The 576,716-nt window shown below is 42.8% G+C and overlaps 25 protein-coding genes across 35 annotated transcripts; 10 read left to right on the top strand and 15 right to left on the bottom strand.

The window, feature by feature from the left end:
- Positions 1–4,935: 4,935 nt before the first annotated feature.
- Positions 4,936–20,226, top strand: LOC115392435 (uncharacterized; the record flags this gene model as incomplete). Its single annotated transcript, XM_030097040.1, has 3 exons — positions 4,936–6,604; positions 11,669–12,607; positions 19,831–20,226. Coding segments are annotated over 3 exons (2,841 nt in total), but the record flags the coding sequence as incomplete, so codon positions are not given.
- Positions 20,227–47,395: 27,169 nt separating this feature from the next.
- Positions 47,396–63,843, bottom strand: tshz3a (teashirt zinc finger homeobox 3a). Its single transcript, XM_030096158.1, has 2 exons — positions 63,483–63,843; positions 47,396–51,378 (listed from the first exon to the last, which is right to left on the bottom strand). Exons 1-2 carry the CDS (start codon positions 63,520–63,522, stop codon positions 48,068–48,070), a joined length of 3,351 nt encoding a protein of 1,116 aa, XP_029952018.1. The 5' UTR covers positions 63,523–63,843; the 3' UTR covers positions 47,396–48,067.
- A 37,983-nt stretch (positions 63,844–101,826) lies between these two features.
- Positions 101,827–203,951, bottom strand: LOC115391391 (neural-cadherin-like). Its single transcript, XM_030095630.1, has 33 exons — positions 202,769–203,951; positions 175,698–175,895; positions 170,252–170,477; positions 167,273–167,477; positions 166,033–166,144; positions 163,644–163,893; positions 160,219–160,361; positions 158,482–158,654; positions 155,272–155,440; positions 154,468–154,638; positions 151,926–152,098; positions 148,867–149,034; positions 145,715–145,964; positions 145,124–145,251; positions 144,525–144,711; positions 142,469–142,612; positions 140,799–141,082; positions 137,726–139,334; positions 136,909–137,002; positions 135,371–135,555; positions 134,162–134,391; positions 133,385–133,662; positions 131,102–131,316; positions 129,483–129,610; positions 129,194–129,321; positions 125,316–125,439; positions 123,762–123,945; positions 123,188–123,354; positions 115,369–115,633; positions 112,579–112,762; positions 110,441–110,691; positions 103,479–103,633; positions 101,827–102,438 (listed from the first exon to the last, which is right to left on the bottom strand). Exons 1-33 carry the CDS (start codon positions 203,760–203,762, stop codon positions 101,872–101,874), a joined length of 8,739 nt encoding a protein of 2,912 aa, XP_029951490.1. The 5' UTR covers positions 203,763–203,951; the 3' UTR covers positions 101,827–101,871.
- A 6,090-nt stretch (positions 203,952–210,041) lies between these two features.
- mtss1la (MTSS I-BAR domain containing 2a) lies at positions 210,042–236,850 on the bottom strand. 4 transcript variants are annotated; one of them, XM_030095489.1, is made up of 16 exons: positions 236,284–236,850; positions 233,435–233,496; positions 233,276–233,349; positions 219,951–220,035; positions 219,644–219,735; positions 219,473–219,547; positions 218,779–218,787; positions 217,014–217,171; positions 216,693–216,800; positions 216,266–216,363; positions 213,748–213,880; positions 213,023–213,097; positions 212,620–212,775; positions 212,083–212,259; positions 211,746–211,911; positions 210,042–211,483 (listed from the first exon to the last, which is right to left on the bottom strand). In XM_030095489.1, the coding sequence occupies exons 1-16, from the start codon at positions 236,350–236,352 to the stop codon at positions 210,687–210,689; spliced, it is 2,334 nt and encodes a 777-aa protein (XP_029951349.1). In that variant the 5' UTR covers positions 236,353–236,850; the 3' UTR covers positions 210,042–210,686. The 4 variants fall into 4 exon arrangements, with proteins under 4 accessions (XP_029951349.1, XP_029951351.1, XP_029951350.1 ...); XM_030095491.1 differs by lacking the exon at positions 212,620–212,775 and having other exon boundaries at positions 210,687–211,483; XM_030095490.1 differs by lacking the exon at positions 218,779–218,787 and having other exon boundaries at positions 210,687–211,483.
- A 9,652-nt stretch (positions 236,851–246,502) lies between these two features.
- On the bottom strand, positions 246,503–252,645 carry mapk12a (mitogen-activated protein kinase 12a). The gene is made up of 13 exons (XM_030095493.1): positions 252,443–252,645; positions 252,209–252,334; positions 251,123–251,252; positions 250,902–250,960; positions 250,701–250,812; positions 250,571–250,600; positions 250,388–250,435; positions 250,060–250,174; positions 249,304–249,375; positions 249,097–249,176; positions 248,914–248,992; positions 248,654–248,827; positions 246,503–248,498 (listed from the first exon to the last, which is right to left on the bottom strand). Exons 2-13 carry the CDS (start codon positions 252,325–252,327, stop codon positions 248,431–248,433), a joined length of 1,086 nt encoding a protein of 361 aa, XP_029951353.1. The 5' UTR covers positions 252,328–252,334; positions 252,443–252,645; the 3' UTR covers positions 246,503–248,430.
- A 1,000-nt stretch (positions 252,646–253,645) lies between these two features.
- selenoo1 (selenoprotein O1) lies at positions 253,646–260,387 on the bottom strand. 2 transcript variants are annotated; one of them, XM_030095978.1, is made up of 9 exons: positions 259,749–260,387; positions 259,002–259,205; positions 258,738–258,915; positions 258,259–258,389; positions 257,897–258,174; positions 257,654–257,822; positions 255,154–255,339; positions 254,794–254,950; positions 253,646–254,428 (listed from the first exon to the last, which is right to left on the bottom strand). In XM_030095978.1, the coding sequence occupies exons 1-9, from the start codon at positions 260,360–260,362 to the stop codon at positions 254,216–254,218; spliced, it is 2,130 nt and encodes a 709-aa protein (XP_029951838.1). In that variant the 5' UTR covers positions 260,363–260,387; the 3' UTR covers positions 253,646–254,215. The 2 variants fall into 2 exon arrangements, with proteins under 2 accessions (XP_029951838.1, XP_029951840.1); XM_030095980.1 differs by having other exon boundaries at positions 254,225–254,428.
- A 2,860-nt stretch (positions 260,388–263,247) lies between these two features.
- On the bottom strand, positions 263,248–270,251 carry trabd (TraB domain containing). Of its 2 annotated transcripts, none has more exons than XM_030095981.1 (10): positions 270,200–270,251; positions 269,408–269,448; positions 269,116–269,170; positions 267,725–267,891; positions 267,318–267,458; positions 266,694–266,804; positions 265,986–266,125; positions 264,504–264,676; positions 263,608–263,704; positions 263,248–263,497 (listed from the first exon to the last, which is right to left on the bottom strand). In XM_030095981.1, exons 2-10 carry the CDS (start codon positions 269,429–269,431, stop codon positions 263,299–263,301), a joined length of 1,107 nt encoding a protein of 368 aa, XP_029951841.1. In that variant the 5' UTR covers positions 269,432–269,448; positions 270,200–270,251; the 3' UTR covers positions 263,248–263,298. The 2 variants fall into 2 exon arrangements, with proteins under 2 accessions (XP_029951841.1, XP_029951842.1); XM_030095982.1 differs by having other exon boundaries at positions 269,408–269,441; positions 270,200–270,235.
- A 2,134-nt stretch (positions 270,252–272,385) lies between these two features.
- Positions 272,386–277,056, bottom strand: panx2 (pannexin 2). The gene is made up of 5 exons (XM_030096000.1): positions 276,690–277,056; positions 274,199–275,313; positions 273,780–273,918; positions 273,227–273,412; positions 272,386–272,894 (listed from the first exon to the last, which is right to left on the bottom strand). The coding sequence occupies exons 1-5, from the start codon at positions 276,916–276,918 to the stop codon at positions 272,575–272,577; spliced, it is 1,989 nt and encodes a 662-aa protein (XP_029951860.1). The 5' UTR covers positions 276,919–277,056; the 3' UTR covers positions 272,386–272,574.
- A 5,722-nt stretch (positions 277,057–282,778) lies between these two features.
- Positions 282,779–286,531, bottom strand: mlc1 (modulator of VRAC current 1). 2 transcript variants are annotated; one of them, XM_030095542.1, is made up of 11 exons: positions 286,266–286,531; positions 285,225–285,314; positions 284,974–285,027; positions 284,756–284,857; positions 284,526–284,627; positions 284,315–284,380; positions 284,112–284,228; positions 283,957–284,013; positions 283,544–283,666; positions 283,209–283,370; positions 282,779–282,894 (listed from the first exon to the last, which is right to left on the bottom strand). In XM_030095542.1, exons 1-11 carry the CDS (start codon positions 286,512–286,514, stop codon positions 282,814–282,816), a joined length of 1,203 nt encoding a protein of 400 aa, XP_029951402.1. In that variant the 5' UTR covers positions 286,515–286,531; the 3' UTR covers positions 282,779–282,813. The 2 variants fall into 2 exon arrangements, with proteins under 2 accessions (XP_029951402.1, XP_029951403.1); XM_030095543.1 differs by having other exon boundaries at positions 282,779–282,891.
- A 3,327-nt stretch (positions 286,532–289,858) lies between these two features.
- On the bottom strand, positions 289,859–368,224 carry btbd11b (BTB (POZ) domain containing 11b). The gene is made up of 17 exons (XM_030095541.1): positions 367,084–368,224; positions 314,632–314,805; positions 305,789–305,993; positions 301,584–301,736; positions 301,137–301,302; positions 299,635–299,724; positions 297,492–297,593; positions 295,868–295,961; positions 295,447–295,582; positions 294,349–294,569; positions 294,043–294,221; positions 292,519–292,624; positions 292,135–292,237; positions 291,587–291,668; positions 291,415–291,483; positions 291,170–291,283; positions 289,859–291,063 (listed from the first exon to the last, which is right to left on the bottom strand). The coding sequence occupies exons 1-17, from the start codon at positions 367,934–367,936 to the stop codon at positions 290,854–290,856; spliced, it is 3,057 nt and encodes a 1,018-aa protein (XP_029951401.1). The 5' UTR covers positions 367,937–368,224; the 3' UTR covers positions 289,859–290,853.
- A 7,827-nt stretch (positions 368,225–376,051) lies between these two features.
- Positions 376,052–386,278, top strand: cry1b (cryptochrome circadian regulator 1b). Its single transcript, XM_030096373.1, has 11 exons — positions 376,052–376,793; positions 380,254–380,362; positions 380,511–380,653; positions 381,045–381,229; positions 381,365–381,453; positions 381,886–382,026; positions 382,121–382,432; positions 382,585–382,736; positions 383,038–383,240; positions 384,262–384,399; positions 384,719–386,278. Exons 1-11 carry the CDS (start codon positions 376,636–376,638, stop codon positions 384,799–384,801), a joined length of 1,713 nt encoding a protein of 570 aa, XP_029952233.1. The 5' UTR covers positions 376,052–376,635; the 3' UTR covers positions 384,802–386,278.
- Positions 386,279–387,356: 1,078 nt separating this feature from the next.
- On the top strand, positions 387,357–390,827 carry LOC115391947 (dihydrofolate reductase). The gene is made up of 6 exons (XM_030096386.1): positions 387,357–387,585; positions 388,895–388,944; positions 389,030–389,135; positions 389,214–389,340; positions 390,130–390,245; positions 390,691–390,827. Exons 1-6 carry the CDS (start codon positions 387,488–387,490, stop codon positions 390,779–390,781), a joined length of 588 nt encoding a protein of 195 aa, XP_029952246.1. The 5' UTR covers positions 387,357–387,487; the 3' UTR covers positions 390,782–390,827.
- Positions 390,828–398,165: 7,338 nt separating this feature from the next.
- On the bottom strand, positions 398,166–401,914 carry mterf2 (mitochondrial transcription termination factor 2). Its single transcript, XM_030096067.1, has 2 exons — positions 401,900–401,914; positions 398,166–400,284 (listed from the first exon to the last, which is right to left on the bottom strand). Exon 2 carries the CDS (start codon positions 400,256–400,258, stop codon positions 399,131–399,133), a length of 1,128 nt encoding a protein of 375 aa, XP_029951927.1. The 5' UTR covers positions 400,259–400,284; positions 401,900–401,914; the 3' UTR covers positions 398,166–399,130.
- Positions 401,915–423,985: 22,071 nt separating this feature from the next.
- LOC115391731 (carbohydrate sulfotransferase 1) lies at positions 423,986–429,435 on the top strand. Of its 2 annotated transcripts, XM_030096065.1 has the most exons (4): positions 423,992–424,068; positions 425,862–426,013; positions 427,368–427,539; positions 428,225–429,435. In XM_030096065.1, exons 2-4 carry the CDS (start codon positions 425,969–425,971, stop codon positions 429,349–429,351), a joined length of 1,344 nt encoding a protein of 447 aa, XP_029951925.1. In that variant the 5' UTR covers positions 423,992–424,068; positions 425,862–425,968; the 3' UTR covers positions 429,352–429,435. The 2 variants fall into 2 exon arrangements, with proteins under 2 accessions (XP_029951926.1, XP_029951925.1); XM_030096066.1 differs by lacking the exon at positions 425,862–426,013 and having other exon boundaries at positions 423,986–424,068.
- A 47,127-nt stretch (positions 429,436–476,562) lies between these two features.
- Positions 476,563–479,403, top strand: etfbkmt (electron transfer flavoprotein subunit beta lysine methyltransferase). Its single transcript, XM_030096360.1, has 3 exons — positions 476,563–477,251; positions 477,317–477,447; positions 478,306–479,403. Exons 1-3 carry the CDS (start codon positions 476,959–476,961, stop codon positions 478,653–478,655), a joined length of 774 nt encoding a protein of 257 aa, XP_029952220.1. The 5' UTR covers positions 476,563–476,958; the 3' UTR covers positions 478,656–479,403.
- A 13,121-nt stretch (positions 479,404–492,524) lies between these two features.
- Positions 492,525–508,187, bottom strand: amn1 (antagonist of mitotic exit network 1 homolog (S. cerevisiae)). Of its 2 annotated transcripts, XR_003931863.1 has the most exons (5): positions 508,058–508,187; positions 495,540–498,748; positions 494,747–494,804; positions 493,190–493,273; positions 493,037–493,087 (listed from the first exon to the last, which is right to left on the bottom strand). XR_003931863.1 is itself a non-coding variant. In XM_030097288.1 (4 exons), the coding sequence occupies exons 2-4, from the start codon at positions 498,700–498,702 to the stop codon at positions 492,948–492,950; spliced, it is 3,387 nt and encodes a 1,128-aa protein (XP_029953148.1). In that variant the 5' UTR covers positions 498,703–498,748; positions 508,058–508,187; the 3' UTR covers positions 492,525–492,947. The 2 variants fall into 2 exon arrangements, 1 of the variants encoding a protein (XP_029953148.1); XM_030097288.1 differs by lacking the exon at positions 494,747–494,804 and having other exon boundaries at positions 492,525–493,087.
- A 2,845-nt stretch (positions 508,188–511,032) lies between these two features.
- Positions 511,033–525,728, bottom strand: slc41a2a (solute carrier family 41 member 2a). Its single transcript, XM_030097276.1, has 10 exons — positions 525,344–525,728; positions 525,051–525,158; positions 523,677–523,748; positions 523,436–523,580; positions 522,724–522,870; positions 522,369–522,516; positions 521,917–521,996; positions 514,897–515,028; positions 511,295–511,443; positions 511,033–511,209 (listed from the first exon to the last, which is right to left on the bottom strand). Exons 1-10 carry the CDS (start codon positions 525,695–525,697, stop codon positions 511,033–511,035), a joined length of 1,512 nt encoding a protein of 503 aa, XP_029953136.1. The 5' UTR covers positions 525,698–525,728.
- Positions 525,729–530,132: 4,404 nt separating this feature from the next.
- washc4 (WASH complex subunit 4) lies at positions 530,133–540,739 on the top strand. Its single transcript, XM_030097271.1, has 33 exons — positions 530,133–530,265; positions 531,853–531,992; positions 532,075–532,128; positions 532,213–532,278; positions 532,470–532,515; positions 532,627–532,694; positions 532,783–532,865; positions 533,451–533,493; positions 533,597–533,700; positions 533,961–534,081; positions 534,200–534,323; positions 534,402–534,529; positions 534,639–534,799; positions 534,882–535,008; positions 535,203–535,328; positions 535,417–535,524; positions 535,628–535,774; positions 535,865–535,944; positions 536,047–536,152; positions 536,252–536,368; positions 536,455–536,623; positions 536,820–536,974; positions 537,065–537,139; positions 537,213–537,317; positions 537,415–537,549; positions 537,698–537,806; positions 537,886–537,952; positions 538,052–538,138; positions 538,395–538,542; positions 538,637–538,733; positions 539,004–539,200; positions 539,686–539,782; positions 539,908–540,739. Exons 1-33 carry the CDS (start codon positions 530,205–530,207, stop codon positions 539,970–539,972), a joined length of 3,516 nt encoding a protein of 1,171 aa, XP_029953131.1. The 5' UTR covers positions 530,133–530,204; the 3' UTR covers positions 539,973–540,739.
- A 271-nt stretch (positions 540,740–541,010) lies between these two features.
- Positions 541,011–548,003, bottom strand: cnot2 (CCR4-NOT transcription complex, subunit 2). Of its 3 annotated transcripts, none has more exons than XM_030097273.1 (15): positions 547,921–548,003; positions 546,647–546,775; positions 546,457–546,550; positions 546,159–546,306; positions 545,882–546,064; positions 545,682–545,761; positions 545,204–545,329; positions 544,850–544,974; positions 544,648–544,765; positions 544,168–544,324; positions 543,951–544,012; positions 543,708–543,757; positions 543,517–543,617; positions 542,477–542,621; positions 541,011–542,380 (listed from the first exon to the last, which is right to left on the bottom strand). In XM_030097273.1, exons 2-15 carry the CDS (start codon positions 546,761–546,763, stop codon positions 542,294–542,296), a joined length of 1,593 nt encoding a protein of 530 aa, XP_029953133.1. In that variant the 5' UTR covers positions 546,764–546,775; positions 547,921–548,003; the 3' UTR covers positions 541,011–542,293. The 3 variants fall into 3 exon arrangements, with proteins under 3 accessions (XP_029953133.1, XP_029953135.1, XP_029953134.1); XM_030097275.1 differs by having other exon boundaries at positions 545,204–545,293; XM_030097274.1 differs by having other exon boundaries at positions 546,457–546,529.
- Positions 548,004–550,062: 2,059 nt separating this feature from the next.
- Positions 550,063–551,426, top strand: lrrc10 (leucine rich repeat containing 10). The gene is made up of 2 exons (XM_030097278.1): positions 550,063–550,156; positions 550,287–551,426. The coding sequence occupies exon 2, from the start codon at positions 550,428–550,430 to the stop codon at positions 551,250–551,252; it is 825 nt and encodes a 274-aa protein (XP_029953138.1). The 5' UTR covers positions 550,063–550,156; positions 550,287–550,427; the 3' UTR covers positions 551,253–551,426.
- Positions 551,427–552,948: 1,522 nt separating this feature from the next.
- Positions 552,949–555,822, bottom strand: bscl2 (BSCL2 lipid droplet biogenesis associated, seipin). Its single transcript, XM_030097277.1, has one exon. It carries the CDS (start codon positions 555,478–555,480, stop codon positions 554,194–554,196), a length of 1,287 nt encoding a protein of 428 aa, XP_029953137.1. The 5' UTR covers positions 555,481–555,822; the 3' UTR covers positions 552,949–554,193.
- A 7-nt stretch (positions 555,823–555,829) lies between these two features.
- On the top strand, positions 555,830–563,234 carry fnbp4 (formin binding protein 4). The gene is made up of 17 exons (XM_030097272.1): positions 555,830–556,056; positions 556,509–556,580; positions 556,666–556,787; positions 557,380–557,554; positions 557,804–557,951; positions 558,091–558,193; positions 558,264–558,608; positions 558,751–558,943; positions 559,047–559,183; positions 559,264–559,368; positions 559,657–559,790; positions 560,750–560,895; positions 561,556–561,854; positions 561,940–562,057; positions 562,143–562,354; positions 562,462–562,619; positions 562,713–563,234. The coding sequence occupies exons 1-17, from the start codon at positions 555,939–555,941 to the stop codon at positions 562,801–562,803; spliced, it is 2,676 nt and encodes an 891-aa protein (XP_029953132.1). The 5' UTR covers positions 555,830–555,938; the 3' UTR covers positions 562,804–563,234.
- A 1,018-nt stretch (positions 563,235–564,252) lies between these two features.
- Positions 564,253–570,843, top strand: agbl2 (AGBL carboxypeptidase 2). The gene is made up of 21 exons (XM_030096939.1): positions 564,253–564,289; positions 564,640–564,756; positions 565,101–565,274; positions 565,785–565,892; positions 566,165–566,312; positions 566,423–566,678; positions 566,770–567,171; positions 567,317–567,459; positions 567,633–567,792; positions 567,974–568,100; positions 568,182–568,282; positions 568,418–568,530; positions 568,632–568,710; positions 568,839–568,961; positions 569,044–569,124; positions 569,226–569,324; positions 569,600–569,819; positions 569,903–569,933; positions 570,064–570,284; positions 570,375–570,444; positions 570,687–570,843. The coding sequence occupies exons 1-21, from the start codon at positions 564,253–564,255 to the stop codon at positions 570,841–570,843; spliced, it is 2,967 nt and encodes a 988-aa protein (XP_029952799.1).
- Positions 570,844–571,133: 290 nt separating this feature from the next.
- Positions 571,134–572,900, bottom strand: tmem17 (transmembrane protein 17). The gene is made up of 5 exons (XM_030096668.1): positions 572,717–572,900; positions 572,453–572,556; positions 571,716–571,829; positions 571,489–571,632; positions 571,134–571,343 (listed from the first exon to the last, which is right to left on the bottom strand). The coding sequence occupies exons 1-5, from the start codon at positions 572,829–572,831 to the stop codon at positions 571,269–571,271; spliced, it is 552 nt and encodes a 183-aa protein (XP_029952528.1). The 5' UTR covers positions 572,832–572,900; the 3' UTR covers positions 571,134–571,268.
- Positions 572,901–573,694: 794 nt separating this feature from the next.
- Positions 573,695–575,926, top strand: LOC115392344 (tripartite motif-containing protein 16-like). The gene is made up of 6 exons (XM_030096938.1): positions 573,695–574,051; positions 574,128–574,223; positions 574,695–574,940; positions 575,019–575,169; positions 575,252–575,314; positions 575,403–575,926. Exons 1-6 carry the CDS (start codon positions 573,695–573,697, stop codon positions 575,924–575,926), a joined length of 1,437 nt encoding a protein of 478 aa, XP_029952798.1.
- Positions 575,927–576,716: the final 790 nt, after the last annotated feature.

Here is a 576,716-nt window from a genome sequence, read left to right as displayed (position 1 = left end):
AAAGACGAATGTGACGTCAAAACAAAGGCACCCGTTCACAGGCGGGAGCGCCGGCAACTCAAGCGACAGGAGTAAATCCTGCGTTTCGTTCACCGGCGGAAGTTGAGCACTTATCAAGAGAGTGTGTCGCAGAGCGAGGAAGCTCATTTCTTTGAGATCCATGTGAGTTATGTTGGAGCTGGCCGCCGTCACGCAGGGCCCAACCATCTGATGCAGCCTACACCATGTGGATAGGCTTCTCTTGTGCAAGGCATCCCCTACGCACCCCACACTGTTAACACACCCCGTCGTACGCCAAAGCTTTGTTCGTGTCCAGAAAGAACAGGTGGTCTGTGCAAACAAGAGCAACTGTTTACACATTAGTGATTTAAAATACATTCTATATGCACGTGCCTGTGTTTGTCTGTGTGCTCGTGCGTGTGTGTGTGTGTGTGTGTCTGTGTGTGAGAGGGAGGCAGACAGCATGTGAGAGTGGGTGTCTCTGCATGCGCATGAGGAGAAAGAGTTAAGTTTCCTAATAAGTGTGTGAGAGTGCCCGAGAACGGCAGCGAGACCCCGTGAAGGCAGGGTTTATATTTACCCACACACACTTGCAACACGGTCGTGTCGCTTTATGTTTTCCCATCATACGTGAAGCCAGTTTCACACGTCTGGCGGGGGACGTGAACTCTTCAGATTTAGCTGCGTCGATGTGTAATAGTGAAAATTTCCACCAACTGACACAGGTACAAACCCAGCTGGTGGCTGCTGAGCAGACCCGCGCCTCTCAGTATGACTTGCAGTTGCCGTACGTCACGGCTTTTTAAATATGTTGCTGTCTGAAGTTTTTATTCCTCTGCCTCGCGTCCAATTCCGCTAATCTGCATTAAGACAAAACGAAATTAATCGAAAGCCTCCGTCCAGCCGAACGCGGCGAAAGAGCTGACTCTCAAATAACCGCACATCACGCTGCGTCACATGCACGCCAGATTTATTCTCACAGGGCACAAGCCAGATTTTTGATAGTTGGTAAAGAAGGAGTGGCATAGATTTACTGCGCCCACAACAAATGTGTATGTATTCCTTTATGAGTTCTTTAGCTATTACTCACAAGGAGCTAGTTTGTCAGTGCTGTGTGTGCTCTTTCTGTGCTCTGTACTCCCGCAGTAATGAATGGTGCTGGTTAGACTATTCTGTCTCCGTCAGGCTTTTGGGGGGCCTACGGAGGAGCTCCTATAGGGTTTCATTAATCTGACTGTCAGAAAGTATATGGGTGCTATCTTTTGTCCAGGTCAGGGTGGGCAGCCGTGTTACCGCTGCCCTCTTCCCGGCTTCTCGCTCTTCATCCGGGGACCGGCCGGTCCTCAGGAGGCTCGGCGAGCCGAGCCGGTGGGTGGGCCCGTGGGCGAAGTGAGATACAGGGGGCATAAAACATGGCACGGGGTGTTTACTGTCCACACATAAGCCGGGCTCTGTGATAATGAATAAAACAGTTGTCTTTTCCGCAGCCTGGGAAGTCAGGGCATCTCAGGAATTCTGAAAGTCATCATTTGCTGCATAATTTTTTTTTAAGTAGGCGAAACCACATCGAAAGGAATCTGGATTATCAACACATATGTTCGACATCAGACTCTACTGCAGAGCTTTGTGACGAAAATAACTGTTAACTGGAAGCTCAGATAAATCTGGCAGTAATTTTTGTCTGTGAAATGTTTTTAAATGCTTCAGAAAGTTTTCTTCTCACTAATACATAAACCGCTCCCCCAAAAAAATGTTACAAAGCAAATGATCAATCAAAACCTAAAGTGAGTATTGTTGATTATATTTTTTCTCAATAAACTATTTAATACGTTAATGCTTGCTTCTCTTTTCTGTATCAAACTGCAGTGAATCACACAATGGCATTTTCACAGATCTGACTGCACCAATGACAAATCTATATGAAAACAAATCATTGAAGTTTCTTCTTATGTAGCCCACACACACACACACACACACACACACACACAAACACACACACACACACTCAGCTCCTCTGCACCACAAATTCATAAACAAATCCAGGATATTGGGTTCAGACATCCGAATAGTACGAAAGGATAGAAACAAAGAAATTGCAATCAATGACAATGTATTTGTTATTCAGGATTTTTGATGAAGTTAAATAGTCAGACATTATTTTTCCTCATCATCTGAGTGTTTTCACACATTACCATTGTATTCTTACTCTGCATAATACAAAAGAGAATCACTGTTATCAGTCATCTCGATCAACAGATGATCAACTTTCAGGCTTCCTTTTGCATTTTTTCATTTACGCGTGCTTATAGATAATCTTTATTTCAGATTGCATTAGAGAGTTCTGTGTTGCTGTTGGTTGAAGGCTGATGCAGCTATTTGCGGTGCATTCATTGCAGTTTTTAGATGAACAATCCACATAAATTATTAATGATTTTTTAACTGCTGTTAAAAAGAAAAATGAAATATGCACTTCTGATCTATAAAATTCATTATGTGTTTCATTCCATGGCCACCTCTCCATGCATTTACAATACTGTACATCCATCCTGGCTGCCAATATACAATGAAGTAAAAAAGATTAAATCCACAGTCTCGCAGGTTAGCTCCTTTACCTGACAGCGCTGAAAACAAATGTGACAGTGTTTGATATTTCCGATCGAAAACCATCCCGAATGCGAGACTGCGGCGCCGGGTTTAATGTGTATGTTCACGTCACGTTTTTGTTTCTCTTTTATTGCCTGTGCAAAATCACACCTGCTCCTTTTTTGTCTATGTGCGGCCACACCTAAGAGGCGCCACTGTGACACGATGCTTCATAACAATCAAGCACTCTCTCAATCTGCACCAAAAGAGTCTAATCTACTCCGACGGTGAAAACACCTGATGGCCTCCGCTTCCATCTCCTAAAAAAAAAAAAAAATGAAAAGAAAGAAAAAAAAAAGAAAAAAATGCACACATACACACAAGTGATGAAGGTTTTATGCCTCCTTGCTATGCTTAGTTAATCAGAGGAATACCACTTTAGCAAATATGAAGTGGATCTAGTGTATGCTAATATCATTCGCTCACTTTCTCCCTGTCAGATATGATTAGCTCGGGCCCGTATTCTTACATTGATCTCAGTTCCAAGCAGACACACTGCTCTCAACAGTCATGACTGCAGGCTGATATTTTCCATCTGCAGGATTTTGTGTGCGGAATGCAACACGACTGAGTTTACATAGTTTTCATTGTACTCTCTGGTTCAGGTGAGCCAGACTGATTACCGGACTCCGTAGCATTTTGTTGAAATAAATCTGCGGTCTACTTCGAACGTGTGTGTGCTTTGTTTGTTTGTCCTCATTACGTCTTTGGCAGGCCTGATTTTGAACAATTCTGGGCTGAGCCTGGGACACTTATCACTGGTGTCAGTTGGTTTGATGTGACAGTTAGATAAGGAAACAGTGCATTGCTTCAAGAAAAGAGATATAAAGCCTTGCTGCGGATGCAAAGTCATTTGAAGATGAGTTTGATCCTTCATTATTGACTTGGTGCGGGCTGCTGGTTTTATTCACTGTTTCAGTATCGCACATTCAAGGTTACAGCGCAGTAATGGCACGAACAGAGGCAAACGCAGCAATGGCTCAGTGCAAATTCTAATTCTTGAAAGTGTGTGGGAAGTTGCTGAAACATCCCCTCCCTAGTGTGGCCTTACTGTAATGACATACAAACAAGGTAAAGAAGCACAAAGTTGATATATTATATTGTAATATAATGGATTGATTTTTCTTCCTGTCGGATATGATTAGGTCAGAACCATATGAGTACATTGATTTCTGATCTACAGCCCGGCGTGGACGTGCTGCTCACACGAACCATTGCTCCCAGCTTTGCCAGCTCTTTATCTGTGTGGTTTTGTGTACATCATTTTCGTGACTGACTGAGGTTGCAGTCCAGGATGATGTAAGCCTGTGTTAATTCAGCGTGGACAGTGCCGGCTTTGTTCTGTGCCCTTTGGTGCAGCACTAGAGCTGCGCAGGGCTCGCCTATGTGACCTCTACCATTGTAGCGCGATGTGAATTTGAAGCTTTGTTTTCCTGCTACACTTGAATAAAAAAAGGGAGCTGGGGAAGGGGGGCTTGCTTTCCATTTGGATATTCTTTTTCTAACTTTCGTTAGAATTTTTTTGCATCCATCATTAAGTTGTTTATTTTTCCTGAGCACTCCTGTGACATAATTATCCCGGTAAAGGTTTTTATTCAAATGGGCAGTAGACCTGCTGAAAAAGCTTAACTATTTACTTTAATCTTTTCTTTAAAGCCTTTCAAAGATTCGTGAAATGCAAAGGAAGGGCAAGCAGAAGCAGGTCCTCTTTGATGTTTCTTTTTGCTTCCTTTGTATTGTGTGTCACTGCAAAACAAGATCTAGACAAACATTTTCCTTTTACCCTTTAGTAAAGATGAGATATTTGTTGAGGAAGCCTTTGTGGTTTGTCATAATCAGCATTTTCACGGTCTCCAACAATAATGTAAAACCACAGGTATACTTAACACAGGATGACGAGAGTCAGAACCTGCGTTGCTCTATTTCCTGACCTATTTGTGGTGTATCTCTGGCATTATACAGCAGTTGCAACAGTACAAATTTACAAAACTAATTGACAGCACATAGCCATACTATTTACTCCCCTGCGCTCTTCTTTTATTACTTGTCATCATTACTTATAATGAATGTGTTTTGTGTGAGTAATATATTCACTGAATCACTTAAAGGCTCCTTTCGTTTTCTTTTTTAGGTCTGAGCAACAACAAGCAGACTTTTCACGCGGAGAGCATGAATCCACATCCTGTTTCAGTTGAATAAGAGCAAACACGCAGACTTCATTTCACCCCTAACCTTTGGACTGTCCCACATAGACACCCCTGACCACCATACTGTAACACTCCCGGTCCCTGAAAGGACAGCTTCATTACCCCGTCCACCCACCCAATTAGGAGCCAGATGGCGCTTCTGGCCAATCAAATCATGGATGCAAGGATTCTTAGCAGCATGAACGGGAGAGTGGAGCTCTCCCAGTTCCTGAGAGTCACCAATCAAAGCCTTGTCACCCAGGTGAATTCTGCCCAAGACGACAATCGCAAGAACAGAAAGTATCCCTGCCCGCTGTGTGGAAAGCGTTTCCGCTTCAATAGTATTCTTTCCCTTCACATGCGCACCCACACCGGCGAGAAGCCTTTCAAGTGCCCGTACTGTGACCACCGGGCTGCGCAGAAGGGCAACCTGAAGATACACCTCCGCACACACAAGCAAGGCATTCTGGGCAAAGGCCGTGGGAGGATCCGGGAGGAGAACAGGCTGCTCCATGAGCTGGAGGAGAGGGCGATACTGAGGGACAGGCAGATGCGAGCTGGTCACGTTAGCCAACAGCAACCGCAGACGTCCAATGTGAGCCAGCTCCCCAAGTCCCAGCCTCAGACGCAGGTCCTACCGCAGCCCCAGTTCTTAAGCACCTCCGGGTCGGCCGACAGCCTCCCGAAAGCGTCTGCCTCTCCGAAAGTGACCACCGTCCACGATGAGCCCATCCAGCCCCAGACCAATGGCTTCCGCTGCTCGTTCTGCAAGGGGAAGTTCAGGAAGCAGCAGGAGCTGGAGCGCCACATCAGGATCCTGCACAAACCCTACAAATGCACGCTGTGCGAATTTGCTGCTGCGCACGAGGAGGAGCTCATCGGCCATGTCGAAATGACGCATATCACCGCCGATTCGGGCGCGGGACAGAAGCCTGCGGCCGGGTCCAGCGAGAAGGGGAAGCCCGTCGGCGAGTTCCCCTGTGAGGTGTGCGGCCAGACCTTCAGCCAGGCCTGGTTCCTGAAGGGCCACATGAGGAAGCACAAGGACTCCTTTGAGCACTGCTGTCAGATCTGCGGCCGCCGTTTCAAAGAGCCCTGGTTCCTCAAGAACCACATGAAGGTCCACCTCAACAAGCTGGCCGCTAAGAGTAACCTCCCCGCCGAGCGCGACTCGTCCGTCGACATGAGCAACCTCGCACCCGACCATCAGAGCAGCCTGTACTCCCAGTACATCTCCCACATTCACAACAGGTTCCTGATGGCCGACAGAGCCGAGCAGCCAGATTACACCCAGATGATGGCCTCGACAGGCGCCGACATGAAGGTCAGGGACATGCTAGGGAGGATGATTTCCTCAGGTCCAGATGCTGAGACTTCTTCTTTGTTGGGCTTAAATCATCTCCATCATCCACTGAGCTCCACTAGTATGGAATATCTGCAGAAAATCATCTCGGCCAGAGACGCGCTGAACAGCAGCGGCAGCTACCCGGGCTGGCAGATCATGACGCCGGGGCTGCCTCTGGAGCAGCAAATGTTCAGTCATAAAGACCAGCAGCAGCAGCAGCAGCAGTGTCCCTCCTACCTGTCTGAGAGATGTCTGCCTGCAGATGATGGGAAACTGGGTCTCGGTGACCCAGACACCGAGGCCACCAGCAGGCCGGGGAGCCCAGGCGGCGTGAGTCATCATGGGCCAACAGACATGATCACCGAGACCGGGAGCTCCCACTCCGGCACTGCTCTGGACCATCGACCACAATCTTCTTCTCCAGCTACAGGTAATTCACTGAAGAAAAGATTAATTTTTAAGATGTTAAAATCTTCTTAGAGGACAAAGAGCCTCTTTAAGAAATGTTTTTGCAGCTCGAGAGGAAAGTCTTCGGCTGCATAACTCTGTAAAGTCTCAATTATGTCGGCATCAGATTTATTTTTTCACTTGAGGAACAAAAAGTCGAATTTCTTTATTTTTATATATACATATTTTCTTTTTTTTTCAGAAATTATAACATGTAAGTGACAGCTGTGTCATTATCTTTCTTCCCACTTAGAGTAGGTGGACATGAAGTGCAGGGTCAGCAACGCCACCACTGATATTATCATCCACAAGGACTTTGTCTTCCTTTTAAAGATAATGGCATCATGTTGAATTGTAGGGATAATTAGTACCCTCTATTTTATATCCGTCACATCCCCACCCCTTGCCTACGGGGGCACAAGATGTTAATGCATGCCATCTGGTGTTTTTAATGATTTGATATATACCACCCAGTGATTTTTATGATTTGATCTACCACCTGGTATTTTTATTGATAGTCTTCTGTTCCACCTGGTGATTTGGATGATTCGGCTCTCTGGGTAAATGCCTTTCTTGTCATGGCATCCTGCTAACATGTTATCATGTGCCTAAATTACTGCTGTAACAGTGTTGTTAAGAGAAGAGAAGAGGAGATAAATCTCAACTTTGTTCTGTTTCTCCCGTAGCTTTTAACTGGAGGATTGTTTCGTTTCCAGTGCTGAAGTACTGCTGTTATGAACATCTGAGTCTGATGCGCTCTTTTGGGATTCGATCCAGTATCCTCTTAAATGATGTCCGTATAGCAGAGATAAATGGATCAGGTCTAATCTCATTAGATGTTTTGTTTGCACATTGTACACACATACTGGTATCTGCATATTTACATGTAAATGCTCACAGTTTATGGCCAAATCCCTCTCTGGTTGCTCTTTAAAAAAACATTTTCAAGCTCTGTTGTTTTTACTTTCCCTTTTCTCGCCCTATCTCCACCACCATACGGTGTCACTTCCAGAAACATTTATGATAGTTGGCTAGCCGAGGATTTGAGTGTGCACAGTTCTGGGATGGCACATTCAGTATCAGACTCTAATTTCAGTCAATATTAAGCATGGAAACTAATTCATTGTAAAGGTCAGGCGTCATTGCTTTAGTCAATGATGGATCCGGCAGGCTCTCTCTCCCCCTCTCCTCCTCTCCTCTCTGTTCTTAGCCCTGTGTAATGGTAGACTCACTCTGGGGGCTTAGCACCGCATTGTTTAGCTCTGACAATATATCCCAGAGACCTCTGCAGCTGCTCCCTGCGCTCACAATGACAGATTAATTAACACAATCACACGCTGCTGGCCCTGGCTCAACGCACAGGTCTGCTGCGGGACAGATAGGTAAATCCTACACATATGGAGAACACGCACCACTTGATGAGGGTTTAATAACAGGGATAAGTTTTTTCGGAGGTGGGGGGGGGGGGTTTGTAACTGATCAAGTCTGTCTGTCTGGATGGTTGGACTTGGAGGGAGCCGGAGTGAGGGAGAGAGTGAGTGTTTTCTAATTCAGGAGAGCGGAGATGCTGAGGAAGAATTACCACTGCCAGATGTTCAGCTTGAGGAACATTGATTAGTCCAGAATTACTGGCTGCATTATTCATAGTCAGCCTATGGTGGTCATGAAGTTATTGATGTTCTCAATATGGATAGCAAATATAGTACAGTCATGGCTGTCAGGGTGAGAGACGGCTTCTTTGCTTGCTACATCCAGACACATCACTAGATTTAGATTTTTAACTGCAAATACCCGGCATCTTAATTTAGAAGCACCACTTTGATATCAATAGGAGGCATGTTACACATTACTCACTTCAATATCTAATCAGGACAGATTTGGAAATGCTCTTTGACTTTAATTATAATTTGAGATTAAGGATAACGCCTCCTCTTAAAATGATAAACTCATAAAGAATACATGCGGCAGGCCTCTGACCTACATTGGACCAGCGAGATCCCAGATCTGAATTTTTTTAAAAACATGCCTAACAAACATAAAATGCTCTGACAGTTATTAATTAGTTCCATTCAATACTCTTAACCTCAAGGTCAATGAGCAGACACCATGTAATGATGCTGTCCCCACATGTGTTTTTGTCCCTCATTTCCTGCTTTTATGCCACTTTTACTGTAAGCGTTTCGGCCGAGGGAGCCTGAAGTGATAAGCGTCTGTAAAACTGTGAATGGTAATCTGAGCAGCGGTTTGCCCAGAAACACCGATAAAGCCGGGTGCTGCACCGAATATCACTTTTCATTCGGCTGTTCCAGTTACATCCCTCTATTCTTTGTGATTGCTAACAGTCGAAGCATCTTTTAACTAAATAGGTCCTTATCTTACCTGGTACCGGCTTAACAAATTCATCTCTTATTCAGAGATCAGAGTCAGTCTGACTGGTTTGTCTAAACTGATTACCTGTTGGCTTTTCTGTCTCCCTCTCACTTCTGTCTTTTAATCCTCTTTTTAATTATTATTGCAGATATGAGGCTCAAATTAAGCTCAAAATGCTTGTTTTCCTAGCATGCAGATAAAAAGATTTACCCAGGGAGTTCTGAACACCTGCCTTGAAATATTGTTCCACCGTCTCCTGAATGCCATTTGGCTTAATTGACTTGGAAACGTCCCAAATGCGTCATTGACTATGTGGTCTAATTAATATTAATAATATATGCTATTATAAACATCAAAGAACATCTGGTGCCCCTGTTTTTCTCACCAGTCTTGTGTGTGACTCTCGCTCTCACTCTCTGTTTCATCTTAAACCAAACCAGCCACTATGTATCTCTGTTTTGCATTTCAGGTGCTTGATTACACACACAGAAAGAGCCAAAGCCTGGCTGGATATAGAGTTTGATATGTACAATATAACTGCCAAATGCCTGTGTAAGCATATAGTATGTGAGTTGGTGATTGCATTGACGGTGATATATGGTTGTAAATCTTAAAGCCTATTTCCATATGAAATGAATCACTTGTCCAAGCCCAGCTGCATGTTATTTTTTTTTTTCTCCTGTAACCACGGCTCACTTGAGGCATTTATTTATTTATTTACCTTTTTTCTCCGCCTTGCACATCCAGTAAGGGCGGATAACTCATACGCATCACTTCATTAGATGCTCTGTGTTAGGTGAGAGAGGCTGGGGTTTGTAATGATGCAGTAATTGGAGTTTTGGTTGATAAATCTAAGCTCTAAAATTACTCCCCTCACATAATGTGAGCCTCGGCACTGTAAGTAAATCTTAAACTGATTAAGTTAGCATGAACCAGGCAATCACAAAGATGGCACCCATCCAAAGGAAGAGAAAAAAGGCAGAGTCTTCAGTCTTTGTGTTGTTTTCTTGCCGCTCTCACGCAGGCTGGCAAATGGGTTTAGGAAGGTCCACGCTGAAAGATGAGGTCAGATCTATGTGTTTTCTGCATCGGGAGCTGGCCGGTAATGTCATCATAATTTAAGCCACAGAATAATTGAGATGTATAGCGTGTCTGAAAGACTTCCATTAAGCCGTTTGGATTTTTTTGTCTGTTACTGGAGACAAGGGTGTGGCACCGTTGAAGTCTCCTTCCCGCTCTTGCACCCTCACGCACGTCGCCACGCACGTGTAAAGTAGGCACGCATTAAATCATGCATACTGTACGCGCACACGTCGGCACGCATGCAAACGCATTTTCGGGTGCAAAGAACTGGGACCGACTTTAGTTCAAGGACATGAATTTCCCATTTCAGCTGTGACTTTTCAATCTCATTAGGTGGAGCTCTATTTAATTAATGTGTGGGTGTTATTTTACGGTTTTGTAAATTGTAATGGTAAAAAACAGCCCTCCTTTTACTGCCATGCAGCTCACAATGGTGGTTTTTCTATTAAAGTTGGAAAGAAAGTAAAGTAACTACTACAGATCATTAGATTTAGATTTACCTCAGAGAATTACCTCAGGGTCAGATCTTGAGGTGTATGAAATTGATATTTCTCTGGCGGGGATGAATCACTGTTGTAACTCAGATATTAGTCCATTAAAGAAGAACAATAAGGCATCAATATGCATAGAATTAAATTAATGGTGGTGGGTTTATCTCCCTATCCCAGACGCATCCCTAAAAGACACAGTATAATGTATGACCTGACCTTCAAATGCCAGGAGAGTGTTGGGCAATAAACTGCCAATATTTGTGGCTTAATGGCGTCGGATGACTTTTACTGTAATTGGAATGGCAGCGAAACAGCTGGGCTGTTTAAAGACAGTGCAAGGCTGAGGTCTCAGACAATCACTAACTCAAAATGGTCACAGGGAGTGTGTTTAACCCTGAAGGGTGTTTCTGTGATAGCAATAAGGATTAAACTGTAAGTAAACAGAGGGAAGAAGACATTTAAATTACCTTTAATTAAAAGTTATGGCGTGCAGGATCAAGTCCTGTATCCAGACGAATGTTATTCACCGGATAAAAGGAGGAGAAAAAAAAGTGCCCTTTGTCATTCTCCACAATAATACACTTTGTACTTTTTGAATTATGTGCCCGGCAAACCATTTTTCAAGCATGAAGCAAAAATAAACTCAGCTGTAGTGCATGGTGTGGTTAATCAGAACTGCTCACATGTTGGACTTTGTTAGTTTTGACTGGAAAACCCACTTACTGGTTTTGATGGAATGAGGTTCTTGTCTGCAACATCTGCCTTGTTCTAGCTGCTTTACAATTTCACTGTTTATTATTTCTGGAAGAATCTTGTTTGGTGTTAACATCTTTGGGTGTATTTATTGCACATGGTGGTGGCGTCCATACTGTAAAATGATGGATCACTGGAGCTGAAAGCTGATTACAAGCTTGATTTACTGCAGGGCAGCACTTAAATCATTCAACTCAGCCTGGTGTGGGATTGCAACATTTTTCATGTTTAGACAACTGTTGTTGGTACATACTTTCCTCAGAACAAAATGCTCAGTGTGCCTCATATACGCATAGTTTCCTAATTGGATTTGAATTGTATTATGTCTTTGCTGTTATTGTCTGTGTTAGGTGAGAAAGTCTACAGGTGTCCACTCTCCAGTGACTACACCGGCGTGCAGACAGCCTCCCTTGGCTTCCATCTGGATCGCTACCACTTCCCCCACTGGCAGAACAACAGGGACCTCTCGTCTCCGCTGCAGCTGAGCAGCAGCAGCAGCAGCAGCCCCAACCCCGGCAAGCTCAGACCCAGATCCAGGGAGGACTGGAGCCCAGCTGCAAGTCAGTACCTCGGCCTGGAGAGCCACGGTGAAAATGCCCTGCTCATCAACAAGCAGCCTGACCTTGCAGACAAAGACGCGTGTGCAGACGCCTCTTCATCTGCTCAAACCAGGAAGTCCCAGTATGAGCCTTTGGATTTGTCGGTCAGGCCGGAGTCCGTCCCGGCTCATGCAGCCGCGTCTCCTGCTGTATTGGTGCAGATGTCTGGCGTTTTTAGTAATGGACTCTCGTCCTCCGTTACCCGCCGGCTACAAAGTTACTCGAATGCCACGGCCGAACTCAGTGTGAAACCTGCATATCAGAGTGACCTTTTGGTGCAGGCAACAAAAGAAGAGATGAACGCACAGAATGCAGGCTCTACAGGTCACGACGGTGAAGGTGATTTTGAGAAAGCCGAGCAAGAGAGGGAGGAAAAAATCGACAACGCTGCCAAGTGGAAGATGGCAAAAAATAATGTCCTTGAGTCACAGGAGCCGGGACAGGCCGGCGATGATTTTGAGAGTCCTGCAGAGAGGAAGCAAGACAAGCTGGGGCAGTGGAGCAGAGGTGTGGCCGAATCCCCCATCGCCTCTCTGGAGAGCTTGACTCCGGGACAGGCCGATCCAGTCCAGCAACAGGGTGGTCTGCTCTCCTTCCTGAGATCCCAGGGGAGCCTGAGCAGCACGCCCGCCAGCGCACACAAAGCCAGCCTGAACGGAGGGGCGAGCATGGACAAAGATGTTGCATCAGGTGAGCATGAGCTTATATATCATATACACTGGCTGCAGCTGTCACTGTCATCCAGATGAACCGCTGCCTCCGGATTTGAAGGTATGCATTGCCACCTAGTGGACAAATAGGGGCCAAACCACTTCTTGTCTACTTGCATCCTTTGTATTGCACAATATAAATTAAAGAACCTACAAAACAACATTATTTTATTCTTTAATCATTTCAGTGCCTCACGAATGTGCAAACTTCATGTACTCTGCTAACTCTTGACATTGTCACACACCAGGATTTTACCATAGAAATACAAAAAAAAAAGTTTTCTTTTGCAGCATCTCAGTCCTTATCACCTGACAGCGGAAGTGTGAAGAGTGAGTGTGAGTGTGTGACTGAATCACGCCAATTATGAACTACACACTTCCCTTATACTTATAGCACTTCAGCTTTTTTTCCTTGCCAGATCTTATCTCTGATCTCAAATAAGGGCTAAAGAAGACACAGGTGTGTGGCACTGATTACCCCTACACTTTAAAGGATGATATAATCTCCTTGTCTGATAGGTTACAAATCGCCAAGCCAATGGAGCCCACTGATGGAGAGGCTTAAGCTCTTGTGCTGGTGTGATATGCTTGCTGAGTGCAGATTTAATAATGCTGTCTCTCAGGAGAGGGAATCCAACAGCTGGGGTCTTTGATATGCATGTATTATGAGTGCAACATGATACACCTTCCCTCTGATCCCCCTCTTATTCAGAAACTCAATATGTTCATGTGAAAGACAGGAAAGTGCCTGTCAACTCCATTAGGGATTAACATCTGTTCCCTTTCTTTATGATTCTAACAGCAAGATGTAGTTTTCTATTTGATTGTACAGATGGTTATTATAATATGCCGAGAAGCCCCCCTCCTTCACCTCCTGTCACAGCCATCAAACTGTTCATGTTCCTTTCTTGCTTTTATTGTGTATAATGACATGTGAATTGAAAAATTAGATGGGATTCCGTCAAGCTGGCAAAATTTTTCGTTGTCATTTAGACATCGCCGTGCTTTAGACTAACCGTGCACACAACCCGGCATGCACACAGCATACTGTAGCTGACTCTTTTTGGGTCAGTGCAAGAAGTTATTTCGAGCGCACCTTGCCGCACATCGATCCTCCACATTTGCGCCCTTCCCCGAGGAAGCAGATGTCAAAGACACAATAAACACCTGTCAGTCAAGCTGGACACTGAGATGGGTAGCTGACATTGAGAGTCCATGGAGTGTCCTCTAAAGCCGAAGCAAGCAGGTGGCCCAGCAGTCTGTCCTGTCTGCAGCGCTGACCAGGTGGCTTTGTCATGGGGCTGTCTCCTGTTGCCCCCATCCTCTCCATACTGTATGGCACGTCGAGTGGCATGGTGACATATTGCCGGGCAGTTTGGACATGGAGTGATGTGTTTGTGATGACAGTTCAGGTCGGCTCCAATGTGCCAGCAGTGGTAATTGGCCAGATGGTGACCTCTGGTTGAACCTGTCTGCATGCTCATTAGTCTCACTGAGCCCTCCCTTGTGTTTTCAAGACTCCCTCAGTCCTGTGCTGCTCAGACTCCGCCACTAGATGGCGACATTCACCACTCTAAGATATGAAATGCAGCAAAGTGTCAAGATCTTTCCATCCCCAGGCATTCATGTTCCACGGGCACAATTGGGACAACTATTTTTAAGAAGGCAGCTACTTCTACTTCTCACAGAAGGTGTCTTGAGGTTTGTACTCTGATCCAACGTTTAAGGAGTTAACCAGTTAACCAAATTCATCCGCCTCCTCAGTGGCATAAGATCAGGCCTCTCAGATGCATGAGAACAAGTGAATATGAGAAGATCGATAAAGAAAGGATTAAGAATGAAAGAACATGGAGGACACCGAGAAAGAAAAGGCCCTGATTTGAAAGGTTGAAAGGGGTGAGTCATTATCTCATTGTCTGACCTCTGTATACCCTCCGCGGAGAGGGTGACAGAGAGTGAGAGAAAAGGAGAGAGAAAAGGAGCGAGAAAGATCACCATAGATGGAGATAGATGGAGCGACAGCGAGGTGAAAGAGGAGCGGTAGTTCGGCTGTCTCCATGAGCAGATGTCGTTTGAGGGCAGCGAGAGGGCAGCGCGGCCTGCCTTTGTGCCGCGCTTCTCCCCATAGAGATAATGAAGGGTGGAGCACTGGGAAGGATGTGCAGTCATCACTCACTGTCTGTGCGCCATCAGAGCTCAGGCCTGTGTCATCCGTCACCATTCAGCTCCTCTGGCCCCCGTCGGCCCCGCCACTGTCATCATGGTCATTATCTCAGACTGTGACACACAACACACTCTCACCGCACACACACACGCACATGCGCACACACACACACACACTGAGGTGCAAACATACACATGTGTACTGTCTCACACAGGGCTCCATGCAGGCAGGATGCCAGTCTCAAACAGAACTGAAGCTTTCTTTTACCAGAACAGATGAAATTATCATATTAAAATTGCTTTTTGAAGCCTGCATTGAACACGAGAAACTTTTAGCCTTACATAGCATTAAAAAAAATATATTTTTAATTTAGAATTTTCAGTATACCGTGCAATATATACAGAAACAAACCCACCTCTGCAAAATCTGAAGCTATTCACTGCAAATTGTGTTGCTACCAAAAAAGAACTCCAACGTCAAACTCGTGCCTGAATTAACAGTAATTAAAAATTTCGAGAAGCACAACCTTTTCAATTTTTAAAAATTGTGAGCATATTATTAATAACATCTCTGATTCTGTTCTTCTAAAGGTTAACTCACCAGCTGGTATCTCAACACAGTGACTGGAAATGGCGTGCTGGGTGGCTGTGGAATTAAAAAAATCTGTTCTCCTGCACTTCCAGAGTCCAGTGCAATTATTTACATATATTGATTAATAAATATACATTTGTTTTTTAAAGTAAGTGTGAAGAAGTCAAGCAAACAAATTTGCTACATTCTCTTTGTGAGTTTTTCTGTTTTTCTAAATATTAAATTCAGATATAGGCCAGGGGTTGATCCCATCTGACCGTGGATGAAGGTGGAACACACCCAGCTTTCTCTACACCATTTTTATGTGCAGTAATTGAAGGGAAAATTTGACAAAAGTGTTAGTTTGTTTGCAATGTGCTGATGCTCTGGCTGATCCTGAGTGAATATGGTGATGTTGCCAAGTTTCCAGAACTCAACAAACTGCTTCGATAAACAGAATAATGTCATTAGTGAGGAGAATTATTGCCAAATCTAAAATTTCAAGTTGCAATAAATGGGAATTACCCTTTTATCCACATTTCAACAAGTCACCATCACTCATCCTGTTATCTTTTTTCCACTCTACATTCTGTCTCTCACGATCTCGCCTCGTCATTTCCTGTTCCTTTTCAGAATCTTTGTATTCGAGTACGTGCACATGTATTGGAGGTGTGTGCACGTATGTGTGTGTACTGGTGTCTGGAGCTATGGCCTGAGCGGCCCGTGAATGGAGGATCATGTGGCGAATAGATGGATGGCTCCGAGCCCACTGCTGTCTCCTCTAATTGTAAAATATTAGTTACATTAGACTCTGGCCTGTGATTAATGGAACTTATTTGGAGGTTGCCCTCTCTTGGACCTCCCCTCTCCTCTGGTGGGAGGAAAGTAAGAACAGCAGACTCAGGAAGACAAGGAGGGAGAGAAAGGAAGGCAACAGAGGCAAAGAGGGGGGACAAGCAGGGCAACAAGCGACTAATGTAGACGTGAGACCTTTTGGCTTGTTATTAACTGACTCTATGAAAGTAATCGGCTGTGGAATTGTTCACATCGTCAAAGTACATTTACAAGAATTTGGCAAGACAGGAAAAAAAAAAAAAAAAAAAAACGTTAAACTTTTTAGAATTCCCCACTGATGTGTGAAATCCGGAGTTTGAAGTAACATAAAGGGAATAGCAAGGAGTGAGTTTAAGAAATGCACAGAATCAGCAGTGTTTATTTGCTGGTATCCACCCCGTTTCCTGTTTTTCTGCCTGCACTGATTGAGGCTCATTGAGGGGAAGTTGACGTGAGACAGGTGGAGTTTAAACCTCTCTCTACCTGGGTTTCCACAAAGCTTTTCTTTTACGATTGTTCCTTCCAGACAGCTCCCACTCCCTCCCTCCGCACGCACACACACACACGCACACACACACACATTATTTTCGACAGAACGACTCCAAATTAAACTTACAGAACACTGACCCTCACCTGAATATTTGTTTTATGATTTATTTTCCAAAAAACTGAAATGCTGAAAAAAATATTGGAAATGTCCACTGTTGCTTGCATGCTCACACACATACACACATGCACGTCGTTTTCATGCCTTTTAGGGACATTGCATTGATTTCCTGCAGACTGAGTCTGAGCTTAGTCGTAAACATCACCAAACCTCGACCATAAACAAACTCCAACTTTCCCTCACTCATAAAATGTTTCTTTTTATTTCCTGACATGTGAACGATTTCCGTCACCCAGACATGTTTTTGTCCCCACAAGGATGATGAATTGACAGCGAGTGAGTGTGTGAGCAGATGGCGGTTACTACAACAGTAATAAATACTGTACATGTCCACGTGCACGCAGTGACTTACAATGGTTTCCTGCAGAATTGGTTTAAACTCAGCTGTAAGTAGCAGATGCCCAACTCCAACCATAACCATAACCTAACCCCACTTTAATCATAGAATATGTCTTTAAAAAAAATGGAGGAAAAAGAATGGTAAGCCGCCATAATGTGAGTGTGTATACAGTTTGAGATCCCTCCAACAGTAATAAATGTGTCCACACACACACACACACATACATGTGCTTTGTGCCAGCTTGATGATATTCCGATGTGTCAGGCCTCATCCTCTCTCTGACTGCTGTGTGTGTGTGTGTGTGTGTGTGTGTGTGTGTGTGTGTGTGTGTGTGTGTGTGTGTGTGTGTGTGTGTGTCCTTTACGGCCATCAGGTTATTATACACCAACAGATGGAGCATTACCTTTTATTGCTCGCACCTTCTGTGAGTTTTCCCACTTTTCCCCCCCAAAAACACCTTTTTTATGTAGATGTGAAAGCGAGTGTTCAGCGGCGTACAGCTGTCTCGGCCCTGATGAGGAGCATGATCGAGAGGAAGAGGAGAGGGTGGGGTGAAAAGGCTGAGACAGCCCTCAGTTTTTGGGAAGTGATGTCAAATGACATCAGCACATAATGGTTTACTGTAACCATGAATCACACAAAAACACATTGAAGTGTTCGACAGAGGGGAAAAGAGAAAGTCATTATATGAGGTAACATCTCAAAAATAGCGCAGCGGCGAACAAGGACACATGGCTGTCTAGGTAGAAAGGTAAATGAGTCATCCCACATAGTTTTTGTTTTGATCTGAGCAGCAGCTTCAGGCTTTTGTGTCATGGTGTGTTTTATTGAGGTCAGATAAACTTCTGGAAGCTATTAACGCTATGCTTTGTTGTTTATATCTGAAGGGGAGCAGCGTGTACCGTGTCGTGGAGGTTTGCATTATTTCCAGTGAAACTATGTAGCGGGCACTAAAGAGGTGGACAGACAGGAAGTTTTGGCATGCCTTGCCTCCCAGCTGCAGACGTCTGTCATTCCTCAACTCAACACTTGCGCATGTATGCGTGTGTTTATTTATCTGTGTGTGTGTGTGGGACTGTGTGTCGCTGCGTCGTGCAGGAAGTGTGTTTATGAGTAAGAACATGTTGGCCTTTTCACATGAACCTGTTGGCCCACGAAGCATCATGGTGCGCTGGTTGTGTGTTGAAATGCAAACGATTATTGAGATTACCAAATAATCTACTTCACTTTAACCAGAAGCCTGGTTTGAATCACCTGGGAACTGGTAGACTGGAAATGTGTGGGCGTGATTTCCTCCTGATATTTCAACAGCTTATCATCAAAATGTAGCGTCCCACTTTACAACATGTGGTCCAGAACAGCGAGGAATTGTACTGTCAAGACTTTCTAAGATTCTAAGTTACTATACTTTATCCAATTATATTAGTTTATTAAATTCTTTTGTACAGTTGCAACTCTTCAGTAAATGAAAGCCAACAATTAACTACAAAAAAACACTAACAGAACGTTAGTGGCAGGCAGCTATTTGTCTTGAGTTTTAACCATTTCAGGACGTCATTATCAGTCATTTATTTGTGTAAAAAAATGCCATTACGTATAGAACTGATCAAATTACATAGATAATTTCCAGCTTAAGAAATTGTATACTTGGAAACAAATGGATTGAAAGACGATAACATACAATTATACCAGAATGTGATATGTTATTTGCCAGAAAGTATTCTTATTTGATGCATCTGACATATATTGTAATCGTGTTTTTACATTTTAAAAATCTGATATGAACAGAACCTTGTAATTGTACAAATGAAGAATTAATACAAAAGCAAGACCAATCAGGGCGTTTCATTCATGTGTTTTATAAATCATCAATTTAAAATTGAGCGTTTTGTGGGAATAATACAAGCTGTTCCCTTCCCAAATGAAGGGTTAAAGGATATTGTGAAGAAGCAGAATACAGTCAACAATAAAGAGCAGAACCACAGATCATGAACTTGGATCCTGCAGGAAGGTACAGAGAGAGAGAGAGAGAGAAAGGGAGGGAGGGAGGGAGGGGGGAGCACAGGACAACAGAGAGGAGGAGAAACACAAAGTTAATGACATGCATTTGTGCCACATAAATACCCAAAGAAGGGGGGAAAAAAAGGAGAAAATATGGCTGACGATCAGCGCATTCTGGAGGGTCGACACCTTTAATGGCACAACTAAAGGACGGTTCAGGGCCCGCTGAACCAGACGCCTTTATCAAAAACGACGGTTTGAAGCTCGCACTTGAAAGAGGGAGGAAGTCTGTCCCCTAAACTGGAACTGGGAGCTGCTTTGACAAGAGAGGAGCCCGGTGTGCTTTTACTCCGAGCCATCGCTACTGGATGACACACATGTCATGATCTGAAAAAAAAAAAAAAAAATCTGACTGATTTGCTTTTAAAAGACACATTCACCAGGTGGCAAAGAGATGAGAGTGCATTCTCCAGTGGTGTGCAACAATCCCGCGTGTTTTAGGTGTGTCCCCGATCCACAGCAACTCGAGCTGTCGAATGCAGGACTACATCTACGGCGTAAAAGACGCAGGGGCACCGTTCAGTTTGACTGATCACGTCTGTTTTTTTCCCCCTTTGTGTCTTGCAGCTCGCAAGCCGTTCCAGTGCAGGTACTGCCCCTACAGCGCCTCCCAGAAGGGCAACCTGAAGACCCACGTCCTCTGCGTCCACCGCAAGCCCTTCGACAACAGCCTCTACCCGGACCGCCGCCTGCGGCGCTCGCACACGCCCCAAATTCCCTCCAGATTGCCACTGAGTATCACGGGAGACAACGCGCCGGGGAGGGACCAGATCGGCATGACATCGCTCTGTGGGACTTGATGTTGTCATAGCAACAGCACATACAGACAGTTACGGTTATTGTTTTAGCTTCACCTCCAAGGGGTTAGGATGATTGAGATGGTTAAAAAAATGTTAACAGCCAACCTTGATGTACATTCCAGTGTTTACTTGAAGAGCCACAGTACGTATTTATCTGTAGCAAAAAAGAAGCTGCCTATAATGATAATAATGATAATAATAATAATAAAGTCCGTTGTGATGTGAAAGTGTAGCAAAGGTACTTAGTGCCGTTCATTTCGTCAAAAGTGTCCAAACAATTTCCTTGTGTTTACATGCATCTATCAGTCTAACGCTCGTCTGATAGGGAGAATGTACCGTGCCTGCCCAAAGCACTTGTTCTTTCATCCAGTAAATACCCTGTGTTACATTTTTGTAAATATCGCTCGATTTCCCTTCCAGTCCAGAAGTCTTGTCTATCTGTCAGGATATGGTGCCAGATGTTCGGGCTTTAATCGCGGCAGATGTAATGAAGTAGAATGTTGCACATCGGAGCTTCCATTTGTTCTGGATTCCACTCCAGGGAGAAAGCCTCTCTCACATATAATTATTGCCCATTAACTCCTATGCTTCATGCCCTCGTGCTGGAACAATGCTCAATTAAGGGGAACCAAGGAAATGGAAAAACTGCAGAGATTCATTGATAGTACATTCAAATGATTTTTTTGTACCCTTTTATTTTTTTCTTTTAAATTGAGTGAAACCGCCCGTGTGTGTGTGTGTGTGTGTGTGCATGTGTGTGTGTGTGTGTATATACCAAATGTGCCCACTAGTGGAACACAGGCTCAATCAACACGGCTATTGTATGCTGCTGCTGCCATGTACGGTAATTTTAGTGTGATCTGAGCTGCCTCAGCCTCCCGTGCCAGTAGTCTGCGTGCATACCCAGAGATCACCTTGGGCAGCTGTGTGCCTGTTCAGCCGGGGCCTTGTAGCCACAGCGATGTGACTTTGACTGACAGCCGGCCTGACAACTCCATTCATGCGCCACCTGCTAGCTGTCAATCAGGGCGGCCATCCTGGGGCTATTGACGGAGCTGTCAGCCCGCGTGAGATGTGTCTGTCAAAGCCCACCCACTCTGCCACTCCGTCTCCCGGCCCGGGCAGTCTGACATTCGTTTACTGTCCTCCTTCCACCCTCCTTTGCCTTTCGTCTCCGTCTCTTTCTTCCCCTCTCTGTCTGTCTGTCTCCTGCCTGTTTCCCATCAGAGACACGGCAGCCCCTTAATCCCCGATCCAATCACACATTCTTTGGGTATACATTTGTCATCCTCAGACCCTCTGGTTTTTGTAATGGAGTGCTTCACAAACACTTCTGCAGGTGATTCCGGCCCGATGTACATGTGGTTTTTATAGATGTCTCCTGTATTTGTGAGCTCCGAGAGCCACCGCTACAGATTCTCCCTCTCCCCCCCGTTTCCCCTTAAGTTTCTTTCCCTGCCATCTTCTTCTTCCTCCTCCTCTGCTCATTCAGCCTTCATCTCTCTACCTGACAGGTGACAAGGTCTGGGCCTCCAGCTGACTGGCTAATCGGAGACCTGTCATACCTGTCAATACTTTTTCAGGGCAAGCCAGATCAGGCCAGACCACACCATCTTCTGCGCTGACCAAGGGCACTGAGTTTTGAGCTGCGAGGAGGAAAAAAAAAAAAAACTCAGTTTTTTTTTGTAGGGATTGTAAAAACATGTAGCCCTCCAACAGCCCTGTGGATATGGATCATCCCCAAAGCCTCGTCCTGTCAAACCTCCTAATTAAGCACGTTTTCCCTTAAAGCAACAGCCTTTAATTAATGCCGTGGAAGTTTGTTAATTACTCTTAATGGTGATGAATGTTTTAGTTAACGTCTCACTGCCGAGTCAGTGTCACACTTAAGCTTTCGGTGCTTTGGGTATCGTTCCCAAGCACAACACTGTGTCTTCTGACAGTCGCACGTTGCCGTTTCATTTGGACTCCGGCGCAGTTGGTGCCGTCGACTCATGGAAGGAGGCAGTTTGCAGGATGGTGAGCTGTGTCACGCCTTGACAGACAAGTGAAATACAGACATGCCAAACTCTTGCATTTTATCCAACTAAGCCCCGGCTCACCTTGACCTTTAGCGGAGATTGACATCCTGTTTACCTGCAGTAAATCAATCCTCATTCTCTGACACCTATAAATAACCCTCCTCTGGAGAGAAAGCACACTTGCCGTGTCACAGACAGTCCAGGTGGGGTTTGTCCATCGGCCTGAGATCAGAATACTCTCATTAATAATTGTCATGTGAAAATCATCTTGTGAGAAATGAAAAACTTTTTTTTTTTTCCAGTTGTCTCCAAAATCTTGTTTTCATACCCCCCACCCCTCGCTTGAATTTCTCTCTCATCTGCTCATTATTTTCTCTCCCATCACCACTAGTCTTCAGTTGTGCTTATCTGCGGATCATGTTTGAGGTCTCTTTCACAGCCTCATTGAGAGAGGCAGGCCATGTACAGCTAATCAGCTTGAATAAGTAAAGGAAACAGTTTGACAGGCCAGGTAATGAGAAGTAATGAATCACTAATCACAGTCTCTTACAACCCTTGGAGCACAGATGAAAAATTAAAGGTAATTAGCTTGCACAGTTGTGAAAACAATATTTAAGACTGTTGGCATCACATGGCACAGACTTAACAGATTTTCTCCGCCGATAACATACATCAACACCACGCTGAAGTCCTAATATCAAGCTGTTATTGGAAAAGCTTTCGAGATGTAATTTTAGTGACAAATCTAAACGGTCTGTACAAGTTGCGCTTTCTCTCTCTCTCTCTCTCTCTCTCTCGCTCAAGCAATCTTGCCAAAATGTAAGGATGAAAAATGTTTCACTCAGTTTTTCCCTTAAGACTTTTTCTACTGAGGGGGAAAAGGGAACATGCCAGTAACATGCTTCTGAGGTTTAGTTTTGGTGAAAGTAACACTGGGGAACAGCGAAGTGTGAGATAATATTCAATCTCACTGCGCGCGCACACACACACATAGAGAGTGTAAGATAATTCAGAGACATGTGGTCAGAGCTGCGAACCCGCTGCAGCTCTCCATGGTTCTTGTGCTTGACAGCAGAGTGAGGGATGCTTTGACAGAGCCCGTGTTTGACAAGTCTGTGTGAGACTCAAAGTACAGGATCCAGACATGGGCTGTCAGTCAAAGCCGGCACATCTCCCAGCTGAGACGTGCCAGTTTAGTCACAGTTACAAAGGAACTAATAAGCGTTAAGTGGAGCAAGGCACACATATGGGCCTGGTAGGGCCCGTGTCCCGAGGCTGGGATTGAATGGATGCCAAAGAACATAAGCCCAAGATATAAAAAGAATTACAAGGGGACAAATAAAACATGGGGATTATGTCAGTGTGAGAAATGGAGGCGTTGTAATTCTGCATGTGTGCCTCTCCTGTTTCAGCATCCAGGGCCTGTGGGCTGTAGCCCCGCAGCCCTGCACCTGTGCTCCGAGGTTCCGGGAGCTTCAGAGGCAGAACGGAGAGGAGGCTGCCGTACTGTACAGGGAGGGCGGGAGGCCACGCCGGGAAGGGAGGGGAAATGGAAGGATGGAGATTCGGAGGAGAAAAGTGGGGCGGGACAGGCTGAATGGGGTGTTGGAGACAGCAGTCAGGCCCGAGAATGCTCCGTCCAGACCGGGGGGGTCTGCAACCTTCTGGATCCAAAGGGCCGTTTTTGTCACTTTCCACCACATAAAAACACGTTTAATCATAAAAGGTTTATTCTGCTACACATACATTCATGTCGTTTCACGACAATTCAGAATTCATTTTGCTCTTTTAGCTTTAGTAGCCAGTTTTAACCTTTTCACTCTACTTTCTCTGATTCAGCTGGTTTGGTTGTTGCAGCCATTTTGACTTCGGACCATGTTTTTCTAATCACTTTAGCCGTTTCAACCATTTGACCTGTATTTGCTTCAGTTGCAAATGTTTTTGCTGCATCTGATTTTGGCCAATCCTCGTTCTAACACTTCTTTTCAGATTATCATCATTTTTTGCAGATTTAGCCTTTTTTAACCTTTTTAGCCTGGACAGTAGTCTTGCGAATAAACCGGGTATGCAAGTAAAATTATTTAAAAGAGGACGGTAACAGGATGAAAATTGCTCTGGATGTAATTTTCAGAAGGCTTCAGGGAGCCGATACAGAGGGAGCAAAGAGCCACATGTGGCTCTAGAGTCGCAGATTGCAGAGCCCTGCACTTCCAGACACTCATATTGTACAACCGTTAAATACAACTGAGGAGAAGTGACTACATTCAAAGCCCATAGCGACTTCGCTGCTCAGCTGTTGGTGTCATGTTGTCTGCAAAAAGTTCATTTGAGTTTCGAGCCTCCTCTCTGTCCTTACTCCTTCACTTTCCTCGCCTGCGTTTCCAGCCGAAGAGACCTGTCTCGCATAACAAACAATTGCAGCAAACTCCATTAAAATCACTTCATGGGGATGTGATACTGCCTCAAGTTAAAGGCTGTAATTGAAACGCATTTGACAAACCACGCACCGCAAAGCGACAATAGACAAGCTGTGATTCTCACTTGAGTTATTCAGTGGAAATGATTATCATCATTTCATTCGGTGCCCTACACAACTTGCTTGAATAGCGCGTCTCCAAAACAGTGATTCTCTGATTTGTTCATGCTAAAGATCTTCAGATGGATAGATGGCTGGATAATGATTTTCCATTTCACTACATGAGTCGGTATATAACGGCCACCGCAAGCTATGCAGAGATTCCTGATGAAATAAAAAAAAAAATAAAATGAGCTTTTTTCTCTCCCTTTTTGATGACACCTGAGCAGAGCTGCCCGAATGCCACTTTGACAACTTACTGTTCTCCAGCCTGCACTGAAGCGCAGAGTGGCCACTCAAATCCTAAGAAGTGGAAAGTCTCCCTGGGAAGATGCTCCCGTCCATTGATTTGAAGTGACAGCCACATCCTTGACAAACACACCTGTCATTGTTCAAGTCACATCACATTTTCAGTTTCCAAGATGGAAGACAGTGGAGGTGTGCAGGTGTGTGTGTGTGTGTGTGTGTGTGTGCTCGTGTGGATCAGTGTGTTTATGCACATGTGAGCATGAGCACCCATAAGAAAGTTTCTCTCTCTCTCTCGCTCGCTCTCTCTGTTTTTTTTTTTTTTCTTTTTTTTTGATGAATAAATACGTCCACTCGGCTCCAGCTGTTGTACAGGAACACGGCCAGATTCTTTCATTGGCTTCTTCAGCCGATGTTTATGAAACAAGACATCTGGGATATTTATTTTCAAACACGCGTCAGAAATGGATTTAATGTGCCAGAACCTGCTGACCATCACTCTGTGTATATAGTCTTATCTCGGCGTGTCTCTGCAGTGGCATGGTAAGTTTTGGAAGGGGGAGGGGGTGGCGGAGGGAGGGGGTGGGGGGGGGCTGGTTATGGGGACTGAGGGAGGGGGAGGGTGATGAGCTGCTGCAATAATAAGCAGATTTTAATGATTTACTATAAATCAGCAGCCGAGGCCTCTGCTTGGGGAGACTGAGGGGGATGACAGCTCCTGACTCACACACCTCGCAAATGCCTTGCTGATGATGTGTGTGTGCTTCAGATCATCAATCACTGAGCATAGTCACACACACGCACACACACACACACACACACACCCACACCAGGCCCACGCTTTTACAAAAAAACATGCTTTCAACACACGTACACAGGTGCGCGGTCACACACACATGTGCGGTCACACACATGTTTCTTGTCTCTGATGTCTCCTCTGCTGTGGCAGGGGACAAATCAATCACGGGTACAGAAGTTCAAGGGGGTAAGAGATTGTCTGGTCCGTTTTTCCCTATGCTATTGATCCCATTTTACTGGCATCATCGCCAAGCTGTCTCACAAACCCCGGGACGGCGATGGATTGAAAGTGGATGATTGAGAGAGGAGGTAGGGTGACATTCACTGTAATCTCAGCCCCCACCCACACCCCCGCCCCAACCCCGCCCTTCTCCTAACACAACAGACAAATCCAATGACATTGAAAGTTAGTTGTATTGTATCCAGACTTAGTTTTTTTTTTTTTGTTTTGTTTTTTTTTTGGAGCAGATAGAATCAAGCACATCAGCCGAAATCTGCGTTATCTCTCAGAGAAGAAACACACACTTGGTCGAGAATTTTTGTTGTTTTCTTTTTGGTTTTGTTTTCCCGTCTCCTTGCATTCCTTCGCCAGGCATCACACTCTGAGTCTGACTGTCTGAAGGTGTTCTGCTGTCTCCTCTTCCCTGAAATTGATGAAACAGAGACCGGAGAGGGAACACCTCCAGACAGCACACCCCAAAGTGTGTGGGAGACGCAGGAAGAGTGACACAGAACATTTCTCTGAAAATTCAAAATGAGGCTCATGTGGAAAATATTGATGCATGCTCAATTTCCTCATAAGTACAGGCGGTGCTCCCTTATCTTCTCAGTACAAACAAATGAGGGGGAATTTTTTGCAGCAAATGACGGAGAGCCGTCTGGTCTGCGAGCAGAGAAAGGAAAACTGTTGAAGGAAGGATCAAGATAAACATATTGCAAACAGATTTTCCTACAGACACTGTTCTGCCAAAATCCCGGGAATGTTTTATAACACTGTCTTCCACTGAAGTCCCGATTTGCACATGTCAGATGATAAAAGAAGATCATTATCTGCATTTACTAAATTAAAATGGTAAACTGGCACTAGCGCACCTCCAAAAAAACATCACATGCATTCCAGGATATAACCGTCTCTCCTACTAGTATGGGCTTCCACAGACAGCTTAATTTATAATATTAATTAAAATCTTTCATTTCATATCACCTAAGTGAAGATATACAGGAGTTCATATCAGTCTGCACCAGGTTTTACATTGTAAACCCATAATGGCCATATAGCTCAAATCATTTACCTTCAGCATTACAATGCAAACTTCAAGCAGTGATGGAGTTCAAATCATTCACCACACTATTAGTATCAGTATATCACTGCCGGGCTGTTTATCACATTACATCTACATTATGATGATGCACAAGTTTAATTACAGATAGATGGATGCGTCATCCATCTTTCCTGTTGCTGACATCTTGATTAAAAATGTTTAAAGGATTATCTATGGGGCTCCTATTTGTGTCCTTGTGTTTGTCTTTTCAACTTTCATCCACTCGTCTGATTTATTCTGCCTGTCTATAAATAAGTTGACAGTGTCCATGTGATGGATTGGTCTGTTGACATTGTACCAACTGCAGGTAAACAATTACTATTCATGCTTCATCGTCGCAGAATCTATACCAGGATACCGCCACTTAGTAAGGGACAAAAGGTTAGGCTGCGAGCTATTGTTCTGCATTCGGTCAAATGTCATTCATTTCACAGCAATAACAGAAAATGTGAAGTTTCATTTCAGTGGGTGTAAAGGCCCGAACAGCGACTGTCAAGAACTGAACGCCCTTCATGTGAACAATTGTCTTGTAATCTACAGCAGGCCTGCATTTTTTTTTTTTTTTTTTTTTTTTTACATTAGAAGAGTCTGGTCAGCGTCTGCGGATTATGACTGTTCTTTTATGTTGTGAAATACACGCTCATTTGTGACCACATGCAACCTCGCTCTAATACGTCACTCATTGTTTATTCCGAATCCAGAGCTGCTCCGGCGCTCGGAGCCTGTGGGCTGGATCAGTCTGCGGTCGTTATGCTGATACGAGCAGTGAGTCACTGCGAAAAGAAACCAGTGGGTTAAATCTCTGCGCGCGTGCATGTGTGGCCCACGTGCACTACCGCCACTGTGGGGACCTAAATCTGCTCACACACTTACTTTATGCAGACGCGAAAAACAAATCCTCACGATGTAAATCATTACATTTGAAGGTGAAGACACATTTCATGGTTAGGGGAACGGTAACGGGTAAGCAAGTCATAGTTCGGGTTAACGTTCCAGCGGTAAGTCAGCGTCCCGTAAAGTCACACAGACGCCACTGTGTGTCTCTCTGTGTGCGCCTACATCTGTCAGAGTGTGATTACTGCGTTACGAGTTTATGAAACAGCCTCTGTATCAACATTATTCATGTCCCTTAGGCCACAGAGTGAAAGGCCTTTTTCAGAGTCGACTGTGGAAAAGAGGATTAGGCAGAATACTATGAGATATATGACAGAGGGGAAACATGCTGTACAATACCAGCATTCAAACGCGTTTCACTCAAACTAATCATCTGTCCTCTGAAAGATGATTTGTCTGCTTCAATCGCATTCAACTGTTGTTTTCTTTTGTTGTAACTGCAGAAATCAAAGGGACACGCTGTTGTTTATTGTTAAGCGAAAGCGAATCAAAGTGTCAGAGATCGTCATAACTCAGTGATTATTAGCGATATACAGTCGAACTCCAACACTTTTTATTGTGGGCGTTTGAGAGGAAAAACAAACACAATAAACGTAGCAGCATTTGGACTCTGCAATAATTGCCAAGACATTTGAGTATGCCAATAGCTCGGCTGTGAAGTTATGGAGCCAGCAATGTAGCAGTCAGACAATCCAACAGTTTGAGATATATTGTAATATGCAATATATCACAGGGTTTTTTTTTTTTTAATGAATATTTGCTTTAAACCATTTAATCAGTGTAAATTACGTTTTACCGTTCCACCCTGATGGTGTGATTGCGGGCGACAGGTTCAAATTCCAGTTGAAAGGGCGTCTGGCGTAAAAACAATCCAAGCTCATTGATCAAATTGCAGAAGTGAGACATTTTACTGAAAGTTCAAGAATCTATACGTTTCTTCAAAAGCTGCTCTATTAAAATGAAATCATTTTAACACTATTAGTCAGAGGCGTCAAATAAGATATGAGGCCCTTACATTTCAGAGACAATTTCAAAGAAAACAGTGATTTAAAGAAAAACACACACACACACACACACACACAAGGAGTAGACAACACAACAGTGAGACTCGAAGTGAAATGTCTGTGATGCTGCCACACTGTGTCTGTAATGTGTGGTAAAGAAACACAGAAGCCGCAGCACATGAGGACAGACACACACACACACACTAAAGCTTTAACACAGACCGACATGCATGAAACACAGATGTACAGAAAACCAGAGCAGCCAAAAAAAAAGCCCATTATAAACCCAGAGCACCAGGTGACGACAATCACACACTCAGGCACAGGTGAGAGACATCAGCAACCAAACATGAGGGGAAACCAAGGAGCCTGAAACGAGGGACGGAGTTAGAATACAACATAAAACACGCGAGACAAAACATAAACCCCGACGCCGCACACAACTAAGAAAAACGTTCAAGTTTAAACTCAAAGGTTATTGTTGTACTATTTTACTGGTCTGCCTCATCCAAGGTGAAATTAGGCTTTATGTGTCCCTTGAACTAAAGAGTGTTTGAACCTGCCTAAGATGGACAGAGTAGCTGCTACAAACACACACACACACACACACACAGAAAAAATACCCCCAACAAACCAAGGTATTAGCAGACTGGATTAACTGCCATAAACAAATATCTCTTCACTTCTCTCCTTGTCGTTTGGTGGATTTTTCCAGCCATGTCTCTGTGGTCGAGGGGAACACAGCAGCCGGCTCTGCACACATGTTAATTCAACTTCAATTAAATTCTTCTGAATGTCAAGTGAGCTAATGAAGACTAGACAAAGTGACTGTGCCACACTATTTGTGCCAAATCAAACCTGTTTATTTCTCTTAGATGTGTCTGCAAATCCTGAAAAAGGAATTCTAATACGGTGAAAATGTAAACTGACGTAACACCACTACATGCATTAGTCACAATATCTATGGCCCAAACTACAAAGATTAGGTTAAAATTATTTATATTATATCCAAATGATCCTTTAACTAGACGATTTATATCAATACACTGAGAAAATGTTGAGTTTTGCCAAAGATGATTTGTCAGCTCGAAAATTAGACCCCAAACACTGTCAGCTGGTCTCATTAACGCTGACCAGAGCACGTCCAAAACGGGAACCCAAAGCGAGCAGAAACAGAGTGATAATGATAACAGGTCACATGAAAGTGAAGCACTGATGCGATTAAGGCAAGTGTTTATGTGGAGACGCATTAACAGTGACAGCGGCAGGCTGCTGTTTGGACTCAGCTGTGATGGAGGGACAAAGCTGTGGTCCGTGGATCACCGGCTGAGACGCTACGGCACTGGGTGTCAGCTGACACGGAATGTTAAATAATGGGGTTAACTGCATGTATCGGGAAGTTCGATGCCTGCGTGACGATCAGGTCTGGACACGGCGGCAGCTGAAACAACAATGAGGATGGTGTCAATTTACATGTTGGCAACGGAAATGCTGTAGAAAGAGAGACTGGCCAATCAGGAATCAGAGGCAGCATGAGAAAAAACAAGGATTTATTTGAACTGAGAATCATGAAAGGCTGTTGAGAATGAACGGAAAAGGTACTGACTGAATAGAGAATATCATTTTTGTGAGTGATTACAATGAAATATCTTGATCATAAACGAATGAGGGTAATAATTCGCGAATGATAATCTGCATCTGAGTCACATCTGCATTAAAAAGCAACTCTTTAATTCATAAGGATGTATGACTGAATAACTGAAACCACATTTAAATTTATACACTAATTGAACAATAAATGCTGTTTTTTGAAGGTTATTTTGATAAATTAACCTCCGTGGCAATAAATTCAAATTGTGAAGATGCTGTATACTTGCTGTTGATTCTGCAATACATGTAAAACTGAGAATTAGGCCGAATGCTGGCTCCAAATCTGCAAGTTATGGGAGAAAAAAATCCAATCATACATTTAATTGCATCCTGCTTTAATATCCATTAGTGTGGACTGTATGTTTCGGGTCTCTAGATAATGTCTGCTTCATCTTCTTGCTTTGTTTCTTCAAAAGTCTTTTTTTCTTGCATGAAGTTGAGACTTCTCATATTAAAAAATAAACAGCAGCACCCACTAGTGGCCCAACATGAAAACTACAATGTTGTTAGCAATAAGGGATCTCGCTAAATGTACTCACCAAGTGGAAAATGCAGCATCAGTTCGAAGGACTCGCTTCTTTCCTCCAGGTGGTTTTTTTGTTGTTGTTGTTTTTTAGGTGGTTTATTATTCTTTTCCTCTCCAAAGCTACATCACGATTAGAGCAGTGGCTTCAGAAACAACTAGCACTTGTTGTTTCAGTGCTATTTGCAATCCATAACATTCCGTTCTAAATTTGTGAAGAGTCCTCTGGAGAATTACAACAGAGATCAACACTGAAGTCACCTGCAGTAAGGATGTCACCTGTTCAAACCATCCTTAGAAGAATAAAGTCAGATGGCTCCAATTAACATTTCTCTTGATATTAGAGCACCATCTCCTCTTCAGTCAGTCAGTGTCTGTGTACATGTGACAAGAATGTTCAAAAAAAAAAACAAGATTGATGTTGACAGAAAGCGTGGGACTGTGTTCCTGAAATACATGTTTGATTGTTGGTTCACTATTCAGAACTGCTGCGTGACGGGGAATCATTTGCCACAAAGATTCCTCCTTCATTTCAATGAATTAGAAAAAGTTTAGGATTGCTACCATTTTCCAAAGAGCGACAATCCATGAAAAAATACAGCCAACGTCCCCACCCAGAATGCCAGAGTTCCTATTTTAACTGTCACAATTGCACTGACAAGTTCACTTATAAAAACTGTGTTTTTAATGGATTCAGTCACAGTGGCAACCTCCAGTCACTTCTTTTTGTTGCAATTTCTTCTTAAAAAGTAAAAAAAATAAAAAAATAATAATAATAATGATAAAAACCTCTTGCTGGGAAAAGGCATTTCCCTCATTCCCTTATTTCTCCCATGGTGCATCACAGGAGGGGCCCGCCCCACACTTTGAGAACCGCCGACATAAATCCGCACACAGGCCTCATCACATCTCACTGCAGTCACTGTTTGTTCACTTCTGGCCAGCCTGGACCGTCGGCATGAAGACCTGACCACAATACACGTCAGATCAAATCAACACGTGATCCGCCCCCCCCCCCCCCATCCCCCCAACCCTCCGCAGGTCTTTCCTGTTCCCCTCCGCACAGCTGGAGAAACACACCAAGCTGCAATTTGTCGGGAACTTCTTTATTACAGACGATAGAGTCTAAAGTTAGATGCCTGCTACATGACGTCAGGAGCAACGTGGACATTTCGGCTCTCGCGCTCCCTCCACATTGTATCCAGTGACGTTTAACAGTATTCAGAGTGTTTCCAGTCACGTGACGACGGACTGTTTGGAAGCAGGGGGTTTTTGTGTGAATGTATGTGTTTGTGCACGTGTGGTATCTGAGTTGTGGGCCACAGTCAGAGTGGCTGGCGATCAGCAGGTGGGGAATCAGACAACAGGAAGCCACAAATTGTTTCATTGTGTGTCCGCTCTTGTCAGTGTCTGTTTGTGTTAATTGTTTGATATTTATCAGTTCTTTCTTATTAAACGTGTCGAGTACCCCTGGATTTTGAGTGTGTGTGTGTGTTTTTTAAATATAAATGAAATGTTGTTGAGCATATAAAAGGCAGACTTTGTTGGTTAGTTTTCACACCACTGCTCATTGGAAAATAATTCCTTGAGCAGATTTCTGGTTTTTCAATCACTGCTGCACATTTTCATTGGCTCAAAAATCTCACCGCAAGTTTTTTGGACACATGAAACAAGTCAGCCATATACTGTCGAAAAGCTCTTTGCTCCTCATCGCACAGCAGGTGAACAACTTGTTTGCTTGTACTCGGACAGTCAGAGTAACATTAAAGGTCAGAAACAGGATTTGGAAGACAGCTGCTCATGTAGTAAATATTGATTGAACTATAGTGGACTGCAGGGGGAATATGTGAATTGTTAAAGCGAGCTGTAAACCCCTTTAAGTGCTGTGTTTGCTTTAAACATTAACCTGTAATTGCCTGCAGCATGCACGGAGTTTGGTGCTTCCAGGTATTGTACATCTGTTTCCTTTCTTCATGAAAGATGAATTACAAGATTTACAGTGTATCTATTGTTAAATTTTATGAGCATATGAATTCTCTGCATGTTTTTGTATCCATAGTGCAGTATGACCTCTCTGTGTGAGTGTGTGTGTGAGTGTGTGTGTGTTTGGACATGTGTCTATAAACACAATACATTGTCCAGTGAGTCTCAGGAGGGATCTGTTTCATGTCCCCTCCTCTTCCTCCTCCTTCAACCCTCAGGAATGGAAGACATTTCTTGTGAGAACAAACCTTTAATTGTCTACCCTGTCGACGTGTAAGGGAAGCGATGCGTTATATTATATCATCACTCTCCCTGACGTCCCCCGAGTGACCCCAGAAACAACGATTCAGCTAAATAGACCTATTGTTGCTCACATTTTAATCTTAACCTTTCAGTCATCTGATGAAATACGTGGATGACTTTAAACCAAAACAAAAAAAAAAAAGTTCAAATTGCTTCCTGCGTCTATTTAACTACCATCACAGATATCAGAGCGGGATTGACAGTCGTCCCAGAGGCAGCTCAGTCCTTCGGGCCGTGGTCGATGGAGAACATTCACCATCCTGGTCGAGCCTTAAACTGTTACTACTCCTTCTCTTTTGTTCTTCCCTCTTTGCGGCGGCACCGGAGGGCGAAGCCGAAGAGGGACTGCCGCTGAGTGACAACGCTGACTGAATTACCCTTCACCCCGTGAGGGTGCAAGTTTGGGTCAGTTACTATTGACAAGCGTCTGCCGAGCCCCGGAGGGAGGGAGCCGAGTATTGTTGTCTTTTTCTGTGTCGCTGTTACTGCTGTAAATGTTACTGCAGTTCGACACAAAAACACAAAACTTCAAGAGAAAGAAAGTAAAGTGCCCAAACATATTTCCACAAACCCGTTGTCTGCATTAGTCCATTCTCTAAAGGCGGCGATTCACACATCCAGTGACTGACAACTAAATCAGCTGTGGAATTACAATGCTATTTCTCCCTTTGTACATGTTGCTTTACACAAGCCGGGCTGGTATTGGATAACTAATTAGGCAAAGAAAGTAAAGTGCGAAATTCTGTATCGTTGAAAGGTTTGAGAAGGGAAAAACGGCAATGCATTCTCAGACAAGCGACTGTTTGGTGGACCTTATTGATTCGGAGGCAGAGGCAGAGATCAATGAAAAGAAACAGACTGAGACAAAGAGTGGCATTTAAGGGTGGAAAAAGCTGACATTTTCTCCATCACTGTCACTGCGGCAGCCATAAAGCAGCAGCAAATATTAAAACATTTCTCATCTGCGCGGGAGTATTGGCAGCAGAAATTGTTTTCTCCGCGGTGTGATACTCAGGCTGAACTCCCAGTAGAATCCCTGGGGACTGCAGATTGGTGCCTGTGACATATCGGCACCAGCATTTACACACACCTGCCACTCATTCCCAAACAGCCCAGGAGCAGGGCTGTAGAGGGCAGATAGCAGCTGAGGAGGCTGTCGCTTGGACTGTTGTCAAGGTGGGTAGGTGTGGTGGAATTCATCACTGATAACGCGCTTATGTTCGCGGGCCGCATAGAGTGCTTCTATTAGTCAGCAATGCCCTCGACGCCGTGTGCTGGTTATGCATATGTAATGAGCGTGTGTGTGTACGTATGAATGATGTTTCTTATCCGTGTCCGTGTGCGCTTGTGTTTATTCAGCACCATTAGTGCAGAGCCGGGGCATGTGCGTGAAGTATAATGTATGTTTATGCGTGCGCGTTAACCAGATTGTGTGTAATTATGAGTGTGTGTCCTGTCCTTCGAGTGCACTCCCAGAGTCTTGAACTCTGAGTGACACGGGTACCGCAGGGTCATACGTCTATTTGTGGGATAAATGATATTATGCTACACTAAGAGAATTACACAGAGGATGTCCCTTGGAGTCACCAGGCTGAACAATCAGTCATAGTTACTTTGTGCGTCTCTTAAAACCCCTCTATCTGTACTCATCCGCTGGTCTGGAACGAGTGTTAAATGGATCCTCGACCACATCCCATCATTACGAGCTTATGATTTGAGCCTTATGACTAAGAAAGAGGGAGAGGGAGAACGACGCAGAGGGGAATTAGAGGAAAGACATGATTGGAAGAGCGCAGTGCATTCATTTCTGCACGGTTCATTCTGTTCCATCTTTCTGAGCCTCCTCTTTATGCAAAAATCATACACAACTCTCTCATCCCAGCTGATGATTTCTTCATCTCATCTGCTTGTTTTCGCCTCTCCTTCATCCATCCCTTCCCATTACGTCCCCTCTCCTGCTCTCTCTTCGTGAAGCCCGCACTCCCCTCCTTTCTTTCCGAGTCTTCCTTCACCTCCCTCCCCGCCGCCCGACGCCTTCCCTCGCTCCTTCGTTCTCCCTCGGTGGTATTTGATAGCAGTAAAGCAGGAAGCAGGAGAGCAAACAGCAGGTGAACCCACTCAAATACTCAGCTGTGCCATCTGCTGCGGTCACATGACTGAGCTGCAAAACCCGCTCTAACACCATGATGCCCCATCATACCTGACACACCAATCAATCATGACCAAGGAGCAACAGAGAGAGAGAGAGAGAGAGAGAGAGAGAGAGAGAGAGGGAAGACAGAGACAGTGAGAGCGAGAGGGGGGAAGGATAAAAAGAAATCAAGGAAACAGCACACACAATGAATCCCTGCTAATTGCAGCTAAATATATTACCTTGTTTTGACTTGTAATTTTGGCATCTCCTCTGGGCTATTTGGCATAATTAAAACTGGTTGTAGCTGCAGCAATGAATTGCATAATTCTGTCAAATCGCATCAAGATCCAATATGTTGGATGTGAAAAAAAAAAAAAAAACAAAATATGGAGAATTAGAGTATTAATTTTTCATCTTTTAATATGTGGTGTACTTTCTTCCTCGCCAACCAAATGCTCAGCAACATATGACAACTGAAGTGGGATCGCTGTCTGTTGGTGCGCAGCGATTATATAAACAATCAGCGCAGTGACAAAAACAACACTGCGAGGACTTTGATTTCACTGAGCAACAAAAAAAATTAACTAATTAAAAGAAAACTAACAAAGCTCTTCTGCTTCAATCCAAAGGTCTTGATCGGGTGTGAAGAACACATTCAATTACAGCAACAGTGGCCACAGGAAATGATTTCAGTCAAAGCTGTCTCAACCACAATTAAACTGTGTTAATTATGTATTTCATTAAGTAAGTGGATTAGAAGCAGTGCTGATGAAATCATACGAGGGTTCGCTGGAGGCCAGGCTGCAGAGAACAGACAGGAAGCGACTGATATCGTTCTTTCTTTCTTACACTTCTCTGTTATACCCTGAAATAACCCTATAAATACTTAACACGTTTAGCAGCCTATCTGGGTTGTCTGCGTTCAGGCGCAGTCACCTGTCCTCTGTATCTGCATACCTTCTCCGGTGTGGAATCATATAATGTAATTGTGCCATAGATATTGTTGACATTCACATGCTGTTTGCGAGTCCTCCGGATTGGAAAAAGTCCCTCAGTTTCCATCGAAGCCAGTTCATTACCATTCAGGTGCAAAAAGGAGATAAAGCGAAATGCAGATCACTCTTTTTGTCTCCCCCCTGTTTCACACCCATACTCTCTCACTCACTCACATGCACTCTTTCATTCTATCTCTCTCTCATTCTCTGTGTTCTCTGATGTTTTATTTGATATCCCACAATAAAGCCTCTCTTTGAACTGCCATCAATTGTGTATGGATTTTTCCTCTGAGGAGAAACAGAGAGCTGTCTGAAAGGGCTCCAGTCCCGCAGGCTGCCTTCATATTGATGCAGAGGAGTATTGCCATCCTCATTGCTGGATCAATCACTCACGTCACTGTTGTTTTATGGCTGGGGCCACTTCACAGAAAGAAGCCTGACAACATCACCGCAGAGGTTTGCAAAACGATACAGCTCTGATAGTTGAGGAGGGTGGAAGGGGCGGTGGAGAGATGCAGGAGGCTTTTGGAGGCAATAGGGGATGAATTTAGATTCTGTAACTGTCACACACACGCATTTGCACATCTCTCTCTTCTCTCCAGCTGCGAGAGCCTCTGGTTTATTGCACGGCGTGGTTAAGGCAAAGAGGAGACCATGGGCAGCTTGCAGCGCTCGATGCGGGTCAGTTTGAGGAGGCAAACGTCTGTGCCGTGGCGTTACGCTCACCTCTTCTTCGAGCGTTTGTAGGTTTTGGTTGATGCCGAGCTTCCAGCTTCAGACAACTGCAATCAAGTTTTCTAACTCAAATCCAGTATTTTACCTTAATTTATTATATGGAGTATTTCACATGAAAAGAAGAAAGATCCAACGTTAATGAAACATAGTGCTACAGATGTTGAAACTGGACAAACCTGCAACCATCAGGTACTGTTTACTGTACATCTTGTAAATATAACTTTAATAATAACCTTCATTATCAACATATTAGAAAGTTAAATAACGTTGCACAACAATTTGTATTGTTCAGCTTTTTTCTTAACGCGTTACAAGGTTGTTCAGACATCGTCAACAGGAAGCAGGTTCGATTTGAGGGACAGGCCTTTCTTCGTAACCTGGCAAAAGTCATATTGACATGTGCAGCAACGAATTGCTTCACACGTCAATCTGGGATTTCACTCGGCAAATCCGTTCGGGGAAGGAGAGACTTGCTGTAGAACTCTTTGCGTTCATTGGACAGAAGGACACAGTGCACCCGCCTAACCATGTTTGGTTTCAGCCAATCACTGCAAAGAAAAAGCCTCTTGCTGATCGTTTTTCAACGACGCAATAGAGGATTCATCCAAAACAGATTTAATCGCTGTCGGGACATCCATTGTTTTCGCTAGCCATGCTAATATTATTAGCAGTCCGTTGTCATTGGTCCGGCCGAAAAAAGTCTGATCCCGAGCACATAGGCTCGAGCGGAACAAGATGGATTCTCGTGGTGTGTGAGAACAAATACAGCGAGAATTCAGCTTGCCGGCGAGGTTACTTTCTTTGTCGATCTCATGTTTTCTCAGTATCTGCATGGAACAGGTTGTGTTTGTGTGTTTGTGCGTCTCTCATTTTTGGAAGCTATTTGTCTGTGTGTGTTATCTCTTTGTGGCTGGTGATCGGATAGACCATCAATCATATTCAAAGACAAAGGTGTTATTGAAGATAGATGAATTAAAAATATACAGTTCTGAAACACTTTTTACAAAAGAACTGATAAACATACAGTAACGGTTTCATAGTCGGATGATTGCAACAAGAAAAGTGCCTTAAGACATATCGGAGGTCTCCACTTCCCAGCAGTAGAACCAGTGCTATCTTTCAAGAGATTACTTTAATATGTCTCAGATTTCACAACCAGTTAGCCAGGTATTTGTTCAATTTCATATCACATGGTATTATCAAAAGAGTCACTATTGTCGCTTTTACTCTGATTTTTTTTCCTTGTGTGACTCGCACTCCAACACATGATCATGTAATAAGCACGTAGATGACCTATTAGGTTTTCTATTACTGGTGATATATTCTGTTTGTATTGTCACTTCAATAAACTGGTCGATTTTGGCTGTTCAGTTCAGCAGAACAGTGTACAGATTTCAAATACACTATTTTCTCTTTACTTTGAACCATATAGAAGGGGAAAAAAAATCACCTGTTGAACTGAATACTGAACCTCAGGAAAATAGACTATCAGAATATATTTTTCCTAAATAAAAAGAGTTCAATGTTGTGGATGAAAATATCTGCATTAAAAAAGATAAACTTTTATGTTTAAAGCATTGCAATGATTATATAGTAATGCCAATATAATATATGTCACACTGTAGAACCTGCAGGAGCTCAACCTGGGCCTCAAACTGACAGGAATATTGATGGTTAGCATATAAAGAAAGCTTCTCAGGTTGATGTCTCAGCAGAGAAAGAACAGACTTTCCATGAGATGTTGATCCACTTAATGGCAGGCTCAATGCACTGTGACTTAAGTTCTGCCCTGGATGTCCTTGGTGGGATCCCAGCTCGACCCGGCCTGCTCACAGCCACTGAAGCCCGGTCTTGGAGGTGCGGGAGCGGACACCCACGTCCCTCTACAGCCATCAGTCAGCGCTCTGGCTCTGAACTCTCGGTGACCTTCCCCTCTACTCTGGAAGACCGGCTGGCTGCGTGGATTCTGGCATCTCCATATTCACCTTAAAGAGACAGGAACCTGCTTTTGTCCAACGCTGCCTTAATGGTGGGGGTTGCCATCTCAGCAACTCGTAGGTATCCGAATTGGGCTAAAAGGAGTTAGAGCAGGGTAAGAGGGGAGTTGGAGCCCGGATGAAAAGGAGTGGAAGTCTTCATGTCGGCTGAATGGCCCTTTAATTCCCTCTCCTGACAGAAGGCAATGGCAGCCTGGAGGAGGGTCAGGACACCAGTTGGCATGAATAGACACATTTTTGTCTCGTCTCCAACTTTCTCTGCTCTGTGCCTCCACTGACTGTAACATCTCATTTTTTCCCCCAAGCTGGAAGTCTCAACAGCCATTCTCTTGTCATTGGAAGGCGGGCAGGCAGCTCTCTGTCTCTTCACTCACAGATGAATAGAAAACATTGTGCCAAAAGCCTCAAAATCACCAAGCTGTTTTCGATTGCATATAAAACACAGAATTTGAGAACATGTTTGAAAATGACAGGCTGATTGGCTGTGGTCATTTCAGGCTGTGTGGGCCTCATTTTTTCCTGTGTTTCATCAGTGGGTGCATTCATCCATTCAGGATAGATTGAAGCAGTAGCCTTTAATAAAGTCACTAGGCTTGAAAATATATGAATAAAATGACATCCACTGCCTTGGATGGATCAAATTGACTTATCCTGGTAATAGCCCAAGGATAATGTGTGTGTGTATGAGCGAGAGAGAGTGTGTCTACGCCCGTGTCTGTGCAGAGAGAGAAAGGAAAAAGAGAAAGGAACAGAAACAGAGATGGATATAGTGGTGATACAAAGGCAGCAAAGAATATCACAGAAATAAAACAAACTTGACCTAAGGGGACAGAATTCAATGAAAACCTGCAGCCGGACACATGACTTTGAATCTTATTTGTATTGGTGAAAGTGACCCATCTCAGGCACAAGCATTATTAGGGATGCTGGGAAAGAGAAAAACAAAGCCATTAAAGGAGAGAGCAGACGAGGAAGAGTGACAAACTTGATTCTAACAAAGTTAAAGGGTTATTCAACACAAAACATCAAAATTATGAGTCCAATTTCTCCAATTGTACAGCAATTTGATCGTGCTGAGACACTGAGGACTCCCAAATTCAATGATACAGCAGAGGAGGCGTAAAGACTTGAACAAAGGGAACAATGATGACAAAGAAAGTTTCATATTTCAGTCAGTTACGAGAGGACACACACACGCACGCACACACACACACACACACACACACACACACACACACACACACACACACACACCATAGAGCTTTCCCACCATTCCCCCTGTTTTTTGTCCTTGTTTGGTAGATGGGTGTCAGACTGTGGTTTTGACGGAGTGCTCATGAACCACAATAATGACAGTCAGAGGCGATGCCTGTACAAGGAGACACATGTCTGTTCTCTGCTCTTCAAACGTCCAGCTTAAACTCCTGCTATGTGTGAATAAAGAGGACAGGAAGTGGCAGTTTGGCAGCTCTAACCAGGAGTGTCACTCTCAATTGCGTCCCCTGCCAGCTCCAGACACATCGCACGGCCAAAGAGGTCATGGGTTTGACTCCTCTTTCTCGCTCTTCCTCTATTTCCCTCTTTTTTCCTTTTCACCCCTCTTTCACGTGTTTTACAGGGCACTCCGTTTCAGCGCCACCTACGCAAAGCGTAACAGTCAAGGAGAAGACAGAATGATGTACGGAAGACACGAGCCAGAGCGACGGCGCCACAGTTTTTGAACGCGCTGATAAAACATGAGGCTTGTCTTGTCAGATTACTCTGACACCCTGTGTCAAAATTTCTGCCATGTCTCCGTGAAGCAGAGAAGCAGATGTCCTGAGTTTGCCTTCCTCCTCTGGACGGAGCTGTCAAGATTTGCCTGTGAAGGACACCGAAGACGGCACAGATGGAAGGAATGAGTTGTCTGAGGTTTAGCTTTTCGACTGTTGGGAATGACTTTTATGATGAGACACGGTGAACTCTTGTGTTAGGATTTCTGTTACTGTATTCACGCGACTTAGAGGAAAACAGTTGAATGTGTCAACCGAGACTTAAAATATCCCTGCTGAAACACTGCGCTAACTTGAGAGAACCTGTTTATTGAACGTGGTTAGCTCTCCAGAAATAATGCGAAATTGCAGCTATGAGTTGGAAAGCGCTGATGCCACTTCGTTAGAGTACAAATACGAGAACTAACCTTTATCTACCTCATGAGGGCTGCAGACTGTAGATCGAGGGACGGAGCTCGCCGTGAGTCGTTACACATTAATGCCGCCCGCTGTTAATGAGAGCAGCAGTCATACTTTAATCATGTTTAGCATGTGGCATTGATGCTGTGTGAGCGATGAAACGCTTTAGCATGTAGCATGTAGCATGTAGCATGTAGCGCGGCTAGAGGTAGCAGTTACACTAATGAGTGACGTCCGGCTAACTCTGCTGGTCCAAAAGTCTGTGGTGATTAAACTGTTGGTGTTGTATGAACAATCTTTTGTTTCTTATTGGTATTTAGACAGAATAATTTATCATCTGCGTTACTTTTGTAATTTTCAATAACATTTATTGTATCAGGGAGTATGAGTACTACCCCGAGGACACGATATTCGGTACTGGCATTGGTGCATTACTTAGTTACATAGTTAAGTTACTTTACAAGTTATTTGTATTAAAAATTGTTACATGGGACTTAACTATTACTTGTGTCTCACATTTAGATTCATCATGTAAACTGAAAGCAACCAAAAATAAAACTATTTAAATTTTCCCTCCCCCATCCTGAAAATTCCATCGTAAATGTAACTTTCAAGGAGCTTTCCTGAGAGCAGTCGGTCTTAACAGTGTGCACTGTATTGCAGTGACACATTAGCCGAGCAGTCAGTGCCGTGTGGGTCAGTCTAACCACTGATTCACTCACTGAAGTTACATCAGGTAGTCCAAAGTCAGATGTTGGTGCACACTCATTATGTTCTGTTCCAGTTAATCAGTCACATTTAAAGTGTGATATTTTCAACTGCAGGTGCCTGTTCAAGGGGAATACTCGTTTCACTTGGCGTAACACCTGTTCAGGAAGTAATGAACCAGTGACAAGGAAAGGAAGCAAGAACCAACCAGCTGAGATCAAACACCAAAATACCTGAAGTTAACAGCCACCTCGGAGGGATGTGGGGCAGAAAGAGTCAGCTCCCCAGCTGTTTCCATCTACAACAAAATTAACAAGTAGCAAGCTTACGGCAACTTCGGTAACTGTAACCACTTATTAATTGGAAATAGTAATCAGTTCGCAGTGGGGGTCTGTCGAACTGTGGTGTTATAATGAGTTATTGTCAACACTGCAGCAAATAAATGTGGAGTATGATTCAAAATGTTGAAATTGTTCTTCAAATGGCAATTTTACACCTGAAATCATGACACCTAACATCAGTGTCAAATGGATCATAACTAAATATTAAATGAGATCTATTTCAAATGTTGAATACTTAAACTAGTATTTGAATCTTTCCAAATTTCGCACTTTCTATTGTTGCACAAAATGTCAAGGCTTCATCAGTCAACACTCGACATGCTGTACTAATTCTACGAAAAGCTCCAGATATCCGCCCAACATGTCACCTGCGTTAAGACGCACTCAGAACTGTAATTTGTAGCTGATAAGAAGTTGTTCACAACGATAACATGCCTTTGACAAACAGAAGGGAAGTCGAAAGGATTTTGATTCCACTCCAAATCATTCAGTAGCTTCCCGCTAATGTAACGTGATCAGAGCACACTCAAACTGGAGCTCTGTGAAATGACAGTTGAGATTAATTTTGTCAGCCTTGTAATCGCGCCTTATTGATGTGTTTCCTGTGAAATGGCACATTGGAAAGAGCAGCTTCAGCCACAGGGCAACTGTGTTTCATATAGTAGCCACGGATGGACATTTGATGCTGACCTCTTGATCGCACACCTTCATATTATCAAGCAGGCACGCACGCACACTCGCAGGTAATGCTCTATTATGCTGATTTATTGAAGGTTAATTTAATCACTCTTGTAGTACCTGACCAGAGGGTGTTCTTACCCGTGAAAAGCCCAAGTAGCAGGAAAAAAAGGAGAAAAACATGACAACAAATCAAAAAGTGATTTCATGAAGGTGGCACCACAGACAGGCCAATCCATCAGGAGGGTGGCAGAGTGTGGACGTGTCGCCACGCGTGGTGCCAGGCGAGGTGCCAGGCGGTCCAAGGCACATCCTCCATGCCAGAGCCCCGAGGCTGTGTGTCCTCGTCACAAGGACGGAGAGGTCGTTAGGACCAACGGCACTAAATCACACACCTCCTCCCACCCACCGTCGTGGCCAACAAAGCAGGTTGATGCAGAAATACTGGGAGAGGCAGAGCAGCTACTGGTGGAATTCACTGGTTTGCTGCAGCTAATGCACATCATATCCTCTTATTCCAATTGATACAGTGATCTATGATATTGTTATGACACTTTGCCTGCTTTTGAGAGCACCCCAATGTCAACAAGGCTTTACACAGAGTGAATGATTCCCCCTAAATGCATTTTAGAGTTTTGCACAAATACATTTTCAGAGCTAAGTAAACAATGCAGGCCATTATCTAGATGTATTGTTTATGCATTTTGTGCTTCGTGGCTTGGGTGAGCAACTGAGGGAGAGAGCAGCAAAACGAGAGAGAGAAAGAGAGAGAGAGAGAGAGAGACGGTGAGACAAAAAAGCAGAGGGAGAGAAAGAGAGAGAGAAAGGCTCCTTCTCCAAAAGACATCAGTTCTGTGAACAGCACTGGCAGATTTTCCATTCCGTCAGCATTTTTCTTTACGTGCCGAACAGATAGCTAAAGGTACCACTTAATGTGATGGGAGACAGGATCTAATGGATTGATACACAGGTTTTGACATGCTATTTGAGCATGGAGCTCGCTATAATTGGTCATGTCATTGTGCATTAAACTAACGATATATAGAGAACTGCCCTGAGACGAGTGTCTTTAGCAAATCTGTCAGATATCACACCAAAATGCCTCTGACAGCTATCTCAGGCAGCGGCAGAGCTCTGCAACGCAGCAGCACGAAAACCTGCACCCACTAGAGGAGGCACATTCGGAAATCAAATCACCTTAAACTCACCTCTTTGTGTGTGTGTATCTCAGTTGTCTCTGTTTACCACATATCTTTACCGAAATTCACAGGTAACTTAAGTCTACACAAGTTATTATATGCAGGCGTTTTCTTTAAAGGAAATAATTGCTTTTTCACATGGACGCTGATGGACCAGTGACCTTTGTGGTGGTTGTCAGATCCATGTGACGGCAGAAACCGGGGTCAGAGGTCCAAGTTGAAGCTCTCTTAGCTCCATGACTCCTGCACCGCTGTCAGAAGACATCATATCACTGTCGGCGCGGTGGCTACCTGAATGAGCAACACTTCCTCCATCTTGGCATGCGGGGGCTTTTAGAGACGTAAAAATTAATTCCAACAACACGACTGTTTATCAAATGTGATGTCAGAACAGAACAGAGGTGCCCAGGGGAACGCTTGATTTGCTGTTCCTGTCTAATAACAGTTAACTCATTTTATCCTCATAACCTGTTGATATTTAAAGTCTTTCTTTGATTAACAATCGCCGTGCAAAGACTAGAGAACCAGCTTCTATAAATCTCACTGAGATCAGAATTTATGAATATCCAGAAACGTGCACTGTACTTCTGTGGCCTGTATCAGTTTACGCAACTGTACAAGCACGCCGAGACAGGAGTGATATATATCATTGTCCTCTGAAGACGTCTGCCAGTATTTTGGCAGCCATTTTGTTTTTTCTAAATACATAGTCTCTCCTCCTCAGCTGTCTATCTGTTGGCGCTGTCAGCCACTCTTGTGTGATTGGTCTGATGGGCTTGATGCTCATCACTCTGTCAGGCTGGGCTCGCCTTTCATTAGTCTGGGCCCCTCCATCCGCCACACTCACACAAATCACATTGACATCCAAACTCCTCAGATCCAGAGAGCAATTTAACTGATATTCATTAGAGGGATGACAAGAGCTGATGGGAGATCTGTGGAGTGGAGGAGTGGGGGGACTCATTGTCCTCCTATCCTATCCCTGTCCTGTCCGCCTCTTTTCTTCCCCCTTCACTGCTGACTTTGTTTTAGGAGCATTGAGGCGCATCGGCGTCTATAACTACCCAACCCTCAAGGATAGTCAAGACAAAAGAACAATGGATAACACATCTAATCTCCTCTTTATTATCACAGAAAAATACAATTGAGAGGAGGTTTGTGGTTTTTTTATGCTAAATAATTGGCTACAGCGGATCTGCAGCTCCAACACATTGCTCTCCAGCAGCCACTATAAAGCTCATTCAAGCAGAAGTCCAATCATTTAGCCCTCTCCCTCCAGCCTCTCATTAACCCCCAAAGTGTCAACTATCTCATTAACGCCCCCAACCATCCTCACCCAAAGTCCATCACTAAGCCTAAAGCATTATCAACACATACAGTGTTGGAAAAAAAAAAAAAGAAAGAAAGAAAAAAAGATCACGTTGGAGCGATAATTTTATTTCTGCAAGCACTCGGTAAGCTCTGGAAACTCACAAGATATTCAATAAGGCCGCTCAGCCTTTTTCATTTGCATTATCAATGGCTACCGGCTGGAATCCCATCTTTCAATTATCATCCTTTGTTAAGGGCTTTATTCTGCTTGTCAGATGTGAGTCATCACTGGGTTCTCCCACAACGTTTCACAAATGTATCCTAAACGTCGGAGGGCCGGGAGCAAGTCTGAGGCGGTAATGAGTTTGTGTGAGAAGACGGGGTCAGGACACAGTGTGTGTGTGTTAATTAATCTGTTCCCGGGTGGGAGGAACTGAAGCGAGATGATGAGATTTAAGAGAGTAAATGGGTGTGCTGCACTCGAGCTGTCCTCTGTTGAGTGAGCGAGCAGGGTTAGAGGCTGGGCAAATGGCCGTCACCATAGTAACCAGATAACTTCCCCGGCCCCAAGTCACTCAGTCAGTCAGTCATGACAAGCAAAGCCTGGGAACATCAAACAGAAGGAACATGGTGTCCCTGAGCGTCTTCAAATAAGACTAAGGTGGATGGTTGGAAAATTTAAGGAGTTTATGCGAGTGTGTGTGTGTGTGTGTGTGTGTGCCTTTGCCACACATAGTGAAACACATTTAAAAAATAAATAAATAAATAAAACTTTCTCATTACATGGCACTGAGCCTGAATTGTGACTACTCTGATAGCATCAACACCTGCCAGTAATATTGTTAGATCCAAAAGCCTGCTTTGAGGGAATAGCACCTGTCTGTGCATTCTGCACCACTGTCAGCTTGTCTCAGCGCGCGTATATAGGATCCGCTTTATTTTTTCCAAGGGACAGTCTTGGAGTCCAGGTGTGTGCCAGATCTGCTGTCTGTGCCCAGGGCTCCTGATGGCATCCAAGCCCCCGTGGTAATCAGCCCACTCTGCCTGCTGTTGTAGCCCGCCTGCCTCCTCCTCCTCCAGTGGCTCGTTTCAGAAACATCTGGTGGTTTACATGCAGCACACACCACCTGCCAGACGCCTTGCAGGCAGTGGCACCACTCACACCCCACAACAACGCAACGACACAGAAATCACCAAGAATACTTGACAAACTGCAGTTGCGAAGACAACTGCACGGCTAAAGGTTTTTAAGTTCTATTCGGCGGATATGCGGCTGTACCCTCGCGAGTAATCCGTCAGCTGATCCGTGCATGCTTAGTCATGTAAATGTGGACAATATTTTGGAGGAGTGAGGCTTTTTATCTTTGCAGCTTGAAGCAAATTACATTTTGAAGAGAAAACCATAATACGGCTGTTATCTCTCTTCATTATTAAAGCACTTTTAAAATATTGTTTCCCCCTAAAATGCAAAACGATCATCAAATCTCAGTTTGAAAAATATTAAAGAGAACAACAGTTTTATGCGGCAGTTAATTAAATTTAATCATAGAAGCACAAAGCATTAACATATTTGTCTTTTTTTTTTATCAAATAACATTTATAAAACTATTGTGCAAAACAGTGTCCTTTTAATCTTCTTCAAAGGCTCTGCACCAGTGGATAGTCATAGTCCTCTTAAATTAGGAAATATAACAAGTATGCATAATTTAAACAGCAAATTGTAAGCTTACACACTTTATGTACATTTTTTACACAGACCTGGATTCTGAGTGCCCCTTACTCAATGATAAAGAACAAGGCAGCTTTTACAATCAGCAAGAAAATCAATAGGCTGTACACAGAAAACTATAAAAACAAGCAATGAACTTCTGCAGTTTGGCAGATTCTTTTAAGGAGCTTTCTCAGGCATTTGGCCTTTTTAGGTGTTGAAAAAAAAAAAGAGAGACCAGTTTAAAATGCTTTTTAAAATCTGGACAGGACAGGACTGTACAAACGTAACAGTAAAACATGCAGTCTACCAGCAAATCAAAGCCAAAGACACAAAAATACAAAATAAATACAATAAAGTTATTACATTTCAAGTTAATAGCTGACCTTATCGTCAAAAGATTCACTGTGATCATGAAATAATCTGTCCACTATGGTGTCACATTACCAGAGGCGAATGCAGACTGAAGTAGTTGAATTTTTTTTTTTTTTTTTTCATATTTTATCGTGAAATTAATGACCTTTGAAATCCAGGGAAATCAGAAATGCTTATAGGCCAAACCGATGTAAACACCTTGTGCTGACATTTTTAACAGTAGTTCATGGCATCTTTGTGCATTACCACATGTTTCCAATATTCAGTTTATTCTTTTTGCTATCAACAGTCATTCTACATATGTTTTCCAGTATGTCTACTGCTAAAAGTACTTTAATGTTTCTCTAGTTCACACACATATAGCAGATGGTCCTCTGGAGACTTCCCATGGCTCTTGCTGAGGTGAAGCTTGATGGCGTGCTTAGTGGCAAACTTGCGGACACAGAGCTGGCAGCGATACACAGCTCCATTACTGCTGCAGTCATCTTGTGATTGTGGAGAAAGGAAGGACTCCAGGGGCACGAGTTTCTCAGTGACAGTGTGAGAGTCTCTTACAGTCTGCTTGGGGGACAGCTTGGCCAGGTCCTTGATTCTGAACCCCAGGTGGGCTTCCAGGTGGCATACATACGCTGCTGGGGTTCGGATTTGTGAGGCACAGTCGCTACAGAAAAAAATCGGCTGACCGGAGTCCAGGTTCTTAAGGAACTTGGTTCTGCCTGTTCTCCTTAGCTGATACTTGACATTAGCCAGCCAGTGGCTGATCGTGGTCATGGAGAGACCGGTGAAACGAGATATGTGCATCCTTTCCTGTGGGCTGAGATCATTGATGATGTACTTTCCCTCTGACGTCTGCCTCAGACTTGAGGCAAACTGGGCCTGCAGCAGGAGGAGGTGCTGTGGATTCCAGTTGGAGTGACGGCCCTTTCGTTTGTGGCCGTGCAGGGAGGCCTCGTCTTCCTCTTGGGTAGAGCCCACCACTTCTGTTTTCTCTGTGACCCTGGACCGTGAGGGAGGTTTTGTGGCGTGATGAGACTGTGTCAAGTTTCTCAGCATGTCCGAGATATCCGACAAAGCATTTTCATGTAGAGGACTGCTGGATGTGTAGGGTGAAACGACTGTTAGCTTTGCAGGAGTGACAAGAGAAATGGGGGAGATAGAGGAGGCTGTGGATGAAGGTGTTAGGGGGGCTGAGCCCACTGAGCCTCCTCTATCACTCTTCCCTTTTGTCAGGTCCATTGGTTGGTCATCACTGGGCTGGCTAAAACTATTATCAACTACACACTCTTGCTTTTTGGTCTGTGACGGAGGAGCAGCGACAGCGGCCTTCTCAGCCATGCTCTGGCTAAGCCTAGACAGCAGGCTCAGGGGATCTTGGTTTGGCAAAGAGGGCTTGGCTGCTTTCCCCAAATGAATGTTCATTACTGACTGAAGAGCACTTAGAGGGTTGACAAAGGGCTGCTCAGGAGGAGTATGACCAGTGATAATGGCGGTGCTGCATCTCAGTGTTGAGGCAAGTGGGGATTTGACTGCTGTTTCTCTCTTGGGCTCTGTTGCTGGGGATGCTCGGTCACTATGGCTTCCCCTGTCGCTATTGGCTGGGGTGACTTCCCTCCACTCCCGAGGTGAATCAGCCTCTCCTCCCTTGTGTGATTCTCCAGCCTCGCTGCTACACGGCGAGAGCTGATGCTCCCTCTTCGGGGACAACTGCTTAACCCTCTGCTCCACTTTTGCCACTTTCTCTGTCACCTTTTTCACCAACTCCTCCATTGCCTGAAAGTTGTTGCTGGGAAAAGGCGAGGACTGACTGAGTGGTGGGGAAATGAGAGGCTGGTTCTTGACGAGGGAGGAGAGTGCTCCATCCCCTCCGTTAAACAGGAACTTCATCTGTGAATTCTTTTCCACGCCACCTTGTTGGAGTTTGAGTGAACTGGGAAACTGGTAGGCTGCATGGATGCTCGGGTAGCCGCCCCAGCTGGGATTCCCACTCTGTGCCTTATTGATAGCTGACGTGACAGTGTTTTCCAATGATTTAAGAATATCGAACCCCCCCTTCGGGGTCTCCTTCAGGTCCTCTTCAGTCAAATAGTTGTACTTTGAAATGTCATATTTTTCCTCTTTCTCGCTGTCCTCCTCTTTACCAGCCATTACGGCAACTTGCTTTTCATTACGAACAGTCTCTTCTTTAGTGCATTCCTCCTCAACCTCCTCCTTCTTGATCTCTTTGAGAGGAGGGGAAATGGCAGGGGGAGTGGTGGTGGTTTGGAGTGGTGGAGGGGAGAAGGTGGAGGGTGCAAGTGGTACAGACTGGACCCTCTGTTCAGTAGGTGTGGTAACCCTCACGGGGTTGGGGGAGGTCGCCTCAGGAAGTGTTTTGATTCTTTTCCCCACAGAGCTGGTCACCCTAATGAAGTGTCCTGTCACCATCATGTGGGTCCGCAGCTCTTGAAGTGTATTATGGGAGCTCCCACACTCCATACACTTAAGGATCTGATATTTATTAGATTCAAACTGCCAAGCATAGCTACCACCATTCTGATGGCCATAGCGGTTGTTAGGGGTGGAGTAGGGGCTTGAGGAAGGCTTCTGTGCAGGTTCGCTCAGCTCTGCATGTTTAGCTTTGGGGGTTCCTTCTCTGGAGCGTGGTGTGGAAGTAAGGTCCAATCCCACAAATCCCCTTTTCTTAGAAGACATGATTTTGGCTGCCACAGGGGCCATCGGCTCCTTCAGAGGCACTTTCTGGTAGTGTTTGGTCTTGATCATGTGGACACTGAGGTCCTGGAGAGATTCAAAGGAATGGCCACAATACATGCACTTCAAAACTTTCTGGGCATCCTCTTTCCCCTCCATCTCCAGCAGAGATCGCTTGCGTGGCTTCGACCAGCGCTTTGCTCCACTGCCAGCCTTGTCTTGGTTGTCATCCCGATAGTGACCTGTATCATTCATGTGAACTGTGAGCTCCACCAGAGTGTCATAAGCAGCACTACATCCCTTGCAACGAAATTTACTAGCTCCAGTGAAGATGGAGCCAAACAGCTTTGGGTTTTGCCTGTGAAGCTGGACTGTGCTAAAGAGGCTGGGCTCAGAGTGAGCAGGGTTTCGGCTCTGAGGAGGAAGCTGCTGTAATGTTTTTGCCACTGCAGTTTGGTGCCAGTCGTAGCTACCACTGCTGCAGCTGCTACTGCTACTAGTGCTGTTACTCCGAGCTGGCTTTTCTGTGGAAGCCAAAGACTGTGTCTGTAGTGGAGTGGAATTAAAGTTCAGCGGTGACCACAAGGGACTGGTCAAAAAGCTGGAGTAGATTGCCTTCATTTGTTCTAAGGTGTCCATGCCAATGGGTGGAGTCTTAGCATCTGCATTCAGAGATGCTGCACTCGAGCTGCCCTCGACCTTTCTGGATGGGCTCTCAAAGTCTGACAGGCGGTCACTGGTCTCACTCACATGTGACTCACTGTCCATTTCTTGTCCTGAGAACTCTGTGGCCTCAGCTGATTCCTGGTCACATGGCTGCTCCTTAGAAGTCCCATCATTTTGCTCCACAAACCCATCTTTCATGGGAGGATCGTCCTGAGGGGCTGAGGGCAGGTCGTCAGCTTCTGCTCCCTCATCCTCCACACCGGGCTCGGTCAACTCCTCGGGAGAATAGGCTGCGAGGAGAGACAAAGGGAGAGGGAAAGAGATGAGTTAAATTGCAGGGAGTGAACACGCTATGTTAGAATAACTGGAGAAAAAGTTTCCCTGCTATGTGTGCCCGAGGACTCCCAGGGATAAATGAGCCATCTGTGTGGGAGCCTTTAAAGCTGAGCTGAGAAATTACAGTCATCCCATTTCACCTCATCAACCGTTGAGGTGTTATTTTCCTCTAGGCGAGCCTGTATTTATATACTACCCCAGCCACACGGAACTTATGCCTCCCCTCTTTTCACTCCTTCTATTGGATGAAAACAAAAAAGAAATATCTTGGCAAAAACATAATGCACCATTTTATTTATCTCAGGGCGCAACAGCTTGAAATGAAAACTAAATCTGAAATTAATGAAGCCCAATCTCACTGTGGCATTCTCCTCTGGGGTAATAAATGAGTTGGATCAACCTCCATCTGTCAGTTAATATGTCTGACGCCTCTTCATCTGCCTCTTCTCTGATTACACACACATACATACTGACACACACGCACACACAGGCAATGAGCATATCTTGAAGGATTTCAAGAAAGGGATGTCAAATGTTGATCAAATTTTGATGCGCTGAATAGACATCCCACATTGTCATCTGGACTGAAGTGAGTTCATTACTTTCTCGATACGGAGGAGGTAGTCAGTGTCAAACTATATTCTTAAAAGCTGACAGCGGTCTAAACAGGTGTTAAATGACTGGCATGATACAGTCCCAAAAAAAAAGAGAGGCCAGAGAAACAAACAATAACAAGGAGTGGGATGGCATCATGGAAAGAGAGATATAGAGGATTAAAATATTAGCAATTCATAAGCGACATACAGTATGTCTTTGCATGTCAGTGTCGACAGCTCACATGAACAATGACGGTAAGTGTGGGAGTGAGCGAGCACACTGGGATCCACACATATTCTACACAAACTGCTGTGGCAGTGAGTCTGGCCACCTAATGCCAACTCACCCACCACTCACCCCTTTCTCCCGCTGTGTCACCAGAGGCCCCCACTCCCTCACTTCCTGACCACCTCACTCACAAAACCCGTCAACTTAAGGAAAAACAAATAATATCTGAAAATAGTGGATGGCCTGTGGACAGGTCTGAGGCCATTTGGACAATATTGTAAAATAAGACGGATGCCAAAAGAAAGAACCTGTAGGTAAAAGCTTTAATGGTTGAAGCACTCGCACAGTCGAGCTTGTGCATTGTGGACACAAACAGGAACACACACACGCACTGTGACTAAATCCTTCACCCCCCCCACCACTGCCCCACGCACACACATCCAGTCTAAACAAAAATGTCATAGCTGAAATAACTCTCATTTCCAGTGCTAACAGCCAATCTCTAGGCAGCCATGCGGCTGGCGCTGGTCTGATTTGGGCCCTGGGGGCACAGTCAGCAGGCAGCCCCACTGAGAGGCTAGCCTAATGGAGACCTGGCAGGTGCGGCCCACTCTCCGTCCTCCCGGAGATTTGGTTTGTCACTGGGTATCCATTACCTGCCATTCTCCGCTGATAGACCCCGACAGCCCTGATCAAAAGATGTCGTCGGGCCCCAGTCCGCTTGGCAGTCAGTGGCATGTCGTTTGTAAAAAGGGCCAAGCAGGGTGTAAATAAAATGACATGATCACTTCCCCGGCCCCTCATGTTCTGGACACAATTATGATAATGTGGATGTGGAGGCAAGGGAGGGGCCTGGGAGAAGCGAGAAGGAGGCGAGGAGGTAAATCGCTCACGCATGGGCAAACGTACGAGCGAGCCTTTGCTGCACCGTCTTTTCCCCTCTTCTGGAAGGTATTTGTGTCAGATTCTGATTTTAAACAGGAAACCCAACCAGAATGAGGCACTTAATGTGTTTGTGTGCTGACTAGCTGGTCACAGATGTCAGCTTGCATCAGGCAGGCCCGACTCATTGCTTGACCAAGTTGTCAGGCCACTTTTTTCTTTTTCAACAAGGAAATATTCCACATATTTCTCCACAGTGTCTCGCCATTTCATCAAACTCCTGCTATATCCCATTTCACGTCACGCTATAACATTTATAAGCCTTCCCCAGCCCTTCTATGTGCTTTAAGCTGGTTGTAAACGTTTTACATTTCATACTAATAGAGCTCCAGCCCTATGGGTTATTGTTGGTTTGTCATTAAGACCAGATAGCATGTAGTGAGAGAAGTCCAAACGGACCAGCTATAAAAACCTATACAGTCAAACCGTGCTCCCAGGCAATTTAAAATGCAAAACAAAAACCATTATGTCTGAGCACTATCTGTTAATTTAATCCCCAATGACTGATAATCCATCACACAGGGCGACAACCACATCCAATTATTCTCCCTGCCTTGACTGACAACAGAGGTGATTTATCAAGCTAATAAAAGGTGATGGGAGTATAGAGGCTCCCTTAGAATAAATTATGAATATTATGAATACAACAATAGTCTTGGATGCAGTCTTAACTAATATCTAAACATATGGTGTAAGGCCAATGTATGAATTTTCCCAGTGTGTGTGTGGGTGTGAGAAAGAGAAAAATAAAGTGTGAGCGTGTGCGAGTGTGTGTGTTCCCATAATGATAGACTGAGCCGATGCCATGTGGAGGGAAGACAAGAATCATTAGGTTCCATGAATGATTCCTTTGGGTGGGGGGGGTAAGAAGGGTAGGAGGTACAGTTTCACACAATCAACATCTCAGTCACAGCTCACACGGAAATAGCGATAACAAATTCACACAAACACGCAAGCTGCAGAAAATGGAAGTCTCTTATGCGAAAACACACATTTCACTTGAACATACACAACCTCAAATACACCCCCACGTAATTATAAATAAAACTAGTCAGGCAATTTTGACACCCCTCCTCTCCCCCACCAGCGCGCACATACACACACACACACACACACACACGCACACACACAAACACACGCACTCATACGTGCACGTAGATGCGAGCGATGAGGAAAGACAGTGACATCTTGGCATGCAGGAGGCATTCCTGTGGAGTATCATTTTCATAAACATAAGGGCCGCAGACGAGGAGGGAGAGATCATCTGATAGAAATACTGCAGTGCTGCTCTGACGATCAGGAACAACAGAGAGGGCAGGGACAGGGGGTGATTAAGCAGGAAGGTGCTGTGGCTGCCTCTGAAGCCGAGGCGTTCGGTGTCTCTACCTCACTGTCTCCTTTCCTCTGTCCTGTGGGTTATTTCTTCTCTGAAAGCTTTGCTTGTTTTTTTTTTTATGCTGTGTGTTAAAACGAGCTCTGCATGCAAAAAGGAAATCTACCATGTGTTTTCTCAAAGAAGAAGAAAAAATATATTTGCACTTCTACAGTATGCTTTTATAATTATCAGTATTAAAAAAAAAATAGAAAAGAAAGCGACCTCAAGCTGATTTGCATATGATTTTTTTTTTTGTCAGTGAATGTAAATTTCAGAGAACACCACTCGATATCTCTCCGTCGTGCTGATACACACATAAGTCCCATTTCTTAAATCATCCCCCCTGATGACCGCAGGGAATATTCTTGATTTGGCCTCCGCAGCTGAGGAAACAGTCTGGGAGTCAGATCACACCCAACACGAGCAGGGTAAACAGGATGTGTCATTAAAAGCTCTACCTGTGTCTGACCAAATGACTGCTTAGTCAAAAACACAACCTCGCCAGAGGCAACGCGATTAAAAAAAGAAAAAGAGCTTTGTATGAGCACAATATTTCATCTGTGTTTTTCTCTCTCTATATTTACACAACTTACACACTAAAAGGGTGGGTGCACGGATGACAGATGCTTGTTTATTGAAAGAATAAAAAGGTGCCTTATTTCGGTTTTGTTTCTGAAATGATATTTTACATTTAAGATAGTGGAAGAAAATAATCTCTTAAAAGAACAATGTACACTCACTGCATATGTAATATCGGATTAGGTGAATGGAGAAGAGTCACAATGTTTCATTATGGAAAAGAAGAAAGGAAAATAAAAGAAATTAATGTTGTGAGGATTTAAACCTCTATAATCTATTTATAACAGCGCTTCATACAAAGACACAACAGGGATCGAGGGAGGGAGAGGATGTCGTCTGCATGGGTGGTCTCTTATAGGTCACTGTAAAGGAAAAGTTTCACAGCGCTGTCCAAAGAAAACAACTAAATCAAACAGGAAAAAAGAAAGCACATATCGTACAACCGCTGTACTTTTTCACCCCACATCATATTATCATAATTATTACTGAATCAAATTAAGAAAGCAAAAGGTTGCATGTAGGTTGAGACATTTGATTATGCTCTCGTTCAGAAAACTACAAATCGGTGCTGTCTGTGAGAGGAGAGAGTTAAACTGGATCCCAACATGTGTGGATCTTGACATGTGTACAGTATTTTAACTGGACCTTGACGCCCTTAAACCAACACGGCCCCTCAGCGGGGGGCTCTTACTGACAGGAAACAGCTCCATAACACGACAGGATAGGAAGTCACCTCATTTTCAATCAAAAAGGAGGAAAAAAAAAAAAAAGCACAAGGGGAAAAACATAAACCACTGCCTGTTCACTCGCTCTCAAGTTTCCCAGCAGTATAAGACTCCTCAAATAGATGAGAATAATTTAGTCCAAAACAGCCCCATTCTGTCAAAATAGCAGCAGATCAGTAACATACCTAAAATGCCTTTCTCTTGTACACATTTGTCAAAGTAACACACTCAATCAAACTCAGGTCTCTCCCTCTTTTCCCTTTGATCCTTACAAGCTGGCTGAAAGTCCCACGAGAAAAAAATGTAACAGGTGATCTGTGGCCATTTTAAAAATTAACAAGTCCTGACATAAGAAGCTTTTTTTTTTTTTCCAGATACGACCAGTGAAGGGTATCTTGTGCTGCTGTTCACTTTCTAGGATTTTAATGCATAACCGTGCCGTTGCATTGTGCCTGTCCAGGCTATCGTGTTACAGGCAATCATGGATATCTTTGTCAGTCTTTATTTGTGTGTGTTCTCTACCCCCTGATGGCATTGTGAATACATTGTGTCCGCCGATTGTAGTGCAGGATGTGTGATATGGGAGATGGGAAAAACAGAGAGATCATTCTGGCCCCAGGCGAAGCTTAGGGCTGAACCTTGTCAATGCGCATAGTAAGAGAGAAGCAAGAAAGAAAGAAAGAGAGAGAGAAAGTGAATAGATTCAGCCCTCAGCTGGTTGCTGTGTTATGACTGGACCTCGAAGCTGCCAGCTGCATATACAGACCTTCAAGTCCTGAAAAATCATCTAGTTTACCTGACGTGAGATGAGCCACAAACACCAAAAAGGCCTCCTGTTACTCACTTCAACACCAAATGAGAAAGTGGCCACCAAATGCACCAAGTCGCAGCTTGAAGTAGCCACAATAACAAGATAAACAAAATGGAAACAAACAACAGAAAGATTGGTGTAAACTACTTCCACAGGTGCAGGACCAAGGGCAGTGAGTGACGAGGACCGAGACGCGCCACAGGAAAGTGACGTTCCGGTTCAAAATGCACATCGGGCCTGTCTCTTATGGCGATACGTCGTCTGTCAAGCCTCCTTCGAAAGGCGAACGCCCTCCTTTTCGTCCCCCTCTACTTGATCAACACTCAGGCAGAAGTCCATGTAGCACAACGGCTGCATTTCTCCTGATCCCTCAACTGTTTAGGCCACACCTAACAATGTTATTAAAAGGTCACTGGGTTGTGTGAACAGGGCAAAACAGTAAGACAGAGGGCTGAGAGAGGAGCCAGAAATATGCATCGGATATTATCGGTCTGACTTGATGACATTTTAAATCCTTATTTACTGTTGGAGGTAAATTCCAACCTCTAACATTATTCTGGCCAACATTTTTAGTTGAGGCGGCGCAGATTTATAGCCGAACCTGAAGCCCGAAACATAGAGCATTAACAACATGTCAATTTAGACCCAATTAACCACATTCAAGTATCTGGAGATGCAGATCAGTGTACCTGAGCCGCCTGTTGTACTTGTCAATATATTGAAGGACCGAATGAAATGAAACTCTGAGTATGGCAGATCAAAGTCACGCCAATTTGCAAAAGGCATACTTCTGTTGTTAATGAATCCTGTGTTCATGTTTCCGGAGGCCTCCTGGTCGAGCGTTTTGAAAGCTGAGCTGAACCGGACCGGTTTAAATCCTGTCTGCGCTGCCCTTGTTTTCCGAGCCACATGGAAAAGGCTGTAAAACAGTCTAAGTGATATCATGGGGGTGTCACTGCGGGGCATAGACCTATCTAATTTTTTTGTTGTTGTGTCCTTGTTTGACTCCAAACAAGCTGTGAAAAATATGAATATCTTTGACAAATAAGGCAAAAGTAGCAAGCTCCAAGTTTTTTTTTTTTCCTCCCTTTTAAAAGTTTAGCATTAAAAACAGTAATGAGTTTTAAATTCGGGCAAGTGGACGCTTTAGTGGTCAGATTTTTTTTTTTTTAGTTTGAACTAAAACTCAGGATTAAGCTTGAATTTATTCACCTTTCTTGGTTTACTTCTCCCGGTTAATCACCCTGGATTTCCTTCCAGCCTAAATGTACAATACAACTGAAGCTGCTTTGCACCCAAAGTTGAAGTTTAGGGTTCGGGTGCAGGGTAAAGTGTAAGGGGGGGGGGGGGAAATCAGCACTGCAGAGTGGGACAAGCAAACCGCTCACACAACACACAGCTGCTGCCATGATCGCCTAGCAACGAGGAGGTGATGGACGCAGCCCGAAGATGGATGGCCACCATAAATCACAGTAGTGTGTAGGAGGAGGAGGAGGAGGTCGGAGACGGAGAAGAGACCGAAAGAAGGACAAAAAACAAAACAACTGTTTTTTTTCCCCCCCTCCACAGTCCTGAGAGGCAGCAGGGCTGGCCTTGCCTTGACCTCTCACTGTACTTTTATTCATGATTGTTGGGGGACGCCGTACGTCTGTGGACTCATCTGGGCAAAACTGAATGGAAATTTTTAGGTTGTCCTGACAGTTATAATGAATCCAATGGATCCTTTTATGGCGTATAATTGCAATAAATGCAGCACACATGCCTTCACTGTCAAGTTCTTTTTTCCATGATCCAACTAACTTTCTAAAGATGACAATATTGACTGACTATACCTTTCATAAAGCAACCCTCCAGGCAAAGCAATCTGGGTAGTGTAGTTGTGGGATAAACATCCCTGGGCTATCTGATTATGGCTTACTGCTGCGGCACTGGTATCTAGTAACACTCAGAGAGAGCGCTCAGCCATCCATCACACAGTGAGTGTCTGTCTAAGGCTTTCCACCCTGCTTCTTCTCGTCCTGGCTCTCCAGTTACAGCCATACACGGCCGGCCTAAATAATATTCTTCATGATAAATGGCACTATAAGCCTGGTATCCATCATTAATCTGATTTTTAAAGAAGCATCCATCTTGGAGAGAGCCTGTTAGGGCCACGGGAGAGCAGAGCAGCTCGGGTTCATTTAAAGGCCAGGCTGCTGCATGAGTGATACCTGTCAGCGTTGTTCATCAGGGAGCTGTGTGCGCACACACACACACACACTCATGGAGCATTAAACATTGACGCCATATGGCCACGTGTGCACGCAGATACACACACACACCTCGACAGTGCCTCTCTGTGCGCTCGTTGCGCATATATTATGAGTAAACAACACTAACACACTTGTCGGACTTGTATACTCACAAAGCATATTTCTTCCCTTCATTCAGACATCTAGAGACGTGTCATGGAAGAACATTCTGTCACTCATCAAAACAAAACTCCGTGTAACTCAATCCTCCCTGTCATCTAGAAAAAAAATCTCCTCTCCTCTTCGCTTCTCCTAAAGGATTTCAGGAAAACTCGCTCTTCCCTGGAAAAAAAACTCTTTGGTTTGTGTGTCTCTCTTTGCAGACTCTGCACCTCATTCTCCTTCTTTTGGTTTCTCTCGGTCCACTCTGTGTCTTGTTTTTCCCTCTTTCACTCTCTCTTTCTCTTCCTCTCTGCCCCCTATCCACCTCCCTTCTCTGTGAGTCTGGTAAAGCCTGTTTGATAAATGACACACGTCACTGTGTCAGAAGCGAAGGGTGGGTCAGTGATAAATGACTCTGTTGAAAAGGAAATCGGCTCTCTGGCATGGCCCGGCTATTCTCCTCCTGGATTGGGTTTCAGGACCCCTGAAGACCGGAGCAGCTCAGTTTCCCCGAAAAGAGCACACATCCCACCAGGCTCTAACGCTCCCCACCTCTGGGAGGGGTGGGTGGGACGTGGGGTTGGAGGGATCCAGCCTGTCCCAATTGTCGCCACAGTGCAGCTGCATCTATCACAACAGCGGTGGGACTATTTTTACAAAGCCTGCGACTCAGTGCCCAGACAGCAGTCTCGGCTGAAAACCTCGGCTGAAAGCACACTGAAAGCTGAAAGGGAAGAGTGGATGGCTAACGGTTTTCTATTTGTGACACTACTACAGCACTTACACTCCTCTTTTTCTCCTACAGCCCAGCCCTATGGCTTGACATCTGCCAAGTGTGTGTTAAAAAGGAGAGAGGACCCATTTCGACGCCCCCGCTCTTCTGCTCCTCATCTTCCCCACCACCAGAGCCCCCTCCTCTGCCTCCCCCTCTGCCCTTTTTCTCTCTTCCCATACACTGTCTCTTTTAGTCACTTGCTGGCAGGGTGGCACTGTTATCATTACACAGGCAGGATTTATGGAGTCAAGGCCTATGGCAAAAACAAAAAGGCGTCTGTCAATACCTGTGGGAAACACTCCGTCAGCCTTCCTCCGCCTCCTACCACCGGTCCTCGCAGCCTCATTAGGTATGCACTTATCAGACACATAGATCACAGACGTGACTCAACCCCGCCGGAATCCAGCCACAGGACTTTCATTAGCAGCGAGGCCTGCAAGGCCAAAACATTTGCTTCACTCACACCTGCAGACAACACCAAGCAGCGGCGTATTGTTGGTAAAGCTCGCCATCGCTGTCAACGTATGTGTCGCTGGAACAATTAGGTCCCAACCTGCAATCCCCTGCTGCTTCTCTGAGGCCCTGCTTTGCCCACGTCAACAGGAAAGCTGACGGATACTAAAAGGAGCATAATTTGGCTATGTCTTTGGTATCTATCGTGAGCTGAAGTTCTGTGAAAACAAAGTCAACAATGAAACTTTAGACTGAAAAAGCTTGGAAGAATCGCAGCCCAACCCCAACAGGTAGTCTGCAGTCACTACTGAATTCATTGATATCACAACCACAACCACAGGCTCACATTCAAACCTGACAGATTACAGAGTACAGGCCCACTGATTTGACTGCACACACACACAAACACACACACACTCAGACATGAATGATGGCTGCCAGTCTGGCAGCTGTAATCCTGACCAGGCAGAAAGAGGAAACTGTTGCTGTGGAGTCCTATCCAAATCAGACCGACCCCCGCCCCCCCCCCCCCCCCCACTCTTCTTTTTCCATAAGAGTCTCTCTCTTACAACACTCACACAAGTGACCGTAGTACATGTTTTTGACAGTGGAAAGAGAGAGTGGATTTCTCTGCAGTGACCTGACAGTGCGGTGACACATGCAACACCCTGAAAACTGGAAATACAGTGCATCTACTCCTAAGACGCGCCGGACAGTGACGGCGCTCCAGCGAAAATAGCCCCGTCTTTGCTAATATGTCGTACAGACCGTCTTGACTTCCTGTTAATTTCAACTTTTCTGAAGACGTTTCAACTGCGTCTGTGGCACAGCTAATCACTGAGCACCGAGGAAAAGGGATCTCTGTTTCCACCGTTGGGAAAATCTCCGTGTCTCATGTTTGCCTGGCTGTTTACGTGGCCAACTGCCCTTGGTTGTTAAGAGCACTCAGACCTGACCCAGGTACGCAGGCCCATTTGTCACCTGCAGCAGAAAATTGAGTTACAGCACAACCAAAGGCGAGCGGCTCTGTGTAATATCAAGTTGATTACATCAAAGTGGTGGCAAACCTCATTGGGCTGGGCACCCCGAGCTTGTCATCTCCAATCACAGTGCCTGTCAGGACTCCATCAGCCTCACGGCTAATTGGACCAACGCTAATGAAGCAGGCAAAACAAGTTTTCTACTGTGGAGAGAGAAGCCCTCTCAGACAGGAAAGAGAGAGAGAGAGAGAGAGGAGCTGAGAGTGTGTGTGTTGGAGAGACAATGAGAGAGCAAAGCAGATAGGGTGTGTGTGAATGTGTGTGTGTCGGGGTGGGGGGGTGGGGGGGGGAGGTAGATTTTTCATGCAAGTCTCAAGGTTGCAGTGGGCTGACTCTCCCCCTAAGTCCCTAATCAAGGCCCATCATCTGTCATCCTTTTCTTTGCTCTCTCTATCACCATGCTCTGTGCTGCAATCAATTCATCATCACCCTTTGTGTGCCACTGAACAGTTGACAACTTTATAACTTGCAGCTGCACGGGCTGACTGACAGGGGTGGAAGGGGAGCATGAAAAAATGAAGAAATGAATAGATGAATGAATGAACAAAGAAGCGTGGTTTCAGGGAGAAAAAGTTGTTTTCTAAAAACACAAAACGATCTACATTACAGCCTTTTATTCCCTTTCGTCAACAGAGAAACAGCAGTGTAGCAGGGAGGAGAGAGCACACAGTAGAGGGAAGAGGAGGAGATGAAAAAAAACATCCTTCTCACTGATCTGAAATCAGAAAGCTTTCAGTCATTCTTTATGTGCTCCCCGCGGCCACTCTGAGCCAGTGAGCATGTACATTAGGCTGGGGCATTTTGATGAAATAAAAGCCCAGGCCAGCTTATGGCTAAACAGAATGGGAGCACTCACTCAGCCTGTCTCTGATTGACCATTAAAGCCATTGATGAATGGGCCTGTCAGGGGAGAGACAATTAAATCAAACATGAAACAAAGCCGTTGTGACGGCCCGGTCTGACAGAGCAAACCCATTCCTCCCCTCCATTACATAGCACACGGCTCCTTTTACAACCCCTAACCCACTCCTCCCGCCTCCTCTACCCACTGTATGTGTGTGACTTTGTGTGAGTGAGTGTGTGTGTGTGTGTGTGTGTGTGTGTTCAAAGTGAACAAGTGAGCATGTGCACATGGGAGTGTGATGTTCTCTGCTGGAAGTGTGTGTCTGTTTCTGTGTGTGATGTCTCACTGTGAAACCACTTTGTCCCCCCTCCTCCTCCTCCTCCTCCCCCCCACCCTTCCCTCCCTGCTTCTTTCACTTTTTCGTGAGTCACTTGACCATCGGAGTGATACAAAGTGTGTGTGTGTGAGTGTGTGTGTGAGAGAGAGAGAGGGAGTGAGTGAAAGAAAAGAGAGAGAGAGTAAAAAGTACACAAGGCCTTTCAAAGTGGTTTAAACGTGACGTCAGGGGCCTGCAGCACATGGTGGGAAGTGATTTTCTGATGCAAATCGGGAAGGATCAGATCAAAGCCGCATGACAGCCAATCAATCAACCGTCAAATCAGACATGGCAACTGTCGATTATGGCTCCTTCCAGCCCACGAAACCCCATTGTCTGCTTTCAAATTGTTTATCTTATTCTAAGAAAAGAAAATCCTCAGAGGTAGAGTTTTTTCTTTCTTTCTTTTCTTTTTTTTCCCCCCCAGAAGTTATGCGCTCGGATCAAATGCGCACAAAGCCCTTCTGCTTCCCTTATGGCACGCCTCAGGGACACACCATCAAGAGAACTGAAACACAGAGGCTTTGTTTTTTTTTTTATTTTTATTTTTTTTTTAACTCTTACAGATCAAAGTCGGGATCGGTAAAGTATCCGGGATTTAAGTTTGCAACAATAGGAAGTTTACAAGCGGATCCGATTTGCGGGGGCTGCCGTAAACCGCACGAGCGTGGAGAGCGAAAACGCAGCGCCGCTCGACACTGTATACAAACTGTACATCCGCTCGGAGAAAGGGAATACTTTCTATCAGGTCGCACAAGAGTGGCCAAGAGTGACAAAGCGCGTCGTCAGACCGACCACGAAGTGGAAACGGAAATGCAGTGACCGTAAAGTGAGCTTTACTAAACAAAAAACAACCCCGCGCGGCTCTGACACGGTAAACCTTCGCTTTTTTTTTTTTTTACGCAGTTGTGTTCACGTACCTGCCGCGCGCTTCGGCGCTTCTTGTTTCCTCCGTGGCATTTCTTTTTCTTTTTTTTTTAATCGGCAGAGATTTCCGTGAAAAGTCTTTTTCTTCTTTTATTATTATTTCATACAGCTTGCCCCCTTTCGCCGTATCCGGGAAGATCCACCTCTACTCACAAAAAAAAAAAAAAAAAAGATTCACGCCTTCGTGTAGTAGACGGCGCAACATCGGGGAGTCCGATGGAAGGAAAAGCTGGAAATCATGGTCAGGGAATAAAGCGAGCCCGCGGGGGAGATGAGAGGCATGAGGCGAGGGAGCCGTCAGTGTTTTGGTGGGAGTATCGGCGGCGATAGCCAGCGTCCACCTCGGCTGCCTGGTCTGGCAACAGGCAAAGTTGAGGGATAAGAGAGATGATCGCGTCACTCACAGCGGGAGAATGGGCAAACCCACCGCTCCGTTAACTCTTTACTTCTCAGAGAGGGGCGGACACCACACACACACTCACTCACACACACACTAAACACTAGGCAGTGTCCTCCTACCTCTGATTTTCATATGAATCACGGTTGCAAAGAGCCATTACTTGATTATAAGACGCGGGAGGCTGATTATTACATGCCACAACAGCTACAAATGTCTGAATAATATTAGCAAAAAAAAAAAAAAAAAGTCATTTGAACTCATTAGCACACATTTTTAACCTTTTAACACAGTTTCTTACTAATTTAGTCCACTATTGTGAGATTTCCATGGGAATTTTGAATAACTTGTGCTGTACTAATAAGATTTTAATAGTTCTGGTTACATGTATGTGTAAAAACTATCCACATATACATTCACATAATTCGATTTTTTTTTATACATGCACATTAAATCCCTCTAAATCACAACTGAGCATATTATTTAAAATATTTTGCCTTTATTTTACCAGGTGGGTCAAGTAAGATCCAGTTTTCATTTACAAGGATGACCCAGCCAAGAGGCAGCAATAAGGCACAAAGAAAAACAGAGAAACAAATACAATAATACACACAATATAAGAAACAATCACTGATCTCTTCCTTGGACTAAATCATAATATTATACACAAAAGCAATTTTTATTGTACAAAAAACAGCAAACCAATTTAAATGCGCTGTCACATCTGCAATATGGCAAATATAACAAACAGTACATACGATCGTGTTTATTTATTATGTGCAGTGTGTAGGTGAAATTCAAGAAAGAAAAAAAAACAGCTCGAGTGGCCTCAAGTCATTTTTGTAGTACACTCACATCATTAAGCTCTTTATTGGTGCAAACATTTGAAAAGCAGTGTCCCTCCACACCGCCTGAAAACGCAAACATGTTCGATGCCTCTTCCCCGCTAATTTAATGTGAGCAGTTAAATGTTAGCTTTCATCGCTGTAAAAGCATCAGTTCTCCCATATATCCACATTAGGTAGAGATCAAAGCCAGTTCAAGGAAGGAGCATTAAGTCTCAGTGCCAAGGTAATGAGGCTTTTTTCACCGCTTGTCTCTCTTTTTTCTCGAGCCAGCAGCATCTCTGCAGAGTGAGATGGTCCCGGGTCTCCTCCTGTGCTTCTGATGTGTGCTGACCCCTGCCAGCGGAAAAAAAGGGAAAAAAAGAAAAAAAAAGAAGACGCATACAAATACCAAAACACGCTGCGTAGGGCTGCTCAGTGCCACACACATATTTTGCAGATGGAGAAATGCAGGAAAACCCAGGGATGTGCTTTCACACGCACACATTCGATGACATACAGGCGTCGTGTTTTTCCCTTCATTTCCCCGTTTCTCACACACACACACACACACGTACTTGTGCACACACAAGCGAGAATTAAAGGCCTCTGTGATCAGGACTCGGCACTGCCTCCCCTCCTCTCTGAGAGCACAGAGGCTGGGTCCCTGTCACTTTAACAACATGAAATTACAACCCAAATGGGATGTCAGGGGTTAGCGGTGTCTCTAAGAGAACTATGTGAATATATTTCCTCCTATGGACTTGCCCCCATCATGACCTCCCCCAGGAACAAGAAGTAACCCGGTGATTGGCGTTTTTACAGCCAAATTAAACCGTCTTGCAGCCTGCTGAAGGCAGGAGGAGAAAGCAGCCCTTCCAAAATTAGTGAGCCATCATCATGACAGAAAGTAGTGGGGACATGGTGTCATCCAGCTACTGTATCGATTAACCCATAAATAGTATATGGCCTCTACACTGTGGCTCTCCCTGGCTTACACTGTAAATGGAAGTTATCTCGGCTGTACATCTGTCTTGCTTTGCAGTTTGTGTTAAAACACATATATCCATAGAGCGGATGGCTGTTTAGCACACTGCCAAACAGAGGACAAGATGCTTTTAATGTAAATATGACCCTAAACCTCAACCCTAACCCTCATAAATGCTTTGAGGTTCATAATAAAAATGAAACTGCAATTATTCGATGTCAGATTACTCATGTTGTTTCAGAAATCTAAATTTTATACAGGAACTTTGCATATTAAGAAAAAAAAGAAACTCTGACTTTTTAAACAACTATGTATCACTCTCGCCTTTGTCAGGTAGGCCTGCTGCATTATTCCTCTGCTCCCGCTTTTGAAACCAGAATTATCATAAAAGAAGAACGTCTGTCAGGCTCGCATTGATTTGCACACAAGTTCGCCCAATCAATCTCAAAGTTGCGATTAAAAAGCATGAGCTACTTCTATTTTTCTACTGGAATCTTTTAGCAAAAAGAGAGAGGCCTTTCAATTTCATTGCCTCCAGAACACTCAAGTATTCATTGCGCTCTACTTTTTGCTTTCAACCTCTCTGCGGGAGGCAGGACTCATGACATCTATGTATGCTGTGCCTATTCACGATGCTATTCAGCCTTCTGATGTGTGCTGCGAGTGATCCCTCAATACCATCGGATCGCTGTGGCTGGCCCACACCCAGTTATGAGTCTGTCCAGAGAAGCACCACAGAGCAGAGGCCTGGCAAACTGGGAGTCCCGCTCAGAAACTTGGTCCGAACTGAGGACCAATATTCTTTAATTTGGGAAAAGTTGTAAATAAACGCTTCCTTCAAAATGCAGTGAAACGAAGCCAAAGAGAGGTTCCATTTATTTCCTGCTCAGAGATAGTGGTGTTTGTTTGTGTGCATGCATTGTTGGCTTATCTGTGTATTCATGTGGCAATGTTCACATTGGAGTGAGGGTGCATAATGCATGGCCCTGTTGGGAAGAGTGATTGCTTTATTCCTGCCTTGTAGGTGCAATGGGGGCCAGGGCTGTGTCTTTGGGCAGCTGTATGGATGGCTTGAGGAGGTCTCCATCATTCATAAAGCACACTCCTACATGTAGAATTGATCTTGCAAAGAAACAGGGTGGCAATAGCAGTTCATCAGTCTTCCCCGACCACAAATCACTCTGAGGTGTCCCCCCGGGGGAGAGGTGACACCATTGTCAGTGCAGCGCTCCCCTCGGACAACAGAAGGGGCAGGGCAGGAACCCTCGCTTATGTGGTGGCCCCGGAGTGTCCGGAGAAATGTGAAGAGAGCTTCAGCCACTCACAGGAAACACTCTACATGAAACTTGCAGAAATTCCTTGACCGCAAATCAGCCAAACTGTTGGTATCACATCACAGCCACGAGCAGCTGAAGAACTCTTCAACACACAGTCCTTTTCTTCTCTTTTCAAAAGTGTGCGTCCAATAGCGGGTTTACACACGAGAAGTAAATGATGATTTAAAAGTAGAAGAGGGGCATGATTGCTATATTACTTCTTTTTTTTTTTTTCAAACATCTGATTAATTTTCAAAATGCACCATCGCAGCAGGTGCTGAAGTCAAACAGGTTTTATAAAGGATGCATAATTAAAGCTACCTTTACTCATAGTGTTTAATATATGCACTTCTGCCTATTAATAACCCAGGTCATTAATTTGTATAAATCAGCACCAAGTAATTTCCAGTCCTGTGAAGAGAATTGGTGAGATGAAGCTCTTTGCCTTTGGCCCCGGGTTGCGCATTACACTCATCTTACATTAGGGCACATGCTTTTCCTGTTCCTCCTCCTTCTCCTCCTGCTGCTCCTCCTCCTCATACTGCTTGGACTTTGTCATTGATCTTCATTCTAAAATAATCTCTTATCATTTCTCATTGTGAGCCTGCAGAAAAACCTTTTCCAGATCCCAATTCATTAGCTTCACACTGAAAATAGAAAAGCTCAGGGAAAGGTGGACATGTGATGAGGGCTCAGAGTAAGCACCTTTCTAATATGTCCACCGAGCCACCTTTAAACGCTCATGATCTTTCTTTACTCTTTTTGACACGCTACAAATTTTTCTTTTGGGCGATCGCTGCCCCACAGCACGGAGCGCTCAGCTCCAATGTCGTCATCCCTCTCTCCTCCGTTATTAAGCCGTGTAGATCAGTTTTCAGTCCGTGTCTTCATTAAAAAGCATTAAGATTCACAAACTGAGTGGGTCAGGCACTGAAAAGGTCTCTTTAACATTTCTTTGTGCTTCTTCCCTGACAGCCAACAAGCAACTCTTTCTCAATCATTGTCCGGACAGAAAAGGGGAGGCGCGTGTGAGATGAAAGTGGATTTTATCACTTTGTAGGACATCATAAGGAAAACCTGCTAATTTGATACAGCTCATCCTTAGGGTGCTAGATGACTCTTCACCATTTCAATTAGTGCACTTCTGATTGTAGAGGCAGAACTCAGGCGATTGATCAAGTCTTTCTCTTTTTCTTCTTTTTTCACTGCCTCATTGCCCAAAAGACCCTTTTAAAATATTCAGGTAGATTATGAATGGTTACACCCCTATCTATTTATATCTCCTTTATTGACAGTATTACATTTATATGAAGTCAAGGTGAGGGATTTAATTTAAGACTCTTGCAGAACTGCTCAGAATATTCAGAAAAAGACTGATTAGGGAACGATGATGTATATGATTAACACCTTTTGGAGAGAAAGTTTAACACGGGGCCGGATGTAACTCTGATGTGGAATTGCTGGGCTTAAAGCGCGGTTATGGACGCATTTTGGGAAATTGCAATAAGTTTTGGGAGCTATGGTCTCACTGAGTGACTAATAATTGTGGTGTTACCTTGTTATGGAAATTCAAAGCTGCGTCTGGCACATCGCTCCTCTGATGTCACGTCAGTCTGCTTAGTGCTGTCAGCTCGTGTTTGAGAGAGGGCTGATTTCTCTCTTTCCTTCCCCTTCTCGGGCGGGGAACATAAAAGGGAGGATGTTTATGATGGACGGGCAGCTTTTTAAAGAGAAGCATCACAGGGTGTTGGATGGGAGGGATCCGAATCAGGACGTCTGTGATGTGAAGAGACAGACAGGAACATCCTTCTTCTCGTGTCGAGATGTCAAGCAGGGGGAGTCTTAGCAGAGTCGACAGTATCATCACTCTCCAGAGAGAGGCAAGAATTCGCCAGAGAGGAGAGAAGTGGAGGGACAGTGGTGCAGAGCACCTCAGCCACCTTGGCCTGACTTCTGAGTCAGGCTAGGATTTTTACTTATTTTCCGTTCCCTGTTCATTTCTAATCCTTCAACCAGGACAGCGTTTGTCATGGAAGGCACTATGTGTACAACAAAAGAAGAGAATTACACCTATTTGTGTGTCTGAACTACTTTTAGTAACTGTTAAGCCTTTTTGGAAACAGATTCAATCACTGCATTCAAAATTAAATGAGAAAATGTCAAAAAAAAAAAAATATGAAGGCTCTGCCAGGAGATGTCTTATAAAATCTGAAAATATCACACAGAGCGGTTCAAAGACAACTAAATCTGTTTAGCAGAGTCCTCAAAAGCTGACTAATTAACACATTTCTTTCTTGTAGACCTTTGGTCAATGTTCAACACAGAAACTGAAATGTAAAAACAACTCCTGGGTGTATTGGTGAGAGTACATTAAGACTATTACGCCCAGTGTAGTCCGACATTCAGCTAAAAAAATAGCTCAGCATGTAACCCATTTACCCATTTCTGTCTTTTATACTTCAATTACATGCACGCCAGAGCGGTACAAGACTGAATTAGCATATTTTCCAAATATCAGTTATACCCCTAAAATGATAAGTAATGTTATTAATACCGGGGGAGGTTTGAGGACGGAGTAACACCTCTCCTGTTCATCCTGGTTTTATTCATCCTTTAGATGAGATCAATCTAATCTAAGCACCCAAACAGATATGCTGTTTAACTTTGCTCAGTCTCGCTCCTGAATGCATATTGTCAGGAGCTTCTTTCACCAGAATTACATCTGAAAGACATTCCACTTTTAGAAATAATCTGCATAAATTTGCACCTTTTAAAAAATATGAAGGTTCTGTCTTTCTCCTCCTCTGCCTCTTATCCAGTTTGGTAATTAGCCTTTGACCCCCCTGGGCTCACGCAGGCGTGAAGATTGAAGGACAGAGATAGTTTAAGCGATGGATTTGTCATAGAAATTTCTCATCAGTCTGAAATCTTGAGGGCAGAGCTCCCAATTTATTACATTATAGAGCACATCTTGTAGCACTATCACTTAGGAAGGAAGTGTCAAGCAGAATCTGGCTTTGACTGTCGTGCCAACTCCATTTGCCTGGGTTTTACAGCGTGCCCCTTGACTTTGCCATGTGTGGAGAATCACGAGATGCTGGTGATGGGCAGTAATTCCCTTGCCTATATGAGTGAGTGATCAGAATTCATATTAGCATCTTTACACGCTGATGGCAGCCTGTCACTCCAGGTGCCAAGTGGTCTCCTTGGACTGCAGTCAGTCACTCGCAGGGAGGAGGCTGCTTCCCATTTTTATCTTGCAGGAGGGCGAAGAAAAAAAAAAATCACGTTTGGCGCCATTAGGTTCATTTCATAGACAGAAAGAAAGATAATGAGCTCAGCATCTTTTCAAAAACTGCTTTTGCACAGTGTGTGAGAACATCCCTGTATTTGTGAATATTTGCAGGATTGCTATGCACCAAAAGGCAGGCGTGTCTTTGCACGTTTTCCGTTTTGCAGCCTTTGATTCTGTTGTATTGGTTTCTCTGTCTGTAATTTCATGAGATTAATGACACTGTCACACACTTGTGAAGCGTCCTTAACTAAGATTCAGCGGCATAATGTCCACTCCATCTTTGTTTCATTTTTCCCATTCAAAAGGCATTCCAATCAGCTTTAGGCCATCTTGAATCCCTCCTCGTTCTGGCTACTGCGCACCGATGGTGCCAGTGTTGGAGGGAGAGTGTTTTTGCCAAACAGATGGAAAAGCATCACTGTGTTGCTCTCTCTCTCTCTCTCTCTCTCTCTCTCTGACACACACACACACACACACACACACACTTACTCACACATGCATACTTCTCTCTTGGTGATTTCATGGCCTGCATTGACATTCAGTCATTCATTACAAAGTGAATTAATGTGCCAGAGTTGCAGTTTTCCCTTAAAAACAGATGTCGCCGGAACATCTAATTAAGCAGCACACCAAATCACTGCCGTGCCGCTCGGTCATCTCCAGCCTTTCTGCTTCTGCCTAAGACAGTCTGTCTCAGACGTGCTGAAGTGCAGCTGTGTCTCATCCGGATCAGGCTTGGTCGGTGTTGTGGTTTTGACCTTAGTGCCCAATAACCTAAATCACTATTTAAATTATTCACACAATAACGACAGCAGAGCACTCCATTATGAACATTATTGCTGAGAAATGGGCTGGGCTGAGGTGAAGGATGAGTCTTATCTTTCGCTGTCAGTCGAGACATTAGTCATGGTAACGGGTCTCTCAGACCTGTGTTCAGGGTTTTCATTGAGCTTTACATAGCAGATTTATCACAGATCACTGTCTGATGTCAGCGTCCTAACAATGAGATGAGATGACCGTCTAAATCTGTTTGGCTCCTGCAGTGTAATTTAAGGTCTGGCTGGTGCGGTATGTGGTTATAGGCATGTAATTGTCAGTTTAATGTGATGCATATGGAGTAAAGATGGTGGCAAGAACCGGGTTTAAACGGGAAACCGAATTCAACGTCGCACTGCGCTGACACTAACATCTACATTTTCTGCGGTTCGGGGAGTAAACGGAACTTCAGAGCGAGAAAAACTTTCCATTTGAACCAAACAAGACAGAAGAACGGAAAGTGTTTTCTCTGTCATTGCTCTTTTTCCCTGTCAAGAAGCCAAACTCAATTTATGTCAAACAAGGTTTAAAGGACCTTGGGATTAAAGCCATAAACTGGCTGCTGTCAGACCTGAAGCCCTGCTAACAATTTAGTGCCAAACCGGCGTTGTTCAATATCATTTCATATTATATCATGTCACGACACAGTGACAGCTACACATCAGCCCAGTCACAGCTGGTTTGCCCTGAAGAACTCCTTCCATGTCGGCTCCAATCGAAGCTGACTCCACTTTGCTCTGTTCTAAAATGGGAAATCTATCTGAAGTACTCTGCAGGGAGCGGCTACAGCTTTTGGTAACGAATGCTAACAGGTCGATCAGGTAATGAGAAGAGATATTTGGGGGATGGCATGATGTTGGGGGGGTGGGGTGGGGGGGTCGCTGTAATGGGCCTGCCAAAAGCCTTCACCGGCTCCATTATAACAGCTAGAGACAGTGCTAATGGAGTACTCACCTATAAACAGATACAAAACAGCTGCAGTGATATCTGCAACGTAAAAGTGGAATGATTCTCTTTTTTGGTCCGCGAGTGTGTTGCGTCCGACCCGTTTAGCGCCGTCCTGTTTATTGGCATCAGAGAGTACGTAAACACTCATCCAGGTGCATTTCAGATGTGGTGAAATTCTCAGTTCACAATTGCATTTTTGAATTGTTTGGCTAGAGCTTCGTCACTCTTATTAAAACGCCAACAAGTCAAACACATATTCAAATTTCTCGGTTTGAACACGCGGACCACTGGAACCAAGCGCTTGAGGCAATTTCAGCCAAATGGCTTTCTACCTTTTGTGTTGTGTGACAAGCAGCGAGGAAGCAAACAAGACTGTGAACAACAGATGACTGTGAAATACCTGGAATTACACACCAACCTGACTTAAGCACTGTGACAACAACCTGTTTGTTCGCATCAACAAAACAATGAACAGGTGAACAGAAGTTTTCAAATTAAGAAAATACGATTTGAAGGACCAAATGGTAAATTTTGTCCAGGACACTTCTATTTATCTATTTATGCACTTAAAGTCTCAACATAATCACATACTGTTGGTCTGTTATTTTTCTGATCATCCCCAAGTTTTTCATATCTGGCCAATGATCATACATGCCGTTATGTATTTAAATAAAACATGATTTTTCTGGAACGCTGCTCTCGTGCACTACGGCTGTAGTAAATAGTTCTCCTGCACATGCACGAGTTGATGGACTTTAACAACTATGGCGGCCTCCAGAGGCTCATGACTCACAGGAAACATTCTCCAGAGATTTGGTAGTTTAATAGATGAGTCACCCGTAGTAGGAATGCAAGTCCGCTGAATGTCTGTGTGCTCGCCATAGTTAATGTAAATACCATATTGTTCCCTGAGGTTGTGTGTGTGTGTGTGTGTGTGTGTGTGTGTGTGTGTGTGTGTGTGTGTGTGTGTGTGTGTGTGTGTGTGTGTGCCCAACATGGAAACTACATCGGTTTTAGTGTTGCTGCCATTTCTGCGTAAATAGACAATGTTTTAAAAATGTTTCCCTGTAAACATGGAACTTTTCTGAAATAAAAATGCAAAAATAGTTTTCTCAGCCCTGACTGAGCCAGCCTTCTTAACAATTCTGTTGCATATAATTAAAATTTAAACAAGTGTTGCCTTACAGATTCTAAAGTCAGCCATGAGCTGGACTGTTGCTGTGCTGAATTTGCATGTTCTCTCTCTGTCTGCATGAGTTGTCTTCCGGTACTCCATTTTCCTCCGTAAACATGTTTCACATCGTATTTGTTAGTAACATTGCTTATGGCTATTTCCTGTGTATGCCAACAAACATCTTATCATGAGGACTCAGTGATTACTGCACATAGCAAAAAACACTTTCTCCCTAAACGTTTACCGTATATTGACATACTGGATCAGTACTGAAGCGCTCCTGTTCCTCATCTCTTCTATATATCAGTCACTTTTCATCCTGACTTGAATATTGCGAATGCAGGTTATTATCAGCTATTGCAGCCCATCTCAAAATCCCTTTGAATTTCATATCCACAAGCTGCTTTTCTTTTTTTTTTCTTTACAGGCCCCTCAGTGCAAGTATTCTATTTGTACATTTGTCAATACAAATACAGTGCAGATGCACGTCAGTGTTTCTGTGTTTACGCCGCTCTCTGTGAGCCCCCTTTAAGTGGAACCTCTTGAGCAGACGACTACAGAAGCGATATGAGGCTGCAGGAGCAGAAGGACGACGGGACAATTTGTACAATCGCAGGAGGGAGCGGAGAAGGAGAGTGACAGAGAGAGGGCGAAACCTCCACGTGTTTGATCGCGATTGGAGACATCACTTACACAAACAATGAGGCGGAGGATGACAACATCTTCTGCATGACGAGTGTGTTTGTGAAGGCTGTCCTCACGCAACGAAATGGCACTTTGAATCATCCTCGCGCCCCAGACGTGAACGCATGATGACACGCACAAACACATCTAAACACACAAAGAGATTTCGCTTCACATTTTCCAGCCTGATGTCTTATCAAGTATATAACTGCGGGAGGTGGGAGGCCGAGAGACACACACACACACACACCACACACTGGGTCACTTTGTTAGAGGAAGGGATATGTCTTGTTTGCCAGTCAATATGCAGGCACTTAAAGGTGAGAAATAAATGCAGGTATTGGACACACCGCCACATCTGTAACTCACAATTTCTAGATTGTCGGAGAAGAACTTTACTTCCTCTCCTCTCCCCTCGTTCGCTCGCCCTTTCTGTCTCACCCCCTGCGAATGTAAATGGCTTTGACAACTCACTGGTCTATGGCCATTCCCCAGCACCATCCTTTCATCCGCCTTCCCCTTTAGGGTAATGTGATTTTATGCAGAGGAAGTGGAGGCTCTCTCACATCCAGGACCTGCAGATCAGTGAACTGAGCAGACAGGCCAACGTGCTCCACAAGTGGCTCGCCGTCTCCGGAGCCACCTTATTTGTGGCTCGCGCTTTGACTAGGCTGAAAGAGATGAATCAAAAAAAGGCCCGTGCCTCGTTTTGAAGACATTAAGAAATGCAATTAAAATGAGCTTTTCCTTGAAATGCTTAAAACATTTCTCACGCCTCACAGATGAGAACTATGACGAGGCCAGAAGTTAATTAAAAGCAATCTGAGCAAGCACAATAAATGGCATTAATGCAGTCATGCCGCAAGTCTGCGTGTGCCGGCTCACATTCATTTTACTCTATGTGTCGTTATGCTTTAAGTTTTCATACAGCGTTCTGATTAACAGCCCTATAGGGAAGAGTTGGTGTGAAATTAAAAAATGTTTCTATGTGGAAGTGAATGTTTCCCAACAAATAAGCAACCAGAAAATGTAATATTGTGAGAAAACATCTTCACATTGAGTTTGATTATGAGTGTGGGGCGCATTAAACAAGCAAAGACATCTGACATAAACACACAAGCTAACATGGTTTTCCTAACTAGCAATAACCAGGCTCTCAGTAATTGTATCAGAAGATGATTTAGATTTCAGGCTTTCAATCTTTGTATGCCATTTCAATCTAATAAACCCTGTTGGAAAATGTTAAAGTGATCCCACAATATTTCATCTTTCACAGCTTGAAAAATGCCTCCATATGGAGTCAATTTCTCAACTTTCTGTTGGCGGTTCTTCAATCATTTACGCCACTGAGTGCTGCTGTTCGGAGCTCCAGTCAGGTGCACGGACAAGACGGCTGAAGGGGAAGTTTAGCAAAAAGCTAAACCAAAGTTAAAAGGGATAAAATTCAATGTTGTTGTTTTGGAAGCGACAGGAAGTCATGCGGAAGTTACAAAATGTGGTGACAAATGGTTAAAAACAGTATCTGGTTGGTAGCATGAAGAATAATTGACAAAAAAATCTGTCATTTCTCACAATATAAATATTTGCATGTAGTATATATGCTATGAAAAAACTAATCAGGTAACTTTTTCAAAACATGTTTTTTTCTGAAATATTCTGAACTGATTCAACAATAGAATTTACTCAGATTTCAAGTTCACATCACTTGCAAAGCATTTATTTCTCCAGGTTCTTGCTAATTGTCAATACAAGTCAAGTAAATACACATTCACTTTTGTATTTTGTGTCTTTGCTTTAAAGTTGATGAATTTCCTGACCTTTACCTTTTTTGACTTAAACTTCGACTGATTTCTTTTTTTTACTTTGAAAGTGATGTGACCTCTGGGGAAAACAGCCTGCTCTTTTATTTGTCTGCGTCCTTTATGCCATGAGGTCAAAGTGCAACACACACACACACACACACACACACACACACACACACACACACACACACACACACAGGAGGTGATCATCTATCATTGCTCAGCGGAGCAGATGATGCAAACATGGGTCTTGAACACAGTCCTTGAAGTGGGACTACAGCTCATTGCGATGCCTGGATTACACTGCGGATGATTTTGTTCCTCTAAACAAATGTCATGCGATGCAGCCTCTGCAGCGCGGCTCACACTTTTACTCATTAGTCCAATGCCACCAGGCGCGCTGTCCTCGATATAACACATCTCCTCCTCAGGTGCAGTCCTCCCAGTTACAGACCATCAGCTGTGCAATCCACCATATTCTACTGCCAGGCTAATAAATGGCTTGTGTCAGAGGCAGTGTCAGTCTATTGGTTGCTCATTTTGAGTTTGTCTAGAGGTTGGAGAGGAGCTTTGCATTCTCCGCCGCTCTGCTCAGTGACTGGCAAAGTCCTGACTTTATTGATTTCTTTCTTCACTGCTCTTTGTCAAAATATCTAACTGCAGACCTTAAAGACCTCCGCCATTGCGAGACATCTGCAGCCACACACAGCTTCTCTTATAATCGTCAACTTCGGCACTTTGTTTTTGTGTGTGTGTGTGTGTGTGTGTGGGGCGGAGGAACGGATGATAGGCTGTGTGAGCGCAAGATGATTGGAGAACACAATCTAAAGCCTCTGGAGCTCTCCCCCTCTCCCTCAGTTTTTCTCCGTATCCCTCGCTTTCTCTCTCTCTATCTTTCCCAGTCTGACACAGAAAAAATATTGTACACTGACTGGCTCCCATTGAATCCACGTTGTGATTCATCGCCCAATTTCAAACTGCCAAGCAGCTAAATTGCACCAGGTCTGCCAAAATTCATCCCAGGAACACGCAGGAGATGTGAAAAATTAAATGTCATCGTGGCACAGTGGAAAACTTTCACCTCTCATCGAGCAGAATATGCTCGCTTCATTCTGTACTGATGGATGATGGCCCGGGGCTATACTTAACCTACTTAGTAATGTCATGTACCGCAGAATGTGTTTACTTTTGAAAAATAGTGAGAAAACATAAACTCTATCAGAGCTCGACATCGGCGCATTCTTCCTCTAAATAAAGTGGCTTTTTATGTTGATGCAGGAATGAATTTTCCCCTTCATCAGACTTGTTTGCTGTATATCATGCACTAACGCCGGATGTGTAAAATAATGTAGGCCAGCGGAAGAGACAGACACCGTTGCTAAATATTAAAGGATGTCTGTTAGGCTCCGCTGCTTACTGTTAGATTGTAATTTTTTCCCCCCCCTCGCACGGCTACACCTGAGGTGCCAATTGAAGGGTTTATCAAGGAAAGTTCAGACAGTCCAGGCATTTTGAAGAGATAAAGGTACATTATTGAGCGTGAATGAGAGAGAGGGCGAGAGACAATGGGCTCAAAAGCAGAGAAAGGATAAGGTTGGGAGGCAGGGAGAGGGTAGGAGGGCTGAGCGATGACTGGCTACTTTAGCAATTAAAATGTGGGGCAAAGACACAGAGGCTTGGTTTGACCGAGAGACTGCACCATTCATCATCCCAGCTGCCATAAAGCAGCAGTAGATGGAATCTTTGATTTGAGCTTCACAGGAACATAAATCAAAATCCAAACCATGGCCTGTCAGGGCCATCGCCAGAATAACCCATTTGAGAGAGGGAGAAAGAGGAAGCGAGGGGAGGTAAGGTTGGAGAGAGTAAAGGTAGTTACTTTTCTGGCTTTGCACTTCATCCCACATGCACACACACACACACACACACACACACACACACGCAGTTCACAGACACACACCTCCGCGGTGTGCAGATGCAGCCGCCTCACACCCCGCCACAATATCGAAATCAGGGATCATTGATCAAGTGGCTGGGTCCTGTCAGTGGCCAGTGGCGTGCCTGACCCGCCCCGCCCTGCCAACATCTCGCCGTCCACCCCCTCCTCTCTTCATACCCTCGAATACAAGGCAGAGAACAAGGAAGTGAGGTCATGCCGCGTGTACATCCATCCATCTAAATAGCGTGACAACGACAGCTAATAAATCATTCATTCATTGTTTAATCTATTGTCTGCCCGGGCAAAAGTCATGCGGTTGATATGAAGACAGATTTACCCCATGCAGGTGGGGCCCATCCGAGAGGGATTTGTTCTGTTACTGGTTTCCTTATCAATTAGTAATGTGTTCATTATACCTTGGAGCAATTAAAACCTCTAATGATTGAAATAACACGGAGGGTCTTTTATCAAGTCAGTGCCAAAGTAATTTAAGCCAATTTAGTCATACATTTTATTTTCGCTGGAGGCTTTTTTGGGTTTCAAACGCGGTGATTTACTTACTTTGCTGACTGAAAGATAAATGATTGCTCATCTGCGAGTTATTTCAACATTACACTCACCTGCACATATGCCAGAGTGACTCTAATAATATATTCATTTGCCAAGGTTGGGGGATGTGGATGAGGCTCTTGACTCACTAGCAAGGTCAGCGGAGGTTCACTTTAAATGCAACGCGCAATCCCACAAGGATGAATATTTAGGTTCATCCTCTCCACTGTGAGCCATGTTTAATTTATTATAATTACAGAAAGTCGGAGTGAAAGCGGCGTGTTATGAGCAGAGGTAACAACCCTAACATAACCCTATTATTGGAGGGGTTATGTTCCCCCAGTGTAGAATCAATGTAAAACATGTGACCTGAAACAGCTCAGGACAGGTTAATGAGGCTACATTTGGGATCTGCATCTCATTAGCGCAGCCAGGGGGAAGGTCACTAAACACCACTGTTTACCTTAGCTTGACCGCTTAAACACAATAATCCTTGAAAAGTAGGTGAATTGCGGCAACACGCGAGCACATCGTCGCAGTGAGATGAGTCAGACACTAAAACGCACCAAAACTCACATTCCACTCGGGAAAGGTCACGGGTGTCTGTCCCACAGCAAACGCAGCCGCCATGTTTGACCTGTTGTTAAAGTGGTGATAGCAATTGTTTTACGGCAGATGAGCCTCTGATACACAATATGATTTAGAAGCCATAAAGGGCGATGAGGTAGTGTTGATCCCTCAGACGGCTCTCTCCTCTGATGAATGATTGAGCTCGGAGCCGACGACGGGAGGCCGCGGCGAGGCGTTGCGTTCATTTCTGCGGCGACGCACGGCAGCCAAAAAAGCGGTGTGTGGCACTGCTGTCTGTGCCCGCATGCGGAGCGTGGCATTAGTCAGAGTGTGTAAAGCCCTACCAGTCAGACGGGAGATGGGTTGAGGGAGATGAATGGGAGGCAGGTTCACTTTATTACTGTCACTCTGCTCTCTCCCAGTCTGCCTCAACCTCCCCACTACCACCCATCCATTAATCACATGTTACTGCCTCCTCCCTCCCTCTTTCACTGTCTATTTCTCCTCCCTCCACCTTTCTACTCCTCCTCCATCTATCCCTCTGTCGTTCACAACTGCATCACTATTTCCAAACTCCCACTCACTTTCTAGTCCTCACGTTCCCTTTTCTGTCATCCTATCAAAGCCTGTCCTACTTTGCCACCTCTTCCCTGATCTTTAGCCCCTCGTGGACTTTGTGTTGGCGTCATTATGCGAGAAATATTAAACCAAAATATGTCATAAATCAGCAGAAGCAAGACGTGTGAAAAGAGATCTGCAGCAGAAGAGATGTAGAAGTTTGATTCAAGCCCCATGATTTGATATTATAATGACACTAAAGTCATGGTAGACATTTATCAGTGAGACGAGCACGATGGTAATGCACAAAACTCAGACATAGATCTCCTCTGATAAAATATTAGGCATGCCCCCTTTTCCAAAAGGCAAAAAGCAATGATTGTAAATATGTAACATAAATATGACATGCCCGTGACAAATGCTTTATGATGTCAAATAAATGGACGTCCTGTATTCCTGAAACAATGCTATTCAAAAGGTTGCAAAATGCACAAGTACTTCACATCATCCAGCTTCAACAGTCCTACATAGCGAGCTATAGAGCCAATTAGCTACCATTTATTATAAATAATGACATCCTTCCATCTTTTCTGTCCTGCTCATTCCAGCCGACAGCAGGAGAAAGACAGAGGCAGATCATTAAAAAGCAAACATAGGCAGAAACTCACACGAGCATATTCATGCCCCTGTATTTAAAGTTACTATTACATTAATTAATTAAACGAACAAAGGTGGAGGAAGCCAGTGTACCCAGAAATAAAAAGGAGAAAACAAACACCAAGAAGAACGAGGAACATGGAAACTTCCCTCACAAAAAGGCTTTGTTCGTCAGCAGGTCTGATAAAATGTTGCTTTGGAGCATTTCATCCTATCAGCAGCATCAGGCGTCTGTCTGAGGGTGACCACAGAGGGACTTCCAAAGAAAGAAAAAGAAAAAGTCTCAACATTTATACTGTGCTCTTTTATATTTTCTACTTCTTAGAGATCTATATCGAAGCACTTTTAACAACTTACAATTTCATTGTTTTTAACAATGTCAATAAAGTCTTTTCTGTTTCTGATACTGACAAAATACTCCCAAGTTTACTCAGAGATGCCAGACAATTTGAAAATATTGAAAGGACAAATTTTTTCAAATCACAAAATAATATCTCTCTGACACCAAATTCAGGTGTGCTTTTCACAAGTTTCATCAAGCCTAAAATCTCTTTATCAAGCAGTGCAATCAAAATCTTGGGATAAACTGCTGATGGATATCCTGTATGAAAAATGACAGCCAACAATAAAAAAATAAAAATAAAAAAATGAATCAGACACATTTTTTCCAGATCTCAATGAAAAAATATGAAATAATCTTCTGTTGCAGCTGTATCAAAATGCTGCTTCTGGTTTGTATTTTTTTTAAACAAACTACTGTCAAAAATAAAGCTCCAGCCTCACAAAGATAATAGTTAAAGAAATGATAAAATCTATACTTCATTCTTTATTTTGGTGGTTTTGTGTGTCAGTCTGAGCTCTGAGCTCTTTGAGACATTTATCAGACTCTGATGTTTATTTCTGATAGTCCGCACTCCATCTCCTGTTGGTCCTCAATTGATTAAGATTTCGTTGTTTCTTATTCTTTTGTCTCTGTGTTGGAGTAGAGTAGGGGTGTCAAACACATTTTAGTTAATTGGTGGAGGATGTACTGGTCTTGAAGTTTAAGAATATCCTTCAACAACACTTTAGGGTTAAAACATTCAATTTACATCTCTTTTATAGTGAGTGCTCACTAAACAGTTTGAAGTTAACCACATTTCTAGGTTGAATCGTCCTATTTATTACTTACATAAAACTGCCAAAATTAAAGTGTCTGAAATTCAGGAACTTCAGGACATTAAGTTTTAATTACGTAATTCACATTTAATGAGCTTAAACAGCTTATATATATGAAGGAGCTACTTTTACAGGAGCTGATTGGTAGGTATGCATATCCAAATACACAAAACCTTTTAAACATTGAAGTTTGTCTTTGTTGCAGTGCAGAGTATACATGATGGTAATGTCTATATTCTCACAAAAGCAAGCAATTTCTAATGAAACGTTTTCCCATCTCATCATAAAGCAAATGCCAAATACAGCTCCATTACTTACCTTTTCAACTATTACTCCAATATCTCAAAGTTGTTAGGTCAAATTGTTACTTAAGTTGAAGTCCTGGAGTACCTTAGAAAACACTTAAGTACAGCACTCAAGTAAATCTACTTCGTTACTGTCCAACCCTGAACCGAACAATGATCCATGTCTGTCTTGTGTGTTGGAACTATGCAAAACCTGGCCTTTCAAATGAGCAGGTGCAGCTGACGCTCGGCCCGTAAACACGTGCGCTATAAAAGTTGAGCGCTAACAGATGAGTGTGTAGCAGCGGCATTACCCAGCCCCTGCAGTGATGCCACCAGCTCTCCCTCTGTCCCAGCAGCTATCAGCCTCTCTGCAGCTCCCATGGGCCGCGTGTCAGACAGTAGTGCTGTGTTGATGCTTTTGCTACATACTGTATATATATATAGCCAGCTAGCTGTGCCTCTCAGGGGTACCTGGACGAGCTGTGTGCTACGTGGATACCAGGGCTGAGGGGGAGGAGAAAGAGAGGCAGGAGAGGCCCCCATAGGCCGGCCTCGCCGCCGCTCCCCCGGATCCTATCGGCTAATGGGTCGGCAGGGATTTGGGGTGGGGGGTGGAGGTGGACAGAGACGGATGGCTCCTGACAAACTCACACTGACAGCCAGTGAATACAGGGCAGCCTAGCAGAAAGGTCAGAGCAGGGATGGATAAAGGACCGCTTGACTTTCAAAGTTTCACCCTGCTTGGTGCCACTGCACAGTCAGAGTGGGGAGAAAAGTGTTTACGGCTCATAAGTTGAGATTTTCTGTCAAATCCGCCATGCATCTTTGCTAACTGCCTCTGAAATATATTTACATCTTTTGCAATTGTGGAGTTGTGCAAAGAGGCAGGAAACGGCAACGATTTCCAAAATGACTGTGCCTTTAAAATGTCCATTTTCAACCGCAGCACACATATGCAAGAACAGTGACATTCTCATTAAGTGTTTTGCAGGCTGGGTACCTTCAAGGAGAGAGAATCAAGCCCTCTCTAAATGAACTAATCTTGTGTTTGCCCCAGAGGCTCAGTTACTGCGTGTGTATGTGTTTGTGCGTAGGTGATGTGTTTATTGACTCCAGTAGGGGAGTGGATAAGAGGGAGAGTCTCTGACTGAAGAACACTGATCCAGTCAGATGTCACAGGCCCTCAGAACTGCCTCTAATGGGACCCCAGGGACTTTCTATCTCTCTTTCACCCTCTTCCTCCTTCTCTCCCTGCCTCACTAGCTCTCTAAAGCTGGTCTCTGTATTTCTCTGCCCCTGGCAATCTCCTCCTATAACACTCTGCAAAGCTGGTGTTACATGAGTAAATTACAGAAGTGCTCTGCAATGGAAAGTCCGTCATCTAACAGGCCACCAACAAAGAGATGATTTTGTTTTATCAACATCTGCTTTTAACTACGCACTTCTGTGCATCACTCATGTGTTGCTCTGCTCGGCTGAGGCTAACTGATAAGACAGTCTCAGAACAGGACCTTTTAATGGGGAACAATTGATACCAGCCTCCATGCCAGATGATTCAGAAGAGTGGTCTGACGGATCGGACTGCACAAAAAAGTGTGTATCCAGCACATTTTCTCCTTTCCTTGACTGGGCCAGAAAAAAAGACAGAAGATAAAAGAAAAGAAGTTAAAATAAAAATGTTGTGTAGCATTGTCTCTTTTCAGTAATTAACCGTTGTAGGCGGTGGAAGATGTTGGCACTATAATTTATATATTTATTTTCATATCTGCGCATGAAAACAAAATAATCAGTTCAGTTACTGAAGTAAAGAGTTCAGGCTTTATTATAAACTCATTATTGGACATTAAAAGGTAATTTTTCACTGACTACATCTCTGCTTGCAGGTCATTTTCTTATGTTTATTAGTCTGTTATCTAATATATTCATCTCTTCAAAGAGAAATATGAAGTAGAATATTTTCTTGCTTTGGTTTGTGGCTTGTCATCAAAAGGATGTGAAAATGGGTCCCAAAGCATGGCCAGTTAAGATTAAATTGATGAAATGATAAAAACATTGGACAAAAACACAGTATACACTTCTCTTATACTGTTTTGAATTAGTTTACCAGAAGAAAACAGATTCAGCTCATCTAAACAGGAATTTTGCAAATATTAGGGCATATTAGTGTATATCTTAATGGTTTGTGTGATTATTATCACCTTAACATTGAGCTTGTCATGCAGTCACCCCAGATGACACTTTTTATAGAACACTTTTTACCTAATATACAATTGTGAAGTTTTTACAACTTCACAGCTTTAAAATTGCTGCTAAACAGATTTCACAATTCTTCAACACACCATAGATTAATATTTTCCTTTGCCATCCATTTCATCTATTGCAGTTAGACTTGGAAAGTAAGATTGTAAATCTCCCTGCAAATGTTGGTCCTCCGTTTAATCCACTGTCTATTCCTTTATGTAACACATTAAGACCTCAGGCAACATTTGTGTGCATCTCTTTATGATTCCAACACTTGGACGCTTCTCCTTTTAGAGCTGAATGCAATGTGATCCCATCTACTCCCACAAGCATTTCTGTAGATCACAATGCATTGCCACGGACACATTATCCAAATTGTCTTCAACTCGCATTTGGCTCAAGTGCAAAAGTTGCTCCCGTCATTCCAGGTCCTTAATGGTTAACTGACAATTTAAAAACTCCAAAAACCATCTCAATCATGATGACCTGCCGGCCAAGTGCTGAGAGTCATAAAACGCTCCGAGCAGCTGAGTCCCTGGTTTAACTCCTTCCTGGCTGGACTTTTTCTCTGTTTGTTTTCTGTCTGTGTCTGTTGGCTTGTATGAATGAAGGCAAAAAATGCCAAACGAAGAGCTAAATCTCATCACCACACTGCAGAAATGCCACATGTCAGTGGAATTAGCTGCTACTGTGACTCGTACATCTCACATACACCTCGCATGATTTTAGTTTCAGTGGACATGTCCTCTAAAACCGAAGGGAAAGCCCATGCTGCTCTGATTACACATGAAAACGTCCACACTTAACCGCATTTGATTTGCTTGCTTAGTGTGAGCCTCATCATGTGAAATCAGTGCGGACGCCGCTCGTCAGCAAACCAGAGGAACCGGAAGGGACAGTACCCGGCAGGACGTCCACTCCTCCCACCGCTCCCAGAAGGCCATGCTTCAGCCATGTGTCCATCATCACTGTCGGGAGGCGTCCATTTTTGAGTCCTTGCCTTCCCCATTTGAGGCACCCCTTGTCTCTTTGACGAGCCGTGTGACCTTTTCCCCACGTCAGGTGTCGCGCTCGGTTACGTCAGGGCGGCGGCCGGGTGTCAAAATGTGGTCCTGTTTGTGTCCGTTGACTCTGTTAATGGTTTTACCCAAAGAGCATCGCTTTGGAGTGAAACAGGATGTAATGCGAGATGACAGGGGTGGCGCAGACGGCGCCCGGCGTGGCCGTGTCGGACGAGGTGGCCGCCGCGCAGATAAGCATCCTATTAAGAAAGAGCACACTGTTCATTATCAGCCAGGTGAAGAGCATGTTCCAGGAAACGTGTCAAAGATAGGGTGTATCTGTGGAGCATGCACATGTTTCTGACGGCTCAAGCCAAGATGGGGTCTCAGGAATTAGTAGACACATCAAATGTATTTCACAAAAACGACCTTGAAGGATTATCACGTTGCATTTTCCCCTGTTTACACGACAACGGGGTCCGAGCGTCGTCAAAAAATTCCACTTTCAACATTGTAATGTAAACAGGCACCCAAAACACAACTAAGATTTTGTTTTTTCATTCAAAAGGTTCCTGTAAACGGGGCCTAAGAGCAGCAGGCTGACCTGAAAGCAGCCACGTCTCACACTAGACATGCAGTCCACGTCCCTTCAGATGGTCACAAGCCCTTTTCTTCTCCCTCATTACATTTCTTCAGGAGGATAAAGCATGTTGTGCTCACAGACCATTGCCTGATCATGTTAGAGCTGACTTGAACACCAGACTTAGCGTCCGCTGGCCTCCCCCGAGGCCGATCCCCCCCCCCCCCCCCCCCCCCCCCCCCCCCCCCCTCCCCGGTGCTGGACAGTAACTGGAACAAGGGTCAGCCAAAGAGGAAAACTTTGATTTGGTCAATTGCTCCACATGTTCTTGCAAATTAGCAACACACTGTCGCATTCAGGGCCAAACACTTGTGCTTTAAGTGCTTTGCGTCATTACCAGCATGTTATGACTTTCTGAAGAGCTCATTGAGAAGGATTTTTAATAAAACACCATTTGTGTGATTACATGCGCACTTCGCTGTATAGTTCAGAGATGTATTTACTAATGTGAAACGTCTCTTTAATGATGGTTTTGTTCCAGCCTTTTAGCCTATTTGAAAGACCTGTTTGAAAGCTCGAGCATTTGCTGTTAATAGGGCAGAACGGCGGGGTGTATTTGATAACCACAGCAGCTACAGTATGACATCCACAGCCAAACGATGGCTACCAGCTCTGCAAACAACCACCACACCCTCGATCCATTTTTATTGTATTTGAGCAGCAGTGTTATATTTCCTGGCCTCCCCTTAGCACCACACACACAGGGCACTCCAAACAAAAAATCCATACTATCGACCCGCCAATGTCACCACAATTACTCTTCCCAAACAGCCATTGAGGACAAATTACATCTGCACTGCCTTTTCACCCGGTCACTATGGCTGAACAGTGCTCCCCTCACACCACCTCTTCCTCCTCCTCCTCCTCCTCTCAGGCTCTTGTCTCCATCCCTCCGTTTGCCCCCTAACCGAGGTATGGAGGGAGATATGGGGAGAGACGGTTCACAACGGGGGACGGGACGGCAAAAGAGCAAGAGAGTCGGCATCCTTTGACTACCACAACAGGGACACTTCATGAAATACAGCTCCAGCTTATCACCGATCACACAATTTCAAGCCCTCTAGGCAGCTGCCACTAAATGTGCAACAGTTATTCTGCCTGAACACTCACTCATCAAAGCAGAGATTTCTCCCTACATTGACATGTAGCGTGGGCAACCAGAAAAAAAAAAAAATTGCCTGATATTTGCATACGGCATATTAGAATGGGTGATGTTCAAATATCATCTTCCTGCCAGTGGCAGACTCAAGCGGAGAGCTGCGTCTTCCTCTGCACCCGGGCAGGCCTCCAGTGGTGAGAGGTAATCTCGCTCTGAGGTGTGAAGAAAACCACTTCCCATGTTTACATGAATACAGAAGCCTAACGCCACAGAAAACCCTCTGGTATTGATTTTCCTGTCTGTACACACTGCCAAAATCATTTATTCACTATTGGCAGCAGTACTAGCAACAACCAGCATTTAATGCTCTTAGCTATTAAGTTTCTTTGCAAGTAATCTCAGGGAACGTTGTCCCCCCTCCAACGGCAGACAGGGTGATTGAATTTTCCCGATGTTACGATGGCCCAGGAGGACATTCAAATGACTTCTGGTGCAGGTGGTGTATACCTGGGTGTTGGAGTTTGATTCTGTTTCAGAGGCTGTGTAGGTCCCCATTCTGAATCAGGATCATCAGTCACCGCCCACACACACACACACACACAAACACACACACACACAAACACACGCTTTACCTTCATTTTAAACAATAAAAAGGTCCGCGCTCCTTTAACTGTAATAGCTCCAATGCCATTTACTTAGTATTTCTCCTCATAGGAGCAGTCGTGCAGAACGGCTTCTCTCTCCGAGGCACATCAGTGATTTCAGCGATATTTTCTACAATTGTTTAAAGGCTGGAATCAGAGCAGGTTTTTCTTAATGCTCTTGCATCTGGAACAACACACAGATACAGCAAACATGGCTGTTTCTATCTAAAACTATTGACACATGAATTACATACAGTAGCTGTTAATTCTTGTTGAGAAATATATATATATGTATATAATATATAGAAGGTATTTAGTAATTCCTGAGAGGCTGTCGTGTCTGAATATGACATTCTGACAACAATAAGCTCACCCCAAAGTGAGAAAGGATAAAACTGTGTTTGCACAGGTACTTCTCGTCTGTGGGTTTAAGATGATCAGAGCAATGCAGACATTTTGAATTCTGTCTTTAAAAAAACAGCAACAACGATATATAAAAATAAATCACAGCAACTCCAATTCACATGACAACCTATTAAGCTTTCTCTCTAGATCCCACATTAATGCACAAATCTGCATTAAAACAGTAAAGCTCCACCTATCAAGTGCGCGCGTGTGTGCGTGTGTGTGTGTGTGTGTGTGTGTGAATCATTCATGCATCTGTAAGTGTGTATCTGTATGATATATGGTGATCAGTCACAGGAGGGGTTTTTACTGCGTGATTATTTCTGCTGTGACACTAACGAGCTTCGGCTGCAGATCCACTGCAGACCAATTACACTGGAGAAGAGGCTGCTTGCTTATTACACTCAGATAATCAGCGGGTTTTACCCTCCATGTTACAGCTCCTGCTACGCACGTGAACGTTTGATTTTTGCAGACACGCATGACTGAGTGCTGCGTATATATTTTTATATATACGCGCCCGCTTGTCCGCCCATCTGTTTGTCTGTCTGTCGGTGTGTGTATTACAGCCCTGCTGCTCGGACGGACAGCGGGCTATTGTCTGTGATGCTGCGCTGTCTATATTGGGCAGCTCCAGCTTGTTGATTTATCACTCCTGCATTGTGTTGGCAGAGCTCTCCACTCGATTGTATCTTTGGTGCACCAATATGCCACCTCTGCATGTGTCACATTGCGACCGGGTTTGGTATGAGGGATTTGTGACTGGAGGGGGGAACCTCGCAAAAACAGGAGACCTGCGAGGACGGAGAAGATGAAGGGAGAAAGCGGGATCAAAATCTCTCCGTATTCAGTGATTGGGTTATTCTAGACAGCACTGTCAGCACTTTCCACAAAGAGTTGCTGAAAACCTGAGAGGATGGTGGGGGAGATCTTTTGATGTATACTGTAACCGGTGCCTGTGTGTGTGTGTATATTCTTGTGTGTGTGTGAGTATGTGTGTGTCCATGTGACACACTCTAATCACCTTAATTATTTCCTCTAATTACCTGCAAACAGCTAATGAATTCCTCAGGAATCCTATCATGTTGTGTATGTGCTCACATCATCATCCGTTTTGCACGGCTGCCATTAATTTGCTCATAAACAAATACAATTAGCATAAAATGTTTCATTACAGGCTCATATATCTGGTTTAGTTTCTAGTAAGGATATGAAACAGCTGAACGGCACACACAAAAAGGCAGGATTTTGCAGCACTTCCCCTTTTCCCGCTTTGTAAACGGCGTGATGAAACGAGCGTGGTTTTGCAAAAATATTTCACGGTGTGTATATTTGCTGTCCTTGGGGACGCTGGTGTGTGCTCTGGTATGCATGTTTGCGCGTGTCTGTGTTTGTATGTCTGTGTGTGTGTTTGTTATTTTTTTCGCTTTATAAATTTTCCACCCAAGGTCGTCTGGAGAAGAGGGACAATGGACTCGGTCCTGGGTGGACTGATGATGAATGTGTACATTTCATGACAACAAAAGCATAATGACCTTATTCTATAATGAATGGATTCATCATTAAAAATCTCTGGCCTGCGGCAAAGTCTTTTTTGCATATTCTGATGTCACCTCCTCTCTGAACATCACATGCGTTTGTAGTCTGGGCCTCTGGTGTGCCGTGCAGTGTGAATCTGTGTGCACGTCCCAGAATGTTTGCATTTTGTTGATTTTTATTTATTTATTTTTTTTTGTGTATCCTCTGCACCTCTGTGGTGCACCGGTCCAGACGCAGCGAACTGAGGCCGTACCCGTTACCAGGATCACACGCGTTTTATGAAATGGAGCAGTGCTCAGCCACTCGTGTCACAGACATGTTTACAGACAAACCCATGTTTATAGAAGTAATGCCTTCATGATTGTAGAGTGTATCTTTAGGAAGATATGTGAGCAAAACCATTCAAATGAGGCTCTGTGCCACACAAATGTCACACAATGAAAAACAGTGTTTGTTAAATTACAATAAGAACTGATTGATTGTGACTGAATCTTCAAAACTGCAGATGTTTCATTGCCAGTGATGGAAGTAATCAAGTACCTTCTTTACCTCCATTTTATTATATTTTCACCATTTTTAGCCCTTTTTATTATTATTCAAATAAAACATTGATTTATCCTGGAATATTTTTGTGTGGTTTTTTTCCCCCCTAAGTTTTTAATCAGGAATTACGGGAGATGAAGACAATAAAGCTTTTTATAACCTCCTCAAAATGAGTTATGCAATCATTTGCAAGAAAACATCTGTCAATATTTCAGTTGTCTTTCTCAGTTTTATTTAATTAGCCCCAAAACTCAGACTCGGCTTTATTTAATTACCGCCAAAACTCCCTCCTTATCGGGGTTCTCAATCCAAACTGGCACAGACCCTCCACATCACTCTCGATTTACAAAAATTCCTTCAGTCATTTTACACCGTCAGCAAAAGACGGAAAACATTTTACTGTTATTGAAACAATGACAAGAACTTGTAAACTGTTGTAATCTATTCTGTTCTGTTCAGACATGTTTAAATATGACAACATCGCTTCAGTGACTGATAGTTATTTTTTTCAAAGTTAGAATAGAGTTTGAATTGAATTACTATAAAACAAAGAAATGCAACTTGTGATCTTCTCTTAAATGGGAAGATACATCTCAAAGGCACATTGTGTGCGTGATTAAAGTATTTCTCCACAATGAAATGTACTGTGACTCTCATCAGTGTATTAATCTGTTTGATCTAGAAACATTGAGAGAACTTTTCTTCACGGACAGAACTGTAAAATACTAATCTTTGATAAAGCTGCATTTATGGAAATATGTGAAATATGAGGCCTGTGGGCCAAAACTGGCCCGCAAGAGGCTCCAATGTGGTCAAACCAACAAGCAAATTGTGAAAAAATTCAAAGGAAAAATTGATTTTTAAAAAAAGTGTTCAGAGTAATGGACTTCACACAACACTAAGACCTGAGCTGAGATATCAGTGACGCTGCCATGAAAGCTCGCTCCGATATTACTATCAAACTAGCCTCACAGCCATGCTGTCAGAGTGAGTTTTCAAAAAAAAAAAAAAACAAAAAAAAACATAAGCGTTTGGCCTATAGATGACTCAAATCAGTGAATGCAGATATCTGAACATAAATGATCGCAAGCAACACAGACTGACAAACAGAGCGCCTGCAGAACGCAGCCAGTTTATGCCAGAGCCACCAGGTGAAGACCGTCACACACTCACACACAGGTGAAACACATCAGAGCAGCAATCAGACACAGCGAGGCTGAAACCGGAGTCAGAGCACAAGAGACAAAACCTGAACCATCTGATCTGCTTAGTAAGCACTGAGTAAAAGAGGAATGTAAATTCAATGTTTTAACATAAAGGATATTTTTAAACTTCTAACCTTTAAAGTCAGTATGAAGACACACCAGTACATACCCATCATGCTCTGAAATTCCTTTCACAGTGGCATAAATCTGACAAATTCACATATATTTCATCATATCTTGTTGACTTTAATCTCCCTTAAAGATCAATGACTTGAAGCACTAATGTTCTATCATGAGTTATTTACAAGAAAAAGTAGCATTTATATGACTCCCTGAGAATTAGACTCCGGCTCTACTGTTCAGGCACATTTTTTCATTTTTTCCTAAATAAATGCCTCATGCAGGTGCACGAACTGAAAATGGGAGATGCTCTCTTCTAAAAGGCCAAACAGTATTTCATCTTTTAATACAAAAATAACACCAATGTCAGTTGTTACAGCTACAGCTTGTTTAAAAAGTATGCTTTCGGTATTTTTTTTTACATTTACTAGGAAGAAAACTTAAAGAGACGCACAAGTATCTAAATATGGTTCAAGACTTTAGCCACCACATTTCAAATAAATAAATGAATTTGATCCAACTATACAGATCAATAAAATAAACAGCAAATATATACCACGCAGGAAACATTTTAACATGAAATACTTTTCCCCACGGTGGCCCTCTCAGTTGTCATAGAATATTTTATAAAGCAGTCTAGCTTCTTGTGCATCACAAAGGTCTATTTTCAGTCTGCTCCCTGTCCGTCCTCTTTCCAGACTCCGCTGACTGATTGACAGTGGTCAATTATCAGTTCCTCTCTGCGCAGTATCGATCCCCGGGCAAGATTAGTATCTTTTCTCCGGCTCTCTGTCCTGCAGGTCACGGAACACGCTTTGACCCTGCCATGGATACAAATGGCATATATATCCACCGAACCGCTCCAAATGTCACCTGTCAGGCGGACGCACTGAGAATGGCGAGCGGAGAGTGGTTTGGAGTAAACACACACTCTGAAGCATACACTCCCATCAGGAGAAAGGATCACAAGCTGCAGAGATGTCTTTTGTTATAAAACGGCAATTATGTCATCCGACATAGTAAACAAGTCCTGCGGTAGGACTCGCCTGCTCCACGCTGCGTGCTCTGCAGGTATGCATTTTCAAGAGGTGAAGCAGTAAAGGCACTCCAACCGAATCATCCTTTTAGCAAACACTCTATTCGAATACCTAATGCCGAGTGATGCCATTACCGAGTCGTCCGGCGCGCCGGTGCATTGGCCAGATAAAGAAATCTGAATTCAGAAGCCCACAATGGATGTACTGTAAGGCAGCGGGGAGGAAGCGGAGGCGCCCATGTGCCAAGTTGAGAATTCAGAGCCTCCCTTCTGTCGGTAGTCAGGTGGGATGACAGGGGGCGAGTGCTGGTTGGTGGCTCTCGGCGGCTCTGACAGCCTGTCACTGGGAGATCACTGCCACATGCCTGTCTGTCCACAACGCTGACGGCTGACCCGTCCAACACGGCCCGGCCCGCTGGTCATGCCATCCCTGTCTGCTGTCGGACGTCTCTGACAGCTGACAAGACACCTGGGACACGGCCGGCAGGGGCCAGAGCGCTGCTACCTGTATAGACATCAGGATTTACTGCTGCCAAGGAGAGGAGTGCGGAGGAGGAGGAGGAGGAGGAAGAGAAGCATACACAAATTCTCTTTTTTTAAGAAAAGGATCACATAGTGTAGTCGCTCAGATCAGTTCTTAAACAATGGGGATTTGTCTCCAATTAGCAGGTCTTTGTTATCGCTCCTTGTCCAAACAACGGCACGGCTGATACGGCGAGTCTTGGCTCCAGACGAAAAACGCGCGCGCATCTAAGTTTCTTTGTTTGCGCTTCTATGCGCATTACATTTTTCAAAGCATAACTCCCTTTAGATGTGCAGACAAAGGAGGCTGATGGCTTGAGTCTGGGCTGCTGAAACATATGGGCCATGTCATTTATCACGTCTGCTGGTGAAGGAATGAGAGCCCATCAGTGGCCTGGCATTGATCCCTGCATGGGCCAGCCATTGTTTCCAGCAGCACCTGGTGGAGTTCTGTCTGCAGTAATGGGGAGGAGGAGACACGGGGAGGGGGAGAGGATTAGTTCAGTGTGTGTGTGTGTGTGTGTGTGTGTGTGTGTGTGTGTGTGTGTGTGTGGAGGGGAGTATTAACATTTTCTGCTCAGTGTAAGCAGAAAAAACAGCTAGAACAAAAATACTGGAAGATTTTTGTTACTGTAAGACTGATTTGGACATGCTACTGGTTTGTGTGGATAAATGTCCTTTAATACGAAAACTCCCGAAATTCAGAAGGTTGGAAAGTCCTGACAACAAGCTGTCCGTCTTCTATCCCGGATTATTCAAATTAAAGCGTGCCGGGGCCGATCAGAGCCAGCTGTGGGAGAAGGAGGGTAAACCTCACCTTTCCAACACACACACACACACACACACACACACACACACACACACACACACTCAAAGTAAAGCATGGTTTTGGGCTGTGGAGGAAACCGAAGCATCCAGAGACAATTTCCACAGGGAGAACATGCTGTTCTCACACAGAAAGGCCTAGAAGCCAACCACAACACCACACACACACACACACACACACACCCATCTGACTGAACACTGCAACAACCGATTATACCCAGATGAGACAAATGAGTAAATAATACCAAGTTATACAGAAATATTATTAAAACACACAATTAAAAGGTTTGTTGCTCCAAAATGTCTGCATTTTAATTTTCATTAATTAAACAATAAGAATGAAATCAAACACATTCTTATTCTAAACATTAATCTCTATTTTTATGTGTATATAATTTAGTGCTGTCAATTTTAATCGCGATTAAACCATTGAGGTCTGCCAATTGGGTCAAAGAAAAGAACTAGAGGATAATAGTGTTTTTTCCTGACATTGGGACTGATTTATGAGGATTAGATTCTTCATTTCAATTAATATCAACTTTAAAAAAGTTAATTGTTGACAGTTCTCCATGAATTAATCACGATTAATTGCGATCAATGCGATTAAATTGCGATCAATGCGATTAAAACTGACAGCACTAATATAATCATATACTCAGAATTGCACTTGAAATACATTTTACATTGTGTCTTTATATGCTTGTGTAGCAAAAATAAATATCAAGATATACCATGAAGAGTGCAAATGATACAAATAAGGAATGATAAATATAAAATTCTAAAAGCACAGAAGCACACTCAGTGGAATATCCTTTTCATCCTCGAGGTACATATGTACGGCTTGTAAATCGTTGCTCGAAAGCTCTGAAAAGAAGCTCCAATATTTTCACCTGGCTTTGGTAAAAACGCGTTTGCTTATTCAGCATTGTTTGTCTGCAGTAATTCATCACGCGGGCTTTGAGGTATTGATGGAGCCAGCATCCGTTAGCAGGCCCCTGTCAATGATTCACTCACTAAGCCCATCTGTCAGGCGCCCTCTGTTTCTCCCCCTCTTCCTCTCCGCCGCTGCGTTTCAGCCCTGCCCTCCTCTTCCTCAGTGATGGATGGACAAACTCCCTGACAGCCACAAACGGCCACGTTCAACCCAAGAACACCTCCAAGAATCCGTTATGTAATTCCGCCACCGATATTCGGTCAATTCTCAGAGCCACCTGTGGCGCGCGCCAGAAGTCATTAATAATCCCCCAGAATAAAGTTTGTGAGGGAAGATGATTTCTGGATGTGATTGGTCACTATTTGAGTATTCGCAGCTTAGCCCAGGACAAGCGATCGATAACTCAACCGGTCCCAGAATCCATCACAATTGTGCCATTAAAAGGCTCCTAATACAGTCAATGATAAACTGGGCAGCGGGTTTGTGGGGGGTTGTGGTGGATCCCTGCAGAGCGCGGTGCCGGGGAACCGGACCTCTCAGTCCGGGTCTGAGGAGAAACCTGAGGATGGTGGAGCGAGCACTGATCAGTGGCTGAGTCACAGCTCAGGTGTGGCCAAGAGTGCCATCTGTGGGTAAACCATGAAAACTGCATGATGGGAAGGTGGAAGACATGAAAGACAGCTGAAACTCAAGAGCATGCATCTCACATCTTGAAGGTGGAGGCCGAAAATCTCAGGAATTCATATACATTCTGTAAGAAAAATGTTTTATCCTGATCAGATGGGCAAATTTCACTCAGTCAAATCTTTTTGTGTTGCATGTTTCCCTGCACGATAGAAGGTCCGGGTTCAAATTCCAGCTAGATTAGTTTGCATGTTCTCCCTGTGTGTGCCTGGGTATGTCCTGTTCTCACCCTCTAGCTAGTTTCCTCCAGCTTTCTCCCACATGTTCGCCCTGTGGCGGTCTGTTGACTAGTCCAGCTTACAGTCAGCCAGGATTGGCTCTCGCCCCCCTTTACAGGACCTGTAATTGGATAAATAGTGCCAACATTTTTTTTTTTTTCAGCTTATTTGAAGCAAAATGCTCCTCTCATTAATAACACTGTTTGGACCTCAGAACAAGCTGCAGCAGCTTGGCTTCTAAATCCAAAAATGTGTAACACTGAATTACTGCAGCTTGTTTACTGATGCAAAGCATTAAAAAAAAGAGCAGAAAGAATTTCTCAGAGCCGTATTTGCTGTATATTTACTTCATGATTAGTTGAACAAATTGGTGATCTTAGGTTGTAATGTCATAAGAACTTTACTTACTTTTGAAATAATAACAGCTATGGTTGGAAAAAAGTGAAAGCAGAAAAACATAAATGTCTAACTTCTGAGGAGGTTGGAGGAAAAGGAAATCCTTTTTCATGTTCAGTTCATAAATCGGTGCATCCTAAAAATCTAATGACTTTTGTTCATGTGCACAGTGGTAAGTAGTCCAGATTTCTGTCTGGAGTTTGCATGTTCTCCCTGTGCACTCCCTGCATGTGTGGATTTTCTCCTAAATCTCTCCCAAGATGTTTCTCGGCTCCCTGCAGCTCTAAGATGGACGAAACTGGAAAGACGTTTTCCTTCACTCCTTTAACAAGAATCTGTGAATAACACAGAAAAAATATTCTTCACACACCCTCACTCCTCAAAAAGTCACATAAAAATCATCCTATTCACTCTCTAATTTGTGGACAGATTTAAATTTTTTTAAAATGTTGTTTTCCGAAGTGATTTTAATATCATGAATACCTTTTTATGTGTGAGTTAAAGGGAAGTCTATCCAGAATTAATGGCTCCACAAACTCTTCTGCCGTCTGTTGCAAAGACAATGCGGTAATTGACTTTTCATTGATCGGCCGTATGTCATCTGAGTCTGCGACAGTTTGAATTCCCATCACATATATGAGCGGAGGCCCCCCCCCCCCCCCCGGTTCCTGATCGGTGTAATTCGTGTACTGGAAAGTGGCGCCATATTAAGACGGGCGCAGACTGTCAATCTTCCCACTGAGTGACTTTTTTTTTTTTCTTTAACAGCAATGTCACCGAGTGCGGCGATGATTTATTTGATGTTAACAAGGTACACACAGCACATTTAAGAACTACCTCAGCACTTCTCTGACAGAAACAGGTTTCCTTTGCATCCACTTCAAAACAAAAGGCCTGTAACGTGAGGTGTAGCATAGTTGCCGCGTCTCCAGCTGTGCAAAGATCACCGCGGCTTTCACTCACCCTCCGAGAGCCCGGGCCCTCGGCAGTGACCCCCTCACATCAAACTTGACTGCTCGTGTCCTGTCTGCGCGCCGAGTTGTCGTGTAGGCTGTGTCGCTCTGTCACAAGACATGTCCCACATTTGCAGCCGCCGTCGTTGGCCAGCAGGATGAGAGCGTCTGTCAGGAGAGCTGACACGCATGCCACTTTACTGGGCGACTGACAGAGGGCCACGCCACGCTGTCACTTCTCCCAGATCCATTGCCTGAGGATAAACACGGAGGCGCGCGCACACACGCACACGCACACACACGTTAATAACACAAGAGTAAACAGAGTTGGGATCTCGGAGAGTGACTGACTGACAGGCTGACTGGGTGACCGACGCAGGGTGGAGGAAGCTGCAGCTCTGTGTCACCCCTCATTCTTACAATCTCCAGCTGTCACATCAAACACTCCGCTCCCGTGTTGCTCCTCCTCCAGACTCGGCCCCGCCGCCTCCCCTCTCCCACCTCCCCGCCATTCTGCACAGCCTGGTCAGAAACGCAGGAGGACGCCGGCTCGCTGGATCAGCGGTATCACCGGCCACAAGCTAAAAGTGTCAGTCTCATTCATTTGGAGGATTTTGTGGCGTTTGAAAGACTTTATTGATGAACAGATCCTGTTCAGGTTTGAAGGCGCTTTACTTAAACCTCCAGGAAACCCGTCTATATGACGAGGAAAGGCAAAATAAAATGTATTCATATGGCAGCAATCCACCCAGTGATTCACAAAGGCATGAAGGGAATAAAGGCAATAAAGAAAATTAATCTACAGCAATTAAGATTAAGAAATGCATTCAACAAAAAAGCGAATACGAGAATAAAAATGAGAATAAATGAAGTATAAACTTTATTAACATAATAAAATCAGTAAACTATATTGTTTAATGTAATAGTAGTGTTTTAGGTCCTGATTTAAACAAAGCCTGAGTGTCAGCAGGAAGTTAGTTCCTCAGGTGAGGAGCGGAGGAACTAAAAGCTGCTTCAACTTGTTTCTTCCGACTCAGTAAACCTCTTTCTGAGGACGGTTCCAATTCAACCAGCAAATCTGAAATGTATTTCAGGCTGCGTCCATTCAAAGCCCTGTCGAGCAGAAGTCAGGTTTTGAAGTGGATCCTTTGACACACAGCAGCCAGAGCAGAGACTGAAGCTCAGGTGTGATGTGTTTCACCCTCTTTGTGTTGGTGACGACTCTGGATGAGCTGCAGCTCGCTCTCTGACACTGTTTATCTACTGCTACAATAATCCAGACTACTGAAAATAAACACATGAATAAGATAAAGATGTGATTTTAAAAAAAAAAAAATTGGCAAAAATCTCTTCAACTCTTGAAAAAGTAGTTGAAAGGCATGAACATGACTTTTCCTCCTTGAGTTTTGAGAGAGATTTCAGGTAACTAGTAAATTTCACAACAGAGATTTGGAAATTCCATTAAAAAAAAAAAGTACTTTCGTGCTTCACAAAAAACACTTTTGCCATCAATATAAAAATTCATCCTGAACCCTGAACCCTTTGGGGATTTTCTTTCTTTACACTTGACTCATCCTACTTATGGTTAACCTTAACTAGTCATACTGGGAGCAGAGGGTTACTGCAGCGCAGCTCAAAAGGATGACTCAAAGCCAAACATGGCGGTGATGAGGGTGGAAAAAATGTGTTTTATTTACTCTCCCTCCTAAATTTCTTTCTGCTCCAGGAAGCCTGGAGAAAGACATTTGCTTCTTGAAACCACTTTGTTACCAGTTGAGGTACATCCAGTGAAATTCCAATCGGGACGGGGAACTTTTCTGCTCCGGTGTTGTGTGAGGATTTTATCTGAGGTGGTGAATGAAGTGCGAAGTGATTTCACTGGGTAATGTTTGTGGTGCTGCTGAACTGAATGTCTTTCTGTTTTTAGTTTCATTTCCTTAATTCTGTGATTTGAGTTCAACCAACTATTACCTTGATTTCTGATGAGAATCGGTTTGCTTTCTTTCTCGTTTTCTCTGTCCTGTTCATTTCCCTCTTTCTGATCCTGGTTCTGCAGGTTCCTGCCAGTTAAAAGTGAGTTTTTCCATTTGATCTTAACCTGTGCTGTGCTGTTCTCAATAAAAGTACCTTTGGATGATCTTGCTGTTATTGGTGTCTAGATAAATAAAACTAAAAAGGAATCAATGAGTCAACATCACAATGTAAAGTAAGAGCAACACAAATTTAAAGTTAAAATATAACCACACAGTTCATCTTTAAACAAAACCTCTAAGAAGTTACAGTTTTGCCACAATAAATTTCGAATGTTGATAGTAAATGGGCCACTCAGGGTAACCGATAAGCTCACGTTAAACTAGTGTTTTTTAATTTGATTTGTGACTTTTATTAAAGATACATACAAACCTGGGAGCATCACATATTAAATTTACTGTTTGAGGTTTGTAAACATGTTCAATACACTCCATACTTTCTTCAAATGATAAACATGGATAAATGTGTGACTAAAAAGTAAGACAACCAACAAATTTGTATTCTCATGTGAGATTAAAAATAAAGAAGAAGCATTATTCAGCACTGCAATAACAATCTGCAGTTTAATGATGTATTCGAGTAACAGATCAAAATAATGAAAAGAATTGGGGTATTGGAAAGAAGGTTTTCTTTCTAAAAATATTGACAATAATAGGAGTACTGTGCTCATCCAAAAACAGGCATGCAGATGCTGCAGTGGATATCAATCTGCACACCACTTACCCCAAGTTCTAGAGGAAAAAATTGAGTTTTGAGGTCCAGAATCAAGTCATGAGTGCTTTATAGTTCAACCTTGCAAATTGAAATTCTTCTTCTTGGAGATACAACTCTGGCGTCCACAAGTTTGACAAAACACACACTCCCTCAATCACACTCAATGAAATGTGTATGATAAACAGGAAGTGGTTGCGCACGGTGGAGCAGTGTTTAGCTCTCTCGCCTCTCAGTGAGAATCAAATCCCATAAAACACCAGCCAGGGCCTTTCTGTGTGGCGTTTACATGTTCTCCCTGTGTATGCCTTAGCTTCCTCCCAGTGCAAAAATATGAGCGTGAGGTGACCCTAAGGAAAGGGGTATAAGTGACCCCTTGGTGTGCGTGTGAGCGTGCGGGGTCAGTCTTTTGGACTGCTCACCTGTCCAGGGTGCCTCCTGCTGGGACTGGCTCCTACAGCCCTGCTCTGGGAAAAGCAGTGCAGAAGATGGAAGGATGAATAAACATGCACGCATTCTCTCTCTGCACGGCAACACCAGTACAGTCATTTAGCAGCAAACGGACGAAGCAACACATTTTAACAACCGCGTTTTAAAAGAACTCTCATATCGCTGAGAGAGATCCTGATTCCTCACCTTCTGTGGAAGATTCAGAGCCTGCAGTAGGTGTTCAGCTGAGACTGAAAGCTGTGTGGAGGATTCTAAACCCTGCAGTGACTTGTCTTCTACTCACACTGCTGTTTCCAGTGGCCTCAGAGTGACCCCTGCTGGCCGAAAGGTGAACTGCACCCTGCGAAATAATGGACGGCCAGTTGTTCCTCGTGCGGTGCTTTATTTACTGGGGGGAGTTTTGCTGTGAGCTTTTTTTTTTTCGGAACATCCTGCACCCTCCCACCTGCAAACCTTGCAGGAATACACCGCATATTGACCAACAGTCTGCAAGACCAGGTGAGCGGGGATTCGGGGTCTTTTAAAAATCTGGAATTTCACGGCTGCTTGTGAAAACACAATCATTTCATGACATTCAGAAAGTTGAAAACCTGCAAACAGGCCATAAGATGTGTTACGTTTATTTCTATTTTTAATTGAGTGTTATATAAATGCTTTGACTGCGTAAGCTGAAAAGAAACTACAGAAAAAAAGGAATTTGCATTTCAAATTCACACTTATCACGCACACAATCCTTGAACTACTTTTGATAAACGTAAAATTATTAGAGCTAAATTGCAGTTCCTGATGCTGAAGATAACCATGAACTTGTTCAAGGATCCTCAGATCCCGCTGTGGGTAATCCCATCAGGGTGTTCTGTGGAGATTATCTCTGAAATTGGAGTAATGAGCTGCTGTTCCTTTCAAAAGTGGTGCCAGTATTTTACCAATAGGTGGCAGTGTGCATTCATGCAACTCCATTTCAGTCTGAAGACGTGAGTGAAGAGAGCAGATGAGGTGCAATTTAGCAATTATATGAACAACCAGCACATGCAGAAGCACATGTACTCTATCCTGATAGTCTTTGAGTTTCCCCAGACAGATCTGGCATTTCATATGAACACCACTCATGAATACAGAATGTGAAGATACCTTAAGGATCAGCTGGGATTAGAAGCATCCTCTCATCCCCTGATATAAATTGGAACATGAATTATGTTTTTTCGGCGTGTAGACAAACCAGAAACAGACATCAAGACCATCATTCTGCGTGCAGCGGCTCGTGTGCCTCCCAAGCGACTCGCTCCAGTGTCACAGTTGTTTAACTCCAGTAATGCCGACCAATTAAGTGTGATGTAGGGCGGCCTGCTGGGACGCCTTCGCTCCGGGTTCAGACCGGAGACTCCCACAAGCTCAGGTCAGGAGGCTACAGGCTCTGGACATGAATGATTAATCCCAAAACTGGCTTTCTTCTTCCCATCAGAGACCCCTGCTGCTGGCAGGAGCGAGTTCAACGGGACAGGAACAGCTGTTCCAGTTTGTCATCCCAATAACGCCAGTCGTAAGTGAAAGGCAAATAAAAAGAAGCCGTTTTTCATACGTTGGTTAATAGAAAATCTTACATACATCTCACTTCACTGACGAGCTTTTGATGAAGAAAGATGGCTTGATCTTCAAAGAGGAAACATCTGTGATTCACTTACACGAATTTGTGTTTGAACAAGATGAGGTTTGAAATATTATGAAAGATATTAATTTATTTCAAAGAAATAGATAATACAAATGAAACAAAATCATTTTTGCCACATAAATGATTTCATGAGTCATTAACAGCAAGAAAGAATCGAGTTATCGCACAGGAAACTCATTTGCCGTCTTACTTGCAGACATTACTCTTATGAGCTTTATGACATGAGCAGTTTTGACACAGGGCGCTTCCAAAAAGTGCTTTCTGTGGAGTAAATACTGTACAGTGCAATGCCAAGTAAACAATACATTACATCTGATCATTCATTGGTAAACATCTTTTATATCAAAGAACATAAATGTTCAAAGTTTCATCAATACAGTACATTAATAGCAGACTTCACATGGACCCTGGGCAACCTCCCAGTCTCAAAGTATTTCACATTTAATTATCTCCCTTTGGATTTCCACCATCGACTTCTGACGAGTGTTGGTTTTTTTTTCCCTTCTCCTTCTTTCTTTTTTGCAACCTTCAGTTCTGTTCCTCGGAGTTGAGCCTCAGCCGCTCTTCTCACAGTTCAGCTGGCCTCTGCTCTCCTTCAGTTTGTCTCTCTGCCCCTCCGGACTCTTGGAGTCTCCTCTTAAATCGCTAACCACGGCTCGGAGGGTTTTGAACCTATCGAGCCGGGTGCCCTGGGCCGCCTGGAGCCTCGCTTCTGAACCCTGAGATGCGGTGAGCGAGCTGAGCGAGCGCACCGCCGCCAGGCCGCGCTCCTTCCGGGAGGGGCGGCGCGGCGTGGTCATGGTGCCGAGCTCCTCCGGGTGCTCCATGTCCCTGATGACCTCGCACAGGTAGCGGGCCAAGTCCTGGCTGGAGAAGGAGAGGGCTTTCTGGGAGCGGCGGAAGGTCAGAGGGGACGGCAGGGTCTCCGTCTCCGAGGGGGGGATGGCCAGGCGCAGGGCGATGGCCGCGTTGCCGTTCCCGTTGCACGTCCCTTTCTTGCTGCCGTCCTGGGGAAGCTTGGTCTGCGGGTAGGAGATGATGCTCTGAGGGTAGCTGTAGCGCAGCGACTGAGCGGGGCTGGGCTGGAGGGAGCGCTGCAGCTCCACCATGTTGAAGGCGTTCTGAGGGGAAGACAACAGAGACAAGAGCAGGAGAAGAAAGAGGGTCAGAAGATAAGAGGAGGCACAGAGCCCAGCTCTTTTTTTTTTTTTTTTTTCTAGCAAAATTTCAAAGATGCTATTAAACAACTTTGCCACATGACGCCAATTAGAAGACTGTGGCTCAGTGAACGGCTGCGTTAGCAAACGTACCGGTTCTTCAAAGTAAGAGTTGGATCCACTGTGTAGGAAGAGATGTTGGCAACAACAGCACCATTGATCAGCCAAGTAATTAATTATCTGATTGCAGTGGGGAGAAAACTGCTATTACCAGCACTATTAAAACAGAGGCATTAACAGCTATTGGTGTCGACTTTCCCTAATTTCAGCTAATTGACTCACAATCCCAATTCTCCCGGGAACTGATATCTAGTTTTCATTTCCAGAGACCAACAGACACTCTTTTCTGTCAGCTGCCTGCTGGAAAACTTTCAGTGCCATTGTTTTCTCCACTGCCGTCCCGCTGGGGCTCCTCGGCTCAGGCATATGAGGAGAATCGGCCACCTGAAGGTTCAGGCTTTTGCACACATTTCTACACAAGGCGAATCTCGCACCACTGCTTTTCTGCTTTTCTGACCTGATTGCAAAGAGATGCGCTGCTTTTTATTCTCTTGACTATTTCTTGCTTTTTCTTCCACACGTCCGCAGTGACTTGGGTAAAAGGTTTTTTCTTTTCTTTTTTTGCTTACTGTGCACCTTTTGCAAGGGTGTGTTGCAAAATGACTGGAGACTTGCAGAGCTAATCTAACTGAGGGATTCGAAATCGAAAAACAGAGAGCACTTTTATTTCAAGAAAATGTACCTTTTGTTTTTTGCTTATTTTTATTCTGAGTTTTTTCTTTTTTTTTCGTAGCTGCTGTTGCATATCCTGGCCTTTCCTGGTGTAAACAAATTTATGCCATTTCATCACGAAAACATGAAGAAGAGAAGTTAAAGAGGTGCACCGCCTACATTTGTTTTTTTATTTACGCCGCCTGTCTAAATGTCAGCGTGTGCATGTTTACCTGGTCCTGCTCCCCTCCGCCCTCCTCGTCGTAGTTGAGCACGTTCTCTCGGATGTCCTCCCACTCGCCGTGGTGCGCAGACACATGGTACACTCCTTCCTTCAGGCCTTTGTGCCTCCTCCAGCAGGAGTAGAGGAACAGGCCCAGCATCAACACTGAGGGGTGCCAGAGAGCAGGTTAATGGAGCAGGGAGGACGCTCACGTAATTAGAATAAGACTGAAAAACACACTGGAGCATGTAAACGAAACAGACAACAGTGTGGAAAGTTATGGCGCGAGCAGTCAGTGCCGATATACACTGCTATGACTGTTGGAACGGAATAAATGGAATTGTCATGAAATGTAAAATCACAAAAAGTAGGTGATGCAAACTGGTGATCTGTGACGGGGAACAGGTATTCCTTCACACTGACTCGTCCTGTAAGGCCGATTATCTTCCCTGCCCGTACAGTTAAGACACACTAATGGAACACACATGCAAAAGGAGGCACTGCCTTTCCACCTATTCCCTTTGATGTCTCCTCACTGTTTCCTGTCTTATCAAAGACCGCAGTTCCTCGGAAACCTATTAACTGAATTTGTACTCCTCCCAGCTTAAACTCAAAGCCTCGGTGGCTCGGCGGAACGCGGAGAGGAATGCTGCGGGAGCCGGGTAGGAAAAGGTCCTAAAGCACACACATCAATCACCGCTATTGTGTGCTGAATTATACAACATGCTGGACTGACCTTTAAAGTCCATTAATCTCAACCAATATTTTTCTCCCATCTGCCATCCTCCTTTCTCTCTTTTCCTTCTTCACTATCTGTTTTTACTAGTTCACACTTTGACTCTCGTTTTTGTCTCACAATTTTTTTTTTTCCCTCCACCACTCTGAAGCTTCCCCTCTGTCGTTCCTCTCTTCTTCCTCACTCATTAAGTCCTTTCACTGTTCCTGTTTTTCAGTCCCTTTTCTGGCCCATGTACGGCCTTGGCTTTTATCTCTCTTGCTGGATGGGATCCATTTCAACCAGAATAGTTTACTTGGTGCGGGCTAAGTATCAGTTTAATTGGAAATCTTCAGAGAAATGCGGGGTAATCACATTAGTCTGGATTTTTAAAGTAATTGCTTCGAAAGAGAATAACGTTCCAACGACTCTTTGGGGGTCACACTAACAGGTAGGTACTCATAAACAAAGACAGAAAAACAACTCCCAGAGAGCTATTCTTCACCAAACCAAAAGTGTATCTCAATTAAGAATCATTGCTCTTTATTCACTGGTTAGAGCATCTGCAGCTCCTCCGTCGCTTCACCTTTTCCATTGCTATGCAGCTCAGATAGAAAAAGAGAGATTGTAAGTATTCTGCGTCAATCCTCTGCTGACCGTGCGCAGTATGAGGTGGAGAGCAGTATTGATCAGCTGACCTGGCTCCTTCGCTGCTCACGCAGCCAGATGCCGGGCCTCCTCCTCCTCCTCCTCCTCCTCCTCCTCCTCCTCCTCCTCCTCTTCTTCCTCACCTCCAGAATTACCAGCTGCCTGCAGGCCCAAGCTCACCTCAACCATCAAACACCACCCTGAGCTGATATTAAACACATCTCTATAGGGTCGGGGTTCGATGCACGGCGCAGTGGAGCGAAGGCGCAACCGCACCGCTGCACAAACACGCACAATTAAACGTAGGTAAGCACGCACTAACCAGTGGCCTTGAACACTAACTACGGCCACAGCCGCCTGGAAGCGCATTGTGTGTGTGTGTGCGTGTGTGTGTGTGTGTGTGTGTGTGTGTGTGTGTGCATGTGCACGTTCAAAGGGAGTCCAGTGAGATCAATCTCACTCAGGGTGCAGAGCACACATTGCAGTCATTCATCAATCCATAACACCGCTGCCTCTTTGCCCTCTAACCGTTACTATGAAGAGGGCATTACGGCGTTAGCCTGCATTGTGAATGAAGTGTGGAGTAAACTCCGGCGCGGCTTGATGAAGACACTTAACCCTTTCACCACAGCTCCAATCCGGAGGTTAATCATGAAAAAAATGAGCGGCGGCGAGGCAGATGAGACGTGACTGGAAGACAGGAGAGGAACGAGAGCGGAAGGAAATGACACAGGTGAAAGATGAAGTTGGAAAAATATTTTATTTAAAAATCTCTCGGCGAATGAAAGGAGCAGGCACTTTACATGATCGTATGGCATTCAGAGCCCATATGGGTGGCTAATTTCCCACCTATTCATCAAAAGCAGCAGAAAGTCCGATTTGATGCAGGACAGATGAAGACGGCTCATCTGGCTCTGTCAACAGAACGCTCTGAACTCGCTCTCCGCCCGGCCGGCGATGGCTTATGTAAAACTTAATAATGGATGATCATTTTAACTTTTAATGCACATGGAGGCAGGATAGGAGTCCCCCTTTAATTTAGCACCCAGCCAGCAGTCCCACTTAGTGCTGCGAGTGTGCTGCATGCCAGTATTTATGGCGGTGCTTCCTGCGGAGCACGGGGGTCATCATTAAACAAAAATACAAACTGTATTATCAGCGTCTCACAGAACGTGCTGGATTCATTTCTATTTCTTCCTTCAGCCAAGAGGACTTCTGATCACAAAGTTTGAGAGAAAGAAGTATTATTACTGTCAATGCATCAACCAGTGTGAGCTTTTCATAATCTGACTTTCTGTGAAAGGAAAGTTGGAGTGTTGAATATGAATGCTCCGTCTGCCGCGGCGGACGGCCTACATGAAATGAGCTGCGCCTTCTTTTAGTTAGCATGCAAGCAGCACATGAATTTTCATGAATGATGCCGCGGCCGCACTTCATCATCTTTGAATTCATTATCAAATATTGAAGGCTGCTTTATGTGTTTCACTCTCAGGTGTCAAAATAACTGATGTCCCAATACTAGCCACGCGCCCTGGAGGGGATGTGGAGTCAGTTATGGAAGCCGGGACAGTGTATTGAATTGCCCAAGCGTTTTATAAGCCCGTCTGTGACAGAAAGACTCATAAACAGCCATGCGGCCCTATAGAGGGATGCGAGCGCCGCCAACACGCGAGCTGCTCGTGCACACGCGTCTCTTCTCCCATCCCTGCGAGAACCAGGAAATAAATAAATAAAACGGCTCCTCCGCCTCAAAATTTTTAAAAAAAAAGTACACAGAATGTAAAAGTGCACACATGCCTTCCCTCAACCTGAGCAGTGAATCAGAGGCCTCGTCCATCTTTTTTTTGACACAATAGTAGAGATATCGATGCATACACATTTAAAACGCCCCCGCTGGCGGCAGATGTGGGCAGATATTGAATCTTGATCCTATTAGAACTTAACACTGCTTATGAGACCATCAACTATGCAGTTATATTCCACTGTTTATACCAGCGGCACAGAATCATCAGTCGTAAACTAGTTCCAGTTCAGAGCTGAATAATAAATTCCGTGATGAGTTTTGATGGCTGATTTAACATTTATGCTATTTTTTTCCTGCTTCGTTTGGGCCTCATTTCATCCTTTGTGGTAACTCTGTAGGTTTGGTTATCAGTTTAAATGTCACCACAAACTGTACAATAGTTAATGGGATTTTTTTTTTCTCCCAGTTATTTGACATTTTGCTGAATCTGAATAATTTATTCTTCATTAACTAAAAAATTAAAGAGAGGAAAAAAAAAACATCTGAGCAGAAAAAAAAAAAACTTGCAGGCTCATTCATGTCTCATATTTTAAAACGTTTTTCAAAAAGGGAATTCAGTGAAAAGCTTTTTTAACCTCGTAGCTTTATTCATTACATTCCTCAAGGTTCACATTAAGGCTCCGCTTTTTTTTTCTTTTTTTTTTTTTTCAGATTTTCCTCTATATGCTGAGCAGTGATCATATAATGTCACGGCCGACCTCGGCGCTTTGGACCTCTGCCTTTTTGACTTTTACATTCAATACTGACTATCATTAAAACTTTCTTCGACTTAACAAGCGTCTATTCCACATTTCAGACTCTTGGGTTGGCCGAAAACAGGTTATAATATTGGACAAAGTTGTCCGTGTGGGTATTTATATTTTTTAATCTCAATAACAGCGTGCACTCAGGTATCACTCATACAAATCAAAAAACACCGAGAACAGAATTCAGCAGCTCAGTGTTGGAGAGGCACAACACTCTGCGTCGTCCTTATCTCATATTCATTGATTTTACAATTTTTCTCCCCGATAAAGCAGTCAATGGCTGAACTCCGGTGTACATTTCTGAACTTATGACCTCTTATTTGTCAGAATCCTTCACTCGCTCTCTCCGAAAAAATAATTTCAATCATACGTTTGTTTTGATCATCTTTTCTGCCTTCTCATAATTCTAAGACTTGAACCTATTGACGCCCTAATCCAGGGATCTAATGTCATCTCATTTATCAGGGTTTGAATAGTTTATGAGGGCTTTCGTTTATTCATTGTGCTGACTCGGTGCTGTGAGACTGTGGTTTGCGTTCCTTTCCCTCAGATGTTGCATGAATTAAATATTTTGAATGGGGTTGCACCGATACTGATACCAGTCTGATACTGACAGCAGATTTGTACTGAAAAAAAAAACTCTTTGATACCGTTACACCCAACAGCTGAAGCCTGACATCAACCGACTCTTCAATGGAGGAGCGAATCAAAACGGCCTCCCTAAGCACAAGCAGCGTCTGCTACTCCTTCACATTTTTCATGATAAGAAACAGCTACAAGTGCAGAGTGGGCTGTAAACTACGCACGATGCCAGCGGTGTCAAGCTCCGTTCACTTCAGGGGCCACAAGCAGCGCAATCTGATCTCAAGTGGTCCGGCCGGGAAATAACAGTATTATGATCTATAAATAACTACAAACCCAAAACCTTGTTTTTGTCTTAGTATTATTATATGAAGAAGTTTACATTAAATAAACTATTCCATTACAACATGACAAACATGAAAACTGAATAAAAAAACCCTTCAGTTTCAAAAATATCCTGCCCCAGTTCACAATGTGCTTTACACCCTTATATCGTGTTATTTTCATCCTCAAAGGTATAAAACATTTGGCCACAAACAGCTGGAACTCAGTATACAGTAGGCCAGTTCATATTATCATCATCACAACTTGTCAAAATCTAGAAATGATTTTTCATGTCAACACATTTCTACACCTGTGCAGCACTACTGATCAACGCGATGGTGACCCAGGGGTGACCCCAGGTCGGTTCCGGCCACCAAGCAAATTCTATAAAATTTTAAAGAAAGCACTGACTTGAAGAAAAAAAAAGAAATCTTGAGAATAGAGGATGTTCAATGCTATACTGAGACCCGAGCTGAGAGCTCCATCATAGCTCAAAGCCATGCTGTCAGGATGAGTTTATAAAAACATGCATAATGCTACAGCTATAGGAGAAGTTTTTTTTTTAGACATTTCCCAGTATTTGGCAGCAGAAGGTTTCATAAAAAATGGCTTTATGTTGAGATTGTAGAAATCTGCCGTATGAACGGTTTGGTTTTTGTGAAAATATAGACCTTTTAATCACTGCACCACAACAGAGAATTTCCACTCAAGATGAAATTGGAGCCCCTGAAATAAAATGCGTTTGAAATCGCTGCACTGGGATAAAAGGGCGAAACGCCTTCACAAGACATGCGACCACGTCCAGCTGACCTGATCTGACGCTCACGTCTCTACCACACGCCGCACGGGGCAACGCCGTGGAAACAGCACAGCAGGCCTGCTGCTGAACTGTCCATATGCAAGACATTGTAAATCTAGTAGATGTCAAAAAAATTAAATGTCGTATTGAATCATATTTCACTCCGTCTGTCAAACATTACGTCATGTCTGCAGGAAAAAGTCCATGATTCAGAGGCACAAGCAAATACTGTTGTACTGCAGCAAAGTGTGGGGAAACAATAAGACACAACATGAGATGACTAACAACAATCTCACTAATAAAACTGATGATTTCAAAGTAATTGTAAGAACTGAAATTGCATTATCAAGAACAGAAAATGTACTGAAATGTAAATACTTGTAGCCAGCCTGGCGATGGGGTGCATCTCTAATTCTGAGGATTGAGACCAACCGATTCATTTAACCTGCGATCCTGTGACTGTAAACCGACTTTAAACCTTAATACCATAAGAGAGATTGTGCGAAATAAACTTTATGACAAACGTTAACCTAAATTTAACCCTTAGCCTGGAGTCAACCCGCAGGGAATAGCGAGCAATAAACTTGTCCTCACTTTATGGGTTGTGCCTGTTGTGTGCGAATCGTAATTGTAGCTCCATATGCTGTACATAACGCCCAAGTGCACAATGTGGACACATTTAAGTTGGCTTGGGAAAAAATGAAATGTACACAGGAATGTGGAAAGAAAGGTAAAAGAAAGACAGAGGGGGGAGCACAATGAGTGGATGGTGGGATATAAAATAAGTTGGACAGATAAAAAGTAAGGCTGAGAGTGAAATTGACTTCTGAAGTCGGAGCATAACATTGGAAGAGACAGGGGACGCAGAAATGATGGAAAAAAAAGGGAAAAACATAACATATTTCCCCGGTTCTCCAGGGACTTTAGCAGCATCCCCATGAATCACAGATTATGACATACAATGCCTTTGCGCCCGCTTCTCCCCATGTGTAGGTATTTGTTTCATGATTTCGCCGACCCCCCATGGAGAAATCGCATCCTGGCGCAACTCCAAAGATCAATACAGCTGCGAGTCACGTGCGCGGACAGATTCCACAGAGCAAAACAGGGGGTGGAAAACAAACACAAATGTGGATGTTACAGATAAAGCCGTGACATAAAACAATAATTACACCATGACAATGACAGAGAGCATGGAAAAACACATGAAAAAACAAAACAAACCAACAAAAAACACTCAAAAACATGTTTTCCAGATACAAAAAAAAAAATAAAAACAGATGAAAACACTGAGAGGAGATGACGGCGACTCTGTGTTACCACAGATAGAACATAACGTAGTCAACATAGCTACCCAGGAAGGCCATGACACAGATGCTGATGGCGAACATGGAGCTGAGGCTGAGGCTGTTGCCGTCCTTGTTGTGGAACATGGCGAGCGTCACCTCGCAGTGCCGCCCCCGGTAGCCCTCGCTGCAGTGGCACGAGTAGCGGGACGGCGAGTGAGCCACGCAGGTGCCGTGGCGGCAGGGCCGGCTGGCGCACAGCGTGTACACGCACACCTTGCCCTGGGAGCTCTCCTTGGTCATGTGGCCCGGAGGGCACCTGTGCAGAGAGGACACGGCGGCGTGAAGTGGAGGGACTCAGGGGAGGATGTCAGATAAGAGGAACGCAGACTCCCGACTACGACGCCTAAGCTGACAGTATCAAAAAAATAATTCCCTCCGGAGGTGCACTCCTCGTATCTGATTCAAAGATATGTTCTCTTAAGGTTACAAAGTGACTGCAAATAAAAAAAAAAAAAATAGAGAGAGAAAAGAATGAAAACAGATAGAAGGACTGAAATGTTATGATTGGCTGTGCAGTAGTAGTCCTCTCAGTACATTTGTACCAAATATCCCCTGAATATCATTCAGCGCTGCCCCCTGCTTCGCTCTGTGCTTTGTGTCCCGAGGCTGTGCGGCAATCGCGGAATATGGATGTCAAAGTCCCCACTGGTTCAGAGTCTTGAAATCACAGCCAGGAAACCCAGTGGTCCTGCAGAGTTTAAAGGGGCAGCCAAAACTCTGACAGCCGCCGCTGCGATGCGCGACTCTCTCACGCTGACACGCCGTTAGACCCACAGTGCAACGGGAGCGCCGTCGGCCCAGCCGCCACCTGGCGGACACTCTGACCTCAGGAGTCCCGCAGACAGCTGATGCTCAACCTGCGTTACGTGTGTCACTGACCACCGCTGCTCTGCTTTAGGGCACTTTTTCTTTTTCCACAGAAGACATTCTGCTCTAAACATTAGACGCACGAATGTATTCTCATTTGCGATGTTGTCTTCAGGGACCTTTAATGGTACAGAGCCATCAGTAAAGCACTTTCCATCCGAATGAAAATATTATTGGTGAATAAATTATTTACTAATGCTTTACTGTTCCCTATTTTGTCATTTATCATTAGCCATTGATAAATAGCCATGGGATTTTTTTAATACATCATGTAGGTATATATTAGAAAGAGGCAATAAAATTTTAATGTCTGTTTGAAAGTCAGCCAAAAGGAGTTTTCACAAGACGTCAAAACTTGGTCTCAAACTTAAAAGCAACAAGCGGGAGGGAGAATAATGCATTAATATTAGCATTCAGGGTTCAACCTTTAATTGCCATACATCAAGCTGAAGGCAGGTGGAGTCCCTGGATAGCTCACTAATCCGTCACTGGACAGACATGGACAGAGACACACAGCCACACACACATTCATATAGTCCAACCTACAGGCAGTTTGGCGTTGGCATCAACCTTCTAGTTAATGCATGGTGACAGATTGTGGGAGGAGAGCTGAGGGAGAACATGCAAACTCCACCCCATCCCATACAATTTCTGTAAAAATGCCATTGATTTTGTTCACTAATGAACTACACACATCCAAAAGACTGCTCTTTTTTCTTTACTTGGCAGGTCCTGCTTCCTTGAAGTATCCCTCCAGCTGTATTTTTAAGTAACACAGGCGCTTGGCTACCTGACACTGGAATATGCAGCATATATCGTTTTGCATTTCCACGCTGTCCCTTTCGGGATTCTATTTTCAGATGAAAGTGTCTTCAACCTAGTCACAGATGATTTATCTCCTTAAATGTCTTCATTTCATCTCCTGTTGCTGTGAAACCTCAATAACTCCGTTGATTGCCAGACCTTGTTTGTAGCTGCCACATGATGATAAATAGCTCTCTATAGACTGTGACCCGCATAAGTTTCCACATTGTGAGAAAGTCACTTTAAATCTGAAGCACCTGCTGTCATGAATGTACACAGTGGGTCCCGACATTGTTTGTTTTAGCAATCTGTGCATTGGGCACTGGCATTACTAATTTTCTTATGAGCAACACTGAGCTCTGCATTACTTATTTCTAGATGCATGCATACGGGTAAATATATACAGAACGTGCCAGCGCGCTGTGTGGCCTCATTAAAATGCCGGGCTATTTATCCTGTGTGTTTAGTGCACCTGCACTCGTGGTGTCTCCAGAGGTCCACGCACACCAGAGGAGGGGAGCAGTGGTGCTTCCTGCAGGCATCCGACGAGCAGCCGACAGAAACACCCTGCGAGGTGACCACTTGAAGGCCCTCCGAAGCCTGCTCCCAGTCAAGAGGAATCGAGCGGCCGTTGAATCTCAGATCTCGTAAGCAGCCTGGTGGGAAAAGGAAAAAATATATATATATATAAATAAGAGGCAGAAAAAAGGATTCTATAATGCCAAAAGACACACCAAGACTCCGGTCCTCAGGCAAAATCCTTTACAGACACACATTTCCACAATGGTCGGGGTGTAAACTCAAATAGGCAGATACACATGCATTGGCACGCGCATAAACAGACTTACAGACAAGCCTGCGGACCAGTGCGCTCATGTGCGTACATGCAGGTAAACACACAAACAGCCCCGGGCTAAGCTGTCAGAATGGACTCTTTTCTGGATATTTTCCCTGTTGGTGAGTTTCGCTCGCTCTGTGGGAAACACCAGGTCGAACACATCATTTAAATACACATCAGTGCCTCTGACACACTCTCATCTGTTTGAAACTAAAGCATCAACAAAGGTTGTGAGATGTGAAAGCAGCGGCGAGCGGTAAAAACAAGCGTCAAATTATCTTTATGTCCAACTGTGAAGCTCGCTCCAGTTCAATGCGGACTTGCCGTCAAACCTCTCTCACCAAAAAGTCTGTCATTCAACCAATTATCACTTTGTTTTTCCCCTCCTGTAATGATTGATTTATCCTGGTATGTGTTACTCTGTAGTAGAATTGCTATCACCCCAGAATTAATTTACAAAATTAACACAAATTCAAACTTGAGAAAGTTCAAAACGTCAAACCATGTTTGATTTTGTGTTAATTGGTAACCGAAGCCACTGAACCATCAGGCTCAACTGGCTGAACTCACGAAGTGAAGCTGTTCACACAGAAATCAGAACGCTAAAACGGGAACGAGGACGAGGCAGAGACGGATGAGGAAGAAGAAACGACGTGAGCGGGAATAAAGGCAGCGCGGATAGAAGACGGAGAAGGAGAAGAGGTGAAGAGAGGACAAACTCAGAGAACACCAGACATTGCGACAGAGAAGATTTCACTCAATCATGACATGGATTGACTCTTCACAGGGTCGATCAAAGGCCAGAGTCACAAACACAGCAGCATGTATCATCAGAGCACTTAAAGTACAATTTCATTGTCGGAGCTTTTCATGGGGCCGTCTATTCATCTGACATAAAGCTTTATTTAATTCAGAGTTTCCACACAGAAAGGCCTGATCTGGCCTTGAACCCACGAGCTGTGATACAAGCCAGTGTCACGCTGTATCACCCCTGAAACACGATTATCCTCATTTCATTTTTAGTTTGTCTTCTTCTTTGATTTTCTTTGATCTTTGATCATCTTCTGTGTGATGTGCTCTCCTTCCTCCCTTCATGCATGATGCTCGTCGCTGGTCCTCCTCTTGACATCTAGTTTCATTATTAGCATCCTTTTCCTGACGTAGCGATCGCCTCTCTTATACATACATGACCAACCCACCCAGCCCCGTCGCTCTCGCTTTTCCCACCAAACTGTGCAACATGATCTCTCCCTCTGAAAGAAATTACTTTTTTTTTTCCACAGTATGTCACAAAGACACACAATGATAGAGTTTGTAGGCACAACAAGATTTGTTTTTCCACTACTGCTCCTCCAAATTATGCACGAAAAGCAAAAATATAAACCTTGTTCTATGTTTGCAAATTCACGCCATTGTTTAAAAAACTGAAAAAAATTCATTCCGTTTCTAAAAAATGCAAAGTCTAAAAAAAAAACCATAATTACTGTCGCTCTTCAATTTGCAACATCCTGTAAACAAGAACACATATTCTAAAAAGTCTAAAACTGAATATCCTATTTTTTTAAGGTTACATAAACATCGTTCAAGACCTTCCTGAGAAACAGAGAAGTCTGATAAAAAAAAGAGAGGTTTTCTAATCTCTCTTCATTCTGAAATGCTTAAGTGACATCTGCTGCAGTGAAACAGCTCAAATGAGGCCGGACCCCCGGAGCCGCCCCCCCAGAGGGTCGACCCCCGGCTGATCCTCTGAAGTATCCCTCATCTCATCTCCTTCTTCACTTTCTCCCTCTCTCCCTTCTCGCTCCTCTCCTCTTCCTTCATGCTTCCTCATCATCCTCCTACTCAAAAACCTCCATTCTCTCCGAAATCTTCCTCCATTGTTTTGCACACCAAAGCAGCAACCCGGCTCTGTTTCTGGATTCCAGGCTCTGATTTTTCTGTGATCTGATTTGTCACATCCATCCTTTTGAGTGTGTGTGTGTGCGCGTGCAAGTGTGTCCTTGACGGTGTTTACTGATACACACACACACACATACAGAGAATTGGATGATGAGTGTAATACAAAACATCCAACATGCCCGTGTTATAGTTCTGCCGGTTGTGTAAGGCTTTAAACGTTAAGTAAACGTAAAGTTTGCTTTAAACGATTTGTAGCAAACTTGAAAAGCAGACAAAATTTTGAGTTACCAAGATTTATGCATGCAAAAAAAGTGTGCATGTTTTTTTTATTTATTTTTTTTTCCCCCAATATGGTGCTTGCTTTTGAAAGAGATGCAAATGTTTTGTATTTCATGAGCATATTTTGGGTTTTGGCGTGTGAAGCTTTGTCAAATGAGTGCCGAGTTTTGGAAAATGTGGCTCCACAACAGTGAAAAGCCGCATTTCATTTTCATTCTTTTTCAAACACAAAAGGCAGCCACCTACCGAGGAAGCTCCTGTTGTGTCCCGACGGAAAAGAGTTTCCGAACATCACCGCCGAGGGGTCGATAATGATTTCCTGACTTTGACCGGGCGAGGCTGTGACCTCGCGCCGCCCTCCGCCTCCGTCCAGTCGCAGGGTGAACTCTCTGCCGTAGCGATCCAGCTCCACTTCGTGCCATTCTCCGTCATCCAGGCGCTGGTAGGGCAGTGTCACGTTATAGTCTCCATCTCCGAGGTTGTAGAGAACGGCGAGCAGACCCTGAAACATCTGAAACACACAGCTTTCTCAGTTTTGTCTCGAGATCACTCGGTCATATACACACGTTTAACTACACATCGACACAAAAAGCCACTCAGCCAATCACGTGGAGACGACTCCGTGCAATGAGCCGCTGAGGGTCAAACCGGACATGAAAATAAAGAAGAAGAGAGAAAATATCCAGACATCAGCAGCTCTCTGGGCCAAATAGCTTGTTGATGCCAGAGGTCAGGGGAGAGCGGTCAGAAAAGCAACACTAACTCATGTCGGTATGGATGTAAATCTCCGAGGAATGTTTCCCGCATGTTGTTGAAACGACTGTTGGCCGCGGATAATCAAGGTAGTTCTGAAGGCAACAGATTACAGACGGGGGGCGAGGGGGGCAGACACGTCCTCCAGTCTAGCTTGTCCCCCTTGTGCTTAATTATTGTCGCCTCTGATGGGGGGAGTGAAATTTATCTACCCTGCATTGGGGATACAACGAGTTCACCAGCAGAACGGATGAAAAAATGTTTATTAAATGTCATGGAAATAGAAATAGAAGAGAGTTAATATAATATAATATAATATAATATAATATAATATAATATAATATAATATAATATAATGTAAAAAATCTATAAATAGAGCGAGGTACAGATCATGTGTAGTTTATTCTCCATATTCTACAGTAATATATACAAACAGCATGGAGTGTTTATGTTGATTTGGGAGCATGATGTATGTATGAAGATAGAACGACGACTCCTGGGACGGTAAGCACTTTAGGAAGAGTCTCTCAGCAACTGATGCTCCTTATTATAATCCTGAAAAAGATTAGATGTCGGTTGGTGCCGTGGAGAACGTCCACGGAGACGAAGCCTCATTCTTCCAATTCATTGCTATCAGTCTTTTAGCTGTCAGCATTTGGTTTCTATAATATGCTCTTTTGTGGGATTCAAAAGGCGCATAGCTAGATTACAGTGGACAGCAATTCCAGTGATCTTTCCCTGGAATTGTGTTTTATTTTCTCCAGGGTTTAAACTTTTTAGAGCACATACAGATTAATTTGTTGTTTTCACACTGCCAAAGAGGTTTGCCGTTGTTGATACACTCGGCGATTCTGCAAATGTGAAATTGTGACTGATCATTTTAGTCCTCAGCGACAGTTTGTGAAGCATTTTCCATACACAATCCCATTGTGAATTTACTAAAGCATATACTATTGTCTCTTTTCCTGGTTTCTTTTGACTCATTGAATCTATTTCGGAGATATTTTTGTGCCGCTTCATTGGAATCGTCTATTCTTTGATTGAAACCTCAACCTTCCATCTGAATACAACTTAATAACAAATGTTCAAATTGAAGTGCGATGTGAGAAAGCCTTGTCTTTAATCACCACTTAGAGATCTTTTTTCTGAGGAGTGAGATAGGTCGAAATATATGAATTATAAAAGGAGAAGGTTTTTCCAGGTTAGTCTCTTTTGGCTTCACTGAAACATATTTGTTGTGTGAAATCCTGATGATGGGTGCTTTTATTTAGTTTTTTTTTTTTAGAGCTCTGACTATATCTTTAAGGGATTAAAAGGCCATATATATTTCACAGAGAAGAATATTTCTGTTTTATCAGGATATGGTTTAACCTGACTAGAATACAATGGCTTTATCATTCTCTTTGAATCTTTTATTGATGTCTTGAGGGAAATTCTGCGTTTTACTCCTCTCCATCTTAACTGCAGGAATAGGACACAAAGTCCTTATCTTTTGAAGCCTATGGACTGCCAACCTTTACTATTTGTACCAAAGGAAAAAAGAACAGTACAGTCGGTTCAGTGTGATAAATGAATCGGTAAAAAAGCACAATGCGATGGGGCAGAGTTTACCATGAATCACGTAATGAATTACAGAGCTCCAAATGTTTGAAAAAGCTTCTTGGGTTTCACAAAAACGCACAATAACTTCTCAGTGAGAGATGAGGGGGAGTTTATCAAAATATAGAGCTTGTAGCCACTTAGGAAAAACATTAGTTAATTAAACATTTTTGCATGAATTGTTAAGAGCATCAGAGGAAGTTTGATCTGACTGAAGGGACTGATTGCTCCTGTTGCGTTTGAACCACCTGACAACGCTTCAGTTTATCAGATTATTCTGATGCAACCATAACAAAACCATTAAAAAACAAACAAACATGGGTTTCTTATTTGAAACACAACAACTTTACAACAAACGCGGGCTGCTGAGGGGATCCTGAGGAATCCACTGCCCGCTCTGCAGAGCATAATCCACCGCAGGGTCCACAGGAGCGCCCACCCTCCCACCCCCAGCATGGGCTGTTCACACTTCTGCTGTAGGTACAGAAGGGCGCCGTGTTTAACGTGTTTCGGATGATCAGATGTAGATAAGTGGTTTGTGTGTTTTTAAAAATTCTGAAATGAACAAAAAAAAAGAAGTTCAGATTGGATTGCTCCCTCTGCGTCACCTCTGCTAAAAGGTCAACGTTATTATGTTAGTCTGTCCCCAGACGAAGGCCAGGACGGTAACCTCTGCCCAGGCTGCGGAAGGCGCCGTGTCTCCGGAGACCCTCAGGCACGGACGTCAATATTCTTTTTCCAGGGTTTCTTTGGAAAGACGGAAATTTGGAAAACCTGAAACTCGGACCGACGCTTTATCTCACATGAAAACGCTGCAGGTCGGTGACAATTAGACCAGCAGATTTCGCTCAGTGTCGCTCATTAGTTTAAAAGAGGACGGAGCGACATGCTACGAGACGTTCAGGGCTCGCACACCAGGGATGCTACACGCTGCACACGAGTAAAGTATGACTGATACACTCATTAACAGCGAGCCGGAGTGTGTGGCGGCGCAAGCTGAGCTCGGTCCCTCGGTCTACTGTACACATAGGTGTGTGGTGTGTAAACAGTGTGCAGCAGTGTGTAAATAGACAGGACTCACTGCTCTGTGTGGACTGCAGTCGTATGTTTGAGCTTTCAGGGCTGCTGGAGGTGTGTGTAGCATCAACGCCGAGGTGCTCTGTGGCAACACATAGCCTTTGTTTGGTTATTGACGTTTAAGAACTACGCAAGTAGCTCAAGGTTAGTGTTTGTACTCGTACTCGTACTCGTCCTGGTCTTGCTACTCCTACTACAAATAACAGTAAACTGCAAACCTGAACTCGAAACTTAGGATTTTCAAAACCGTCCACCGTGTTTCAGAGTCAAGAAAACACAATTAAAAACCAAGTGTATCTTCCGGTGTTGCAGCATCACGGTTACCTTACTTTTGTTCTGCAGTCTGACATTTCATGAGCAAACTTCAGATTGAGGAAGAGTTAAAATGTTGTTTGAACCAGTCGACCAGGGGGCTACTGAATAATTTTAAATCTGACAGTCTGTTTTGCTATTTTAAAGGAATATAATAATTTAAGTGTGCTGCACAAAGTGTTGCAACCCTAAAGTCATGTTTGAAACACCTCAACTGACAATTATGTGTTGCACATCACAGAAGCAAGCAGACTTTGCATAACAGATCAACAGATGTAAAAAACAAGAACAGAATGAACATCATAAAAGCTAAATTACAAAAAGAAAACAAAAACTCAGTACCGGTCTATCAATTCCACTGTATAAACAAATCAATGTAGCTCTGAGTATATTTGAAAAAGTACAATGCAATAAATTAAACCCCATGATTGACTAGTCAAACATAAAGCTGAAATATTGCTTGTCATTGGTCTTTGAAATGAAAAGAGTTATTATAATTACATTTCATATCATTTGTTCATGATACCTTGGTAATAAGGTGAGAAAATAATCAGAAAACGAAGACAGCTTTAAGAAAGTCCTATAGGGCGCATGGCATTGCTTCAGAAGTTGGAAGTTATTTAGAAATGTAAACTGGCTGGACCTCAGCAGAGCAATGAGTCATCTAAATGCAAATGTCCATTGATGAGCGAGCAAGTTACTCTATTAGCCATCCTGACTTCCTCTAAGAGTTTTTATGACAAAAAAAAACAAGTTAAAGGCTATCTGATGTTTCCAATGAGGAGCAACGATCATTTTGAGCTACAGGCATTTCCATCACCGGACAGGGTTTGTCCACTGACTCCATGCAGAAGCAGATGGACAGCGTCGCATGTCAGAGCTCATCTGGGACTTTGGTCGGTGTGCGATGCCTTCTTTAGGGCAGGCTGGGAAAAAAATAAATAAAGTAATGCCAACTGTGTGTGTCTGTGTCATATGGATGGCAGCAATGACGCCTCTTTGGAGGCTTCTCGATATCTGATCCAATCTTCTCTCCCCCTGCACAGAAAACATTCGAACACGGTTTGTTGTGCATAGTCGGGAGATTTATTTGTTACATTTGAAACTCTGTGGCAGCGTGTGATGTGATTTGTCAGGGACCCCAGAGCCTTCTGGCTTGCTGACATAGGGGACCGTAGATCTTCCATGTTAATTATAAGCCTGGATAGCTCTGGGTCAGTGTGTGTATTTGTTCTTTTGCCTGTTGCACAACAAACTCCAGCATAGGGATCCTTTGCTGTGTCTAAAAATGGCAAAAAAATAGAAGTATTCGCAGCCATCTTCAAAAGTCCTCAAAGTTCATGGAGGGAGTCAGCTTGAATTTTTGTCACCCCATTTTTCAATTTTACTCTCAAGCATTGGAATCTATCCTGACACAAATCATGTGTCAGTGCTGGAGCGGCTTAGAAAAACCGAATGCTGCTGCTGAGGGGATCTTCCTGTAGGAGAGCGTATCCTCAACTGAATCAGCTCAATTACAAAGATGTTCAAAGGTCTGAAATAAACACCTAGGACAGGTCTCACTCTGCCAGTGGTTCTGACATTCCCACTGACTTACAAAGAAAGGAGAGCATGAAAATCACAGGTATTCAATCTCTCGGAGCCGCACCGCACAGCGGTGTCAAAAAGACTTTTACAACACAATGAAACAAGCAAGTCCGTTTTCCCATCAGCTGCTCTAACGTGATTTGTGTTAGTATAGATTCCAATGCTTGTGAATAAAATTGCAAAACGGGATGACATTAATTCTAACTGACTGACAGTCTGACAGAGCTGGACTCCAGCCATATTGCGCTGCGCTGATGGGTAAAAACAGATCTTGAACAAAACAGCATTACGAGAAGTAGGCCAGCTCCCCTGGTAAAGAAACGGCAGGCAAAGGTTGGGGCAGGAAAGTATTGTGAAATCTAACTTCCCAGACAAGGCGGTGGTTGAACGCGCCAGAGAAATGGCATGAAAATTTTAGTGGCGAAAATTAATTCAGCAATATTACAGCCATGACGCTTTTCAGAGCCGCCGTACACACCGCTGCGTGGCACAGCCCAGGACCATCCCACAGGGAAGGTATACAAGAAACAACAATTATCTTCAGCAGTTAAGGATGAGTGAACACAATGGACTCAGCCAATGAGAGCCTCCCATAACTGCGGCTTGTACATGTCCAGGGCTTAATTGGAAACAGTGGGGCAAGATAATTCACATTCAGCCCAGCTTGCATTAACTATTGCTCCCTCAGCATGGGCATCTCAAATGTGCTTTCTCTCCAGGACACACACGTGTGTACCGCGCACGCTGACACACACACATACACACACACACACACGCAATATGTGTGAAATGTTGTCCTGCATTTTGGTCTCCACAATTTAGGTAGGTAAGTGTAGAGGATGCTCAGGTTCTGGACCTGACAAGTGAATAAAACAAGGAGACACGAGCACACACACACACACAAACACATGCACACAAGCACACATGCACGCACGCACTCAAAAAGCGCCAAAGCTGACTGCGCTCTCCCCATTGCCTCACACTGCCCTCAAGTCCACAGCAAAAATGAGCAAAGGACTCAATCAATATTTTGGAAGAAATCTGATTATATAAAGTTTCTGCAGCGCCCCCAGAGATCTATGCAATCACAGTGACGCACGAAATGTTCAGGCAAATGTAAAAAGTCTGAGGATGGTGGACACTGCAAAAGAGCAGTCGGCACTGAAACACAAGGTTTTCAAGAAGGAGCACCGCCGGTGTTCTCTGTGTTTTCCGCCACTTCTGTGTAAACGGACATCGTTGTCAAAACATTCCCGCTTAAACGAGAAACTTCAGTGAAACAGAAATGCAAAAATGATGCGTTTTCATAACGAGGCCTGAAAATTGTGAAATGATGAGCGAATATCACAACTTAACAAAACTGTGTCAACATCTGCCTCAATTTTTGTCTCGCTCTCACACACACCCACACACACACACACACAGAAACCTACATACAAGGTTTTTTTTTTTCTTTTTCTTTTTTGTTTTTACACAGAGACACCGCATTCCTTGGAGAGCTCCATTCTGCTTATACCCAGCTAGCCTCCGGTAACCTCTGTGTGAAAGTGTGGTTATTTATTCAGGGTGCACTCTATCCCATATCTGCCCTTAAGAACAAAAAAAAAAAAAGGGAGGTGGGGCAAAAAGGCAGCCCTTTAAATTAGAGCTTGTTGTTGGGAAACAGCGGGCTTGTGCTCAAGTGTTTATAAGAGCTTTGAGACAACTGGGCTGAAAATGCTTCAGTGTGCTGCAGCAGACAGACATCAGATGTTTTATACAGCTCACCAATTCCGCTCCGGAGAGGGTTTCACAGAGAGGCTTCACAGCCCGCATACAGTAAAGGCTACAGCCTTTTCCTCTCCCTGTCACCGCGGGGACCGCAACAAGGGAAGAGGACAACATTGTTTTTCCTCTTGTAGTGCAAAGATCCAGCGAAGAACAAGAGATGACGCTTTAAACAATGCTGTCTGACAAATAACAAGCACAAGCACAAAGACCAGATGTTTTCAAAGACAGACCGGTGGTGTGGAATACGCCCAGACCGTGGCGGGCTTCGCTGCCAACAGGTGACCTGTGAGCCAGCCAGAAGTGACAGCCCGAACAGAGTCGTTTACTTCCAGATGCTATTCACACTTCTGCTGTCAGTCAATGAGACGAAAGGCTTTGACAAGGAGCACGGGCTTCATATCCACTCAGGAGTGTGCCAGGCAGGGGAGGCATGCTATTACCGAGGTTTGCCAGAGTGAAGACGACTTGACTCCGTGTGAACACCCTTCCACCTCAATTGTGAGCCAGCGAGCGAGCAGCATGTATGCAGACGTGAGCTTGAGCTCAACACTTAAGACAAGCTGTGTGAAAACCCCAAAGAGCCGGGCAGGGATTCTGACCTTCGTTTATCGCGCGGCACATTGTTGCTCTCTTGCCATACCAAACCGGCGTCGAAACATTAACAACAGACAGAAATAACCTTGAATACGGGATGCCTCTTTTCTTTTCTTCTGTTTTTTTAAAATCTTCTCCTCTCTATAGCAACAGGCTGCACACTTTGTGAAAGACCTTGTTGAGAACATACATATGTCAGTCAGCGGCCCCCTCAGTATCCACCCATGTGTCTCCAACCCTGATATTACTCACTCTCAGCCTGACAAGCATTCGCGGCAATCATTGTCTGTGCCTAATCATCACATCATTTAAGGCTCACAAACAAGACAATCACAGCTGTCAAGACGGAGAAGGGTTACCAGCCATGACTCACCTCCAAGCGCAGGTATTCATTCTGCTCCTGGGAGAGCAGGCTGAGGATGACACCGGCGGCGGCGCGGGTCCGAACTCCAACCTGGACGTTAGTCCGTCGAGCGGGCAGGGACCACAGGAGCTGGAACTGAACGTGGCTCCGGCCGTCGAAGGAGAACTCGGGAGCCACTTGTCAATCAAAAAGCACAGAGGGCTTGTTCAATTAGCTTGACTGTCATGCGGGAAATGCGAGGTTATCACAACGACGGCCCGCTACTCAGAAACACTTCATGTGAGGTGGAATTAACTTCCCACAGACTCAGGTACTTCATTTCCTTTGTGCACTAGAAGTGTAAAATCAAAATTCAGGATGTAATGGCAATTATTCAATGTCCCAGTGTCGAGTTATTGCTTTACTGCACAGATGGAGTAGAAGTGAACCGACACAGAACCAAAAAACGCAATTTCCAGTCAAGTCTAGCTGTAGTTTATTTGATGGTTTATTTGTCTAAAAGCAAATGATGAAAACAGCGTGAGTTCTAGTGAGAACTGTGTGCCTTCCTCACACGGCTGCAATGCCGGACATAAGTGCTTACCTTGGGAACACTGTGGCCCCGTGAAGCCCTTTTCACACAGGCAGCTGAGTAAGCCTCGCTCCCCGTGACAGCGCCCCCTCTTGCCACACGAGGGAAGGTGCTCCATGTTGGTGCAGCGGTCATCGACGAGAGTGCAGCCTGGCAAAGTGCTGGATGATTTAGCAGGGGAGCCAAGGTCGTATAGCTAAACGGAAAAACAAGAAAAGCAGAAAAAACATCGAGAGGAAATGAAAAACTTAGAAAAGAGGAAAATCAAGTGGTTCGAAGCTTCTAGCGTTACCTGTAAATAAGTGCTGAGAAATGTGACTGAAAAACACTGCATGCAAGATATATGCAGCATATTTCTGATTGTTTAAATATTCCTAATGTCTTGGGAAATAGGTGCTTTTTATAATGTAATGCCATGCGGGGACGTGGAAGTGTTTCTTGAACAAACAGAGATAAAAAGAAAGGACTTATCATGCATACAGTTTGTGAATCTGTGCACTTTATCATCCTATAGAGTTGGCTTTAGCAGCGCTTAGCCAACCAGCTCCATCTTTTTTGTATTTCATTTCTGCAGTGTACAGGATTTCTTTTTATGTAATTTAAGCAGCTCTGCGGTGGTCGAATGAATTCATACCGGCGTGATGTGTGTGAACAGTCTGCTGTTCCTAACTCGCAGCTCTTAGCCCCATGCTAACTTGAAAGGGTTGATAAAGTAATTCAATCCGTTGGCTCTTCTGAGCGTCCCATGTTATTGAGCGAATTGAATGAATCAATTTTTCATGTGAAAAGACTTATTGTGTGGAGCTTGTGATGCCCAGAACAATTTATCCACCGTTTTACAGCCTCGGTAGCCGTGGCTTACACCAGGGCCGAGCCTACCGTTTAGCCCACAGCCATCTTATAATTACTCGTACTCCCTGAAAAGGACACAGAAGTCTAATATTTACCCTATACAGTTAGAACAGTCAAAACTGCACAGCGATGTGCACTTGACACCTGGAATTGGCTGGTCAGTGAGATCTCTTATTTCTGCTTACATTGATGCTGGCGGCGTGCAAATGGAGTTGCTGCACCGTCAGCAGCAAAACAAAAGGGTGTGAACTTCAAAGGTCGCAGTGCAGAAGGTTTCAGATACAGATAAGAAAATGTTATTGACCTATTGCAGCAGCGCTAGATGTCTGCACAGATTTGTATGTATCGCAATTAATTAAATTTTCAAGGTCTTTTACACACACAGTCCAGTTTGACAGTCGATAAAATGCAAGGATGTAGCTATACCATTTATAATTACACTTTTGCTTTATTTAAATCATTGAACACCGAGGTCAATGACAGCTGATTTCAGAGAAAGACACGCTTATAGACACTGCCACATTGAAACTGACCAAACAAAAAGTCATGAGCGAGCAATCCAAACATTCGGTAGGTTTTCCAATGCAGCCGCAAATTCACATTTGCAATCTAATTGAAGCCGATTCCTGCTTCTCCCATGTGGTCCTTCATTCAAACAGGTAAACGCAATGAAAGTGTCAAGTACAGCCTCGTGGCAATACGTCTGTACTCTACCTTGCTGTCCACGAGCAGATTCCTGATACATCCTGTGTAGTGTTTGTGCTGCAGCTGCGGGTATTCGTAAGAAATGTTCTCATTGACCCCACCAAGCTGCAGTATTAGACTTCCATTCAGATACCTGAGAAGAAAGAAAAGCAAACAACTTAGGAATGGAGGAGGCAGACAGGACGGCACAATATATACGAGCACAAGGCTACAGTTTCAAACACAATCCAGAGAAACACACATGTACGCCGTCGAAGCCATCAAGGTTAAAATTCATAGGTTGTCGCCGAGGCTGTTACCATATTTACTGCTTTCTGACAACAAATGTGACATGCTATTTCTTGTCTTTTTTCTGCTTTTGATTAAAACGTTGCTCGGTAGGTGAATTGGGTTTGTCTGGGGCAATCAAAACAAACTGATCTGCTCTGTCAACTCAAGACTGTGTACACACAGCGATAGATTCAGCTTGTTAACAGCTCTATTTACTGCTTTATGGCACTTCTGTTTGTTCCTCCTCGTTTCAAACTGGACAGCCTATAAGGGGCATTGTAAAATTAATTATGATACAAATTGTACAACGAAATAATGAGCACAACAGCAGGGTGAAAGACAAACGCGACAGTGACCAAGCAAAAGTGGCAATGAACAAAAACAGAGTCAACGATTAGGTGGCATTTTAGGGATCATATCAGAAAATTTCATCAACAGTTTTTTTTTTTTTCCTCCCTCCAGAGACAACAGCCTGGTACACTCAGAAATTGCACACTGTGAGCCTCAAACAGCCCGAGTCGCTTTGTGATAATGTTTTGATAAATAATGCAGCTTCTACATAAAAACCTTTTAAAGATGCTATTAAGTGGAAATGTAAAGCAACAAAATTCCTTTTTATAGACGCTATAACATGAAAAAGCCTAAACAGAATGAGAAATATCACTGTGTGGCAGAACAGGAAGTGTTTTTAGTTGGTGGAACGTGAATATAAAGCTATCTGGATGTTTTGAAAATTGTTAGATTTTATGTTGAGCCAACCCATTTAATTACGATCAAAAGAAAATGAATCTGCTGCAAATTATTATTTATTCAATGACATTAATTATTTATGAAGCAAAACCAACAAGCTTTTTTCGAGTGTAGTTGGTAGTCCGAGCCACTCATCTGTGAGAATCCGGTTTGGCCTCTGTTGTATATTTCATTGCATTTCAAATCCTTTACTTTCAAATTTCCACAATCAAGAACGCTGTCAAAAGACAGCACCGCGTTCAATTGAAAAACCCATTTGTATTTGTTGATTAACTGCATTTTATGAACTAAACTAGGAATCAGTTACTTCATCAACAGACCAAACTCTAGAAGACATCATTAGAAGCTGCAGCCTTGACTAACTTTTAAAAGGTCTGCATTTCAATATTACAGGCTCTTCTCAAGTGTTTTTCTTCTAATCTTTCAGGACATGGTCTCAAATAAAAAATGCCAAACGCTGACTATGTGGTTGATGTTATGTAAATTTTGTGTCAAACACCAGCGTTCCAAATGTCAGGAAGTAGGTTCTGCCTGCCACTACGTAATAAAACACAATTAAGCATCCATTATTAAACCGCTACAGACCACCAGGGAGCAGAAAACATATATTTTACATGAGACAAGCGTTTGGTAAATCCCTAGGAGGGCTGACAAACCGCATACGAGGGAAGATCCTGTATGTATATTTAGTAGCGCATATCTGGCTGCTGTGTGGTTCGGTGGTTAGTAAGATATACACACACTGTACACGTCTGATTAAGAGCCAATGGACTTCTGCTCGGCTGGTTCGTATGTTTGGAGTTTCTGTGTTTTCACTGTGCATGAGCGGGTTTTCTTCGGGAGGTGCGGTGGGCAGTATTGTGCACATCACCAAGAGTTGTGAACATATTGCATTAGTTACTCGGAGGGCTGCAGCGGTTCGCAATCTGCCCTCGCAGCCAGAATATCCTTGAGTCCAGGCTTGGGGGACTTTCTGCATGTTCTCTTTAAAGTGTGTTCTGGCTCGCAGCAAGATCATGCAGTTCAAGTCCGCGCTTGGACCCGAACTCGGGTTTACTTGGAGGTCATGACTCCAGATCGTTGGTATGCATGAATGTGTGTTTAACTGTCTGAATCACGGGAGAATGTCACCTCGCAATCCTTCCATAGTTCAATGATGCAGTACAGAAAGATCGATTGATAGCCTCTTAGGAAAGTAACTTACATTGCTTTTAATTCTGTCTGTTAAGCATCGTGGTCTTGATATAATGAACATAGGATGAAATCACTCATTAAAATCAGCTGAAGGTAGAGGAAAATGGCCAATATTTTTAGATGCTAAGTCTTGAGGGTTTATGGTTCAGGTATTAAGGTAAGATAAGGTTTATGAAGGTGCAACTCCTCTGTAAAGTTTAGAGAAATTGTAAATGAGCTTCATTAGCTTCAGATTATATTCAAGGCATCATTTACACAACATTTTACATGAAAATGGTAAATGAAACTTGCTGAAAATACTCTGACTCCGTCTCCCTGTAAATGGGGGGAAAACACAAAATTCTGAAAAAGCTTCGGCTGTGCCTCCTGCTGCTGCACATGACAGCACCACGGCCATGGTAAATAGTTCTTCTGCATATGTAGATGAACAATAACAAGAATCACAGCCTCCACACTGCCATGACTCCCAGGCTGTATTCTCTGAGATTTGAGAGTAGACGGTTACCTGCAATATCAATCAAACTTCATGGTTTGTCCATATAAAAGTCAGTGTACTTTCAATTAATGCTAATAGCACAGTGTCCATGAGTGACCGAACATGAAAACTGCATGGTGTTCAGCGTTTGTGCTGCTGTTGTTTTCAAGATGTTGCCGTGTAAACACTGAACCTTTTTGAAATGAAAACTCAAAAATGACGGGTTTTTACTTGGAAGCGTTGTCATGCCGACGGGGTCTGAAGCTCACAGTCCACTTGGTGAACTTGAGAGAACATTTTCACACACAACTGTTAATGAATAGCAAGCAGTCTGGAAATACAATATGTAGAACTTGATTAACGGTCTAATTAATGTTAGTCATTAGCCACAAACTGGAGAAGTGCTGTTTTCATTGATGTGTTACAATGAATTAAATAAATACAATGAATTCACCGCACTGCTGCTAATTGGTCACTCTAAATTGACTGTAGGTGTTTGTTTGTGTGTGTGTGTGTGTGTGTTTCGGCTCTGACTGACAGCGGCTCCAGGCTGTCCCTGCCTTTCACGTGAAGTCAGGGATCGACTGCAGTTTAACGTAGTCCAAGTCTGCGCTCGGTGAAGTGATCACAGGAGGAGGCTGAACAATTACGTCTGGTTACGTTGCTTTTGTAATCCAGTTTTACAGTTTTATTAGTGTTCATTATTTTTTCACATTATCTGGTGCTCCTCATGCTGTGACTGCTTATGCCCTGCTCCTAAGGGCTGTTTGGCTCTGTGGGAGAACAGAGGGGGATATTTAGAAACTGTCCCGGAGGGCCATGAATCCTTTCAGGTTTATAAACAGAACAGAACAAAACCTCAGTAGATTAGTATTGTGCAACCAAACACACATACACACACGCACACACACAAAAAAATACAAAACCCTAGAAGGCTCTCTGGAGAAATCCCTAAACCCTAATTGTTAATTACTTACTTCAAAACAAATGTGACCATGTTTATTCATGTGTCTACTTATATTCCCATTTACTTATTATACTGTAATATACAATAACACTAATACAATTTATAATTGATATTGCGATTTGGTCTCATGAGTGTATAACTATTGGCTGCCCACAAAATTCAGAAAAAAGCAGTTGTTTAATATATGGTGCAGAGTTGGTTGAAGTTATTTAATGTGATCATTGATTTTACTTCTCTCGGTTGGGTGTGACCCCTCGAATTTCACAGGATGAGCGGTCCTCTGTCATCGCCCATGAGTCCACGCCTTCCGTCTCCATGACGATCGCAGTGGCACATCGATCCAGCGTGAAGCGCACCTCCTTTAAATTGGAGAACAGAGAGAAGAGAAGTTGTGACTGCTGCGAGGGGATATGAGACTGTACCACTGCTGGGCACCGGCAAAAAAAAAAAAAAATCGCAGTATATATTCTAAACTGATGTCTTCGCTGTTCACAGGGACGACGTGAAGTACTTCTCTTACTTTACTGTTGCTCCGCACATCAAGGCGATGCCAGCGTCTGTCCGCCACCCCGACGTTATTTGTTAGCTGAAGAACGAGGGTCCCGGAACCGTGGTTGATTTTCAGGCTCGGCGTCCCGCCAATGAGCTCTGAGGAGGACAATCATCGGCATCAATACTCACTCAAGCACTCATAAAAGCCCACTGAAGTCAGAAGGAGTCCAATGCGTCAACACGTTTAACATTAAGAAGGGGGGGTCAACAAAAACACTGAAATCGGATGAAATTCAAACAGAAAACGAAAAGGAAAAGGCAAAACAACGAGAGGAAAAAAAGGCAAGATGCAAATAACCAGTTTGTGTCGGCACAGGAAGGAACCCAGGGGACCTATGAAAGAGTCTCACCTCAAAACAAACACACTATCAACAGGAGGAGAGGGTGACAAAATAACGCAACGCAGCCAGAGCATGGCAAAGAATCCGAATGGCAGCAGAAACAAGGTTACAGGAAATAGGTGCAGCTGCTGATCTAATAGGAGATGAAAACCAATTGAAGGGCCGCTTCACTCAAACTGCGGCTCATGCGGCGCGTTGTGGATTATCCACTAATGACAGCACTGTTTCTGGAATGAGGCGTTGATTTTTTTTTTTTTTTTTCTTTTTTAATCTCATTTTTAAATGGTATGAGCCCAACAAATGAAATTAAAGTCACCTTGAACGTAACAGGGTGGAGGCATAAATCTGAGAGACAGATATTACCGAGCTTTAACGAAAAAACAGATGTCAATTAGAAAGTGTGTTTTAACTGAAATGAGCTAAACACACGAGTAAGGAGGTTGAAAATTATGTGTCTGTGTTTTTTATTTCCATCCCTGACAGCCACACAGTGCCACTGAAGCAATCACATTTTATGATATTTACATAAAGGAAAACCCACTACTTTACGTTTCCATCATCATTATCATAAGTCTCTGTTCTTGTAACAGATAAAAGTAGGGTCGTACAAAAAGACATCACTACCTACTGTCTGCCGAGTGACATGAGTCATTGTATTAATGAGCCTCCTTTCAGGTTTTCCCAGTTCGGATCGTGCAGCACTTTAATATCATTCGAAAATAAAGCCATTGTCATTACTTGTAAGTGTATTGTAAATATGAGGGTTTTATACGCAGCCCTCAACATACTCGATCACCCATTCGGTTTGATAAAATATTTAGCAGCGTCCTTCACCTGGACGACTGAGGTGTGAGCCTTTGTGTCAGCGAGAATAAACCCTGCTGATGTGTCCTTGAAAGAGACACTGAATGTCTACCGGCTTCAAAAATCTATTTGAAAAGCCGAACTGGGAAGAGGAATTCCTTATGGCGCATGATAAAATATTACTTACACGTTGGATGATTGAAGCTACTTTGCCCGCGCTGCACTACATCAGGTGCTTACTGTATTACTTAGCCGAGCGAGCGTTGGGATCCCTCAGCAGAACACTAACCAACAAAATTTGCCTCATATATCTGATTAGCTACCACCCAGTAATTAAACACACAAAATTAAGCTCCAAGTTTTAGTGCAATAATAATGGCTCAGAGGCCTCTGGGACACACATCTAATTATCTAGACACTTTTTTTTTTTTTTTTTGTGTACCTATGGCCATGTAGTCCTCGCTGTCCCCAGGCAGGAGAGTGGCCAGTGGGCCGGCATACAGTAGCAGGCCGTCGTCTTCGTCCGTCATAAACTCCAGTGAAAGATGGCTATCAAAGCATGGCCTTATGGGGGGAAACCAGGCATAGCCGTTGCCAAGGAAACTGAGGCTCGTCTGCTGACAGTCTGGCCCCTCGAGCTGCGGGGGGCAGTGGCACCTGTAGCACCGAGGAGGAAAAACACAAGTGAGGAAATCAAGGCAAAAACAAAAGGGGGAGAAACAATCAGTGTCATTCAGGGCTGAGCTGGGAGAAATCTTCCCACTGTCCAATCTCAGGAGACGTGCGCGGCGACTTGTCCCCGGCGTACGTGAGAGCCGTGTTGATTCACACGGGCGGCGGTCTGACTTGGCTCCTGCGAGCTGGCAGTAATCGGGAGTGCTACGAGAGTGCTTTTATCAATCGCTTGCATTAGCCACGAAGCCCTGAATATTCAGTTCTACATTAAATCAATTAACACAGCATTACTCCGGCCTATTTTTTATCTGTCGCTGCTGTCTGCGCTCAGCTCTCCGGAGACTGTTCCTACTCTGCACATCATGCTTCTTTTGTTCAGAGATAATTAATTCTATTTTTCTCACTTTTCTGTGTGTCATGCCACCACAGATGTCCTGGACTTTTTTTTTTTTTTCAGCACACTGCTCTTTCCTATCTTAAATGTGTTACACACTGGCTGATATCTGTGCAGCTGCCTCTTCCTGTATTTCCGATTGTAGCCTGAGTGTTAGGGATCACTGCTCTTGAATGAACTGGGAAATTAATTTCTCACCGTGACTTTCTTGAATGTGTTTGCGTGCGGGATTGTCACCCTACATACTGATGACGGCCGGAGAAACGCCGTGAAGAGGACGACGCATTTAGCAATGAAAAACAGCACATTCAATCACTGTGATGGTGAAGATTGAGGAGACTGGTAGATCTCATCCTGTCCTCTCCACTGCAGGCATGTGAGACAAGCTGGTTTTCCTGATAATGTCAAAGCCATCTATTTTCATGCAGTGTCTGAGGAGGGCTGTGTGTACTGAGGCTGTTAGGGGCTGTTTCTCCCATCGCTGTTTATTCTGCAGAGGGGCAACACATGTCAGGAATACTGATCTATACACAGCAAAAGGGACGGGTTAGGGTGAGCGTAGCCTTGCGCATACATATGCACACGCCAAGCACCTCACTCCCTCACTGCTCTTTCATGTGGCTCGTGAGAGCAATGCCAGTCCCAATCAGGAAGTGCATGGTATGTTTTTTTTTTTTTCCCACTTCTGACTGACAATATCTGATCAGCTGCTGTCTGAGGCTTCTTGTTAAGCTCCCCCGACAGAGGATCGCACCAGAAATTGGATTCTTTATGGCTGTACTGCATTCACATGAGAGCATATATAGCACATACGGCATGATATTCTTTTTACAGAACAAAGGCTTTTCTCAGCAGCGTGCAGATCAAATGCAGCAGAGACAATTTGAGAGATAAAGGGGGAAAGTGGGTTCTGTACATGCTGTTTCTTAAGACTTTGCCTGTGACAAACTTGCATGTTCATGTAAATGGAATTAAATGAGATTTTGAGAAGTTGTGAACATGAGGAGGTGGGGGGGAAGAGTCACACTAATCCCCTTGCCCTATATTTATATAATCTGCGCATTAGTGTGTGCATGAAATGAAATGAACAGTTTCTACTGCTGCAGATCCGCACAGAAGAAATGTACACAGGGAGGTGAGGGTCTTGATCCTGGATTCACACGTTTATCAATATTTAGAGTTCGTATTCAAACCACAGGCATATGTCCTTGATTAAAAGGGCCCTGCGTTTTCTTTTTTTTTTTTTTTTTTTAGCCATATTTAAAGGTCTGATGTTCAGGGTTTTAAAATTCATGATGTGCTGACAGATGCAGCGTTCAGTTGTTTGGAGCAACTTGCACATTCACGTATATTGCCACCATCGGAAATGGATTCACGACTTTTAAAAAAATGATGCCACTTTATATTTAGCTGACTGCACAGAAGAGGAGCTTGAAACTGTTAGGTCAAGTTGCAGGGTGAAGGAGATTTTTTTTTTTTATCTCACATGGGGCACTGCTTGTAATTCCGGACTCATTCTCTAAGGTGTCACTCTGAAAGTGAGTCTAGCAGGAAAAACTGCGGCACATCACAAAAACTCTTTTTCCTGTTTCCCCATCCCTTAAAGCCTTTTCCATCTAAAGCCTTTCGAAAAACAACTGCCGGCATCCGTCTCACCTGTAGCCGTTCTGGGTGTCGACGCAGGTCCCCCCATTAAGGCAGGGGTTAGTGGGGTAGGAGGAGCAGGGCTGACGGGTCATTTCTCTGGCAGCGCAGCCACACACGGCCAGGGACGTCACCTTCACTGAGACCAGGGATAAAGCACCTGAGTCTATCACAGTGGGCCAGTCGCTGACGCTTAACTGCGTGGAGCAGCCGCCGGATGTCTTGCAGTCCGTGCGCACACACTCATCTACCTGCACCTGCTTCACATTCGCACGCAGGAGTGACTGCAGCTGCCGAGAGAAAAGAAATAAGGGAGCAGATGAGGGAGAATAAGATGAAAATTACAGTAATTGTGACAGTAGATAAGAGGGAATTGTGTCTGCGGTACTGGTGGAGCGGGGGGACTCGGCAAAATGTGTTTGGAGGAACAAAACAGCTTCTCAAGCAATGCAAAAAAGGAAGCTTCCAACATAAATGTTTTATTAGTCCATAACCGGTTGTTGTTAGAGCCGCAAGATTTAGAGTTGGCGGTGTCAGAGAAATCACAACAATGCACAATGAAAACATGGGGAAAAGAAAGCATGTAACAGAAAACAGGAAGACATGAACAACAAATGAACGCGAGAGACAAAGAGAAATGACAGAGGCAGGCAGTAAACAGAGAGAAAGTTGGTGGGAAAATAAAAGGGCAGATAAAAAGCCCTGTTATCGTTTCCCCTCAAGCTCCCGAGTGTATCACTTGATATATGAGCACTGATCTCTATCTGTCCGACATGATGGTATATGTACCTTCTTTTTATGTGTGGCGAGGATAGCGTGCAGTTTCTCCGGGCGCAGGTAGCCGCTATCAGTCCGCACGTAGAAATGGATGTCCACCGTTTTCTCCTCTTTGTCTGCGATGCTGAAAATGTTGATGCTGGCCGGTCTGACGGACAGGGCATCAGACAGGAAGTCCCAGAACGCCTCCAGCCGACTCTTCCCCTCGACACGAGAGTCGATAAAATCTCTCGCCGTAATGCCTTGAAGAGACAAATAAAATGGCGGTTCGTGAAATAAGAGCTACTGACTCGTCGCTGACAACCACAGTGTTGATCAAAGTCTGAAAAGTTCTTGATTCCATTAGCACAAGAGGCACCCGAACATCTCGCTCTATTGATCTTTTTCTCCACCGAGTTCTTCCTACGGTAGATTAGTCGTCGTGCAGTCAAGTAAAGATCATTTATTTCTTCACTCCAATAAAGTCAGAGTCTTGACAAACGGCCTTGTACAAAATATTTTAATGACCATAAAATCAGTAACATTTGCGGTGGCGCCTCAGAGTAATGTCTGGAGAATGTGAGCAGTCATCTTTAATCTCCCAAAAATGATAACGACTTGGAGTCAGAGGCATCCATAATCGCCTTTGACTCTGTTCACCGAATGGCTTTTTAAATGTCAAGGACTTTACCTGACACTTTCAAATTGACCTTTCTAACTCAGATTTGCTCTGAGAGACTGTCAGAAAAATGAACACTCCAACATAAACTTCAGAGTGTTTGAGAAGAAAGAATCTATTTTCAACAAGTACCATGAATGGTTACTTTACAAAGCTTGGAAATGTTAAATAATGAAAGTATGAAAAAAAAAATTCTTGTGACAGCCTATTATTTCAGCGTTAACTGGATTGACAACCTGATAATCATTCAATGAAAAGTACCAATTTATGCATGCCTGTGGCAGATGCTGTCTCTTTTGCACATCAGCTTCAAACAAGAGTTTATCAGCTGCAACAAAAGAGCATGCTGTCTTTTTTTTTTTTTTGTGGAGGATGACTGAGACTGGGAATCCTTTCATGTTAAATAATTTCTTTATTTATTTTTTTCATCCGTTTTTCTTTTAGGGTCATGCGATAAAACCATTTGCGCGGCTTCCTACCTGCTAAGCGGTAGGCGCCCGCGGATTCCAGACTAACAGGCTTCATGCCAGCAGGTGAGTGAGTGTGCTTCATGTGAGCATTACCGGTCAGACGCAGTGAGGCGGCGGACAGGATGGCCTTTTCCTCCAGCTCTCTGACATGAACTCGAACCCCCGAGAACACGTCGGGCCACACCCCGTCAGACACTCCGACCCTCAGCCAGTAGCTGCCCGCCGGCGCGTTCTGCCGAACGCTGAGGACTCCCGAGCTCTGGTTCAGGCTGAAGTATCTGAGAAAAGCAGAGGAGCCATTAAGTAGGAGGAGACCGCCGCTGTGAGAGACGAGCGAAAAACAAAAGGGGAAAGAAGACAAGTGACTTCTCTTGTTTTGAGCTTTTGTTCTGAGGAAAAAAAAACACCTGACAGGTGGCAGGGAGACAAACACAGAATTGGTCAGTGGTGCCTGAGCTTAGGGCAGGAAGTGGAGGCGAATTAATTAAAAATAATACCAAGAAACAGAAAAACAACAACAATAAAAAAAAAAAAAAAAAAAAAAAAACAAGAAGAAAAGAAGACGGGAAAAAAAATGTCTTGCCTCCACAAGATTTTTAAAGGGCTTGATAGTTGTCATAGTAACTGTCAGAATTTGTTATATGAATAAAACAAATATGCAATTGGTATTTCTAATCTGATCTTGACAGTGTGAATACTGAATAGCTGCACAAGGTCCCCGCTGAAGCAAGACGGCACTTGTGTGTTCTGTTTCATCTCTGGAACATTGCATAGGTGGACCAAGATTACCAAGTTTGTATGAATTAGACTATAATTTTCAGGATGACTGCAATGATTAAAGTCTAACTGGAGAGTCTGTGTAATATAAGAGGGGGAGCACTCAACACAAGATCAGAAGAAGTGGAGGACGTATCCGTGGTGCAACTCCCGTTTACACGACATTTTCAAGTGAAAACACAAAACTTCTGCTGCGTTTTGGGTGTCCGTTTACACTGTACTTCTACCACTGAAAACTCAACTTTTTAAAAAAACCACAGTCGTAGTAAACAACAATAGCGGCTCCAAGCGTGTCACGTCTCCCAGTCCATATTCTCCCGGGATTCGGTAGTTTTAGAGTTGAGAGTCACCCAGAATAGCAAACCATCTTTGGGGCCTTTCTGTGTGGAATTTAGATGTTCACACTGTGCCGTGCGGGTTTTCTCTGACTTCTCTTTTTTTCTTCCACAGTCCAAAAGCTGATCTGTGATCCTTCATACACCGTCTGTGTAAATGTGAATGTCTGTCTGTCTCTCTGAATTTTTCCTGTGATGGACTGGCGAACTGTTCAGGGAATGCCCTGCCTTTGCTCGTAGTCTGGGATCGGCTCGAGAACCCTGAGATGTATCGAAGATGAGCGGAGAGACAGACTAGGAGAAATACTGCTGAGGTTCTTTTCAAGCTGTGAGCAATATCACTGAAAGAAGCCTTGCTAAGAAAATACCGACTCATCGCTGGGCACACATCCTCTTTATTTGTCATATTTACCACTCTTGGCAGCCGTTCTTGTACTGTATTGCTTTAGCATTTGTACCTCTGAAGATCAGCATGTTTTCCGGAAAAAAAAATTAATTCGTTTAACAGCGAGCTCTTACTTGGCTGCGCTCGTCTCCAGAGTGTATGTCTTGTTGTCCCAGTCATCTGGATCTGGGGCATACACCTTCCCCAGTGCTGCGTTTGCCATCCTTCCTGTTCAAGGTAAACACACGCACACACATTGATTCAGTCTGGACAGAATCTGCTGATGCCAACACTTATCTTTTCGTCCCTCTCTTCTCCTTATCTTGCATTCTTGTGTTCTGTTCTACTTATTATGCTCATAACTGTGGAGTCCCACTGCTGGAATGAATAGGCTCTCAGTGCTCCACTTCAGAGAGCGTGGAGCTTAAGGAAGCGAGGCTATCTCAGTATGGATTATGTTATTATCGACCTGCAGTGCCAGAGTACTGCAGCTGGGTAAACAATGGCAGCCTGGATGAGTCATGGCGCTCCTGCTTTCCACAATTACCAAAACTGCCATGTAGCTGAGTGTGCAATCAAAACACTAACAAGCCAATGAACCCAACCAACTTACCTGGAGGGGACAAGCACAACAAAAGAGCGGAATCATGATCTCTGTCATAATGTGATGTTCAGATGAGCTTTAGGCACAGGGGTTGGCAACAAAAAAATGTGCCGAGGGCCCCAGAAAGGGTTTAACAACGGTATTACCATAACAAAACGGTGTTGGAATGTAAAAGAAGCAGAACAATTATGAATTCCAGACAACACTAGGAAGGTATGGAAGTGAAAACTTTTTTTCCCCTCAACTGAAGCCTCAGTTTCCCTCTCCTCACTCAAGACCTGCCAGCAAATCCTTGTAGCACAAACAACGGGAAAAGAGAATAAAATGAGCAGAAGTGAGCGACTCACCCTTGCGGCTGTGCACATAGACGTCTTTCTCTCCTGCCTGATGGGCATTATCGTTCTGGTCGCCTATTGTGATGGTGAGCGTGTTTGTGGCTGTCATTGGGGGAACGCCGCTGTCAGTCATGATCAGAGGCAAAAGGTACTCTTTCTGCCTCTCCCTGTCGAACTGCCGCAAGGCGGTGAGTGTGGCCGAGCTGTTCCCATGGTCCTGTAAGTGGAAGTCGACAGCGTACGCGGGCGGCAGGGAGAGAAAGAAGGGCGCCGCGTGCTCTGCTGTATCCCGGTCCATAATGTGAAGCAGAGTGGAAGTCCTGTTGAGCCAGACCACTTGGGGTGCTGGACTGTTCTCCCACAGCACAGGAGAGTAGTCTGCCTCCAACTCTGGCCCGTTGTCGTTCACGTCGAGCAGCGGCAACTGGACCGTGACGCTGCCAGTCAGCGCCGGGGCGCCGCGGTCCGTCGCCAGTACGACCAGCTCGTAACCGGCCACCGTCTCCCGATCCAGCGGCCGCAGGACTGTGACGACGCCAGCACGGCTGACTGAGAACTGTTCATAAGGGTCCGACTGTGGGAGGATGTGGTAGAAAACGTCCCCGTTCTGTCCCGAGTCAGAGTCTGTGGCCACGACCTGAATGACGCTGGTCCCCACACTCGCGTCCTCGGGCAGAGGTGGCAGCAGGTGAGAGCTCGGGGTGAACACAGGGGCATTGTCATTCTCGTCCTCCACCACAATCACGCAGTGGATGAGACTCGAAAAGTCCGAATCCTCCACCTTGACCGTCAGGTTAAATCGCTGCTCTCCAGGCTGTTCAAAGTCCAGCTTTTTCTTCAGTTTCAGAACGCCCGTCTGCTCCAGCCGGTGACTGACCGTGTAGAATCGCTGCTCTGTGTCTCCTGCCACCACACTGAAAGCCAGATGTCCATATCTGCCAGCGTCAGGGTCCAAAGCACTCAGCTCCAGAATAGAAGCATCTTCATTTGTGCTCTCAGGTACGTGAGCGCCGCACCAGTCCTCTTTAAACTTTGGCACATGGTCATTGATGTCCGTTACGAGCACGGTGACGGTCGCTGTGCCTGTCATCCCCCCGCCGTCCCTGGCCTCCACCAGCAGTCGGTGGCTGTCAGCTCGCTCTCGGTCCAGACCCTCGGCTGCCACAGATATGGTGCCAGTGCTGGAATCAATAGCGAAAAGGTCCTCGCTGTTTGTGTTTTGTGCATTCTCAGTGATCCGGTAGGTGAGGATTGCATTTTGGCCCACGGCTGCGTCGTCAAGGTCCACTGCCGTCATTTCCACAACAAACGTTCCGGGAGGGGAGTTCTCTGCTACGCTGCTGTGGCAATTATCAGGTGCGCAGGAGAAGGTGGGGGCATTGTCATTTATGTCCCACACATTGATGATAACATCCGTAAAGCCAGTGAGTCCCTCGCCCTCCTCGTCCGTCGCCATGACAACAAAGCGCCAGACAGCGCGATCTTCTCGGTCCATGGTGCGCTGGGCATACATCTCCCCCGTGATGTCGTTGATCATAAAATGCGACTCTGCCCCTTGACCATGGATGGAATACCGTATGGCGCCCTGGTCTGCATCTTTGTCTGGGTCAGTCGCCGTCACCTGGAAAGATAAAGACAACTCTATGAGAAAATGGATATCCATTCATCCAGTCAGACCCAAATTACGGTTTCCTCTTATCTCTTTTCAACCGTCATCCAAGTCTTCTTTGCTTTTGGATTTCTCAGACAGCCTATTTAAGTGTTTGCACTTACTGAGTTTCCTTTCAGACCAGCGAAATTAAAGCAATGAGCCCTGATCAGACAGGTTTCTTGCGTCAGGCCACACAGCGGCTCTGACAGCCTTACAGCACAATTTCCCCACTGAAAATCGCATGTGTCGCTGTAACTGAGTGAAATTCAATTTCTGTCATGTTTAAGGTTTCTCGAGCTGAAACGGTAGCTGTAGATAAACAGACGTAACAGTCACATTACATCAGAAACATTTTAAAACAGAAAATAAATCTATGAACTTAAAAAAAAGAAGCACTATCAGGATAATTACGGAACATAAGTCTCAGCTATAACCAGGGCGTGATTTGCTAGAGGTGGTTTATGTGCTCCTCATTTTGGTGGATTATCATTATTTTTCACCACAGATGGGTAATATTTATCCCTTCTTCATAGATTAAACTTACATTAAATAAATACATTTTAATACTTATCAAAGCAGGGCTGCCAGCTCTCACCCATCAGGAGTGAAAGTCACCCTAATAACTCTGAAATCACATATATTGTCTGTGGTTAAGCAGTTATATTTGGCTACATGCTGGACTTCCTAATGCATTTCCCATTAAAATGTACTCCACAGTGAGTAAGAAGTATTTAAGTGGATGTGGTAGTTATAGGCTGTTATTGACTGCCTGGAAAACCTGAATATAGAGCTCTGAAACAATTGTTAAGCACCGTAATATGCTTCACATTTCTTTATATTTCTTCTTACTTAATGCAATTTAAAAGTAGAATTTCCTAGGATTATTAAATTATTTCCATTCCACTCCCTTTGATTCCAGTATGAAGAACAGTGGAGTAGTGGCTAGCACTGTAACATCCAGCATCAAAAGAAGCATAGTTCGAGTCCCGACTGGAATGAGTGTTTTGTGTTTAACGTATGGAAGTTTTCCCTCAGTTCTCCCCTTTTTCCTCCCACATTCAAAAAACACACATTTGATGCCAGTAGTTGATTCAAGACTGTTCCTTTCCTGTGATAGACTAACCCAAGCCTCTTGCAGGCCAGCTTTGGCCCACAAGCCATATATTTGACACCCCTGGGCTAACCTTTCCCGGATGTATGAAGACCCTGCCTCAGCCCGTAGTTAGCTGGGTTTGGTCTCAGTGTTGTGCGACCCTGACTAGGATGAAGTGGCAGAGATGAATAATCCAAATTCCACTTCATCATTTTTATCATGTCAAATTTGCAGGAAATGTACAACGCATTCGACCATCATTCATCAAAAAGCATCCCCGCCTCTGGTTTTCCTAACAAATCACACTCTCTCTATATCTGTTAATAAACTTAATTTCTTACTTGTAGCACAAACACGGGTGATCCATCAAGCTCCTCTGTGACGGATCCATAGTACTCGTTCATGGAAAACACGGGCGCCTCGTCGTTCTTATTAACCACTGTCACCACCACCGCGGCATAGTCTTCCCACTTGCCGTCCGAGGCGAGGACCAGGAGTTTGTATCTCTTCTGCTGCTCGTAGTCCAGCGGCTGTGCAATGAAAATCGTCCCCACTTCTGGCTCGATGTCAAAAACACCACCTTTGTTGCCAGATGTTATCTGGTAGCGCAGCTTGGCGTTGGCCCCTGCAGCAGGGATAACAAAAGGCATGACTGGGGGTCTTTGAATAAAACAGTTGCTGAAATCTTTATTTCTTGAGTCTCTCTGTGCTGACTACTTATGTTGTCCCGTTTCCCATCCACTCGTTGGTTGACGCACGCCTGCGACAACTGCAGGGTGTAACCATGAGAGAAGCTACACCTCATTTCCTCTAAGACCGAGGCATTAGTAGATTTTCATGTATCCCTTTCTTGTTTTGATTACTTAATTAAATGAAAACTTTGTACCTCGTCTCCCTGGCTTTAATCAGGAACTAATTAAAAAAAAAGAGTGGCGAAAAAAGTAAAGGGAAGCGTGAGAGCGAAAAGCAGCAAAATGCACTTTGATAGAGCCCTCAAGGGAATGATATTGAGGCATCTTGTGAGAGGTTAGGGGATGTAGTTTAGCAAAAACAAAGTCAATATCTGAATTTATCTAGTGCATCTCCGCGGAGACCGTCCAATCTCGTGGTTTAACACTGGAATAGATAAGATAATCTCCCGGAATGTACAGCCTTTGCTTTCAATCATTTTGTTGGGTTAAAGTAGCTACAATCCCATGTAAATACTCTAATCTGTACTATTAACACAGCCCTAACTGACTAAGTGCTCTCTGTCTCCCACTGGGCTCCGGCAGGCTTACAGCAGTCAAACCCAGGGTGGAGTTTTTAAACAAGACAGATTGAGCATAGCCTCTTAGGCGAAAGTACAGCAGTATTGTAACTTTAATGTTGGGGGGGGGGCTGGTGCTAGACCGCAGCTATTCGTCATTAGTGGAGCAGCCCGGCCTAAGCTGCACCCCCCCATTCTCCATAAATACTTGATTAACGGACCTAAACACGCCTGATAAAGGGATCTTAGGCGGCTGCTGTGTGGAGGATGAGCAACTGCTTTATTGCTTAAATCCCGCCCACCTACTGTGTGGGAGCGTGTCACTCTTTTTGGAACATATGTGCTACAGTGCATTACCGAGCACTCGAATGACGAGTAAATCCAGCACGCTGCCTCATTTCAGCAGCATAATTTCTGTGAAGCTGCAGCCAGATTGGAAAAGACTGCCCAGAGGGTCACTTCATGCATACTGCTACAAATAAGGGCCATGTTGAAAAAAGGTGCCTACTTGGCACACAACTCACTGAAAAGCTGACTGCTGCGCTGCCAAAATACTTTTATACTCCTGCAATAAGAGTCTGGTGAAGGCTGAAGAAATTGTAATTTGGAAAGTTTCCATGAGTCTCAAAAAAAAAAAAAAAAAAAAAAAAAAACCGTTTGTATTGCTTCCGGTTGGCTAACTTCTTTAACCTCTATTTCTAGAAAGCGGCATCAGTGAAATCTGTCTGGGACCTCTAGAGACTGCTGCTTCATCATCCGTACCTTCATCCTCATCATTAGCGCTAACGGTGACAATGGCGAGGCCCACATCTGCATTCTCATCAACGCCGACTTCATACAGCCGCTGAGCAAAGAGCGGCTTGTTGTCGTTGACGTCGCTGATGAAAACCCTCACATACGCTGTGTCTGCAAGAATGACAGAACGGCAGAAGATTAAACGCCGCGGCGCGCGCACGTGCGCGCGCGCGGCCGCACACACAGGATCCGGGGCGACACTCCATGAGCGTTACTGTCGATCCATCTGTTTATTGATTCTGCAATTCATCGTCACTGTTTAGTGGAGAAGAGGCACTTAACCCGACGCAGCGCGCCTCACTGACATGGAAATTAGACAAAACATTATTCACAGAGATCTGCTGTAAATTACATAAATAATTCATTTTGTCAAGAGTTTATTGTTTTAACAGAGGTAACAGTATTCAACAGAAAGAATAGCAGTAATGGGGCTAAAACCATTCAATGAGTTAATTTTGTAGATAAAGAACCTCTCTACTGGGAAGGTTAAATATTTATAAGATGACAACTGTTTGCGTCTTATCTATGCCTTCCTCATTACGCTGTTTATTTCTTTAGTTGGAAAGAGTAAATTATCAGCTCACAGAGCACATGGCTGACATGTTAATTTGAAGCCGTGGCAATAGAAAATGATGATGGCGGAATGTGGCGCGATTTTCCTCGCTTGTTTTTACATTTCACTCCTCCTCTTGGTATACCCCAGGGGTGACAGAGAGACAGGTAGTGTTTGCGGTGGAGATGAGCCCTTCTGGAAGTGGAAGATACGTAGACACAGCTCAGGCTCATTGCGAATGCTAAGCAGCCCTGGCAGCCCTGGAGAGGCGGTTTCTGCTGCTCCAAAGCATTACCCTGTACCCCTAATACCTCTTTCACAGCGGAGAAATACCGACGAACTCTGAATACAAAAGTCACATTACGTCACTCCGCATCCGAGCAGGGATTTCACGTCTGCCCAAATGTCACAAGGGCAACACGGCGAACAAATGCGCAAAGTAAACCGGGTAAACACCGAGAATCAAAAATGAAAAGCAGAGGGAAAAGTTTGCTCCGAAGAAAACGTTAAAAAAATAGAAAATGGAGCGCGAAGTAATCTTTGAGCTGTTTTCACATGGAGGAGTGTGAGACTGTCTGGTCATGGCAGCGGAATAAATGACATTAAGATTCACTTTTCAAAGTCAATCCCAAGGTGTAAATGAAGGCAAAGCCAGCGCGGTGTGTTTAGAACACAGGGCACAGAGGAGGCTCTCCTCATGGTTTACTGTTTCAGCACTGCCCTGCAGGCTACAAAGAGGGGAAAAAATTAAATGTTCGTGTATATATTAAAAAAAAAAACACACACATTATAGCAAGGCTGAGGTCACCTCGAAGTTAAGACGTTAACCTCATGAAGTGTATTAGGCGGTGACAACAGTCACGGTGTGACTAAAGGATACGCCACACACAAAATATCAAGTAATTCTCAATTATTTTTTGCAACATTATAGCAGAATAGTAATTAGAGAACGGACTTAGAAATGTCCTTCAGGAATGGTTTGACATTTTGACATAAGCAGTAATGTGGTCTCTTGATGAGAGTCAGATGAGAAGACTGAAACAACAATTCCGTGACAAGCAACAACTAACAATCTGTAAAAGCGTGGAATGTTCTGGCAGAAGCAGGAACTAAAGAAACAGCTGGTGGGCTCTGTTATAAAAATAACTACAGATTCCACTTAAAAGCATTTTGAAATCTTCATATTTTTCTTCTATATCATTTTAAAAAAATACATTTTGAACATGCATACTAACACAGACTGCAGAGCCCCAATGCAATTTAGTCTGGATAAAATTTACTGATTCATCGGGAACTGAAATACTTGAATTCTGGGTGGCAACTGATGATTTTAAGTAAACTTTAATAAGATGATAGTCAGATTGTGTTGAACCTCAAAGTTTAGGATTAATACCAGTAAGTGGAAAAATGTTAACAAATGTTTCCTTCCACCCATTAATTCATGTTTCATGCATCCACACTGTTTCTGACCTGTGTTGGGCTGTTTATTCTTGCCGGGTCGTGCTGACTCCTGTCCGTCTTCTGACTGAACCTCCAGCAAGTAGGAGCTCCGGGCCTCCCGGTCGAACACCGCTTCTGTGTAAATGATCCCAAACTCGGGGTCAATACGGAAGAGGTGGTGGTCGCCACTGCTGTCACTCAGCAGAGTGTAAGTGATCTGTGGAGCGAGACGTTCATGTTAATTAAAATAAAGCATACATTCAACTAATAACCTGCTGAAATGGTGAAGAATACAGGCTCTGTTGTTGAAAATGCCAATACCCAAGCCTCTATCACATTCCCACTCTGCCTTCTCATTACAGTCTAAACCCAGTCGATACACTCAGTCCCACCACGACTGTCACAATCACTCAGACAGCTGATGGCACAGCTCCAAACACCACCTTGACAGCGCTCTGACAACTCCAGAACAAAAGCTTCCCCGCTGGTGGGATTGTGGTGTGATGTTACATAATGGTCCTTGCAGTGCGGCATGCGTGGTTTGTCTGCGATTCCTCCCAAATCTCTCTTTTTCTCAAGTGTGTACCCCCCTCCCAACATGAACATGAGCGCTGTGAGTCGACACACACCTCTCCGTTAAGACCCAGGTCTTTGTCGTGAGCAGACACTTGGAGAACCGAGGTCCCTTTCTGGGCTCCTTCTGTTACCGACGCCTCGTAGATGGAAGATGTGAAAAACGGCACGTTGTCGTTCACGTCTTGGGAGCAAACAGAGAATTAGTGGGAGAATAATAATGTGTTGATTTCTACATGGTAATTCAAGAGATAATTTTCAAGTATCAGAAGCCTTAGCCTTTGTGTGTGCACACCTTTGCGATTCAGGGTCTTTTTTTTCTTTTTTTTTTAAAAAAAAAAGGCATGAAAGCAGCTTTGTTTATTGTCGCTGCTGGCTTCTCCACCTCACAATGAACTCACCTTTCAGAGTTTCATACCAACACATATATATGGATCTAGAAATAGACGGTTACATATGCATTTGCTTTCAGCAAACGTATTGAGATATGCATTTCATTTCAATTTCCATTCATCAACACCGCTCCAGGAGAACTAAACACAATAATGTGACACTGACGCTGTATTTGATCATATAGCTGGAAAATGTAAGGACACAGCGTTACCGGACCAATAAAGTGAAAATGAAATAGTTGGGACAAATTCTACCTGTAACATTGACGTAAACGGTGGTGAACGCCGCGAGCGGCACCGCAGCCACATTCTGCGCTCGGACACGGAGGGAGAAGAACGGCGTGGTCTCGTAGTCCAGCGGCTCGGACACCAGGATGGAAGCAGAGCCGTCCTCGCGGTTGGGGGAGAGGTAGAAACGAACCGGCATGTTGGTTTCGGGGACCATCCCGTCCTCCAGGTTGTACGTCACCCTGGGGTCACCCAGCTGAGAAGTGGCTTTGATCGTCTGAATGGAGGAAGAAATTGGATCATGACTCTTCCTGGCGTGAAGCCTGAGACTCGGTTTGTCTTAAAATCAGAGCAGGCTGATGCATGAAGGAGAAAACAACTCTGGCAGGAACAAATAAGACAGAAATCTGTTGGTTTTCCTTGTGTTTTCATGCTAAGACCATAAGATTAACTGGGCGTTGGCTGTATTTTGAACAGATGCCGATAATTCTCCAGCTTACCTTTCATGGTTTTGTGCAACAATTTTGGTAAAAATAAAGAGAACACCTTAAACATCTTCATGGGTGGGTTGAACGAAACTAGTCAAGAAGACAATAGGAGACTGATTTACTAAGATCTGAAATTAAAGGGGCTGAATTGTGCGTGCACACAAACAGATTGCATTTTTATTTTTTATGTTTTGCAGGCGATCAATTATGAATAATAGACTGACAACATGTGCAAACGGGAGTGTTTAATTTGGCATGTGCTACTGCTGCTTATGTCCACTAAGAGTGCAGCTAAAGAAATCTACTCACAGCAGACATCGCTGTAAATTCATGAGTGCATATGCACCTTCCTTCTAAAAATACAGGCCGTAAACAATGCAAGTACATTTAGACTCTAGATGTTTTAAATTAATCCATCCATCCTCCTCCCAATAGCACGTTTAGGCCAGTGCTCTTGACATTGCATATTCATTAAGGTAAGCATGCTAAATAGATGGTGCATATGACTTTGTGAACTTGTCGGATGTAATCCTGCTGGCAGATCAAACCTTCAAAAGGTTATCAGGCTGAGTGAAAATGACAACAAAACCCAGAAGTTTCCGGATGGAAAATATAAACATTTCTTAGCAGTCTTCATGCAGTTTGCGTGCTCAAAATCCTTTCAAATTTGGGCTAAAAGATCTGAAATAACAGTTACTTTGAATCTCTCGCTCTTTTTACCTTCCTGTCACCTCTATTCTGTATAGAAGTGAAAAAAAAAGCTCTATTACAACCTTTGAAAAAGGAAACAATGCTCAATCAAAGTGTCAAGTTCAGTGTGTCCTCTGCCTCACTTCGGCACCGGGCACAGGCCCATGCAAATCTGAGAAAAGGATCAAACATTGTCAGTCATGCTTCACGATGTTTCTGAACCATGTCCGCGCTTTGAGAAACGGAGACCGGATCAGATAAACTTCAAAGATTTGACAGGATAAACTTCAAAGAAAATGTTTCATTAGTGTCTGGGAGACACTTGTACGCCGTCCGTTATGTTTGCTGTTGTCTGTCACTTCCCTATAGCGAACATATACCGGCTGGTGTAGAGCGCAGTTCTGTGTTGCCTCGCGCCTCTCTGGGTGCAGTTTGACGTTTTGAAAAATGTGCTGTCTTGCTGGGAAAATTGATGCCGCTCTTATGTCCATTAAACTTCCCACTGAGTGGCTGGCAATTTAACAGTTGTAACAAGACTCCGTGAGGTCAGCGAGTCCCGCCAAGAAATAATTAAAGCATTTAACTTTGAATAAAATCAAAGCTCTCAGAAAAAAAATAAAAACTTCCTCGGCAGATCAAAGTAGCAAATTTGATCATGCAGATTTGTGTGCTTTGGAGGTGATGGAAGGGATTTCTATTTGAAAGTGTTGGACAGGGCGAAACTGGCTGTTCTGTTCTCTGTGCTTTCGGCCTTTGGCTCCAAGGAATTCTTCATTTAAAGTATCGACCGGATCCAGCCCAGTTTCATCCTGAGTGGGCCGGACCGGTGAAGTAGAGCCACGATAACATAAGATTTCCTTTGTCGCGGCACAGAGTATATAAGAAAGAAATGTTAATATTTTCACAAAACCAAACAAATCCGAGTGAAAATGACTAGAATTTCAATTACAATTTGCTTGGCAGTTTGTTTGGGCCAGATTGAAGCATTTTGCAGGCCTTTTTTTGGCCCACCGGCCTTATGTTTGACACCTGTTATTTAAAAGATGATGTGTTGGTGAATACACTGGTGCACTTTCTTTATCAGAATTATGTGCTATTTTCGCCCTTAAACTTTATCAAGGAAATTTTCTACGCGAAGCATTAAGGTTGTTAATAGAGGAAAGAATTAGTCTGTCAAAACAAATGAGGTACAGTTTGTTAATTAGCTGACTTTAAGACCGCTTGTAGGCACTTTTGTTTGGACGGAGCCGGGTTAGTCGGGAGTTTTCTGTCTTTTTGCTGAGCTAAGCTGACAGGCTGCAGGCTATAGCTATATAATTAATGGCAGACAGAAGAGTGGTATCAGCCTCATGGCGCAAGTCAAGACAATGACTACACACTCCCAAAAAACGCCAAATTATTCCATTCAGGCAACACTTATGCTACACAAGAAATAGGTCAGGCTGAATCGGAAGTATGCAGCTTAACAAGGTCCAGGTTTTGTCAAGTTTTGAATACGTTGACTTTAAAGTATCGATTAACTGAGTTAGAAATATGGAAGGATGAAAGAGAAAGCTATCTGAGCCCTGAGATAACCTCTTATCTCGAAGTGAATCCCTTTGTGAAGACCTTGGAAAAAAAAAGGGATTTTTGTGCTCTCCAGATTGACAGCTATATATTTTTCAGATCAAAGGAGACATTTTCAATGGGTTTAATTAGCCTGCAGCCATGAAACTTGCTTAGCCCATGCAACTCAATGTCAGCTTTCTCCTACAGCATCAAACTGAAACACGTTTACAGATTTTTTTTTCAAAACACTGACAAACTTTCAGAAGTGTGTACGGGCACTAAGAGAACTAACCCCTGCTCAAGAATGTGCACTAATCAAGGGGAGGAAGTTAATGAACAACTGACTGATGTAATTACAGCATTTGAGAACGGCAAGTTACACAATCCAGCTGCACAATATGAGCCGCAAGTTCAAACAGAGTGCAAAGCAAACACCGCTCAGAGCGCACGTACCGCGATGGGCGTGTCTCTGGCCGTGTTTTCAGCGATGACGACGCTGTAGCTGTCCTGCTCCCACTGCGGAGGCTGGTTCTTCACGTTGGTGATGGTGACGGCCAGCTCCACCGACGTGTTTCGGTTCCCCCCGTCGGCCGCTATGATGTCCCGCGTGATGTAGGTCCTCTGTGATCAGCGGGAACAGTTGGGAGTTAGTGAAGCCCTCACAGCTTCGCAGGCTGAAATCATTTTCCTTTGTCGAGCACAAGAAGAGTGAATGTCAACTGTGGTGGTAATTTATTCTGCGAGCAAAGATGCCAAAACAAATGATGATTCCTGGGTGTCAAAGGCGAGCAGCTACAATATGCGACACCTCAGTCAATTATGGAAATGATAATGGAATCATAGTAGGCATAAAGATTTTACTGTCAATAAAAACACACCGGTTTTTATTTCTTCAGCAGTAGACATGTACTACAAAAGCTTAACTTTGACTCTCAGAGTTAATGATCGTAATGTTTAGCAACCTGAATTTCAGCAAATATGTTAAAATAGTTTTGATTCTCTCCAGAAATGTTTCCAAAATTCACTCAGATATAGAAATACAACTTGATTTAAACACACAGTGTAGTGAAATCTGTAAAAAGCAGAACCGTATTAGCTCATGAATGCTCCTGATATATTTTAATCTGAGCAACATTTGGACCTCTTGAGCTGGCATTGCCGCCACAGTTTGGGGAAAACTGCCCAGTGAAAGCAAATAGTGGCGATAAAGACTAAATGACTAAAGCTGGCTGATTAAATAAAACCTCTTTGTTGTGTGAAGAGCTTTGTGGCAGACACAAACAGGGATCGGCTCATGATGAGCCGATCGTTGGACCAGAATTTGTTGTATGATCCTCAATGAGCAAGTCGTTTAATTAGGCGATAAACAATTAGACAATGGGCGATAAAAAAGAGAGGAGTATGAGACATACCGAAATTTATTACACTATAATACAAAATGCAGGAAAGCCTCTCCTCTTGTGGGTGTGTTGAAAAAAAAACAAAAAAAAAAACTGCAATTTTCTGGAAGAGGTTATTACAGTTTGAGAGTTTGTTTACCTAAATTACAATCTTCAACATTGCGCTCACTGCATTGAAAGAAAAATGACATTTAAAAGAAATCCAGATCGTATCGGTCCTTTAAGTCTATTAAGTTGTGGTTATAATATCTGGTTAATGAAAAAATTGCCCAGATATGAATTATGCTGCTACATTGTAAAATTGCGGCTGTATTATTCTATCAATGACAATCACGGCCCAACAGCTCTATTACTGCCGCGGCAGTCGTCAGATAAAAAGGAGTTTCACTTAGCTTGAAAATTACATTATCTGTTCCCCGGACAATCCAATTAGTATTTGTGGACAAGTGCAGTTCTTCTGTTCGGCTTGAAATCAGAGAACAAAGATTTGAATCTGTAGAGTCCAACATGGAGCCAGCAGCTGCTGCTGCTGCAGTGAATCAGTGTCTGAGTGACTTTGTGCTAATATTCAAAGGTTGAAAATTAAATTTCCCGTAATAGTGACAGGCCTCAGCTCGAACGTATCCTAAAACTAATGCGGTTCCGGTCACAGCAACCTTCTCCATCCCCTCTGGTGAGCGCAGCGCCGTGCAGTAAAGCTGACACCGTATGAGGCCGACTCCGGCGGAGCTGTCACAGGCCATGAGAGTATCCGCCGCCGTCCGCTGCCTTATGTCCCCCACGTTCCACTGGAATACCCCGAGTCTGCTGGGAACTGCGCTGCACACTCCACTGTGAAGCGCGGTGTGAAAATCTGGCCCTAAAACAGTCTGGCTGTAATCGGAAACTGTGATGAGGAAAATCTAAATAAAACAATGTCTCAGTCCAGCTGAGACATTTAACATTTAATGAGGTGCTTTTATAATCGTAGTCGCAGCACAAAGATGGAGGGATGATTCAAATAGCTTCTGAAACCACTTTAAAATATGCAACAGCTTTGTTCGGCAAAGTTTTGGGCTTAACACTTTGAATTATGCATAAAGGAAGCAGCTAAATTACCAGAGACTTCCAACACCAGTGTGCTAAAAAGTATCCTAAATAATAAACAACCATAAAGTGCTATAGCAACTTTCTAACCAAAGGACAATTCCCTTCAGAATAAATAAACGTGAATATCAGGGAGAAAAGCACTGATAGTTGAGAGAACACTAACAGCATCCCCATGAAAAATAGGCACTTCGACATAATAAATCGCTGACAGGACATTGGTTAGTTGACGAAAATCAGAAGAAATGGCAGCACTCTAATCTCTATAGCCGGTTTTTATATTGAACATAATCATTTACATGACGAAAATAATTCACGCTTTGAAAAGGACCACTTCATTTATCCCGAGGGGAACGATCCTAGCAATTTTCCCACAAAAAAATGCCATCCTCCCTTCTACAAAGTGGCTCTGTTAATAGCCTCAAAATACACGAGCCGTCTCCACTTGCTGCACGCTGCCAGGCGCCTTATCGCAGTCCCAGATAATAAACAAGCATTTAAAAAAAAAAAGAGAGAGAGAAAAAAAATCCAATTAATCAAAGCTGGAGTATTTACAATGAACAAAGAGTTTTTGTGTGTGATAATTAGCTTCTAAAAAGCGCGTGCCACTCATTAAAGCAGCCTTTTTCATGAACGTCTACAGGTCAGAGGATTTCTATCTTTGATTTACATGGCATTTCCTCTGTAAATGAGTAGTATGGAGACTGATAGTTAGCAGATGCAACCGCAGGAGTCCTAAGCTGTTAAAACGTGTTTGAAATAATTTGTTTACCCTTTGCTTGTCTCCTTCTATGATCTTTCCCTTTGTTATTTCCACATGCTGCACCTCTGGGAGTAGACATACCCTAGATTGGTGGTTGCAGACAGAGGCACTTGGAGGTGGCACATTCATTAACTTTGTTGACACAGACCCACAGGCCACCATGTGACTCAGCCTCGTGTCTGTGTGTGTCTGTGTGTGTATGTGTGTGTGCAAATATGTGAACGTCAGTGTGCGAGCAGACAGAGATTCGGCGCCCGGCTAACCTGTGATATGGGCTGGTTAACGTACACCCAGCCGGTGACGGGGTTGACCTGCAGGTACTCGGGCTGCTCCAGGGACATGGAGTAAGTGATCGCCGCATTAGTGCCGAAGTCGTCGTCGTGAGCCGCCACCCGGAGGAAGCTGGTCCCGACCAAAGTGTCTTCTCTCAGGAAATCTACAGAGGATAGAAATAATGCATGAACCCTCCGCTCGCTCGTCGATGAGCAGAGCCGTATGAGCTCAGAGCGAAAAGGCTGATAAAGGTCAAACACAAATGACACTGCGAACGCCGTTAAATATTCAAAACTAATCTGATGATCCTTTTTATATACATGTTATTCTAATAAATTAAGCAAACCAGGGCTGTCAATGTTCTTAAATCGAAACCCTCTTGATACATTTTTAAACATGTGCACTCTCAACCCTTCAGAAGGCACTTAATGTAATACTAGGAAACGAAACTTTTCCACCCAAGGGTGATGCCGAATCAATTTTAAAGTCAGCAGGAATAAATATGGTGACATGTCATTAATATATCATAAAATCCATTGGTAAACTGAATAAATGTCACACAGATTTGACATTTTATTTAGAAGGGAAATTTTTTTAACATTTTGATTCATGTCAGCGTCATCATGTCACATCGTGGACACTGTTGAGTAGCTTTCTACAAAAGTCACTTGCACTATTTTATGTATAGTAAACATAATGTACAAATATATTTTGGAAAATAAAAACCTTCACTTTTGACTGAGAGCCAGAAGGTGGTTCAACTTCAGGTTGTGAAAACTTTACATGTTCTCCCTGAGTCAGGAATTTTTTATTTATTTATTTATTTTGGTGGGTTGGTGTGTGTGTGTGTGTGGGGGGGTTATCTTGTGTTTGACTCTAAATTCCCCATAAATGTGAAAGTGAGTGTGTGATTGTTGTGTCTCTCACTGCCCACTGTGTTGTAATGGAGGTGTAAACCTCCTCCTTCTGTTGATCGGAAGTTTTTTTTTATCCACTTGAACAGAGATTGCTTCCGTTGCCCCTCGATGAGGTGCAAATCGAAAGCTGAGTCAGAACCGGAGGAGTTCGCCCTTCTGCTTCGGGCCACACATTTGTTCAGGTCTCGTTTAGTTCCCCCAATAAACGGGTTATTGCAGTGTTGACTGCAGCATATGGCGGACACCACATTGATTTTCCACTAATAGTGGGTTTATAATCATCTCTGTGTTGCCAGGTTCTGATAAAACACAGGTCGTGACCCGATGGGTGGTGAGAGGTGAAGAGTGGGGTTGGTTCATGTGTTCATCTGTCTTTACCAAGACGTCACTGTCAAAGAAAGACAGGTGATTGTTGGAGACATTGTTCCTCATGAATTTGATGTAATTGTCCACGTACTTGAGAGGTTCAGTAAAAGCTTCGAGTTTTGATTTTGGACCGAGTGTCATCCTCATACCTGAGGAGATGAATTGAAGCTGTGCTTCTGGAGGCACTTAAATCCGGGCTGTCGAACGCATTTTGGCACAGGAGCCACCAACAGCCCAATTTCATCTTGAGTGGGCCAGACCGGTAAAATGGTGCCATAACATGCTTCAAATTACAAGTTTGAGGTTTTTTTTTCTTTTTCTTTTTTTAGTTGTGGAGAATATAGATGAAGAAACATCTATATTTTTGCATAACTGAAAACTTCTGCAATCACAACATGTTTCAAAGAAACATTCTGGTGCAAAATACAGAGAAATGTTGGGAAAAAAAAAAGATCAGTGTTTTCTTTGAAATTTCTACCATTTGCTTGTCGGTTTGGTGGAGCAGCTTGGAGCTTCTTATGGGCCCGTTTTGGCTTACGGACCATATGTTTGACACCCCTGATTTAGAGCCTTGCACTCCACTGCCTGCATGTGTCAGTGGCTCCAGTGCGGGACGGCAGTGAGACAGACGCCGGTGGCATTTAGAGCAGCTGTGGGTCAAACATCGTCTTTCACATGCAAGGTTTAAGGTTTGATCCCTCATCTTCCCATGCCTGTATCTCAGAGTGTCCTCGAGCAAGACGCTAAACCTGAAACTGCTAAAAATGGAAGGATTCATGCACGTTATACTGCAGCCATCACCATTTATAAGTGAGCATTATTAACAATGCAAAAGCACTTTGGGGACTGCTTCAAGCACAATATACATGATATATACGCATATATAAACTACAGCTACAGTGATCCTCTACGACAAGCCCAGTTGACCTGAAACAACTCCTCTGATATTTTCTCAGTGATTAGTATTTCAACTATTTGGTCATGCATTTCATGATTGTCATTAGTTTACAACTGTTAGCTTGATGGGAATCAAAGGGAATGGGAAAGATACCAAACACAGTCACTCAATGACTGATTAAACACAGGCTCATTTCAATCAAACCACCGCGTAGAGGAACGCACGGAGCATACCAAACCTCAGCTCAGACATACTTCTCTATTTTTAAGTGTCCGGCTTGTGCTCCTACTTCAGTCACTGAGTTAATATTTCATCTGGATACCAGCATGCATAATATTCATCCCAACTTACACTCGTAGCGTAAATTCTCAAACTTGGGGCTGTTATCATTCTGGTCCAGTATCTGGATGGTGAGCTGACAGATGCCGATGAGTGGCTCCTCGGCCCAATCAGTAGCTGTTACGGTAATTGAATACTCTCTCTGCCGCTCCCTGTCGAAGCGTCTGGATGTCACGATCACTCCTGAAAATGCAGAACAATAATCAGCCCCGTTCACCGACCCCCGACAAACACACACACACACACACACACACAGCTATGTATGTATCCATCCATCCATTCAGCAGTTCTCTAATTCTCTCATCCACCCTTCAGTTCAGGAATCAGGAAAACAAGTCAACAATTATAAATTCATTCTGAGTAAGTCGAGCATTGCTTTCAAGTGCAGTGACTTTGTTATTAAATCTGGAGATGAAGACGATAGAACACGAGTCTGAAAGAAAATGAGCGACAAAATAACACGCTGACTTCACGTGTTGCGACTTCACAGCAGTGTTTCTACTGACTTCTCCCTTCATTATGTACAATCATACTCTGTATACGGATGCTTCACGCTGCGCTTGTCAAGAATCAGTGGAATGTTCAATATACAGGTGGTGACATTTGACTTATTTACTTGAGAAAAACACTTTAATAACATGAGATTTTCCACCTCGGGGGTGTATGCATCCTTTCCTCTCAGATCACACTTCAGCTCAAACGATCATTAGAAATGTCAATAACCATTAAAATGCAAAACTGTTGATGTGCATGATACTGTGCGCTCCATGTCTAATTGAAACCTATTTCACCCCAGACAATCCGCGACTACTCTACCTGTGTCTGGATGGATTCTGAATGCGGGCATGGCGCTGTCTCTGTGCATTAAGCCATATTTGACTTTTCCATTTGCCCCCTCATCTGCATCCACAGCATGCACTTGCAACACAAAAGTCCCCGTCGGCTGGTTCTCCAGTACTGAAGCCTGCTCGCGATATTGCTGGCACTGAGATAGAACGAGGGAGGAGAGACAAAGGAGGAAAACAAATACAAGAAAGGCTGTTTATATATAGGGATTTATTATATGCTACATTAATGAGAATGCAGGGATCAAAGAAAATAAACTCATTAAGTAGAAGGTCACTACACACATTACAGAGGAAGCGTCTGTACATAAAACACAAAACAGCAGTTACAGAAACGGAAGCCCACATCTTTTGGAATGGAAACACTTGAACGGATTTCTTTTGAAGAGCCAGCAGCGAACAGCTTTGTCTTAACAAAGAATTCGATCCATTCCCCCTAATGAACATATGTCCTCGATAAAGAGCAGCTCCATGGAGTCTGTTTGTTTTTGTAATCAGATATAGATGCCTGCTCCTCTTCCAGAATGACCATGGAAGACAAAGGGAAACAATAAGCGAGAAAGAAACAGAAGGAAGGAGATGCATCGAAGGATGCGAGGAGAATAATGCAGGAGTTCATGGGATGTGATGGGACGCGCCGAATGGCCTGTAGGTAGCTGTTCATAAAAATCAAATAATATAAAACATAAGGTCATGCTAGCCCAGGTGGCTCTGAGGCATAACTTGATATTTAAACATATCCAGTTGCCGAGAGTTCCCAGTACGGCTGAAAGACCCCGGGAGCTCCGGCTCCGCATGAGCGTCTTCTGCCTAAGTTCAAGTATTTCCTAATTAAGAAGGAAGTTAATTAAACAGGTATACTATATTGTGATGATATTGCACTTTTTTTTTTCATAAATTAATTGAAATCCCAACGGAGTGCCTAAAGATAGAGAGGGAGTGCAGGCTAATCGGAACTCCTGGGAAAACAGAGCGGAGAGAGACGGAGGCCAGGGGAATGAGAGCGCAGGAGAGGAGCGCCGGAGACTCGGACGAGGAGACGGAGGAAGGAGCGACGGAAAGAGGGACAGCTGAAGTGCTGCGAGAGGATGAGAGAAGGAAATACAACTCTTCTGAGCAGATTCTGTGATTTGTGGCAGAATGACATGAGTGACAGCTGGAAGGAGAGGCTCAGGTTGACAGCAACAACAACAACTAAAGACAGAATGCTTGAAAGGAACAGTCTGACATCTTAGAAAATACACTTTATATGACTGCTGGTTGGAAAAACACACCTGAGACATATATGTTATGCCTCTAAGGTAAACATGAAGATTAAAACATTACAAGACAAATTCTCCCCGTCTTTTCCATTCATTGAGTATTAACTTATTAATGCTGTTTTCCAGTTGACTCCGACGCTCAGAATGCTTAAGCTCACCACGCATCCGAGAAAAAAATGGGATGTGGCGTTTAACCAATCACAGCAGTGCGAGTCAGAGAGCTGCACGGTCGCATTCAGGAAAGCTGGTCTCCTGCTGCGGGCCACGCTGTAGCAGCGTATGTACGTGGAGCTGACAACACTTCAGCATTGCAAATCTCATATTAGCTCCTCAAGACCGAAAACATCTAGAATTTCTGACTATTAAGCGAGAACTTCCTGCTTCACATTAAAATATTAGGGCTGTCAAAAACAACGCGTTAACGGCGTTAATTAATTTATGTAATCAATCTCATTAAAATTTTTAACGCATGCGCATCATGACAAGTGCGCGGCGTGCAGCGTGCGGAGCGGTGCGGTGACGCGCGGAGCACGTACAAATACACTACACACACAGACATCATGTTTTAGTTTTTTGAATATTATTTCAGTTGGAGCCTTAAATAAAAAACACATCACGTGTTGAATATATATATAATCATGTCCTGTCATTTTTTTGTTAATGCCATACAGGAAAAAAAGGGCATATTTCAGACATAGGTGGAAATTGTGCTTATTTGTGATTAATCACGATTAATTAATTTGTAAGCTGTGATTAATCTGATTAAAAATTTTAATCATTTGACAGCCCTATAAAATATATATTAAAGTATATTGTTTGGACAACTTTTAGTATGCTGAGGCGAAGGCAATAACTCACCATGCTCATATCTAACGTTCTTCCTTCTGAAGGTGGTGGCCAGTAGCTATTTATTGCAACTAAATGACTAAATGCTTTATTTATGACAGTCTGATTCATGGACTTGTCTAAAGCTTTTGATTTAAAACCGTCCTTGCAACGTTTGTTTTGTTGCTTTTACTTCAATGATTTAGTTCACAAACGGTAAGTTTAAATAAAAAACTATTAGTTCTACCACTTATTGATCGTTTACTACTGTAGTGCCGGCTGTTGGGATGCCGGTGGCAGGAGGGATAGAGCAAAGAGTTATGGTCTGATGCTTCCCAGCACTTTTCCTCTGAGATAATTGTGATAATAAATGTGTTTTTTTGTGTTAGTGTTATTATTTGGACACCCTGCTATGTGTTATTACCCTGGTCAGGGTAGATTCGGTTATAATCGTTGAGGAGGGTGTGGCAGCCGATCACACCCCTCTGTGTTATATAAAGTTTAAGTTCAGGCTTTTAACAGAAATCTCTGACATCCATTTATTGCAAGCCTTGTTGGCACTAAGTTTTCTTTACATGGAGGAAGACTGGCAAACGCTCAACTTCTTCTCCAATAATTCTTTAATTACAACCCTACTTGAGGGGAGTTGTAAATGCATCCTAAATCAATGATTGCTCATCACACATGTGCCGCACACACAAAAGCCTCACCCCAGGTTAAGAAAAAAAGTTGGCAGGCCTCCTGCGTGAGTTACTGAGATGGTGGAAAACGTATTTGGGCAGTAAAAACAATATTAAAACACGGTTTATGCTGACATATCTCACTGAGCGAGCCATCCTGAAAAAACAACCGGCTGGGTCCTCGAAGCTTCCCTGAATTTATCCTCAGGATACAGACCTGAGGGGGGCAGAGCTTATATTACTTCTGCTCTGCAGTACAGAAAACACCTACGGTTTCCAAGACCCAGGGCAACTGGAAAGCAGCATTAGACAGAATCAAAACTCCTTTTATAAAATGCTTTTTCTTCCCTCATTTATTCAGGAAATGGAAAAAACTGATAACTAATAACGATTACACAAAAAAAACATACTCACCTCCTCAAATACAGGTTTATTGTTGTTAACGTCATCGACCCCGACTATGACTTTTGCGGAGGAGGAGAGAGGGTGGAGCCCACCTGATGCATTGTCGTCTGTGGCCGTCACATTCAGGACATACTCCAAGCCTTGAAGCTTTGGCAGGGGGGTGGAGCGGAGACGGATCAGCCCTGCAAAGAATGCAGACCCGCAATACTACACTTTATAAAATATGGTCCACCCGAACAGTGCACGTAGAAGCGCTCCATTAGTCATTAAGCGAGATGTTATTGCCGCTGTGGCCTCGCGTCGTGAGGATGCGCTATCAATACCAAAGGAAAAAAAAAAAAAAAAAAAAAAATGAAGAAAATGCACACTACATGCTGTTGTTCTAGATATCAGGAGTGGGATGGCAAGTGGTAAAAATTCACCTCTGTAGTCCACAGAAAGGTAAAAATCTGATATGCAGACTAAATCCAAAAAGCAATTTCACAGTGGTGACTTTGTCGTATTTCTAATCTAATAATTGCACGCTGTCCTCTATAGATGCCTGTCCAGTCGGAGCACTTGAGAGAAAAAACATGAAGTAGTGAGGAGACTCTGGTTAGAAGTTAACCATGCTCAGCAGATGCCTATTAGCTGTTCCTTTCGCCCCCCCACTCCCCTTTGTCTGCTTTCATGTACGAGTCAAGATAAAAGGTGGGATAAAAGGATGGAGCATCTGAGTCAACATCTTTCTCGTCAACAGAAATACAAAAACATCAGAGGTTGCAGGACGTGCGAGCAGCCTGTGATGTGGGGGAAACCCATTGAAGTGAGAGCACGGGGAGGTTTTTTATTCTCCTGTTGTGTCTCTATTCATCTCTTCCAATGCTCTTGATTAAAGACAACACAGCGCGCTGATATACACAGATGCGTGTGCCTGACTTTCCTCTGCCTCGTATTACTTGCCATTCCGGCTGCCCACCGAGCAGACGGAGATCCGAGCGCCTAATGACGGCGCGTGACTTTGACATCACCGCACCAGTACATTAAAATAAGTGAACTGTGGGATGTACGCAGTGAATCTCTGGGCTTAAATGTCAGCCTTGTTTACAAATGCGACACCAACACTGGCAGCTTTTCAATGAGCCAGCGCGCTCCGCGTATACAGTAAGTGGGAAGCCATATAGTAATTTCCCTGTGCCCAAAGAATATCAGCCTTTGCATTTTCTTGCTCTGGGGATACACAGAAAGGGTGGAAAGGAATATAAAAAGATGACACAAAAGAAAGAGGAGCTGGCGGAGCGCAGCCTCTAGATTGTGAGCTACGATAGAGCAGTTGTTGTGAAATTGAATTGAAAGGGTTGGGTGACAAATGTCACAGCGATTGCCACTGGTTTCGGATCAAAGGGTAAATAAAAAAGATAAACTGTGCAGTCACTAATGCTAGAAAGCTAAGAAACACATGGAAAATTCCGCTTTGCACCTACCTGCAAACGGAAAACATAAGAGTGGAAATTTTCCCAAATAATGTTACGGATGATATTTATGACGCCAATAATACAAAGAACAGTTCTCATATAGAAATTACAGTTTTTAATATCAACTTTCAATATCTCTCCACAGTGACTTTGAAAATAGAGGGCGTTCAATGTGCACCGCGCTCGCAGGAATGTATTAGAGAAAATTGAATGTGTGATTTGACGAAAGGCCTGTCAATTAGACTGAGAGCTGCAAATACGACGCCCGGCTTGGAAAATTAAGAAATATCACCTTTCTGGCTGTCAATGACGAAGTTTCCTTCCTCATTGCCTGCTGTTATGGAGTAGATTATACCGTCACCATCTGGGTCTTTGGCGAGGACGGTCGCCACGAGGGTGTTGGGGCCTGCATCCTCAGAAACAAATGTTCGATATCTGCAAAGAGGAACTGTAGTTTAACAAGTGCGGGCGAGTGAGAACACACACACACACACACACACACACGCATAGAACAGATAGAAACACACACACACACACACACACGGACAGGAGATATGAATCAGTTACACAGTCCAAAGCATCAGCAAGCTGATTAGACTTATGGTTGTGGCTTTTACTTGTCACTATGATTTAACCTGTCCTCTTAGCCGGCCAGACCAGAGACAAATGATAATGTCTACTGGGATGTTGAAGTCATTGAACAAATGGTGCTTCCACATACCCAACCCTCTGTGGGCTATTTGATCCAGTGCCTTTTAAAATGTCAACAGTGATTTGCTTGCTCGGTGGTGCTGGGCAGCAAGATGCCCGGTCAGACACGGGAGACTGATATACCGCTGAGGTACAAAGCACAACGGGGAGGAGATAAACCCCGAGACTGGGAGGACACCGAGATGAAGAGGAATGGAAGGGAGGTGAGACACGAGCGGGCGACAGAAAAGAAGGCTGCCACAGAAATGACAGGTGAAGTGATATGTGCGAGCGAGGCTGACAGAGATCAGTCAGACACAAGAGGAGGCGGAGTTCTCCACTCTAAAAATCTGAGCTGATTCGTCAGCAGATCTCACGGCCCTGCGAGATTTGGCGTCGTATCCTCTCCTAATGTGCGTGTGTGTGTAAGTATGCCGGCCCGCGGGGCGGGGCGTCGCTCGTTGTCTGCGGTGAGAAGTCAGGGGTGATTGATGGTTTACAGAAGACTGCTGATGGGTGATTCATCTCCGCCAGCTACGGCAATCTCCGTGGCAACGTGAGTGACCTGTAATCTGTCACCCGGCTCAGAGGCCACCTCTCCGCGGCTCTGTGGGATGAGACACATACACTCCCCCTGCCTTTCTTCCTCAGGCATCTCCCTACATCTCACTGGGCTGTGAAGTTGAGCTCAGAGAGCGCACGTCGGCGTGTCTGTCTGCCTGCCGGTCGGCCGGCCGGCCGGCCGCCTGTCTGGCCTGCGTGTCTGGCCATTTGCATTTCCACCGGCTCTCTGCGTGCCCGTCCCTCACTTCAATCACTTTTAGCCTCCCCGTGACTCATTCAGATGCGAGCTGAGAGGACATGCCAAGAGACATTAGGCCGTCCGCTTACATGTCCAAGTATCTCAATTAGCCTGGATTAAGGAATCATTTCATGAACGTAACACCACAGTATCCATCACTCTTACCTCTCCTCGTCTCTTTGTGCTGATATTGGACACGAAGTCCTCTTCTCCCCTCACAGTAATTATGCTCATCTCAGTAAGCCACACTATGACAAAGCACCCAACACACCCCGTCTGGCACAAAGCCTGCATTTCTAACTATCTGTCTGCGGGTCTGGCAACAAAATTTGTCTGACTGCCGACAGCTTTTTTCGGTTTATCTGCATATCTGACTGCCTGTCTCCCGTCTCGCTGCTGCGTATGTTTTGGTATCCTCTACTCACTTGCCCTGCAACTATGTTTCCTTATGTTTTTTTGTTTTTTTTTCCGCCTCAGCTTTATGTTTGTCTGCCTACATCTCAACCTCTCCACCCGCCCGTTTGCTTGGCTCTGCGTCCAGCCACCCACCGAGACTGACACCTGACAATGCAGCGAGCAAACGGGAAACAGAGGTCTGCAACGGCATTTTCTGAAGGTCACTGAAACATGACTGACAGGACAAGCGGCTCACTAGTTTTGGGGAATAAATGCAGTGCCGCCGCAGTGACAGTTTCTGCACACCCACTCATGCAGCTTCGCCAAAAAAAGGCAGTTGGGGACACTCTGGATCGCGTCCATATGTCAGTTTACTGCGTACCTTTGGAGAAATCCAAAAATAAAAACCCAGAGATTGCAGCGGGAATGCTTGAATTCACATCAAGATTGAAAAAGGAACATTTTAAATAACCTTCCGGAAGACGGCATGAAAATAACGTCAATATCTGAGATTCATGTGTTCAAGGTGAGTAACTGGTGGCTTTGAAGCCAAATGGATGTGATTGAATAAAGCAAACAAAGCGCAGGAAATTTATCGTACCGGTAGTGATTTTACTACAACAACTTTGGCCAATATTCACCACAGATATCTCAGCATCAGATATTACTGCGATGAATAGCCTGAAGGAAGGCGAGTCTGTGATGTGTGATGTAACGACTCATATGTCTGTGATGCAACTACCTTGTCTGTTCAGAGAGCAGCGCTTTGATCTAATGAAATGTGATCAGCTGGTGGATCAGAGATAAAGCAGCAGAATCAAACGGAACTTTATTTAAACATGTCATTTTTGGTGACTGGCGTCGACTCATGCAACCGACCCCTAACTGCGAATAAATCTCCATTTAAAGCAACATTCTTCCACATCAACTCAATACTGGTTGAGAACCCCCGGGTGACCTGATCAATCTCTTGGCCTTAAGGTACAAATTTGAAACATCTATGACGACGACACATCAGTGTGGAATAGTGGTGAAGTGGCTTTCTGTGAGAAATTTGCAGGTTCTCCCTGAGTTTAGATAATACAATCCCAAAAATGTGTGTTTAAAGTTCATTTGTAGCTCTGAGGCACCGTTTATACGACAAAGTTTTCGAGCAAAAATGCAGAACTGTTGCTGCGTTTTGGTGGTCTGTTTACACTACATGACACATCTGGAGCAGCTTTTTAAAAACGGCTTCCAAGATGGAACTTTTAGAAAATGCTCGGGCTTCATGTTGGTGGAAAAGGGGGAAAGAGCAACTCCTGCTGCATATCTGAACCGCGGCCGTAGAGAGTCATTTTCAAAATGCTGCTGCATAAACGTGAAACTTTTCTGAAACAAAAATGCAAAAATGGCGCCTTTTCACTTGAAGCGTTGTCATGTAAACAGAATAGAATTCAAGTTAAACACAGAGGAAAACTCTTGTCGCACAGCGCCGCACAAAAAAGAACACAGAATAAATAACTTTGAAGCAAAAACATGAATAAAACAGAACAAAGTTAGATAAGTAATAAACTGAGTTAAACAGTGACTGGTGGAAGAATGAAATTAACAGAAAAACACAACAAACACGGAGGAGCTGTGGAGTCTTATTGCCACAGGAATGAAGGATCTCCCATGGTGCTGTGCTGCACTGTGGTGGTATTAGTCTGTTGCTGGGGCCTAAATTGCCTCTAGGTGTGAATGTGAGTGTGTGACTTTCTGTCTCTGTGTCGAGCGACCTCAATAAGTTCGGCGTGAGGAAAGCAAACAGAAATGGTTTGAACGGAGGCAGACATCAGGCTACTCACACGGGCTGGGAGAACTCGGGGGCCTCGTCGTTGACGTTGGCCATCCTCACGCGGACCGTGGCCGTGCCGGAGTGAGGCGTGTCCCCGCTGTCCACCGCCATCACCACGAACTCATACAGATGGTTCGGACGCTCGTAGTCCAGCCGGCTCGCGGGGAAGACGGTCCCGTGTGGTGAGATGCTGAAGTCTGGGCTCAGGGTGTAATAGGTGAGCTCTGCGTTTAACCCCGAGTCGCAGTCCGTGGCTAACACTGGCGACAGTTAGGGAAGACATCACACAAGGACCATCAATTAGCGGCTAATCGAAAAGAGCTGATGAGATGGCTTTAGCTGATGAATATGTTGACATCTGTGTAGATCATTATCTCTTTATGGCCTTGCTAAACATGTAATAAATCATAGTCTGCGACAACCACAATTATGAAAACACAAACTGTGCCTTTCCAGAATGATTACCGTCATTTGCGAAAATGAGCTTAAACACGGCGAAAGAAAAAAAGGAAAGCCCAGCAAGCATGTGTGTGCACATGCCTAAAAGCAATTTTTCCCTCACCGTAATTACAAACATAAAAAAAAAAAACCTCCCAAAACTATAGATTTGTTATTAATGTGTGATGAGATTTTCTCTAAAACTGCACTGAGTGAATGCCGCTAAAGTCACTGCTTCACGCACTTCCCCTGGAGCTCATAACACTTGCATACTGCATATTCTTTTGATGTGTTTATTTCCTGTGTGTCAAGCATCAGCAGCAGCAGCAGCAGCAGCAGCCTGTGCATGTCAATGCTTCATTCTCAATTCTATCTCAGCGTCTTGTTATACAGTTGAGGACTGATGATTTACTATGCACTCTTTATCTTTAGCTTGTATAATGTGACTGACTCATTAAATGTTAAAGGAATTGGAACAGTAAATTTCATTTAAGCCTTGCTGTCTCTGGTTCTCCACTGCATTTTTTTTAATCTTCTTTATTGCCAAACCTCACTGGGTAAAGTTGAAGTGATAGCCTTATTGTGAGGTATTCATCTGTGTCTTTTCACGCTGCAGACATACTGATGTTGTAATGTTCATTTCACTCCGCCGGTCCCTCAAAACTCTTGACATTCCATTAGTTAGCTGAGCGGTCCCCCTAGATTAACAAATGAACTCCATTTCTTCGTCTTTGCCCCACAATTTTGTCCCTTCAATCCAAAGTGGGGACGTTTCATTGAACCACAAAATCATATATTTCACTGTTGAACCAACTGCCGACCATCAGTTGCATACATATCCAACTATAGACTCTTCAGCCTCTCTGAATATTCCTGTCCCCGCCTCTCTGTGTCTTTCATTTCTTCACGGCTGGGTTTTTTTTTTTTTTTTTTTTTCCCACCGTACTGGTTGTTTTATTTTTCTTGATGTATTGGATCATGTTGGTTGCCATTTTCTTCCTACTGCCGGCTCCGCAGTGCCAACAATTTCTGCCGCTCCAGGCTGTGTATTCATATGTTTTCAGATTAAATTTGTTCCATTTTTCTCAGTCAGAATCACTAAAAACAATTGCCCAGCCAGGGATTTGCGCACATCACCTATTGTGGCCCACGGGGTAAAGAAGTCCCGACACCACAAAAACTCAACAGTGAACGAAAAACAGCAACATGTTAAAAAAAGAAACTGCAACCGTGCTGGAGTATTTACTTGGATTTGATGTGCTTTTTTTCCGACCTGTTCAGGGTAATTTTGCCCGGAACGTCAGTAAATTTGCAAGGGGAGAAAAATCAGAGAGTGTGGAAAATTTCAAAATCTTGTTCAGGTAGTTCTCAATTTGAGACTGTGGCTGAACGGCGCAGGGTCATCTGCAAAGAGCAGCATCTTTAAACACTTAATTCTCCTAAGTGCAGTTAGGCGTATCCTTCTTTCTTGGATTGAACTGAAAGCAGCAAATTTAATTTTAGTAATATAGTTTGACTTGCCATGAAAGAAATCAGTATATTCCATTAAAAAAAGAGAGATGATTACTTTTTTTTCCATGACTTGCAATGTACGCTCTGTTGATTTTCACAAATTCAACACTTTCACAGCAGAAAAAAAAAAAAAAAAAAAACCCTTCAGGTTCAAAACTATACGGCAGTCTCATGCAGCAATCAATAAACTGGCGTGTGACGTATCGAAGAGGTTAAACTGAAAACAAATGTATGTTGCTGATACTTTTTGGGAAAGAGACTTGTATTGTGGCGCTCAAAATGGACTTCCAAGATGAAACGAAGCAATTTGAGGACAAAGGTGAAAGTCAGGTTATCTTCCAAGAAACATCTGCTGTTTTTCATATGAAAGATTACTTTTTGTGTAATTTTTGCCAGAGTGCTGAAAAGGAAACAGATGGATGTGAAATGCGGGGTCAAGGGAGTCTCACCCTGCAGCAGGGATGTTGCGGTGGTTACAGTCTCAGGGACTCCATCCACACTGTAGATGGACTGGAGGAACTCAGGGACACAATCATTCTCATCCGTTATCAACACCTGAACCTGATTAGTGCCGGCGTGATGGCGGCAGAGGAGAGGAGAGGAGAGGAGAGGAGAAGAGAGGAAGGCAGAGGAGACAAAATCAGAGTTGGAGAATACAAATTAACCTCTCAAATTCACAACGCCGCCACGTAAAATCCGCTGTGCCGAAAGCTGACCTCAAAACTTAAATTAAATTGTATTTTATAGTTCCTCGACTTGCCACTTCAACACATCCTTTATCTTCCACTTCATGATTTTCCTGAGTCAAAAATAGAAATGTTCTGAGCATGTGTGTGCCTCGATGTGTGTGTTTTCAGCATAGGCCCTTAGCCGCCCTCCACCCTACAAGCTCCCTGTCACCACTATGTGTAAAGTGTGAAGTGACAGCTGAGTAATAGTCCTGAAATAGCTGGGCTAGGTTTTCCCAGTCTCCATCTCCTACTGCACAACACGCAGCTGAGCAGAAGGAGATTTTCACAGCTAAATCTGTGGTGCGGAGTGAGCGCCTGACATGATAATTGGGTAACAAAATCTTTGAATCAATAATTTAAGCAGAACTGGATTCATGAATAGTTCATCTAGAAATATTCATTTGTGAATGAACTTTGCAGATTTTGAGCTCTTCCAACTCCGAGCCTGCTCTATTTTTTACACAGTTCATCTCCAGATCGCACTCTGGACAAAAAGCACTTACTGAGGCTCAGCGGCAAAGCAGAGAAACAAACCGCAAAAAGAAAAGAAAAATCACTTGAGCCGCCGGTTCACTTGTTAACATTTCAAAACCATTCAGCCGTGTCTTTTCTGAAGACGGCCTGAAACTCCGCTGCCTCTCATTCGTGGTTATCGCCGAGTGGCGTGATGTCAATAGGTCGGCGCTGAGTTCAGATCATTACCGTTGATGCAGCTGATACAAGCCGCAAAACACTGCACAGATGAAAAACATGCCTGGACCTCTGGGGGAAGTCCGGCGCTGCGCCACAATCCAGCAACCAGCCGGGGTTTTCTTTGTTTCGCTTGAACTCACCGCAGCGATGCCGGATGCCATTAAACCGTCACAATGGACTTCAGCTCTGGGCTTAAACGTCTGGAGTTCATGAACTCTCCTCTGACTCACGTTCGCCGCGTGCATCGCTCCCTGATTAAACTAACCTCGGTGGCCGTGCTGAGGCTGCCGGGCTCCTCGCTGGCCCGCACCATCAGCAGGTAGCGGCGCTGGTCGCTCTCGTAATCCAGCGTCCTCGTCAGGCTGATCTCCCCGGTCTCCTGCCGGATGCTGAAAAGGCTGCTGGGATTGATCAGCAGACTGTAACTGATTTGCTGCTTCTGGAAGGAAATGGCAAACACCACCAGGAAGCTGCCGAACAAAGAGAGAGTGATTAAAGAAATAGAATAACAGTCTCTACGATTTGATTTTAGCCGCACTCATGGTGAATTAGAATCGAATCCTCTTTTCCTACATCAGCAGTGTGCTGTAATGAAATCAATTACTGTACGGCCCATTGGCTGCCTGCTATAAACACAGTCAATCTGTACTTGTCGGTTCTGTATTATAATGTTATACTATTATGCAGATACCACTGTTTGTTTTCACGGTGAAGAGAGTCTGCATCCTCCAGCAGTGTGCGATGATGATATGTCAGTTTATGCTCGAGTGCGCCGGTGTGACCAAATGAATATTTATGAACACACGTTTGAGATTCGACACCCAGTGCGTGAGTTTTTATGCGTGCGGGCAATCGGTATTGTGGGATTTGGGTTTGACACCATATGCGAGTTCGAATTTCATGAAAAGTTATCAGACAAAGCTGTGTGTCCATGTGAGACTGTGAGTCAGGATCACTTCACGTCTGCGTTCGTCTCATGGATTCCAAAAAAATGATGTATACCGACAATCCGGCTGCAGCATTTTTCCATCTCAGTGTTGTACTTCATTAAAGTGTATTCTCCAGCGTTGAGCAATTATATTTATTGAGGCAACAATAAAAAAACAGTCAGACGAAAAAGTCCTTGGTGATAGCCACTTGGGGGGACAAAAGACTGCATCTGAATAAAACCCTCGCCATAATTGTTTGACTATAAGGAAAGACTTCAGAAATATAACACAATACTGCAATTTCTCATAAAAAGACCAAATAGCATCAGACAATGGTGATAACCCCGGAGGAAAAATGGTTTCCTTTTTAATTTTTGCTGCTGTTATCTGGCAAGTGACTGTATTTGTTAAGTTTTCTTTCAAACAGACGGTAGTCACAGAATACGTGATGAGGCTGTCGTTCCAACACTGGGTGTTACTTGAGTGGGATTTTTGTTATTCAGAAATTTATGACATTGTTTAAGGCTTTTTGCTTTTCAGTCATGAGATATAGGATTAAAAACATTCTCTCACGGCTTCATCAAATATGCATTTATGTGTATTTGCTTATCCAGTAACTAAGTCATGTAATTATGACTTTATTCAACTGTATATCATGGGTGTCAAACATAAGGCCAGTGTGTCTGCCTTATTATATAAATTAAAAAAAACATTTTTTCATTTTCAGTTTATTATGGTATGATATATTCAATTTTTGGTCACTTTCACAGTCCCCGGCACATTTCCATCCATGCCCTGTGCTGCTCTATCCAACTTGGAGAGGACCTGGAGCCGATCCCATCACAGGACAAACACACACAGACAGACAGTCAAACACACTCACATTCACACCTTTGGGCAATTTAGAGTCACCAATTAGCCTCAACCTCATTTCTTTGGGCTGCGAATGGAAACCAGGAAAAATAACCCTACACACTGGGGAGAGGAGAAAACGAAATGCAAACTACAAATAGAAAAGAGAAACACTCAGATTCGAACTGGAGATATTTTCTAGACTACAGACTATGACGCAGGAGTGCTACCCATTATTCCACTGTGCAGTCCACAGCAGATATCAGGATTTGTAAATTAGTTGTGGAACTCGCTTTGTAATTAGTTAATCTAAATTTATTTTGTTTCATTTGCATATGAATATCCTTTTTTTCTTGGATGTCAAGAATCGTGTGTGGTGTTTAATTATAACACTAGGAACAACCAAACCAAAGAACATGCAAATTGTTTTTGCACATTTTGCCGTGTTCCAGGTCGAAAAAAAAAACACTTTTACACATTGCCCCATTAGGATGATACTGTTTTTAGAAATTTTCCACACAAGAATATGTTCTACGATGCACCTGCTGCAACAGTAACATCTGCATGGTGGGAGTGGAAAGGAAGTGCTGGTATGTAAAAATTAAGATTCATTAAACTGGCTCAGAATTTGAAAGTTACAGTTTAAAAGAGGTGAATACTGACTGGGAGTCATGACACCTCGGAGCTCGCCATTGTTGTTATTGTCTAATTACTACAGCCATGGTCTGCATGCACGGTGGCAGAGTTTCCACTGTCTACAAGCAGCTGGAGCTGGAGCATTTCAGAAACTAGTGTTTCCGTCAGTCTACATGAAAATAACAGAGCCGAAGCATTTCTAAAAGTACTTTCAGCGGCTCCGAATACCACTGTGGTGCAAACAAACATCATGAATGAAGTCAAAGTTTAGTGTTTCCATTTGGAGGCGTTGTGGAGTGAAGGAGGCCTTGGACAAAACTCTAAGGCAGGGATAGGAAACCCTTTTTGGCAAGATTTTGTTTATATATTGGCAAATAGCAGAGGGCTGCAAATACAGTTTGAACGTTAGGAAAAAGAGACGACATCGTCTTTTCATATATTTTAATTTGGAAAATTAATCATCTTTGAAAAATATGAAATGCATAAAATTTGTTCCATTTTTTGTATTTATTTGTTTATTGTAGTTAACCTAAATACAAATTTAATATTCATTAAGAGAATTTTCTTCATTCAGAATTTAACTATGGACCAGATCAACTTCTCAATATTTGCTGCTGAAGCTGCAGTGGCTGTAAAGTGCAGCAAGAGTTCAGTTTAATCAGGTGCAGTCAAGTGGCCTGCAGTGTGTACACCCATCATAGCAAACTTAAAATTCATGACTTAAAAAAAGTACTTGTAGTTTTGAAGCAAACAACTTTCAACAGGTTGAAAGTTGTTAAGCATAAAACATGGAGACAGATGTGTGTGCAGACAGACGCGGGACTCACGGCTGTCCTTCGGGTGTGTTCTCAGGGATGGAGATGGCGTAGCTGGCGTTGGTGAACTGCGGCGCTCTGGCTCCCGCCACCACGGAGAGCATGGCGGGAGCGCTGCGGCTCCCCATGCCGTCCAGGGCCACCACACTTAACAAGTACTCCCTCTCCCTCTGGAGCACCAGCCCCGTGGTCACCACCTGGCCCGTCTTCTTGTCTACAGCGAAGCAGCCGTCACCGCCTGCAGGGAGATGCAATGACATTATTTTCTGTGTCTGGATCTCGTCCACAGCTGCCGGCGAGAACAGCGACTCAAAAATGTTACCCAAATAGCACCGTGACACTCTGTCTTCCTGCTTTTGCAAAAAAATAAAAAATAAAATACAGCATGATTCAGAGATTTCAAGAGATTCCTTTATGTTGCGATTATAAATGTTCTGTTTTTGAGGCTGAGTTACATCACAAAACATTTAAATAGTGTGGGTAGATGAACTTAATAATACAGTACTGGCAAAGCACTCAAACTTTTTTGTGTTGTTGCTGTTATTAAAACCCGTGGATAGCTTAATCACTGCTCACCTTGCTCTCATTCAACCAAGGTGACATAACACCAAATGCGTTGGGATATTTAAAGCCGTCTTTAAAAGGAAATATTTCTCAAAAAATTGCTTTTTAATTGCCCTTTTCATTTCAGGCACCGTATCAGATCCTCAGCAGTGACTCTGAGCTGAATTTGCTTTTACTGGTCTTCATTTGTCAGACACTTCAGCTCCAAAGCATTGGACTCATGCCTGGAACCAGTTGTTCTTCATTTACAGATTTTTGGAGTTTAATTAGCAATCAGAAGTTAATATCCACACCGAGTGAGACGCAGAGGTGAATTGGGGGTGAAACATTTAGGTCATGAGTATTTTAACCTTTTAATAGTGCTCCATTTGAGCAGACAGGCTTCTATCCTCCCAGTCTGTATTAATTTAAACTCACTGCTACATGAGATACACTTTTTGGGATTAATTAAAGGTCTGTTTGTGTTGGTTGATTTCTGTTTTTACCATCTCCATCATCTCAGGTGGTCATTTTTTTTTTGTCTCCCCTCTGTGTTTATTGCATATTCAGACTTGCTAATCCCCCTTCCTTTGTTCTTTCTTGCATGGAACACATGTAATGTCTCTTGTCTATTTGAGTTCATCTTGTGCTTTTAGCCCTACGGCTGAGCTGGATTTCTGTAAATATTCCCCTTTTTAAAAATTCATATTTTTTCATTCACCACCTCAACTTTGCGCCTTTGGCACTTCTTTTTCCTGGTAAGGTGTGTTTTTTTAAATTCTCTCTTTTCAACTGATAACACCGAACTTGCATTGCATTTTGGGTGTCCGTTTCTATGACAACGGTGCTCGGAGCCACTGAAAACGCAACTTTTTAAGAATGGCTCCCAGGGTAAACATTTTCTAAAATGCTCAAAAATCCGCTGTCGTGTAGAGTGATGGAAAAAGCCGCTTTCTGAAAAAACTCAAACTCCGCCTCCGTGTTGACGGCTGAAACGCTGCTACATACGCACATACGCATCACGGCCGTAGAGAAAAGCTTTTCTGCTCAAGCAGACAGACATTATTAACAATGGCGGCCTCCAGAGCATCATGATGCTCAGTTCACATTCTCCTTGGATTTATAACAAGCACAACCAACATCACCCTCTAGTGGTCCAAAATGAAAACTACATCATTTTCAGTGTTTCTGTTGTCGCCGTGTAAACAGACTTTGTTTGCAGAACGTTGCTTTTTCACTTGAAAACGTGTGTAAAAGGAGCCTGAAGCTTTTCTAACTTCCCTTACCTTAGCCCTTCTTGGGAGTTGTCTCAATTTTATGTAAAAAATAATCTAATTTTGAATATCTCAATTCAAAAGGTTACATTGATCATTTCTTGGTATTCGTCAGGCTTTAGTCAGAACACTGTTTGTAATGTTTCCAGATTGTTTGAAAGACGACAATCATGAGCACCAGTTATAAACGGTAAAGAAAATACCATGCAAGGTGACAAATCTCCGAATTTGCAGTTCAGTGTCTCACCCAATGACACCTGCCAATTGCGCGATTGAACCATCAACCTTATGATTGGAAAATGAAGCACTCTGCCCACTGAGCCACAGTTGCTTGACATCCCACAACACGTCGCTGAGAAAAAAAAAAATGAACACAAAGAAGACAGCAGACGTCACTGGATGCAACATTCAATGAAAGTGATTCCTTGGATACAGAAGAAAGCAGAGAGCTCTCACTGCTATTTTCAGTCAATCGCAAGAATAAAAATGAATAGAAAGTACAACAATATGCTTAATATATAATACATACTACACTCATTTCTTATTAATGTGCATATATAAAGACCCGCTATAAGAACAAAGTCAGAGAAGGCTTCAATCAGGCAGAGATATTGCATGTTGACAAAGAGATCAGGACCAAGCTCTGTTCCTGATGACACCTCGGTTAGAAATATATAAAGCTTTGACTTCATTTCACCAGAGAAAACTTTGAAGAAGCACCGTGTGCAGTGTTAGAACGGCAGTGCACTCGAGGTGACTGGTTTCACAGGATGATCGAGAATCTTTGGACGTTCACCAAGAAGCACAATGGCCTAAGCGGGCAGCTCACGATGATATCACAAACAGCAGCGCAGTTTCAATGGGAATTACAGCTTTTATCCTCAGTACTTTGCTTGTTCCAAAGGTAAACACCCGAGGCAAACTTCGAAAATCCACCCACGGGAATTCAAACAATCAATTTCAGTGAAGAACCTTTTTCTCAACCAGCCTGGATTTCTTCTATAGAAAAATAAAGCAACGCTGAGTCGCCCGGCGATTAATCTTCGTGGTCTTATCTCTGTGATCTATAAAACATTTTCATCTTGCATGCAAAGCATGTAGAGCTTATATGTTCTCTGAGATTATACGAGAATGATTATGCATCAAATTATTGAAGTGCATCCTCTACACAGCATAATATGCAGCACAACCATCTTTGGTTTAACTCTGTACATTGCCTCTATTATACACTGTTAAACATCTGTGAATGCACAGAATATGTGCATTATTCTTGAGACAAAAGCTGTTAGACACTGCATTGCAGCTGCCACACATGTAATCATAGATGATCTATTCAGGCAGCTTTCATTATGTAAAGTGTACGTGACACACTGCTGAAAAGACGTCAGAGCTAGTTACTGTCTCAGGCTGAACATACTGCATGTTTGCCTATTTTTTGCAGCTGAAAACTAGACTTATCAGCCAAAAGATTATGATCTCTGAGGGATGCAGCGAACACAAATGTGAAAATTATTCAAAACTGCAGCGCATAGCCTTCGTTTAGCGTATGGAGTATGAATTCGGCTTGTAAATAAGTACTCATATTGGTACTCGGTATCTGCAAGCGGCTAAAGGTTAGTGCTTGTAGCGATCGGTGCATCCCTCGTCAGTGGCCACCGCTGGTGAGACACCGGTGGTTCGAACAGGAGGAGACTGACCGCTGTGGGACGGCGACTCTGATCGCCTCGTTCCCTGGTTGCTCCCCGTACTCGCAAGGACAGTGTGCCTCATGAATAAAAAAAAGCATCCTGAGTTCAAGGTAAGGAGAGGTAATATTCAAGATGATTCATGTTGTCAGCAAATCTCACAAAAAAACTCTGAACACTGTGTGTTTTTCACTGCAGTGATTTCCCTGCCCTCTCTGAGGTATTTAAACTCCCCGAAACCATCTGTTATTACTGGACAATGATCCCAAAACTGGCTCACAACCCAGGCTTTAAAAACACATAAAATAGGCATAAAAACACACGGTGATGTTAAAGCAGCTGGGAACTTCTGTGATTTGAATGCGTTAGGAGAACAGGAGAGAACAGTGCTTTTGTTGGGAGTTATTTTCCGACACACATTTGGTTGGAACACAGCTGCAAAACAACATATATGGAGACAACTAAGGAAGAGCAACAACGCCAATGTTTACAGTAATTGAAAAAAGGTGACCCATTCTAATACGCAGAATAAGCTGTTCCACTGGGTCCCAGATATATTGCTTGTAAATTACCATAATTATTCTCTATATACGCGGTTCCTCTTTTGTCTTGGACACTGGTGTTGCTTTATTCTACAGTCCCTGTGATAAATAATAGACTACACAGTGAATGTATTATCATTCACTTCTAGTTTGGGGTTTGTTTTCATGCTTTTGTTTTTCCACCTTTCTTGAAGGTGATGCAAAAATGTCCATGATCATTAGTAACACTGTGGGCAAATGTTTTAATTAGCAGACCCCTGGTCTCCAAGCTTTATTCTGTCACGCTGATAGTATCTACTGGCGAGCAAAGAGCAAAGATAGTTATAAACAATGTATGATTTTAAATATTTCAAAATAAAAGACTCTCAAATGCTCTATGTGGAAAGAAATGCATCCGGCACGTTTGTTAGACACATCTTTGGTTTGTTTACAAGAAAACTCCATGGGACACCTTTAAATAAATGAAAGGTTTTTTTTATTCAGCTAGCAGTAAAATACTAAAAAAAGAACGAGAAAAAAAAAAAAAAAAAAGGCCAGACAGGCTGACCTTGATCATCAGACGGGAAGCAACTCTCATCTGATTTTAAGGGTCTTCAAAGTTAAGCACAGGATAAGAGGGTTAAATAAATACATGTGAAATCTTGACAGCGGGCCGGGATTACTTTGTGGGGAAACTACTTAGCATGCAAAAAAATTATAGGTGATAAACCTCACAGCTTACAAGAGTTCTTATCATTGTCATATGGACAATGGGCTCCCTGTGGTAATTGCGGTTTAAGTCAAATCTGGAAGATGTGCGCAGCGCTAATGCGAGTAAGAGGGGAAGTCGGTAGTGTTTTGTAAAGCCCCAGTGGCGAGATTAGCACATCCCCCAATCTCTGACATGCCAGCAAACCTCTATCCCCTCAACCACCAGGGGGGCTACTACTCTGGCAGACTTCCAACAGCCCAGTGTGTGTGTTTGCGTACGTGAGTGTGCGCTTGCACGACGCTCTGTGCGTATGAAACAGAGAGGAGCAGACAGATAGACGAGAGTGCATGATAAGTGCATAAACAAATGTGTGAAGGCCTCTGGCTGTGTGTATGTGTGTGAGTGTGTGTGTGCGTATGTGCAGAAACAAAGAAGAGCCAAAGATACAGAGGCAGCGAGAAGCAGTGAGAGACACACTGACAGGAAGATAGAGAAACTAATGGACACCTAAAGAGGCTATGAATGCATGAATGAATGTGTGACTGCCGGTGGCTGTCTGTCTGAGTGGCTTCGCTGGTGTCCGACTTGGATTGTTTTTTTTTTTTCTCCCAGTAGTTTTTGGCCTGTCAACTTATTTTATCAACAACACAACCTATTTCAATATAATCTTCTACCCATACATCACGTGTTCAAACGTACGCCTGTCAATGGCAGAACACTTACCATCCGACAGAAAGTATTCCACGTCTCCACTTTTGCCCTCATCCCCATCATGAGCCTGCAGCTGGTAGACAAACGTTCCTGCGGGGGCCTCGGGGGACACCACTGCCAGGTAAGGGTACGGCTTCATATTCCACTCAGGGACGTTGTCATTGACATCAGTGATCTTCAGCTTCACCTTGTTCAGGTACCAGTCTGGGCCTGGGGGAGGGTGCAGAGATAGTGACAGAGCTTTGGTTACCAAAAGTGACAGCTGTCATGTAACAGTGAGTGTGGAGGGGAGACAAGCAGCCAGGGGAATCTCAAGCACCAACAAGCAGCGAGTCAACTGAGGGTACAGGTATGGGAGACGTGAATCCTGCCCGGGAAATGGCAAAGCAGAGTGTTGAAAGATTAGAGTAAATGTCAGTGTTTCTTGTGCCTGTAATGAGGAACTGATACCAGTACAGTCTCATTTCGGCTCAGAGGCCTGGCCAAAGTCAATTACAGCACTATCTTTACTGTTGCGATTTATCTGCTATCTTTCCACTTCCCCTTTGCTTTGCCATAGCTGCCAGGCTTTGGAGATTGTTGTAAGTGGATGTCACGAAGTGTGTTTGGGCCCGTGGAATAGCGGTTGGTGGATGTGACATCAGCCATCCATTCTTCATCGGGGTCACCATCCAGGCATCGAGACGTCCAGGTTCCCACGAGAGAGAGCTTCAACCAGAGTCTCATCTACCAAGTCTGGGTAAAGCTACCTTGATCTTCCCACAGGGGCGCAGGGATGATGCCTCGAGGCTGCAGGCACTTTGTCGCCTGCACATTGCCTCAGTGAAGTGAATAAGAAGATTCCAGGAATCCAATTACCAAGTCGCTCACCCTAAGCCAGGGCAGACTGAAAGAGAGCGCAGCAGCACCCAAGGAGAAGCGGTGTACAACCGCGTCTCTGTGACAGAAGCATAGCATGACATTTGGTGGAACTGATACTACAGGATCATTATCCACATTAAACACGACACAATGTGGAAACAAAATTCACGAAAAAAAAAAAAAAAAACCTCCTGACGGTGTCACAAGGCCCAATGTAGGGCACTTTTTAGTGTAGAATCTATTCCTGCAAAGTGGAGCAAGTCACCGAATTGTAAGCTAAGACACTATTTGGGCAAATATTGACTGTGATCTTGTGTCAACGTGGCATGAAGGAATGTCAGAAGAGCTGCCAACCAGTTCAGACTGCAATCCACAGAGGCCATCTGCCTCACCCCAGAGAAGGAGAGCCCCCTGCCAGGACAAACACACAAACACATGCGCACACAGATAGGAGAACTTGCCTGCATGTCAAATCTGTGCGCTCGTATTCCTGTCACACTAAGACGCTCCTGACACGTCAGGCATTAGCATGGGCCTGTCTGTCTTCCACTGCTCCCGCAAACACACACCGCGGCACGCTAAGACACAGAGGTAAGTTACCTCAGGGCTAAAAGTAACTATGGATTCCAAATCCCATTATGTAAAAGGTTTCCTGCTTGTGACCACAGGCTATATGTGTACTTTTTTTAATCCAAGACAAAAACAGCAGGGGTTCGCGTGCATCCTTTTACAACCTGAGGGCTGACTCGACAGATGTGCCGTCTTCGTATGAGCAGTTGTACTTAGTTTCTTTAATATTCTATAACATAATGTCTCTCCAAAGGCGATTACAGTTGATAATATACAACTATGCACCTGTAATGAGCGGCGCATGCATAAACCAAATAGTATAAAGTCCTCAAACGCCATGAATTGCTACAACAAATCTTTTACAGCACCTTGTGTTCGCTCCACTGAGTTAGAGAGCAGCAGGCAGATGCTGAGATCACAATTCCTATTTCTTTTTTTAACTGGCTTACAGTTAAGATGCATTTTGATGGAAAATACAATGTGTTGCACTCCACACTAGCTCTGAGTGTTCACAACTGAAACACAATAGCTATAAAGTGTGTGACAGCTCCTAAAAGGATTGTTAGAGGGATAATAACGGAGCGAGGAAGAAGCGAGAGCAGAGAATTAATCTAGCTTTCTGCTCAGGCTTTAAAGTTATTCTGCGGAGAGAAAAGTTCTGACTCGGATCTGACGATAGTTCGTTTTGGATAAATAGCCACTGTATCGTGGGGGCAGAGAAACTAATCAATGTTCTGATGCTATCTCCTAAAATGTTGACAGCGGCAATTTATGCACTTTAAGCCAGATCATTCCGCCCTGTGAGATGGAACAATCCTTTTTTTTTTGTGATGAAGAACGAGAAAGGATAAAGATTATATTGCAACGTAAGACTTTAACTGGTACTTAATCAGAAAGAAATCAGAGCTGGAGCACTTAACATTTAGTTGACTATCAAATCTTCGAGGGGAGCAGAGCAAGACACATTCCTTGCCTTTTGCTTGTTGGTGCCTTTCCCAACCATGTCTCTGTGGTAATGGTGGTGATGATTTTACAAGGCTCCATCTAATTAGCTTGTTACAGAGAGACTAATCAGAGCCAAGGCAGATAATTAGAGCCTATCAGCTCTGGAATGATAATGAAGAATGTAGTAGGGTGTGTGTGTGTGTGTGTGTGTGTGTGTGTGTGTGTGTGGGGTGAGGGATCATGTGTGCAAATAGGCGAGCATGTGTGCACAATGCATTTTCTGAGGCAGCGAGTGTGTGTGATTCCTTTCTGATCCGGTGCGTTACGTACGGAGCACCTGTGAGGGATGCCCCACGAGAACCGAGCCAACACAAGCTGACTCAAATGACCGAAACAATAGGCGCGATCAAATAGCGAGCGCCGGCTCCTGTGGATTTTTCAAAGTCAAATATGCTTTTGTGTGCTCCGTGTGATGAAAAGGTGGTCTGCGCGGCGCGGCGCAGTCCCACAGGGGTATGACGGTCTGCAGGACGACTAACATAATAATGTGACATAAAAAGTTGGATGATGGGTGGGAATGTGGGGCTGGCCAATGCTCAGTCAGTACAATGAATATGGAGCGTTTGCATGTGTGTGTGTGTGTGTGTGTGTGTTCGGTATCACAGCGAGCCATTCTGTTGATGTTTCCTGCTGTTAATCCTCTCCTTGGGTACTTGCTATATAAAGCTGCTAAGTGGCTTGCCAGTATGGGAAAAAAAAAAAAGTTGTCTCAAGTGCTTCTGTGCACATATACACTGCCCACAGTACAAGGACACTGAGTGTGTGTGGGAAGGGGATGAGAGGAAACAGAGTAAAGGAGAGAGGCACAGATACAGAAACACAAATATCTACTGAGGGAGAAAGAGAGAGAGAGTGAGCGACCGAGGGAGAAGAGGCAGGCAGCGTGGTGGAAGGAGTACTGTGTGTGATGCTTACCAGAGAATGTAAAATAACACTGCAAAGACAAGAGCACAAGGGAAACACAACAAACAGCGAAGCAGCGCACATAGCAGGAGAGCCCGTGTTTGGACAGGAAACACACAGCATCAGACCGCGAGAGGAGAAGATTAAGATAGAGCACACAGTATAATTAATAACACAGGGTTTTTCTAATGCATCCCCTGTTCCTTGTACTTCCGCTGAGACAGGAAATTAAGATACAAATATTTCTGTGTGGAGTTAAACTAATTGCATCTGCAAGCATAAATATCAATGGCCCGTACGAGACATGGAATTTCAGGGGTGTTTTTTAGCAGCAAGTGAATGGAAAGTGAAAATCAGCTCAAAGGGGGAGTAATGAGGTACATTAACCAAATGTTGGCGATGTTAAGGAGGCTCTATTCTAAGCCTCCAGCCCCCCTCCCAGCCGCGCCACATCTCTGTGCTTAAAGCAGAGTGTGAAGCCGTCAGCAGGGGATCAACACGCTAAAAGCACTGGGGACAGAAATCTATTAACTCAGGGATCCTGGCGCCACACACCCTGGACTCTGCAGCAGCTCAGAATGGCTGACACACTAACCGCGTAAACAAAAATGCAAGCGCTTTCATCCCAGAACAATTACAAGTGGTAGACGCCTTCGACTTGTAATAATTCTCCCACTTGAATTCTACTTCTCAGCAAAAGTAAGAGAAAAAAAAATACTGTTGTTGTTCAATCGAGAGGCTTGTATGTGTGATTCCAAGTGCTCCTGATAATATCACATATGACTCATTATCAGTGATATCGACATCTATTTCCTATGAGAACATTTACTGACTTATCTCAACAGGCCTCCAAAGCACATTTGTCTGACAGCTTTTAAATCTTTGAAACACTTTTTTTTGTCAGTATCACAATACATATTTGAAAAGCTGAAATGGTATCAGCAGAAGAAAAATGACAGAGTTCATGTTTTGTGAAAAAAAACCCTCTCTTTTCACACAATAAAATGACGGCTAATGTATGTAAATTTCTCTTTCAGCTGTCCTTGTGATTAAGCGATTAAGACTGCTGGAGTTCTATTATGTGCCATGCCTCTACGAGCAGTGATCCCTAATGTTTTTTTCCCAGAGGTCCTCCCCCGATTTACCTCCAATTTAGGGTCACCGGGGCAGGAGCTGATCCCAGCAGATTACAGCCCGGGCAGAACTACAGTCCATCACAGGGCAAACACAAGCACACACACGGAAAGTCCACACACAGAGCCCCCCTAACCAGACTGAGCCGTGTCCACTGTGCAGAATTCAATGACGTTCTGCAGGGATCCTTTTAAAAAGCAGCAGAATCCACACTTGAAAGTCATCAGATTTCTATGGAAATAAGGGCCTTCTTTTTTTTTTTTTTTTTTTTTTTGCTAAGATCAATTCAGACTCTGTATTTATATGAAGCTGTGAGCCCTGGAATGTTGGCCCCATCACTCTGCATTGGGACTGAGTGAAGTCACATAAAATCAGTATTAATTAAATTTCAATTAAATCCCAGTCATCTCCCCTGTCCTCTGTTGTCCCCCAGGGCTCTGCCTCAGGCCCCACCTTCTTCATGATCTATCTCCTTCCCCTTGGCCATTTTTTTCATAGATATAATATGAATATAATATGCATATCTGTTATGCAGATGACGCCCAGCTCTACCTTAAATCATCTTGAAACCTTTTTTTTTTTGAAACAAGTAATTTTATTTTAAACGATGTTAGTCTGCTGCAAATACCTAAATATTTTTATTGCTAGCATTGCTTTTTTAACTGTATTTTAACATGCATGTTGTGTACAGCCTCCTGAAAATGGCTGATAATTTATTGCTATTATTAAAGTGAACTGTGACCTGCACATTAAAAATCCATAAGGTGTCATGAACGCTGGAATTGTTACATTTGTGGATATTTCTGATAAAGAGCCTCATGGGAGGAAACAGGGCCTGCAGACTCAGTAGAGCTGGGCTTACAAAGAGCAGCCTTTGTGGTATGGCCGCTCTGAAGATACTGAAGGAAACCGGTTGCTTTCCCTCTTAGCGCAGCTCCATTTTTTTCCTGCAGCATTTGCATACAGTACATGTCTGTTCTGTGTCACATTTCTTGAAGCCAAAGGGTCGCCACACAAAACTGGCTGGGCTTTGTTTTTTTTTTTTGTTTTTTTTAATTCGACCAGCCTTCTCTCTCCACCTCTCCATAAATAAACAGAGCGCGAGCTGACTGCAATAAAAAAAAAGAAGTAAGAACCGTCTACTAAATATTTAAAAAGGGACATTTGTGCTACACACTTGTTGCCACAGAGACTTGTGAAGTTAATGAAGTTGACCAGCACACTGTGTCGCTGGAAAAGGCCTTGAAACATGTTTTGTTTGTTGTTGTTGTTGTTTTTCATGTAACTGTGTTCCACTGATTGCTGTCCTTGTTATCTCTCACAGCTGAGCTTTATTGGTACTGACGGCTGGATGCTGAATCCAATCCCAGCTGCATGAGCTTGTCTGTGTTTGTCTGAGTCTGTGAGATTGGAAAAGAAAAAAGAACTGATCAGAAGCTAACTATGAATGACAGTGATCGGTTGTTAATAGGAAAAATGTGATATGTCGTGTAAGATATGAGGAAAATAAGGAAGTTCCACAGATTTAAGGGGCGAAATTTACACGTGGAAGGACAATTTCAGCAAACATATCTGTTGGATCCAATATTGAGATGGATGGATGGATGGATGGATGGATGGATGGATGGATGGCGCTCACACAAACAGGCCCATGAAGGCTACATTTTCTTTTCCGGTGGGCTCATTTTGTATTTCAGCCAAGAGAATTACAAAACTTATTCAATTCCTTTTGTTTTATTGCTTTGAGCTGAGAAAAATGCCCCCATTCACTTCTATTCACTCGCATGAAAGAGGATTTGGAAAGGAGCAAGTGTTGAATGGAGATATACCGGTAGCATGTAGCCTTCAGGGAAAGGGAATGTGTAATTAAGCTGAAATATTTAAAATTTCCTTTCAAACAACTGCAACCTATGATGATGTGTTGAGATTCACATAATAAAATAACTTTAAAATATCTATTGGGTTGAAATGAGCAAACTGTTTTTTTCTAGAATTACCTTTATTTCCAATCTGCAAGATACTGTATAGTTATTTCCACATGGTAATAAACATCACATATTTGATATCCTGACTTGTAGCGTGGTGAATTTTCAGACCTAACACCTGTCAATAAATTAGTAGAAGTAGCCAGTTGCACCAATTATTCAGTGACGGACACTGATTCCCATTCCTCTTGCATGCTGCGGGAGTTGTTTTTGACCAGGGGAAAAAGATATAGTGTCTCATTACTCGACCAGCCTCCACCCACATTTCCTTGGAGATGCTTGTTGTGCTGTGTGCTGCTGCTCCCCAGAGCCTCAGACGAGGCCAGACAAGTAGCTGCACTGAATTCGCATGATGAGGCATACACGCGTCAAGCTCTTCTATCTGTGGGATACTCCGTAATTCTGTCGTTTTGGGCTTATGCCCCACTAAGACCTTACGGTGCAAAAACTGCCCACACACACACACTCTGAGCCAAAGGCAGCCCGTGTTAAGAAGCATGCATATGGTGTGCAGCCTCTGCTTCACCAATGCAGCAAACAGTCCTGACATTTCCTCTCCCGTCCCCAGGCCCAAGCGTCAACGACTGACTGAGTCCAAAAAGCCCAGCGAGTGTTTTCAGTCTACAACTTAATGGTTTGAAAGCAGACATGGCTACTTTTGATGACTAAAGGAGCCTAAAAAAATTCCATACTCGCTACCAGAAGGCTAAATTTGTTACTGATCTCCTGAATTACAAGGATATACTGAACAGGAGTAATTCAGTATTTCACAATGTCTGGCCCGACTGTTTGTAGACCTCAAAAGTCACTGAAAGCATTTGTCATTAAGCTGCAGTCAGCGCTCGCTGGTGATTTGTCCGTGGAATAACCAGATGACTGTTATGTAAATGTTGAGACATGCAGCATATGCTTAAGAGAACATGATGCATAGGTTTACACCAGCTCCACCCGGTCACTGTTCCTTGTAATTGTTCCCATGGGATTAAGCCCACGCTCCGTGAACCACGGTGGCCCAGCTGTTTCTACATATATTAATTGTTCACATCAGATGCTTGCAGTACCAACGAGGATGTGCGAGGGAAATAAATAAATAAATAAAAAACCATGTGTGAGAGAGGTCAGAAGAGCAGCAAGTGTGTGTCAATCCTGGACATCAGACAGATATGGGACATCTGGTAAGTGGGATATTCTGGGATGGCAGCTTTTTATGAGAATCTTTAGTAACTTTTCACAACTGAGGCCGTTGTGTTTTGGAGGTTCGTATTCAAGACAGCAGCACTCAAAGCCAGTGAAAATGCACCTTTTTGAAAATGCTCCAATTCTGTTACTTTGTGAAACGCTGGTGCTCCATCTCCTTGGAGACAACAGGAAAGCTGCCACTGCACATGCGCACCACGGCCGTAGCAAATAGGTCTTCTGCTCATGCACGAGTAGATGGATAATAACAGCCGAGTGTCTTGACTCCCAGTCCATATTCTCCTAGGAGCTGGTAGAGTCACGCCTAACAGCGGCCCAGCTTGGGCGTCTTTCCATACGAACGTCTGTGATCTCGCCATTGTTCATGTTCATAGGACACTGTTGTCTGCATACAAATGTGTGTGCATGTGTGTGTGGCTTCATTACAAAAACAACTACACCTAGTGGCCTGGTTTTCTAACCACTTACTGCATTTATGCCATTTCCGTGGAAATGGACATTGTTTTAAAAATCTTGCCGTGTACATGTGAAACTGTTCTGACAGGAAACCGTGAATCATTTGTCATCTAAATGGGGCCTAAGAGTGTGAGCTCTCAGCAGATCACCAATCAGCAAAAAGAAAAAAACAATGGAATAGATGTACATGTTGATATGTTCCACTGTTTGAGGTTTTGTGTGCATTATGAGGATGTGTTTAACCCCAGGTCCTTCTTTTTTTTTCCACTTTCTGTTGTGTTTTTCCTCCAAGATTTATTTATAGAACAACTTTCAACTCAGCTGTTTTTTAATGTGCTTATGGGGGCAGAGCAGTACGTTACTTGCATGGATGGTGAGGTGTACTACGGATGAAACAAAGTCATTATTCATGTATTTTAGTATTTCAGTGTGTGTTTACTAATGGAATCATTGTGGGGAAAAAAAATTGTTGGTGGTATTCGTGTTCCTTCGTGTCACACACTAAAAATACCCGGAATTCATTTACCTGAATGAAATAAAGCGAATATAATTTGATCACATTTGAATAAGCCTTTTCCTGTTTTGACAAGTCTTAGCGCCTGCTGTAAAAACAGTCTGGTGAGCTTGAAGTGCGAATCTTAACCGTAGAGACACTGAATACATAAATTATGCAGCATTTCCATTTAACCCAATATTGTTCATATGAGTAAAAATGCTGCTTTATTTGCTTCCAGTGTTGACAGTGTGCCATGTGGTCTGAGTACGTTGTGACAAAGCTCGCCAGATATAGTTTGAACATGAACCGACAGAAGGGTTGAAAAGCAAAACATAATAAAAATACCTCTATGATGGCCACATTCGTCACATCCAAAATGACACATCAAATCCCTGCGAGCCATGAAGTTGAGGATAAAACTGAGGGAATCCAAAGAAAAAACCTCAACTCTCCCTTATCTGTTGTTTGAAAACTTTCCATTCAAACATATATTATGTTGAAAGACGGTTTTGTAGATCCAAAAATTGGTTGATGCTGGAGGTTTGTAAGAACACTGTGAGGAGCTGGCATTTGTTGATTTCTTGCAGTGGCTACAAATAAGGCCATTTTGTAATAATCAATGTGTACAGTTTATTCTAACCTATATGATGAGAAACAACTTGTCAGTGATGTATGTTTTCTATTGATTTTTTTAGGATGGTTGAAGTTTTGTTGTTTGTTTTGTTTTTTCACATGAAGTCCACAAAAAGTCAAGAATCTTTGGCATCATTTACACCAGAACTCAAGCGAAAATGAGTCATTTTTTGTGTTTTATTTCAGAAAAGTTTTATGTTTCGAAAACAATACTCGTATAAGGCAGAAACATTAAAAAAGGATGTCGTTTTTTCTAATGCTCCAAATGTGCAGAACAGCTTTTTACGACAGCCGCTGCGTTTTCAGTGACTCCACCCAACGTTGTCGTGACTCCCATAATGCAACAAAAAGTTTGTGTTTTCACTTGAAAATGTTGACATGAAAACCAGGCAGGTTCACTGTAGTGTTTTTTTTCCCCTCTTGTTTTGTATTACATACAGGTGAGTTGCCCTACTGGAAGAATTTGACTTGTAGCAACTCTTCGTCCTGAACTCTGCTGTTTCTGTCACTACTGCTTGACTGAATCTTCCTTCATGAGTTATATCAGCCTTATGTATTATGCATCGGCACAGATTCCCACACTCACCTCAAAAATGCTAAAAATAGAAAGGTTGAGACCCACAATGCAAAGTTGAAGTTCCACATGAGCGAGTATGGAGACTGGAGATTAAAAAAAAAACTTCCTGCAATGTGCAAAAGAGTAGGAAATGGCTCTCTGACTTTCTGATCATTTTTTTTTTTTTTTTTTTAGGGTATAACATCCAAAACACGCCCATGAATTATTGAGAGAATGACTATCGCCCCTTTGAACTGTGCGCTGGACTTCGCTGCAGACGATGTGCCATTAAAATTGCAAACCTGTACTTGGATACGTACAGATTGCACAACTGCCTTGAACTTTACACAGTCCACTTCAGACTGCAAGAAAAAAAAAAATCTGAAAAAGTTCAATTCAAGCCCACTATGACCAAAAAAAAATCAACAAATGAGATGTGACTACTAAAGCGATTTAGAATTCTACTTCTGCTGCGCTATTTTTTTAATTCATACTGAGAGGAAAATTAGGCTTGAAAATTAAAAACACATTTCCACTGTTTAATTTTGTGTCTACAGGCTAATTGTTCAATTATCTCTTGATCCTCAAAGAAATAATAGGAAACCGCCACATTTTTTTTCCCTTTTTTTTTTTTTGGTCCTTAAAAAAATCAGCGTCAAATGTCAAATGACTCACCCTCACCCTCCGCTAGAATGCATTTACTAAATCTGTACCCAATAGAAATTCTAATGCCGGGCTTCCTTTGCATCAGCAGCGGCACGGACTCTGGATACCGGCCCGAACGTGTGAAGGGTGTAACATACATTCAACCGGACTTATGCAAATCCACCAAAATGGAACACAAGGTCAACCAAGATTCATATGGTAAATGGGTTTCACTTAATTCACTTTTTTTTTTTTTTTCTGTTTCAGCAGTCCCAAAACGCTTTGCATTGTTTGTCCCGTTCACACACAAATAGTGACATGCCATGTGATGCACTAAACTATCAACTGAACATTTTGAGTTTGGGGCCTCAGTGACCGCTGGAGCCAGAGAGGTCAAAGGTTAGAAGCCTGATGACGCACTATCCACTGGCCCTCTGTGTAAAATATACCTGTCACGCAAACGACAAGAGAAGAAATCAACACTCGCGAATGCGGCGGGCTTCTTTGCTGTCTGACAGCGTTCAGTGGCATGGCTGACTGTGACTGCCTTGCTAAAAGGAACATCTACGTATGAGCAGGGAGAGATGGAGAATCGAACCTGAAACATTGCAGCTGAAAGACGATCCGCTCCACCAATGTGAGCCACAGCCACTCCGAATTTATCAAACAAAATCACATATCATCAAAACATTATGGGAAGGCAGTGCAATCTAACATAATGCAAGTATTAGATATTCTGTTTAATTGTTTTGGCTGTACAGACACACACATTCTGTTTGTGTGCTAAATATTTCATGCATCTTCTATATTGTTCTCGGAAACAAACAGGGAATAACTTGTTGGAATATTTTTCCCCACATTGCATAGCATGCTAAATAATGTATGAAACACAGTTCATGTGCGTGTCAGTCTAGCAGAGTCCTCCTTTATCCGGAATAATGGAGCCCTGTGGAACGCCCGATCAATTGGTAAACAGTGATGTTGCCGAACGGAGGCCCGGAAGAAAGGTCTGACAGCCAAACATTTCAAGTTTGGCCTGAATCATGGAGATTGATCGGAAACTCCTTTAACCTCCTTCAGGTTGTTGAAGGGTATTCAATTCCTCCCATTCAAGAGAAATCTTCTGCACCCTGGAGATAAAAAATTCATGCCACTTCCTTCAAATCTGTTTAATCATTCTGATATACAAACTCCACATAGTTTATGCAAATGTGGGTTAAACAGAAATGTTCTGCTTAGCACCTGTCAATAGAGCCGGTTTCAATATCCATCCAACCAAAACATTTGGCGTGCTCTCAGACGGAGCGTGAGTCATGCACTTTTAGTCATGCTGTTATATTTGTCACTCAGCAAAGTCCGACACATAAAGACCTCTGCGCCAGAGTAACATCCGCTCACACCAGCCAAATAGGGCCTCAAATGTCACTTCATGTCAAAATGTTTGAAAATATTGCCCAGAGATTTACAGTGAGTTGTTTCACGGCTTCACCTGGGTAAACACGCTGCAGAAAATCCAAGTTTAGGACCCTTCTTTTTCATTTCTTTCAGTTGAAAAAAAAAACTGATTACCACCTTATTATTAATCCCTGACTTTGACTCTAAATCATAACAAGATAGGAAAAAAAAAAGGTCTGATTGTTTCTGAATGCCCAATCATTCCAGGAGTGTATAGCAGCTTCACTGGTCGGAAACACTTGAAAACCTCCCCATTAGTTCCCAAACAAAGGTCTGTGAATGCAACCCGCAGTGAGAGCACTCTACGCTTTCACACAGGTGATCGCAAGTCAACGAGACACCCGGACGTCAAGGTCAAAACACGAAGCTCCATTTGTGTTTAGTCACCTAACTCTCTCGACAGTTGCCTTTTATTTGGTGGTCACTTTACCGCTCCTCATTTCCCTCTCACCTCGGCCTCACCGTGTCCCAATAAAGAGAAACGATCGCTGACACTTCCACGCCGCCGGCTCTGAACCCTCAGCTGTACTTATGGGCGAAGTGAATACATGAGCAGAAATAGTATCAGAGTGAGTATGTTTTCAACGCTCCTTGAAATTTCTCACTAGAATAAACTCACTAAATCTGCTTTCGCTGTTTGACCTCTCAGTCATGGCACCCCGCATTGATTAAACAAGTATTTACTCTTTCAGTGTTTATAACGTGTAGATTAATAGAGATGGAAAAGCAGTTATGTTGCGGCGGCAAGTCAGGGAGATGAGAAATATAAATATTTCATATGTGTTTGGGAATGAAAATATCAATAATAATAAAAAAGTTTATTTATATAACACTTTTGAAAACATAATTACAAAGAGCCTCGCTGCAAAGTATGGGGAGAAATCAATAAAAACAATAAAGAGGTAGCATATAGTATGTGTCGAAAACAATGACGCTGTGCTAAAGGTGGGTTTTTATGGGACGTCTGGAAGAGGATGACGCCCGTCTGACATTTCCAGAAAGACGCATGTAGGAAAAAAGAACGACACTGTATAAATGAATAATAGATGCACTTGTGTTATTTCCTGCTTTCGCCAAAACTTCAGTGACTCTGGCAAAAAAAAGGAAAGAAAAAAAAACTTCTGTATTTTGCATATTATATTAAAAAACAAAAATATCAGGAACAATTAGAGCTGATTATAGTTGAAGATCTCAAATAATAGACGTTTGAAACGAAGAAGGCAGTTCAAAATAATAAAGTAATAGATAATGTCAACCAGAGACACCAGTATCTGCTGTCAGGTCTGATACCTGTACTCATGAAAGATCCCCGATACAACCCAGCGAGTGCAGCTGAAAGTCATGCAAGTCAAGCTCAAAATAGCTGAGGAGTCGAACTATCTATAATTCATACATAAAATTTCTGATTTTAGCACTTTTTGCAAGAAAACTTCAGCAATATTTTTCACGTGTCATTTATACATCCACATCAGATGTGTCCTAAAACAAACGCCCGTAAAAAAAAAAAAAAAAAAAACCTTTAAAAGTCCTCCCAACACTGCGGCACATGCTGAAGACGCCATCAAAGCCAACGGGAACCCGCGCTCCCAGGAAATCAATACCCGTCCCACAGCATAATGAGGGCTGTTACAGGTTGACTGTTAAGACGAGATAAATAGGTTCGCAGTCGTCTCTTCAAAGAATATACAGTATTGCTGTTTGCATTTCTCCAGGCAAATAGCTTCAAAGCTCAGAGGCCCCGACTGAAAATGCCTTTTGTCTCTTATCTAAACTCCGAAACAGACTAAACAAAACAGCTTCATCTGTGGGCTCTCTGTAAGATTACTGACAATTGGAAGGTAAAAGCACACTAACAGAGACGGCAGACAGGCCTTTCATTGTGCAAGAACAAAACTCCAATGTTTCAAACTTGATTGGGAGGCAGAATAATGAGCGAGAGCAACGCAGTAGGCACCTGTCTCCCTCCTTCCAAACTTTTGATGTGCAAGTGAAGATAAATAAATTGGATTTGCGGTTGGAGATTTTAACATAACATTCCAAGTGTAGATCTATTATGTGGGATTTCTTTCTTGTCTCAAGTTGAAATTGGGGAGAAATAACTGTACACACAGGTATTAGGGTACATTTGCATAAGCACTACATTAGTAGTCAAGCATTGTATCTTCACCATGATCAGCGATATCATATATAATTAGAGCAAGCTGTGAAGTGCGCTTTCTATTCGCAGGTCTGTGCGAGAGTAATGTTGCTGCAATCCAAACGGACACTTATGCAGGTATAACAGACACTCACACATGTACAGTAGAGTCTACAGTCTACAGTGTCCTCACACACCTCACCACCGAAATGAAATAACTGCTCACACGGACGCGCCGTCACGTGGCTTCTGGAAAAGGTGGGATGCGGGATTAATCTCAAGGACTCGCCCAGATGGGATATTCCAGTGCTGTCACTCAGATCTGAGGGTCCCACCTTGCTTCAGGGTTTGTAATTGCTGGTCAGAAGCATTGAATATGTGGTGTGTATGTGTGTTTTTTCAACTTGTATCGTGTGTGTGTGCGCTTCTGACCTGTTTGAGTATGTCAGGGTATTGATGTTTTATTGAATTGTGGCTTGTTTGTGCATCCATGTGTATTTGAGGGCTTTCATGTGTGCGTCTGATTGTATGAGGGGATCGTATGGATGTTGCATAACTTCAAGTGTTGTGTGTTGTTTGCCTGCTGGTGTGTAGCAGCAATTAGTGTGCAGTCCGTAGGTGTGTGTCTACGCTTGTGTGAGTGTGTACGTTCAATGGAAAGCCGACGAGTGACGCGCTCCAATGTGCACCCGTCAGCGTCGACTGGCCTGGAGGTAAAGTGGAAAATCTAAGCTATAAGAAACCCAACGGAAAGAAAACAGAAGAGGAAAAAAGCAGTTGATGCCATGTTGGGCTCTTCTGTTCCAGTCCAGGCAGAGAGGTGCACTGTTCATAGCCCAGGCTTTCATTCGGTCATTAGTCTCTATCAGCACCCGTCTGTTAGTGTTAGTGTGTGTCAGCGAGCTATCTTTCTCCCCCTCCACGGTTTGATGATGGAGAGGTAATTTCAGCTTTATGGCGGTGTGACTCTAATGATGAGGAAGGGACAGCTGAGAGCATGCAGGGCCGCTGAAATATGCGCTCGTGTGTTCCCGCCCGCGCGCACGCGTACATACAAAAACGCACATCTGTGCTTTCTTTTATCTCTGCGTGTACGTAAGCACGCATGTGTTGGACACGTCGGGACGGGCTCCAAGTCCTACCGCCGTCCCCATCACTGAATAGGCCGTTAATGGAGAGTAATGAGGGAGCACTTTCATGGCAGATGTGCCCTCTCTGCAACTCTGTTTTACCACGAGACTGTAAAACTGACCCAAGTGAGACATCAGCAGGCAAGTAGCCTCTCTCCTTGTTCTGATTAAACTTTGTATGTGTTGCACGAATTTCAGTGGTTTGTTCACCAAGTTCGCCTCATGCCGCCGTAGCCTACGAAGTAAGAGTAAGTATCATTTCGACATAGCACCTAGAGTCACATTAAATGACAAAAGCCCTGGCGGTGTCAGCCAGGCCCAAAATCTGTTAGAGGGCCATCTTCTTCACTGGAGTGTGAAATTATTTTAGCTCTCTCCTCATTATAGGATTTTAAAATGCATTATAGTTAGGGCTTTTATGGTGTGCTGCAGCATTAATTCAATTTGCCCCATTCACGCTTTCTTATTATCATGCTCAGTTCAAGCTACAGGGAGAAGAAGCTGCTGAGCGGTGCTCCCCGGCCTTATCTCTAAAGGATATAAACTACACTACCCAGCTCAATCAGAGCCAGCCTGTACTTCTCCATCCATTCATCCACTTTTCCTTCTGTCTCCTCCTCTGCTTTCCTCAGGATGCCGCTTCCTGTGGCGACCTCCATCTCTCTTTCCATCTTCCATCCCACTCTACATTTCCCTCCGAGCTCGGTGATTGATGGGGATGGTCCACGGCGTGCCTTCGATATCTTTCCATAGAAACACGTGTATAGGCAAACAAACACGCGCGGCCCACGCACGAGTGGGGACGCCAACACACACTAACGAGAAAGTGAGACCAGGGCCAGGCAGAAGTAACAGAAGCAACCGCACAGGTTTAATGGGAAAACAAGCCACAGTGTATGGGTGAGACAGCATTAATCTATCACTGCAACCAGACCTGGGCCTGGGTTTGTTTAGTGCACCACAGAGAGCGAGGTATTCTGGGAAACACCCTATTGCTGTCTTTTTTGGTGAAAAAGAAAAAAAAAAAAAGAAAGAAACTAGAATAATGTCTTGAACACTGTCAATGTATTCCCGTGGAAATGCAGCAGATTAGTGAGGAGCAGCCGTGTGAGGCCGGACTGGAGCTCTGACATTGTCCTTCCAATTTGAATGCTGCACACTTGCTTGAATGCACACTGACAACACACTCCCGACAACACACACACGCGCGCGCGCGTGTGTTTTGTCCATCATCCGCATTGCTACACTGGTCACATGCATTAAACTGTAACTCTGCGTGTGAGTGCGTCGTGGCTTATTTCTAATGGGGAAAGAGGAAGAGAGGATGAGGATAAAGTCCTCATTTAGATATCTAATCCAGTGAGCAGTCTGTCCTGTGTGAACCATCATCTCCCATCATTAGCAGCAGGCCAGCAAGATTAAACAAGATCAATGTTTATCACCCACTGTGTTCGAGAGAAACCAAGTGTTAAACTCCCCCACCTCATCACAGTTTATCACAATATCTGCCATCGCAGCAACATTAATGACGGAAATCTATGATTATTGCAAACATATGTGATAAAGAGAAACATTAATCAACTTTAATGCCCCAAATCTGAGATAATGTTCACATGTTCATGCTGGATAAACATGATCTCATATTAATATCATTAAAAAAAAAAAAAAGTTGATGTTCCATTAGGAGGATTTGCGTCAATATGTGGTTTTCTCATTTTAAATCCAAATATCAAGACGAGCAGAGTGACTCGTTTGTAATTCTGAGTGCACAATTATTCACAAGGCTAACTGAACATTTAGGGACAGATCCTCAATTTAATGTTTGACAGACACAGCCATTTCTCAGTCGGAGATATCCATCGAAACCGACTTGCCGCACATTCACACAATTAATTATTGAAATTACTAAAATAAACAGCAGCTGCGATGTCAGGGCAGAAAGGGCAGAAGTAATTATGAGTCGATAAGTTGTGAAAAATGACTTGACAGAGTCTAAACAAAAGATATGCACTCTTTGTTGCGTAAGAAGCTCGAAGATAATTGTGAAATTATCACTGTTCATTCAGCTTCTTCCCACCATTTCATTTTGAGCAGAAATAAAAAAAAAAAGTCATGAAACGTCTGCAGCAAATTCAGTTTCAGGTCCCGATCCTGAATGCATGGCAGCGGTGCATGTCTGTGATTCCACAGCGAGGCTGGCACTACTAATGACACTGCAACCTCGCGATCCCATCCTTTCTCAGCACATCATAAGACTGTAGAGACCATATGGTCTGATTACTCCACAGAATTAAGCCCTACAGTGTCGAGGCAGAGAGAAGGATAGAAAAACAAAGCCACCCTCGTTCTCTCATTCTGCCCAAAACAGACACAAATTGGAAGCTGGAAAGCAGTTAGACAGAGAGAGAGAGAGAGAGAGAGAGAGAAAAAACATGCAGCTCAAGCACACGCGAGCCAAGTTTGAAACAGGCCCAACAAAAACATTCAACTACATATGGATAAAGTATTGCAAAAGTTACAACTCTGTGTCCAAGTTAGATCACAAAGAACTGGGAGAAAAAGAGACGTTTCATGTCCTACTTTGTGATCTTTACACCATTTGGTTGAAGAGTGTTCCATATAACTTCAGCTCATGTAAACACTTGTCATTTTAAAACCTACAGGAGCCCACGCAGCCCACATAAACACTCAGCACTACTTTTTCTCTGCATCAAAAACACCTGCTACTGTAACCAGACGTCCTCTGGCCGTGATGGAGTTGGAAGCAATCTTTTTGTTTCCAGGAAATGATTGAATAACCGAACCATGAGATGGGCCTCGTCTTCAAACAGATTTTCTCGTCTAAGCCTCGACTCTCTCGCCGTCTCCAGTCTTTTTAAACGTCTGTCAGACTCAATCTTTGCAAGTCTTCTTCTTCATTCCACCATTTGCATGCCATGCATGGCAGTCATTTTCATCTTCCCAACAAAAGACACTCTGTGTAAATTGGTGTCCCACAATTACTGCAATTTGTGCAATTTGTGCTCTTTACTCTAAAGCAAAGTTCGCGGCATGTCAAAACATCTTACGAGGCGACTTGGCCAACCATGTGATCTCCTTTTTTCCTCACTGCATTAGAAATCTCCTTGCACGCCGTTCACCCTGAAAAGCTTTCAAAGTTGTCTGTACCCTGTGTGTTTATCAGTGCCTCCTTTGGCCACCGAGAACAGGGCTGCAACCATTGTTATGCTCAGCTAATTGGACCTTTGGGTACAAAAGGTTGAGAAATTCAACAACAAATAGATAAATAAGCACGGGCACTGAATTCCCACGGCATATCCCAGCCCCAGCTCCGATGTTCCCTTGGTTATTCTGGCCTATAGACAAGGCTGTCTGAGAGGCTGATTCATTAGAGAACTTCAGGACAGTTCTTCCAGCCCTGCGGCTCAATCACACACCTACCTCTCTGCAAGTTTGTAAACTATCAGCAGCAGTCTGTCACAACCTATTCTGCGACATATAAATTGTTGCTTAAAGTGATGTTTTGTGACTGGGAGCAAAACTGCTCCTAGTTAATCAATACCACAAAATCAATTCAGCTCTCTGGGGAAATGCCACAGAGAGACTACCCAGCATGCAAAGGTGGAGTCAAAAACAAAAGTTTTGGATGGACGGAGGGGAACGGCAGGTCTGCAGGGGACGAGGCAGTCCAACAGGGAGCTAAAATATTACTTTGTTCATCACAAGTCTTTTCACATTTCGGCAACAGCAGCAAATACAATACAGATGATTAAATTATGTCAACAAAACCCACAAACTCAAAGCTTAAGTCTCCCACAAAGCTGGTGTCAGCGCATCGCAGATTAGATTTAATATTTAAGAAAAAGAAAAACTTCAATGCCGGTGATGAGGTCTCCGAACAGTGTGTGAGCAGTGCTCATTTATCACACAGGTAGACGTCAAGTAGCACAGGGGCATTCTGGGAATCGGTGCTATTGGAGGTCCGAGAGACATTTACCTGACAGCGCCTGCCTCTGCTGCAGCGTCTGGAGGTGACAATGTCTGTGGTAATGGGCATCAATAATGCAGACCCTTGGCCAAATAAAAACTCCTCGTCGCCACGACTGTCCTCGCTGCACTGTGCCACACGCAGGACTCGCTTCTTCTGCACCACCACACACAACAAAACTTGTATATAATACATGTGGGTTGAATGCTAAAGTTTCTGGCGTCGTGAGAGATATTCGCTGCTGCTGCAGACAGAGGCAGTTCACATTCACTCAGCCTCTGTCTTCGGCTCCAATTACATTTTTTTGGACACTTAAGTGAACCCTGACATCAGCAGACAAACAACAAAATACCCTCTCTTCCTCGCCTCTGCTTGTTGTTATGGCAGCAGGCTTTCACCAAGCTGATCTCTTATCAGGGTCAATAATGACCTTATTAGGACGATCAGGTATCGGTCAGACATGAGTGCTTCACATTAGATCCAGTTAGCACCGACGCTATTATAATGTCATGGAAAAATGTGGCATTTCTTCTCTCACTTATATTCATTAAGCCCCTCAGGAAGCAAACACAGCTCCGAATGAAGCATGCCTGGAGATTCACCAGCTGTGACAGGCAGCAACAGCCAGCTTCAAATGTACCGGACCACAACACACTGACAATATCTAACTGCTCATTCAATTGAGTATCATGCAGAAAATACATAGAAATACAAGAGTTTTTTGATAGTAACAGTAGTGCAATAACCATGTATACACATTTAACTGACTAAACAAATCAATCATGTTTCATTAATCTCCCTGGGGTAATTCCTTTTTCCTACTTCTAGGACGCACTGGGACGCCACATTATGGGGCTCCGGGGAGCTGATGGGGGTCAAAGGTCTTGCTCAGGGAGCCACAGCGGCGACGCGTCAGCTGTGGGATTCAAGCCTGTGAGCTCCCGATCCCACGTCCGCTTCTCTCGCCTGGAGACCGCCGCTGACCCTGAACCCACAGATGCGATAGAAAACGAGACGCCCCATCCAGTGGGAGCAGAGTGTGGTTCAGTGTCTTGCTCAAGGACACTTCAACATGCAGATGATGTGAGGTGGGGAATCGAACAGGCAAGTTTCTGACTGGGACACGATCACTCTACCAAATGAGTCACAGGCACACTAAAAAATGCACTTCTGGTCATAATAACAGAGCAAACTGCACTAAAAACTGCAGTCTGGATACGTGTATGCTCTGGTGTTACTGTATTGGAAAGTTACTGAAAACACAAATATCTCACAAGCCTCATGTTTTAAGTGAAGTTTAGCGAAGTAGCTACTTGTTGGGGATCCACTGTGATTATTCACCCTTGATAAATGTCCTCTGGATGATGCTTTATTCAGTTAAAACGGCTTTTAAATCAAACGCAGACAGCTTGTACATCATCTTCAGTCTGCTACAGCAACAGCGACTCAACCTCAACTTGGGATAGGAGGACAAAAATATCAGAACAGTGTAACTGAAGAGTGGGAGAGACCGTGTCTATCGCTGCAACTACACAACTGATAGCAGGAGAGATAGACATCGCTTTTGTTGAGAAGAAAAGGCGGATGTGGAACTTTGAAGACAACACTTTTCTATTTGGTTCTCTTAAAACGGGCTTTTACCAGTTTGTGGAATCAAGCTTCTTTATCAAAGAAATTAAAGAAAGATTCTCTGTATGAGTAGATTATGCTGAAATATCGACAGTGACAAATGCAACTTAATTACTTTTTAGCAGGATCTCAATAACTTTTCGAAAGCTTTGTCCAACAGGACAAATTTAATTTGTCTTGCATGGAACTTGACATTGAAACCGAGTGAAATTGGACAAAAATAATGAAATCATAGTGAGGGGACACCCCTCTGTGCGCATAAATTCATCCGCTACACCTGAATTATCCAACTTAAAGTCGCAGGGAGCCGAAGCCTCCACCAGCTGAGTGAAGGACAGTGTAGACCAGGGGTGACAAACATAAGGCTCGTGGGGCCAAAACTGACCCACAAGACTCTCCAATCCAGCCCACCAAATCACCAAGCAAATTGTAAAAAAAATTATAAAGTAAACATTCTTTTTTTTTTTTTTTTAATTTCTTAGTAGACATAAGCAGACATAAGAACGCTGAGACCCAAGCTGAGGTATCTGTAATGCTGCCATGACAGAAAGCTACACTACCGCTACCGTTTGCTTCAAAGACACACTGTCAGGATGAGCTGTAAAAAAAAACATGCGTGCAAAAAGCCGGATTACCAGAAGAAAACACAGGAAGAATATGCAAACTAAAGAAATAATGCTCCTATCACAGGTGCCAAGATTTTTTTCCTTATTTTTAGACATGTGAGCTGCCCACTCAAACCAAAACAAATATCCACAAATCACCAGTCAATGGAAATTACTTGACTTATAAAGCTGATGCTCCTATAAAACAGGCCGACTTCAGTAAAACCCTACATGTAGTTACAATAAACAGTGAAAGTATTAGTAAAGCTCAATCCATTGTTTTGCCACAGCTTGGCTTTGCATTATGGATGAAACCGGTTGGATGTTATCGGCAGACGCACCGGCTAAAGTTATTGGAGTTGCTATTGAGAGAGAAAAAGTCAAACAGAGCGTCTCTCTCTCTAATAGATAAAACAATCTTTTTTTCACTCTATCGCTCTATTTTGCTTTCTGTCTTCGCGGCATTCCAAAGGGCAGGTCATACTTTTCTTTTCATCTTCCCTCCATTTCCCCTGCAAACAATCTTCAGACAAATATGAGCACACATTGCCCTTTTCGCTACTGTATGCTACAACACCCCCCCGCCCTCCCTCCAGTGCCCCGTAGCCATCCACTCTGCACTACAGGGTAGAGTACATGCACACCTCATTCCCCTTCTGCCACCCGAACTGTTTCTCACTCCTGCCCTCTAACCATCTGACAATTATTTTTCAGCAAGCTGACCTCTCATCAGCAGTATACAGCTCTCTGTCTCTCATCTGGCTGCCCTTTACTTATTTTCGGTGAAGCCCACAGCGGCGCGGGGGGAAAAAAACAATCTCACATATTGGCATGCATTTACACACTCCTTCCGTCTTTTTTCTGCCTCCGCGCGTCTCTGTCTTTTCTCATTCCTCCTCAGGTTCCTCACCTTCACCTCACTTAACTTTCCTGATCTTCGGAGCAACCTCTGTGACCGCGCCCTCGGCTTTGCAGTTTGTCTTGGCCCTTTTGGGCCCCCAGCAGTAATGTCCTGTATCCGATTTAAATATCTCTTCTATAGGTGCAGGAGAGCTTCTGTCCTTTCTCTTGTTCCTCCAGTCTAATCCCATCTATTGAAAAAAAAAAAAAGAAGAAGAAGAAGAAGAAAAAGTGGCGCGCACACCCTCACCCCTCCTACATGGCTTCGGATACATGCGAGGACTGTAGAGAAGAGAGGGCTGCAGGGATGTTGCTGAGACACATCCATTTGATATCTGAGACACCACAGAGCAGAAATCTAACGCTGCAGGCATGTTACAGCTCCAAAACATTACGTCAGGAGAAGCAAATCGGGGAATCTCTGCTGCAGGGAATCTGAGCGCTGAAAGACTAATCACAACACTTAATAAGAAGCAACAAATGTACACAATTATATATGTAGATGGAAAAAAAAAGTAATCCTCATGTATATGCACATGCAGACATGCTCGCAAGTGCATTAAAAATAAAGCGTAATAACCACAGGCGTGATTTTTTTTTTTTTTGGGGGGGGCGTTTATTTTTCTTAAAGTAAATGTAATAGATGCAGACAGCTTTTTGTGAAATTGTTTTCTATTTAAACAAACAGCCCCTCAGTCACAAATTACCAGCAAAAATGAGATCAGGTCTCTTCTCAATTCATTTCACATCACAAGGGGAATATGCAAATATACTTCGGGGTGAGGTGGGGTGGGGTGGGGGGGGTAGGAGAGGGGAAATTGGATTAAAGACAGCATGAGGCTAGATGTTGACTAGGAGACAGGAAGCCGGGAAGAGAGATGAGGGCGGAGGAAAGCGAGAGTGCAGACGAAGGCTTCCTGACAAAACATTCTGAGGAGAGGCGATTACCACAAACTGAATGCCACCATGCCCGCAGACACCTAAAGGAGCGGGAGAAACCACTCCAATATCCCCCACTTCAACTCACACAGGGCTGCGCAAACGCGTTCAATACTCCTTCTGACCCGTCAAATATCATTAGCAGATTTTCACTCAGGTGCAAAGAAAGGGGATTCTTTGGGTGGGACAACCAAAAGCAGAAAAAAAAAAAATCCCCACCATAAATCTAAACTGACGTCCTCTGTGGGACAGCGAAAATCCTTTACAGGAAGAGCTGTAGAGGTCCCTCACTCCCTCTTCACAAAACAACACCACATAACCAGTTTCTGTGAGTCATGAGTCATGGCCTACTTCCATTGCTTTTACTTTTTTTTTCCCTCTTACTGTTGGTTTGATACACAGAGGCTATGTCAGGAAAATATCATTGTTTTCTCAAGGGATTTCGGGTGTACTGAATATAGTTTAGAAGGTAAATATTCCTCCAGCATCACCAGGGGATCTAGTCAAGGAGAAAAGAAGGATACTTTCATTGGGCCCTGAGAAAAAAAGAAAAGAACTACCTCCTTAAGCAAATAAGTTGAATCTACAGTATGTTAAATCTGATGCGTCAGTGAGAGGAGCAGCGTCAGCGCTCATCCTAAAATCCACTTTATCCTGTCCTGCAGCAAAGTCCTAATTAAATCCTCTCAAATGTATCTTTATGACCTTTGCTTACATAGATGTATAAAATCCACACATCCTGGTGCACACTCTGGAGATGAGCTACAAAACATAGTTTTCTCATTCAGTTAAGGAAAAGTTTGGAGTCAAGTATAATTAAAAGAAAAGAAATTAAGCAAAACAGTTTGTTTTGTTTCATAAAAGCAAAAGTAATTTCTAACTTTGTGGGAGTAATTAAAAAGTAAGTGGAGTAATGAATCACAGCACTCTGATGGTAATATGTAATATGAGGATATTACTTCTGAAACAAGCGTGAGGAATAAACTGGCCCGCTCTGGTTAAAGAATGGAGGCAGTCAAATGTGACAATATGTTGCGTGATTACATTAACTGATCAATTACTGCAGAAAATACCAATCAAAACTGTGACTAATTATTTAAGATCTGGGAGGGCGAAGCAGATATCGGAGTTATGGTAAATTACTGCCATCGCGCACAAACGGGAATCAACATTTGGTATGTGTGGGCTGTTTGGATGACAAACACAGGCCAGGCACTCTATCCTGAAATTTTTAATGCAATACAAGACTCTTCACTTTTGCTAACAACACTCGTTCAGTGGAAACTTTTTCTCCGTCGTGTTTAATGCAAAAGGCTACAAAGAAGGCTCAGTGTTCAGACGCGTCTCAGACCCAGCGGTGGAGCTGCAGATGAGCTTTCACAGGTAGCCGTGTCGCTGTGGATCGGCCCCACACTGACTAATCCAGACCCGCTGTTCCACCTCGTTTTCATCCGCACTGTGCCAGAGTAATCCATCTGAGATATCAAGCGTTATTCTCCGTTTGAACAGCACTAATAACAGTTCTTCTGATGACGCCAATCATAACGGCATTCCCACAGAAAACTTATTACCATATGAAAGCCGAGCACTACTGTGATTAGCGATTTGTGCCCACATTAACCAAATAATGAACACATTCACTATACATTTAGGAAATCTGCATTCACCAGTTAATAAACATATGTACACACCCACACTCTCTCTCTCTCTCTCTCTCTCTCTCTCTCTCTCTCTCTCTCTCTCTCTCACACACACACACTAAGATGTTTATTCTTGGACTTATCCGGGGAAGCAAACATCAAACTCTAACACCTGAAAACAGAAAACTAATCCCAAATACGCACATTCCCGAGTCTGCCAAAGATAGATTATGACATTAGAATATATGAGAGGAAGGGTAGCTGCAGTATTAATGTCGAAGATGAAGATCAAAGGCTAGACTTTTTCATCAGTATTGGTAGATCTATATTAAAGTAAAATTTGAATTCCCAAATTGAGGCCCAAATTAATAACAAAAAGATATAGCTTTGTTGCGCTGAATGCACAGAAGGAGCTCCACCTTTATGACAGTGCTCCCAGCTCTCACACTGGTGTCTGAGGCTGTTATGTAGAGGAGGTTTCTATTCCAGTGTACTGCTTTCCACGCCACGTTGGTGACGTATAGAAGTCTGTATGTTTGAGGTTAGCGATGAATATTGCTGACTGTGTCGTGTTTGAAGTCTTCATAGACGGCTGTCAGAAGGTGTTCCTGTTTGACATTCAGCAGGTGACTGTCAGCACCACGGACAGCTCTGTGCCACGGAGAGTTCACGGCGGTAAAGCATGTCGAGGTGATGCAACACACAGGGCCTCATTAAAATTGTTGTTATTGTATCTGAGGTCAATATTCATACGACCACACTGTCTCACTCTTGCATGCAAACAAGCATCTACAAAGACAGACGCACAAATAGAAAACACCTTACCCTGTCTGTCCTTCTTTCTCTCTAATGTGGCCATGAGCTGGCTGCTTTATCTCAGAGACTGAGCTGTGCACTGCAACACCCAAGCAAGCCCGCATGCAAAATCACATGGGAGATTAGGTTAAACCTCTAAAAAAAAAAATAAAAATAAAATCACACATTGCTGAAATGAACTCATTCTATCAGGAAGACATGTATGCATGGATTGGGAGTGAGACGAGCAGAAGAAAGGCCTGTCCTCCCAGACTCCCATCAGGATTCTGTCTGGAAAGCTGTAGTCACAGGATAAAGGACATGCCATGTCTTTGATCAGCAGAGGAGAGTTTCGCAGGTGAGAGAGGTAAAATGGAGGAATGTATCTAAATATCTGTCAAACTAGAGCGGCTGAAGTCTGTTAGGCATCTGTAAGGAGGGGAAAGAAAAAAAAAACCCAACAACTCAGCATTCCGACTATTTTTTGCTCTCTTTGAAAAACCTCCAGTTACCCCTTTGCAAGAATGTGCCCCAATCAGCCATGCAATTACAATCTAGAACAAGCTGTGCAATGCAGCAGCAGCAGCATGCAATTCAAATGAAAATAGTGCACAATGTTTCCGGCACACTGTGTGGCTCAATTACAAAGCAAATATTTTTTTTGTTTTTTGGTGTATGTGGATTTTTTCCCCTCTCTCTCTCTCTCTCTCTCTCTCTCTCTCATTTTAATTGATTTTTGATAAGAAGCCACAGGCTTGAAGGAGCTGCACAAAACTGGAATATCTGATATGCGCAAGTTTCACCTTTCCTCCAAATGTCTGAGAGGTTTCCTGACTGTAGCAGTGCTACTTCAAATCCCTGGGACTAGAGGGTGAATGAGAGAAGGATTAGAGGGGTAATGCCAGCAGATGAGAGAGAGGGGGTCGCAGTGGTTTGCCACTCTGCAAGGATTAGCTCTGAAAGCAACTTCACAGTCTCAAACGATGTCAATCAAGGACAGAATACAACCAGTCTAAAAAAATATCATTATGCATGGACTGAAAAACTTATCTGCTTTGCTTGGTTGAGCTACTTACCTGCATAATGATTACAATATTTGTGCATTTTTAATTAATGTGAAAAATATGGGATTTTTTTTTTCCCAAGAAGCTACCCATATGGAGTGAATGGTGAGACACACCTGTGGAATAAGTGCTGCTGCACAACATCTTTCCTATATGCATAAGATCAGAATGTCAGGTCTGCTGTAAGGGGCTCCGCTGATGAAGTGTGAGGTGTCCAGATGGCGGCACAGTTTTACCAGGCGCATGTAAAGAGCAGCATTTCATTAAAATAGGGCATCATCGCCACAATGCAAGAGGGAGGAGGGGCGGGGGTGCACGGCCTCACTTAAGTGCAGATTAAGGGAGGAATATTCAACACACCTCGTTTATCCTGAATCTTAACGGTGAGCTCCAGGAAAGGCTCCGTCTCCCTGTCCAGCCTCCTGGTTATGGTCACATCTCCGCTGTCTCGGCCCACGGAGACCGGGGAGCTCTCTGGCTCGGGGTAAATCAACTCGTAGCTGGATGACTGAAACCTGGTGGGACTCAGGCTCATTATGAGCGAGCCGATGTTGGCGTCTTCGGAGACGTTGAGGGAGAGCAGGGCGCCGGGGTCAAGCAAAGCCCGGGGCGCGCGCCCTGCCCGCACTGACCGCGCAGCGGGGCGCGTCGACCACCGCTGTGGAGCGATGATCACCAGCACGGGTCTGCTGGTCAGAGGGGGCCATCCGTGGTCTCTGGCATACACATAGAATCTGACCTCAGAGGGGAGCCCCAGGATAGAATCGACCAGCAAAACTTCACCTGTTTTCGGGACAACATAGAAACTGCCATTTTTGGGGACGGAGATGTAGGTTAACTCTGCGTTTTTCCCACTGTCCAAATCGAAAGCCTCCAGCCTGTAAACTACGCTGCGGAGAGCCGTGGTGTCGTCTAAACTTATGTGAACAGAGTCTGCAGTGCGAAAAGTGGGCTCGTGATCGTTGGTATCCAAAACGTCCACTTTTACCGACGCAACCTGGAAAACGACCGCCTCTGACGCACAGGTCTGGCAGCACAGACCGATGCCCAGCAGGTATTCTGAGCGAGTCTCTCTGTCTAAAACCCTGGAAGTTTTCAGCAATATATTTCCCCGGTTGTGGTGGGCGAAAGCGCGGAAATCTTCACTCCCGTTCCCGTACAGTTTGAAGTGCATCCCGGAGAACGGGCACCATTTTTGCGCGTTGATGCGCCTCACCGGAATGCTAAGTCCGTTTACTTTAGAAGCCACTGGCGAGTTTTCAAAAACATGCCCGTGAAAGAAAGGCAGCCGCTCCGGCGATTGGTATCCAGCGGCCGGTGTCAGAAGGCAGCATAACAAAACACCCCAGATCATGTTGGTGGCAAGTTCTGTACCTCCAAGTGGTTGGCGGCAAAATCATTCAGAAAACAAAGGAGAAACAGTTGAGAAACATTTCCGCCATGGTCCTTCTCGGCGCGATCCTTCCTGGAGAGCCCTGCGAACTTTAAGCTTTTTCATCCTGGGAGATCCGTCTCCTGGCTCCATGCAGCACGGCTGCGCTGCAGGCAGCGTTCAGCACCGCGGCTCAGGACAGCGCCGGGCGCGGGGGCGTGGCGGCGGCGCACGGGGACGCGGCTCCTCGGTGTGATGAACCCCACCCTGCGTGCTGGTCAGGATCAGGAGGGTCTCTGCCTCCTCCAGCCTCCTCACGGCGGCTGAGCATGTGCGACACATAATCCGCTCCTGAAGGGGGGGGGGGGGGGGGGGGGGGGGGGGGAAATCACTCAAGCCTCCCGTTCAGAGAAAGTCACAAATGCGCCTCTTTTTTCTTTCTTTTTTTTTTTCTGTCCTCCGCGACGCGCTTTCCTCCAGTATCCAAACACAGTTCGAGGCGCTTCGCTCAGGAAAACTACCATTAGTTGATGAAGAAGGAATTATTCATGCGCTGCACTCTTCTCATCCCGGAGGAACTGAACTCATGGCCCCGTGTTCACAAGTCATATCTGAACTTCAGGTTGCTGTTTCCCCACTGCACTCCATTTGCGAGATCACACGCTCACATAACCATACGTTTCATTTGTGGCTTAAAGAAACTGCAGAACTTGTAAATGCACCAATATATATGCAAATACCAGGATGTGAGCTGTTAAAGTGTGTAAATATGATGATTTAAAGCGGCCTACACCGAGAGGCTCCATATGTCTTTGCAGCCTGTGTTTTCGCGCACAGGGGGTGTTGGAATTAACATTGTCACCCTGATTGCTCTTCCCTTTCACTTCCCACTCAACTGGTAAGCAAACCGTCCAGGACCCTCTCCAGCTAATCTGTAGGTGGCTATTGCTAATTCAGACCACACTCTTTTCATTCCAGTCACCTCTCTGTACGTGACAAGTCAGAAGACTAAATATTACATTCAGGGAAGAGCTCTGAATTGTCAAAAGGATGAGAAAATAATGGGCCAAGGAGCAGGCTTTATTGAGTTTGTCTTGCATGTCATGTCAACGTTTCTTCCTTAAGATGTGCGATGGATCGATGCTCGTGTGCCTCGGATGGGGCGTGATGTTATGCTGGAGATGTAATTCAATCCCATGCATTGTTCATACTGCAGACAACATCTGTATTCAGTCTAAAAATTCATCAAAGCTGACACTGAAAGATCTTATCAATGCGAAGCCACAATCCATCAAAGCAATTTTAGCCAAATCCACTCTGTGCAGTAAACGCTTCTTTTCAGGCAATAATTCTGGTAACTGGCAGCAAGCCTCCAGACAATTCTGAATCACAGCCTGCAGCTGGAGCACAAGACTCATACTGGCTGATGGTTGTACTCCTTCATGCGGCTGCAGCTTCAGGCTGTGTCACCGGGACACATGAGCCGTCCCCTCCGTACTGCTGTTTTTACAATCTTTGACCCGAGAAAGGGAAAGGCATTTCAAAACATGTCCAGTGAAATCACCTCAAACTAAAATATGACAGGGAGCTTTTTGATGGCCAACGACCTTGTGTGGCGCTCGCTGGTATTTACAATTACGGAGGAAAATCTGTGATATCTGAAATAGACACCGTCAGCTGGGCCGATGTGTGTGCTTCATTTTGGTCTGTAACTTTTCTTTGAACTTCCAAAGTGCTTCATGAATGCAAATCAAATCCTGTCTTTTATCATGCAGTCTCACATGGTGAAATTCGCCATGACTGCCAGCATGAGCGATAACTGGAGCAAAAGGCTAATTCAATCAGGACAGAGAGTGAGGGATAGTTTACTTGAGGGTTGCAGCAGTTATCTGCTAAGATGAAACGTTAACATAAACCCCACCAAAACAACAAAGCTGTAATGAATGAAAAAAGAAAAAAAATTATGAAAAAAGGCCTCATCACCCCTCTTCTTTAACAGATAACTGACAGCTGCAGGGCATCAAAAGAAGAAGGGGGGTGAGGGTGGGGGGGATCACACTGGAGAAAGCAGCCAGAGAACATTAGAAAGCTTCATGCTTACTTAATGAATAATTGACCAAATCCATTCCCTTCACTCAAATAGAAGCAGGCGGTAGTTTGAGACGGCAAAGGTTGCAGCCTTGTAGCTTTTGAAACATCCTACCTTTGCCTCTGTGCTCCTCTGAGACCAAACATGATGGGACTGGAGGAAATGAGATCCCATAATGCAACTTGTATGTCTTGCGAGTCGTCTTATTCTTCTTCCTGGAAAAAGTTGTCAGAAAAAAAAGGGTGGGGGGGGGATGAGAAAATGATGGAAGGTAATGTTAAGAGGACTTGGCACCAACATCAGTTAATGGACAGTTTGTGCCACAAAGTAATTAAAGTGTTAAAATATCCTTTAAAAAAAAATGGACCATTCAGCAAAAGTCAATGAAATAATTGTCTGAAACAGACAGGGGTATTAGAGAATGACAAGAATAATTAAAAAGGATGAGTAAGCATGGGTGGTCTGGGTTCATTTCCAGTGAACCTTTGGTGGAAACCCTGTTCCTCGTGTTTTCCTGGAAGCGCAGCACAGAGCGTTTCCTGAAACACCATGACACAAAAGGAGCAGCAGCTCAGTAGCACTGCTCATTGAAGTGTTCCTGCTTTTATGGGACCCTCAGGACATTTTCCCATCTTGCAACCTGAAGGCAAAAAGCAGTTAAAGGAGCTGGATAAATATAAAGACATTCCCCTCATGGATTAGGTACGGCTAATTAGATTTGATCTGTGATCCCCTTAAGGCTCCCACCTCCTACTGTAGTGTTTAAGCTGTACTGTAGAAACCATAACTGTTTATTAAAAGAGATATTAATTATGGGACAGTGTGTGAGGCCACGTTGAGGATTCACCTTGTCAGGTTTTTAAAATGTCAAAACAGAAACAGAACGAAAGCAAAAGCATCTCATCACTGAGCACCCGCTGAACCGCTCTGCTTTGAATGCTATACCTCATAAAAGCTGACGTTTGTTCATTTTAAGACTCAATAAGTCTAATAAAGAAAATAAAACCCCAGCAGCCACTCTGAAGGAAAATAAGCCCAAAAATACTTTCCATGATTGATGCATCGCCTGATGTTTTGCTGGGAAACAAAACAAGGAACTTCAGGGCCGCATCCAGTCTCAGGAGTGCTTTTATTATCTGCGTTCTGATTATTGCAGCCTGGGGTTGCCTCAATCATTAGCACACCGAGAAATGATCATTGATTTGAACAGTATCTTCTCTTTGCCTCAAACAAACACAGATTTTTATTATCACATTAAAAGATTTCTCACATCATCAAAAGGCACTGGAGATACTCGCTGCAAATAAGACTCAATTGTCTCAACTTAAGGGTGAAAGAGGCAGCAGTTTAGACACCGAGGACATTATTCCAGATGCACAATAAAACTCCTCTTCAATTCTATCACTGCGTTAATTATCGCAGCAGGCCCCAGCCATTAGGTAGGTTTGCATTACTGGACCAGTTCATGGCAATGAACCAGTGGAGTAAATTCAATAACGTGTTTTCAGTGGACGGAGGGAGAACAGGAGGAACGGCAAAGGTCCTCTTGAGCACAGCAGACTGATAATTTCCTCAGAACTGGTGATCATGTAGCATCTTCTTTGAGATGCAGAACCAAAGGCCCTCCCACTACTCATTGCCTTTTGTTAAAGCTCTGAATTCCACTGGCTGATCTTTAATCTCTGCTGCTGTTCAGACCAACATTGATCTTTGCAACTCAGTGAGAATAGTCAGTAATGGCTCAGATTAAAATGGGTCTGTTATATCCCTCTCTGTCTCGATAACATACTCAGCCCAGTCTCATGTTCCCACTCCTCCAAATCCTCTGATCTACACTATTCTTTTTTTCCTTTTGTTGATGTTGTTCAAGGGTACAACTGTTAAGTGGCCTCTTAATAAGAGGATCTCTAGACGGACTTCACACTCATACATCATAACGCCGGTCTGCTCTGCAGGCAGAGGGCCCTGCGGTTCATCATCACTGCTGTCCAGGGGGAAATAACTTTATACAGTCACTTTAGGAGTGCTTTTCCTGCAGGACCGATCATTTAATAAATAATGAGGGGGACTTGCAGCAGCTGTCGAGAACATAAATTTCACATACTCCACGGTTTGTTTTGCAATATGTAGTCTAAGAGACACTGGCTGGAGAGCATTTGTGCAGTCATACTGAGTATTCCCTGGCTGATGTCTCAAATTCAGCACAGAGGAGATTAAAAGAGGGGCTGTAAACTATCTGCGTGCCACCATACCTCTGCTGCGCTCACCCTTTTTCTTCTTGGTTGAGCATGAATGCTGTTGAATGGATCTTGTTAAAACCTCCACTTTTTCTTCCTCTTGATCCCACTCACCATCCATCTACTCCAGCCCTGCCAAATATCCTCAGCTAAGCAGTAACGTCAACAGATATCCTCCATTACTGCTCATTTTGAGGCCACAGTCACAGGAAGCTCAGTCACAGTGGAGAAACTCTGGCGCCCCCATCTGTCTTTGCGAAGTAATCAATGCTGGTAACTCAATAAGACAAGAGGCAAGCTAATGAGAAACAAGCAGGGGGAGACAGGGACAGTGGAAACACTTCACATTAATACAAGGCTCAACTTACCTGACCCATTCTCAGCATCCTGACACAGAAACAGTCTGAGGAGAAACACCTCAGTGTTTCATCTGATTTCACCTGGAATCTTATGGCATTGCACACGATGTGGTGACATTTCCCAAACTTTAATCACGTGTTTTTGGTGTGTCTCTTGCAATATTTTCACTATAAGTTGGAAAGTGAGTGTTGTTCCAGACCACACAGTTTTGGGTGAGTCAGACCAAAAAGAGTCTGCGTAGGAGCCTGAACGGTCACATTCATACATTCTTCCACCCTTCTGTTGGATTATCCTTGATCTATCATGTTGTCTAGCTTGACTACACAGTCACACATTTGGGCAGCTGTTGCTCATTTGGTAGAGTGATCATCTCTCCATCAGGAGGTTGTAGGTTAGATTTCGTTGCAAAAGGATCTGAACCCTAAATTTCTCCCAGTGGATGGGTTGAACACCATGCATGGCAGTCGCCTCCGTGTGTGTGTGTGTGTGTGTGTGTGTGTGTGTGTGTGAATGGGTGAATGCAATTAATGCAAACGTTTTGGGGACTTCTCCAGCAGTGGAAAAGTGCTATATGAGTGAAATTCCCCACATCCACCAATTTTCCTCAAATTAGCATTTCTGGACTGCGGGAGGAATCCAGAGCAGCCTGAAAAATCCGATGCTAAGGGAATACATGCAAACTCCACACAGGCTAATTTCCAGCCCAACCCAGATTTGAACTGGGGACTTTAGAAGGTAAACACTATAACGATGCTGCATACACGTGTCTTCTGTTGATTAACTGGGTGATACAAACAAGTAGCTTACTCACACTTTATTTAATTCACTCACTTTAACATACACACCCAATGGTAAAGGGCAAGAGCTAATGGTCACAGATGACCCCTGTCTTGCAGGTTTTAGGCTATCTCAGGGGCTCGGTGATGACATTAATATTAAATTCAGGCATGCAGGGAGACATCTAAAACCTCAATGTCTTATTTTGTTTTAACTCTCAACTGAAAATGTTAAATGGGAATAATACTATTCACATCTAACAGTAGAGTGTTAGAAAACTGCTTGTGTTTGACACTAAAGCATGGATTCTCTGTGCGGGTGTCAACGGTAACGGCTCAGTATTTAATAGTAGACACATGTGACAAGCTTGTATCACATTTTGAAGGCATAAAGTCTGAGATATTGACAGAAAAGTAAAAAAAAAAAAATGTTACAACTGTCCCCGCTCTCCCCTGCAGAATGATCAGAAACACAGCATCAGACTGCTAAAAGTTTAAAATTGGATTCTGGGATAAAATTACATTGCACAGCTAGAAAGTTATTATTGCTGTCCTTGACAAATCATATAATACCGAGTATGAAAATAACTAGAAAATGGTCCCGAGGAGATAAAATTCTAATAAAATTTCAAAAGCGTACGAAGAGTAAAGCTTAATTTTTGTTGTTCCATAACGTATTAACCATTGCTCTACACGTCAGCAATCTAATACAATTACTGGATTATTTAAAGCCTTCAACATATTGATGCAAAATTCAACATTTTGAAAGTTATATTTTCTGACTCAAGCAGTCCAGTCAACAGTAAAAAGCCTGTTTAATTGCAGAATATAGTGACAGTACAGTATAGCAATAAAAACGCTGCCATATTGCTTTTATTTTTACATGACTTACACAGCTGCTGTTCAGCTTATGAAACAAAACAGTAATACGGTACTTGTACAGTAACAGTGAGAAACACAACACACAGACAGGCTCACAGAGCGCTGCGTCCTTCACTTTCCACTGACGGGTGGCTGTGTTAAGTTAAAAAAAAAATGCACAGTATAATTGTAATCATAAGAGCAAAAAAAAAAAAAAATAGAGGATCCCCACTGATGTGTAAGTCGATGCGTCTAAAGGGACAAACTGGGCTGAAACAAGTGGTCACACAGGGAGAAGAGGATCACAGCCACCGAGAACAACAAAACAACAAGAACAAAACAAAAAGAAAGAAGGGTTACTTCGCACGTACGCAATACATACATGACATGAAATGACTCAACATAGTCCATGGTCACTCATTACTCGACTGGCCTTCATTCACCACGTTTCATCACCTCTCTCACTTGTGCCTCGGTTAATGTATTACATGAGTGCTGTTGTGTTTCACTACAAAGCTTCAGTTTGTAAATAAGGGCACGGCAGCTGCTCCTCTGCAGCTTCTTCCCCCCGCCCCCCCGTCGACTACCGAAGGATCCGGGGAGCCGATCTGTCATCAGTTACTGTCTTCCTGAGCTTCACCCCCCGGCGTATAGACACCAGCATGTCCCTGTCCTCCTGCGTCTCGGAGGAGGGCTCCTGCTGAGCCGGATCCCCCGGCAGCGAGCTGGGGAAGGGGAACTGACCCTCGCCGAGGGCGCGGGCGCTGGCTGCCAGCTCTCCTATCTTCTCCACCAGGCTGTGGCGGTTGGCAGCCAGCAGAGGGTCCTCCTCAGAGCCGAGGGTGCCCATGCCAGGGGCCTGCTGGGCATTAAGAGTCCGATCCATGCCGGCCCCCCCGCAGCCCCAAGCCGTGTCGGGGAGGCTCATCCGCTTCGGAGAGGCCCTCATGTAGTCACTCGCCGACAGGTCGTCACCGTACAGGAACTCCTCGCTGCCCACGCGGTACTGGGACGGGCTGGCGTACCCGGGGGAGTCTGGCACTGTTGGGGTCTTTACCGGGACGATGGGGGGCCGGATAGGGATGGGCCCCGACGTGGATGGCGTACGTCTCACCCCAGTCTTAGAGGATGGCGTCCGTCGGATGGTGGCTGTCCCTGAGGCGATGGGTCCGGAGCTGTTTGCCACAGAGCCGTTGGCGGTTCCCTGCAGGCTCTTCCCTGCAGGCAGGCCTGCCGTGCTGGCCGGCCTCTTGGTTTGGATCATGCGGCGGTAGCTCTGAGCGATGTTACTGTGACGTGGGATGGTGGAGGACTTGTCAAAGTCCGCCTGCCCTTCGCTGTCGGCGTCCCCATTGAGGGAGTAGCACTCATAATCAGAACCTGAAGGTGAGAGAAGGGACTCGTGAGAATCTACTCTCCACTGAATGAGGAGAATATCTACAACAATGGTTATTTAAAGGAGTTAATTTGCAGCTACAATATTGCATAAGAACTTGTAGCAACTTATTGCAGAAGCAATAAAAACAATTAGCGCAGCACTTCTTAAATCGCTCAAAGATTCTCTCTCACATTTAACAGAAAAGCAGTTTGGAAGCTTGGAAGACGGTGGAGGTATCTTGCCTCCACTCAGGCTCACTGTTACCTTGAGAGGGGATGGTGTCCTCCGAGCAGGACGGGGTGTTGGTCTGTGTGCTGTAGCCACTGGAGTACTGCAGGGAGTCTCTGCTGCTCTTCTGCTGCTCCATGCTCAAGCCTCGGGTCAGAACCATCGCCAGAGTACTGGCTGCTGGAGAGAGGGGCTCGCCATGCTGACACACACACACACACACACACACACACACACACACACACACACACACACACACACACGAAATACAGATTAGCACAAATTTACATATGCAGTTCACCACATTACAATTTCTAAGCCACACAAATTTATACTCTGACATTTACATTTTCATTCCCTGGAGACTTCTTACCTTGGCTGTAATGGATCCGGGGCCACTCCTCGCTCTGTGGAGATCATCTGGTTGCATCCCAGAATACCCCTGTGGACTGGGTGGAGCGTCCAGCTCTCTCATCCTATCCATAGACTCCCTCCTACGCTGCAGAGTGCTGGCCAGCGACGGCTCACAGGAACTCGATTTGGCCCAGTCCTGCAGCCGCAGCAGACAGAATAATGAGACTGTCTTCACACTGAGCATCACCAGCGTTTGCCATCTGACAGTCGCACAGCCAGTTAAATATAGAAGCTGCTGATTTGGCTCATGAACTTGTTAGATGCGCGGTAGTTGTGGAGCAGACTGCAATAAGCAATGTCAATGTTAAATGCCACAGCCATCTTAGATTCGCACACATTCGTGAGGAAAGGCCAAAAAAAAAAAAAAACCGAGCATGACGGACAGGTAAGGTCAAACTACATCTCGTAATGGCAGCGGAAAAACAAAACAAAGCAGATTAGCAACAAAGTTTTAAAAAGGAAAAACCCAAAACTCAAATTGCAAATGAAAACAAACCTTCCAGCTAGGAACCTTTGATGTGGGTGAGGGGGTGTTGGATCCAGGGGAGTGGTTAAATGTGGGGGACGCAGGAAGTATGACAGAGAGAGGCCTGATGGTGCCAGTGTGAGAGAAAGCAGGGCGGAAGGTACCAAAGGATGAGCATGAGCCAAACTGCGAAATGGATAGACAAGTGTGAGTCAGAGCGCTCAACATCGATGAGACGTCCAGGTTGCGCCGCACTGCAGCTCTCATGTGGAGCCCACGGGCCTCTTTCAGCTATAGATAACAATGCAATGCAAATCAGTGTATGGGTGTGTGCATGTGCGTGCGATGTTTGCATCCGTGTGTGTGTGTGTGTGTCTGTGTGCGTGTCCAGCAAAGCAAGTGGATACTGTTGAGAGATGCATGCAGTACTAACCGCTGTAGGAGAGTTGCACTCGCTGACAGACTGGCAGGTTTCTGAAGCCTCAGAGGAGGCTGAGCTTGTTGATTTCTGGGAAAGGGGAGATGAAGTACAGAAGAGTGGAGTTGTAGAGGAAATGAGGAGAAAGATGCAGGTGTGAGAAATGTATAGGTATAGGGTGAGAGTTGGAGAAGAGTGTTGATGAGCTTTAGAAAGAGGGAATTTTTTCTTTCCCTCTCTGAGGGGATCTATATACTACAGCCCAGATCGAAAATAAAGCAGCCTGTAAGATCATTTATTCAGAAGAACATTGCATCAGTTGGTGTGCTGGTGTGCTGCTGAGTGTGTTCTGTGTATTGCAATGTGTTCAGACCGTGAGAGCCTGAATAACTTTATCATTCCAATGGGATAAAAATTCAACATTTGCAACTGATAAAGCTCTATTGCAGCAAAAAAATGAAACGCTCAATGCTCGACTATCGAGAGCAAGAGTACAGACTCGAGCTCAAAATGCAAATGTGAAAAAAAAAGTAAATTGAAAACACCAGATGGAAAAGCCTTGTTAAAACGAGTGAATTATAGTATTTAGACGGCAGCTATGGCTTCCTGCCCTGAAGTCATGCCGTCGAAGAAAACTTTGAGATAACAAAACGACTTTGTTCCTGCTTTTTGCCGCAATAGAAAACAGTTTTCCTGCTGATAAAAAACAGAAACTTTCGTATCATGGCTGGGGCTGTTACCTGGCTGGTGATATCAGAGGGCATAGGCGACGGAGGCTTCGAATGGGTGTTGGCATCTTGGGAAATAAAGCCTGAGTCGTGGGAGGAGACGCTGCTGAGCCGATGGGCTCCCGCAGAGGGCATCTGGAGGAGGCTGCAGGAAAGGTAGCACATCAGTATAAACACAACTAGCATGCATGTTAAACAGTTGCTCTTTTTTGTTTGTTTTTTTTGTGCAGTTTATTTTTGGGAGGATTTATGTGTAACTTTTTCGAAAAACAGAAAAGGTTAAATAAAAAATTGATCACAAAAGCAGTGAACATGAAGGCAGCACTTCTAAATGATGCCATTCTCCTAATTTCGGTGCATCAAAGAGCATTAAAAAGTTTTCTCTTCTTTGATTTATCTTTCTCTCTGAACATTAACAGCTGTCTTTGGGCTTTTTTTTCCCCCCATGCTCTGTCATTCTCACTCAGCGTTTCTTTCTCTTTGTCACCCACGCATTTCTTGAAAGTTGCAACGTGCGGTTCTCACCTTCTCTCTGTGCTTTTCTCCCTTCCCTCCCTCTGGAATATTTCTGAAGTTATCATTCCTCATTAATCTTTGCTCTCAAGGATGAAGCTTAGGGAGGAATTCCAAGATAAATGAGGCAAACTAAATAACCATAAAACTAAAGAGTATCCTTAGATCTCCTTTTCTGTTTCTTAGCGTCTTGATATAAAAAAGCATGTTTTCTCATATCCTACCATCAAAAACCTTCTTCTTCTTTTGCCTTTTTACTGGTAAAATCCCCAAACTCACAGAATAAGTGTTAATTTACTTTAAAAACATTGCCTTCAGTGGGATTTCAAAGTGAAGCCTGTTACTCTGTCACACATACAGAAAACTGCTCCCAGAATTCAGCCTTAATTGGTGCGACTGGCTCATGTTTGCACTCACAACACAAAAACCAAGGTGACGACTTGTTGTGACCAAGTTTGTTCAAAGCTTCTGCTCCCCACTGTTGGGATTATTAAATTTGTAAAGAAAGATGTGGAATCACACTCTTCTAAAGAAATTGATGCGGCATTTCCATCGGTCATGTTGAGCACCTGGATTTTGGCTCTTATCGAGGCTCACTGTTTCCAGACTGTGACATTTGAAAGCTTTGGACATAATCTGGCTGTGAGGAGCTTGAGAATTACAAATCTGCCAGGTGGAAGAGCCGAGGAGCTGGCAAGCCATCCCTGCACGCCGACTGTCGCCGTCACCGTCACCGGCATCCGGCTGTGCGGAGCTGAAGGCGCATATGTCACCGGGACATTGGAGGCATTTGAAAGCATCCTTAAATCTAAATTTAAAATGTCTTCTCAGATTTAGTCTGCTATTACTGAGTGGGTAATCATTTCGGAGAGTCATAAAAATCCTCTCCAGTTTGTTTTGGAGTCGGTGTTATGTCAGGTGGAAGCTTGACCTTCACACTGCAGACTGATGCATATGCGACATATGCATATGAGTTTGACATTAGAGGGCAGTTTTCAGATTCCTCTGCTGAAAGGGTAATGCTTTTTTCTCTGAGCTCATATAAAAACTAATGTGGTATTTTTTAAAAAGAAGAATTATAAATGTTCAAGACAAAATATGTTCAGCACTTGACATTCCTGTTGGCTACACAATAGTGGAAAGATGAGTGGTCTCGCCTCATGGAGAGAACTTCCCTGGTTTGAGTCTGGGTTTGGTCGGCTTTCTCTGCAGAATTTGTAGATTTGTAGATTTGTACATGATGTGTTTTTTTGAGCTTTTGCCCTGGTTTAATCCCATAGTTCAAAAATATTCATTTCAGCCAAATTTCTATGGAAGTGGTGAGGAGTAAAAAGTGCTTTTTATAGTAACTCTGTCATCATCTGTTCTGTTTGTTGCTTTTTGCTTGTGTCACCCCCGACCTAAAGCAAGCTTTGTGTCCCTCCACAACAATGCGTAACCGACTTTGTTCTCACGGTCTGTCTGCTGCTTGTTGCTCTCTGTCTCTGTCCTATCATTATCTCTATTTCTATCCCCTAACCCCAACCAGAACGGCAGAAAGCCTCCTCGTCTGAGCCTGCCTCTGCAGGTTTCTCCCTGTTAAAAGGGAGTTTTTCCTTTCCACCGCCTCGTCTGCTTGCTCATGTGGAATTGTGTTTTTTTTTTTTTTTCTGTAAAAGTGCTTTGAAATGACTGTGCTGTAATTGGTGCTGTGTAAATTGAACTGAATTATTACAATCCCTTTCGCTGCAGTCTTTCGTGGTAGCAGTTAGTAGAGTGGTCATCTCTCAATCGGAAGGTTGCAGGTTGGATTCCTCATCTCCCCCTATCTACATGTGGAAGTGTCCTTGAGTAACATACTGAAAGTGAAACTGCTCTCATTGGATGAACAAAGACCCGTTTTTTTAGGTCAATTGCTGATTCTAAATTTCCTGTATGTATAAATGTAAGTATGTGTGATAAACTGTGTGTGTCCGTGGCTGTCCTGCGGACACACCGACTCGTCTCGTCCATTACTGCGTGTGTTAGCACAACATACCTGCACATGCTGCTCTTCCTGGAGCCGGTGCTGCTCGGAGAGGAAGGAGGGGTCTGGTAGGACCAGCTGAAGTCAGAGCCCTTCAGGTCCCGGATCACCTTCAATAACACACACCAGTAACAGCAGGAAACTCAGCTTACACATTCATGAAACTCGGTTGAAACCTTAGTCTGTAACAAAGTTATTCTAATGAATACAAACAGTAGCAGTGCAGAAAACAAAAGCTTTGGAAGAATACCGGCTGTTAATCACTCAGGGATAAATTATTTTTGGCTTTGAAAAAAAGGTTTTAGTTGTTTTGCTGACAAAAAAGAAAGTAATTGGAAATATGCAGATTTACTACTGGCACAATTACTCAGAGCAAATTTGATTGAATGACAAAATAACTGGAAGATCTCCGTTGGAATTAGCACTACAGCAGTGTTACCTGCTCACTGGCTGGCGGCAGCTTGTGCGGGTCTTCAGTCAACACAGTAAGGTCGTCAACGATGGGCTGGAGATGAGTTATTTCCCCCAGCATGGCGATTTCTACATTCTGGAACGAAACAGAGCAAAAGCTAAACAAACCAAGAAGAGCCAAACATATAGTCCGTGCACTGAAGCTCTGCAGGTCAACATATTCAGCCAATCAGAAGGAGTCCTACTGCCCTAAATGACCACCAACATTTACACACATCTTCTACCCCGTCTTGGGAATCTGTCATTAGCATGTCCTGCCACTGAGCCTTTTCTCCCGGGGGTGTCTCACCACAACAGGCTGCAGCAAGTTGATGAATGTACAGTAGCGTCCTCTCTCCTCCAGCAGGGCTCGGCGCACCGCCTGCTTCTCCGTCTCCTCCATCAGCAGATACAAGTCGCTGACGTCCTGCATGGCACTGTCCAGCTGGGGGCGCAGATTTCCCCGGCCTGCTCGGGGCAACAGGGCAAGGGCGCCACGGATACACAAGAGGAGGGAGGGAGGGAGGGAGGGAGGGAGCGGCGAGGGAGGACACCAGTGAAGGGAGTCGAGTAAACAGAGGGAGAGAGAGGAGGAATGAAAACAGTTTGAAAATTTGAAGGGGAGGGTGATAATTATAGAAGTGAAATGAGGCGTCCGCAGGGAAGGGAGGAGAGAAAGAGTCAAGATGATTACAACAAATAATGACAACGTGCTGTGTGCTACAGGTCAACACAATGACAAACGTACGTGGCAATGAGAGGAAGCATGTCTTCGGTTAATGCAACTTGTTTGAAATGGATGTGATTAGAAAAACTAGTGTCGTTCAAGACCACAGCGGAACTCGATGAGAGAGAGAGGAAGAGCGATGAGAGGGGGATGAAATGAAGATGATCAGCCAGTCATTTCTGAACACCCTGCAGTTACTGTGTTAGTAGTTTTTGTCTCGAGTAAACAAAACACTTTCAGAGGTGTCGTTCAAACTCGGGTACATACATCTGTCATGCTTGCATGACCAGAGCCGCTCGCTCTCTGTCAAGACGCTCCCGGCAAATTTGTTGTGCAGCTGTTCGTACGTTTTAACACCTATCGGAATAGTTAATCGAATCTTTTCACCTGCATTTAATAAAGAACTCATTAACTGCAGAGCTCCATGAGAATGTGACAGCTTGCCAGCTTCTAGGTTCATAAATTTGCTTCATAATATAAAACTTGCTATTATTCAAATGGATGAATTGCTGTCCTACAGGTGCTAAAACTGAGTCTCTCACTTTATTAAAACACTGAAATTGGTGCGGCTGCATTTAACAACCTGTCCTTGATGCAAACACCTTCCTCATGTCACATTTTCTGGCAAGCCGACACTTTGCAAAATACCATCCTATTATGAACATTCTTTTATCCTGTTAGTAAAATAACATGAAGAGCGTGCCTTAGGTCTTTTTATTTAGCCTTCTCAAGAATTTTGAAATATCAAATGGCATTGATGTATTTGGTTCTCGTTTTAAGAGCTTTACTTTGGTGAAAATATATTCTATTTTCCAAATGGCTCTACTTCCCTGAGTTATTTTCTGCATGTCATATTAGAATTTGTACCGATAAATAACAATTAGTAATGTCTGCGTTTTTCATTCAGCTGCTGAAAGTCAAAATGAGCTGACAAATCCCAGCTTTTCTGGCTTTAAAAAGTCTAAAAACACATGTAAACAAACCCTACACTGTGTTTTTGAAAGCATTACAGAAAACATTGAGAGTTAATGTGCTCTGAAGGCACCAGCTGATGGATTCTCAAACTGCTTATTGTTCCCTATGTTTTCGGTGTTTGTGCGAAGCTCAGCTAAATGGCTGCCGGCAGGCCACTTTACGCCACGACAGAGGCGTGCCAATCTTCCCCGAAGAGAGAATGAGAATGAGAATGAGCACAGCCGACTCAAAAATGTCGACATATTTCACTCTCGGACCAAAAAAATGCAAGATTGCATGGTGTTTGTCTTTGACTGGCAGGTTGCTCTGGAGATGGTTTTGATGCTGAACACAAGAAGCTCTCATTTGGGGGGGAAAAGTACAGCTCACGTACCTAGAAGCTCTACAGCCAGTGTAAACAGCCGGAAAGAAATAGAGGAGGGTTGCAGTATCGGGCAGGGGGAGGAGGAGAGACAGGAGAACAGGCAGCGTTTGTGTTTGGATTTATTCAGCGCACAAAGCATGTTTATGTCTATCACGTACTGCTGGGATATGAAAGTACTGTTTGAAAATATGAGTTTAATTACAGGCAGCAGTGGGGGCTAATGCAAGCACAGCTGGGTAAGAAGTTAATTCCTTAGATTTATAAGGTGCATCATCCAAAGCTGGAGAGGAGCCTCCGAAAGTGTGCCAGGCATTTTGATTTGAGCGAGTAACCGTTTCTCATTCTCCACCCTAGATGGCGCTAGTCCACTATTAGACATTAGCACAGCATGGAGGCCGCTGCTCAGCAGGCTCCATCAGTATATCAGCCCCAAAAGCTCCACGCATCAATCTTTCACGGCGCGTTATCAGAGTCAGAAGCACAGCTCATTATGGACAAAGGCAGGGGAAAGGGCACACACAAAGAGATAAACAACCACACACACACACACACACACACACACACACATTCACACGCATTGGTAAATCTGAGATATCACAGTTTTTGGGGCTGTGTGAGAAAACCCATGGCCGCCACACAGAAAGGCCCCAAATCCCATCCTCTTGCTAAACAATACAGTGCTGCTCATGAAAGTTTTCCTCACCTTTTCTTGCCTTCTTTTGGAGTTTTATTGTATCCAGCGACTTTCTCTTGATTTCCTGACGAGATCTTTTGTATTCTGCAGAGAGAAGGTCAAAACAAAAAGTTATGAATACTGTCTTCAAAACACACTGTAGGAAAAACATTTTCTGTTTTTTGTTTTTTTTTTGTTCACCTTTGGCATGATCTTTGTCCAGCTGATTAGCTGTCTTCTTCCATTCTTCTATCCTGTCCTGGAGCGGTGTAACCAGGCCCTCCATAAGAGCGCTGGAGACAACATAACAAGATCCAGTCAGACAATGAAAGCTGTAACAAATAGCCTTATTTCCACAGCCCAAAAACTCTCAGCGAAGAGCATCCGAACGAGAGGAAGGTCAAGAGAAATGTGATTGGACCTGGGAACACAATGATTCCCTCGGGGGCAAAAAGGGGATAGAAAATTGCAGTGGAGGGGTAAAAACAAAAACACAAGTGACACTTACTTGGTGAAGTGGCGCAATTTTGCCTCTATGCTGCGGTGTCGCATACACATCCTTGTCAGGGCTGAGCCAATATCTCTGGTGGCACCTTAGAGAGACGACACGAGGAGCAAATAGTCACTTTGTGTGTAAGAGCTTGGTACTACACATCATAGATATGCCTCTTGGCCTCCAAAAACATGATTTTTTCCCCTTGAAGATATAACACAGCAGGAGAGCTTTTTGACAGGTCTAATTCTCTCCTGTCAAATGGAATTATTTCATTCTTTTCCTCAGTTTGAGAGACATTTCTATCTGCTGCCACTAGGTGGACACGTGCTGACCGGAAGAGCAGGGCACACAGAGTAAATGTCACTTTTGTTTGGGGGAAAGCAAATGCCTGAAAGCCTCGCACGCTCTCCATCCCTCATTCCTTCATTTTTCCCTTTTGGCACTTCAAGACTGCATGCCTGCCACTCATCACGGTTTAATCAACAGCTTGTGTGAATTGTTTACTGTACTTTTCCTCTCAGCTGAAGTGTAATTAAATGGGGTCTTAAGCCCCTAAAGCCCAGCCTGTCCCACTGTCTCACTGATGGTTCACAGGCCAGTGTAATATGCGGCAGCACTGATCCTGTTGTAATCTGGCCCACATAGGGCTAATCTGAACGTCTCTTGCCACATACTGAGACACACACAGAAAAGAGAGAGGCCAACGCTCGGCGGCAGACAAACTCAGACCATTCATCATTTTATTCATCAGTGACGTTTTAATTGCGTGTGTCCGTAGGTGTGTTTGTGGACAGGTGGTGTGATTTACCAACCCCCCCCCCCCCCCCCCACCCTTTCCGAAGTTCTCACCCCGTTTATCCTGGAGGAAAAAGGAGGGAACCCTGTAAGGGGATATCCCTCTATTCTTCCCTGCCTGCTCTGCCTTTCCTGTTCTCTCTGTTTCCTAAACACTATTCATACAGGGGACAGAGAGAGAGAGAGAGAGAGAGAGAGAGAGAGAGAGAGAGAGAGAGAGAGAAAGCAGCCCGAACCTTCGCCACAAAAACACGCAGAGAGAAAGAGTAAGAATGAAAGAAACGTAAGGTTAATACAACCAACATGAAACGCGAGGAATGCACCAGATTGTTGTCTGGTGAGATCTGTTCTCTTTTCCCTAGAAACTGGGTTACGCTACGCTGAGATCAGTTTGTTCAAGCAGTTGGCCGACTGACAGATCTTCATGCTATTTCACAGAGACATTATCCAAGGACAGATGTGGAGGGACTTGGATGTGATTGCATTTCAGACAGAGGAAGGGAGAGTCGTGGCATGGCCGCTTTGCTTCTTTTTTTTTTTCCTTTTTCAGATGACTGAATGTGGTGAGAGGTGAAAGGTCATCCAGCTGTAACACGTGCCGACATTAAACACCAGCAGGAAGTGATTGAAGGAGCGTATTGAAACTGACACCTTGAGCTCTTGCTATAAATAGCAAAAAGATGCATCCATCTTTAAAGGACAGCACTGCTGTAACATAAGAACTTCTATTTGCACCGATTCACGAGGTCAAGTGTGAAAACTTGATGAGAAATCCAGACGGGCAAGTGAAGCCACGTGCGCGAGCGCAGGTCATGCATTTCCTTCCTTGAAGACGCAACAGCTGTGAATTAGCTCTCGGAGGGTGCAGACTTGAAAAGAGGGACAGAGAGAGAGAGTAACGTCAGCCCCTGCATCTCGATGACAGACCTTTTCAATGTCGCCGTCAGCTGGAGACAGTCTCGCTGTCCTGTCCCGTCCACACCTGCCAAGTTCCCTCCCCGCCGTTTCCCTCCCGTCTCCTCTTCTCTGTCTTCCCTTCCCAAAAGCGGGAATCAGCTGACAGCTACATCCTGGGGTGGTTCAGAGACTTCCTGACCATGTCCAACAGCCCGGCTGGCCTCTGGCCTCGACCGGACGGACGGAGACAGTGATTCACCCCAACGGCGAGCTGCACATCCACGCTGCGATGCCGACGACCCATCCCACGAAATTCAGATATCTGGCCAAATTTACAAAACCTCTTGCAACAGCTGAAGGACGTTTCCTCCTTTGAAGGCAGTTATCACTCTGTGATCTGTCTTTTTCAGTTCCTCGTTCATCCTGTGATTTTGGCTTTCCCGGATAAATGCTGCTAAACCGTTCCACCGTCTATATGTCAATATTTGAGTTTGTAGCAGAAAGACGCTGGCTTAAAGTGCCTAAGAACTGGAAAAGTGATTATTTTTGCATACCAAGACCACAAGGGACTTTGAGGGCAGGGAGGTTAGCCCGACCTCAGAGCAGACACCCACACGTGCAGGAATAAAGCAAAACACAGACCAGGATGGAAGAGAGCTATTATGAAACCCAAGCCATATATCTTAGAACTGAGAACAACCCAACAGGGAAGCAATGTGCGGTTCGCTGCAGGACCGTCGCCATGCATGCATTTCAAACTGATGGCGCCTTTCTAAATATGCCTGCCGAACAGAAAGATAAACTACCAAAACGTATTTACATGTTGAAAAGTACGTGTGAGTGTTGATACAAAGGTCAAGCCTCTAATAAAGAGGTCTGGTGGGAAACTTAAGCTTCAGTCACCAACACCAGTACAGTGTGGCCGACGCGTTTACTGAGCGGTTGTATCCAGATATCTGGTTCTGATTAAGTCCTTTGACTCCTTGGGGAAGGAGGAGAGTTTTAATAGGCCTGCTTTATAGGGGGGTTCTCCTGCCAGCAGCCGGGAGCCGGGGGCTAAACTGCCACAGGCTGCACTCTCTGATGTCTTCAACATGGGAAACGTGGCTTCACTTTCTGATTCAGCATCGAAACCCTGCTGATGAGCTCAGGTTTCATTAGTGCTCAAGCTACCGAGTTGGAGAGATCTTCTGCTGGTTAGACCCGTGTCCCGACATGAGTCCTCAAGCTGAAGTCAGCTCTGGCTGATCCTCCTCACTCCCACCCCTCTCTCTGCTTCCTGTGTCAATAAAGCATGTTTATGTTCACTGCACAAAGCAAAGGTACAGAACATCCTTACTGTGAGACTTCAAGGTACATGAAATCTCTCGCTCTCTCTCTATTTTTTTTTTTTTTTTTTTTCCATGAGACTCACACGTAGCCGCCGCTAAGCTTTGGAAATTCCATCATCCGTGGGACAACAGTGATTCCTGACGTTGGCACCTCGGCCACGGAGCCGACTGCGGCTGGCACAGACAGTTAAGCCTCCCGCCTTTACCCTCCCTCAACCTTTTCAAGTCAGACAGAATGTGAACTGGCAGGGACACAGTGAAGGCCACAGACGGATGAAAGGGGCCGTGGGATAAGACGGGAGGAGAGGGGCGGATGAAAGAGGTCACACACCACCGAAGCGCCGGGTGGGTCCGGCCAGTCAGAGGGCAGCGGAAGTGTTGGTTGGCTGTGGCAGGTGCAACAAGCACTGCCAGGACAACATCTCCCATATTAAACCCGTTAAATATCATTTTAATGACCGAGGAAAAGAGATAAACTTACCAGAAACATTGTTCTTTAGTGAAGAAACAAAAAAAAACTGCACTTTCTGATGATGCTATTTTGTCGACCACGACAGTCTTGTTTAGTTACTAGTCAAGCAAACACTGAGTCGAGATGTCTGGATTCAAAACCTGACGAAACATCATAGGTTCACAACATCAGGCGTTTACTTCAAAGCACAGCAGGAGACCTGGTGGAGGAGCACACTGGGAGCAGTCGGCATCATAAATAAAGCAGCATCCATCCCTTCTATCTGCCGGTTAGGGAGCAATAGCTTCTGATGAAGGGAAGAGCAGAGGATAAAACAGCCGCATGTGGACATGGATTGAGGAACAAGAGATCTGTGCCGTATGCCGGCAGCAAAGGAGTTGCAGATATAATTCAAGCTGCATAAATTGTGGTTGACAGGCACAGACAGCAGACGTCTTTTGAGAAACTCTCCCGAAACTCTGATTTCAAATGTGCTTCATGTTGCGAGCCCCACTTGAAAGTGAAATAATTCTCTTTTCATACTATGTTTTTATGATTATAACACAAACTAAGTCTGTTTGACTACGTTCACTAGAACTTGGAGAATTGTGAATAAAGCACACATATTCCTTTCACTTACAACTGCTGGAGAGGTTTACTTTCATCTTTTTCTGTTGGATTGGCTACCTTGTTGTTGATGCAAATTAAAAATAATACCTTAAAAAAATTCCAGCCTCCCTGAAAATCAATGAACTGATTGAAAAATCAAATCCGTTGAAACAATGAAACTGAGTTGTATCTCTCTGAAGAAGTTTTCTGAGAAAGTTGAGACCCTTTAAAACTTTTGTCCATCAACACTGTAAGAGCGCAACAATTATTTCAGTTCAGCAAATCTTATTTTTCAACAAATAAATACTCAGTTTTAGTTCAAATCCAAACTCTCCCTTTTCCAAAAGTTGCAACGCCGCCACTGCGCATGCACACCACTGCTGTAGTAAACGGTTATTCTGCACATGCAGGAGGACAATAACAATGTTTGCCTCAGTCGCTGTTCTCCTGGGACTCGGCGGTTTTTTAGTGGAGAGTCAGCTGGAAGAGTAATTTAAGCTCCGTCATCTGTCCATACAAATGTCTGTGTACTCGCCATTGTTAATGTTTATAGTGTAATGTTCTCTGCCGTCGTGTGTGTTTCCATTACAAAAACAAAGAACAGCACCCACTAAACACCCAACTTGAAAACATCATTGTTTTCAGCATTTCTTCCATTGCCTTGTGAATTCAAAACTTTTATGAAACGAAAACACAAATTCAAAGCATTTTTACTTGAAATATTGTGTAAATGGCAGTGCAGATTTTATAGATTAAAAAATGTACTCTGACAATGTGCATGCATTACTATGTAAAAAAAAGGAAAACATTTTAGAGTTAACTCTCGCAGTGAAGCAGCCAAGAAGCCGAACAGCACCCTAAACTACATAAATGTGAGTTTGCTCAGGAGTGGACATGTGTGCCGTGTTTACTGTAGAAACCAAAACCCAAATCCAAGCCTTTGTGTTACTCCCTTAAAAGTGGAATTCCTCTTTTTACCAGAAAACAATGTGGAGTGGAAGGCAGAGGAAATGACCTACAGATCAATTGTTTCAGTCTCACACAAACACACACTCATCCCATTGTTGCCTGGCCAGACAGTGCGCACAGAAAGTTTCACCTCTGCAGCACAAAACACCCCCAGACAGACCCCAGTGTCTCCTAACGTGGTATAAACATGTTCTGGAGTGCATTAGGAGCAGACTGGAGGAGGAGGAGAAGGAGGAGGAAGTGATAGCTCACCGCTGGAGGAGCTTCCTGTTCACAAACATAAATGTTGCTAAAAATAATCACCACCTCTTGTCCACATGTGCTTTTCATTAGAGATGAAAAAAGGTTACAGAGAGGGAAAAACAACAAAATGTGCAGTAAAGGAAGACAGTCTTCAGAGACCGTCAGCCGAAGGACCTGGTGAGCCTCTCAGAAAGCCGAAGTCCAGACCTGAACGTGTGAGGAGAGACACCAGCCTGGAGTTAGGTCAGTCGGTCGGTTCAGGTTTCCCTGCTTTACACGCTGTGCAGTTGTCTCTGTCTCAGTTGACAATGACTGCGCCAGCTCGTTTGCTCGGCTTGAGTAAATGCTGTTATGCTCATTTGAAAACAATGCTGACACGACTGCTGCTGCTGCTGCTGTTCCTCAAGCAGCGTTCCATAAGCGCCACCGCCGTCTGAAGGCTGAGTTTAAGGTTACGCTCAGCGGAGTTTACAGTCACCCTTCCTCAGTTTCCTCTGGACTGATGGCTCTGTATACTCAAGGTCAGAACTTCAAGTGTATGATTCTGAACAGGCTTCATGCTCTCTAAATAAAACACGTCACTGTCTAAATGTGACTTTGTTGAAAAAACCGTAAGGTGCTCACTAAATTTAGGCGCTGATCTTTTACTGTCAGTTAATTGATCTTTATTTATATTGCACTTTTTAGACATTAAACCAAATAAATGATTAAAAAAACATCAAAATTAAACATGTCAAGCATGCAAAACAAACACATATCTGTGCAAATATCAACTAATTGGAGATGAATAATTGACTAAAACTTTAAAAAGAAATTTCTAGTCTGCACTAACAAATCTGAAAAGAAAAACTTGAGTGTTTTGATCATAATTCATGCTCACCAAACTTGTATGATGTCCAAGGTCATATTTTATATGACTTACACCAAAATAAAGTTAAATTAATCAATAAATGTTCAGGGATGTTTTTTTTTTTGTTTTTTTTTTTTGGATTTTGCACATTTCAGCTTTTTAACTGCTATTTTAAAAAGCTTTTGCATTCTTTTACCTGCTAATCTTCTCTATTCTCTTATTTTTATTCTGTTTTAATTGATATATTTTGTCTACATTCTCTCTTTTTACTTCGGGTAAAATACAATGAAGCTCACTTTGGCTTGACTAAAACTATGGTTTTATTTTGTATTGTGTTGCATGCGTCTAAATTGTGCAATGTGTTGACCAATTACAGCGCTTGTTGTCTGCCTCACATTGAAATCCATGTTAAATCAAATAATTGATGGCTGGAGAAGTTATCATCAGATTTTTAAGGGGAAATTTTTTTATCGTTTGGAACCGTTGGCCCTCGCAGACTCTCACTCGATCACTGGAAGAACTTTGAACACCCATCAATCTGTCTTCGACAAACAGCAGCTTCAGCTGAAAGAAGCTGCGCATGTATTCCTTCAAATTCATCCTCTGATGTCCTCCCTCACACTCCCTCGCTGGACTCTCTGGTGTGTTTTCCCTCCCCTCTCAGCCTCGCTCCGCGCCGGGTTCATGTGCAGGATACGGCTGAACACAGTGTTCCCCTCCATTCCCGTGTTTGTCTTCTTAGCTTAGTATTCGGCCCCAGAATGAAAGGTATGCTCAACCAAAAAAATGTGTTTTCTCTCCAATTATTATTTCCCCTTTTCATCTGTTCCTCACATCACTGTTGCCCTCCACTTTTTGCATACAGTCATCAGAATCGCTGGAAAACATTCCCTTACAGGCAGACCACATTCAGCCTTTGAGCGAGACATGGAAGATTTTTTTTTTTTTTTTTTCACAAACAGTTTAGCTCTGACTTGACAGACAAAGTGGACAGCTGTAGTAAAAAATAAGAGGCCCTTCTCCACATCTAATGGACGTCATCATGGCATACCCGAAGAGCCGAGCATGCAATCACCACAATGTCAGAGCACAACGTAATGTGTCAGTGTCTTTGCGACTGAATGACCATGTACAGCACGTCCAAGCTCATTTTATGAATTCAGAAAACACACAGGTTCCCATCAGGGTTGTACATAAAATGCCAAGCTTGATGGATGTCAGTTGTGGTCACATGGCTACTCTCATTATTTGACATGTCCGTAAAAATAGCTGCGCTGCCGGGATAGCACGGAAGACAGTAATCCCCTGATCTCGCTCAGCGCTAGGCCACAGCCGCATCTCGTCCATGCCAGGCTGTCCAGATGGCGGGTAGGGATATCCGTCCCATCTGCCAACCCCAAGAAGTACAGCGGCCAAGCAGATTACTGCTTCGCTGACACACTGATCTACTAGCATACCTCAACTGAGTGCAGACGGGACAAGTAGGAGGGAAAAGACAAGAGAGTCAGACAGAGAAGGCTCCCAGCGACCCGCAGGAACATTACGCTGAAATGTGTGTACTCTACTGGCTCTGAGGCACAGATGTAAAGAAAGGTTTCACCAGTGTCAAGCACAAATTTGCGGTGCATGGCAGTCTGACCGGTGATCCCGGAGTGTGAATTTTTAAAGCTGGGGGTGGCTGATCAGGAAGGGAAGGGAAGGCAGTCTGTGTCTGTGTGTTACAGAGTGGGGCTAAGAGGATTAGCAGAACGCCTCTGCCTAGCCTGGATACCCAGGGCTGTGGAAATCCCACTGCCACCACACAACCCCCACCCCGGTCAGCGCAAACCCCCATGAGACTCACCTCACTCTCCAAAAAAAATATGGAGCACGCATGTTACCCCCCGACGGACCATTAGACATGGATAACCAGCTCTTTGACATCCAACCGGTTCAAGCATGTCCAAAAATGGGAAGGAAAGAGCCTGCAAACCGTCATTACAACACACGGCTTCGAGCCTGACAGCACAAGATACCAGACGTAGTCCACCACTTAACAGATAGGCTCACTCTTTCATCTTTGCATAATGATTTAATAAAACAAAAGCAATGCTCTAGACAACACACCCAAATCCATTAGGCTTGACCAGTCCGACAATAAAACGGCCCGAAAACAGAGGGACCTCGAGCTAAGTGACAGCAACAATGTCTGCCGAAATATGAAACATACATTTACAAGCCGAAAGTTCTCCGAATGCATCCGTCTAATATAGTCTTCGCGGCTTGCAGACCTTTATTGAACCCAGATGCACGCCGCGAGTGTGCAGAGTCCGACGCGCCTTCAGACACCGATCCATCAGCGCGGCTTAGAGAAACAGCGCCGTCGGACGCCGTGCCAGAACGGCTGGCAGCCGACTGCTCCAGCTGCTTCATAAAACACAGACGCTGACGCCACGGCCATGACCGTAAACTCTAAAAACAGACAACACGGGCAGGAGGAAGTCAGAACATGAACACGAGCCGGAGGAGTCTGACACACCAAGCCACAGGGAGGAGGTTGAATGAGGTGAGGAAAGCGGGGATCGTCTCACGGCGGAGAGACGTCTTCATGTATCGATGGGAAAGCAACACTCTCATTAAAAGGCAACACAAACGTTTGTGTGGGAGATCATAAAATCCGCTTTTTAATAGCCATCCGCTCCCCCCGGGTCGATCAATAAGCTCTGAATGAGGGGAAATGTTGCTTTGCTTGGCAGGAACGCGCACGGTTTTATGGAGCATGTGTGAGAGTGAGAGGTGACAGGGCGAGCGCGTCGTCGGTAGATTAAAGGAGGCAGAAGACGAACACGACGAAACCTCCAGCTGTGCCGGCAGCTGCAGCACGCCCCCGAGCACGAGAGGGTATTGGGGTGACGGCGGTGATGGCCGCCAGTTCACGGCCCCGGGGCCGGCCCCCCCCCCCACCGTGCCGTCAGCCCCACATGGCCGTGCAGACGCTGGGCCAAACGCGAGGAACACAGAAAGAAAGTGAAGAGAAACAGCTAGAGCGCGTAATCACTGAACTCTGTCTTCCATTTCCTGAAGAGTCTCGACTTAGCAAGGCGACATGGAACATCTGGATGCTGGTATAAATTTAAGAAAATGGGAGCAGAGCGCCGCAGCTGCTGGAAACTAGGCGAAGCTGACTGCATCTCCAGGCGAGTTTAAAGGTTACCCCCGATCAGCACGGGCCAGCACAAATAAATATTGACATTTGCGCTCACAAAATTAATTGCCTGGATTCCGAAGCACACAGAGACTAACACAGCTCCCATGGATGGAATTAAAAAGGCACGCATGGTTAAGGGCAAATCAGGGCAGAGCAGGAGCCCGTCTGGTCTAAAAGAGACTAAATCCAGTTGGTGAATCGCAAAATACTTTGTGACAGATCAACAACGAAACACAGCTGCCACCAATAATACAGAGAAATAATAACAAGAAATCATAGTAATTGTTTTGGTATACAGTTAATGGTTAACATCCTTGTTCATACTGATAAGTGACTCTAATCACAAAAGACAGCTGGTGGGAGGAAGCTTTGAAATGTAACAATGGAATACATTAACACATCACAGTGAAACACACAAGGTCAAAGCAGGGTTTTTTTAAGTGAAGAGAAGGCAAATGTAATATAAGAGGGGTTATTTAAACTATGTTCATTTTCAGGAAAGCTGTAAAATACAGTACAGTTAAGAGCTACAGTTCAGACTGATGAGACGAAAGTAATATGATCAATGTGACTGTTTTTTCATTCTTTAGTTCAGCAAACCGCAATTTCATCTGGAGTTGGTCGGATCGGTGGAATAATGCCATACTACCTTTTAAACGATTTTCTATGTTGTAGCACAGAATTCATGTGATGAAAACATCTATATTTTCACAAAAAACAATTTCAACAAACAAAACAAAAACAAAAACAATAATTTCTACCGTAAATGACCACTAATTCAACATAAAGCCAATGTGGGTTTTTTTTTTTCAAGGTTGGAGGCCAGATTGGCGCATCTTGCTGATCGGTTTTTAGACCACATGCCTTATATTTGGCAACAATTTATATAGCAGGCCTGAATAAGCTTCTTGTTTGTTTTTTTTGTAATTCATAGTGAACAATATTTTGGTGTGTTTAATGTAAGGCATTAACAGAAACGTCGACAAGTCGCAGGTTATTCTCTCTCACCCGACAGCGCGCAGCCTTCATCCAGCATGTGGATGAAAACATGGAGCAGCCCAAGACTGTGAGGGAAGATGATCCAGAGTAGGATTACTAATATTACAGCAATAAGGATTATTTTTTACCCTTTATCTTTAGAGGCTGGTGAGTTCTATTTTCTTGAATTTTATTGCACGCCGAAGTTAGTTTCTCATTGATACCTTGCGGTTCTGAAGTTTTTAATTTCCATTTATTTCACGTTGAAAACTGTTTTCTAAGTAATGTTCTGTGAACCATGCAAGCAAGACCAGTATTGAGATATAATCCCGACAGACATTGGGTTTTTATTATTTTGTTATTTATTTAATTGAGAGTTGCTAGCTGAAGTTAGTTTCTGATTGGTGCATATTTGCGGTTCTGAAGTATAATTTCCATTTATTTCACGTTAAAACTGTTGTCTAACCAATGTTCTGTGAACCATGCAAGCAAGACCAGTATTGAATTATATTTTTTGCAGCCATTGGGTTTTGATTATTTTGGTATTTATTTCATTAAGACAACGCACTTTTTTTTTTTTTCAAAACATGATGCAGACAAGCACGGTGCGTCTTGGCTGAAGCTGCTTTAAATGCAAAAGAAAACTCACGGTGTTACCCTTTGTTTTGTTAGGGTTAAAATGAACATGGCTACGTTGCAGTGAACTTTATTACAAGTTGCTCTTTGCTGGACAGCTGTGTGTCCGTGTTGTCCCCTCTGTCAGTGTGATGACGTCATCACGACGTGTCGACTCGACCTCGACTTTATTGACGGATAAGTCGACTTGAAAAAAGCTGAAGTCGTTAATGCCCTAGTTTCATGTTTAGAGCTATGATGAAAAATAAACCACTCAGAATGTAAATGTAATGGCGGATTCACTGAAGATGAAAGGGTTGGCTCTTCCACATTTATAACAAATGTCAAGTTAAGTTATCTAACGCCAACTTTGAACTAATGTGGCAACAACAGAGCCATCCACTGAATTATGATGAACTGATAGAGGCTAAAATACTGTTTTTCATTTGACAAAACTGAGTTCATGTAATGTTTTTAAGCTGTCAAACAGCTGTTTTAAATTATGACGCTTGTTTCTACTCTCAGTGTATAAAATCAAAACTGAAGGTACTAATTTACCAGTCATGTTTTTGTGTTGATGTCTGTTGTTTTGCTTGCGATTCAAACCACTGAACTTCTGAAATTTTGAATATTTTTAAAAAACACCTCTTGACTTGATTGCAAAGACCGATGTGCACAAATAATGGTTTTAAACAAAGCTTTCACAAACTTATTGAAATTATGTCTTTACTGCATCATAACAGTGCAACGAAAAGGAATAATCAATTGAATTAATCACAGTTGCTTTTAAAATATTATCTAAATCCATGTAATGTGACATATTTTGTTTTGGCAAGAATAGCATTTGATCATCTCCAAGAACAACACACACTACTAAACGTTTTTTCTAAAAGTGTGGCAGAAGCACAAAGACGAGACCGCTTCATTTTCTGTCCATCAAAGACCCAGCTCCAGTCTGAACCATGTTTCATTAGTTCCTCTTTAATTGCAGAACTCTCTCATCACTCATCTGTGGCCTGAAACGGATGACATTAATCCTAAAGTTAATGTCCCTGGCAGAGGAGCAGGAGAGTGAGTGTGTGAGTGACACACTTACAGGGATTTTACGTGCCTATAGTTGCAAAACTCAATTCACCCTTCTCTCTCTCATCTCCCTCTCATCTCTGCTCGGTCTATCCATCATTGTGCTCATTCCCCCCTCTTTTACTGTGCTCCTGCTTTGAAGTCGTGCTCTGCCATGGTCCATACCCCTCTTTTTATTGGAGCAGGCTGCCAACTGTTCGCAGCCGGCAGGTTGACCCTATTCTACCTCCTGCCTCACTTGCAGAGCCCGTGCGCGCCCACATCAGGAATCGTTTATTGAAGCTTGATGTGTCACCATGGTTATAAACTCGTCTGGAAAGTCTGTGGAAGTTAAACCGGTGACAATCTGTGAACACCGCTAAAGAAAATGCCTCTTTATTTTCTTCAGCAGTAAGTGGTCAGTGCTAGTACGAACTGCTTAAAAGCATGCTGGTATGTGACCTGCGGGGTCAGGTGGCCGGCTACCAGCTGTCACTCTTTGAATATTAGCGTGTGTGTGTGTGTGTGTGTGTGTGTGTGTGTGTGTGGCTGTGCTGTGCGTGCACATGCACGCTTCTCCATTTGTGCGTGTGTCAGAAGCGCCTGCACGGCCGTCCTGGGTTTGCAGGATTTTTTTGACCTACATACTGCTCTCGACGATCGGCTCCAAAGAAATCTGTGTTAATCAGCCGCCTCCGTGGCCGGCCGGGCGGCCGGCCTGTCTACTGCCGGGTGACAAAGCAGATCAGCAGACCTCATTAGGGCCAAAGAAACAATAAGCTTGGATTTTCATTTCTTTGTGCTCACCCCGCCTTCCCCTCTCACTCCCCGAACACCACCCCCACTTTCTTCATGGGGCAGAATTATGTCATGAGAGGCAGCAGAGAGTCTTGCACCCATCGTTCACAGCAAACTTTCTGAAATGCCAGTGATTCCCGACCAGGGTGGGCCAAACTGCATTTCTAATATAGTGTGTTATGAGGATCCTTCAACTTTTTTTTTTTTTATAAATATACAGGCTGTGGTGGAGAGCTGCCTGAGCTTAGAATGGTGAAAATTTATTGGGACTGACTGTATCAGATACACACCTATTATATTTGTCTTGTGAAAGAGGACAGTCACATGTCAAAAGAACTGGTTGATTTCTGGAGACTCACTAAGACTGCAAGTGCAAAAATAATTGTTAACGTGCACAGCACTTCCTCACGGCGGCATAGAGTTAAGTTAAAAAAAAAAAAAAGAAGTCCAGTGTGCCATAGCAGTCAAAGAAAACCCCCTCAAAAGGTGTTGAATCTCATTGTTGTTGCTTTTACAGTAAGTGAGTTGATTGAAAAAACGTGTTTTCCTTACCTCTGGAGTTGGTGGCCATGTCTGCCACCTTCTGAAAGGCATCTAAAAAGGCCACGGCCGCCAGCATCGTGGTCCTGTAAACACAACGTTCATTTTGTCAACACTGCACGGGAACTTCCACCGGGAGCGTTGCACCGCTCGCAGGCCGTTGCTCGTCACCTGAGTTGAGAGTGCAGCTTGGTGGCCTTGGCACTGAAGTCTTCCCACACAGGGTACGAGCTCTGATAAGAAAAAGAAAAACAATTAAGTCAGAGAAAATACCTCACCAAGGACCCTTTTCTGTTCACATGCCTGCTCTATCAGATACTCAAAAACACAAAGCATGTTCTCATTATTTCATGAGAATAAGAGAGTAAATTCACATAGAAGAAAAGGTTCACTCAGTAGTTTCACCCTTGGGTTATCCACATGCTGGTGGAGGAGCTCTTCGCTTTGACTTGTCTTTTAAAAGGTCAATATATTTCCATAGCACTCACTTAAGTTATATTGTCATCAATCAGCCTAAGTGCATGTGCCCGTTCCCGTGTTGGTAAGTCTCATGCACACGCATGAACTGCATAAGCTCTCATATCATGACTGTTTATGTGAGGGGGGCAGGTAGTCGGGGCTTGTCTTTGAAAAATCTGGATTAGATTTGCCCTGGATCATCATACGGTGCCTTGAGCTACGAGCTCAGAAGCCAAACATAACGCACATTCAAGGCAAGATCCCATTAGAGCGAAAGCTTGAGCCCGGGAGTAAGGAGAGGAAGGGCATAACCTTCATGTGCCCCTTTGATGGAGAGGAGCCAAAAGGGGTTACACGTCCTGACTATATATAGTAAGCGAGCAATCTGGAAAGAGTCTTGTTCTTCATCACTTCTGGTTTAACCTCCATTCTGGCATTGACAGAGTTCAACTCCCAGCTTCTCCCAGATAACTCCTCCGCCTCACAGAGTGATTCAGGAGCCCTCATCTCCGAAAAGGAAAATGTTTTCCGTGAACCTCCCAGCCTCGCTCTTCGCACTTGTCTTCAACAGGTGTCTAATTAGCTTGTGTGACCAGTGACTCCCAGGGGCAGGGGAGATGCTCTGCCAAGCCAGCTGAGGGAGGAGGGGGGCGAAGCAGGCAAAGAGGGACACATGCAAAGCACCATGGGGAGTGAGGGACGGAGGGGTGGTGTACATTTATATTTTCATCCACACCCAGCAGCGAGCGGGGAGGCGATGGGATGAAAAGACGGAAGTTAGGAGAGAGAGAGGCCTTTCCCTTCCGTCCACAGTTCAGGAGCATTTTGCTTGGAGCCAGTAGACAGTCTTCAAGGAAGTTTTCAAAGGTGGCTGCTTTCCCACACATGCGGGCTTGAAATGACATCCCCGCATCTCTGTGGCATGAGGGTCTCATCTGACTGATGGTCTGACTCTCGCCTCCTGATGTAATCCAGCTGAATCACTTCTATTTCTCACCACCTCCCCACTGTTCTGCCGCCTCCTACTCCTTCATGTCTTTTCCTCCATCAGACAGTTATATAACCAACAGGTACAGCCTGTAGCCGCGGATTCTGTCTCCACAGAATTCAAATCAAAGGGAGGACCGCATTACTTATTTAAATGTGCTTTATGTGCACGATTCCGGAAAGTGTGCACTGTGCTCCAATATTGTTCACAATCAGCGCCATCAGCACAGGAAAGCCATGTCGCTGTCGGTGGGGGTTGTAAAGCGAGTTGGGCCCAGCCAGGCGGCAGAAATGAGGTCAGATGTCTGTCTCAGACAGTGGACATTGATACTGTGCTGAGTAAGGGCTTCAGCTTCATTCATCTGCACTGCTTATCAATACACAGGCCGCCTCTTTCCACCAGCCCATGTCTCTCGCCAGTCCTGGAATGAGCGCAGCACAAAAGGCAAATATATGAAATGAAAACCAGCGCTGCCAAGAGCCGAGAGCCGATTTCACTGGAGCCTGACGAGCGAGGGGCCCATAAATAGTCCGTCCAGCAGCAACGCGGTCCTGAGAGCCAGTGATCAATAAGAAATCTGTTGGGCTGGAGGCGGCAGCTGATGCTCGACTTGCTCTCTGTCATTAACACTTTGGAAGCATCACGAGTGTTCCGGACAATGAGAATAAAGTGCAGGCCGGATGAATACATTCACACTTTCCATCTGTTGTCATGAACAACAACAGACCACCCGGTTCAACTTCCTTGACTCAACCCCTCCCCCAACACAGACGAACACACACACACACACACACACACACTGGCATCAAAGCAAAAGATGATATTAGAATATTAGACATGTAATTCCTGCAGAAGACGTTAGAAGACACGATCTTTAAATTCAGAAATGTTGTCTTTTCTTATAAACTTGCAAGCTGAGTCAGTGTGTTTGTCAGAGTGAGAGTTAAATGTGAGATGACAGCTTTCTGCAAACGTGGTAATCTCCTGCAACAAGGCCAAACATCAGGAATACAAATCAATAACTTTCCACATCTATTTCTGTGATGGAGCTTTTTATTTCTTTGGGAGCATCTTTGTGTTGCTGACACCTCATGGAGGCTGGGCCAGTGAGGAAGCAGTTGTTTGGGGTCAAATGGTACCCATCATTTTGTTCAAAGATCACAACACACCCTCACACACTTTTGATCCTTCCTCTGTTCCTGCACTTTAGCTTTTTGAAAAGCACCGACTCTATAAACATTCTTTTTCTATTATTGATCACGATTTCTGGACTGAACAAAGCCACAAACTCAGTGGTTTTGAGATTAATTCACATCAGATCCGTGCAGTAACTGAAGGGCCAGATTGACACAAGTGTTGAATATAACCACTGTCTGATATACATGCTGCACATTATGCAAATAACACAAAGGGAAACATGTTTCAGACCCCAATTTGTCCTGCAGCCCCGTTTAAAGTGGGGGAGGACCCGGTGAAAGAGACAAAGGCAGTATAAATACGCGTCAGAACAGCAACTGTGTAACCACAAAGGTCCGATAAAACCCATGTCTACTTCAAATTACAAGTGTGTTACCTTCATGTCGTTCACGATGGCCTGGAATAATCCACCCAGCGCTCCACACTCCTTCTCCACCGACTCCATGGCGCAGAAAACAATCAAAAAAAGCGCACAAAAGACCAAAAATAAAATCAAACCAAAGATCCCCCGGATGAGGCGTTTTCAAACATCAGACATGAAGATATTTGCTTTGGCCATCCGCCCTTCGTTCGCCTCTCCTCTAACTGAAACGCAGCCGGCAGCAGGAGAGGATGCGAAGCCTGCACAGCCCACAGCCAGCAGCCTGCCGAGCGCACAGACAAAAAGAAATGTGCTGCTCGATGGCACCGCGCCGGGAGAGCCGCCGCGCCGCGCCGTGGCACCGGAGGGATGGAGCAGGGGCGGCGGGGGGAACCGCGGCCCGAGAAAACCTGGAGGTCACCTGCAGGGTGGCTCCTCCTGAGCGCAAATAACGGAGAGAGGGAGCAGGAGCAGGAGGAGGGGGCGCGACGGGACACGGGATCGGCCGCAGGAGACGCGGGGACGCGCTCCGTTGTTAGAATCGGAGCAGATGTCTCCGGGCTGGAGTCTCCCGTAATACGATCCATGGGAAAGGGGGCTGGTCAAGGAGGAGGGGACAAGGAGGAGGACCCCCCTCTCCTTTCAATCTCCTCCTCCTTCTCCTCCTCCTCCTCCTCCTCCCACCACCAGGCAAACAAAAGTGAAGTCCTGGATGTCCAAGTTAACAATTGACTCACATGCAAAGCAGGATTTCCTGAGTTTTATGCCCTTTTACGCTTTACTGAGATTAAAAAAGAAAGAAAGAGAAATCATGTTTAAAAAAAGACATTTCCTCTTAACAGTTCAATAACTGAAAGGTTTATCTTGTTGGATTTTTTTTTCCAGGAAAGAAAGAAAGAAAGAAAGAAAGAAAGAAAGAAAGAAAGAAAGAAAGAAAGAAAGAAAGAAAGAGACAGTTTCACGTGTCAGATATTGTAACACATATTAATAATAACAATAATAATAATAATAATAATAATAATAATAATAATAATAATTAGGCACATGTATGTCTTGGTAGATGTGTGTATGCTTAGAGTGAATTCGTAATAAATAAAAACAATAAATGGTTTCCTTTCAGGCAGCTTTGCATTGTTTCATCTCTTAATGTGCTGTAAGTAATCACACTTTATGGACTTGTACTGCGGTGTGTGGTATGCAAAGCTATGTATTTCTTTTACATTTCGACTTGTACAACAGAGAAAAATGCCATACTGCTAATCTCTTTTCAGAATAAAAGCTTTGGGTTTTCTCATGAAATGCAAACGAAACAAAAGTTTGTAACTGAGAAAGTGGCTCAACAGTTTCCACACCAAAACGATTAAAGCTTGGAAGGGATAAACTGGTTGTTTTCCTATCCTAAAAAAAGATAATAGTTCAAATGTGATTTCATTTTTGTTGTTCACAATAATTGATCTGAATTTTTACATTATGAGCTGCACTCATGAAAGCTTAGAGTCAGCTGATTGTAATCACAGTAAAATGAATTAAGATCATTCTGCTGTAAAATTATTACATTACTCATAACAATCCATATCAGAGCAGCAGATTTATCCAGGACTGGTCTGATCATGAGTTTTACAAGCTGCCATAACCCACCACAAGCAGGCAGGAAGAGCCTGAGACCACCAGACTGTATTTTAGCCACATTATCACCGGCGTGTTATGAAATGGCTCTGGGGGACCGGGGTCACCCCACAGCATTCCTGATAAACATCCTGTCAATCTATAACTCTGCACATCTGCCACACACCCTCTCTCATCTGTCACTCTGTTCTTTTCTTTTTTTTTTCTCTGCAGGGCAGAACATCCAGTCCACTCGGGAGACCTCACCATGAAACATGGCTCATTCTCGCCCATAACTGCAGCCCACGTCAGCAGACAGCAGACAGGCCGTGCAGAGGAAAGATTTACCCTTCCCATAATTCATAGACATTATGTTTATCATCCGGGCCTCTCTGCCACACACACCACCCTCTCTGCTGTCACTCCCTTTAGGTCACTGAAGTTTGTTTGCAAAGCAATTGCACAATCACTGTTGTGCTGCGTAATAATATCCTTTCTACTTATTATACAGTAACAACATGACTTCAGCTCTGGATATTTATAGAGAAACCAGACGCTCTGCATCCTGTCGTAAGAGCAGAACTCATAAACAAGAGCAGAGTCGCAAACACAACTGCGGCAGGAACGAAAAGGAACACAATCACACGCCGCTTTATTGAATTTGCGGTGACCACGTTTAGAAACTATGTCTGGTTTGGTATCTTCTGCACGTGGACAGACATGAGAGACGGCCCGGTTCCTGTGCTCTCGCCACACTCACGGGCATCTCTGAGAAAACGGCTATTAAACAGAAAGTATCTCCAGCACAGATGCTGACATTCCTCACCAATGCCATCAGCCCCCCTCGGAAAAAAGCAAAAAAAACAAAAAAGAGAGAGAAATCTGTTCTGTTTTCTGCCACCTAACAGATGCATGTGCGTCTGCAAGAGTTTCCCGAATTCAGCAAGGATGGCTTTTTAGTGAGGGAAAAAATGTGAAGGTTTCAGTTTCGCCTTTCTCTCCCAGAAAGGCCGTACAATTGAAAGCAATCGTCAGCGCTAAACACATCAAGCTGGGCAGACTCAGAAGATTTCACAGGCTTACATAACCGTCTTTAAGGGCTTTGACTTCTGGGTACGTTTTATTCACCATCGCCCGATAATGTCTGTTTATTTTCCAGCCTTCGCTGAGGGCTGTGTGTTTCACCTCGTATTCACCAAAGACTGGAGGAAGCATATTTCATCGTTCTATTAGCAGGGGAAAACTTGGTAAAAGAGATCTGGAATGTACTTAGCTGGTAGATAAGTAAATCGACTCTGGGTAACATTCAAATTATGACATCGTGTTATATAAGCTCAAGGGGGGGAAGCTTTAAAGCGAAGAACTGCTTGTTTTTCTCACAGTGCCTTCATCTCTGTCTTTGTTTGCTCGCTGCTCCTTTTGGTCAGCATTTCCGGTTCACGTCTGACCTCGACCCAGCCGCAGAAGCTCGCTCACCTTCGTTCACAGGCCATGTGATATACTGTGACCTCTGACATCTGAGCGGCGTCCTCCCCGTGACTCGTCCTTGTCTTTCATGGTTTATCGTCTGCGCTGAAGGATAACGTTAGGGAGGCTGTGACCCCCATGAAAGTCACTTCTGAGGTCATTACTGAGGCCTCATGACCACTTGACCAGGAGATTTATCAGGATTTATCATCTTAGCCTCGTTTTGTGGGATTGTCATGGAAAATACCTTTTGTAATTCTTACGTTTTACTTTGGGGCAGCATGGTTTAGTAATTAGAGCTCTCAGGTGTGTGTTCTGTTGAAATAACCAGTCATGTACTGCAGACAAATAATGCAATTTAAATGTAATAAAGCCACAAATGTAATAGGATATTTGAGCTCTCTTAAAGATAAATAACCCTTGACAGCGCAGACTGGACAGTGGAGCCATGAGGACATACATGAAAATGAAGGGAATTAAAGAGTAAACAGCAACACTGACATACCATGCATGAACATCAGCTTCTGGTTTCCGTTCAGATAAGACGAACTGTCTTGATAACACTGCAGATCACTCACAGCACACTGATGGACAAAAGAGAATTGATTTATAAAGCATATTTGAAAAATTCCTGTGGGTTTCTTGGTACTTGTTTTCCGACCAGAAAGCTTGTCACCGTAGGAATCCATTATGAACGAATGGATTCAAGCTGGTGTTTTCTGCTCGCAAGGAACAAACCTTTAACAGCCGCCTTTCAAGCCTGCAGGGGGCAAGAATTTGTTCCTCAAACGACAGGCAGTAGATAGAAAACTGCCTGAAGAGCAAACTCAGTATTGTGCATTGTATTCTATTGCATATTCATATTGAGTTGTTTTTTTTTTCTGTCACTTTTTTCTTAACACTGAGTAATAGACTACATGTGGTGTGGTCTGGACATTGTGTTTGCACAAGGTCTTGATCGTCCTGTGCATTTAATCAAATGCAATTTGTACTTTTTGAAATTCATTTTACAGCTTTTAAATAGATCAAAGCATTAAACCTTTGATTAATCTCCATTTTCAGGTTAACTGTTATCAGTTTGAAGTACTCTGCTTCATTTCTTTGCTAAAATCTCTGAACTGTGTCCTCAGGGGAAGTGATTAAAACATTATGTTCACCTGATTTACCCTCAGTCACTATCATAGGCTCAAAGTAATAACCTTAATGAGCAGCGCTGAGTGGAGTCGTATAAGCTCTTGCTGCTCAGGGTTTTGTCTTTCAGGCCTCTTATTGGCTTTCCAGTCTCATTTTTGAAGGTTTGGGAGAACATTAAAGACAGTCTGCTGGCAAGGGTTACAGAATATACTGCAGAAATCAGACATATTTTGGTGTATTTTACAGGTTATTAACCAATAAAATTCCAGTTACATTGTCACTGAAAGATTTTGTTTTTTAAATATTGGTGTCTCAGAACATGTAAACTAAAGACCCAAAGCCTGGACTTGAATCCAGGATTTTCTCGATGTGAGATGTGAGTATCCCACTTCCCCACACAGAGTTATCCACATTACTACTCAACATATTCAGAGCACTAGATTTCTGTCAACAATCTTCTTTCAGAATTGTTGATATCATTGTTATCTTGCAGAGTTGTTAATAATATTTCTGTTCTGTTTATTGAAAATCTGCTCAGCAGTCGAGGTGGGGGTGCTCATAAGGAAGTAGAAGCCTGTAGGTAAACAATCAAATCCAGAGGAGCAATTATTTTCCTAATGAATCTTCCCAGCAGGACCTGAAGGCAGCAGCAAAGAAAACATTTGGCTTTTTACCATCACTTCAAGGAGAGAACAGCTGATGAAAAGATCAAAAAGACTGACATTCTTATAATATTCTTATTGCACTCATAAGATCGCCGTATTTGACACTTCTAGTCTGAGTTCAGCAGCTGGCGGTCATCAGTCCTGTGGGCCAGAGAGCTCTTAACCAGTGACCCTCTCTAAATGAGACTTTTACGTCAACACATCACAGATGGATAGAAAGTTGTCCTCGGAGAAGGGCTGCGATCTGTGGTACGTGCTCTTTTCACCACACCGGTCTTCAAACAAGCGGCGGATGGCTAATGGATGAGCTAATGTAAACCGAAGCGCTCCCAGATAGCGTGTCCCTGGAGCTCTGCCTGTCTCGCCTCATCTCAGCTTCTGTTTTCTGGCCCGTCCCGGTGTTCTAATCTCACGTCTCAACACTCTTCCTTTTGTTCCTGTTCTGTCGTCGTCATCGGTCTGTAAAACCTTGCTTCACTTTCCTACTTATTCCACCCACCCACGCGGTGCCCCCCTGTCAGTTTAGTGTCCCCTTGGGCATAAACCATGGGTTACAGCTCCATGTGAGTCTGTGGAATTTCCTCTGTGCTTTGCCCGGCAGGTCCCGCTGTCCCTCCTGAAGGACCCCACAGACACGTGTTCATCTGTATACATCTTCCAAAGATCAGGGCGGTGATGGTACAGAGGCGCCGACACGTGTGGAGACAGGAGGAGGCTTGAGGGGAGGTGTCGTTTTTACTGTATTTCTGAGGCACAGTAACTTCTGTAAACACAAGCTGGGAAGCTGGAAAACCATATTTGTAAAAGTATTTGGCAAAGCAAACAACTAGAAAGCACGCCGAATGATTGAGGATCGCGTCTTTCAGAGCGGGAGCTGTTTTCGTCTCCTCTAAATCCACACATGGCCGCGTCTTTTCTTGCTTTAGCTGCCAAGACTCGGGCTAAAAATATTCCCGCTGTCACTCAGAATATCTGACTTTTAACAACGGCCCAGACACATGTATGAGGAAATGCAGGCCTCTTGAAATTCACCGCAGAGCAGCAGCACATCTGAACTGACATGTGGAACCGAGCAAACCGTCGCACAGTGCACATCATGTACACAAATATCCAAACGTCTGGGACTTGAAACGTGTGCAGACGCAGGCCGTTCCACTTACTGGCAGATTTTCACCTCACCCTGTGGTCGAACCCCCAATCAATTTATCTCCGCTGAGCCCTTGAGCGTGTTTAATTTTATCTTCGACAAGGACATGCCAGTAAAGCAGGCGAATAAACACGGACACAGCTGATAGTCTGGCGTCGCGCGTCATTTTCTGTGAAACCTGATGATTTTGAGTTGATTTCACTCAGACAGAGACAGATTTGGCTTTTATCTACAACACTTTTTAGCTGTCACAGTTCCTGCAGTGAGATAAATGGCAAGAAGTGAAAAGTTTCCAAGCTCATCAGTTAAAAAAAAAATAATAATAATAATCAAAAAATGATAACAAATTCAGTTTTTTCAGGCTCAAGAAACACAGTGATCTGTGAAGATGCATGCAGAGTGAAGAATCTGTGCAAAGACAGTGTTGATCCTCTCACCATGGTGAGACTCACAGTGATGCGCCTCCCCCAGACACATAAAATAAACACAGTTATAACTGACATTCCACTTTAAGAAAGGAGAGTGACCCCGGTCAGATGAGCGCTCCAGCATTGCTGCCATTCCAGCCGCACTCCCCCTTGCCTCGGTGTCAGTCTGAGCCGTGTGGATGTGTGTGTTGTGTGTATCCAAGTGAGCGTGCCAGGTGTTTCTGTTTGTATGTGCGCGCCATGTGAGCTCTGTGCTTGTGTGTGTGTGTGTGTGTGTGTGTGTGTTCGGAGAATTGCTGCTCAAATCCAGAACGCTCTGAAAATAAACCAGGGGGTCAACAAACAAGAGAGGTAGCCCGACCATGTGCTGCCGTGTCGGAGATGAAAGGGGAGGGGGGTTGTGGGGTAAAAAAAATGTACTTTCCCCTCTGTTTTCCTGTCTGCTTCAGGAACAGAACTCTCTGACTTCTCTGTGAACTATGCAGCAGCACCCCGAGCCTGTGTTTGTAGTGTGTGTGTGTGTGTGTGTGATCAAGGCTCTACTAACATTATGAGGACCTAAATATTCCTCAAAGGTCACTTTACGAAGATACCAGGCTTTCTTTCTAACTGTCCTCCTCCTGTGAAAATGCTAAACTCACATTCAGCTGTTTATTTAAGCTATAAGTCCACCACTAAAGTACAAATACCCTTAAAATCACAAGCCTGCATGGAAACGGACACTGAAGTTTGCTCGTTATTAGACGCTTCCAGCTTTTCCACCTCTCACCGCTTATTACACATAATTTGATATATCGGTTATTTAAACTATGCGCAAAAATAAATAAACTCTAATTAATAAATCTCCAGGAAATGAGTGTACGTGACTGAGACGTCCCCTAAAGTGTTTGTTTGTGCGGACACATCAGCCAGAGTTCAGCGCGGAGGGCCTCGGGATGGGGACGGGGAGATAGCCGCTCCTCCGGGGAGTCGGCCTCCGGAGTCAAGGACCGGGAGGTCACTCAAGACAAGCTTGTTAAATTCTACACCCACCGGTGGAGGCTTATGTGGAGGAATGGAGAGAATTTAAACGCAAACAAGAATGTTCAAACGTTTGTTTCTTGGAGTCGTCACTCATATCTAACACAAAAATAAGGTCATCGGTGTTAACTGGAGGATAATTAATCACCTGATAAGCGGCCATGTCAGCTCTGACAGCTTTAATCACTCAGAGGAGAGTTCTGAGACTGGAAGCTGATTGCTAGGATCAGTATTTTAACATGCTGATGTGTCGCGGATGCTGTTCCTTCACTGCTAATAAAGAGTAATTAGGTGCTTGAATGGGATCCAGTTTAATCATCGTGGTGACACTTCAGCCGAGCTGACAGGATGCGATGTCTCCTGGAAAGAATGAGAATAATACAATCAATCAATAACCGCACAAGTATGTACATATGAGCTGATGCAATGCTAATTCAAAGGCTAATAAATTTATCTTCAATCATGTGGACTGTTTTATTTCAGTATGATGAGGTAAACTGATCCTCCAGTAAACAGGAGTTCAGTGAAATAGTAATCACTTGCTAGTGCCTCAGTGTCAATAGTAGTTAAGTTATAACATTTACCAACATTGACTGATGTGATCCTCACCAAGGTGTCATCTTTGGATGTCTGGTTGTGTAAACCAGGAGAAGCACCAGGATGTCATTATTCAGAAAATTGTGATGGAAACGTTCACTGAATGCAGAAATTCTCAGAAGTCACTCTGGGTTATGTTCAGGAGACATTTGGCAGGGGTGGCAAATTTGTGTGAAACATAAGGCCTGTGGGGCCAAAACCGGTCCATTTAAGGCTCAAATCCAATCCTCTGAACCAGCATGAAAATCGTAAACATTATAAAGAAAACACTGTTTTTTTAAACGAATTTCTTCACAGTAGCAGAAAGCACAGCACTGACGCCAGAACTAATGGTGATGCCGCCGTGAAAGATATACCTCAATGCAAAAATATAAACGAGCATTAGCCCCACGCTGTCAGGGTGAGAAAAAAAAACCCTAATGTAACAGCTGTAAGCGCTGTGGCTCAGCAGATGACCCAATTCATTGAACACAGAAAACCACAGTGGAATTAAACAGACAAACACAGACTGACAACCAGAGAGGACGGTCAGTTTATACCACAGCCACCAGGTGTAGGCAGTCACACACTCCGACACAGGTGAAACACATCAGAGCAGCAATCAGACACAAGGAGGGGAAGTCAAGGAGCCCGAAACCAGAGTCAGAATACAAGAAACAAAACCTGAACCGTGACAACAGAAGAAGATTTTTGGGGACATTTCATTGTGTTTTGCACCAGAATGCATAGTTAAAATTTACTTAATATTCAGATTAGAGTCATTGTTGCTCGTGCTCTTTTTTTGACAACTTTTGCATCACCTTGATCTCGATGGCACAACAAAGAGACATTTTCAAGTTGAAATTTAAAGCTTATTATTACATTATTGTACCTGTCCAGCCCACTCAAGTTAGATTTTCTTTTGGTGGAGTACATGTATGACACACTCACACACACTACTGCTATCTGCATCACCGACATCTCAATGTTTGAAGAAGTTTATCAAGATGAAACCTTTCTACAAAAATATTGAGGAAGTAAGATAAATGGAAGACGAGTGTGAGATTGTCTTTAAGAAGAGGTAAACATTTCCTAGCATGCTTTCGTCAAGGTGCTATCATGGTAAATATGCTTTGAGAGTGTAGGATGAAACAAAAAATTATTTAGAAAATAAAACACTTTAGAACCAATGTTAAAGCAAATTGAATCAAGTCAACTGGATGTGGTCATAGTTTGGAAAAGTGACCTCAACAGATCAAAGCACTGGGATAAGGAGCGAGACGTCGTCCAAGACACCTCGACCATGTTCAGTTAACTCGATTTGCTTTGAGATGCCTCCTTCCTGCTTCCAGAAATACATCTTTAAAAGTAGCATAGCAAATGCAGCAATAACATGTGAAAGTAGAACCATTATCAATGACTAATGACTGTTAATTTCAGATGAATCGCTCCCAAAGTAGCATTTTTTTGCTGTTAAATTCAAATGACCATCTGTTCTTGTGTTCAGCGTTGATCTGAAACTTGCATTTGCGTGCATGTGTGTGAGCTTCATGCAGAATTAATGCTGCTTATTTTTATTTTGTATCACTGTCAACTTTTTTCTTCACTAATGAGTTTGTTAATCTGCTGTTTTAACTCTTGAGAGCTGGCAAATATAACCGGGTCATGTTTACATGCTGCCACCTAGTGTTGATGTACAAGAGAAACAGACGTTTAAATGGCCTCTCGTGCTTTGAAGATCAGATGGTTAATTTCAGGTTGATGTAAAACATAAAATAGATTTAAAATGTTCTCCTTTCCTGCCTCCTCTTGTTCATTTGGAAGGAAAAAACTGAGTTATTCACAATGACTTACATTTATTGATTGATCAACTCTCATCATCAACCTGACAAATTCGTCATTTTTTTCCCCTGAATATGTTCTTTCACCTGTTTGCTTTTCAGTATGCTCCACTTGAAGACACTCATACAAGTCTTTCCTTCATGAATTAGTGTTGGAAACTTTGACAATGGAGCATCACAACTTTCACTAACTGTCACAGTTTGAATGCATAACTGGTTTGTTTTGGAGAAAACACGCATAAAGAAAGTTTTCTGCAACATCTGTGTTATGTTCAAAAGAGAATCTTGGTCATTAAAAATGCACGAGTGCTGTTAGAAGCTGTCGAAATTCACAATTCACAGTAGAAAATGTGCCTTTTGCAACTTTTTTATTTCACAAAACACAGCATAAATCAAACGTGAATGTTTGTGCATCGCCAGCCGAGGGATTTCAAACCATCCGCAGCTCGGTGCTGGCTTTTTCTGTTTGGTCATTATTGCTTTTTCTCACAGTGGTCACTGGGGAGGAAAAGCAAGGTCAGCGCTCGCATATAGACTAAACACACGCTCTCTCTCTCTCTCTCTCTCTCTCTCACACACACACACACTTGGATGACAGGACAAAATAACAATATTATCCATTAGAACTGCAGTTCCATCAATTACTTTGTTATTTCAGTTGTTTTTGCAGCCTGATGCCTTTAACCTGCTCCTTTAAATTAGTCCCACAACAAATATGGTTGTTACTGTACTTTTATAGCTTAGAGAATTCGTATGAGATGTCTTGATTTGTACCTCAGATTACCCATAATCACACTGAAAAAGATTCATGCCCAAATCACACTGACAGAGAAAGTAACGCTACTTACGTGAGGAATATCAAACTAACTCAACATAACAACTCGACTGAACACATATTAAACTGTTTTGACACCTGCCATGTGTATACTATCCACATTTTAAATATTTTGACTATGGTTGCACAGATTGCAATCCAGAATACATTTATGAAATCTAACATTGAGATGTCAAGAGACGAGATTTTTGAACGTGACTCTTCAGATGTTCTCCTTTTAAAAGTACAAACCACAAAAATTCAATGAACACGACACTGAGGTGCTTTTTTACACTTAGTTCAGTGGTAAATTATCTCACAAATGGGCTTTGCAAAGCCATCCATCAGCGTGAGCAGGACAGAGACGCCAGATCATTTCAGCGATATTTCAAATTCAGTTTACCTGCTAGTCAAACTCAACCAGAGTCATTCCCTGAAACCTCTCAGCAGAGCAGCACAGATGAAGGCATTTCTATTGTGAAAATTATGTCGTTCTCCAGATTGGGATGTATTTCAGCTGCATCTGACAATCAGAAGAAGTTTTAAGTGCAGTGTAGCGTTAATGTTTTTTTTTTTTTGGTAAATCCAATTGTGTTGGCACAGACTGTTTTAGGCAATACGGCATATGTAAGGACAAATTAAAAACTATAAAATCAGCATGAAGCAAAACTAAGTTTGACAGCTTGGGAGAATTGTAGCCAGTAAATGCTGAATTAAGACATTTTCAGGAAAACAGCTCTCATCTGTGTGTTGTGAGTCAAGTTCAAGTCAAGTCATATAATCTTATTCTAATGAGAGCTTGCAGTTAAGGTCAAGTATGAGTCTTATGCTCACCGTGTGAGAGTTGACGGGCCTGCTTTCAGTTATTGTAGCAAATTTCACAGAATTCCATCCATTATTTATTAACCTAACAGCTAGACATAAGGAATATACTAGCTATAAAGTATGATACTCAATTAGAAAGCCATTTAGATTGTGATTTCAGTTCGTCATTCACATGATCTGGACTCAATTCAGTTGCATTTTACAAGCTGATGATCAGACTATAAATAGTAAAATAAACCATTTTTACAAGTCGGTGAAATCTACTGAAATTCTGACAAACGTCAAGTATTAACATGTATCTGTGTGTCTACTTTTGAAGCACTAAAACTCGACTCTATAAGGCAAATTCAACACAGTTCAGTTCTGAAATGACGGCTCAGGCTTAAAGCTTATAATCCACAGCGTTAGAGGAAGATCGCAGCTCCTCAGTGCTGCGTTATCTGTGAACTGGAGAAGAGCCAAACCAAACCAAATTATGTGGAAACGACCATCTGAATTTAATGACAACAGAGAAATCCACGGCCGCTCGCAGTTAGAAGGGTCAGTGGACGTTCATTCAGCCTTTTGGGTGAAGACTTTTCCCAGTGCAGCTCAACATAATGACCCAGTTTGTTCTGGCTGCAGGCCACTCTTGTGCGTCTTACAGTGAGGTTTCCTTGGAGTCCACCAAAACCGGCCTGAAGGTCAGGATCTCTGTGAAGGTGTGACCTAAAGACAGGCGCACGACAAGGTATCAATCAATGAAACAGCATCTGCTATTGTCTACTTCCTTGAACCTCTTTCTGAAATTACATCTCCAATACCGATCCTTCCCGCTTCCTCCCATATATTGATCTCTCTCTCTCTCTAAGCTATATTCTTACGTTTCCACTGGTCCAGGGTCAGCTCTGTGTTGTCTAACGAGTGGTCGTACGGCTGGGCCTCCGTCTCCTCCTCCGGTTCTCTGAACTCGGAGAAGTACGGCAGCGCCAGCGCCTCGGCAGCCGTTACCCGCTTCTCTGGATCCAGCAACAACATGCGCTCCAGCACAGATACGGCTGGGAGCAGGGAAAACAGGGGAGCGTGTTTCAGATTCACTGAAGAAAACAAAACATAAAACACTGAGGGGCTGAGCGTTTCACACCTTGAGGATTAGACGTGGCAAACACCTTATGAAGGTCTTTCTTCTCCACTTTCGGGAGACTTTTGATGTAGCTTCTGGCCTGCGGGACGATGGAGATGATGAAGTGATGAGTACATGTTTCAATACAACAGATTGGACTCAGTCATGGGGGGGAATCTTCTGATCTCTATTTCCTCAACTCACATCTTCAGAATCTAGTTGTGAAACAAATTCCTGAGTCGGCGTTCCTGTGAGCTTCATGATCTCAGTCAGCTGGTCTAAGTCTGAGCGCCGGAGGTCAAGGTTGAAAGAAACAACATGTATCTGTGTGGAAATCTTGGTTAAAAAAAAAAAAGAAGTAATCCTTCCTGATGTTGCAATATTGACTGGGTCAAAGTGGTGAAAGGATACGGTCGCAGCCTTTAAAGAGAGGCTTTCCTTGCAGCATCTCCGCCATGATGCAGCCCACTGACCAGATGTCCACTGAAACGGAGACAAAACATCGTTCGTAACCATCACATATCGCAAGACAGGAAGTCAGGAGTCACCATCAGCAATGACATGAAAGCTAAATACTAAAGTTTGATGCTAACAGAGCACCATCTAGTGGATCATACCACTGACAGCGTGTTCAACATTATTCCCCACCACCATCTCAGAAAAAAAGAAGAAAAAAAAAAACTTCTTCATGTTGTAATCCTCAAACTTTTCGTGTTTTCGTTTGGAGAACATCTATTTAAGGTGCAGCGTTGTTTAAATACCACACTAATATCTCCACTGACAAACAGTGTACTGCACCTGCAAGATATAACATTTTACAGAAAAGGTTAATTAAAGGTTCAGCTGGACAAACTAATTTCTTGGCAGGCACTTCTTACAGCTGCAGTTCTCCAGATACAAGCGCCGGGAACTGTTGAATGCAGCGTGTTCTGTCTTGTTCTCAGACAAGCGGACTGTAAAGGTCATTCCAGGAAATGGAACAAATCACTAGCTGAAGCAAAAGCTTCTGAGTTAAGGGCAAGTGAGTACACTAAAACATCTAATTCGCGCCACATCATAAACCAGCAGCCGGCCCCGGCGTCGATACGGACGGCTGGCGGTGAACACGGCGCGGCGGTGAGAGATGACAGCAGCAGAGTGTTTTTCCTTTAATTAGCGCTCCATTACCGGTCTGAGTGTAGCGCATCCAGCTCAGGATGACCTCCGGGGCTCTGTACCAGCGAGTCACCACATACCCCGTCATCTCGCTGTCTGCCTGACGAGCTAAGCCGAAGTCCAAGATCTGACAGAACATGACACCAAACACAGCCGAGTTACACACAGCAGCTTCTACACGGAGGTCCCCGGGGTTTAACAAGGCTGGGAGCAAGGCTTTGGGGAATTCGCCGAACATATATGGAAGGAGTGAGCTGTGTGTGTCGTCACGGAGCCCTCCGTAGGCGGTAAACATTTCTAATTAAAGTGTGTTGGAGTGACTGTCGTGGTGCGAATGTACCTTGAGCTCACAGTCTTGGTTGATGGCAAGATTTCCTGGTTTGAGGTCCTGCGAATAGTGAAAGATTAACTGTGACTGTGAGATTAATCTGCAGCAAACAATGCAACAATACAGCCGGAGGAATGAGGAAAAACTAGAGAAGTGTTTATACGTTGAAGAATGCACATTGACGATTCATCTTACCCTGTGAATTATACCTGCAGAATGAATATACTGCCAGAAAAGAAAGTAGAAAGCATTTAGTTCACTATTAAAAAACAAACAAACAAAAAAACACTAAATACTTTCATGTGTGTCAGATCAAATGATCAACCTTAAGGCCTTTGAGCATCTGGTAAACCAAATACTGGATTTTTTCTTCTGACAGCCTCTGCACCTTCATCAGCTTCCCAAGATCCGTACCCATGAATGGCATCACCAGATAGCTGGAAAAGAAAGAAATCAACATGAGTCTATCTTTATTCAGCCAAACTACATGAACAGATGATTCAGAGAAGCAGAAAAAGGCACTTACAAATCATGGAATCTGTCCAGTGAGAGATCGGCTGTAAACACGTCTAACAGGCCGATCACCTGCAAAGGAAGAACTTTCTCATCACATAATCATCTCGCATAAGGCGTTTTCACATCATTAATCTGATTATATCAGCAATAAACAAAAGATAAATCTAAACATGTAACCGATACTAACCACTGCAGGGCTCTAAGAGCTGCAGAGGTCAGGCTGTGCCTCACATTTTCGTGTTTCATGTGTTTGAGGAGCCTCAGCTCTCTGTAGGCGCGCTTTGCAAAGATGTCAGACTGGAAAGGTCTGTAGAGCTTTTTGATGGCCACCTTCGTTCCAGTCCGGGAGTCCACTGCTGAGCTGAAGGGAAAGAAGCATCAAGAGAGGCCGTGAAACAACATCTAAAAACACGATCAAATGTGAAATATCTGCAAGGCTTCTGGGGATTTACATAATTCACAGTGCCTGACATTTGAGTTACAAAGTGATCAGAAGACAGAACGGTGGGGACAAAGGAAACAGTATGTACAAGGCACTAAAAGAATGTTAAAGCGTGATGAATTGGATCAGTAAGAGGAAATAAAAACAGGTAAGAACTTCCCTGTGATCGCTGGAGAAAAAAAAACAAACACCCTCGCTTCTTTTTCAGGTTATCATTAAAGAGTATTTTCTGAATTTAAATATTCATTTTTAGGCTAAATCTATCTGCGTTTGGAGGCTCGTGCACCTTCAAACTCCATGATCTGCCACAGAGCAGCGGTGATTTCTGCCAGGCGCCTCAACCTGCAACGTGTGTTCGACCACATTTTTTCAGAGTTGCTCATGTGTTATTAAGTTGTATTCAGTCAGCACAGTTTAGTACCCGCCTGCTGAGTTAATCATTGATAACAAAGAGGCCGCATGCTGGGCATGAACCTCGCAAGGTGCTTGAAAAGCAGCTTTTCATTGTTGCGTTTCAGCGAAACTTGGCAGAGCGCAGCCATTTCACCCACCAGTGCGCTCTTTATTATTTAGCTGATCGTGTTGGAAACGACTGGAGTTGTCAGGATGGTTGTGGAGAGCGCACAGAGCTGGGGTAAAGTGTCTCCATCATGAGGAAGTGAAGCAGTTGTTCAGCAGAGCGCACATACTTTCTTTTTTTTTTTTTTTTTTTTGTTACTGTTTCTTTTGTTTGGCTGTGGCACACTGCGCCTGGCTGTATGGCACCATCTGTCCATTCTCTTTGTTACAGCCATCCACATCCACCAACACAACAGAGCATTCGGTGTTAGTGTCCCCCCCCCACCCCCACCGCCACTTTCTCAGATTTCACTCACCAAACCGTCCCGTAGGCTCCGGTCCCCACCTGCCTCAGGTCCCGGTACCGCTCCGGTACTTCCCAGGAGGTTTTGTTGACATCTTGGCGGTAGTACCCGGGTCTGACTCGCGCCGTCATCTTATATCTTGATTGAAAAAAACCAAAACAGCGTTCAGGGAGATGTTCCTCCTTATTTCTTTTGTCTCTTCCGGCGCAACACACCCATTGTCCCAGATCCCACCTATGCGCTCACCCTCGATCGTTGCGCAGCTCAGGGCGCAGCTCAGGGCGCACCCTGAGGTCGCCAAAAGCCACTCCCGGGTTCTCGATGGAGGCCGGCAGTTAAAGGTACACCAGAATGAGCTGAGACGCGACGCCTGGTGCAAATACGACACCCTAAAACCTGGTGAATGAAAGTTACAGGTTGGCCCTGGGTGCTGAACAGCTGTGCAGAGAACAAATATTTGAGACTTGCTGGGGCATGAAGCTTTACGCAATGGTTTTAGAAATACCAGGAAACACGAAGGCAACTTAAGAATCTCACACAAAGTGAAGACAGCACTCCCTCTCGTCTGTGTGACATTTAAATACAGAGAAGACTAAGCAGTGATCCATTTCTCCAGGGATCAACCTACACAATTATTAAGAATAATGTAAAAGATGTGGGAGTAAAGCTCTGCAAATGCGCATTTTATTGTAATTAAGTGATACTTTTAATCTTTTTTTTATAATTCTGAAATACAGTTTACAACAGTGGCTTCAAACATGTAGCCTGGCTTACCCTTTTCACTCCTATATCACCATGCAGCCTGGTTCTGCAGAAAGTCTCAACAGCATAATTTAATACAATTTTAACACAATTATTCAATTGTTCTTCCGCCTCTGGGTATTAAGACACAAGAAGGACACGCTGTATATTCGCTGCTCAGTTTATTGAGATCGGTAAGGCTACAATTGAAGAGGAGTTCAACAACCATTATAGATATTAGATATATCTCTGTACATATGAAATCAGCAGAAAACCCATTCTTGAGTGTTGCATCTAAAAACAGGGCAGATTATTTATCAAAGTGACGAACTGATGCTGGATTCAATAAGTGCACAATTTAGTCAAGACTGGAAAAGACAGCTCCATTCATTAAAACAAAAGTTGCAAGTGTTTTCTTCCCTATACAGAAATTATGGGATATCTTGAATAAGCTTTCTCTTTTTGCACAGTCACAACCCGAAAATGTTGAAACATCAGTTCTCACTTTATCTTCCCTCTACTTGTGTTACATATCAGACAACAAAAAAGAAAGTTATGGCTCTGGCTTTACGCCTATAAAGTGTTGCTATGACAAAAAGTAATGTTTTCTATCATAGGAAAATATATTGTGCGTGTTTATCTACAGCAGCTTTTAAACCACGTGAGATCAATCTCTTTCAAGCATAGAAATAAAATTCATACTCTCACACACTTGCATCTTATTTGGTATATGTTGAGGTGACGCCTCTGTTTGTCAGAATCAGACAGGTCGCAGTCGGACTTGTTGCCTGACTCGTCATTAAGAGCCAACTGAACACAGACAGAGAGAAAAGCTGAGTGGAGTTTGTACAAGGCAGGAAATCCAATAAAACTGATTGAATAGTACTGATTGAATAGTACAGCATTTCATGATAATGCAAAAAATCAACTTGAATTTTGTGTTTTTCGTGACCATCGTCTAACAACTTAAAGCCAACAGAAACATACAGTTTTCCAAAAACACTCTGAGTAGCACACAAAACCCATCACCTGTAGCAACAGGTTATTTTTCAAATTCATGCGAGTGTAGAACCAAATTCCACCAACATCCTGTCTGTTCTGTGTCCAGCCGGCCGGCGAGGAGTCGTTCCCAGAGATAACTTCCCTGACGCAGCCTGCCCAGAGAGCCGAGAGCTTGGTGGGACAGAAAAAGGGTTTAAAAAAACACAACCCTTTCACTAAACTTTATCAAACTCTCTGATCATTTTTAGGCAGGAAATCTGACAGTCAAGGAAGTTTTTACGAAGATCATGTGACGCAGATTTCAGTGGCCCAGGTCGGAGGCTTGCTGTCGTAGGGGACGGGGTTTCTGGACGTGGACGTGGAGGCCTCTTCCTCTCCTTCGTCCCGCTCTCCCCGTGCGGCCGCCCCGCCCCCGCCCACCCAGGCAGGAAGCTCCAGGCCCGGCTGCGAGGAGAAAGGCTTCTCCAGGACTCGGAGGACACGCTGGACCTGCAGGCAGCGAGGACAGGAAGTGAGACTGAAAGAGAAACGCTGAAGCCAAAGTCAGTCAAGGAACAGTTGAAACAAAACGGAATATCTTCTGCAAATTCTGACAGTCAAACGGCAAAAACTTGAGCCACCAACATACAATACGTGGACTGAGAAAGTCTGGGAAGTCTTCCTCCAACATCACTGACACCCAGACCCTCCTATCTTCATACTTTTTTTGTTTGCTTCTGACTTAGCACTGTACCTGTGTGATATCATCTGAATAAATGCAGCTGGACAGATGATACTGTAACTGTGCAGTGTGTGAATGAATGTCTATGTTGTTCAAATGAAAAGGTTTTGGGGAGCAGCAGGAGCCTCCTGACCTCAGCGAAGTCTCCGTTCTCGGCGGCTTCGATGGCGTTCTGGGCGATGTAGTTCCTGAGCACGACACGAGGGTTGCTGCTGTTCATCACGCGCACTCGCTCCTCCTCAACCGCCAGCACATCACTCTGGCCTTCCAGCTCGCGGCCCAGACGTTTCCTGCGGTGGTGATAATACGCACACACACACTCACAGAGTTACAGTAATGGAACAGCATCCGCCTCGACACACCATTTCCTCCCCTTTCGGTCTGAGCGCCCCTTCTATCAGTCACACTCTCAACCAGAACTCAGCTGTCCGCCGTTTCACACACCGACTGCGCGTCAGCCTGGTTTTCAACATGTCTTCCCTTCAGAACTCACCGATAACGTGTGATCCAGGCGGTCCAGTCCTCTGCCTGTTTGGCTTTCAGCTCCTCCTGGCTGGTCTCCATTAGATCTTTAAGTCGGCTGAGTTTGTCCAACTGCCTCGCGATCGTCGCCCGGTCTGAGATCATCTGGAAAAGCGAGGGGTTGCTCTGAGCCAGGGAGAGCAGCATCGCCAGCTCGCTAGTGACACAGGACATAAACAGGAGTAATCCTGATTAACAAGCCGGAGAAATCGCACAGTGAAAACGCCTGCCAGTGCAGGAGATCCGAGAGTTGTTCCGGACTTCGCAGGGAAAATGAGGGAACAAGATAGAAACAACAATGCATGGTAATCTGCACGGATCCACACAGACAAATGAGATTAGGCTGAGCAGGAATTCCTATTGCAGCAAGATAAATTGTGAAGGTAACTGCAGGGTGGGGTGGGGGTGGGGGTGGGGGTGGGGGTGGGGTGGCTCTCTCTTGTCACCGCTAGAAGGTCTCGGTTTCATTTCAACGACTTTCTACATGTTCTTCCTGTGCATGTGTGGCTTTCCTCCGCACAGATCTCACTTCCTCCCACAGTCCAGAGACGTCTCGTCTCTTTAAATTAACCAATAGATGTGACTCTGGGGGGGGGGGTGTAGAAGCTGGGTGAATATCAAGTGCGGCTTTATCATCTGCATTGTTTCTGAATGAAGAACTAGCTGAGGCCAAGAACATGTACGAGACTTTCAAAACACACCGCCCACGCCACTCCAGCCGCATTACGCCGCCCCCTCACTCATTAACGTTTTGTCTCACGGCAAGTAGTTCTTAATGGCTGACTGCTTGATTTCTTAATCTTTTTGACATTATAAGACATAACGGTTAACAGATGTTGAGTAATGAGAACGTGTGGTTTAATAAAATCAGAAACTCCTCACCTGTCTCCTTCACACACACTCTCAAATCCCAACAGGAGAACTCTATGATGGGAAAAGGCCCCCTGACCCCCAGACTTTATCTACATCTGGAGACCCTCGAGAGAAGCCCACCTCACACCCCAGACCCGCCGACTCAGTCCCCGTTCACACGGCATCGATGCAATAAACAGTTACACTTTCAATGTTTTACAATTTACTTGCTGATTTGGCGGACCAGACTGGAGCCTCCTGAGGGCTGGGTTTGGCCCACGGGCTTTATGTTAGACACCTCTGCTTTAAGTCATTTCAAAAATGAAAGTGAAAAAAAAAAAAAAAAAAAACTGACCACGAAGCAGAGCGAGTCAACGCCACCGCCGAGTACAGTTTTTGCGTTAACATCAGTGCCAGACGTGAGAATTCATTTCTGAAAACATGCACCTGCTAAATAAAACATCAGCTTTACGGGGGGGGGGGGGGGGGGGGGGGGGGGGGGGGAGAGAGAAGGTGTGCGAGGTGTGAGGACGTGGGTTTCCAACCACATGCCGAGCATCACACTCAACACGTGATGACTCATAACCGGGATACAACCCAGCACCTTTTTTAGCTTTACTGCTCACAAGATTCTTTGAAAAAAAGATATTAGGACAATGTGACAGATTTTAAAGTATAAACATAAAAAGTTCCTCCAGATTTGAATTCTAAAAACCATGACTGTAATTCTGTAATTATAAAATTTAAATTTGGGGACACATCACAAAAGTTTCCTAAAACCAATTCTGAACCTAGTTTGTGACGAGCAGCAATATCTCTTTCACTGTGTTTTTAGAATCAAACAAGAAAACCATAAAAACCTCTAAAATACTTGAAAAACAAAAAAACAACTATCACACTTCATTTATTCAGAATGAGGATGTATGTATATGTGCATGTGCTTTCTGATGCAAAAATTATGTTCATTTATATTTTACTTTCATTCTTAACAGAAAAAAAAAAACTTAAAAATAATGGATAACGCTGCATTGAGGTTTTCAGTATTTAGTTAGATATTATAGTGTCATTCGTTTTAATCCTAATGTCAGTGCCACGATCAAAATTCAAGTTTGATGCAGCTTCAGGACATTTCACACTGATGCAGTGAAAAATCTTATTCTCACTACAGGAACTGTAAACAACTAGCAGCGCCTAGTGGTGCCATCAGGTATTGCAGCAAACAAAATGAAAGGTTGTGGGATTCGTCTCTTTTTCCCCATAAGAGGGACAATAAGTCATACCTTTGTCTGCAGTGTGGTACTAAAGCACAAGCTAAATGGCACAGCACAGTAATATGACAGTCTATTTGGGGTTTTTAGTTCATTTTGACAGCAAAACTTGTGATATAATTCAACATGTACAGATTTTTCGCTGAAAAATTACTGTTTTCTAAATAAATGACACAAACAGCTACTGATCAATTTAAAAAAAAAATAAAATTTAGTATCCAAAGTGAAAACTAAGTATTCCATATACAGATGCAAATTCAAGTATTTCTCCAGCTCCATATACTTAAATACACTAGGTCTTCTACAATGGATGTGTGTAATGCTGTTGAAACGCTGCTCTCTTCGACTCACCGCGGATCCATTGTGGGTTTGTTAGCAGCTTTGAGCTCCTCTATGGAGGCGCACTGCTCCAGCAGAAGGTCTGTGGCTTTCTTCACAGCATCTCCTTCTCCATCGCTTTGCCCCTCCGTGGGGCAGGAGATCTGACTCAAACTACGAAAGGTGTTTGTGAAGTCGGCGCCTGCATGAGGAGCAAAGAGACGTTACTATTGTACTACTATGTTGCAATCTACAGAACGATGCTCTCACGCTCACCCGTGTTGTGCATCGTCCTCAGCAGCTCAGTGATCAGGATCTCATCCTCGGGTTCCTCTTTGATCAATAAGCCCAGCTTCTTCCTCATGTTGTCCACATAAAATCGGTTAAAAAGATCCAGGTACTCGTCCATGACGGCCTCCGCCCGGTCTGGAGGCAGCTCTGGAGCCAGAGCCTCGGCCAGCTTCACCAGGTTCCACCTGCAGATGGCCGGCTGGGCCTGGTAGGAGTACCGGCCCGAGTTGTCAGAGGCATTGCAGATGAAATCGGGATCAAACCTGAGAGTGAGAGTGACAGTTCATGAGAAAACGTGCAATGTGAACATATCAACTTGTGTTTGGAGAAACAGTGGAGACTCTGACCGGTCCATGAAGCCATAGGGGCCGTAGTCCAGCGTGAGTCCGAGGATGCTCATGTTGTCTGTGTTCAGGACTCCGTGACAGAAACCCACACACTGCCACTGAGCCACCAGGCGAGCCGTGCGAAGCATCACCTACAGGGATAGAGAGGAGACATTATTCCTCTGATGCAGATGAATGGTTTCACATCGTCGAGCATATTTAAAACTGAAGGTCCCCTGGGAAGTGCTGATGATACGATTACTCTCTAATTAGAGGAGGAAAATGTCAGAAGCCCAAATCCTTTATAATATTCATAATCTCATGCGCAGCGAAGAGTGACTCAGCACAGGCAGGCGCTGAACCGTCTACGGCTGCTTAACAGGATAAGAGGATCCAAATGTTTCTGGCTCCGGCCGTGTGTCTGCAGATTCAAGTAAATCCCCCGGAGCCTTTCAGTCACTGCCATCGATTCACAGACAGTGTCACTCATGCGCTCTGACCTCTCTGAAGAAAGCCACATTCCTCTCCACCCGCTCTGGATAATTCTGTTGGATCTCAGGGTAAAACATCTCGATGACATAATCCATCATCTGGCCTCGGATCTCGTCGCGGCCGTAGCTGGGTCCCTGGCGGCCGGTGAGCTCGTCGGCCTGCTTGAAGATCTCAAAGGATCCGAACCTGCGCACAAGTTTAAACTGAGCCGCGTGTGGCCTCTGGATTCAAATGAGCTTTAAGCCTCTGAGCACAGGAATCTTGGCAATCACCTGAGGAAGGTGGGAGCAATGCGGAGAACTACGGAGCACCTCTCGTGGCGAGGGTGCCCGCTGTAGTACACGTCCCGTATGACCCTGCTGTCAGAGGTCACCACGGAGCCAGCTCTGGTGGTGGGGATGCCCAGGAAGAACATGGCCTCGCTGCACAGGAACTCTCTGATGCTGGAGCGCAGCACCTTCCGGCCGTCGGCTTGTCTGTGGAGCAGCAGGTGGAAATAGGCAGACAAGCTTATATTTTCTGTTACTTATTTCAGACTCATCTTTCTCTGTATGTTTCTCCTGTGATGGACTGGAGACCTGTCAATAGTCCATCCTTCCCTCACCCATAGTTATCTGGAATTGGCTCCAGACTCCAGCATCCCAAAATCTGGAACAGGATTAAGGTGTAGAAGACTGATGGATGGATTTAGGTCATGATAGTTTCTTTTAATATCAATGCTGCATCTTTTTTTTTTAAACAAAAAAAAAAAATCACTGTGCAAGGTCAACAGATTACACCAGTCACAGCCAGTTTAATCGTGTATGTTCATATTTGATATTACTTAATGAATTGTCCTGTCTTTTTGATATTTTAACTTCTATTGTACAAAGAATTTCTCCCTGTGATCATTAGACTATTTTGCATTTGATCAACTGAGTGGAAACACTTTTTTTCTCCAGAACCAGTCAGCATGTGGATGCTGCACACTGTTGCTGACAGTGAATAATCAGAATTCAGCATAATCTTGTGACCTGTACCTGGAATAAGGAGTCAGTCCAGCTCCTTTCACCTGGATCTCCCAGCGGCCGCTCGGGTTTTCCCGGAGCAGCTCGGGATCCTGGCCGGGGGGAACCTTCACCTCTCCCAGGTAGCACGCCGCTCCGTCGCCCAGTTGCCCCGCGAACTGCCCGAACTGGTGTCCGCAGTAGCAGTGCGCGGCGGGCTCGGACCCGGGCATCACCCTGGAGCCGCTCAGGTACTCCGGCCCCAGCTCGTCGCCCAGCACCTCCTCCCCGGAGAGTCCCAGCAGCGCCAGGGCTTCGTGCGACACCGCCACGAACCGGGGCTTGGTGAGCGGCTGCGGCTTCACCCGGGAGAAGCACGCCCCTTTCACCTGCCGCACGCCGGGCTCCTCCGACCCTTCCAGGGGAAGCTTCCTCAGGGCGACGTTGTCAAAATCCAGTCGCTCCAGAGGGGACCGACTCACGGCCAGACCCATTCCGTCCATCCCGACCGAGCCGAGGCGTCTGAAGGCGGACACACCGGGGAGGACGAAGCGCGACGGGGCGAACCGAGGTCCTAGATACGCCATCCAAACCGGGCCATCCGCCCGAAGTGTCGCCCGGAAGCAGTTCGGGAAAGCCAAACTCATAATCCAAAATACGTAATCCTGCAGGCGGATGTTTGTGAAACTCAGTGTCACATCGATATCTGTCCGACTGGAAACAGCAAAATATTGGATAGCAGAAAATGTTGTCCTTTTTATTCATTCATGATTTGGCGATTACAACAATTTTAATTACTGGAACATTATATACTCAAAAAATAGATCGCGAAAAACACAATCAAATTTTCACGCTTTCCATAAGAAACGTTGTCACTTTCATTTATTTTTCCATTCCAGTTTTTTCCTTTTCTATCAGTTATTCTATGTATACTATGTTGTCTAATGTTTCTTTTTGTGTAAGGTTGGTTTATTTCCTAGGTGAAAATGTGGAAGTGATACTGTGCCACATGGATTTCAGAATTTTACGTTTTATGTGTGTGCAAATATATTTACAAAGCAATATTCAGGTTTGTGTGTTAATCAAAAAAATATGGGGGTATTTTCACTTTGTCTTCTAATTGAGTTCGTCTGCACTCTATTGCTTTTGTTATAACTAAGCTTCATTGACCATGGAACAGAACTAATTACTTCATTAAGTATTATAATTAGAGAAAAGAAAGTGTAATGTTTATTTATGGCTGTTGTTGAATATATTCAACAATGTGTTTCCATGTCCATTGTCTACATTTCTGAATTAGATATTTTTTTCCATTTCTGCCTATTCACATTTGATATGTTGCTTGACTATACGTTCTTGCTCAAACACTAATGTAACTTTCCTTTTAATATTACTTGCCCAGTTCATTGTCAATGTTTACACATTAAAATCCTTTATGCTCCGTCCATTTACTCCTTTGTTTTGTATGTTGCTCTTATGACCCATTTCTTGTTGTAATCTGTATATTCAGGATCAATGATGAAAATAAAGCAGAATTTTGAGGCAAATATATTTTCTTTACTTAAAACTCCATTACTAAATAAAGACTCAATATTTGGTATAATGACAAGAAAAGACCGGGGAAAGGGGAAGCAAATCATAAGGAACACTGGCATTCATACAGTTTTCTTGGCAGCTCTCAAATGTACAGTAGATTTCTTAGACTGAACATTGAGAAATGAAATCAGAGTGACACACACAGCTATTTCAACTGCACAGGAACTAAAAGGCTGAACTCCATCCGACCTCCGCATTTCCAAATTTCATATCTCCTTTTTCTCAGGCAAGAGATCGCACTCTACAGTTGGAAGACTGATTATCTAAGATAGCTTAAAGAGTGAATAACTGGAATTAGATTCAACTGCTGAATCAGAATGGAGCAAAATTCATGTTGGGATATTTCACAATTTAGATAGAAAATTAAATCCTTTTGTATATCCCATGGAAACATCTTCAGTGGATAATGCAGGCACCACACAGAAAATCAATTTAAAAAAAGAACAATACATCTTGAAATTTGATGTTGGTACACTTTTCTCAAATGTCCTATAAGGACGTCACATTTTCAATGTTCGAAGTCAATTTGTACAATTGCAGTAAGAAGCCGTGTACTTTGGATGCAGGTCAATGTTTCTCTTAATCCTCATTAAGGAGGCGATCTCAGGACAAGGCAGCTGTGACACCAGCGTAAGGCTTTATCTCCCGACTCCCAGCAACCTCAACTCTGTTTCCATGAATGCAGGCAAAACCAGTCCACAAACAAACCATAGATGTGAAGTTCAAATCAGTTTCGGATGGGGGGTTAATTTTTATGATCTGAGTCACAGATTCCCATTTCACCATGAGAATGGGAAACAATAATGCATATTTTCTATAAAAGTACAAACAGCTGGTGTGCTGAATGTCAGACGTTCTAAAAGGAGGGTTCTCAGAAATGGATGAAGCATACTGATGTCAAGTAAGAATCTTCACACAGAGATGAAGCCGAATTGAGTGTACATATGAGAGTGCCTCATATTGGAGGTGCGATCACATGACTTGGCTCTTCTTGAGGCATCTCACTGCAGTTCCTGCAGTCACGTCTTTCACACGTATCAAAATTTCAACTGACAGCAACAGAACAAAAACAAGAATTAGCAACAGTAGTTATAAAACAGGCTTACTGTGAGATCATAACAGGATATAATCATAGAAACTTGCATTGACCATCTCGTACGTCTAAAATGCATATAAATGAAATTGTTACGGTTCCATTTCGTACACCAGTAGCCCTTTAAGCTGCAATATGAGGCACTTGTCTGTTGATGTTGGCAGGACTGTGCACATGGGAAATCAATTGAGTGTATTTAGTGCTCATCCAGTGTGTGAATTTTGAGGGCTAGGTGTAATGAAATGCAGAAATTAGAACAATGATGATTACCTTTTTTCTATTACATTTTATACATGCGCCTGACAGGATGTGCATCACTTTATGCACCACCTAGATAAAAATTGTATTTCACAGAACACATTGCTAACATTTTTTGAACTATGACTAAATATTATTTTTCCCTTCCATAAAGGTACAACCATAAGAATCTACTATATTTTAATAAAGTGCTGGACTTGAAAGGGGAATATTTAACAACAATACCAGCTGTCATCAAGGAGGAGAAGCGCAGAAGTGAAGGAGCTCTCAAAGAAAAGGGCTCCATCAAATCAGGGCAGGCAATTGAAGATGAATCCGATGCTGAATAAAAACTCTATATTTAAGCAATTTTAAGGAATGGCTTTAAAAAAATACCCAAACAAAATATTGCCGTTTGTAAATCTAAAGGAAATGCATGATTTGCACAAAGACATGTAAGAGGGTACTGTAATGGTTTCTTTGGCAGTACAGCCCTGCTGCACCTACAGGGACGTGACTGGAAGCGGAGGGGCTCTGAACCCTCGGAGGTCCTTGGGAGTCCAGTGTGGGCCGGCGAACCCTTTCTTCCAGCCTCAGCTCCATGTTTAAGGCCATTGGTGGTAGATGCATTGTTTCAACGAGTGCCGTTTGTGTCACTCATAGCTCGGAGGAGAGCGGCGGGGGTCCGGCGGGGGTCGGCCGCAGCGTCTCCAGTAGTGATTGGACTGCGTGCAAAGACTGCAGGGCTCTGCCGAGACTCCCTCCAACGCGGTAGCAGGCGTATCCCAGCATGCCCACCATGACGCCCTTTATTAAAATTCGCAACACCCAGCCGAAACGTGAGGGGGGCGCAACACTGTGGACAATCAAGACAAACAGGAGGGGTGACGACACAAAGTCAAAAAACTACTGATTATCGATAATTAAGAGTATACGGGGAATAAAATCAGAAAAAGAAAAGCATACCTCATGATTTCATTAATATTGAGCTGCTTTTCCCAGTTTCTTTCAATGCCGGGGACGTGACCCATCCCCACGACTCCCACCACCACAGCAGGCACTTCTGCAAACAATTTCTTATCATATAAGCACTTCTACAGCTTCAAATGCTTCATGATGACAAGGTGTATCATCTCACTGGTTCTCTGATGTAGGACTGAACAAATTCCCATTTTAAAAACATGCATGATTGGAGCTTTCTGCAGGGCAGTTTTGGCCCACGGGTGTTATACCACACTGATAGATTTCTTATAGTCTTTCGAGTTTAACTTTATAGAAATTATACGAACTTTCAAGAACACATTCAAAACTGAGAAACTCTCCTACTATCCCATAAAGAGGAAGTATTGTAGGCTCACAGTAAAATTAATCTAGTCGAGTAATTTTTCTTTGAGAACATGACTAAACGTTCCCTCTTTGTATAAGACAAAGCAGAAATGTTGGATTAAAAATGACTCAGCGATTCGTCTGATATCACAGTGTCACTCTGACCACAGTGTCACGACTGGTGAAGCATTAACGCAACAATTGGGCAACACACTGGATGACTGTGAGAGAGATAGCTACACTGCACATTACCACTACATTACACGTGTCTTTTCAGGAAGTACAACTTGTCAAGCTATGGTATGAAACTGTTAAAGTGTAATCATTCAGTATTACAGTGAATTTTAAAAGGTAATGAGAAAATACATTAGGAGTAAGAACCTCTGGTTTTTATTATTGACTCAATTTTTTTTTTAGTTTCTTTTTCAAGGTGAACTGACTCTGCCTTTCTTTTCCTCTCCACTGTAAATACCCTCCTGTGGAAATTATTGATGGTTTTCCATATCTAAGATGACTGAGCAGTCACAAAAACTCACTCTGGGCATTAGAGGGAGCCTCCACACAGCGTGTAGCCTGGCGGAGTGTGTGTGTGAGGTAGATGTCTCTTTCAGCCACTATGGTTTGGTGAAGAGCTGGAAACTCGCCGATCATCTCAGACATGGTCTGCTCCAGGAGGTCCTTCTGTTTGCACTTCTCCACGTCTTCCTTACTGAAAGACAAACGCACTGAGCTGGATGTCTCAGAAAAAATATCAAAAGTAAATTTCTATTCTCAGACTGCAATTTATTGAAAAGAATGAGAAACCATGACGTATAAAACCCAGTAAAATCACTCAGAGTCTGTCCTCATTGTAGAAATCAAATGGAAGATGATAAGCCCACATGGGCTTCTGTCCTGCAGTTTACTGCATCGGAATGATCTGAAAAATTATCTTTTAAAGCACCTTTGCAAACATTTTTTTTTTTTTGGATGCTGTAGCTGCTGCAGGCAATGCGGTTTTGAGCATCAATAGTAAATTCGATTCTCGTCCTCAGAGATGCTGAAAGATAAACGCTATCACCTCATGCAGAAAACTTCAAATCTGATAAAAGACAGTTAAAAAAAAATGTGTCAGGGGCCATTGCCTGGTTCTCAACAGCACACACAAAATGACATGAAGTGAACACATGCAGTGTAGTTTCAGGTGTCCACAAGCAAAGCACAGCAGACCTTTTCGGTGTGTTTGCTTTAGCTATTATTTACACAGAGAAAAATGTGATATCAAACACTTCAATATGTTCTGAAAACTTTGCTTGAACCAAATAATTGGAACCATTTCAGTTTGAAAACACACAGAGATACAATTTACATTTAATACGAGACAAACAGACTTGAGCAACACTGAGTGGCTCAAAGTTGGTGTTCATGTTGTTTTACAGTACGTTCAAAGACTCAAGAGCAAATTAAACAGTTTTTTTTCTTTTATGTAAGGTCCTGTATACACAGCCTTTCAAGTGAGAACAAATTGTTCCTGCATTTTCATCTCAGCAAAGTTTCACTTGAACATTGCGACCTTTTGAAAATTAGGCCAGTTTCAATAGAAATGGCAGATATGCTGAAAACAATGTAGTACTCATGTTCAGCCACTGGTAGGTGCTCTTGTTTGTCTTTGTAATGAAGCCACAGCACATGTGCATGGAGACAAATAAGCTATAAATACAATGGAGAGGATGTATGCAGACATTTGTATGGACACAAGACAAAGTTGCATTGCTCTTATGGTAACTGTCAACTCTAAAACTACTAAGTCCAGGAGAATATGGACTGACTGGGAGTCATGGGAGGCCACCATATCAGTTACTGTCCATCTCACACATGCACTGAAGAACTATTCAGTACAGCCTTGGTGGCTGCGCTTTCACAACACTGGAGTTGGAGAGTTTTTTTCTTAAAAAGTGTCACGTAAATGGGGCCCTAAGTGACAGAACACTGACACCCAAGTCCCAGCAAGACAGAAACACATTGAGATCAAAAATTACCTGATTGGGTCAGACAGAAAGCAAAGGCCCCAAGCAAGGCGGGCCTTCTGCCACAGACTGAGAGCTGCAATGGCTCTCTTGAACGTCACTGGGATTGGCCTGTCCCCGAGGTGAAATTTACAAAACGGTACCCGCCCAGCCTGTGGAGTGAGGAATAATAAGAATGACATAAAATAATTGTAGCAAAAACAACTTTGAAGATAGGTTGGATGTGTTCCAGCAGCATGTAGTAATTGATTAATGCTACAAATTAGGCTGTTTTTTGTTACTATTTCCTCAAATAATCAGTTGTAATAGCAAACACTGGGTAATTGTGCGACGTCTTTTGTAATTATTCGTTGATAATACCATCTGGTGCAATGTGAGGTTGTTCCAAGCAATGACTCATGCACATATTTCTTCCCATCACAATTTAGTGCGGAAATTTCCTAAAACATTTCTAAAAAATACAACCATGGGAACATGTGTTGGAGCATTGTTATTAAAATTTTAGTGTATTTTGTGTTAGGAAGAGCCACATGTTTAAAGACAGAACCCTAAAACTGATAAACACTGAATTAACTAATAACTCTTGGGAAATGAACGAAAAGCTGCCATCATCCAGACCAGCAGCTCAAACTGATTTAAATGACTAAAGCAGGCAGAAGTAAAATGCAGGATTTTAAATGCTACTGTAAACACCAGGAACATGTGTTGTGGCTGGGCTACCTCTTTGAACGCCTCCCTAAACTCTCCTCCGGGTGCCATGCCCAGTTGCTCTGTGATGTGAGCAGACACTTTGAGCAGGAGAATCTGCATGAGGCCCGACATCAGCCCGTTCTGTCAAGAAGAGAGAATACATTAGCATGCACGAAAAAGACCAAGGAAAACTTCTGAGGTCATTATTTAAATCGCACTATTTCATATTCTGACAAGTTCTTTATGTCTGAAGATTTTCCGTCACTGAGGTCACAGTTAACGAACGACAGTTGAATCAAGGACGGCTGTCATCCGCGAAGCCTCCGACTTCAGAACCGAAGAGGGCTTTGCTCGGAACAAGAACACAATGTCTGAAACCATTCATTGCCATGCTCGGCCGCCCTCGATTGAACCCATCTTGAGTTTTATGAATTAACCGACTCTCGTTTATGAAACCAAACAGTCAAAACACACAATGAAGAATAGACTAAAAGCTCTTTGTTTGCTTTTGCAACATAGATCAGTGGCATTTATTTCTGGATTGCCAGTGATTGCATGTTGCAATTCTTCACTGTGTTTAAAGCTCAAGAAAGAATTACTCTTTCAATCTCTTTCCATATTTATCTACACCATTCATCATTGGAAAAGCCTGACCTGCTTGATAGCATGCTGAACCTTTTCCAGGTTGATGTCTTTGGCTTCCTTCAGCAGAGTGCTCTCGTCCATCTTTAACATTGACACCCTGTACTGGCAGAGCTCCACCACGACCACGTCTGGCTGTACAGCTCGGATCGTCTACATGAGGGAGACAAAATGCAGCAAGCGGTGTATGATAAGCGACAGCAACAGGTGATGAGAGCAGTTAGAGGGAAATCAATGTGAAGCAACAAAAAAAAAACAAAAAAACCCAAAGGATTATTCCTGACAAACTAAAAGCACCAACCCACTTACAGCAGCTCATCATTGCTTGTGAGATGATAAAGCATTTCTCCTCATGTTACTGCTACATTCACACCATAAAGCAACTCCAAAGCCTTTCCGCGGAAACTGTGTCTGCTCACCGTGGCCACATCCTTTTTGCTGCTGTCACTGAAGTGAGCGGTGCCCACCAGGTACAGGAGGCTGCCGTCAGGGGCAGTGAGACAGGTTACCGTCTCTGGGAGATCGGGGGATGACTGGCGGCGCTGGGCGCGCAGCTGCCAGAGCAGCTCCAACGTTTCACCATCGGCTACAAAAGCAGCAGCAGAGGCAGCTTGTAAACAGACAAAAAAACAACGAAAGACCTAATTCTCAACACCTAAAAATAACACACTAAAGGACAAACACGTTTCAACTGTGTTTGAGACTGAAGGACTTTATAAACGGTATTGTGAAGAAAATGGCAACAAAACTACCAGCAAGTGCACCGACATCAAGAAAGACAGCATTCGTAGGGTCTGACATGCCTGAAGACAATAAAATACTGCTTCGGACAGTAGGACTACATGGTAGTAAAAGGTGAAAGTCTTGTTAATAGAATTGGCGAACCCTTTCATGCTGTATGGACCTATAATACAGATCATGGCAGGCATTAAGATTCATAATTGAACAAAAGTAATGCACTGGTTATCAGAGTGGAGAATGGAAAAACAGGTGGAAAAACTACTGAAGGAACACAAAAGTAGCAGTACAAGAACTGTCACTTTGATATTAAGTGTACAGTGTTGTAACATGCAGAATTACTTTACTGACAACGACAAGGGAATGCTTAAAGTCCCACTGATCATCTGCATCTGATGCACATTTCATATCCAGTTACGGTTTATTATGAGGCTACACTGTACTGGATATTACGCACTTCAGTTTTACACACTTCAGTTATTTTTTTCATTTAGTTTCAAAATCTTGTTGCACTGTTTTTCTTGCCTATGCTCTCTACCACATAGGCAGAATCAATGTGTTTGCCCCATCTTTTCCTCTATTTCTATCCCCTCACCTCAAATGGAATAGCAGAAATCCACCACCTCTGAACTTCTGAACCTGGTTCTGCAAGTTTCTTCCTTTTAAAAAGAGAGTTTTATCTTTCTGCAATCACTTATGCTTGCTCATGCGGAACTGTTGTGTTTTTCTCTGTAAAAGTAACTAGGAATGACTACTGTGCCTCACACGAGATAAAGAAAGATGAACTGAATTGGATATGTTATTATTCAATTTTTGGTGACATTTGGTTTACATTCTTTTATTTTATTTTGGGTGATACATATCTACACCGCAGAAGGGCAAATGAGACAAAGTTTGATTCCACCGAGTGTCTTGTATGTACAACAGAATTCACAGAAGCTCTGACTTTGAATGACAGGAATAAATTACACAGGAAGTGACCACTTTAAAACAAAATCAATTATTGCACCATCTTAAAATGCACCGCTCAACTTGTTCGGAAGGAAACAAACTTAGAAAAACAGCAGCTTACAGATCCCTGGAGGTATACAAGGCAGTTCATCTTCTGATGGACCGACTGACTCATCCTGAGAAAACATCAAAACAGCAAGTATTACACACTGGAGGCTTTGCTAACGCCATCATAAGATTATGTGATTGCTATTGTTCAACTTCAATTTATGTAAGACTGAGTCTCTCAGTGGTGATTGTGAAACAACTTAAGCAGGTTAGCAAAAAATAAAACAAAAAGGAAGAAGCACTGCATCACCCAAAAAAACACAAAGACATAAGTCAAAACTCAAACACGTTTGTTGTCAACCAACCTCTGAAGTGTTGTCCTGCTCCATGCTTGAGGCTCTAAACGCTGAGAGAGAGAGAGAGAGAGAGGGAGGGAGAGAGAGAGAGAGAGAGAGACAGAGCGGCGGTGTGAAAACAGTCACTGGTTCACAGCTGACGAGGCTTTACGGAAAACAGCTGCTGATCCAAGAGCACTAAACACTTCAATATGATTCAAGTGGTAAACAGTAAGAGAAATAAAGGACGCAACGCCAAGTCGCATCACATAAGAAGGAAGATAGTCACAGGAATAAGTTCACTGTTTAAGAAGTGACAGTGGGAGGTTTATAAAGGTCTGAGAAAGCTAAATACTGACATACCGATAGCGTAAACGTCCCTGCTAGCTACCAGTGTTTCAAATGAACTGGTTTCTTTGTCAACTGGTGACCTAGCTCTTTTAGAGTTCGCTGTTGCTAACCGGAAAGAGCATGTGTTGAAACCCCGAACAGAAATCCGCAGCTGTCCTGGTGAACGCCGATTTACCGCATTTAGGAATGAAGTCTAAATTACCGTACCTTCAAGAGTCTTACTTTAGCATCAGCTAATAACGGCAGCAATGACGGACGTAGGTCACCGGTTAACACGGAAACCAGTTAATACACAGCACCGGGTGGTTCAGCTAATTCAAGCTAATGTAGGCTAGTAACTCCCATACGACTTTAATCAAATTGCACACAATGGTACAAAATTGTTTGATAATCAAATGCTGACTCTTTCAAATAGGAACGACACGGTGGTATAAACGGCAGCTGTCCCCAAACAACGTATGTTTTACTCACTAGGAAAGCCAGCCCGTCCACACAGACAGCGTCTTCGTCAGTGCGGCAGCAGTTGATACTGACAGCCGCGGTGCATTGTGGGTCAGGTAATCATTGAGCCACTGGAAGCGCACATGTGTTTCCACGTTTCTTATTTTTTTAATAAGGAAAACTCTTCATTGTGATGACATTTTACACGTGACAATCAAAGCCTGGTCTTCTCCAAATATTTTCTATGTATTATTATTTTTTAAAAATCTCTGCAACAGCCCTGATGTGAAATGAGACAGAAAATCAGTTATAAGCAGAGTTGTGGCACAGCTCTCACACTCACTAGTGCTACTTGTCTTAAAGTGCTTTCGGATGCATTTAGTGTGCTTGAGTAGTCTCACAAGGGGATTTTGAGCCATAGCTGGAGTATCACCAAAATGTGAATTGAGAATTCTCCAGTCACATGATTCTGAATGTGTGCTTATTATTATTATTATTTTATTATTTTATTTTATTTTTTATTTTTTGCCCGAACTGACAAAATGAGCAAGATATGCATAGGTTTACCTATACTGTATGTAGGCTCCTGGCAGCAGGGCTGATGTTCTACAGTTGATGATGTGTCTTTATTTAAGTTCCAGTGATCATGTATGAAAACTAAGAATATGCTGATATGGAGTTTGTGGTTTTCACTCATCCCCTTGTCTACATACTCATTCCCTGTACAAAAGGGATAACATACTATATATGCTTGATTTTACTAGAAGTATCATACCAACTATTCTAACTACTTGTTCTGTTCATGTTTTTTTTTTCTTTCTTCTTTTCACTAGTACAATCGATCTGTTCAAGAAGTGAGACAGGGCAGATTTACACAACAAAATGTAAATTTTGTCAGACCAGCACATCATTGAAGTCATCTTATAGTAAACCTGCTCACTGAGGACCAACTCAATATCTACTCGTTAATTTACTTCACATTACAGCTCTTCACCAAGAAGCCAAAGAAACATAAAAGTCATATTCTCAGCCAATAAATCCAGCCTCTTTTTCCAGAAAGGAGCTGCTATTAAAGCTTTTAAAGTGTACACATCCATAGTTATTGTATCCACTAGAGCAGGGTTTTTCAAAGTTCGGGAGGATGAGCCCCCTCACAGAGCTTGAATTACACCAGTATTCATCATATATTTCATGCCAAGCAGACATTTCTGCTTGAATGCCAGATTTCCTAATCCTTTTTCACAAGGTAATATTGTTAATGGCTGTTGGAATCCCCAGGCATTGAAATTACATATTCTTTTCATGCTTAGTGCTTGGATATGGTCGGACTATTGCACCTGTTACACATGTATTTTCTCATTTTTAATTTGTCTCCGTTATAGTCTTACCAACCACTTCTACTAAGAAGTAGTGTTGTCCAGTTTTCCACCCATCACCTTACCCCCCTTTAAGCTTTGTGGTATCTCCATGCGGAGCCCTGCCCCTCACATTGAAAACAACGGAACAAGATGGTCTTTCTGAGCAGTATTGAAACGCCACTTCCTCTTAATCAATCACATTTTCATTAGAAAGCCTGCTGTCCCTTTTCAAAGATGCCAATTCACCTCTTATTATCTAACGTGCAAATATAGTCAAAATGCCAAACGTGTCTTTAAGCAACAGTGAAATGGCAATGCTAAGCCATAAAATGTGTTTTATATCTTAGACACCCCACAAACACTGAGTCATATACACAGTGTCTATACACGTATAGCAATTTGTGAGTTATGATGCCATAAGCGCATTCATTATTGCCACAAATATATTGTGATCATTTGCATATTAATTGTGCAGATCTTAACAGGTGTATTGCATAAGCTACGTTTCTACTTGGCTATTGGGATAAAGGGACTAAGCATTATCATGTGTATATAAACTACATAGTTTGAAGCCATAATGCGGTCCTCTTTGCAGACATGCATTATTAAGGTGTCTGCCCTTTTTTTCTTTTTAATCAGAAATCTCACTTCTCTTTCACTGCCCTTACATTATTAATATACTGCTTGACCCTGCACTGTAGCACCCTGTTGAATTATATCACTGCTGGTTTCATTTGTGGGTGATTCACTTTACACAGTCATCCTGAGACATGAACGTGACATCATTTCCCACAGTAGTACATTGGTTAACACTGGTAGGTATCAGATCATCTTTTTTTTTTTAAGACCATAACGGTTTCCCATTTCGTCTGCTTGTCGTACTATCTCTACTTGACAACCCAGACCACCCATCACGTTGGTGTGTGAGTTAATCTAAATAGAAAAGGTGGCTGTTGATATTGGAGGTGACTGACATTGCTGTCATGTGAGTAGAGTGCAGTGTCAAGGAAAGAAATCTGTCGGTGATTCTCCTCGTTGTCTCTGTCTTCAACACTCTCCAGCTGCAATGAGCTCCCCAGGTCTCTCTGCCAGCCTGGTCCTTCTGTTTTCTTCATCCTCCTCTTCCTCGAAGAGAGTATGATGTATACTCAGCAGCTGGTGTGTGGGGGCTCTGGTCAGGGGTGGCGGCTGAGACTCGGGGTTTTCTGTCTGGACGAGTGGCTCCGTCTGAGGAGGGGAGGACTTGGGACTCAGGGCGTCCTCGCTGGAGGGAGGGTTGGGGCTTACTCCATTCACATAAGTGGTGGTGGGCAGCGTCACAGTAGAAAAGGCAGTGTTGGTTGATTCTGGAGAGCACACCTTGGTCTCTAAAAATACACAAAGAGGAAGTCAAACTCTGAAGAGAACAGAGTCCTCCATGCCCATGACTATGTCCAAATGCAGGACACATCTTGGATGAATAGCCTGTCCAAATACAGAGAGAAAGACAACCATACACACATTCATGGACAATTTACAGTCTTTTAACCTCCAGAACTCTTGGAGGATACCAGAGTACCAAGCGGAAAACCCACCCACACATGGGGAGAACTTGGAAACTCCACACTTAGAGGCACTCAACTCAAATCAAGGATATTGTCACTGTGAATCAAGAACACAAACCTCTGCACTGATAAACAAGGTAGCGAGCTGTGCTTACCTGTAATCGCTCCAGACACATGAACAATGGTGTGTGTCCCCTCCAGGTACACCGTGTCCAAGTTGTGCTCGGATGGCAGAGGCTCTGTGATCGTGGCCTCCACCTTGGGTTTGCGAATGGTCAGCATGTACGGATGGACGTCCAGAGAGAAGTTGCGAGTGTGCTTTTTCTCCATCCCACTTAAATCTAGAACAAAGACAGGATAGTCCAACTTAAAATGGGGTGTATTATTAAAATAATAGCATGGATGATTTGTTAAAATAATGCCTTAATTCAATCTGACGTTGAAACTTCAGCACTCATTTTCTGCATGTTTGGTTTTTAAAACTTGTTAAAAATGTAACATCTAAATATTTTCCAATATCATTTTAGTCTATTAAAAAAGCTTGTCTGAGTTTGTTGCAGGAAAATGCAAAATGCAAGAAAACAGTAGATTCATTTATATTTTTGGTAACTCAGTCAGTTCCAGTTGTTACATCCAACAACAACAACACAAAAAAAAAGGAAAGAGAAAAGAAAAACTCTGTGCTAAATATTTGATGTGCTTGTTCACCTTTTGTTGAAGGTGTATGCTGTGTGCTCTTGTTATCCAGAAGAGGAGCGATGAAGCTGTCCGCCACAGTTTTTCTTCGGAGAGGTTTGGGTTTTTCAGGCTTAGCGTTATTTTCCAAGCGTGTCATGGCGAGGGGTTCCTTTACAAATGACATCAAATAAAACAAGCCATTATGTGATATGCCACTGCAATTTAAACCAAAGGAGTTAAAGGACCCTTTAGGGAGAAGTTCAGTGAGAGGCAAGGCTTCTCCGAGAGTCAATATGAATGATTTGGAAAGATTGTATATTTAATGTGCTCTGCTGAAAAATAAGACAAGAAATAAGTGTTTTGATTTAATGAACTGTTTCTTCTGCTTTTAGAAATGTTTCTGAAACATAATTAGAAATGTGGACGTTGTTCCTATGCAGCTGGTTTACCTTGAACGACTGAGGAAGAGGGTTTGAGGATGGGATCCATTTAATCTTCTTGCGAGGTCGTTTGATGACAAGAGGCTCGGCGCCCATCTCTCCCACACCCAGATCAGAAGGGTCCATGTTGGGGTCAATGGTTTGAATCCCGGACTCCCTCACAGTGGGGGTTGCATCATGGTTTGACTGTGCAAGCGCAGCCAACAGCTGCCTGACGACGTTATCGTACATGAGGTCACTCTCATTAGTGATGAAGTCCAGCCGGTTCAGCGACTTGATGTGGTCCCTGTTCTCGTTGCAAAACATGGCCAGGATGTTAATGTCACAGAACTGAGACTTCTGCCAACGTCGCCGTGTCTTAATGCCGACCTTGTGCAGTTTGTCAAACACAAAGTTGGACTTGCGCACCACAAATAAATGCAGCAAATTAACCAGGATGATGAGGTTCATGGTGCAGAGCAGTGCGATATCCACCGCTGCCATGATGCGCTGCAGCTGCACAGCAGGCAGTTTACAGTTCACCCTGAGCTTCAGCTCTGAATAGCTGCTGATGTCTGGGGGCTCACCTAGTGCACAGGTGAATTCATTCTGCCTCTGACGGGCATAGTAGGCGCTCAGGTAGGAAATGGGGATGGAGCTGAGGCAGATGATAGCCAGGTGGCGTGCCAGGTAAAGCTTGGCCAGAAAGTTACTTTGGCCCCGTCTCTCCAAATATTTCTCAAAAAGGTTCTGCTCGGGGCTCTTCTCCTTCTCTGCATTCTCGATGATCTCTCTCCTCTCCCGCTCAGTTATGCCAGGCCCTTTGGACTGGATCTGCTTCTCGATCTTTGGGGCTCGGCCCTCAGCGGCTCGATGATAGCAATTATCAATCTCTTGAAGCAGGAAGTTCAGTTCAGAAGTGAGTCGTGTTGAGGCCAGGAACTCCCAGCCTAAAGCAGGAATGTACATAATTCCAGCAAAGGCCAGCAGGGCGTAGGGGAGAAACTTGTGCTCAAACAGCGAGGGCCAAAGGTGAGACTCCACACCTGGTGCAGCGTCACGAAGCTCCGTCCAGCAGTAGCCTCTTGCATACAGTGCCTGGTCTCGAGTGAAGTTGTGTGGCGTGTAACAGTATATGGATTCCTCTGAGAAAAGGACAGAAAAAATAAATTCAGTGAAACATTTGTTCCTTTGCATCTGATCAAACTGTAAGTATAACACTATACGACTCAAATTTGCTTTGTCTTAACAAATTAACTGACAAACAAAGACCAAAATATATTAACAATTTGAGCAGAACTGCTTTTTGGGCCCACTGATATATCTTAAAACATGCAAGAATGCAATGACACTCAGTACAAACCAGTTTCACCATTACATTAATGAAATTATTGAGCCAATGTCATTCAGAATGTGGTTCTACGGGTTGGATCCAAATGTAGCTGACTTGAAGTAAAAGTATTATTTTTCCTGGTCAGGGCTTCACATATTGAAACCTATGAAAGATTCACACAGTCACTATCTAATCAAACATGCATGTCTTTGACTTATGGTGAAACCCCACCCAGTCACAGGGCGAACATGCAAACTCATTATAGAAAGGCTTAAGTCCACACCTCATAGGCAGCACAGAAAAATATCCCTGTAATGTAACCCTGTATCACAGGCTATTTAAATAAATTGAATAATTTAAGGATTTAAAGCTGATGAAATGTGGTTAACGAGGCTTTTTGAAACATAAAAAACATCCTCAAGGCTCAAATAGAGGAAGCAATGATTGCCTTTACTGTCACAGCAAGTGTTCACTTTGTCTAAGTGGTTTAGTGCTGCAGGGACCTTTCGGCTTCTTAAAAGCAAAATTCTTTCAATGCCAAAAATGGTTATAATCATTTAGAAAAACTGTTAGAGAAGACAATTTCCTAGATTTATATATTTTTTTCCACATGTAAAATAAAAAGTGTGCAGTAAAGATGTTTGGTGTGCTGACTGAAGGCAGTGGATTATCCCAGTGCTGAGTTGTCTATAAAATGTTCAACTTATTTGGACACCTACTCTGTTTTACTGCCTGATTTAAATGCTAGTCCCAGCTGGTTAAATGCGGCTATCTGCTGCACAGAGCCTGACTCAGCAATAAACTAACGTCACCCCCCAATCCATCGCTTCACTCTGCCTTCTCAACAAACACTTTCCTCTTTCCTCATCCGAGGATCCACCCCATTTGTTTTATCTCCAGTCGCCTGCTCTTGCTCTTTAACACTCTCTTTAAGACCTTTTAGCTTCCCACCTTCTGCAATGCTCTCTTTTGATCTCAGCTGCCTTAATTTAATTTTACTATTATCTATCAAATGGACATGGAGGGATTACACAGTAGTTTGGTGCATTTTTGTCAGTTTTAAAGAAAAAGTCTGAGTAAAAGTGCTTAACACAAAGGTGTATTGTCACATATATTACTTTGACCAAAAGACAAACAGCTGTTATGTTGTTTTAGCAATGCACTCCATCTAGTGGACGAACTGCTCACCTGCAAAGTTCCTTGTGAAGACGAGGGTGACCAGCAGGATGGGGATGATGACTGTCCCTATAGTGACGACACGATCAAAGGGCAGCTCCAGTTTGAGCTGCACCATGAGGCCGGCCAGCGCTCCGCCCTTCTCGTCCTGGGAGGAGCCGGGCAGGATGAGCTCCTTCAGCTTCTCGCCTGCGAGTAGAGCTGTGGCCATGTCTAAATTCTGATCGAGGATGTTCTGCATCCGGAAAACAAAGAGTGCACACTACAAGCCCCTCCTGAAGCAGAGGGGACACCGGATGCTCCCTGCTGTAGTTGCTGTAGCGTCAAAAGAACTTGATGCACACATACGCTGGTGTGGGAATGTGCGGTTAACGTCAGACTCTCCCAGCATTTGTCAGAAAATAGCGGGTCACGCTGTGTGGTCTGTGGTCTTCAGGGCTTTGACGGTTCTACAGTCGAAAGCAGTTCTTCTGTTGAAGAGACATGATGTCCAAAAGCGCACTCTTTACCTGGGCTCCTCTGTGCGCATCCCTTGGTTTTGCTCCGTCTCAACAGCGTCTGGCAATGATCCACACACTCTGTGTGGCAGGTTGAGGAATGAGCTGAGTTTAGGGGGTGTCCTTGTGCTCCTCAGGGAAGGTGACTGGTTGCTGAAGGCTGGCTATGGGAGCTTCAGTCAGGAGAAGCTCTCACCAGTTATTTCCTGCAAAAAATAGAACCAGTGGGTTGCATTATAGCTTGAACATTAAAAAAAGAACTTATATATAAGTAAATGGAAGCACATGTGGGAGAACAAACGATAGATAATTGCTGCATATAAAGAAATCTCCACATTCTAGTCTTATTTCCACTGTAAAGCTCTGTAAAAATGCAGGCATGCTGCTGTTGAGAATGACTCCTCCTTCTCTGACCAGTGAAGTGTGGGAATGTGGTTACAGCACTGGTCTTTGATCAGGCAAGGGCATGAAAGGGCGCGTTTAAATTCACTGGGGATGAAGCTAACCTGAAAATCATTAAAATTAATATTTTCAAGACTGTAATTTCAACAATGTTCTGTAACAGCCTCATTTTTGGGGGATTTAATGACTCTACTGTTTCCAGATCCCTCTCCTTCTCCTCTTTAGACTGCTTCAGATCATTATTTCTGTGGAACAGAATGTTCAATAAAGGATTAAAAAGTAAATCTTGTCATTAGTGGGATCTCTTGTCCTGTATTCTTGAGTGTGTGTATATGTGTAAAGATGCATACACATTTATATCAGCATGCATGCTTGTTCAATGTTGTAATTATGCACAGTGGGTCTGTGCCTGCTGCATGCTCATTTCACTTGAAGGTTACGTGAAAGTCCTTTGTGAGGAGTGAATACATCACCTCTTCCCATCAACAATTCTCTTTACCTCACTTTTGTCTCTTTTTCCCCCTCTCCCTGCCACTTACGGAGTCGTTGATTATTCTGCAACAACAAAGGTTTTCTGTGAAATTCATAAAATATAAGCCCTCTATGAAAGGGCAGAAAACTACACTCAAGATCTCAAGGAAGGGAGTCTTAAGATCACAGTTTCATAAAGTAGGAAATGTCCAACACACTATGTGGCAGTGAAAAAAGGACTCTTTTGAAATATTAACAGAGAACAAAACTCGAGGTTGTATGTGTTAATGCTGGGATCATGGAAAAATGCTGCTATACCTGAGAAAGAGAACAGCATGTCCTTTGTAGAATCCCAACACACACGTTCCTCTCATTCCCCCCCTACATACAGCTTGATGACAGTGAAGGCAACTTTATCTACATCCTCAAAGAGGTCTCAAGGAAGATCAGAGGAGAAGTAAAGTTTGCATAATTTAGATTTAAAGGGGCAGAGACATGATTTTTTTTGGAGTCAGACACAGTGCTGCTGTCTGTGAGCTGTTGGCTGAGCTCCAATATAACAGATTACTCCTCTCAGTTGGGGCGATGCAAACAGTGTTTGGAGAGGGAATCCCACATTCCTGGGCTACAGTGAGGTAGAGTAAGGCATCAATGCACAAGCTGCAGGAGAGGAGCTTCATTCATTCATTCATTCATTCATTCATTCATTCATTCATTCATTCATAATTAGGTACAGGCTGAAGGGGGACGAACTCTAAGGATGGACCTGGCACTTCTTAGACACACTATATTGTTAAAAGTATTTGCTCACATGTCGTTGCCTGTAGGTGACATTCCATTCTCAAGCAATAGGATTTAATCTGATCTTAGTCCACCCTTTGCAGCAATAACAGCTTGTTTAGAAGTGCCTCTAAGCAAAATTGTGATCAGCATCATTCTATGCTCTACGTCATCCCAAAGGTGTCGGGTTGAGGTCTGGAATCTGTACTGGCCACTCAGACTGGAGGATCCGTGTCCTTATGGACTTTGCTTAGTGATCTGGTGTGCAGCCATGTTGGAACAGGAAGGGATCATCTCCAAACTGTTCCCACAGAGTTGGTAGCATGAAATTGTCCAAATCATCTGGACCTGCTGAAGCTTTAAGAGTTTCTTTCACTTAAACTAAGGCACTGAGCCCAACTTCCCAAAACCAAGTCCACACCGTCATCCCCCCCCCCCCCCCCCCTCCACCAAAATTTACACTTGGTACATCGCAATCAGGCATGTACCATTCTGCCATCAGACTACCAACTGCCCATCAGACTGCAAGAAGAAGTGTGATTGGTCATTCAGGTCTCCACTAGTCCAGTGGTGATGTGATTTACACCACTGAATCCCCACACTTTATATGAACAAATAGTTTTTGGCAATATAGTGAATATTTGAAAATATGCCATAAAGTTGACACTTTCAGCGGCAATTAATCCTTTAGAGGAAACCCCAGAGGAGCGATTCAGCAGGAAGAGAAGATCATGATGTTCCAGCCAGCCAGTGGTGGTGGTGCTGTCTCCTAACAGGTCTGAGGGTCCAGAGCAGTGGCAGAGGACTCCACTTCCACCACAGACATTGCATTGCAGTGTGTTCGCAGCTGCCTGCCGGTGACGTGACGTTTCAGCACCTGAGCGGCGGACAGCTCCCGAACACACGGGCTGCGAAACATTGTTGCAATCCAATGTGTGTGTGTGTGTGTGTGTTTCTGTGAGTGTGTGTGAGAAAGAGAGAGAGAGGAGAGGAGAGGAGACGCTCAATACCTGCATCAGCTGTCTACCTGTCCACAGATCGCCGCCACATTTCCTCTAACAAAGGAGCCATGTGCAACGCGTTGAAGGGAAGATGATAAAAAATCCACTCACCGCTTTACGTTGCATCCCGGCACGGTAAGAGTTAATCTGCAGTGCGGGCGAACAGCTACAGCATGTAACGGAGCACACCGGTTTGTTCCGCCTTTCCCCCCCCCCCCCCCCCCAGCTCCTCTCCCTCCAACCCTCTCCTCTCCTCCTCCTCCTCCTCCTCCTCCTCCTCCTCCTCCCCCCCTCTCTCCTCCCTGCCCTGCCTCCTCCTCAGAAACAAGGGATGAGATAACATGAGGATCACATCACCTCCCTCTGGCTGAACTGCAACAATGGTTAGTTGCTGATAAATGTGCATCCATGGGGGAGTGCTATTCTAAATAAAATCATCTGTAGATATAAACATGTCATTAATAAACCCTCTCATTAACCTGCACTGCTCGAGACATTTGCTCCAACCAAACTACACGACCAAAGGCAGTGCCCAGCTTCCTCTGACTTGGATAGGTTTATCCAACCTGCCCATCATGTGTGAGTGTGGGAGCTTCCACAGAAACACACAAACAACGAGTGGAAAACATTCCTGTCATTCAAAGCAAACTGGGTGTGGCATTTGAAAAAATGCATTCATTCATTTACAGAGTTAAACGATCAAACCAAAAAGTTTGATTGCTTGATTTTTTTTAGTGCTGAGGTGTCCTTTGGTTAAGCACATACAGCTCAGTTTTGAAATTCTATATTTTTTTTTCACAAAAAAATTACTCCCAAAAATGATCTCAATATGAAGTCATTTTGAATGAAGAAAAAATGTGGTATGATATACAATGAAACTTCTTAAATAACAAATGGAACCTGAAAATGACCTGGTTCAGGAAACTCATACGAAATTTCATCCTGAACGAGTGCTATAATGACCTTTGAATTTAAACTTTAAAGTTTTCCTTTGTTGTGGTGCAGAGTGTACATGATAAAAATATCTATATTTTCACAAAACAAGAATTACTTCTACAATCCCAACATTAAGCCAAATTTAATAAATCTTTCTGGTAGAAAATACAGTGAAAATGTATTCAAAGGTCAAAGATCAAGAGTCTCTTGGCTGTAATACAAAGAACTTCTGCCAATTAAAAAAAAACACATTTGCAGTTTGATTCAACCAGGTGCTGTTGTTATTGCTCCCACTGTAAATCAGGGATTTGCTTAAATAATCTCTTTAATCATGAAGAAGGTACTTCTGCTTTAAAGACTAATCAGATTTGAAACATCCAGCTGGAAATTAAAGACACCAAGTGAAGTTTAATGTCTGAATCCATATCAGAGAATCCAGGCATGGTTTCAATAGTCTGAGTTCTAAGTATCCAGGTTTAAAGAGCTTAGATGATCTGGTTCTGTGTCTATTTTGTTAATTTATAATCATGTGTATGATTACAGTTGAATGTAAACAATGACTTCATCAGACAAATTCTGTCTCTGCTGGATGTAAGGGAGCCACGCAGGACGACACGTGACTGAGCCACAAGTCATTTTTTTCCTCCAGCCGGTTCCCGCCGGTTAGGGAACCCACTCGTCACTACATCTGCTTCCAAATATAGTCTGTGTGTGCATGTGTCTGCGTGCGTGCGCGCGCTCTCGTGCCTCCTCAGTGATATTAAAGTCTGGGGTGTGAAGCAGCTCCCAGTCTTGGCGCTTGAAGAGAAACAAAAAACAATACTCGGTTCTATAGTGAAGAAATATACTTTGTCTGAAAAGGCTTTTACTACATTCATGTCACAGCGATATTTCCTACACTTTTTATGCAGTACTTTAAATGACTCCTTGTTAAAAAGAATAGGTGATGGACAACTGAGAACAATTAAGTTAATGAGATATCAGTGCTTATCAACACCGAGAAGACCATTTCAGTTTCTAAATAAGAAAATATGAATGTGTTGTCTTTCCATTGCAGCTTGATGTCTAAAATTAGGAATGTGATGAAGCAGTTCTCACTCAAAAGCTATTTTCTGGTGCATGATAGTGCTTTCTGCAATTTGCCAATCAGGCATAAACAATTAATGACAATATTGTATTGAATCACCAACAATAAGCAACAAGAGCAATAGTCAAAAAACACATGCACATCTGTCGAGGCACACAATGGCATTTTAATTTCAAACATACAACATAATGACAATTCTGCACACATTGTTAATACTCTGCAGTAACAAATTTGATCTGTTCTAAAAAAAAATTCAGAAAAATAATGATGCAAAAAAGTACAAGTCTATGACGTTATAAAAACTAACTTGCAAACATGAAAGTGCTGCGAGGACTTAACATTCACTTGATGCTATTTCAAGAGAAAATGCTAATCTAAATATTTGATGATTTTTTTTTCTTTTTTTTACATTTGTGGAAAAATTACAGGACAAAGTGAAGCATAAGGTGCCACCAGGTGAGAAAGAAAGAAGCTGATAGAAATGTTTTCTTTCTGTTACAGTACAATCTTGACAGTGTTTGACAATCTTATATTCATTTATGCTTTTTGCATTGAAAGTGCAGAAAAAAGTCTGTTTAGACGTGTACAAAGTGATGAGCTGAGCTTTGTATGTGTGATAATTGTTTTACATAATTGCAAAAAAAACTTCTATTTACTGTTCACTGGCTCCTCTTTAAACCCTTGTTTGCACAGAGTATCTATTAAACAAACTAAAAACACACACCAAATTGCAGAAGACATTAACTATGCAAACATCATAACATAAAACAAAATAAATTTGTGAAATTGTTTTCTGTCATCTGAATTCTGTCTTTGTTTTCACCCATTTCTGATGCATCTATATTCTGTTTCCGTCTGTCCTCTAATAGTCGTTGTCACCTTTTCGAACTCTTGTGCTTATAGCTTACATCTTGTTTCTATTCTCCCTTTTTTGTCACTTGTCACCAAACTCCTGCATGTGCTCATTGAGCCATTTGGACCACGACGGCCTTCCAGGCCCTGTCTTTGTCAAAATCCTGCAGCATACCATTTGATGCTTGCTGCTGACGGGGCAAAACACAAAGTGGGAGAAAGAGAGAGAAACAAGGGCAAAAATGTCAGAAGTGTTCAGACAAATTGTGCATGAAATGTGCAGCAGAGTATATTTGAGCTTCATGTTGTGAACTAGTAGATTCTGTTTTCAAGAGAATATACCTGGAAGTGAAATTAATGCCACCTCATATGCATCTACTGAGGAGGATATGCACAAGACAAAAATAGGAAACAGCAGAGGGGGTCCAGTGATGTGCAGCAGCTATGTCAAGGTTAGGAACCAAATCCACTTCAAGGCACTCGGTCCTCAGTATGCCAGTTTTACCTCACAGTAATGTGTTGAATTGTGCATGTTGTCGTCACACTCTGGAGCCCCCATGCGGAGATGACTCTTGTACTTGGCACAGTGCACCACGGTGGCAGAAGTAAGAATTGCCTGCACGAGCAGCAGCGCCATCAGAATCAGCAGCAGGATGTCGTAGGATTGCTGGAACACACACACACACATGCATGCAAACACACACTCAGATGAAGCTCTTCAAGAGTGTTCTCCAATCTCTAAAACCTGCTTTTGTGTTTCTCTTAGGGAGGTTACTGCTTAAAAAAAAAAAAAATTGCATGCTGCACTCAATTCAGAAAGTTCCACTTCATTAAGCTCACCTTGGCTGTAGGTACATCATGCAAGAAAATTTCAATAAAGCTGATCACACTGCAAGACAGGAAGCCGGAGGCTGAAAAGAGCAGGGGAGACGTCACGCTGCTGATGGCAATCAGCACCTCCACCTAAGAGAAGACAGGAGGGGAGAAAGGAAAATGGCAAGAGAAGGAGTAAGTAGACAAGGTAAGTGTGAAATTACACTTTCTCCGAAGATTCTCCTTGCGCCCGCTCTAATACTTTTACCCCAGCAGGAAGCAGAAGTTTGGTTCAAGAATAGCACAGTCAGAAGACTGCAAACTAATCTTTTCCACAACTTGAAAATGTAAGCTAACACTTAACCTCTTCAAAGCTCCTTTCTCTGTATGCAACTATCTACAATAGCGCTTCATTGAATACAAAATTGCTGTCGACTCACCAGACATTTGTTGGGGTATTCTGACACCACGTGACTGGCAATAGCGCTGGGAAAGCACTGCAAAGGACCGAATGCAGTTTGATGCAAATCAGGCCAATTCTTTACTCAGTTTATTATGATCCACCAGAAAAAATGGCTCTACTGAGAAAACATACAGCGACGAGAATCCAGAAAAATGTGACCGACAAGTAGGGGCCTGGCAGCAGAGCGTCCATGTTGAGCGCGATAATGCCTCCGAATACAGCGGAGATTCCCACAATGACTTCAACCACCTTTTAAAGACATCAGTGATTTAGAAATACACACACTGGGAGTGGATAGCAACACCGTATGTTACAAAAGTGAAAAGAATACTCACTGAATATGCCTTCAGGAGTCGAGTGGGGAATACTGCAGGTTTAATAACCACAGGTCTGTCATAGGACTAGAAGACAGGCAGAGAGATTGAGCAGGCTGAGGCTGGACGGATGGAGCTCGGTCGCGGAAGACGGGGGAAGCATCAAAGACAGGAACAAAAGCAATCCATCACTCATGCAGACATGCACACACACACACACACACACACACACCTTCCTGTGGCAGCAGCAGTCCTCTGCAGAGCGGGCTGACAGGATGACAGTGCTGGCCATCAACACCTCCAGCAGAATCATCAAGATGAGGTTAAAGTTGATCTGAGAACAGAGAGGGAAGGACAGCAGCTGAAGACTGGAGGAAAGACATTAAAAAAGGAGCTTTATTTTGAGTTATAGCCTGTTTGTGTGAAACCGCTGCTATTATAGATGACCTAAGATGGATTTACATTGACAGCAGAGGGGTTCAGGACCAGTTTGCAGCCAAACCAAACCAGGCAAGTGGTTGTAACAGCAAATGTCGACACGTAGACCACCTGGAAATCTGATACCTAAATTAAAACATGAAGAAGTCATTACAAAAAGCGCTCCATTAAAAAAAAAATTGTTAGAGGAATAATTGTCTCTCTCTTTTTTTTGGCATTTGATGTGTTTCTTCTGTACTCACTGCAACATGTCTGTTCTTGGCAATTGCAAAACTCGCGATTGCTGCAGGAATCCCCTGTGAAGAACATTCAGAAATGAGCAGAAGAGATGCTCCTTTAGTAGATATTGCTTTGAATTATGTGCTGATGGCTTGTTTTTACATGTCAGTCTGATTTTAACATAAACATTGGGCTTGAACTCATTAACGTAACAGAAAACTGGAGGCAATATCTGTGTATCGCTGTTGATTGTGATGAGACGATGGTCACTTACGGAGCCTGCAGCACAGCGCAGGTAGTCCATGGCAACAGGAAACACATTTCCCAGGTACAAAGAGAAACCTGATGTGATGAGCAGACTGCCCTGAGGACACACACGCACAAAGGCATGCAGGCATACACAACTTCAGATAATATATTCAGCAGGTAAAACATCAAGACGCCCACACACGTTTGAAGATCAGAGTGTTTCAAACAGTGTTCCGATTTTCTTAAGAAAAGGTCTTCAGTGCTGCTTTGTCCAACTTTTCTATGAGCTGGAACCGATCTGAGCTGACTATGGGCAAAATGCAGGGAACACAGTGACAGCTCACCAGTCCACTGAAGGGAAAACAGAGACGGGCGATCACTGTGTGAGATACACTCACACCGACGTTCAGCTGAGAAACACCAGTTCTCTTAATGGTAAGACTGAAGCTTTAATGGCTGATTATTCTGTCAAAACAGCATTTAACCTCGATATAAACTCTGGCTTCTTCTGAAAAGGCTTTTACTCCATGTCAGTGTTTAGGTCTACAGTGCAGTTGTGGTTTTTGCTTCATGGACTAAATCCCTGGTGCCTTAAAGCAGATTTCTATGAGAAAATAATCCAGGCATCAAGCATCAACCACGGTGGTCTGAGAGTCACAATGTCTACTTTTGAACTCATTGGAATTTGTTTTTTTTTTCCAAGAATTTAGAGGTGGGGACTTGCAGGCCAACCAGGACTTTGTTTTTGGACTAGAAACAAACCAGGATATGTAGAAAATCCACACATGCAAGACATCAAATCCAGCAAGAGTGCTAAACACTGCACCACCATGCTTCCTCCATCATATCCACCTTCTGTGCTGCTTTATCCCGTTATCATCATAAATGTGGAAGCACAAATCAAGATTTACTGCTGCCACTCAAAATTTCTAGATTGGGATCCTTTAGCATGAGGAAAAACAAACCCAACCTGTAAATTTGTGTTGTATAAACCAAAGCAGTAAATCTGGCAGTGTGCTCCCTGGTCATTACCCCCCCCCCCCCCCCTCACCCCCCCCCCCCTCACCCCTATGAGGACACTGTAGAGCCAGGCCCTGTAGCTGAAGCAGGGGTGCTTTAGAGGCTCCGGCTGGGCCAGCTGCAGGTCACTGGCCCTCACGTCCACCGTGTAGCTGTCCCGCTCGGGCCTGTCCCGCTCCCCCCTCCTCTCCAGTCCTCTGTCGCCCCGCCGTCCCAGCGTGCCGCTGCCCCTCTCCAGGGTGGACACGGGGCTGTAGGTGAACTCCTCTCTGGCCGAAAGGTCGTCGCGCTGCATCGTTGAAACTTCAGAGCCCAGAGTGAGGAGGACGACACCTGCTAGGAAAAGAAACAAAAAAATTGTCTTTTCCAACATGGTTTGTATTCTCAACTTCAAAACGAGGACAGGAATGAGAGAATTCCCCAGAAATATTTAAAAATCACTGAAAAGGGCTTTGAAAACAGGCAACCAGTCATGCAAAATGACACAAACAACCTCTGCTTCTTGCCTGCCCGAGCAAAGAGAATGAGTCTTTTTCTCATCGTTATTGTTCACAGCTTGTTTTCCACACATATTTCTTTCACCGCACTCACCTATTGTAGAGCCTTCTGCAGAGTCTTCGCCGTTATTGTCCGACAAAAAGTATCCTTCAGCAGCTGCGATGGAACGGCCGCATTGAGCACAGCTTATTTTTGTCTGCGGCTCCTTCTGCTCCCCATCTCACTCCTCCTCGCACTGTCTTCTCCCCCTCCTCCTCCTTCCCTTCCCCTCTCCTGTTACACGACGTCTCTCCGAAACTGTTCTGAAAAGTTTTTTGAGCCCTTCAAAGCGTGGAGCTGGAACACATGGCTCTTGTGCTGCCAGCCTACTTTGTGCCAAAGGGAGAGCGCCTGTGCATGACAACAAGGGGAGGATGAAGGGGCTCGCGCTGGGGGCAGAGTTAGCAGGGGCAAACTCCCCTTTCTACCCTCCCAGTGGCTCATGGACACACATAACACACACATGCACAGCGACCCACTCACAAACACAGAACAATAGAGCTTCAGAGTTGGGCACATGATGACACACTAATCTCACTTTGTAGAAAAGTTTAAAGTTCTCACTTTGTACTTATGAAAATAAAGTGAAACTTGTCACTCTTGTGGAGTTTTCCTGAAATCCTCCCTCTAAGTAGCACTTTGTGCTTTGCTTGCAGCGCACAGCCCAGTAAATTAAGATGGCCTACAGAGCTTTAGAAAAGAGGCAACAGAGGCATTTTCACGGCCCGATCACGTGGTCCCCGGCCGACACAGCCAACCTGAAGACGGATAAATTTGGCCTCGAATAAGAATCTCCTAATGACTCATTCAGGAGAAAATCCTCTTGGATGACGACATCTGCTGAGTGTGGGTTGATTGTGTGTGTTTGTGTGTGTGAGTGTGTTCATGTATGTGAAGCCTCCGGATTCCATTCAGTCTTTAACACAGCGAAGCATTCTCAGCTCAACATTGTTCCTGTGCGGTGGAAACCATGGAGACTCCTTAACAACTGCTGCGAACCCGTCGTGCTCAATTCAAATGTATCCACCCAAAACACACACACACACGCGCACGCATGCGCGCACACACACTGCTGTGTTTCTATTCCTTCAGGCTAGACTACATTCATTTACACTAATTTCCTGCAGACTTACTCTCAACTTAACCACCACTTGCCAATTATCAACCCTGAATTCAGCCGGACTGACTGCAAAACCCCTCAGAACTGATTGATGTCCCAAATGCAGACCTCCATTTTTCATTTTTGCTGCTTTAGTGAAAGAAACTGTTGGGCTTCCCTGTAATGTTTGCGATCATCTTAACCTTATAAAGTGTTTTCTTACTCTCAAAACATACTTTATACTTGAAAGGTATGCTTAAAAATATAGAAAACCGCCTCATCCTCCATGACATGTTGCAATTTTATAGAGCCAAACAAATCTCAGCTGTTTTCTTCTAGTGACATTTTTGTTCCACAAAAAGAAATAAATTTCAATATCATGTTTGGCTGTTGGCAAAACTCACTAATTAAAAATCAATGGCATCTACTAATGTAAGAGTGAATCTCTTGACAGCCATTTTGAATCAATGCCTGTTAGAGAAGAGCGAGATGAAGTCTTTAGAGCAGCAGCTGTGCACCATCATGACATTATGTTCTATTTTTCTCTTCTTTTGCACAGAAGTGGACTTAGAAAGAACAAAGCCGGGTCTGTTTTTCATGCACACCTTTGAGCCTCTCTCTCTCTCGGTCGGTCTTTCCAGACATACTTTCAAGCTGATTGCTTTGTATCTGTCTGGCTCCCTCTGTGACGTCCACTCTATCAGTGCATCCACTCCACACCTCCACCGTCTTTGAACCGTCAGGCACATCAGCACTCTGAAATTTCGTCTCGCTATAATTTGATAGTTTATTGCAGGGGCAGTGGAAAATGAAATAACAACCAAGTTCTGGCCAAAAGGAAATTGTAAAACATTATCAACATATAAATTTAAGAGGACAACAAATGCAGTTATTTGCGCAGTGAATTAAGTTTGAAGTAAAATTCCATGTGCTTTCTCTGTTGATTCATTTTCTTTTCATTATTTCATGCAGAAGTAATGATTTTTTTATATGTTTGGGTCTATTTCAACCCAGAAACTTTTTCTTTTAATTTAAATAAAGGATGTATGAAAATGAAATGCTTCTCCACATACTTTAAAATTTCTACTACAATGAAGACGAGAATGAGCCTTTTGGAAACGACTACACTTAGGTTATGAAACAGCATAATAAGAAATGTCTCCAAATTAATGTAGTTATTTTGCATTTTGTTGAATACCCATTCATCGTTACTGATGAGAAACTCATCATTAAAATGCTTTTTATGCTCAAGCTCCATATGCTACTTTATAGTCTCATTATTGACGTATTGTTTATGACACACAGCTCTACAGCTAAATATTTAAGTACCACTTATTTTTCAGCCTTGTTATACATTCATCCACAACGTGATTCTGCCAGTATTTAACTTTTAGCATTAAATGGTCAAATTAGCATTAAATGATAAAATGTCCCTACCCTGCGAGCTCTGGAAAACAAAATAATAACAAGATCACCTTCAAAAAGAAAGGATTATAGTTTTAAATGTCCTCTTATTGCTGTTTTGAACAAGAGACTGCAGTCTAATTGGAACAAATGAGTCCTTAATCATAGGAGTGTTTTTAGATTTGATCACACATCCAAAAATCAGCCATAACATTATGACCACTGATGAATATTGTGTAAGTTCCATTACTGCTGATAAAAAAACAAAAAAAAACAAAAAAAAAAAAACAGTGAAATATTTAAACATGGCATGCTATAGGTTTCTTTGTCTTTATTGGAGGCCAACACAGCCTCTACTTATAGCCTTAACAGTTTTTTATTCAACGTATCTTACAGTTTGGGCTGGTTTGGACTGCTGGGAGACATTCACGGCACTGAGCTTCTTTCCTTTCTCACTCACCATGTTTCATGATTACAAAGTGTTCGCCGGCGTTTGCTTGAATCTATGTTCATAATGTTATGACTGTCATGTGTTTCCCATTAAAAATGTTGAGGAATAAACTGGCCAGGAGCTTCTCACACACAAAATGACGACAACATTTGACTGTGACACATTTATAGTGACCCATGCTGAAGACAAAACTATTGTCAAATGTGAAAGCAGCTCCTCAATGCAATCTCTCAACACTTCAAACAAACGAACAGAAAAACCCCAAGTCAATCCCTCGGACATGCAACATTTAAACAGATATTTAAAAGATGCGTTTTTCATTTTTACAGCAATATCCAACAGTAAGACACATGAGAAAACATCTGTGGATATATATACATTAACTTACATTATCAATAGCTCTGTTTATGAACATATTTACACAGTAGTGGAGGAAGTCTGTAGGAAGGCTGCTCTCCCAACCAGTTGTCCAAAGTCCGGAGCTTCAGTCACATTACACCTTCTGTCAGGTTTTTCTTTTTTTGTAGGTTTTTTTTTTGTCCTATATTTTGTCAAAGAGTAATCAGCATAGATCTAAGTGACTGACAAATATACAAATACTTTTCTCTGTACAAGTCCAAATTTTTTTTTGAACAAATGATCACAGCATGAGGGAGCGATTTCTCCTCGTATCCAGGAACAGACTGATGGCTTATCACATTTTGTTGAGGGAAACTATTGTCTCAAAACACAGAGTCGGGACAGAGTTCTGACCGTTATAACTCCTCCTCTGAGTTTTTTGCAATCCCACCTGGTCCGTTCGACTCGACATGTTGCTGAGTATAATACTTAGCCGAGGAATTATTTGCCAAACAAAGAGCATTGTTACAGTAATATATGTTATTGGCAAACTGTGGCATAATACAGCTATCTTATGACAGTCATGTTAGTAGACATATATATCAACAAAGCAGACAGACAGACTCGTAACCATCTGTGCTAAGATAACAAGAAGCATATTAGCAACTGATGAGCTTCATGGAGACAAAGATCACAACTGGATAGTCTCATTTTTTTCCTCTTTAAGACCTCTAACTCAGATGCCTATCGACACAGTGCCGTGTCTCTGATTGCTCTCTGGTGAGTATCCGAGAGGTCAGGAGTTCAGACAATGGATCCTTTGGAGGAGGACAGGTGGATGGACTGAATGCGGATGGCGAGTGTTTTCTCCAGGTCCTGCTGGACGTCACAGCCGGGGCTTTCTGGAGGCGTGTCGTACAGCAGCTGTTTGAACGGCTCCAGCTCGATCAGGACGACCATGTTCTTCAGGAAGTAGCCCTCGATGTACGACGCCAGGTCTGGAGCGTCAAGAAACTGGAACGAAAATGGAGGTCATCCTCAATTTAACCATTTTATAACCACCTGGGCTGTAGGTAAGAATGAAATGCGAAATATAACCACACACAGAGTATATATTTACCTTTGTGTGATTGTAGATTTCAACACAAGTGTCCGTGTTGATGTTCTTTGAGCATATAATCTCACAGTGCCTCTGCAGAGCTTCCAGCTGGAAGAACTTGGCTGCAGAGAGAAGCTACAAACAGCAAAAGTTAATGACAGATACCTACACATTTTCATACAGATAAATATAGTCCCGTACAGTACTTTCTAAATGTGGAATCGGTATCTTACATTGCATAATGAAACAATAAAGACTGCACCAACCTCCATGATGTCCGTGTTCCTGATGTGCAGAGCTTCTGCTCCTCCACAATACAGATATTGCATCACCAGCTGCGACGAGAAAAAGAGGCACACATTTATGAAATAATGAGTTCAATCATGAGTGGCTGAGCTGCGATTAAATAGGGCTTCTAGTTAGATGTAACTGCACTACCTGGAAGATGTGGTATTTCACATTGCTGATTTCAATGCAGGTATTTTCCCCACAAGGTCTGTTCGCTAAAAGAGATTTGAACCTGGAAAGAAAGAAACAGGGACAGATATAAAAAGCAAAAGAGTTAAAAAAAGAAAAAAGCTGCAATTTGCTGTTGGATGCTTATTCATCGTTTGAACACTCAGGGACTGGAAATACACTTTAATCACATTCAGGATATGCAGCACAAAGTAAAAGAGCCTTGAAGAACTGAAGGGTATGCCGCGAGGTATATACATTTATTTCCCATAATGCATTTCATGGCTGCGCCCCTTGAGTGATTCCATGATAGAACTCAAATCACATCAGTACAACTTAACACAGGAGTAAAATAAACAATCTGACAACACATCAAATGAAGGGAAAATTTTACTTTATGAATAATCGAGGTGAAAAATGAATTTACATCTCCTAAACACATGATCGGTTTCTATACAACCACTGTCATCATATTCAGCAGGGTGTTGTGTCAAAAAGCTTTCAATACAATCTTCCTGATGCAAACAAACCTGTTGGATGCTGTGAAGAGCAGGACTTTGTGTGCGTAAAACGGCTTTCCCTCCACCAGAAATGTCACATCCGACATCTCTTTGTTGTTCAGAAAATGAGGATCTGAAAAGCACACGGCCAGAAAAACTTGATGTTTTTCTGATAAGCATGGGGAAAGCACATGGCGTGTAGAACTTAGCCTTACTACCGATTCTAAACACGTCTCACCATTTCCATTCCGGTTCCTCAGCACTAGGTGGCGGTACATGCACTTTGTATTTACAGTACTTTGCATTTTACTGGAGAGATCTGCCTCAGAAGCATGCATTTAAGCAGTGATTCTTTTACGCCTGCAGTATCAAGATCAGAATGAATTCAATAAACTGATAAAGACGAAGGCTCACCCAGACGAGATGACTGCTTTCTCTTGATCTCTGCCAGCTTGGGGATGGGATAAGGGCCGTAACACTGGGTGAAGATTGCAGACAGCTGCTGGCTGATCACTTCGTTCTGACAAAACACAAGCAGGAGACAGAAAAAGGGGTGCATAAGAACTCACGTTGGATTTGCTGTGTTCAGTCGGCAAGAACGCCACTCCTCTCCGACACAGAATAACCCCAACACAATTATCGGCACAGCCAGAGAGGTTAAACTTGTGCACCTTTTTCAGGTTGTGGCTTCGCTTCTTTCAAGCTCAAATAAACCTCATATTCAAAGTTATCTCACACCTCTGAAGGGGGATCATATGAATCAAAGCTATTTCCTACATCCACGGCTCCTTAGAGGTTCCTGTAATCGAGGACAAAGTGGCAGGTTGACTTACTGCAGAAGTGTTAGAAAGACTCGAGTATAAGATCTTTCCTTGTTATTCCCAACCTCCCACTTCGATGAAGGGAGAAATGAGGGGCAGCGGCGTGCACACACACATACACACACACACTGGAAGTCCCACAAGTGCAGGCAGTGCTGGTTGCATTTACTGAAGAATGATGGCAACAAACAGCTATTAAAAGTCACCTATTCCACAAAGAAAAGCATGTACATTTCTCAAAGTACCTTCATGTTCTGAAGCCAGATGAGGGAGAGAGTAAGCCGGGCATACAGCGAGGAGACGTGCAGCACACAAAAAGACAGATGACCTGTACCTTGACGTCTCTGGCCCTCATGGAGGTGCAAACAGAGCCAGCGGTCCCCGAGGGCTTTGTAAGGATGAGGGTCGTTGGCTCTGGCCATACATCAACCAATACAAGGAAGAGGAACTGACACAAAAACGTGTGTGTGTGTGTGTGTGTGAGTGTGGGGGTGCGCTTGTGCCTGTTTGTGTCTCTGCAGGGCTATTTATGTGCTTTATTTAAACAAAGGTATATGCACCATGACATGTTTCTCCTCATAACTGCAATGACAATAAAACCGGTCATCCCGGCAGGGCAATAAAAAGCCAGAGAACAGTCGGCGAGACAAACAGAAGAGGCAGACAGACACGCTGGGCTGCTTCATATCTAATGCAGTCCACCAAGATGATCATCAGCTTCACTGGGGGCCCATCATAAATCAATTTCATTTTAAGTAATTGGTATTGAGCAGGCCTCCGAGGCTCCGTCAGTCTCTGTGAAGCTGATGACATGACGACGTAGCGGCAGCCGTACAAAGAGACCGAGAAGAAGCCACGGCGCGTTTAAAACAAAAAGAATGAGCGAACATGCAAATACTTTTAAAGATCAAGATGAAAATGAAGCTGGACAACAATGCTGTTCCTGTGACTGGATGATACATGAGGCGATGCCAGTTGTGTCGAAGCATGAGGCTCACAAGAAGCTTCAATCTGGCCACCAAACCACCAAGCAAACTGTAAAAACTTCAAAGAATTTTTCTTTTAAACAAATTCCCTGAACCGGACAGTGTTTTGGCGCCCCCGGTCGACGCAGTACCTTGCTCGCTCTGAGGATCTGGAACATGAGCGGCAGGCCGTGCGTGATGAGCTCCTCGGTGTACTCCTCCTCCTCGATGCAGCTGAACTCTTTCAGAAGACCCTGGATCAGAGGTCTGCGATGCTGAAGGAAACTTGTGCGCAGCGACTCCAGCCAGGTGTGCAGAGTCCACGGCACCCCTGGGAAAATATCACAGACTTAAATCCTCATCAAATATATATAAATGTATGTGCAAAACATTCAAAAACATTGTATAACAGGATGACATGCTATGCACTGCTCTGGGCAGTGTTTCCAGAAGCCCACCTAAGCTCCGTATGTCGATGGTGATGTCCACGTGCCCGTGCTCAGAGCTGTGGTACATGGCTTCTTTCAGGGCTTTCAGTTTGGCTTTTCCAGTTCTGATCAAGTCCATTTGAGATGAACTTCTGCTTTCCAGCTCTGTACCTTCTGCAAGAATTTCTTCCAAGGACAACACGTCTCCTTTCCCTTTCTCGGTGTGAGACAGAAGCTTACGAAACACATTTCTGCACGAACAAAAGCACAACAACAGAGAACTGAGTCTTTTCACTTCATTTTACACTGCATTACTGCATCGCTCCTCATCAAACATGAAATGGTGGCTCCTGCCTTGCATCATAAGTGTTAGTAAATGATAAAGAAATTGGAGGCATTTGAAATGCAGACGGCAGATATTGAGTTATAGTCATGACTGTGATATTAAAAAAAAAAAAAAAACGGCCTCACAGTTGAAGAGCTTCTGCTGCACATGTTTGAGGTTTAATGAGAAAGTATGGTTGGATAAACAGCTGTGCAGTGGCTTTATATAAAACTACATCACCCTCACCCTTTAAGAAAAGCTTTACTATGAACATAAACATGAGTTTGCACACAATGGGGATTAAGCTCACTAATAAATCCAGTAAATGGGTTCTAAAATGAGTGAGCTTTATTACGAGTATATATATCAGATTTAGTGGAAGTTAGACAACAGACAGACTGAAATACATCTGGTTTCCTAATATAAAAGAAACACGCTGAAATAATACACACTTGTCATACATGAACAAATATTCCTCCACTACCTGCAACACACTGAATATGAATTAAACAAGATGAAAGCTCTTTGAAGAGGAACAAGAGAAAGACACCATGAGGGTAGTCATGCAGTGAAAAATAATAACGTGAATCAATTCAACAGCTCAAGAGCCAATTTCATGGACATGCTCTGTCGAGTCTGTGTTTGTACATAAATAAGATTAAATGCTGAATCCACACAGCGAGCTGAGCCAGATTGTGTATTTTCAGTCTATGTGCTCAAAAGTGTGTGCTGATGATTAAGCACAAATGTGTGTGCGTGTGTGTGTGTGTGTGTGTGTGTGTGTGTGTGTGTGTGTTACCTACCTGTGTCCATGAGCTGCTGCCAGGCTGTAGGAGTTCATGTCTCCCTGCGGCGCAGTGGAGATGCCGTTCCGAAACATGGTCCCCACCATGGGGTCGGCCCCGCGCTCCAGCAGCAAACTCACCAGCTCAAAGTTCCCTGCACATAAAAAAACAACTGTCAAGAGTTTATTCACTCACAACAAGATTAGACCAGAGAGAAAGCTGAAAGCAAGGCGCGCGTTTCATTATTTATTCCGCATTCGCGCCTCCATTTGTCTTTATTTTCCCGGTCCGCAAGACAAATAAGCCTGCAGACCGGTGCTCAGTCAGCGGCCATGCTGACAGTCAGGTGTTGTTATCAGCCGGTTATAGATGGCCAGCTGCTGCCGCCGCCAGCCAGACAGGAGGCCGGCGACGGGCGTCCTGCCGCGTCTCTGTATACCTGCAGCAGCTGCCAGCTGCAGCGGGGTCTCTGTGTAGTTCTCCAGCCCGTCCTGCAGGGATCCCTCCACGTTGGCTTTGGCATCCAGCAGCAGCTGCAGGTGGAGGCACAGGTGAGCGTGACGGGGAAAAAGAAAAAAAGAAGGGAGAAGTCAGTCTGATCTGAATTATTCTCACACTGTAAGCAAACTTGAACTTGAACTTTTCTTGCATTTAATTGAAAAATAATAAGAATGCACCCAAAAGAAAGTATCAGAGTGAGCTCAGATGGGCCGAAATCTTTCAGAAATATTCAGTAATAGGTGGTAAATGTGCTCTTCCTCAAAGTTAAGCTTGACTTCAAAGAGTTGCATGCTTATGTAACTGCAAATCGGACTAGTTTCACTTCTCGTGTGATTGACCCTGCCAATCAAATTCAAGTCTGTTTGATTTAAAGCCACTCTGTTTACACTCTGCTCTATCTCGACACTTCCAGTGACATAAAACAAGGCTGGCGGCTTCAGTGAAATCTGTGGCTCCGGGCCCAAACCCTGCTTTAGTGCAGCCTGAGGGCATGAAAGATTTATCCCCTGACAGACACTTTCCTGGAGATTCCACTGAAGGTTGTTTGAGCCCCTCTTCAGTGATTTCTGAGTACCTTATCCCAAACAGGCAAAACGCAGCATGACGCAGAGATGTGAAAACTTTCTTGTTACATATGCAACACTTGTTTTTTTTTTTACATTTGAACCAGTTCAAGGGTGTAAAATAATGCTGGAAGAACTCATCTCCTATCTGAGGTTAAATCTGGAGAAAAGTTTCTTCAATCACCCTATCTTTGATGTATTTTTAATAAAGCAGTGCTGCAGACAATATACTGGATGGTCGAACCTTTTTTCTTTTCATTGCTGACGATACTTCAAGAAACGCCAGTCATCAGTTCAAATAAATAACAATTTCGGCTCTTAGAGACATTTTTTTCCAAGTACACTTAGCATAAAGATTATGTTGGTAGACGATTATTCACCATGACTGGGTCGAGATCTATCCTGGGGCAACGTTCTTTAAAAGTCTTTGAGCATCTATTAGGATCAACTTGTATTCATAATTAATACCTTGAAAAACTGCACAGTGTGATTTTATATTGAACGTCAGATACATTATGCAAATAGGTTGCTAGATTTTGCTCTAATCTTCTTAACTTCATTGTTTTTTTTATACGATGTCCTGAGAGTCCAGACTGTGGCGTCATGGAGCTTCAGCTCTGTCCATTAGAATGTAATGATGCTAAATCCAGCGAGCGGATCAGTTCGAGGGCAAACTGAGTGAGTTCAATGAGTTCAATAACAATTAGGCTGCATTATTTCCGTTTTTCGCCCACAAAGTGCAGCCTGAGCTATTTTATTCAAAGTGGAAAATGGAAAGAAGCCAAGATCTGATGTGGTAAATTTGTTCTTATTGATTTTCAATCATCGACAGTATCACTAAAAAGGGAGAAAACTTGCAGTAGATCAACCCATATCAACGTCACCACCGGGAAGCTTTGATGAAATAGAACAAAAAAAGATGACAATGATGACCAACCATGAGCTGAAGCACAACAAGGGGTCATGATGAGAGTCACGGGTGAGAGAAGACGTCACTACCTGCACCACAGGCACATGTCCGTGTAACACAGCGAAAGTGAGGGGCGTCGCCTGCCGCGTTTCGGGAAAGACTGAGGGGTGCTTGTGCACTGAGTTTGGCACCTGGGGAAGGGACACAGGTGGGTGGGTTGGGTAGTTGGGAGGGACAAAGGTAAGGGAGAGAGATATGAAGCCATTAAAAGTGCTACATGGCCCGTGGAGCACGAGACAAGCAGCTGCAGGGAGCAGACAGGGGGACAGGCAGCTCTACAGGACAAACCGGAGTAATTAACCAGGAACCCAGGGGCTGCGGAGAACAGCCTGCCAATGTGCTCGCTTTCTAATGAACACAATGGATTGATCTGTCAACTTCAGCCCTGTCCTAATGGTTTCACTCTGATCTTTTCACCCTCCGCTGTGAGTTTCTTTGACAGGGCTGTGATTCCTCGTCTGTGGCCAGAAAGGATGGAGGACACACGCGAGACGCTGCCACACGCTCAAAACACAAAGGCACACTTTCGCAGTGAGGCCGGTGTGATCAAAAAGGATGCTGGGAGAGGCAACACACACATGCATTTGTAGTAATTTGTTCACAAATATTGAATTAGTGTTGAACAGCATCAGTTTGCTGTAGGAAGCAGGTACCAGTGGAGGAAGCGAACTCTGGGTTTGTGTGGAGTGCAGTACTCAAACGCACAAAAATAGCTCTCTGGGATCTTTATGGTCGCTGTTCTTATTGTTATTGCAAATAGAAGTTGAACCTCGTTCTCTTCTGTAACAACTACTTGTCTAGAGCAGTTATTATCACACAGACAAAAAAAAAAATATGTAGGGGCACCCTTACATAACAACTGCTATGAGCTGCAGGAAAAAAGAAGCTTCTGTTCATACTTTACACTGTGCCTCTACTCGCAGCAGCACGAGCTACACTGTGAAATGTACAATGTTGTATGATGCAGTTATGAGAATATGCTGCTTCACAGACTGACGGATCCTTAATTATCAAATTTTGCAGGAGCACACAATGACAAAAACAGCGTTCCATAAAATCCAATTATATTCCGTCAAGTTTAATATTATATGGCAGCGAGTTTGCTTTACCATGCATAAGTTTCTGAACGAAAAGGCAGAATGAAGTTAGATTTATGGGTGAGATAAGATCATCTGAAGTAAACCAAATTGAACTGAAATAGCAGTCTTCATGTGTTTCTTAACATATATCATTGTAAACATGGTAAATACTGCTTTGTTGATTTTGTGGCTTTTTTATTATTACTTTTTTATTTCTAATATTTCTTACTTGCCATCTTATTCAACTGACTCAGCATATTAACATTCTTGATATTTTTGTTGCATTATTGTACACTCTGCTTTTTGTCTGAATGGTGCTATTAAAATCAACTTTTCACAAACTTTGCCCTAATTAATTATCCTAACAGCTTCATAAGTGGATACAGAATGTTGCAGCAATTTAAACTTTTGCTTGGAATGTATGTCTTTCTATTTATTCTATTGTTCTTGATTTTTTTTTTTATCTTTCTGTTTGCATGTATATATCAGAAAAATCCATTATTTATGGGTACCTGAATCGTACAGCTAAATGACACTGTAAACTTTGAGATGCAGTATATGCAGCCACACCAATAATCGTGTTTGCCAAGACGCTCGTCTCTAATGCATTTTACCAGCACTGAAATCTAAGAGGCATGAAATAAATCAGAAAGAGGGTCTTTAAATCTGGGTTGGCAGCACTTTGTGTTTTGTCCCGTGGCCATGAATGCGACGGACTGCAAATCAATTCTGACACAAGAGCTGATGGGACACGGTGTTGCAGAGGTGACTAATGAAGATCAGGATCATGAGGCCTTAACTGAGACGCCTCATGATCCTCACATTAAACATAATGGCAGATGGGAGACGACAAGAGGAGATGAGTGGAGACAGGTTTGGTTTTCTCCAGCAGTATGCAAAGAAACGCAAAACAAATCCAGAAAACGCTGTAAAGTATTTATTTAAAAAAAAAACACTCTCTCACCTATTATGAAACCCATTAATCCTCAGCCAGGCTTGTTTTTGTAGTGACACTTAATATAAAGGTAATAAAAAGTAAAAAAAGCTTTTTGTTTTTCTAATAGCAGGAGAAAATACGTTTTAAAGCACTGACCTCACTGTTGATATCAGCTCCTGCGTCCAGCAGCATCTGGACCATGGCCTCATCTCCACGGACACAGGCATACATGAGCGGGGTCATCCCCTGCACACACACACACACACACACACACACACAAGCACAGGGGAAAATAAACAAAAACAGCAGCAAGTAGCCTCATCAAAGGTGAAATCTTCCTTCAGGTCAATGATTGAAGCACACTTTAAGATTCCCGTCCAGTGTGGGAGGGCAGTGTTTACATTCTGCCTCTGAGCGATGTGTAAAGTTTAATTCATGCTTTTCTATTATACATGTCGAAGCAGCCGGTTGAACTTTTGCTCTGCTCTAAACTGAACTCTTGACAGCTCGACTCCGGGAACTTTGGCTTTGATGAGTGATACTCTGGTATTGATCAATTTTTCACAGGGTACCCCGAGGGCCGTCTCGGACACCAGCAGAGGCTATCGGACGGGAACACGCAGCACCAGACGCCGGCTTTTAAAGTTTCTGCTTACATCAGCCCCCAACTAAATGTTGACGTTCTTAAAGCGATACTTCAACATTTTGGCAAATTGGCCCGTTTAGCGCAATTCATTAGTCATTTCGAACAGTATACTTACTTTTTTTGTGAGGGTGAGCTGTTGTTTATTCAGAGTTGAGTCGGGGAAGGTTTTCAGGACGGACACAATGGAAGTGGATGGTATTTTGGTTCCCCCTCGTCAAACTCATCAAATACACAATATAACAACCCCAAAACACTTTGGTGGGCAAATTATAATCCGCACATTCACTACGCTGTGAAGTATTAATGCAAAATTACGAGACTGAGTTGTTTATGCGAAGATTGCTAAGACGGAACTACTTGTCTGGGCGTAGTGATTTCAAAAGAAAAAGTAGTTCCCAGTATTTGCTTCAGTGTCATAACGCTACAATATTATTTGTTGGCGTTCCACAGCGTAGTGAATGTGCGGATTATAATTTGCCCACCAAAGTGTTTTGGGGTTGTTGGATTGTGTGTTTGATGAGTTTGACGAGGGGGAACCAAAATACCATCCACTTCCATTGTGTCCGTCCTGAAAACCTTCCCCGACTCACCTCTGAATAAACAACAGCTCGCCCTTACAAAAAAAGTAAGTATACTGTTCGAAATGACTAAATAATTGCGCTAAATGGGCCAATTTGCCAAAATGTTGAAGTATCGCTTTAAACTTGCAGTCTTCCCCTAATGATTTACAGTACTCAAAGAGGTAGCCATGATATAATGCGCTGCTGCTTGGCAGGAAAGCTGCAGGAAAAAACACATCAGATTGAGATTCAATATGTATGACTGCCGCCAGTGCTGCTCACAAATCAGCCTGGCGCTTAAAGGTGAAGGAGCCTCAGTTTACAGAGCAAACAGAATCTCTCCTTCCACTGCCCGTGTTGGTGTGTGTGTGTGTGTGTGTGTTTGTCTTGATGTGCATGACGGTAAGTGTGCCAGCATATGTATTATTAAAGATGTTGACTGTGTCTCTAACCTGCTCACTCATGCTGTTGATGCCATCCGGCCCGAGCAGGTTGACGGCCTGCTTCACCAGGTCTGTGCGCCCACAGCTGAGCATACGGAAGCCCAGGTCCTGCAGGAACTTTGCCTCAGTTGAGGCAGCATCCAGTTTCCTCGAGGCACAGAAGCAGTCATCCGTTCTGAAGGGCAAACCACACAGAGTGATTCACGGCGCAGGCTGACTCTTATGACTGCTTGCAATGCAGCAGATTTTTTTTTTCTTCCCCTCCCCAAAACACCTGACTATCTTTGTTTTTTTTTTAACACTGCAGGAAGGATGAGCACATGAAAAACATCTCTCCTCACGTTGCACCACTGAGGAGCAAACGTTTGTCTGTGGGTTCAGACGGGGAGGCTGGGCGCACGAACACACACACACACTCTGCAGCCTGACAGGCAAACACACTCCTCGCGGCCGTACCGTAGCTGGCGAGGCTCACAGTCCACTCCAGGCAGCAGCAGCCTGGCGGCCTGCCGAACATCATCACTGTCCACCGAGAAGCTGCGTCTGTGCTCCGTGTGAACCACAGCCACACGCACCCACTCCATCAGGGGGGGCAGCACCAGGAACGGCCTGCAGGGGGAGATAGAGACACGCGTCGTGGTAACAAGCAACACGGGGAACTTCTGTCAGCTCCCAGGCACTTGCAAGGAAAATCCACCTAATGCAGAATTTGCACATGTTTTTTTGGAGATATTGGACAGTGGAGCAGATGTTTGAGAACGGAATGAACTCAGTCTGGAAAATGAAATCAAAGACCACAAAGTGTATTTTACAGAGCTTCATTTGAGAGAGCTGTAGTGAGTACAGACAGAAAATCATTACAAAAAAATAAATGTTTTTAATCTAGTTCAACTCCTTCTTATTTGTTGTATATAGCTAATTTCTGAAAATGCACCCCCTTAATCCTTTACTGTGCTCATACTGTTAAAGGCTCAAATTATCAGAAAAACATAAATCCAAAAAGCACAACATAAAAAAAAATCCATAACCTGTAATGCACAATAAAACGGTTCATATAGCTTATGGTAACATAAAATTTATAATAGCAGTTATGGGAATCACAAGTATCGTCCTGATTGTTTTATTGGATCAATTATTTTTATAGGATTCTTTGAATGAACTTATGAGGTCCTTGTAAAACATATATATTTTTCCACATGAATATAAAACGCTGAAATAATGCACTGCAATATACATTATTTATCAAAACCACACTGCCTGTTTTCAGGTCAGTTTAAGGTTTATTGCTGTTTTAGAAATACACTAAACAGGAACTGGCCGCACGGTGGCGCAGTGGTTAGCGCTCTTGCCTCACAGCAAGAAGGTCCTGGGTTCGAATACCGGCCGGGGCTCGGGGCCTTTCTGTGTGGAGTTTGCATGTTCTCCCCCTGTGTGCGTGGGTTCCCTCCGGGTACTCCGGCTTCCTCCCACGATCCAAAAACATGCATGGTAGGTTAATTGATCACCCTAAATTGCCCCTAGGTATGAATGTGTGAGTGAATGGTTGTTTGTCTATATATGTCAGCCCTGCGACAGACTGGCGAACTGTCCAGGGTGTACCCCGCCTTCGCCCACAGCAGCTGGGATCGGCTCCAGCCACTCGCGACCCCGAAAGGGAAAAAAGCGGCAGAAAATGAATGAATAAACAGGAACTATGAGACAGAAGCGGAAAACAAGTCGCACATTGTCGACCCGGACGAGCGCTCTCATGGAGAAGCATGTAAAAGCACTTTAACTGTTTAAGGCTGAACTCGGCTGCACAGAGGGAGTCACAGTCTAAGCTGGATTAGCAAGTGAGCAAGGCAGGCCAGGAACCCAGACCCCCGGGGGCCAAAATGTCCCAAGCTTACTCAATATAATTTGTGCCTGTATAATTAGATTTAGTTCACATTTGTTACAAATTTGCACTACATGTAGTACCATGCAACGTCGTCTCCGTTCTAACTGAAGGACTGGAGTTGTTCTAATACATACTGTACAGTCACCTCTTATTTTGAAGCTGATTTTAAATGAATTGGCTTCCATCAATTTATCTGTATTTACCACTGATGTGTGGACATGTGGAGATTATGGGGACACTTTTCTGTGGGGATGTGAATAAAGCCCCCATGAGGAAAATGTTATGATTTTACAAAGAAGATATGTTTTTAGGTGTAATCATCATTTAAAAAAATTCTCAAAATAAGTCTATAAGTTGCAAATTTGTATTATCCATTTAAAATTTTCTTCATTAACTGCTTGATTTCCCATTGTTAATCCCCAAAACTGTTTTTTTGATGGCAAATAAATAAAATACAGTATCTTCCAGATTGACTGAATAACAAATGCTCCGTCTCCATCTCATTCTGTATCAGGGCTTTACTGCAGTCACAGGATCCATATGCATGAACATCCATATGTATGATGTTAGATTTTGACCTTCTGTTGCACATACTGCACAATTTCTTCACAAAAAGCTACAAACTGTCGTAAAAAAACATGTAAAAGCTAAATAACAACCTCCACTTTCTGGATATAAAGATGTGTTGAGGTGTTCAAAAGAGTTTGCTGTTGCTTTACAAAAGCTTGTGAAGCATTACGCAACATGGAGATCGATAAAAAACAAAACAATTCAAATATAATACAGTTAAAAACAAACCAAAAACATCAGGGTCAGTGTGGAATACTTAGCATTAAAAGATAGATACATGCTTTTTTGCCGATTCATGGTCAAGTACACCAGTATCCAAACAATAAGAAATGACAGTGCTTGTCAAGTGAAATAAATAAATAAACAGACAGATCATGTGTTTTGTATGATTCATCACGTTCTGCATGATGTGCTGTGTATACTTGATTAAACTTGGGCAGTCCTCTTGGGATTTGCTGGGATTTACAGATCAATATATCAAAGGGATGTTTTAGAGCCCGGACTGTCCTTGACACGCGCTCAACTCACATCTGCCACTCAATTCAAATTAGCCGCTCATCACTGCTGGTCTGAGCTGATGGGGAAGTCTTTAAGCAGTTTGATATGCGAAGAAAATCCAAGCCCCTTTTTATGTTTCCGCTCACTTCAAACGAGTCTGACCTCCAGCCACGTGACGTTATTGGTTCCGCAGACTTCATTAAAGCAGCACGCAACACCTAATCACGACGCGGCAGACGTATATTGACAGTGGATTCCTTCACAAAGCCAGTGGAAAGTCCAGTTCAGCAGCAGTTCAAGGTCTAACTGTTTCCATGCAGCCATTAAATGCAGACATTCATGAAGGAAGCTGTTTCACTTGCAGGGCTTTCCCAAAGTTTTGGTTCTGGCAATGCGCTTAAATTTGGCTTAAACAAACACAGAAACAGTGAGTTGAGACTGAAATGGAGATTGGAGTGAAAGCAGGCAGCAGCCGGACGCCTGGGACACGCATTAGCTGATAAATTACTGGGCTGCAGGTGATAAAGCCCGGAGCCCGAGAGGTGCGCTGCTCAGGCTCAGCTGTCAGACACGTTTTCCACCTCTGCCGCAAGCTGACAAGGGATTTCACCAAAAGCGCGGCAAACGCTGAACACACAGCAGCCGGGAATAGAAAAACAAAGAGGTCTTACACATTCAGTTTAATAAGTAGAAACAGTACAAAAATGTAAGAACTACTCTTTTTTTGGTTTTGCTTTATGACAATGAAGTGTCCCAAAAAGGCAAACTGATGGGAAATTAAAACATTGTCTAATCCCTGAGTCACTCACCCACAGGAGAGTCATGGGACAATGATCAATACCAAAATGCCTGTGCACACATGCTGCAAAACCATCTTCCTGCCAGTCCTAAGGTCAACCAGAAGAAAATACACTCATATAAAACTGTTCTGTCCATCCAGAGGAAAACATCTGGTGTGCTATTTGTTTCCCAGCTCTGCAAAGAGAGCGAGGGATAAAAGAAAGAAGCAGCCTGCTGAGGTGCACAACTGCAGCGCGGCGATCTCTGCAGGTCTGTCTTCAAGAAACTGGAATCTGAAGCTGAGGTGAAAAGGAAGACAGATGCAGGAAGAGCAAGCTGTGCACAGCTGAGAGTAGTTCCTCCTTTTTCCTCTCTGTTAAGGTCCCATCATACACATCTATTAAATTCCCAGTGAACATTAAAAATGCAATATTTTTGCACTCATTGCACGAAATGAAGCAAATGTGTAGAATGTATTAATGAATGTGAGATAAACTAGATATAATCACACAAATTTGAATTTTTGTCAAGTTTGGTGCAATTTATATTTCATTTTCTGTGTCCCAAAAGGTTAATTCACTAAATTATGAAAACATAGAATGTAATTTGTCTCTTGATATCATCTGGCGTTCCTGCCCTGTACCAGCATGCAGCGAGAAGCCTGTTTCCGCCCATGACGTAGTCCTTCCAAAATGACTCACAAACACACAATTGTTTCCTTTTTAGGGGGGAGACCACGTAATTTCCTACAACAGCTGGACTCCGTAAAAAGCAAAAGTGACTTCAACGAGAGAGCACAGTGCACTTGTGTTCTGTTTCTTCCCTACAAATTAGTGAGAGACAGAAGTCTGACACATTTATGCCAGTTCAATAATCGGATGTGGGAATTATTGCATTTATTTCCACTCAGGAGTGTGACACGTTTGCTTCTCACCTCTCTGTCTGTAAGGTAACCTTGGAGGGCTCGACGTTGGGGTTCTCCCACTCCATCTGAGGGCAGTGCATGAAGTAGCACAGCGTGTAGATGGCTTCGGGCGCCCAGTGAATCATGCTGCTCTTCTGGTGGACCGGCGTCCCGTTGCTCTGGTTCTTCATATAGAGCGGCTGTAGGTGGTGCATGGCTCGGGACACTAAATCACCTAAAACATAACACACGCGAAACACAAAAGCAGTGAGAAAACAATTCACAGGCACATTCGGGGAGGACAGCTGGGAATATTCTGAGCGCACGGCCTTTAAAGAAGACGCCGTGGACTCATCCTGATTCCTCCCAGCCCCCTCCGAGTGTTCTCTGTCAGGGGAAATCGGGGGAACCAGGAAGAGGACAGGGTTCAGCCCAGTCCTTTCTGTGCAGCTCACAGGGGGGAGAACAGGGGAATAAGCATGCACAGAACTGCACTGGGTGAAGGATGAATATTTATGGGAAAACATTAGCTACTCCAAGCTATTTCCTCTGCATAATTTGCCAGTACTTTAAGGTCATCCAGTTGGACTTCAAAAATCAAGGCTGGAGAGGACTCTGCTAATAAAAATGGAATATTTTTTCAAAAAACTCTTCCTGAAAAAGCATGCCCAGCCTTTTTTTTTTTTTCATATATAAATACTTTTGGGGGCTTGATAAATAAGACTTTTTTTGCAGCAAATTGAGGTAATCAGAAATTGAGAGATGACTTGTAAGTTTCACAAAGAGCTTCTATGCCTGTTCCACTTTTGTCATCGAGTACGTTTACTTGAAATACAAGTGTGCATTATTGCAGTGTGGACTCAAACCTCATTTCAGAGAATCCTGTCAGGTTTAAGTCACTTCTTCTTCCTGTCTGGACCCACTGCGGTATGAGAGGATGTAATGAAATTCTGATGCGGGGAGGATCTAAAAATCACTGTGACAGATTGTTTTGGCCTGTTTGATGCTATTCAAGGCAAAAATAAAACTAACAGCGCTTGATGGGTACATGCTCTAAATGGGCTACAATGTATGTGTGCCTATACAATACAGAGTGGGAACAAACAGTCATTCCCGTGGACAAAAGGGTTTGTTTAGCATCAAAATTGCACTATTTGGCGCTTGCCAAGAATCCATTTAGCCCTGACAATGTGCGAGGCGAGTGTGAAAAGAATGCCTGAATGAGAGAAGAGCATTCATGCAATAAAACAGTCAATCTCCCAACTGTCCTTTGGGAACATTGGTGCTATGCTGAAAGAGGAATGTGTTGGACATCAGCTCGTGACGCAACGAGCAGAAGACATCACAGCATGGACGTTCGCCTCTTGTGCGAGCCGTAATTTGCCACTTCACTGTCGCTACCCGTTAGTCCTGCTTCCTCCCGCTCTTAATTGTCCTCTTAATCTTGTAACCGTGTCCCGAGGCCCGGTAAGGAGAGCCGAGGTGGTCAGCAACAGCCAGCGCTCATGTCTTATTTATGCTGGACTGTGACATTTCCTCCGCTGGCAGAGGATGCTGGGAGGGCCGGGCACGAAGATGACAGTGAAAGAGAGCCACGGCGGGGAAGCTGCAGCGGCATCTTAATGCACAGCGTTAGATTACAGCCGCTCGTTCAGCAGGTGTGCTCAGAAATAACTCTTGAAAAAGGATTAACTCATTCCTTTCAGTGACCACATACCAGCACAGAGTACAAAAAAAGTGGACAGACGCACCGAAGCACAGCGAAAAACATCTAGGGCCTTTTCATTAGAAGATTACAAGCTTTTAATCAATACTCCATCCTGGGTGATTAATGGTAGCAGGAGGAGTCGAGGTGGAGGATGCGCCGCTGAACGGGCTGCTCAGGTAAATCTGTGGTTACCTTTTACTGGAGGGCAAGGCTGCCTTTCATTTCAAGCTGAAAAGAAAAAAATCACACAAAAATGCCACTTTCTAAAGTATAGAGGCACCGCTTTGACTTACAAGGGTTTTTTATTTATCTATTTATTTCATTATATTTTATTTTATGAGAGCTGGCACCTTAAAGGTCAGTAACTGACCATGCAGAACCCACGTAACATCCAAACCGCTCATTATTCCAGATTGTGAAGGCTGTTCAGTGTTTAATGGCGAGAGAGAAAGTATGTGCTTTGAAAAAGTTAAAATTAACTCTGATTTCTGATGGAACAATTACATCCGAGCCTTTCTGTGGATATTGATGAATGGATCTTGTTGTACCGTGCAGCTGCCGCCGTCACCACAGCCTCTGCATTTCATTTATTTGCTGCTCTGCAGCCCTGATTGCATTTAATAGTGGCCTGTGGCAATCCTGACTCAACAAGATGCAAAGTTATTTTTCCTTTGATTAGTTTTGCCCATTTAAAAACTTCAAGCATTACAGAAACGACACCCCCACCCTTAAAAAAAAAGAAAAAACACCAAGCACATATATCAGATAACACAGAGGGAACCAAAAAATGTTTAGAGAGCTTTCATAATGGGATATTTTTTGTCATTATGAACCTGTTTGGCTTTTCTTTTTAGTGTAGCATCATGTTATACATACATGGCAAAAGTATTCATTCTCTTTACAGAAGTAGAAACATAGATACTTGTGTAAAACTAACAAAACAAAACAATGAATATAGATTTCTGGAAACATTGCTGAATTCAGGTGCTTCAATATGACTTCCTGTCATATATGAGTAAATCCAAGCACATACGAAGATACTCTGGATTTATGCTTCCAACTTTGTGGTGAATGTTTGAGGAACGCCCTTTTCTGCACCCTAGAGCACCAAACAAGGTCCACGGTTCGATGCCTGCACAAGAGCCCCGACCACGAGCCCATAAAGCACCTCTGAGATGAAGAGAGGCTGCAAACCAGTCCGTCTCCGCCAACATCAGCCTCACTTCAACAGAATGAATTCACACACATTTTCACAGAAACACTCCAAAATGCTGTGGAGAGCCTTCCAAGAAGAGTCTCGATACCAAGGTGTTAAACATAAGGCCTGTGTTCAGAAACCGGCCCACAAGAGCCTCTGGACTGACCAAACCACAAAGAAACAAACAAAAAAACCAAACAAACAAACATCAAACACATTTCTTAAGAGGAGAAAACATAACACGACACTGAGACCGGAGCTGAGATATCGGTGATGCTGCCATGAAAGATAAGTACCTCGCTGATACCAAACTGGCCTCAAAACCACGCTGTCAAGGTGAGTTTGTAAAAACATGCAGAAAGAAACAGCTGCTGGAGAATATCTTTAGGCATTTCACTGTATTTTGCACCAGAATGTTTCATTAAAATTGCAAATATAGCATGAAAAATCTCTTGAATCTTCTACAATATAAATAAATAATAATAATAATATAATAAAATAAAACTAGGAATATGCTTAAATGAGTGTCGATGGGAGATTTGACTCAGACCTGCAGCCTCACAAGGCTGTTACCCTCACAAACTTATGGATCCTGTATGGTGCTTGTAATTTTGACTCCAGGTGATTCAACCTCATTTAAAACCATTTACTGTTGCTATTAAATGACATCAATCCACCTTCAAGCCTTTCAATCAAAATCTGGCCCCGCAGAGAAAAACACTGCAGTTTAACGCTTTTCGACAGAGAAGCACAAAAATCAGCCGTCGTTAAAGCACCGGTTTCACTAAAGGTCTAAAAAGAAAAAAAAAACCTGAAAAATCTATATGCTTTTAGTGCTGCCACAATAAATTATCTTTAAAAGGTATTACTGAGAGCACTGATGGTCATTAACAGCATTTTCTGTTCCTGGCAGGAGCACTTACAGAAAAAAAAAAAAGTACAGATTCGTTCACAGTCTACTTGCAAAGCAAAAGATTTAAAAAGAAAAAAAAAACTCTAAGGCAAGAGGAGAGAGGAAAAGTCTAAATCAATAATAGAAAAGCTGTTGTTACTGGAGTGTTTTCAATCAGCATTGCCTAATAAAGAACGACAAAGTACTCACTGGGGAAATCCAGGCTGGTTCTGAATTATTAATACAGGTTTCAGTATTTTGCTGATAAATAAAACCGGGGATAATGAAATTTGAAAACAATTTAAAAGGATTTCAGAAGCTGTTATAAATGTGCAACGATGCCAGACCCAGGGGAATCAAAAGTAAAGACCAAAGCACTTACAGTAATGAATCTCCACAAGATTTTAACATTAGATGTCTGTTGGTATGATGCACTGCTAATCTGGAAAATGTGTTTCTGTCTCTGATAAAAACATATTTTATTGACAGAAACGCCATAAATTTATACAAAAAGCAACTTTGGAGGAGAGGCTCCAGTTAGACAGCATTCAAATGGGGGCTGTTTGCATATTTGGTGCCACCAATCTTCTGTAATCCCAATAAAAAGAGAGTGAACCGGAGTTTTGGCCAAAACGAAAGCTCAGTGAGTCGCAGCCTAATGATACGGCCAACAGTTAAACAACACATAGGTCAAGATATTTTGGACAAATCGGAGGAGCGGTTGACCTTTCCACAAGTTATTAAATGTCTTTCTAAAATAGCTCAGCGTTGGGGAAGCTCCAACTTAACGTTTTTGCCTTCGTACTTAGACACACCATTTGGAACTCCGTGAGTCTGTTTGCTGCTGAGTCACTTCTTTAGTTGGCATCATATGAAAAGTCTGCTGATTGGTCACCCTGTCAGGCTCATTAAGGGCCAATCCCAATTCTACCCTTACCCCTACCCCTTACCCCTACCCCTATGATATGTTCACAAGGCTTAAGGGCTGTCCCAGTTCTACTTTTTGAATAGGGGTAGGGGTAAGGGGAAGGGCTATTTCACCCCTTTCAGCAAAGTCTGCATCGATGCTCCCTATTCTCTATAGGGGGAGGCAGAGTTTCACATTGGCCAGAAAAAAACAACATGGCGCCCACCACGGAGTCGCACAAATGTAAGATTGCTTTCTGTATACTATTTAAAAAGCTATAAAAAGTGTATTTGCTTCACTGAATTTATAGATATACGAGCATGACAGTGTCCCAGTCATGGATTAACGTTTTAGCGCTGCGTAGCTCCGTTTCCAATCGTAAATTTGCAACTTCTGAAGAGCACTAATCGCTGTATTAACGTCATCTTTTATCACGTTTTTAACATAATATGTCTGACACAGGGACCCCCGATGAAACCCGACTTCTGATTCAGTTTAGAGGTGAAAATGAAAAAAAGTTTTTGAAATCAAAATACAGCGCCAAAACACATTGGGAGTAAATTATATTATTCGTCTGAGCTATACTATGTTAGTAATAAAACGTGTTTATATAAACATATATGTATTACTTTAGGAAATTCATAAAAGAAAATGGCTTGGAAGGGGAAGTTACAGCCCAGCAAGCTTCAAAAAAGTGGGAGAACCTCAAAAATAAATATAAGGTAAATAATAATACCATTATTAAAAAATAAAAGTAATTTCTATCATTTCTAATATCCATAATTTTTTGTTGTTATAGGAGCGCGGCGGGGCTTAAAGGGCCAAGGGGTATCCCTATTCATAGTGCTGCAAAGAGCCCCAGCCCTCAGCCCTGTTCTAAAAGGGGTAGGAGAGTGATAGGGGTAGGGCCAAGGGCTGAGGGGGAGGGGAAAGGGGGAGAATTGGGATTGGCCCTAAATGCAGCATTGATGATTTTAGATAAAATTGAAAGACTTGGGGAAAATCGAGAACCTTGAACTGTCTTTTTTTTAACGTGTGACTTATAGAAATTACTAGCAATAATAAAAGAGCACAAAACTTCAAGAAGGTTGGTGCAACTTGCCTATCAGCCCATTTAATACGAAGCTACACAGGAGATTATCTCTGCATAAGGACAGGAAACTCGAGGACACTGGAAGCGTGGCTCATCTAACTACTCCGTATTTACCAATATGTCAAACTACCCATTTGAATTTCAGCTGCAAGCTGCAATTACAGCAGGTGATTATGTGGCTTGAGGACAGCGGATGTATGAACAAGCAGCCATTACTTATTTGACCTTCTTTCGCTTTGTGGGTGAAGCATTTTCCGGCTGTATAGGTTTACATCTACATAGCAAAAGAGATATATGTGTTCTGCATTATCCATCCATGGCTGCTTCTAAGAATAGGCCTGTTTTAATGCAGCAATGTACTGACTTGCAGCACTGTGAGGATCCCCGGAGCGAGGCACCATGGCTGAGCCATGATGACACACCGACCAACCTAATAATTGCAAAATTTGTGGGAGTGTCGTTTCGACTATGCAAATTTGGCATTTTAGTAGAGGAGGAAACGAGAAAATACAAAGAGGGAAATCAGTGACAAACCTCTAAAATTGAGTCTAAATGCCATCGAGAAAGCCTGTCCCCAGACAGACGGGGGGGGGGGGGGGGCAAATCTCACTGCGCTAGAGCAGGAGAGGTTTTTTTTTCATTATTGTTGTCATTGTTTCAAGAAATTTCTTTCAGAAAATCTCACTCCCATCAGTCTTTTGTGGCCTCATTCATCATGTCTTGTTCTCCCGCGGCTCTGCATGTGACAGCCTGACAGTGCGATCATTGTGGGCTATTCTGCTTCTCTCAATTATCAATTTGGCTCCAGCTTGAACCGCGAGACTGTTTGCAAATCCCATAGTTATTTGCAAAAACTCCTCTCCGGAGCTGATAACATTACGACTGGACTAAGCCGCGCTATTATCCACGGGCGGCTCTGTTGTCTCTCAGCGTGTTTGCAGTGTCAACACAACAGAATGAGTCCTTGCTTGACCTCATCAATACAGCTCGGAGAGAGGAAGGGAGATTTTCCTCATCCCTCTCAGAAAATATACAGTGGGGAGAATTGGCTTTTCTGTTTATAGCGGTGATAAATGTTTACACTAAATATACAGAAAATGTTTTCCCAGTCTATTCTGGACACAGTGGTGTCACGCCAGCAGAGAGAAAACCAGCAACTCTTGTGCCATTTTTTGTTTTTTCCTTTTTGTCATGCACATTAGGAGAAAGTCTGTGCTTTCTCTCCTGATTTGTTATTTTTCTGTCAGTGGACGTTCAGTTGTGCGGACACAAACTTCAAACAGGCATTTCGATTCTGTGATTATATCTGATTATATCAAATTTGTGACGTCTGTGTCTTCAGCAGTTTTCTACACGACTTGTCGCTGAAGACTGGTCTTCTTATTGTCAGAAAGTTTCCCACAAAACAGAAAACGAGGTGAAAAGTTTCCCGAATGGCCTCGTGGTGAACTTTAGTTGTGCATTATAACTTTTTCTTTTTTGCGTGCGAGTGAGGACAAGAATGCAAACTCAGGACATCTCAAATCCCGCAAGAGACCTTAATACTATTAACTCCTAAATCTCATGTAAATGACTTCACACTGTAAAAATGCATTTAGAAAGCATTATATTGTCTATTATTCTTTGAATACAGTGTACATTGTGAGCAGACAGGCATTCAATTAACTTCTGGAGAACTTGTCAAACGTATGAACTGAAACGAGTGGGATGAATGGCTGCAGTTTATTCAGCTCTCACTGACTGTATAAATCCTATTGATTTTCATTCCTTTAAACGGGCACAGGCGGATCAAGACACTGTGATTCGGTGACAAAACGGACAGTGTTTGTGCTCCATCAAACCCCACATTATCCTATCAGTCTATAACTCAAACCAGAAAAAGCATCTCCAGCCACACTCCTGCACACCTTCAGCATAAAAGACCATGAAAGAGGTGACGCTGGAATACTCCGCTAAATGAGCAACGGGGGTCTTGAATATCTCAAGTTTAAAGCTCAAGCTGGTGCTGGAGAAAGGATGTCAGGGATCATTAAAAGCAGCAGGATTCGGAAACTTGGTTTGGATCCACCCACCACATCAAAAGTTCGATTTCTGAAGCAAAAACTTCTGAAGTTTTTTTTTTTTCTTCTTCGGTTGGATGAGATGATAGTGAGCATTGAGCTGAAAGTACAAAATCCATATGCACATACAATTTACTTCACGAATGTCAAATACACTTTATGAAGAGAAGCATGTGAACATGCAAACAAAGCAAAGGGAAACCATAATATTCTGATTTCAGAACATCTTGATGTAGGTTTCAAACAGAAATCTGCTGCTTTCGCTCTTCTCTTGGAGTGTTTTCCATGAAAACTAAAAGCCCTCAAAAGATGCAACACAGGGCTTTCTTTTTATGTAAGACATGCAGTCTTGTTATGGGGTCCTGATGGTAAATCTGATGAACTAAAATGTGTTTGACACCACTCATCCAGCAGGATCCAGGATGCAGCTTTAAATAAAGAGTATAAAGTAGGCCTTTTTTTTCCCAAGCTCAATATGTCTGAAGGGAATAAAGTCCAGGGACTGTCGGGTTTGAGTGTTCCGGTCGAGCAGCATGTGGGAAGATAAATACGATGGCAGCAGACAGATGGATTGAAGGTATATGATTTGCTGAAGCCTGCATGTGGATATGAGTACAGATGATGAGTGACTGTCAAACTAAGTGCTCCATTTGAATAAATTAAAATGCCCAAGCATTTGTAGGAGGCCACAAATTGAATAGATGTACATTGGACAGACGTCGTCGAACTACTAGCGCAAAGCCACGGCTGGAACTGTTGAACATGCAGACGAGGTTCTTTCAACCCCGGCAGACGAGGGAATGAATGTCAGGCCAAAGTGTGAACCTAAAGCAAGGGAAGACCCGTTTTATCCAAAATGTCACTAATATCCTCATTTGATACTGATGAGTACAGAACAACTCCGCTCAAGCAGATAACTGCCTTGCTGAAGGGTAGAGCGCATGCAGAACACTGAGGGAGGAACACACACACAAACACACACACACACACACACACACACACACACCCTACTCACTGAGCTCAGAGATGCTGCCCACTCTCGTGGCCAGTAAGCACTGCTCCACAGAGCGCAGCTCAGACTGGCTGTAGGCGTTCCCCTCGCCGCTCTTCCCCGCTCGCTGCTGCGGCGGCGGCGGCGGCTGCTGGTGGTCCCGGTGAAGAGAGACTCCTTCAGGTAGGCTGAGAACACCTGAGAGGGCAGGACAAAGACAAGAGGAGCACATCAGTACAGAAAGTGGCATGTGATCCTATCATGAACAACACACTCGTATTGGTTCATAACAGGAATTCTAGAGGCTCAACAGGAGAACTATATCATTTTTAGCGTTTCTACAAGAAGCAGGACATCTCATCTGTTCTCTGCAAAGCTCCCAAGATTGCGCAGCCTGATGGCTAAAGCGACTTAACAACACTGTTCTTTCTCATTGGAGGCACTAAAATAAGGTGTCTTAAGGGCCTTAAGATAAATTATGGGGGAAGGACAGGGTCCCCTTGGACCGACTGCTTTTTGTAGAGGGAACATAAGTGTCTTGACTAAGCTTCAATTATCTCGGGCATGGTGTAACAGCACAGTTCAAGCAGTTTCTGTCTTTGACAAGGAGACTCACAAATTTACAACATCTTAAGTCAAACTTCCTGTCTGAAAAAAATAGAGTTTAATGAAATAAATAGTTATATGTAGATATAGATATAGATATAGATAATGATACTTCCTAGATATTTGTGTGTGTCAATAATCTCAACTTCCTCCTCATGGATAGTTCAGGTTTTCTGCAGGGTTTATTTTTCACACCGTTATGCCTGAAAACAAGGGTAGTCAAACATAAGGCCCGTGGGCCAAATCCGGCCCACCAAAACCAACACTGCTGCCATGAAAGCAAACGAACTGGTTGCTATCAAACTAACCACAAAGCCATGCTGTCAGGGTGAGTTCTTAAAAACACGCATCATGCCACAGCTATAGGAGAGGTTCTTGGAACATTTCAAGGTATTTTGCACCAGAAAGTATCATAATAATTGGATTTATGTTGAGTTTATGGTCATTTTCCATAGCGATTGTTTGATTTTGTGAAAATATAGATGAAATCAGACAGTATGAGGCCTCTGAACTAAAGTGTGTGTGAAACCCCTGCCTGAAAACATTGGGATTGAGAAGGCTTTCATTGCACAGCATAACAGGATAATCACATGAGGCACTACCTGAACCTTGAAGGATAGATAAAAGCAGAGTGCCGTCAGATCACTTCACCGGGAGGTTGATCTCTTCGCACCATCTGCAGTTGTGTTTGACCAGAATAAAGTGAACACAGTCCTGAGGCGACCCCGCGCTTGGACAAGACACACTTCTTAAATCCAGAGAACGATCTGAGGGCCTCCCTCACTTCCACTGAATTATTTCTACTTCACCAGCAGACCAGACAAAACATAACAAACAAGCGAGATCGACATCTGAACGTCGTGTTCTTTTTTCATCAAATCACTTCAATTGTATTCAAAACAATTTTTTTCTGAAAGTTGAGGTTGGAAAGGAAACCAGTTAGGTTGAATGATATTAGTTACAAACGTGATAAGCACTAATGTTGTTGAGGATTGCATTTTTCAAATAACTTTCAAGCAAAGCTCAAAAACTAAAGACTAAATTATCTGTGTTTTACCTCCAAATAACAGTGCTCTTTCCCTTCTTGGACCAAATTTCAACACATTTTTCTTTCTTTGATGCTGAAATAAAGAATAAATGTGTATGGAAACTTATCATTCACTGCTTTTCAGTCAGAAACATGTGGATGACATTACATTTTGATTATATCTTCCAGTGCTGATCCCAATATTTTCAAAAGATGTTTAATAATGCTATGAAAGAACACCAACTGCGGGAAGCTGGATTAATAAGCTTTTGAATCAAGAGCAAGAATGTGACAAAGAAAACAAAGGAGCCTGTACAAGTAGTAATTATGCCTTCAAGTCACACCTGTTAGAGACATTTCCCACAGGTTAGAATGTTTAATATTTCAAATGAGGTTTCATTATTCCCACCAAGTGACGAGGGAGATTCTCCATTTCAGCGGGCTGACAGGCGGCCCTCATCCCTCTGCAGCTTCACGCTTCACCCTGCGCAGTGTTTGCACCGTGTCAACTGATGAAATGGCTAAAAGCTGCGACTCTGCTCAGGATCCTCGAGTCACTGAGAGGAAGGCAGCTTTGGTTTTAATGTCTCCGCTCACATATTACGCTGCTAATTTAACGCACAGTCTGCCCGCAGGAAATATGACATTCTTTATTCAACTTGCGGGAGAAGACGGTTGCCTACAGAACAATTTATTTTACTTTTCCCTAATGATACATGAAAAAGTCAGGAAAAATTATAAGGAGGGTGAGAGGGCTCAGGAAAGGAGAGGAGATATGGATTCTGTCTTTGTGCTTAAGGGGAAAGTAATCTAATGCTCCTGAGAGCTCAGCTGAAATCTCTGCTTCACCTTTGTATGCCTCCAACAAACCAGTGAAATCCTAATTAACATTAACATCTGTTCATTTACAGAGTGAAGGCCAGAGAGAAATGTTCTAAAATATATTAAACCTATTAAATTCAGTCTCCCCTGAGATTCCAAACTCCAAATGGTAAAATACAGACTCAGAGTGACCTTGATTTTTGACCTTTTGGCACCAAAACTTTATCAGTTTGTCTTTGAGCGACAGAAACTAGGTACAAACACTTCCAAGACATGTCCACAAGGCACAATAAGCCTTGTTTAAGTTTATATTATTGCAATTATTTACCACATTTGTTGTTTGTCTTGGTGGAGAAGGTCATGTCATAATTTCAGTATAACTCGAGGCCTAAACTACTGACAAGGCAAGTAACCACATTTTTGAATCATTCTTCCAAACTAACAATGTTAATGACAGTCACAAAATGTATCATTAAAATAGCTAGGATATACATATAGATCACATTTCTTTTCACAGAGCAAGTCTTCAATACTTTTAAAAATGGTAAAATGTGAAATTATCACAAACATTCAGATCACATGTTGAGACCTCACATCTCTTCAACTTTGTTGGACATAAAGCATGATAATCTATGACTGTAGCACAATAACGTACACCAAACACGTGAGTTCAGGGGCCATCCACAGATACTCAGTGGACCAGATCTAGAAAATACCTTCAAATTTGAACTTTAAAGTTTTTCTGTGTTGCTGGTGCAGTGTATAACGTGATGAAAAGATTGATATTTTCAAAAAACAAAACAATTAATACCACAAACTACTACAGTCTTCGCATAAATCCCATTTCAATGAGATCTTCTGGTGCAAAATACAGTGAAATGTCTAAAAAAATGACTGCACTATGCGTTACAAACTCACCCTGACAACATGGCAGCATGACGGATATTTCAGTTTGGATCTCAGGGTTGTGTTGTGTCCACTACTCTAAAGAAATCTGTTGAGAAGCCAATGATTTCGTTGAAATGTTTACCGCTGACTCATCCTTAAAAAGTTAAATCAAAATAAATAGTTGAAATTGGGAGTCTGTCTCTCAGAGTTTCGGCCCCGTCCTGTCCACGCTGCACTCCGTCCTTCACGCAGTGTTTGTTGGGAGACGCTGCAGGTCCAGAAGATGGACGGATGTTAAAGTGTTTTGTGCAGCTTTGATGAAAATGATGAAGAATAATTGTAGCTTCAAAATGCTGTCTCATACTCTGTGATGGACGCAAACTGATGCAATGTTTTCTCTCAGACAAGTAAAATTTTCAAAGAAAATAACGTTGGGCTAAAGCTTGGTTTCTCTTTAAAAATGAAAACATTTTATTCCCTTTCCACTCTTTTGTAGTTCCTCTGAACAAAGAGCAATCAAGTTCTTTAAGAGTGCTGGTTTCAAAGGGAACACTTTAATTTAACTATATGTTAGAGTTTGAAAATGACTATAAATGACGCAACTAATCCAAAATGTGGGGCGTAAACATCTGGAAATGAGTTTTTGGCTAATGAGTCACACGGTCGCTAATAAACCGACAGAGCAGCTGCTCAGTAATCATGGCAACACTTCATTTCATGCTCAGGTGAGGCCAAAGACCTGCCGAGGACCTGCACAACCCTGAGACAAAGAGCAGGAGACCCACCCGCCGCTCTGGTGCCTTCAGTCCCTGCTCCGGTCATTCACAGGATGAGACAAACCACCAAGAGACATCGTGAAGAAAAGAAACTGCCCTACGACTTCATGACTGCAAACTGCACGAAATCTATCTTAAACAACTGAAAGCAGCAGGGGGGCAGACCCTGGCATGCCCGCCTCTCACTTTCCTCTCAGACGATTCTATATCACAGTAAACAGCCCGCTCAGTGTGCGTCGGCAGGATTCATAACCCTAAATCCAGATGAGGCGTCCAGCTGTGAGTCAGCAGAATACTGCATCGCAGATGCCACAATTGTCATAACTGTCACGAAGGATAAAGACAGTCTCTTTGACTTTCACCTTATGTCACCATCTGCATGTTTTATTTATGTCTGCTTGGTCAGATTCCGTCTTTCTCATAGGATTTTCACATGTGCTGTAAGGTTGGCCCGAAAAACGCATAAAACAAGAGGAGAAATTTATTAGAATGTGCTTGGAGCCAAATTTTATTTTAGAAAAGGAACTTAGAAGCTTTGCGTCTTTTGCTTTTGACCAATTTAAAGTGGCAGCACCTTGTAAAACTGTATAAATCGTAAAGATCAAGAGCCAACACGATGTACTGTAGTTTCTACGCGAAGGGATCAATCTGTGTAATCTGCATCTAAATAATAAAGAATGACCACATAACTGAGCACAACAGATAAATGTTCTCACTGTCTTAAATTGTATGTGTTCATATGTGCACTATGTTTATGTGTTCAGTTACACAATTATTACTATTATGTAATGCTTGTTTTACTTTATAGTTTAAATTGAAGTTCATACTATAGTGAATCAGCACATCACAAAGACAGAATAAAAATATCTGCTGTGAAAAAAAAAATCCCTATGGTTGGATGAAACTATTAAAAAAAAAAAGAAAGAAAAAAATGTAGAAACACATTACTGTAACGTTGAGGCTCTTAACTGTCGGGCTCCTTAACCTTGGTCCAGGGGAATAACGGGACCAGCTGACAGTGGAGTGGTGATTGCTCTCAGGATGGACTGAGGCAAGGTGACTCACTGGCTCTCTGTGTCCTAATGCAAGGCACTGTCCGCCCGCGGGGAGGAACTGATGGAGCTCTTCCACGCCAGGCAGCTGGCCACTGCGGCCGCACTCCCTTTCTCTGTGTTTACGTGAGTATCTTCCCCCCTCGTGGCTCCATGTCGCTGCGCAGGAAACCGCTCAGGAAAATGTGTTTTCATGCTCTCCAAGTACAGTACAAGTGCGATGGAGTTGTTTACTTGTTATCATGTTGATATACCGAAGTGTTACTTGTCTCATAGGGTATATAGGAGTGAGATATGCTACCGGGCACCTGCCTCTCTTTAACACAGTTCTGTTTGCCATATGGCAGCTATTCAGTGTCAGTGAGGAGAGAAGCGGGGTGGATGATCCCTCAGGCGCGACACTGTCACTGGAGAAGAAGTAATGAGTACAGGAGCTCCCATTAAGATGTCACTGAATGCACCTCAGTCATATTCGGTGATGAGCAGCTGCAGAGGCCTTTTGTGTGAGTGCATACAATATCTATTACACACATTACATTAAGGAAACAGAAATGTAGTTATTCACAAAAACGCAAAACCACAAGTTTACTTCCAACTTTAAAGTGTTATGATGCAATTGGGATGTTAAATAATTCAAAATGCATTTGGGTTTTTGCATTTTTAGCAAAAAGCATTTAACACGGAACCAACCAACAAGCTTAAAATAGCGTTCACTTCTGCGTGCTCACTTGCTTTTACTGCAGCCATAGAGGACTCAGCATCTGAATCAGACAAGAAAACCCACTCTATCCACCAACTCAGCAAACTTTAATTTCATTCCTCCAAGTAGAATGATTTTCTAGGAACAAAATAAACCAAAAATATGGTTTATTCAGCATGAAATATTCAATTCAGTATGAGAGCAAAACTCATTTTCTTTTCCCGTTCAAATAGGAATGATAACACGAAGAGGTGGTTGTCCTGTTCCGCTTAATAAATAATAACCTTCTACTTCTGTGATTGTTACAGCAATGGAAATAGTTTATTAGTCATTCAGGTCAAGGCAATCCTCATTTTGATGTGAAGACAAAAGCAACCCCAGCAGAAAATTCACGCAAAAAGTGGATGCATAGTTTTACGAGTCGCCTCAGACAGCTGGAGACAGCAACAGTGAAATGTTCTGCAAGATTTCTGTGCTAAACATGAAATAGTGAGTGAACCTGAGCTTCCCTTTGATTCCGATAACATGAAACATTCCTTCAAAGTTCACAAGAAACTACTCTTTTTTACTTATTTCCCTCTGCTGGCTGCTCTCTGCTGTCACTTTGCACATGGACGAGGCAGATTTATGAAGCCTGCACAAAAATGCTTTTGCATCGAGAGATTTCAATCTGACTTCTTATTTAACGCTCCGACAGTTGCCTTTCCCACATTTTGCCCGCTTACAGTGCCTACAGTGACAATGTTCTCTATTTTTATTTTCACACATTTTACTGCGTGGGTCTGTCAGAGGCCAAACTCCTGTAGTTTACATCCACTGACTCATCTCAGGATTGACTCCAGCAGCGAGGCAGGAATGCTGACCTCGATGTGGATACTACCCTGCATTTAAATCTATTTCGGAAGGAACGCACAGGCGAGAAGTGCACTTCCCCTAAACATACTTCAGCTCTGCAGGATCACTGGCTTCGCGTTTTGACACGGAAATAAGACACGAAGACAGCAGAGTGCAGCTTTGACTTGGCAAATCCTGCGGAGGCAGGTGCACTAAAGCAGCACTTGGAAGAACACAATGCATCTGAGATTTGAGTTTTAGCAGAGCATTTGATTCAAAGTGACAGTCAGAAATGACACAACGCAAAAGACAGGAGGAGGCTCTAAAAAAGGAAAATGCAAACAGCTTTCTCAAAATGTGCTGAAAGGTACTGCAGAAGACGGTTTTGGTGCATTCCTTTGACTCTAAAGAGTTAATCATATTGTCGCTGTGCATGGATCACAGTAGTGCTGCCCCTCACTAGGCTCCATCTTTGTTCTGCCAGGCCAGATGGCCACCATATGTATACCAAGCAAGCGTTCATAGAGGGAGACACAGGCCTGGCGGAGCGCAGGAAGCAGACTCGTAACGTGTTCGAAAGTGTTAGAATGCCTTTCTTGCTCTTAATGGCTGCTTAATGCACACAGAGTAATCATAACCGCGTGTTAAGCTTTAGAAGTAGCAGAGGTGTGAATATGAAACTGACATTTTTCTTCAGCAGGAGCGTTGCAGCCTGGGGAGACTGTAAATCTCCAAAGGTACAGTTGGTTCGGGCTCTCAGGTGACCACGGAATGAAATGAGCCAGCCACAAGCCTTTAATGAGTTAGTTCTAGCCGAGCCGCCAGACTGTACAACTGCAAATCCTGTGAGAAAATACAGTATATCAACATTTGAAAACGCTGTAAAATAAGGAAGCTTTCTGAGAGGAAAGGTAGATAAACACTGGTTGACCTACAAACGTGTGCACAGAGCTGTGAAAGTGCAGTCAGAAATCGCAAAAGGAGTTAAAAACAAATCATGCTGCGCACACCAGCGGAGTGCACACACAGAAACTGACACACACACACACACACATAATTATTGGTAATTTAAAAGTCTTAATCCCAGGAACTCCATGTCTGCTTGAAGTGAAACGTGCTCTTCTGGTAGAACAATGTGTTCAGCTGGATCCAAACAGAAAATTTCCTCTTCCTCTGCGCTCACAACAGTCTGCTGCAGATCCTCTCCGCTCCCTCACAAACACAACTGAAGGAGATTCCAAGTTCGCATCACGCGTCGCTCTGGAATAAACACACAAGCGTCCTGATGTGTTCTTACACAAGTCTGAGTAAACCGCCAAGGGAAATGTGCTCCAACTGTGGGCTCGCATTTATTTTTGTTTTGAGATCATCACAGGGGAGAGAGCCCACTGCAAACACATCAAACCTGTTCATCTCTCACTTTATGGAGTTCATTACGCTGAATCCAGATACACAATCAGTCCTCTCTTCACATGCTTTTTTAGTTTAGTTTAGTTTGAACCACAGAAAATACATGAAAACTACACAGTTTTCAGGATTTCTGCTGCTCCCATGTGCCATCAGACTGAACCAAACAGAACAAATTTATCAGTAACTTGCAAAACACCTCTAAGAATCACAAGAAGTTATCTCTCAATCCAAGAAATGCACCTTGGGCATAAGTGATATCAAACTGGAATGACTCAGAGAAGAGGAAATCACTGCAGTCAGTGTGTATCTTTCTTCCACTTCTTTGTTTTAACAGTCGCATGCAAGCGGAGCATTATGCTGGCTATAGAAACTTCACGATTGACACACACCTACTCATTGTCACTGACACAGTTCTGCCCCGTATGTGCTCACAAGTCTGTGGGTGTTTTAAAGACGCCAACGTTACACCTGAGGCCTCCTTTAGGAGAATTTATCAATACACCAGAATGGTTTATTTGTTACAACATTCTTGAAGTGCAGCCTGTCAAAGATCCTTGAGACTGAGAAACGCCCACTGTTTGACATTTCGGCCAAGGACACTTCTGCCTGCTGAGAGAAAAAAAAAAAAAGAGGCTTAAACAGTGGAGTAAATCCTTGTGTCACCTTGCTGCCCTCCGCTGTGTTGATGTTTCCTTCACTCATGTGAAGGAGGTGTACACGCTTGTTCTAAATTACATTTTCTTGATTGAACTCACACCCCATCACTGTGGGAAGGAACTCCATTACAAGGCAACAAATCAAGAGACGAGGAGACCGGTGCAGCCCGACTCGGTACGTTCTGGCTTCGATATGAAACCTGGCTTCTGTTTACGACACTTCAATTAGTGCTCAGTCATTTTCAGAGCGGATGAGCATCTATTCAATTCACACAAACTCCTGAAGCTGTGGTAATCACTGTTATTCTTACGATGGGTGAAACAGTTACATTAAATATGAAAGAGGTCGTCTGAGAGGTGACTCAGCTTTAAGGCTGATTGTTTTTGTTTTGCATCTATTTTTATCTCTATGTCCAGTCATCCAGCTGCAGCAGTCACCTAGTTTCATTTTAAATAATGAAAACCTCTGAATCCCACCTGCTGCCCTCCAAAAAGGGGGAGAAAAAAAAAAAAAAAGACCAGCTGGCGAATATCCTGGCGAGCCCAGCAGGGTCGGATATTTCCTTCAGGAGTTCACTTCAGACGCTAAAATAGACAGTGAGGCCGAGACAACGTTCTCCAGCGAAAGCAGGACATTTTCATTGAGTTTTGGGGGTTCGTTGCACTTAATGGCACTTAATAAGCACTCCTATCGGTTCTCGGTATCGACAAGCAGCTAAAGGTTATTACTTGTACTCGTCCTTTAAAAAACTACAACCGGTGCGTGCCTAGTGGGAAATAGGTGATGAACGATGAGAGGTCAGCCGAGAGGCTGCGGCCAACGCGTCACTTCAGGCAGCTTGGAAATAGCAACACGCAGGAGCAGAGAGCTAAAATAAGAAGGCAGACATGGGGAACTCAAGAAAAAGCACACATGGGAGTACATACTATACAGGTCATCACCGCACAATGGAGCATCAACTCAAACACACACACACACACACGCGCACGCGCGCAGACGCGGGACTTGTGACGGGTGACCGACGCACAACAAGGGCACCACAAGAATTACGCAATCCTCTTCAGTCGGAGGGACGCCGGGCGCCCTGCAGGCAGCGCGCTCCTCCACCTCGAGGAAGCAGCTCTTTCGCTTTTCTTCCTCTCTTTTCATCTCATTTCTTCTGTCAAGGGTAATAAGTCTGCGTGTAATATCCATGAGTCGCACGCTTCCCGCAGGACGCTTTCCAGACAATGCTGGCAATCAGCAGCAGCAGGGGAAAATCTGAAGTCACTGAGCCGTAATCTCTTTGCTCGTCCTGCGTTGCTTCTCGGCGAAGCTTTTCAGGAGATCCCCTGAAAATAAGCGCAGCATTTCCTTTCGAACAATTACCTCATAAAATCCGATAGGGGCGCAGGACAAAAAGAGAGTGTTTTCATATTTGGTCTCCTGCAGTACAGTGAAATCAAGGACTGAGTTGGAAAAAAGAAAAACAAACAAACATGAAAAGCCTGAACTTGTGTCAAACAGACAGTTATCTCGCTAAATGGGACAGCATTTTGAAGTAATTGCTCATTTATCACTGAGGGCACTGGAGTAATTAAAGAATATGACTAATGTCATGAGCTGAGACTTGCTGCGGGGGATATTTTCCTCCGGGTCATTTTAAAACCCATGACTTCATATCTGCTTGCAAACGCTCAGAGCTTCCTCGTGAATGTACTCCACAGATACACAGAAAACTGTAAAAGAGATAAGACGGCCCGTGCTCAAAGCAGAGCGATACTGTCACCGCTGGTTCCGCTGCCACTTTGTCTTTGCCTCGGTCTGACTGAGGATGCCTCTTCTCTCTGCGATATCCCCAGAAAGTGGGCGTCATGTGTCTAGATTACTAAAAAGAAAGGAATCGCAATGTTTGCCAACATTTACACAAGAAATTCTTATTTAATAAGGGTGTTGCGGCACTGCATAGATTCAGTTCTCACAGGAGGGAAGACTTTCTGCAGGTTGTCCGTCTTTGAATGTGAATCATTTCGCAGTAACAGATGAAACATGCAGCGAATAACACATCTGCAATCAGGGCCAGGCAGGATGATTCAAGGCATTCTGGGCATAGCTAAATCGTGGAGCATTCGTGAAGAAGCACAGAGATGACTGAAAGATTTGTAATCCTCTGCAGAGCCTGCTCTGTGGAGAATGTACAGGAAAGCATGATATTCCAAATGTCTCGTCCCACGGCGACTCCGCGTAGCTGTGGTGATGTTAAGTTCATCTTAATATCATCAAGAAATGCCATTAAAAGACCAAAGCCAAAAATGAACGGATCCCACAGGGATTAGTTCCTTTACATTCATTCCGGTATGCACATCACAGTACTACACTCTGAATGTGTGTTGATCAGCGCTGAATGATAATACTCGCCAAACACACCACTTAGGCCCACTGCTGTACCTTTTTAAGAAAAATCCAGCTGTATTTCATTTAAAACTGAGACCATGCACGCTGGTTTAAGATGCATGCCGTTTGGGGAGAGAACGAGCTTGAATAATCAGTCTTAAGGGATGCAATGAAACATTTCTGTGTTTCATTGATCAGATGTAATGTACAGTTTTGAAAACAATGTCTGTTCACAGGGAAAAGATGAAAACATGTAGAAATGCTGAAAATATGTAGAAATTCAACAACTTCAATTCAACTAATTCAAATATCCCCCCCCCCAAAAAAAAAAAAGCCACAAAATGAGTAATAGGCATGAAAATACACCATAATTAAGTTACTATTTAATTACCAGAGTATGTGCAAAGCACAATTGCAAATGACCTGAGTCCTCTCTTATGTATTTTAAATTAATCATCTCAAGCCAGCTGTTTGCTGTGCTTCATTGGCGCACTCTGCATGCATCATATTTCCTCCAGGATCAGCATGGGCGCACCAACCACAAAAATATATCTCCACCACCCCCCCCAATGCCCCTCACAAGAGGCTACATGCTGGCAGGAATAATCTGATCACTGCTTCTGTCACGGCAGACGAGAGAGACCCCCGCCATCTTCTGCGTCACTGCAGAGTCACGACGGGCGAGCCCCGCTCCCGCATCCCCTTGCTTGTTTCCTTTAATGCCGGTTTACCGTCGTCACAGCAGGCAGACCGGTCAGTTATCAGCCTCCCGCACGAAAACACAACTCCGTCCTTACTTTAGTCTCCTTCACTCCAAAATACACTGCTGCAGGTGGAGGCATTCAGATTAGGGATGCAAATTGAAAGTACTCTCCTTACGCTATCATTGACTATTCCGTCAGTCAACAACACATACGACACTGTGGATCAGACTAAGTCGCTGCATATTAAAACTCATGTAATGGAACATCAACATGAGCAATCGCAGCATTAACTCTCGCTGAGCATATGTAATCAGAGGCTGTCACCTGTTGATGTATTTTTTTTCATAGATCAATTAAATCTCAAGTGATCAAGAAAGTCCTGAAACAATTAGTCAATCTCTGATGAATTGTTAGCCCCCCTTAATTAAGATGTAAGTAGATTCTCCTATCTTTATGCGTAAGTATAAGAATGTGAAGTAAATCCCAACATCACAGCAGAAAAATCAGCACTCAGGCGTCCCTCTGCCCGTCAAAACAGTCTTCCTCCTAATATTGTTATTATTAATATTGAAGAATAGCATGAGTGACTCTGACTTTCTCTTCAGGATGTTGATTCATTACTCTTCCCGGAGTTGTTTCAGGGTGGGAGACCGACAATTTATGAGGCATGGAGCTCTAAATTGCTCCATAATTGTTTAACTCACCTAGTGTAATCTATCATTTTGACTTTGCAAAGTGGCTGCATGCAGAGCAGACACTGAGTGGAAGTGGGCCATGCCTGGCAGAGAAAGATGAGGCCTGGGGCCGTGCGCTGCTCCCCGCTGCTTCCCAGCTACCTCTGCCCCTCCGCCGGTGGGGGGGAGGCCCTGACCCTCGCCGTTCAGGGATTCTGCGAGCAAATATCCCCGTCGCGTCAATAATGTGAGGGCGTTTGCATCCGAAGTGTAATCATTCAATTTTCAACACCGCTCCAAACCTGAGGGAAAGTGCCCCGGTGACCTCCGCTCGATTGCTTATTATGGAAAACGTGGAAAGTCTGACAGGAAGACAATGGCCCCTTTGTGAAGTCTTGCGAGTGAACATCTGCACTCACATGAAGCAATGAACATTAGCCAGGCTGCACTCGGGCAATTTGTTACGTCACTCACTGAATCAGTTGCGCAAGCTCATCTTTAAAAAAAAAAAAAAAAAAAAAAAACATTACAATGCATCGAAGAGAAAGACGTGTTTCTCAAACACAGATTAGCAAAGCAGATGTGATCAGACTCTTTAGCTGGTCGTCCATCGCTCCACCTCATAACAAAAAACAAAAGCAGAGATAAATCATACTGAGAATATAATTTTATGAAGCTGTAAAGACTGGACAGCTGTGTAATTCTGACTTGGATCTCGCAGAGCTTTGTGTTTATTGACAGGCCTAAACTGTACGCGGTGCTAAATTCATACAGACTGTCTCATCATCAGCTGGACGCTCACTGCTCATATGAGTAATGGATTCTCCGCAGAATGCATCTACTTTTTGTTGTTGTTATGTTTTTCTCCTGCAGCACGAAATAAAGAAAAGACCCCTCAGGTGCTGCCATGTAGCCTTGAAAGAGTCAAATCCACAACATAAAATACAGTCCACGTTAGCTACAAGTTAATTTTACAATTAACTTATTTGCATTTTCAAAAAGAGGACACTTTAGCTCAAACAACGTGACAACTCTTCAAGTATAAATACATATTTTTTTGTATTTTTTCTACAGGAAAGTTTTTGGTTTGCACGGTAATGTTTTGAAAACTAGATCGATTCACACAGAAACAGCATAAATGCTGAAAATGATGTAGTTTTCATGCATTGGTATGGACAGATGGGGAATTTGGATTGCTTTTATGAGTGACTTTCATCTATAAAACTGCTAAACCCCAGGAGAATATGGACTGGAAGTCATGAATTATTATTTTCCTTCCACTCTCACATGTGCAAAAAAATGTACTTTGGCCCTGGTGCACTTGTGCAGTAGCTCCACTTCCGAAGAGCTGCGTCTTCCCTGGTTTCCATGAAGATGAAGTCAAGAGTATTTTCAAAATGTCTCATTTTCAGTGTTTCCAAACGTCAATGTCATGTAAGCGAACAGCCACGATGCAATGAAAGTTTTACGTTTTCATTTGTAGTCATGTAAAAGGGGCCTTAGTCCCACCCAACTTGAAATAATTCTCCAAGTTTACTCAACTGACATCACATCCATAAAAAAAAAAAAAACATACAAATCTGTGCAGCGCGTCAATTTAAAAGCATGATTTTTAGTTCCTTAAAAAATATGAAAACTTGAGTTTTTTTACAGCTTTATTAAATTAAACACATAAAAAAGTCACCCAGACGCCCCCAAGAGGACATCCATTAATCCATGCTGTTCAGGGCCACTGGGGGTTGGATCCCAGCTGTGTCAAAGCCATAGAGGCTCTCTGGTATCCCTGATTTCACTTTTTAAAATTCCAGAAGCAGAAAACAAATCAAGCAAAAAACTATTCCCATCCCATATAAATTACCTTCTGTTAATTCAGTTAATTGCTAATGTTAGATGATATATTAGTTATATTCGCCTGATTGCTAAAATCTTTCACACATTGAAACACTTGTGTTCAAACTCTAAATCCTCCACAATGGATTGTTGTTGCCGGTTAAAACTGTCACTGCTCCTGCAGACGGAACATCCTTCAGCACACAAACTGAGCCAAAGAAAGCAGGACTGCTATCCGGTTGTAGGTGTGTCCCTGGCACCGACGGACGCTGTCACACGCGTGCAGTGGGCAGCCGGGGCCTGCTCCTCTGGGTTCCCCTCCATATTTTTTCCCTGCTTCGGTCCCTCAGGTACACTGGCTCTGCTGTGAGGAGCAAAGAGGGGCGGAGGAGGAGGACGGCTGGCAGGGAGCAGCCGATTCAAATCCAAACACATGGACTCGGAACAGGAAAGTGCACACCACGCACACACACACACACACACACACACACCCACGGGCACACACTCACACACATCTGCAGCGTGTGTGCATGCAAACACACTGCGTCCCTCTTTTCCCTCTGTTCCTACTTTAGTCTGTAGAGTTGTCAGATTCCTACCCGGCGCATGCCAGGAATATAAATGCAAAAAGGGAGTCATTGTTGAAATGGCCAAGCGGAGCATTAAACTCTCCTCTCAGTTCATGAGGTGGGGTTCACCGAAAAGTTTAAACCAGCACAACACGGATACTGGAGCCTTTCAAAGGCACAAACAGTGCACAGCATGCACTCTGTAGTACTCAGCTTTCTGACCTTACCTCCATAATTTGCTCTCAGATGAAAGCCGTTTCATGGGAAATACACAGTAAATAGAGCAAAATAAAGCAAAAGGTCGCAATTTCTAAGGAAATGGTTGCTTTTGAGGCCACGTAATATTCTTATTTGCAAACAAAAAATAAATCAGCAGCATGACAAGACATGGGTTGTATTAGAAAAAAGGAACAACTAAACACGCATTGGACCAGATACTTTGTCCTACAGCGCACAAAATACTGGATGAGTATTTCTTTAACTACTCGGGCTGGACAACATTTTGGACAATATACAGCACATATATCACAGAAGACTGACTGAACTGTGATAAATGACTTTTATGTGAACTTTGCATTCCTGCCCTGCATTTTAAATATCGTAGCTAAAGTGAAATTAATCACTAATACTTCCTGAAAAAAATGTTAACTAATTAAAAAGCTCAAATCATTGCTGCAGGGTAGAAGTCAAGGAAAAATGACCAAAATAACAGCAGGACTTGATGTGATGGAGTGAATAAACAAACAGTAAACAAGGTCAAGTTGCAGCTGATGTCAGTTCGGTGCACGAGAAAGACCTCTGCTCAGAGCAATCTCCAAGACATAACATCGTCAAGTGTCAAGAGAATCCACATGTATATATTCCTTATTGAGGCTCTTGTTTCACTCATTTTCTGGAACTGGAAACACTTGATCCAGAATGCTACAAACTCAGGTTTGACATTTTCATTTGACAGACTATGAAAAACTGTGTGCAATATTCAGTAGATCCTACATTATGTTTATTGGGATTACGCAGCAAACTTCATAATAAATGCTTTTTTTTTTTTCTTCATCTTCATATTCCTTCTCATCAAGCTTTACTTTCCTTGGCTCAGTAATTATTTATGCACCATTAAAATGCAGTTTTGCTGCTGCTTCGCTCCAACCAGAAAAGGCTCATTTCCCTCCCCACATGTCCCATCCCAGTGTTGCATCCGACAAACGCCCCCTGTCCTGTGTGGGGAACACACGGTTCTTTATCATCACCATCAGGTCAGTCATGCTTAACTCATTAGTGGTAATTAATGTTGGTCAGTTCCCTGGACACTCTCGGCACTATAGAGTTCAAACCCTAACCCAGATAGCTCCCCCCCCCCCACCCAGGCACAAGTTGTTTTTCTGCTTGGTTGGCTGTGGCACTTCATCTGTTCAGCTTAATGCACTTGGCTGCATAGCAGAGCTGGACATTGTCCAAGACCAGAGTGCTTGGATTTTAAAAAAAAAATTGACCTTTTAAAAAGTGAAGTCAAATCTTTTGTATATACGAGGGTTTCTGGGTGGAGAGTGATAGTCTGGCTTTGAAGTGGAACGGTCTTCGATAGGGCAACACGTGAGGCTTTGCTTTCAAGACGTGACCGAGATTCTATGAAGTGTGTCCACTTGTCTTAACGCCTCAGCTGTATCGCGATCAAACCACTCACAGTAAACAGTATCAGTTCTCCTCTTCAGGGTTTGCTGGAGACGATCTCAGAGAAGGTCTGCGCGTGAAGTGTGTAAGGTTTTCTTCGTTGCGGTGCAGAATTTACGGGACGCCCATTCATCCATCTTCTGTCCCGCTTAATGTTGTGCAGCATGGCGGGGAGTTGGAGCCAATCCCAGCTCACTTTGGGCGAAGGCAGGATACACCTGGTCAGGTCCCCTGTCCATCAGAGGACAAACCCAAAGAGACGGATGACCACACACACACTCACATTCGCACCGTGGGACAAAACGGATGTTTTAGGACTGTGAGAAGAAAGTTGGAGTGGAGGAACCCCACCCACACATGGGGAGAGCATGCAAACTTTGCATGGTTTTTGAAACCAGCTGTGAGGTGAGAATACTAACCACTGCATCACCATTCGGCCCTGAAAAATGTCAAGAGTTTCACAAAAAAAGCTAAATAATTACCACCAAAATAGTTCACAGCATAAAGCCAAATTTAATTAAACTTTCTGGTGCAAAATACAGTGAAATGCCCCAAAATAAAACGCTCCAATTTCTGTCGTCTATAGTTTTTACTGAAATTTTGACCATTTTCTTGTTGTTTTGGTGGGTTGGATGGGAGATTCCTGCGGGCCATTTTAGGACCACAGACCTTATGTTTGACACCCCTGGTCTCATGTAAGTCAAGACCAGAGAGCCTCAATGAAGATTTGCCAGAGAGCAGACATATTTCCCTGCATGACTGGTAGACTGTACAGGACAAAATATCTTCTTGTAGTCATTAACTGCACTGAGCGAAGCAAATAGCATGGGAATTTCTGAACTTGTAAACAGCGGTTTGATTTTCCTTTGTCTTTTGTATCAAAAGGAAATAGGCTTGTCACAGTTTAATATCATGCTGTCAACAGGCTCATGGTAAAAAGTCTCAATCTGAATAGATTTATTAATAGACTTGTGATTTTTTACCCATACAGCCATCTGTTCTTCAGTTACATCTTGCTGCTTTAATGAGTTTTGTGATTGATTTCAGCTGTTTGTGTTCCTCAGTGCAAATCTTTAAGAGCGGCCTCTTCTGTTTTCAAAGTTTACTCTCTTATGCATTATATAATGCTGACTTGGCTTCCAGGGGTATTACAGCCAAGGTCTTGATGGAGGGTAAAAGCATGAATAGAAGGCCTACGCCTTCAAATGAAATCTGCCTTTCAGAGTTTTCCAAAAACACAGGCTGCGGCCGGTTCCAATCAGAGAGCAGATCAAAGTTAAACTTCTGCTCACACAGTCAGACACAGTGCCACTTCTTTAATTTATGTGTTTTTTTCTAAATTTCCTCCAACAATGCCACCTTTTGAACTGGACCCAGCAGTGACCCTTGCGTGTATTTGTGCACCAGTAGCTGGATCGTGTGCTTCGGCAATGTCGCCTGACAACATGCAAGCTGCTCCTATAAACACGGGTGTGTTTTTTTTCCTTGCCTCACTAGCATGCATGTCTGCACACAAGGTCACTAAATGCCCTTTCATGTGCAATCATTTTGAAGTGTGGTAGTAGTCTATATGAATCACTTGGTGCCATGTCGCATTAGCTACCTTTTGTGTTGCCCCGTGCGGGATTGTGCATTCCTCTCGTTCCTCCAGCCATGTCAGAGTGAAGGATGAATGACAGTGACACAGCCTTTAAATATGTCAGAGGCCATCAACGGCGTGCATCCGCAGTGCAGCTGGACTACATCGAGTCATAGCAGCGAATCAAGCAGGCAGAGGTTTCCCGCTCTCACAGAGCCGATCAGGCTTCAAAATACATTACTCTGCTGCTCTGAACCTCACAGGATTGTTATCTTAGTTGAAGATGAGCTGGCAGAGTTAGCATTAACATTAAGGCCCCGCTTACACAACAATGTTTTTCAAATGAAACCGCGTGGCAACGTGCTCGGGGCCACTGAAGATCCAGCTTTTTAAGAACGGCTCAAACGGTGGACCTTTAAAAAAAAAAAGCTCCATCTCTGTACACATGGCAGAAATACTGCTGCTGTGCATGTGCACCAGGAGCCTTGGTATATAGTTTCTCTGCAGATGCACGAGTTGTTGGACAATATCAGCGGCCTCCAGAGTTCATGTCATGTGAGCGGGGTCTCGGCCTAAATTGCCTTTCAGCGTTAGTGTTGTTACTGTTGATACTGTATTTGTTTTGGTGTGTTTCTCTGTCACCGGGACACTTTGACTCTCAGTAGATGTGAAATGCTCGTCGTTTAATGCCGCCCTTCATTTTAGAGCTCACCTTTCCTCAGCGGCGCATTTAATGTGCTCCAATCCCCTCCCACAAATTGTTGTGTTTATTCAAATGTCCACGGCCAGAAAAGTGCCCCTGCACACTGTGGCTGTACTTTATTCCTCCTCCTCCTCTTTTTTTTCATTTTTTGAGGTTTATTCTGAACCTCAGCGGGGGGCCCATCTAGACCAAACTGATTGATGCTGGAAAAAAAAAAAAAAAAAATCCACCGAGAGAAAAAAGTGTCCCTGACAGCAGAGTTTCTGAATCCTGAGATGCCTCTGCCTTGAAAATAAACAACAAAATTACACTGAGTGCTGCACACTGACATTTTGATGAAAGAAAATCACCGCAGATCCATACAGGTTCATCGCTAAGGACTACATCAGATTGAGGATGGAGAAGAGGAGGATTAGGAATCCTGGGACAGTGAGGCAAACTAAAAACAATTACCCGCGCTACCTCCGTCACCCTGACGGAAAATCCAGGGAAAAACAAAAAAAATAAAACCCGCAGCGACACTGTTCCGATGCAGCTTCAACTTGACACATTTTGCCTGACTCAAAGCACCCGGCAACAAAACCGCGAGCAGCGACGACCGAGAGGAAATGACTAAAAGGGAATTTGTTAGCTCCTGGGGAAAAAAAAAAAGATATTACTTTTGTCACAAAGGCAGGAAGAGGCGGCGAATCGTGGAGCGGGTGGACGGCCTGGAGAAAAGAGAATTTATTTGAGGAGAGACGTTGAGGAGGAGAAAAGCGTGGTCCGGAGTGGTGAGACAGCACATCAGGCCGCGCATTCAGAGGAGTTCACCGTGTGATGCGGGGATGCAGGAGATGAGGCGTGTGAAGAGAAAATGCTTAGGTATGCTGAGTTGGCGTTGGAGGTGAAGCAGTGGGGCTTGAAAGATGGAGTGGAAGCTCAAAGGCAACAGTTTGCTGCGAAGTCGACCTTAACAGGAGCAGCCAGTGGCTCCGAATCTCCAAAATGGAAATCAAGGCGTTTGATGTGTGAGGAACGTCTGAACAGCAGCTGGAGGGGAGAGAGAAACTAAAGAAACTTCTTTTAGGAGATATTATAAAATGTTTACTTGGACACTGTTTGCAAGTCCAATCTGTTGAAGTAAGATTCGGGGAAATGCCTGCCTTCAGTTTCTCGGCCCAAAGTAATGAAGATCATCGCCATTTTTCTCTAGCTTCAGTTTTTCCCTCCCTTTGCTCACTTTTCAAGAGTAAAAAAGTGCCAAGTTGTGCTGGACTGCTTCTTCACAAGGCCACCAATGTAACAAAGTACGACTGCTGGAAGCGATGCTCGGCTGAGAAAAAAATCCCACACACACAAGAAGAGAAAAAAAAAACCCCATTAAAGTTCCACTTTATGCCAGGGAGATGGGATTCCTCACTTTTTACACCTGTTCCACCTTAGTATGCAAACCGACTGTCAGCATCTTTTAAGAAAATGTCACGAATACAATAATTCAAGGAAAAAGTTCCTGTTTTTTATACTTGACTCAGCTGAATATAAGAAATCTGTAATGTACCTGGACAATTTGTGGAATATCACGCTCTAATGTATGACCTGCGAAAGCTGTGTGTGTTAAATGGAGCATCCCATTCTCGTGACCCTTTCAAGTATTAAACTATTGGGTTTTTTTTAAAGTTGGAAAAGTGGTCACTTCTTAACAGATGCTAAGTAGCACACATAGCATGAACATTAGGTGTTTCTGAATGTATGTATGATGCAGACGACTCAATGGCAAAACAGTGTTTGTAATATCATTTAACGAGACAAAGACGATAAAAAAAGCAACCGCTGTTCCTAATTTGGTTGAAGCCTGGCAGTGAGAGTTGAGGACATAACGACACTGAGACCCAAACTGAACAGCGAATAACAACAACGCTCCTCACTGACAGATGAGTGACGCAGCACTGAAAGCTGCTCGCTCAGCTTCCTGCCAGAGATTTAGCGTTAGCAATGCAACAACAGCCTGGAGGTGGATTTGTAAAAAGATGCTTGCAGTTATGAAGAGAAATCCTGTGTTACAGGACACTTTTGACCAGGTCAGTTTGTAAGGAAACACTGGATTTCACGATAAAAGGTTCAACAGAAAAGATTTGACATGAGTGTGCTCAAGTTTTTCCACACTAAAACTACAGGAAAAATGTTTGATAGTGTGAAAATACAGATATTTTCATCACATTTACTCTGAATCACAACAAAGAAAAACTTAAAACTCTCAAATTCAAGGTTATTATGGTACTATTTTACTCAAGATGAAATCGGGTTGTAGGTGGCCCCTGAACTAATATGTGTTTGACACCCCTGCAATAGAGCTCTCTCAAGACGTCGAAACTGATATCTGTGATGGGAAAAGCCCACGCGTTAACACCGCTGCAGTAAAATGATTTTGTTAAAGAGCAGATGAATGGTGACGTCTGTTGAAGGTCTAAGAGCTCCATGATTAGAGAGTCTGGAATATGAAAACCTGTACTTTTTTTTTTTATTTTTTACACTGACAATGATTTATGGCAAAAGTGACAGTACTGCACTCATGTACTTTTGATAAATGCAACATTATCTCCGAGCCATTAGTATCACGGAGTGCCTGACTGAATTCCTGTTTATGCGATGATGAATACCTCGGCTCACAACAAGAAGCCGGGTGCCCAAATAAAGAGCTATTGTCTGCCTGAATTAAGTCTTCCACTGCCCGTTTATTCCGAGTCTACCAGTCTCCTCTACCCACTCGTTTTCAATAGAAAAAAAACAAAACAAATTACACTGTCACAGTTACAAAGAGAGCAAATGAAAACATATTGATTTACAGCGTGCTCTGACATCTCAAACAAGAAAGCACACCCTTGAAATGGGGCAAAGAGATTGAAAAAAATGCTTCATAAAATTATCTTCAACCTTGTGTATTTGCTTTTATATCATGAAAATGATGCACCGTCGTCGCTGGGAAACAAATTAATGTCAAATAGCAAACAAGCACTATTACGTGCTACAAACAAATCGGTTCAGTGTATCTCAAACTGAGCAGAAAATGCTTAAACAGCATGAAAGTGATGCTCAGGTTTATAAATAATATGGAGCATGATTAAATAATTTCAGACTCGTTCATACATTTTTAATGTTCAAGCTGAAAATTAGATTGTGAAAAAGCAAACTGCGTGCATAATAAAAGGCTCCATCTTAAACATCTTCAGTATGGAGTTAAGTGACGCTGTCGCATGAGAAATGCGTAGAGATGATTGGTTAATAAGTTACAAAACGTCACTGATGTGCTGTTTCAGGAACTACCTTTCATGAGGTTTGATTTCCATCGCAGTGGTTGGTTGTTCATTGTCTTGATGGGAGCTGTTCAGACTGCATGTTGTTGATGAGAGTTCAGTAACACTCGAACTAATAAAGGAGGAAGCAAAACCTCAGTTACTGAAAACTTTAAACCACTTTGCTGCTAATCAAGTTTCGATTTTGATCAAATGAGAACGAAAACTATCTGTGGACACACACACACACACACACACGAAGGGAAACACAAAGAAACTTTCTCATAAATCACAACAAATTACTGGAGAGGAGGTAGAAGTGCTAATCCTCCAGGAGCAGAGGAGCCGCAGGATCAGCTGTAATGTGTAAGCAGGCCTGACTAATACCTGCGCCACTGCTGTCTGCCTAACATGATCAATAATTCCCATTTAGATGAAGTGAGACTGTAGTGCAGCCTTTTATTGGTCCTCTAAATAACAACAAAGTGTGTAATCTTTGCAACACCGGTTTTACGGCCTGTATGCTGCGAATATGCATCGGCGTAATTGCAGGAACTTGTTTACCGACAGCGAAGACGAGCTTCAGCGGACTTGTGAATGGAAAGAGACCCCGTGGACTCGTGACAGCTTGTATCACACCGGCGCCTCCTCGCCCCTGTGGGGAATTTATATTTGCCAGAGAATGTTTATTTGCCAGTGAATGACTGGCAAGCCGTTCACATCCTCCCTGAAGGGATGGCGATGGTTGATCCATTTATTCACTGTAGGTCGAAACAGAAGAAAGTCACCGATAGAGCCACCGAGGCTCAGGGAGACGAGGGGATTTTCTTAGCTTTATCTGGGAAAGAAATATGTGGACGCCACAAGCAGAAAATGACGCTCGGAAGATTGTTTTGTATTGGCTTCTCAAGACAGGATTCAGCCTCTCATCGGCCACAACACTCTTTGTTTTGTAACCCCTGAAAACCGTCTACGCTCTACGACTGTGTGCATATGTGCTGTAAATCGTCATTATGCATTCACGTTCTGCAAGTCAATCTATTTGGCTAATCAGATGGAGCCCTGCTGCCATAAGCTGTGTTGACAGCAGGTCGGAGGTCACTTCATTATTTCAGCATCATTTTGTACCTGGTGGCCACAGGGAAGACGTCATGTTCTCACTCCCCGTTTACACGAGAAAGTTTTCAAGGGAAAACAGAACGCTTGTCCATTTGGAACAGTGCTACGAGCAACTGATCATGCAACTTTATGAAAATGCTCAGACTCAGGTGGAGAATAATAGCAGACATGAGTATATTGTGTCACATCGGGCTCTAATTTCTTTTAACTGATTTACATTCAAACTGAGAAACTAGTGTGTCCAGTTCGTTTACTCAAGTTTCACAGCAGCTGCTTTATTGCTGTAAGTGCATCTCTAATGTGTCACATGTGATTGAATACAGTGTGACTTAGTGATTTAGACACACAACACGTCACTTTCTATGAGCAACTCATGCATAAAACAAGAGCAAAAGAATTCAGATATTTGTTATTAATGTACACATCATTAAAAACTGCTTGTCCCTTAACTCAATTTGACATTTTATCCTTCCAAAGAGCTTTTCAATTGAAGGCAAACATCAATATTAACAAGAACATGTTATTTTCTTGAGTGCCCTCAAGTGAGATAATGATGCTAAGTGATGCTCCTCGAACTGCAGCATTAGATTCGTGTGAGGAGACGTTTCGTGCAGGCTCATGAGCTGTGAATCCATTTTTTATAAACAAGTGGAGACGACACAGTGTGTGTGTTATTATTTCATGAGGTGCGGTTGTTTGTTAATGACGGGGCAGCAAAAACGACATAGTGCAGCTTTCCTGTAGTCCTGTGATTCACCGCAAAGCTTAAGTTCAGTAGAATTTCAGAAATATGAAATATCCTAGTGCAGAGATGTCAAACACATTTTAATGCAGAGGCCACATGCAGTCCAATTCATCTTCCAAGAAAAAATTGTGTCATGATAACCTTGAAGCTAAAATGTTTAGGAAAAAAATGTGCATTTAAATGTTTTGAAACAAAAATATAATATTCATAACCTGACAAAATGTTCATGAATGTATAGTATAGTCATTATTTATAATCATTAGACTCTAGAGCCTCAACAATAATAAAGAATTATACCATATGTTCAAAGAAATCTCAGACTGTGTGACTCTTTTTAATATGGTCAAAAAAAAAAAATTTTTTTTCAAAGGTCCTGCAAAGGATCAAGATTATAAGAACTTATAAATAATGCATTAAAGGTGCATTAAGGAGTTTTTCAACCTTAAAAATACTTATTTTCCACCATAAATATGTTACACATTTTTAATGATTTGTACAATGTGCCCTGACATATTCATTGCAAGTACCTCTAACAGCGCTAAATTGTCACTTGAAAGTTGCAGTGCCGGTCTGGCGCCAGATTTTTTTGGGGGGGGAATTTGAGAGGAATGACGTAATGCGCGCTCCAGCTGGCCTGATTTAGTTTAGGTTTCGTTTTGTCCGCCATTACTCCACCAGATGCTTAGTGAGCAACAACTGAGCAGGAGCTTCCAGAAAGTAAGAACAGACTGGCTTCTAGCACTGCCACAGCTCCAGCACAGACCCCACCAGGTAAAAGAAACTTAAATTTTACTCGAGCGCTACTAAAAGAGCGAGGAAGGCGTTCCCCTCTTCCGTGCACGCGAGCCACAGGCATGAGTGTTTCACTAAGCTGCATTACGCCCAAGGCCTGCAGGGGCCGCTGTTTCGCATAAAACGTGCAAACTCCTTAAGGCACCTTTAATAACTTTGCAAAGAATCTTGCTTTCAATAAAAGTGATAAAAAATATTCAACCTCCCTCCCCACCTCAGTTATTTTTTGTACAATGTCATAATTAATGAATGATATTTGACGAGACAACATGAACAGAAAAACACATCTTCTGTTGAATGTTGATGTTTGTATTTAAAAATTCAGGTCAGAGTAATCTGATACCAAAGTCTGTTCTTTTACCTCTTTAGGCAAAAGCTGCTCAAATTGAAGAAATCACACTAAATTTTGAAGAAATCATGAAAAACCTGGGTGATGGAAAACCAGAGATACAGTGTGGAACGAACCACAGCGAGGAGAAATGTGTTACAGGGGGTGATAGGAGGAGTGAGGAGAAAAAAAAATCAATAAAAACAAGAGAGACATTGACTGACAGGCAATAGACTGGAGAGGATTTGGAGACAACGCGGCCGACCGGCTGTCACTTTCCTCGTCATCAAATGTTACGCGGATACAAGCTGCCAACGTGTCACCTGCAAAAAAGACGGGTGCCGGTCCTTGCTGTGACCTTGAGCTCCAGATGCAAAACAGACAAAAACACGATCTGAAGGTTGGAGCGCGGCGGCCGATGCGCTTTGGTGGAAAATGTGATAGTGTGTCTGCCTGTGGGCTGTGTGAGCAGGACAGAACAGCCTGCAGGAGCGTGTGAAACACAATTCCCCCGTCAGCTCCAGGTCAGCAACTTTTGCAGCACAAAAATAGGCTTTTGTTGTCGACCCCTGTAATCAGTGTTAGAAAGTGCAGCCACGTTGCATTCATCTGGCTTTTGTCTCCCTTTTAAACTCATTTATGTTTAGCAAACAGAGGCTGGACACGGGCTGAAATAGGAACACGGGAAGAAAGGGGGCCCTCAAGAATGCTCAGATGGTGCAGTGGCTTGGTGTTGCCCTGCAGAAACAAACTACCACCTCTGAGCACACATCCTGAGGGTGTTGATACCAGAAAAGCCACAATGACATCAATAACTGGAGGCTGTCCTAGCTGCTGGCCTGCAGCCATCCAGCTAAGGACTCCAAGACGAGGAGCTCCACCCACCATCATGTTGCCTGGAGGAACCGCATGGCTCCAACCAGAGGGCTGACAGACCACTGGCTCACCCATCCAGAACATTGCACTGATTGACCAGAAATGTCGGCAGACAAAGCGGTTGTACATGAAACTGACAAGGGAGAGGCACTGAGGGCAGCGGGGTAAATTGTTGGATTGACTTAACACGACTGGGAAGCAATAAAACTCCCCACCGCACAAAGTAATGACAACATCGTGCAAACTGCTGGGCACATTCCCTCTCTCTCTCTCCCTCACTCTCTACGCCCTTTTATTTCTCTCGCTCTTTCTACATAATTCAAAGAAAGAAAGAAAAATAACCTCGTCTCTCATCCAAAACAGAGGACAAAGCTATCACGCCATGCAAACAACAACAAGTGCGGTAATTCAGTTTGCACTGCATTGAAATCGATCCAACTTTTACAGAAGTCCCAATGCGAATGCTCATGTGATGCCAAAGACAACACAATTATGCTAATGCAGATTCAACAGCTACTGTGGCTAATGAGCAGGGATAACCTTTATGTGCTCGTCTACTTTTCATCTGTGGAATTAATTGAGTGGTTTGTCTAAAGTCCCCCCAGCAGGGAGAATGAAATCTGATATTGGCCATTACACCTGCCGCAGCGTCCATTGGCATACACACCAGTAAATACAAAAAAAAAAGCAATAACATTGTCAGACTGGGACTAATACAAAGGGGTAGAGTGAACCGGTTCAAAGGGCTATGAACCGGGCTTTCTTTGAAGGTGTGTACAGTTTCTCACCTGCTGGGCTCCAGAAGCAAAAAGACCTTTTGCCCTTATTCAAACATAAAAGAGAAAATGTCCTGCAGGCTCTGGCTGTGGAAGCGGGCAGAGATGATGCAGCAAGTGTTTGAAACAGGTGGGAGCGTTCACCTTCTCGCTCCTAAAAGTCATACTTCATCATCACTGCATAATCAGGCAATGATTTACATAATTAGTGAGAGAAAATACCTCCTTTATGTAACCTCATTGTAAATCTTCTCATCATACAATGTTTGTTTGAAAAGACTGAGTAGCCACAAAAATATGAAGGAACACACTCAGAATGTATGAATGTAACAGCTTGGTACTTGCATTGTATTGTTTTGTGGGTTTCTTTGTTGCTTTTTTGGAACAATCAATGCACAATGCAAATAAAAAAAATTTGCATTGTACATTACTGCTGTTCTCCACCCGAGTCTAATTACTTTTACATGATTTCAACACTCTGAAAACAAACCAAGCCCTCCATAAAACAAAAAGAAAAAAGATAATCTAAAGCTGATGTTTATACAAGAATGTCCTCTTTCAAGCCGCGCTGATCTTTAGCAGCATATATTCTTCTTCCATCCATCCTCTGTACAGATTTATGATGCTGGGTCACAGAGGACTGAAGCCAACCCCAGCTGCTGTCTATAGGTAATGGCAGCATACGCCTTAAACAGGATGACAGTCCATGTAAACGTTGCTGTGTAAACATGAAACTTTTCTGAAACAAAAATGCAAAAACGATACACTTTCACTTCAAACATTTGAGTAAGCATCACTTAAAAGATACTAAGCTAAACATGTGATATGCAATGATGTTACTGAATTTTGTAATCACGACTGTGATAAACAACTGAAAAAACAATGTTGAAGTCTTTGTGATTTTTACTTCTGAATGTCAAGCGTGTTCTTCTTGTCCTTGGACCAAATTTTGACCAGTCACACTGCGCCATGTTTTTCCCCTCTATTTTTTGATCACATCCAAGCCTGACGTCCCAGCCAGCAACACTTCAGTGTGGCACATTTGATGACCTGATTGTTTTTATTCATTGATTTTTTTTTTTTTTTATTCTCCTGCTTTTGTGCTTCCATCTTCTGTTCTTGTGCCACCATGGTTTTGTGAAAATATCGACCTTTTCATCACGCATACTCTGCACCACAAGAAAAAAAAAAAAACGGTAAAGTTTCACTTTAAAGGTTATTATGGCAATATTTTGCTGGTCCGACCCACTGAAGATGATGTTGGGCTGTCTGTGGCCCCTGAGCTAAAATGAGTTTGACACTCCTGAACTGGAGCAAAAGGGCTCCAGCTGGTTGGCCACATACGCTGACATACAGAGCCTGAACGCATCCAGCATGGAAAAATAAAATTCACTGGAGTCCAGTCAGTCTTTCAGTATTGAAAATGATGATGATAAAGTTGAAATATGTCTTACAGTCATACTTCAGACACGAGTTTCAAGACTTGAAATCTGCACGTAGAGATCACTCGACTCACTTCAGTCGAATCATGCATGATCATGCTATGAAGCACAGGCTAACCACTACACCACCTTGTTTTCTTCATTTTCTCTATTCATTTGTCTTAAGGAGTCGCCACTGTAGTGCAGTGAATAGTGAATATTATATGAAAACCAATACGAGCATATTTTTACAAGAGTAGAAAATATCACTTCAGATTAAAAACAGTAATGCACTGATGTAAAAGTCACAGTTCAGTCTTTTGGAGAGGTTGCTTATGTTTGCTGACTTTCCCGTGGAGGGTCAAACAGGAACACTGTAAAAGTGTAGTTATTAAAATCAGCAGTTGCTTAGGTTGGTTTACCACAAAGGCCGGGCACAGTAACTTTCCTCCTCGTGTTTCTGAGCTTTCTCTGTTCCTTATTATTTTATATTTGAAATGACACTCGCAATAAATAAACACCCGCCTCCGCAGAGAGTCAATCCTAAAACAAAAAACAACCTAACAATAAAAACCAATGCAATAAAATGACTCTGCAACAAACACGACCTTGCCTTATGTTATCCTGTGCAGTTTTTGTGACTGGTTGGGCCAAGCGAGGCAACACACGACAATTTTTAACACTGTCGATTCCTCAATTCCCAGATCAGATTGAGTCAGAAATGATACTGTTTGTTGTCTCTGCAGAGGTTGAGGTGATCAGGTTCCCACGTAGCGTTGTTTAAAATGTTGGATGTTTAACTTCAACGACTGTAAAGCCTCTTTGATAAAGAATCAGAACTGCTTTGCTGGAAGTGATTCGTTAAGCTCACAGCTGACTGAGAGCTGCTGGACATCTGGAGATGTTGCTGTTCGACAGACACATATGTCTCCCAGAAGTCTTCTCTCTCATGTCTTCTCCAACTCCTTCTGGGTCCAACAGATTCTCAATCAAACAAACATATTTCACTAATTCTGCTTTGATCTTAAACTACTCCCCGATGCTTGGGCGGAATTACTCACTAATGAGAATCACACAAAAAGAATGCTCAATTTAAAAAATGAAATTGAAGGAAAAGCCAACGTGACTTGCTTTATTTTACATATTATAATTATTATCTGCGTGGGATTTTGCTCCTGCTTGGTTCGGTGAAAAACTGGATCAAAGGGAGGATATGGGTAAAGGTGACACAGTGGAAACTGCAGTGAGTGCACGCAGGGTGAGGGATCAGAGACACAGCGTGACATATTAATCTCCTTTCCCCCCTCAGGGAATCCGACACCGCCAGAGCACAACAGGTAAGAGAGGAAATTCAGCTTGCGGTCGTCCACACAGTGTTTGGTGCCCAATCTCTCATTACAGATGTCTCTTGTTCTTCTGTTATTTTCTTCATACATGCAACCACACAGAAATCCTTGCACTGGGATCATCTTCAACCTAAAGTCTTGCTGTGGTGGCACCAATCTGTCAACATTTGGTTAGTTGGTTTATAAAATGAATAAATGAACGCGTCTGTTTTCCCTGTAACAGCGCGGGAGAGCTTGTGTCCGTTCGACAGAGATGAGCTCCTGCTTGCTCGTTTAAAAGGACAAAAATTCCAGCCAGTGCCTGTGAAATTACCAAACAAACACATCATATCACATTCATAGAATCCATATCCAAAAATAAATGTAAAAACAATAAAAACAATAACCGATGGCTTTATGGGGAGTTACCATCTGGAACTATTTGTCTGAAAACAACAGCTGGCTGCAGTGACATTGTGCAGTTTCACAGTCTTGCTGTCACAGTGGTGTAAAATGGATTGTGTAAATATGCCAGAAAGTGTTAGGAGGAGGATTTTTCTCTCAGCGAGCTGAATTATCTCGGCATACATTATCATGTGTACATGCTCAATATAAATGTAAAACAAGCTGATTACAAAAGAGTTGTTTGGCATGAAAGAAAAAAAAAAGCAGAAGGCAACTTGAAGCAATGCTTAGTCAACAGGTAAAAAAATACAGAACGTGACAGGTACCACCAACGGAGACTGTAACCTCGTCTCACAGTCTCTCAATGATGCATTTACAAGCTGGAACTGAAACACATTTCTTCTGTCTGTGTCACAGACAGCCATGCATTGTGGCGATGAAATTAAACATGCTTGCTCTATATGACTGAAGGCACAATTAAAAGTTGGTTTGCCATGTGAAGAACTGAATCCTACATCTTTTTGAGTATCCCGCTCTGATCCACAGTCAGAAGGGATCAGCTCCTTCCATCTCCAGTGACCCTAAACTGGTTAGCTAAACTGATAGAAGATGGATGGGTGTGTAAAACTGGGTTATCTCAATAAGAAAAGTTTTTATTCTGAATAAACAGCTTAGTCTGTTGCAAAATGTACTAAAATATTAATGTTGACATCTGTCTGTTCACTGGATTCAGACCCTGGTCTTGTCTCAGAGTCCTGTGCATGGTCCAATAATTCATCCCAATCTCCTCCAAGCACAGGCTGTCTTTCTCCCTAGCGCTGGCCAAGACGTTACATGACGTCACCCCTATTTTTTCTGGTGCTATAATTACTACAGCCACAGAAATTGTTCATGCAGCTTGTAATAATGACCCATATACACATTTTTGACAACAGGATGGCCTGGGTGATCACATTTCTGGGACTGGGACCCCCAAAAAATCTGTCCAACCAGTCACTCTGAGGCCAAAACATGAAACACATCATACCAAATCAGTTCAGTACGACTGTTTACTTGCATCAATACGTCACTGGGATAAATGAAATTAAAGACCACAGCGTACTGATTCTGCTCACAGCTCTCGTGTCAGCGTTCGCCTGCCGTCAGCGAGCTGGATGTTGTCATCGCAGCGTGTGCCCGTGGGCTCCTTCCTGGTGGATCAGTGAATGTTGTTCTCATGATGGGTCTTTCTTCACGTGGCTCTCTGCCATCTTTCCTTTATTACAGCATGGACCTAAAAAACCCCGAAACCAGCATGACCACAACCAAAGCATGTGGGTCCTTTCTGTTCAGTCCGCTGTCTCATCCAAACAGATCCGCAGAGGGTCTGCGTGTCGGGATGTCAGGGGAAAAATTGCTGCTTCCCAAGCTCCTCGTGAAACATGTCAGATGCAGACAAGTTCAGGCACAGATGAGCCATTAATAAGTACAAATTAACAGCGTCCCGCTGCAGCTTGGAGCAAGAGCCGAATGCAAGGAGAGAAATGACTAATTAAAAGAGTTCACTTCATAAACACTGCTCCGATAATGTCACGTCACACACTTATAACGGCGGCGATTTAAAGCGTCTTTCTTGAACTGCGTTCGCGGTGATATCACTGCAGTGGTTTGGGCTCGCAGCGATGAACGGTTGTACACTGCTAAAGACCCGTCATTATGGGCTGCAGGGACATCCTCTACAAAATCAAAAGCAGATTCGATGAGCTTATAAATCTCTGTGCAGTTCACATTGGATAACAAACATTTCCAGTGAAAGCAGAGAAGCACTGAAAACGCAGACTGTGTGAAGGTGGCCTCGGTGCCAGTGTTTGTTTTATTTAAAGCTCTCATTTTCATGATATTAATTTGGCTTTGACTATGACTGAGGATGATTTTTCAACACTGTAATCCCTCGCTTCAGCTGTCTGCACTATGTCACAACCATACAGGCTTTCTACCCGAGCAGCTACAATTCAAACATTGAGAACTAAACTCAGCAAATCTGAGCTCAACCTCGAACAATATGTGGCTTCAAAATGAAGAAAAATTGGGTTGCTGAACTGTATGAAAAGCTTATCATAATGACACCTCAATTAGACTTAAACTCCACCGGGAAACTACTAGTGACAGCGAGTGGCTCTAGTGTTTTGAATTATTTTTCTTAAAAGAGATTTTTTTTTGTCCATTGATTTCCTTGAGGTTTATAAAGCAAAACCCAATTATGAGAATTTTCACCCAATGATGAAAGCTCCTCTACACAAAGAGCACAGGTACTGAAATCACTCAACATAAGTATGGATCGTAATGAATTTGCACGTATTGGTTAATATCTGTTATGTCTTGTGATAATTTCTGACCCTGTGAGTGTCTTTTGTTATTTATATTTTCAAATCCTTGCAATTTCTTTTTTATTTCGACCTCTGTGAAGAGTAAAAAACCTTTGAGAAACAACTACGGGTTCTGAGTCGTGCTTTTGAATGTCTGCTTTGTATAATTCCTTACAGCTCTAATAGCCCAGAGTGTGATCTCTACAGACTTTTTGTAAAGTGTAATTTGGCCATTTGGTGACCAATCACTATGGGACTTCGGCCTCTTTCTGCTTAACTTCTTTCCCAAATGTCAATATTTCTTGGGAAGAAGAAAATCTTGAAAATGACGCTTTGTCAGGTGGAGGTAACTGAAAGATTTATCTCTTCGCGGTCCCACAACAGATCATGGCGTCATTTTTCTCCCCCTGACAATCAGACCTTGAGAGGCATGCCTCATGTGATAAGTTGGATATGATTTATTTGCTTGAGTCTGCATCGCAAAGAGGAGGCGTTTCAAACCTCTGCATACAAATTTCACAGCTCACGGTTCCCCAGCTTCGATTAAACATGATAAAATGGCCCCCTCCGTCAAGCACCGATCTCAGCACATTCTCTCTCAACCTTCACGTGTGTCCCAAATAAGTATCTGGGTACAAGCAATTCCGTTATCCTCCAATCAGAAATCCAATATGCCTTTTGATGGAGCAAGATTGGATGGAGCAGATCAGCCGTCCTCCTGCCAGAATGAATATGCAAATAGCTTCTATCCCTTTTGAATCTTGAGCAGTAATCCTTGTCAGTGCAGGGGGAAAATATTCTCAAAGCCCGTTCAAATGCTATCTCTCCTTGGCACATCCAAGTATACAGTCCTGCATTAGAGCCACAGTGAGGATGTGTTTCCTTAGGAAAACATGCTGAGCTATCACACATATCAGTCACAGTGAAGCAGGGATTAGCCAGTCCCAGTGCGCCGAACACCATGACAGACAGGCTGACATTTCACCTCCCAGCAGCGAGAACATTTCAGGATTCTTCTCTTTTTTTTTTGTTTTTAACCGTCCCTTTGTGCAAGGCATTTCACATTCCGGTGCCCACAAATTGAGTTTGACATATTTGAATTTAATAAGAAAGCTCTGTACAAAACATAAAGTCGACAACTAGGCCGGCTGTCCCAGTGACACCGAGATCTCTCACTTACAACAAGGCATTGTAAAAAAAAAACGACCACATAAGAAGGTTCGAGGACAGCTTAGTTATACAAAACACAAAGAAAACCAATGGAATTTTTGGTAATGTTAAACATAAACCAGCAACGCAGATCAACAAATAAGCATCAGATGAATCTGTGAATCACTTTATGGGTGCACTTAAAAAAGTTAAGCATTGATCAGTTATTGTAGAAAGTCTGTTTCTTCCAGACCCCGAAGCTTCTATTGGAATTTCTCCTTTCATTGTGTATTTGTTTACCTGACAGAGGTCAAAAACAAAGAAAAAAATACTGTACTTCAAAATATCTCAAGCTTCAGTAAATCATGTTTAATCCAGTGTAGATCCCTCCGTCAGGTTTACTTCACACTTCTACTGCAATCATAGGAAGGACTGCTGAGCTGACAGATGTCCACAAGACACGCTTTGACAGCCTCCACGAGAAGGATAAACCCCTCAACATCGCTGGATTAAAGCAAGCTCATGGAAAATCGACAGGAAGGACAAAATGCGGAAGGAAACAAGTACAAGCAACATGATCGCATCCGTGTGGAGAGGGCTAGAAGTGCATCAAGAGCAGGATTCATGAGACACAAGTGTGTAATTGGCAAGAAGAGTCAGAGTTGAAGTGTCAAGACAATCTTTCACAAGAGGGCGAAGAAGAACTGAACAATCCCTCAAATCTTCATTTCAGATCAAAGCAAATGTGGCTTCTTATTTTCAAATCAAAGTCTCAGAGCTCTTAAACAGAGTATTGTCTAGTCGAGCAGAAGGGCAAAAGCTCGCTTGATCTTGATTTTCAGTATGAATACAGACCGTGAAACCAGGGCCTCATGATGCTTCTGACTTTTTGGGCTTTAGGCTGGAGGTGTCAGAGATTTTACTACAGGAATAACTGGCTTGTGGCAGTCAAGCGTTCAGAGCAGCGTTGTCTTTTTATCCTTCCATGTCAACTCTTCATCAAACGCTGGATTGTTTGCTCACTAATGGGGAACGTGAGCTGGGTTGGCTTCGTCATGAGACGGGTCAGTTTTACCCAACTGATGATAGCTGGAAATAACTAAATTATATATTTATCTATTATGGCATGTTATTCACAGTTGCTACATACACTTTATAATCCACCCATCTAACTTCTATACAGCTTTACACACACACACACACACCGAGGGACAATTTAGAATCACCATTTAATCTCCTTTTAATGGGACTTTGGGACTGTGGGAGGAAACCTAGACTTACACAGGTGGAGAACATGTAAACTCCACAAAGAAATCCCACACTGACACTTAAATCCCATGACATTCTGCTAACCGCTCTGCCACAGCGCAAACCAATTAAAATGAGTGAAATGGAACTTATTATACAACATTTAATAATTAGGGATTTTTGTGGTTTTGTCATGTTTGTTATAATTTGGAAACCAAAAGCCGCATGCAATCATTCATTATTCATTGCCAACAGCAAAAAAGAATTCAAATATTTAACAAAAATATCAATGTAGGTTTTATATATTCGGCAGAGAGTCACAGTGTGGAGAATGGAGGAGAAAAATAATGGAGCTATCAATCACCTAAATTGAAAACATGTCAATTGTGACTCAATAGGAGTCAAATATTATAGGTGTGTGATGTATGTTCAGATATATACTGCATTTTCCTTTCATTTCTGTTTAACTTGCTGAAGGTGACATGAGGAATGCTGTCAGCCTTTTTCTCGGTATGAATCTGACCTTATCGTTCCATCCATTACAGTCGAAATCAGTCTGAAAATCAATGCTGGTTTTACACTGTTGGCTCTGCAAAAAGCCACAGAAAGGAAGCAGAGTGCAGCACTTCTGAAGCTCCAGATAAAGCGCAGGATTTTTCTTCTGTATGGATTTTGGTTATTTCCTGGGGCTGTTCCTCATCCCCCAGCTCCCATTAGCTGTGGCAGCTAAATCAGACACTGTGATGTCTATGTGATTATCTCCAGCACCCACGGGGGCTAACACTGGGGCCGACATCACTCATTGGGCTTTTTGTGATTGTTATTAAACAGCCCGGAGTGGTAAGGAGAGGCCAAAGGGCAGGGTGTCTTCTCAGTGTGCCTGCAACCCTTTTTTTAAGAGAAGAATCTGCCTTGAAACACCGCTCAGCGGGAAGCTGCTCTCCAGAGTCAGAGGGCATCATTACTCAGGATAGAGAGGATCATGATGGGTGCTTTAGGGGAAGGAGGAGAAGGCTTTGGGGGACTATTAGGTTTGTCTCATTTGCTCAGGGTGACTATCTGAGGCTCTCTGCGGCACAAGACTGGTAGTTTGACCACAGTCCAGAAGCAAAGTGAAGTGTTGATTGGACAGCAAAACCTTAAACACACTTTTTTAATATTATTGACAAACTCGCAGATCGAAGGCAATGGCTGCCATGCAAGATGCGAGTATATGTGTTCTGGACACAAGTGTTTGAGACAATGCAGGAAATACAAAATAAACCTGATTAAAACCAAGCTACATAAAATATTTAAAGTTTGAGCCACTGGTTAATATTTAACTTTGCAGCTAAGTTAGATTTGGGTCAGAAAATTGCATTTTGCTTTATCTATGTAAAAACAAATGCATCATTAATAACTATAATAGAAAAAGCAACATATGAACAATTGCTTTGACTCTGGAATCCTTTTTATTATGCATTGCAGAAAATACATCAAGCTGCTGATCATAAATTTAATATACGTGAACACATGAAGTCTTCTGTTCAAAATCTGAATTCATTACACTGTGTGAGGAAAAAAATGCACGCAGGCATTGGAGGAACTTGCAAACTCCACAAAGAAAAGCTTCCGAGCCCTGAATAGAGCCGGAGGTTTCCCCACCGTGAGGTGAGAGTGTTCACCACTACACCGCACTGCAGCTGCTCTGAAACCCAGCATTTTGGTCCAAACCAAGCATGTAAGACAATCACAACAAAACAAGGCTTTGTGTGCGCACACAAACACAAACACGCAAGCACACACACACACACACACACACACACACACACACACACACACACACACACACACACACACGACTGTGTAGATATGTAATTGCTGTACATGCTTAACTACCACTTGCCTAACTCTATCCCTGATCCCTGACCTCTGAAGTCTAACCTCAAACATGTCTTTCCCTAAATATTTAATGATTGTTCCCCATGAGGATTTGGTTTGTCTTTCCAGAAGAACAAAGTCCTCTTAATGTGTGTGTAAACTGATTTAGGCCAAAACAGCAGTAACAGACAGCTCCCCACAGACACACACCGCCTCCATAAGTTGCTCAGTATGCTGCCTCTTTCTGTAAAAAAACTCTTGTCAGCCACCTTTCTATGCGCCGGACTGTTCAGTCACTGTAGCAGCGCCGCTTTAGGTGCTGCTTAGCCTACTTGGTTGGAGGCACTGACAGGCGAGCAAAGCAACAAAATTGGATGGATGCAGCTTTCCCTGCTGGAAGAGGCGACCCTAATAGTTCACTTCAGATCTTGGCTCAGCCCTCTTCTCTCTCTCTCACACACACACACACACACACACACACACACAAAATGCAGCCCCCTTGTTTTCATGCTCTCAGTCCCAGTGTTTTTCAGCTTGTTTTCATATCCTGTCCTCTATCTGCTGCGCGTCTCTCCTCTTTCCTTTAATAACTCGGCGTGTGATTTCACCGAGCACACACGCATGAATGCAAATGGTGCATGTGGATCTTTGTGGGAGCTCAACCAGGTGAGTCATTCCTTTCACTATGTCAGCTTTGCAGGTGTGCAAAAAGGTTATAAAAGCACAAACCTGTTTTGCAATCAGTAATCATCACCTGGAAACAACCAACAGTTTACTTCCTAAGCAGAGAAATCACCTGAGTCGATATTTAGAGAAAGATCTTTGTGCAACTGTGTCACATTCCTCCTCCGATATAGCTTTTATTAAAAGTTAGTGATTGCAGTGCAGCAAAGGGACAAGATGATCAAGCCAGGTCTCCAACTGCAGATGAATTAATTCCATCCAGAGATAAGGCCCTGATCTCTTTATTCAGATAACGTATTTCACATACCGTATCTGATCGTGTAGGTGATTGATTTCCCTCAAAACCATCACCGCATTTCAGAAAAAAGAAACCCTGACACACCAAATGAAATGACAAAAAAAAAAAGTACATTTAAAGAACAGCACCTCAGACGATTCAATTCCTGATGCCTGAATAAACATATTCATGCAATTCAGAGAATCCATTAAAATTTCTCGCTGTGTGCATTTTTCAGAGGGTTTGAGGATTATCTGAATCTGCAGTGACTTTTCACAAAATCCTGCAACACATCCAGTCAGTGCCGGTCCTTCCCCTCGTGAAAAAAAAGACTTCCAGGCAGGAAGGAAGGAGAGCGAGTGAGTGAGTGGATGGGAGTTGTGAGGTCGAGCTGATACAACAACATGTTAGGTATAACACTTGGCAGACACACCTGTCTCACCAGCAGTGTGTCAGCCTCTCAACTCCTCTCTGTACTGTGAGTCAGATAGTGCGGCAAACTGCTGTCTGTCCAAAGAGCCATGATGACTGAACTAAAAGAACAGAGGATAATGACAAGCATGAGTCATTTTAGTGGCTTTTAATCATTGTTGTGCTGGCACAGTGGTGTGGGTGTTTCCCAGAAATTAGCTTTCATTACTAAAGGTACTTGATGGAGAAGTCACCATAAAAAAAATGACTCAGTTCACTTTCAATATTGTAAAATTGTTTGTGAAAAACTTCTGAAGAGCAAAATTAAATAGATACACCGCGTGAAGCAAGGTCAATTCACTGCATCCACTTGACAAGATTCTTTATCCCTGCGTATCCTGCCGTCGCTCATTGTCGGCTGGAATCAGCTGCAGCACCCTGCAGCGCCACGTTGAATAACACTGTATGCAAGATGGATGAATGGATGGACAAGGCTGTTTGTCAAGCACTGAGCTACACAGCTAAACAGGGCGCCACTCAGCGACGCTGCAGTGGTGTCGAGGAGTTTACACGTGCTACAGAGAAACCCAAACAGACTAAATTACACATAAACACTTGTTCTTTGTGTCCTGGTGACAGGTACCGGATGCGTGCAGAGGCATCTGCATCTGCGTAGAAACTAGAAACCTGCATCACAACTGCACTGCTGTGAATTTTACAAAAATATAATAAACGTGATTTTATTTCTATAGCTCCTTTCAGGTACAAGGCAATGCACAGCTCTTCACAAAGAAATGAAAAGACTGACATAAAACACAGTGAATAAGAATCCTGTTTGTTTTTGTAATGATACCATATCGTATCGGACCTCTATCGATGGATGGATCCAAGTTAACCTCACAATCAAAAGACATCCAGATGTTGGTTTAATTGGTGACTCAAATGTCTGAGTGTGTTCAGGATGCATCCAGCTCCAACTTCCTGCAACCCAATTTTGTGTAGAGTGGGTATATACCATTAGTGGTTGGATACGCAATATATTTATCTTTCGATGTTTAACTAATCCTTTCTCAAAATCCCACCGTTGCAAATGTTTAGGAAAGATTGGCTTATATTTTAAACTATTACATAAGCATGTTATTAGTTGCTGATTCCTCCAAAGACAGAAATCCTTCCAATTTTTTTTTCCCTCCCAAAAAAGGACAAAATGGATTAAGAGATTAAGCATAATATGCCAACAAACATTATTCCTCCAGCGGAAAGTTAGAAGAATTATGAATATAATGTGCCAAAATTTTCTGAACATACATTAATGCAAGACTTTATCTTTTAAGTTTAAGGTACTAATGGCCACTATAAGAAAATATGCACTAATGTTTCAGTGTTATTCGTTAAAGCAAAAGTTAGAAGTTAGAGTCACTGCTGGAATCAGTTTTTTCACTGTGTGCTTGTCAGAGATCCAGTGTGAGTATGAAATGGGAGTAAAGAGGGGAGCCAGCATGTGTTAGTAATAAAAAATGTCTTGAACAAAATGGACATATACCTTCTCCTGTGGTAATCTGTACCACATGTTGCCGGTTCAGCCGGGGGTTGAGAAAATTCATCGGGATGGCAAAAAAGGATCGAAAAAGATGTGCAAGCGTCCATCTGTTGACATGCAGAATTGGAGTGAAAGCGGTTTGTGGACCTCATGTCGCTGCTGTTGTTATGTGGTGCTTTTCTTGGTCACTTCTTCTCCCCGTCACCCACACACGGCCCCGCCCACTCCGCGGTATAACTGCAGTTACAGTTACAGATCGCAGTTCGATCTGTCACGGTTCAGCCACATACGTATGAGTGTAGCGCGTGTGTTCGACAAAGGCTCCCCAGCGAGGCCGTCCACGTCCGGACTGACAGAGCTATTACAGCCCTGCCAGACGTGTAGGACGGGGACAAGGTTACCGCTAGTCAGCACTTACTCTCTCCATCCAGGCAATGGCACAGAGTCTGATTATATCTGTGACCAATAAGAAAGCTCAACTGAAACACACTAGGAGAAATTGAAGAAGCAAAGCAGAGGGGAAGAAATATGGCTGGCTGAAAAATGACAAAGGAGAAAAGACTGAGAAGGAATACAAAGAGATGAATGGAAGGCATCCATTCATTCACATCTTGATTACTCCTATGGAAGTCATTTCCCCAAATCTTTCAGGCCACATGGTTTGATTGAAGTGACTGCAGAGTGGAAAATGGAAAGAGGATTCGTGTTTTCACTTTGCTCACACATGCAAAGAGCCTATATGCAGTGACACAAACACAGCCTGAAGGTCAGTGGTCTGAGCTCTCATGGGAAGTAATGAGACACCGGTCCAGAGGAACAGAATCAGTCCTGCATCAGCAAATCCGCCGCTTTCTCAACGGACCCCGTTATGTATCGTTTTCCTCATGTTGCTCTGCTGTTCACAGAGAAGGATTTTGCTTAATAATGACTAAAAGGTGGGGGAAAAAAAGCAACAAATTGTTCTGTGGCGTTTGCTTGCAGTGTCTCGAAATCAATGAAGATGAAACTGGAACAGCATTTCTTCAAAACTCTGAACATTTGGATCGTCCACTTATCTACATCTTTGGACAAATAATTCAATCAGTTTTAGATAATTATATTCCAATCACAGTTATCTTTATCTTTTAAAGCTAAATGTAATTACGTCATTAAATTGCCATCTATGTTGTTTATTATTGCTTCCTTTTATTGATTAGATAAATATGGAATCTTCTAGAGGAGGAATGTTAAACATCAGGCCCGTAAGACATTGAAATTGACTTAACGTTGAGATTATAGTCTTTTATGCTCAGAATTGTTCGGCTTTGTGAAAATATAGACATTTTCTTGTACACCACAGCAAACAAAAAGTTTAGAGTTCGAAACTAAAGGTCATGATGGAGCTATTTAGTTCAGCCCACTCAAGATGACACTGGGCTGTGACTCCTGAACTAAAACGTTATTGGCGTCTCTACTCTCGTGGATCGTTTTCCCAACCTTTTTACCTTGAAGATCACCCACAACGTCTGAGAAATGCACTCCTCCGAAAACATTACAGACACTCCCCAAGGAGCTTTCCAAATAAACGCAATTAGCATTTTCTACTCTAGATTCTAAAACATATTATTATGGTTTTGTTTGACATGTGCATTTCTAATTCAGCTCTGATTGGGGGTCCAGGACCCAAGTTTTGGCTTCCACTACTTTACATCCTCAGGCTGATTATTGGATGTCAAGTCAATTATGTTACTGCAACTTTCCACATGTATAATGATGCTTTTCAATGTCGCGCTACCAGAGGACAGAGTGTTGGATCAGAAACATATTTTTTTAATGCTTTTTGCATCGTTTTTACTGTTTTTCTGTTTTCATGAACAGAAAAAAAAAAACAATATCTGAGAAACACACTATACTTTGGATGATTAAATGACAACTAAAGTATTCAGTATACACAATATAAACTAATAGCATGGGATGGAAAAGTTCTCTTGTTTAAATTGTAATTTGCTATTTACTCCAGGATGTAGAATGAAACACTTTAATTACCGAGAGTCTGTTAAACTCCATACCATTTCCAGCGTATGTTCTCTCACCAGGCATCCAATTATTGCATGAAAAGATGAGTTTTGAGGTTGAAACTCTTTTCGTCTTCAATGAAACACATTCAGACACATCGAGAGGATTGTAATTTTAAGAAATATGGGAAAACAGTTGCGGATTCACAGAATCGCTAAGTCTGCAGACGAGAGCTGCTTGAAGAAAAAAGCGAACTTGGGGGTTGATATAATCGAGTCTGGCAGTATTCTCTCAGATTTTAAGGGTCCAGACTTGATTTTGATCCCGAAACGACTGAGCAGCATGTGAAAATTTCAGTAATAACCAAAGAGACAACAAAACTGATAAGCACTAATCAGCACGAGTATATCCATCGACCCAGGGATAACTGCCTACTTCTTGTCCAAGTACATGCTTAATCCCCGAGAACATTGATCTCGATAGCAAACTGCATTTATTCCTGCCACATCAACCATATCTTTGCTTTGAATAAGTTGCATTCAGAGATATTATGTGTAAAGCACACCTGGCAGAAGACAGACTTTGGATGCAAGACAAGCTCAAATCCTCAAAATCAGCTGGGAAATTCCAAACATGTTTGTATCATCAAGGGCTCCATGTTCTGCAGACAAGGATTTGTGAAAATCCGGAGGAAGATGAGCCGCTCAAAACATTTTACTCCCTTTGAGAAATCCTCTGTAAATTCACTCTAACATGATAAACATGATAAATGAGGTGGTTGCACCGTGTCTTATTTCCTGTTTACACAATGTTTTTAAGTGGAAAAAGAGAAGTTTCATTGCAATTTGGGGTCTTTTTAAATGACAACGATGCTCGGAGTCACTGAAAATCGAACTTCTCAAAAACACTCCGACTCTGTTTCCATGGAAAATGCAACTTTTTTAAAACCATCAGCTGCCGTATCCATGTAGACAGAAGAAACGCTGCTACTGCACATCTGCACCGTGGCCGTACTGGATTGGATGTTAGATATTCCTTTATTTTTCCCACAATGGTGAAACTGAGTGACAGATGAAGCAAACAGTGAACATTTCTCCTGCTCATGCAGCGTAATGCATGTAGATGGACAATAACAACAATCCAGAGTGTCACGACTCCCCGTCCATCTTCTCCGGTGGAACACGGGTGAGACTATCATTAGCTTTGCTTTAATGAAGCATGAAAACAAGGAAAACAGCAAACAGCCTCTTTATATAATGTATTTAATAGACAAAACAAACTGTTCACCCCCTTATTCCTTTGTTTACGCTAAACTACCATTGCATTATCCAGAGGTGTACTTTGAAACAGCACAGGAATAAAGGAGGATTTTTTTTTTAATTATTATTACAATCTAAAAATTGTGCTGCTAAAATAAATTCCTATAATGAGCCGCTCATAATCCACCTGCTGGTGTGTGTTGTTTGCGTAGGCGGTTCTTGTTTTGCCCTGTTATTAACCTCGCTATGGACAAAAACCTGTCCGGGGTGAGCCCCTCTGTTCGCCGTGTGTTCCTGGGATTGGCTCCACCCTCCTGTGATCCCAGTCTGGATGAAGTGGGTGTAGAAAGTCAGTATGAAGAGTTTTAGCATTTACATTTACATTTTTTCATATCTTTTTTTTTTTTTTTAATAAATAAATAATTGCCACAACCATGGGCTGCTTTGAACCTGTATAAATGAAGATGACAACAGGGTTGCAGGTTCAAACCCCCATCTTCATAGTTACTACAAGATGACAAAGAAGCAGTTTACTGATCTCAAACTCAAACATTTTAATCATATTTCACTTGCAGGGTTGTGCTTTAATAAATCAGACACAAAAGGGCACAGTGTCTTATTGTGTTCGATTGTGGGGTGAGCTGGAAGAAGACTTCAAAAATTGTCCCTTAATGGAAAAAGTCAGTGGATCCAATTATTATAAGAACAAAGATAATCGCATTTTACTCCAACGGAAAAAAAAAAAAGAAGAATTGACCGTATTAGAAAAATGTCAAACGAAATGTATTCACGTTTCACCATCCTCAGCGCTCACTATCCTTGATCCACATTTAGAACAAACAGCAGGAAAACCCAGAGCTCATTTATGGGTGACTCCATTCATCCCAAAGGACTAATCTCATCCTTTTTAAAATAGGTCTCAGTAGGTGCTCCGGGCAGATGCGAGTTCCTCCTCACACTGATTCACGCTCTGCCTCTATGTGGTTAAATTGGAGGGAATCCGCAAGCGATCATGATTGGAGTCATCTGCTGAGGAGGACCGCAAACACCCGGAGGAAGCTGATTGTCACTGCAGATGGCTTCATTACTGATCAGCAGTTCTGTTGCAGGCAGGTCATCTGACTGGCATGACGACAGAGAGTGTGTGAGCGCCGTACTACCTGTTACCTGCTCTGGTCAAGATACTGAGTGGCACTGTGTGTTTGCGATAAATGTAAAAGTATTGTGCTAAAAGGTAAAAGTTATCAGCTTTGAGGGAAGTGATTAAGGATGCAAAAACTATTTTTAAATGTTTAAGCAACAATCGAATGAATGTCAACAAATAATGTACAGGTGTACTTTGTGCTTTTTATATTGAACAATTAGTTTACTTCATGTAATTTTTTTAAAAAAGAGTAAACTTTTCCTTCACTTTGAAATTTCTGCAATTCGCCTGGCAGAGGGCCAGATTGGAGCCTCTTTTGGGCTGGTTTTGGCCAATGGGCCTTATGTTTGACATCCACAGTTCACAAATTTCAAGGTTTTCTTTCAAAGAAAACACTGATTTTGTAACAAATGTCTCAAGAGGAGCAGATACAACACAACAAAGAGACCCAAGCTGAGATATCAGTAATGCTGCAATGAAAGCTCGCTGCCTCGTTGCTGTCAAACTTGTCTCAAAGTCATGGTGCCAAGATGAATTTGGAAAAACAAGCATAATGCAACAGCTATAGGAGACATTTTTTGGACATTTCACTGTGTTTTGGAACAGAAAGTGGCATCACGTATATTTTGCACCACATAGAAAATTTTCGCTTGAATTTAGACATCACTATGGTACTATTTTACTGGTGCAGTAAACTGGAAATGAAATTTTGAGTGTGTAGTCCCTGAAATAAAATGTCTACCCCACCACACAACTTGATCTGATTTACACTAATCACATTCATCATTTTGTTTTTAATAATGTTATATGCTGCCAGCTGCAGCTAAATATTGTCTCTGCTTCTGAAACGGCGGTACATTCAGTTCCACTTTATTCTATATCTCCGTTCTGCCTCCATGTGTGCTTCCTGCACCACTTCGCTAGTCTGTACAGTCTACCATTGTGCAGTTATCAAACAGATTACTATTGATATTCACGCTCATGATTCCCGTTCATCACACTAATAAGCATGATAATCCATATTTTATGACGGGATCCTGCGGGATAATAAATTAAAGTGAGATAGTGTTATCTGAAAACCAATGACGGTTTAAAAAGATCAAACTGTTTCACATTCCTGAAATATGAAATATGCTATTAATATAATGTAGTGTCTATTGTACAGATGGAAACAGTAATGTTTGAAATCAGCTGTCAGCACCTGGCTGGTCAGAGGTTTATGAACGGGGCTGCTGTCATGAATGTGGGTCTATTTACGAGTGTTGTGTAAATATCTTGGAATTTGATTCTGGGTTCAGCAGTGACTCTCGACATGTCTCGACACGCAGCCTTCTCTATCACACATATCACTTCTCCTAATGGTGACAAGACAATTCCTCCGAGCTCTGCTCAGCTCACATCAAAGGGGACAAAAACAGGTTCAGAGCTTGTATTCCACGACCGGCTTCAGACTTCCCAGCCAGCCTGGCTCTTATTTAAACGGGATCATTTCCCTCGATGCAACAAAAGGGGTTTCAGAGGTAGAAAAATAGGTTTGAAAAAAAAAAAAAAAAAAACGTGTTGGATACTGATGCTTCACACGACTAATCCACTTGCTGGTACTTGTTTGCTCAGACTTTCTTCCTGCTATATTAAGGAGGAGACACTGCTTGTCTGGGTCTCATCTGTCACCCACAGCCTCTCTTATGGATTTTCCTGTTTTGATCCTTGCCATCTGTGCCTCTTCCTCTCGCTTGCTCTCTTTGTTTTTGTTCCAACGTCGACAACGTGAACAATTCATTCTTGCTTCACTGCTTCAGAGAAATGGTTAACTCTCGTGGTCTAGTAATGGGCTACTTCATTGCATATCTGTTGTAACTTCGATCTAATTCAAAATACTGACAAAGATAAACCTTCCATCTGTGCTTTGGGGGGGAAAAAAGTCACCCAAGTATTGAGTTCAGAGAGAAGCGGATTTCTCGAATAAAGCCACTTAACCTTCCCTCATAATGCTGAAGCCTTTCTACTGATAGCAAACAGAAAGCTGGACCCATTGTGCAAGGAAGTGATTTTAAAGCAATAACTGGACACTTTCTAGGCTGAGATCGTCAGGGCTATAACAGAGTAAATCTCATTTTGGTGGGAAAAGGTCAAGCATAAAAATGAGAAAGATTATTTCGAGCTGCAGCGGCATCAGCGATCTCAAGTGGTATTAGCCTGTGACTCTGAGGTTTGCAACCTTGAGGTTATTTATGAGTATAGATTTGATTTGACCGAACTGTGATCTGCTTGTTTGTTTATTTCATGAAAAAAAAAAAAAAAATCACATCAAGGCACATTTTTATCAAGGTTACACTAAATAATCACTGAGCATATCCTGAAATCAGAACACAACGAGGCGAGTAACACTGTGCGATGGAAAGATTTTCATTGCCTGCAAACCGCCGAGGTGCATCAGAAAGACGAATAACCACAGAGGAAAAAAGAAAGACATCCAAACTATCGCAGACGCTGCCAGCTGGGTGCAGAATTAACTGTATTCTATCACTTGTCTTCTCTTAATCAACTGAAGTAAACTTGGCCGGAGCTCTCATCCGTCGTACCAGACTCCATGTCACATCAGCATTCCTCATTCCCCCAGAAAACTCACAATTAATACCAGATCTGCTCCCTGCTCTGTGTGTGTGTGAGTATGTGTGTGTGGGTGTGTGTGTGTGTCCTGCTCTGCCTGCTGCTGACTTGTATGCCTGACCGTGTGCTGCTGTGTAAGGGTTTCCCTTGCACAGATATGTTATATCTCACATCCAGACATAATGAGGACTGGTCTCCACCGGTACGGAGTGGTACGGCTGCAGACCGCAGCCATTCCTGTCTGCCTGCCTGCCGTCGCTACAGCATGTGTGCGCCAGGCACCGAGCTCACACAGCAATGAGTACGATTGGACCAGGAACAAAAGACCTGAGTGGAGAGCGACCCGCAGTTATTCACCACCAAAGCAACGCTCAGCGACGGCAGCGAAGTGTGACTTTTAGAATAACACACGTCGCACCCTGAAGTGGTCCAGGGGCTTCAGTGCTGTAATCTACCAGCTTTCTCGAAAATCTGCCTTTACACTGTGTGATTTTCGATATTTTCTGTGCTGCCTATGGACACGGCTTCATGAGGATTTTTTTTTCCTTTGTGAACAGCGTGCATTAAGGGCATTGAGTGTGCAAAAGTGAAAAAAGAACAATGACACAGAGCAGCAAACCAGTTGTTCAAATTACCTGAAATTACCCTTCAGCAGTGTTGGATTTCAAATGCTTCAGGCAACAGCTCCACAAAAGACGCAAGGCATTGCTGCATTGAATTTCTATTGACGCGACAGATAATTTGCTGCTTATGACGACTACGAGACTTAAACCTTGCTATGAAAAGCAACACTAAGTTGTGAAGCTGTAATAAATTACTGGCGTACTTTGGGAGAGAAAGGGATCGTCTGTACCAGAGGTCTGCAGCTCCTGTGGAGAGGCCCTCTGAAGCTTTCAGAATATGCCATGTAAATAAACATTTGTTTTCATTCGTATTTTATTTGCATTCCACACTGATTTTCAAAAATGGTCGAATTGCTAAATAAAGCAAAACAGCTGTCAGCCAAAGCATTGAGGAAAATAAAAAATAAAAAAGGGAAAATGAGAAGAAGAAGAAGAAGAAAGGAAAAAAATCAGAAAAAAAGAAAAGAAAGAAAAAAAGGAAAAGAAAAATAAATGAAAAAGGTTCCAAGGAAAAAGAGAAAAAAGAACAACTAAAAGAAATCAAAGGAAATGTGGAAGGAAAAAAAATCAGAACAAAAAGAAAATAGTTTGCCAAGAGATGAAGTTTACGCAAACCATATAGCTATAAACAGTTGAAAAGCTAAAAAGGCAAAACTGAGATGTATAAAATGGGAAAAAAAAAACCTTTGAAAATGGTCACAATAACTAAAAATGTAATAAAACATATCTAAACAGCACCTGTGACACTTCAATAATGCAGCCTCACTTTACTGTCAATTCTTAAAAATGTGTCTGTACTGAAACGAAAACTTGAAACTTTGTCATGTACACTAATCAACCTAACACTCAGAGTAACCATCAAAGTCCATGCATGGGGAGAACATGCAAACTAACCAGAGAAAGGCCCCAAGCTTGAAACAAAGCTTTGTTAAACTGGAACAGATCCCAGCTGAAAAATGGTCACAGCAGCCCACAACGTGGACAGGAAACCAGCCTATCAAAGCTTAAAGAGACAACCTTAGAGCCACCAATGAACATTAACTGGATATACTTGGACTGTGAGAGAAAACCAAGCACAGGAACAACATGCAAACTCCAAACAAGCACAGACTCAAGCCACTACTACAATAGCACTGCCCCCGGAAGCACCTGGATTACAGACTGTAGCTTATTTTCCTTTATTCATTGTTCTTTCATGCAGTACTGCCTGGAATTATCATTTAGCATTCATTGATGTTGTGAATGTGTCACTGCAGACTTTGCTCACACATCAAACCGTTCTGAAGCGCTGGTTTTGTAAACTTTCACAGTTTTAAATGCAGGCTTCACTCTCCCACTTCGCTTTGGTTTGGTTTTCAAAACCTTCTAAGAGAACTATTTTGTCACTTTGTCAAATAGTAAATAACAAGCTGTGTCTCTGTGCAGTTTAGTTGGGCTGCCACAAAGAGTGGAAGTACAAAAGCTTTGTTTTAATTAAAACATCTGTCAAGTTCAAAGGGGATGGAACTTTTACAGTGTTGAGAGTGAACCAGAACAGTCAATTTACAGACCAGAGAACACATGTTTTAAATCCACCATTCAGTTGAAAGTAACTGCAGAGTTTTATGGGAATCTGTTTTAGGAAAAGGATGATCAGAATAGCTTTGCATCTTATTCAAATCTATATTATCCAGATTTACTCATATTTCCTTATATAGCTGCACTGTTATACTCCATTCTGTTCATGTATGTGTGTCCCAATGGAGACCAGAGAAAGCACAAAGTACAAGCTATACAAGCGTCGCTAAGCTTCCGTGAATTACTTTAGGGTGAATTATTCCTCTAAATTTTTAACAAAGCGGCTCTGCCCAGACTTGAAAGTCATCTCACACCTAAAGCGCGATGATCAAGCCGTCCTCGGGGCGGTACGTATCCCCGGGCAGCAGGTATCGTGTTCCATAAGACATTTTCTGTGACATACACACGTCGTTAAGTAAATCAAAGAATCACTGTGTCCAGGGTCTGGAGGGAGCCATAAGAAATATCCCACCGTATGGAGTAGCTTCCTGTTCAGACAGGATACCACAGCCGAAAAAGGGAAACCCAACACCCACCTGCAAATAACACTGAGTCAGACTTGGTGAGAGGAGCCCCTGACATCTTGATGTGTGTGTGTGTGTGCATGTGTGTGTGTGTGTGTGTGAGTGGGAGGCCTGCCATATGCTGGATGTGCCAACGCAGAACTGCAAGCTGCAGTAGGTAAGAACACACTTTACAACACGGGATAATTATGGATCTCGTGTTGTGGGCCTTTTGACGTATCAATTCCCAAATGAACAAAGAAAACACTCTGTTACCTTGTTTTAATTTACAAAGTGAAGACCTGCATGGTATATAATATATATTTCAAACAGAACATGGAACTGAAAGCATTGAGCCTCACATCAGGGTGCATGTTTTGCATATATGAGGTCCGTGGATCGATCCCCAGCTTGATCTGTGACGGACTGGAGACCTGTCCAGGGCGGATCATGCTCTCGCCCATAGCTGGGATTGGCTCGAGCGCCCCGCCACCCTGAACAGGACAGCTTGCTGTTCAAACAGTCATTAGAAGTAATATTTTCAGAAGTAATTATTTGGTTTTGTACACATTTTCATCTTGTACTGTGCACTCTGCACCACAATTTAAAGGTTATGATGGCAGAATTTTACAAATCCAGCCCACTCAAGATGAAACTGGGCTGTATGTGACCCCTGAACTACAACAGCATAGACATATTTTATTAATCCCAGGGGTTAAAGGTTTTGATAGCTACACACAAAAAAGAACACTAAATAAGTGAAGCAGAAGTTCAACTATCAATATGGCGGACCTAAAATGTGTTTGACACCCCCTCAATTAACGCAACTCCGAAGTATCAGATGGAAACTAAATATTCATAAAGTAGCCACCTTATTGAATTGATAGCTCAGGAATGGAAATCAGCTTTGTGAGAAGAGATGCAATAAAGATATCCATAAAGGTTTTCTCACAAAGTCGGGTCATCGGCTTTAGCATAATGTGGAATAATCACCTCAATTACTCTCACTTGGCAGCGAACGACACAGAGAGAGGATGGAGTGACAAGCAGATTCCATTTGGCAGGCGGCGGCTCTGTTAAGGTCAACCCACCTGCCTGGATATTTGAACATTTTTGGTTTTCGGAAACAACAAATAAGGAGGCATGAGTTTGACTTTCTCTATCACTGCACATTTTTATTATGTTATTATTATATATTATTACATCCAACCAACCGCACGAGTGGTTCTGTTGCAGACAGAGAATAAGACGCTATAACATGAACAATGGGATTACAAAGACATTCGTGTGGATAGACCACCAGGTTGGATTGCTGCTACAGGTGACTGAACTATAAAACTACCAAGTCTTAGGAGAATATGGACAGAATCATGACGCTCTGGTGGCCGGCAATGTTGTTATTGTCCATCTCGTCATGTATGTTCAGACGTACTACTTCCTACGGCCATGGTGCGCAGCAGCAGCAGCAGCAGCAGCATTTCTACCGTCTACACTGGAATAGCGCCCGAGTGTTTCCAGAAAGTTACGTTTTCGCCCATTTACACGACCAGAGTCAAACCATTTCAAGCCATTTTGTAAATTGTATTTTCAGTGGCTCCACGGACCGTTTTCGTGCGAATGGACACCCAAAATGGAACGAAAATGTATCATTTTCCCTGGAAGACATCGTCATGCAGACATCTAGGCATGTTTTTTTCTCTTTGGCTACTCAACACATTACCATGTCTAGTTAGTCACTAACTTTGTGTGTCTTTTTGAACTGCAATGTTAAATCAAGAACCATTCAATCAAAATGACAATAATTGCAATGATTACTCAGGTGATAATTCACATTGGACTCACCTTTAATGCAATCACTTCCACATTACACATAATCACTGGTATTTTCATCCCAGTAATTTAATAATTACAGCCTCACTTTTCACCTAATCAGCTGCACAACACTGCAGTGCACCGCTTCAACATCACACACTGTCACTTCTGTAGCCTTGAGCCGTCATGTCAATATTTCATACGCTCCAGACATTTTACTTGCAACGCATTCTATTCACTGGTCCAATGCACCAGTGAACACTCACCACACCTCCTTCACAGTTGGAGCTTTACTGCATGCCAAGTGCCCTGAGTGTGCGAAATGACTGAATACTGATATCCAGTACTGTACCAGTAAGTGCCCATACTCTAAACTCAATCTCTGAAGTCAATGTGGCAAATCTTAGTATGTTTTTTTTTTTTCTCCACTATGCGCCTCTGCATTTTTGAACTACTGGGAAATGAAGGAATAAATCAGCACTGCTGAAAAAATATGGACATATTGGTGGGGCAGAATAAGCAGCTGGAGGTTCAGAGCGTTGTACAATTGTATACACTGACCTGAAAAAGGGCTTTAAAATGAAGAGGTAAAGAAAATACAGGAACCAATCAGATGTCCGAGGACTCTGCGGGTGATTCATCAATATGGTCACTGAGTCTTTCCAACTCTGACTCTCTCTCTCTATCTTTCCCTCTGTTTCACCCTGTCTCTCAGCTTTATTCACATCACTCTACATAATGCATGATAGCACATACGTCCCCAAAGGCCTTTTTATTACGTAAACCTGTTGCAAGATGAGCTACAGCAGCACTTTTACCACATCCATCAAAACAGGGGCCAGCATGTGTTCCCAGCGCTTTCTGATGTATTAACGGTGAAGTGGCAGAGAAGTCTGAACACAATTAGACTTGTTCTTTGATCTCAGCTTCTTTCAAAGCAAACACAAAAAAAATTACTCCTGTCACTTGGAAAGTCAGTGTCTATAAACAACCAGGGAGGTACTGAGTGCCTTACAGAATCAAAAACCAAAGACTGGAATAAAATTCACCTCTGGATGGAAACCTGCAGGGGAAGCCTCTTCCAGTGAAATCTGTCAGACTGAATCAACTAACCCCAAAGAGCACTGGTGTCGTTCTCATTTTGTGCTTTAACAAAACAACACAATATGAAAGAAAAAAACATATTATAGAACAACAAAAGAGGAAGCCGGGAGAGGATCGCTCTCTTTCTCTCTCTCTTTTCTTGATCTCTTCATTCAGTTGTCACCTGCCTGCACCTTCTGCAGCATCACACTGATGGCTGAAATTCACTATGAAAGAAGAAAGGGGGCTGCAGTATATCTGGCAACAAGTGAATCAGACTGAATCTGGGACTCAATAAATCCATTCACGCTGCTGATGGTGCTTCTATTCAAACGTGAGAAGAATCAGCCTGTGAGTGGATAACTGTTGTGGGAATGGTGTGCACACAACGATGCGGAGGAGAGACCCTGTTGCGCCGCTTTGCAGCAGTTTGCTCTGAACTCACCGCCTGCATTCTTCCCGCAGATGAGGTGCTGACAGCTCTGCAGAGAGCCCCATATCTCCGCATCCCCGTTGACGGCCTGCTCCAGGATCTCCACAGTCAACTTGGGGATTCCGTTATCCCGCTCCAGCAGCGCATTGCGCAGCACCCGCGCGTACACCTCTCGGAAGAGGCTCTCCATGCACGCCGCCAGGTAGATGGACGCGTGCTCGTGGATCCTGACGGCCACCCTGCTGTCGACCATCCACCTGAAGAACTTGCCCACGCTGAAGATGAGCCCGCAGCGCACCGACTTGCCGCGGCTGAACTTGTCCTCCTCCGTGCTCATGTTGTACAGGGACAAGGCACTGAGGGCCGCGCCGATGCAGTTCACCGACACGCTCCACGACAGGACCATCTTTATGGCACTTTGGATCTCGTATTTGGTGCATTTGGCGTAGCGCAAACTGAGCCGCTGCGCCTCCTTGGCCACCCTGACCAGGGCCCGGCTGACCAGCACGGAGAGCCGGAGCAGGACGTCCTGCGGGGGGGTCGGGAGGCTCATCTCCTCGTCCTTGTTCAGCGCGCTCGCCACTTCCCCGAGGCTCCACGGCACATCCTCAAGCTCGGGTAGTTTCGCGCACTGCCCGGTGCACTCCAGGATCTCGGCGTCTTCGACCAGGACCGTGTTGACAGTGTCCAGACTGTTGTGTCGACTGTGCATCGAGTCGGTTAGATGCCAGTAAGTCCCCCCATGTGCCTCCGAGCAGCACAGCGACGCACTGGAAGACCTGAAGGAGTCGGCGGCTCCACCATAACCCGAATCTAGCGTCAAATCCTCCAGGGTCCTCGCCGCTGACTTGCTACTCCTTGCCATAACTGCACTTCATAGTGTAAAAAAAAAAAGAAAGAAAAGAAAAAAAGAAGGGCTGGTGGGAAAAGTGGAGGAAAACCCAGGCGACGGTGCAGTTTGGAGACGCGCGCGTCCTGCGCAACCAAATGATACGGCGCGTCTTCGCGAAAGTCCTCCCAGGGCTGTAGTATAAAGTTAAAGAGTAGTATTTGACTGGAGAGCATCAACAGTCTCTGCTGTAGCAGTGCGGTCCTGACAGATGGAGGCGGGACCAAACCGGGAACAGCTGTCAGCCAATGGATTCCCACCGAAAGACAGGAAAGAGTTTTAATTGGATCCATTTAGAGTCAGAAAAAAGACACTCACAGCCCTCCTGGTGAAATATTACTAAAATGAAGACAAACAAAAAAAGAAAAAAAAAAACATTGAGCGGATTGTTTCCTTTGAGTACCTGTGGATTGCTGCATTTACCAAAGTCTGGAAAATCTGCAGAAATCACGTGAAAATGCTTAATACAGGAAGTGAAATGCAGCAATCTGAAATTGCAGAGGAAAAACAAATCCCATAATTTAGGAGCCTTAGTTTTGTGATGTTTCGAGGACAAGCTCGCCAGAGGATTTGGCTTTTGAGATATTTTCTGAGGGCCTATGTCTGATCGTAACATGACTCAAGATCATTAATAATAGATCGCATGCATAATGTATCCTTCTCTCTTGGTCTAGAGGAGAACTCAATGAAAAGATCTAAATTACTTTCAAGGTCACTGGCAGGGATCAGTCATTAGGGCTAATCCATCTTATATTTATTCAGTTTTGTTTACTTCTATGAGCACAATGCGCATGATACTTGGAGCACCTGAACAAACTGCATGGTGTCTTTTCACTGGACAGGAACAAGATATTTAATGTACATTTAGCCTGTGTAAAATTGGCAATCCGTCTATCTTAGTTAAACCACGCCAGAGCAAATGACTGTGAACATGCAGACTGACTGGATATAAGAAGTAGGCCCGGTAGTTATAGATTATAATTAGTTAATGCATTACAAGCTCTAACTGAGGTGCAGTACACACAGCTGCTGTTCAACTGCATTCCAGAGCAACAGTGAACCCTGGTGTTGTGCAATCATATTTCAACTTAGTTTTTGTCACTGAAATTACTTAGTGGCACACAATAACAGTGCACATCAAGACCTCTGTGCATTGAAAATTCCTCAAGAATGACATTATTGTCCAGATCTCAGCAGTTGAGATAACGATGACATTAAGGCCTTGTGGTGCCCAGATGTGACTTCATTCAAAGCAGCCTTGTAAAGACATTTATTTAATTTACACGAGTTTAGAAATGATGCCTGCACATATGTAAATCCACTCATTCACTTTTAATTTATTTGACTTATTTTCAGCAAATCAGTAATACATTAACATCACAAAAGTCTTGCACATGAACAAATCCAATAACACCCCTAGTGTGAGGCGTGTCCAAATAATTTACAAAATGTGATCCAAAAGTATTGCACACCTAATCTCAGAACTTTGACAGAATTTTGCCATCTTGCCATTCAGCTCATTGAGAATATGTGATGAAACTGTACATTTTTGCGAAATTAATAGAAAAAATAAACAATCTCAATATGAAGTCAATTTAAATGATATCTTGTGGTGCAAAAATACAGTGAAACATTGTAAAAGCACGACTACAACTATAAGAGAAGTGTTTTCAAACTCAGCCCGATTGCCTGAACGTTGACCAGCGAGGTTGCTGCCTTTCATGATAGCATCACTGACATCTCAGCTCAGGTCACAATAAAGAAATTTGTTTAGAAAAAAAATCAGTTTTCTTTGAAATTTTTACCACTTGCTTGGTGGTTTGGTTGGCCTGATTTGAGTCTCCTGTGGGCCAGTTTTGGCCCGCAAACCTTATGTTTGACACCCCTGATGCAGAGCATCTGTCTTATATGCAGTCTATTGAAGGTTTATCAAATTTGACCTGCATTGGCTTCGTGGTGTGTGTAATTAAACCTGCTGGTTCTCGATAAAACTCTCAGCAATCAGAGGCCACAATGTTTTTAATCAAAGAGGCTGTTTGGAAACAGACAAACAAGCTCCAATTGATGTTAAGCCACTTTTAATCATACATTTGATATTCAATTGCCTTGTTTTGTTTTTCATTACCTATGCTTTGTTGTTATATCTTTTAAAGAATCAAACAATCAATTTCCATTTTCACCAGGCAAGAATTTATGACATATTGTCATTTTGTTGATGATATAATGATCCTATTTTTATTTGTCGGCTTCAGGTCTCGAGCTGACCAGGTCTGTTGACAATCAGTCGTTGATTTAATTGTATACATATGTGAAAAATATGAATTTTCACAGATTTGATGCCTTAGTTTGAATACATTCAATGTGGAAATTGTTGAAAAAAATCTGGTTTAGGTGTATCTTAACTCCCTCCACGATGAGAACAGTTCAAGTGAATACAGATCCAGTGGCCACATTTACTGAGGTGAATTAACAACAGCAAGGTATGGTAAACTCTGGCTTAATAAATACACTTTAGTAGCAGCATTTAACATTTCGGTTGGATTTATGTAAGTGAGATAAATCAGTGTAATAGAATATATTGATGTTCTTCTTAATAAAAGAAACAGTTGTGTTGGATTTCCACTTGCCTTTTTTGACAGATCACCATATAACAGATCAGTGTCCAGATAAGCTGACTAATGATGAAATTACTTTTTAAACTCCATGGTTGAACATTAATTAAGAAGTACATCCAAGTGGGAGGAGTTTCTCCTAACCAGCTCAGGGAATTAGTTTGGGGTGTCGGATGGATGGATGGGTGGATGGATGGATGGATGGATGGATGGACCACACTGCATCGCTTATTGTGTGCTCCACACAATCTAAGCACATTGGAAGATTCTGATGCTTCCTTTTATTGTCATGCAAAATATGTGACAACTTAATCAATCAACTAACATAATGAGCGGTTCACTAAGGAATATCCTTTTTAAGGGAGACATTTTAATATGTCACATGAAGGAAGAGGATCAATTTAATGATGGCTTAAGTCAGTTTTGCTGCTGCAGCCTCAAGATAGCGGTATTGTGTGTGCTGTCTTACTGTCATGTTGGACTGAGACAAGCAGATAAAACACAGCATTCATTAATATTAGAAGTGACATTTGTATTATTTATAACAAGAGTCAAGTAGCTGTGCTGTGAGTTTAACTCTTTAGTGGATATAGTGCTACATATGTGAACACTGGAGCATGTACTTAATTCGTTGTGTGAAAACATGTAATTGCAACTGCAGACTGTAATTACAATGTATTGTGACTGTGGCACTAGACTCAGTGACTGGCTGGATGTTCAGACTGTAAAGGTCAAGCAAGTCCAGAACAAAGAAAGTAAGACAGTATCTGCTATGTGCAATAAAAACATCTTCCTCCCATTGAACCCTTTTTTGTCTGTTCCTTGGCAGCCGTACGCATGAAGGATTCATGCATAAAAACCCGAAAAGCAGTCAAACAACACATCTCAGACTAAACAAGAAAACTGCGAGGAGGAGAGAAGTCAGCAAAACATTGTATAATCCTTGCTGAATATGCTGTTTTGATAGAAATGTGAAGCATACTTTCAAGGAGAGAGTTAAGAAAGGTGGGGATTCTTGGGCAGTTTAGTCTCATAACGCCGTATATAGTGTCATGACTGGGTGAGACTGCCTCTATCTCCAAGTATCAGGCAGCTCTTTGCCTTTCTAAAAGGTTCCATATATAATATTCTCTCTTATCTTAAGTGGCGGTACCCTTCTTCATAATACTAGCCCTTTTTCCAGTCTCAAACATGACAGTGAAAAAGTCTGACGTGTGTTGATTATTCCAGTCATCTCAGTAAGAAGGAAAACCTGGCAATAACACCTAAGAAAGAAAGATCTGACATGATGCTGGTGCATTTACGGCTAAATATGGTTTTGCAGCTAACCTTGAAGGTCACTGATAGTCAGACAATTTAATGTCACACTCCCATGCCTGTGTTAGGTATAAATGAGCCTTTGCAGCTCAGGGACTACTTTAATCACATTTCATTTAGAAGGGCAGGATGCCACAGGGAACACAGCTTGGAAGGATGTATTTTAAAAAAAAGGAACGATTCGTGGCAAAAGCCTCCTTCCTTTTTAAATATGCCTCACGTTACGAGCGAACCTTGTGCCAGGTTTTATTTGTTTTACATTCTTTGCCTGCTGACTTCAGTATTTCTTGATTTTTCAGTAGGTCAGATTTAGGGTCATTAGATTTAGAGACCTTATGGTAAGACAGTGGTTCGCACTCTTGTCTCACAGCAACAAAAATCATGATTCAAATACCATCTGGGCCTTTCTATGTGGAGTTTGCATGTTCTCACTAAACAGACTTCTTTAAAACAAATAAATATAATCAGACTGAAAAGAAATCAGTCGCCAAATTGTTCTATGCTCCACATGGAGGTAGACATCTGAAAATCATTCCTTGTTAATACTGCCATCTAGTGACTATTTTCAAAACTACATGTGAGAGTTACATTTCCCCACTGTTACACTTTACAGAATTTGATATTGATTTTGATAGACTTTGGTCTTTCTATCAATTTTAAAGCAGAATAAATCACCAAAAATGGCCATTTCAGTAACATTTTATTGTGAAATTAAAAATTGCTTTCATACTTGTAATTCTTCAAATACACAAATAATTGTGGCTTTCAGACACTCATAGTATAGTGACACTGTAGTTACATGAGGGACCGCTGGCCAAAAAGACCACGAGCTGAAGTCCTGCAGTCAGATATGCATGTCACATTCTGTTGATCTTCTCTAGTCAGAACAAACTATTTTGACTGTGTGGTGGTCTGAGGCAGCGGATGCTCTGAGTGGTGTTCTGTGATGTTTACAGGCACATCCACTATAATTTACTCTGGAAGTGGGGGATAAGTGGCCGGGGAATACTAAGCAGCTCAGGCAAAAAAGACATCCTGAGTCAAAGAGGAAAAAAAAAAAAAAGCTGCTAGAACTCATCCCATGCAGATAGTGAAGATAGAATACAGTTTTTTGATGTCTCACATCAAGCTTTGTTTCCTGCTGATGGTTTTTCTTTTTTTTTTTTTTCAGTTAGTAAGAATGACCCCCATCAGAAACAGAAATTACCTGGTGAAATGTTCTGAACAAGTTGAAAGCTTACGCAGGCAGATGGTCTCTTCCATAGGAGATAGCAGCACATTCTGTGTTTGCAATGATGCATTTTGACAACCTGCTTCAGGGTGATACACTATTGTTCTTCTTTGCACGATATGTTCCCACTTGCCCAGACATTTTGGTGCTGTAAAAGCAGCTACACATGATAGATTAAAAAAAAAATTATCACTCTTTGACTGAGAAAATCATTTTAAAGAAGAAATTGATTTACTTTTTTTGTAATGCAATGAATTTCAAATTAATTATCATGGCACTGACTTCACTTTTCGCCTGTTTCATCAGTCACCTTAAATATAAAGTTCGAAGTATTAGAAATACCAAAGTTGACTGTCTTCAAAAGGTAAGCTGGTCAATGAAAACAGACTGACTTTCATTTTGTATGAGAGCGCAGTTATAAAAGGATACAGAAGAGAAAATAGCTATTGCATCTAATTTCAACTACAAGCTTGAATTGCAATTCTTTTGTATCAGCCAAAGAAACCCCAGTCGATTTAGTTGTCAGCTCCACCTTTGTTAACCTGCCTTATTATTTAAAATGTGAGATTGCCTGATATGTGGAGAAATGAGTCGATCCACGGACCCAGTATTAGGTTGTAAAATAGCAAAACAAACTCTGTGATAAAATCAATCATTTGTGAAATATTATGTATTCACAGAAGAATATAGATGGATGATCAAAGTGAAGAATTTAACTGTTTCAGGACAAAAAATTCTATTCATTTTGAGAAAAATGGCAGTGACATATTCTTGAGAATACTGGGACAGAAATAAATGGCTGCAGGTGAGTAACTGGTATTGATAAAAACTTAAAGGAGTATTTGACAACAAATCAGGTTCATTTCCATCATGTCAATCAAGATATTCCCAAAATAATTCAGAATAGGTACACCAGCTTGCTACAAGCTTAACTAAAATATGAGTAATTAAAAAAAAGCTAATCTGTGATTTCTAGATCCAGCCATCTGCAGCAATAATACTATCAAGCAATTCAGAGAATCTGGCCAAGTCCCTGTAGTCACAGGGAAAAGTCAAAGTTCAAACCCGCTCCTGATCTTTGGGCCCTGGTGCGACACATATGACTCTGTTGTTGGCTCCAGACCAGGAACACAGCAGGCCCCGCTGTCCACAAACACATTCTCATGCAAATATCCACCAGCAGTCCTCTTACTCACAGCAGTGGTGGTAGACCTGATCAGTTTCCATCCACCTTCCATACCACCATTTTATCCGATTCAGGGTCAGGGGCTGAGAAAGTCGATCCCAGCTCCTGAGGGGCGAAGGCAGGTCACACAATGGACTGCTCACCGATCCTTCACAGGGCAAATAATATAGACAAACAGTCTCTCACACACAAACACACGCACACACACGTGAAATTATTATTAACATATATTATTGATTTATTCTGTGCAATAATACTATATTTAAAATCACTATACCAACATTATCAAGCAAGAATGTAAAATATTGTCATAATATCTTGCTTTTATATGATTGTTTTTCATGTTTGTTACTGCTGTTCATGTCCTGTTGTTACTCTTGCTGTGCACTGCTGCTGCTGCAGCAGCAGCAAAGCAAATTTTACCATTGCGGCACAGAAAGGATTTTCTTATCTTACACACTCACCCGCGTGGTTGCATGCATACACAGACATGCTTAATTTAGGGTACCTAATCTGCCTAAAATGTATGTTTTTCGACCAAAGTAACTGAGGAATCCCACACAAGCACAGGGAGAACATGCAAACTGCATTCAAAGGCTCGCAAACAAATCCAAGACTTCCAAGCTATCAAAGTGCTAAACACTATACAGCAAATGGTTGAGCCCTAAATTTCTTTTTGATGTTTTGCTTGTATTAATTTCAGATCTAGAATACATTTTTCCAAAATAGCTTTTCTTTACTAATAACTTTAGTTCTCTGTACCCCTTTTCAGATATGACACATTATATATACATATATAGATATGTGTGTATATTGGGTATAGATTTATTTTGTATGTGTTTTAATAAGATAGACATGGTTGTGTGCATGTGTGTGTGCATGTGCGTATGTGCGGCACACACGTGTGTACAGAGGAGTGTGTAAAAAGAGAGAGAGAGAGAGAGAGAGAGAGAGAGAAAGAAAGAGAGAGAGAGAGAGAGAGAGAGACAGAGAGACAGAGTTTTTCTTTTTTGTATGTATTATGTATGTTTTAACATGTGTAGGACAACTTAATAAACAAAAAAAATTACTAAAGATGTGTTAACGAGAAATTTTCAACATTTTATGCTTGGAATCCTAGATATACATTATGTGTGTGTTTACATTTCTTTTCACAGAATCTTTGCAATATGTTGGTCTTCAACTCCCCATCCAAAACAAAAACATATGGCAGAGTGTATAGGAGAAGGGGCGCTTGTAATATATGCACGGCTCTGCAGACACTGTTACATATGAGCCGCAGCAGCCTTTATATCACAGTTTACGCTTTACGTAATTTGGCGCGGCTCACATTGGATTGAGATTATCGCCCGTGGGAGTGGGCGGGGTCGGCTTCGTCTTGACCGAACGCACAGTTGCAGTGTGAAGCGGCGCGCTCTCGGTGATAAATCGAACACACCCGATTGGAAGACGGGCCTTGCCGCGTGACATGTGCTCATCCGGGTATCTCTGGGTGCAACACATAACTCCAAACCCGACCTTCCTATTAGTTGCCGCAAAGAGTGACATTTATGAGCTTGTTGATGGAGTTTAGCCCCTAAAAGTTTGATTTATCGCAAATGGCTGCAAAAAATATGATAGAAAATCGAGTTTTGGGTCGTTCAATACAACCGTAGACGACTGTAAGCAAAGGTAGGAAAGCACATTACGGGAACGTGACAGTGAAGCGGTTATACAACCTGAGAATCTGACCAATCGGAGCGCTCGGTTCCTGCCTGCGTAGGTCGGAGGGCGGGTATGTTGTGGCAGACGGGACGTCGTGCATGGCCGAGTCTACACCTTTTTTAATTTTATATACAACCATAGGCCTTCTAATTTAGAGAAGTTTGACTTATTTTTGTGCGGAACGACCTTAGTTGTGGACACAACGGTGTAAGTATTCGTTGGATTACACTTTTCTGTTCACGCGCTTCGAGCGTAATAACGCATTAAACATATCTCGTCGCTGCTCGGGAGGAGTATTACACTCTGGGAAATAATCGGAAAAATTGTGTTATTTTTTTGAGTTCGAGCTCGGAATTGGGATTTTTCTTTTTCTTGCGTCTGCCGTGGTCGTGGGCCATCCACACATGCAGTCGCCTGTGATCAGGAGAGCCAACTCTGTGGATAAATTCATGGAGCAAGGTTAAAGGCCGGACGAAGATTCGAGAAACTACAGACGAGCTTTGAAAACTTCGTCGTCCCTGAGGATATCTCCGAAACTTTTCCTGTCACAGAACCTTCGTCCCTGTTTGTATTTGGGACCTACACGTTTTCGCCCCCACCCCCCTTCATAACATACAGAGGAGACATGGTGGTCAACACCATCCACTGGTTCAGGAAGGGACTGCGGCTGCACGACAACCCGGCTCTCAGAGACTCCATCCGGGGAGCGGAATCACTGCGATGCATTTATATCCTGGACCCCTGGTTCGCTGGATCCTCCAATGTGGGCATCAACAGGTGGAGGTGAGGACTGGGTCAAGCTCTCGCGGCCTCAGTGCGTGATAAAGTCATGCATGGCTAAACAAATGTGATTACAATTAAACCCCATTTCAGAATTTATCATTTCAGTCCAGGTGCGCCACGTTTTCATTTATAAAATCGTGTTGCTTTGTGTTCTTTAAAATGTATGCTCTTTATTCAGTTATAGTCAGTATAACTCGGCTTGTGTTTACTTGTCAGCAAAGGCCTTGCACTATTTAGGTCTCCTGCAAGAGACACTTACATAAGAAAATGCAATCATGTATTCGCAATGCGTGATTGCATTTTCTTCTTTATCAATATTAGTTGCACTACAGAGTTTGGACTGCACTTAAAAATGCACTGAAGAGTAGAGACTAGTAACTACAGGATTAGATTTAGGAATATTCTAGTGAGGGGGAAACAAGCTGAGCAAAGTCATTCTACTCAACTGCTTCTCAGCTTGGGCTGCATAACATCCTACAGCACAGCATGGACTTTTTCGTTTTTAGTTGTAACGCCTTGTCACTTTCCATCCAAAATCTGAACTGGAGTAACCGGTTCAACACTTGAAGCAAATCCTGACATAGAAGTGGGAAGCAAACAAAAATAGTTAACACTTTGATCACATCAATAAACAAATCTTATATTGAGTTTCGTTTCAACTTTGCCTTGTGGGAAATTGCATCATGTGACAAGTGGACATCAGTTGCTCTTCTTTGAAAATTAAAGACTTCCATTTTCAGCTAATTTTGGATTAATTTAGAAATACTGGCTAAGGTTTTCACAAGTGCATATCTCGTATATCCTCATGAATTGAGATGTACTAGAATACAATTGATTATAAATGTGCTTATCAGCATCCGTGTATTATTACATTGTTGATGCAGCTTTTCCCATCTTAACATCATTTTCTAAAGTCAGACTTTTATGCACCATCTAACTAGTCTGAAATATAGCTATCCACGGCAAGACGCCACACACTTTACAACTTCTATTGTGAGATTTTTCCTGTGAACAAACATATCCAGTCCTCCAGGCAATAAGCCTTCTGTCAAGCCACCATGACGATACAAGTTTATTTTCCCAGTTGGATGGCTTCGAAAGTGTGTCAGTGTGCTGCTGTGGTCGTTACATCATGCCCACTTACAGCTCTGACCTACATTAAATACACACATCCAGCAGACCCCCCTCATCCCACCACATGCTCTTCAGTCAGCCACAACAACTCATTTACTCATCTGTACATTTTGTTTGGAGATAATCACATGCAATAGCATTATTCGCTTTCTCCACATCGCTCTGGGCATTTTGTCTGTTTTTTTAATACTTATTTGCAAGGTGCAAACACAGCTTCAGTGCACACTAAATGCATAGATACTCTGTAACTGGATAACTGAGTTCAAGTGGTTTGAGATTGCCCTACTGTTTTTTGTATTATTTGGCGACAAAGAAATATACTCACATTCATTTTTGAAGAAAACCTAGCATATTTTAACATATTCAGGGGCCACATACAGGCCATTTTCACTCTGAGTGGGCCAGGCTGGTAAAATAGCACAGTAATAACCTTGTAATTTAAGCTTTGTTTTTCTTAGTTGTGCTGCAGTGTATCCATAATGAAAATTTCTACATTTTCACAAAACAAAACAATTACTCTTGAAAATGACTACAATCTCAACAAAACAGCAATTCTAACGATACAATCTGGGGCAAAACACAGTGAAATGCTCAAAAAACATGTTTTTCTGAACTCACCCTGACAACATGGCTTTGAGGCATGTTTGATAGCAACGGGGTTGTTAGCTTTCATGGCAGCATCACTAATATCCCCACTGGAGTCTCTGTGTGTTGTGTCCACGACTCTTAAGAAATGGAAATCTGTTTAAAAGTCTGTCCTTGTTTTGTCAAATCTTTACAATTTGCTTGGTGGTTTCGGTCGGTCGGATTGGAGTGTCTTGGTGGACTGATTTTGGCCCACAGGCCTTATGTTTGACACCTCTGATCTACTACACCTCTTATATCAATATATTGGTTATAAATAAATTTGGGGCTTCATAGCTTTCATTTATTCAACCACTTTCTGTGCTGAACTTAAGAGTCGCAGGGTGACTGTAATCCCAGCTGGCTACTGGTGAAGTCTTTCCACACCCCTGAACAGATAAGATATAAGAAAATAACCCTGACTCCACACTCATGATCACACCTACACAGACACCAGTTATACTCAAATACATTTTGGACTGTGGGAGGAAAGTGGAAGTACCTGGAGAAAATTTATTCCAGCGACAGTCCTCCAACCTGGACTCAAACCGGGGATATTCCCAGTCAGTGTGCCAACCACCGCACCGCTGTACAGCCTGTCTGAACTCCTCCAACAACAGCCACTGGCTCATCACTGCCATACAGTGTTTGAGATTTGTTTGTGTTTTGAAGTCATAACTGCTCTTTGGGACAAATGGAATCACGAGGCTTCATTTCTAAAAGCTCAGCTGGAGTGACTCTTCTACTCAAAATGAAGTGTAAATGCTTGGCTTGAATTGCAAGTGTCATAGTGACACTACATTATATTATTTAAACCAATGTCATTCAACTCTGATGAAAAGTTGAGACGATTTAATTTTGTTCATCCTTCCTGGCATCCTTTTTCCTGTCCTGACTTTTTTTTTAATGCCTTTGTAAAGAAAATGAACATTTCTCCTTGTGCAAGGCTGTCCTGGAATTGCAAAAGATAACATTTTAATCAAATTCATTGCTTCTTTTCAATAGAATTAAAACCATAGATAATAGATAGTAAAAGTCAAGATTGATAAAAATGAGTTTGACACCCCTGGTCCAGACTATACTATTAATAAATATGGATTAATCTATTTCTGCGTGTTTTCATAACTGCTGCCCTCGTTCTGTGTGAGACCTATTTCTCACACCACTTGTTTGTTTTTCTACTTCTCGCTGTAATAAATGCTGAGAAGTGCTCCTGCAGATAAAGCTTCCTCGTTGGGGTTAAACACAGTTCTCTGCAGGTGCGTCTGTCCCGTTTTGAAACGGCGTTGGTGCGTTCACCAGTAGATGGCTGCCTTCTCACATTAATGCACTTAACTCTTCCATCACATGATCTGTCTTGGCTGAAGAAAAGACTCTTGTGCGCTCTGATTTGTGCATTGTTTTTCTGATTTCTTTTTGACATAACGAATATGTTTCACTTACAGTCACATGCCTCGGGTGAATTACGGTTGTTTGAAGTTGAAGTTATGTTTTATTATTCATGCCATGGTTAAAAACGTATTCAGTCATTATAAGCACTCTGTCAACCTCCAGATGATTACAAATTCCGGGCGACTTCATGATGGTGGCATCAATCCTGAAGAAAGTCCATTTTTCAGTATCGATCCTGTGATTCATGTCTGTGCTGGAGGGAGTCGAGATCTAATATGTGCTCATTTATTTCAACCTCCTGTCTTCTTAGGTTTTTGCTGCAGTGTTTGGAAGACCTGGATGCCAGCCTGCGCAAAATCAACTCCCGCCTGTTTGTCATCAGAGGCCAGCCTACAGACGTCTTCCCTCGCCTTTTTAAGGTAAGATGGATGGCGCTGAGGTTTCCATCACCTTGCTGCTCGTTGAATTGAGCTCTAACGTGACTGAAACACTATTTGAATTCCTTTGTGCTAGAATAAGTGCGCTATTGAGGATTTGTCTTTGTTTGTATCTTTCTTTGCATCTCAGGAATGGAAGATTAAGCGGTTATCTTACGAATATGACTCTGAGCCATTCGGGAAGGAACGCGACGCTGCCATCCAGAAGTTAGCCAGTGAAGCTGGAGTGGAGGTGATGGTGCGGATTTCACACACCCTCTACAACCTGGACAAGTGAGTGGCATGAGTGTATAAAGTGGAGAGCAGGGGTGTCAAACATACGGCCTGCGGGCAAGAACCGGTCCGTCAGGGAGTCCAGTCACCCATGAGATGAAATTTTCCACCTGTGAGAGATTATGACATTAACTGCAATACATGTATCAGACCACCAGGGGAGCACTAGAGCTTGCATTATGTCAGTCAGTTCAGGTGATCAGGACACACTGCACTGATAGAGAAATGTCTTAACGTGAAAGGATTCCTAGAATTTGACAAGTTATTGTGATCATGAACTCGCTGACTATATTTTTATGTTCCAGCTTCGTGTGGCCAAATGTTTTCTGCTGTAGAGAATTATATGATAATCACTAAAGTTTATGACCCCAAATGTATTTCTCTCCTGAAGGATTATCGAGCTCAACGGCGGTCAGCCTCCACTCACGTACAAGCGCTTCCAGGCTCTAATCAACCGGATGGACCCGGTGGAGCTGCCTGTGGAGACAATCACGTTTGAAGTCATTAAAAGATGCCTCACACCGATCAGCGACGACCACGACGACAAGTTTGGGGTGCCGTCTTTAGAAGAGCTTGGTTAGTGTGTTCCTTGTTTGAAGTATGCATAGTTTCTGTGTCACAAATGAATATTTTTAGAAGTGCTGTTCAGCTGAACTCATTGGCAACATTTACAAAGGAGCATTTTGAGTTTTGATTGTGTTCCTTTAACAGGTTTTGAGACTGAAGGCTTAAGTACGGCAGTGTGGCCAGGAGGGGAAACAGAAGCCCTCATGAGGCTGGAGCGGCACCTGGAGAGGAAGGTAAAAGAGATGTTTACATTTTCAGCAGAACAACAAAAACTTCAGGCACAGTTTATTTTATATTTGAACTGATTATCTCAGCTATTTCACCTTCAGAAAAGTATTTCTCTTTATTTTTTTTGGGCCTGAGACTAAATGAAATGTTCCAACCTCTTTCTTCTTTCTTTAATGTCATTTATTCTGTGTAAAGCAGGAGTTCAGAGGCCACAAACGGCCCAATTTCATCTTGAGTGACCCGAACCACTGAAACAATGCCATAATAACCTTTAAAATTTAATCTTTAAAGTTGGGCTCTATTTTGACGCGGAGTACATGTAATGAAAAATGTCCATATTTTTGTAAAACCAAACAACGTTCAACGCGAGCAGTTGTCACAGCAGAGAATTTTTTTTTTTTTTTTTTTTGTAATCCTGACGGAGCATCTTTTTACAGGCATGGGTGGCAAACTTTGAGCGTCCACGCATGAACGCCAACTCCTTACTGGCCAGTCCCACCGGCCTCAGCCCCTACCTGCGCTTCGGATGCCTCTCCTGTCGTCTCTTCTACTTCAAACTCACAGACTTGTACAGAAAGGTGAAGTAATTCCTTATGAATTTCTCCCGGAAACCCATTTTATTGTGCTGCAGGTTTCTCATTCTTGCAGCCTCTGTGTTCTTCGTCCTGTCAGGTCAAGAAGAACAGCACGCCTCCGTTATCCTTGTACGGCCAGCTGCTGTGGAGGGAGTTCTTCTACACGACGGCCACCAACAACCCCTGTTTCGATAAGATGGACGGAAACCCGGTGTGTGTTCAAATCCCCTGGGATCGAAACCCCGAGGCCCTGGCCAAGTGGGCGGAGGGCCGGACAGGTTTTCCCTGGATCGACGCCGTCATGACCCAGCTGAGGCAGGAGGGCTGGATCCATCATCTGGCGAGACACGCCGTGGCTTGCTTCCTCACCAGGGGAGACCTGTGGATCAGCTGGGAGGAAGGCATGAAAGTAAGAATATAGACAATGGCTCAACGTATCATCACAGGATGTGATTGATTTCACTGGTAATTGTTTAGGAATAATGAACTTTACTGTGGTCCTGGTTCGCATTGTTCCCAGTTTTTTGGGTCTCATCAGTTTCCTGTGTGTGTGTGGCGCAGGTCTTTGAGGAGCTGCTGCTGGACGCAGACTGGAGCGTAAACGCTGGAAGTTGGATGTGGCTTTCGTGCAGCTCGTTTTTTCAGCAGTTTTTCCATTGTTACTGCCCCGTGGGATTTGGACGACGCACAGACCCAAACGGCGACTACATAAGGTCAGTCTTTGTTTTCCTCTCCGCCACATGACTGCCGTGTGAAAGGATTGGCCTTGAGGTGACAGAAGTGTGTGTGTGTGTGCGCTAATGTGGTTGATCTGCAAAGAACTAAAGAAATATGAGAAGAAGAAAAGGAGTGATTCATGAATGGGGATAAGAATTTTAGTTAAACCAACTGAAAAGAGGTTGTGATGTGACGATCAGCAGCATCCCAGCTGTTAAGATTTCATTCCACGTGAATCTATATTTCCATATTATACCCCGTGCAATTCTTCTCCCCTCTTCTTTCTTTGCTGCTCAGGCGATATTTGCCCATTTTGAGGGGTTTTCCAGCGAAATACATTTATGATCCGTGGACCGCCCCAGACGAAGTGCAGAAGACCGCCAAGTGCATCGTGGGAGTTCACTACCCCAAGCCCATGGTGAACCATGCAGAGGCCAGCCGCATCAACATAGAGAGGATGAAGCAGATTTACCAGCAGCTCTCCTGCTACAGAGGACTCGGTAGGAGTATAGCAATAGATTTATTTCTTCAAGATGGTGTTGAAACATTTATTTTCATTAATTCCCTCATAAAACTCTTGCTTTGCCACACAGATGCATTGCACTTCACACTGAGTGGAAAGGAAGCAGATGAGACCATAAGTGTTGCTCTTCTGCTTTCTGTTAAACCAAATTAACAAAACAGGAACAGGGGGAACAACGTTTGACTCAGTTTTCGCAGCTGTTGTGCACCGTTAAAGCCCCAGTCTATAATTTCTGCCACATCTTTCTTTGATTGCAGGAAATGTTAATAACTGGTGACTCTGGTAATTGCAGCACACATATCAATCAGCAGCTTGTGATGATTTCAGTCTGAGGACGATCAAAGCATCGACTGACTGAGAAGACTGGAGAGTTTTAGAAATGCACAGCGCTATTGAACTGTGTTCATTTTCTATTTAGTCTAATACAGAACAGTACAGGTGTCCTGAAACCTTGATAAGATTTATATCAGGCCTGGCCCACCAAAAACCACCAAATGAATTGAAAAGATTTCAAAGAAAAACAAATAGTATAAATTAACAGCTTTCTTAGAAGCAGCAGACACAACACAACGCTGAGGTCCGAGCACAGATCTTGGTGACGATGGCATGAAAATAGCAAACTAGCATCAGACTAAAGTCAGAGAGACAGCTATAGGATGTTTTTCTTTTTAAATACATTTCACTGTATTTGCAAAATTTAAAAAAAAATTAAAATTTAAAATTGACTTTATACTGGGACTGTAGTCATTTTCTGTAGTTATTGTTTGGTTTTACCGAAATATCAACATTTTCACCATCTGTGCTACAACAAAGGAAAACTAAAGGTTTAAATTTAGAGGTTGTCATGGCACTACTGTACCAGTGCTGAACATGAAATCGGGCTGCATGTGGCCCTGAGCTATGGTGTGTTTGACATTCCTGCTTTGTATTATTATCTTTTCCTCCATAAAAACTTTTGATCGTCTTGATTGATTTCCAACCCCTTGATTACTTTACAGGCCTGCTGGCAATGGTGCCCACCAATCCAAACAACACTGCAACTGGCAGCAGTGCGGCAGGAGGCAGTGCGGGAGCCAGCCACGGTCCTGGAGTATCGTCAGAGGACTCCTCCATGCAAGAAGGAACATCAAGAACAGGCACAGTTTTTTCATTTTCAAATATGTAGACACATTTTTTATTTTGTACATTGCTGATATTATCTTAAAATATTTTCATGGAATCATCACACTCATGACTTGAAGAGTCGACAGCATGACTGATATTAAACATCCTCTCGGCTGATCAGATGTGAGACCTAAATGGTAGTCTTTATTCCAAAGCTGAACAAATCTGAAGTTGCAATTGCCAGAATAAACAATTTACAAACACATTTCTGGTACAAAGACACTGTTTTTTGAAAGCATATCGGTCTGGACTAACCTTTTTAATTCGTGCTTTGTTTTTTCTTGAACACAGAAAGAGGACACTCTGTGCAGAAGCGCCGGCGTGAAGAGACGCTACCTGAAACCAGCCGTAAATCCTGGAAGCAGGGCAAATAGGGTCTCTCACATGGTCCCGTCATCACGCTCTCTGGCCGTGGCCTCGGCTAATCAGCGATGAAAACTTCAATCACAAGCATGAGGGAGACAGAAAGGGAGTCTTTAATCCCTTTGTTATTTCATGTTCTTCTTTTTTTTTTTTTTTTTCGAAGGACGTCCTGTTGTGCATGATGTGGAAAGTCAGGAGCTGGCTGGTAAATTGTATTTGGTCAGTTGAGATTTGACACAACTCAGGAATTAAATTTAAAAAAGTAAAAACTAAAATTTAATTAAAAATGCCCAGAAAAGTTTGTTTTAAAGTAAAAAAAAAAAAACCCAATATATGCTAACGTGTTTTCATCCGAGTTTCGTGAGGCTAATAGTTGTCTTCCACTAGATTATGTGATTCTTTATGTAATTGAGTTTCCTAAACTAGTGAGGTTGCAGCATGTTTGTTATAAATGAGACCGGAAGCCCCCCTAGTCTGTTATCAGTGTGTGATCTGAACGCCAGACAATAATCTGAGGCCCCTTTTTCAAGTAAAAATGAATCGTTTTTGCATTTACGTTTCAGAAGTTGCATGTTTACACGGCAATGGATGAAGTGCTGAAAACAATCCAGTTTTCATGTTAGGTCAGTGATGGGCGCTGTTATTTCTTTTTGTGATATTTGTTTTTGCCATTTGGTGACTGTCAACTCTAAAACTACCGAGTCCCAGGAGAATGCAGACTTTGAGTCATGACACACTGGAGGCAGACGTTGTTAATGTCGCTCTACTGAGCATGTGCAGAAGAACCATTTACGTTGGCCACAGTGCGCTTGTGCAGTAGCAGCGGTTTCGCCGGGATGGAGCCTGAGCGTTTTTCTAAAGTATCGTTTTCCTTCGTTTCCACGGAGACAGTAGTCGGAGCATTTTCAGCGGCTCCGACCCTCGTACTCATGTAAACAGACACCCAGAAAGCAACAGAAGTTTCCCGTTTCGAAACGGTTTTCATGTGAACGGGGTCTGAGTAGATCCGCTCCCTCACATCTCTGTAAAACATCAACGTGTTAAAGGATTTCCTTTTTGAGCGATGTAGGGTGATCGAGAGGTTGATGGAGAAATTACAACTTCTGGACCAAACTCTCATATATTGGCTTTTTGTTCTCTTTCTATTAATAGAAAAAAAAAAGCCTCAAATTGTTTTCTAGTTGTTCAGCTTTACAGCAGGAAGGAGAATCACGAGCAACGATGAAGTAAGCTTTTCAAACAACATCTGACACTTTCTGTAAATAAGTGTTTTTAATTTCCAACTTTTGTATATTCGTCTGTGGGGTTTCACAGCTCCTTTTTGTAAATAATTTATAATTTACAAAAAAAAAGCATCTTCTATTGTAAATGTGTCTTTTTTTTGTCTCCCATGTGATGTTGAATCTCATTATTTTTGTATAAATAATGAACAAATTTTAAATGTATCAAAATTGCAATAAAATACAAAACAATGTTTTGTTTAATGGCTTTGCAGTGTATATGTTTATTTCATCATCGACTCAGACTGATTAGCTTGATAGACATTTTTACGTCTTTGTGATTTTCATGGGCTGAAGTGCTCTTAAGTTACATAAATATCAATGACTTTCATTCCACGTGTATTTTTATGGGTCAGGGGTTCTAAAATGACATAAATAATGACAAATCATCATCAACCCTAATGTAAAATACTTTATGCTGATATACTCGAGTGTGAAGCACATCTTTTAATGGGTGTAGTTAAAACGCAAAATTGTTCATAAAAATTTACATCTGAGTGCTCAAATTTATGTAACTCTAGATAACTCCTTTTCAGTGAGGACACGTCACACAGCCTGCAGACAGCAGCTGTAAACGCTGCTATAAACTGTTTAAATAGGTGTAAATGCTATCAGTCTCTTTTTTGGTTGACTTTATGGCTGTTAAGCTGTGAACGTCCAGACAGCAGTGTTATCTTTATTACTGGTGAATTGTTGATTTGACCTTTCATCTGGTTTTAATCTTTTCATTTTACAGCTGTTTATAGCTGTAGTTTCAAAAAATAAAACACTTCAGACCGAAGAACAAATACATGAAGAGCAAAGTGCTTCTTTCACAAGCAGGTATGGCAATTTTTTATACGCGGACTGTACACACTCCTGCCAAAACATGATATAACTCTTTTTCCAGGACATCCTGAAAGAACTTTTTGGACTGGAGTCACAGGTCCTCCATCAGACCTGACAGGTTTTACAAGTTTCCTCATAAATGTCATGTTTAACTTATTTATTCAGGGCACTCACTGGAGGACATCTCAATGGTGAAATTCGGCAATTTGATAGATGAGGTGGATTTATGGATATTTAGATGGAACTGAAGAGGCAGCAAAATCTGTTTAAATTAAAATAAGTAAAATGTGTACACTGATAAATGTAAAAAAAAAAAAAAAATTTAGTTAATTTCGACTCTCGACCCTGTTATTTCAGTTTTGTGAGGATGGATCTGCTCCAGTCTTTCTGTCTTGATCCGTTGCGTCACCGGCAGGACGTCCCTCTGACGCGTCACGCTGCCGCGAGACTTCCCAGTATTGATGGTCTCATGTCGGAAACAGCGTTCAGCTTTATTATTATTATTTCCCCCGTTGTCCGGTGAGGATCAGCGTCCTGGACGGGCGGTGAAATCCTCCAGAAAGCCCCTGGTTCCTGGCTGTTGTCGCAGATGGAGCGCAGCCTGCGGAGGAAGTCCGTCCGGCTCATCGCCGCGGTGTCCAGAGGCGGAGGCATCGGCAAAAATGGGAAGCTGCCCTGGAATCTACCGTAAGATCCTCCCCGCTGCTTCTGTTACAAGCGTTCCTTCACTGGAATTCTCCATGTGTTGGCAACAGTTTATTTGCTAAAGTCTAATCTCTTTTATATGTTAACTTCTTCTACGCTTCATGACCGGAGCGCAACTCGGAAGAACGAGTTGGAGCGTTCCAGTTCTTGTTTTGCTTTATTTTTTTCCGAATATTGAGTCATGAGCCCATACTGGTAACTCCACAGCCACAGACATGACAGAACTGTATGTATGAATCATTAAAATGTTTAGGAAATCTTTAAATGCTGTAGAAAATCAAACGTATGGCCCGTGGACCAAAACCGGCCCTCCAAACAACACATTTTACACTACATATTTATTTTATTTTATTTAGTTTTTAAAAATGTGTATTTCAGTAAAATATCAGTTTCAAACAATATTTCGTCATTTTTATTTATAAGTATCCCCTGTAAAACATTTAAGAGATTAAGGCTTAATGGGAAGAAACAGGTTCTTCTGAGCCCAAACAGGGAGAACATGCAAACTGCAGGGTCATTTCAGTAACCACCACAACTCAACCCCCATATCCAATATTGTAAAACAGTTAACCTTTTTTATTTGAATCTCTGTATGCCTAACAGCAGTGTCTGAACACTGGAATTACTTCTCCAATGCGGTCGTGTGAAATCACCCACAGAAGGTTGCCTTATCACCCCAATGCTATATATAGGACAAGAGAGCCATGACCTTTAAAACCTCCAACACCTCTGACTCAGAGCTGAGGATGAAACGATGCAAAGTGGATTTGAGCATCTCCTCTCGTCTGCCTGTCACTGTGACAGTGGTTCATCTGTGCTTAAAAATAAGAAGAAAATACCTATAAATATCCTCAATAAACAATATGCATTTCAGGGTTTCAGCTGTTTCCATGTAATACTGAAGATTTTCTGTGCAGCATTTTCACTAGAAATGTCACAAAAACAGGGCCTTAGAAAAGTTCTACTGTATTATCAGTTACCAGAGTATTTATTAGTTTGTCATTTTCAAACTCTTTTTGTTCCTGTCTCTTCATTTCTTCAATTGGTCAGATGTTCCTCGTCAAAACATTCCATTCAACCAAGTGAATGAAAAATCACATGTCCTCAGAAACAAGCAAACTCCACACAGAAACTGTTCTCTTAACGCTCCTGATAAACACACTGGTTAGTTGAAGACATTATCTAGTGCAGCTAAAGAAGAGATTCCATTATTTTAAAAACTGCATGCAGTCCGTCTTATGATGAGTAAACTGATTGTTGATGTTGTGCATATATGATATGTCATTCGCAGGTCTGAATTCCAGTACTTCCTGAAAAAAGTCACAAGCGTATCGAGACCAGGTATCATTCTTTTTTTAATTTATCTTGAGTGTTGTAAAACTGTTCAGCTGTAATAACTATCAAACATCATGGATGTCTTTAACAGGGAAAATGAACCTGATGGTCTGGGGTAAATTATGCTGGTACTCAAACTCCACGTCTTTGTTCCTGCTGCCGAATATTCTGCACGTGGTGCTGAGCAAGACGATGAGGTGAGCCTGTCGACACGGCACATCCCTCACAGAAGAACGGCCTCCACCTCCTCGCTCTAACCTCTGTTTTTCCCGCAGCACGGCCCCCGATCACGCCCACTTTGTGCGTGAGGACTTTGACAGCGCCGTGCGCATGGCGGCAGAGCCTCCGCTGGCTGATTTAATAGAGACCATCTGGGTTGTCGGAGGAACGCAGGTTTACAGGGTAAAAGGAAACGAGCTCTGAGTTCCAACATGGTGGAAACATGTAGAAGCAGCAAGTCCTGCAGGAAAAACACGGCTACAGATGACCAGATTCCAGTTCTTCTACTGTACTCAGTTGGTTCCTGGTACTTTGTGCGGCGGTTCAGTGTAAAAGATCATGGAACACTTATGTTTTTCCTATAATGACATGGTGTAATTTGCTTTAAGCAAAGCAAGTAGAGCTGCATTTTTTTCACCGTCACACGTCTCCTGAGGTAATGTTTACCTTTCTCAGCCGCAGTGAGGACTTTGTCCTAAAGACAGTGTCATTACTGCAGTAATTCATACATGTAATGGCGGGACAGTGAAAGGCGTTTTATGAGACACCTGGAAGCAAGTAGCAACAGTTGTAGAGTTAAGACTTTCAGGAAAAGGAGACTTCAAATTATTGTGCAGGCCTTTATACCAGCGGTGTTAAACACATTTTAATTCACTGGATATTTATACAGCCCAGTTTCAACTTCAGTTGACCGGACAGGTAAATTATTGCCGTAATAACCTTTACAGTAAAACTTTCAAGTTTTTCTTTGTTGATGAAAATATCTATATTTTTGCAAAAAAAAAAAAAAAAAAATTACTACAGAAAATTTGATATTTTATGAGCTGAAACTTTCATCAATAGAATGTGTATTCCCGAGAAATATAACTGACAACAACATGCCTCTATTTCTCTTCTTTGATGTGATTGTTAGATTGTGATCGTTCTCAGTGTGTTGAGACTTTTTCTTCCTTCTTTATTGTTTTTACCCAGGATGCACTGCAGCACCCCTGGTGTGACTTGCTCTACCTGACAGACGTCATGGCCGATTTCGACTGTGATGTTTTCTTTCCCGAGTTTGATCAAGAACTGTTTAAATTACAGGACAAGTAAGCTTTCGTTTCCACTGTCAGTGTTCTGATCCAGACTGAGCATTTTCAAACACTTGAGAGGCTTTTTAAAAAATCTTTTCTTGATGCACATCCAAACATCCCACCGTCCACGAGACAGCAATTTGAGGGGGGTTTTTTTCTTTGTTTTTGGTGTTTTAAAAAGACGGCCTTAGCACTATCTGTCAGCCTGAATCATCACTTCGGCACAAAGGGATCTGCTGACTCCTCTGAACCTTTGAACTGCTTCGCTGCTGCAGTTACAGACTTTGAAGAGCAAATTAATAATGAGTGTCTGCTCGTGGAGGTCCTCGCTTCTTAAATATTTGGAATAAATGAGTTAATCAAGGCATTTATCTATGTATCATTGTTAATCATGCTTCACCTCATCCCCCTTTGACGCCACTTGTTTTTTATGCGGCATAATTTGTTTGATTTCTTTCAGATTTCCTGGTGTTCCGAGTGAAATTCAAGAAGAATGTGGCATTAAGTACAAATTCCAAGTCTTCAAAAGAGAGACTGCTGATGGCGTGTAGCCGGGAGGAGATAAAAACAGAGCGAGACTCCAGACGTGATCAAAAGGCCCTGTGGACCCCCTCAGCTGTCAATATTTATTGCAGAGTGAACTCATGGAAAGGCCTCAGAGATTTGACTCAGACTTGAACTGATATTGGCCAATTAAGTTTTTATGGAGTCAAGGAAAGTAAAAGTGTTGTTAAAAGTCTTAGTTTCACAAGCTCGATCAGTCACAGCATTTAAATTACCTGCAGGTTCTCTTTGTTCTACCCCACAAAGAGCTCCGAGGGCCAGATCCCGTGTGAAGTTTACCGAGTACAGCTTTAGAACAGGGGCTGATGATCACCGAAACTGTGCCTCACTCATGTTCCCTTCGATGATCAGTTTAAAGTGCCTTGCGATGGCGGAGGAGATGCTTCTTAAGTGGAGTCCATTTGCGATGTCTGCATTAAAACCGTTTCCCTGAATATCTGAATGCACAATGTCCAAAGCACCAGACTGCCTCTGCCGGTTTGTTGACTTCACATGTTGCGTCCTGCTGAGAGTAATGATCCACGCTGACCCAGCCGTGTATCGGATGTTTGACCACCGCTTCAACTGAAGTCCAACTACACACATTTGTGTTTATGATCCTGCAAAATTCCCCTATATCTCCCCGTTTTTTTAAACATTGCAAATATCTGTTGAAACAAAGCTCCTCTGCCTCCTGCAGCTGCCATATTGCCACTTGTCAGTGTTCCCGTCTCCTCCTCCTCAGTAATATAACAGAAATATAGTTTTCAGTGAGTCAGTCAGCAGCCTGATCCCCGTGACAGCCTGTCCTCCTGCTATCACGGCAGATCCGCTCCTTTCTAAGCCAACATGACAGGTGTGAGCGAGCGGGCTGAGGAGTAAATCATCCCCCTGGTTTGTTCTCATGCTGTAATAAATGCCTTAAATTTGATACATTTGGAAAAATGTTAAAGTTTGGTTTTATGAGGAGAAATGGAAAAACACATTTACTCATGATAGTTTTTCTATGTCTATGTTTTTTAAGGAATGTCAGTGGTTTCTCACAAACGATTGACAACGTGTGTTTTTCCACTTTAAATAAAACGGTCCAGGTTTATCTGGCTGTGTGTCATTCCTTTGACCACTGGGTGGAGGCAAAGAGACAAACTGGACGAATGCAACATCTGCGCCTCACATCTCAACATCAACATGAAATGAAATACTCTAAAAAGTAACTAGGATGTTGAACTGTTTTCCCTCCTCTAACCCAGTGCAGGTCTTCTCAGATATAGTGTCTGGAGAGCAGTACGTCCATGTGCATTCATCCAAGAAAAACTCATTAATTCTTAATACAGTAGAATATGAGAAATACTTCTACTTTTGACCTACAACTGCTGAGAAAAAGTGAAATGTTAGCAAGAACTCTACTGAGTAATCCCAGTGTCATCATGATGAGGCTTCCTCAACAGATTTTATGGATTACATGAACGCTTTTTCATCTTCTGAGTATCAAAGATCAGATTAGCGAGTGACAAATGAATGCGTGGCCATGTCTCCACGAGGGCTGCTTCATCCACCATGCAGAATGTCTCTTACTCTTCATTTTAACATTCTGTAAACATAACACACAAAAAAATTTATTTGAAAACAATAAGTCACATCCGTGTCAACGTCCAGTTGATGTTGTTTTCTGGTGTAGTCATTGATTCATTGTATTCTAACACTGTTTCTGAGTGACTGGAGGGTAAATTCAAACACATGCTGACCCACTCTTGTGACCCCAGAGCTTTAACCTCTGGCAGAGGGTTGTTGTTTTACTGTCCCCAGAGACTTTATAGACCCTGAAATTAAAGCAGCGGTGGTGAAGCGCAGACCTGCGCGGCCCTGCTGCGACTGGAAGTGTAATCTCACAGCAGTGGAGACCGATGGAGGCTTTTGTGTGTCGTTTCTGTGCCTGTCTTCTTCAGGTGCCCTGATACAAAGATACGCCTGTAAGGATTAAAGAGATTGACTGGACAGCTCAGAAAGAACCAGATGGAACACAAAGTAAATTCACCGTTGTTGAAGGGGCATTGACCACAATAAAGCAGCAACAATATATAACTGTCTTCAAATGTGAAAAGCCAGGCTGTGAAGCGAGGGTGTGAACCACGATGCGGTCCAGTAAAATACTCATAAAGAATGATTTGCACTGTAATAACATGTATTTGTGGATTGCAAAATGCAATTTCCTCCGACCGGCTGCATGAAATATCAATCAGAAGCCGAGCTTGGCTGACACACTCCGTGCCACTAGGCTGTGCTGATAGTGGACGTGCGGCTGAACATGCACCACTAATATAAACCGCACCGAAACACTTGTGTTTCTGTCACCAGCTGCCTTCCACCATCAGCAGGACACCCTCTATTTGCGAAGTTGTCGGTAAGAATAAAAAAGGTGTATTACACTCCGGCAGAGCAGATCTGCCTCATTTCAGAGAACACGCTCTGACAGCCGTCACTTTAAGTGGTCAATAAATGATAAAAATCAGCCATGAATGAGTAAATGACAGTAATACCCAACAGACCACAGTCAATTTCAACCAGTGACAGATGAGCCTATAAAAGTCATGACTCTCAGACGCAACGCTCAATACGAAAGTTATATACTTTTCGTCATTGAGCTTCCATCAATGTGACGTTTATTTCCGCCTGCAGCATGTGCAGCATATTTGTGTGTTGTCATCAGGTGTCGGCAGGTTCGAAAGACGACTACTGACAAGAAAACAAACTTCCTGTTCCTGGAAAAAGGATAAAAATGGACCTTTCAGTGCAGTGGATTCTTGTGATGCCAGTGTAAATTTACATCTGGCGAGAGGTAAAATTTAATTTTCAGTTCTTTTTTTTTCTTTCCTGCATTAATGACAGTTTAAAAATTAAATATACCTTATTATACTTTGAAGATGGTGAGCAAAAGCAGTTTTGTGAACAGAAACAATGCAGTGCACGCTGTGTAATGAAAAAAGACGATACTTGGAACTAGAATGACCATCTTAAGTTGTGGTTGCATATTCTTAAAAATATTATTACTGCAAGTCACACACACGCATTTTCTGCATTAGAAAACTGGAGTATCAGGAGGAAAACTCGTTCACACAAAGAGAGAGAACATGCGAACTCCACAGAGAAAGGCCTGGTCCAGATTTAAACAGAGTGCTGCAAAGTATTCCAGTAACTAAAATAAAATCTAATTACAATCGAATGATGGGTTTTATTTCACTGAAAAAAATATGCAGGTTTATTTATTTATTTTGAACTCAGTTTTTTTTCCCTGTTTTTATAAAAGCCAAATAAAAATTTAACTGGAGAAAAAAGGAAAAATAGATGCCACTGAAAGTGTGAATTTGCTACATACTGGAGACTGGATACCTGCTCTTTAATGCACTCCCACTGATCCACAGTCAGTTACAGTGACACTGCGTAAAAGAGAAATATCTGCTACGCAGTACAGTGAAATTTGTCCCCCGCGACTCTCAAAATTATATAGTTTTATCTTCCCACCACTTTCCCTCTAGAACCAGAACAACTCACAACATGGGGTATGTGAGGACAGAAACGGTTGAGTGATGATGGTTTCCAGAGCAACTCTGCATCCATCATCCATCTTTTACACCACTTTATTCAACGCAGAGAAACTGAAAACGGCTAGGGATGAATTAGATGCAACCTGGACACGCTGCGGAGTGCACGTGCGTTAATAAGCACATTTTCCGACAAGATTGGCTTTTGAAGAGCACGACTTCAAATAACAATGAATCCATTCCAGCTCCGTTGACTTCCAGTGAGGGATATTTACTGCAGCTGTGGTTGTCTGCGCTCCTGCTTCAGCTGGAAATCATAGCTTCTAATTGCAGATGTCATCTGTTTCTGGAGAGATATGGGCCATAAAAGCGGCATGTTAAGCGTGGCTAATATCAACCACTGCCGTGTTCCAAATGAAAAAAGGACAATTTATACTCGGTCTTATTAACCTCCCTGGCTCGTCTGTGTAATTCAAGAGCTGGGGACGGCATGACACGGCTGGCAACGGAGGACACTGTGGAAGAAATAGAGGTGACTCCCATTCGTACACCTGGGGCCTCGTCTCATCCGCCTCGCCTTGATACGCCTCGACTTAGCAGCGGCGGAAGACGCGGGCTTTAACCTTTCAACATGAAGAATTAAAGCGAAATGTCAGTGATGCCCGAGTAAAATTAGAAACCCTCGGTACGTCAGCTGCAGTGTACTTGAGGTAACATTGCCGGCCCTCCGGGGGTCTCGTGTTGTGAATGGTAGGAAAATGAACTCTTGGTGAAGCATCCATCTGCCGAGCTCAAATTTATTACCAGATGCACTCACTTTTGCATCATCTGCCCAGTGGCTATCGCCATGACTACAGGACCATGGTGAGCGATGCAGATGGCAGCAGATGGGAAGTGGAAGTTGTTACCGCGCACCCCCACCCCCCTGGACACACAAGTCCTCTGTTTTTCTCTCTGTTGTGACCCCCGTCGTCTGCATTACAGGAGCAGAGGAACCTTGAGGCATATAGCCGTGGCTTCATTAGCCTTGATGCGCGCTCCCATTAAAGGATTAAGACTGTTTCAGGCTCTTTCATCAGCTTTGAAACATTTAAATACATTCAAAACAAGACGGCCAACTTATCACCGTGCCCTCTTCAGATTTAGACAAAGCCTCGTTTCACGGTACGCCGATGTCTGGAGTTTAGGGAGTAAATAAATGTGAAAACAAAGCAAGATATAACAGACGATTTATTTTGCATAAACCAACTGAATCTCAACAGCTTCTCTTTAATGAACATGGCAGAAAATGTTGCAAAAAAAAAAAAAAAACATGCTTTCAAATAAAGCACCACTGATCCAAATGAAAAGATCATCCTTTTCCTCCCTTTTTTCTCTCTATAAAAACCCATCATGCTGGTGCTTTTGAATTCATTTGAAATGATAATGAAGTGACATTTTACCAGAGAAATAGCATATAATAAAGTGTGTCCATCTGTGGAGTAACAATAAAAATCGGAGACACAGTTACATGCTTTCCCTGAGGGAAACGGCGGCGCTGCCAAGAACATTGTGTGAGAATGAGACATTTGCACTGGTGGTAAATAAAGCGGCCTGAAAAGGCTCGTTTGTCCTCCGTTGTAGTCGGTAATGCGTTTGATAGACGAGTCGGCACGTCCGCCATTATGTCGTTATGTCACCAAGTGGTGAATGCGAAGTTATTGTAATAAGTTGAATTGTAAATCAGATGCAATATTTTCTTCTTCTCTTTTAACCACATCTTCTCCGAAATGCTGCAACGCATTAAGATGCCACGGCATGTTTGTTTTCATTTCACATTTCCAAGCTCATCTCTTTGGATTAGCTGCATTGTCCGTTTCCATGGACCTAAATGATGAATCCTGGGTGTTCAGGTGTGATTACAGTTTACTCTGATGCAACCTGAAGTGAAAATTTGACTTGTTTTCCCCCATTTCAAACTAAATAATTCATGCGAAACTCCTACTATTGAAAAAGAAAGTGCTATTAAAGTTACAAGCAGTTTTTAAAACTGGGTTTTAATTACATTATTCCAACACTGGTTGACAATTTGCCAACAGGAAGAGAATTGAAACTATTTTTTTTTCTTAAATCCCAGTTTTGAGGATATGAGAAGAAAAAGAGGTAATACATCTATTCAGGTTTTTACTTTTTTTTAAGCTTGATTTTGTTTTTCTGATGCTGGTTCAGTTTGAAACTTCAACCAGCTCCACTGTGATTTGTCCAGATGTACTAAAAATAAGAGATTTATCACAAAGCACCATCTCCACGTTACATGATGACATAGAAAAGTCAGTGGTTTTGTCATTCTATACGATTAACTCTAAAAAGCAAAAAGTAAAAGTGTTTAAAGCCTTTATTTAATATTAACTGTGATAATTGTGGCCACAAAATAGGGACATTTTATTAAATATTCACACATTTTAAAATGTATGGCTCCTTCATTAAAATTCTGATGACATCTTTTCACAAAGGTTTAAAATATTTGAAATGTTAGAAAAAAAAATAGATGGAAATATGTATAAGCTTCACTGTTGTTACATTTTTTTAATTCAAATAGGAGAATGTAATTTTCCATCAAAGAATGATATTTTTCAACAAATTGGTGCAGCGGTTTGACGTCCCACGAACCCACACTGCAAATGTGACGGTACATGTGAATCACTTTGAGACTGCTCAAGTGGTAAAGCAACATTTAATTTAGTAATATAATTCTTTTAAAAGCACCTGTAGAAATGTACGGATATTTTTCATCCATTCACATAAACCACTAACAGTACTGCAGCTTATTACAACAGGAGTCTGCAACCTTAACCTTAAGAGACATTTCTATCTTCCATCAGAAGAAATCTGTCTATGGCCACATGACATATTACAGCCAAAATGCAGTTTTACAGCAAGAACATCCCCAGGTTGGATGTTTTCCTGTGAAGAGTTTCCAACAAAATCATGACTTCCTATTATCAGGTCAACAACATCAGTGCGATTGAATTCTGCTTCATAATAAAAAGAAAAGTTGACACTGAAAAATCAAAAGGCAACGTCGTGAGGAGCACCTTGTCACACGCCAGTTTTCCCTGAGGCGACTTTTCTCACTACTGTTGGTGAAACCGAAAAGATCAAGAGACTCTGATTTCAATTTGAATACAATCAGAAAATAAGATCTTTCCTGTAGGCAGCAGCTTTGGCATAAAACAAGTGTAAACAGAAGTGTGCATACAGGTGAGGCTGCAGAAATAACCTCAAAAGGCTCAAGTCTTAAACTAATCCACTGTTTTAGTGTTAAACCCTTTTTTGGGCATTTTCTATTATTTTGACTCTTTTTTGGGCAGTTCCCCTTTTTCTTTTGAAGGTTTATCATTTCAGAAACCCTCAACATATCTGTTTTTTTTTAAAGGGGCTGTATCATGCAAAATTCACTTTGTATGTTTTAATCTTGTTATATAGTTATGTACTCACCAAAAACACCCCCAAAGCATTTTTTTTCCTTCGTGCCTGCGTGTTTGAGCTTTCGTTTTTCTGCTGCTCAGAGAGGCAGCCCCTCCTGCACCCGTGAAAACGCTCTGTTTTCCCACGTTGACGTCACAAGGTGAAGATGGCTCCCCTGAGCCCCACTCCCGCAGGCCCTCGGCAATCAGCGTTGCCGCTTTTTGTAACTCTGATTACGGAGATAAACTTTGACCATCGTCTGAAAGCAACAATCAAGCAAGAAAGAGTCTGAAGGGTCTGAAGGGTCTGCGCTTGGTGAGTTTCTAACAGGAAAAGACCACAGGTGGAGAGGTGGGATTTCAGTGAAACAGAGCGTTTTCTCTTCCGGGTTTCAGAATTAGCCCCAGAAAATCTTTATTTTCACACAAAATGACTTTTCCTTAGCGCCAAAAATAAACTATTACCATGTTAATGCCAAAGCTAAGGTTTTGACTAGCTAAAAAAGATTGATACAGCCCATTTGAAGCTAGTTCAGCTCTATCTTAGCCATTTCAATTATTGTGCTTTTTTTTTTTTCAATAAAAATCCCATTAGTCTCTTATGTGTGAAAAAGCACATAAAATGTTTGCTGTTGGTTCCTGAAGCTCTCAGAAAAAAGTAAAGGGACTGAAGCTCCAGAGCCCTGCACTGATCAGCCACTTCATTAGGTCCCATCCGTAAAGAAGCAGCCAACACTGATCATTGTGAGGCCCACAAAAACATCTCTTTCAGTACCAGCAGGCCAACCCATCAATGAGCACCTCTATCAGTTTAATAAGAAGAACTGTGCATCTCTGAATGAGGGCGTTTGGGATTTTTTTTCCATCTAAAATGTATTTAGAAATTTGTTTCAACATGCACAATTTACATGTTGCACAAAGACTGAACTGTGATAAATTGTTTTCATACTATATGTGTTCATGCTCTGCAAATTCAGAATGACAAAAATTCTAATGTGAATGAAAAGTTTGATTTGTTGTCATTTACTCACAAAAATCAAAGAAAAATAACTAAAAATAGAGTCAACAAACTTCTGCTTCTGAATCTGAGCAGGACGCTGCTGAAAAACAGAGCAAATATAGTGATGTTGTAATAACTACAACCTCAAAAAATTACATCATACAATTAAAATCTCAGCAATTAACCAAAAAAAGAAAAAAGTTGAACTCCATTGCAATTGAAAAGGCAGAATTTTTGTCAGAAATTGTGTGAAATCGTACCAAATGAAGTGGCCAGTGAGAGGAAGTGAATGCATCTTTAGATTTAAAACACTTCAATTAGAAATAAAATATCACTTAGAATCAGCATGACAAAAGTTTGAATTTATTCCTGTTAATCGTCTCCCTTCAAAGGTGCAACAGGGTTAAAAAGTGGTCTTTCTCTGCGGAGCTGAAGCTTCCCAAAGCTCATTTCAAAGTCTTTCTTGGTCCCGTTCAGGACCTCCAGACTGCCTGTCCGTACATCATACCCCCGAGCCTTAAGTCGCTGGATGCGATAATTGACAATCTGCGAGGTGAGCTCCAGCACGGTGGGAGTTTGTGTGATCTGGGACATGCTGATCCCGGCCCTGCGCAGGCTGTCGAAGCGTTCCGCCAGAATAGATTCAGGGTAGTAAAGCACAGCCGGACACTTGAGGATGATATCCCGCAGCTCGGTCTCGGAGCAGCCGATGGTGTCCTGGGAGAACGTCAGGGTGCGGCGCATGCTGTCCGGGTTCAGCTCGGTGACGAAGCCCCTGAGGCTGGAGAGGAGGCGGAGGAGCTCTGCCGTGCTGAAGCCTTTGTCTCGCAGGAACAGCAGGTTTTGCCTCAGCACCTCTGGAGGCTTGAGGAGAACAAACGGGTTCTGGCTCAGCAGCTTCTGGAGCCAGATTTTCATATTGGCCTCATCCCCTCCGAGCTCCAGGTAGGCCCGCTGCAGGGCGTGGACCATCTCGTCGTTCTGCTCCACCGGCCGCCTGAAGCTCTGGGGGGCGCTGGCCATGAGTTTGGTGATGATCCGTTTGTTGAGGTTCAGGCTCTGGAAGTACGCAATGTTGTTCCGCTGATTGTCATGGTAGCTGGAGGATGTGAAGAAGGAGGCTGGGAATTTCTCAATGATGCCAACTAACTCTTTCTGGTTTGGACACACGGACATCCACAGCTCCCTCTGGGCATGCATCTGCTGTGGATCACAGAGGACAGCTTCTGGGTGAATTGCCAGGATCCGAGCAATGATGGGCCCCGAGGCGCCCATGCCTTTCAGCAGGTCAGCCACCTCCCGGGTATAAGAGGGACTCTGATGCAGCACCCAGCCCTTTAGTTTCCGGACTTTCTGGATGTCCACAGAGAGATCGTAAAGAGCCTCCACCGTCTGCTGGTTCTCCACCGAGCTCAGTGTCGCACATGGTCTGAGGCTGAAAGGCAGCGATGGGGCTCGTTGGCACCGGAGGCACAGCGATGCTGCGATCAAACGCAACATGGATGCAAAGTCCAGATGGTGGTCACCTGGAGAGAATGAGACGGAGGAGGAGATGCATTAGTTGACTAGAAACATTCATTTTCCAGTGAGGACTCAGCTGCTACACGTCTGTTTAATTGGCATCAGTCAGCTTTGCATTTCTAACAAAATGAAAGGCTTTCCTTCAAGATGGTGCAAGAAGAAGTTCAAAGTGGGAAAAGTGACGGATGACAGAAGACACCAAAGCGAAAGTGAGCCATCTTTTTAAAAGCACGAGTCACAGAAGGTTAGGTGCTTTCAAAAGTCTCCTTGTATTTAATAATGCGTTTTTATTTGAGGCATGTTGGCGAGATAACATCACTTCAATATTAGCTTCTCTTCATTGGCTTCCTGGTAAATCTAGAATTTAAAATCCTTCTTTTACTTATATACAGTAACTCTGACCAACCAGGCTCAATCTATTCCTAGGTTTTCATAAAGTGGAACGGGAGGCAGACTGCCCTTCTCTCTGTGGTCACGGTTCAGGCAGATGTGTTGGCATACACTCCTCTGGTTTTGGGACTCGTCCAGATGCTTGACTGAATGTGAGATCTGACTTCACCTTACTTTCCATTCGGTGGCATGTTTCAAGGTGTGAGCTGCTTCATCCACTCTGGAAGCTTTGAGGAAGTCAAAAAACTTAAGAATAGCTGATGTGTGATTGATGGAAGAGTTTTTGGGTTAATGCTGAGACTGCAGGGATTACAGAAGTTGATTACATGAAGATTTTAATGCAATGAGTTGGCAGATATTCGAAAGTCATAATCAGCTCAGAAGGAACAAAGTGTTAACCTGTAATCAACATTTATCAAATAGTAAGCTACTTCATCATCTTGACATATGCAAAACTGGCATTACACTGAGTTAATCTGAGTGATCCTACCAAAATAAATACTGTTAAAGATCCTGGGGCTCTTTTCTATTTAGGTGGTAGACAGGCTTTATGAGGTTAGGCTTAAGACTTTTCTGTTTAATTACATTTACAGTTACTGCTGGTGCAGGACACAATGGATCATGTAGTGAAGCTTCACTACTCAGGACATCTAAAGTGAATTTCTTTTCTTTCTCACTCACCATGTTTCACTACTTCATGTCGGTAACATCTGTCTTTCTCTGCAGTCTGCTCTCTCTCTCTTTACCTTCTCTCAGAGTCTCTGACAGTAAAGCTCTTTATCTCAGTCTGTCGCCCCCATTATGTCTGCAGCCAGTGGATTTATTTCTGCTTGCTTGTTGTTCTCTGTCCTCTCCTTCTTACCTCCACACCTCAACAGAACAGCAGAAAGTCTCCACCTCTGTGTCTGGGTCTGAGGGTTTCTCCCCGTTAAAAAAAGACATTTTCCTTTCCTGCTTGCTCGTGTGGAATTATTGGGATTTTTTTCCCCCTGTAAAAATTACTTGGAATGACTGAGTTTAATTTGTAGTTGGCGCTTCAGAAATGAAATTGACTTCAATGTGTTTAGTCTGACACAGCAAGAAAAGACACCGACAGCCCCGCTAAATCCCTGACAGCGCTTCGTGTGGTTACAGCGAATACTATCACCGCCACCTATAATCAACATGTGATACATGAACATTTACGCGTCTGAATATTTAAAAGAAAAGATGTTTTAGAAGATGAATTACCTTTCCAGCGGTCAGCGGAAGTGACGCTTTGTTATGAAACGGCTTCTTCTTCTACGTTGGAGGTTAGTGGCTTCTCTCTTTCCTACAGCGACACAGAGAGGCAGAGAGGAGGTACTGCACCAGGAATACCCCCTCCGTGAATTCTCATAGGAAGAAATGGACCTACGTGTATTTTGCCTGCGGAGTTTACAGAAATGATTCCCAACGAGAGGAGCCCGACCCCCATGAGGGGACGGCGAATATTCATGGTCCTGAAGCCGTCTCGATTTTAACGAGCGTAATAACAGTTTTAAAAAATGATGGTACAAAGTGAGATGAATTTATCCGAAAGGGCAAAAAAAAAAAAAAAAAAAAAAAAGTGTACCAAGAGAGTTGCAAAGAATATGGCTTTGCAGAGGCAATGGCCATAATGAGAGCTGAATGTATATCTTTTTAAGGGGAAAACTGATGAAAGTTTGGAACTGCAAGTTAAAGCGACACCAGTCCACCAAACACCCCAAGACAGAATGTAAACTCAGAATTCATCCTCAGAGAAAAGGAGCTCATCATAACAAAATATAAAAGAGAAAGAAACTGTACTACATAGTATATTATGATTATAAAAAGGACAGACTCCCCCCCCTTCCATTTTTAAAGTAATCTTAAAATCCATTTTTATTTCTTTGTTTTTAAGCATGCCTGACTCTCTCTCCTGTTTTTGTTTTTCACCATTATCTTTTTATTGTGTTTTATCTTGAACTTTGTAATTTTAGGTTTTTATGTCTATTTATGTTTGGCACTTTATTCGTCCAGCTGTAGCTGTTTTAAAACTGCTATATAAATAAAGCTGAGTTGACTTTTAATATTCCTCCCACTCTTGGGGCCACCTACGTTTACGAAGGTAAAAATTTGGGTTCCCCAAGAAAAACGCTGGGAAACACTGGTGTACAAAAGTCAATGAAAAAAATGGGCTATTTATTTTTACCTGCCTGTTGCCCCCCGTTTCCATATTCTTTTCAAACTCTGCTCTTTTATTGCTACCCATATGTCCAGCAATTAAATAATTTTGGCAAAAATCTGTATCTCAAACAGCAGTTGGTGCGCCTCCAAGCCCTGCAGCATACGGGGCCTGATGAGTGTAATCAGCGCTGTGCTGAATTGGACTGAACACACGGAGAGTTTTCTCACAGTTGGTGCTTAATCATGATGCTTGATCACCAGCTCTGCAAGCTGTTCCCTCAGCAGCACGAGAGCCGCTGCTGTTGAGTGAGTATCTGGGTTCATTATAGTTTATGTACTAGGAAACAGATGATATGCCTCAAAGGAAAACAGGTTGGTACTTTTTTTTTTAATACTGTGTCCACAGACGTGACTGCACTGATTGTTTTGTTATTAAGAGTTTGTGAATCTCAAATGAAAACACAGAACAGGGAGTGAGTTTTTTTTTTTTTTTTTTAAACAGCTCCATTAGGATTCCAGGAGTTTCATGGGAAAGAGGTTTCTTTGGAAGAGAATCAAAAACAACGTGAATCCACAGATACAGTGAGTCATTTATTGTTCTTGTGTTTCCACTGCTCTTATCCAGGGGCCAGGCAGTGTAATCAGTACCTTTGCCTCCTTGCTACAATGCTGCTCTTATTTCAGCAGGAAGAAGGAATCTGAAATATCAACAGGTGGATTTCCCCCCCCCCCCATTGCAGCCCTATAAAGTTAATGATAAATCCAAACTGGGCTTGCATAGACTTAAAAAAACTGACGCATACTAATCTATGGTCACTGATATGACACCAGTATGTGTGCGCGTGTACGAGTGCTGCTTCATTTCTATCAGATTAACTTAGAAAGAAATGGGAAAACAAAATGGAAAGCCCCCGATAACATGCTGGCAATACACAGGCAATAAAATGGCTTGAATAGATTCGGCAGTGCGAGCTGTCAGATGTCGTGCAGATGTTCAGGCATTCGGTGCTGCTACCCAGGAGGAAGACGCAGAGGATTCCGCTGGAGAGGTTTATTGAATTCACTCTCATGAGGCGTATGTGAAGAACTCCTGACCTGAAAGTCAATTCAGATGAACATTTTGGGGAGTTTCCCAACAGTGCCATATTTTTTATTGACCTGACCTCACTTTGCTTGAGCTGCATAATTTCCCAACAATCTAACCAAACCCGTCACACGATAGGGAATTTCCCGAGGCCATGCGAGTGACAGTTTTCATTAAGAAACTAAAGCAAATTAACAACCATAGGAAGAGAACTGGCATCATTTAATGAAGAGAAAAAGAGAATAGAAGCTCTGACACATCAACAGGAGTGGGCAGAGGTCGGGCCTGAATATCTCACTTATGACTAACAAACAGAGCAGGTTCAGCATTGGCAGATTTAATGGTGTGATGAAAAGACTTTGTAATACAGGAACAACATGAAACACATTTCTTATGATCTAATGAGGCCATTTGTAAAATATCTGATGAGCACACAGGCAAATAAAATATCAAGTGATGTTTCATAGCGACTGAGCGAAATAATCTGTTCATGACTGCCTAGTGAGAAAAATACAATCCATTAATCCTGTTTATGTGGTAGTCAAGATTTCTACTTGCATTTATCAAGATAAGATGCTAGAAAAAACATTCCTTGAGTGCATCTGCACATGTGCCGTGAAGCACAGAATTCCCACAAAAAGACATTTCATGCCGTCGACAGTGGTGAGAAACCACACCCACACCTGGGAGAAAACCTGTCCAACTGCACTGCAATGCTGCTAATATATAACCAAGAGATTAAGGCTACACCTGTAATACCTTTCCACCTGCACGTTTGACAAGTGTGTGCATGTAGTAAAATGCAGTGTGTATGTGTGTGTTCACACGCACGTGCATGCGTGCGTGTATGTGCATACACATGTGCTCCTATGTCTGTCCAAACTGAAAGTGAGTTTCTGCAGTTCTGCTGAAGAATGCAGAAGAGGAGGAAACTAATCTTAGCGGGAGGCGGAACTAAAGTAACAAACCAGGTCTGATATATTTACAACGAGCTTAAGGTGAGAGAGCACTTGTCTGGCCAGGAAGAGACGAGACAGCAGGCGACATGACCTTCGTCAGGTTTACACAGTTCGTTCCGTTTCTCCTAATCCTCAAATGTATTTCAAGTGAGCAGCCAGAACCCATGTTCAGGACAAAGGACAACAATTTTGAGATTGGGTTTTGTTTCGGAGTGGATTATATTGCTGTTTATAGATCTACTTTCGAAGGAGATCAGTTGCTTGGCAACTCTTCAGACAACAACAGTCTCAATGTCGTTCCTGCTGACCTACAGGGTCGTACCCATTTCACCGGGAACCACCAGCTGCTCGGGCTGCAGATTGTCAACATCACACACACGGACTCAGGGATTTATAGGAAGGAGTGCTGGGAGAACCAGACACAAATCAGCCAACGCACATTTCAGCTCTCTGTGTGCAACCAAGAGATCGAGCCTGAGGAGATCTTTGTGGAAGACGACGGAGGAGCGGAGCTCCGGTGCAATAGCACTTCCATCGGTCTGGAGGGAACCTCTGTTCGCTGGTACTATGACTCGTTTCCAAACTACACGCGGACACTCTTCTTGGACAGCAGCGTTTCCTCGAAGCCCTTGGTGGAGGAGCTTCCTGGAGTTGTGGAGGTCAGAGACCACGGGGCGCGTCTTGTGATTGATAACAGCATGTTCAAGAACAGCCACCAGTTCTTCTGTCTCATTTTTAATGGTACAAATTGCCTCAGTTTCCAGAACATTTACGAACCAGATTACAGTGACAGTAGTGAGATGTTTGTCTCACACGGGGACGAAGTGGTTCTGTATTGTCCTGTTGATGGTCACAACCAGCAGTGGGAAACACCACTGGGTAAAATCACTGGCAGCAGCGAGAATAGTCAACAGATGTATGTATCATCTGAATCAGACTTTTCTCTAGTTATTCCCGTAGTCTCTGATGAACACTCTGGGGAATATTCATGCACGTCCTCCACACTTGATGTCCAATACTTCTTGATTCTTTGCCCCAGAAATCAACACAAGGAAAAAGTTGCTCATGAAGGCGGGACCATCTCAATGGAGTGTAGTCGGAACCAAAGCGGTTCCGTAAGCATCAAGTGGGAGCGCCGTGAACCGTCAGGGGAGGACGAGCTCATCTATGACAGCAGGGATGAAGCTGTGGCCGTCCCAGCGGATCTGAGGGGCCGACTGACTCTGTCAGATGACGCCTCCGTGCTGACGATCTCTGACCTGAAGGTGACGGATGGAGGAGAGTACTGGTGTGTTGTTTTGACAAGTCATGGATTCCTGGAGGCGGACGAAGACTACAATTACGATGATGGGGACGAAGAGGAAGATACTGATGATTACTCACTCCACCCACAGAAGTGTCTCTCTCAACAGGTGACCAGACTGAACATTACGGTTAACCAACCTGTGACCCCTCCATTACCGCAGAATAGGAGCTTAACTGATACCACTGAGCGCCCCCCTGCCAGTGACAACACTGCTCTGTTTGCTGCAGTGGGAGTAGTTGTGGGGTTGGTGGTCATTGGGGCCATTGGGGCCGTTGTCGGGATTGTGGTAAAGAAGAGGAAAAATGTTTCAGCAAATCAGCGACAGTCAGTAGAACTGGAGAGAGATCCTGGCTGTACCGAGACGTTAAATCCTCAAGGCGATGTTGCTTAAAAGATGCTGTAAAAAATACCTCCAAGCCTTTTTTTTTTTTTTAACTTTCTTACATAATCTATGCAGACAAACCTGTCATTTTTATACCGTTATATGTTTATGAAAGTGTTTTACAAAAGTTTGTGGATTTTGTTCAGTGAGATTCAGATTGAATCACAATTTTACTTGTGAGAATATTAAAACCTTTGATTTTTCACAAATTGGTATTGGTCTTCTTTGCTTCATGACTAAGTCAGTACTGAAGTGGTTTAAAAAAAGTGAAACTAGTGAAAGTCTTAAATATGGTGACTCCATAACATGACATTAGATAATGACTAAAAACCAGTTGCGTAGCTCATCTGTCAACAGACAGTTTGGTTCCCATCAAACAGAAACCAACAGCCAGAAAGTTCCCGAAGTGCCACAGTTAAAGAATCCAGACAGCAAAATGCAGTCGAACCATCCGCTCCCTGTGCTGCACATCCAAGTGCTGAACTGACCTGCAGTTAATCTGCCAAAAATCATATTTTCTTCCACAATGCAAAATCTACCGTCTTAAGTATGAGTTGTGTTTGGTTGTCGTGGATATTTTGGCCAATCCTGTATTTGCAAAAGGGTAATATAATTGTTTTAGTTTTTTTATCCGTAAGAGAACTGTGAACACATTGTTGACCTTAGCTGGCCAGCTGTTTGGAACAAACTTAAAAATAACTTGCATGAAAGAAATTGTGTTGTGAAAACAGACCGATATTGAAAACTGCCACATTGTTTTGTTAGTTTGCTTGAATTATTTCATTCCTGCATCATTTTAATTCATAATTTAGCTGCAATCAACTTGAGGTCTGGTGTTTATTCATTATCACTGTATATACATTCAAACAGCCCACTTCACCAAGAAAAAAATAAAGCAATGCTAGTTTTCATTTTCCAAGACCACTGATGTGTGAGACAAACATTCTATTTCACTTGTTCCGATGCTGACAGAATCCCTGAACATAGCAGCGTTTTTAGCTGCCACAAACTTTGTACTGTTAACTTTTCAAGCTGAGAATTTTGTTTAAATACCTTTTTTACTGTATAATTCTGCTGTAATACATGAGTTATAGAAGTTATGTGACAGTTAGGGGAGAAATGTTAGGCATCGCCGTAAGTCGTCAACTCATTTCATGAACTGAAAAAAACTCCACAAACCAGAAGTTGACAGATCAAAAAAAGGGGCAAAGTCCACAAAGGGCACTAAGAAACTGCAGCACAGGAGCAGGGAACCAAAACACTGCGGCTACAGCACTAAGGCGCAGAGACGCAACTCCGAGGCACATAAGCTGAGACTTAGTGGCGCGCGCGCACACGCACACACACAGAGTAAACATGGAAACAACAAGGCAGGAGACAGACAGACCGACAGCCAGAGCACAAGAGGACAGCCCTTTATAAACCCAGGGCAACAGGTGACGACACTCACACAAACAGACACAGGTGAACGACATCAGGACAGGGAAGAGCAATCAAACACGAGGAGCTGAGGAGCCTGAAACCAGAGTTAGAATAGCATAAAAAACACACGAGACAAAACCTAAACCCTGACAAGAAGTAGCTCTGTAGCAAAACATCCAAGACGAATAAATAAATAAATGAATTAACAGTGGGTGACAAAAGGGATTATTTAGTGGGAGAATCCAATAATGAGTCCCTTTGGGTTGATCACAGAGCCATTTGATGTATTGTTATTATGAGACCATAAATCAATGCAGCTTTAAAGAAAATAAAGACTGCCACGAGGGTTTACTGGAGCAATGACTGACGATGACTGTCACAATAGCACACACATTAATTTGTTCGTGTGTGCATACGTGCATGGGAAAGGTCAAACAAGCTGCGCGGTTTTGTATTATTGCTGGTAAAAACATTCCGATTATTTTCCTTGAGAAAATGTGTATTGCAATTTTTGTGTGTTGTTCAACAAACCCATCCATATTGTACAGCTCTGCGTGCAAGATCTCCTTTCTTTGATCAAAACATACAGTACCTTAGGCTATTGAACGCAACAACATAAACTACAGCACTGAATCAATATCTGCTGCACCCCAGAACAAGTTTCGCTGTACGCTGTTGCAGAGTAAATAACAGCATTGATCCAATGTTACAGTTTATTGTTTAGGAAACACAAAATGAGATCCATTATATAAAGCGTACATAATTGAGTGGCTGACTGTGTTCACATTGATTGAGTTCTGTGTTTTAATTTGCATGTCGATGTACAGTTGAATGTGAAATCTATGTTGAAATATGGGCCGATCAAAACTGCATTTCCACTGGAGGATGGATATTTAAATTTGAAATACTAAAGCAGCCACATTGTGTAATCCAATCATGGTTTCTTGAGAGAAAAACTTTTTCTGAATAAGAGAACAAATGCTGGTCTCATCCTTGCTTTGAGACAAAACCTTGCTTCTCCGCTCGATGGATAACATGTGGAGAGTTAATATGCAGGAGTGGAAACCTCGCCAAGGCCACTGGAACACTGCAGCTCTCCCTCAGGTTGTCAGTAACACTGGGTCCAGGTCTACTCCCACTAACCCCACCAGACTCCACAACAGCCATCAAGAATGCATAAGTCACTGTGTGCTGCACTCACTGTTGTCCCGCAGGGGACGGCCGATCGCACACGGGAATGCCGCTGTCAAGTTTGGAATCTGAAACATGAAATAATTAAATTCAAGTTTTTAAAAACCAGAGCTCAACTTGATTTGATTCACTTCAATTGTATTTCTATAGCGTCAAACAAAACGCAGTAGTTTCAAGGCACTTTCACAGAGAAAACTCCAACAAATCCACAGGAGCAAGCAGTGGAGATGTTGGGATGGAAAAGAGAAACCTGCAGAACCAGACTCAGAGGTGGAGACTTTCTGCAGAGCAAGACTGCTGTAACCACTTTATCGGGGAATGTGTGAGTGTGTGACTGTCAGCTGAAATTGCTGCTGAAGGTGTTAGGGCATAGAGAAAGATGGATGGAGGGATGGGTGGATGGACTTACAGATGGACGGAGTTGTTTTCTTCCTCTGTCATCAGGTAAAAGTTAGATGCACTTTGAGCAGACCGTGACCTCCTGCATGCAAAGTGAGTCGGCGACAGCTGCTCCCTGCCTCATTTATAGCTACATCATTAATTGTGTCCATAAGGTTTTTATTATTGAACCTGAAACAATAAATCTCGTCTCCGTTAAAAAGTAGAGGAGAATTTTATAACTCAGTAAATCCCAAAGGTTGAGTCACAAACACCACAATCATTTACAGCCTCGTTTTTCACACAAATTTGAAATATACTTTAACACTTGCACGGCAGAGCAGATAATTCGTGCACCATGTCACTGTCACATCTGACATCTGCACGACACAGTTCTTGCATGAACGTGTTGCTGCGAGTCACTCTCACAAGCAAAAGAGCAACAAATACGTTGGGATGTTGCATTAAAGTGGAACAACTGCAATCTTTCAACGTGTTTACGCAAAGAGGAAAGCATAATGAATTTGAAAGTTCCTTTTAGTCAGAGCATTTCATCACACATCGAGCAGCAATTATCTTGGTTCATTATCTATTTAGAAATAGCATCATAACTTATGTTGCATGGCATTAAAATGTCTCCCAGTGGCGTAAAGGAACAGGTGTAAAATTAACAGAAAAATAGCAGTATGTAAGAACGTGTGACCTTTTTGTTTCATTAGTTGGTTCTGGATAAGAAAAAGCAGCTGCTTGTTTATGTCTATTAGAAGGTCACATCTGGGTTCGAGCAGTGGAGTGGTTAACATCGTCTTTTATGTGCAATCTGCAGCACTTTGTTACCTCCATTCATCCATCCATATGCAATCAAAGTTTTATCTCCTTTAAAAATGTCAAATGCATAATGCAATACTGGAAAGAAATTATTGATAACAGGTGTTTGAATGTGACTCAAGCAGCAGTTGTTCGTGGGATGGAAGTCCTGGGTTTCTGCTGTCTAAATTCAAAAGCTATTTTCCGTTCTTTTATTAACTCTGCTGCATTCTCTCTATTGACTTTATGGCCTGTTTTCCTCCTTCGCTCTCGATTTATTTGTTGTTGGTATTTTGGGAATTATCTCCTCTTTTGGCACTGCACCTTTTTATGTCTTTTTCTGACACCTGGGAAGTATATAGCACTGTTTTGTTATCCTCTTTATGGGTTTAGAGAACTCTCTCTCCAATACCAAAATGTCCATGTTATAAGTCTGAGTTTATGTAAAGAACAATCAACAATCTAACATTTTAGCATTTCTAAAAAAAAAAAAAAAAAAAAATAGTTTGACATTGTGATTTTGATAAACCACTTGGCAGTTATTTGAATATAATGTCAGAGATGTTGAAAACGGCGTGATTTCCCTATAGGGCCACTAGTAGGTGCTGTTCTCTGTTTTTGTAATGAAACCTTGCAGAGCACTATATGCTACAAACATCAATTCAGATATTCATGTGGATAGAGGCTGAAGCTGGATTTCTATTAAGGGTGACTTTCAACTAAATTCCAGGAGAATATGGACAAGATGCCATAATAAGAGCAGGAGGACGAATTTCAGTTTCATTATCTATTCACAGGAAACAATATTCTTCGGATTTTTTCCCGTTGTGTTTCAGCATTAATAAAGTGAACCCTCATAGAATCACATCAACGCCTCTCAAGCTCTCAAAAAACACAGCAGCATTATAGAGAACCCGAGAAATCATAATCTGTCTCTGCACATTCAGGTTCACTCTGTTTTTAATCTTCCTTCGTGAACAGGGTTACTTGCTTGTCATTTACTTTTCATTTGCACATTTCTGAAAATCTCGATGCAATGACCCACAAATAAAAAAAAAAAAGCTCTTTCCTGTGATGTTTGCAGATGCACGGCCCATTTAGAGGCTCTGCTGCTTTCTTAAAGATTTGCATCTTGCAAAACAATTTGCAGATGCTGAGTTTCAGCAGTATCTTCAGCTGCCAGCTTCTATCACTCCCACACACTTAACCTTTAGGAAACCTAATAAATATTTATGTTCCACAGCGGTGTCGATGCATCCACAGATGGAATACGGTTTCTGTTAGCAAGTGTTTGCTCAGCTGGTATAGATATAAAACAGCAAATCTTATTCTGCTCTTGTTCTTCCTTCCCTGTGATTTGAATTTGATGCTGAGTCAATATCAGGTGTTGCAACGAGGATGACTGTTTGAATATCGGTGCACCTAATCCCACATCTGTTAAATTATTTTATTTTTCAAATGGTATCACCGATTTTACTGACTCTGGTATATAAAAATCAATAAAATCCATTTACAGCTATCTTTATTTCTTGGGCATACAAAACATAAAATAAAATCAAATGTGGTAAATATAGCTGTTAAAAAATGGGTAAAAGTTAAACAGATAAAATTACAATAAATGATAGAATAAACACAGGATTCTCATGAGGATTATTATGTAACCATTTTGTTTGGAAACACTTTCAGGTTTTGGTTTCACTTCTTCGATTTGTGCTAACTTTGTGTCTCGGTCCAGACGTTGGCAGTCCATGAATTACGCTGTCAAAGCTGATGTTTCACCTGTTATGTTATTTTGATGTTCTGATTCTGCTTCTTCGACTTGCCCTTCCCCATGCAATCTGATTGCTGCTCTGATGTGTTTCACCAATGTCTCAGTGTGTGACGGTCGTCACCTGGTGGTGTTTTCTGTGTGTTCTGGTTGTCGGTCTGTCTGTGTCTCTGTGTGAATCGAGTCTCTTTGTGTTCACCTGAACTTTGTTACTTATCATTGGGAATTTTTCATCTGGAACAAATATGAGCTACTGTGGTATGGTTAAGGTTGTTATGGTGTCTGGTGTTTTGTAACTGTGTCACTTTTATTGAGAAAATATACAAAAAGTCACAAAAGTACATAAGCTGGATATTAACCAGTTTCAGAGTTGAGCGATGATTTCACAGCAATAGAAAAGGGTAAGTGGGCAAATTTAATCTTGAAATTGGATCTGAAATGAATGAGTAATCAGCATCTGTGATTTTTTTTTTTAAACCAACAATAGTGGAATAGTTAAAGGACAAAGAGACAGAACACTGTGGAGTGGAAGAAGAAGAGAGAACAGACACCAGCAGGCATAACAAACACTACGGAGGTGTGAATACAGATCTGCAGAAACACATTCACTTCCATCAACCCACCAACAAGAAAGGACATGACTAAATGAGAATAGCCACCAGAAATATTTGGGCCGCTTTGACAGAAAGTGGTCCAACAGAGAGAATGGAAGTGAGACTTTAGGATTCCTCTCCATCCAGAAGCAGCCCAGCCTGATGAAACACGATCCAGACATGGCCGAGGAAAAGAGGAAAGCAGAGCCAGGTGGTCTCTGGACAGTATTACACCCACCGATCCAGCCACTTGAAAACCAAGGGCCCGAGGGTCTGGAATCAGAACAACAGGCACCAACCAAGCACTCCAGCAAGCTGCAGCAAGGGATCAAACACCTGGGACAAGAGGAGCAGCGTCTCCCGAAAGAAAGGAAAGCTGTGAGATGAGTTCTTCACAAAGGAATCAGATGAGTGGAAATAAGAGGGAGGGAGGGGAGAAAGTGTGGCTCTTCATATTTGTCGGTTTTCTTAGCATGGGCTCCTTCACAGAGCTGACTGATGGAGACACAGATGTGGAAGAGGAGCAGCTGCTTGCTGCTCTCAGGTGTAATTAAGAAAAGGCTCGGTCACAGGGAAAAGCCCCGGGAGGCCAAACAGAGCGCCGAGGATTCAGCACGCCTCGGAGAACAGCGAGACCCGGCAAGCAGTCTTCCTTCAGCTTGTTACAGTGAGAGGCTTTAAATGGATCAGCCTAATTGCCGAGGCATCTCTCAGACCATCTGTGTGTGTGTGGGAGGGCGCGTTTGAGCTGCAAGTGCACGTCTGTTTCAGTCTCTGTTCCCTGTGTATTCCGGTTTCAGCAAACTCAGTCAACGCGTCGACGGAGCTCGACTAAAGTTAGAAAAAAAATTTTACAGTCAATCAAATCAGCCAGCAAACTGTGTTCAGACAAGTTTTCTCTTGTGTTCATTCAACTTCTGCACATCACAGATACGTTTGACTTCAGCTCCCAGTTTGAAGATTATCCAAAGGTTTCTCTGCCTCTCTCGTGCGCACACTCGTGCGCACAGAGGACCGTTTCTCTCATTAATGCAACAGTTAAGAGCGCAGCCGGCGGATGTTAGCATTGCCCCTCCCCGCCTCCCGCTCCACCCGGTCTCCTCCCGAGGCGGCTCTTTCTGTCCGATCAGGAGGCCGTGTTCACTGGAATCAGCACGTCTGCTCGGCGCTCCCTGGTGGCTGCTGGGCCAGGCCTGCTGAGGCCCGATCTGCTGTAATTTGCCAGGCCCATTACTCCCACAAATGTGATGGCTGTGAGCCCTGTGAGTGTGAAACAGTTGGTGGGATAAAGAGAGAGAGAGAGGGAGCGCAGGATACCTCTCACCGTCGCTGCTGAGTTTGAGAGCCTCCATGCTTTGTGCTAATGGCACCAATTATGCAGCGGAGAGCCCTGCTGATGTGCTGGCTTCACGGTGAAAGTGCTGGGGAGAAATGGTTCTGGAGGGAGGCCTCTGGGTCCAAAAACGGACAAAAAAATGTTATAGAAAGGAAAGAGATGAGCCACTCGGGTCTTTTCTTTCCTAATAGCGGTCTGTTTGCTACCCAGACATGTGGAGGTGTCTGGTTGGATCAGAGCCGGGCAGGAATTTATGTATGTTATTTTCAGAGGGGCAATCCAAGCGAGACCAGGACCAATCAAGCGCTCTCAATAAAACTGACTTCCCCCTGGAAGTCTCGGAGGCTTTCAGTAGATTTGATTTGAAGTCTATAACCTAGAAAATAGTGGGCGTGAGGCTGAGTTGCTCTGATACTCAGTCTCTGTCAGATTGTAAAACTTCAACTCCTCCTTGTGATTAAACTGTTGGAGAGCAGTAATCGCTCTGTTTTCTCAACTCCCCGCGGTAAATTTACTCATTGTGTGATCTTCACTATCAAAATTTTGTTAAACTACATTTTTTAGAGTCACATAAGGCAACATTCTTGTTTTGCGAGTCCATAATGAGCCATCAGCTGGTTAGACTAGAGAATTTGTAGTTGCTTAACTGTCTCTTCTGGCATGTAACAATCATAAAAGTTGTCTGTGAAAGTCTTGATGGGTGGCAGGAGAAAACTTTTAATTTCACTGAATAACACTGAGCCCCTCACATCCATCCAGCAGACAATTACAAGTCTTTGCTCTGAAAGCGGATTTTTCTTGCGCACACAGCGGGGTTCAACAACACAACAGCAAAGTCGAATTGCTCAGTCATGTGCAGAGACTGATACAGATTAAAGCTGGGATAAATAAAAATGGAAGGTTTGCCAGACAGGAGAGTGAAAATGAGACCATCTATATTCAAGAGATCTCGTGCTCAGAAACAATCACACAGACTTGTATCACAAATGCAAGCCAACGCAGCCACGCCTTTGATGCACAGATGGTGTGTGTAAACTTTCTCGATGCACCTCCTGCTCTTCCTCTCCTCCTGTAATCCCCTCTCCCTCTCTCTCTCTCCGTCTCTCTCGTCCCTCACGTCCCACATTCCTCCTTCCTCTCATCATACCGCGTGTCACTCAGAGGATTTTTCCCAATCTGCCGGCAGCAAAGCATCTCCGCCTGCGTCCCGGCCCACCTAAATTTAATAAATGAAGCCTCGCGAAATTGGCACACGGGGTGGGAACGCCACCACAGCCGGGTAAATGTTAGCTGACAGCTTTGGTTTATAAAGGCGGTCCACTCCCTCAGTGATTTCCGAGTCATCATAGGAAGCAGTCAGTAATGGGATTGTCCATGGGTGAGACAAAATTATGCCCAGTGATCCGTCGTGTCTGTTAATGGTTCAGTGAGCAGGACAGCAGTGAGACAACGGAGGCCAGCTGGGTCAAGACTTCCGCGAGCTCCAGAATAACATGCAATCAAACCGATGCCGACTCCAAGTCTGATTGGGGTGAGCGCTCCTGAATTCAATCATGACCTCCCATTAACAGTCAAGCAAAATTATGCTGGGCAGAAAAAAAAAATCCATGTCTAATGGAAAAAGTAGGCAAAAAAGTCTGCAATGAGTCTTCTCAGTATTGGAGTGAATTAAAATAAAAACAATACATTTTAACTTCTACTGCGAAAGTGAAATGAGTGATGCAACACTATGTTACTGAAAACATGAAAAATAATATGGCTGTTAGGTGTGAATATGTACTTGTGTCTCTGATCAGGTGGCAATCTATCACCTGTTTGCAAGCATCACTGTCAGATAAATGATCCCCCAAAATGCAACACGAGTTTTACGTTTCCTCTTGAAAATGGGAGATGGATGCCATGATGGAGCCGTCACCCCAGTCTGCTGTTCAGGTTGGTTTCTTTCCTTTCAGGGGGGGCTTATAAAAAGTGACCCAATACTCCACCTTGTGGCACAAATTTGAATTGCAGCATCAAAGTGGGCAGAAGAAGCTGCAAAACATGCCAACAATTGTAGGGACGTCATCATTATTTTTTCAAAAACAAGATAGAAACTGTTGTTTTTTCTCGATGTCTCAATTTATACCGCCACCTTTAATTGTTACTCTGTCACTGTAACACATCATAATGCTGCTTCTCATTTAAATGGCACCAATATGTTACATATACTTTGTTTAGTAACTATTGTGCAATGGCTATCAATTAACATAAGGCTCTTCTTTCATCTTCTTGAACAGCTTTTATATGTTTTTGTAAATTGATTCACTTATAAAGACACAAAACATCGAGAATATGACTGCAGGTGTAGGTGCTGCGATTTATGTGAACTTGTGAGCAGTGAAATGCAGATTCAGCTGCAGAACTGCATGTTGGAAAAGATGAAATCATATTTTTTCTAGCTCTCCAAAGAAAACATACAATAACTGAGTGTGTTATCACACGGAGGCACACGATTATTTACAGTTCCTGACTGGTTTTTATGAAGTCAAACCTTGATATAGCAGATTCGACATTAAATATACTGAGATGATCTCGAACAGAAGAGACACACTGAGGGGAAATTCAGTCACATTTCTCATGCCTCCGAATCCGCCAAACAACAACAAGGGCAATTTTATTGAGCTTTTTTCTTACACCTGAACAGGGAACTGGAAGGTCGATACACACACACACACACACACACACACACACACACACACACACACACACACACGCAGTGTTAACATCACTACTGATTCATACTGACGTATAGAAACATAACCCAGAACTTATATGACTTCTGTTTTTTTAATCAATCAGTTTCTCCTAATTTCTATAGCAGTTATTTTTCACACCTTTGCCTTTTGAAGGTTTTTCTTTGAGGAAAAAAAAAACATCCAGTGGTGCAATGATTCACTTCAGTAAAGAGCAGACAACAGGCTTCATTGTGCATCATGTTCATGTGTTCTTATTAATAATATCTCTGAAACAGGAGCCAAAAAAAAAAAAATATATATATATACAAATGAAAAAAAGAATCAAAGATACAGCATGAAACATGTAGTCTGGCAATAAACTGGTCAGTCAGTAAAGCATAGTTGGCACACTTAGCTCATGCATGGAAAAAAAGCAAGCACAAAATAATAATATTGAAACAATGCACATGTGTTTTGTGCAAACCAGACTTCATGCTTCTTCAACTGGCACCTTTTTCTAAATGAAATGGTTCCCTGGGTTTGATGGAATCTGGCACTTGAGTCTTTCATTATGTACTTTATTACTTTATTTATTCTGCAAAGCGCAGAATATCTCTGAGCCACACAGAGCGAGTGAGGAGTGTGGATGCTTTCCACCATAGTAAAATCAGGACAGCTGCGAAGGCCACTAAGTCTGCCTGGCACTGCGATAGCAGCAGGTCAATAGGAAGCATTGTAAAAACAAGCTGTTACCGCTGCAGGCTCACTGGAATGCCAAAACAACTTGTGTGAGATTAAATTCATTTGTTTTGTATAATATAAAAATGAGGGCAGCTGATTTCATGAAAGGAAAAAAAACGTGAGATGGTACTGAATTTTTGTGTAGCAGTCATATTTGGGGAAGTATTTTTGAGGCGTTCGTGAGTTTGTCAATTAAGCAGATGAAGAAATTGCACTTGGTGCCATGCTGTGTCATTTATTTTTTCTCCTTTCTTCAAATCAACTGGCCTCATTTGATGTTGGTAAAAGCAAAAATAATCTCATCTTGCACTTGCATTAATTTGAAAGATTTCAGACCATAAACCCTGCAGTCCAGACCAGAAGCAGAACATCAGACTCTGTGATGGGAGCCTGATGGCACCTTTGGCAGGTGGGATCTCATCGTGCATTCTCTCTAGCCTCGCATTTGGTGAAGTGTAGATGGTGAACCATCTCGTATTGAGTTAGTCTGAGTCTTTTGAGGAGGAATGGATCCGGTTGACAACTGACTTCAATTGCTCTTCTGAAATCTCCTCTCCCAGATTATAGTCCCATTTTTCTTTGGTAATGAGGAGGTGTGCAGATAAATGTATATTAAGCTTTACATAAAATATGTGGTGGCTTTTGTTTGATTCAAGGGTTTCAGGGTTAATGTTGTGGATAATACTTAGAAAGGTATCTTACAAAAGACACTGGTTTATCAGTAATAATTCCTCAGATATTCAAATTATATAAAATTGTTTCTTATGAATCTCGGAAGGTTTCTATGCGTAGAGTAGGCAGACCAGTGGGGAAAGCATCTCTCAGGAAATGGGAAGAACGGTAAAGAATTCAATTTGATAGCCATCAGGTTCTGGGCATTCACCATTCTGTTTGGCCTTGACTGTTTTTTCCATCTCTTCGACTGTAATATGCTAATCTAATTTCTGATTTGGAGTCAACCTTAGGAATGTCCAGTGAACTGAATAAACTGTCCAAGGCAGAGAGATATTTGGACATGTCGCTGGTGTAAAGAAAGAAACACATATTTTTGAATTCCTCATTAACTTGTTTGGGATCTCTGGATTGTTGTATATTTCCATCTCCATCGTATGATTAAACTGTGATTTTGCTATTTTTCTATACTGCTTATGTGTCTTGTGACTGTGTAAGTGAAAGGTGACCATAGTTAAACTCTTGAACTCAATGTGTTAATGTAAAAAACCACAGATCTGAGAGACATCTGGTCCGAACCAGTCAGAATGAGGAACTAACACCAGGTCGAGGCCAGGAGACAGTTCGTGTCCAGTTCAGCTGCCTTATATGGTGTAACGATGTGTCAATACACCACCGGATCGTACGTGTCCTGTTTAGTCAGGTTGGACCGTTGTCTTCTCCGTTGTGGTTTTTGATGTGAAACTAATGTTTGTCTTCAGTGATGAGTCAACAGTTTGTGTGCTTTTGTGTCGATGGTAGACAGAATGTTAACTACTTGTCTTAAAATATACTGTTTATGTAAATCTGGTCAAGTTGTGATAGTAAATATCATCAATTAGCTAAATTTGTAAATCTCATTTTTCTGATTTCGATCTACTGAGCACAAAAAAATTCACCCTTTAAATAGGCTTTCAGTTTCTCCCAAATTAGGGATGCTGAGACCCCTGTTGTCTCATTAAATGCCATAAAGAAATCAATTTGCTGGTTAATAAAGGCAAAGGAATCTTCATTTGGCAGCCGAGAAGTATTCATGCGCCAAGGTGTTGGGGTGTTATTTGTAATTCCATTGGGACCGGAGTGTGGCCTGACATCGCAATAACATCATAAGAGCAAGATAATACGGATGGGATGAGCCGGCTATCAATCAAGAAATAATCAATGTGTGTGAAAGTATGGTGCGCATGAGAAGGGAAGGAAAATCGTCAACCAGACAAGCTACAGACATGCCGGATATCTCAAAGTGAAAATATGTCCATGAATGACTGGATGGTTTGGGTTGATGAGCGATCTAATGATGGATTAGGTTCATAAATATTCAGCAGGATCACCAGGGTGCCGTTTAGTTCACCGGTTACCATCACAAATCATCCATTTGTGTGTGAAGAGACACCAGTACAAATAAAGTTAATTGATTTATTGATTAGAATAGCTACACTCCTAGATCTACTCTGACATGCTGAGTGGTCGACCCATCTGGTCCATAACCTGAGAAGATCAGACGGTTTGAGGCGGGTCTCCTGAAGAAAAACAACAGATCCTCTCAGTTATTACAGATGTCTGAGTGTTTTACTTGATTTAATTGGCTGATTGATTCAACTACAATTCCAACTGGTAAATTCAATCATTCCCCAATCTTAGGTTACTGCTGAGCATAACATGAGTAGAAATAATATGAAAAAGGCCCTCCAAAAGGTTTTAAGGGCTGTGGCTTGGAAGAGGTGAATGCTGATGCTAACTGATCTGGGGGTTTAAACCATCCCCGTCTGGCCCGTAACGACCGGTGAGCTCTGTCCATTAGAGGCTCTTCATCCAGGAGGTCATTCGGGAGTCCGTCAGCAAATTCAGTTTGGCGCGTGCCCTCTGAACCCTCTGGCTCTCCGATTATTTGGAGGTCATTCCTTCTTGACCTCACCTCCAGGTTTTAACATTTGTCCGACGGTAGCTTAACTTGTGCCTCGAGCATGTTAATGTTGGAGCTGGTTGAGGCTATCTGGTCACTGTGGCCATTAACCCCACCTATAAGCCCCACCCCTATAACTCTCATATTTAACACACATAACCCATACAAAATCAAATAATGTCTATTAAACACAAAATACTTAGTCGCGTGATTTTTGCGGTACTCAAGATTAATCGTCTCTGTCCGTAGCTGACCGCCGCTCGCCTCAATACATTTTTCCAGCCCTGATGTTTCAAACAGATATCAAGAAAGAGCCAGGCTGCTTTTACAGGAGAAAATCTGCGCTCACAGAGTCTGTTTGTCCCAATCAGATGTGACACGGGGTGCAAACCAACATTCTCTGCGTGTTTTCCAGTTTCATAGCCAGAGGATGACAAAGCAGTCTATGAGCCCTCCAGTGGGCAAACATTTCTAAAGGCATAACAATACGCTTGAAGGTCGTGGAGTACTCATCCTCAGTAGCTGAATTTTGTTCCAGACTGCCTCCGAGCTCTTTTTCTTCTCAAACATCAGAGTTGCTTGAAACATTTTGAAAATTGGTTTCTCTAGTGGGTCATCTCAGTGCTTACTGATGTCTGCAGAGGAAATGGTTGCAAAGGACCCTCAAACGTCAGAAAATGTCAATGTGACACCCACACAACCACATCAGCATCTCATTAGACTTATCTTTTTTTCAGAGAATTCAGAAAGTCATTAGAGTGCATCTTATTTTACTGTGTTGTCAGCTTAATTCATTTCATTTGATGAAAGTCTTATTCTTTAAAATATTCAACTCATATTAGATTTTCAAATGCGCAAATAATACTAGAAAGAGAAAGGGAAACATTTCAAACCTGGCATCAGAATGTGAATCAAATAGAGTTTGACTTGACAAAATTGAGAAAAGGCCGCCATACTTCAATAACAGACTTCGTGGATGTGTTATCAAACCTTTCTTTTCTCTCTCTCTCTCTCACATCGGAGGAGTGTTGTGTGGCCTTGTCCAGGCTTGATAACAATACCCAGATGTAATTAAACAGTTTGCAGGCTGTATCAGTAACGAGTATCACCTTGCAGCAGACTTGTAGACTGACAGCTTTGGATATCGAGGGTGATAATACAGCGATTCTGTCCTACAGTCCGTCTACATGCAGCCTGCCAGGGACACCTTTCATTATGAAGAATGAGACATTTACCTGTTGAAGTGATGAGAGCAGTATTTCTGCAGCTGATGGAAATGGCAAAATTTGGCAATATCTACTTAACTGAAGTGATTTATTGATCTGCCGTCGATGAAAACCACCAAACGACAAAGACGCTGTTCCGCATCTCTTTTTGTTATTATCCACCGCTTTCAGCACCGTTGACCTTGGAGAGTAACAAGCACACGGACGCACATGTATATTTTATAATCACACAGCTGACATCTCAGCTGCCCTTGCACAAACAATCAAAACAGACCAGTTTAGTCCGGACTATCACAAAGTAACAAGTGTCTGCAGGTACAGTAAGTATAATCAGTCTCTCCAGGAAGGCACTTCATTTAGCTAGAGTTCAGAGACAATACAGCATCCTTGTGATTTCATTGACACATTTGAAACAGATGAACAACTTTGCATGTGGCTTTGCACTCTTCGGTTATTTGTTACCTGTGGATGTGCGTCTAGGTGTGGATTTATCCTCTAAAATTCTCTGATTGAAGGATTGTACTCCCTAAAAATTTCAGATATCACCTTTGAATCAAACAATTATGTGCCTGTGCGATGTTATTACTGTCCAAGTGACAATAACTTGCTGAAAAGTGCTCAGAGGTTGCCGTTGCAATCCTTGGGAGAAATAGATAAAGCCTCCTGGTGTGCCATGTGTTTGGTTATTTGCTGAATTAAATTTAGCTGTCTGTGCTGGCATAGTAGAGTGTAAAATGAGATTTCTCTTCACCTGCTTATTGCGCAGGGAGGTCTGAATAAAGGGAGTCTTTTTTTTTTCTCTCTCTCGGAGCTCTCAAATAAGATGAAGTACACAGAAATACCGGCTTTTCTCCACAGGCAAACTTTGTGAGCCCTCGCTCTCCCTTGTGACATGCTGACTGACAGATAACCTGACTGATGGATTGCGTCTTTAAAAGGGAGTGCGAGCTGCAGAAGTTACCAGGCGAGCCCAGACATTGAGAGGCAGCCGGTGAGGTAAGGAGACGGGGTTATCCCGAAAAAGTGAAGCGATCTTGACTGAGCATTTCCATCTTCTGTATGATGAAACACGGCTGTCATGTTAAAGATCAGATATGGGAGAGAATCACAGAGATATGGAGAAGAAAGAGCACAGATTGGAGAAACATTTGTGAGGAGCTTCGGAGTTCAGGAGACGGATAATGAAAGGCACTCTGAATCCTAAATGCAACTGTGTGTAAATGTGATCCTGTGCTCTTTGCATGTGGTGTAGAATAAGTGTAGGCAGAGCTAAACGGGGAGGCCCATGGAGGATTCAGTTTTCACTCCCGGAAAACTCAACTTTTTCTTATTGTGCGCTTGAAATATCACTGAGAAGAAGCTGTGGGGGCGTTTGGCTGCTCGGAGCCTGGGAATCGATGCAGCATAAGCGGTAAAGAGGCGGAATCCGTGCATAGAGGAGTGGGGGACAGGCCACTCTTGTATCACTCACCAGGTGTTCTTGGCGGCTTGTTCTTTGTGTGGTAAACCCTTTGAGTGGTTGTATGCCTCAGTCCTGCTGAACTAGGACGCGCATGCTGTGTACATGTGTATAGGTAGCTTTCCATCCCTTTATCCCTGAGATAAGATTTACTGCTTGTATTTGCTTTGGTGCCTTCAGCTGAACTGCCTGAGGGGCTTAAACACAGGTAAGATAAGGGCAGAAAAGTTTGAGCAACTAATAGAAAGTTAAAGACTTTTGATATTTTTGGCAGCTCTTTCTGAAGCAGACATTATCAGGTACAAGGAACAACTGCTGCAGAAACAGCGGCGTCATTTCCACCAATCTGTCTGCGAATCTCTGTAAAGCCGGCGTGTCTCTGACACAGTGGGAGATAAATCCGAAAGACCGCCGGCAGAATGCACCCCCATTCCAGGGAGTAATGGACCTGTCACTGGCTAAATCTGACCCCACAGTAACCCCCGGGGGCAGTGATATGGTACCCATCCCTCCACATGGGGGGGGGGGGGGGGGGGGGGGGGGGGGGGGCAGCAGCAGCAGAGGGAGGAGGAGGGAGTCCATATCTGATGATGATAGGAGTCATCCTCTCCGAAATGAGAAAAAATGGAGGTCATTGTGTCACAGTGATCCCATGGGAAGGAAGTGTTTGTGTTCGAGAGAGCGGAGTGCTCCATTTGAAAGAGTCCCTGCAGAGAGAGACTGACAGAGATGGAGGAATGCCACTCTGGAGTGAGGGCTGATGGGAGTCTGCCTTCCCGTGCTGGTCTAATATCTGATGAGCATTGTCACATCTCAGCTCTGATTTGTGGCACATCACTTTGTAGGTTAATGCCTCTCTGGATTTGCGCATTTCAGATGCGTAATGGAACGCACCGGCATCAAAAACATCGTAACGCACGGCAAGGCAATCTTCCATCCAATGGAGAGACTCAGCTCGAGCAGCCTGGACGGTCTCTGGAGGGGAGAGACATGCATCCTCGCTCTGATTCTCGCTGCTCTCCATCCATGGCGCATCTCCAGCTCTGAATTCACTTTGGCTCCGGACACCGGCAACAGCGCACGAGCTCTTTCTCTCTCTCTCTCTCTCTCTCTCTCTCTCTTGCTCTCTCGCTGTCCCTCTCTCTCTCTTTCTCTCTCTCTCTCTTTCACACAGACACGGACACTTTTACAAATGCAGCGTGCAGGACTGGAGCGGCTGGAGAAATCCCATCTGATCGGGAGGTTTGATGGTAAGACAACAGATTTTTTTCCCCCCCTCGGCTGTCTTTACGCGCAGAAAATCACAACTCACACGTTGTGTGGATGATAGTGAGAATTTAAAGAGAAAAGCCACGAAAAATATTATACATACTATTTGTGAATGCAATGAATAAAGTGTGAGAGCTTCTCAGTAGTGAGTTTATTAACCTCTTCTTTCTTGATTTAATTCCGGTTTACTATCGTATTACTGATGCGTAAAAAAGAAAAAGACATCACGTTAATTTTTTTAAGTTAAGTTTGAAAAAGTAGCTCCTTCTTTTTTTATTCAGTTTTATTCCATTCCACATTGTTGTGTACATTCTGCCTCATCAGTATGTTATTTCATTCTAAAAAAAAAATAATTTATTTCCTCGGTTGATTTGAATTTTTATGATAAATCTCCCAGCCTGCGCACCTCCTCTCTTTCTCTTTATGCAAATGAAGCACATGGTGAGAGCAACAAATCAACATCCTATTAAACACCTATTCACCATAGCAAGATGATATGAAGCCTTGAGCCCTTTCTGTATTTCCAGTCAGTACCTTTTCTGTGCCTGTGTGTCTCTGAGCTTGAGGAAATACGAAGGACAAGATTCATCTTTTTGCCTATCATAGGAGCTCATCTGTAGCCTGGGGGTCAGATGCATCTCCACTGAGCGCTGCAGTGATCTGTTATGTTCTTTGCCTGTGGCTGTGAGCCTGTGTGGTTTTTGTTTTTAAGGAAAAAAAAAATGCTGAAATGGATGGATGGATTGAAAGAAAAAGATCGAGAACAGAGATTCAAATGCCAGTTTAACACTCCTCCCAGTGCTCAACTCTCTGTGTTTCCCAGGATTGATCATTTGACTTTGCCAATAAACAGCCTCACTCACAGGATCTGCAAACACACCGAGGTGCCTTAATAGAAAAATCTTTGGCACTGTCACATTTCTCAATCAGTTGCATCCCAAATCCCTCACTCCCACCCTCATCACTAACTTCTAACCTCATTTGTTCCCTCTGTTTTACACAGAGGCAATTACCTATCTTGCACCATCCTTGCTGCTATATAGATATTTTATTTCCTCAGCAGCAAAGCCTGCACGTACTGACTTTACAACTCAAACCTGCCACAGCAACGTGCAATATTTGGTTGATCCCGTCCCTGAGGCTTTCATCCCTTGTAAGCACCGTTATTGTATGAAAGGCACAAAGGCTGGGATCATCTGAAGCCTGCAGCCCCTTCCAGCTGTTAGCAGAGTATCTATTATTCCTGGTGTGAGTCCTGATGCAGGAGGAGCTATCAGCCATAGAGAAAAGAGGACTTGCAAATCAAATTGCTTTAATCCATTGAAGCATCTGTCTTGATTCTCCAGAGGGCGGCAGGTTGTGCAGCGGAGGGGCTCTGTGCCCTGATCACGAGTGGAAAGGAAAACAAAAGCAGTCGCTGAGGAGTTAGATGATGCGTCTTGGTCAGCCAGCTGTGCAGTACATGTGGGGTCTGGGTGGCAGCGATGGCAAGAAGCTCGGTCAAAGTTTCTTATTATCTGCAGTCATTCAAGCGGTCGTTGCGTCTCTCTGCCTTCTCTTCTGTCTCTTGCCCTTCAGCAAGCAGAGGCACAGTTTGAAAGTTGCTCTGAAACAAACGCTGCGTGTCCCTGTTTCCGTCATCCTGTCTGCGAGTGCCAGTCGAAGAAACAAAGTTTCTGCCCCTGATGAGCTCACTCTGCGTTCGCTGTTTTTAGCAGTATTCAAACAGAATGGCTCATGATGTAAGCTCGATTTCTTTCCCCATCACCCACAGAGTAAATGTCTTTGGTTTGGCGCTGTTTGTGATTAATGGAACATCAAAAGCTCGGTGTGATACATTCCTGAGGATATGAATCTGCCAGGGACACATAAACATCATTAATGAACAAGAGGCAGACTGGAGAGAGACGGAGTGACAGAAAGAGGGTGAGGACGCAAACAGGGAGGCGTTATTTATATTTGTCAGTAATATGATGGATATTTACCTGTGGTTTTTGATGATGATTGCCTCCACGCAGCCACTTTGAGTGATGGAGAGTCACTTTGTGCCCAGGGATCTCGTGTGATTACCAACCGTCAGGACGGTGCATACTGGCAAATGGATGGAAGCACCTCCATTTTTTTGTAAATCCATTTGGAAAATCACATCTCCCTTTGCTCTTTCATGCCCAGTGGCAAAGGACTCAGAAGCGCACAAAGGGAACTTCTCCACTCATCTATGTGAAGACAGCTATATTTATCTCAGCATAAAGCTTTCTGCTGGGCTCAGAAGCTTAATTACCAAGAAGGGGAGAAAGAAAAAAATGAAACATATTTATGCAACAGTGTACACTGTATTCCAAGTAGCGGAGGAATCGTAGACGGGAATATTATTGCTTCCGTTCCTCCTGACAGGAGGTGTGACCTTCTGAGTCTTTTTTTTTTCTCTCTGCAGAACATATCTGGGGACGTTCAAGGAAACCAATCCTGAACCTTAAAACTGTTTATTCAAAGTATTTAAGCTACTTATGTTAGAAATGGTAAAAGGTGCTGTCTGTTTTCTTTCCTTGTCAAGATAAAACGTTTGAGGGATTTCTTTTTTTTTCTCTCTTTCTCTCTCTCCCTCCAAGAAATGCTACTTGTGTGCATTTCAGAAACAGTCTGACATTTTGGTAAATACTCTCCAAACTACAAAAGGCAGTCAGTTATCTAAAGTTTAGTACTGAAAGGTTAAAGTGACATTTTTCTTCAGGAGGCCCAGTTTGTAAACTGAACAAATTGGCTGCTGTTTCATATTTGTTATGTAGAGAGGAGACCGGCGCCGATCTCATCAGCATTTCTTTTATCCGCTGAAATTATTTAAAGGTGCGGCAGAGCTGGACTTTTTAAAGAATTGTGGAAGCTCGCTCTTTCATTTATCTATTTAAAGCCCAGGTCAGGAAGTTCTCAAAAAAGTGAGAAGCCCTCAGTGGAGCCGTGCTGTGTTTGAATTGCTGGCTTAATCATTACATAGTGCTCAATCAATTTTGCTGTAATCAGGGAATGATGCACATAGTTGGGATGTTTTTAGTGTTACCTGGACATCGTGTTGAAAGCAGTGAATGAGAGGAGGGGTGTCCAACAGTTTATGGAAAAGATGAGGGCCCTCCAAGACCAGGATTCAACTGATTCTGAGCGACCACAGAAAAATCTGCTTTGGAGGCAATCAGTAGAAACCTGTATGAAGCTGCGCATGTATGAAGGAGAAACATTAAAGTGAAATGTGTTTGTGTTTGTCTGTGTGCCTCCCCGGCGGTGCCAGCATGAAGGATGTAGAGCCGGCGGTGGGGGCAGGATGGAGTGCTCGTGGAAGACAGTGCTGCTCCTGGTATGTGCGTCTCTGGGGGTCCAGTACACGGCCATCCGAACCCTGAGGGACTCCCTGTCTGGACCCTGTCAGGGAGTCTACCGCTGCCAGAGCAGACACTTCAAAGGTACAAACGTCACTTCCTAAATTTTAAAATGTGTGGAGCAGTTGGAGTGCATAGGGTGTTCTCATATTTTATGCCAAATAACATCAATAACTTAAAATGCATGTGTGTTATGGAATTTGTTTGGATAGCACCAGCAGGCGTAAACACACAACACTTCATTGATAACATTGTATATTTATTTTACCATGCTGAAAGTCTTCATGGCATCAAAAACCAGGCCGCAGCACGACAGCAGCTTTTACTGATGCTGAAGGAAAAGCAGATCATTAAAGGAGGGAATTCCCCATCAGTGAAGACGACGGAGAAAAGAAATATGCCTGATCCATTTGACAATTATCCTCCAATTTATCTCATTTAATCCCGTCTCTCAGCGTGCATGTAGCCGTGATGAGCTCCTGTTTACAAAAGTAACATCCCCTTTGCAATCAACTCCTCATCAGCAGTAATTATACGTTGGATAGTTGCACTATATTTAGAGATCCGCCATTTTACAAACCCCTTGGTAGCAACTTACTCACGAATGTTTGCTCCTGAAATTATTAATGCTTAAATTAGCAGTCCTTTTGATATGACAAAAAAGTGGAAAGTTTTTTTCTTTTTTAAAGAGTTGAAAGTTCAACTGCGTGAAGCATCGTTGTCACATCACTGTCGCTGAGCTGCCCTGGTTTTGCTTTTCTGTGTCAAGACTCCAGGTGGAGAGCGCTGTGCGCCGACAGCTGGGTGCCGGTGGAACTGCCCCGGAAGCACATCCTGCTGTTCGCCACCACGCGCAGCGGCTCCTCCTTCACCGGGCAGCTCCTCAACCAGCATCCTGCCATCTTCTACGTCTTTGAGCCGCTCTACCACGTCCAGCAGGCTTTCACCAACTCCAGCAGCCGGCTGCGTCGCACCTTGGACCGCCGAGCCCTGCTGGGAGCGTACAGGGACCTCCTGCTCAACCTGTACACCTGTGACCTTCACTTCATGGAGAATTACATCCGTCCGGAGCCCCAGGACCACGTCACCAGCGCTTTCTTCCGCCGGAGCTCCAGTCATGCCCTCTGCTCCCCACCCGTGTGCACGGATGGAGTCGATGCCACAGCCAATGATCCACCTGATGAAACATGGTGTCCAAAGAAATGCGGGGCCCTGAACCTGACTTTGGCCTCCCTGTCGTGTTTGTCTCGAGGCCATGTGGCCATAAAGACGGTGCGGGTGCCCGAGGTGGGCGACCTGCGCACGCTGACAGAAGATCCACGTCTGGACCTGAAAATCATCCACCTCGTGCGAGACCCCAGAGCCGTCCTCGCCTCACGCATGATGGCGTTCGCGGACCAGTTCCGGGCCTGGAAAATCTGGAACGCCACGGGGCGGCAGCCTCGATACGTGGACCTGACGCAGATCACCAGCACGTGCAAAGACATGGCCGCCTCTGCAGAAACGGGCCTGCGGAGACCGCCGTGGCTGCGCGGGCGATACCTGCTGGTGCGGTACGAGGACTTGGCATTCAGCCCGAAGGACAAGGCCGCCGAGATTTACAAGTTTGTAGGTGTGGAGATGGAGGAGAGGGTGAGGACGTGGATCGCCAAGAACACGAACAGCAACGTGTCGGCTCCGTCTGAGTGGAACTACAGATACTCCACCACCAGAGACTCCAGAGCGACGGCGGAGAGCTGGAGGCTTCGTCTCGGCTTTGACATCGTGAGAGCCGTCCAGAATCTGTGCAACGACACTCTGGCTCTGCTCGGATACCGACACGTCCACTCGGTGGCTGAGCTCCGAAATCTGTCGCACAGTTTAGTGGAACGGAGGACATTTAAACCGGTGACGTGATAAGACTTTATGAGAGATTTATACATATTTGAGTATCTATTCTGAGTTCCCTGTCTGTCTCAATGCTGATGAATTGAATGTAATTTATCTATTTTTTTTAACAATGCCTAAAGTAATTTATTATCTCTTGTATTTTCACTTTATAAAGTTTTGTTTATAAAAATGATTTGAAGTGCCAAATTTCAAGTGTGTATGATGATGTGCTATGAAAATAAAGTCAGTACTGTATGTTGAATGCCTTTCTTGATGTGTAAAACAAGACTCTAAACTCTGCAAGGTTCTTTTCGTGTCATGTCGATGTTCAGATGCCAAAAAAAGAGAGACAGGTTTCATTTCAGAGCTGCAGATTTTACCTCAAGTCTAACAAAAAGCGAAGGTGACAAAATGACATTAATTTGTTTGAAAAGATGGAGAAAAAAAAAGGATAGTGCTTTGGAGGCATTTTGGAAAGGGTTTAAAATGTGACATATTGTAGTTTGAGGTTCCTGCTGCCGTAATCCTCTCAGGTACACCGCAGCTCTGATTTCAGGACATTAAGAGAAAATATTTGTTTTTGCACTGTAAAATATAAGTGTTGCAATCCAAGCGTGTAAATGTTGTGTACTGGACAGTTTTGTCAGTGTAACTGAACTGTTTATATTTTTTTTCCAGAGTTTCTAAAATAAATTATTCATATGTAACTTATACATATCGACCAAACTGCTGAAATCTTCTTGCAGCCACGTTTGTTTGATGTATTTTGTCTTTAATCCTGAGCGGAAAGTGGATAAGTGCCTGAGTCTCAAAGCTGGAAACAGAGAATGGTGGGAATTCTCCTCTTTTATCTTGTAATCCCTCTGTATTTAGTTTGTCATTGAGCCAAATTTCAATCCTGCTGATGTGTTTGCAGTAACAGATATGTTTTTGATTCAAGAGCGCACGTAATGCATGCGCTGCGCCTCGCTTTAGCTCTCTACCTAATAAGAATAATTCTGGGACCATTTGGCTCTGTGTGCAGTGAAATATAGATAGAGATTAGACGGCTGCAGGTTCTTTGCTCCTTAAAATTGGTCTTCGTGTCTAAACAGAAAGGAAACGTTGCACCTCCAGACACCAGCCCATCTATTTAGATGTAGCGCTGCTCTCTTGAGATAAATGCTGGAAGTACTATCTGAGTAGGAACTCATTGCATAAATCATAGACAAACCACTGATTGACTGCGATTTCCTTGCCTATTAAATGAGAACACTGCCTTTTCCTGTTGAGGCTGCAACTGTAGCCTGCTGTGAACTGCGAGCTTTAACGCTTATCCTGTGGAAGAAAAGCCACTCCATAGTGAAAGAAAGCATGCAATTTGAGAGGAAATGTCACAGTGTTCTGTGAGTACTATTAAATCTGAGGTGAAATTGTCCCTTTAATAATGTATTTTTAGACAGCCGGTAGTCCCCATCCCTGCAGCAGCTATACCCTATAGCTGCTGACACTGGGGATATCTCCACACAGCCCAAAGAATTGATCTACAGATCCAGCTGCGGAGAAACCGGATTTAAGATGCATGAAGAAAAGAGCGGCCGTCTTTCTTTGAACTTAATCTGCAAGGCTACACAAACTGGCCATAAAGCAAAGCTTTATGACACCCGGGGAGATGTGCTTCATCGGTTTTTCCATCCCCACCCTGACACACAAAGCTGCGAGTGGCCTGAGTCAGCCGTCAGCTAATTACCCATTTCTGCTACACTCAATACAGACGCGCTCTTTCTGCCTCCTTAACCAGGCTGACAAATTCAGGTCATATCAATACAGGAAACAAATTTGACGTGTGCACAACTTGGACTGCTATTGCGGATGACTCAACTACAAAACTACCAACACACCCAGGAGGATATGGACGGGGAGTCATGTCACTATATAGACAAACATTGATGTTATTGTCGATTCCAGACATGAAGAAAAGAGCTACTACAGCCGTGGTGTGGATGCACTGCAGCAGTGATTCCCAGGATTTTCAAAATGTCGAGTTCACCCCTGTTTCCTCTGAGAGAGAGTCGGAGCATTTTCAGAAAGTTTCACTTCGGGAGCCGTTGTGTGTTCAGTGGCTTTGGGCACCGTTGTCACGTAGACAGACACCCAAAATGTAAAGTTTAACGTTGTCAAGTAAACGTGGCCTCAGTTACTAGCTAAATCATAAATTAACATGTGGAAAATTTTTCCTTGAGTAAGAATTCTGAGAGAAAATGTCTTTTCTGGTCTTTAAAAGAAGCTTCAAGGCACTGTCCCTCACAAGCTGCAAAGCACGCCCCGTCACGAGAGCACGGTAGAGGCTGTCTCACCCCAAACACAAACAGGGGCTTCCCATCAACCGTCAGCGCATATACATTGTATTCAGACAGCTATGTCTGGTTTATATCCGCAATCATGACTCTTAGAACCTCTTAACGCTGAAAATAAAAATAAAAAAACACTTACCATTGTAAGCTGAATATATGAACTCATACACTCAAACATAAAATTCAAACAATCATGAGCATAAAGAATATTTATAATTTCTAAGTCACCACAACCATCAAATGTGGAGCCAGAATAACTGGAGAAAATCTGACAACATGCAAACTCTGCACAGAATGATCCTCACTAGACTCAATCTATGAAGAAATCGTGCAAACCGTTTCAGCCAGTGCAGCCCGAAATGTGTAAAATTATACAGCAGAAAAAAGGTCATGTGAGCAAAGATAGAGTTACAAAGCACAAACGTTTAACTGAAATAAAATATGGGATATTTTAATAATCCAGAAGGCACCAAACATGTTGTTGTGCAGTGAGTCGATATTAAATAAATTAAAAAAAGACAAAAGTTTTCTACGATTAACAGACATTTTTAATATAATAAACAAACCTGTAGCTGAGCAGCTGTTATGATGTATATTGTACAAGATAAAGTTCACAGCAATGCTGTGTGCACAGAAAACTAATAAAACACACAAAGGTGTTGAATCAGAGGCAGGATGTGGTCCCACTGTGCCCATCATTGACGGTCTGCTGCAACATTACAATACTGCTGAAGCTCATCAAATCCTTTGTTCTGCTCTTCTGGAGCTCTGCAGTCCATGCTGCATTCAGGCTTAAATCAAATTTCTATCGAATCGCACGAGAGCTCATTTGAAAGAGGGCTTGCTGGTCTGATGCGCACTCGGGGTCAAAGGGCAATGATAACGTTTCCATAAATGGACTGCTCTGATGCAGCAGTCACAGCAGGGTTCATTTTATTCTGAACTAATGTGACAAGTGTGAAAGCAGCCTTAATCTGGTGTCTGATGCAATATTTTGATGTTGAACACACACAGCGGTTTCTGCTCTCCACCAGCTTCAACTCAAATCTAAAGGAAAACTTTTGTGCAGCTTTTCTAAATGTGAAATGTGCAAAATTGAGACCCAAGGCTGTTTTTTTCTTCTAAAAGTCATATTACTAATATTATTTAATCATTACACATTACTACTGTGAAACTGTCACTGTGCTGTGTGTATGTTCAGCAGGTCTGATTTTCTTATGTTGAAAATGTGTCAGAATGTCATTTTGCACATTTCTGTTTTATCATTTACATACTGTAAGTAGAAATATTAGAAAAAAAAAAAGTTTTTGCTTTTTTTCCCCAAACAGCTTTGAATGATGTTATTGGAATGGCAAACATAAGGTCTGTGGACCAAAACCAGCCTGCAAGAGGTTCCAATCCAGCCTGACAAACCACCAAGCAAAATGTTTAAACACACTTATTGAGGCCTATATTATTTATTGATTGAGTTTAACTGTCTCAGTTTATTTTAAGGTTCACATGCAAAACCAAAACGGTGGTAAAATGTGAAGTGGAAGTTTTTCACTCTGTGAAAGTGGCGAGAGGAGACACTGTCTCTTCAGCATGGAGGGCAAGTCTCTGACACCCCCTCTATTTGCTACTTTCAGAAGCTGGGAAAAGAATTGTGCAAGTTGTTTTGCAGCGTTCGTTTCTTCCCCCTCTGTCCAGAAGTAAGAGCGAGCTGCACTTGCATCAGCTCGCGTTGGAGGAGGGTGAAATGTCGAAGCAGCTACGCAGCGATGTACTGCGTAATTCACAAAGGATGAGGGAGACCGGCTCCAGTGTTGTTAGAAATTTTTTTCATTAGGCCTTTTATTCTGGTGTAATAAGGCGAGTGGTATGATAGACTAAAAACTGTGTGAAGATGGAGGCTTGTTAGCAGAACGAGGAGGAAGAGCCCCCTCAAGCTGAGAGGTTTAAAGTCAGAGCTGTGCTCTCATCCTACCCAGTGAGAGAAAAAGAGTTTTCCTGCAGGGATCAATAAAGACCCACATTAATATAGCAAGTAATATTGTTTCCTAATTCAAAGTCAGCAGACACATGATTTGTCCTAATTATTTCTTTTGCCGCCCACTGTGAAAGAGCTGGAAATGGAAAAAAACAAAAACCTGACATCTATTTTCAGTCTTTTACTGTTAACATTCAAGCGGGATGAATATTACTGCCTCATTGCTCAGGCTAACTATTTCAGGTCGCAGGTCTCATGGAGCACAGGCCCAGCGCGAACCTGCTTGCAGCAATACTTTGATAAGCACCCTCTTGACCTTCCAGCACCACTGTTGTGTCAGTCAGATCAGCTCTATCATATAACCCACCCCCCCCCCCTCTGCTCCATCCCAATGCCCGGCTGTAATCACCAGCCTTAACCATTCCTTGGCCGTAATGAGATGAGGGAGCAAAGGAGGTTGCGAGACGTCCTTGGTGTTGCTCCTCCAGCTGCAGGTGTGTCATCCACGCTCATTATCCCATGGTTGATTCTTTACGGTCCATATCTGGGCGAGCAGCCAGAAAAAGCCTGCAAATTATGAGCTCTCTCGCTGTCACGCTGAGGGATAACGGCACGCTTTGATCAAAATCAATGTCATTTTCTGCACGTGTGTGCATAGGTAAACACACGCGTATCCGTGTGCACGGGGAGCATAATACAGATATGAGTGTTTGAAGTGACAAAGGTGACCTGGCTGAGAGTCGGAGAGCCGTTTCTGCCCCTCTTCGAGCTCCACAAACTGCTCTCCTTATAGGAAAACATTGATTTAAGAAAGGTCAGAAGCTGGTGACAGCAGAGCACACAGCATATTGACAATCTTGTTAAAATGACTTGTGAAAAGTGCAGCTGATGACTGGAGACATATCACTAAGAAATGGGTATTCCTGCTTTGTAATGCAGCGCCCGTATGCCAGCACTTAAAGAGAGCGTTTTACAGCAAACACTGTTTTATTTCTCGCCGCCTCCTGAGTGCTGAGCGCTACTGTAATTTCCACACAATCTAAGAGTATGCAGCCTATGGTGTCGGGATGGTTTATATAAAAAAATCATAGTAAAATAAATCGAACTCTCATGACATTTAAGCCCAGCATCTTTTTCTATATTGACATCACCATCAAATCCCGATTGCGCCGCCATGAGCGCTTTGAATTTTTCACTCACGCACTGGAAGCCAAAGATGTCATTTATGGAGAGATTACGGAGCATTTAAGACAGAATGAAACCACTTTGAGCCACAGTATCTTTATTACTGGAGCCACACAGGCCCGGAGCAGACATCAGCCAGTGTCACACCCATCACTCAGATACGGTTATGTCCCCCCCATGCACAGAAACACACACACACACACACACACACACACACACACACACACACACACACACACACACACACACACACACACACACACACATAAACACAGAGCCCAGTGATCCCTCACTCTTCACTGGTCGCCTTCACTTCACTGTCTCCACTGATCTGCCTTCTCTTCCATAACATCTGAATATTTGACCTTTTTATTTACGTTATGCCCAGCAGTCTTATACTTGTATTAAAAGTTGCGTGTTAATGGCACATCTCCAAGGCGTTTGTTTCCAGCATGAGTTCACTCTCACACTATCTACTGTTTTCCCGCTGATCTTAATAAGGGGTTTTCATAGGAAACCATCAAACGGCCCAGTTATGGAAGCTGCACATCGGGCAGAGCTCCTCAATGTAAATGCAGGCATGGACCCCGTCAAACTCAGCACCGTCAGCAGTATCACACACACACACACACATACACACACACACACCCTACTGCCTTAAAAGACACCGGTGAATCTCAATAGTAGGTATTTCATCTGTCGGTGGACACGCGTCAACATCAGCAATCCATTTCAAGCAGGCAGCACATGTATTATTAACTGTCAGCAGGATATAAATGGTGTGCTTACACCTTTACTGTAATTAAATGCTCAATTGATCCCGTCCTTTTTTTTTTTTTGCTCTATTAGGCGGAAAACTCATTCCATGGTGGCAATTGGTGATCACTAAACCGCCATGATAGTGAATAAGCTAATTAGGTGTATAACTACCTGAGGTAATAGGCACTGGAATTTTTAAATTTTAAAGAGTTGCAATGCTTATGCAACACAGAGGGAGTTTCTCTGTCTCTGCGTTTGGTCTGTGACGGGCTCACGACCTGTCCAGGGTGCATCCTGCCCTCAGCCACAGTGAGCTGGGATTGAGTCCAGCGCCCTGCGACCCTGCACAGGATTTAGCAGTACAGCAGATGGACAGACGGATGGATGCATCTATGCTTATGAAAAGTGGTGTGGCTATTTTCAGCCTTTTTTATGATGCACAATGAAGCAGCGGCAGGAGCTCTGGCAAGAAAAAGAGAGCTCATCTAGAGGGAGAAAATGAGAAATAACACAGCATCAAGCATGAGGCAAGTAACAGCAGGCTCCTTCTGAGTGGGTAAATAATCGAATATTCACAGCCAGGCTGTTTGTGACAGTCTTTCCTAGTTTAATCCCAACGGCTGTGGAACGAGTATTCAGATTATAAACAAAAACTCTCAATTAAAGCTTAAAGTCATGCATTCAAAATCCTACTTTCTAATAATAAAAACGTGAACGTATTTGGTCCCTTAATGGTAACTGTATTATAAATCTCTATAATGGAAAAAACAAGCTCTTTGATGGTCTTGAAATCTGATCTCAGCTGCTTGTGATACTCCCATATCAACAACGTGTTGATCAATACGCAGAGGTGGCTGTTCCTCAGCTGGTAGAGCGGTTTGTAGTTCAATCCCCCACTGTTCATGCAGCTTGGGAGTGTCCTTGAGCAAGACACTGCATCCTGAGCATAGTGTAGTGTGAGGATGAAAATGTATTTCAGACATGTAGATCATAATCTTTTTTATTTATTTCTTCATTTCACATATGCTGAAATATAGCCAGTCATATAAACCACAGTTCAAATAAAACGCCTTCGCATCTCTGCAGCTACGGAGTATATGAACTCACTCATCAAGCAGTAATCATCATGTGTGCGAGTGCAATGCATAGACGCCATCACTGGGGTGAATAAGTGTGTGAATGATCGGATGCACGATTATGAGTGATAATGTGAAGTGTATTAAGACTGCTGGAATGGTGAAATGCACAGTATAAGCAAATTCAAACTCTATATTACTGAGAGGATGAACATTGTGGGAAATTTTTGACATTAATAACACACTGGTTTCAGATTTGTCAAAAAGGGCAGAAAGTGACAAATATTCACCCAAATATTTAGTTGCTGTTGAACAGGATAGCATATTCTGTGTGTATCGGAGGCTGCACAAACTTAAATTCATGCAGAATGGCTCGCATTCCCTGCAAAAGGCAAATAGATGTTTAAATAAGAAGGGAGATTAAGTGAAATCACTGGTTGTACAGTAGCTCAGAGGATTTCTCTTGTTTCTCCTGGTCTCCTCAGGGTGCTCTCAATAGAATACAGGAGATCAGTCTTTTTACTGGCATCTAATCATTCGCAGGCCTGTAAGTCCCTCCACAGCCAAAGCCTGAGCCTCTCCCAAGGATTCTACCCTGAGGACAGTTTTTTGGAAAACCTAGTTTAGGTCTTATTCAAGTGAGCAACACTCAGATGTTTTAGATGGGTATGTACAGGTTCACTCCCCTCTCCTCTGTTTTTTTCTCCCTTTCTCCTTGCTTAAATCCTTGGCATCTTCCTTTCCCTCCCAGTTCTGCTTTCAGTTGGGCAGTAGGCGTGCAAATGTGGGATATTTATTTTTATTTTAGTTTCTTTTATCCCTCATGGAAATCGTGTGGGCTGCAGTATCACAGAGGCAGTAGGAGGAAGGTGTGATCCCGTTCCTGCAGGCTCAGATCAGATCACACGTCAGCCCCGGTCTACCAGTTCGGTTCAGCCTCCGTTTTTCCCGGCCCACTCATCCCAGCTTGCAGCTGCAGCAGAGGGTTTCGGGGCAAGCTTGAACCACAAAGACTCGCGCGGTTTCTGCCGTTCTTTGTCTGGCTTTTATCTAACATACTTTGCATTGAACCGTCGTCCCTCTCCGTTTTCCCCCACTGCTTGTACAGTCGAGATGAAGGTATACCAACACTGTCAGCAGTTCCTCAGTGAATTCCCAACTAGCTTTAATTTTCAACCTCATCCATAATTCACCAACACATAGGCACCTAACAGAGCTGCATCGAGCTGGATTAAAGGCCCGAGCACTGTATCGTTTCCTTGCAGTTTAATTTGAATAGATTTCATATTCATTGAAGCTGCATATAAGACACCCAATTTCAATATGTTGAAAAGAGAGAGAGAGAGAGAGAGAACAGGCAAGAAAGAGGTGAAGTGACGGGGAGATGGACTCTGACTACTAAAGCTTTGGCATGGATGACCGTGAGTTGGTGCGCTCAAGCTCTCCGAGGCGACTGCTGGCTCAATGTCAAGATGAGTTTTGCAAATTTTGTGCATAATTTCCTGAAGCTTTGTTCTTTACCCAGAGGCTAAACTAGTATATACTTACAAGGCTAAGAGTGTCAAGATGGAATTTTTATCATTTTGGGTAAGACTCACAATGGACAGATTACAGAAATAAAATGGGGAGCAGTTTGATTTAAACTTCTGTCCCTTTCACCAGTTGATGTGATCTCGTCTTCATTTACATTTTGGCTTGCATATAACACACAATTAACATCAATGAGTACAACAACATGCGGGGAAAACTAGTGAAAGACATCCGATCTCAAACACAACTAGGTACAAAGCAAATGCATTGTCAGGGAAAATGATGTTTGACCACTTCAACACAAAGTGGGTGAGAAACGCGCCACAAAAATCACGGCAGGATCTGAGAAGAAGAATGTATAAAACTGGCTCCAAAACAGGACCTGAAGAAGACGTTAAAACAAAACTATTAAACCATGAAAACTGACAGAGAAGCATTATTGATTTTAAAGCAGTAAATCTTGTTTAAATGTCACAATTTTATATATTGAACTAAAAAAAGTTCAATACTTTTTTTTAAAAAAAAGCAACCATTTTATTTAGTTACTCAATGTTTTTGTTTCGTTTCCTGTCATGCAGCTCCTGTATGATGCTCGAAAAAGTAAATACAAAGAGTAATCTTCAGATGACATGAAGATTTTTTTTTTTTTTTCTTAGCCTTCATTTCTCGTGAAAGAACAGTCTGTTACACCTGGAAAGGCTTCAAACAACTCGACTCTGTAAATTGTATGACATTTATAGCTAACTCTATGTGGAGTTTCTAATTACAAAAGCTATTACCAAGTAAATTTTGAAACCCAATTATGATTACTCAGTCTGAATTATTAATGCACAAAACCCTTTTGATATCCATTATTTAGATTCATTCACATGGCCACAACTCTGTTTATTATTACAGTTCTGATTTGTTGCACAGAACTACATTTTGTTTTCGCTTGTTTGTTGTGTTATTTCATAATAATTAGGTGGGTTGGTATGCATTTTACTATGGAAGCATCACAAATACGTTCAAACAGAAACAGTGAAGAGTATATTTTATCACAAATCAAACTGTCTAATGAAATAATTTGTTCGATATAATATGATCCTATAGGTGTGGGACCGAAGACTATAAGCACTGGGCCAAAGACTTTCTGCAGTGGAGGCAGGATTAACAGATTCAGTGCCTCTCCAACATAAGCGTAGTTAGCCATTGATTTGCTGAAAAATTTGTTTGAAAATATGATTTTTTTATGTTTAAGGCCCACGATTACGTGACAATGATGCAAGTGAAAACGCATCATTTCAAAAAGGTTGAGCATTTACACAGCAACATTTTGAAAATGTCCATTTAAATAGAAATGGTGGAAACACAGAAAACAACACACTTTTCACTAGTGGGTGCCGCTGGTTGTTTTGGTCATGAAACCACACACACAAGCACAGTAAGCTTAAAACATTAGGAGTGTCAAATGCACGGACATATGATGAAGTTGGATTCCTGTTATGGGTGAGTAATACTACCAAAGTCTAAAGGGAATATGAGGCAAACATAGTTACCGTCCATCTACTGCTCATGTGCAGAAGAATCATTTGCTACCATCGTGGTGTGCATGTGCAGCAGCAACATTTCAGAAAAGATGTATTTTCCTTGGTCTGTGCTAATGATACGCAGATGTAAATGTCAGGAGTTTAATGAGCTAAACTTCACACATTCTTCCTCTGATTTTGTGATATTGAAAAGACACTTGTTTTGAAATGAATGCAAATGGTGTTTTTTTCCCCATCAAACGAGGGAGCAGGCTCTTCAGAGCTGCAGTACGATGCCCTCCTCGTAAACCGTGATCACCACTCCTCGTCCTCTCCTCCATCTTCCTGTTGCTCTTGTTCTGTCTCTCCCTCCTTTTGTTTCCAGTCACACAGCCTCCGTCCCATCAGGGCCTCGGGCCTGACATGTCTGCTGATGCTAACAAATGACGAGAGTCCCCACTGACAGCAAGTCCATCTGTCTGTGTCAGGGTAATTGAATTTCATAAATATAATCAGAGAGGTCTGTTATGAAGGGACCTGTAGTCTGGTCTCCTCTGCGTCATGGGTTGTGTGTTACTCTGCACACAAGGCAATCACAACACATTAACAAGAGGACACGGCGCCACAGAAAACAGGACGTTAGCTTGGTGTCTGACGAGTAATGAACACAGAATCTGCTGCACCATTTCTCTTGAAATCTAATGAAAAAGAGGAAACTGCCAGTTGCATTTTGGTTTGATTGATCCTGTAATGGTGGGACAATTGATGCTCCACTGCAGCATCATCATACTACTTATTTTTTTTGGAGGAATTATGCTTAAAAACCCCACTGGACAATTACTCAAGTGAATGAATGTGCTGCAGGCGGGCCGTCACTATTGATCATAAGTGAGGAGAAAACTCTGAAGCTTCTGAAGGCGATTAACTTGAAATTGACTCCGATTCATTACGAGCCAAAACAGGCCGACAGTGTTCCCTCTGACCAGCATGTGCAAATTCAGCATTAACTGCATGTTCTGCTGAAACAGATGCTTCACAAGAACCATATGCTCAATCGAAAGCATCTAATTAGCCGTTAAATGGGCCGAGCTTTGACCTGAGAAGTTCCCTCCGAGGGGTAGTTAATCCCTGTTGATGCAGTTTGAGGAATTATTGATCCAAAGGTCCATCCTGTTGTACACCACGAGATGCTATTGACCAAAGCGCAAGGAGCCCTTCCATTCAAACTCTGAACTAACAACAGAGAATTTAAAAAAAAACAGACACTCCACATGCAGATGATTAGAACAAAGGGCGAGCTGACAAGGCCTTCAGGGCTTCTCAAACACTGCAAACTCATTAGTGGCGATAAAGACCTCAGAAACTCCTTTGACGATGGAGTTCTCAGCAGAGATAATCTCGCTCCCAAACTGAGGAGAGTCAAGCCGAGATGAGGAATCTGTTGACGCTAAGTAGACTAAAAGATGTGACGTGAATTTTCTCCATCAAGACACTGAATAAAAACTCCAAAAATAATCCATGTGAAGTTATCTTTTATTCTTCTTTTCATCTACTCTTTACATTATTTTTCATTTTCTTCAAAGGCTTCTTTCAAGTAATTATAGCCTCGACTCGAGTCCAACGCTCACTTCGAGCGGCCATCTTGGAATATGTGCATCACTGCGATAGCACAAGCAAACGAGCATGAGCAGAATGACCAGAATTAATTTGAAGCAAAATGCATCTATATATGATCAAGTATCAGAATATACCAGGCACTTTGGAAAGATTTAGAATTATTATTTTTATTTGGTGTTCAAAAGGTCATTTTTAATCTTTTCAATCTTTTTGGGATTGATTTTTGTTCTGAATTAAAGGGGGAATTAAAACACTCATGTAAATGCAACCATTTTGATTCTACACAAACATGCATAATATAGCAGTCTTTGGAAAAGTTTTTTTTGTGTATGTCACTGTATTTTACACCAGAAGGCGTTAAAATTGGCTTTATGTTAAGATTAGATTCACTTTCAGGAGCAAGTGTTTGGTTTTTTTGAAAATACAGATTTTTCATCATGTAGTTTCTACACCACCTCAAAGAAAACCTGTGAAGTTTAAATTTTAAGGTTATTATGACACTGCTTTACCAGTCCAGCCCACTCAAGATGAAAATGGGCTGTATGTGGCCAATGAACAAAAATGTGTTGGACGCCCCTGGGCTATGTTTTGTTTTTACGGTGAACTGTTACGAAAGGATTAAAGCAATAAATAAACGGACAGATGACCACATGTTAGCAGCCTCCGTTGGCAAGCGGTCAGACAGACGAACGCGGTATCTGCCAAACTGCAAAAAAGCCTGTTTGGAGGAGGCCCGTCGATGCAACCGGCTGACTCATTCCCGCTCTCATGTTCAAGCCCTGATGGATTTCATTTTCAAAACAATTGATAGTTTGTCACATCTGCTCTGCTGTGGGATACACAGACCGGGATGTGAGGAGAGAGCCAGCATATGGCAGATTTAATTAAAGTGAACCATCTTGTTGTGAGCCTCCCACGTGCAGTTTAGGCCTGATGGACCCCACAGACCTCCAGAGTTGTTGGGATTTGCAGGCGTTTTGAGTCACTCTGTCGGGTTCACTCCACTGAATTAATTAGTCTGCTCTCTGGCCACCTGAGCCTGGCTTTCACGCTATTCAAAGCTGCCAACTCTGGCTAAACTTGCAAAGGAAAAAAAAAAAAAACATTCAAAATGTAGTTTGAAAGTTGCCTGCGTGATGTATTTTCCATGACTTGCTGAAAAACAACTCAAAATTTGATTTGCCTGCTTGTGAATCAGTCGCTGACACTCGTATTTCTCAGATCCCCTGGATCAATGAGCTTCTTTTGAGGCGCCGCTTGTATCTCAGTCTTTTTTTTTTTTTTGAAGTTACGCTAAGGAGAGTGCTTCTATAATGGATTTAAACACTAAACCGATGAAGGAGCATTTATTGGCTTATCAGGACAAATCGCATTTTTGAGCAGGCTCTTCGAATCAGAGCCCCTGTCTGTAATGGGATAAACAAAAAGGCCCCATCTCAAATGAGTGTGTGAATCCACAGATGCTTGCAGAAAATGTATATTGGAAAACAGATAGCAAGATGGCTGGCTCATGCGTATTGTAAAAAATTTGATTAAGGTGATTGAGCCCAATCCCTCCTGGGGAGTTTGTCCTTCCATGGCTCTTACCCCTTTACTAACGCGCATCGAATTAACTCAACTTTGCTAAGGACAAAGTGCACAAAAGCATTATTCATAAAAGTTGAGCAGTCAGTAAGAATAAAACTGCCAAATAATGCAGATCCAAACTCATAACCTAAGAAAAAACAATCAGATCTTTAACATCACTCTGCTTTCGGAGGGAGCTATCCGAGTGCAGAATATGAAAGACCCAAAATAGAAAAGCAATGAGATATTGAGATTTTATGGAAAAAGGTTTAATATCATTGTGCTCTTCTTCCCTCTGGTTATATAGTGTTTCAGTCTACAAATGAAAATGGTCGAGCTGATGGAGTGGAGGAAAAAAAAAAACAAACTATCATCACTCACCATCTGATGGAACGACAACTGTATTTAACAGCATGATCTAATATGCAACATTTTCTGAGTTATAAAATCGGCTCTCACCCTGAGGAAATGTCAGAAAGCAGCATCGATTAGGTGTCCAACACAGTGCTCTGTCATTATTGATTGACTCTTTCACAAAACAACCTGACAAGCTATTCACGGAGGAAGCACAGTGGAAACTGGTCAAAACTGGACGACCAGGGAAAGCAGACAGTTAGCAATCACAGAATTTTAAGCAGATTGTTGTAGTTCAAGTAGATGACGCACACTCAAGTTAGAATTCAGATCCACATTCATCTGCAATTCAGCATCGAATAAAAAGGAGAAAGAATGAAAAACAAGGCAGTTGTATACATCTTTTTTCTCCTGTATGAGGTCCATTCACTGTTCTTTCAAGAAGAAAATAATAAGCTCACACAACAAATCAACCGAATCCAGGATGGTCAATAAGACTTTGCCCATTTCCATAGCAATATAATCACATAAACTATTTCAAAGAAAAAAAAAACCCTCTTGTTTGCTGGCCCTGAGAGATGAATACAGGCCGTGTCAGCCATGCGGCGTATGAAAAGCTTTCTATTACTCCGACAAACACCAAAAACCTACCAGAAATTGACTGAACAGGACGCACGAGGAGACGGCGTGAGAAAAGGAGAGCTGTGTTACTCAGCTGTGGTCTGAAAGTCTTTGTAATTTATCATCTCTCTCCTGAATGGATGAAAAATAGACAATCCATGGAAAATACACCAGAGCAGAATCTAATGTCTTTTAAAGTCAAACAGGCAGCGCAGAAAGAAATGAGACACAGCACATCATTCAAAACTTTACTAAAGAAAATGACCATGATCTCAACATAAAGCCAACTTTCTGGTGCAAAATACAGTGAAGTGTTGAAAAAAACGACAGAATCACTAACATCTCAGCTCGGGTCTCAGTGTTTTGTTGTGTCCACCACTACATAATGCGAGCTGGCAGAGGCAGCGTGTGATACCAAACAATGGTTCAGGTCATTTTCACATTTTATGGAAATCCAGCAGGATAATACATTATGCCCAAAGCAAAAATGGTTCAGACTATGGTGAAAGGAATCTAATATATTTGAGGTGTTGACATCAAAATTTGCCTGGTTTCAATCTAATCCACGATCAACACCCACAGAACAGGATCACAGCCTACATCCCATCCCAGGCAACACATTATAAAAGGCATCCTGACGCCGTCATTCTCCAATCGCAGAGTTAGCACAGATATCCACTCACACCAATTAACAAAGGCAGCAATTAATTCAGGAAAGATTTTTTGGATTGAGGGAGAAAGCAAACCTATATATTGGGAGAACATGCAAACTCCACATAAAATGCAGTGTACTTAGTCAATATGCTGCTAACCCAACTTGTGGATACAATTATGAAGCAAACAGTAGGATACAAAAGCAATTAGCATGGCATAAACTTCAACAACATGCACAACTGTCAGCACCACTCTCTTTATCTTTTGTGATAAAAGCCTTGAAGTGAAGGGTGCAGGTTTCATTTTCTCAAATTAGAAAATGGTACAAAGAAGTAGGGATGGTCTTATATTTGACGTGTGTGTCCTCTTGTCAGGATTTTGAAATGTAAATCCCAGCTCTTTTGTTTTGCTTTTAAACATTTACTTTTTTGACATTCAGTGACAACGTGTGATAACATCAACTTCAACATGTCAGCCAGATAAACACATTACAAGAACATCAACAGGCAGTGAGGTGTCGTCGTTACTTATATAGTGAGCAGTGTATTATCTGAAGGGAGCAGAGTTCAAGCCTGGTCTACGTGGTATAATATAGTCCTTCCATTTCTTCCAATGTCAAACAAATATGTCCCTCTAATGAGCCACATTTGCTGTTTTTCTCTGTCCTGCAGATGTCCATTCACATGTTCAAAATTGGGCTCTCCAGTGAAAAATATTTTTTATATAAGAGCCTTTTAGCCAGCCATCAACAGACTGCTTAAAAGATGTTGGTCTCTGTTTGGCCATCTTTCAGGACATGAGACCCAAAAACTAAAATTTTACTTTTCATTAACAGGTGACTTCCAAAAACGTCACGTATTACATTAAGTTTTGTCTTTCCAAACATGACAGTCCAGAAATTTGCATTTGTATTTTCAAACCTCCAGAATGAGATTTTTAGTAAGGTGTAATAAAGTCAAACTCCCTCCAACTCTGTGAACTGAAGCATTTCCTCTTTTACTCTATTCCATCTTTTCATCCCTCCATTCTCAATTTTCTCATTATTTTAGATAATAAGAATACAAGAGTTTGTCTGCAAAATCTGTCTCCTAATAGACAGATAAAGATACTTGAAATACTGGGATAGATTTTTTTGTAGGTCATATTTGCTGCTTGCAAAGCAAAAAATCCAGTGTGTGATCCTGGATAATTCAGTATTGCTGTGTGAACTGAGGACTGTTGACAGTATCTGGTATAAAGTCAGACTGATCCCACTTTCTGCTTATATGTAAAGAAAAAAACAACAACACTGAATTATTTCTGTGTCTTTTACTGAGTTGTTTTGTGCGACCGTTTATTAAGTTGTAGAAGAGCAACCAGTTTAGGGTTTGCTCTGGGTAATGAACATCGAACGTGCGACCCGGTAAAGCTGTGACTTTGCTGCAGGGGGGAACCCTGCTGTTCTTCTCCAATTAGAGCTACCCGGTTGTTCCAGCCACCTGCTGCAATACGGAGAAACCTTACCATTGCAGAAGTTCTGTAATCACTGACAAACAGCAGGCCCTAAGACCTTCATGAAGAAGACGGAGCAAACAAAACAACAACAAAAAAAAAAATGCCTTTTTCTCTTCAATCTGTTTGGTTGCTACTCAACTAGAGGAAGTATGAGGACATCTGAGTGCTCTGAGGTACAAATTATGTCCAAGTACAAGTAAGAGCTCCCAAAGATTTTTTTTCATCTTTATATTGACATGTTGCTATGATACCACATTGTGCTGCCTCTCTTTTCTTGGAGCAGAGAACTCTTCACATTCAGGGTCTGCAGGGCGTGAAAACATGGCTAATGGGATCTGTGATCACTCGAGAGGTTGCTATTCAGAACCAGGAAGCATTAGTAATGCTAACGGTAGGAACAGAGGCTGATTCAGGACACAGACATGTCACAATGAGGATGCATGTCTACTGTGTGCTGTCCATTTCAGACAGGTTAATGGGTTTAAGCCAAAACTTTAAGTGTAAAATTTGATTGAAATGAAACACATTTGCCAAACTGTCAGTTTCTGAATGCATTATGAAATAAAACTAGCTGTGTTACGTTTTTTTGTTTGTTGTGAGTGCCAGCGCAGAAATTTCAAAAGTTTTGACTTTTTTTTCCAATACAAAACGGGAAAGATTTTCTTGTACAACATATTTTTTGATGTTACTATTGGGTATATCGATAAAGTAGCTTTAAATTCAAAATATGAATATTTCAGAGTTGATTCTTTTGTTGAAAGATAAATACTCAAACTCTTATTGACCTGCTACGTCTGCTGACATAAACTTGAGTTTCTGTATTTCACTGAGTATTTACATTCATTATGTGAAGTTTCGTATGAGGTGAAATAGGGGTTGGGATTGAAAAATGTGATTTTTTTTTTTTGTATTCTGAACTATTATTCTATTGAAACAAAAAATTTAACACAAATAAATGTCAAATAAACATTCGCTCCTGCCACTTCAACAGTCTTCTATTAAAGGTGCTGTAGGCAGGATTTTGCTAGTCAATGCTAATTTTTCTGTGTTTTCTTTGGATTAATTGTTAGAGTATCCATTGATAATCCTTTAGGAGTGTAGCATAACTGCACTACCGCGAGGGCGCAGCGTTTCCATCTGTCTCTGTTCTGAGCTGAAAAGCAGTCTCGACAGCTCCAGGTATCTTTGACCAATCAGAAGAGCCCATGAGGCTCTAACTGTGATTGGTCGAGGGGCGTTCGTCACACGTTCTTGTGGGAGGGGCTTAACTTGCATAAGGGCGTGATGTCAGAGAAAACAGGACAGGATTGGCTGTGCTGGGTTTCAAATCGCCATCTTAGATGGGTCAAATCACCATCTTGCTTAGGTATTTTAGATTATAAAATAAAATCTGAACTCTAAAGAGATCATGAGGAGACCAATCAACAGAGAGTGATTGTTCTTACATTATTGTTTTGCACTTAAGCTTTTTTCATGATTTTAATTTGTCACCAATGGAAAATAAAAATCAAAAGGGAAAATAAAAATCCTTACAGGGAAACCCCATTAACCCACCCCACTGATTTCCACTCCTGCTGCTCCCCTCGTACTTTAAGAGCCACTGGGACAGAGTTAAGCTACCTGTTTCCATCCACTGGGACGTTTTAGGTTGCACACAATCTGAGTTGGCTCCGAACATGGCCTCAATGGCACAGAAGTGTTTTTAATCATCTCATCTAACCCAGTTAATGAATAAGTCAAAATATCCCTCAAAGCAAAGTATAAACACCAAGTCATTCGAGTGTAGTCACCCTAAAGCACTTTCCCTTGCTTTGTGAATAAAATAACTCTGATGCTTTAATGCAGCTCATGAATGCAGTCAAGGAGAGAAAAAAGAGCAAGAAAAAAAAAAAAGAGTGCGGCACCATCAATCTCTGCCTGTCTGTGAACCTTGGGCAGATTTCGCTTTTTTAAACCTGCTTACATGCACAGATGGAGTAAACAAACAGTGCACACAGTCAAGGGTAATAAGGTTCATATTCTGCTTCATTTTATCAGTCACTCATGGAGGCTTTCATGTAACGACTATCTTCCTGTTTGTCCCAGAGATTAAACGTCACTGAACCTGTCACCCTTTAAATTTTCATCAATTCAACTTTCAAACTCATGCATCTGTTTACCCAGACAACACAGTGTCTGGTCACCTGGCATTATAAGAGCCCACTCGGACCATGATGGCCCATAATACTGCCTAAATATGAGACATAAAATTAAAGTCAACTTTGCTGGACACAACGGTGAATTGTTCTTTTTTGATGATTCTGGTCTGCAAATATTAATTTATATTCCGTTTGATATCTAAACAAACACGCGTAATTAAACTTAGGATTAAATAAGGCAACATGCCAACTGTGAATGACTTCGATATTCAATTAATGAATATATATATATATTTGTGTGTGTGTGTGTGTGTGTATGGGAGGATGGCTCCAGCAGGTACCAGGAACAACATCTGAGATCTCTGTTCAAAAGAGCACAATCCCAGGAACAGCTAAGATCCTGCGCAGAACCCTCAAGCTCCCAGGCCTCTGGTAGAGGACCCGAGCTTGAAGGAGACAGACACGATACCGCCGGGGTGGCGAGAACACAGTTTATATATATACGGAAAAGAAAAACTATCATAAAGTATGAAAGGCTTTTATTTCTCTGAAGCGTACTGTGGCACACACAGCCACAAAGCCTTAACTGAACAGAGACAAATTAAAGCAAAACACAAACAGGGCCGAGTTACAAAATCAAATCACAATGTTCGTGAAAGTAAATCTGTAAAATAAGCAAATCAGTGATTATTAGGAATCTTTGTGATGACATATTCAACATAAAAATGATGAACCACTTTTTCTTCTATTGTGTAGTAAGATTCCTCAAATCATGCCTTACATTTTCAGAAAGTAATTGATGGTGACTTTGCACAACCACTTAAAAGAGTGATAATCAGGTATTGAGTTATAATAAAGTGTTAGTAATTAAAAGTCATGCAATACAATCTCTGTCAGAGTCCTGCTCTTGCCTGGCATTGTGCTATTGGTGTTACTATTGTTTAGGAAAACTCTGCTTTCTGTTTCATGATGGGTCCAGTTGTTCTCCCTTGTGACTTTCCCCTTGTTTCAAGTGCAAGTATGACTCGACCCTTGTGCCCTTCTCTTGCTTGATTATCCTTGATTGCAACAGATGTGTTGTGTTAATTACCCTTTGATGGATGAAGTATTCAACTCAAGTACTTCAATTAAAGTAAAGATGATGGTTGTCAAATCTTCAATAGTACATGCTTATAAAAAATACCAGAGTGTTTAAAAGTACAAAGTACTTTTGCCAATATCATTATATTGCTATATTGTTTTCTCAGTGCTTTAAAAGAACCTTGCAACTCTCTAGAACCACCTCATGATGTACTGACTTACATACAGAACCACTCAAATCTCAAACATGGAGCTGAGATGTGGCCATGGAGATGCTGGTTTCTCAGTTTGAGTTTCTCCTGCTTTTTCCATTCCCAAGTTTAGGCAGGTGAGCTTGCCACACAGAGCAGGAATGACTTTTCCCAAATCCATCCCAGGTGTGAGAGGTGGCTCTGATTGCTTCCCTCCTGTGAGGAGCACAGCATGTGGCCAATTGCATTTTAGAAAAGACAAACACCAACAGCTGACTATAAAGCCATGCTGAGCCTGAAAGGAGCAAGTAATGACAAGCTTTATAGGAGTGTGGCATCGAAATACAGATGCTCAAAAATTGCACTTAAGAACAGTATTTCCTGTTTGTAATTTATTCTGTGAAGTGTCCATTAATTTCATCAATCATTAACGTTTAATAGGAAGCTTTCTTCCTTTTAAAAAGTAGCTTTTCCTTTCAACAGTTGCTTATGCATGCTCATGTGGAACTGTTGGGATTTTATCTGTAAAAGTGTCAAAATGACTGTGTTGTACTTGGCACTATATAAACAAAGCTGAATTGAATGGTGAGTTGTTTGATACATATTACAATGTGATCATTTAAATGGAAATACATAATGTGAAATCATAGCATTTACAATAAATATTTCTTAATTACATCAAACATGATGCCTTTATTGTGTTTTGTAAAAAAAAGAATGGTGCTTTAAAAACGATACAATGTTGCTAACTCCTCAGTCAGGAAAGTTCTAAATGATGTCATCTCATTTGCATATCTATGGTCAAATTAGATGATGACAAAACAATACATTGTTGCAAACTTCATCTCAGAAACATTCGAAATGACGTCATCATACAGAACGAAGGAACCGCATTGGTGCAAAGTGCATCACATGACATGACACAGATACAGTCGTAGAGAGGCCTGATCGTTCAAAGGCAGATTTTAAAAGGAAGTTAGACATCTTTTGACATACATCTGCTGTCTTCTATTATTCTTTACAAATGTAGAAATGCTATCTAAAGCTACAAATCAAATTTGACTGGTGTCTTGTTTTATAGTGTCACACAGCAACATTTGAGTAATTTAGATAAATGTAGTGTTTCCTGTTTGTCATGTATTCTGTCAAGTGTCCTTTCGTTTCATTCATCATATATCCAGTTTTATGATAAATAATTGAAAATGCACCTTAAAGTTTCTTCAAATACATATAACTGAAGATTTCTGTGTTTTTCATCCCTGCTACTCAAGAGAACCGATTCAGAAATTAGACTGCATAACTATAATCCATATTTTTGAATTTCCAATTGATCTCTTTTCAGTTTGTAAAGTGCTCATTGTGACGAGCGAGGATTTCGTGACTTGACTTTGAAGTTCTCAGGCTGATGAAGCATTTTGATTGCATGATGCAATTATTTATAATCAGTCCTCGGTGTTTTCATCTTGAGACAGAGAGCAGGATGTTGTTTTTAAAGACAAATTCAAATGAGCCACTATACATGTCCTGCATACAACATTCACATAATAAAGACTGGGCTCTTCTATCAATCATACAGGAGTCTGATCAGAATGAGATATTAAGTAATAAAGGATCTCTGCAGCATGAAAAGTAAGTTATGCTTATATAAATGTTACATAACAAATGTTAAATTTCCCATTGAGTAAAAACATTACTATTTATTTTTGAAGCTACCCGGTCAGATGGTTGTATCGCCTCAGTGTATCAACAATACTCTGCTCAGTATGACTTACAGGTATTCATATTTCTTTAATCAAGAGACAAAGGTGAGCAGATGTGTTTGGCTTTACAATCTGCTCCAAACCACATTAACTGTTAACCAAGTATCACGTGAGTTTAGCTATTTATGCATAGAGAGAAAAAACTGAATCCATCACCACTGTTAGCTCTGTATATATTTGGTTTTGGTGGCATTCATCATGCATGTGCAGCTTTGACCCGACAAAAGTTGAAAACAACAGAATAAATCCCACTTATAAATATAGACACGCAGTCTACCGAATGAAAACTTTTAGAGGAATTAAAACAGCTTTCATTGAACTACAGAGAACTGAAGATATGTGTGACTATACTGATGCGTCGTTCCCCAAATCTTCACAGCTGCCTGAACTTCAGTCACCGGCAGTGGATTCAACATGGATAACAAACGAATGAAGTTTCTGACCTTGTTATCCACACCAGCAGCTACAGTTAAATTCCACAAGAATTCTTCCTCTGTCGTATTTACTGTCGCTGAGCAACCGACCACAGAGATGGAAGCTGCCTGCTCCTCACACTGGCATATGCACGTCCAGTGCACGTGAATATTCATGCAACGTGTGATTTTTATGTGTTCTATCAATCTGTGCAATAACAGTTTTGCTGTAAAGTGTGTTTGAAAAATTGAACTATAATGCTGTAGTTTCAACATAATAGTTAGGATATGAAATATGTTTAAATATTTTTTTCATTCACTTTTGTCAGTGCCTGGTCTTCAGAGCAATAATAAATGTTTCCATCTGAAACGTGCAGAGAGGATTTTATTATTTATTTAAAGCCAAATGTTGTAGCTGAATGAGTTCATGGTTATCGTGGCAGGAGGACACCTACACATCTAGCAGTCATGTGTGAAACACGTGAAAAGAAGCTCTCATATGTACGGTTATAAAGGCGAGTTTATAATGTAGCTCAGCACAGTATTAGACAGTGAGTGGTCCACCCTTCTTTTGGACGGTCGATTTTCACAAAGAAAGGCCTAAAAAAAAATCACTGAAGGCTTGCCTAAGGCTGTCCAGAATATCTATATTGAGATCTCTTACTTATCACTGTCTAATTTTGGCTAAAACCATCATTTTTCACCAAAATTACAGTGGAAATCAGTTTTTTTTCTTCACTTTTGGTGTTCGATTGTCACATTGTAATGTGTGATATGATTGGTCGAGAGATACCACATGGGACCCTGAAATGTTTTGGGGACATCCTGAAAGGCCAGGTCTGCCTGATACAGTGTAGGTCAGATATGACTCTTAGGTCAAAGGTCAAAGCCATCATGTGAACATGGTTCATGCTGGTGCTTCTGTACAAGAAATCCGTCACATAGAAGCTCTTTAAGGCTATACACAATCCACAGTGTGCATGCTGGATGCAATAAAGGACGAGTTTCAACTGAAGTAAAGCGAACACCTCCACAGCATATCGCTTTCAAAATGAAGAAGATGCACTTAAAACCTCGGTCCAGAACAGGAGAGATAACTACGGGCTTCATTTCAGCATCATTCAGACATAAACAGCTCCTTTGTTGCAGTTGGGTAGATAATAATACCCATTACTACCTCACTGTGAGGGACGCCTATTTTGAGATCATGCCTGAAATCCATATATAATGAGTTTTATTCACGCCTAAGTGTCCTCTCCTTCTGACAGTATAAAGGGCTGAGCGAAACCACAAAGGTAACTTACTGGGAGGATTTTCCCTCCTGAGTTTACATTGTCGACACCCTCGGATTTCTTTGCCGCACATATTTTTGTCGCAACACTTCAGAGGACACTGCGCTTCCTCTGCAGTGTGTTGTCAGTACTCAACACTGAGAGATGTGTTTTAACCTTGAACTACCTGGGAATCCTCCCCACAGAGCGCCGTCTCTCTTTCCCGCTCTCAGTACAAACAATGCTTTCAGATCAAGCGGCACGCCGCGCGGTGACCCGCTCTCCAAACGTTCTCCTGGGACGTTAAACACGGTGGCCTGCCGGTGACTCGCACTGGTTTGACGGAGGGAGTATTTAGAGAGATGAGTCGGCCGCCTGCATGTGCACTCCGTCTTCTGCCCCTCTCCATTATTTTCTCTAAGTGTTATCCAGCAGCGCTGCCTCCTCTTGCTTCACATCTTATACGACCGCCTTTGAAACTCAAGGCTTTCACGATGGCGGTCTACTTTGTTTCCGTTTCGGTGACATTCATATGAGTGAGCGACTCTCGGAGGAGCTCCAACTCAGGAGTGTTGTTCCAAAAACTTTGTAATAGAGGCGTGTTTTCAGTTTTCAGATCACAGATCTCCCCTTGTCAGTCTCTCACACACAGACACACAGTCCTGCCTTCCCAGGGCTCTGCCCTCATCATCCTCCGTAAGGGATTCAATCAGAATCCAGTGGACTGAGTCAAAAAGAGAGAAAACAAAGAAAAGCCATGCTGCCATTGATAAAAAGTCATTTAAATCATTTCACTGATGATAATCTACAAAGACCTTTGAAAGGAAGAGCAGTGAGTGGGGGACAAGGACGGCTAATTAAACAGATAATGGGTTTCATCAGTAATACTTTCTTCTTCCAGCTGGGCCTTTTTGGAGGATTTGTTTTCTGCATTTCCAGGAATAAGGACTGCCTGAGAAGAATTATTGTCTCTAATGTGAAATCTGGATTTCTCTTCGAGAGCAGTTGACTCTCGCCTGTCCCGATATAACAGGATTTACTTCCCGTTTCTTAAAATAGTTGATGTCGTGGTGTTAGAACGGCCTGGCGAATGCATATGCAGCTGCACTGTGATGTACGCCGTGGTGTGTCGCACATGCAGCAACACGTGTGAGAGCATCGGCTTGTCTCGTGCTGTTCACATGACTCCTCTGTTCAGGGGAAAAAAATACCATCCAATTCAGGAAATTGTTGACACTTGACATAAACTGTCATGTTTGCTTCTTTGTGTGAACTGGCTCTCTTTGGTTTTTGACAGCTGGACACAATGAAACACATAAATCAATGTTCGTTACCTTAGTGTGGATTTTCAGGACCAACGATAATGCATTTTTGTTCATTTTGTTAGATATTCATTATTTTTACATCTTTAGTTTTGATAATTTTTTTATTCTGGTGTTGTTCATCACTTCAAATTATATCAACCTGCATGAGAAGTGCTAAATATCTGATCGTTTCATGGATATTGACATTAATTTACAACATGTGCCCCACAGCAGACAGGACAGCTTCCTCACTCACGGACTTCACGACAAATGGGCCTCATTTATCATTCTTAAACACTTTCCCGTGACGTCAGCTGCTCGCGCTTGAGTCTGACAAAGCAACACTTTATCACAGTTTCAGGAACAGACCTGATTACACTCCCACTTCATTCAAAGAAATGACAAAAGTTGATTCATGGTGGCAAAAATGGAGACATACATAGGAAACCTGTGACTATCACAAACAATTGCATCTTGTTATGGCGAGGTTTTTTTTTTTCTATCCAAAGAAAATCTTAATCACATGGAAACATTGTGCACGGTGAGAGAACAGAAGCACCGCTCCTTCATCTCAGCATATTACGCAGCTCATTCTTGCACAAAGCGTCATTCCTCAGAAGCATATTAATTGGATTATTTGCATAAATGGAGAAAGAAATTGTTGGTAAGACAAGAATAGCTAGGAGATAGCATTGTCTTGCTTTTTTTTTTTCTCATCTGGATCCTATGACAGTGAAACGTATCTTCCGATCAGCTCTGTGGCAAAGGTTTAATTATTTCACTGTTTCCACCCCAATCACGTTCTCGTAATAATGAAAAGGAGGGAAATCAATTCAGTGCAGCTCATTGTTTTGATCTGAATTAATCAAAGAGTAAACTTTCTGAATACATTATGCTTTCTGATTTTCCTGGCATCGGTATTTCTTCTGTGCACGTTTGTCAACTGAGCCAAACATGTTCAGAGAGTAAAGTCACATTTCTCAAACCAAGTGGGAGCTCCAGGAGTACATGAGGGGTCTGCATGACACCGGATGTATTTATGTGGATTTTCTCCACCTCTTGGTGGGTAGATGTTAAATTTAAGCTTCAGCCTGCTCAGTGTAATATCAGCAGAAAACTGGCAGGAAGGCCATACTCAGTCAACACCTACAGCAGTTTTTATCAAGACAAGCTCCCTTAGAACAGCAAAGCCACCCACACGGATTGTTTGTTCAAGCAGCTTATTATTACACGTAGGTACAGTTCATTGTGATGCTGCTGACAAGTGGCTGGATTAGTTATGATTTGAGCAAAGAAAGAAGAGAGGGGAAGTAGACGATGTTTTTAGATCTCATTAACTGACACTAACTTTCAACGCTTAGTGTCGTTTTGATTTATCATAGTTAGCAGGATTTGTGCTACATAAACAGAAGCATGATGGAGCATCATGTTTCAATGATTAATGAGTATGAAAGTCTGAGGTGTGTCAGTTTTTAGTAGAGTCAATCAATGTGTTTTCTATTGTTTGTGTTTTAAGGTGGAGTTTTAAAAAGAGTCAGTTCTGAGAGCTGAGGTATATATGCTGTTCCCCACACATACACCTCTTCAGGTCAGTCACACCTGCTAAGATTAACCCAGGGATGTCAAACACAAGGCTCGTGGGCCAAAACTAGCGCGTAACAGGCTCCAATCTGGCCCACCAGTAGACACTCATTAAAATTGGCTTTATGTAGTCATTAGACACTGCAGTCATTTCCGGTCGTAATTGTTTATATGAAAATGTAGACATTTTCTCTCTCTCTCTCTCTCTCTCTCTCTCTCTCTCTCATTGTGCTTATGTATCATTATTTACTGCCAAAAATACTGTTGCTGGCTCCTCTAACTAAAAATTTATACTCCTGCTCTAAAACGCAGCCAAACAGAACAGGAAAAACCAAAATTACATCCTGAAATTTAATTTCTCCCTGCCAAAACAGACAGGAAACATTTCTTTGGATTTTGTTCAAATGATGGAGGACAGACCATGAACATTGTTATTATTTCAATCACATTTACAAATTATTGCTTTAATAAAGCTGCGTACAGAGCCAAGACTCAGTTCAGCTTATTGGCACAAAACATATTGACAATATTCCAGCATGTCCCATGTTCATTTTATACATTTGTTTTTACATTTCATGTAGCTCTTTCAACCAGCAGAGGGCACTACAGCACTTGTTCTAATTATTTGTAGTTCTACTAGTACTCCACACAGACACAGAGAGAGAGGACGATGATCCGGCTGTTTGATATGAAGAAGCATCTAAGCTGTATTTTCATGCGATTAATTGCTTTAGCATCAGTAAACTAAATGATTCATCGTTTTTTGTGAAAGCAACATAACAAGAAAGTTCTTCCTCATTCAGAAAGGCTCCAGAAGGTTTAATGTGTTTTATCTCAACATTTTGCCTTTATGGAAAACTTTGGAAAATACAATCATGTAGTAAAGAGGTGGTGGCTCCAGACGACCAATGGTCCAGGTGAAAGGTCTTGACCTTTGGAATGGAGGCTTACATCGTTAAGAAGAGACACTTTCATTATGCAATGGAGTGGGAGTGCTAACATTTCAGTGTCTAGAGGTTAAAAAGATTTTCAATTTTTGTTTTTTTAATTGACAACCTGTGTTGTGGAACAGTGAGAACGGTTATAAGGGATTGTATGTTGGGAATGTATTGATAAGAAAAAAAAAACATACTGTTATTGAGATTAAAATGCTGGTGGGCAGCAGGTAATGGACAGATGACAGCTGAACAAAGCATAAGAGGATAGATCTGGAGTAAGCCTATCCTTTGACGAGGAAACCTTAAGTGAGACAACTGAGAAAATATCATCAGCTGGACATCATGAAGAAGTGTTGTAAGGTACTCATAAATAGAATGCGCGTTTTAGCATGGTAACTGTGTACTCAATGTAAAAAAAATGTGTTTATGTAATAAAGTGGCATTTGGCTGCGCTTTTCGGGCTTTTAAAGCAATACTTCAACATTTTGGCAAATTGGCCCATTTAGCGCAACTCCTTAGTCATTTCGAACAGCATACTTACTTTTTTTGTGAGGGCGAGCTGTTGTTTATTCAGAGGCGAGTCGGGGAAGGTTTTCGGGATGGACACAATGGAAGTGGACGGTATTTTTGTTCCCCCTCGTCAAACTGCTGTGCCCAAATACACCGAGCATTACGGTAACACCGTATCGAAACCCATTTCAAAATAAAAGTGGAGCAGTATGGAACACAGCTCACTGCATGTAATACATTATATATTACTGCACTTCATCAATTACATATTACTTTCATAACTACTATGAAGTATGATTACTGTGTACTTGTCCTCTAATTTGTTGTCAAAGTTCATTAGACATAGTAACACAAGCCACTGTTATCTGATTTTGAAGTACTTTTTTCAATAAGTAGTCCACAATATTAGTACTGCTGTACTTAATACATTACATATTACTTGCACAAGTACTTTGAAGTACTTTTACTGTGTACTTTTCCTGTAATTCGACAAAGTTCCCATTTGATGTGAATAAAAGTTATTGTCGCCTGACTTTGAAGTGCAATAAAATCCTTTTTTTCAAAAAAAAAGTCCAAAATATTAATACTGTTGCACTTAATACATTACATATTACTTGTGCAATGACTATGAAGTACTTTTACTGTGTAGTTTTCCTGTAATTCATTGCCAAAGTTCCCTGTAGTCCACAAGTAGTCCACAGTCCATAAGTAGTCCACAAAATCAGTACTGCTGTACTTAATACATTACAAGTTACTTGCAAAAGTACTATGAAGTACTTTTACTGTGTACTTTTCCTGTAATTTGTCAGCAAAGTTCCCTGTTGGTATGAATAAAAGCCATTTTCGCCTAACTTTGAAGTGCAATAAAATCGTTTTTTTTCAGTAAGTACTTTACAAAATCAGTACTGCTGGACTTAACACATTACATAATACTTGTACAAGGACTTTGAAGTACTTTTACTGTGTACTTTTCCTGTAATTCATTGCCAAAGTTCTGTTGTTATAAATAAAAGCCAATTTCGCCTGACTTTTAAGAGCATTAAAATCTTTTTTTCAATAAGTAGTCCACAAGCTTCCGTACTTCAGGGTGCGCGCACAGACATGCACCTGAGCTGTACGAGAGTGCACTGTTTGGGCTCTTAAAATGTACTAAATGACCTCGTTAAGAATTAATTATGGACGTTATGCGCTCAGGACACTTGGATTACAGCGGACGAGCAGTATGAAGGAAAATGGGCACATTTTGTGGACTTTATGGACCGTTTTTTCTGTCGGGCTCTGTCGGTCCCTGTTTGTTGACAACGGAAATCCCCAAACATCTCCAACTGCATTTGAAACGTCAAAAAAGTGCTCCAGAGTGTTTCTCAGCATGAGGGTGAGTAGAAAATGAGGCCAAATCGTTTTTTTTGGGTGATGTATTCCTTTAATGGGGATGTTTAGGCCACAAGGGCGCATGGAGAATTGCTTCGCTCCCCCTGGGCTGGGACCCCTGCTCCGCCCCTGATTTGTAGTATGGGAGACAGATAGCTGAACCTACTAACTGTCACTTTGAGGGTGACGCCACATAAATTTAATCATAAAAAAAAAAAAACACCAGAAAAATAAAAGTCCCGCCCCTTCCGGTGTAATGTCAGGTCCAGGTAAAGGCGGGAAACGTCAAAGGGGTTTGTCTTTCCATTGACGTAAGAGTTAGCATGATTTGCAGATGGTGAATTGTACAGTTATTCTGGGTGGTAAGAACCGCGCGCTTTTTTTAAGAGACAAGTTTCCTGTTTCAGCCCTGTGCCTGTGAGATAATAAGGAACAGATGTGTGTGTGTGTTTATGTGTGTGTGTGTGTGTGTGTGTGTGTGTGTGTGTGTGTGTGTGTGTGTGTGTGTGTGAGAAAAAAGGCGGGAATCCAACAACCAGTTTGCTATTTCAGCCCTTCTGGCTGTGGGATAATGAGAAACAGATTTGTTAATGTAAATATTCAGATAAGAATGTTTATGGTCAGAGGGGCGGTCTTTCCGGTTTGATGGTGGGGGTGGGCAATAAGAAACAGGTGTGTGTGTGTGTGTGTGTGTGTGTGTGTGTGTGTGTGTGTGTGTGAGAAAAAAGGCGGGAATCCTGCAACCATGCTGAGGAAGTCAATAATGGCGGTACTGATGAGAGTTTAACGTGATTAACGTTGGGCATTCCGTGAGGGGGCTACTGGCGCCATAGAATGGACCCTGGGGATCCAACCTTTCCATCCTTTGCGGAGAAAAGTTTGCTATTTCAGCCCTTCTGGCTGTGGGATAATGAGAAACAGATGTGTTAATGTAAATATTCAGATAAGAATGTTTATGGTCAGAGGGGCGGTCTTTCCGGTTTGACGGTGTGGGTGGGGGGGGGGGCAATAAGAAACAGGTGCGTGTGTGTGTGTGTGTGTGTGTGTGTGTGTGTGTACAGGTATTTCTATGCTTGTGGGGACCAAATGTCCCCACAAGCATAGGAAAACCTGGCACGACCTGCCTCGTGGGGACATTTTTTGGGTCCCCATGAGGGGAAACAGTGTTTTCTTGACCATGTTGTTGTTACTGAAAAAAGTAAAAGTGCAAAAACATTTCTTTAGGGTTAGGCTTTGTTTTGGTGTGGGTTAGGGTTAGGGTTAGGGTCAGGGTTAGGAGTTAGACATGAATGGGAGTCAATGGAAGGTCCCCACGAGGATATAAATACAAACGTGTGTGTGTGTGTGTGTGTGTGTGTGTGTGTGTGTGTGTGTGTGTGTGTGTGTGTGTGTGAGAAAAAAGGCGGGAATCCAACAACCATGCTGAGGAAGTCAATAATGGCGGTACTGATGAGAGTTTAACGTGATTAACGTTGGGCATTCCGTGAGGGGGCTACTGGCGCCATAGAATGGACCCTGGGGATCCAACCTTTCCATCCTTTGCGGAGAAAAGTTTGCTATTTCAGCCCTTCTGGCTGTGGGATAATGAGAAACAGATGTGTTAATGTAAATATTCAGATAAGAATGTTTATGGTCTATGGTCAGAGGGGCGGTCTTTCCGGTTTGACGGGGGGGGGGGGGGGGGGGGGGGGGGGTGCAATAAGAAACAGATGTGTGTGTGTGTGTGTGTGTGTGTGTGTGTGTGTGTGTGTGTGTGTGTGAGAATGAGATGGGCCCTGAGAAGAAGAAGTGGGCGTGTATTGTACTGTACAGTATATAAGACGTTTCATATAAAAATGATCATGGCTGTAAAGTCGTTACTCGAGGGGGAAAAACATGGAGAAAAGTGTTGATGAAAAAGACTTGGCAGCTTGATAGTGATCGTGCATTGTTCGCAGAGTTTAGGAGTTGGGCACTATCCCCATTCGTTGATCTATACAGCTGTGAAACCACCACACCTGAGGTCTATCATCGCAGAATCTACCCAAAAGAATTTAATGGCCTGAAGGCTGCTGTTGAAGAATTTATTGAATATGTTGAACGTGTTGACAGCAGTGAGTGTGTACTACTTGCTACTTGCCTGCAAGTATACTGACGTGGACTGATCCAGAAGTACGTCCTCTAGGTGTTACTTTCATGGTGGACTGTTCCAGATGTCACAACTGGTTGCTAGTGCGATTCCGGCACGATTTCCACCCTGAAGAAAGACCGAAGACGGTGATGGAGAAAGAGCGCTGCTACCCAATTCAGCTGGCGTTCAAGGTGGTAGACTTCCCAAAGCTGCGTAACCTCTTAAAAGAAATCAGGTGTTTTTTTCAAAGAGGAAGAAAAGAAGAGAAAATGTATGTTGTTGGAAAAGAGATTGACAAGTTGGACCAGAGATCGCATTACAGAGATAACTTTCAAACGGCGCGTAACGACAGATTTGTGAATCGAATCCTACAGAGACTGCGGGGAGGAGAGTGAAAATTGGGGGGGCTTTGTAGACCAGACTGATACGCAGCACTAGAGAGAGCCCTTCCCTCTGACCTGCCCCGAGCCTCGCTCCCTTCCCGTACGAGTGAAATATATACTTGAACGCTTGAAGCACGAATAGCGGGAGTGCTATACTCATACACTGCACCATGTGAGATTTTTCAGTCAACGCTACGGACTCACCCGGGCATGATCTTCACGATGAAGAACTTCTCAACCAGCTGCCGATCTGTTCTCAAGCGTCTTCAGGAGATATTGGGCTGTATAAACCAATTTTCCAAGGATGCCGGGAGGTTGATTCGCCCCTTCACGCAATGTGTAAAACCGAAGAAGAAGCGGAGATGCCAAGATGCGGCGATTGTGCTGAAGGATATACGAGGGTGGACCCAAAAGTTCCCGGACTGTACTTATAACTTTTTATTTTTTAATCTTCGCAATTATTTGAAACTGTCCCCTTCAAAGTACTCTCCTTTGGCTTGAATACAACGCTGCACCCGAGATTTTCACTGTTCAGAAGAGTCACCATGACCGTGCGTAACTGTGCCGGAAAGATAGAACTTCGATTTTCCCTCCCCCGCCTGTATGCCTGTCTTACCTTTCCGCTGCCGCTCCAGTTTCATCTTTGACAACAAAAAGCAGTCGTCTGGGGCCAGATCAGGTGAATATGGCGGTGGGGAGGCTGGCTGGTCACGGTTTTAGTCCAAAAATATGCTTTACGCACAACATTTGGTGCTATTCCTGTGCGTAACGGGGCGTCCTGTGGTCTGCTGTCTGTTATGATGCGGCCATTTCCGGGTGCCTTCATCTCACTGCTTCTAATAACCGCCTGAGGATTATCTGTCAGAACTCCCATCAGTTCTGCAATGTCATCAAAAGTCCTGCGTGGACCTACCAGGACGTCTTCTTCAGTTTTTGTGACGTTTTCCTCTGTTCTGGAAGTGGATCGTTGTCCTCTGCGTGCCTGGTCTTCCTGATGTAATCTGATCGCTCTTAAAGGGCCCAAACCACTCAGACACCCTAAGAATCCTTCTTAAAGAATGTCTGCAACATGGTGAGTGTTTCTGCCGCTGTTTTCCCAATAAAAAACAAAATGTTTTGACAGAGCGCATATCCGTGGATATCCGCCATCTTGAAAAATCGAAGAGCGGGGTGTCACTCTGTCAACATAAACAGTGACTGTCAGCTGACCGCATCACGGGGGAAGACCAAACCTGGCACAGTTATGCATGAGGCTATCCTGTAGCGACATCTAGCGGCCAAAGTCGGAAATTCATTGTATTTTTTTATTAATAGAATCAGTCCGGAAACTTTTGGGTCCCCCCTCGTACAAGCTCAGCCTATGGTGGCTCATGTTCTGCACTCTCTCCACAAGGCGGACGCCACGTGGGATGCACCATGCGGTCTTCCGCCATACTGCTCATACTGGGGGGAGGAGTATAAAAGCTTTGAAGACCCTCCGCCTGCTAGAGTCTACACTGCGACCACTCTCAACAACCTCATGGCGGGGTATAATTCACCTCTGCCACAGTCTCGATTGTCAACGAGTGGGGATTTCATGGATATTGTGAAAGCTTGCATGGCTCGAGCCGTGCAAGTTGTCGTGCAACGCCATATAAAGAAAAACTGTTATGGCTCCAAAGTATTACAGCTCACTGCATGTAATACATTATATATTACTGCACTTCATCAATTACATATTACTTTCATAACTACTATGAAGTATGATTACTGTGTACTTGTCCTCTAATTTGTTGTCAAAGTTCATTAGACATAGTAACACAAGCCACTGTTATCTGATTTTGAAGTACTTTTTTCAATAAGTAGTCCACAATATTAGTACTGCTGTACTTAATACATTACATATTACTTGCACAAGTACTTTGAAGTACTTTTACTGTGTACTTTTCCTGTAATTCGACAAAGTTCCCATTTGATGTGAATAAAAGTTATTGTCGCCTGACTTTGAAGTGCAATAAAATCCTTTTTTTCAAAAAAAAATTCCAAAATATTAATACTGTTGCACTCAATACATTACATATTACTTGTGCAATGACTATGAAGTACTTTTACTGTGTAGTTTTCCTGTAATTCATTGCCAAAGTTCCCTGTTGGTGTGAATAAAAGCTAATTTCGCCTGACTTTGAAGTGCAATAAAATCCTTTTTTTCCCAATAAGTAGTCCACAAAATATACACTCCCGCTTCCACTAGTGGGAGAATAGCGCCAAAACCTGTATAAATCAGCTGACAAGATACGTCACCACAACATCACGTGACAAACACTCTGAAGAAGACAGCTGACAGCTGCCGAAACCGTCAGGTAAATAACTAAATACCAATGTGGTCTTTGGAAAAGAACCTTTGTTTTTGGATTATAACTTGGAAGACCAATGAACCTTTTTGGACTAACTGTTATGGCTGTCAAGTAGCTCACTCAAGTCAACAACAGCACGCGTGTCTCTACCCACCCAACCGAGGATATTTTTATGCTAACTTTGAAGAGTTAATGGTGGACTTGCTGTCCTGGGAATTTCTTCCGGCTCTCAAGTATACCCTGGAGAAAATCGGGCTGGATATAGTAGAGGCTGGAGTGGAAGGAGCAGCCGACGCTTTCCTTTATGATCTGAGGGAAGAAGATCATGACCTTTGACCCACATCAGCATAACAGTTCCACGTGATTGGTATGCTTACTGGGACTTGGCCACTTTTGAATAGTAGAATTATCTTTTTCTCGCCTTTCAATGTCAAGATGTGACTCACGCTTTGGAGATAGTGTCTTTCTTCACAACACAGTCATCCAGGCGACGGTTGAAAAAATAAAGAGAAAGAATTTGAAGAATGAGGCTCAGAGGTGGGAACTGTTACTGTTCTGGTTGGGATGGGGGACAGAAAGAGAGAAAAACGGCAACAGGGACAGAGCGTTAACAAACAGTGTTACCAAGATGTGTTTTGTTCTACAAGCATTGCATACTGCACAAACATCCTTTTCTGGTTTTAAGTGCATTTCTTTTTTTAATTTTATAGGGGAAAATCACCAAACCTTTGTTACTGTACATCTTATTGACCTGATCATTTTTTGTTTGACAAGGATCTAAAGAGAAGTTGGCTTTGTTTTGGGAGAACAGTTTATTTACTCACGTTTCCAAAAGCTTGCACTAAGAGACTTGGTACCGATTTCTTCCCACAGAGAAGGAAAGTGTTCTTTCCTTGAGTTTTACAGCTGTTTTGTTTACATTATACAGTAAACACTGTGTGGACAGACTTAGTGATGATACGGTGATGATGTTTGTATCTACATGGTGAATGAAGTAAAAAGTTGTGAAATTTGCAGAAGTAATGACTAACAAATTACTGTTTAGGAGTAACTACCAACACTGGAGATGACACACTCGGTGTTGCCTCATCTGACTTTGTTACATGGGTTACAATAAACTGAAAACAGATCACATCGTGTTTGATTTTCTTCAGAATCTCCAAATTCATCTCACAGTGAGTAATCATGAGTTATCAACAGGCAGCTGAGATCAGATCAAATAGTGGAGAAGATAGATGGACAACACAATGAAAGACAAAACTGTTCTTATGCGGGTAGAATTTGTTTAGCTCAGTATTTTTGCTCGCACATGTATCAAGGAATGAATTATCCTTTGCATCATTTCTTACCGTCCTGTCTGAAAGTTTGAGAGGGAGTTGGTCACAGATTGCCCTCAGACACAGATACCATGATTTTGTCTCAAATTCACAGTCAAAGCAAAGACAAACTGAGTAGATAAGTGAAAAATTGATTCATTCATCAATAATGCGATGCATGTCCCATAAATGCAGTATGTATTGACAAAAGTGTATTTGACTTTGGCTGTATCGAGACTCAAATGGTTAAATGGATACACAACCTTTCTCGGTAGGTCTTATAGTTTGCACAGATGTTGTGTAACAGTGAGACTGAGGGTGCTTTCACACCTACAGCATTTGGTCCGCTTGAAGCGGACTAGCGTCCCCAACTCCTGCAGGTTCGGTTCGTACGCGCTGGTCTGAAAGCAGACCAGTTAGTTTTGGTCCGGGACAAAGAACCGCACCGAGACCTCCTCGAGGAGGTGGTCTCGGTGCGGTCTCGGCGCGGTCCGCTGCTGGTGTGAATGTAGACCAGCCTCGGTCCTGTCTGCTCTGTTGTGGAAAAGGCTTTTTGGTCGGCGGAGGCTTCCATAGCACGCCGCGTGGCGCATCACGTCACACATGCTGGCCAATCAGGGTTCACTTCCGCCACCCAAAACACACTATTATGTGAACAGCGCCACCAAGGGGCAGGAGGGTCATAGTGGATAGTTCATCTGCAAAAACAAGTGGTGTGAATGCGAACCGAACTAGTTGACAGCTGCAACATTTATGAATAATTTATGTCCGAACCGAACCACTCTAGCGGACTAGTAGGTGTGAAAGCACCCTGAATGTAGCACTCATATCGTGCTGATAAACACTAAAACGGTGGAATCAAAGACTAAAAACGCTAAAAGATTGGGGCTGCCATAAGAGAGAGGATGAATTCCAATTCTCTCCTTAGCCCTCGCCCTTGGCCCTAACCCTTCGTTTTGTGCGTTCACGTGAAGTGGTACGGGTGTCCGGATTCTACTTCACACCCCTTCAGACTGACGGGGAGGGCGGAGTGCGAGGGCTATCTGGCCCTCGAAACGGAGATTATCCGAGGGCACACTAGAAAACGAGGGCTTTGTGAAATTTCCCACGCTGGGAAATGCAGGCAAAATGGTGAAGAAAACATCAGCGGCAGCCAAAGAAACCTACAAATGTGAGTATTTTTTGTTTTAAAAAAAAAAACGCTACTTTAAGGTCGCTGCAATGTTACGTGACAGCTCGTTAGCTTTAAGTGCATCTGCTCATGTAACGGTAATGATTAACTTGTTTAAATTTCTGCACGACCAGGACACGTTTTATTGATATTACCGTTGCCTGCTTTTCTGCTTTGAGCGTATAAGACACCCGAAAATATGCCATTTGTGCTCCGCTAGTAAAGTAAACATTACCGGAGATTATGCAGTATCACGGACTGTAACGTCAACGATCATATGATTGATGAAGAATGAAACGTGTGGGTTGTGAACGAATAATTCCTTCACAACAGTGTTTCATATCAACCAGACAGTTGTGAAAACGTTATATAATAAAATAACCAGCCTGGCAGCAGATTACAACAGCATATTGTGCTTTTATTCACATATAACAGCTGTACCCCTGTTTTGTGTCATAACTTTTCACGCATATATAAGAATAAGAATAAAAATAAGAAGAGGAAGAAGAGCAACAACCTAATTCACTTTTTGAAAAAGGAAAGCGCAAAGGAGCAGAAGTGCCACAAAGAGAGTGAAGCCAAAACTAAGCATTTTTTGAGTCTTTTTGCCAGATGCAAATAATTAATCCTTGTCCAGCCATGGTGTGTAGGACCCTTTTGCACATTTTATTATTGTTATGGTTAGTTAAATATATAAGAGTCGGTTTTTTGTTTTACAGAACTACTGGTTTGAAAAAAATGTTTATTTTGGTTGTTGTGCAATATTGATGGTGGATGTTTACACACAGCTTAATCCTTTGGCATGTTTATACTATTTTATTAATATTGGAGCAAAAAAAGTTAAAACTGTTGCTGGTAATGCCAACTGCATAATAAAATACATTCTTTCTAATTTGTATGAATTATTATTAACGTTTTTATGCAGCACACAGAAAAAGCATAAAAAAAATTCCAATTGCCCAGGAGAGGGAGATTAGTGCAGCTGGAGACACATCGTAAGTTCTTTTATAAACAATACCGGCATCATTTTACTACGTCACGGGCGACTACTGATGACGTAAGATGATGTTGAAGGGTTGTCCCATTTCTTAGGGGGGAATTTCAGGCCCAGGGCCCTTGACACTCCATTTCAAGGGGTAGGGCGAGGGGAAGGGTTAAGGGCTAGGGTTGGGGGAAGGGATGAAAAATAGAATTGAAAATGGGCCAGAATGTGCTAAAGCGTACCTAATGTCAAGTGTGTTTTTAAGCATGGTTACCGTGTTCCCAAAATGGGTCCATGAAGTAAAAAGCATCTGGATAGCGGTCTTCAAGGCTCGAAAGGAGCGGCACGGGGACAATGTTGTGGAGGCAAATTGTATCATTATTAAATAAGGTGAGAACTATAAAATAGAATGGTCTTTGTGTCTTTATTTTGAAGCTTCAAAATGTACCGGTTTCGTAGACTGCAAGCAGGTCTGCATAAGCGCACAAAGACAAACGCTGGTGAAGCGATGTGTTATGCAGAATTCATGAGTTCTATTTTGGTTTATGTCTGGGTGTTTTCCACAGTGTTGCACGTTGGCAAAGAGCAGTTTGAGGAACTGGAACAGAGGTTACACAAAGGTTATACTGGGTAGACACTATTATACTTCAAAATATAGCAGTTGGAAGAAGTAGAACAAAGGTTATGCTGTGCTAATATCATGACATTTCAAATTGCTATGACAAGGCTTTACAGCTTTTTGAAATAGTAGTGTCAGAGAGCTGAGACAAGCAGTGCCAGTCTTTCCTATAGGCCTCGGGCATCATTGCCGAGGGGGCGCTGCACCAGCAGGCCAGCAGATATTCATACAAACAATTGGGACAGGATATTAGACTTGCAAGTATTATTTTTGTCTGATGTGTATCACACCTTTTTTTTGTCTCGTGCATTGTCTACTGGACTGGCCCCATGCTACGATCATCACCTTGCCTAATCAAGATGAGTTTTTTTCTGAATGCTACCTCTATGGGCATGGTAGCAGATTCCATAGGAGCACCTTTCAAAGGAAAAAGGTAAACATTTCACCAAAATTTAAGTGGATGATGTCGTGGATTTTTATTTAAAAAGTATCCTAGGCCAGTCACGGTGCAAAAAAACCCATAAACATAATTTCCGGAAAAATCTCAAAATCTTCAAGTATATCCACTCTTGGTTCTTGAAGTCTTCAATCGTTGTTCTCCTCGGAACAATCAGGCGGAGTCGAAGTCAGGATGCAAAAAGAGGACTTTATTTCCAAAAACCCCCGGCAGTCAGGTAGACCAAAAAGAACTGACGCGCGGACCGCTCTCCACTCCATCTATTTATACTATTTTCTGGGAGTACGTTGCATCTCGTATGACTTTTCGTCAAGACACAATTGCTCTAAACCATTCCGTAACCCTCCATTGAGGCACAATTGTGAACTTGTCATTTGCCTCTCAATTGCCTCTCTTCCCCCCTCCCTACAAAGGTGAATGTCCGTGACCCCTTCGGAGGCCTTATCAGCCTCCATCAACTCTCCATCAAGTCTCCATCCATCCTTCCCAAATGCCAGATGTTGTGCAACAGTTCACATCGTGTCGCATTCCTTGTCCAATGAGCCTCATTTGCGCAAGAGGGAGACAGAGAGGCAATTGACCTGTAGTCTTAGCTTTAGAAAAAAACAGACTGTCCAGCTGCCAAGAGGCTGCCGTAAAAATGAAAAATGGCAGGCAGGCGAACAGAAAAAGAATACATATCTTTTCCACACCTGTGTCCACTAGCACACTATAACTAACAGAGACATGCATGATATGAATAATAGTAAATAACATAATATAATAAGCATGATGTGAAGAATATTATAAAATTATTCAACAATGAGCAGAGGTGGATAAAAAGTAGGCTTTGCCAAACTTTTCAAGCGCATTAAACATAGGTAATGTGTTGCATGGGACTAATAAGGAGATGTAGAAAAGTTTAAACTGACTCAATTTTTTTAACCTGACAAAGATTATTGATACAGACATTCATGCTGAATTATGAAATGCAGTCTGGCTGCAGACCACCTCTCTCAAGCCCCTCCACCACCCACATTGCAATGTGATCAAGAAATGACAGGAGGCTGTTATGATACACATCTCTCCTCAAAATATCACAAAATTCTATAAAAATAAAAGATTTTTTCCAACTTCGTCAGCATCAACCACAAACGTTATTAACCTCAATTTTATAAGCTTGTAGCTGTCAAATTGAGCATAGGCTGCTCGTTGAGGCGAGTAAAAGTCATCTGACAACATTCTCTGCAGACTGCAAGAATATAGTAAGAAGAGATCACTATAAACTGTACACAATATTGCACGTTCACAAAAAGAGCTCCAAGTGAGGAGGGTAACTAGTCTAGCCACATGAACTGGACCAAAACAAATTAAAACAAATAAAAAAAAAAAAAGACAGAAAAAGAAAGATATCAAGACACATGATATTTGCAACTCACCATTCAGAAACATCCTGCTGCAACCGCACAGATTGAATTTCTTCAGAAGCTTCTACTTCTGTGTCAGACTGGTGCCATGGCCGCTCTCTTGTTGTAAACATTAGCGCGTGCTACCGAGCGTTCCTAATAAGGATGTAAAGGACGTGTGGCCTAACTCGGCTCATTATCATACTCGAAATAGCTCGTTCTCACAAGGCTGGCTGAAATTCAGGGACAAAGTGCGTTTTTTTCAGGCAAGAAACCTCGCATTGACTATTCTAGGACGTCCAAGACTGATGGTGAATTTGCTGAAATTTCTACCTTTATGGTTACCTGAAGGCATCTTCAGAGTGAGTCAACAGGTGATTGGCTGAGAGGGAGGAGGGGCGGGGCAGTTTGGAGACTGAATGCCATGTCCACTCTGGTCTTTTGTTGAACAAGAATTGGTGTTTATTGTCCAGAGTTTGATTCACTGACCCACTTATGAGCCAAACCTTTCCTATTTTCCACAGTTGTTCGCTTACCAATACAGAGACCAGTTTACCAGCTCAAGTGATCTATTCCACCTCTTCCCCAATCAGCCACACCTGAGAGCCTCAACTGATTATATGAACTCACAAAGGCACACGGCAGGGAGGCTGCTTGAATTTTTCCAGGTCATTTCAACTTAGACCTCATTTCAATTTGAATGTTTTTCAACATTTTCTCCTGAGCATCATCCAGTGGCTTCTTAAGAAATTTCTTCCTCCGGCATTGTGGTCAATTCTGCAGCAAAGCCTTTCTCTGTCTCCATGACCTCATTTTCGGGAAGCTGGAGTTGTGTTCTTTTTCTTCACGGTTCCTTAATTCTACTTATCTTCTCTCATTCTGCTCCTCCTCCTCCTCTTGTTCCTCTTCACACTCCTCTTTCAGCTCTTCCTCTTGTTGATTATAGTTGAAATATTTTTTAGTTGACTGACGACTTTCCATTGCTGGTGTAGTTTCCTCTTACCCACAGACTCTGCCGTGTGTCTTTATCAGCTTAATGAGCGCTTTGGTAAAAACCCTGAAAAACCACACAAGGTCACTTCTCAAAAAAATGAAGATTAAAGTAATTGAATTGTACTGAAACAACTCAAAGTTGTACAAGTGATAACTTCCGTTTTATCTTGACAGTATGACTCAAAACTGTGATGAGTCCAGTCCAGTGACCATATCAACAGAAAACTGAAATAACTGGAGTGATGCTGGAACTCAGAATAGAGATGGACACTCATGCGAGTTTGAACTGTTTCAGGAGATAAATGTTAGAAAATTATAGATTTCAGCTTGTGGTAACCCTAATCTTAAATGTGATACATATGACGAATCATTCGATTATTAACTAATTTATTAAAATCATATTTATGACTAACACATGGATTCAGAACAGTCAGGTCTGAATGAAGTATTAGACACTAGACCCTGACACACCGACACACTTGGGTATCTGCGTGTACCGTTCCATGTTTTGTCACTTGCAATTCATACTAATGTAATCTGTAACTGCAATCTGTGTTTGCCTGTCGTCACTCCAAAATTAAATGAACGACGGAAAGATGAAAGTGGTGACTCTAGAAATTCTGACACACTGTTTTGACTTCAGAGTCATACTTTGACTTCAAGTTCTTTAAAACACACTGTGAGAAAAGTCAAACTACTCTGGCATTGGACGAGGTTAAGAAGAGTCCGAAATACTGATTGGAAAAACGGAAGATGTATTTTTAATGGCTGTTGCTATTATGTAGTAGTGTTTTGTGGAATGTTTAGACAGGATCGGTCTTGGTCGGCACACAATGAACACACAAGACACTGATATGCTAGAATAAAAGCGTCAGTTTATTCCCCGTAACACAGCGTATCACAATCACACAGCAATATGCAGCATAACAACACATTGTTATAGTTCCTTACCGCTACACACGATCCGGGGAGCCAACAGATCAGGCAGGAAACTCTTTACTGCATCAGTCCGAGCGAGTGGACATCTCCACGGGAGAGTCCAACTAGTCTATGAGTGCGAGCCGTCTTTTATCCTGTCAGACCCTCCCCGCAGGTGTCATCTTGAAATTGGCATGAACCAGGGAGGATGACCAGGAAAAAGAGGTCTCACACTCCTCTTCCTCCACCTGTCCCTACTCCCATACATTGTTATGGCAACCGGACATCAGCAACTTGTGAGAAGAAAGAGTTCCCACACATTCCGAACATGTCAGCGTAGCGCTTACAGATAACAATATGAGAACATGTCACACTGACCCTGCTTCCCGGACCACGGCATAAAAACATGTTTATGCCAAAGCATATGCGGACGTGCAAAGCCGCACCAACACAGAAGATACATGCAGAACTGGAGGGGGCTGAGGGCTTTCGTTAGGTCATGATAACTCCAGCTGGAAAGCAGCACTGTCACCACAAGTAGGAAGAAAACAAATGTCAGAGACAGGTGGGGGTTCTATTCAGAGCACCACCAACCTTACTGTCAGTCCACTGACTTTGGTCACTTTTTGAGTGTAAAGGGCTATACAAATAAAATTTGATTTGATTTGATTTGATTTGATTTGACTTGTGATTGTATCCTTTGGAATCCAAATTTTACCTCCTCTGCACATCAAAACCCTGACTCCTTATCTTTGACTCGTTCTCATAAAATTTTACAGTATATAAAATGTGATGTGGGGGTTGAGATCATTGAATTTGAAATTGTCTAATTTTTGTCACATACCTGTTATAATATAATAATGTTACATTCACCAGCTCCTGAGTACAGAAAGCAATAAAGTATTTTATTTCTTATAATGTATCACAAGTTATGAGAGTAATTAAAAAGTCAAGGAGGGAGAGAGGGAGGTGAGGGAGAGAGTACATTCCATACCATGACCTTACTGACCTTACTGAGTCCTACGCAGTCCAAAAAAAAAAAAAAAAAAAAAAAAATGACTGCAACCAGATCCAGACCTCCAGCTCCACAGCTGAACATGCGGACGGCACCACACTCATCTGTCTGCCCTCCAGCAGACATAAAACTGCCTCCAGAATGGAAGCAGACATCCTAACTTGCACCCTCATAACTTATATTGTGCATAGCTAAGTCACACAGACAAAGCAGAGGATGCTGACACCCCAGTAAAAGTGCGCATTCCGCTATATTTCCATGTCACATACTTCCCCCTGCTGGGTTACGGATAATTCAGCATCCTGCTCCATTCCAACAGCTTCATTCAAAAGAAACCTGTATTGACTGACGTATATTTGTGTGTATGTGTTAGTATCAGTTTTAGATAATATTTAACAACCTGTAAGATCAAAGACTCATTGATTTGTGCTGATAGCCTTCCTCTAAATTTGATGATTGAGATTTCATTCAAATAATTAATGACAACTAATGAATTTGGCTGCATTTGAAAATGTTGATTCTGGTAATTCTTGTGAGTGTATTTTTTATTTTTTTTTTTTTGCTTTTTATTTTAGCTGCTGTCATACTGGAAGAGGTTGGCAACTGAAGCACAGATACATTCTGCAGCAGCTGATCACGTCAGGCATGCGATGAGGAGAGCGGGACGAGATGGATCTAAAGGTTTAACAATTGTGACTGTTAATGATCAGGTATTACCTTTTTTTACCCAAGGTAAGGTTTCTGTTGTTATATTCATTGTTTAAAAAATGAGTTATGAACATTGTTGACCATTACTGTATTATTCTTTTCAAGTCATACACATAAAGTGTGTAGATGTGATTTTTTTTCCCCTTGTCCGGTTCGGCAGCTGGGGCGTGCAATATTGTATGACTGAAGCCTTTTACTGTCCGAACAGATTTTAATGTTAGCAGCAGGAAGAGATTGAATCTCCTCCTGCTGCTGCCTTTATTTGAAACTGGCATCCGACATGGCTGCTGGACAGGACTGGGACAGAAACGCTCAGAGAGCAAGAGAGAGAAAGAGAGAAAGATAAAGTGAGGGGGAACGGGTGTGTGTGTGTGTGTGTGTGTGGGGGGGGGGGGTGCAGCAGCACAACATATATACAAATTCACAAAACAAAACAGTCATGTCAACACACCACATGCAACAGAGAACAATCCCAATCCACAATCTAAACAGCACCAAAACAGAGTCGACAACCAACATAGAGACCGACAGAACTGGAACCGATTTTTTTTTTTTTTTTTTTGCCCCCCACAAAAAAGTTAAAGAAACACACACACACACACACACACACACACAGACACACACACACACATACACACACACACACACACACACACACACACACACACACACACACACACACACACACACACACATTCCTGCGTCATCCATCTGTCATGTCCTGTGGGAGGTGGGGTGTAGATGTGTTTTTAAGCTGTCACAAGCCTGACAACATTTCCACTTAAAAGGTCCTTATTGTCTAGATTTCCTCACAGAAATGAAGGCGTTCCTGTGGCATATCACTCTGCATTGTGCATTCAGATGCAATCAGGACAATGAAGGGTGCAATAGACTGTCGAATTTTTTTTTTTAAGTTGAAGTTTCCAATTTTAATGTCCAGAAAAGTTGTTACCTACATTTAGCATCCTCTGAATGTCCAAAACTTGTACCTAAAAAAAAAATCATTTTTATTTACATCTAGATGACATCCAGACAAGACTCTTATTCAGCATGCAGGAAAGACGTATTAAAAACTTAAAAAGGTTTTTTCCTCTAAGCTGCTCAGCACCTGCTCTGAGCTCCTCCAACTTTAAGAGGTGTAAAGGGTTTTTTTTTTCTCTGTGCTTGTGTCTCAGACTGATTTGGTCATGCAGGCAAGCCGGCTGTCTGGATGTCTCCGAATGAACTCTAAAAAACCCATTTGTTGAAGATTCTTTTTACCTAAAGCCGTCAGTGGTACATCATAGAATTTCCAAGGCAGTCAGTCATCATCTCTAATCACCTGACATCTTGTAGCAACACCCAGCAGCTGGTGAGGAATTTCCGCCAGCAGCTTTTTCTCCTGAGGCAGCAGAAACAGGGTAAACTAACTCCTCCCCCACTGCTGCACTTCTACAAGAGAATGACAGAGTGCAACCTGATCAACTGCACGACAGTGTGGTATGCTGGCTGTGGTGCTGCTGACAGACTGCAGCTGAATCGAGTTGTAAAGGCTGTTCAACACATTATTAGTGTGGAGTTTCTAGACCTGGGCTGCAGCTACATATTGAGACTCTATAAGCAGACGGGATCAGCTCTGAACACCCACACCCGGGGTGTGGGTGTTCAGAGCTGTTGCCCTCTTTCCAATCAGTGAATGCTCAATAACAATCTAGGCTACTGATGCCTAAATGAGCTGTATAATTCTTTTATACGCCTACCAAGATCACCTACAGTCAATAATAAGCTATTTTAACACCCTTAGCACTACGGACTACTTTTGTAGTACGAAATATTACCAATTCTGCTGCTGTGTTTTCAACACCTAAGTCCAAATAACTTGGCTTCACTGACCCACGCTTCCTGTTATCGCTGGCATAGGAAGTGTACCAAGTCTATATTGTATATATCTATGGTGCCTACATGCTGTCATCCTGTGGAAGTTGTCAGTGAAGCAGCAGTGCATGATAGAGTTCAGGGTTGCCCCATAGACAGTTGACCCTGAATTATGCTGCAATGATACCATGTGTATTCGGTGTTTATATGGATTACTCAAATATGCATGAACGAAGTGAAACTCTGACTTAATTGAAGTTTTTATGAGGTACTGACACATTAAAAATGTTAAAAGCTCAAAAAAGCCAACTTTTCATGATAGGGCCCCTTTTACCGTCCTTTAGGCTGTTCTCAATAATTTTATTTTGTTTCTCATTGCTCATTCTCATTCTCATTCTCATTTTTAATTGCTTAGAATCATTATTCTTATTTGCCTTGTTTTCACATAATTCCTTTACTTCTTTAGAAAACACTGGGGAATAACTCGAGTCTCATTAAAGGAATACTCCACCCAAAAAACGATTTGGCCTCATTTTCTACTCACCCTCATGCTGAGAAACACTCTGGAGCACTTTTTTGACGTTTCAAATGCAGTTGGAGATGTTTGGGGATTTTCGTTGTCAACAAACAGGGACCGACAGAGCCCGACAGAAATAATGGTCCATAAAATCCACAAAACGTTCCCATTTTCCTTCATACTGCTCGTCCGCTGTAATCCAAGTGTCCTGAGTGCGTAACGTCCATAATTAATTCTTAACGAGGTCATTTAGTACATTTTAAGAGCCCAAACAGGGCGCTCTCATACAGCTCCATTGCATGTCTGCACGCGCACCCTGAACTACGGAAGCCGCTGCAGACCAAGCAACACGCTTGTGCCCTTTCAGCAGGACACCGAATTCAAAGCTTTAAAACAGTAGCCAGTCACTTTTGTGATTGTCCACAGCTCGTTTACTCACAGCAGAATATATACAGCGGAACTTCTTCTTCTACGCTTGCAATTTAGAAAAGTAGTCGCTGAAAGCGCGCAAGCGTCTGGCTTGGTCTGCCGCGGCTTCCGTAGTTCAGGGTGCGCGCGCAGACATGCAATGGAGCTGTGTGAGAGCGCCCTGTTTGGGCTCTTAAAATGTACTAAATGACCTCGTTAAGAATTAATTATGGACGCTACGCGCTCAGGACACTTGGATTACAGCGGACGAGCAGTATGAAGGAAAATGGGAACGTTTTGTGGATTTTATGGACCATTTTTTCTGTCGGGCTCTGTCGGTCCCTGTTTGTTGACAACGAAAATCCCCAAACATCTCCAACTGCATTTGAAACGTCAAAAAAGTGCTCCAGAGTGTTTCTCAGCATGAGGGTGAGTAGAAAATGAGGCCAAATCGTTTTTTGGGTGGAGTATTCCTTTAATATATTTAGCAGATTTGTGAGATTAAATAGATTCTAGAGAGAAGTCAACCAAAAATTACAATTTAACAAGATTAGTTTTTAATCATAGGAATTGAATGTAAATAAAAGATTATAACATCATTATTAACATTGTGTATTTTTTATTTCTGGACAAGATCTTTGTTAAATAAAATGTAACTTACATTTTAAAATTAAAACTCATGATCGGATATCAACATGTAAATATAAAACCATTCGGGCATCTAAAGATTTCCAGTATTCCACTGTTTTGTAGGAACCTTTTAAAGCGGAACTGAAGTTGCATCCCATTTTCCGAGGGGACGACGTCCCGAACGGAACGTTTGTCCGATTCTATTTTGAACTCGTGTGGAAAATCGCCGTGGATTGGAGCGGTGCTCCGAGTTTTTTGTTGTGACATACAGTTTTAATTGGATTATTCTCTCGGTTCGGGTCGTGTTGTGACATATAAGAGTAAGTTGACTTAGTCGCGGTGTGATACGATGACGATCTATTTACATTCATCTTAATAGAATTAGTTTTAATGGGACTATTCTTTTGTTTTGGGGCAACGTGTGTCTAGAGTCAATGGGGTCGTTGTCTTGTGACATATAGAGTTTAAATGCGATTATTTTCTTGGTTTGGGCCATGTTGTGACACAGACGTTTGCGCATTTCCAGTATGATACAATGACAATGGCTGAACATAATCGAAATTTCCCATGAAGGTGAATAAAAATAGCTGCTGAAAGTGTTCTTTAAGAAACATGATGTTGGGTCTAGTCAATCCTAAAACATTTGCCTGCAGTGTTAAAATATTTAGACTGTTTGCACAGCCACATAATTTTAGATATGCCTCACAAACTGGTCAATCTGAGGAACACATCAGGACATTTATCACAGAAAACACAGAGATTGTTGGAGAGCAGAGTCTGACCCCTGAGATCCAGCTGAGATTACTCACACCGGCCTGCAGATTCTGGAGAGAGAAGCCTGACCTCTGGCCCTTCCAGGACCCGTACTGGGCCATATACTGGCCCGGAGGACAGGCACTGTCCAGGTAAGAACACAAGTGTCAGCAGTTGATTGTGCCTGCAGATTTTTGATACCTCTTTATTTTTGAAGGTATCTCCTGGATCATCCCGAGGTGTGTCGGGGTAAAACCGTCCTGGATCTGGGGAGCGGCTGTGGAGCTTCAGCCATCGCTGCTAAACTCAGTGGAGCCGCTCATGTCGTGGCCAATGACATCGACTCTGGTTTGTATCCAGGTTGATCACATCTCAGAAAGTCAGAATAGACTCCAGTTTTTATTTCAAAACTTGAAATCACCATATTATTTCAATTCAATTACACATCAACTCAGATATGTCAAGTGTTTGTTTTTTTCCAGTAATCCAGCCTGCTGAAAATAAATCCACGAGCAAGTTTCTCTGAATCTTGTTTAGTCTGAAATCCATCCAAATTCATGCAATATTTTTTTCAGATAGGTATGATGATATACAATATTAAAATCGTCGTGATATTGGTCACAAATGTAAACTGGAAAGATGCTTAAAAGTTTTTAGATTTTACAGGATGTACGTTTGTAAAATTAGTGTTAAGAAATTTAATTCAATTAATTAAATTTATAATAGTGATAATTACAACATAGACATGAGATGACAAAACAAAACAGAAAACTCCAACAGTCCACATGAGCAAACATATGTCAGTGTAAAGGAAAATTTCCTCTGATGAAATCTCTGCAGGTACCGACTCAGAGCTCATGGTTTTTCTGTTGTAATGGTTGGAGTTAAGAAATACAGAAAAAAGAGAGGTTGGAGAACAGCAAATAGATTCAAATGACACTATTTTATTGAAGCACATGTGCTTCTGTGCTGAAGAATTTCCTTTTGGAGATTAATGAAGTATCTTTATTGTATTTTATGCTTTTTTTTAACAAAATATACACTTGTGAGCACAATTTGCAGGATAAACATCAGGAAAACTAAAGGAGACATTTTTACACTAATATTTAACATTTTGCATTTGTGAAAAATAAATGACCAATTTCTGCAGTTACACAAGAAAAACATAACTTGAGATCATACTCAATACATCTTTGTGTGTTGCAGTTGCTGCTGTTGCAACTCACCTGAACTGTGAGCTGAATGGCCTGGAGCCCATATTTTCTGTAACCGACAACCTGATCGGTTCAGAGCCCGAGAGTTTTGACCTCATCCTTCTGGGTGACATGTTCTATGATGAGGCCCTGGCCACCAGCCTTCACGGCTGGTTGGATCGTTGCATCGAGATCCACGGCACCAGAGTCCTGATCGGAGATCCTGGTCGAGCCCAGTTCGAGAGTCACGTCATCCGACAGCTTTTGCATCAGCAGGCCCACTTTGAACTTCCCGAGTCTGTCAGAGAAGAGAACTACGGCCTCACCTGCAGCAGCGTTTGGTCCTATCGTTCTGAAGTCTGAGGATGAAAGAGGAGTGTCCGTGTTTCTGTGATTAAATCTACTTAGTCACCTGACTATCACTTTCTCAAGTGTGTTGTAGCTATAAGCTTATAAAATCTCTGGAAGTGCCAACATTGCATTCATCATGAATGTTTGGTATTTGCATGAGAGAATCATAAATGAAGCATCTTTATATGAGGATCATTATTTTGTTTAGACCCGGGGAGTCAAACACATTTTAGTTCAGAGGCCACATGCAGCCCAGTGTCATCTTGAGTGGGCCAGACCGGTTAAACAATGCTGTAATAACCTTTACATTTTAAAGCATTTCTTTATTGTGGCATGAAGTATACTTGATATGTCTATATTTTTACAAAACCAAACAATTACTATTGATGCAAACACCTAAATGCCCTTAAAATTCTATATCTGTTGCATTATGCATGTTATATTTTTTTATAAACTCACCCTGACAGCATGGCCAGTTTGCTAGCTTTCACGGCAGCATCACTCATATCTTTGCACTGAAACTTGTATCGAAAAAGCTTCAACACAGTCCTCTTTTTGGGGCATTTCATGGCCAGAAGTATAAAGAGCAGCTTGAAAGAAATGCTCCGTTACCCACTACAGAGCTGAGCTGACAGATTTTGTTTACTCTCATGTGACAGCGCTGTCTGCTGCTGTGGTGCTATGAAAAGCATTTTTTGGGTGAAAAAAAATCTTTTGTTTTACTCTGTTTTGATGAATAAACTTTCCTTCTTTAAACTTGTGCCATGGAGTGGTTTCTCTTTGCTTGAGACTTCTTGATGTTTGTGAACATAGAAAAATTTTATATCCTATACACACACACACACACACATGCACACACGCATACATATAGTAAAAAATGGGATGGTTCTACATTCAAAACTACATAAACGTTAATTCAGGGCAAACCCAATGTACATGTAGCCATCCTCACAACAAAAGATACAATCATGCAGTCCTTTCCAGTGTAGCAGACATCCAAAGACCTTGACCATAGGTCTCCCTCCCTGTTCTCGTTTATCAGCCTTTTGTGAACAGACTCATGCTTGAACATTGTTTCAGTTCTTGACTCAGTTTGTTCCCTCACTCCACTGACTGAGGTACTCATCCTCTCCGTGGTGGTTCATACATGCCTGGTTTTGAAGTTGAGGTTTCCCCACCAATATGGGAGTAGGGAGAGCTGGCAAACAAATACGGGTAGTTAGATCCGGTTCCCTGCAGGGGTTGCTGTGCGCTGGTCCTCTGGTCCCGGCTGGCCCGTGGGGCTTCACGCCTTGGTGTGGGGATTCCCTTGGTCTGGTGGGTTTGGGGGTCGGGCACTGGAGCCCCAGCTGTCATGACTTTTGACTTCTCCCGGTGTGGGTGGCCAAAACAATTTTTTTAATGAAATAGGTTCCTGCTAATATCAAAATTTGGCTACTAGACAAACTGTCTTTCAGGCTGTAGTTTTTCTATACATTGTTCATCTAAGAAATGAGCTTTGAGCATATATATTTTATCAGCTGAATCTGCTACTGACAACACAATAAAACATCCATTAATTAAAAGCAATAACTAGTAGTGTTTCTAGAAGAATACTTTGCATTCTGTAAAGTGTTGTTTAGGTTGCTTGCATAAATGAATCATGCGAAGGTGTTTTGTAACTGTGCAGAAAGCTTGCACAGCGCACGGAAAGTCTCGTCATACTCAGTTCTCGGAAAATGTTGTCCAGACAACTGTTTCGCAGAAATACGTTTGGTTCATTCTGTTTGTGCAGAAGAAGCGGAACCCACCCTCAAGGTGTGAACAGAAGTGAACCCTAGTTCAAGAGGATGTGGACCCGACAACCCAGATTCTCGGGTTTCACTGAAATGTTTTTACTGTTACCATATTAGGAAATGTCTGTGGGCAGATATGCCCACGCTATGCTTGCTCTTCCAACCAAATAAAAAGCTGAAGACATCATAAGGGGGTCGGAGACAGTCTGTGAGTCGCCACAGCATGCTGTGAGCGAACATTGTACTCTCCCGTTCTGCAGAAGCAGCCGAAACCCAACTCTTGTCTCTGTGTGTTCACTGTTTGGATTATTTAGTGTTTGAAGTGTCTTTGAACCCGACACATTCATAGGTATTTTTCTGACACCAGTACTGTTACGCGTAATCGAGCATTAAGCAATGTAGCAGTATTCATACTTGAGCACAAATTTTCAGAACTATTTTGAACTTTTTTGACACCATTTTGTTAATGAAACGTCTTCCTGAGGGAGGCCACCGAGCATCCTGAGCTGAGCGGCAGCTAAAAGTGACGTTCCGTAGACGTGGTCTGCAGGAGAGGAACCGGTCCTGGTCTCCAGAAAGGACTGCACTGTTGTTTAATCTGCCACTGCAGACTAAAAGAAGAGATGTCCTCTTTTCTAGGTCTGGCAGAAGACTGTCATCACTGGATGTTTGATTTTGAGCTGTGGACTCTCAGTTCAGAACAACTACACACAAGGATTTTTCTGCAAAACTAGAGATAACAGAGACAATGTCACAAGAGAGTCAACATCTGAAGGAAGACTAAACAGAGAGAATAAAGGATATACTTTCTGTCAAAATGGTATGACGTCATATAAATTTAATCATCAAAAAAAAATACCTGAAAAATAAAAGTCCCGCCCCCAGCACCCCCCACCTGCCCCCGCCCTCGCCCCCGCCCCCGCCATTCTTCCGGAATGAGGTCATGTCTGAGTAAAAGGTGGGAAATTTAAAAAAGGGGTTCTGTCTTTCCATCGGCGTAAGAGTGAGTCAAGATTTGCATATGCTATATTGTAGATGTGTACTGGCTGCTCTGTAGTCTGCATGAATGTGTTGAACTTCCATCCAGAGAGCAGGGTTCTCTTTGAGTGGGAGTTCAGGGAGGTAAGAATCGCGGGCTTTTTTTTTTTTTTTTGGAGGGAAAGTTTCATATGTCAGGCTGAGGGATGATGATGAGAAACAGATGTAGTAATGTAAATATCACGTGTCAGTGTCAGCAGAAAAAGAGCGGGAAAGTTAGCCTGTCACAAGGTTGCCATTGTATGTTGCGGGCTGAAGGCTGATGAGAACCAGATGTGATAATAATAATATGCATACCGATGTCTGTTTACATTAAGGCCCGCCTTCCTGAGTGAGCTCATACCCTACGGGTGTGATCATGAGGAAAAGAGCGGGAAATTTACTAAAACACAAGGTTGCCATTGTATGTTGCGGGCTGAAGGCTGATGAGAACCAGATGTAGTAATATGAGAAACAGATGTGAGACGGGGAAAGTGGGCGTGCATTGTACTGTACTGTATATAAAATGTTTCACATAAGTGTGATCATAGCAGTGGAATCGTTACGCGGCAGGGAAAAAAACATGGAGAAAGATCTGTTGATGAAAAAGACGTGGCGTCTTGATGATGGCCGGGGGTTGTTAGTCAAATTTAAGAGTGGTGGAGTATCGCCACACGTCGATCTATACAGCTATGAAACCACGCCTGAGGTCTACCATCTGAAAATCTACCAGAGAGACAGATATGATATTATATGTCAAGCCGAAAGGTTTATGGCCCCCCAATAAACCCCTCCCCTCGCCACTTGTGGACCATTTGTCCACCGTATGTCCACTGCGCATTTATCCCCCCCCCCCCCCCCCCCCCAAACTTCCTTCCGTCTGAGGTCTTTTGAAGTTCAGACAGACGGTTAGAGGGGGGTGAATTTATATTGTACTTAGAGATGGCGGAGAAACGTGTTATGAAGAGGTTATATTACAAGCTGAGTCATCATGGTAGTTTCGGCGGGGTAGAAAGAAAGAAAGTTAGGGTGGAAGATGTGAAAGACTTTTTATCATCTCAAGACTCCGATACTCTGCATAAACCGGCGAGGATACATTTTCCAAGGAACAGAGTTTTTGTTACAAGACCTCTCAAACAGTTTCAGGCAGACCTTTGCGATAGAAAGACGGGCTCACCTTTGAGCGTGGTTGAAAGATTTAACCGAACGCTAAAGACTAGAATTTCACTGCTAAGAACACTAGACGGTGCGTGGAAGTCCTACCAGACTTAGTAAAAAGCTATAACAACACTCACCACAGCAGTATAAAAATGCGCCCGGTTGATGTGACTAAGGGCCTTCAAGTGTTTCACAATCTGTACGGTACGCCTACACCACGAGACAAGAGAAAAAAAAAAATAAAGACAGGATTTAAGGTCGGCGATGTTGTCAGAATATCCAAGTTGCGAGGGGTCTTCGATAAAAAAATACGAACAGAGTTTCACGGATGAAGTATTTACGGTGTCAGAATGCATTGTGCGTACTCTGCGTATATAAACTCAAAGATTATGACGGCGAAGTGATCGAAGGTTCATTCTGTGAGCCGGAGCTGCAGAAAGGGAAAAAATAGACTCATTAACATTTAACTCATTAACATTTTTCAATCATACAATTTTCAAACAGTCTGTTAGATATTACATTTTACTACAAACAGATATGTCCGGGTGTCTGTAGCACTTTAGATGGTTATATGAGCTTTTTTAAAAGCTCTCCAGAGGTGAACCTAAAAATTATGATCTAAACAAGAAACTCAGGTTTTATCTTAACATATAAAGCAAATAATCAAAAGTACTACTATTTGTGACCTGAAGATAACCAAATCTGCTCCTAACTTGAAATTTTAAGTTACTGCTCTCAAAACTTTGAAACATGTCGTGTCCTTTGTGAAAAGCATCGTGAAATTCTCTGATGTTTCCCAGTTAACGTGATCACTGGAAAACCTTCACATCCACCCAAGTTCTAATATATAGATCTGAAAATACAACTCAAAAGGAAGGAAGGTTTTTAAAAAAGTGTATAAAATACAAGAAAAGGTATAAATGAATAGTAAAATCATTCAAAGACAGAGTCTCATTCTAAAATATTCAAAATAAAGCCACACAAACTTAATCAGGAAGCGTAGACACGCGCTTGAATAAAAACAGAATAACTGGTTGATAATTTTCACAAACTCAAATTCAATTTTCTGTATAAGAGACAATAATGATGATGTTGTCGATGTACGCCAAACAAAACCGAGTCAGCAGGTAATGTCAGCTTTGAAAGCTGCTGTCTCACAGCTGCAGCGTAGACGGTTGGACTGTCCGAAAAAAAAACAAAAAAACAACGTTAATCTTGTAAAGCGATATTGTTGGTCACAGAAGGTGAAACTAAACAAATCCTATGTATTCCTGTGTACAGCAGAATACAAATCCACAACTGTGTACCATTTCGCTCTGGCTGCTACTGATACTAAGATAGCATTAACATCTGGTACAACCGCAGTTAAAGGAATGACGCTGAAATGTATTTATTTTTCCTCGGGTCCTGTGCAAATCTGTACTTCTTTGTTCCTGGTTTCAAAAATGGGGTTTATCGGTGTGTTGTTTGGAGACAGACATGACACTCCTCGTTTCAGCAATGACTGAACCACTGGTCTGATCCCCAGTTCTTTTTCCTTTGATAAGAGATACTGTTTAACTCAAACAGGATATTTCACATCGTTAATTGTTGCTTGATAAGGTTCCACAGCCAGCAATCCTACATGATTTGCAAATACAGATTTTCTTCTCTTTTCTAACAAATCCACAGAAACACTACCAAAGAACAAAATATGACAAGCCCATGTAAGGGCAGCATTTCTATCAGAACAAAGAAAGAACAAAATAAAGTGCTTAGTTTAAGAAACAAATATAAACATCAGCTTTACATACCTTTTCCTGTAGCAATTTCTTTTCTGATCAGTCTCAACCAGCTGCACAAGAAAACAGAATATCAGCTCAATTTACATTTTCTCACTCTTTTTCTCCTCTGACAGACAGTAATGCGCGCAGCTTTACACACTCTGTGCTGCAGTTTGCGCCACTGTTTTACATGATTTGCGATGACAGGTTTTCTTCCCCTTTCTAACAAATCCACAGAAACATTACAAAAGAACAAAATATGACAACCCCTTGCAAGGGCAGCATTTATATAAGAAGAAAGAAAGAACAAAATAAAGTGCTTAGTTTAAGAAACAAATACAATCATCAGCTTTACATACCTTTTCCTCTAGCAATCTCCTTTCTGAACAGTCTCAACCAGCTGCACAAGAAACAGAATTTCAACTCAATATACATTTTCTCATCCTTTTTCTACTCTGACAGACAGTAATCACTCCGTGCTGCAGTTTGCTCCGCTGTTTTAGGTGGCGTAAAGATTAGTTGTGCGTCAACTCTTGCCTGTATCTTGTTTATAGCACTCCCTACATATAACGTGACTCTGTAGCTCGTCTGATACTTTAAAACTGAACAATCTCTGAATTACTGAGCCAGTGTTTTTTTTTTCTTTTACTGAATGGGGTTTTTATTGGGGTGTTGTTTGGGACACACATGGCACAATGACTCCTCGTTTCAGCAGTGATTGAACCACTGGTCTGATCACCATTTCTTTTTCCTCTGATCAGGGATACTGTTTTAACAAACAGGATTTTCCGCATGGTTAATTGTTGCTTGATAAGGTTCCATACCCAGCAGTCCTACATGATTTGCGTGCTGCGTCCATAATTTAGATGGAGCAGACGCTCAAACTGACGGAGGTTGTAACAACACATCCAGCTGAATGAACCTCTGCTTTCGTTGTATTTTGCAGGATTTTAATGAACAAAAATGCAAAGTGTCCTCATCATACGACCAAACAATAACATTTTAGTTGCTATCTTCATCATCTGGTTGTCTATGAAGAAACCGGTAACAAATGTCAAGCATTTTAGTCCCCGTACTGTCCCAATGATCACTTGTAACTGCACTTTGAAGTTTTTACGATGGGTTAGGTGTTGAGGAGATGAGTAGGAGCAAGACAGACGGATAGAGGGGGGTGAATTTATATTGTGCTTACAAATGGCAGAAAAGCGTGCCGCCATGAAGAAAGTCAGCGTGGAAGATGTGAAAGATTTTTATCATCTCAAGACACCTGTACTCTGCATAAACCGGCTTGGGTACATTTTCCAAGGAACAGAGTTTTTGTTACAAGACCTCTCAAACAGTTTCAGGCAGACCTTTGCGATAGGAAGACGGGCTCACCGTTCCTCCTCTCCTCTCTTTCATCCTCTGGTTGTCTATGAAGAAACTGGTAACAAATGTCAAGCATTTTTAGTTGCTGTCCCAATGATCATCTGTAACTGCACAGATGAATGGTTCAATGTTTCCGTGCACATCTTTTAATAATAACATCAGTCCCTCTGGAGAGAGACAAACAGTATTTGTGGACTTTCTACTCTGTCCGAGAATGGTTTATCTACTGGTCTGCTTGACAGGATGCTAATGTTCTGATTCCCTCTATTGTGAACAGTCAAGTCACCACATCAACATTTAGAAAAACAGAGGCTGCTTTCTGCCAAACAGTGAAATACTGTCCTACCGTCTGATGTATGTTTGGGATGTTTTACTGTTACTCACTCTGGAGCACAAATTCTATATAATCTTAATTTTGATAGCATATCTTTTCCTAATAATGAAAACATTTCTAAATCACAAACACATGTTGAAATTTCCAGCCATCTCTCTCGACCGGTAACAGTTTTGACAGCGGTTCTCTTGGAGGGACACCAGAAATGCTGACAGTTTGAACAGTGTCATTACTTCATGGACAGTATATCTCCTGCTGACGAGTACAAGAGAGAAATGCACCTACATTTATGAGAAACTTTTTTGGTTTCCCTTTAATGTTTAAACAAATCTTTGGTATTTCTACCGGTGTATCTGAAACTTGTGCCTGAATAACCATCATTATTATTATTTGATCACCGTCAGCGTCCCAGTTCTGTCGGCCGCTTCATTGTGTAGAAGTTTTTCTCCACAGAAATGGTGTAATGTTTGTCTTTGGTACTTGTTGAGTTTTGGCCTTGATTCAACACTTGTGGCACTCCGGTGGGTCTAGCTACTTTAGCTTCATCTCTTTTTCTTTTCCTTTGCTCACAGTCTCTGGTAATGGCATGCATCATTAAGGTTTCTTCACCCTTGCCAGTTTCTGATCATTTGTATTATTATAATAACCTCGGCCCCTAAATCGTCGTTGATTTGGTCTCATCCTGTCTCGTCCTCATCCTCTGAAGCCTGGTTGTGTTGATACAAACAGTCTATACTCTCCCAGAGTTGTGTATTGTACAGCATGAATCTTAGCTTTTTCTTTTTTTTTTCTGATTTGCAAACAATCCAGTTGCATCTAATTCTCTATTCCTTTTCCGTAATTCCGCAGGACTCAATGAAAACACGTCTGGGGCTGCTAATTCTGCGTCAATTGACACAAACACATGGCTTTAGCACCTCTGCATGGTGAGGCTGTAAGGCCTTATTTGTACTCACTTCCAGAATCAGCACCTGTAGCGAGCTTCAGACACTCACAGCCAGACTGAGCGTCTCTACATGCCTGATGTGCTTCTCACCTCCAGAGAATCATCGTCAGCATCCAAGTTCCTTCAACTTCCTTAAATCAGACACAAAATACGCGTCTCTCTGCTTTTCTTCACCTGGACAGGATGCCACACTGTCAAATGACTTCCTCAGATCAGAGGGACTGATGTTATTATTAAAAGATGTGCACGGAAACATTGAACCATTCATCTGTGCAGTTACAGATGATCATTGGGACAGCAACTAAAAATGCTTGACATTTGTTACCAGTTTCTTCATAGACAACCAGAGGATGAAAGAGAGGAGAGGAGGAACGGTGAGCCCGTCTTCCTATCGCAAAGGTCTGCCTGAAACTGTTTGAGAGGTCTTGTAACAAAAACTCTGTTCCTTGGAAAATGTACCCAAGCCGGTTTATGCAGAGTACAGGTGTCTTGAGATGATAAAAATCTTTCACATCTTCCACGCTGACTTTCTTCATGGCGGCACGCTTTTCTGCCATCTGTAAGCACAATATAAATTCACCCCCCTCTATCCGTCTGTCTTGCTCCTACTCATCTCCTCAACACCTAACCCATCGTAAAAACTTCAAAGTGCAGTTACAAGTGATCACTGGGACAGTACGGGGACTAAAATGCTTGACATTTGTTACCGGTTTCTTCATAGACAACCAGATGATGAAGATAGCAACTAAAATGTTATTGTTTGGTCGTATGATGAGGACACTTTGCATTTTTGTTCATTAAAATCCTGCAAAATACAACGAAAGCAGAGGTTCATTCAGCTGGATGTGTTGTTACAACCTCCGTCAGTTTGAGCGTCTGCTCCATCTAAATTGTGGACACAGCACGCAAATCATGTAGGACTGCTGGATATGGAACCTTATCAAGCAACAATTAACTATGCGGAAAATCCTGTTTGTTAAAACAGTATCCCTGATCAGAGGAAAAAGAAATGGTGATCAGACCAGTGGTTCAATCACTGCTGAAACGAGGAGTCATTGTGCCATGTGTGTCCCAAACAACACCCCAATAAAAACCCCATTCAGTAAAAGAAAAAAAAAACACTGGCTCAGTAATTCAGAGATTGTTCAGTTTTAAAGTATCAGACGAGCTACAGAGTCACGTTATATGTAGGGAGTGCTATAAACAAGATACAGGCAAGAGTTGACGCACAACTAATCTTTACGCCACCTAAAACAGCGGAGCAAACTGCAGCACGGAGTGATTACTGTCTGTCAGAGTAGAAAAAGGATGAGAAAATGTATATTGAGTTGAAATTCTGTTTCTTGTGCAGCTGGTTGAGACTGTTCAGAAAAGAAATTGCTAGAGGAAAAGGTATGTAAAGCTGATGATTGTATTTGTTTCTTAAACTAAGCACTTTATTTTGTTCTTTCTTTCTTCTTATATAAATGCTGCCCTTGCAAGGGGTTGTCATATTTTGTTCTTTTGTAATGTTTCTGTGGATTTGTTAGAAAGGGGAAGAAAACCTGTCATCGCAAATCATGTAAAACAGTGGCGCAAACTGCAGCACGGAGTGTGTAAAGCTGCGCGCATTACTGTCTGTCAGAGGAGAAAAAGAGTGAGAAAATGTAAATTGAGCTGATATTCTGTTTTCTTGTGCAGCTGGTTGAGACTGATCAGAAAAGAAATTGCTACAGGAAAAGGTATGTAAAGCTGATGTTTATATTTGTTTCTTAAACTAAGCACTTTATTTTGTTCTTTCTTTGTTCTGATAGAAATGCTGCCCTTACATGGGCTTGTCATATTTTGTTCTTTGGTAATGTTTCTGTGGATTTGTTAGAAAAGAGAAGAAAATCTGTATTTGCAAATCATGTCGGATTGCTGGCTGTGGAACCTTATCAAGCAACAATTAACGATGTGAAATATCCTGTTTGAGTTAAACAGTATCTCTTATCAAAGGAAAAAGAACTGGGGATCAGACCAGTGGTTCAGTCATTGCTGAAACGAGGAGTGTCATGTCTGTCTCCAAACAACACACCGATAAACCCCATTTTTGAAACCAGGAACAAAGAAGTACAGATTTGCACAGGACCCGAGGAAAAATAAATACATTTCAGCGTCATTCCTTTAACTGCGGTTGTACCAGATGTTAATGCTATCGTAGTATCAATACCAGCCAGAGCGAAATGGTACACAGTTGTGGATTTGTATTCTGCTGTACACAGGAATACATAGGATTTGTTTAGTTTCACCTTCTGTGACCAACAATATCGCTTTACAAGATTAACGTTGTTTTTTTGTTTTTTTTTTGGACAGTCCAACCGTCTACGCTGCAGCTGTGAGACAGCAGCTTTCAAAGCTGACATTACCTGCTGACTCGGTTTTGTTTGGCGTACATCGACAACATCATCATTATTGTCTCTTATACAGAAAATTGAATTTGAGTTTGTGAAAATTATCAACCAGTTATTCTGTTTTTATTCAAGCGCGTGTCTACGCTTCCTGATTAAGTTTGTGTGGCTTTATTTTGAATATTTTAGAATGAGACTCTGTCTTTGAATGATTTTACTATTCATTTATACCTTTTCTTGTATTTTATACACTTTTTTAAAAACCTTCCTTCCTTTTGAGTTGTATTTTCAGATCTATATATTAGAACTTGGGTGGATGTGAAGGTTTTCCAGTGATCACGTTAACTGGGAAATATCAGAGAATTTCACGATGCTTATCACAAAGGACACGACATGTTTCAAAGTTTTGAGAGCAGTAACTTAAAATTTCAAGTTAGGAGCAGATTTGGTTATCTTCAGGTCACAAATAGTAGTACTTTTGATTATTTGCTTTATATGTTAAGATAAAACCTGAGTTTCTTGTTTAGATCATAATTTTTAGGTTCACCTCTGGAGAGCTTTAAAAAGGTCATATAACCATCTAAAGTGCTACAGACACCCGGACATATCTGTTTGTAGTAAAATGTAATATCTAACAGACTGTTTGAAAATTGTATGATTGAAAAATGTTAATGAGTTAAATGTTAATGAGTCTATTTTTTCCCTTTCTGCAGCTCCGGCTCACAGAATGAACCTTCGATCACTTCGCCGTCATAATCTTTGAGTTTATATACGCAGAGTACGCACAATGCATTCTGACACCGTAAATACTTCATCCGTGAAACTCTGTTCGTATTTTTTTATCGAAGACCCCTCGCAACTTGGATATTCTGACAACATCGCCGACCTTAAATCCTGTCTTTATTTTTTTTTTTTCTCTTGTCTCGTGGTGTAGGCGTACCGTACAGATTGTGAAACACTTGAAGGCCCTTAGTCACATCAACCGGGCGCATTTTTATACTGCTGTGGTGAGTGTTGTTATAGCTTTTTACTAAGTCTGGTAGGACTTCCACGCACCGTCTAGTGTTCTTAGCAGTGAAATTCTAGTCTTTAGCGTTCGGTTAAATCTTTCAACCACGCTCAAAGGTGAGCCCGTCTTTCTATCGCAAAGGTCTGCCTGAAACTGTTTGAGAGGTCTTGTAACAAAAACTCTGTTCCTTGGAAAATGTATCCTCGCCGGTTTATGCAGAGTATCGGAGTCTTGAGATGATAAAAAGTCTTTCACATCTTCCACCCTAACTTTCTTTCTTTCTACCCCGCCGAAACTACCATGATGACTCAGCTTGTAATATAACCTCTTCATAACACGTTTCTCCGCCATCTCTAAGTACAATATAAATTCACCCCCCTCTAACCGTCTGTCTGAACTTCAAAAGACCTCAGACGGAAGGAAGTTTGGGGGGGGGGGGGGGGGGGGGGATAAATGCGCAGTGGACATACGGTGGACAAATGGTCCACAAGTGGCGAGGGGAGGGGTTTATTGGGGGGCCATAAACCTTTCGGCTTGACATATAATATCATATCTGTCTCTCTGGTAGATTTTCAGATGGTAGACCTCAGGCGTGGTTTCATAGCTGTATAGATCGACGTGTGGCGATACTCCACCACTCTTAAATTTGACTAACAACCCCCGGCCATCATCAAGACGCCACGTCTTTTTCATCAACAGATCTTTCTCCATGTTTTTTTCCCTGCCGCGTAACGATTCCACTGCTATGATCACACTTATGTGAAACATTTTATATACAGTACAGTACAATGCACGCCCACTTTCCCCGTCTCACATCTGTTTCTCATATTACTACATCTGGTTCTCATCAGCCTTCAGCCCGCAACATACAATGGCAACCTTGTGTTTTAGTAAATTTCCCGCTCTTTTCCTCATGATCACACCCGTAGGGTATGAGCTCACTCAGGAAGGCGGGCCTTAATGTAAACAGACATCGGTATGCATATTATTATTATCACATCTGGTTCTCATCAGCCTTCAGCCCGCAACATACAATGGCAACCTTGTGACAGGCTAACTTTCCCGCTCTTTTTCTGCTGACACTGACACGTGATATTTACATTACTACATCTGTTTCTCATCATCATCCCTCAGCCTGACATATGAAACTTTCCCTCCAAAAAAAAAAAAAAAAGCCCGCGATTCTTACCTCCCTGAACTCCCACTCAAAGAGAACCCTGCTCTCTGGATGGAAGTTCAACACATTCATGCAGACTACAGAGCAGCCAGTACACATCTACAATATAGCATATGCAAATCTTGACTCACTCTTACGCCGATGGAAAGACAGAACCCCTTTTTTAAATTTCCCGCCTTTTACTCAGACATGACCTCATTCCGGAAGAATGGCGGGGGCGGGGGCGAGGGCGAGGGCGGGGGCAGGTGGGGGGTGCTGGGGGCGGGACTTTTATTTTTCAGGTATTTTTTTTTGATGATTAAATTTATATGACGTCATACCATTTTGACAGAAAGTATATCCTTTATTCTCTCTAAACATCAACCTTCAACTCTGAGAGTTTAACTGTGTTGACGTGCTCGAAATAAAGTTTGAATTCAAACTCAAGCCTGTGCTCTGGGAGTACTTGACTACAGACTGCCCTGTCACCTCTACTCCATGAGAAATGATATAATAGCACAATCAGCAAAACAATCATCCTCATCTGAACTTGAAATTACAGTAAGCAAGTGATATGTGACACTGGTGTGGAATTTGGACAAAACTACACTACACTACAGCCACAGTAGTGCATTTGTAACATTTACAAGCCTCAAATGAAGAATCTAGTCTTCATAATCCACCTAGACTGTACAGGGCTGAAAAAAGCACAATATGCCAGTGATACTAAAGTGAAACAAACAAAAAAAAAATCTCATACTAAACTTTTTTTTTTATTTTGGATGAGAAATCAAGATATTATGACTTGATATCTTAATGGCATATAAACTCTTGCAGCCTCTTTTCATGGTTAAGTCCTGCAGAACAGGCTCTTCTGTGGTTCCAGGTGAACACGTGCAGATGTCCTCATCTAAATTTACCTGAAGACTTTTGAAATCTATTGCTGCCAAAACAGAAACGCACACATGGGGTCAAAGAGAAGTCAATCCAACTGCTCTTCACGAGAGCTTTTTATTGCAGGAATTACAATGAGAATACGTCCCATACTGATTTCCCCCCTCCCATTGAACTCACATCAGCACAACAATAAAAATGGCAACATTCAAGGGTACAAAAACAAAAACGTATCAAAATGTATGTAAAGTAAAAAAAAATAAACGACAAAAAATAAGTACAGAGCACAAAACACTTAAAAAAATATATAAAAATATGTAGGCAGTCTTTTGCATTAAGAGTGTTTGGGAGGACATTAGCTTATTTTACCTGCAGTAGATAAATTAAGTAAGTAAGTAATTTTCACTTGTATTGCCTTTCTGCACCTGCAGCTTTCACATTCAGACCGCCGCTGCACCACTGAGCTAACAGCTGCCCACAGTTATGTCAACAGAAGTAATACAGGCCCAGTTCACTCATATGGGAACACCGTTTTTGTAAAACGTAAACAGTCGATTATTATTTCTGTGTTTCTTCTGATACTCGTGAAAGACGTCGGATGTCTTGGGAAAAGGAGGCAGCTGAGTTCGCTCTGCATGGTTCATATTCCAGGTCACTAGAAAAAAATAAATATTTCAGAGTTAGGAAAAAAAAACAGCTGTAGCAATGACCCACAATGAAATGAAGAGCAATTTCTTAGTTTGGTTGCATTTATTACCTTTTGATTTGTTGACAGCTTCATTGGAGCGCTGGCGTTTTCCTTCAACGGGTTCAGGTTTTTTTGCGAAGTGTCCACACTGAGCTGAAAATGGAAATCAAACAGGTGAGAACATAAACCACACTTCTTTTTTTCTACCTGTCTGCTACTCTCTGTCCAGGACAACCAACTAAGCTGTCCGTCCCATTTCACTATGCGAGAAACCCTGCAGCTCCACAAGCCTCGTGATCTTAATAAACACCTCCTGACTTCCAATATTCTACCAGTTTGCTTTCTGCAACTCAGCCTCAGATCAGCCACGTAACAAAACTCATTCAACAGGAAATGTGGGGAGGCCAGGCCATGTGAGGTGGTGATGGAGGACCACAGTCACAGTGAGAGGGCGTGACATGGAGTACAATGCATTTTGGGCTGAAGCAGCCAAAAGTAAAAGCCAAAAAGGAAAGTGGGCTGTTCATGTGATCGCAGAGTGGTGCTGTGGTTATTTAAGGGGAGATGTTACCCCAGAAGGGAAAATAGGTTCTTAGTTGCTGTCAGGATGCTGTGAAGCCACTGTCAGGATGCCGTCTTTGAATTTGTTTGACTCAATGGGAAATCATTTGTTGTATTCACTGTGGACACAATAAATCACCTCTTGCTGTAAGACGAATTGTATTTTGCCATTTTTTTGAACCATGCACAGCGATTGGTGTCAATCAGGAGGCAAAAAGCAGCGCATCAGCCATGTAATCGGCAGCCAGCATTAAGACTGTGCTCCTTTAATGTGATTAGTAGTAAGCAAATCAGAGGAAGCAGATGCACAAAGAAAGTTGTCTGGTGCGCACAAGTGCAGTGGTGAGGGAGTGCAGGTAGATAGTCAGAAGACCACATAATGCAGTTTGCTTGCGGCTAGTCACTAAGCTGCTAGTCGGCAAAAGGGACAGGGTTTCCATTTTCTGTCCAAACCAATCAATGAGCCGGGTTTGTATTTCATCATGCTTTTCATTCCTGTCTGGCCAGTGTTCGTTTTGGGTGACAGCGCCCCCAAACGAGCAGATGTAACTGTACGACGTCCAGGTGGTTCGGTCCTCTCTCAAAAATGAGGTGTGAAAGCAAACCAAACCAAATGAAGGTGTGGAAATCCGATAAGTAATCAATGCAGAACGAATTTCTAAATCTGTGTAGTAATCCTGATCCCCTGAACCAACTCACCACGCGATTCAAACTAAAGCAGAAAGAAAACATGCCATGCTTATCGGTAAAGGAGGAGACGTCCTATGCAACAGTTCTGTAGCCGCACACACACACACACACACACACACACACACACGCACAAACTCCATCTGTCTGCTCAAGGCCATGCACACAAGGCAGAGCTGCTCAACTCCCACACGGATGGATGAGCTCATCCATGTTGGAGAGGCAACCTCTCAGCCTGTTGTTCTCTCGCACAGGTCAGATGACTGGTTCTGTGGTATCACATGGCCCAGCCCTTGCATGTGATACAAACAGAGTAACAAAACCAGATATAGAAGACCAGATGTTAGAAGAGGCCCCTCCTCAAAAAGTTAAATGTACCTGCACCATTTTCCATTTTGCATGGCGCTGACAGCCACTGTTCAACTGTGATTTTGTCCTGATAAGACAATAAAACATCAGCTGGGACCGAAAAGCATATTCTGGAATTTTTTTCCATATCAAATCAGAAAAGACAAAAACCATGAAGCTGAAGACGCACCGTACTCTAAAAGTTCCACCTTGGGAACCGTTTCAAAAAGTTGTGTTTTGTCATATTCATTCATACTCAAAAACATGCTAAATGAATTTGCAGTCAGGAGTCTGAGGGTGGAGGATGCCATTACTTAAAGCAGGGTTTCCCCAACCCTGGTCCTCGGGGAACACTATCCTGCATGTTTTGGATGTTTCCCTCTTCCAACACACCTGATTCACATGACCAGCTCGTCATCAAGCTCTGCAGAAGCCTGATAACAATGCTGATCATTTGGATCAGGTGTGTTGGAAGAGGGAAACATCCAAAACATGCAGGATCGTGTTCCCTGAAGACCAGGGTTGGGAAACCCTGACTTAAAGGGCCTGCATGTGACCAACAAGTAGGCATGACATTAAAGATGTGTCATTTTTAAAGAAAGAACACAAATGATCTACAGTCAGAAATGAAAAGACAGGAGTGGCCGGTTCCTAACAGGTTAAGACTGCAAATGCGTTACCTGTTGTTTTAGGTTACGTTTGAATGGAGAGGATCATAACAAGCTGTACAGTGTGAAGTCTGGGATTCAGTAATTTTGGGCCAAGCGCTAAATTAAGGTGCCACACTTGGTTGATGTTTGTCGAGTTCGATGTCGTCTCTTACCTGAATCAGCACCAGGGGTTTCCTCCGTTGTCTCTGGCCCCTCTTTAAATTTGAAGGTTTCAGGGAGCACTGTAAACTTCAAGACAATGTTCTCCTGGAGAGCCGAGGGATCCTGGTTTTCACTGTTAGTTTTACTTGTGCGATGATCATCCGACTCTTTTACGGTGACAGCATACTTCTTGGCGTTTTTCTTCTGGTATTTGCGTTTCTTACGTAAACTCATCCTCTTGCGTGGATTGTTCTTCAGGTTCTGCGCAGATAAGAATTTTTGCCTTTGAATATTGCTTGGTTGAAAGCCTTCCCTACAATGTTTGGCTGAATTTTTGTCTTCATAGATTTCCTCACTGCGTTTTCTCTTCGAGGGACTGAGGGACACAGAGAGGAATGCTGGAGGTTTCCGACTTTCATTGGCAAAGTCCACCGAAATACTGTGCTGTTGGTCAACAAAAGAAACAGACTTCTTTTTCTGTGCAGAGCCATACAGTGCAAGCTGTACAGTCTGGTTAGTTGGGGATGAAAGCCAAGCACCAGTATCGTCAACAAAAGTCTCATCAGGTTTTGAAACATTCTCAAGGGCATATGGTGAATCCACATCAGACTGTCTGCATTCTTTTGACCCCAAGGACTCAGCGCTGGTCGGGTCTTCAAGTTTGTCTGAGTCACTTACTTGTGCCTGGACAGGAACTGCTGCACTCATATCTGCCTCGTTTTCCAAACATGGCTGATTTACATCGACAGATGTCACTTGACCCGGTTCATAACCTCCCCAAATGTCCGTTATCTTCAAGACATTTTCACTATTGGTTAGAGTTTCATTTTCAACAAAGCAAACATCATCATCCTCATCACTTATGACAATTGTGGTTGGCTGGTCACTGGCCGTTAAGTCGATGATGTGATCTGGAGTTTTGTTCTTCCCATTTGCTGCATTGACTTTCTCCATGAAAGTGTGAAGCTCCTTGTGCTTCGGTTTACTCACAAATGATCTTGAAGGGATTTCCATTGTTTCTGCTATGCAGTAGACTTGGTCGACCATGTCGTCCTTCAGCTTTGAATTACTGGAGTCAGTCGAGTTGGTATCTTTACATTTGTCCACATTGGGCATCACCAAGCTTTCCGTTTGAGCATTCTCAAAAATTTCTTTTGCCACCTCTGGAGGCAAAAGATCCAATCGGAATGAGTAACACGGCTCAGAGGCACTTTCATTTTCTGAATTTTGACTTGAGTGATCTTGAAGGGTGGAGGCTTCCCCGTCTTCAGCCATCTGAGCAGAACTGAGCTGCGTTTCTGAAAAGACTTGGTTTGGCATCTCACTTCCAGCTGCAATAGAACCTTTTGCGGTTACCACGTCATTTATCTCTTCATCACTCTCATGCTTGTAGTACTTGCACTTCAAAGACCACGGGAAGCCAAATTCTTTATCGATGTCATCAAGCTGCTCATTGACATTTAACCATGATGATGTGTAGGGCTGTTCTGTGTAGACGTCATCCTCTCCAAGAATGAAACAGTTTGGGGATGCTGGGCATGATTTTTCCTTCTCCTCTTCCTGCTCTTCTTGCTCTTTTGGACTATTTGTGTTTGTAAGTGTTGGAGAAGGCACAGATTTTTGAGCATCTTGTTTTTTGTTATCTAGCTGAGACTGTTGAGCGGAATTTTGAGGTTCTGAATCTGCATCATCTTTAGATCCTCCTTCAGTGGTAGTTGTGGACTTGCTGGATTTCGAGCTCAAGTCTGTCAACTCTTTTTTCAGCCACTCGACAAGTTTTCTCACACGTGATGACTTGGATTTGTTCTTCGTGTTGGGAGACATCTGCTCACCGACAGCTTGAAAACCTCCACAGGGTAGTGGTTGCACAACAGCAATGACTTTCGCACCCATAGCAGCAGAGTGAGAGGAGGAGTCACTTGGTTTGACCGGTGACGGCATCTCAGCCGTTGTACATGTTTCTGAGATGTTCTCAGGAGATTGGCTTTTGTTATTTTGGGATGAAAAAAGTGTGGTGGCCGCCTGGGATGAGTCATTGAAGGACGTGACCGAGTTCTCTCTTGAGATTGTGTCTGATAGGGAAACACCTCCTGCTCCAACTTCTTGAGCACCCGTTTTGCTGAAATGGAAAGTCTTCTGCAAAGAACTTGGCTCAGCTGCCGTTTTTACAGTCTGTCTCGTTTTTAATTTTGAAAAATGTAAAGATCGTCTGGAGTGGTGATTTGAGTGAGGTTTAGTCACCGGTTCTTTTATAGGATTAGACCGAGACTTGAGAAATTGCAGCCTACTGTGATCTGAAACATTGTATGCTGGAGGAGGACCAGCTGGAATGCCTGATCGGTTTGCAGTGAAGCTGCTGCTGGGCTCTTGTAGTCTTTCACTTGCATGATTTGAGCTCCATGCAGTATTTTTCTGGAGGGAACTATTGAATCTCTGTGTGACATGTGGCGCTGAATGACTAGTGTTGCTCACAGCTCCCCCACAGATACGCACTGAGCTGAATTCGGCGGGGTATTGTTGAGCTTTCTGATAAGCATCAGATGAGGACAGATTATGTCCATTTGATGAATAGATTGCATTGCTGTTGTTAATACTACAATGAGAAGTTGTCAAGTTAAAATTTGACGGAAAAACAGTGGGGTTGGACGTGTGTTGAGCATTGTTTGGAGAAGTTTGCATGTGATGTACGGTGGCAGGCCGTAACGTGTTGCAATGAGCCATCTGGTTAAATGAGACAGAGGTCGTGTTTGTTGTGTAGGCTGACACAGAGCCCATGAAGACTTGGTTTGAATTTCCATAATTCGGCGGTGCATGAACTCCGTGAGATATCGGCACGCCATTTGTTTCCCTTTGGATGGTAGCTGATAGTTGTTGGCAACTAGTCATCAGTACTTGATTATTATAGTTCACCACTTCAGTTGTTTGCTGAAGTGAAGCTGCCTGATTGGAGACGGCCCGGCCCTGCCAGCCAGACATCTGTGTGCCATAGTATCCTCCATTGCACATTGTCCCTTGAGGTTGTTGGAAACCTGAGTTCACAGTGTTGTACCGACAGGAGTTATTCACATTTCCAGATTGCTGATTTCTCCACGTGTCATTGGTAGGATGAGAGACAGCTTGTGAGTGTCCTCCACCCCGCTGGCATTGCTCAGTCATCAGTGGATAGGAATGCATTTCAGTCTTCTGTTGGTCCTTGCAGCAGATTGAAGGATCAATATTTCTGAAAAGAGATCAGAGATATTACACATTAGATTGATTAACAATTACTTTACAGGTATTTTCAGTGGGGGCATGCATGAGCCTAACTTTCGGTCTTAAATTGTTCATTTACATCTCAGATCAACAGACCACTTCCATATTTCTGGCCTTTTTTTCACAGCTGCATCAGTGGCTTCCTCTTCTTGCCATGTTCTACTCCAGAGGTGTCACATACATTTTACTTCAGGGGTCACATACAGCCCAGCACAGCACAATGGGGCCATAATCGTCCTTGAATTCAAGCTTTAAAGTTTTGTGTATGTGTGGCACAGAGTATAAGTGATAAATTGTGTATTTCCACAAAGCAAATCAATTGCTACAGGAAATGAAAACAATCTCAAGATAAAGCCAATTTTACACTTTCTGGTCCAAAGTTTTTTTGAAATTTTTTAAATTTGCTTCATGATTTGGGAAGAATCCTATATGTGTGCTTTCGGCATGCGTTGTGATTACCGTAACTTAAACAGCAGAAAATTGCTGAAACCGTGTAACTAATCATATGTTGCAGTTCCTGGCTCATGACTGACATTCAACCTCATCTCAGCTGATCACGAGTGTCTGTTGTAATGGTCAAATCCAGACACACTGAACCCAATCCCAGCTGATCACAATTACTTCCTGTGTTGAATAGAAACAGATACCCTCGGGGTGTTTAGCGACTCATGATCTGAAACAACTGTCACTGTCACAAAACATTCTTTGTGTGCAGATGACCAGCGTTGTGGAAATTCTATTAAATGAATGCACCAAAGATGAGTTCCTCGATTCTTTTATTCCAGCCACAGCTAGAAGAGAGGTCTCCACTGTCACCAGTTCAGTGTGAACTCTGAGGTTCTGAGAGACAAGCTGATATATGGCTCACTCCACACTAAACTGTACCAAACATAACACTTTACTTCAAGGATCAATTTAAAAAAAATCTGAAACACAAATGTCGGAATCTTATTATTTTTTCATACAATATACTTCAAAGAGATACATATAATAAAATGAGATGGGTAGCAAAAACACATTTCAAGAAATCTGCATGCCTTTCCAAAAATTGTATTGAATTTTGGGGTTAGAATTGTTACATGCACAGCCAAACATGTTTAGGACTTTGTGTACGGGTTAATCAACAAAGCAGGGATGACTTTTTGGTTGCTAACTGGTAGGGGAAATATCAAAAATTAATTTAAAACAAAGGATTCTGCATAATGTAATAAGATGTGTTTAATATCTGCAGGGGCAGTGACCCCTTGTGGACGTAATAATTCGTTTCCCCGAGGGGTTACGAGGTGAGCAGCTGGCTGGAGCACAAATAATAGTCTGCACATGAACGGATCAGTGTTTAAGAACTGCCCTCTTCAATTGACAAACTGATTAAAATGCAAAGAGCAGAGAGCGTGTACATTTTTCTGAAGCTGTCTTGATATTTTGGAATGTTTTTCGGGTCATTTTCAGTTACGAGGTGACTTTATTTAATACAAACCAGAAAATACATGGAGGCGCTTACGGCCGCGTAATGACGTCACGTGACGTACGATGTTAATCTGCAACGGCACATACAACATGACAGGAGCTGGCGCGTATGATGTTTAGAAGAGGTAAGTTTTTTGTTTTATGTCCACTTCGTTACGTCCAAAAGTAGTTATGTCCCGCAAACATTTTTCTCACTTGCTATTGCGAATTCTGAACGCATTCTCTACTAAACGATCGGCCGTAGCACCAGTGTCTCACTAGGACCCCATAGCTGCCCGAACGGGATGCCCGACTAAAAATTACATCATATACACTTTTGTACTCAATTTCGTGTCCCTGTTACATAAAAAAATGCGTCTCTTCTGTACTACATTACTCTATATAAATTCGAAAAGCAAGAGAGTTATTTTTTTAACAATATTTTCTCATCCTATAAAGTCATAGCTTCAAAAATAGAGAAGAAACTTTGTGAAAATCAACAATTTAAAATTTGACTTTTTTGTAACAAAATGGTACAGTTTAGTGTGGAGTGAGTCATTTACTACGTTTACATGCAGCGAAAATTCGGGTTCAGGTCAATATCTGGGTTTCTGAAACATTAGGAAAACCCCATTTACATGCTGTAACAGACAGAGAGTTACCCCGTTTACAAGTCAGCGCATTCAATCTGTAGCTCCCTTTCCAAACCACGGTGCACGTCATGCTGTTCTCAAAACAAAACAGCTCTGACCGGAGCGGATTTGTGTTGCCAGATTGGGTGGAGTTTCTGCCAAAGCAAGCTTCTTTATTGAACACGGACGGGTTGATTAAATGATTATGTGTTTATGACGTGTTTTTTTATCAAATAAATACGGTTTTAACGTGCATTTTCAACCAAGATGGGGGTTTGGGCTGCTTTCTACGAGTTTCAGATGTTTTTACGGGTTCGATCGACAGATCTGGCAACCTCCTCCACTGGACTGCAGAGGCGGACGCTGCTGCGGTGATTCCGTCCTGTAGACGGAACACAGACAGAACAGTTGTTCTGTTGTACATTATTTTTCTGCAGGCCGTACAAGTCGCCAACTTTCAGAAGGAAGCATGTGCGATGTGCGCGCTCAGAATAACAGTTCGTATCGTGCGTCACGGAAGCCTCACACGGACAAAAGTGTGGTGAGTTTCGCGCCTACTCGTTGCTGGACTCAAAAGACCATGATTCATTGCGGATGGGAGCATGCGCAGAGCCAAAAACAATGTCGCTTAACTCGTTATCTGTTTACACGGCGGCACTTTCAAGTTTGAAAAGGAGGAACCCAGCGGTCTTTATCGGGTTTTAAAAATCTCGAAAATGAGCTTTTCCGGGTTTTGGCGGGTGTTTACATGGCCACGCGCTACTGGGTTATTGCCAATATTCAAGTTTGAAAAGGGCTTGAAAAAGGGTTATTGGCTGTATGTAAATGTACTGACTGTGGCCAGGGGTACAACAGAGTGTCATAACACGTCTTAAGCCCCTTTCACACTGGCCAAAAAACCCATTCAAACCCACTAATAATTGGTTCCTCATGTCAGCGTGAAAGGGTTTAATCAGTATTTCGACCCGGGTCGTTCGACCCTACAGTTGACCCGGGTTTTTAACGGCTCGGCTTCTATCGGCTTTTAGTGGGAGGGGCGAAAGAGTGTGAAAGGCAGAATCAGGTTGACGCGGTAATTTACGTGATGACGTTGATATAGCGTGGCTACGTTAGCGCGCTTGTTGTTGTTTTTAGACAATGTGAAATATCCTTCGTCAAGATAGCGAGACCAGAGAGCTTCTCTTGATCCGTGGGGAAGAGAAGATTCGTCGACAGGTAACGGGGAATGAGCTCTAGTGCATTGTTTACTTTCACTTTACTCCGTCGCGCTGATGATGTCATCAACGTGGGACACTTCAGCGTGGGAAAATGCAAGCGATGCAACTCACCAGCAGGCGGTCAAACCCGGGTCTGCAGGCAGTGGGAAAAGAGTCAAAAGCCGATTGTTAACGGGTCGAAAACACGGGTCAACCCGCTAGTTGCATTGGGAAAAGGGATATTAAAGGCTGTACTCAGTCAGGAAGACACACCTATTTAACATATGAAGTGACAAAAAACAGAACCCACCCCCACCAACCCCTTTTGGTTACAGTTGGTGTGAGAACCCCAGGCGACCATGTGCTGAGGAAGTCTGCTAAAGTTGATAACCATCCCATGCATCACACATACTGCGGTTCTACTCTCCCGGGAGCTCAGAACAGACTGCTGTTTTTGGCTAAGAACAGAGGACCCGCAGCTCCTTGACCGCACTCCTTCCTGTCTGACATCTGACAAATTGATTGTAAGCTGATTGATCCCTGATTGCAATACATTAATGAAACTGGAAATGGATTTCTGGTCATTTGTCTGAATTTCCCACAATATGACAGATACATTTGCAGGATTGGAAGAAAATATGCACAAACCCACAGTGAAATTCAAGGCTTGCCTATAGTGGTGCAACGGATCATCAATGATCCGTGATCCGTTCGGATCAACGTCATCGGTTCGGCACATACGTGATCCGCGGATCGATTTCTAAAAAAAAAAAAAAAAAGTTGAAAGAGTTGTGCTCAGTCCGCACACAGCTTGTGGCAAGCGGAGAAAGGAGGAGAGCAGACATGGCGAGCGGAGGAAAGGAGGAGCTTGAACGCCCCGCGACACTTAAATCCCCTGCATTTTGGTTTCCCTGTCAAATATGATGTTTTGCTAAAAATTCTGATCAGGTCCGGAAGGATAGGCAGTCAGGCGTTGATTGTCGTAATTATGTTTTATTAATTATACAAACCCACAACAGCAAGCCAGAGTGCACTCGCCGAGAATCGCTAAGCAAATCGTGTCACAGATCACTCCCGCGAAACATCAACATTCTCATTCAGTATTAACGCATAAGCAGTCCTTACCGTTGACACAGAGTGGAGAGCCCAACACCCCGGTAGAACAGCGTCAATAGGCTGGGCGTCCGTACGAAACCCACAGCTGACTCTACCAGTCGAAGCGAAACTCTTTTTACTCTTTATACTTCCCACAACAGAGATTGCATATGAGAGGGAGGGCCGGTCCCTCCCACAGTTGATTCCGCAGTGAGTCACCGTTCCTGCCTCACAAAAATGTTTGTGAAACAGAAAGGTGCTCCCTGATACCACCAGGTACGACTCCCAAGCATGATTAAACGGGAAGGCGCTCCCTGACACCACCAGGTAATTATGCAAGCATGGTTATATGCCAGTGATCTGACCGGGACGCGGGTCAACATGATCTGGCCGGGACGCGCGTCAACAAATAAATTTTATTCTCCTCACATATGACAACGAAGGAAAGAGGTCAGTGGGCAAAACCGCAACGGTGTGTGTCGGCACTGTGGCATAAAAAAGCCATATGAAAGTGGAAACACATCGAGCATGTCCGCACATTTGAAGCGACACCGCAACATTTAAGCAGCCTCTCCCTGCGCAGTCCGACCGGTCCAGGTTCTTTCATTCTCCTTGTTTCAAGGAAGATGTCTTCTTATGTTTACCTTTGAGTTTCATTTTACTAATGGACTTTTGAACCAGCCTTTTTATGTTGCTGTTGCACTTTAAATAGATTTTTGGTTCATTATATTTTAAATGAAGGAGATATTCATATAAATTGCACTTTTAAGTTGTTTTTCAATAATAATTATGATAAAAGAAGCTATTGTGCTTTGTGCAGTACTTTTATATATTTAAATTTGATAATTTAAGTTTTTAATAAAGAGACAAAACAGTTTGGGATTTTTTTTGCTTTTTGCCAATCTGTAAAATGATCCGATCCGATGACTCTTGATCAGCGAACGATCCGATCCGTGAGTTTAGTGATCCGTTGCACCACTACTTGCCTACATAATAAAACCGACTATAAAAGCAGGGAAACTAAAAAACAATGCATGAAAGACCTAAACCTGAGGGATATATGGAAAGATCGAAACCCCACAATGACAATATAGTCCTGTTTTTTCTAAAACTCACAAGTCCTGCTTAAAAATAGATTTCTTAATTTCAGCCAGCTTAAAGGTGCATTAAGGAGTTTTACAACCTAAAAAATACTTATTTTCCACCATATATATGTTCCACATTTTTAATGATGTGTACAATGTGCCCTGACATATTCATTGCAAGTACCGCTAACAGCACTAAATTGTCACTTGAAAGTTGCAGTGCCGGTCCGGCACCAGAATTTTTTGGGGGAGAATTTGAAAGGAATGACGTAATGCGCGCTCCAGCTGGTTAGGTTTTGCTTTGTCCGCCATTACTCCGCCAGATGCTTAGTGAGCAACAACTGAGCAGGAGCTTCCAGAACGTAAGAAAAGACTGACTTCTAGCACTGCCACAGCTCCAGCACAGACCCCACCAGGTAAAAGAAACTTAAATTTCACTTGAGCGCTACTAAAAGAGCGAGGAAGGAGTTCCAGTCTTCCGTGCACGCAAGCTTTTTTCACTAAGCTGCATTATGCCCAAGGCAGGGGCACTGTTTCATATAAAACGTGCAAACTCCTTAATGCACCTTTAATGTGAAAAATTGAGGACTGCAATTACAACTGTACTCTGATTTCAGACCATGTTGCAAATACATTCCTGCAAAAAGTGGCTCCAGGACCCAGAACTGATGTCCTTCACTAGAGAAAAAAAAAATAGATATTTCATTCTTCACTAGGGGTGGGACGAGACAGAAATTCCATGAGACGAGATGTCTCACAAGATTGAGTCCACAAGATCGAGACGAGATTTTAATGTTTACATGCACAGCCGCACTGCCGTTTCTCATGCATGAAGCGCTGCGTGCACACACACACACACACTCACTCGCTCTCTCTCGCGCGCGCGCGCGCACACGTTGCTCTCTTCTTTCTTTTTTTTAACCGCACAAACTTTTTTTTTTCCCCCTGCACCTCGCGGTCTATCTGGTGACTGGTTGAGCTCCCCTGGTTTACATGATCAGCGATATCCCCATTCGTTTGCATGTTCAACCTTATTTTACACAGACACCACAGAGGAAGAAGGGCGCCGCAGGCGCTGCAGGCTCTCTCTGCATGTTGTTAGAAAAAGAGTGTGAGCTGGCAAGACGTGGTAATATGGTCAATGATGCAATGCACTGTTTTTTCAGTAAAAGAAGAACTGAACTATCGTTTCCGCACATTTTATTTACGTCGTAGCAATTAAGCTGTATTGCAAGTAGTTTGTGTACTCAAAAGACCAAGATTCCTTGCGGATAGAACATGGGCAGAACAGTATTCATTTCCCTTTCGACCGGGTTTTTAAATATGAATATGAGCATATTCGGGTTTTTGCTCGTGTTTACATGGCTGTAGGCCATGTAATATATTATTCCATCAATTTTCCAGTTAAGAAGGGGTTATTGCCTGCATGTAAACGAACTCACTATCGTTCAACGCATGAACGAGAAACCTCGCGGGACTTCGATCTTGACACGAGATCCCGTCCCATCCCTATTCTTCACCAATGTGTGAGTTATCTGAAAGTATTGAAGGCATTTAAAGCATCAACATATCAGTTTGTTTGGCTCATATAACCAACTTTACAAGCTCCAAATCCAAGAAAATTGCTATTGGAGGGGGTAAAAATAGAGGAAACCTTCTTCAGGTCATGATGTGTAACTTCTGAGAGTCCAATTTAATGAAACAAAGTTACAGAATCAAATGAAATGTCTTCTCTGCAGAGGGTTTTGGCTTTGTGTCTGCAGACAACAGAAGAGCGAAGAGCGCGCATGAGTTCATGTCGTTGACAGCCTCTGCAGCTAGTCCTGTTCTTCCTTTCACAGGATAAAGCCTTCCTGGTTTGCAGGATGTGTGTCATGCTTATGTACAAGTAAAAGAGTGCACAGGACACACAGAGAGACGGGACATCCAACAGATGAACAAGCACCAAGCAGATAAGCATTCTCCCCCAAAAGCACCAACAGAACTTAATCTTACATTTTCAAGTACAGTCATAAATAGTTTTGCTTTATCGATGTCAACACTCCTCATCGTGGCCAGGTTTCTTGACAAAATGTAATTCAACGAATTACCTCACAATGAATATTCAATGCACATTATTTACTTCTAAGCTTTCTCAATTTTTCTAACTATCTTCTATCTTTTTAGTCCCCTCTCCATGAGCCAATTCCCCCATTTTGATTTGATTTGATTTATTTATTCATTTCGAACATGCCATAAATAATATAATAAATAAACTGAGATATAAGTAAAAAAAAAAAAAAAAACCCAACAACAAAACAAAAAAAGCAATATTAATAATCCAACAAATTAATAGAGTCCGACATGGGGTAGGAAGAAGCATAAGCTTATTTACACCTACCCCCTCTACACTAACAATTAGTGTCCTGAACGTCTATATTTCTATATTTACATAATCAATATTTACTTAAAAGAAAATTAACAAGGTAAATAAACATAGTCACAGATTAAATAGACATTAAGTGAATAAAACAAAACCCACCAAAAGAAAATAAAAAACAGACAGATAGAAATAATTTGTGAAAACACCAAACTGTTATAAGCCTTCTTCCTCCCTGTACCTCGTGAAAACCATGTATTTTCAGTTTTTAACTACTGTACAATTGTCTTAAAGGGCAACTCCGGTTTTTTGACGCATGCTCATATTCACTCAGACAAACATCGTGCAGCTCGGAGTCCTTCAGAAGTTATTTAGATCCTTACCGCGGGCCACGGCAATAGAGCTTTAGGACATAATCTCTGCAAAATTGCTCATTTCGGCTATATTTTTTCATCCATCACCAGTGTTATCACAAAGTCAGCTCATCTACCGTCTTCAGATGGGTCAGACCAGCGCCCCGCCTCGACCCAAAAGTAGGTCGACCCTAAGTGGGAAACGTGTTCACACTGTCGCTCTGGCTCGACCACAGGCCGCCACCTCAGTTAGGTCGAGCCAAATACCTTCGGTGGGAACACGCATAGAGAAGACTTTAATCACCCAGCTGAAGAAAGCTCTTGCAGGAGAGCGCCCCCTCTTTGTTCGCTCCTCGAGTATGAATATGATCTTTCAAGAAGGGTACAGCGCCTTGACTCCCCCCCCCCCCCCCCTGCTCATATTAGCCATGTGAACATGCAGCCCCCAGTCTGTTCCTTCCAGTTAGCCGAGACTCGCTACAGGTGAGATTCTCAGAAATGTCTGTGGGATTCTCTACATTGCAACCGGCCTCGGACACCTTTTCAATAAAAAAACCACGACAGTTTCAAACTGCGTTTTTCCGTCAAGACAATATATGTTGAAAGCATTGGCCTTTCAGTTCTCACTGGCCTTTTAGTTCTGGCAGGGGGGACAGTCGATGTAAACTAGCCTTTTGGCTAACTCGGGTGCGTTTACATTTATTTTTTTATATAAAATGTTTATCAATGCGCAGTGTCCCTCCGAAACAAATAAAGGAAAATTAATGAAATGAATGAATTTCACTCAAACACATCCAAAAATAAGCGAGATAAGCAGTTTGAAAATGCACAATGTAAAGGCAAAATGTTGAAAAATATGTCCCAATGTGCATCATTAAGGCAGAGAAAAGTTGCAGAGATTTGCCCCCCCCCCTGGTTTACAGGATAACTACTTTAAAGCTCCCCCGCATGCAAACCAGCCCGTCCTGGTGCATCACGACAAGCGCTGCACTTTCAGCGAAAAAAACTTTCATGAAGTTAATTCACGTCCGTTCACTTTTCTTTCGCAACATATCCTCGTCGCGACCAGCTACAAAACGCACCGAAAAGCCACATAAGGTCTCAGACTTACTTTCTTTCTGTCTTTCACGACGGAGTCCTCGCTGCGCCGCAGAGTCTGGTGTTCATGCCGCTTCTCCGTGTCGCTCCTCTGCTTTCTGCTGGCTGCACGAGCTCTTTTATGGAGTTACCGCGGAGCCACAACAACGCCTCCTCCCTCCCTCGACATCCACATGCAACCTTTGTCTTTTGTGTTTCCAACTTCTCCAGAAGGAGGAGGAGGAGGAGGAGGAGGAGGAGGAGGAGGGGAAAGTCGGTCCTCCCAGACAGCAGACATGGGCCCCTTATGGCGGGGGCGGGTCTCAGCACCACTTTATGAGACCTAAACCCCCCCGAAAACATGATTTGTGAACTTTTTTTTATTTTTCAGAGGAGGGGGGCTAAATATTGGCAAAATGTTGTTTCCTCCGTGTATTCCCTTTATTTTATTAGTATTATTTTTGTATGATCATAATCATGGATCAGATGCAGAATTATGCCATTTTTTTTAACGTATGGTTTTTCGCACACTGAAAGTCCCAGAATTTGATTTTTCTTTTCATCTTGTGAGCACAATATTATTTAATTGCACACAGTGATTAACTTGTGCCCACAAGATAAATAACTTGTGCACACTTAATTAATTCAGTAAAGTTGGCCTGATAATCACAGATTTGAAATTTTGGCATCAATAACTCTCTAAAAAAATGTCATTTACACACAAAAGACACATCTTCCCCATCGGTATGATGTGGTCAATATGCCACAGACTCATTTTCAAAATCAAAAGGGACCGTGTGCAAATTTCAAAACTTCAGATACAACAAAACTGTCCAGCACTGTCACTGATATTCCTTACAGTCTCATTAAAATCACTACAGACTTGTCACTTGACACAATTAATCTGAGAAAAAAGACTTCTTAATCATTTGTATGGATATTTATGAATAATAAAATTCAACAATCTGTCTTCATCGTTACAGTGGTCTTGTAATTTGTATTTCTGCTGCTGCATAAAATGAGCTTGTAGCATATAGTTCACTACACACCAGTGGAAAAAGATGTCTTTTGTGTGTTAATGATGTTTGGTAAAGAGTTTTGTTTTGTTTTGTTTTTTGTTTTTTTTGGGCAAAAGTTGGAATCTGTGAATATCATGCCAACTTTACTGAACTAATCAAGTAAAGTATTACTTTATTAATCCCAAACTGGGAAATTCTGGTGTTACAACAGCATCAGAGAGCAAACAAAGTTAAAAACATAATTCATGCAGAAAAAATTCTATTCAGTAATCAAGACTATATACATATATGCATGTATATATACACACATATTTACACTCATACAGATACATGCATATACAATGAGTACAGCCACAGAGTAAAAGAGGTAAAAGATTAAGGACATGAGAAAATGTTGATGAATTAAAGATAGGAGAAGTGTGCTGAGCGAGAGAAAAGAAAAATAAAGAATGCTCGGATAATAAGGTTTATAAATAACAGCGCTATCCAGAAAAATTGACCTATGCAGCACATCGGTGTGAGTTTCTCTGTCGACCAGGTGTGAGTTATTGTAAAGAGTGATGGCCTGTGGTAGGAAGTTGTGTGCACAAAGTTATTTGTCTTTTGGGGACAAGTTAATTATCTTGACCAAATAAATAATCTATTTCTATCTGGGATCTAACCTGTCCTACCTAACTAATCACATCGTGCTCAAAAGATTAAAAAAACATCACCTTCTGGGACTTTAGAGGCCATAGAGAGAAAAATTACACTACAGTTTCAGAGGATGTTATTGTCTCACCAGTTAGGTGATCTAGTGCTCCATGCTGTGTTTCTTGACCTCTTCTCTTTGTGCTCAGGCAGATAAACTCCCAGCAAACACCCTGACCCTGAATGTCTAGACAACTAAAGAACTGACCATGGACATCAGGAGGATCAGACAGGACCACGACCCCCTCCTCATAAATGGAGAACAGGAGGAGACTGTCACCACCTTCAGGTTTCTGGGCGCCCACATCTCCGCCGACCACTCCTGGTCTGACAGCATCAGGGAGGGCCCTGGTCAAAAAGGCTCAGCAGCAGCTACACTTTCTGTCTTCATGCGGCCGGATCACCATTCGAATGTTTCAGCTGTTATTTATTTATTTTTCTTGCATCTTGTGGATGCACATTTCTAAATTATACTTGCCTTTTGTATTGTTTCTGTGTTCATCAAAATGCCGGTGTTGCTTTTCTGTTTCGTCCCTTATCTCTGTCTCTAGTCTTTCCCATCCATTTTACAGAGATGAATTGTAGCTCTACATGAACACCCGCGAAATTTAATTGTACCCCCCCCCCCCCCTCCTTCCCGTGCAATGGCAATAAAGTCTATTCTATTCTGTTCTCTGCTACTGATGTCTACAGGTTTCCAACCTTTATTGTACACTGTGAATGGTCATGTTTGTCGAGGAAAATGTATACGGCTGCACACACCTGATGGTTTGACAGAACAATATAATCATTAAAGTACGTTTTTGAAGATGTTGTTTTCAAAGCCTTGACATGTAAACGCAAAACCTTTATGACACGAAACTCAAAAACGATGAGTTTCCATTTGAAGTGTTGTCGTGTAGACAAGGCCTAAATGGTTTGAAAAATCACCAGTGTGGAGCAAAGTGCAGAAATGTTCTCAAGTGGAAATAGCGTAACAACAATGATGTGGATGTTCTGAACATCATGGAGACTTAATGTCTTCAGGAGGACAAGGCTTGTAAACTATGTAACTTTTGTTTTAATTGGTTTATTTAGGAAAAATAACGGAGGAAACATTTTGATCATCTTTGAAACCATAGTGGAAAACGTTTTTTGTTTTTTGTCTAAATATGACACTGTAAAAACAAAAAAAACTACAATTGTGCTCCCAAAAAAGTCCATTCATATTCTTTGTGTTTGAATAAAGTATTCACCTGTATAAGCAATGCGTATGTTGTGTGTTTAAGCATTCTTCCTCAGACGTTCCTCCTTGTTGAATCTACACACGGCCAAGGTCGCCAATGCACCACAGGCTCACAAAAGCAAGAGAGAGGAGGCCAGTGCCCAGAAGATCTCCGAGGGCTGTGAGGTACGGTATTGAGTAACTGTCAGGGTCTTTATGCCTCCGCCAGAGGCAGTGGATCATACAATCGGCTATACACAGTAGGGAGAAGACCTGTGAGAAAGAGACATGAAAGTTAGTGCAGGTCACAACAGGAATCAAGGTATTAATATTATTATTATATCAATATTTGACTCACTTGAATCAGGGAGGCAGAAAGGAAGAAAACTGTGAAGAGTGGACTAGGCAACGTGTGCCCGCCTTTAATCAGGTGGATAGCGTGTAAGAAGATCAGCTGACCAGGGATGACCAGAAAAAGAAGAATCTGGGCAGAACGATGGTTTGCTCCTGCAATGACAAAAACCTAACCTCAGTTTCAAAGTTCATGTAGTATTTTGAGTCCATTCCCATTTTATGATTCAGTTGATTTAATTCATCGATTCATCAATGGCTCTGCCTCATTAAATTCCACAAACATTATTTCTTCCTCAATTTGTGTCTTTGAATATCCATCAATGTGTGCTTTCAAACAGGCAGCTGCTAATAACTGTGAAACAGAAAAAAAAAAAGAAAACAGAAAAAAAATTAAGGATTGTTAAGGATTGTTAATCCAATACACATAAAACAAAACCCTGGGCCTGTTTTCACCTGGCACGAACATGCGTCTCGGCTGATCTGAGCACATGTGGCGAGGCAAGATCGCTTGCACAGCGGAGCGGTGAGCGAATGATGAGGGTTGATGAATTGCACCACTCAAGAAATTCTCCGCCAGCTGCCATTGGGCTTGACGCTTCTTCCCGCTGCGCCGCTATCACAAGCGCACTCAAGACACATTGAGTGTGGTTACATGGTGTTTTTAATTGGGAATTGGTCAATTCTGAATTAAGTTATTCAGAATGATATTCGTGAGCTTCATGTTTACATGGGAAAAATGAAGGATTAAATCCTCTCTCACGCCGGGGTCTGTGAAGCGTTCTGATTGGACATTGAGCGGGCGTGGGGTACTTAGGTCTTCCGGAAGGAAACAGCGTTTTTCTGTTCTTTGTTTCTCGATTAACTTTGACGCTACAGCTTTGAAAATGTCCCTGTTGTTGTGCACCCTTCTATCTGCTAGTTTCATTATATCCAAATCTTATAAAACTCCCGTTAAATAAAACCTCTCCGTCCGAGTAGAACCACGGGGCGCTTACCTAATTTACATATAATTCTGCTTCCAAAGAAGAATAAACCAGCCGAATAAACCAGTTTTCAGGCGTTTACATGGTCATTTTAGAGCAGAATTAAGCTTCATTCTGATTTACACAGGAATACAAAGTCCATTGTAAACAAAAGGATTGTTCTCACTACCAAACATATGCGAGCAGACCACCTCGTGAAATGGTCTGAGTGAAGATGCATGAATATGTAATGGCGCCTGTTCTCACTTCTCTCCAGGGATCGACACTTAAGTTCAGATCACCATGCACAACGCATTTTATTTCAAGGTGACAACTTGAATTTTTAAATTTTTGGATTAAAATACCAAAAGGGCTGTGGCTATTTACATATGGAGAAGAGAGATTAGATCTGATTCTGCATCTCTTCAAACACATGGGGGCTGTAGCGCCGCATTATGTAATAACGCTGCATTTTGTCATAAAATTCTTGAACGCAATATGTAATAAAGTTTGCCGCATTTTGTATTAAGTTGTTACGTATTGCACCGGTTATTACAAAATGCGGGTGTTAAAAATGTTTTTGAAGAAAATGTAATAATTTGGTGCATTATGCAATAAACCACCCAAACTGATGTCTCAGTCTGAAAAACACATAACGTCAGAACAACATTGATTTTAAGCATTCTAGCATGACTCATAACTAAGAATTACTTTTACAAACTAGTAAGATGTTTCATTGGTCAACACTTATTTAAATATATGTGTTCATTGTAATCATAGAGAATGTGTTTGAAAGTTCAGAGACAAAAACTGCATTAAATGCATGTTGCAGACAGAAACATCATCAGTGCACAGAAATGTCAGAAGACACACACACACACACATCTGGATTATGTTATGCATTGTTGTATATTTGTATTCCATTTAAATGTCCAAACTGTGATTTTATTACTCTGCCTTGCGCCTTTCGTGTCTTGTGACTGCGTAGGTGAAAGGTCACCATGTTTTCTTTGTGATAACATAAAAACCACAGCCCTGAGGGACATCAGGTCTGACTGGGCTGACGCCCGGTCAGAAGCCCTGGAGGCAGTTCATCTCCAGTTCAGGCTGCCTTCTATGGTGTAACCATGTATCAGTCTATTGTACCGGCCATATGTGGCCTGCTCAGACGAGCTGTTCCTCCAACATAAACTTCTGTTAAAACAACCACCACTTAGTAAGATTAAAGATGATCAGTCAGAAAATGATTGAACTAGGTACAACAGATACATAGTGTTCAAGGTCAAATGGAATCTGTGCCACATTTGGAAGTTCCTCCTATCATTCTTTCCTTTATTCATTCACTCTTTACATCCTACCTCTCCTTCCTTCCTTCCTTCCCTCCCACACTATGTTTTCCAAAAAATGTCCTTGATTTTGGAATGTCCACAGCTTGTGTGCCTCAGCAAGACCCTGGCCCTCATCCTCTTGTTATTTTTTCCAAATAGCTCCCTTAATTTCACGGAGAGACCACTCCCACGTCCAGCTGATTTATATAGCGTCATGACGCTAATGACACTCTCACTGCCATGTTCCAACTGAAGGCTTTCAGCTAAAGATTCCCTGATGTAGATTTGAGGAAGAGATCGTGATGCAAGGTCTTGAAAAAGTTTAGAAACCCTATTGAATACACCAAGCATTGACATGTCAGCATGTAGCGTTAACTGAATAACATGACAGCAATTCTGTCGGCAGGTTGGGCATGTCACAATTTCCATCATCATATAGAAGAACATCGTCATGGGGTATATCCAGGGCATCCTGATGGTGTTTATCTGGGGCACAGTCATCGGGTTTATGCAGCACATGGATAAACAATGTATGACAATGTATGTGCTTAATTTTTTCTAAATAATCTGCAATAAAGGAGCAGATAAACAGTCTGTTATGCCAGAAAAGAGCCAGAAAAGGTCATTTCAGAAACTTCCCAAACCAATCTAGCGGCTGCTAGTTTAGCTTATCATTGCTAATCAGATCTTGATTACTACCTTAAATGTTTGACCATTCAGTGCACTGACAATGTTTGTGTCTAACAGGCATTTTGTGCAGTTTTTGTCTCTGCGCTATCAAACACATTCTCTACGATTATAATAAACAGTTATATTTGAATAAGTTTTGACTATTGAAACATCTTGTTTGTAAAAGTTATTCTTAGTTATGAGTCATGCTAGAATGCTTAAAATCAATGTTGTTCTGACGTTATCATGTTTTTTTTTCAAACTGAGACATCAATTTGCGTGGTTTATTACATAATGCACCAAATTATTACATTTTCTTCAAAAACATTTTTAACACCCACATTTTGTAATAACCGGTGCAATATGTAACAACTTATTACAAAATGCCGCATATTTTATTACATATTGCGTTCAAGAATTTTATTACAAAATGCGGCAACTTATTTCAAAATGCGGCGTTATTACATAATGATGTGAAAATTTATTACATTATCACATAATGCGGCGTTATCACATAATGCGGCGCTGCAGGGGCCAAACAATTTCAGGTGTGAAATTCCACTTTTAAAGAATTCACACAAAACCTGTGGTGGTGTGAGGTGTGAAAGGATGAGGTTTTTTCAACTTCTTGCAAATTTGATTTTTACCTGAACCAATGAAAGTACGGCAAGGGCTGAAGCATCCCTCACGGCTCTCAGGAACTTCTCCAGGGGGATAATTCATATGCAGATTAGTTGAAATGCGACTGGATTGTATGGAAACCAGGTTTCCTCCAATACCTGAAAAGGAAAGAAAAGGCAGACAGACGCCATTGTTATACTGTTAAGTAGATAACCAGCTGCAATGTAATGAAGTAATGCTGAATTATAAAGAAATAGTGATTGAAAGGGAAACACTTTTGAATCTTTTACATAATAAGTGTCATGATTGAAAACAAAGTGAGATGGTTTAACTGGTGTAAGAAAGATCAAGAGGTAAGTAAGTAGAGCAACCGTCACAAAATGCTTCACAGTGGCAGATAATCATGTAAAGAGCAAGATATAAGGATAAAAGATTATATAAACAGAGCATGATACATAACGCATAAGATAAGAGATCGTAAAAACAGTGCAAAGTACTTCAAAGACATAAGATATATAGACAGTACCTATACACAGGACAGTCAAGACGACGCTGTGTCAGTTTGGTCTCGAATGCTTTTTGGAACAGATATTTTTCTAAATGTTTTTGAAAGAATCAGAATTGTGAGAAAATTTCAAACTAGGTAATCTCATCATTATACTGATATCAGAAAAAAAGATTTCCCCATTAATCAAAACCGACCGATTCTTTGTTTTGTTTTTTTTCAGCAGTCCATCGATTTTTCGATGAGGACAAGCTCCGTCGATCTCAAGAGAGACAAGCTGGGGCGAAGTTTATGGAGGAACTGAGATGCCCAGTTGACAGATCTCCCTTCTCAGCCTCGCTACAGTTGGTACCAGCTTGGCCATGGGAGTTTCCGGAAGGTGCCGCAACAGTAACATCCCATTTCGTCTACTCCCATGTCATTTTTCTTCCCATTTCGTTTACTCTGCTAAGTTCTGACATATATTCCCATTTCATCTACTTTCGTCTACTGTGTGTTTTTCCCACGTTTCACTACTTTTCCAAAGGTTTTGCTATATTTTGACCTATTCTTACCCTTTTAAATACTAAATTTCAAGGGTTAAGGTTAAAGTTAGGCCATTGATGTCACACCTTTGTATCTGACTTAAGTCACTTTATTATCATGAATGTACTAACTTTAAGAATTATTGGCATTTTGGTGGTATAAAAATGCAGCTGTTACAGAAGGCCTATTTTAAGGTCATATATCATGAACACATTAATATCTGAAATAAATAGCTGTTGTAGCATTTTTTATATATATATATATTAAAAAAAATCCTGTTTCTTAAACAATTTTCATAATTAAAGGTGTAATACAACATTTTGATTTCCGGGTGGATCACCTAAATAATTGGTGGGTCTGTTTGTCAATCATTCTGATGAGCTGCTTTCGTAAGGCGGTTCTCCGTGCTTGCGCCCAATCAGCTTCTCCCTTTTGCGCATGCGCATTCAGAGTGTTTATGTAGCCGGTGAGCTTCTGAGCTCGTACTTACCGATGGCGAGTCTGACATAATGAAACTGTAGCTGTTTCAGGAAAAAAAGCTTTATTTATGAGCGAGGCGGATCGCAGAAACTGTAAACAGAGCCGTGCACGCCAGAGAAGAGGAGATCGCGCTCGTACACTTCCGCGTTCCCTGGGAGAAGCAGGAGAGCCGGGCGGATGGTCTGGCGCATGCGCGTTGTTCAAAAAGTGAGTAACAGACGTGGGGCTTCGTCTTTTCGAGAAAATCGTGTATTAGACCTTTAATGTTATTTTGGTGGTCTAATGTTGAAAGTAGACAAAATTTGACGAAATGGGAATGTTTGCCAAAAAGGTAGTAGACGAACTGGGAGTTTTGGTGTAGACGAAATGGGAATTTCACATGTAGACAAACTGTCCATAAACCACCGCAACACAAGGAGTAACCGCCTTCGGGGCTCCGCTTCGGAGGGGGGGGGGGTCTCCCTTAACCTTTGTCTCTACCGTGACGACTACGAAGCAGTGGTGCTATTTTTCCCATAGTTGTGGGGGTTGCGACATGCAGGCAGGGGGAGACAGGAGTTGAACTAACAACGTCTCAATTGAAAGACGACCGCGCTCCCCACTAAACCACAGCTGCCCACCAACAGATTCTACATACTGGAAAGTAATCAAGTGGCAAAATACAAAACATAAAAACAACTCCTTAGAATGTTTGGATTGGAAAACTCAATATTGAATATTTGACAAAGTCAGTGACTCTTTTAAATAAAAAGACCCTTTCAACTCAGTGTAGATATAAATATGTATATTTATTCAGGGTAAGGAAAGAGTATAAAAAAATCACTAGTTGAACACAAATGAATGAGATCAGTAAAAGAATGGCTGTTAAAATGGTGACACCAAATTAAGAACAGTACATCTGTTATCAAACCAGAGAGTGGCTCACACTTCCCTCTGGCTTAGTCCCAGATGCGTCCCAGATAGATGAGTCTATTACTAAAACATGCATTTCAGGACAAACTCTGGTCGAAATATTGTTGTTACATTCTCTATTAAGTACCAAAAGGAAACAATTAAATAATAGTTTTTTTTTTACTTCACTAGCTGCCCACAGAATTTGCATGTTCCTTTAAGAGTTATGATGAGCATAAGACAAAAACTTTTTGATTTTATTTTGTATTTTTCTCTGTTTCTGAGTCACGCGCGGGGATGGGGGTGGGGGCGCGGTGTAGTGGAGTGAAGCGCTCTTTGTGTTCTGAGGTGTTAATTCCTTTTGCAATAAAATGCATCTGAGAGATCCTCCAGTCCTTTGTCTGAAGAGTTTATCCTGTGTGAAAGAGTTAACAATAGGCTGACGCGTCCGTCTGCACGGCTTCTGAATGAGAAAATTTCACAGGCGCCCAAATCAAACGAGACCTGTCAGATAGCCGTGTGGGTCATAAACCTACACGGCAACGTGTTGAAAATGACGTCTGTTAACATGGAAACTGCAGAAATGCTGAAAAAGATGCAGTTTTCCTAAAGGGCCCCTTCTGTGCTGTCAGTTTTCCCCACCTCCCCGCATGCACACACACACACACACACACACACACACACACACACTGAGGCAGACAGAGGGAGGCTTCAGAGGACAGTCAAGGCAGCACAGCGGATCATCGGCTGCCCTCTCCCCTCCCTGATGGACATCTACTCCACCCGGTAGCTGGGAGGACAGTTCACACCCCGGTGCCCAGCTGTTTGACATGTCGCCCACTGGCAGGCGCTACAGGTGCATTAAAACTAAAACAAACAGACTGAAAAACAGCTTCTTTTCCGAGAGCCATCACCACCATGAACTCGGATTTACAACGACTGGTCACTAGTGCTGTGATATTTATGTCTGCCACTGCGGCTGCAGCTACTTTTTTATGTATTATTTATGCTCTTTTTTTAATTTAATATATTTGCACTGAAGGAGAAGCTCTCCAAATTTCATTGTACTTTTGTATAATGACAAAATCTCCTGCAGCAGATACACAAACAACTGAAAAAACTCTCTCAGATTGGTTTGTTATGTCGTAACAAACCGTTCTTTAACGTAATTCATATATTTGATCCAATTGCTTGGCCACCTGGCACAGCAGAGCCTCTAAGAGTCGCAAGACCTGATCAGAAGAAAAAAAAAAGTAGTTTACACTTATAGACTTAGAATCCCGGCATTTCAGAAATACACAGCAGTACACAGGGAATGAAATTTTGTTGCATTTTGCTTACTGAATTGTAACAACACACAGTGATATTGTCAATAAATTAGTGTATAAACATATGAAACACTTTTAGCGCCAGAATAAATAGTATAAAGAAATCAATCTGAAGACAGGGCTATGCACGAAATATTGATTAACGCTATTAGTTTACATAGAATAAAATATATTGCGCTGTTAGAAATTAGAAAATAAGTCATTAGATAAAATCAAGGGTGGATTATTGTAGATAATTTTAAGCATCCATTTCTGCATTGTGTCTGAGCGCGCGCACACACACACACACACACACACACACACACACACACACAATTCACTCGCATATATGTATATTAATGAGGGTGTCCATGATCTGACGAGGAAACCAAGTGCCAGAGTGACTAAAAAAACTTAAAGAATGTCCTCTCAGAAAGTTTTTTTCCCACCCGCACCGGCCGAAACGCCATATAAACCGGCATTTCAGAAGCAGTCTGAGAATATTCCAGTTTTCACCAACTCTGTCTGCAACATCACCGCTCCCTGCAAGACCCCAGAAGGCCGGCTGATTGAGCAACATGCCAAAGGGTAATCTTTTTCAACTTTGATATCGCACCATTATTTGCAAACTTACTGCAAACTGATACCTGTATTTTGTGACAGAATTTACTCAACTTTGATATGTTAACGTTTGCAAAAGGCGCATTATTGTAAAATTAATATTTGTGTTTTGGAACAGAATTCCCCATTTATGCCGAGATACATCCCCAACCCCGAAGTCATCATGAAATAATTCAAGGTAAGTCAAATTCTCTCTCTCTCTCTCTCTCTCTCTCTCTCTCTCTCTCTCTCTCTCTCTCTCTCTCTCTCGAATCACTCTAGAATATTCCATTTTTAAAGTCCTTTTTTTTTTCCCTTTAGATCCTGATGAAAATGAATTTGATGGAATACGTTTTTCACAAGTTGATCTAGGTAATCGATAATGTTTAATAACAACACCGAGACTGTTTTTGAAGGCTATAAAAATCTGATTAATATGTGCTTTTATTTTTTTTTAAACGCGCTTATAGTTACCCTCGATGAACTGGAGCGAAACCTCCCCGAATCGCTGAATATTTGGCTATTATTGCCAGTCACCCCTGTGAGCTCGGACATAGCGGAGGGAGAAGCAGCAGCAGCAGCAGCAGCAGCTTCTGATCAGGTCTTGCGACTCTTAGAAGCTCTGCTGTGGCGGGTGTCCAAACAGTGAGAGCTGCCTATCATAACAAACTGAGAGAGTTTTTTTCAGATGTTTGTGTAGCTGCTGCAGGAGATTTTTATTAGTATTTATCTGAATGCGGAGTAATTGTGACCAGATCACGTTTCACGCCCCTGAGGTTCTGGATCTGAGGTTCTCACCATCTGTCTGCATGACTGCTGATCCGGGGGGGCGGGTGGAGTTGCAGCCCAGTGCTGTGCAGTGACTTGAACAGATGTCTTGATGTCGTCTCATTTTCACATGTAAACAGTCATAAATAGGGATTGTGTGTGTGTGTGTGTGTGTGTGTGTGTGTGTGTGTGTGTGTGTGTGTGTGTGTGTGTGTGTGTGTGTGTGTGTGTGTGTGTGTGTGTGTGTGTGTCTTGAGGTGGGGGTCTTGGAGGGGGGTTATTGACTGCTTTTTGACATTTTGGTGTTTATTTATCCGTCTCCTATGGACAGAGGATGAAATTCAACTATAAAAGTTCCAAGTCCCAGGAGAATATGGGCTGGGAGTCATGCCACTCTGAGGCTGCCAGTTTCATCACGTCAACATATCCGTCAGTCTAATACAGAGATTCAAATGTGTTACTGACAAAAACGATGTGTCTCATGAAGCTGAGTATTGTGTAGTCTTCCTGAACGGTAATCAGGTCATTCTGACCTCGAGCGGAGGATGTCTCAAGGAGAGGAAGAATCACAGCCTTATCAAACTCTCAACACCGCCTGCACCTGCAGATATTCTCTAAACATGTCTTTGTGCCCAGAACTAATGGCTGGGAACCATGCGAGTTTGGGCCCCATGAAAAGAAAAGATAATGCCATCAGTCCCGGGCCCAAGAAGAGCCCTTTCATTTCACCCGTCTGAGAGGGAAGGGGGGGTGGGGGGTGCAGCTCGTGTCATGTCGCTCACTATGTTTGAATGTACTATTCTTGCATGCGCCCGCGGGCGCCCCTCCTGTGCACTGTTCCCACACTGGGGCCTTTCTGGATGGAATCATATATTATATCATATACTCCCGCTCATGCATGCTGACTGTGTTCAGCTGATATGATATTTTTTTGTTGTGGTAATCCCTATTTTCTAGCTTTGGCAACTGTTTGCTCTTTCTGCACAAAGGTGTGGCAGGATGTGGTGGTTTGCAGTAGACGATGAAACTGCTTGTAACCTCATGAGTTCGTATCTCTTCCTGAGTGGTTAAATCTGGCCATGAAGACAGAACTCGTGCACTGTGCATACCTAACAGACTTTCCCACAGGAAAGATACTTTCAGACCAAAGCTTATCATTTTTGTTCTTTTTCAATTTTTTTGAAATCTGGTGGGAGTTGACCTCCAAGGTTGATGTCAGCCAGTCACCAAATTTTGAGTAACAACAGATTATTGTGACTGACAAAATCTAAAATCCCCTAAATTGATCAGTCAAATAATACATGTCTGAAATTTGAGACTTATAAGAACCAACACAAATCAGTTCTCTTTGATTTATCGTTTTTTGTATTTTACCTTTGTTTTTTACTAATTTGAATTCCAACCTGTTATTGTTTTGAGTGAATAAAAATCCTGTGAAAATTTTAAAAGCTCCAGTGGAGTCGTGTTATTTCTCTGAGTGACACCAGAAAAGGACATGGGTTAAGGTCTGTTTATTTCTTCAGAGAGAGAGACGCCCTTCAGCCCTCCACAGATAAGCCTCCAGAACAACCAGCACAACGGAACACAGCTGATTTATGACACCACAGGAAATGAGTGTGACAGATAACTGCCAGGGCGCCGTGCTTAACATGTGTTTAAGACTGACATCTTCCCGTAGACAGATAATGATCAAAATACTCAGTGATACAGTGCAGTAGGTTAAAATATGTGCTCCAGCGACATTTCACTTCATAATGAAAACCATAGAGCAGGATGTTTCATCCTTGCGTCAAAAAAGGTAAGGTTTCTGCAAGGTTTCTTGCTTTTAAAAGAGACTTTTTCCTTTCCACGGTCGCTTATGCTTGCTCATGTGGAACTGTTGGGTTTTCTATGCAAAAGTGTCTAGAAATGACTATTGTATTTGACGCTATACACTGTAAATAAAGATGGATTGAATTGAATATACTCACCATTGATGACTGGAGCATAAACTATGATTCCTGCCAAGTTTGGGTCTGAAACAGTCTTGTCTAAAATTAGTCCTCCAATACTAAAAGGAAAGGAAAACACACACACACAAAAAAAAAAAAAATTAGTATAAATCTGTTGGTGGCATGACAAAAACTGTTGTGATCTGTGATGGAAGGAAAGAGTCAGTTTCTTTTTTATATAAAAATAAAATAAATCAACAACACTTTGACATATTCATCATCCATCCATCCTCTTCACGATTTAATCCCATCACAGGGCACTGGAGCCAATCCCAAAAAACTATATGTACATTTCTAAAACTCAGAAGATCAGAAAAAGTTATAACGTTTTTCATTTTCACTGCCCCACCATGCAACCCCCTTTGACATTAAATAAATTAATTCTGCTTCAGTTCATTCTCTGAGATTCCAGTGCCAGTCGAGATGAGTACCTGCTGATGACCATTGCTGTGACGATTGGTTCCCAGCCTGTGCGGAGCAGGACTTCAGTTGCTGGGTGTTTGGAGGCAACAATAATCCAAACAGGGATCAGGCACAAGAACAACAGATCCACCACGTACAACACATAGGAATAGTGTTCTGTGAAAAGAAAAAAAAGTGTTCATGCATTTTTTTTAACTACAAGACCAAAAAACATAAGCGGTGATCATGCAGATTGTGGGTCACAAGTTTATGTGAGAACTGCGCAGGTTGTGGCTTCGAAATGAAGTGGAATAAACACTGCAATGATGTGCTTTGAGGCATGAATGAATGAAATAAATAAGTTTACCAGATTATTGTTCTTACTTAGCAGTGAGTAAAACCACTGGCTGAAGCCAGCCAACAGGGCCAAAGTGATGAGATCTCCGAAGCTGGCAGCCATGGGAGTCGCCACATTATCAGGGTTGATTCCCATCCGCTTGGAGCCCATGATCACACCTACCATGAGGATGCCTGGAGAGAAATGTGCATTTTCAACTTCTATTTTTCTAATCAAGCAGCAAGTAAACAATACTGTGCAGATCGTCCTTCATGAATACACTCACTCCTGCAGCCTAAACTCAACTTCTGCTGAAATGCTAAATATCCCTGTGTCGTGTCTGAACACTATGAGTGACTGAGTATCCAGCTGCTCAGCGCTCAGCACTCTGGACTACGGAACAGGTGACCTGGTGAACAGTCACTGCATTTGTTGTCTTTTTGTACATGACAAAGGAAATCTAATCAAATCTTGTCAAAGCAGCAGATGCAGGAAGAGGGCACTCAGAGAGCGTCAAGGCTGTGTTGAGCTCCACCCTCTTCACATTGCCCACAGTTTCATGGTGTTTTTTTTAAAACTCCCTCACCTCAACAGGTGAGTGAGTCAGCATAACTGTCTGGCTCTGTCATACATTGGCGACCTCTGCAGGCTGCACCTAATACGAGCATGAAAAGGCCTTTTTAACAATGATTTGAAGTGGATATGAAAGATAGCCACGTGGATGGATAGGTCAAAGTCAGGGGTTCAGGGTTAAGTTACCTTGCAGTAGTGAAGCCACAAAGGCCGTGGATACACTGGCAGAACACAAGAGGACACCATGATTGAGGGGCATCTTTCCCTCGGCCATCCAACCCAAGACAGTCGCCATCAGAGAAGCTAACAGGCCCAACACCGTGGCTTGTAACTGTGTGAAAACAGGAAAAAAAAAGATTCATTTTCCTACAAATATTGCTTAAAATGTACAGAGCTGTATAATTTGTTGTGAAGTGAAATAAAATACCTGCTTTAGTGACAAGTTCCCCACAATCAGCATCCACTTTTCTCTGGCAGATTCCATTTTTCCTGCATTTACCTGGAATCATCAGAGACATGTTCATTTCTTGAAAACAAATCAAAGCATTGTAAGATGATGATATCACCTTTAAAATACATTTCATGACCTTTTTTTGTTTACTGAATCTTCACAGATCTGGTTTACAACGTCAGAAAAGGTTTTTTGGGGTTTTTTTCTCCACATTGAGCAAATAAATGGAAGACTCTGAAAAAAAATGCGTGAGCATGAAGAAGCACGCTGACATACTTTACTTTTAAAGGCTTATCATCATAAGTAGACACTCAAAATTGCTTGAACCAATGTCACTGTAAAAAAAAAATATGTTTATGTCTTAAAGCAAACTCTTCAAGTTTTTTGAAGAAACATAACTAAAAAGGTAAATATGGAATAATGTGATAACAATATTTTGGATACTGTCAAAACTGTATACTGATGATGTGTGCTTATTTTCCACAGTATTTGTCTGATTTTGGAAAAATATAGATGTTTTCATATTGTGTATTCTGCAACACAACAAAGAAAATCTTAAAAGTTTAAATTCAGTGGTTATTTTGGCACAATTTCACCAGTCTGGCTCATTCAAGAAGAGCCTGGACTGTATGCAGCCTGTGAACAAAAATGTGTTTGAAACCCCCGGTCCAAGTGATAACTACCAGGCTAAATGTGGATCACTTCAACTACCAACCAAAAAGGAAGAGCAGTAGAAACTGTGAAAGCCGATAAATGACAGATTACAACTAAAGTGAGCAGAATGTATTCACTTTTCGAATGGACACAATGGTTATGTGTAATTTGATGGCTAAATACATCCTTGAACAGGAAACAGCTACTGCTTTTTTTTTTGTTAATATTCAATACAGATGGCATTTTTCAGATGTTTTCCTTCCAGGATTACTTAATGTCTTTGCAATATTATAACAGGTGCACCACAGTGGAGCTTCATAAGACGGACTGTGTGGTGGATTTCTTCTGCACAAAAGAATCAGGAATCAAAAGGTACGATCATTAGTAATTTGAAGTCCGATCGGATCTGATTTGAAGGCCTTTTGTGTGCATTATCTTTAAACAGCAGGACGGTCTACTGCTGTGGGATTCACAGGTCAGCGAGGAGTTTCACACCCATGATGCAAGAAGGCAGAAATATAATTCTGAGAAAGTGTTTGTTAGTCAAACTGTTGTTGACATAAAAGTTTCAGGGTTCTTTTTTTTTTTTTTTAGCTGTTCCTGTAAATTGTTATGATCCCATTAAATTGTGTTCATGCTCCATGTTGTCCTGGAAGAAGTGTGTGGCTGTGTGTGGATTTGCGTGCACGTGCTCACAGCTGTCGAGAGCCTTGAAGCCAGAGTCATCTCCAGGTTCCCCTTCATGCCTAAAACAGCAGGAACCAGTATGAAGATCTCTGTGATTTCCTGAAACACGTCCCAGTTCTGCATAGAAAACACACACGCACAGTGCAAAAAGACAAAAGGTTGGTTGGTACAAAAACAAACTCCATAAATACAATAGTTAAACAAATCTAGTTTTTCCAAAAATGATGATTTTCTTAAATAATTGACAAACAAATAAGAAATGTTGGGAGATTATCTAAGCTCTAGTTTGCCTTGCTCCTCACCTGAACTATTTCAAGCAGCATCCCTGCAGAAATTGTACCGAGACCAGCCAAGAGAAACGGCACCAGGATCTGCAGCATCATGGAGCAGATGGACTCTGTAGCTGCACGCTCATGCTTCTCTCTTATGGATCTCCTGAGCTGCGATTCACCGTACAGCTTGTTGGGAAGAAGATAATCCGTCTCAGTGCACTCCTGCGGCTCATACTGCTCACTGCCGTTAACTGATGTGTTCCCATTCCAACCCAAACGTTGTGAACTTGCATGGGGCTGAGAACTTGATAAGTTGGATCCATATTGTTGCCCCATAGATCCACTGGGAAAAGCTTTCTTATCCTCGGATTCTGGGGTGATCATGGTGGAAGTCTGTGTTTAGCAGGATGTTGCTCCTGCTGATCCAGCTCCAGATGTAGCTACAGTGGGCCTGAAAATGAGATGTAAAAGATGTGATTTGCTTTAAACAGACTTGATTCAGTTTAGTAAATACAACTAACCAAAAAGATCTTGTCATTTCAAGTTGTTTGATTCTTGTTAATATAACAGACAAATAGTATAAGGGTTAATATAACTCTAAAACATAAACGGTCATAAGAATCTTCATATTGAATCAACTGCTCTGGAAATAGCATCATGATTTTAAAGCAAGTTAAAGCTGATGTCATGTTTATCAAGAAACCAAGTGTGTAACTCTGACATATAGAAAGCCTGCTTGTTGTTTCACAGTCATCTGATGCCATGGATTGTCCGCATTATCATTCCTCACGCATGTTTCCCATCAGCAGCACTGAGGCTGGGTTGTCTGACAATGAGCGTCGTTTGAGATTCCTACGAGATGAACACATACTGAGTTATCAAACTGATGGAACTGTTTGCCTGTTTTTTTTTTTTTTTTGTTTGTTTGTTTGTTTTTTTGTGTGGACTATTGTGAGTTTTGTTGGCAGTCTCATCAACATGTCCAAACTTGAAATACATGTTTGACATTTAAGTGTTTTTGTAATGCATAATGTAAGCTAATGCAAGTTTCCAGTTTTCAGAATATTTATATTGTAGGTTACAGAAAACATTGAACTTTTAAATTAAAAAAATCCAGAGGATCAGTGTTATTCATGAGATGGCTGTTGAACCTACAGATTTAAATAAGCATACAAACGCAGGCTACCATTGTGTCTCTGTATCTTCAAAGGATTTCCACATATCCACAGAATCCACTTGAATTCAAATTCAAAGCACAAAAATGACATTTTGTAAATGTAATTCAATTTGCAAAGCCAAATTAAAAAAGAAAGCATTATCTGTCCAGTATTTCTGCACAGAGATACTTATAATCAGAATAATATGTGAAAACATAATAGTCTAAGAAGAATTTATTCGTAGGATTGCAGTTGAAGAGAGTAAAAAACCTTACCCGCTGGTTCGACCATGGGAGAAGAAGAGAGGTGGTGTCTGTTCTCACACGCTCCTGCTGGTTGTGACTCTTCCTCGTGGCCTCTGTCACTGTCTGAATGCTGTGTAGAGTGTCCACTTATTCTAACCTGAAACAGAGAGAGAGAGAGACAGAGAGAGAGAGACAGAGAAAGCACATTACTCTTGCTTATTCACTCCTGTTGATCACAACCTCTACTTCCATATTCCATATTCAAAAACAGAATCAGTGTGACACAAGCAGCAACACACATTTGGCAGTTGTTTGTTAGCAGCAGTAGTCCAGTCCAGCGCCGGCCTGTGACTGTATTACCGCACAGGTGTGATGGTTGTTTCAGGACAAAGTTTGAACTAATGTTACACCGGGAGAAACTTTTGAGAGGTGCTGAAATCAGTTACTCCTCTCCATCTATGAAGCTATAAAACAAAATATTTATCACTGATGGTGACCATAAGTGTTTTTGGAGCAAATCGGAATCAGATTTATTGGCAAAGTTTGTACAAGACAAGTAAGGAATTCGACTCTGGTTATCTTTCACTCTCTATGTACAAGAAAAAACCAAAACAAAACAAAAATGAAAAGACAAGAGACAAGTTAGGGTAAATAATGTTGAGATTAAAAATCACAAGGTTTACAGTGAGTGAACAGAGGCAGGGCTCTTGAGAAAGGATGTAGTGTGAGTCTGCTAATACACTGAGGTTTCTGAGAGTTTATCAGGGTGACAGTAGAAGAGGCTGTCTCTGCACGGTGAGCTGGGTCAGTGTCCGGTGGAGGATTTCAGGGATGGAACCGAGCTAAAGTCCAGGAAGAGGATCCAGGGTGGGTTTTTTCAGGAGTGGTCTGATGACGGCAGCTTTCAGTGCAGATGGGATAAAGCCGGGCAGGAGGGAGTGGTTTACGGTCTTGGCGATGAGCGGATAGATGGCAGAGATGTTGACCCTCCATCCAGTCTCATGATACAACAGGCCATGAGATGTTTCATCCAACTGTCTACAGCAACTATCTACAGCAGTACACTCACAATTTATTAAATAAATCTTAAATGAGTTATTAAAATCTGTCCAAATGAGTGTTTCTCATCAATATGCCTTTTCTTTCAAAGTAGAAAATTCCTGAATTACTTCTAACGTTTGATAAGGATCGGATCATTTCAAAAGATGTTCTAATCTCAATTTTATACAGGTAAATTCTTATTCTGTGCTACTGGCCACGCAATTAAGGTGATGCTAAAAAACAAAGGAGAACAGTATGTTTCGTTCTTACAATAGTACTTTTTGTAGTTATGTAAAAATTTCAGCAATGTATCAGGGTATTGAAAATCTAATTTCCTGTACTTTTTTTTTGCAGTCAGTTCAGATGTCATACTCACACAGGCACAAGGAGAACATGCAAACTCCACTGTTCCTCAAGGAAAGACATTAAAAGATATATTTTTTTATTAAACCATTCATCCATCTATTCATCCTTCATTCATCTATTATTCCAACTTAATAACTTCTCAGTCAGTGAATCAGTGAAGAATAATATGCAAAGTATCAAAGTGTAAGCTAAAGTATCAAGGAAAAACCCCTTTCTACATCCACTTTATTTTAGGGTTGTCAACAGATTAACTTTATTAATTGAGGCATTTATCACCAGAGTGCATAATTAGGAATCAAATGAACGCAAAGGAAGAATTTCCTTTTTGCCCTTTTTGGGTTTTCTGTCAAAATAAAGTGTCACGTAGACTAACTAAATGCAATGTTGATGTCAAATACAGTATTGAATTAGGAGAAAAAGCCATAACCCGAATTATGCCATTAATCATGATTAAAAAAATCTTTTGTCAGCCCAACATTAATTAAATGCAATTACCTCTGACGGCATTATTAAGAACAAGAATTTGCATGATTGTGTTTATATAATAGTACAATTTTGCAGTTAAGAAATTATTATATAAATGCACACACCATAAATTAAGTCATTTGAATTTTATAGTTTGGCTTAAAAACACTGTGCAAAGTCCTAAAAGAGCAAAAAGTGGTTTTAAATAGATGTCTGGTGATGTGCCTACAGACTCCATATCTACAGGATAGCAGGGTACTTCAAAGAGCCTCTATAACTGCATAATTAATGGATGCATATGTTGCACTTTGGTGGATAAATAATATCAACGATGTATCAGAATGTGCAAAAAAAAATTTAAATTATTCACTTTGAAACATGCAGAATTTACTTTTTTTTAAGCTGTTAAAAAAGATATATACATCAGGGATTAAGTGATTGCAATATTCATGATTAGGCTGCAGAAATTATCCAATTTCTAATTATATGCTAAAATGTGCTATTTATGAGAAATATGCTGAACCTGAAGAACGCCATCTGGTCACTTCAAACTGCTTTACTGCCTGCAGCAGAGCAGTGTGAGGGACATCTGGAAGGGTGTGAACACTTCCACTGGCCAGACCAAGACCAGTGCAGTCGATCACAAACCCAAGGACCACCAGATCAGAAACCCAAGGACCACCAGTGATGAATGAATCTGTTTAATCTCCTCCTCACACCAAAGCCCAGACTAGCCGGTGGTGCCAGCTCCCCGTGAGAGGACATCAAAGGCTTCATTGACTGGCGTGACAGGAACCATTTCCTGATCAATTCTAGCAACATGAAAGAGATGGTGATATACCTCTGTCGGCAGGAGTCTGCACACAGTACTGTGAACATCCAGTGTTTTACACATAAAGACAGTGGACTTCTACAAATATCTGGATGTTCACCTCAACATAAACTCAACTTGACTGCCAACAGACAACCTCGACAAGAAGGGAAAAAGCCAATGAATCAATTTATAAATGTTTATAGTTAAGCTAAAAATAATATGACAAACTTCTCATTTTAAAATAATATTTTAACACCTCAAGGCCTGAAATTTGCTGGACCTACATATCTGTATATGCACAGTTACTATGTGTCATGGATCTCTGTAATAATATGATCGCATCACTTTTTTTCCTTTCTTTTCAGCAAATAGTTGATTGAAAAAAAAAGTTTTATGCAAAAGGTTGCAAAAAGCTACAGTGATAAGAGATGTTTGTGGACATTTTATTGAATTTTGCACCAGAAAATATTAAAATTGGCTTTTGTTGTGATTGATTGTTATAACTTGCAGGAATAATTGTGAAACAGTTTGCAAAAACGAAGAGTTTTTCAAAGGTTGCACTAATTGCCAAAACACATAAAAGATTCAAAGTTTAAATTTAAAGGTTATTATGGCACTATTTCACCGGTCATGCGAGCACAGGGGTTTAGGCGGTCCCCAAACGAACTACCACCCCGCAATACTACATTTCCCATGAGCACTTGCGGCCATTCACAAAATCATAAGATCCATCATGGGATCCTGTGGCTCCACTTTTTGACAGCACTGTGATTTGGGGGTTTTGGGCCATCTCTCCCGGCGACATGGCGGTAGAAAGCATCGCTCCTGACTGGGAGTTTGACCGTTTTGACGACGGTTCCCAGAGTAAGTCCTCCGTTCCGTCCTGACACGCAGAGGAAAGCAGCGACGAGCCCAACTTAACCTGCGTTAGCTTACCTTGCTAACGGTTCCGTGTTTACTGAAACGAAACACACGCGACATTGCTTGTTTGTCGCATTTATAAAAACAAGTTACATAATTTATTGTAGTATTTGCTTGACGTCGACGCCATGCGTGCGCAGGAAACTCAAAATGTGAAACGCAAGCCCCTGAATTTAATGGTTAGCTGTTAGCAAAGTTAGCAGGCGTGAATCATCAGACAATCATAACAGTGACAGCCACACGCTAATATTGAACTTTACTCCTGTGTATTTATGTCTAAAAGGCTCACAGCACTGTGTGCACATCGGTATTGGTATGTTTGATTTAAGGAGGCATTGTTTGTCTTTTGTTTTTTAATTAAACAATGCAAGTGTTTATGACTATTTGATCATTTTTAATTGTGCGACATCGTTAATTAGCGGTTTTACTCGTAATTGAAAAAGCAACTAACTTCATACCGAAGCTTTATTTTTGTTCCTGTATTTTTTCCGCCCCATAAATAATCACTCAATAAAAACAAACCTTTCCATTCACTCATAATTTTTCACCTAAAATCTTTGAATCCGTTACATGAGTGTGGTCCAGTCTTGGTCCAGGACGGCTCCAGTCCTCCAGGTGTCCTGCAGGTCTGGACGTCTCTCGCCTCTAAAACATCACACATTTATCAGATTCAGGTGTGTAGGAAGAGGGAGACTCTTATTATGGGAAAATGCTAAAAACCTAACATTATGCCAATTATAATGATGCATTCTGGTGCAGAATTCGGAGTAAATAAAATATAATTTAGAGTGAAATTATAGCTTCTATCAACCATAGGAATTGCGTAACATGTGCAGACATGGGAAAAAGTATTATCTCACTGTTTGAAGTTAATCAAAATGTTGTGGTCCTTTTTTGAATTATTATTAATTTGTTCCATACATGTCAAAACACACAAAATACAAATGCATACAAAACCATTAAAATTATTTTTTATATTATAAAAACCCTTGTAAATAAATGCTTGTAAACTAGTGAATCCATGTTTTCTGAGTATACACACACTCTCAAACTTAATACATATTTCAGTGTACACACGTGCATCTAGACGTGTACAGACAGAAATGCATGTATAACACATATCCAGTTCAGCATGTCTGTAAAAGGGTAGGAAGATCAAAACTTCTATTAAAAAGTCTATTTTTCAAGGAAGTATTTGTTGATTTTTCAGCCTTCCAAGCCTGCAATGTGTGTGCAAGCAGCCAGATAATCTACTCACATGCACTCATGGATCTGCATGTTTGAGAAATACTCATGTTCAGTGATGTCATGGTGAAAACAGGAAGATTTTTCTACTCAATGCAACAAAGTAATAACAGACAGTGAGATATTATTTAAAGAAAAAAATGTATAAGATCTCAACCAACACGTCGGCAGTGTAGATGAAGCCACTAATTTGAACACATAATAACAATGAAATTCATTGTGATCTATGGAAATGTATGTGGAAGAAGAAGAATCTTGATCCTTGTTAATCCTCCCACATTTCAGAAATACACACAGAGGTTCAAATGAAGCAATACAGCAAGTTTCTGGAAGAGTACACTTCTCAGCTGAAGGGAATCGAAGAGGCTCTGGACGACTCCATTGGTGATGTCTGGGATTTCACCCTCGACCCCATCGCCCTCAAGGTAAAGCACCAAAGCAACAGAACTCAGTGGCCATACCAAAACTTGTGTAATTTCCTTCCTAAAACCTTCTGCTCTGTTTCAGCTTCTCCCCTATGAGCAGTCCTCCTTACTGGAGTTAATTAAAACAGATAACAAGGTAAAAGCACATGTTTCTAAGTGGAACTGCTTTTTGTTTTTCTTCAGTCTCACTTTTGATGATGACTTTATGTTTTGTGTTCAGGTTCTGAACAAAGTCATCACAGTTTACGCCGCTCTTTGTAGTGAAGTCAAGAAGCTCAAGTATGAGGCAAGTGTTGCACAAACACTGTGACGACATCTTCTTTGTATAATTCATGAATATATTGGGCTACTCGTGCATACTGCCAGTTCTTAAATGCAACTTAAATTGATATTGGCTAACATATTCAAGTCTGAAACTTACCTGGATCATTTTGTCTCATGTAAGCTGATTAACCTGGATTTATGCTCTTTTTGCAGGCAGAAACCAAATTCTACAACGGCTTATTGTACTATGGAGAGGGAGGTAATCAGTCTGCTGTCACTATTCGCTTTAAATCCCAGTTGCCGTAGTGTTTTAACTAAAAATTACTTCAAAACTAAATGAATAGAGGCATGTTTGTGTCTTATGTTGCAGTGTCAGACACAAGTGTTGTTGAAGGGGAGTCTCAGATACAGATGGGTAGATTCATCTCATTTTTGCAGGTTGGTAAGAATTCATTTTTTTCCCTGAACTTGTGTATCGTGGAGCTTGAACACATCAGTAGTTGTTTCTCTTTTTGTCTCTTGGCAGGAACTGTCTTGCTTTGTGTCCAGATGTTATGAAGTGGTGGTCAGCATCGTCCACCAGCTGGCTGCCCTCTACAACAGCAACAAGTGAGATCCCCGAACAGACGTTACTGTCACTGTACTGTCTCTTAATGGAGGAGTTTCAGTACTCCCATTGAAGAGCAAGGCTGAATGCGCCAGGGTTGTCAAACATAAGGCCCACGGGGCCAAAACTGGCCTGTAGTATGCTCTAATCTGGCCTGGAAAACCACCAAGCAAATTGTAAAATTTAAAGCAATCTAATTTGTTCTTAACAAATTTCTGAAGAGTAACAAACAAAACACAACATAGAGACACAAGCTGAGATATCAGCATCAAAGGTTCTGTCCAACTAGCCTCAAAGCCATGCTTCCAGGCTGAGTTTGTTCAAACATACATAATGCAACAGCTGCAGGGGAAGTTTTTTGGACACTTCACTCTATTTTGCAGCAGAAGATTTCATTAGAACTGACTTCATTTTAAGACTGTAGTCCTTAACGGTAGACATCGTTTGGTTTTGCTAAGATATAGACAGTTTCAATGCGTACACTCTGCACCATGACAAAGAAAAAGTTTCATTTAAATTTACATGCAAACAAAAAAAGCACTTATGTGAGAAAATGTAACAAACCTTCTATTCTCCTTGTATTCCAGGGGAGCTACAAAAATCATTGAGTCGTCGGGCGTCCACTTCCAGGTACATTTTCAGATTAGATGAGTTTTAGTTTGGTTTTTACTAATCTACCAGTCCTTGTCCTGTTTTTGTTCTGCTTTTAATTGTCTCTGCGTTCCTTCCACAGATCGTGTATGAACACCTGGGGGAGCTCTTGGTGGTGCTGCTCACTCTGGATGAGATTATGGAAAATCACGGCACGCTAAAAGATCACTGGAAGATGTACAAAAGGTTGTAATGCTTGATCATACACACATAACAGATTTGGCTAATAATATAAGAAATTAGATATATTAAGTTAAGTGGTTGTTCATACTGCATTTCTTGTATTTTATAAACGTAATATTAAATTTCAGAAGAAAACCAGTTTTAGATAGAGAATACAGTCAGTCTCTAATGTATTGTTAATGTATTAAGTATTGTCCATTTATAAAGCCTCAAGTAGAAACACGCTTTTCTTATTGCTCATTGTCTGTTTTTTTTTTTTTTAGGCTATTGAAGTCTGTACATCACAACCCTGGCAAGTTCTCTATTCCTGAAGAGAAGCTGAAGCCGTTTGAGAAGCTGCTTCTGAAGTTGGAGGGACAGCTTCTGGATGGCATGATCCTTCAGGTTGTACAATCACATCAACCCAATAAAAGTTCTGTTTTGTGTTTTGGAAATGCTGCAACTGTATGATTTTGAGATTGCCTGAGAATAATCTGCTCATGTTTTCTGTTTTCTGCCACAGGCGTGTGTGGAGCAGAGGTTTGACGACCCCGGGGAAGGAGTAGCTGTTGCCAAAAACAGTGCCTTTGCGGAGGAGTTCGCCTTCAACATTCGCACCATATTCACAAGCATCGAGTCCAAAATTGGTCAGTTTCTCTTCTTATGGGCAGACATTGGCCATTTCCTCTGTTGTCTTTCAGCGCTGAATTTTTTTTGTTTTCTAGGTGAGCCGTCAGAAATTGACCAGAGAGATAAATATGCTGCCGTCTGCAGCCTGTTTGTGCTGCACTTTCACATTTTCAGGAGTGTTGACAAAAAGCTGTTCAAGGCCCTGCTCGATGTCTGTAAAAAGGTGCCTTCAGATTTTTTGCATTCTGACTTTGACCCAGATGCCAAATTTTTTCTTTTTTTGTTTTTTCTTCATTTTTTTAACATTGTCCTTGTGTCCATTATTGTTGCAGGTTCCGGCTGTCACTCTGAATGCAAACATCATCTGGTTTCCCGACACCTTCCTCACCTCAAAGGTCCCGGCTGCAGCTAAACTGATGGATAAGAAGAGCTTACAGGTCATCCGAGGACAGAGGGACACCTACCTGCAGCAGAGGGCTCAGACCTTAACAAAGTGAGACTCGGAGACAGCCGAGTGTTTTCCAACTACACTTGATTGAAGACTCTGATTATTTCTCCTTCTTCTTCTTTTCCAGGGATGTTCAGTCCTACTATGTGTTTGTAACTTCATGGATGATGAAGATGGAGTCCATCTTATCTAAAGACCATAAAAGTGACAAGTTGGCAGAAGACCTCAACAGCAGGTGTAATGTGTTCGTGCAGGTAAGTCCTGTCAGTGTTCAGCAGTGACACTGAGTGGCTGCAAACTCAACCGATTCATGTTTTTGGGTCATCCCAGATAATATGTTCAATTTCTAGTCAAATTAATCTCCCAACATAAAATATTGCAAAAAGTGAATCTTTACAGACATGTATGACTCCACTGAGCACCGCTGTGTGTTTTCCGCCCCTGGCAGGGCATCCTGTACGCCTACAGCATCAGCACCATCATCAAGACCACCATGAACATGTACATGTCGATGCAGCGGCCGATGACCAAGACCTCGGTCAAAGCTCTCTGTCGCCTCGTTGAGCTGCTCAAAGTGAGTGTGTGTGTGTGTCTGTGTCATTTTCAGCATGTTCAGAGATTTTAATATTTATACAAATCATGTCACGTGACTCTTTCGTCAGGCCGTGGAGCACACGTTTCACCGGAGGTCCATGGTTGTAGCCGACTCCGTCTCGCACATCACTCAGCAGCTGCAGTCGCAGGCCCTCAACGCTATCGGCACCGCCAAAGTGCGTACAGTCACATTATCAGTGTTGACAGCACCAATTAGAGTTTATAGCGATCCAGTCGAGCACAGTTTTCCATTTTGAAAATGAAATTTGTGTCTTGTAGAAACGGGTGATCTCTGACAAGAAGTACAGCGAGCAGCGGCTGGACGTGCTGTCGTCGCTGGTGCTGTCAGAAAACGCCCTCAGTGGACCCAGCACAAAGGAGCGGCGTCTCGTCGTGTCTCTGGCGCTGTGTGTTGGCACTCAGCTGGTAATGTTGGAGTTTTTGATGAACGGTTTAAGAACTTGTGCAGTCTTAATTTGTAATTTAATTCTTGATTGTTTTGTTTTTTACTTCTAGAAAACCTTCAAAGACGAAGAGCTGCTTCCGCTGCAGCTTGTGTTGAAGAAGCTGGATCTGATTAGTGAGCTGAGTGAACGGTGAGATCTTCATTTAAATCACCTCTCATCGCATTAAGTACGGTACTCAATTTTCCTCATATTCTTCATGCATATGGAATTGTTTGTTCTTGTTTCTTTCAGGGTGAAGCTGCAGTGTGACTGCAGTTTCCTGTACTGGCACAGAGCTGTGTTTCCCATCTACCTGGATGACGTGTATGACAACGCTGTGGACGCAGCACGGATACACGTAAGCAGAGGCCTCATGAGAAAAACAGCTTAGATTAGCAGGGTGGTTGCGCTCCAGTGTGAATTTTTCCATTTTCGCTCTTCTCGTTGGCGGGAGCAGTACATGTTTAGTGCGCTACGGGACAGTGTGCCGTGCATGCTGCACACCAAACACATGGAGTCATGTGACCAGCTCCTGGAGAGCTACGACAAAGAGATCATGGACGTGTTTAATGAGGTGAGAACAAACTAGTTAATCACAGCATATCTGTTCATCAGAAACACTTTATTTCTTCACGCTAGTCTCCTTTCAACCCTTCGTAGCACCTGCTTGACAAGCTCTGTAAGGAGATCGAGAAGGACCTGCGCCTCTCTGTTCACACACACCTGAAGCTCGACGACAGGAACCCTTTTAAAGTGGGCATGAAGGACCTGGCCCACTTCTTCTCTCTGAAGCCCATTCGATTCTTCAACCGCTTCATTCATATTAAAGGTGCTGCACCGGAACAAACATTTCCATTCTGACATTTTAATCACTTAAAATCTGTGCCACAACGGTTATCATGGTGTTATTTCACCAATACAGCCCAGTCGAGATGAAATTGGGCTGAATGTTGGTCCTGAGCTGTTTGACTCCCTTGGTCTAAGGCTGCTGGAATCGTTTATCTTCTTCTGTTTATTTCTTGCAGCCTATGTGACCCACTATCTGGATAAAACTTTCTACAACTTGACCACTGTCGCGCTGCATGACTGGGCCACCTACAGTGAGATGAGAAACCTTGCCACGCAGCGCTATGGGCTCACCATGACGGAGGCACACCTGCCGAGCCAAACTCTGGAGCAGGTTTGCTCCTTTGCATTTCAGACGTCTCCAAAACGAGCCGGAAAGTTAAATACACTGGGAGTAAGTTTGTCTTCCTTGTGTTCTCATCAGGGTTTGGATGTGTTGGAGATTATGAGGAACATCCACGTTTTTGTCTCACGGTACCTTTACAACCTCAACAATCAGGTAGGGCTCCACATTCGCCCTCTCTGCAGCAAATCGCACTGTATCGGAAACTCAGCATTTGTTTTTCCAATAGATCTTCATAGAGAAGGCAAGCAACAACAAGCATTTGAACACCATCAACATCCGTCACATCGCCAACTCCATCCGCACCCACGGCACGGGGATCATGAACACCACTGTGAGTCTGTGGGAAGTGCTGTGATGTTGTTCGACTTTCTTTATAGTTTTGTTTCAAACGGTGAACATCTTGGCTTCTTCTTTTGTGGTTTCATCAGGTAAATTTCACCTACCAGTTCCTGCGCAAGAAATTCTACATCTTCAGTCAGTTTATGTATGACGAGCACATAAAGTCCAGACTCATCAAAGACATTCGCTTCTTCAGAGAGACGAAGGATCAGTCTGATCAGAAGGTAACTTTTCCTTTGGGGAAACATTCAGTTTCAACAGCTGAGTGAAAATGAGAAAGGCGTGGTGGTATGAGAGTCGGCTGTGATTTAGATGAAGCTGTCACTCAATACTGAGCGCTTTTCTACTCCTGCTGTTTGTTCCTTTGTGTAGTACCCGTTTGAAAGAGCAGAGAAGTTCAACCGCGGCATCAGAAAGCTCGGGATCACTCCCGATGGGCAGAGTTACCTCGACCAGTTCAGGCAGCTCATCAGTCAGATCGGTGAGAAAAGGTTTCCCGATCGTAATCTTTCAACTACATTTGTGAGCCGACAGCAATGACCCCTCCCGTCTTCCTTCAGGTAACGCCATGGGCTACGTGCGAATGATCCGTTCTGGAGGCCTCCACTGCTGCAGCAGTGCTATCAGGTAAAACCAAGAGTCAGTTGAGTGCAGAAATAAATGCATTTTCAGCTTATTAAATGATTTTGCATCTGACTAAATAGTCTCTGTTTGTGTCACACGCAGATTCGTCCCAGACTTGGAGGATATTGTCAACTTTGAGGAGCTGGTGAAAGAAGAAGGCTTGTCAGAGGAAACCCAGAAAGCTGCAAGGTCAGTGAAAGAAAAACTTTAAAGGTTCTCAGGGCACTATTTTACCAGTCTCGAGATGAAATGGGGCTGTATGTGGCCCCTCAACTAAAATGTGTGTTGACACCCTGCATCCTGCCTCTGGCATCATCTGAATGGGTCTCCTCTGCACCTTGACTGAAGGTTTAGCGTTCTCTTCACACCTGCAGGGGGCGCCGCATCTTTGAAAATACACAGGAAGCGTCACCAGTTTTGCACATTTCTGTCTTGTGATTCACAGCGTCCTGGATTCCGTTTTGGGAGATCTGACCAGCAACTCTGCCGAGGGGACCGAGTACTTTAAGAAGCTCGTGGCCGTATTTGCACCCGAGTTTCGCAGCGCGAAGAACATGCACCTGAGGAACTTCTACATGATCGTGCCCCCGCTGGTCAGTGCAGGAGCTCTGAGCTGCAGCTCTCCATCAGTTCATTTGTTCTGTTGCTCTTCTGTTGGCTCTTCATTAGTTTGGTTTGCTCCCTCAGACTGTGAATTTCGTGGAGCACTCAATCAACTGCAAAGAGAAACTCAACAAGAAGAACAAAAGTGGAGCTGCGTTCACAGACGACGGTTTTGCAATGGGTGAGCACTGTAGAAGTATTTCTTCACGTCTTTTTAAAGTGTGTGAAACTCCCCAACACCCTGTTAACGTTGTAGTTTATAATGTATTTGCGCCTTCGTAAACTCAACCAAACACTGGCATGAAATGTATGCTCAAGCTTGTAAAATCCAATTATGTGACTTTCTTTTTGGATTCTGTACTTGACGGTATGCAGATACTAAGACGATATCTCATCCTTTCAGTATGAGAAAGTTTGACTGATGTGATGTCCACACGCTCCCCTCTTCCAGGCGTGGCGTACATCCTGAAGCTGCTGGATCAGTATCTGGAGTTCGACTCTCTGCACTGGTTCCAGGCCGTCAGAGACAAATATAAGAAAGAGATGAACGCGGTGGTGAAGGAGCAGAACGTGCAGTCCGCCAGTCAGGACGAGAAGCTGCTGCAGACCATGAATCTCACCCAGAAGAGGCTGGACATCTACCTCCAGGTACGGCGCAGGGCGAGTTCACCGCGCTTCAGATTCTCTGAAGCTGTCCGAACTGACGTGTCCATAGAACCTCACTGCTGCACTGTTGTGGCTGATGCTTCTGATTAACGTGTTTATTAGTTCTGCGGTCACTGTGGTTGAAGCTCTTTATCATCAGCCTGAATGCAGCATATCCAGTTTGGGCTGGGAGTCCAGATGTTTTTGTTGCCAATGACATTTACAGTTTTACTTTCACTTTGAAGCTCATGTGTTTGTCACAAACATTGGTTTTATAATTGGTTTCTACAGCGGACACAACACAGCAGTGAGACCTGAGCTGAGACATCAGTGATGCTGACACGTGGTGTCTCTAGAAAAGTGTAAATGTTGTCCTGTGATTGGTGGATTTTATCTTCAGCCACAGTTCGCCGAGCTTGGCTCCAGGTAAAGAGCCGTGTTGTTTCTTTCACTGCTCTGATATTTGTTGGTTTTTCTTTCGTCCGCAGGAGTTTGAGCTTCTCTACTTCTCTCTGAGCAGCGCCCGGATCTTCTTCAGAGCCGACAAGACTGCTGCCGAGGAGACTCAGGAGAAGAAAGACAAAGGTTAGCAGGCGTCGCGCTGATTAATAGAGGCTCTGAATAATGTAAACTCCCAGACGCGTCCAGATATGGAGGTGGTGGTGTCTGATTAATGAAGACTGAGGCTAACCGCGCCGTTCCTTCGCCAGAGGAAGCAGCTAAAGCCGGAGGTTCTGCAGACGGCTCGACCCCGCCTGACCCCGCCTCCAAGTGAGCCTTCCCGCCCCGGAACGGAGCGGAGCGGCGCCGCAGAGCGAGGGCAGCACGCACACCAGAGGAGCTCCGGCTGCACACATGGTTCAGGGATAAAACTGAGACCGTCAACTCCATTAGAGAAAGAATGTCTACTTCTACAAGTGTCTTTTATTTTTATTTTTTTTGTTTCCTATCCACAGAAACATCCATGTAACCTCCCAGTTCTGTCAACAGCTTCAATAACTTTAGAGTTTGTAGCATTTCCTCAAGCAAACGGCGCCCGGAGACGAACCGCTGTGACTAATTCTTCATTTTGATACTCAGTCTACACGGACTGGATTATTTTTCTACAGTAGAAGCTTCGGCTGCGTGTTTCGTCTCTGCTGATCAGAGACGAGTGCAGCCATCTGCATCCTTGTTTTTAGTCTTACTGAATCTGCTGCCTCTGCGCCGGCGTGTGATTTAACTGAAGCTCTGTGAAGAGTTCATGAGAATGTTTGCATCGTACGATCTTACGTTCATGTGCCATCTTTGTGTACAATTTCTTTTTTGTGCATCGATTTTCTACATTGTCTAAAGGTGTGTACGTGCCTTTCTGAACTGCATATTTCTTTAGAAATAATACGTCATTACAGGACTAAAGTTAATTATTTTTCTGCTGCACTGGATGTGTATCATCGCATTGTTTCCTAATTTTGTATCGATCAACATGTGGTACATGTGAAATTACATTCCTTGAATAACTTAAAAAAAAAAAGTCATTGAAGACTAATAAATGCACTTTGAGACAAGAATTTGTTCTGATTTTCATGATTAAACCCTGGCTGGTGTAGTGGATCGCTCTCTCGTCTCACAGTGAGAATACCCTGGGGTTTGGCTTGTCCTTAGCGTGGGAACTACATGTTCTCCCTGTGCATGGATTTCTCTCTCGTCCATAAGAGTGCTCTTGATTTAGAAGAAACAACACACACAGTGAGTGGTTCAGGAAAGCCTTTTCTGCTTTAATACAAAGAAAAGAAGCTTTTTAACTTCAGAAAATACAAGATTGGTCTGAATTTTTTTTTTTCTCCTAAAATGTGTCAGGTTTTCCGTTTCCTATGAAATGCTGCCGTTCACTGTTGTTCAAACAGCTCCACTTGAAACGCACCCCTGCGTTTGCTTTGGACTCCGGGGATGACCTCCATGTTTGTTTTCTTCGTATTTTTTTTTTTGGGCTGAGAATCAGGCCTTTCCTTGAAGAACATTTTATGTTTGTTTCATTTTGATGTAAGTGCCCACACGTGTGTCTTTTGACACCCTGTCCAGCAGATCCAGTAAATTCCTGTTACGTCCACATATTGCATCCATGCTCACCTCATAAAAACGAGGTACAAGGCAGGGCAAAATTTCTTCCAAAATAGATGTCATATATATATATATACATACATATATATATATATAGCAATCATATATACACATTCGTACATACATATACTAATTATGTGATGCGAAGAAAAAAAAAATGTACACATTTCTTACAAAATCGTAACAAAGACAGTAAAGTGTTTTGTTTGCTTTGCAGCAAAGTCGTGTGGTTGTTCCGCCTCGGTGAGTTTCTCTCCAAGGTAGCGAAAACCAAAGCCATCTCTCAGATTTGTGTCCATTATCAGGCCAGCACAGAAGTCAGGGAGTGTAAGAGAAAAATGGAAGAACTGAAGAAGAAAAAAAAAAAGCGTATGAGAGAAAATGATGAAAGAAATTATTGTGAATGAAAAAACAAACAAAAAAAAAAAAGTGAGATGAAAAGAATGCATGTGGAAATGTTGCATGAACTCCCTGACAGGAAAATGGAAAAGGAAAATAAATCAGGGAGTGTTCACATAAAAAAACACAATCAAATTTTGTGTACTTTTATTACTAAATATAGTGCAACAATGAACATTGCATTTTTTTCCACCCTTTCGTTTGCATCTGAGGATGTCGACTTTGCTTTCCCCGGCCTTCTCTCAGTTCTTTTCGACGCCTGGTGTGAATGCGAGGCCGTAACCTTTGTTCCTGTGCTACAAGGTCAAGTCCTCCTTTTCTGGGAGAAAACAGGCTTCAGATTCAGAGACGTAAACATAACACAGACCCTGCTCAAAACAAGGGGCAAAAAAAAAAAAAAAAGAAAGGAAAAAAAAAACCAACTGGAACATGAAAAATAAAAACTGAAAGAGTGTCAGTGTTTTGGGCAGCAAAATTTTGGAAAGGCAGGGCAGTTTTCATGGTGGCGATGGCCCCCGCAGTCAAATAGCCAAATCCTGGAGGAATAAAAAAAACCAAGCTGCTCTGGAGCAGCTGCGGCCTTTGGACTGGTGGGCCTTAGAAGGCCTGCTGGGCTGGGTTGTAGTTGAACGTCGATGGCACGTGAGGCCTCTCTTCCAGCTTGTCATACTCCAGATGAAACTCCTTCAAAGACGCACACAAAGTTAAAAAAAGAAAAAAAAAATCACACAGAAAGAAAAAAAAATAAAAGAAGCAGTAAACATACAAAACAAGTCTTACCTTGGCTACTTTCCTCCAGTTAAGACAATCAAAGAAGTAGTAGGTTCCCCGCTCGTAGGTGTTGGTCTTCAGTGTGGGCTCCATGCCGGGCGCTCTCGTGATCCACACCCGCTCCTCCTTGTGGTACCGCCAGTCCCGGTTAAAGCTGAACGGGACGGAAATTGAAGTTAGAGGAAAATCCGGTGGCTGAACTATAAGTCACTGTAACTATAAGGTAAGTTTCTACGTAATGTATAAAAACTCTTCAGTGAGAAACAAACAGGAATTACTCAAGTGAAGGATTAGCTTTTAATCACGTTTTATTTTGGAAGGCAACAGTTATTAACCACTGCTGGCTCAAATTGAAAACACCCAGTTCGTTTTATTTGCATGTTCTCCCTGTGTGTGGGTTTTCCTCCAGCTTCCTCTAAAACACATTCCTGTGAGGGTCATAGGTTTAAATGTGAACAGTACAACAAAGCCTTTATTCCTTCAGCTATTCAGCTTTGAGAAAACCCCATCCACTTATTTTTCTAACAGGATTTTATTTTTAAATGTATCTGATTGTTTCCTCATGACATTCATTTGATTGAATAATTGATTGTTGTTACTATGAATTGCAGTTTGAGATGAATAAAGTCTGAACTAATCTGAGTGACTGTCTGGTGACATCTAGGATGGACTAAACTGAACTAAAACGTCTTTGTTTGACTCTACATCGGCCCACTGTAGTTCTTGTCGCCTTCCTTCAGCTCAGATGTGTTTTTCCCACAGAACAGAAAACTCAATACTGAGTTCATTTTCCCTCTTGAGTGTAAACCTCGGTACGTTAATGTTGCTGAACTTCCTCGTGAAGCTAAACAGACGCTGCATCACACTGAAAGCTTCCCACTAGCTGGCAGATGGTTACAAATAAAGCAGTGTGACGGAACAGCAGCGCTTCTTTAAAGATAAAATTGTCACAATATAGAAAGAGGGAGCAACTGAAACAGGCTGCCGACAGCGCAGAGGACGTCCTGCAGCAGGTTCACAGCGGACTGAAAGCCCTACGCAGTACTCACAGCTCCACCGCTGCCAGAAGCTGGAGCAGATCTCCACCGTTCATGTAGTACAGGTAGAACAACAAGTCTTCACCGTATCGAGCCAGTTTAATAGCAGCCAGCTAGAGACCAAGGAAGAGTGTACAACTTCTTTAATGTTCACGTTTACAACCTGGAACCGCTCCATGTGCCGTTACTGAAGTCTTATTCACCTTGTCCCTTATGTGGATGTTGGTTAAATACTCCGACGGTACATGGAAGTCTGAAAACGAAGGCGAGGACACAGATTAGAAACCTCCAAGGGAGTAACTGCTGACCACAAGGGTCTTAAGAAACAACACAGGACAGCGACGTTTGACATTTAGAATCAGAATAGTCTTTATTGTCATTGCTAAAAACAGAGAAATCTCATTAACAATGACAATCAAGACAATGTTGAATTTGTTACATCTTACCGATGTCTTGAGGTCGGCAAGGCGCTGAAGCCCAAGGAGAGGCAAACTTGGGGTACAAGTTTCTGTCAAAAACATAAGTTTGAGTAAATATTATCAGTCGGGATCCAAGACAATAAAAAACAAACAAATAACGTGTTTATTTCTTTCATTTTAGGAGAGCTGGAATTCATTTTCATGTTTCTCATGAAAACTGGCTGCATGGAAAAGCCCGTCTTACTCTGGCGAGTTTAAATTGAGTCCCAGTGTTGTGAGGTCGCTTCCTAGCGCCAGATGGACCATCCCCGGATCCGTCTCCGCCGCCCGGATGAACGTCAGCAGTCCGATCATGCCGAATTGGTCTGTCACCATTCCTGAAGGAATGTTGGTCACCCGACCTGCAAGCGGCGTTGCAATCGAGAAATTCAACCAACGGCAGTGAACCGCGCTGCGATCTGCTGGAAATACTCACTGAAGAAACACTGCACTGTGTGCATGTACTGGAGAGCAAAACAAAGCCTCTGACTTCTACATGCTGTAGAGAATGTGTTGGTCTCTATGTCACTCAACATTATGATCTGGGTTTTCCCACTCAAGCCAATCTAATAATCATCCAACCACAAATGCAGGGGAGAGAGCTGGACTGCCTCACCCAAGTAGCGCCATTAGGAAGAGAAGTCTCAGTGGAGTTGGTGCCATACAATTGGCTGTGAGGTCTCACCATCAGGCAACACCTGGATCCCTTTCTTCTGGTTGTTGTTCTGTGCAGACGCCGTCTTGTCTCCGGGGAACTTGGGCCCATCTGTGCTGGATGTGCTCTTGCTTGTTGTATTCAAGTTCTAGAGGGGAAAACAAGATTGGTACTTTTCTGAGGAAAATCAGACCCGCTGCCGGGGTTTAAACAGCCAGTTCCTCTTACTCACAGTTTTGCTGTCGTCGCTGTTCAACGTGGGGTCCTTGTAGTTTGGGCCAGGCAGTGCGGGGAAGTCCTCGTTGTGAATGGAGAAGTCCTGTGTCTGTTCAGTCGACGGCTTCGTCACCATGCCAACTTAATGAAGGAGCGACCCGATCCAAAAGTGTAGCAGCAAATAAATACAGCAAAAACCACATTAGGAGCAATTATCATCTATTGCAACTGCACAGAAACAAAGCCACCGATAACAAATGGTATGAAACGAATCAAGAGGCAGAAACCCATTTCCTGTGTTCAGTTAATCACGTGATTGCAGATTAATGAGTGAAGAGAAGAAGCCTTTTCTTGCAGCCTAATGGCCTACCATAAGGAGCCCGTCCTGCCAGTGGGTTGAGCACCGGTGTTGGGTTTCCAGTCCCTTCTCTCCGACTCCTGTCTGCTAATGCAGGGAAGTCTGAAAGATCCAGCCCTGTTACGTTTTCACTCCCATCTGCATCAACAGGATAGTTAAGAACATGTAGTACGTAAAACCATGTATACAGTCTACGTGCATCGATGCTTGATAGTGTGGCCAGATCAAGGATATTGTCACTCTGACCTCAGTTTGCCAATCGTCTGAAACCGTGTTTTGTTTAACGCTTGAAGATTTGGTTTGCTGCTAACAGTACAGTAGTAAATCTTAATCACGTCACTCTCTCACAGACAGGAAACTATGATTCTCCACAGCAGATTCTCATTTAATCAACTACAAACAGTTGTTTATTTCACACACACAAAAAAAGAATTATCTGTTTCACAGTCCAGCTTAGTGATCCTTTAAAAAGCAAGTGAAACACACTCACCTGTGCCATTGAAGATGTTGCTTGATAATGAGTTGTTCATCCCAAACGCCTGATTGCGGTTCATACCGAATCCTGACATGCTGCACAGAAAAAGAGCACAATGGAAAAATGGGGTTTGAAACTTAAATCAGATGCAACTGATGCAAACATGAATCAAAGAACACGAGTGAATGTGTGCAGCTTCGTTCAGCTCCGTCTACCTGTTTATGGTAAACGGCTGGCGTGCTGGCTGCTGTTTGGGCATACAAATGATGCTCGGCGAACTGCGGTTTGGGCTTCCCAACCCCGAGCTGCCCATACTGTTGGTCCTGCCGCTCATCCCAATGCCTTGACCGACCTGAGAGTGGTTCAGCATGTTCCTCGAATTCATTGGTAATGTCCCTCTGTTAAGACATCGTCGTCACAGACCGAATCAGTCGGGATATTTCCACACACAACAAGCCAATCCAAACGGTTTGTGAATGTATTCATACACACCTGCTTGGCGATGGAGGCGTATGGAGGGACATGGTGGGGACCCCTGTCGTGGGGGTGATATGACTTGGTAGCTGCGTGCCCTGTGTTAGATTGCGGTTTAACTGAGGCGTACTGTTTCCCATCCCTCTAACCGAGAAGCCGAGTGCACCTGCGAGAAAAGCACAGAAGGAAGAAAAACTAATCAGTCAACGTGAAGTAACAAGTTCACCATCAATCTGATTCAACAACATACAGAGTTGTCTTAATGAACTTTGTGCATATGTACATACATATTAATGAATGCAGAATTAACACTCACTTTGTGGACCATACAAGCTCGCACCAAGCTGCGACAGATGACCCGACGACGACGGCGAGGGAGAGGACAGCATCTGCAGAAGAACATTTGGAGACTGGACAGAGTGAGACATTTGAAATCGCTCCCTCGGGCTGGTAGCTTAGCCATCAAACAGCGCACGCTGTGTGCACACACAGGGGACAGAACTCACATCTTTGTCCGATCGATGTGGGAACATCGACGGCTGGTTGTAGTACATGCTTTCATCAGTGAAGTCGTTATCGACTACCTCGACGAACTCTACAAATTTCTTCCTAGCATTAAACATGCCTTTCGTCACCTGGAGAGAAAGAGAGGGAACAGTGGGAGAGGAAACCATGTTTAAAAAAAAAGGAATCTCAAATTAAATACAACAAATAGCACATAACTAAATTTCGATGCTAGATGTGCAAGTTAATATGAGAAATGAAGGAAGCACAGACAAAAGCAGTAGGAGCAAAAGCAGCATAACATAACTGGATGCACAAAAATGGTTGATGCTTCTATTAAAAAAAAAAAAAATCAGAGAAAAATTGTGAGAACAGCCATCAGGTCCCTGCATCAATTATTTGGAGTTACTAACTGAATCAGGGATTATTTTGTAAATTTTACCAATTACAGCACAGCAATTAAGGTAAAGACTTGAGAGATTTGCTACTACGGTGTATTTACTGTTCATCATGTCTTACATCACCCAAGTGGTATCACAAGTCAAATTCAACTGAAGAGAAAATATATTTGCTAACCCGAGAATGACGCAATTTAGTTTTCGAATGAAGTTTGATATAGTTTAATGCAATTTAACATTACACGTCTCTCATCCGTTCAGATTTCTCTGCTGACCTGGACTTGCTGAAAGTTTTGGACGGACTTTGTGAGGCAGTGCACACATGGATTAAGATGTTTGGACTTCCATAATTAAAATACAACTAATCCCATCCTTGTCATTTCTATCCAACCTGTAAACGGCGTGCAATCGTTGATATCCTGTAACCTGACTATCCATTTGATACATATTTACTTGGCAGTTGGGATAATAAACAGCACAGATGCTATGAAGCTAATTAGCCACTGGCAGTGGAAGCAGCTACCGCTAGCAGGTTCGCTGCCAGTCAGTGCTAAGCTAAGCTAGCTAAACGCGTTAACAAACCAGAAAAGTAGCACCAATTTCCAACTGTAAAAGATATACATTCAGCTCCAAAACAGTGCTCATTGTCAGGCGTTACCAAGGGCCTCCGTGCTCCCATAAACTAACAGTCAGCTGTCCGTTTCTCGGCTCAGTTTACGCTCCGTTTAGCAGCGGTGCTAATCCGCCGAAGCTAAAGGCTATCGAAGAGCTTCGTACCAAAACACAGGCAAACGCCGGGGAAAACAACGTCAATCCGGGGGGTCAAATCTACACCAAAACCGCGTTAACGTGTCGAAAATCCAGTGAAATCCTCTCACCGCATCAATTTCCCTTCGCTTCGTTAGATCCAAGATGGCTGTGTGTATTCTCAATCGAAGGAGGTATAGCCTTTACCCTTTACCCTCTGGCTTCTCTGACCTGCACACACTTCCGTACACAAAACCCAACACTGCAAATCTTTTTTAATTGAACAAAATTGCAATCCACAAAATTTATATATCACAGAAACGATGTTTTACATTTTCTACAAGAAAACAGACAAGCATAAAAAAAACAATAAATAGAGAACATAGACAATATATATCACCCCAGATAGAAGAGAAATTAAAAAATAGAGAAAATAGGCAAGAAAAAAAAGAATGCAATAAGATTTGAAAATAGAAATATAAAAACTGAAATATGCAGTATACCTCTGAAATGTGCAATATGCAATACACAACATATTGAGGCTGTTTTGTATGATTCTGTGTTTCTTCATTATTTTGAGCCAAAGTATTCCTGCTGGATTCCTGCTTTTTTCTTTCTTTTTTTTAATTATTATTAATATTATAAAATGACCTGGAGTAAAACCTCCAGGCATTTTTTGGCTCAAATGAGGGGGCAGAGACCTGACACTGTAAATAACATGTTATTTGGTTCATTTTTGCTCCTTTCTGAGTCTTGATTGTTTTTGAGCCCTGTAGTAGACTTCCAGCGTTGAACAGTTGTTCCATCTGTGACAAAGACACTGAAACAACCCAGCACCTGTTTTTTTTTGTTTTGTTTTGTTTTTTTTGTAAATTCAGAGATGCTATTTTTGGATAGACTTGCACAGCTGATTGTTTTGCAAATTTCACCTGAAAAAGTGACTTAGTTCAACTTTGTAATGGCCATCGCATGTCGTTTTGTCTGCACATTCTAAGAGGTCAGAGGTGTCAAACATAAGTTCCATAAGTGAAAACTGGCTCACAAGGAACTCTGATCTGGCCCTCCAAACCACAAATTAGATTTAAAATAATTCAGAGAAAACACACATTTTTTTGTAATAAATTTCTTCAGAGTAGTGAACACAACACAACACTGAGATCCAAGGTGAAATTCGGGAATTTACACCAGCAATTAATAAAAAGTACTGAAATCATATTCTAATTTCTAGATGAAATTGAACTGTATGTGGTGCTTGTTTGACATCCCTGATATAAGTTATGCTTGCCTGTTCGAGGCCCCATGCGTGGCAGCGAGTGGATGTTGGGGAAGCGCTAAAATCAGTGTGTCAGTGAGTGAAACCAGACCGGGGTCAGCCACTGAACCCTGTGATAAGGAAAATGAAATCCTTTCCCACTTTATCTGGCTGGAAAATAGCCCTAATGAAGGCATGTGAGATACCAAGGACGAATCACACCTCAGACAGACTGGAATGACATGTGGCAAGCTCACATTTCAGAGGGGAGTGTTTCCAAAGAAATCTGCTCAAGAAATTATTCACCGATTTGAACTATAGAAGCTAAATTACCATCAAATGAATCGGAAAGATTTTGGTTTCCAAAGTATAAAACCTCTCACTGGGCCTGGTTGCTGGTTACTTCTTATTGTCTCATGCTAGCTGTTGCCAAAGCTGTCCGTCCCTGGGAGAGGGATCCCTCCATACTGTGGTTCTCCCCAAGATTTCTTCTTTTCCCACTGGGTTTTTGGAGTTTTTTCTTGCCGGATGTGAGGGTCGAAGGCGGTGGTTGCTTCGTTCTGTCTCGTTACTGTAAATATTGACATATTACCATTATGCTTATTCACTGTTTTTACTTTTACCGACAAATGTAACATCTTGAAGCCCTCTGAGGCAACTGTTGTTGTGATACTGGGCTGTACAAAAATAAATTGATTGATTGATTGATTGATTGACCTGAAACTGCATCCGGGCTGATTAGAGCAGAATGTAAATGACCTTCGCTGCTCTTTCCTCACAAAACACTTCTTCTGCTGATCCATGGCACCCTGCCCCTCCCTCCCTCCCTCCCTCCCTCCATCACCCTCCCTCTGTCTCTCTCCCTCCCACCTCTGCCATCTCAGAGAAGAAGGGGAGAAAGTCATTAGGCACAAATGGGAAAGAGCAAGCCAGTGGTTGCTATAGCCATGAAGTCAGGGCAGTCCTTGGAGTCACTGAGAGATTGTGAGAGGATTGCACTGGGGAGTATCTGCCGGGAGAATACAATACATTTTCAGCTCATTAAGTTAGATAAACAAATGGCTGAGCGTAGGAGAAGCTAAGAGCCATGGACTTCAACGGGAAGACGGAGCAAAGTAGGTGATCATGATATGAACACTTTTTGTTTATTAACAATGGTAATACTCATTTTAGAGAATTTATTTATCTTCTGACAGGATGTAACTGAACATGTCTAGAACTTGTTTTATTTGTGTGTGTTATTAGGATCAACTGACCCTGAAAGGCAGCTGAGGTGTGGTGGGACAGCATCGGGAAATTTCTCTGAAGGCACTGGAAACATCGCGTTTGCAGCCTTTTTTTTATTTGATATGGATAAGCAGAGGTGCTGAGAACACATTGACGGAGATGGGCAACGCAATGCGAGGTGTCATCGCCTTCATTCCCTCGGACCGATGTCAACGCTTCCTAGTGGGGGACCTGAAGGAGATGCCATTAGACCGGACCCTTGACCTGAGCAGCCGCCAGCTGCGTCGTCTGCCTGTTGTCGCCTGTGTCTTTGATGAGCTGGTGAAGCTTTACCTGAGTGACAATAACCTCAGCAGCTTACCAGCGGAGATTCAGGGTCTGAAGAAACTGCAACTCCTGGCCCTGGACTTTAACTGCTTCGAGGAGCTCCCTGCAGCGATATGCAGATTGCCTCAGCTCAGCACCCTTTACCTGGGCAACAACAGGCTTTATCACCTTCCCAGAGAACTGAAAGACCTCAAGGAACTCAGCACTCTGTGGCTGGAGACTAATTGTTTCACAGCTTTCCCTAGGGTGGTGTGTGAGCTCTCAAATCTAAAGACCCTGCACCTCGGTTATAACCAGATACGGAGTTTACCCAGTGAACTCCAACAGCTGGAAGAGCTGCGGAGTATCTGGCTCGCGGGGAACCAGCTCACAGAGTTTCCACCAGTTTTGCTGGATATGCAGTTGCTGGCTGTCATTGACGTGGATCGGAACAAGATACGGTACTTCCCGCCCCTGACTCACCTGCAGGGGCTGAAGCTGGTCATCTATGACCACAACCCCTGTGTTAACGCCCCAGCGGTGGCGGAGGGGGTCAGAAGGGTCGGGCGCTGGGCAGACAGCTCGGACGATGACCTGGAAGAGGACGTGTCAAAAGCAGCGAGCGAAACTGCGGCTGAGGACGTGGAAGTCAACCCTGAGGAGCAGCACAACATGTAGGGTCAGGGAAATGACCTTCAGCTGTGGTGAGGTGCGACTGGCAGGCCTCTCACTTGTGTGGCGTCCTGGAGCACTTAAAGCAAAGTAGACTGTTGTACATCAGGCCGATGGTATTCGGTCCATGTATGGAAAAGCCATGAGCTTTGATATAAGTCACAATGCAAAAGACTGTACAAATGATCACTGTGTGAAAACTAAATATGTTGTCATGTCTTTGATTACTGATATTGTGTTAATTCTGGGGGGAAAAAAATGCTCATCTTGAGATTATCAATCAATCTCTATTTATAGCACACTTTCCATACATTGAAATAAGGCACAAAGAGCTTGAGATGAAAGCATTAACTGTGCGATCTTATAATGAATTATTTTTATTGTTTGGGGGATTTCACAGTGCTTCAAATGTATTACAAAGTTTGGTGACAAGTAAGCTGACATTTCACTTAATAAAGAAAGATGTATTGTACAAGCAGTAGAACGATACACAGGGACAGTCTTCCTTTTCTATCAAAGTTTCAAGGTCTCTTTGGATCTCCATTTGCACAGGGAGGCCTGCGTTACTCTCTCTGTGTCATGATCTGAGAATTCACCCATATTCTTCTGTGAATAAAATTAAATGACATATCCACGACTCCATCATTACACTGTGTTGCTGTTTGCTAACCCTGAGTGGTGCATTTAGAGAATTAAAAAAGAAAGAAAAAACAGGGCTCGGCTGAATTTCTTGCTCCAGCCGAGTTTGAGATAATATCTGTGTCTGCTCAGGCTAAAAATGGTTAGGTTTTTAATACAAGTGATGGATGGTTTAAGTCAATTAGCGCACTCCTTATCCAGACCACTGCATAATTCATCTGATAGATGGAGGCTGTGGCTTTGAATAAGGACTGCTAATGGAGCCTAGGATCATCACCATATGGTTCTGGTTTAAAAGAGATAATAAATGCAGCCTTTCCTGTTTCTCGGCATGTTGGGAAAATGTCCAGTAAACAAGAACATATACACAATCTGGGTGTATTTCAACAAAAATGAAGACAGAGTTTTCAAAACGGCTACAATTCAGCGGTTCTTTTTTCTTGGAATGAGGCAATCTTCACGTTAACTGCTATAGTTCCAACTTTAATAGTAACAGAACTATCAGAGGTTTCATACACGTATGAAGACATTTCATTCAAATACAGTGCAAGTCAAACACAAACTTTTTAGATATGGAAGTCCTATGTCAACAGTGAGTTGCATTGACTTTTTGAAAGTCCTCTTACAAGAAAAGAGGAAAAAATATGTCATGTGTACACAGTAGCACAGTGAGACTTGTCCTTTCTGTTCAACCCAGGTCTGTCAAAATCTTTTTAGGTTCAGGGACACCATCCAGACATTTTTGCTACTTGGCCATGAAAAGGTTGGTCCAGGGGTCTTGACAAGAGCAATAGGTTTGTCTCTGCTCAGTGAAATATCTTACCAGGGATTCAAACTGGCAATCTCCCAGTTCCAAGTTTGGGTAACTAGCCTCTAAGCCAGCACACCCTCTCTTTCATCTTTAAACGAGGGGTTTTCCAGATAAAACCAGAAAGATTTTTGTCACAGCATCTAAATTAAAAAAAAAAAGGCAAATTCAATTTAAAACTTTTGTTAGAGCTTCTTTATTAAGTAACAGGTGAACGACAAAGAAAAATGTTGTTTTTTTTTTTAAAGATTTCTAATGCATTAATAACACATAATCTTTTATCCACAGGGGAACATCAGAGATAGATAAGTGCTTCATAGTTTATCATCTTTGGTACAAAATGTGACAAACACTTGATCCTTACATTAACAGGTGCAGGGAAAAGTGGATCAAACTGTAAATGCTGAGCCACATACCAAAAAATAAGAAAAATTCATGCTTCCCCTATAACAACTTTACAAAGAGCTTATTCCTTTAAACATTCTCCATCCCTCTTTTACAATATGCTTATTGGTGGTAAATAACAGACATGTGTCACATGACTTATTAAACTCAAATATAACTTAAAAGACCCTTTTAAAAATGTCTGAATGTCTGATTGTAACGAAAGCATAAATACATTTTCCCAGCGTTACATTTAGCAAACTGCACTCAAAATACAAAGACCTGATTGAATGAACACCAACTGCGTAAACACAGTCAAGCTGGAACTCAATGTGCCACGGCTCAAAGCTATCCGTCACACCGAGACAAAACATCTATTTGCACGAAGACATATTTAATTAACGGATCGAATTGCTTGTATCCCCCAGGCTTGAACCCAACGTACATTTTTTTTTCAAGGAAACTATAAAAAAACAAAACATCTATTTGTGGCCAAAAATTCCAAACCTAATAACTTTCAAAGTGCATCTTCGAGAGAGTGTCACGAGAACTTAAAAATTCTTTCAAGAATAGTCATTTCCATTCCAAAACTTTAACAGAATTCATGGTATTTGAACTAATCAGTAGAGTCACTTTGTACGGTCATCCTGATGGTTGAGATTATATGAAAGCTCACCCCCTTTATGTGGTGGCTCTGATATGAGGAACTTCAAATTGACAGACACAGACTTTAAAATCCAAGTAAGTTCAGCAGACCCGGTGTGTTGACCTGTTACCAAACATCTGTTCACTGACAAGACAGCTGAATAAGCCAAAGCTGGAATGTAACATCAGCAAAACCCAAATGGCACAAACATAAGATCTGTAACAGCCATGCCATGACAAAAAAGAAAAATGCACTGAGGTTAAACTTACAATGAGGTAAACTGTTATTGAGACATGAAGCTGCAGTGTGAAAGCTAAAAACACAACAATGTCATGCAAGTGGAGTTAGTTTAACTCAAGCAGTAGGTTTGCTTTTATCTAGCCGTCTCTGCCAAGTCACATTCAAGCTGCTGAGGAATGATAAGACATAATGCGGCAGCGGTACATTTCGCGGAGTGTGATTAGGGTGGTTCACAGGCTCATCCAGGGTCCGGGTCTCTGCCGGAGCACCGTCTCACCGGGCCCAGCTGGCAATGAACCATTCACCATTTCAACGCCCTCTTCCCCCTCCTCCTTTGGCTCTGCTGGTTCCTCGGAGTCATGGGATTCTTCTTCCTTGTTATCTGGTGCATCAGGCCCAGAGGCATCGGGGATGACAGAGGCATCCTTTGACGGTGGCTCTGCTGGTGTGTCACTTCCCTGGAAATCATATGCATCAGTCACAGAGCCAATCACTGCTGGAGCCCTGAGGTCCTTGAAGGAGTTTTCCTTCTCCATGCGCTTTCGGGCCACCTCTGTCCTCTGCTGGATGCGGGTGTTGTCCCCAATCATCACTCTGACTCTGACTTGATCTGGTGGCCAAATTCCTCCCCACACAAACTGCAGGTAACTGAAAAGCACGATGACACTGAGGAAGGCAAAGTTGGAAGCCACGCCAATCACTGCAGAGGTCAGGGGGAAGTTGTACAGAACGTATCGTACACCAGTGAAGTAAGCATGTATACGGAGCTGAGATGAATAGATCTGTACCCGTTTGGACTGGATCTCGATGAATGCACCAATGGTGGGTTGATAAGCATTCGACTTGTAGCCTGAGAAGAGCTCCACTTCTATCAGTTGCTTCTGCTCACTCATTCCAGTTAGAAGGAAAGGAGAAAAAAATAAAGTGCTCAAGGTCTGCAAGAGGCTGGAGCGGTAGTGCAGCATTGTCGATCTTCCCACTGAGGAGACGATCTTCCCACCCTTGGTGTAACAGGACATCTTGACCATGAACATACCAAGCTGTTCATTCACTGGTGACTCTGGCATCTCCAGCTCCAGGGACACCCGGTATGGCTGACTGTAAGCCATCACATGGTCCCGGTCATTCTTCATGAAGGAGATGTTGGCTTTGGGGTGGGAGCAGAGCGCCGACTGCAAACTATCACAATCAGAGTTGTAGTAGAAATGCACAGGCGTGGAGAAGCTCACCGTGGGCATGTAGGAGTAATAGAAGCTGCCGTAGAGGAAGATGGACACCCAGAGCAGCAGAACCAGGACGCAGAACAAGGCAGCAGCCTGAAATAAGGTGCGCCGGGCTTTGAGGAGAGTCACAGCCGCCACATCTTGCATCCAGTGGAGAACGGGTGACATCGCACCCCCCATCGTGTCTGGTCCGGAGCCCACCGACCGTCCTCTGGTGCTCGGCTGGGCTGTCGTCCTTCTTTCGTACCCCGTGGACTGCTGCCGCTGGGGCGATGGATCTTTATATTGATACATGAGTGGGCGGCTCCAGTCGAAAACTGTGAAATCGCTTTTCTTCACCCTCCCATGTCAAGTGTGTTCAGCTCAGCAGCACACTAGTCAGTCCCAGCCACTGCCCGTTCGCTTCACAGGACGACGACAATGTTAAACAAACTACAAAGTATGGTCTTCTTCTTCTTCTTTTTAGTACTAAGTATGTTAAAGACTGATTTTTTTTTTTTTTTGTTTGTCAATGACACATAAGGACAGTTTCTTCGCTTATTATCAGCTTAGCTAGCCTTTCGCACACACAAAAACATGACCCAACAACCTGGAAGTGAATCCCCACTGAAGTTAGCCTCCACTTTGTCGCTTCCGGTTTGGCAGCGCCCCGGAAGTGACGTATCGGAAACTAACTTCAGCGGAGTGTCTTTTGTGTGCCGCCCGCTGCTGCGACAGCGTCTGGTGACGGGCCTGCGCTTACACGAACATACATGGGGAAGAAGAGTCGTCTCACCGGAGGAGCGGTTGGTCGGAGAACCATCCTGCAGCTGTCCCCTCCCGGGACTCGCGCTGGGAATGCTGGAGAAGAAGCGGCGTCGGCGTCTGAGGGTAGGTTTTAAGATGTAGCGGTTTTAGCATCCCGCTAGCTTCATGCTACAATTCAGTTGTGTGAAAAGGGGGCCCACCAGGCATAAATCAACATATAGGTCAGTGTTAGGCTATTGTTATAGTTATATGTGTGAATAACGCGATGTTCAAGTACAGATAAAAGCTGGGGTTGTTTTAGCTTCTTTTTATATTTTAAAGCAAACCTTGAAGTTCCACGCTAAGCTAGCGGTAGGTTGGCCTGCCAAGACAGGCTTACGGTAAAATGGCAAATGGTTGACTTAACATAACGTATATATCACAAACTCGATGGTCTCTTTAGAAATTTGGTTAGAGCCACGGATTGTGGTTGAGAGATGTATTTTCCTGGTATCCGGTCGTCAGTGTTTGGATGCTCCACCGTGCGCGTGTTTGGAGCAAACGTTGGCGCTTCACGTTTTACCTTTTCGTTCCAGATGAACAGGACGGTGATGTAAACAGATTCCTGAAACGTACAAACATGAAGACAGCAGCAGTGAAGGCCACAGGTGAAGAATCTCAATGTGAATGATTCTCATGTATACAGCCAGAGGAAGATAACATTTTAAATGATTGTATTGTCTCATGTGTTAGAGGGCTTGTCCTTGCTTGGAGCCTATGAAGACAGTGATGAAGAAGATGCTGGAGACTCCCATCGTTCAACTGCAAAACCCCAGTCAGCAGACATTGACAGCACATTGGCCAATTTTATGGCTGTGAGTACCCATGAGTAATGCAATAAAAGACCCAAATGTTGTTTTTTCACTTGATTGATTGCTGGTGGTTGTTTTGGAATAAGCATGCTTAACATCTGTTGGGCAGATTTATCTGAAGTGATACTGATATTCTGCTTTTGTAATCTCCTCTGTTTGCTTGTGGAAGTCAATATGATACTTTGTTTAATCCATTAATTAATTAACTAAATGTGCAGTCGTTGAGGCCATTTGTTCCATAGTTGTCGGTTTTATTATTACCTTTGCTAAAATGAAATGAGCAGGTTTATATATTCAGTGTTGCCAAACCAATGCAAAGGGGTTTCTTTTCTTTCAAAAATCAGGACACAGTCAGCCACGATTGGCAGCACAGTGTTTTGCTGTAATCTAAAAGAAAACACTGTTTTAAGATCTGTCATTGATCCTTAAACGGTAGGACTCCAACGAGATGGATTTTTATTACAATTTCCGAAGTTGTCTCAGTAGTCGTAATCATTTGATGTGCAAACTATTGCACTGATGTGTCATTCTTGTGAGTGAAATCTCATCTTAGACATGAAAGTAAGCTTTTTTTTTTTTCTCCCTGTCATCCCAGGAAATTGATGCCATCACAACTCAACCAACTCCAGATGACACAACATCTAATCCTTCAGATCCAAACACTGTACCGCCCAAACCAGAAGGCAGTGCTCAGCATCCAGCTGCCAGTGATGGGGCAAATCAAAACAATGCAGACTTTGAGTACAATACACAGTACTCTCTGGCAGGAGGTAACAATCTTTATTTTAAGGTGTGCGTACATAAGAGATTTTTTTTTGTTTCACTTGAACAAAAGTAAAACATTCCAAAGATGGGTGGAATTCAAAGATCTTCACTTTATTAAAACCATTTTTGTTTCATTTGATGGATGTGTTTTTTTTCTTGTTGTTTTAAGGGTGAATTCATTACTGTCCATAATATAGTACTGTTGGATTTATTGATTTGTTTTGAAACATTTCCTTCATGTGCTGCTGTTGCAGTTGGTGTAGAGATGGGTGACTGGCAGGAGGTGTGGGACGAGAACTCTGGCTGCCATTACTACTGGAACACTCAGACTAACGAGGTGTCCTGGGAGCTCCCGCACTATCTGGCTGATCAGGTGCAAAACCTGAGTCAGCATGGCAACAGGTAGAGCACACTGACAGCTGGGTTCATAGCATGGTCACAAGTTCTGAAATAGGAAATTTATCCTTGAAGCCCGATGAAGTAATTTTGTTACTTGTGGTGAAATTAATCTGTGTTTTGTGTCTTTTTATTTTCTCCGTAGCTCTAGTGTAAATGGCAATGGTACAGGCCATGCAGGTTACTATGCTGAGGAAAATGTTGCCTCGGCTGCAGCACCAACAACAGTGAAAGAGACCAAAGTGAAGGCAAGTTTCAGTCAAACATCAAGTGGAGTGATTGTTTTTCTGTTACTAATTTTTTTTCTTTCTCTAAAAGGAGGTAATTGAGAGTGTAGTAGGTCTCACGAGTGAAGAGGAGGAGCGTCGTGGAGTGGCTGCATCGCTCCTTGGTCCTTTGATCTCCTCCGAAGTGAAAGAGGCAGAAGAAAAATGGAGGAAAAAACTGCTCAGAGGCTTGGACGAGCCGGAGAACAGTTTAGATTCTGATGGGGAGGGTGTTCGTCCAGTGGGATCCCCCTCGATACCCTGCCTGGACTCGGAATCGGCACCAACAGTCCAGAAAGACGTTTCCACCAAGAAACAGTCTGGAGACACCTCTGAGGCTGAAGAGGAAACGGAAGAAGACACAGTGGAGCTCGAGCTTGCTCTTGAAAGAAAAAAGGTGGGTGGTCAATGCCGTATATAGATTTGATTATTGGCTGGAACTATTTTCAAACTCCCATTGTACAGGATGGTGGGTTCTGTTTTCTTGGTGAGTAGCAAATTTTGATCTTGGTAACTCAATTATTGCACCTGACTCTTAGGCTGAACTCCGAGCTTTGGAGGAAGGCGACGGGAGTGCGGGGGGCTCCAGTCCTAGCTCTGAGACGAGCCAAGACGTCTCTGCCTCCCGTGGTCAGTTATTGAAAAAGAACCGGTGGAAGACTGTCTTTCCCTGTGCTGCCAGCCCCGACTCAAACAGCAGAGGGTCCGACTTAGTGGACAGCACAGACTCGGGTGAGTTCAAGTAAAGATGGGTAGTTCTTAAACATTCAGGAGCGGGTGATATTCTGTTAAAATATTAATGTGTAAAATACATTTTTCTTGTTTCTTGTGGCAGTTTCTAAAGTTTTAGAAAGTGTCACAGAAGGAGAAGACAAGGAAGTGAAAGACTCCGAAGACAAAACAGCTTCGAAGCCGCCTGTGAAAGAGGAGACGGAAACATCTGAGCTCAAAGTGGAAACACCTGAGCTCAAGGTAACTACCTTGCTAAAATCAACCCTGACAGTTTTGATATTCTCTTACTAGACACAAGTTAATTGTGTGTGTAATTGTAGTTTCAGATTGGAGAACTGGCAAACACCTTAACCAGCAAGATGGAGTTCCTGGGAATAAACAAAAAGGCGATCTCAAACTTCCAGCTTCTTCTGCTACAGACTGAGGTAAGAGGATAATAATTCAGTGTCAAACAGTATTTACTAACTTTTATTTAGAGCCGTATTGCAAAAATGTTCCTGTAATTTTTTTCCGTATGATTTCGCACTTGGTCATGTTGGTGACTAACGTCTAAAATGCACATCATAATCCATCATGGAGTGTTATTCAAGGACTTTCTTAGAAATTAATTCTCCTGTGACTCATCTGTCATCTGACTGTTTAGTTGTTCAGTCTTTTAAATGATTGAACTCACTCTGCTCGTCTCCGGCTCTTTTTCATTTTCTTTTTTCCAGACAAGAATCGCTGACTGGAGGGAGGGTGCTCTGAATGGCGTCTATCTTCGCCGCAGGCTTCAGGAAGCTGCCGAACACATAAAATATTACGAACTTAACGCCACCCCTAAAGGCTGGTCCTGCCACTGGGACAGGTACGCGCTCCTTACCTTTCACATCTCTAAACTCCCTCGCCCCCCTCCAAAGCAAAACCCTTTACCGTGTGACGATGCCTCCCTCAGTGCCGAGGTTGCAGACTGTGTATCATGACTTGGGGGAGATGTTTAACCCAGTCCGAGTGGATCAAAAATACTTACGAGAGACAGACTCTTGAGGGTTTGTGTGATGCAGTCCTTACATGTGAGGCTGCATCCACTCAGGGCCAGCCTGCTTCCTGTTAAATGATCCTGCCGCAGAGACGACTCCCTAAGCCCCGTTTGCGGAGGGCATTTGTAAACTGATTAAGTCAGTGGAAAGCCTGGGAGGGGGTGTATGGTAGGGGGCTGGTTGCCTGGGAGAGCTTTGCACTTTGCAGGACTACAACCCCCAGAATGCAATGCAGACAGAGTGATGCCGTGGAAGCGACGAGTGTCACGCATCAATAAAAGGTGAAGACGGAGCAATGACGGGAATCCAGCAGGTCAGACCAACTCTTATTCCATATGTCTTCCTGTTTTGTTTATTTTTTACTTTCTTCTGATGTAAAATGAGTTGACTGTGTGCTTGTTCTGGAATATGGTTGTTGATGATGATGCTGATGATGATGATGATGTTCTTCCCTGGCGTGTTCCTGTGTCTGGGAGGCAATGGTTGTCTAAAACAGAACAATGTGACAACCATGGTGTGAGCTGCTGATTGCTACTTTCAGGACCTTGATGATTTGTTTTACTTTAAATATTCTTGAAAGCAAGGTGGGTTTCCCTGTCCACACCCAGAACCACATTCTAATTGGCCTTTAGTCCCCGGATGGCTAAAATTGCTGTCCACACCAACATCACTGTGGCCGTAATGTCCACATTCTTGCCCCAGTGACCCAGGGTATCAAGGCGCTCGGCAAGTTTCGAGGCTGGTGGTTAAGACTCTTGCCTTTTATCTCTGTTGTCCCACTCTTTAGAGAGCACAGGCGGTATTTCTATGTGAAGGACCGGACCGGTTCCTCGCAGTGGGATTTTCCAACAGAAGAGGACAAGGAGGATGACCCAAAAAACGGCAAATCACAGACATCAAGCCAAGGAGAAAACAAATCGTCTACATCTGCCGGTGGGCTACTGCTGCCGTCTCTGTTTTGAGTGTGTGGGTGTTTTGGAGTCTGTTTACACAGCAACGGTGTTTGGAGCCTCTGAAAACTGCTTCTAAGGTAGAAGTTTTTGCAAATGCTATAACTCCCTCTCTGTGTAGACCACAGAAAGGCTGCTACTGCACCTGCACGTTGTGGCTTTAGTGAATCATTTTCCAAGAAAACATGCGGAAGTACATTAACAGTAGACAGTGGCCACTAAGGTGTCGTGACTCCCTGTCCATATTCTTGCTATTTGGTAGTTGTATGGTTAACAGTCATTGTAATAGCAATCCAACTTGGTCTTCTGTCCAGACAGATTTCCATGTACTTGCCGTTGTTAATATTTATGGGACATTGTTCTCTGCATACATGTTTGTGTCGTTTCGTTGCAAAAACAAAAAGGGCGCTAGTGGGTGCCGACAAGAAAACTGTTGTTTTCGGTGTTTGTGCCGTAAACAGATATTGTTTTCAAAAGGTTGCCATGTGAGTGTGAAATGAAAATGCATCAATGTTTCCACTTGAAGCGTGGGTCTTACAGTTCTTCCCGTACAGTAGTTTTCTCAGTGCTGTGTAACTTCGTTTCGCTGATCATAAAACTTTGGATTGAAAGGAAAAAAAAACAGGTTTTCTTTTCTCAACAGGACCTCCTCCGTTTGCTGCCCCACCACATCCACCTCCCGAGTCCAGCACATCATCTGTTTGGCCCCCTCCCCAGCCACCGCTTCCCAACAGCCCTCCTCCACCACCGTCCAACTACCCCCCACCTCCACCTCTCCCGCCAGGCTCGCCCCCTCCCCCTCCCCCTCCTCCTGACAGTGATGGAGAGATCATGGAGGTGGAGATGGAGATGGACGACGACGACGAGGAGCCTCCCGCTCCTGGAACTGAAGACGATGGCAGCGGGAGGCCTCCTTTGCCCCCCGGCATGGCTGGGATGAAGGTATGGCAGAAAAACACGATACAGAAGTACATTCAAAACGGAGAATTCAAAGCTTTTAACTTCTTTGTTCCTGTTTTACACACAGATTATTGAGCCATCAGGTTCCCTGGGAAAGGGTCAAAAACGAAAAGCCAGCCAGCTTGGAAAGACCATAACAATCGGCAGCAGTCCCATTCTCTACACACAGCCAGCTGTCAGTGCAGGTAAAAGCACCCCACTGCCTCTGATATAAGAGTGTCAAATGTTTTCCAGCCATCATGGAACCAAGCCAATCTCCGTTGTTTCCAGGTTTCGCCCTGTCTGCAGCCCCTCTGATGTCGGCAGCTGCTTATTGGGCTGTGCCAGCTGTGGCGGCACCTTTAGTCCCCTGTGAACCTCCTGCCCCTCCTCTACCAGCCCTGCCTCCTCAGCCACCACTGCCACCACCCCAGCCGCCATTTGAGCCTCCCGGAGCCAAACCTCTGCCCGTGGACAAGAGCAAAAAACCAAAAAAGGAGAAGGTTAGTCTAATTTAAATTTACACGAAGCGCTCCCTTCAACCCCATTCGTTGTTAAATTCAGATGTTTCACACTTATATTTTGACTAATTCCTCATCTGCATCTTCAGTCCAAGAAAAGTAAGACCAAAATGCCCTCCTTGGTGAAGAAGTGGCAGACCATCCAGAAGGAGTTGGATGAAGAAGAGAAGAGCAGCTCCAGTGATGAAGACAGAGACCAGCTCAACAAGAAGAGTATTGAAGACTGGAAGCAACAGCAGCTCATGACGTATGGTTCAGAACAGACACTATACTGTTTCCACAGCTTAATCAATGCTGTGCATACAATCTAACTGAGTTCTCACTGTTTTTAAACTTTCAGGGGAAAAGCCTCAAAGAATGCCAACTTCGAGGCGTTGCCTGACGACTGGAGGGACCGTTTGAAAAAACGGAAGATGATGAACAGCACATAACACCCAGCCGAAGTCGTCTATCCCTTAGTCAGCCTTTTTAAAATGCATTTCATTTCCGTGAACGGCCATATCCAGTTGAATTTGTTCAGTGACCAGTGGACATGAACATCACGTGATCTGATGAGACCTACAGAAGCCCCTCCTTGGCGGGCCATTCACACAGAGGGGCCTAAATGTCTTTATTTTTTGGGATTTTGGAGGTATATTTGTTAATGTGCCAAATGTCCTCGGGTCATCAAATTATCAGTATTTGGTCATCACTCTGTAAAGACCCATTTAGACAGTACAGTATATTGGTTGGCTTTTTTTTAAAGATCATTTTTACAACTGTATATAAGCTGTATAATGGGAGAAGTAATGTTTGTGAAAAGGGAAGGGAATGCCATTGAACTTGTATATTTTGTAAAAAGTTATTAAAAAATTCAAAGCGATACCGTTTTTTTCTTTTGTGGAATTTATTTTTTTTTGTGAGGACACAATATGCTGGACATTTTCAAGGGAACCTAATAAGTGGGTACAGGATTAGCTTGAATATGTTTAGTTGGCTTAGGTGACATGGTCAGCCGAGCAGTAGGCGATCACAATCGGAAGCTTCAACGTTGAACCAGCCTGAATCGCTTCAGAAAGTGACAAAGTGCACACAACTGTTGTCAAGAGACGAAAATACCAGGAGCAAGTGGACGAACATTTAGGATAAAGACGACTAAACTGACAAGATGCAGAGAGATGGGGTTACCTGCTGTGGGATTTGTTTGTGAATTGACCTTGTCATTGCAATATGATTGTTTTCAATCGTATTGGGAAAAAAAAAGTGTGACGTTGCCAACGTGATGACATCACGGTTGAGCACGTGTCCATCTTTGGATAAACTTAAACTGAAGCTGGTAATAGTATACCTTTATATTGATAAACTAAAGAAAAAAGAAACTTTATTGCCCAGAAGAAAACAAAAAACGTAAGTTTTTCTCGACAATCTTGCTTCTGAGGCCCTAGTCAATATTTCCATGGCAACCACAGTGTTGTTGCGCAAATCCGTTGCTTGGTAACAGTGTGTGTGCGCGCGTGTGTGTGTGTAGACAGATCGCTCCAGTCTGTGGTGGCTGTCCAGCTCGCTTCTGTGTGTATTATGCGAATACTTCCTTTATACACGAAGAATAATGAAACAAGAGGAAGATGAGACGCTGACGGACAGTCATAAATCCCGCGGGACGCTTTAGCTGAGGTTAGTGTCGCAGCTGAAGCTAACTTGATTTAGCAACCTGAGGCTGTACTTGGCTAACTTTGATAATGGTGAGCTACAACTTTAGGGTTCAGTTTGATACATTTCAGCAAAATTACTGTTAAAAATGCCGTGTGTTGAAGACTGACATCGTGCAGTTGGTTTAAGCTCGGTTTAGTAAAGAAATGTGTGACTGCTGATGGTGTTTGTAGGGAGAGAGACCGGTGGAGATGCCGGTCAGAAATCCCTCCAACACCTCTCATGTGAGTTTTTTAAACTTGCTTTTATTTTCTAGAAATTTCACTGCAAAAATCAAAAATATTTACATATTTCATAAAAAAAAACTGCATCACTGATTTCCACCACTTTTTATCAGGACTTATTTGGAATTTATGATCCCATCAGTCATCACAACCACTCTGATATGAATGTGAAATGCTTGTGTTGAAAATCAGTAATTGTATGTTTATGAAGATTTGAATAAGGACTTAATGCTGTTTCATTGTAATAAATGAACACTAAAAAAAAAACAAAAAAAAAAACACAGCACTAAAATAACTAACATGAATTGTTATCTCATCAGGATGACAGTTTTGACATGTTTCCAAACCAGACAGAGGAAACATCGCACATGGCAGTCTCTACCATCAGAAACTGGTGGAATGAGTGCCAGGTGGAAAAACTGGACTCCAACACAGAGGAAGATGAGGATGAGTTAACTGGGAGGAAACAGAGTAAGCTATCTTTACACAGGCCATGATAACATGCATGTGCAATGTGTGCATCACACCTTTGCTGACAGTTGAGTGTGACATTGGTACAGTGGCTTTGTGATGCTGTTGTGTTGGAAGAAAATGCAGTGAACTCAATTTTAGCTCATTATATATTAAACAAGAGCTCTTTTGTGGATGAGGTGATTAAATCGATCAGGTGCAGCTTAATCCTTTTGCCTTGTTTGGCCTAGGTAATGCAAAGGGGTCACACACCTGATAAAAAATGTATATCTTAAATTGTGCATGCTGTGAGAACAGAAGATGAAGACGCTCTCATTTAATATGCGATTCATGTTTATGTTCAGTGACCCTAAACCTGAGCGAGACGCTGCGGACCAGGCAGCTGCTCATTAACTTTGATGGTGGTCGACCAGTTTGGAGTCTCAGGGCGCCGCTGGACCTGGTGAACTTCCCATCGATCCCTCGTCCTCGATGGCCCATCGAGTGTGAGGTCGTCAACGACGTTATTCAGCACATCGGTACCGTAATTCAATTTTAGCTCAACTGTTATGTCAGTTGGCCAACTAGTAATGTTGTTAAATCTTTATTGAAGGCTGCAGTCAACCAAAGAGCAGTTCAGTTCAAGCTTATTTCTATAGCGCCAAATACAACGCAGTCATTTCAAGGCACTTTCACAGAGAAAAACCAGCAGTTCCACATAAGCAAGCAGAGGAGATGGTAGAAAGGAAAAATAGGAATTTTTAATAGGAAGAAATCTGCAGAACCAGACTCAGAGGTGGAGACTTCATGTAAAACCAACCTCAGAGGTGGAAAGTTTCTGCTGCTCTGCTTGGGGAGAACATATAGAAAGACGGAAAAGTGTAGGAAAGATGGACAAGGATTCAAACCCTGCTTGGGGTAGAGGTTTGAAATTCTCTATTCAATTTAAATAAAATGTGAGCCTAATGGACTGAGCTGAGTCAAACAAACCATCCAGTGTTGAGTATAGCAATAATAAGTTTGTCATGTCTTTTTTTCCTGTATGACAGAGTGGGATCCCCCAGAGCCAGAGCCTTTTTATCAGCCCACAGGACTTGAGAGGACACCCCTGCAGGTCGGAGAGGAGAAGGGGAATTTGGTCTACTGCATTGACCATGGTAACTTGTTAATAAACACCTTTATATTGCGCATTCAAATTATTGGCATGGTTGATTATGTATTAAGGGGTGCAAAAATGCATTAAAATAATACAATAACAGAAACTAAATATTACTCAAAAAGTTATTCAATTATTGTTGCTATTTTATACGAGTGTTTGATCATGTGTTGTGAAAGTTTTGAGAAAATCAGCACAAAATAATGTTTAATTGAAAGTTTCTACAAATTAAACTTTTCATGCTCATTCTCTTCTTTGATTCTTTCTCTTAAGTCACCAAGCAACCGTATTTCACCTGCTCTCGAGTTGGAGGAAGCAAGGGACCCATAAAGAACGCCACTCCTTATGACAATCAGACACAATTCACTCTTGAGTTTGAGTCACGCTTTGAGAGCGGGAACCTTCAGAAGGCCGTCCAAGTGTGAGTCTGAGCAGAACAGTGAATTACTGTCTCAGCTTATCAAGCATTGCATTTTCAGTCCTGTATTTTTCTCATTAATCCTCGCCTCTCTTTTTTTCTTCCCTGCTCAGGGGTGTTTACGGCTATGAGCTCACTTTGCGCACAGACTTGTACACCACAAAGCACACACAGTGGTTCTACTTCAGGGTCCGGAACATGAAGGCTGGAGTGACGTACCGCTTCACCATCGTCAACCTGATGAAGAGCAGCAGCCTGTATTCTGTGGGTATGAGGCCACTTCTCTACTCTGAGAGGGCTGCTGGAGAAAACGGCGTTGGGTGGCAGCGCGCAGGCTCCAATATTAGATACTACCCGAATGGCAATGAAGTAAGTGCTATTGAAAATGTCCTCAAAATCCATCATCACTGGACCCAACTTTTAAAGTTCATCTAATCATTAAGATATTATGTCTTTTTAGAGTGCAAAGGACAACAATGGCGACAACATTCCCTTGTACTCGCTGTCCTGGACGCTTCAGTTTCCCTATGACTCCGACACCTGCTACTTGGCCCACTGCTACCCTTACACCTACTCACACCTGCAGTGCTACCTGAGGCGCGTATCTTCCAACCCCGCGGTCGCATCGTACTGCAAAGTGCGAGTCTTGTGCCACAGCCTGGCTGGGAATGCCGTGTATGTGCTGACCATCACGTCTCTGGGCGTTGGCAAACTGGAGGGCAGGGCCAAGAAGGCTGTGGTGGTGACGGCCCGGGTGCACCCCGGTGAAACCAACGGGTCCTGGATGATGGAGGGATTGCTGGATTTCCTGCTCGGGGACTCAGATGATGCTCAACTACTCAGGAACACTTTTGTTTTTAAGGTGGTCCTTACCTCTTTTCTTCCTCAGTATAATGCGTGTCAGTGTTTCAGCTTGTCCTCTGAATGGCTTCAATATACTGTTAAAATAAAAGTCACGACCATTACATCAGTTTTTAATTGTGATCGCTGTACTTTATCGTGTGCAGGTGGTGCCAATGCTGAACCCAGATGGCGTGGTGGTGGGGAATGGCCGCTGCTCTCTGGCTGGCAGAGACCTCAATAGAAACTACAAGACGTTGCTCAGGGATGCCTTTCCGTGTGTGTGGCACACGCGAAATATGGTGGAAAGGCAAGATCTGATGGCCACATGATAAAATACAATGCTCCTTAACCACAGAATTCTGACTCTTTGTTTTTATGGTTCATTTATTGCATTTCTTTGTTTTTCTTCTTGCATTTTTGCCTCTGAATATTGATCACAGTTTTGTTCTGAATGGAGCTCTGCTTCTGTACTTTCCACAGACTCTTGGCTGAGACAGAGGTCGTCCTGTACTGTGACTTTCATGGCCACAGCCGTAAGAACAATGTGTTCATGTACGGCTGTAACACCCGAGGGAACGCTTCACTCAAACTCCACGAGAGAGTCTTTCCACTGATGATGAGCAAGAATGCCTGTAGTAAGGTAAAGTAACCTTTTATGCTTTATTCAACCTTTAACATGTGGGTTTTACCCAAGAAAAAAAGTTTCTCAAACACTGTGACATCTTCTAAAATCCCTAATAAACTGCTAAAACTCTGCCAGTGTCTGACTGTACACAGACGATGGTGTCCTTCTACATTATCTAAGTGACACTCTTCTTCAGTTCTCCTTTAAGAGCTGCAAATTTCGAGTGCAGAAGAGCAAAGAGGGCACAGGACGAATCGTCATGTGGAGACTTGGCATCAAGAACAGCTACACCATGGAGGCCACCTTCGGAGGCTCAACGCTGGGTGAGTGTACACTGTTTGAATCCAAGTTGGTGAGTTTTGTGTGTATCTTGTCTGAGAAGCTTTCATTTGTTCTGATGTTAGGCGACAGGACAGGAACACATTTTACCACTCGAGACCTGAAGTCCTTGGGCTTTTGCTTTTGTGACACCCTGCTTGACTATTGTGACCCCAATCCATCAAAGGTGGGAGATGAATGCGTCCAGCTCCATTTTCAACCTCAATCTGACAAAGGAACATAATTATTTTTGCAAATCTGATACCTTTATACACCATTCTTAGATTTGAGCATTATGTGTCTTCTGTGGTTTTTATTTCAGATTATTTACTGTCTGAAAGAGCTGACAGCACTGCTGAGGAAGCAGGCCAGAGAGCGACTTGGTAAAGATTTGGGCACTGACTGTCGCTTCTCGGTGTCGGATTTGGAAACCAGGTGAAATAATGTCTTTTTTTTTAAATTAAAGAATAACTGCATTTGTGATATCAATTTGCAATGTTCATTTGAATGTGTAAAATCCTCCTTCGCGATGTCAGCACCAGCGGTTCCAACAGCTCGGACTCAGATGGACCCCCAGTTCATCTACTGAACCAACCAAAAACTACCATACCACAGGTATGGCAATTAACCTAATGTCCAGTACTATACTGTTTCCATTCTTTATGTTTGCTGTTTTTTTCATCGTGACTGTGCAAAAACGACTTTAGATCAATCAGTGTACCGAGTCGTCCTGTTCTCCGCAGCAAACTCCAGTGAAGAAGAAGAAAAGACGCTTGAGGAATCGCAGAGAAAGGAACAGGTTGCTGTCAGACAGAGAGAAGAATAGTCTTCTGCCAAAGGTCCAGCACATCAACATCAGTAATACAGTAAGCTTAAAAGACAGCCGCATTTGAGTCCTCACATAATGTATTAATGAGCTCATGAATTTCCTGTTCATGCTCTCTGCAGAGCTCCAACTCGCCTCAAGACGACTCAGGTAAAAAGAGCGCCCTTGTCAAGCCCGATGGACAACACAGGAAGAAATGGCGGGTATGAAATTGATTTAGAAGACAGATCTAATAATTAAAATGATTCATTTCATGTTTCCTGAGCCGCTCCGGTTCACAGCTTCTATCTGTGTCTTTGTGCAGTTAAATGGCCTCATCAGAAAAGAAGGGATCCCTCCCACTGATACCCATCCTGGAGAAGTCAGACAGGTGACACTGTGGCAGGGCTGCGAGCCCATCTCGGTAAGGATGACCCAGAACACCGGGACTGAATCCTCTCAATGAATCATCCTTGTGTCGTTTTGTCAATCCTGTTATAAACATATTGTTCGGACAGAACCATTAGTTCAAATCTGCAGTGCAACTACTTTAGATGATAGATTGTAAGACAAGTCATCTTATCTGATACTTTTTTTTTTTTTCTAGAATGCTTGTCCGGAACAGATAAGTGCCCCATCCATGCGACACAGACCAAAAGCATCTCCACACGTCGGCACATACTCTCCTCACACGGGTAGGGTTCTCAGAAAGGCACAATAACTTCTAACCATCAAGACGTCAGCAGTGAACAGTCGGTTTTCACAGGAGGCGCAGTGATGGACGCCAGACGGTGGAGATGTCCCTCTCAGCTGCTGCACCTGAGCGCTCTCCTCCTGCCGTCACCCAACTGCTCACACTCAAAGCACCAGCACCCCCACAGCAGCCGGCAGTGCTTTGCTTCATATAAAGTCTGCAAAGGTTTGTCTGAATGTAAGCTTTGACCAGCTCTCACTGAATATTTCATCTTTATTTATCTGTAGTAAAACCTGTCTCTCTTTCAGGGCCATCACCTGCATTGACGTCGCCCCACAGGTATATTTCAAAATGAGATTCTGTCCTCGTCAGTAGAGGGGATGCTGGAGCAGCGATGATCCCGAGCTTACAGAACCGAATGCTGAGAAGATCCTCATCATTCAGAACTGCTTTGTTTCTTCTGTTGTAGATCTCCTTCCTTCATGCATGTCAAGATGTTTCCGGATGTCGTGACGCCAAAGCGCCTGCTGTCAAGCTTCAACACCGTGAAGTTCACCGGGCACATTTTCCAAGACAGAAGCACTCTGCGAGTTTCAGAGCGTTACCTCATCCCAGACACTTCCTCCACCTCAAATCCTGACAGAAATAAGACCAACTACCGGAGTGAGGCACAGGAATATTTGGCAGAAGGTTCCGATGCAACGTGTAACATTGTATTTTTTAAATCCAATTCTTAATCGAGAGGTGTCTTCAGCTTTTCATTTTTCACTCTCATTTCAGTGGCCAAATCGCTGCTGGGGTGTGAACCAGTCATGGAGCAGACCCAGAAACACAACACGCCTCTGAAAGAGTCAGAATCATCTGCAAACTCATTTGTGCCTTGGCCAAGGGACTCAAGTGGAAAAAGGTTAATATAGCTTTGATTACTTAAAGCACCAATTTTAGATATTCATGATTGGCTGTCCTGATTAGACTGTTTTGATTTACTTCCTTTTTAGTTTGACCAGTCGATGCGAAGACACTACAGAGGACAAAAGACGTGGGGACGTTTTACCCCGCTTGTCAAAACCTTCCACCCTTCCACACCCACAGAGGGACACACTCAGTGGGCTTCAGCCCGGGGACCCCAGGCACTACCAGTTCAGGAAGGAAAGCCAAAGAAGTCCTCAAGAGGCAGCGCTCACCGGACAATCACAGTCTGCCCAGTCACAGGCCAGAGCATTTACAACCTGAAGAACAAGTGATGTGAAACATTTCTGGACGATAAAGAACTTCAACCAGTGTGCTAAACACAAAAGAGAACTTTAAACTCATGTACAGATGACTTGAAATATTGACTATTTAGAATATAGTTTGACACAAGGGAAGTGACACTTAATAATTAAAAAAAGCATTTGTATATCCTTTCAAGAACCTTCCCCATGAGTTATTCGATTATTTTCTTCAGTTCCTCAAGTATAACAAATAATACACAGGTGGTGTGGCATGTATGGGTTGTTTATTATAAAACTGTAACAACAACACAATACCACTGGCTGTTTCAAGTACAAAAATACATATATTAAAAATACTTCTTTTAGTTAACAGTGACGGGCAGCAACCCATGTTTTAACATGTAATACATGATGTGACGGTGAAGGAAAAGTCTTAGTGTGACTGCAGGCAAATCGAAGTTCAGTCAAACTTTTGGAGAACAAATTGCTCTCTTTGCCTGACGATGTCCCGGAGTGCAGCAAAACCAAAGAAGACCTGTATCAGCACAGGAAGAAGCAAAAAAAACAACATAATAATAAAATAAGAATCCATTCAAGATAAAACAAGTACAACTAAACAGTGTGCAAAGAGAACATTAGAGAACAACACAAACTAGTATTTGAGAAGATAGCTGCCATACCTGTGTGAGTATGAATGTAGTGAAGATTATGTGAACGCTTCTCTCCAATGGCAGGATGAGGATGGCTTCATTAAGGAGCTGAAAGAGGATGAGTGGAAACTGCAGGAGGATGGTCAGCAACCAAAATCCTGCCAACTCTGGGAGCTTCCACAAACAAAAGCATTACATAATATTAACTTAAATGTGAAGTTAAGTACCGGTATATGTCAAGCTGAGAGATCTATTACCTTTTCTTGTAGATTCCCAGTGTAACCAAGATAGAGTCTAATGGCCTCAATCAAAGTCATCAGACAAAGGATGGTCACAAGGACAAACTTGTAGTGGTCTCCTATGGCATGATACTGGCAGAAATGAAAAAAAAAACACTGCTTGATTTTTTTTTTTTATTACAAAACATTCCAATACTTGTTTCACCAAGAAACATTTTTTAATGTTGATTCACATGCTTCATGTGAAACGTTGAAATCAAGGCCGATTCTTCTTCTATCAGTATTTTCCTATTTGGGGGCCACAATCGATCATCTTTTAATACCTACCGTCTCCTTTACCCCTCTGCATCAAAGAAAAACAATACATTCTCCTACAATTAAAAGGCTGACTGCAGTCACAGTGGAATAATTTTACATGGTGTCTTAATTAGGGTTTTAGATCGTCATGTGGTACTGAATCAAGAGATTCATTCATATTTTAATCACAGAAATATACCTAAAAGGTTTAAAAGCAGAGACACTTATTTACTTCTGACTTTGTTATTTAGTTTCAAAGTCACATAAGACAAAATATAGAATGTTAAAAAAAACATTTTTGACCCCCTTGTCCTAATGTATTCATCCTCAATTTTGTCAATTCAGTATTTAGTGTTTGTTGGTGATACGAGCCTCTTGTTCGTTGACATTTCATGCATTTATTGCTGGTTTTAACGCAGCTGAAGCATCACTTCCTTCACTTTCCCTCATTGTCTCACCTTGAGGTGCAGCATTACAGTTTCACTGATCCACCACAAGGGGAAGAACCACATGTTAAAGTACAGCGACATCTGGAGCTGCAGGTTGGACAGAACCCGTTTGTCTGGAAGCAGAGAGGCAGAGAGGCAGCACATCAGACGGGACAAGCTAGACAATTAAAAGTTGCGCACGTCCGAAAGCTTCACTTGAGGCTAACGCGATGTAAACACTGAGGCGGGGCTGCTGCGGCGATGCTAACATCTGCTAACAGAGCCAAACCTCACCGCGTGAGAAAACGGGGTCCTGGTCGTTTGAGGAAGCTCCTGCCTGAGTCCGAGCGAACAAAACATTCCGTAAAAACTCTTCTGACCGTCGTGTGATTGTCAGCGGTAGGTCCATGTCGGCAAAACGATCCCAAAACGAAAGGAAACGAGCAGAAAATGACAGAAACACAGTGGGAGGAGAGTGAACGCCAGACCGTTTCTATGGAAACCGAGAAAATCTCGCGCTACACTAAAACCTCGCGGGAATTGTTTTTTCAACTAAACTTTTTTTATTTATTTATTTGTAAAAAACTGCATGGAGTATATGGTACTGTAAATCTTTGTTACATTTGCTGCAAAGCTACAGACAAGTATTACAAAATGAAAGACAATATATACTGAACTACTAAAAGAGATAAAAGATGGAAGGAAAAGGTTACAATAAACAAATGGAACATTTAGTGGAAAAAAGTCTAGGGTTTCTCTCTGCGTGTGTTTTTCTCCTTACATTTCAAACCTGAAAAATACTGACACAGTTCCTTATGAAGAATATGACAATTTGGTTTTGTTTCTATTATATTCATGTTTGTGTGATGAATTTTCCAGTGATCAAACTTGTGGTAAAGGCTGAATTGTGTTGCCTCTCTTTGAAACCCAAAAAGCAGCTCCAGTTTATGCTTGACTTTCATGATTAATATTTTTCACTCTTGAAGCAAATAGTACAACCAGTTAGAGCATCCTCCCTCTAAGAAGAACCGGGAAACAAGCCACTCCCATTTTTATAAAAATTGGAAAGAACTTTTGGAAGACTGTTAGTTTGGGCGGGAGAGAATGGCTCACAGTCAGGAGCATTTCAGCTGCTCCTCTGCTCAGGGTAACAGAAAGATCCTACTGCCTATGGATACAGCTTCTGTAGGAAATTCTTAAAATAGTTCTACGGAGGAAAACAAAAACAAAGAAAAGAAAGAAGAACAAGTAGAAGACAGAAGACCTGTAAAAATGGAGGAAAACAAGAAGACATCCAGTCAAAGTGGCACTGCCGATCATTCCTCAGGCGCCGATGTGCCATGTGATGCTTGCAGTGGGAAGAGAAAACGAAAAGCAGAGATGTTCTGTCGATTGTGTCTGGCCTCTTTTTGTGAGACTCATCTGAAGGATCATTGTGTGGTGCCACAACTGAAGAAGCACAAGCTGATACCAACCTCAGCAGGGATGAAAGAAAGCTTCTGCCGCCAACACAAGAACCCCCTCCAGATTTTCTGCCGGACTGACCGGCAGCTTTTGTGCTGGGTGTGTGCACTGACCGAGCACGGAGGCCATGATGTGGTGCAAGTCCAAAAACAGACCAGGATGCAGGTAATTCAGTTCAGCCAAAGTTCATACCAAAATCTTTTTATGTTCACACTGGAACTGAAGCTGTTGGTTTTGATAGGCACAGCTGGACAAGTTTAAACAAGAAATCCAAAACAGAATGGCGGTTTTGGAGGGAAATGAGTCAGAGCTGGCAAAAGCGGCAAACTCGGTCCGAGTAAGTGTTTTTTAAATTGAGGTTTATCCCTCTTATTCACTGGACAGTCTGTGTTGTGTTTTTAAAAGTTGATATAAGATCCTATGTTTTCATAAAATGGGTTCACTGTGATAGCAGAAATGCATTAAGGACAGTTTTTGGGGGGAACTGTAGCATTTGTCTCTTGTGGAGGGATTTCCCGGCATCACATGACTCATCAGGAAAGCGGGAAAAAAATTCATTTGAGCCAAAGTTTCAGGAAGTAAATAACTGCTTCCTTTCATGAATGATTCATCCAGGTCTGCAGAAATAATGGAATAGCCAGTGATATTTATTTTTCATGGTTCATGCACAAATATATATATATAAAAAACAAGCTTTTGAAAATCCTGTTTGTAATCAAATCAAATCTAATGAAGACTAACATGTTTGGGTCAGAATCGTAAAGTTTCATCAGTCATGTCATAATAAATGTGACATGTTTTCTATCAGGATGCTGCCTGGAAGGTGTGTGATGATTTTGAGCAAGTGTGCAAGGAGCAGGTCCGGCTGTTTACTAAGTCAATGGAGGCAGCGTGTTTTGACATGAGAGCAAAAGTCGGACAGATACAGAAATCTGCACTTGACAAAATCAGCAGGGACAGTCAGCACGTGAAGCGAGAAGCATCGGAGCTGCAGAGGGAGGAGAATAAACTCTGCCAGCTTTCACAAACTCTTGATCGAATTGAGTTTCTCCAGGTGAGGAAAGTTGTTTTAATGTCTCATTTTATATTGTATTTTCCCCATGGAGTCTGAATATTTCTTTGCCTTTTGCAGGGTTTTTACACTTTCAAGCTGCCTGCGTTCACAGATTCATGTGAAAGATCGAAGGTGGTGAAGGAGTTCGTCACTGCACAAGAGAATATTCTGAAAGCTTTCTCAGAAAAACATCAGAACGAATCATTCGATCAGCCTTTAACAGCTTTGGGTAGGAATGAATTTTGATTTTTGAACTTATTCTACAGTATTTTGAACCATTTGTTTTTAATTTTTCTTTTTTTTCTTTTTAGGACGTAAAGATATCAAGACTAAATACCGTAAAATCAAGAAAGACCCTCTCTTGTTATGTGATCGTAAGTATGAGCCAAATAACCTCTACCTTTCTGTACAAGCTTGCAGGTAATTGTCACTTGCTAAATGAATATTTCACCTTCCTCGCAGGCCCCATGTTAAAGCTTGATTCCAACACGGCTGCAAACGGCCTTCACTTATCTGATGACAAGAAAGAGATGTCATTCCGTGGCGGGGTTTCTCGCTATCGCCCCGAAAGATTCACCCATTTTTACCAAGCTCTGTGTGAAAAAGGCTTAAGAGGAGCGCATTACTGGGAAGTGATGTGGGATGTTGGGGTTGTTGATGTGGCTGTGTCCTACAAAAACATCGGAAGGAAGGGATCTGACAACAGCTGCTGTTTCGGCCACAATGAGTTTTCTTGGAAGTTGCAGTGTGGTTCATCTTCTTGCACATTTTGGCACAATAATTTTTTCAGAGACCAAATTCCTCCAGTTCGATCCCGCAGATTAGGAGTACATCTTGATTACCACAAAGGAACACTGGGTTTCTACAGTGTTTCTGAAAGTCACACGAAAACGCTGTTGCATCAGACCCAGACGACCTTCACTCAGCCTCTCTTTCCTGGATTTTCAGTTGATTTAGGCGCGACACTGACGATATGCAACATCTGAGTCATTATACCCGAGCTGAACAATTCAGTGACAGACACAGCTGACATCAATATGAACACCTGGATACTTGTGAGGCCCTGTTTCTGAGGCCTCTGGTTTGTAAATGACCTAAACGTTTTATTTTTTAAGATTTCTATCATTCATTCCCACAAAGAAAAGCCAATCAGCAATTTGGCACCAGGAGGAAGTTGGCACTTCTGTTCTCTTCACACATCCCAGGCATGTTCCTCGTAAATGTGACATAATGTCATGGTGGAATAAATTAGACTCTCCAACAGTAAAACGTTCATCACCAAGAAGCGTTGTTGCAAAAAAACACAGATTTCCTCACTCTCTGGCCACATTCATGCATGCTGATATCTAGAAATCATCTTTTGTTCAATCTCTAGGAAGAAACAAATAAACTTATCTCTTCAGTTACAATTTGACCTTTGTGCAAGATGCGCTTCAGGATGATCATGATTACATGTACTATATTTGAAGAATTTTATGCAACATATTTTAGTGCTAGAGAAGACATAGTTTGCTTTATATACCGTAATATTTTGTGTTCACATATGTAGGAGGTAGCATGCACACTGCTCACACTCCATTGGGAGTAACTTGACGTTTAGTGTCCTGAAAATGGTTTAATATGGACAGGACATGATGGGAGAACGAGGGTGGAACAGGTTTTTACTGCTGGTTTTACTCCTTTTCTAAATGTGCTTTCATCTATCCAGTGTTAATCGAATGTATTTACCCATACACATAAGAAGGGAGTATTTCTTCTTCAATATATTCTTTTTCT

Source organism: Salarias fasciatus, chromosome 7, assembly GCF_902148845.1.
Source record: "Salarias fasciatus chromosome 7, fSalaFa1.1, whole genome shotgun sequence".
Lineage (NCBI taxonomy): Eukaryota > Metazoa > Chordata > Actinopteri > Blenniiformes > Blenniidae > Salarias > Salarias fasciatus.
Note: the sequence above shows the minus strand (reverse complement) of the source record. Positions and strands in the feature narration are given on the sequence as shown.

Bases quoted from the DNA above. Each gene is read 5' to 3' on its own strand.
- tshz3a (XM_030096158.1), bottom strand. From the start codon at position 63,522: ATGCCACGGAGGAAACAAGAAGCGCCGAAGCGCGCGGCAG. The intron at 51,379-63,482 runs GTACGTGAACAC...CTCTCCTCGCAG, and splicing joins AGCGCCGAAGCGCGCGGCAG to CCTATTCTCCCGAGGAGTTG.
- LOC115391391 (XM_030095630.1), bottom strand. From the start codon at position 203,762: ATGATCTGGGGTGTTTTGTTATGCTGCCTTCTGACACCGGCCGCTGGA. The intron at 123,355-123,761 runs GTAAGCACTTAT...TTGATTGACAAG, and splicing joins GGGGCCACAGTGTTCCCAAG to TGGCTCCCGAGTTCTCCTTC. The intron at 102,439-103,478 runs GTAAACATGCAC...TCTTCCCCTCAG, and splicing joins GCGGAGGGGAGCAGGACCAG to AACGCCTTCAACATGGTGGA.
- mtss1la (XM_030095489.1), bottom strand. From the start codon at position 236,352: ATGGAGTCGGTGGAGAAGGAGTGTGGAGCGCTGGGTGGATTATTCCAG. The intron at 220,036-233,275 runs GTAAGGAAAACA...CGTCTCTCTAAG, and splicing joins CATGGCCACCAACTCCAGAG to GTGCCACCAGAGATATTGGC. The intron at 212,260-212,619 runs GTTTGTTTTCAT...CTGCGGCTGCAG, and splicing joins CAAAGGTTCCTAGCTGGAAG to GACTGGGCCAAATCGAGTTC.
- mapk12a (XM_030095493.1), bottom strand. From the start codon at position 252,327: ATGACGGCGCGAGTCAGACCCGGGTACTACCGCCAAGATGTCAACAAA. The intron at 249,376-250,059 runs GTAATGGAGCGC...TCTCCGTTTCAG, and splicing joins GATGCGCTACACTCAGACCG to TGGACATCTGGTCAGTGGGC. The intron at 248,499-248,653 runs GTAAGAATATAG...GCCTGTCTTTAG, and splicing joins GACCCTGGACCAGTGGAAAC to GTCACACCTTCACAGAGATC.
- selenoo1 (XM_030095980.1), bottom strand. From the start codon at position 260,362: ATGAGTTTGGCTTTCCCGAACTGCTTCCGGGCGACACTTCGGGCGGAT. The intron at 258,916-259,001 runs GTGATTGCCAAG...ACTTGTGCGCAG, and splicing joins ATTGCTCCCACCTTCCTCAG to GTTCGGATCCTTTGAGATCT. The intron at 255,340-257,653 runs GTGAGTCGAAGA...CTGTGTCACTAG, and splicing joins AAACCCACAATGGATCCGCG to CGAGCTGGCGATGCTGCTCT.
- trabd (XM_030095981.1), bottom strand. From the start codon at position 269,431: ATGGAGCAGGACAACACTTCAGAG. The intron at 267,459-267,724 runs GTGAGCAGACAC...TCCCTCATGTAG, and splicing joins GCAAAAAGGATGTGGCCACG to ACGATCCGAGCTGTACAGCC. The intron at 266,126-266,693 runs GTAGCCCAGCCA...CTCACTCCACAG, and splicing joins TTAGGGAGGCGTTCAAAGAG to GCTGGGCGGGTACCGTTTTG.
- panx2 (XM_030096000.1), bottom strand. From the start codon at position 276,918: ATGCAGAACATCCTCGATCAGAATTTAGACATGGCCACAGCTCTACTC. The intron at 273,919-274,198 runs GTAAACCAGCTG...TCATTTGTAAAG, and splicing joins CTCTTCCTCAGTCGTTCAAG to GAACCCCTCGCCATGACACG. The intron at 272,895-273,226 runs GTAAGCACAGCT...GTGTATTTTTAG, and splicing joins TGTGTCTGGAGCGATTACAG to AGACCAAGGTGTGCTCTCCA.
- mlc1 (XM_030095542.1), bottom strand. From the start codon at position 286,514: ATGCAGCGCGACGACCTTTCGGCCAGAGAGGAGTTCACCTACAGCCCC. The intron at 285,315-286,265 runs GTGAGGGGGGGG...GTGTGTCCTCAG, and splicing joins TCTACAGTGTCCTCATAGGG to GGCAGTCTGCTCATCACATC. The intron at 283,371-283,543 runs GTGAGCTTAATG...TGTGTGTTCCAG, and splicing joins ATGATGTACCTACAGCCAAG to CAATCCTACGACATCCTGCT.
- btbd11b (XM_030095541.1), bottom strand. From the start codon at position 367,936: ATGGCAAGGAGTAGCAAGTCAGCGGCGAGGACCCTGGAGGATTTGACG. The intron at 301,737-305,788 runs GTGAGAAGCAAA...CTCCCCCTGCAG, and splicing joins GTTACCTTACAGACAGAGAG to GCCGTTCCTGGTGCTGCCCC. The intron at 291,284-291,414 runs GTTGGTGCAGTC...TGCTGTTTGTAG, and splicing joins GGAACACGGACATCATGGAG to CTTCTCTCTGCAGCCAAGTT.
- cry1b (XM_030096373.1), top strand. From the start codon at position 376,636: ATGGTGGTCAACACCATCCACTGGTTCAGGAAGGGACTGCGGCTGCAC. The intron at 376,794-380,253 runs GTGAGGACTGGG...CTGTCTTCTTAG, and splicing joins GTGGGCATCAACAGGTGGAG to GTTTTTGCTGCAGTGTTTGG. The intron at 381,230-381,364 runs GTTAGTGTGTTC...TTCCTTTAACAG, and splicing joins GCCGTCTTTAGAAGAGCTTG to GTTTTGAGACTGAAGGCTTA.
- LOC115391947 (XM_030096386.1), top strand. From the start codon at position 387,488: ATGGAGCGCAGCCTGCGGAGGAAGTCCGTCCGGCTCATCGCCGCGGTG. The intron at 388,945-389,029 runs GTATCATTCTTT...TGTCTTTAACAG, and splicing joins CACAAGCGTATCGAGACCAG to GGAAAATGAACCTGATGGTC. The intron at 389,136-389,213 runs GTGAGCCTGTCG...TTTTTCCCGCAG, and splicing joins GTGCTGAGCAAGACGATGAG to CACGGCCCCCGATCACGCCC.
- mterf2 (XM_030096067.1), bottom strand. From the start codon at position 400,258: ATGTTGCGTTTGATCGCAGCATCGCTGTGCCTCCGGTGCCAACGAGCC.
- LOC115391731 (XM_030096065.1), top strand. From the start codon at position 425,969: ATGAACAAGAGGCAGACTGGAGAGAGACGGAGTGACAGAAAGAGG. The intron at 426,014-427,367 runs GTGAGGACGCAA...CGGCGGTGCCAG, and splicing joins GACGGAGTGACAGAAAGAGG to CATGAAGGATGTAGAGCCGG. The intron at 427,540-428,224 runs GTACAAACGTCA...TTCTGTGTCAAG, and splicing joins CCAGAGCAGACACTTCAAAG to ACTCCAGGTGGAGAGCGCTG.
- etfbkmt (XM_030096360.1), top strand. From the start codon at position 476,959: ATGATGTTGGGTCTAGTCAATCCTAAAACATTTGCCTGCAGTGTTAAA. The intron at 477,252-477,316 runs GTAAGAACACAA...TTATTTTTGAAG, and splicing joins GGAGGACAGGCACTGTCCAG to GTATCTCCTGGATCATCCCG. The intron at 477,448-478,305 runs GTTTGTATCCAG...TGTGTGTTGCAG, and splicing joins GGCCAATGACATCGACTCTG to TTGCTGCTGTTGCAACTCAC.
- amn1 (XM_030097288.1), bottom strand. From the start codon at position 498,702: ATGCATTCCTATCCACTGATGACTGAGCAATGCCAGCGGGGTGGAGGA. The intron at 493,274-495,539 runs GTAAGAGACGAC...TTCCATTTTCAG, and splicing joins AACCCCTGGTGCTGATTCAG to CTCAGTGTGGACACTTCGCA. The intron at 493,088-493,189 runs GTAATAAATGCA...ATTTTTTTCTAG, and splicing joins AGCTGTCAACAAATCAAAAG to TGACCTGGAATATGAACCAT.
- slc41a2a (XM_030097276.1), bottom strand. From the start codon at position 525,697: ATGATCACCCCAGAATCCGAGGATAAGAAAGCTTTTCCCAGTGGATCT. The intron at 515,029-521,916 runs GTGAGTATATTC...TTTCCTTTTCAG, and splicing joins TTATGCTCCAGTCATCAATG to GTATTGGAGGAAACCTGGTT. The intron at 511,210-511,294 runs GTGAGTCAAATA...TCTTTCTCACAG, and splicing joins TTTCTGCCTCCCTGATTCAA to GTCTTCTCCCTACTGTGTAT.
- washc4 (XM_030097271.1), top strand. From the start codon at position 530,205: ATGGCGGTAGAAAGCATCGCTCCTGACTGGGAGTTTGACCGTTTTGAC. The intron at 534,800-534,881 runs GTGAGACTCGGA...CTTCTTTTCCAG, and splicing joins AGGGCTCAGACCTTAACAAA to GGATGTTCAGTCCTACTATG. The intron at 537,953-538,051 runs GTAAAACCAAGA...TGTCACACGCAG, and splicing joins TGCTGCAGCAGTGCTATCAG to ATTCGTCCCAGACTTGGAGG.
- cnot2 (XM_030097273.1), bottom strand. From the start codon at position 546,763: ATGTTTAATGCTAGGAAGAAATTTGTAGAGTTCGTCGAGGTAGTCGAT. The intron at 546,307-546,456 runs GTGAGTGTTAAT...CTTTTCTCGCAG, and splicing joins GAGCTTGTATGGTCCACAAA to GTGCACTCGGCTTCTCGGTT. The intron at 542,381-542,476 runs GTAAGACTTGTT...GCGTCTTTGAAG, and splicing joins ACTGGAGGAAAGTAGCCAAG to GAGTTTCATCTGGAGTATGA.
- lrrc10 (XM_030097278.1), top strand. From the start codon at position 550,428: ATGGGCAACGCAATGCGAGGTGTCATCGCCTTCATTCCCTCGGACCGA.
- bscl2 (XM_030097277.1), bottom strand. From the start codon at position 555,480: ATGTATCAATATAAAGATCCATCGCCCCAGCGGCAGCAGTCCACGGGG.
- fnbp4 (XM_030097272.1), top strand. From the start codon at position 555,939: ATGGGGAAGAAGAGTCGTCTCACCGGAGGAGCGGTTGGTCGGAGAACC. The intron at 556,581-556,665 runs GTGAAGAATCTC...CTCATGTGTTAG, and splicing joins AGCAGCAGTGAAGGCCACAG to AGGGCTTGTCCTTGCTTGGA. The intron at 558,944-559,046 runs GTGAGTTCAAGT...TTCTTGTGGCAG, and splicing joins AGTGGACAGCACAGACTCGG to TTTCTAAAGTTTTAGAAAGT.
- agbl2 (XM_030096939.1), top strand. From the start codon at position 564,253: ATGCCGGTCAGAAATCCCTCCAACACCTCTCATGTGA. The intron at 568,101-568,181 runs GTGAGTGTACAC...TTCTGATGTTAG, and splicing joins CTTCGGAGGCTCAACGCTGG to GCGACAGGACAGGAACACAT. The intron at 569,325-569,599 runs GTAAGGATGACC...TCACACGGGTAG, and splicing joins AGGGCTGCGAGCCCATCTCG to GGTTCTCAGAAAGGCACAAT.
- tmem17 (XM_030096668.1), bottom strand. From the start codon at position 572,831: ATGGACCTACCGCTGACAATCACACGACGGTCAGAAGAGTTTTTACGG. The intron at 572,557-572,716 runs GTGAGGTTTGGC...CTCTGCTTCCAG, and splicing joins GGACCCCGTTTTCTCACGCG to ACAAACGGGTTCTGTCCAAC. The intron at 571,633-571,715 runs GTAATAGATCTC...TGTTTGTGGAAG, and splicing joins CTGGGAATCTACAAGAAAAG to CTCCCAGAGTTGGCAGGATT.
- LOC115392344 (XM_030096938.1), top strand. From the start codon at position 573,695: ATGGAGGAAAACAAGAAGACATCCAGTCAAAGTGGCACTGCCGATCAT. The intron at 574,941-575,018 runs GTGAGGAAAGTT...TGCCTTTTGCAG, and splicing joins ATCGAATTGAGTTTCTCCAG to GGTTTTTACACTTTCAAGCT. The intron at 575,315-575,402 runs GTAAGTATGAGC...CCTTCCTCGCAG, and splicing joins CCCTCTCTTGTTATGTGATC to GCCCCATGTTAAAGCTTGAT.